The sequence below is a fragment of the Pongo abelii genome, chromosome 10 (genome assembly GCF_028885655.2).
Source record: "Pongo abelii isolate AG06213 chromosome 10, NHGRI_mPonAbe1-v2.0_pri, whole genome shotgun sequence".
NCBI lineage: Eukaryota > Metazoa > Chordata > Mammalia > Primates > Hominidae > Pongo > Pongo abelii.
Genome location: NC_071995.2, coordinates 122,412,560 through 122,952,500, shown reverse-complemented (window position 1 = coordinate 122,952,500; position 539,941 = coordinate 122,412,560). Strand labels below are relative to the sequence as shown.

At 45.4% G+C, this 539,941-nt stretch overlaps 9 protein-coding genes, 2 long non-coding RNA genes, 1 other non-coding gene and 1 pseudogene across 54 annotated transcripts; 5 read left to right on the top strand and 8 right to left on the bottom strand.

Annotated features, from left to right (window-relative positions):
- Positions 1–81,109: 81,109 nt before the first annotated feature.
- Positions 81,110–123,371, bottom strand: ZNF664 (zinc finger protein 664). 29 transcript variants are annotated; one of them, XM_054526383.2, is made up of 8 exons: positions 122,583–122,614; positions 108,470–108,565; positions 105,588–105,738; positions 91,567–91,624; positions 86,896–87,017; positions 86,508–86,627; positions 85,108–85,168; positions 81,110–85,003 (listed from the first exon to the last, which is right to left on the bottom strand). In XM_054526383.2, exon 8 carries the CDS (start codon positions 84,403–84,405, stop codon positions 83,620–83,622), a length of 786 nt encoding a protein of 261 aa, XP_054382358.1. In that variant the 5' UTR covers positions 84,406–85,003; positions 85,108–85,168; positions 86,508–86,627; positions 86,896–87,017; positions 91,567–91,624; positions 105,588–105,738; positions 108,470–108,565; positions 122,583–122,614; the 3' UTR covers positions 81,110–83,619.
- A 577-nt stretch (positions 123,372–123,948) lies between these two features.
- Positions 123,949–158,888, top strand: CCDC92 (coiled-coil domain containing 92). 3 transcript variants are annotated; one of them, XM_063711963.1, is made up of 6 exons: positions 123,956–124,086; positions 149,456–149,552; positions 150,894–150,986; positions 151,766–151,912; positions 152,470–152,511; positions 157,439–158,888. In XM_063711963.1, exons 3-6 carry the CDS (start codon positions 150,953–150,955, stop codon positions 158,209–158,211), a joined length of 996 nt encoding a protein of 331 aa, XP_063568033.1. In that variant the 5' UTR covers positions 123,956–124,086; positions 149,456–149,552; positions 150,894–150,952; the 3' UTR covers positions 158,212–158,888. The 3 variants fall into 3 exon arrangements, with proteins under 3 accessions (XP_002823998.1, XP_002823999.1, XP_063568033.1); XM_002823952.5 differs by lacking the exon at positions 149,456–149,552 and having other exon boundaries at positions 123,949–124,086; XM_002823953.5 differs by lacking the exons at positions 149,456–149,552; positions 150,894–150,986 and having other exon boundaries at positions 123,952–124,086.
- A 688-nt stretch (positions 158,889–159,576) lies between these two features.
- DNAH10 (dynein axonemal heavy chain 10) lies at positions 159,577–328,706 on the bottom strand. Its single transcript, XM_054527692.2, has 79 exons — positions 327,853–328,706; positions 322,736–322,819; positions 318,729–318,829; positions 317,489–317,597; positions 316,174–316,289; positions 310,361–310,580; positions 308,401–308,558; positions 307,459–307,689; positions 305,706–305,896; positions 303,615–303,813; positions 301,491–301,685; positions 297,501–297,671; positions 294,792–294,968; positions 292,252–292,377; positions 291,235–291,407; positions 290,178–290,329; positions 287,786–287,950; positions 286,574–286,781; positions 282,887–283,043; positions 280,779–281,255; positions 280,507–280,665; positions 275,416–275,532; positions 275,232–275,334; positions 273,734–273,912; positions 267,635–267,846; positions 263,830–263,983; positions 261,215–261,448; positions 259,064–259,186; positions 255,877–256,110; positions 253,024–253,247; positions 248,688–248,957; positions 248,400–248,583; positions 245,960–246,094; positions 245,170–245,322; positions 242,980–243,168; positions 240,742–240,888; positions 236,797–236,988; positions 234,774–234,892; positions 232,855–233,013; positions 229,254–229,389; positions 227,918–228,040; positions 226,707–226,841; positions 226,189–226,405; positions 223,821–223,940; positions 222,727–222,872; positions 220,626–220,778; positions 218,843–219,103; positions 216,425–216,597; positions 214,989–215,082; positions 214,546–214,713; positions 212,553–212,741; positions 207,062–207,233; positions 200,913–201,116; positions 199,628–199,708; positions 196,383–196,580; positions 195,528–195,689; positions 191,271–191,445; positions 185,105–185,286; positions 183,862–183,998; positions 182,140–182,357; positions 180,842–181,063; positions 180,393–180,540; positions 178,673–178,952; positions 177,596–177,825; positions 176,461–176,734; positions 171,527–171,631; positions 170,955–171,109; positions 170,090–170,244; positions 168,467–168,650; positions 166,705–166,905; positions 165,814–166,023; positions 165,539–165,634; positions 164,732–164,903; positions 163,820–163,951; positions 163,445–163,656; positions 163,184–163,351; positions 161,777–161,957; positions 160,527–160,672; positions 159,577–159,966 (listed from the first exon to the last, which is right to left on the bottom strand). The coding sequence occupies exons 1-79, from the start codon at positions 328,064–328,066 to the stop codon at positions 159,820–159,822; spliced, it is 13,773 nt and encodes a 4,590-aa protein (XP_054383667.1). The 5' UTR covers positions 328,067–328,706; the 3' UTR covers positions 159,577–159,819.
- Positions 328,707–332,149: 3,443 nt separating this feature from the next.
- Positions 332,150–377,242, bottom strand: ATP6V0A2 (ATPase H+ transporting V0 subunit a2). Of its 2 annotated transcripts, XM_003778155.4 has the most exons (20): positions 376,885–377,242; positions 370,910–370,988; positions 367,188–367,285; positions 364,866–365,003; positions 363,385–363,473; positions 361,770–361,896; positions 356,231–356,313; positions 354,607–354,700; positions 352,986–353,198; positions 346,347–346,497; positions 345,945–346,081; positions 345,498–345,685; positions 345,310–345,400; positions 342,571–342,689; positions 341,512–341,722; positions 339,055–339,174; positions 337,875–337,994; positions 335,906–336,023; positions 333,439–333,610; positions 332,150–332,496 (listed from the first exon to the last, which is right to left on the bottom strand). In XM_003778155.4, exons 1-20 carry the CDS (start codon positions 376,999–377,001, stop codon positions 332,391–332,393), a joined length of 2,571 nt encoding a protein of 856 aa, XP_003778203.2. In that variant the 5' UTR covers positions 377,002–377,242; the 3' UTR covers positions 332,150–332,390. The 2 variants fall into 2 exon arrangements, with proteins under 2 accessions (XP_003778203.2, XP_054383668.1); XM_054527693.2 differs by lacking the exons at positions 332,150–332,496; positions 335,906–336,023 and having other exon boundaries at positions 333,445–333,610; positions 376,885–377,216.
- LOC134759456 (uncharacterized) lies at positions 340,855–341,600 on the top strand. The gene is made up of 2 exons (XR_010135686.1): positions 340,855–340,953; positions 341,167–341,600. It is a non-coding gene; the product is annotated as an uncharacterized LOC134759456 (long non-coding RNA).
- Positions 342,385–376,153, top strand: LOC129049258 (uncharacterized). The gene is made up of 5 exons (XR_008512195.1): positions 342,385–343,315; positions 344,745–344,837; positions 355,748–355,901; positions 374,041–374,104; positions 375,079–376,153. It is a non-coding gene; the product is annotated as an uncharacterized LOC129049258 (long non-coding RNA).
- Positions 367,622–368,396, top strand: LOC112135807 (large ribosomal subunit protein eL27-like; annotated as a pseudogene).
- Positions 377,243–381,146: 3,904 nt separating the features above from the next.
- Positions 381,147–419,669, bottom strand: TCTN2 (tectonic family member 2). Of its 4 annotated transcripts, none has more exons than XM_024257113.3 (18): positions 419,180–419,669; positions 418,888–418,995; positions 418,368–418,444; positions 416,687–416,882; positions 411,216–411,316; positions 402,824–403,023; positions 401,677–401,803; positions 399,185–399,326; positions 397,133–397,198; positions 394,893–395,027; positions 394,571–394,648; positions 393,364–393,444; positions 392,663–392,774; positions 390,051–390,157; positions 384,858–385,014; positions 382,702–382,827; positions 382,480–382,568; positions 381,147–381,948 (listed from the first exon to the last, which is right to left on the bottom strand). In XM_024257113.3, the coding sequence occupies exons 1-18, from the start codon at positions 419,259–419,261 to the stop codon at positions 381,839–381,841; spliced, it is 2,094 nt and encodes a 697-aa protein (XP_024112881.2). In that variant the 5' UTR covers positions 419,262–419,669; the 3' UTR covers positions 381,147–381,838. The 4 variants fall into 4 exon arrangements, with proteins under 4 accessions (XP_024112881.2, XP_024112882.2, XP_054383666.1 ...); XM_024257114.3 differs by having other exon boundaries at positions 416,687–416,879; XM_054527691.2 differs by lacking the exon at positions 394,893–395,027.
- Positions 419,670–427,898: 8,229 nt separating this feature from the next.
- On the bottom strand, positions 427,899–456,817 carry GTF2H3 (general transcription factor IIH subunit 3). 6 transcript variants are annotated; one of them, XM_024256820.3, is made up of 14 exons: positions 456,675–456,786; positions 451,219–451,298; positions 446,980–447,045; positions 445,045–445,151; positions 442,500–442,663; positions 439,568–439,630; positions 438,053–438,082; positions 437,879–437,907; positions 435,514–435,588; positions 434,688–434,741; positions 430,946–431,014; positions 430,600–430,735; positions 430,448–430,484; positions 427,899–430,364 (listed from the first exon to the last, which is right to left on the bottom strand). In XM_024256820.3, the coding sequence occupies exons 1-14, from the start codon at positions 456,685–456,687 to the stop codon at positions 430,295–430,297; spliced, it is 993 nt and encodes a 330-aa protein (XP_024112588.1). In that variant the 5' UTR covers positions 456,688–456,786; the 3' UTR covers positions 427,899–430,294. The 6 variants fall into 6 exon arrangements, with proteins under 6 accessions (XP_024112588.1, XP_024112589.1, XP_024112590.1 ...); XM_024256821.3 differs by lacking the exon at positions 446,980–447,045 and having other exon boundaries at positions 456,675–456,817; XM_024256822.2 differs by lacking the exons at positions 434,688–434,741; positions 435,514–435,588 and having other exon boundaries at positions 456,675–456,781.
- Positions 456,818–456,824: 7 nt separating this feature from the next.
- On the top strand, positions 456,825–468,819 carry EIF2B1 (eukaryotic translation initiation factor 2B subunit alpha). 2 transcript variants are annotated; one of them, NM_001132200.2, is given in 9 exon segments: positions 456,866–457,001; positions 457,781–457,882; positions 459,219–459,355; positions 459,467–459,583; positions 462,601–462,713; positions 463,265–463,333; positions 464,923–464,998; positions 467,033–467,158; positions 467,897–468,819. In NM_001132200.2, coding segments are annotated over 8 exon segments (879 nt in total). In that variant the 5' UTR covers positions 456,866–457,001; positions 457,781–457,806; the 3' UTR covers positions 468,062–468,819.
- A 90-nt stretch (positions 468,820–468,909) lies between these two features.
- Positions 468,910–488,443, bottom strand: DDX55 (DEAD-box helicase 55). Of its 3 annotated transcripts, XM_024256818.3 has the most exons (14): positions 487,367–488,443; positions 483,619–483,669; positions 483,441–483,527; positions 482,043–482,134; positions 481,901–481,963; positions 480,722–480,871; positions 479,419–479,608; positions 476,565–476,647; positions 474,483–474,614; positions 473,220–473,312; positions 471,957–472,071; positions 470,994–471,162; positions 470,107–470,399; positions 468,910–469,867 (listed from the first exon to the last, which is right to left on the bottom strand). In XM_024256818.3, exons 1-14 carry the CDS (start codon positions 487,472–487,474, stop codon positions 469,691–469,693), a joined length of 1,803 nt encoding a protein of 600 aa, XP_024112586.2. In that variant the 5' UTR covers positions 487,475–488,443; the 3' UTR covers positions 468,910–469,690. The 3 variants fall into 3 exon arrangements, with proteins under 3 accessions (XP_024112586.2, XP_054383662.1, XP_054383663.1); XM_054527688.2 differs by lacking the exon at positions 468,910–469,867 and having other exon boundaries at positions 470,140–470,383; XM_054527687.2 differs by lacking the exons at positions 483,441–483,527; positions 483,619–483,669 and having other exon boundaries at positions 487,367–487,537.
- Positions 472,985–473,117, bottom strand: LOC112135977 (small nucleolar RNA SNORA9). Its single transcript, XR_002917193.1, has one exon. It is a non-coding gene; the product is annotated as a small nucleolar RNA SNORA9 (small nucleolar RNA).
- Positions 488,444–491,455: 3,012 nt separating the features above from the next.
- On the bottom strand, positions 491,456–506,005 carry TMED2 (transmembrane p24 trafficking protein 2). The gene is made up of 4 exons (XM_003778154.5): positions 504,788–506,005; positions 502,679–502,871; positions 499,155–499,262; positions 491,456–492,999 (listed from the first exon to the last, which is right to left on the bottom strand). The coding sequence occupies exons 1-4, from the start codon at positions 504,965–504,967 to the stop codon at positions 492,875–492,877; spliced, it is 606 nt and encodes a 201-aa protein (XP_003778202.1). The 5' UTR covers positions 504,968–506,005; the 3' UTR covers positions 491,456–492,874.
- Between the last annotated feature and the right edge of the window lie 33,936 nt (positions 506,006–539,941).

The following is a 539,941-nucleotide window of genomic DNA, read 5'->3' as shown; positions in this document are numbered from 1 at the left end:
CACTCCTGACAAGGGCAGCCTTAGTTGAACTGTGCTCCTCACTCATGGCAACCACCCCATCCTGCAGCCAGGAGAGACATTGCAGCTTGTCTTGAAATCACCAAGAACTGTCTCCCAGGCAGCCAGGCTTCCTTTGTTTTTATAGACAGCCTGTTCAGAAGGAGAAAGAAAACCTCGAGCCCATTCACTTTCTGCAGCTGAATGTTCCAGAAAGTTCTACATGGGACAAACTGTGGTCGGCAGTCTTTTCTAGCCTCTGTGGCTCCTCCTTCTTATCCGTTGGTTTGGAAGCTCTCGGAGCCCCACCTGGATGGATGGACAATGCATTGCTCTCTCTCCTGCTGACTCCAGCTAATCCCTGGGGAAGAAAGTAGAGACAAGTGCAAAGAGAGCCAAGATCAGCCCAAGACCCTGTCTGAGTGCCCCTGTCATATCAGGCCTGGGTCGCCGGTCCATGGTCCCCTAACCAACTGTCCCATGCTCCATGCAAAGCCACCATTAGAGGTGAAAGGGGCCAGAAGCTGCACATTCACTCAAGTGAAGTCATCAGAGCACCCACAGATCCAGCTTCTCAGCCAGACAGGAAAACATAGGGTCCATCTACTTCCCAGCTTACCAGCATATTCCATGCTGGTACCAGCCCCGGCCAGGTGACCAGGCCAAGAGACTGAAGAGAGGGCTCCCCTGGCCCCTGCAGGAACCAAGGCTCCCTGAAGCTCAGCCAGCCTGCAATGACCCATGTCACGGAAGGCTGCCCACCCGACAGCCATGTGCAGACTGACCACGGAATGCATCTCCGTGCAGTTAGAACAGCTTTCTCATCAACTCTGCAATCACAGCTCTGCACCAAGAGCAAGGTGAGCCCATCTCAATTTCATCTCCTTTCACTCATAAATGAAAACAAATGGAGACTGAATACGACAAAGGACATGCGAGCACTTCAAATGGTGCCCAGCAAGGTCAGGACCCCATTCTTCAAACTCCCCTTTTCTCCCATAGGTGTGTCTAGCGGGAGGACCCGGGGCCTTGTCACATGACTCAAAAATAAGCAAATGGAGAAAAAAGGGCGCCTCTATCTGGAAGAAAATACATATTAGATACATGTTCTTTGAGCAAGTTAAGAAGCCTGAAAATGGAATAAGCTTACATGAAAAAGTGAGCACTAGAAGCTGAAAGGCTTGACGACAGAGACATACCTGTGTCTGTGCTGATTTCCTGGTTGTGACATGGTGCTATTGTTATGTAAGATGCAACTACAGGGCAAGCTGGGTGCAGAGTACATGGGGACCAGCTCCACTACAGATTTTTTGCAACTTTTGTAGAGTCTATACTTATTGCAGGCTGGGTGTGGTGGCTCACATCTGTAATCCCAGCACTTTGGGAGGCCAAGATGGGCGGATTACCTGAGGTCAGGAGTTCAAGACCAGCCTCGCCAACATGGTGAAACCCCGTCGCTACTAAAAATACAAAAACTAGCCGGGCATGTTGGCGGGCACCTGTAATCCCCGCTATTCAGGAGGCTGAGGCAAGAGAATCGCTTGAACCCAGGAGGTAGAGGTTGCAGTCAGCTGAGATTGTGCCACTGCACTCCAGCCTGGGTGACAAGAGCAAGACTCTGTCTCAAAAATAAATAAATAAATTAATTAATTAAATAAAAATAAATAAAAATAAAAAATAAAAATATAGATACTTATTGCAAGATTAAAAAGGTTTTTTGTTTTGTGTTGTTTTGTTTTTAGGTAAAGGACTTATGGTTGAAAGAGGAGGAGGTCAGGAAGAGGAGGAAGGGAGAGAGAGAGGGCAAGAAGACGATGGACAGAGCCAAAGAGGCAAGAGGAGTGGAAAGGGAGAGAGGAGGAGAGAGGTGAGAGGAGAAAGAGAGACACTGCACTCTACCACTGGGTCACAGATGACACACTCGGGAGCGACGTTCCTGGTGGAGCATGTGAGGCAGCCCGCCAACGCTGGCTTTGGTCCTCCTTGCTCTAGTCTGCATCTATCAGTGGCTTCTGACTGGTCTGAATTAAAACCCATCTCCAAGAAGCCGCTTGGATGAGCAGATTTTTTTTTGATTATTTATTCTGGACCCACACCCAGTGGAAAAAATGCCTTCTACGGCATTCACATCGGCTCTGGGGCCTGTTTTATTGGGAGAGCAATTGAAAATGATGAGCAGCATTACATGCAAATTCTACTTGGCAGCTCTCTGACTCCAAGGCAGCGGGGCTCCATATTCCATATGTCCGGCCACGTGCAGGGAGAAGCTGCCCCGGTGCAGGCCTGGGCTCCCGGGGTCTGAATCCACACGGCGAAGAAGCTGCTGGGCTTCTTCGTTGTTTTCCAGTCATGAGGTGGATTATCCAAAAAGCTCCTAGACCGACTTCCAGCAACACTGATCTGAGAAGATTAGTTCCAAATTCCTCAGCACAAGGTGAAACATTTGAATGTTCTCAGCAGAAACTAGTTTTAGATGACTTAAAAGAACACAGGCCATGGTGACCCAGGGGCTCCATGTCGTGAGCAATGAAAAATTTATTCCAAAGCTCCATGTCTCATTAAAAAAAAAAATGCTTTTAAGCCTAAGGAGACATACATTTCCCTGACAGTGTGGAACAGAAAAAGGCAGCAGTACCCAGCCTTAGCTCTCAGATCCTATCCGCAAGGTAAATAAAGCATAAATTAACCAATTACAATAAAATACCAGATAAATGCCTTTGACAACTCTGAATTTCCCATGAAAATGCTTCCAGCTGTGACCCCTGGCTTGCAATGCATGGGCTGAAGGAGGCTGGAGTTTGTATATAAAGGATGTTTCAAACACACAGTCCCAGACAAGGAATCCTATACTATGGGCCAGCAGGAGCTGGGTCTCCATCTTCATGTCCCATGGGGCCTCTGCCTCTCTCCGACAGAATTGGATAGAAGCAACTGTTTTAAAAGTCACTGGCAAGGAGAGATAAGCCTGGATATTTCCAGCACTTCCTATTACTACACATTAATCAGAAACCTGCTTTTCATACATTGGAAACAGAATCCTAAGGATGAGGCCAGGAGATTCCCAAGGGTAGCAACCTGGATCTGGTGACAGTAATTGTTCCCTGGACAGAGGACAAGAGGGGGAGAAGGAGCCCAAAGGGTGGGTGGGCCTGTATTTCTTTCTTGTAAATAAAGTTTTATTGGCACACAGCCATGCTCATGTGTTTACATACTGCCTATGGATGCTGTCTGGAAGGGCAGAGTTTCGTTTTGACAGAGACCATATGGCCTGCAACACTGAAGATGTCCACAACTTATAACATGGGGAGCCAAGAGACTCTGCCTGTCACGGCTGGAATTGGAAAGGGACGTGGAAAGGCACTGTTGGAAGTTGCAGAGGAGGTTAAAGTAGCAATATGGCCAGGCTGGCCCAGGCACGACGGGGTGATGAACAATGGTGTGACAGCTCAATCCTTACACCATCTGACACCACTGTGCTAGCTACCTGTTCTGCATAAAGAACCACCATAGGCCAGGGCAGTGGTGCACGCCTGGAATCACAGCACTTTGGGAGGCTGAGGCAGGAGGATCGTTTGAGGCCAGGAGACCAGCCTGGGCAACATAATGAGATCCCATCTCTAAAAAAAAAATAAAATTTAGCCAGATGTGGTGACACACACCTATGATCCCAGCCACTCCGGAGGCTGAGGCAGGAGAATTACTTGAGCCTGGGAATTCAAAGCTGCAGTGAGCTATGATTACGCCACTGTACTCCAGCCTTAGCAACAGAGCAAGACCCTGTCTCAACAACAACAACAAAAATCATCAGGAGACCAGGCATAGTATGGCTGGGTTCTGTGCTTAGGGCCTCACAAGGCAGAAATTGAAGCTGCTCTGTGGTCTGAAGCATGGAGTCCTCTTCCATGGTCACATGGCTGAGTCAGAATTCGGTTCCTTGGGGCTGTAGGACCTCAGTCCTTGTTTCCTTGGTGGCTGTCAGCTGGGGGCCACCCTCAGTCCCCAGAGGCCACCCACAGCTCCTTGCCATGTGGCCCCTCTATCTTTAAGCCAGCAACAGGGCACCTCTCACACTTCAGATCCCCCCTGTGCTTTGAATCTTTGACCTCCATGGCTGCCCTCCAGCCCCAGGTGTAAAGCACTCCTGTGATTAGGCCAGGCCCACTCAGGCCCACCCCCTATCTTAAAGTCCAGTGATCTGGGCTGTTATCAGCTGCACCCAGAACCGTGTTTGAGTAGTGCACGGGAGCGGGGAGGTAGCTGTGCCCCAGGGGCCGGACTCTGGGCCATTTTATAATTCCGCCTACTATGCCATCCTTTATCGCAGCAGGTCAACAGGCAATATCTGAGGCTGATAAACTCCAAATAACCACAGCAGCTGTCATTCAGAGGCATGGGGGCGACCTCCAGACCCAAAGCCTAAGACTGCTCAAAGGAGGTTTGGCCTGCAGGGAGCGGGCAGGAGCTGGAGGCGAGAGGGAGCGCGAGGAGCTGTGCCTTCACTAGACCACTATTCTAAGCAGTTTGGTTTTTTTTTTTTTTTTAACTATGCACATGATTGTTTAAAGAGTGCAAAGAAAAGAAATCAGCCCTATCGGACTTCTTGCCCTGGAGGTTCTTTTCTTGGGTTTCTCATTGGTTAAATCCCCTCTGCCTACCATCTTTTCTCTACTCCAAGAGTCCCTTTTCCTCCTCCAGACCCATGCTCCAGCTCCTGCACCTCCCTCAGGTTCAAGTTCCCTGATACCTTGCTCCCTCAGACAGGCCTTGTTCATCCACCATCCACAAGCTCTCTGTGTCCGTCTAGGCTGCCCCAGAAGCAGACACTGAGACGAGGGAGTGAGTGCAGGCGTTTATTGGGGAGGTGACCCCAGGAAGCACCAGTCAGGTTGCAGGGAGGGGAAGGAAGTCACTAAGGGTGTGTGTTCAGGCAAATACCACTGAGGAGGCAACTGGAGCTCAGCCCCACCTAGTGCACACCCCGGAGTCAGCCCAACCACGGCTGATGACACAGATGTATTTATCGTTGTTGGTGGAGGCTGCGGCTGGGGCGTCAGCTCTCTGGCCTGCCACGTGCACACAATGGGCGGCTGCAAAGGGAGCTCTCTGCCTTCCACACATGGACATGGGTGCCGAAGAGAACACAGGCAGCAGTGCACCTGCAGCCCCCATCACCCTGTTCCCCCAGTCCAGCGTCACCTGGAACAGCCGTGGCACTAGGGTTTGTGGACCCCGGTAGTTATTTCCTGTGGCTGCTGTCACAAATGACCACAAACTGCAAACTGAAAACAATAGAGCCCAGAAGTCCAAATCCAGGTGTGAGCAGGGCAGTGCTGCCTCTGAAGGCTCGAGGGGAGGATCTCTCCCTGTCCCTGCCAGCACATCACTTCGGTCTCTGCCTCGGTTGTCACATGGCCTTCTTTTCTGTGTGTCCAAATTTCCTTATTTTTATAAAGACAAAGTCATTGGATCAGGGCCCCCCCCAAACCCATACAACCCCATCTTAACTCAATCACATCTGCAAAGTGCCTGTTTCCAAGTAAGGTCACATTCACAGGTACCAGGGGTTAGGGCTCGAATGTAACTTGTAGGAGCACACAATTCAACCCACAAGCATTGACTTGGGCCAGGCTCTACCCTAAGTGCTTTATACGCATTCACTCATTTAGGTCTCACACAGCACCCCATGAGTAGGTACTAGTATGGTCCCTGATTTACAACTGAAGCCCAGAGAGGTGAAGTAATTAGCCCAGGGTCACACAGCTAACAGTGGCAGAGCCCAAAACCCAAACCCCATCAGTCACACCCAACCCAGCTCTAACTACTGTGCATGCTGCCTCTCCAGCTTCTCCTACCAGCTTCTCCTTCTCAGCCCTCAGTCCCTTTGTCTCCGTGCCTTCATCTTCCTTCCCCTTCTCATCCAAACTCTTCATTGGTCAGTTCACATACACGTGTTGAAGGTCTTCCAGATACCAGGTCCTGGGCGAAGTGCCAGGAAACTGAGCAAAAACAGGCCGGGCGCGGTGGCTCACACCTATAATCCCAGCACTTTGGGAGGCCGAGGTGCGTGGATCACCTGAGGTTGGGAATTCGAAACCATCCTAGCCAACATGGTGAAACTCCGTCTCTACTAAAAATACAAAAATTAGCCGGGTGCGGTGGCACACGCCTGTAGTCCCACCTACTGGGGAGGCTGAGGCAGGAGAATCACTTGAACCTGGGAGGCAGACGTTGCAGTGAGCCAAGACCATGCCATTGCACTCCAGCCTGGGTGACAGAGCCATACTGTCTTTAAAAAAAGAAAGAAAGAAAGTGCTGGGACTCTGAGCAAAAACAGGCATCTGCATTCTCCCCATGCTGTGTGTTATGTTTCCCTCTGACTGCCTTCAAATGCTTTGGGGAATGGAGCATTCTGTCCGGGGCAGAGACAGATGCTAATCAAATGTGTGCCAATAAAACTTTATTCATGGACACTGGATTGCATATAATTTTCAGATGTTATAAAATGTTATTCTTCTTTTGATGTTTTCTCCCCCACCATCTAAAAATGCAAAAATCATTTATAGCTGGCAGGGCCGTTCAGCGGGCTGGCTTTGGCCCATGGGCCTTTGTTGATGGACCCCACATCTGCAGCTCTTGAAAAATCTCTTCAAACTGCTTTGTTCTTGCTACACTGCAGTCTTTTCTGCCACCCCCAGACCTCAGCCATGTTTTTTTTGTGTGTGTGTTTTTTGTTGTTGTTGTTTCTTTTTTTTTTTTACAAATTACCACCTGCTCTTCATAGTGCTCTGGGGAATTAAGGGATGGGCCTGTATGCCAGAGTCAGAGGCCAACTGGTCAGCACCAGATGATGAGAAGTGATGCACTAAAGAACAGGGTTCTGGGCCAGGCATGGTGGCTCACGCCTGTAACCCCAGCACTTTGGGAGGCTGAGGTGGGAGGATCACCTGAGGTCAGGAGTTCAAGACCAGCCTGGCCAACATGGTGAAACCCTGTCTCCACTAAAAATACAAAAATCTGTTGGGCGTGGTGGCAGTCGCCTGTAATCCCAGCTACTCGGGAGGCTGAGGCAGGAGAATCACTTGAACCCTTGAACCTTGGGGGCGGAGGTTGCAGTGATCTGAGATGGTGCCACTGCACTCCAGCCTGGATAACAAGAGCGAAACTCCATCTCGGGAAAAAAAAACAAAAGAGAATGGCATGGAATGTGAGGGCAGACACCCTCCAGGCCATCTGAAAGGGAACTTGGATGGGGCAGCTTCTCCAGCAACAATATCATGGTTCAATGCATCCTACTCCCCGCAACCCAGTAAAGGCAATTAATTACAGGTTAATCGCAATCCCCTATGCTAGGTCATGTGACTGAATTAATTCTAAAGGGTGACATGCCACAGTCCCAGGACAGCTGTCACTGCTATCCAGCACTAGGCTATACTGTCCGGAGCACTCTGAGATCAGCAAACTGTGGCCCACAAGCTGAATCCAGCTCACAGCCTGTTTCTGTAATTAAAGTTTTATCAGCACACAGCCATACCCATTCCTTAATGTGTTGTCTGTGGCTGTGTTGGAGCTACAGAAGCCTTGCTAAGTAGTTGCAGCAGAGACTATCTGGCCCACAAAGCCTAAAGTCATTACCATCTGGCCCTTTATAGAAAAAGCACACTGGCAGGGGTGCAGTGGCTCATGCCTATAATCCCAGTATTTTGGGAGGCTGAGGCAGCCGAATCACCTGAGGTCGGGAGTTCGAGACCAGCCTGGTCAACATGGTGAAATCCTGTCTCTACTAAAAATACAAAACTAGTCAGGCGTGGTGGCATGCACGCGTAATCCCAGCTACTCAGGAGGCTGAGGCAGGAGAATCGCTTGAACCCGAGAGGCGGAGGTTGTGGTGAGCTGGGATCGCGCCATTGCACTCCAGCCTGGGTGACAGAGTGAGACTGTCTCAAAAAGAAAAAAAAAAAAAGAAAAGCCGACCCCAGGTCTAGAAGAGTGAGGAGACCACTTGTCCTTCATGTCACCCCTCCATAAGGGCTGTTCTCAGCCAGGTTCCCAGTAGATATGCGGCAGCAATGAGCTGAAGATCGCATCTCCTGGTGAGTAACGATGTGCCACTCCACGCTGGCAGTTATAAATGGAACCACATGCCTGAGCTAACATTGTATGTCAACCTTGAGACTTGTGACAAGGACAGGTGCCTGCATAGGAAACTTCTGCACCATCACTCAGCAGGGAGAGAAGAGAGCTTCCATCGACAGAGCCAAGTATATCTTGTAAAAAAAACTGCATCCACACTCATGCATAGGTAACAAACACCCTACACCGCACGTTTCTGTCTGTGGGGCATGACCACACTTGTTTTAGCCCAGACATTTCTTTTTTTTTTTTTTTTTTGAGACAGAGTTTCGCTCTTGTTGCCCAGGCTGGAGTGCGATGGTGTGATCTCGGCTCGCTGCAACCTCCACCTCCCGAGTTCAAGTGATTCTCCTGCCTCAACCTCCCGAGTAGCTGGGATTACAGGTACCCACCACCATACCTGGCTAATTTGTGTGTGTGTGTATTTTTAGTATAGATGGGGTTGGCCAGGCTGGTCTCGAACTCCTGACCTCGTGATCCACCCACCTCGGCCTCCCAAAGTGCTGGGATTACAGGTGTGAGCCACTGTGCCCAGTCCTAGCCCAGATATTTCTTAAGATCCATGCACCAGTGGCCAGGTGCAGTGGCTCACACTTATAATCCTAGCACTTTGGGAGGCCAAGGTGGGTGGATCATGAGGTCAGTTCAAGACCAGCCTGGCCAAGATGGTGAAACCTCATCTCTACTAAAAATACAAAAATTAGCCGCACGTGGTGGTGGGTGCCTGTAATCCCAGCTACTCAGGAGGCTGAGGCAGAGAATTGCTTGAACCTGGGAGGCGGAGTTTGCAGTGAGCCAAGATTGTGCCACTGCACTCCAGCCTGGGTGACAGAGTGAGATTCTGTCTCAAAAAAAAAAAAAAAAAAAAAAAGAATACATGTACCCAAACCAAACTCCTCAATAAAAAAAAGCCTGGAGGATTGCTCAGCACTGAGACAGGTGCTCTCTGGTGCGGGGTCTCAGTACCTTGAGGCCCCACCCACCGTCCCCTGGCTCACCTGGGTTGACTGCAGCTGCATTGAGCACTAACTGTGCATGCTGACAGCGCTTCTCCAATGCCTGCCTCTCTGCTTCTCACCCACTCAGGGCCTTCTCTGGAGGCTGCTCAGCCTCTCTCCAGGGCAGCCTGTAGGACTAGGGATTTAATGCCTCCAAGGCAAACCATCAACTAATAAGAAATGACAGTCAGTAGACAGCTAGGCCAGCTTGCCTGCCACTCCGTGGGGCAATTCCGAGGCTCGGTCTGCACAGTTCTTCAGGAGACCCCTGGGATTGAATCTCAGTTGCCCACTGGTAACCAGCTGCTTAATGCACTCAGTTGGAGCTTTCTCCCTTCCCCAGGCCACAGTCCCCATTCGCCTGTACTTCCTAGAATCACCTCTAAGATGAACTACCCGCCCCCAAGTGCTTGTCTCAGCATCTGCATTAGGGGAATGCAAACTTGGTATATACCCTCCAAAGACAGAGCATTTACAATTCTACAATGAACGCATTAACTCACATGTCCTACCATAGGGGTTTGCTATTTATTCACCTATTAAAATTGGTGAAAAAAAAGTTTGTGACCGGGCGCAGTGGCTCACGCCTGTAATCCCAGCACTTTGGAAGGCCGAGGTAGGTGAATCACGAGGTCAGGAGTTCGAGACCAGCCTGACCAACATGGCGAAACCCCGTCTCTCCTAAAACTCCAAAAAATTAGCTGGGCGTAGTGGCGGGTGCCTATAATTCCAGCTACTCAGGAGGCTGAGGCAGGAGAATCACTTGAACCAGGGAGCAGGAGGTTGACAGTGAGCCGAGATCGTGCCACTGCACTCCAGCCCAGTCAACAGAGTGAGACTCTGTCTCAAAAACAAACAAAAGTTTGCTATTTATTCACCTGTTAAAAGTTACTAACGGTGGCTTTAAAAAAAAGTTGAAATGATACCCTGATTTGTCCTGGAAATAACCACTTGTCTGTTAAGATCACCTAAATACTATATCCTGTGTATTATAAAAATAATCTTCTATATACCATGTCTATAATATGTGCCATATTATAGTACAATTTTCTGAATATATATCCCTCTCCACTGTCATATTGTGAGTTGCATGAGGAGGGGACACAGGAGACACCCCTATTTCACAGGGTTAACTTCCAAAATACCAACCTTCTGAAACAGTCTCGGATCCTTTTTGCATGTCCAGGGGAAAATATTGTAGCTCCACAAATAAAAGAGAGGGCCAGTAGTGGTGGCTCCCACCTGTAACTTCAGTACTTTTAGAGGCTGAGGCTGGAAAGATCACTTGAAGCCAGGAGTTTGAGACCAACCTGGACAACACAGTGAGACCCTGTCTCTATACAAAGGTTTTTTTTTTTTTGAGACGGAGCCTTGCTCTTGTCACCCAAGCTGGAGTGCAGTGGCACGATCTTGTCTCACTGCAACCTCCGCCTCCCGGGTTCAAGTGATTCTCCTACATCAGCCTCCTGAATAGCTGGGATTACAGGTGCCCGCCACCATACCCGGCTAATTTTTGCACTTTTAGTAGAGACGGGGGTTTCTCCATGTTGGCCAGGCTGGTCTCGAACTCCTGACCTCAGGTGATCTGCCCACCTCAGCCTCCCAAAGTGCTGGGATGACAGGCGTGAGCCACCGTGCCCGGCCTATAAAAGTTTAAAAATTAGCTGGGTGTGGTGGCACATGCCTGTAGTCTCAGCTATTTGGGAGTCTGAAGCAGGAAGATCACTTGAGCCTGGGAGGTTAAAGCTGCAGTGAGCTGTGATCACGCCACTGTGCTCTAGCCTGGATGACATAGTGAGACCCTATCTCTTAAAAAATTTAAAAAAGAAAGAAAGGAAAAGAAAATAAATGACCAAAGAAAAGAAATCAGGCTAAGATAGCTCCATGAATGCAACCAGAGTGTTGGATGCCATTGAGGCAGGAGTCCTGTGAGTGTATGACTTTCCCTCTTCTCTGGTAGCTTAATGCATTAATGGCCCCGATTCAGATCCATGGAGCCCTCCAGGGCCATCCCACTCAGCCTCTGGGCTCATCCGTGTGGTCTGCTTTGGCTAAGGAGATTTCAGCAGACTTAACACATGCAGAGGCTCAGAGAAGCCCTTGGCATTTCTGCATGCCTCTTGACCTCCTGGCCACAAGAACATGCCCAGACTGACCTGCTGCAGGAGGAAAAATACATAAAGCAGGCAGAGCCATCTCAGGCTTCCCAGCAGTGCCCTCCTAGATCAGCCCAGAGTTGGCCAACCACCAGGCATATAACCAAGCCCAGCAGAAGCCCTCACAGACCTGCACACCTGTGAGCTAGATACACACGTATTGTTCTAAGCCACGGGGGTTTGTGGCTATTTGTTACACAGCATTACTGTGGCCATAAATAACTGATACATCTTCCTTGTCTAAAAATCGCACTTAGAGACAGGATGCCTGCACCATGGGTTTTGCAGTCAAATGCTGTACAAACAGTGGCACATGACAGTGAAAACTGCATACCTCTTCCGTGGATCTAACAGAGACTCTCTCCTCCACCAAACTTCAGTCAGGCTCCTCTGAGTCCTCTTCTCAGCTAGGCCTTGATGTCAGCCTCCCCCAGCCCTTGGCCTGCCCAAGCCAGTTTTAGCAAAGGAATCTGCTCAGTTTATCAAGAATCCTCCCACCCTTGATATCTGATCAAGTTCTTCTTTCCCCACCCTTGCTATCTACATCCTTGGTCTGCCTTTAGTGAGAATCTGATGAAACCAGTTTATCCAGAATCTCCCTACCCTAGCTGTTGAATCAAGCTCCTCTGAGTAATGTTCCATCTACTCACTCCCTCACTCCCGCTATAAATGCCTCGCTGTCCCTGCTGTGTGCAGAGTGGAGCTCAACCTCTCTGCCTTCTTCAGCAGTTTTGATCCCTATCACAATAGTCTTGAATAAAGTTTTCCTTGCCATTTTTAGCAAGTATCTGGTGAATAATTTTTCTAATACAGAGTTAAGACTTCATAGCTAACCTCCTAAGTAGATCTTCCAATATCAGAAAGACATCCAATTCTGGAGACTCTGAACAATCGGTAAATTGTCACCATCAACGTGATAACGAGACTCATCCATTTATTCATTTCTGCTATGAGTATTTATGGAGTGTCTGCTCTACAAAACAAACAGGAAGAGGACATGGCCGGGGCAGGCATGGACAGTGGGGTGTGTCCCACTCCAGCATGCCATGAGTAGAGTATAAAGGGGGTGAAGAGGGACTAAGAGAGCACAAAGGAAGGGGTGACTCAGGACACTTCACAGAAGGGGAGACGGTGGAAATGGGGCTCCAGCCAACAGTTTCAGTGATTACAGAGTAAGGTTTCCAAGAGAAATTCTGCGAGGGAGGAGGAGACTGAGGAGACAAGTGGCGCGGAACACGTGCTACAGTGTGACAGCGGTGAGGGGACACGGGCACTCAGAGCGCCTGCTTTCAGGATCCCAGAGGCAGGGTCATATTTTAGGACAAGGACAATGAGTCACTCCAGATGCCTCCCAAATCAATCCTGAAGGAGAATAAAGAAAACGATGGGGGGTGGGAATTGCAAAATAGACAGCAACAGGGTACTTCTCCCGAGTCAATACTGCAGGACATTGCAATGAGCCATCAGTTACTAAGTGAAGTGCTCAAGACACCAAGGCCTTTGCAGGTGGCACAGTCCCCAAACGCTCCAGAAACAATATTTTCAGTAAGACCCACTTCTCAGCCTCTTTGGATTTCCACACAGTGAGAAATATCTATCCATCAGTTTCCTCCAGGCCGAATTTTCCCTTTCTGCTACCCCGTCAACCTACCCCCTACACAAACCTTGTTTCCCTTTATGTTAAACTATGTTTTTAATTATAAAAGCCATGATGTTTGTGAATGAAAAAAATGGAAAATCAGAGAAAGTACAAAAAAGAAATGAAAATTGTCCATTGTTTCGTCACCCAAGCCCGATCGCTGCTAATATTTTGGTGGATTTTCTTTCAGTCTTTCTTTGAGGCATAGTTGTGTTGGATTCTTTTATCTATGTAATCATGCGATGCATTTAATTTTGTATCTAGCTCTTATGACTTAATATTATATCTTATAGGGCCAGGCACGGTGGGTCACACCTGTAATCCCAGCACTTTGGGAGGCCGAGGTGGGTGGATCACGAGGTCAGGAGTTCAAGTCTGACCAACATGGTGAAACCCTGTTTCTACTAAGAATACAAAAATTAGCCAGGCGTGGTGGTGCATGCCTGTAATCCCAGCTACTCGGGAGGCTGAGGCAGGAGAATCGCTTGAACCTGGAAGGTGGAGGTTGCAGTGAGCCAAGACCGCACCACTGCACTCCAGCCCGGGTGACACAGTGAGACTCCCATCTCCAAAACAAAAAATATTATATCTTATAAATTCAGTTTTATGATTAGTGTGGCTAGTGTGCAGTTTGACGTCCTATATGGTGTAAGTTTGAGCTTGTTACCACATAAAATTTCATGAAAATATTTTTATATTGTTTTGTATTCATCATAAATACATATTTTTTTAAGACAGGGTCCCACTCTGTTGCCCAGGATCAAGTGCAGTGGTGCAATCATAGCTCACTGCAGTTTTGAACTCCTGAACTCCAGCAGTCCTCCTGCCTAAGTCTCCTGAGTAGCTGGCACAAGTCACCGCACCCTGCTAATTTTTTAAAAAATATTTTGTGGAGATGGGGGTCTTGCTATGTTGCCCAGGCTGATCTCGAACTCCTGGCCTCAAGGGATCCTCCCACCTTGGCCTCCTAAGATGCTGGGATTACAAATATGAGCCACCACACCCAGCTATAAACACCTTTTTAAGGACAACAGAATCATCTATGGAATAGATGTCTTGGATAATGGTTCTGCGAACATATTTGTGCATGATAATCTTTAGAAATACTTCCTTGAGGTAGACTCCCAGAAGTGAAATCAGAAGGCCAAGGGGCATAAACATTTTTTAGGTAGGATGGTAAAGCATAGACTTCAGAGGACTGCCTGGGTTGAAATCCCACTTCCGTTGCTACAGGGTGATCTTTGGCAAACTACTGTGTGGCAGATGCACCTGACAGCAATAGCTTAAGCATCGTCTGAGGATAACCTTGATAACCTTGTGGTCTAAGAAGAATGTGAGTTCAGAGTCTTAAGTGAAGGAATCCAGGAGTGGCCAAACCCTTATCTAAGAAGGACACCCAATCCCCCAGCCATCCCTTGGAATGCAAGCTGTACAGGGGGTCAAGGCTCTTTGTTTGGGTTAAATGGAGGTTGCTAGGTGGAGGGTGCTAAGTGAAAATGCTATATCAACTACATGCTTTTCACAAATGCTAGTGGTTCTCCTGGCCAGCCTGCCGCCACTGGACTGTCCCTGTATGTAAGTCCCCCCAATAAACCCTATGTCTCCTTCGCTGTCTCCAGGTCACTTCTTCAGCTCTCAGACACAATGTCATCCCTACTGGAGTCCATCGGGGTTTGGCACAGCTACTTAACTGCTCTCTGCCTCTCTGTCTTCCACTATAAGATGGGGATGATGATAATAGTCCATCTGATACAGGAGCTAGAAAGAAATTCTTAGGCAGTTAGTGAGGGTAAGAGAGTCCTCGGCAAGGCTTCCCTTTTAATAAAAAGCAGCCCCCAAATCATTTCTTTTCTAACAAAGGGCAGCCTGAAAAATCAAGCTGCAGACATAGATAAGCAAGCCGGAAGCTTGCACAGGTGAATGCCGGCAGCTGTGCTAATAGAAAAGGGCTACCTAGTATCTCACGCGTCCGTGTGAAGAGACCACCAAACAAGCTTTGTGTGAGCAACAAGGCTGTTTATTTCACCTGGGTGCAGGCGGGCTGAGTCCGAAAAGAGAGTCAGCAAAGGGTGGTGGATTATCATTAGTTCTTATAGGTTTGGGGATAGGTGGTGGAGTTTGGAGCAATGTTTTGCCGGCAGGGGGTGGATCTCACAAAGTACATTCTCAAGGGTGGAATGAGAATTACAAAGAACCTTCTTAAGGGTGGGGGACATTACAAAGTACATTGATCAGTCAGGGTGAGGCAGAAACAAATCACAATGGTGGAATGTCATCAGTTAAGGCTATTTTAACTTCTTTGGTGGATCTTCAGTTGCTTCAGGCCATCTGGATGTATACGTGCAGGTTACAGGGGATATGATGGCTTAGCTTCGGCTCAGAGGCCTGACATTCCTGTCTTCTTATATTAATAAGAAAAATAAAATGAAATAGTGGTAAAGTGTTGGGGCGGAGAAAATTTTTGGGGATGGTATGGAGAGATAATGGGCGATGTTTCTCAGGGCTGCTTGGAGCAGGATTAGGGGTGGCGTGGGAACCTAGAGTGGGAGAGATTAAGCTGAAGGAAGATTTTAGGGTAAGGAGTGATATTGTGGGGTTGTTAGAAGGAACGTTTGTCGTATAGAATTATTGGTGATGGCCTGGATGCGGTTTTGTATGAATTGAGAAATTAAATGAAAGACACAAGGTCCAAATAAGAGGAGAAAAACAGGTATTAAAGGACTAAGAATTGGGATTACCCAAGACATCCAATTACAGAGTGTCCAAGGGGGTTCAGCGTAATTATTTGCTTGGCTGGCGAGTTTTTGGGCTCTATCCTTGAGTTTTTTTATGTTGTCATATACCAGGCCAGATTGATTTAGGTAAAAACAACACTCTTCGTTTAAAAATATAGAGTCCCCCCGCCTTTTTTTTTTTTTTTTTTAGCAGTAAGTCAGGGCCTCTCCGATTTTGGAGGAAAGAGAAATGCAAAGCCAGCAATTATTTGTTAAAGAAGGATTAGAAACGGCTAGGAGAGAGTGAGTTTGATAGTGTGGTGGAGACAGCTGGCGAAAGCTAGAGGGTGGCATAAGAACGGGAACCAGAATAAGAGTATAAAAGTAAAGACTAGGACTTCATCGGGGTGAAAGTACTGGAGGGTACCTTGCCACTGAAGATCTTCTATCCACTTCAAGAGAGACTTAAGGGCGGTGATTAGAGGTAAAACCAGGCGCCACTAAATAGCAAGAGCCTGAGAAACTGCTTGGGTGATTTGACTAATAAAGGCCGGTCCATTATCAGACTGTATAGAGGTGGGAAGGCCAAACCGAGGAATTAAGTCTGACAGAAGGGAAGAAATGACTGCGGTGGCCTTCTCAGACCCTGCGGGAAAGGCCTCTACCCATCCAGTGAAAGTGTCTACCCAGAGCAAGAGGTATTTCAGTTTCCTGACTTGGAGCATGTAAGTAAAGTCAATTTGCCAGTCCTGGGCAGGGGCAAATCCCCGAGCTTGATGTGTAGGGAAGGGAGGGGGCCTAAACAATCCCGAGGAGTAGTAGACTAGCAGAAGGAACACTGAGAAGTGATTTCCTTAAGGATAGATTTCCACGATGGAAAGGAAATGAGAAGTTCTAAGAGGCGGGCTAGCGGCTTGTAACCTACATGGAAGAGGCTATGAAATGACGATAGAATAGAATGGGCCTGTGACGCTGGAAGGAGATATTTTCCTTGGTCCAAGAACCATTTGCCTTGTGTGGGAAGAAAGTGTAGGTGGGAGTTTCAGTGGGGGAGTAGTTGGGAGTGACCAGATGAGAAGGAGAAAAACTGCCATAAGGGATAGAAGTTGGATGGCTAGCTGCTTTTTTAGCTACCTTATCAGCATAAGCATTGCCCTGAAGCTGCTTTTTTAGCTACCTTATCAGCATAAGCGTTGCCCTGAGCAATGGGATCTGATGCCTTTCAATGGCTTTTGCAGTGAATGACTCCAGCTTCCTTTGGAAGTAAAGCAGCTTTGAGAAGAGTTTTTATTAAAGAGGAATTAATGATGGAGGACCCTTGCGTAGTGAGCAGACCTCTTTTTGCCCATATAACAGCATGGTGGTGCAGGATATGGGAGGTATATTTAGAGTCAGTATAAATATTGACATGTAATTCCTTTGCAAGAGTGAGGACTCAAGTTAAGGGAATGAGTTTGGCTTGCTGAGAGGTAGTGGAGTGGGGCAGAGCGGTAGCCTCAATGATAGATGTGGAAGATACTATAGCATAGCCTGCCTTTGCTGGTGTGTGGCAATTAGGCCTGGTGGAACTGCCATCAATAAACCAGGTGTGATCAGGGTGAGGAACAGGAAAGAAGGAAATATGGGGAAATGGAGTGAATGCCAGGTGTATCAGAGAGATACAGTCATGGGGGTCAGGTGTGGTATCAGGAATAATGTGGGAGGCTGGATTGAAGTCTGGGCCAGGAACAATGGTAATTGTGGGAGACTCAACAAAGAATGAGTATAGCTGAAGGATCCGGGGAGCAGAAAGTGTATGTGTAAGGTAAGAGGAAGAAAATAGATTTTGGAAGTTATGAGAACTGTAGAGAGTGAGTTGAGCACAGTTTGTGATTTTGAGGGCCTCTAAAAGTATTAAAGCAGCGGCAGCCGCCGCACACAGACATACGGGCTATGCTAAAACAGTAAGGTCAAGTTGTTTGTACAGAAAGGCTACAGGGCACGGTCCCAGCTCTTTTGTAAGAATTCCAACCGCACAGCCCTGCACTTTGGCTGTGTGTAATGAAAAAGGGTTGGGATGAGTTAGGGAGAGCTAGTGTGGGGGCAGCTTCTAGGGCTGTTTTTAAGGAACAGAAAGAGGAGTGGGGAAAGGATTTAGGATCTATGGGGTCAGCTAGGTTTCCTTTTGTGAGTTTATATAATGGTTTTGTTAGGATGGCAAAACCAGGTATCCAAAGGCGAAAGTATCCAAACCTGCCTAGGAAGGAAAGGAGTTGTTTTTTTGTAGAAGGGGTTGGGGTTTGAGAGATTAGTCGGACACGATTGGCAGGGAGAGCATGTGTGTTTTTATGAAGAATTATGCCGAGGTAAGTAACGGATGGAGAAGAAATTTGAGCTTTGGAGGGGGATACCCGATATCCTTTGGAGAATAAATGTTGAAGGAGGAGGAGGTATCTCGTTGAGAAGATTCAAAGGAGGGGCTACAAAGTAGAAGGTCATCAATATATTGAATAAGGTGAGAAGCGGAGGGGTGGAAAGAAAGTAAATAATGAGAAAGAGCTTGGCTGAAGTAATGAGGGCTGTCCCTGAAACCTTACGGCAGCACAGCCCAGGTAAGCTGCTGGGACTGATGGGTGTCAGGGTCAGTCCAGGTGAAAGCAAAGAGAGGCTGGGACAAGGGGTGCAGGGGAATAGTGAAAAAAGTATCTTTAAGATCAAGAACGGAATAGTGAGTTGTGGAAGAAGGTATTGAGGATAAAAGAGTGTACGGGTTGGGCACTCCAGGGTGGATAGGTAAAACAGTTTGGTTGATAAGGTGCAAATCCTGAACTAACCTGTAAGACTTGTCTGGTTTTTGGACAGGTAAAATGGGGGAATTGTAAGGAGAGTTTATAGGTTTTAGAAGCCCATGCTGTAGCAGGCGAGTGATAACAGGCTTTAATCCTTTTAAAGCGTGCTGCGGGATGGGATGTTGGCATTGAGCGTGAAAAGGGTGACTAGGTTTTACTGGGATGGTAAGGGGTGCATCATTTGTTGCTAAGGAGGGAGTAGAGGTGTCCTATACTTGTGGATTAGGTGGGGAGATACAAGGGGAGGATGTGAAGGAGGCTTTGAACTGGTGAAAAGGGCAGCAGTGAGGTGTGGCTGTAGCCTAGGAATAGTCAGGGAAGCAGATAATTTAGTTAAAATGTCTCAACCTAATAAGGGAGCTGGGCAGGTGGGGATAACTGAAAAAGAGTGCATGAAAGAATGCTGTCCAAGTTGGCACCAGAGTTAGGGAGTTTTAACTAGAAGCCTGTCCATCAATACCCACAACAGTTATGGAGGCAAGGGAAACAGGCCCTTGAAAAGAAGGTAATGTGGAGTGGGTAGCCTCCGTATTGATTAAGAAGGGGACGGGGCCGGGCATGGTGGCTCGCGCCTGTAATCCCAGCACTTTGGGAGGCCAAGGCGGGTGGATCATGAGGTCAGGAGATTGAGACCATCCTGGCTAACATGGTGAAACCCTGTCTCTACTAAAAATACAAAAAAATTAGCCGGGCATGGTGGTGGGCGCCGGTAGTCCCAGCTACTCGGGAGGCTGAGGCAGGAGAATGGCATGAACCCAGGAGGCAGAGTTTGAAGTGAGCCGAGATCGTGCCACTGCACTCCAGCCTGGGCGACAGAGCGAGACTCCGTCTCAAAAAAAAAAAGAAGGGGACAGACTTACCCTCCACTGTAAGAGTTACCCAAAGTGTCCATGATGGTCCAGGAGGCTTCTGAGGCGATCGGGCAGCATCGGTCTTCAGCTGCTAAGCCAAGAAGATCTGGGAAGAAGTCAGTAAGAGCCTTGAGCCAATTGGACAGTCCAATTTCCAGTGGGGTCCTGCACAGATGGGACATGCCTTAGGAGGAATCCTGGGCTGCAGGCATTCCTCGGCCCAGTGGCCAGATTTCAGCACTTGAAGCAAGATCCTGGGGGAGGAAGTCCTGAAGGAACACCTGACCGCTGTGGCTTAGGCGTTTTAAAGTTTTGTGTGCTGGAGATATGGCTGGGGTTTCTCTCACAGAGGAGGCAAGTAATTGCAACTCTTCTCTATTATTGTACACCTTGAAAGCAAGGTTAATTAAGTCCTGTTATGGGGTTTGAGGGCCAGAATTTAATTTTTGGAGCTTTTTTCTAATGTCAGGAGCTGACTGGGTAATAAAATGCATATTAAGAATAAGGTGGCCTTCTGGCCCCTCTGGGTCTAGGGTGGTAAAGCGTCTAAGGGTTGTTGCCAAACGGGCCATGAACTGGGTTGAGTTCTTATATTTGATAAAAAAAAAAAAAAAAAGCCTAAATGCTAACTGATTTGGGAGAGGTTGGATAGAGAAAAAAAGAGCATTAACCTTGACTATGCCTTTAGCTCCAGCCACCTCTTTAAGAGGAAATTCTTGGGCAGATGGGGGAGGAACGAAACTGTAAACCAGACCGGGTATGAGGAGGGGAGGTGATAGAAGGATTATAGGGTTGGGGAGCAGAGGCTGAGGAAGAATTGGGACCTGGCTGGGCCGCATGAGAAGCAGACTGGGGAGAAGGGGAGAGGTCAGATGAGTCCGTAGAAGAGAAGGATTCAAAGGACTCTGAGCTTGGGGTGGAGACCGAAGGAACAGACAGGAGATAAAGAAGAAAGATTTGGGACAAGTCTCATTGGGAGCAGATACTAGGGCAGGACCAATGTGTACAGAATGCCTGGACATCAGGGAACTCAGACCATTTGCCCATTTTTCAACAAAAATTATCTAGATCTTGTAGGATAGACAAATCAAAAGTGCCATTTTCTGGCCACTTGGAACTACTGTCGAGTTTGTATCGGGGCCAAATGGTATTGCAGAAGAAAATAAGATGCTTAGATTTTAGGTCAGGCGAGAGTTGAAGAGGTTTTAAGTTCTTGAGAACACAGGCTAAGGGAGAAGAGGGAGGAGTGGAGGGTGGAAGGTTGCCCATAGTGAAGGAGGCAAGTTTAAAGAGAAGGGTAGAGACACGGAGAAGGGGGTGGGGAGCAGCCCTGGGCTGCAGGGTGGATGAGCAGCCAAAGCAGGCCTCCCCACAATTAACTTGCCATCAAGGGAATGTGGGTGAATGACAAAGGCAGCCGTCCCCACGGAGATCAGACACCGATGGAATGTGGGTGAATAATCAGGCAGGCATCCCCGCAATGATTAAACACCAAGGGAAGGCCGCCTTCCCGAGTCCATGACCGGTGCCAGAGTTTTGGGTCCATGGATAAAATGTGTCTCCTTTGTCTCTACCAGAAAATGAAAGGAATTGAAATTAAAGGAAGGGAGAGATTGAAGGATGGCGCCAAGATTGAAAGGAGAATGACGTTGAGGGATAGTGAGAGAGGTTGGAGAAGAGAGTGAAAAGAGGCCGCTTAACTGATTTAAAATCGGTGAGGTGTTCCTTGGGCTGGTTGGTCTGAGGACCTGAGGTTTTAGATGGATCTCTTCATGGAGTGAGGGTGAGGACAGGGGACTGGTCTCCTGAAGAAGTCTCACTGACCTGGGTCTTCGGCACCAAATGTCTCATGTGTCCGTGTGAAGAGACCACCAAACAGGCTCTGCGTGAGCAACAAGGCTGTTTATTTCACCTGGGTGCAGGTGGGCTGAGTCCAAAAAGAGAGTCAGCAAAGTGTGGTGGGATTATCATTAGTTCTTATAGGTTTGGGGATAGGCGGTGGAGTTTGGAGCAATGTTTTGTGGGCAGGGGGTGGATCTCACAAACTACATTCTCAAGGGTGGGGAGAATTACAAAGAACTTCTTAAGGGTAGGGGAGATTACAAAGTACGCTGATCAGTTAGGGTGGGCCAGAAACAAATCACAATGGTGGAATGTCATCAGTTAAGGCTATTTTCACTTCTTTTGTGGATCTTCAGTTGCTTCAGGCCATCTGGATGTATACGTGCAGGTCACAGGGGATATGATGGCTTGGCTTGGGCTCGGAGGCCTGACACGTAGGAGCCAGGCATATCCAACGTGGAGGCTTCCGTTTTCTTTGTCACCATGTGTGCAGCAAGCGAACAGGCAACATGGCACTGGCCAGGTAGAGAACACATCTGTATAAAAACAGATTAGGATGGGAGAGCCAGCTTCTTTGCATGCTATGTAAATGGAACACTTGGTCCAACCAATCTTTTGGGTCCTATGTACATCAGATACCGCCTCCTCAAGCTCATCTATAAAACCAATGGCATCTTGCCGGGAACCCAGAAACCCGTTCAGGACCCCTTCCTCTGCACGAGGGAGCTTTCCTCTTTCTTTTGCCTATTAAACTTCTGCTCTTAAATTCACTCCTTGTCGGTCTGCATCCTCCATATCCTTGGTATGAGGCGACAAGCCTTGCGTATGTACTTCAGACAATGGGGGTTGTTGTCAGGATTAAGTGAGATAATATATATGAAATGTCACAAGTAGTGTGAGTAAGCCCTCAACAAATGTTCACATTTATGATTGGGATTATTACCATAATTATTATTGTTTTCATCACTGCTCTGATATTTATTGATTTATACATTTATATGTTTATATAATTAATTATTGTGTATATGTTTATAATATGTTACATATTACTTATATACATTAATATTTATGTTTACAATATGTGTTGAATATATTTATGCCAAAAAACATACTTCCACTAGAATCTCGTTCACTGCAACAGCATTGCATATTATTTTATTTTCTTCTTTGCTGATTTGATAACAAAATATTCTAATTTGCATTTCTTTGAATCCAATTTAGGTTGACCTTTCAAAAGGCGTGTTTCATATTTTTCATGGTTTACGTTTGTTTTGTCAATTCTCTGTCCATATTCTTGGCCTACTTATGTATGCAGGTTGCTAGGTGGAGGGTGCTAAGTGAAAATCGTACATCAACTACATGCTTTTTACAATGGTAGTGCTTCTCCTCACCAGCCTGCCACCACTGGACTGTCCCTGTATGTAAGTACCCCCAATAAACCCTACGTCTCCTTCACTGTCTCCAGGTCACTTCTTCAGCATTTCCAACTCTTTCCAAACTCATACTGTCAGAGGTGTTCCAACCAGAGCAACTGCATCTTGAATAGGGGCTGGGCAAAATAAGGCTGAGACCTACAGGGCTGCATTCCCAGGAGGTTAGACATCACTAGTCACAGGATGAGAAAGGAGGTCAGCAGGACTGGCACCACAGATACAGATCACAAAGACCCTGCTGATAAAACAGGATGTGGTAAAGAAACCCACCAAAACCAAGATGGTGATGAAAGTGACCTCTGGTCATCCTCACTGCTCATTATATGGTAATTATAACACATTAGCACGCTAAAAGACAGTCCTACTAGCATCAGGACAGTTTACAAATGCCACAGCAACATCAGGAAGTTACCCTATATAGTCTAAAAGGAGAGGAACCCTCAGTTCCAGGAATTGCCTGCCCCTTTCCCAGAAAACTCATAAATAACCCACCACTTGTTTAGCATATAATAACAAAATAACCATAAAAATGGCCAGCCAGCAACCCTTGGTGCTGCTCTGTCTATGGAGTAGACAGAGTTTCTTTGCTTTTCCAATAAACTTGCTTTCACTTTATGGACTTGCCCTGAATTCTTTCTTGCATGAGATCCAAGAACCCTCTCTTGGGGTCTGGATAGGGATCCCTTTCCAGTAACAGCACCTTCATTAAAATATTCCTGATGTGAGCACATCCATTCTTTGCCAGGCAGAGTGGGAGGCCCTGGGGATAGAATGGAGACAGGGAGGGATAAACAGACATTCAATTGCAACCTGTCTTGAGGTGTGGGTGCCATGAGGTTATTTGAAAGGGGGATATTTCTAGTCTGGGGGATGGATGCCAGCTGCCCTGAGAAGGTGATGCTGGGCTGAGAGACTTGAAGGAGGAAAAAGGTGACAGAGAGAGGCAGAAGAAGAGGTGTGAGCGAGAGAGCCCAAACCACAATCATAGAAACCAGTCAGTTGCCACAAAATACATGAAAGTGCTTCCGAATTCTCAGGCAGCTAGGCCTTCTAAAGAAATGTAATAATGGCTGGCTGTGGTGGCTCATGCCTGTAATCCCAGCACTTTGGGAGGCCGAGGTAGGAGGATCACCTGAGTCAGGAGTTCGAGACCAGCCTGGCCAACATGGGGAAACCCTGTCTCTACTAAAAATACAAAAATTAGCTGGGCATGGTGGCAGATGCCTGTAATCCCAGCTACTTGGGAGGCTGAGGCAGGAGACTCGCTTGAACCCGGGAGGCGGAGGTTGCTGTGAGCCGAGATCGCGCCATTGCACTCCAGCCTGGGTGACAGAGCAAGACTCCATCACAAAAAAAAAAAAACAAGAAAAAGAAAAAGAAATATAATAATAATAATAACGGCTTGGCTCTTTCTAGAAGCTGTGTGTAATCCAATTAGTTCTCTCCAAGGAAAGACAAATGCACCAGGAGAGATTGAGCCTTAGGCTCACCAGCATCCAAGCTCTGCTTCCTGTCTATCTCCTCTTTAATTGTTTCAGTCAACAGAGCATTCCCTTGTGCTTCCAAAGTTTCCAGAAATGTGGCTTTTGACTTCTATGTTACACCTAGCAACGTATTTTAGGATCAGCCCCAATGGCTGGAAATCAGCTCACACTGGAACTTCTAGGAAAGATTTACTATTGGCTGTTAGGAAACACAAGGGCTTTCAACTTTCAGCCAAAATTTCCTCCTTTTCTAGATGCTCAAAACTGACCATGAGGGTCAAGGTTTTCTTCAAAATATGCAATGTTAATTCCATGTATTATACGGTTTCCAATAAATAATGTTGGAATGTTCCCCACTGTTAACTAGACCCTCAGATATTCAAGGGTCCTCTCCTGAAACCATTTCTGAGTCTGCTGGAATGTTTGAATTAACATAAGAAAAGAATCCAAAGGCATAACTCCCAACCAGGAGAACACGATGACCAAATGCAAACAACATAATAGAAAAAGCTGGGCACAGTGGCTCATGCCTGTAATCCCAGCACTTTGGGAGGCTGAGGAAGGCGGATCACAAGGTCAAGAGATCAAGACAATCTTGGCCAATATGGTGAAACCCCATCTTTACTAAACATACAAAAATTAGCTGAGCGTGGCGGTGTGTGCCTCTAGTCCCAGCTACTTGGGAGGGTGAGGCAGGAGAATCGCTTGAACCTGGGAGGAAGAGGTTGCAGTGAGCTGAGATCCCGCCACTGCACTCCAGCCTGGCAAAAGAGTGAGACTCCGTCTCAAAAAAAAAAAAAAAAAAAAAAAAAAAAAAAAAAAAAAAAAGAAAAAGAAAAAGAAAAGAAATGGGACGGCATTTCCCTGGGACAGTCTTTGTTATTGCACTAAAAAGAAAAGCAGATGAAGGGATGTCAGGTTGAGAGAATCTACCAGCACCTGATCCATCCTGTAGCTTTGAGCTATTCTCCATCCTCTACCTTTTGTACCTTACCCATTACCCCTTAAATTATTTGAGGGCAAAAGTCTTTTTGAGTTGTCCTCAGAATGGAGACCAAATCAAAGGCCCCTCTTCCACCACTTTGGACAGGGAGAAATTAAGCTCCGGTCTCACAACTGGTGGCACAAAACCAGAAGGTTTTAGGGTAATTGCCTCACATAGAGTAAAAGTTAATTAACTGATCAGTCAGATATGAGAAGGGCTTCCTACTCCGTTTGTTCAGAACGCTCCTAGTTGCCATAGCACAATCAATAAGTCAAGAAGTATTTTTTCAGCTGGTTCTGTATTAAGTGCTCAGAGGCATAGTGGAAAAAAAAAATCGCCTTGCCTGCCAACAGCCCATAGTTTATTTGGTTTAAATGGTCTGAAATTGTCTCTTCAAAAAGTCAATGTCATAGGGAGAAAAGGTGGAGGGATAAGATTAAAAGAAACAGAACAACCAAACACAATGAGATAAACTTCCTTGGTTCTTGGTTTGAAAAAAAGAGGTAAGAAACACATTTTGTGAACAATTGCAGAAAATGGAATATTAGATGATATTAGGGAATTGTTGCAACGATTTTGTGATTCTGCAAGAGAAAGTCATTATTCACAGAAGATGCACGTGAAACCGCCCTTGCAGAATTACGACTGAGACGGTGAAAGAGAGCTAACTTAGCTGACTCTATCTTGCTTCCAACCTCCAAGCTGTCTTTGTTCATTCCTGGGCGTAGGCTGAACTGACTTTGGGAGAAACTTAGTTTCTAGTTTCTAGTTTAAACAAAGATGGTAACAGCCCTTTTCCCAAAGCAGACCTCCTTCTTGCCTGGGGACTAGACTAACATTAGCCACAGGATTAGAAATTGCGGTTTAGGAGTCAGGCAGCTGGAGGCTACAAGATTCTGACCCTCCCTAAACTGTTCCTAAGATCAGTGCTTGAGATATTTTGCAGACCCTGCACTTGATGCATTAGCTGGCACCACCCAGATGCATAAACTGGCTCATCTGATCTTGTGGCCCCCACCCAGGAACTGACTCAGCGCAAGAAGACAGCTTTGACTCTCTATGATTTCATCTCTGACCAATCAGCACTCCTGGCTCACTGGCTTCCCCACACCCACCAAGTTATCCTTAAAAACTCTGCTCCCTGAATGTTCAGACAGAAAGATTTGAGTAATAATAAAACTCAGGTCTCCTGCACAGCTGGCTCTGCATGAATTACTCTTTCTCTATTGCAATTCCCCTGTCTTAATGAATCAGCTCTGTCTAGGCAGTGGGCAAGGTGAACCCTTTGGGCGTTCACCTTGCTAAGGAAGTATTTAGGGGTGAAGGCTCATGATGTCTGCAATTGGCTTTCAAATGACTGGGCAAATGATATATAAACACAGATGGGTAAGGTGGGTGGATAGAGAGATAGAGATAATAGGTCATAAAGCAAATAGGGCAAAATGTTACCAATTGCTAAATCCAGCTGGTAGATACATGGAGCTCACCTTTCTCTATGTTTAAAACAGTTCATAATAAAAAGTGTTATCTATCAAACTGATTGTTTATAATATTACTTACAAGAGATATAATATTGCTAGTATGATACTCTTACTGGGGTATATGTCATCCAAGCTTTTTAAAAATCTACCTGCTCAGATGGCCGGGCACGGTGGTGCACGCCTGTAATCCCAGCACTTTAGAAGGCTGAGGCAGGAGGATCACAAGGTCAGGAGTTCAAGACCAGCCTGACTAACATGGTGAAACCCTGTCTCTACTAAAACACAAATTAGCCAGGTGTGGTGGCACACGCCAGTAATCCCAGCTACTCAGGAGGCTGAGGCAGTAGAATCGCTTGAATCTGTGAGGTGAAGGTTGCAGTGAGCCAAGATTGTGCCACTGCACTCCAGCCTAGGTGTCAGAGTGAGACTCTGTCTCAAAAAAAAAAAAAAAAACTACCTGTTCAGATTGACATTGTGTGAGAAAACCATTCTTTCTTCTGGGGAAACAGAAGGTCTGTTATTAAAGATATATAATAAAAACTACAATTAATGCTTTACTATTTTCAAACATTTTTATGTACATTATATCATCTAGATCAGGGGTTGGCAAGTTTTTCTATAAAGGTATATCTAGTAAATGGCTTTGTAGGTCAGTCTCTGTCACAAACATTAAACTCTGTCCTTGTGGTGTGGTTATGGCTATGCTCCAATAAAACTTTATTTGCAAAATAGGTGCCAGACTAGATTTAGTCCAAGGACTGTAATTTGCCAACCCCTGATTTAAATCCTCTCAATTATGGGTAGGTACTATTTTCATCCCCAGTTCACAGATGAAGAAACCAAAGCTCTGCAAGGTTGGTACTTGTTCAGCCAGTTGAATGATAAAACTGGCATTCAAGTCCAGTGTTCTTTTTTTTTTTTTTGGTGGTGGGGTGGGAACAGAGTTTCGCTCTTGTCACCCAGGCTGGAGTGCAGTGGCGTGATCTCGGCTCACTGCAACCTCTGCCTCCCAGGTTCAAGTGATTCTCCTGCCTCAGCCTCCTGAGTAGCTGGGATTACAGGCATGTACCATCACACCTGGCTAATTTTGTATTTTTAGTGGAGATGGGGTTTCTCCATGTTGGTCAGGCTGGTCTCGAACTCCCAACCTCAGGTGATCCACCTGCCTCGGCCTCCCAAAGTGCTGGGATTACAGGTGTGAGCCACTGTGCCCAGCCTCAAGCCAATGTTCTATTTCCACTATATCACATCTCAACAAACAAAACTGCCACACTGTCCCCCAGAATAACTGTGCCATTTTACACGTCTACCAGCAATACATATTTGATCCAGTCTCTCTGCATTCTTACTAGCATTTGATGTTGCCACTATTTTTTATTTTAGCCATTCTGATAGGTGTGTAGTAACATATCATTGCTATTTTGTGTTTTCCTAATTGCTAATGATGTTGAATATCTTTTCATGTTTATTTGTCAACTTTAATCTTCTTCAATAAAATGTCTCTTCACATCTTTTGCCCATGTTCTAATTAAATTGTTTGCATTTTTACTACTGAGTTTTGAGAGTTCTTTTTTATATTCTAGCTACAAGTTCTTCGTCACATATGTGGTTTACAAATATTTTCTCCCACTCTCGTTTGTCTTCTCATCCTCTAAAAGGGGTATTTTGCAGGGCAAATTGTTTTCATTTTGATGAATCCCAATTTACCAATTTTTCACTTTATGATCACGTTTTTGGTATCAGGTCAAAGAACTGTCTATCACTAGATCCTAAATATTTTTCTCCTGTTTCCTAAGAGTTTAAAAATTTTATGTTTTACATTTAAGTACACAATTCATTCTGAGTTAATTTTTGTAAAGATGTGAGACATAGGTCAAGGCTCATATTTTTGTCCATGGATGAATAATAGCTCCAGCACCATTTTTACAAGGAGATATCTTTTTTCCATTGAATTTTTTTTGCACTTGGGACAAAACTCAGTTAGGTATGTTTGTGTGTATCTATTTCTGGGTTGTCTAATTGGTCAATTGATCTATGTGTTTGTCAATACTATACAGTCTTTATTACTGTAGCCGTACAATAAGTCTTGAAATTGGACAGATCTTCCCGGGATTTTTTTTTTTTTTTTTTTTGAGATAGAGTCTTGCTCTATTGCCCAGGCTGGAGTGCAGTGGCATGATCTCAGCTCACTGCAACCTCCACCTCCCAGGTTCAAGCAATTCTCCTGCCTCAGCCTCCCAAGTAGCTGGGGTTACAGGTGCCCACCACCGCACCCAGCTAATTTTTGTATTTTTAGTAGAGACGGGGTTTCACCATCTTGGCCAAGCTAGTCTCAAACTCCTGACCTCGTGATCCACCCACCTCAGCCTCCCAAAGTGCTGGGATTACAGGCGTGAACCACCACACCCGGCCCTTCCTGGGATTTTGATGGGAATTGTGTTAAATCTGTACAGCAATTTGGGGAGAACTGACATTTTTATTATGTTGAATCTTCCAATCCATGAACATGGTATACTTCTCCATTCTTCTTCCTGCTCACCAAGAAACCTTCTGAGAACAAATTGGCTTCTTCTGTATGTCTGCCTTAAAGAAGATAATGCACTACTCACCCTGGCATGCATAATCCAGTAAATGTGTAAAACTGGCCATCCCAAAGTTAAAACAATGAGAAACAAGTTTTCAATTAGTAGATTAACAAACTAAAAATAATACTGGTACCCATGTTGGCATGGGTTTGGGGAGACAGGCACTCTTGTACACTGTTGGGTGGGAGGGTAAATTGGTACAATTTTTTCCAGAGTACAATTTGACAATACGTATGGAAAAAAATCCTAGAATTTTGTGTACTCTTTGGCCCATCCTTCTACTTTTAGCAATCTACCTAGAAGATGCCAATTTATAAGACTCCATCTTGTGCCGGGCATGGTGGCTCATGCCTGTAATCCCAGCACTTTGGGAGGCTGAGGTGGGTGGATCACCTAGGTCATGAGTTCAAGACCAGCCTGACCAACATAGTGAAACCTCGTCTCTACTGAATACAAAAAATTAGCCGGGTATGGTGGCACATGCCTGTAATCCTAGTTAAGGCAGGAGAATCACTTGAACCCAGGAGGTGGAGGTTGCAGTGAGCCAAGACCTTGCCATTGCACTCCAGCCTGGGCAACAAGAGCAAACTCTACCTCAAAAAAAAAAAAAAAAAAAAAGATTCCATCTTGCTAGGAGACTCATTCTTGCTCTCCTGATGGCCTTGAAGAAGCAAGCTGCCACGTGTGAACTGCTGACAGGTAGCAAAGAGAAAAAAAAAAATGGAAGCTCTCAGTCCCACAGCCATAAGAAAATGAATTCTTCCAACAGCTGAGTGGACTTGGAAGAAGATTCTTCCCCAGTTAAGCCCCCAGATGAGAACACAGCCCAGTCAACACCTTGACTGCAGCCATATAAGCCCTACGGATCTGGGCTCCTGATCAGCAGAAATTGTGAGGTAACATCTTGTTTTAAGCCACTAAGTTTGTGGTAGTTTGTTATACAGTAATAAAACTAATATACTATGTTAAGCAAATAATGGACCAGTGAAGAAAGATTTATACCAAAAAGCATCAATCAATATTTATACTCGCAAAAGTCAAAAATCAAAATGTCCCAAACCAGAAAATTAAATAAATTACAGTGTGTTACAATAAAAGAGTATATAGCCATTAAAAATAGCAGTGTATATTTGTTGATATAGAAGAACATTCATAATTTATTTTTAAGTTGAAAAATAGGCTAAAAAATATTATGTAGGGTATCCTATCCTGTTTTCACTAATATATTTATATACTATATATTTATTATTTGCATGTATGTTTATATGCATATATTTGTATAGGAAAAGGCTGGATATGGCTATGTATGTCTGACTTAAAGAAGATAATGCACTACTCATTATCACATGCATGATCCAACCAGAGTACTTTGTGACACGGCTGGCACCAAAGATATGTAGCAAGGGAGGCAGCCTAGTGTAGTGGTTAAGAGCTCAGCCTATGGAGGCTGGACCACCTGGGTTCAAATCCTGGCCCCACAATTTGCAGGCTGTGAGACCTTGGTAAAGTTACCTAATCTTTCCACATGTAGTTTCCCATGTAAGATAGGATGGTAGTAGTACCCCCTCTATGGTGATGCTATGGGATCCAATGGGCTGGTATTTGCAAAGCACTTAAAAAATAGTACCCGGCTTATCAATAACACCTGCTCTTAATGTTTATCTCTCAGTAGTGGAGTTTCTTTTTATTTTACTCAACTTTTCCCTATGGTGCACCATTTATGCAATTTAAATCAGTTGGCATTTTGACTTTATATATCAGTCTCATGAAAGTGCTATAGATTGGGGATTGGGGAAAAGGTTACAGAGGCACAGAATTTAAACTTGATCTTGAAGGAGGAGAATTTCAGCAAGAGGGCAAGGGATGCCACTCTTCCCAGCTGAGGGAGCAGCTTAAGCAACGACACAGCAGAAAGAGGGCAGAGTGTTTTGATGATATGCCCAGAGCAGCTCTTATATTGAACAAGCATGACCCATCATATACAATCAGAAAGCAACTTGCTTTTTGTCTCCCACTGTCCTTCTGAGTGCACTCTGCAAGGACAATTCTCCTTCTTGTAGGTGAAGTATGGGGCAGATCCTTTACCTTTTCTTGTCACTCTGAGGTAGAACGGTTCTTCAAGCCTTTTGAGTCCTAAAACCCAATTTCAATGCCATCATTAAAATGTCCAGTTCATATAAAAATCAGAACTCCAAACTTGATTTAAAGTTGATTGTTCTCCCTGCCCCCAGTTCAGGCCCCATTTTTTCTCTCTTACCCTTTCTAGGTGTTGTTCCTCTTTCCTATCTTGATGTCTAACCCCTTTGGGAGGGAGAAAAGGTAATGGGAGCCCCAAAATTGGGACATGGCTGGCATCATGAGGGCCATCTGGCTTCTGGTTCTCTGGTCTTTGTATGTTTAAAGCTGAGCCCTTCTCTCATGGGTACCTTTGTAGGGTCTCACCCAACAGTCCTCTGGGGCAGGCTGATGCCTGGGCCAGGGCCTTTCTTGGCCCTGGGAATCCTGTGGCACCACCCACTTCTATTTACTAAAGGCTGTTCACCCTCTTGGTCAGGTGGCCTCTGTAGCAGGACCTAAGACAACCTCATACTGGCTGCAGCCATGCCATGACCCACTAGCTGATCCAGGAGATAATATTCAAGCATGCTTTACCCAGCAAACTCTTGGTGGACAGAACATCCAATACAAACACCTCTCCCTCCCCTTTCCCAAAACACAGCTTACCAGCCCCTCTCTCAGCCTTTAAGGAGCCAGATAACAGACCACTGTGTCCAATCTCAAGAAGACAAAGCTCTCTGAGGGATCAGAATTAAGCTCCTCTCCCACTGGGTAGAAGAGACAGAAGGGACTCACAGAAGAACTACACCCAAAGAACCCTCTTCCTTTTTTTTTTTTTTTTTTTTTTTGAGATGGAGTCTCATTCTGTCACCCAGGCTGGGGTGCTGTGGTGTGATCTCGGCTCACTGCAACCTCCGCCTCCCAGGTTCAAGCAGTTCTCCTGCTTCAGCCTCCCAAGTAGCTGGGACTACAGGCGTATGCCGCCACGCCCAGCCAATTTTTTTTGTATTTAAGTAGAGACGGGGTTTCACCTCGTTACCCAGGCTGGTTGTGAACTCCTGAGCTCAGGCAATCTGCCCGCCTCAGCCTCCCAAAGTGCTGGGATTACAGGCATGAGCCACTGTGCCTGGCCCAAAGAACCCTCTTCTTACTTGCAGTGCTGGACCCTTTTTATATTCCTGATGTGTGGGGGCTTTAGGACCCAAATACTCAAGTTGACAAGCACTTCTTTGGAATATTCTGCCCATGGGGGCAGCCCCTCCTTTGGAATATCATGTCTGTTGTCTCAGTGCTTCTGCCCAAGCCTCCATGAACACACCCTCTCCATCTGCACACTCCCGTGTACCTGGCACTCACCTGTGGCAAAAGGTGAGGCTGGAAAGACAGGGCAGGCCGAACGAGAAAGTCCAGGAGGAGGAGGAAAAAGGGTCAGAAAGACAGAGTGGGCAAGCTAGGGCGGTGTGAAGTTTGGGCCTTTTAGGGAAAAGGCAAAGGTTGGGAAGAGCTGAGCATGGAGGGTGCTGGGGAGCCATGGAAGATAGATTTGGGTTTCCTTTGGACCCGGGTTCCCAGGTGCTTGGCAGAGACCTCCCGATTTTGGAGGCTGCATGCAGGGCTGACTTACCCACCAGGCACAGCAGGAACAGCGCCTAGGCCCAAAATACTTGTAGGAGTGCAAGAAATGTTTTTCTTTCTTTTAAAATCAGAGAGAGGAACAAACCCTGAACTTTCGTTGAAGACAATGCTTGAATACATAATACTAATAGATTTGCCTTTATACCAATGCAGTTGTAAAATGTCATTCTTAAATTTTATTTTTATGGAGGAAGAGACCTTCAAAGGCAAAAATGCCTAGTGCCCACCAAAGTCCAGATGCGGTCCAACTAGCTTCTTGCCTTTCATTTCTGGTTGTTGAATACATGGTTACTCAGGCAATCTCAAAGTCTGACCTGGAATCCCCTGCTCTTTCGACTCCCCCATTTTTTCACTTTTACCCACGCTGCCCTGGCCCCAGCTTCACTGAGGCGTTCAGTTCTTGGCCTCGATCTTGTTTGGTCAGTCAGCCTACTGGTCTTTTCTCAGCAGCCCTAACCTGGGACTCGATCCTTCTGCCCTCACTGTTAGGTACACGGCCACCGCTCCCTTTGAGCACCCCCAATCCTGAGTCACTCAAGCCTCCTCTTCCTCTGCTCCTAACCCTTATGGTTTCCTCTTGGTGGAGAGGTCCGCCATATTGTGCCAAAGATGCAGCCACAAATATAAGCCCAGGCGTCCATCCAGGCCTCAGCGTTGCTTGGCAACCGTCTCATCCTGCCTTACGTCACTTCCGGGTCTCCATGACATTTTCCTCGTCTCTTACAGGAGACTTGGAAACTTGGAGGTCGGTCAGCCTGTTGCTTAAGTCATGGAGACTACCTTGCGAGATGGTCTCATATCAGCCTCTTCCCTGCTAACTTTCTCGGCATCTTCTCTCACCTTTTCCTCTTCCCCTACTGTCTAAAAACAACACTGTTCCCTCTTTCCTCCTGCCCTCAGTTCAGACCCCATAGTTGCTTCCCTATTTCCCTTTCTAGGTGTTGCTCTCCTCTCCCATCTTGATGTCCTACCCCTACGGAGGGGGAAAAGGTGATGGGAAACCAAAAGTTGTGACCACCGCAGACAGTCCCCTTTCTCATCAGCCTAGGAACATCCTTGAATCTTCTGTCTCCGAAAATCACATGTCAAGCTAATAGTCCAGCTTAGAAACCCTCCAGCAAGAAAAGAACGTGGACGTATTGGTTGCCTCTGCAAGGGCAATGCAGGCTCAGGAACTTGGGGGCAGAAGAGGGAAGGAGGCGGACTTTGCAGGATTTGCCGTATCACTTTTTGAACAGGACACCTGTTCAAAGGGTAGCATTCCTTCCTCCTTGCCCTTCACTGCTAAGTAGCTCCCTGGGAGATATTTTCTTCAAAAATACCATTTTTTCCTGCGCCATATACTGATCTATTCTTGAGAATCCCAGGTATTAGGCGTTTTGTGTGTTCCCAAATTTTTGACATTATAAGGCTGTCATAACAACCACCTTTTACCTAAGTCTATGATCATATCTCTGATGATTTCCTTAGAGGAAATAGCTGAAAGCAACCCACCAGACAGATTCCTAAAAGCAAATTACTAGATCAATGAGGTTTCTCATCTACAGTGCCAAACTCTCCCTCTAGAAGGTGGTTGCAAACTCAGATGTCCATAGCAATGCCAAGGAGTGCCGTTCCCCACGCAGTCTCCCACCTTTGAATATTTTTAATCTTCGCTATTTTAATAAGTTAAAATATGTTGTCTCGTGGTGTTAATTTGCATTTCTTTTATAATTGCTGAGGTTGAAAATTTGTTCAACTTTCCATTTGCAATTAGTTATTATCCAATTATAGTTCATCTTCAATAAATTGTCTATTCATAGTCTTTGCTCATTTTTCTTTTGGGAGTTTAGTCTTATTAGTACAAGTACTTTGTTCTCTTAAGGTTATGACTGATTGATGTATTTTATAAGATATTTATTTTTCCCAGTTCATCTTTGATTTTTCATTTTCTGTGAGATTTATATATATATATATACGTGTATGTGGAAATTAAATTTTTTAAGTGGCCAATCTATTTATTTACTTTGAGGATTTTTTTCTATTGCTTTTACACTTGAAAAGAATGAATTTTCTTATTCAGGAACTACATAAATACTATCATATATTTTTTCTTAATTTATCCATTATTTTGTTTATATATATATTTCCTTGATGCAACTAAAATTTATTTGGAATTTAGGATGAGACTCTTAACTGCTTTTTTCCTCTAAGAGTCAATTTTCCCCAAACTGTTTATTAACTATGTATTAACCAAGCTTTCCCTTCCACTCTTTAGGTGGTGCTTCCTTTATTGTAATTTCTTTTTTTGAGATGGAGCCTTGCTCTGTGGCCCAGGCTGAAGTGCAAAGGCACGGTCTTGGCTCACTGCAACCTCTGCCTCCTGGATTCAAGCAATTCTCCTGCCTCAGCCTCCCAAGTAGCTGGGATTACAGGCACATGCCACCACGCCCGGCTAATTTTTGTATTTTTAGTAGAGACAGGTTTTCATCATATTGGTCAGGCTGGTCTTGAACTCCTGACTTCAAGTGATCTGCCCACCTCGGCCTCCCAAAGTGCTGAGATTACAGGCATGAGCCACCATGCCTTGCCCCTCTATTGTAATTAAACATACTATTTTAAGTCATCTGTTTTTGCGCTCTCTGTTCTGTCCCTTGATCTGCCTGAGTATTCTTGACTTAACGCCATTCTCTGTAACTATTATAGCTTTACAGTATGTTTACCATCTAGTAGAATAAGTCCCCCTCAATTAGTTTTCTTACACAAAATTCTCACCCTTACCTATTTATTCTTCCTAATAAACGTCAGAATCATTTTGTCAAGTTTCTAAAACTCTAAGAGGTTACTTCAACTGATTCTACCTCCACATCTTTTTTATCCATCTATTTATTTTTATTTCCACTGTTATTCTTCTAGGTCTTCCCATTGCTTTCCTGGTAAATAATTGATTTTTCTCCTGGTGAACTTATCAGTTGGTTTACTCAGGGCACCCTGAGACCCCCGTTAAGAACATCAGCTGATACTTACAACACTAGGTTAAACATAACCCACACAATTAGTACTCTATATGCATCAACTGTAGCAAACAGTATTACTGTTCCAAAATGTCTGTCATCCCTCCCTGAGGGGAGATTATACTTTCTTTTTTTTTTCTTGGAGATGGAGCCTCACTCTGTCACCCAGGCTGGAGTACAGTGGCACAATCTCAGTTCACTGCAACCTTCGCCTCCCAGGTTCAAGTGATTCTCCTGCCTCAGCCTCCCGAGTATCTGGGATTACAGGTGCATGCTGCCACACCTGGCTAATTTTTTGTATTTTAATAAAGATAGGGTTTCATCGTGTTTCCCAGGCTGGTCTTGAACTCCCAAGCTCAGGCAATCTGCCTGCCTCGGCCTCCCATAGTGCTGGGATTACACATGTGAGCCACAGTGCCTGGCCAGAGGACTATACTTTCTTGTCCCATTGGTGAAAGCTTGGCCACGTGACGTGTAGAATGTAGGAAATGGATATTGATGTGATATGTGCGATTTCTGAATAGAAGTTGTAAGAGTCAGTTTGTGATTCACCATGTTCTTTTTTTTTCCTTTGCTATAATGATGGATAACCTTTAGACAGAGGCAGCTCTATCATCCTGGGTTCCAGAGTGAAGAGGACATGGAAAATAGCCATAGAGGAACCAAAATGAACATGCAACACGAGCAAGAAAGGAACCTCTGTTGACATAAGTTGGTAAAATATTGGCAATGTTTGTTACTGCAGCCTAACGTAGCCCATCCTGACTGATACACTCAGGAAAATTGTAGAAGACAGTGTGGCAATTCCTCAGAGACATGAAGACAGAAATACCATTTGACCCAGCAATCCTATTACTGGGTATATACCCAAAAGAATATAAATCATCCTATTATAAAGACACATGCACGTGTATGTTCCTTGCAGCACTAATCACAATAGCAAAGACATGGAATCAACCCAAATGCCCATCAATAGGCTGGATAAAGAAAATGTACATATACACCATGGAATACTATGCAGACATAAAAAAGAATGAGATCATGTCTTTTGCCAGGACATGGATAGAGCTGGAGGCCATTATCCTTAGCAAACTAATGCAGGAAGAGAAAACCAAATACCACAAGTTCTCATTTATAAGTGGGAGCTAAATGATGAGAACACATAGACACATAGAGGGGAACAACACACACTGGGGCCTATCAGAGGGTGTAGGGTGGAAGGAGGGACAGAATCAGGAAAAATAACTAATGGTTACTAGGTTTAATACCTGGGTGATGAAATAATCTGTACAACAAGCCCTCATGACACAAGTCTACCTATAAAACAAACCTGCACATGTACCCCTCAACAAAAAAAGAGAAGGAAGGAAGGAAGGAAGGAAAGAAAGAAAGGAAGAAAGAAGAAAAGAAGAGAAGAGAAGAGAAAAGGAAAGGAAAGAAAAGAAAGGGGCCAGGCACGATGGCTCACACCTGTAATCCCAGCGCTTTGGGAGGCCAAGGCGGGCGGATCACCTGAGGTCAGGAGTTCGAGACCAGCCTGGCCAACATGGTGAAACCCCATCTTTACTAAAAATACAAAAATTAGCTGGGTGTGGTGGCGGGTGCCTGTAATCCCAGCTACTTGGGAAGCTGAGGCATGAGAATCACTTGAACCCAGGAGGCAGAGGTTGCAGTGACTAGAGATCGTGCCATTGCACTCCAGCCTGGGTGACAAGGGTGAAACTCCATCTCAAAAAATAATGAATAAAAATAAAAGAAATGTATGATACATGGATTAACAATTTGAGTATGTCTGTTAAGGGGAAATACAAATTAAGTTTCACTGGTATAGTATTCTATAACCTTATTTGCTTTTTATCCTTGGTATATCATGAATGAAGACACTGATTAGCCTAAAGTTATCCACAAAGTCAAAAGCATAGGTGGCTAAGGCTCCAAGTCCAACTTCTTGGCCCATATATTTCTTTCTCAGTGCCTGAAATTAAGACACCCAAAGAAGTGTCTCTCTGAAAGCCAAAAACTTCATAAGCAAAGATTCCTGTAAACTGATAATGAGACTGTCCTCATTATAGGCACTTGAGTATGTAAAACAATGAACACCAGTGAGTCTCTCCGGCCATGATTTCTCCCTTCTCCCCTGCCCAAGGTCAGTCTAGCAACTATAAAACGCTTGAAAATACATCAGATTATTCAAACCAGGTCAAGATGATCCTCTTTATCTTCCCCTCCTGTATCTGTTAGTCTCTTTTTTACGCTGCCTTTTGCTTTCTCTGCTGTCACTGAGAGTAAAATGAAACCAGCTCTCACCAAATAAATGAACGCAGGTGGCACATCACTCCAACCCTTCCAACAAGCAGCAAGTATGAGCTTTGGATTTCACCGATAATTGTGAGAAAGATGAAGGGGGAAAAGGTAGAACAATCCAAATGTCCCAGAGAAAAAACTCTATGCCAAACATATTCACTCATTCATGTATTCATTCATTCAGACACTATGTTAAGGGAATGCTATGGGCTGAACTGTACACCACCCCCCAAATTCATATGTTGAAGTCCTAGCCCCCAGTACCCCAGAATGCAACTCTATTTGGAGATTAAATCTTTAAAGAGGTGATTACTTTAAAATGATATCTTTAGGGTGGGCTCTAATCCAGTATGACTGGTGTCCTTAGCAGAAGAAATTTAGGCACACAGAGAGATGCCAGAAACGTGAGCAGACAGAAGGGCGGTCACATTAATTCAGCAAGAAGTAGGTTACCTGCTAGCCAAGCAGAGGGGCCGCAGAAGAAACCAAAGCTGCTGGTGCCTTGAGCTTGGATTTTAACCTCTAGAACAGTGAGAAAATAAATCTTTGTAGCTTAAGTCACCCGGTTTGTGGTATTTATTATGGCAGCCCCAGCAAAGTAATATAGGGAACAGCACACACATAGGCCCTGGCCTCCCAGAACGTATAGATTAATAGTGGCCACAGAGAAACAAACATAAATAGAAGAAGGTGTGATAAGTATTAAGACAGGCAGATGCTAAGAAAGCATGATATGGAAGTACCTTATGTGGAACCAGGGAGAATGGATGTCATTCAAATCAATTAATATTTCCCATACGTCATTATATTTTCAACATCTGTACCATTTACTTTGTATCTATCATGACAGAGATACAATGTTAGCATCTTTTTTTTTTTTTTTTTTTTTGAGTCAGAGTTTCACTCTTGTTGCCCAGGCTGGAGTGTAGTGGCCTAATCTCCCCTTACCGCAACCTCTGCCTCCTGGGTTCAAGTGATTCTCCTGCTTCAGCCTCCTGAGTAGCTGGGATTACAGGCATGTGCCACCATGCCTGGTTAATTTTGTATTTTTAGTAGAGACGGAGTTTCTCCATGTTGGTCAGGCTGGTCTCGAACTCCTAACCTCAGGTGGTCCATGCCCCCTCGGCTTCCCAAAGTGTTGGGGATTACAGGCATAAGCCACCGCGCCCAGCCTAGAATCTTATAGAATATTATGATGAGTTCAAGTTGCTGATATGAATGACAAGATACACATAAATGAATATATAATATAAGTAGCATATAGTAATCACCTGCCTAAAGACAGTAGCTTGGCTCAGATAATTTCTGTATTTTCATATCAGTTCTGTGATTCCATGATGTACTTGTATTTCTATGGCAAACACGATACTGAACTTTAGCATTACAAGTGCTTCTCTGTGACACGAATATATGGGGTTTAACAGTGTTTTAGTAAAGCCATTGTATCATCAGCTATTGCTGTGTAACAAAAGGCCATAAACATCTGAGTGACATTCAGCAATAAGCATGTATTTCTCACCATTCAGATTGATTAAGGGTTGGCCAATCTCGCTTAGCTTGGTGGTTCTACTTAGGGTGCCCGACTGTTCCAGTCTTCCCAGGACAGATGGGGTTTCTGGGATGTGGAACTCCCAGTTTTAAAACCAGGACAGTGCTGGGCAAACTGGGAAAGGTAGTCATAGTCATTCCATCTGCACTTGAAGCTATGGTTCCAGGCTGAGTTTGGCTATTTGCTGAGGTTGGGCTCCAAGTGTTCATATGGGGACTCAGACTGAATGGACAGTAGCCCGCCAGGCAAGCTCTTCTCATGGTGAGAGCACAGATGCATGAGGGTGAGTGGGAACATGCCATGCTTTTTAAAGCCTAGGCTTAGCCGAGAGTGGTGGCTCACGCCTGTAATCCCAACACTTTGGGAGGCCAAAGTAGGTGGATCATCTGAGGTCAAGAGTTCGAGACCAGCCTGGCCAACATGGTGAAACCCCATCTCTACTAAAAATACAAAAAATTAACTGGGCGTGGTGGCAGGAGCCTGTAATCACAGCTACTCGGGAGGCTGCGGCAGGAGAATCGCTTGAACCCAGGAGGCAGAGGTTGCAGTGAGCTGAGATCATGCCATTGCACTCCAGCCTGGGCATCTCAAAAATAAAAATAAAAATAAAAATAAAAAATGTAAATAAAGCCTAAACTTAGAACTGGCATGCCATCACTTCCAATAAACAGAAAAATCAGAAATTCTTGACAACACTGAGAGCCCTCATCTGTCCATGCTTGAAGCAGTTATAACTATCCTGAACTTTTCAGTTATATGAGCCAGTGGTTTTTAACCTAAAGTCAGTTGAGTTAGGTTTTCTGACATCTTTAAACAAGCAGGTTCATATTACAGGGATCACAGATCTCTCTCTCTCTCTCTCTCTATTGTTGTTTTAGGATAAGTAAGGCTGAAAGTTGGACTAGAGATACAGGCAACTAGTAATAAGTTTTTGAAGTTTACAAAAGAAAACGCCCATGAAGTATTGCAGCGGATAGGAAAGGAGGGAAGACTTCAGGATACAGCCCCGCAAAATAAGCGCCGACTCCTCACACCCTGTTAAGGGTCCCCACAGAGGCCCACCTAAATGCCCATCTCCTTTAGATAGAAATATCCTATGCTTTCCTGAAACTAGACTATTGGATGTTCCCCAAACAAAGCCCCCTCTTACCCATTTTGTTTAACAAACCATTTATTAAACACCGACTGTATGTGATGCATTGTGCTAGGTTCTAGGGATGGAAGGGAGGGCAAGATAGATGAGGTCCTTTTCATGGTACAAATAGTGAAGCTTGGATGGTTGGCATCAAACAAGCGATATCTGTAAATGTGGTGGGTGTCCTAATAACGGCACATTCAGCAGAACGAGACTCAGGGAAGAGGTCCCACATTTTCACTGGTCAAAACCTATTCATCTGTCCTAAGAGACACCACTCGCCATAACAAACCACCCCAGCAGCTCAGTGGCTGAATTCTATCTTCTCTTACATCATAGTGTGATGTGAGTTGGGTAGCTCTCCTGGACAGCCCTTTTCAACAAGCACTCACAGATACTGGCTTCTACCACTTATCTTAAACGTGTGGGTTCTATGTGGAAGGGAAAGCTTGGATGGCCACACAAGGGGTGTTACAGTCAGACCTGGAAGTGGCATATTTCTTTTTTTGTTTGTTTTTGAGACAGAGTTTCACTCTTATTGCCCAGGCTGGAGTGCAATGGTGCAATCTCAGCTCACTGCAACCTCCGCCTCCCGGGTTCAAGCGATTCTCCTGCCTCAGCCTCCCGAGTAGCTGGGATTACAGGCATGTGCCACCACAACGGCTAATTTTGTATTTTTAGTAGAGATGGGGTTTCTCCATGTTGGTCAGGCTGGTCTCGAACTCCCGACATCAGGTGATCCACCTGCCTCAGCCTCCCAAAGTGCTGGGATTACAGGTGTGAGCCACCGCGCCCGGCTGGAAGTGGCATATTTCATTTCCACCACTTCCCACTGGCTCTATCGCATGGCCCAGCCACATGACTCTAACCTCATTGCAACATGTGCCCGGGAAGACAAAATGGGATGGGTGGGCATCTGGCTAGTCCCTGCAGCGTCATCTTTCTAGGTCTGTCTCCAGTGCCACCAGCTCCATGGAATAGGAGATATCCCATCCCCTGAAGGAAGGTCCCTCCCTCTTCTCACTTGCTCTGCACTTTACTGGTCACTGTGATGGGCTTCACTTTCTGTTTTGGCCATTTGTGAGTCTGTCTGTCCCCTCCTAATTAGATGGAACCCTCTTGAGGGCAGAGATCCTGTCTAAGTCGCCTTAGCGTCTCCCATAGTACCTGCCACGCTCACGGATGGTGGACAGCCCACATGTTTATGTGCTGAATTGAGGATGGCAAACTGCCATCACTGGTTTGAACCGTAGAGTAAAATTTGAAATGTTCTTTTCCCATTTCTTCTCTCAGGCCACCCTGAGGCCAATTCTCATTCTAAAAATAATCGCAATGGCTTTTAAAGGGGAGATTTCTATGTGCCTATAAAATCCCACCATTGACATTTATACCTATGTTCCACTTCTTTCTACAATTCATTATATTTTTCCACTCTTTACTTCTAGCGAATGGAAAGTGGGTTTAAAAATAGACCAGTGTATTACAGGAAAATTCTCAATCCTAGAAAAAACAGAGAGGGCCACTTCAAAGGAAGTGGGTGGAGCTGCTCTCCTGCAGGCTTGGAGGTTGAAGGACCTTTGTTTCTCATGCGTTGTGCTTGACTGCCCCCTTGCTGGTACGCCCTGCAGCAATCACGGCCTGTTCTAGCGGAGAGAGGGGGGTTTTGAAGAAATAAGCTTCCCCGGAACTGCGTCCTGAAGCTGTCTGCACAGGAAATATGTACAAAGGGAAAAGGAGGAGAAAGAAATGTGGAACAGATCTAGTTGATTCTCAGTTGGCATATCACAGGGAACGTTTTCTATCCCATTTCCCTGTTCAGCACGAGAGGTGGGGGTTTTCCCTCTCTCCTTGCTGTTGCCTGCCTTTATTTTTCTGAGAGGCTTTTTCTGCTCACTTTACTCTCTTCCTGTTAAGCTGCCTCCCTCCACTCTCTCCTTGAAGCCAAAGACTCAATTCCACTCTGCCTCCTAGAGTTATGAAGACCTTGATTTTTTTGTTTGTTTGTTTTTAGACAGGGTCTCACTGTGTTGCCCAGGCTGGAGTGCAGTGGTGCAATCTCGGCTCACTGCAGCCTCAGCCTCCCAAGTCCAAGCCAATCTCCCACCTCAACCTCCCAAGTAGCTGGGACCACAGGCACGCACCACCACGCCAGGCTAATTTTTGTATTTTTTGTATAGATGGGCTTTGCCATGTTGCCAGTTCAAGTTCAGGCTGGTGTTGAACTCCTGAGCTCAAGCCTGCCTCAGCCTCTCCCAAAGTGCTGGGATTATAGGCATGAGCCTTCCCGCCCGGCCGAGACCTTCCTTGACTTTTAGAGCTGAAAAAAGACTAACCAGCAGCTTGTAGGGCTTTTTCATTTTATGGAGGGGGCATCCCGGTAATTCGTCTCTTCTTTTGTAGTTCAGAGAGCTTCCATTGGGGATTTTCAACTAAAATGCAGGACTGCAGAATCCAATCTGTGAAAAGGCTCTTAACCAGGACCTGGGAGGAGATTTCGGAGCTTGCAGCTTCCTTTCTAAGCTCAGGTTAATATTTATAGGACTGAAAGCACCTCCGGCGCAGTGAGGTGTCTGGGGCCCAGACACGGGGAGATGGCGCGGGGGCACCCAGCACACATTTCCACGGGCCCTTTCCCTTTCATCTTCTCCCCAACTAAAGACAAGGTAGGGCGGATATTTTCTTTCACTTAAAAGAAAACAGAATCCCGGGCGCGGTGGCTCAAGCCTGTAATCCCAGCACTTTGGGAGGCCGAGGTGGGTGGATCACGAAGTCAGGAGATCGAGACCACGGTGAAATCCCGTCTCTACTAAAAATACAAAAAATTAGCCGGGCGCGGTGGCGGGCGCCTGTAGTCCCAGCTACTCAGGAGGCTGAGGCAGGAGAATGGCGTGAACCCGAGAGGCGGAGCTTGCAGTCCGCCCAGATTGCGCCACTGCACTCCAGCCTGGGCGACAGAGCGAGACTCCGTCTCAAAAAAAAAAAAAAGGAAAAGAAAAAGAAAACAGAATCTGTGGCCCTCCATCCATCATGGTAGCGCCGGGCTGGGAGCCGTCCTTTGACACGTTCATCTGGGGTGTTGGGGACTCAGGAGACAAAATGACTTCCGCCGCCGGTTATGGAAATCCCAACATCCCCTGGAGATATGAATGCCTCTTTGGAGGGGAAAATCATACCGAAGGATTAATTTGATTTCTTCATCACCAGAAAATTAGATCCCTGATGACTTGGTGTGAGTGTCCTGGAGACTCTTCGTCTGCACCTCTCCCACAGCCCAAGCTAAGGCCACCTCCCCATCCCTCAAAACCTGTCGTTTCACGGAAGCAAACAGATTTAGCAAGAGTTTTTTCAATCCTCACTAAATATTTTTTTCTAAACAGTCACTTTACTAGGAAGTGAAATACTAATGTCTTCACCTAACTCAACCACCTGGACCAAAGAGTAACCAAAGCCATTTCCCGAGAGATGGGAGGCAGCCTTCTTCCGTTTGCAGCATGTATTCAGACACAGACTCACAGGCCACAGTTCCACAATGTCTGCAAAAGCCCCAGACGAAAGAATTAACAGGGAAAACAAGTGTTTACTTCTTTAAGTTAAGAATAACCACACACACACACACACACACACACACACACACTGGCCTGTGGGAAAAAACACGCATTATGCCTAAAACATTAAACACCACTTCCTCTTACAGTTATTTGAAATCCAAAAGATCTAATTATTGGATTTTCTTGCATCAGCCTGACTCCTTAAAGGAAGGAGCCAAATAAATAAAACTGAATTCACACAGACCCCAAAATCATTTGCGCTGTATTAAAATCTTCAGAAGCTGAAGAGATGAAGGCCAAGTTTATGAATACAAATTGCTCCTATAACGTGAGGAATAAAATAGCGTGTTTTAACTGTGGAAACTGAGGCATAAAGCATAGTACAGACCTAAGAATAATCACAGGGTTGGGCATGGTGGCTCACACCTGTAATCCCAGCACTTCGGGGGAGGCCGAGGTAGGTGGATCACTTGAGGCCAGGAGTTCGTGACCAGCCTGGCCAACATGTCGAAACCCTGTCTCTACTAAAAATACAAAAATTAGCCAGGCGTGATGGCACACACTTGTAATCCCAGCTACTTGGGAGGCTGAGGCAGGAGAATGACTTGAACCTGGGAGGCAGAGGTTACAGTGAGCTGAGATCACCCCATTGCACTCCAGCCTAGGCAACAGAGTGAGACTCTGTCTCAAAAAAAAAAAAAAAAAAAGATAATCACAGGAAAGCCTTATCTTTGGCGTTGGTTCTTAACATTCATTTTCCAGCCATAGGACAAAAAGAATTATTTTTCTTCTTTTTGAGACAAGGTCTGGCTCTGTTGCCCAGGCTGTAATGCAGCACAGCCCCAACCTCCTGGGCTCAAGCCATCCTCCTACCTCAACCTCCCGAGTAGCTGGGACTACAGGCACACACCACCACGCCCAGCCAATTTTTGTGTTTTTTTTTGTTTTTGTTTTTGTTTTTGAGATGGAGTCTCGCTCTGTTGCCCAGGCTGGAGTGCAGTGGCACCGCGCCTGGCCTATTTTTGTGTTTTTTGTAGAGACGGGGTTTTGCCATGTTGCCCAGTCTGGTCTTGAGCTCCTGGGCTCATGTGATTCACCCACCTTGGCCTCTCAAAGTGCTGGGATGACAGGCATGAGCTGCCGTGCCCAGCCCAGAAATAAATGTTTTTAATGTCAGTGAACCACCCACTTTTTATACACGTATCCAATTTTATGGTGACAACGGGAAAAACCATTTTGTCCAGGAATCTTCTAGACTCAAAGTCAATTCAAAACTGGATAACTTTCCCAAGCCCCAAAATAATACTTGCAAGTGTTTTTACTTATTCATTCAGTGAACAAACATTTACTCATGGGGAGAGTTTTATTTTGTGAGAAGAGACTAAGTAACATGAAGATTTGCTGTCTTTGAGGAACCTTAATTCACCTTGAGAGACAAAAACAAACATCAGTTGGGCCAGGCGCAGTGGCTCACGCCTGTAATCCCAGCACTTTGGAAGGCCAGGCAGATCATGAGGTCAAGAGATCGAGACCATCCTGGCCAACACGGCGAAACTCCGTTTATACCAAACATACAAAAATTAGCTGGGCATGGTGGTGTGTGCCTCTAGTCCCAGCTACTCAGGAGGCTGAAGCAGGAGAATCGCTTGAACCCAGGAGGCGTGGGTTGCAGCAAGCTGAGATCGCACCACTACACTCCAGCCTGGCAACAGAGTGAGATTCTGCCTCAAAAAAAAAAAAAAAAAGTCTTGATGACTTGAGAATGGTAACATTTGATATATCCATAAATGGAAAATATATTTTTGAACTTAATACAATAGCTCTTTGGAAATAAAAAGTTGACGAGTGCTCAAAGTGAGGCGAGGCTGATCAGGCAGTTCCCCGTGGAGGAGCAGGCCCTGCTGGGAGCTTGCATGGATGGTCAGGGAAGGGGAGGCAGGGACATGGGGGAGGAGAAACAGGCCAGCCACAAAAGGCAGAGCAACCACACAGAGACCCCAGGAGCTGCCTTCCTGTCTCAGTCCAGAAATCACACCTTTTCTCGGCTCTTCCATTCCCACTTCTTACCTCTGGTTGCCTCACACTGCCTTGAAAGCCTAGGATTCCAGGGACCTTCACCAAGAGCACACAGAGGGTGCATGGCCCAGTAGCTGGCTAATGGTAGGAGCTTGACCAAAGGCAGCTGTTGCTATCAATGCCATTGTTGTCACTGTCACAGGCCATGAGCCCCAGATCTGCTATTTCACCTTCACCTGTACCTTTCAGGAGAATCTGCCGGTCATCCTACCTTTCTAAAGAGAGACGAATGAAAAGAACAACAACAGAGGATGGAATTTTTGCTGGAAGCTGGTTGGGCAGCCAGTTAGTATTTACAGTCTGTCTGTCCTGTTTCCCCTCCTTATCTTACTCCTGTGTTAATTTATTAGCTATTGACTCTGTGCCAGGTCAGTGGCTGGCACAGTGAATAAGATGCATGTGGCTCTCACAGAGCTGACATTCTACCGCAGTGAATAAGATGCATGGTTAAGGCATGATTAACCCTGCCTTAACCATGCATCTCATTCCTGTGTACTTTGGGAGGCCAAGGCAGGTGGATCGCTTGAGCCCAGGAGTTCAAGACCAGCCTGGGTAACATGACAAAACTCCATCTCTACAAAAACACAACGCAGGCAACTATGTCACCTGAGGCCTAGGCTGAGGCTGCAGGATGGGTAGAGGTTGGCCAGGTGAGGAGGTAAAGGGGCTGGTTAGGGGAAGGCCTTCCCAAGCAGAAATCCCCACATGTGCAAAGCACGCAGAGGAATGAGGGAGAGCAGGGTGTGTTGCGGGGTGCCTGGGCCTCAGGAGGTGGGGTGGGGAGGGCGCATGGAAGGAGACCCGGGAGCCTGGCAGTGCCAGGTAAGGAAGAAGTCTGAACATCATGCTCAAAGGGACTGAAATGATACTACTGGGAGGTAGGAGAGGCAGAAGAATTATTTTATTGTTTTTATAAAATTGATACCTCATCCATTATTAAAACTCAAGAAATCCAGAAAAGTACAAAAAAGATAAAAATTTCCAACTCCTACTACCCCTAAATAACATTCATGAACATTAGGTGGATGTTATTTCAAATATCTTGCTACTTGTATAAGAGAGATGGAAGATGGGTAGTGGGTGTGTGGGTGGGTAGATAATGGGTGAGCAGATGGGCAGGCATGCAGATAGACCAAGTTTTATAAAAGTGATATCACATTAAACACACTATTTTTAAATAAAAAGTATAATACTTAATTTTACTTGGATTTAAACAAAGAATAAGAAAGTGAAAATAGAGTTTTAGGAATTGACCAACTTAATAGTGTGGTTTTTTTTGCTTCATTTTATTTCAAGAGGAATATTTCCTGCTTGAGAATATGTTTCTGTTGCCTTTATAATATAAGGACAATGTGGCTGGGTATAAAATTCTAGGTGTCAGTTCGTCTTTGGAATTTTGTAAATGTTGCTCCACTGTGTTCCTATGCTGAATTTTTTTTTTTTTTTTTTTTGAGACAGGGTGTCGCTCTGTCACCCAGGCTGGAGTGCAGTGGTCCCATCACAGCTTACTGCTACCCTGAACTCCTGGGCTCATGTAATCCTTCCATCTCAGCCTCCCAAGTAGCTAGGACAACAGGCACATGCAACCATGCCCAGCTGCCTGCACTGATTTTGTATTAATTATTTTGCTACAGCTTTTCCATTCAACTCTGCATTAGCTCGGTCTTATCTTCAAATAACTTTTTCAAAAAAAAACTTAACAACATTATAGTCCTCCAATATTTGAAAATGAGAGCTTGTTGCCTTTACATTCAAATGCAAGGAGAAATCAATAAACAGAACATGTCATCAAATATACAAAACACACTAGGTAGTAATAAGCCTTCTGGAGAAAAAAGAGGGCAGGGTGGTGGGGAAGGTCTCACAGATAAGGTGACGTTTGACTGGAGATCTAACGTAATGTGGGAACCATGCAGACAGCTAGGAGAAAGACCATTCCAGAACAGCAAGTGCAAGTCACTGAGGTAGGAATGTGCTAAGAGTGTTCAAGGAACAACAAAGATACCAGAGTGGCTGGAGTATAGTGAGAGAGGGGGGAGTTGTGACAAGACAGAGTCAGAAGACAGTAGTTGGCCCGGTCAAGGAGGGCTTTAGAGACCTTGCTAAATGCTTTGGGGTTTATCCTGCATTATGTGGGAAACCATTGAGCATCCATTCCTCCTAATTTACTCTCCACATGCCAGCTAGAATTATCCGTTTAAAACTTAAGTCAGTGGTCCCCAACCTTTTTGGCACCAGGGACCAGTTTCATGGAAGACAGTTTTTCTGCAGATGGGGGCGGGGAATGATCCCAGGATGATTCAAGAACATTACGTTTATTGTGTACTTTTCTTCTATTATTATTACCTTATAATATATAATGAAATAATTATACAACTCACCATAATGTAGAATCAGTGGGAGCCCTGAGTTTGTTTTCCTGCAACTAGATGGACCCATCTCGGGGTGATGTGATGGGAGATAGTGACAGATCATCAGGCATTAGATTCTCATAAGGAGCATGTAACGTATATCCCTCACACATGCAGTTCACAATAGGGTGTGCGTTCCTATGGGAATCTGATGCTGCTGCTGATCTGCCAGGAGGTGGAGCTCAGGTGGTAATGTGAGTGATGGGGAGCAGCTGTAAATACAGATAAAGCTTCACTCACTGCTCACCTCCTGCTGTGCAGCTTGGTTCCTAACAGGCCAAAGACAGGTACCGGTCCATGGCCCAGGGGTTGGAGACCCTTGACTTAAGTCACATCATGATGCTTATATGACAACTTGGCTGGGTATAAAAGCCTTGGTTGCACATTCTTTTCCTCAGAATTTTATAGATATGGCCTCACTGTTTTCTTGCTCTGAATATTGATGTGGAACGTCTAAAGTCTTATTTATACTTCCTAAATATTACTTACCTTTTCTGCTCAAATACATGAAAAATTCTTTCTTTATACTAAAGCTTATTAACTGACCTAAAGCTCATTGACTAAAACCAAGTAGTTTTAGTGTCCATCAAACTTTCTAAATAGTTCCAGCAACATAGTATGCTCTCTTAAGCTGAAATTCAGCAATTCCTTCATTTCCAGGGAAATTTCTTCCAACTCTGAATACCTTTTTGGTTCCATTTGTTGATTTCTCTACTTCTAGGTCACTATTAGTCCTTATGTTCGACCCTCACCATTCTTGCATTCTCTTTAATTGCTTTTTTCTCTTTATTCTATTTCTCCTGGGAAAGAGATATAGTAGGGTGGACTATATGAAACTGTCACATTTTTGTAGGTCAAAAACAGTCAAATATTAGCAATTTCATATGGCTTGACCTAGTTTGGGAATTCATTAGAACTTGAGTGGTAGCTGAATTCACAGAAATTGAGCTCTTCTCCCCTTCTGTCCTGAAGGAAAATCTTTCCCAGAAGCTCTCATGAGACTTGTCCTCATGTCTCACAGGTGAAACCTGAATCACAGGCCCACCCCAAAGACCAATCACTATCAAAGGGAACAGAATGGCCTTGCTGATTTAATCATGATTCATCCTAGGGCTGGACATGCAGACACCCAAACAAAATCTGGCCTCTGTATCATCAAGGAAGACAGGAGGTTGGTTGCTGGGAAGGTAACTTGGACGGGGGAGTGTGTTTGGGCCTCAGCCTGATATCAGGGATTAGTGCTCACATGGTTTTCTGGGAAGACCCACACAGAGCGGAGTCCCGGGGTCATGAAGTGGTGCTCCACTGACATCTGGCTCTTCAGAGGAGGAGGTTTGTCACTGTCAGAGATGAGACGGATGAGGTCAAGGGCTCTGAAAGCACAGAAGGTTTTGAAATTGCATAAAGGGTCTGTATTGCCAGGCCTGGGGAAGTGCTAGAGAGAAGAGAAGCCTGGCCCTGTTGACACTTTAACTGGCCTCATATGAACTTTAAAGAAGACTGAAGAGCAGAGATTTTATGTAAAGGAAAAGAAATTCAGGGGCTGGGCTGGGGAGGACACTTATTTCAAAGAGCTTCTCTCCAGGCAGCTTTTCTCTCTGCCCCACAGGAAAGCTTTGTGAAATAGCGTCCTTCCCTGCTCAGCCCCTGATGTGTTTGCAAACAGAACAGACTGGGTTTGTGCAGTGGCACTGCCACTCCCCACGCCACCCCAGCCACTCATGCAAAGAGCTGTTGCCAGTGGGAAATGAAAAAACAAAGAGAGGCCTTTTCCTCTGCCTGCTGACCTCCTTTTAGGACCCTGGTCTACAAAATATCATCATCATCATTTCCATTTTGGAAACAGATGAGCCTAGTCTTGTGTTCAATAAACTCTTTAAGCCTGAATCCCAAGGCACACTCACTGCCTCCCAGCCTATAACATGCCAAGTTAGCAGAATCTGTGGGCTCCCAGTTTTTCCACCTAGAAAGCAGGAGTGAATGCGTCCCTCCCTCACTACACAGGTACATGATAGAAGATCAGTGAGGCCGCAGGAGCCAGGAATTCTCCTCAGCAGCCTCCCTTCCCTCTCAAACCGTCCCACGGTACCCTCTGCAACAGGATCTTCAAATATTTTTAATCATGCATCCCTACCAGGAAAAAAAAAATGAGCACAGTGATAGTCGAGTCCTGCAGGAAGCAGACACTGAGATGCAGTTAGGAGGCTGAGGTTAATTGCAGGTGACTCCTGTAAAAGATATAAGAGAGAGGCACAGGAGTGGGCAGGCGAGCCTCCAACACCATGCAGATCTGGCAGCCACCACCAGCCCCACCCAGGCTCCAGAGCAAAGACTGCCCACTGGAGGAGTCCCCCATTGAGCAGAAATGGCCAGGCCCAAGGACACCTGCCGTGCTTGATGTCGGGCCAGGCTGCCTCTGCTCAGAAGCTGAGGGGGAGCCTGAGGCACATTGAACGACTGCAGGCTGCCAGGTAACCGCACTTCCTGCCTGAGCAAGCTCCTTCTTAAAAGGAGATCCAAGCAGTACACTTCTATAGTTGCTGCATGCCTGTGTGTGTGTGTGTGTGTGTGTGTGTGTGTGTGTGTCGCATGGGCTGCTGTTATTATATGTTGTTACATGCCCTAAAAATAGATCCAAAAATTAAAATTTCACAATGATGTGACACGAAACACATAAATAGGCACTCTCATGTTCTCCCTCTGCTCGCCCCCCTGACTGCACTGCTGTCACCCGACTCTGCAGACTCTGTTCTGGGAAGGAACACGCCTGTGCATGCAGCTGCTGCTGCTTTTTTTTTTTTTTTTTTGAGACGGAGTCTCCCTCTGTCACCCAGGCTGGAGTACAGTGGCGCGATCTCGGTTCACTGCAACCTCCACCTCCCAGGTTCAAGTGATTTTCCTGCCTCAGTCTCTCGAGTAGCTGGGATTACAGGTGTGCGCCATCACGGCCGGCTAAGTTTTGTATTTTTAGTAAAGATGGGGTTTCACCATATTGGCCAGGCTGGTCTAGAACTCCTGACCTCAAGTGATCTGCCCACCTTGGCCTCCCAAAGTGCTGAGATTACAGGAGTGAGCCACGGCACTCGGCCACATGCAGCTTCTTCATGGACCACTCCCTGCTTGCCTGAAGATGTGCTGGCTCCCCTCTGTCCAGCAGCAGCTGATTATTCCTTGGGCCTCATGGGCTGCAGGGCCAGAAGGCGATCCCGCAATTCAGGGCACTCACCTAGCCTTTTCATCCCCTGGTTAAAGTCTTAGATCCAGCATCTAGACCACATAACTCCAGTTTTTACCACAGAAACTCCAAAAGACGCATAGCAACTGTCACAACACGCAGCTCTTCTTGTCCTTCCCTCAACCCTACAGCAAAGCAGCCACCAGGAGGCAAGACCTTTTGGATGCTGAAAGGGGAGAAATGGATACTTTGCCACAGCATCTGCAATATTGATCTGCAATCATTTCCTTTGTCTGCACGTTGAAAATCCCCAAAGCGCAACCCTCTTCAGGAGGACATAGAAAGAGCTGCATAGGGTCTGAGCTTCAAACTGAAGCCCAGACACAACCATTGAGTCCCAGGGATTATGAACAGAAGCCAGCGCTTGGACACCTCAGGGGTTGCCCAAGTCTCACAGTATCTTAACAGTGCTAACGCCATCATGATCCAGAGTGCACCCACGTGGCTTTCTGAGGTGCTGCGTCCCCTGCTCTCTGAGACTGTAGGGTGTGAAGCTAAGGAGAGGAGACTGAAAGGAAATACAGAGATCTAAAGCTTGGGAGGAGAGCTAAATCATTTGACAGCAGCTTCCCCCAGAGCAGCAGTCACGATAATTTTATGATGTTATATCCAGCACCAAGCTCATCATTGCCAGAGGACAGACCCCGCGACAGCAGAGATTTTTGTTTCCAAAGAAAAGTTCATTTCTCTTTTCACAGCAGGGCCTGGCTTTAAATATTTGTTGAGTTAATTTTGCTCTTGTCCTAATATTTAAGTTTCATTAAGGAGCTGAGGTACCTACAATAAAAATATGAAGGAACACAGGAAAGCTGTTCCTTTGTCTTCTCCTTGGGAAGTCTGGGGCCTCTGCTTCTGGTGCAGTGCTGTCATCCCTAGCAGCTCCATCGTGCATTTGGTGGCCTCTCTTTTTCCTTTTTTTTTTTTTTTTTTGAGATGGAGTCTCGCTTTGTTGCCCAGGCTGGAGTGCAATGGCACAATCTCGGCTCACTGCAACCTCCGCCTCCCGAGTTCAAGTGATTCTCCTGCCTCAGCGTCCCAAGTACCTGGGATTACAGGTTCCTGCTGCCACACCCAGCTATTTTTTGTATTTTTAGTACAGACGGGGTTTTGCCATGTTGCCCAGGCTGGTCTCGAACTCCTGACCTCAGGTGATCTGCCCACCTTGGCCTCCCAAAGTGCTGAGATTACAGGCATGAGCCACTGTGCCCGGCCTCGGTGGCCTCTCTTGACCAGTGATAAACAGCTGGCAGCAAAAGACAGGGAGAGGCCCAGACTTGTGCAAATGGGCCCAGTGGAAGCACCCCCAGCGCCTAAGGCATGCATGCACTCTGTTCCTCTAATTTTGGGATGGAATCCAAAATCCCGGCCTACCTCAGTGGTTCTCAAACAGGGTAGGGGCTCCCTGACCCACATCCCAGGAAACAAACAGCATCGCTAAGAGACCCTCTGCTCACCCCGAGTGGCTTCCACACATCACTCTCCTAAGCAGCCACACAGGGCACTGGGCAGAGGAAGGACAAGTAGGGCAGGGGAGAGGCCCTGGCTCATCCCGCGTCCTTCACCTGGTGCAGGGGTCACTGCTTAGGGATGCAGGAACCCCTGCCAGTCTCCAGGCCCAGGAAGAAATGCCTGTGACAGGGCAAACATTCCATCTACTGATGCTCCTAGAATCCATCCTCATATTCAACGCCACAGAGATACATTTTTCTGCTGAAAGAGTTCCAACTCAGGGTAAGACAGAATTTGGGATTAATAAGGTGACCCTAGAACACCTCCCATAGAAGAGAGATCTGTGTGGGGGGCTTCCGGTCCTCACATGGGAGAAAGACTCCATTCAACTTGAGTCCATCAGGTCAACATTTCTCCGCAATCATTCATGATTAAAACAAGATAATAAAAACAAAGGCAGAAGAAAGAATTAAAAATATTCCCTAGTGATTGTTCAATTTTACTGGTATGCTGATGGAGCTGGTGTAATCTCATTGTTGCAAGAAGCCGTATAGCTGGGGAAAGCCTCTTTTATGAATGTCAAGCATCCCTCCTATCTGGGGGAACCCCCCATTCCGTGGGGCTTGCTGTGAGGCAGGGACCCACCACCCGCTACGGCCAACGAAGGCCGAGGTACAGATAACCCAGCCCCGGGAGCTGTGGCGTAGGCATGTGGCCTCAGCCTGGAACCTGGTACCTGTGAATGTGACCTTATTTGGAAAGAAGGACTTTGCAGATGTAATCAAGTTCAGATGAGGTCATACTGGATTAGGGTGTGCCCTAAATCCAGTATGACTGGTGTCCTTCTAAGAAGAGGGAAATCTGGACACAGAGACACACGCAGAAGGAAGATGGCCGCATGGAGATGGAGGCAGAGACAGGAGGGAAACATCCACAAGCCCATTGAAGCTGAGGGTTGCCGCAGCCCCTGGAAGCTGAGAGGCACAAAACACATTCCTCTCTAGGGCCTCAGTGGGCACATGGCCCTGTGGCCTTCTGGCCTCCAGAAGTGTGAGGGTGAACTTCTGCTATTATAAGACACCCGGCACGTGGGCTTTGATATGGCAACTACAGGGCGCTAACACAGATGCCCACACTAAGGACCTGACCCTTGGGGCTGTGACACAGAAATCCAGTGATGGGGAGTTTCCCAGCAGCAGGACAGCACCAAAGGCCCATCAGGACAGCAAGCGCCAGGGGCTGCAGGGCCCCAGAGACCAGGACAGATGCCCAGGGCAGTGACCAATGTCTGATAATGGCAGGACTTAAAGCGGCATCCACATCAGCCTGTACCTGTGACCCTTGACCTGCCTAGCTGCTCTTGGTCTTACCGGTTTTACAAGCCTGACTCTCAGTCGGGCGCAGTGGCTCACACCTGTAATCCTGGCACTTTGGGAGGCCAAGGGAGGCAGATCACTTGAGGCCAGGAGGTTGAGACCAGCCTGACCAACATGGTGAAACCCCATCTCTACTAAAAATACAAAAAAATTAGCTGGGCATGGTGGTGGGTGCCTGTAATTGCAGCTATTTGGGAGGCTGAGGCAGGAGAATCTCTTGAACGCAGGAGGCACAGGTTGCAGTGAGCCGAGATCGCGCCACTGCACGCCAGCATGGGTGACAGAGCGAGACTCCATCTCAAAAACAAATAGAAAAAAAATGATAAAATAAAACCTGATTCTCCATTCCAAACGCTGCCCAATATCCTTCTAGAAAGGTCCTATTCTGCTCAAGTTAGCCAGTTAATTCCTACTGTTTGCAAGCAAAATCCCTGACTGGTATAAAGCCTCATCCAAATAATTCATAATACGTTATCTATGCATATCAAAGGCCCCGGAGCTTTTTTCTCTCAACTGGACATAATCGTCACATGCCCGTGAACACTCAAGCAGTGACCATCACCAGTAATTCATCAATGTTGCAATGACAGGTGATGGGTAGTTAATGACTATTGTGAAAACTGCACGTATCTCTGGGGGTTTACTTAGCTGTAAGAGGTAAGCTTTACTTCTCAAAATCAAGGTTAGAATTTCTGCAACATGGAATTTACAATATGTGTCATCTATTTTGACTTTGATGCTATGCATTAAAGTGTTTTTAATAATTAGGTGTATATTTAAACATTTATTGACTTGACTACAAGATTTAAAGTTTTAAGAAAAATGGGTGTATTATAAAATTCCTTCAAAACACCCCAAAATGCTAATGAAATAATAAGAGATCAAGTAGGTAGACTGAAATAAAACTCTACAGTGTTAAAAAAAAAAAAAACAACAAACAAAATTGGAAATGAGAAGAGTGGTGCCTCAGGAGGAAATAACAGCATTGGGACACTCGGCAACCTATGACGGAGCCAGGCAGCCCTGCACAGGAAATGCACGTTACTGCCGTGAGCACCACCAAGAATGTGGACATCACGTTCATAGTGTGTGGCCCTCCCGGGCCCTTTGATATCAACATGCCCTCAAATTCAATAGAAGACATTTCCTGTGCATTTCACCTCTTCCCTGATCCCCAGGAAGTCCCAGGCAGGAATTCTGGCTGAATCTGCTTCCCCTTCTAAATCCCGTATTTGGTCAAATCCAATTATGTTGCCCCTTCAAGATTTCAATCAGAAACACTTGTATTTGAATTGAAAGGCCATAATGTGCTTACAAAGAAATATATCCATAAAAACACATTATACTTCATTAACAGTTATCTATTGGCCAGGCGTGGTGGCTCACGCTTGTAATCCCAGCACTTTGGGAGGCCAAGGCCTGTGGATTACTTGAGGTCAGGAGTTCGAAACCAGCCTGGCCAATGTGGTGAAACCCTGTCTCTACTAAAAATATAAAAATTAGCCAGTTGTGATGGCACGTGCCATCATACTGAGTAGTCCCAGCTACTCAGGAGTCTGAGGCAGAAGAATCACTTGAACTCAGGAGGTGGAGGTTGCAGTGAGCCAAGATCGCACCACTGTACTCCAGCCTGGGCGAGAGAGCAAGACTCCATCTCAAAAAAAAAAAAAATAAGTTATTTATCATGATGTATATTACATTAGACAAGCTAGTTAGAGGGAAAAAAAAACCCCTAAAAGTAAGTATCTATAACTTTCTGAAAGATCACTTCTGTTAATCCCTATTAAAGCCATCAAATCTTTTTCTCTAGTCATCTGAAAAAACCATCCAAGCAAAATGATACTAAATTTTTTATTCTTATTCCCTTTTCCTGTTTCACTAGGAGCAAACAAAATCTACGTGGTTTCACTCATTTTCCTTTTTCATTCTTTCGGAGTTCTGGTCCTCCCAATAAGCTGTCCTGTGGGTGGAAATGTTTTTTAAAGAGAGGATAAGGTTGTTCTATCCCACTGCAAACTCACTCAGTGCCCAACTGCAGGGTTGCTGAGTCAGTGGTGCAGAAAAGCAAACCACAGCTGATAGTTTCCCAAAGTTCCCCACAGTGGGTTCCAGGCCAAGCTGTTTAGCCTCTTTCTGAGTTAATTCTATCTCTGCAAGTGCTGTGTTGAAGACGGAATTTGTTTCCACCGTGAATACATCCTTGTTCTGGTTTTAACATCTGTGGGTTTATATATAAGGGGCGAATGAATTTTAAAGGTTGGACGATCCCATTAAAAAGAAGTATGAACAGGATCTTTTGAGTTTCTGGATCAAGTCACCCTTAACCACATGATACAAGAAAACATTTAGGGACACACCAAAGCTTCCTGGGCAAGTTGGAAAAAGGAAGATTTCCCTTTTAATTTACAAAGCAGAGTTAATCAGCCAGGCTCACATCTTACATAAGCAGACTTGGGTCAAAGACAACGTCAACCAGAAACATCAGTCACAGTGAGTGTGCCAGGAGCTGTGCCCACCCCTGCTGGGCACTCCTCCGATCCGGTGAGGAAATCCTCTTATTATCCTCACTTGACAGTGAGGGAAACTAAAGTCACACAGCTAACATGAGAAGGTGCTGGATTTGAATCCACAGCCTGTGGCTGAACTGCCATTTAGTGATGAAAAGGAGATTTTTAAGGAAAGTGGGAAAAAAATATTAAAAATATAAATATAAAATGTATATTTTTTCCCTGAAAAAAGTTTCAGGGAAACATTTGAACCTGAAACTTAATAAAGTGATTAGGGGAGGATGGATGTTTATATAAATCAGGGTAAATCATGCTTATGTAAATCAGCCGAGTAATTGGGGACCTGGGTGTGACTGTCATATCACCTTATTTCAATGGACCAAAAACACGTTATATTTTCATTTTTTAAACAAATCTATTTTAAGTTACTAATACCATTTCTTTCAATAAAGGTAAAAACAAAGAATCACTTGAATCGTTTATCTGCCACTAAATTTATTTTTTAAGTCAAACTTTTCCCACTGATTTATAATTTCAGGAATGCTGAAATTTTTGTATAAAAAATTCATATTTGTATAAAAATATTTGTATGAATATTTGTATAAAGGTGATTTAGTGTTTCATCTTGCATAAAACAAATTTATCCCATTTCACTGCCTCATGCTCCCGTTTAACCAGAATACTTCCCACTTAAAAAATACATCCCACTTCATGTACTGGGATTCGCACTTAACAAAAGATCTGATTAATCCCTGAGGCATGACAAAGACTCTGTCCTTGATCAAATGTTAGGTTCCTCAGAATCCTCTAACCCAGGAGGCCTCATCCTCAGGTTCTGTCTCCTCTCAGTAATTTTCCTCCATTACCCACTCTGCCTCTTGACTATAATCTACAGCTGTCTGCTGTTTTCAGAGTTGAGCCCTATCTCTCTCCCCTACTGTGACAGTCGTGACCCGTCAAAATGGTCCTGAATAGTGTCTTCCTTACGTGTTTTTTTGTTTTGTTTTGTTTTGTTTCCGGAGTCTTGCTTTGTCTCCAGGCTGGAGTGCAGTGGCGCGATCTCGGCTGACTGCAAGCTCCGCCTCCCGGGTTCACGCCATTCTCCTGCCTCAGCCTCCCGAGTAGCTGGGACCACAGGCGCCCGCCACCACGTCCGGCTAATTTTTCGTATTTTTAGTAGAGACGGGGTTTCACCGTGTTAGCCAGGATGGTCTCGATCTCCTGACCTCGTGATCCGCCCGCCTCGGCCTCCCAAAGTGCTGGGATTATAGGCGTGAGCCACCGCACCTGGCCGATAATTTTTTTCTTTAACGGGCAGAACAACTCGCCACTGACCCTACTTGTATCTTAGTGAAAGTTTTCATATAATGCAAAGCTATTTGACTTTGAAAACCAAACTTCAAAATAAGAACATTCCAGGATATTGTCTTTCTCTCCTCTCCCCAAGTGGTCTGCAATAATTCTGGAATGATTCTCAGAACATTCCAGAATGTTCTCTCTCTCCTCTCCCCAAGTGGTCTCGTTCATTCCTACAACACTCAGAGATGATTTTCAGTCATTCCAGGATTCCAGAATGTTCTCTCTCTCCTCTCCATTGGTCTCATTCATTCCTACAGCACTCAGAGATGATTCTCAGCCATTCTCCCAGGGTCACCCCAGCATGGGCCCCATCACCCCCAAACTGCCCCCACAGAGAGTTTCCTGCCTCTTCTCTTTCCTCTCCAATTCAATACTACCAGTCACTTCCCCACTGAAAAGTCCCCCATGTCATTCAACATCATGAATAAGTTCCAAATTCCCTAGCTCTGGACATCGAATCCCTTCCAGCCTCCCTAAACAGATCCTGGGTTCCAGAACCTTCTGGTCTCTTCGCTTGCTCTTGACATCATGGCCTCCCGGAATATCGCGATGCCAGCTCCCACCCACCTGAATCTCCACAGCTTCGCCCCATTCTTCCGACCTCAAACATATGCCGAGCTGTACTGTGGTTCTCTCTCCTCCCTGCGGGTCAGAAGAGTCCCAAGGGGAGGAACTATTTTATTTCTTCACTACCCACAGTGCTCAGCACAGTGCATTAGTCATGGTGGGTATTCGGTAAATATGTATTGAACAATTGAACAAATGTCGCCATTGAACTCAATAGAATGGGAAACAGGAAAAGCATCTTAAAGTACTGATTTTCTGAGAGAACTTTTTTTTAATTGCCAGATGAAAATTTTAAATCATACAAAGCACACAGGTGCCCCCTTGTGGTTGCGAAACGACAGTGCAGCATCACCAACAAAAATGGCCGACTCCCAGGGTATGAGAAAGAGGGAGAGAGTAGGTTAATTAGTTTAATTAGTTTAGTTCTGAGATGTCCAGCCTGGAGTCTTTCTTCCCTGTAACAACGGGCGGGTGTACATCGAAACCATTCCAATCACAAGCCTAAGGTCTACACAAGCAGCTCAGCAGCTGTTGTTACTCTGAGAACTTAGCTCCTTTGTATGCCTGGCAGGTAACCGGAGCTGTGGCTACCACAGGAGGTTTGACTGGACCCCTTCAACTTAATTAAAGGAAACGTCAGAAGCACAACAATCGGCTGCAGGGTGAGACCTTGATTGCATCATGGTTAAAATAAACCAGCAGTAGGAGACGTTTGCGAGAGTCCACAAAAAAACCTGTACATGAAAATGTTCATAACAGCTTTACTCATCATCGCCAAATGGAAGATTCAGCCTAAATGTCCCTCAACAAGTGATGGATGAGTAAATGGTGGACACACCATGTGACAGGCTACTGCATAGCAATAAAAATCAGAGGCTATTGAGACACACAGGGGTACATAACAAAAGCATTATGCCACGCGAAAGCAGCCTTACACAAGGGCACCATGCTATTTATATGAACTTCCAGAAGATGCAGTGATAGGAAAAAGTCAAATCAGGGGTTGTGTGGAGTGGGGGGCTTGACTGGGAAGGGACATGGGGAACCTTCTGGGGTGATGAAAATGTTCACTATCTTCACAGGGGTTTGGGTTAGACAGATAACTATTGGCTAAATTCATCAAATATTATACTGGAAATTTGGGTCTTTTATCATATGTCAATTTTACCTCAAAAGGAAAGAACCTAATAAATACTGGACTCCGGCAAATGATACTCATGCTGAAGTGTTTAGGGGGAAGGGTGCTGATATCTGCATCTCACTCTGAAATGCACTGAAAAATTAAGATGGATTAATGGGTGACTGGAAAGATGGATAGACGGACAGGTATACAAGAAAGCACACAGCCAAATGGTAATTCCACAACTAGGTGGTGGATGTATAGATGCTCACTGTAAGAGTCCTTCAATTCGTCTGATGTTTGAAAATATTTTTATGACAAAATCTTGGAGGAAAAGACATTGGGAATAACGGGATATCTGAATATCGACTGCGGGTTAGATCATTCAATACTGGGGATATCTGAATATTGACTTGGTGTTAGATGATTCAATGAATTGCGTTAATCTTTTATGTGTGATGATGATGGTGCCATGGTTAGTAGGAAGATGTCCCTATTTTTAGAGACACATTCTAAAGTATTTAGAGGTGTTATAACATCTGAAATATGCTTCAAAATACTGCAGGGGGCAGAAAATGAAGCTAATATTGCAAAGTGTTGTAATGATGACACCCAGGTGATGAACTTAGGGGTGTCAGTTACACCATTTGCTCTCCCTGCTCATGAGAAGGAGGACAAGCTCTCCCAAGGAGCCTGGACTGCAACATTTGAAGTTCTACCTCTTCTGTCTTGTCCAGCTGCCTGCTGACATTTTTCCTTTTAAAATTTACATCCAGTTAACAATTTGCTAGCCTGATAATGAGCATGAAGACAGAAGAGAAATTCAAAGAGAATGAGTAAGACGAGAAAATAAGAGATAACAAAATTAACCAGTGAGAATGACGAAAGGCTTAGAAAAAGGCTGGGTAACCGGGAAGGAGGGAGCGTGTGGGTCCTCGTGTCCCAGAACATCTTCATGACGTGCCCCTCCGACCCCTCCTGCTTTGCTCGCTGGCTTCACCAGGTATCTCTCCAAAGTCAGGTCCTCAATGGTGCGCACCACACCCTATCAGCCAGCAGGGTCCCAGGTCCTCCCTCCCATCTCTTCTCTCCAATCAGCCTTCTCCAGCTCTGTGGCCACATCACATCTCAAGAGTCTGTCAATTCAACCTTTGCGGTCTCCCAAAGGGTCTGGTGTAAGCCCCTTCCGACCTATCCTATACTCTCCTGCCCAAGATATTTCCTGATTATTTTTCTCCCCAATGCCTCTGTTGTGGAGATTTAATTTTAAGTGGTCTAGCATGGAGCCCCTGGCAAGGGAGAAAAAAAGGGCTTTAGTGTCTCCCCATGCCCGGTTTAGAATCCCAGATCCATCACTTACTTAAATGGGGAATTTGGAACAATCAGTGAACCTTGTGTTCTGCAATTTCCTCCTCTGGAAAAGGGGCGTGTCAATTGGGATTGAAAGTTACAGCAGCATAGCGCCACCTGCTCCTGGAATGCACAAATGCGCATTTCTTTATTTTGCATGCCCACAGCTCGGCATTTGAGACTCCTCCCTAACCCTCTTACCATATTGCTCAGACACTTCAAATTCCAGCAACACTGAGGTACTTACAGTTCCCCAGACGCGGGCTGTGACTTCATGCTTCGGTTCTTCGTGTAAGTTTACAGTTTTCAAAGTGGGGTCCCTAGAACAACAGCATCAGCATCCCCTGGGAACTCGTTAAAAACAAAAACAAATTCCCAAGCCTTACCCCAGACCCAGTGAATCAGAAACTGGGGGGCAAGGCCCAGAGATCGGTGTTTTCATGAGCCCTCCAGGTGGTTCTGATGCAGGCTTAATGTTGAGAACCACTGGTATATATTCTCTCCTGTGCTTAAAGTGTGCTTTCTCACTGTACCTGTCAAGTGAACTCCTACACATCCTTCAAAGCCCTTCTGTGGAAAGCCTCTCCTGGCTCCCGGGACCCTAGATAGGGTGATTTTCAGCCCCTAGCAAAGTGATCCTCACTTCTTCAGGGCTGTCCCAGAAGTAAAACTATTGGGTCATCTGGTAGTCTGGGGCATGTGGCTTTTTAGTTAGTTTTGTCCTCTCACTTTCGCAAGTCCCTGGACACTCTGTCCACTTCCTGTGCTTGAATGGGGCTGCATGTCTCCTTCCCTTTGAATTGCTGGAAGACAAGATGTCGACCTCTAAAATATAAAGATGGTTTATATTCCACACATCGATGCCTTGAAGGGAAGGAGAGAAGGCAGAGGAGAAGGAATTTTTCTAACCACTGAAGGCTCAAAACTTCCCATCTCTAGACTAAAACCTGCCCTCCTAAGCTGCTGTGCCACATCGCCATCTTTTAAGTCTCCTTATGTTCTTAGCAGAGCTTTCCTGCGTCAGATCATAGTCATTGATGAACTCCACAGGAAAAAGAGAACGGAAGATCATGTGCACCTGCTCACCCACGTGCTTGGGATTTTTAGAGCCAAAAAGAACCACTTTATCAATAGGCTGCCTTCTCAGAGGTGGTCCTTGGCATGTTTCACCAAGCAGTTGTTTAGAGTTTTTTAACACTCCCATTTGTGGTATGATTGATACACAGTGGCCTGAACCCTCAGGAGGGAATCTGTTTCCTCAGTCCACAGCACAAATGAAGTAATGGTTTCTAATTTGATGTCTCCACTAGACTATCAACTTCCTTTTTTATTTTCCCAAAGAAATTGCCTGAGGAAATCACATCATGCTTTTATTTTGTATATCACATTACCTGTTACAAAAGAAGTCTTATTAGCATTATTATATCTTTTTTTTATTTTGCAAGTGAGTGATCATTAAAGAACTAGCCTTGCTATATAGTTCATAGAATTTACAAAGAATTTAAATAGATGAAACAAAGTAAATGTGTTTGGGTCATCAGCTTCAACATTTAAATTAGATAAGAAAGGCTGGGGCTGAGCACAGTAGCTCACACCTTTAATCCCAACATGTTTGGGAGGCCGAGGTGGGAGGATTGCTTGATGCCAGGAGTTGGAGACCCGCCTGGGCAACATAGTGAGACCCTGTCTCTACAAAAAATACAAAAATTAGTGAGACGTAGTGGTGTACGGCTGAGGTCCCAGCTCCTCAGGAGGCTGAGGCAGGACGATCACTTGAGCCCTGGAGTTCGAAGTTACAGTGAGCTATGATCGCACCACTGCACCACAGCCTGGACAACAGAGCAAGACCCTGTCCCTAAAAAAATGAACTAAATACAAATTTTTACAAAGGCATAAAGAGAGAAGAGGTTGAAACTGGAGACCACAGAGTTCTGTGACTCCTGGAGTGGTTGCTTTTACAGCATTGTGGTGAGTCAGAAAAATGTTTTATGGACAAATTTAAAAACTGTCTTTTAAAAGCAATTCAGAGAACAAAGTGGAGGGTGGCAGTTTTTGTCCTCCCTTAAAGAAAAAAAGTTAAGAAAAAAAGTTTAGAAAGTTGTATGTGGCTGGGGGCAGATTATTAAAGAACCCACGGCATAGCTCCGAACCCCACCTCTTTTGACCACTAGAGGGGGCACATCCCTTCATTCCCAGACAGCTCCCTGCATCGTTTCCCAAAGCTGTACTTGTAGTCACCCAGGGCTTAATTTTCAGCCTCTGTTCACACAGCATAGACTTGTCAGGTCTTTATAATGCTCAATGTCTCTTATTTCTTTTTGTACAATAACTTTGGCATTTAACTCTTCCATTCTAATCAAATGTACCTCCAGGGTTTGGTTTGGTTTTTTGTTTTAAAATAGACCAACGCTAATAAAGGCAATAGCAACACTAGTCCCAGGAAAATGGGAACAACAGAGCAAATCCTTCTTCAATCTTCGACTTGTTTTGTTTTGTAAAAGAAAAACAAACACCTCTCACTATGTTGTGTTCTTTAAAAATACCCACAATAGGCCGGGCACAGTGGCTCACGCCTGTAATCCCAGCACTTTGGGAGGACCAGGCGGCGGATCACGAGGAGATCGAGACCATCCTAGCTAACACAGTGAAACCCTGTCTCTACTAAAAATACAAAAAATTAGCCAGGCATGGTGGCGGGTGCCTGTAGTCCCAGCTACTCGGGAGGCTGAGGCAGGAGAATGGCGTGAACCCAGGAGGCGGAGCTTGCAGTTAGCCGAGATCGCGCCACTGCACTCCAGCCTGGGCGACAGAGCGAGACTCCGTCTCAAAAAAAAAAAATAAAACCCACAATAGCAAAGACATGGACTCTACCCAAACGTCCCTCAAAGATAGACTGCATAAAGAAAATGTGGTACATATACACCATGGAATACTATGCAGCCATAAAATGGAACAAGTTCATGTCCTTTGCAGGGACATGGATGGAGCTAGAAGCCATTGTCCTCAGCAAACTAACACAGGAACAGAAAACCAAACGCTGCACGTTCTCACTTATAAGTGGGAGCTGAGCAATGAGAACATACGGACACAGGGAGGGGAACAACACACACTGGGGCCTGTTGGTGGGGACAGGGCAGGGAGAGCATCAGGAAGAATAGCTAATGCATGCTGTGCTTAATACCTAGTAGACAGGTTGATAGGTGCGGCTAATCACCATGGCACACGTTTACCTATGTAACAAACCTGCACATCCTGCACATGTACCCCGGAACTTAAAAAAAATACCCCAAACAAATGACACAAAGAACATAAGCTCTTGAGTATATGAATAACACTCAACCACCCATGAGTGAATCAGCAACTTCTATTCTGCACGCAGGAAAACAAAAACGAACCCCAGGTTGGGTTTTTTCCATTTGATTATTGGTTCTTTCTCAACCACCTATGTAACTTAAATTTGCTTAATATAAACTCAATTATATAATTCAAAACTAAATCATGAAGCCAAATAAAGTATAATTAATTCCAAAGCCACGTGTCTATTTTATTATTCCCTGCTCATGGGGATTATCCAAGTCATCCCATCTACCATCCCTCTGCATATTAAATTTGTATATTAAAACTGTGTCAATATTCAGAGGCAATTATCAGAGGGACCAGAGAACTTGGAGGGGCTTGTAAACTGTTCTGTGCATTTTGTCTGAGAGTGTCAGAAAAAGAAAAGAGATCCTGGCTGATACGGAAGTGCTGAAGAAAACCACAAGTCATTTGCTGCAAGGTCCCTGATGACAAAAGCCTCCGAGCCTGCAGGAATTCCCTGCATGGAGCCTGTGAGGCTGACAACAATTGATATTTCCCAGGCATCTTGCAGCCCAAGGATCTCTCGGGGAACTTGATTAGGACTTTGTCGCTCTGCCTCGGGGAGGTCAAATGAATTGGCCAGTGTGAAGCCAGAGCACTGGGGAATTGGATGGAGACCCCAAAATGCTGACTCTCCTACCCGGACTTTTTGTGACATGAGATCAGCTAGTTAACGCCTAAAATTCTGTAACCTAAGGTGAGATCATATGAGTTTTGCTGTCCTTTTTTTTCTTTCCTCAAAATTACTGTTTGATACATATCATTTTTACTTACTCACAAGGGACAGAAATTTCCCCGGGGCTTATCTAGTTTGATACCTTTGCTAACTAAATCTGTGAAGGTGGACGGTCAGTCTGCACTGCCCTTGAACCTGGACTAGCGGGGTCTCTGTCCTGGGCCCCGTGCTTTAGAGGGCCCCACTCACAGCCTCTCCAGGGTCAAGGGAATGTGCCAAACCAGAACATTGCTTCTGTATCAGGCTCCAAATTTCCCAGCACTGGAGGTTCCTTCTGAAACAGCGCAGGGGTTCCTTCAGGGCCTGCACAAGCCCGTTCTTCAGATGCAGCCTCCGAAGAGTAGGCCACTGGTACCCACAGCCCTGCCCATGGGCCTGCAAAGGGGCAGCTATGAGGTGGTGTGGAGGGACGGCCAGAGCTCGAATCATGGGCTGGGGGTCCACATGTGTGGACTCCAGGAGGACTCGGGTGGGGCAGGAAGGGATGTGGGGCAAAAAGGGACACAGGCAGGTGGTAGACATGCCAGCCCCTACTGCCCACCACAGCCCAGGGGGAGCTCAGGAGTCCCAGCATCCCAAAGGCCAAAGCTTGGCCTTCCAGGTGGTTCTGAATAGTTCGTTGTCAGAACCACTTTGTTAACTTGATTTGCTTTGCTAACTTGATTTATAACTTTTTTAAAAAAAAAGAGACAGGGTCTCACTCTGTCACCTAGGCTAGAGTGTGGTGGCGCAATCATAGCTCACTGCAGCCTTGAACCCCTGAGCTCAAGAGATCCTCCTGCCTCAGCCTCCCAAGCAGCTGGGATTACAGGTGTGTGCCACCATGCTCGGCTAATTTTTAAATTTTTTTGTAGAGACGGGGTCTCACTATGTTCCCCAGTCTGGTCTCCAACTCCTGGCCTCAAGCAATCTTCCTGCCTTGGCCTCCCAAAATGCTGAGATGACAGGCATGAGCCACCATACCTGCCTTGATTTATAACTTTTAAAGGTGGATCTCCATTTGTATTCTTGCCCGGGCCCCCAACACGTCAAGGGCAGGCCAGTGACACGTTAATGTGAAGTCATTACTTGCACATCTCTGCGGGGTCTATTCCAAGAACAACCTGCAGATGAATGCACACACAGAAAATGTATAAACAATAAATAAATGAAAGAATAATTAAAAATACTATTTCTCCCTGGTAACCTGCTTCCGACAAATTTCAAAGAAACTGTTACATAGAGGCTGAGTGTGGTGGCTCACGCCTGTAATCCCAGCACTTTGGGAGGCTGAGGCAGATGGATCACTTGAGGCCAGGGGTTTGAGACCAGCCTGAATATCCTGAAACCCTGTCTCTACTAATAATACAAAAATTAGCCAGGTGTAGTGGCGCACGCCTGTGGTCCCAGCTACTTGGGGGAGGCTGAGAAAGGAGAATGTCTTGAACTGACGAGGCAGAGGCTGCCGTGAGCCGTGATCATGCTACTGCACTCCAGCCTGGGTAACAGAGTGAGACTCATCTCAAAAAAAGCAAGGAAATTGTTACACATAGGCAGAAGGAGCAGATGGAATTTGGCCACGCTGGGTGTTACTGGTTCCAACCAAATTCTACCAAATCCCAAGGCAAACTTCCAGCAAAGCAAGGTGACTGGCAAGCTGACGGGGTCTTCTGTAAAGAAATGCTGATGCTCTCAAATGTGTACAAGCACCAAGATGCCGGCTGGGAGGGCTCCAGGAAGCTGGCTAGCAAGGGGACGCCTCTTTCCCTCTGTTCATCTGATTGTCAAGAACTCACTGGTGCACAGAAGAGTTGGCGATCCTCACAAGCCCCAGGCTTGTAGCTTGTGAGTATTTGCTTTCAGAGAAAGGGAACTAAAAGATGCTTTTTCCCCCTCCTGCTTTTGCTTGGCCCTGGCTCCCTGCAAAATCTACCTTAGCAGGTCTGGAGTCACCAGGGACCACCTCCCAGTGCCTTCAAACACAGGGCTCTTGGGCAGCACTCTGGGACCTCAGCGCTTTGCCTGCCGGCAAATGAACACCACACCGCTGCCAACCCACTGCCGCCACCATGCTTCCAGCTACAACCATGTCTGCCAGACCCTGCTCCCTCTGCCAGGTGCAGGCTCAGCTGTTGTCACCTTCACTGGGACAGCCAGCTCTGACAGGCAGTGCCAGCCTTTCTGCAAGATCACAACACTTGGGACCACTGCCACTTCCTGGGGATAGTAATAATAACAGCTAAGATCTACTGAGCCCTTGCTCTGTGCCAGGCACCAGCTGAGGACTTCACTTGCTTAAGCTCACTTCAGCCTCCCAGCCATCCGGAGATATACTCAGTCGTCAGTACAACACTTTACAGATGAGGAAACTGAGGCTCAGAGAGGTAAAGACACTTGCTCAAGGTCACACAGCTAGATGTGGTGGAGGGACTTTGAGTCTGGGCTCACCACACTCTGTATCCAACCCTGCAGCACCTTGGGTGCTGCCACGCCCTCGGGCTCAGCTGCTGCTCCCAGTTGCCACCCCCAAGTCTGCCCGGCTCCCATGGAGTCCCTGGCTCTCCCACACCGTGTGGCTTGGCTGCCTCTGGTGGAGCAGCGTCACTTTGGCCACGTCAATGCCAGCCTCCCCGAGGACCGCGTCTTCTTGGCACTTCTATCTCTAATGGATCTGTGACAGAGGAAGACTTATGACTGTGTGATGTCCTTGTTGTCTTCTCCCTCAGACCCCAGCCACTGCCATCCTCCATGCCCAGGCCCTTGTGGAGAGAGAGAGACAAACACAGAGAGCCAGAGGAAGACAAAGAGACAGGGACACAGACAGACAGGGAGAGAGAGGGAGATAAAAAGAGGCAGAGACAGAGAGACAGATGAACAGAGACAATACAAAAACAGAGTGACAGAGAGGTGGATGGAGGTAAGAGATGGAGAGGCAGACACAGGCCCGCAGGGCAGCAGGGAGGCCCTGACGATGGCTGCAGTCCTGCAAGCAGGAGGTGGCGGTGGCTCGGAAAAGGGTTTTAGCTCAGAAGAAAGATGGGAACAGACGCAGGGTGTGTTCTGAGGACAGAATTGTCAGGGCTTGCTGACAGCCGTGAAAGGAAAAGGGAAATGAAGGTGGCTGCTGGGTGTGGGGCCTGGACACTCACTGCAGGGAGGCGTCATTCACTGCGACTGATAAGCAGTGTCACAGCCAGTTTTGTGTATCAGCTTGGCTTAGCATGGTTCCCAGATATTCGGTCAAACACCTGCCTAGGTGTTGCTGTGGTATTTTTGGGATGCGATGAACATGGAAGTCAGTAGCCCCTGAGTGAAGCCAAAGACCTGCCAGGCTATGGGTGGGTCTCATCTAATCAGGTGAAGGCCTTGGGAGAAAAAGACTGAGGTTCCCCTGGAAGAGGGGATTCTGCCTTCAGACAGCCTTCAGGCTGGAGCTGCAACATCCACCCTTCCCTGGGGCTCAGATGCCAGCCTGCCCTGCAGATTTTAGACTTGCCAGCCTCCACAATTGCATGAGTCAGTTCCTTAAAATAACCTCCTGTCTATATAGAGAGAGACTACGTATATATATAGCCTGCTCACGGATGACACACACATCCAGGACTCTCCTTTGAGATCCACAGTTGCAGATTCTGCCGACTTGAATGTCTTCTTCAACGTTGGGAAGAATTCAACTCAAAGTCATTCAAACCTGGTCCTCTCCTGATGCTTCTTCCTTTAAAAAGTGGCACGACTCACCATCCCATGGCATGAGCCAGACACTGAGAATCTTCCTGGACGAGTCCCTCCTGCTTACTCTTTGTGATGGGCAGACTCATGGTCCCCAAAGGTGTCCACGCCCCAATCCCCAGAATCTGGGAATGTTACCAACATGGCAAAAGGGGCCCTGCGGATGTGATGAAGGACCTTGAGAAGGGAGATGGTCCTAGATGATCTGAGTGGCCCCTGTGTGATCATAAGGGTCCTCCTAAGAGGGAGGCAGGTGTCTTAGAGTCAGAGGAGAAGATGTGGCCACAGAAGCAGAAGTCGGAGTGATGGGGCCAAGGGACAAAGGAACACGGATGCCTCTAGAAGTTGGAAAAGGCAAGGAAGGAGATGCTCTCTGAAAGCGGCTGGAGGGCGCACAGTCCCAACACCTTGGACCTACTCCAAACTTCTGACCCCCAGAACTACTAGAGAATACATTTACTTTAAGCCTCCAAATGTGTAGTGATTTGGGACAGTGACGATAGGAAACTAACATGCACTCCAAATCCAATCCAGCAAGTTCTATGGATTGTTCCTCCAAAATCTCCCTCCCGTAGATCTGCCTCTGCCCATCTCTGCCACTGCCTGCCCCCAGGGCTGGCCTCCTCACTTCTCAGCTACTGTGCAGCCCTTTCCTTGGTTCATTACCTCTGTGCCTTCCCTCCCACCCACCTCCAAAAAGTGGAGACCCCTCTCCACTTGGCAGCACTGCCCCCACCTAACTGGAACCACTTGGGCGGGGGAGTTGGGGGCTCCCACTGTCCTTGGATGAGACTGAAACCCTAACCAAGGCCCTGAAGGGCCATCCCCTCCCTGCTTCTCCAAGCTCCCTTCCCTGACACTTCGCCTCCTTCCCTGCCCTGTCTCAAGGTCCTTCTTTCCATCTGTCAAGGAAGCCCCTCCAACCCAGGCCTCTGCATGTGCCACTCCCCGTCAAACACCTCCCCTTCCTCTCCACCTCATTAGCACCTCTGACCCTTCACTGCTGCCTTCCCTTTGTCAAGGAGGCTTGCTCTGCTCTGTACGAGGGTCAAATCCTGTGGGGATCCCACGATGCACATGTACTTCAAAACATCACCTTGTACATAAATATATACAATTTTTGTCAATCAAAATAAATAAGAGGAAAAATAGGGACTGAATATGGCTTTTAGCACAGCCACGGAGCTAAAATATTTAAAAAGCCAGAGCTGCCCATCAGCGTATCACACCTGCAGTGGGCCCCCCCATCCCTGTGACAACATGACAAAAGGGGCCCTGCAGATGAGAGGGGTCTCCACCCTGCAGAGCGTGACCTCCACACAGGCAAGGCCGTGTTTGTTCTTGTCCGTGCAGCCCTCGAAGGGTGCTTGGTGCATGGCAGATGGGTGACCATGTGTGGGGTAAATCAGTAAATCCAGATGAGCTCTGAGCATGAGCAGCTCCTCTCCAACCCACGTCCATCTGCGCAGCCATGGGGAAGGGGGTCCTGTAGCTTCCTCTCAGGGCTGCCACCTCTTCCCCCTCTGAATTACTCCAAAACAACTTGGAAAATTCCAGAAAATGGGTTCCCTGGAGTCTTGCAGGTGGTCTCATGGGTCCACCGCTATCTCCGCTCCATTGTCACTGGGGGAGCGCCGCTGACAGGAGGTTCTACCTTGCACAGCTCAGTGACCTAAAGTTGATCTAGTGTCCTCTGTGGTTCCAAGGGGGGCGGGTCACATGGCCCGGGAGCCCTGGCTTGGTGCCCTGGCCCACGCAGCCATTCCCTGAGGCCCAGATACCCAGGACCTGATTCATTCTGGTGAACCTGCAACGTTCTTCCCTTCTGTCCCTCCTGGGAGCATGTCCTCAGGGGCATGCAGCTTCTCTCTTTACTGCAGGAACAAGAAAGGCCTCTCTAAGTCCACATCCCAGCCCAAGAGGGGTCTCCACCCAGCCCACACTGTCCTGCACCACCCCTTTCCGGAATACTAGCACCCCTTGCCAGCCTCCCTGAGGGAAGAGCTGCCAGACTTAGCCAATAAAAACAGGACAGCCAGTTAAATGCATATTTCAGATTCACAAGAAATATTTTTCAATGTATCTAAAATTCAAATTTAACTAGGCAGTCTGCATTTTATCTGGCAACCCCAGCTAAGGGTGACTCCTCGGGCCCAGGGACACGGGGCCCTCCTGCTGCCTGCAGAGCCTAGCAGTGCCACACCCAGCTAAGGACAAGCATAGAGCCTTGGCCTCCAGCTGTCCTGAAGAGGAAGGAAAAACCACACATTAACTCTTCAGCCATGCATCCTGTTACTTACATCTATGCAGTCAGGAGATAAAAGCAGGTTAAACTTCACTAGCAGGCCTCCGAGTCTTTCCCAGGTTCTGTCACGGTTGAGAACCACATTGCAATGTGTGTGGTTATCGGCGTGGGTCACAGTGGGTGCAGCCAAAGATGGTATGAAGAAGGGCCATTGCTAGATTGCTCTCTATAAGACACGGCAGGAATTGGGGGATTTAGGGTAAGCAGGCAGGTTAGGAAGGAGAGACGAGATCAGGAATGGGGAAGGAAGCCAAGTGTGGTGGCTCACACCTGTAATCCCAGCACTTTGGGAGGCCAAGGCAGGAGACTGGCTGGAGGCCGGGAGTTCGAAATCAGACTGAGCAAAAAAGCGAGACCTCCCCCACTACCTCCATCTCTACAAAAAATTTAAAAATTAGCTGGGTGTGGTGGCACATGCCTATAGTCCCAGCTACTTGGGAGGCTGAGGCAGGAGGATTGCTTGAACCCAGAGGCTGAGGCTGCAGTGAGCTATGACAGCACCACTGCACTCCAACCTGGGTGACAGGGCAAGATCCTGTTACCATCCTCCCCAAAAAAGGTAAAGAGAGGCTGAACAGCATCATGGGAGGTTATGGCCTGCTGTGAGGGCAGCTGTGGGACTCCTCAGGGACAGGAATGGCCAGAGACTGCAAGAACAGAAGTTCTATCATTCAACATGCAGTTCCTGCACGCAGACGGAACCCTCCTGTTGCTATAAACCATCAGTAAAGGACACCCCACAACACACAGCCTGAGTCCGCAGTGTCTATGGAGTAACACACAGGGCGGCAGAGTCCATGAGAGTCAAGATGCAAAGCCGAGTCAGAACTCAGAAACAGCGGGATGTATGGACCAGCGGTGACTCTAAGAAATGGAAACACCCTGTCCCCTCCTCCAAAATAAGGTGTTCCCATCCCTGAGGAATTGAGGTTTGTACTTATTTTACTTAAATTATAAAAACACAAACATACTTTTTTTTTGGTATTTTCAACTGGCAATGGTATAACTCATTCGACCATTAGTATATATTGGCCAGGCGTGGTGGCTCACGTCTATAATCCCAGCCGAGGAATTTGGGAGGCCGAGGTGGGTGGATCACCTGAGGTCAGGAGTTTGAGACCAGTCTGGCCAACATGGTGAAATCCCGTCTCTACTAAAAACACAAAAATTAGCTGGGCGTGGTGGCGCACACCTGTAATCCCAGCTACTCAGGAGGCTGAAGCAGGAGAATGGCTTGAACCTGGAAGGCGGAGGTTGCAGTGAGCCAAGATCACGCCATTGCACTCCAGCCTGGGCAACAAGAGCAAAACTCCGTCTCAAAAAAAAAAAAAAAAAAATTAGTATATATCACCAAAAAAGGATAATGTGTTGAGTGTACTTATTAAAAAGAGGAATTAACATTCAGTCAAAAAAAATTATTCTGTGTTGTTTACAAAACATAGCTAAGACAAAATACAATCCTGAGTTTAAAGGGAAAGGATCAAACATTTCAGAATAGATGGGGGAAATCTGGGGAAAAAAGTAATAAAGGGCGTGGCTGTGCAAATATTAAAGAACAAAAGCCCAGTAATTGGCCGGGCGCAGTGCCTCACGCCTGTAATCCCACCACTTTGGGACGCCAAGGCGGACAGATCACGAGGTCAGATCAAGACCATCCTGGCTAACATGGTGAAACCCCGTCTCTACTAAAAACACAAAAAATTAGCTGGGCGTTGGGGCGGGCGCCTGTAGTCCCAGCTACTCGGGAGGCTGAGGCAGGAGAATGGTTTGAACTCAGGAGGCACCACTGCACTCCAGCCTGGGCAACAGAGCAAGACTCTGTCTCAAAAAAACAAAACAAAAGAAAAAAACAAAACAAAACAAAAACCCCAGTAATTACAAGTTGGGATTTGGCTGGAACAGAAATAGATCCAAATAAGAATTTGACTTGTAATATAGTTGGCATTTCAAATCCGTGGAGAAAAGATTTAGTAAGTAGTCACAGAATAACTGACTAACCAGCCAGGGAAATTTAAAAAATTTGAGTCTACCATATTCCTTACAGAAAAAAATAAAAAGATTGTGGATGGATCAAAGACGTAAATGTAAAAAACAAAAGCCTAAAAGTAGTAGAAGAAAATACAGGGGAACTTCCCTCAGCAGAGGCCTAGTGATACATACTGAGGCCTTCCATATGGCAGGAAGCAATGGAGCTATCACAACAAAATGCAAGCACTGGTAGCTAACAGTCACTAGGAGCACTGCTCACTGAAAATTAGTGACATTGCTACAGCACATGCACAGAATGCAATCATGTCCTCAGGAAACAGCAGGATGTGTGTGCACACCTCCGCTAGCGTATACAGGAACCATCTCAGGAAAGCCACACTGGAAAGTGGCTGCTCTGGGGCAGGGGATCTGGGAATCATGAATGAGAGTCAGGCTAGACTATTCTCTGAATTTTCTGATGTGTGCATGTCATACTTTTCCCCAAATACAAAATTAGTAAAAGATAATTTTAAGAGATAAACATATCTTAGTCAAACACAACAAAATTATGAGTGAAGGTAGGTATATCAATGTAGAACTCAAGCAAACACCATTGAACAGGATGAACCTGGTATTTTACACATATAAAAAGCCCAGCTGAGGCCAGGTGTGGTGGCTCACGCCTGTAATCCCAGCACTTTGGGAGGCTGAGGCAGGCGGATCACAAGGTCAGGAGATCGAGACCATCCTGGCTAACACGGTGAAACCCCGTCTCTACTAAAAATACAAAAAATTAGCCAGGCGTGGTGGCGGGTGCCTGTAGTCCCAGCTACTCAGGAGGCTGAGGCTGGAGAATGGCGTGAACCCGGGAGACAGAGGTTGCAGTGAGCCAAGAATAGCACCACTGCCGTCTGGCCTGGGCAAAAGAGCGAGACTCCATCTCAAAAAAATAAATAAATAAATAAAAATAAAAATTAGCTGGGCATGGTGGCTGGTGCCTGTAATCCCAGCTACTTGGGAGGCTGAGGCACGAGAATGGCTTGAACCCAGGAGGCAGAGGTTGCAGTGAGCCGAGATCGCACCATTGCACTCCAGCTTGGGCAACAGTGTGAGACTCCATCTCAAAAAAAAAAAAAACAAAAAAAAACACCTAACTGAAACAAAATCATGGATATTTATAAAGTGGACCGCACAGAATTAGAAATACAGAGAAAATTAAACCAGAAGCATAGTGGAAGAGAGTTCCCTTAAACACTTTCAAGATCAAGTAGGAAAACAGTAAACGCAATACAAAGAATCTGAATAATACAAGGAAGTTTAATGGTATCCATCTATTTACAACCTTTAATGCATAAAAAGTCTCATTTATTTGTCTAAATGGAATCAAATCCCACCCAAGTCTGCTCTCACAGAATGTGCTTCCTGGGTGGTACCAAGACTGTCTAGGAGAGAGGCCTCTGCCCTGCCCTATGCTGGTGGTGCTCAGCAGCCCGTGTGGAAGCCAGTGTCATCTACACAGATGCTAGTGGCCAGCCAGGAGGGCCCTCCTTCCTCCAGGTCAGGCTTGCATGTGGCTATTTGTTCCCAGGGGCACAGCACTGAGTCCTCGGCAGCCAGGACCCATCCTGGCGCTCTCACTTCTGAAGCATCTCATATAAGGAGCTCAGTCCCCAGCATTCATGGAGCCTACCTCTCTTCCCAATCTCAGTAAATCCTTCTTTGCACTTTGTCTAGAAGTACCAGCCTCCCTCCTTTCCTTCTCTGGAAACTTCCAGCCGGTTGGTACAAGTGACTTAAACCAGAGATGGGGAATTTTTTTTTGGTAAAAAGCCAGAGAAAGAATATTTTAGGCTCTGGAGGCCATTCAATCTCTGTTGCAACTCTGCAACTCTGCTGTTGCAGCATCAAAGCAGCCACAGACAAGCCAAGAATGGATCAACATGGTTTTGTTCCCATAAAACTTTATGGACACAATGTGAATTTCATTAAGTTTTCGTATTCAGAAAATATCAATGTGTTAAAAACCATTTAGAAACATACACATTTTTAGTTTGGGGGCTATACAAAAACAGGAGATGAGCTAGATTTGGCCCATGGGCCATAGTTTCCTCACCCCTGAACTAGATCACTGAAAATAAAGCCTATTGGGATTAATTCATTGGATTCTAGCAACTAAAAAAAAAGTTTTAGAAAAAAGATAACAAGCTAAATTAAGGAAGGGAAGAGGATATGATTAGTGATAATAAAAGAAAGTAATAAATAAGACAGGAAAATACCCCAGCAGAAGTGATCACCAAACCCAATGTCTGGTCCTTCGGGGGAGTGGAAGTAGAGAGGGTGGCAAGTCCAATAAAGAAAAAAATGGAAAATATAAACATACAATGGGAGATGTAAGAAAAGATTTTATCAAAATGCCAATGAGATTTAAGAATTTAGAGTTATATACATCTCTAAAATATATTTGAAGGTCCCCCAAAAAGGAAGGTTTTTTCCTAGAATACTATAAATTATCAAAAAAAAAGGGGGAAAGATCTAAATTGACGTATTAGTTTTGAAAAGAGTAAAAACACTGTCAAAGCTTCTAAGCTCCACCCTCAAGGATCTGAGCCATTTTGGATGAGTTCTATCACTTTCAAGGATCAGATGGTTGATTTAAACAATATGAGATGTTACCTTAATTTATGCTCCAAGCAAGTGAAGTGGGACACAGATTTTATTATTTTTTCTTGTATGAATACTGCCCATACAGTCCAGGGGCACAGATATTAACCTGTGCTATTTAATTTATTCCAGAATAAGGAGGATAGAAAGCTTTTAAATCCCTGATTAAATCAATTCATAACTAAAGAATCTCTCTTAAGGTTACACACGTGCAAATTTTCAAAAATCCACCAAAGGTGGAAGGATGTAATACTTTATGACCATAAAAGATGTTATCCTTATATTTCAAAATGACTCAGTACATTAACAAGTGAAAGGAACAGGAGCATATGATGATCTTGGTGAAGGCTCAAAAGTCATTTGGTAAAATTTAAAAATCCTGCAGTATTTTTTCCAGCTTGTTTGACTGCTTAGTTTCATATTCCTTATCTCATAAATGAATTGAAGGCTATGAAAGTTTTTCATTTCGGCCCCATACACAAGATGTGCCCCACAGTGCCATCTCTGCCACTCATCTCTACTACACTTGATTTCCTCTTTATTCGTAACTTGGGATGAAATGGACAGGACTTTTGGCTCTTTCTCAGTGACTTCAATTTTTTATTACATTGTAGTCAGAGAATATGACCTGTGAGATTTCTACATTTTGGAATCTGGTGAGATTTTCTTTCTGGCACAAAGCATAGTTAATTTCCATGACCATTCCAAGAGGATCTGCTGCACAAAGTTCACACACAGCGGACACATCAAGTTTGGTAACAGTGTTAGTTAAATAGCCAGATCCTTCTTTGTCTAGTTGATTTTCAAATTCTGATGGATGAGGGTTAACATATCTTGCTGTGACTGGGAATTACTTAATTTCTCACCATGTTCTATCTTTCAAAGCTATGTTGTGAGCTAATGAAAGTATGTAACTATTTATCTTCTTGACAAATTATTCCTTTCATAAACTGACTGACAATACTACCACCAGTTGCTTTCTTTTAGCATTTCCTGATCTTTTTCCACCCCTTCACTGTCAGCCTTTTGGGTCACCCTTTTATTTTAGGTGGTCTCCCATAATCATCATATACATGTTTGTGACGTCATTTACAAATCAACTTGAAAATTGTTAGCTGAATTTAACCAGTTCACATTTACTATGATTAACAATATGCTTCAACTTACTCCTGCCACCTTATCCTTTCCTGTTTTTTTATTTCTTCCCCTGATGTTTACTGGATCAAGTGAGGCAAGCAAAACACAGAGGATTCAGTTCTTTCCAGACACTGCCTGTTTCAACTATTAACAACGTGGCAACAACAGCTCCAGGAAGTAGGGCTTGCTGCTCTACCACTCTCCCGTCATCCTCCACAGACTGTAGAAACAGGACTTACCCTTGAGACTAAGTCCCCGTGGGTCTTGACCTTATCTCAGAAAGGGGAGTGGGGGGCACACAGGGATGGAAGAGTATCAGGGGTAAAAAAAAAAAAAAAAAAAAAAAGACATTTTGGGGACAGATAGGATGAAGACTAAAGAGGACTGACTTAAACAGTCAGAGATCCCAGGCAAGTGAGGTAGGACATAAAAATTAGACATGAGAGAACATAGCACCGAGCAATATGAATAGGTTTATTTGAGAATCTAAATACAACCCACACCAGTACTGGGGCCCTCACCCATTTTACAGCGAGAACTGCCTCCTCTGTAACCAAGACAGATTCAGTTGAGATCTAGTGTTTTCCATTCAGGTAGCCAATTCCTTCCACGTCCAGCCAGTCCCCTCTGAATACTCAGTTGTCCTCACCTATACTCTGTTAATACACTGTTCGCAGAACTGTTGTCTTAAGCGTATAACATGGAAACTGCCACACAGCCTACCCACTGGGCCCAGTGTAACAACACATGCACATGTACCCTTCCATTTTCTGCCAACGTCCTCTTCCCTCTTTCTTCACAACACAGCGCTGTGTTCTTTTTTCCTCCATTTATCATACCCATCGTTTCCTATCCATTCCACTAACTGGAACTCCTAGGCACCCCTTTTGCCTCCCAAGATCCCCACACAACGAGTAACCATATGCCAGCCAGTGTTCTTTATCTCTTAGAGTCACAAACATAAGGAAAGCCCCCTTTCCTAGAAAAATACATAGACCTACATGTACACAAAATTCTGCACATAACTTAAGAAGGTTCTAGACCTCCCCAAAAGCCGTCTGCAGGTCCTAGGTTTTAAAATTCTGTAAACACAACACCCCCACCATAATTCATGATGCAGAGAAGACCTGGATCAGGGCCAGCAAAGAATTAAGAGGGGGAGGGAAAGTCGGTCTCTCAGCGAAGCCATATTTAGACGCAGTATTTAGGAAGGTACAGAGTCTATAAAATGCATACATCCACCTAAAAATACACAAAATCTGTATGTGCTACTTTACTCTAGAAATGCAGTTTACTTACATATGCCTAAATGTGAGCAATAAAATCACTTTGGTATAAGTGTCATTTTCCACCGATATTTATGCCAAGTTCTTACTGGCATAAACAAACACACGGCCTTGGGATCTCTGGATTTGTTCATGTGTTTTGTAATACATTAAAATGAGGATGATAAAAAAAATTCTTAAGTTTCAACTTACTTATGATTATAAAGTTATTCTACTTCATGTACATTGAGAGTGGAAATAAAGATATCCCAGGCCTCCCTGCCCCTTAGGGGTTTGGGTAAACTTGACTCAAAACTCCATTAATTCCATGGCCTGTAGAAGCTTTTAGCTACCCTGAAGATTTCTGCATATTCTGCATATTCCTTGGAGCTTGTTCTCAGGGGCATCCTCTTCTGGCTCCTACATTTATGTGTGGTACTTACATGTTGCCCCATTTCACCCTGGATACAGCACTCAGCCCTTCCGCCAGTTTCCATAAGAAATCCACCATGCCAAACACCCCTAACTTTAGGGAAAGACTTTGTGATCACGAAGTTTTCCTACACAAGAGCTCAGAACTTCAGACCATCCTACTCCACTGGTTTCCTGGTCCCCTCTCCCACTCCCACTCCAAGTCTACCCTTTGTTTTCTTACCTCCAACTACCCCAGGAGATTCAAGTTCTCTCTCTTATCATGTGGAGCAATTCAGCCTTCTCCAGGTCCTACCCCAATTTTAGATGTCCAAACCCACCACAGTGCTCAGCAAAACAAAAAGGAATCCAAATAACATGACCCTTCTTCCTTAATAGGCAACTGGGAATAGGAATTCGTTATAGCACTAAATGCTAGGCACTTTACATTTATTTACTTCTCCCAACATTTCCATGAATTAGGTATTTTCAAAACCATTTTAGAGATGAGAAACTTGAGGTTTCGAAAAATTAAGAAAATGAATATGGTTAGAGCAAGTGCTGTATCATCTTCATTTTTCCTCTTTTCCTCTCTAATCCATAGATCTTAACTCAGCTCTGCTATTTATACATGGCTCTCGCCCTGTAGTAGTATCAACCTTTCTCATCTTTTCCTAGATTTTACCACTGAGTATATTTTCCATCTGCTTCTGATATTTGCTTTCCATTCACCTAGTTTTTCAAATTTCTGAGAATATCAGTACATTGTATGAAGATTGATAAATAATTCAAAAATTTTAAGAACAGAGCCAAGAGCTAGAAGGTCCCTTGGAAGGCATCATGTCCATGCTCACACAACACAAAGTAATCCCTCTTCAATTTCTGAAATGGCCTGGCGAGCTGTGCCCACGTTCTCACGCAGTAGACTATCTGAATGTTGGACTCTGATGCAAAGAGTTCTTCCTATCTGCAAGAGGCAATCTGCCGTTTATTCAGGCTTCCAAGTTAGAAACCATGCAGTCATTCTGGACTTATCTTGGCTCACACCCTAAATCCTAGCAGGCACCAAGAGTGAATCCCATCACAGATGACCTACCCCTGCCCCAACCCTCAACCCCCATCAGAAGGGCTAGTTTGGGTTGCTCCCATCCCAATGGTGGAATTGCAATGCAGACTTGTCTCTCAAAGCTAGTAGACGCCACAGCCAGTCAGACTGTTAACTGCGGCACAGAACGTGGGATCCCTCTGCTTCAGCTGACAGCACTTCACGCCTTCCCAGGCATGGGCTGCAGTCAGCAGGGGCCAGGGCAGGGCTTGGAGGAACTGCCAAGGGGCACCAGGAAGATCACAGAAAGCACCAAAATGGATCACCCAAGGAAAAGGAATTAGCTGCCAACATTTTAAGATTAAAGGCCTGTATTCGCCGTGAACACAGAGCCGCAGCCAAGCTGAGGCAGTCCTCTCAGTGGACTGTGCTCTCTCCAGTTGGATTATTCCTGACCTGAGTCATTTGTTACCTGTGTGGCTGTGACCTCAGACCAAGGTGTCCTCACACCTTGGTGTGCCTGAGAAAGGCCCATTCTAGGCTTGTTGTCCAGATGTATCAACAGCACCCCCTCCCTTCACTCTCAAGTGCTCAGTTTGGACAACAAATTACATGGTCACCCTGGGCTTAATGTGCAAGCCAATTCCCCACCACACACCCATACCCATACTCCCACACATGACCACTGAATTCACACAACTACATGTCAAGCACAGAACCCTGTTATAAAGCGATTTTATTAAATTGATTTGGACATACTGTAGGTCAAATAATATTTTCTGAAGATAACAATTATGGACTTTAAAGCTCGACATAAAATTAGTAGCTTCAAAAGGGTTAGTCATATTCCCCAGCAACAGCATGATAAAATAATTCAACTATGTAGAAATATAGAACTCTAGGACTAGCTGGAAACTCGGAAATCATTTAGCCTAATGTTCTCATTTTGAGAGAAAACTAGACTCAAAGATTAAGCGATTTGCCCAAGCTCACATACCTAATAGTAATAAAGCTAGAAATCAAACCAATTTTTCCTAAAACTAAAATTCTATCAATGATATTTCAACTGGCTCTCTATCAACTAAAAGTCTAGGCTTTTCTCTAATGCTCCACGCTATTGTGACACGAAAGAGTGATAAGACACTACAGTAAGTCGTACTTGTGGAATTCAGGCCTGGAAGGGGCTTTGGCAAATAACTAAGCCAGCCCTCTCTTTGTAAAAAGGAGGAAAAGTAACTGAAGTGACTTACCAAAGGCTTGTTAGCAGAGATGTCTGGATTAAAATCCAGATACTGACAAATTCACCCCCAAATCCCATCTCTAGTTTCATGGCCCAACCACTAAATCGTGTGCTCCTTTTAAATCTCCTTTATGCGCTGAGGTTTTAGTTATACAAAAACCCCTTCCAGTCAAACAGAAAAAATTAATTCAAATATGGAGAGAAAAATCAAACTTTCAGTATTTTCGTGACTATTTTGAGTAGTTCATTTTCCAACCTCTTAGAGAGCTGACAGACACCACTAACCTGATCACCTATTTCAGAGCTTCAAAGATCCTTAATTTCCCCAAAGACTTCCTGAGCAAAAGGACTACATGTGGGAAATCAATGAAAACAGGAATGAGAAGAGAAACAAAGTTAAAAATTGGTTGCTTTTGTTCCTGTCATTGGGGACTTTTGGTCTTCTAAACATTCCTTAAGTTCCTCCACATGAGTTTTTAATATCAATCTAGCAAAAATTAAAACAAACAAAAAAAGGCCTATGAAAGTCAGGATACTGAGCACCTTGGCATCTCTCCCCTTCCCCACTGCTCGCGAATGCCAGTGCTGGCCTGTTCCTTAAACGCACCGGCTCATCCCCCAGAGCAGCCTGTGTGCTCTGCCAGCGAGTGCTGCTTCTCCTCCGGCCTCAGCTCAACATCCCACCGCGGAAAGGCCTCCCTGACCACTAGCTAATGTCACCCCACCCCCACCCCACCCCACCACTAAATCATCACCCTAGTTTATTTTCTTCATAGCACTTAATCACTATCTCAAACTACATTATTTATTTGTTTACTTATCATCTGTCTCCTCCACCAGAAGTAAACTCCACAAGAGTAGGGACCTTGTCTGTCTCATCAGTGGTATTCCCAGCACCTAGCACAGTGCCTGGCATATAGGAGGTGTTCAATACATATTTGTTGAATGAAGAAAAGAATGATGGATTAATAAAGACATTCATGCCTAAAAAAGAACTGATACACAGTAATCAATGAAGGGGTATCAAGAACTCCTATGCATTATTGCCCAAGATTACAGAAATAGAGATGAAACATTAGTGACTCCTACCATCCACTTCTCATAAGGTCTCCCTAGCTAGGAAGGAGCTCCATCTGTTACCAAAGGAGCCCAGAGGGCAATTCCGGATGAAGAAAAGCTCTCACTTTGCTTGCTTCTTCCTCCCTGCTATTTACATTCAGCTATTTCCAAAAAAATTCAAGTGAAAAATATATGATGCAGCCACTAGAAAGTAAGTCTAACAGACAGTGATGAGCAGAATCCACACAAATAAAAAAGGTTCAAGGACATATATGTCTGCCAATGACTTTTCTGATAGGCTAAGTGAATGGGTATTATGAGTCACCTAAAATCTAAAATGAAAGTTAATGCCATCTAGGAAGGGATGGATACTTATGGGGATTTTGAGGACATATAGGTAGAGTGGGTTCAGAAATAATAGGATATATGGAAAGATATGTAGGGGCTAAATCAAGTGGTAACCTCAGAAATACCAGAACGTGATCTTAGTGGGAGCTGTCTGTTTTCCAATGCATTGCCAGTATGCTCGAATAAAGAGGAAGGAAGGGCATGAGCTCCTCAAGGGGGAGTATCTGGGATAGCTTTTAAGCAAAGCATAGATAGAAGGTGACTCAGGAGGCCGGGCAATGATCGTGGCTTTTTGTGTAGTCTTTCAACTATGGAGGCATCGTGCTGGAATCCCAAGAAGCGACATCTGTGACTGGGACCTGAGAGCCATCCTGGGCGGACGCTCAGAGGTCCACATTCAAAGTCAAGCTGTGGAACACACTTGGCATGAACCAACAAATCAATCTCACATATGCCTCCTCAGAAACAATGTTCTGCTAGGGATTGCTGTAAATATTTCTTGGGTCAATGTAGGTATATACAGGGTTTCCTTCCTAGTGGCACTTATGGGTTTTAAGATTTTAAACTCTTAGCAAAACGTTTTATATAACTGATATTTTGAGATGGTTTCTCTCCTTTGTGTGGACTCTCTGGTGGATGCAGAGGCTCGTACTCTGACTGAAGGCCTTTCCGCACTCATCACATTTGAAAGGTTTCTCTCCTGTGTGGACTCTCTGGTGGATGCACAGGCTCGAACTCTGACTGAAGGCCTTCCCACATCCACAACATCTATAGGGTTTCTCTCCAGTGTGGACTCTCTGGTGGATGCAGAGGCTCGAACTCTGACTGAACGCCTTCCCACACTCATAACATTTATAGGGTTTCTCTCCTGTGTGGACTCTTTGATGCATGCAGAGGCTGGAGGTGTGCCTGAAGGCCTTCCCACACTCTTCACATTTAAAGGGCTTCTCTCCGGTGTGGACTCTCTGATGCATGCAAAGGTTTGAACTATTACTAAAGCCCCTTCCACACTCACTACAGACATACGGTTTCTCACCTGTATGAACTCTCATATGAATTTGAAGATGGGAGCTCCAATTGAAGGCTTTGCCACACTCGTAACATTTATAGGGCTTCTCCACTGTGTGGATTTTCTTATGTCTATTAAGTTTTGTTGTAGTGCTAAAATCCTTACCACAATCATCACATTTATAGACCTTCTCTCCTGTATGGTCTCTCCAATGAATATGAAGTTCTGATATATGAAAGAAACCCTTATCACACTTGTCACATTTATGGGGCTTCTCAGCTGTGTGAATTTTCTGATGCATAAAAAGATCTGCTCTCTCAGAGAAAAATTCCCTACACATGGGGCACTTGTAGATCATTTTTCCTATTTGGTATCGTGATTTGGAGGAGAAAATTTCCTTACGATTACTACAGTTATAAGACTGTTATTTCATAGAGTCTCTTATTTGGCCATTTTGGCAGTCTATCTCAGGCTTGCTCTATTAGGTAAGTTTAAGGTCAGCCTAAGCTTTTCCCTGCCTGTCTTTCTATGGAAGGTTTCTTCCTGCATAGTGTTCCTCACTCAGTATTATTATCGATTATAAAGTGACATTGATTTCCACGTGAATTCTGTAACTCATTAACATAGAACTTTGTTTTAGATCCTGAGTTGTCAACATTCCAAGGGGCTCTCAAAGTGCAAACCTTTGCGTTTTTGAGCCCCTGGAATCTTCCTCTTGTAGAGTAATCTCGTACTTCTCACTTCTAGAAAAAGGACTGTACAGTATATCCCCTGTATTGAAGGATGAGATACTGCTGGCTGGTCTCGAGCCCCTGCAGTTGCCCCTTGAAGAGTCAGTTTGGCATTCTGCCTCCTGCACATCAGACAGGAAAGCCTTTCCAGCAAGCAGGCTCCTCGGGTCCAGGTTTGGCAAGCCTTGCTTTGGGGAATTCCCTACATGGGTATCATGCCGTCTCCTGTAATAGAAACGTAAATAAATAAATTGAAAATGCTTTTATCTGGAAAACTGCTATTGATTCCAAAATTAATTTTATATAAATGTGACAGCAGTAACACAAACCTTTTTTGGTCTTGAAGAAGCTCTCTTATCTTCCAGAAATGTGTCTCTTGGATTTGCAGGTCTGAAGGAGAGAATTTGTAGATATCATGCTCCTGTTTACAGCTCAAGTATATAATCCAATTACAACCACTCATTGTAATTATCTGAGCAACATCAAGGGGAACATTATTGAAAGAGAAAAGAAATCCTCAAAAAGACCTACATGTGAGTATGAAAACCAGCTGTCCTGTAAAAAGGAACAACAATGAAAACGATCTCCACTTTGAACTTCAGAAGGTACAACATTGCTGCTTTGGAGATAAAACATCGTATTTGACTTGCCTTCTAATCTATAGAAAGAATAAGTACATGATGTGTTGGTATCAAATGTCATTCTCCTGCTTGTCTTCAATGATTTCCTGATGTACTTAAAATAAAATCCCAATCCTTAACTCAAACACCTGACCTGCCCCTCTCCCCACCTCACTCCCTGTGCTTCCTGCCTCTGGCTTTCTTTTTCAGCTCTCAAACACCCTAAGCGTTTCCTGCCTCGGGGCCTTTGTACATGCTGTTCCCAGCACTTAAGCCACTCCCTCCCCTACTTTGTGCAGAGCTTTGTGGGTCAACTGCCCCTCCCCTACCTAAAGAGGCCCCCAGCTAGACTCTGTTTTCATCTCCTTTGATTCCTTTAAAGCCCACACGACTTGTAATAATCGTATTTGTTCCCTGGTTTTTAACCTGTCTCCTGTACTAGGATGTAAGTGCCATGAAGGAGGGACTGTGTGCGCTGCTCTCTGTTATAATCTGGCAATGAGAGGTGTTCAATGAATATTTTCTGAAAATCTATAGAGTACTTCAGGACACCCTCTGGCACCCACACACGTGTCCTGCTTCATTCTGGTGGAGCAGATAAAGGTACATTTCTTAGTGCCTTATTTCCAGTCTTTTGATAGCCTACAGGGGACAAAATACACAACAAATAGAATAAGGAGGAGATAAAAGAAGAAAATAAATCTCAAAATATTCACTCTGAAATCTTTTAAGGTTTAGGACTATGTTTTAGCAATCTTTTCATTTATTTTATTCTATACTTTAAAATTAACTAAATGAAATCAATAGGTCTTCTTAAAATAACACTTTTAATATGTTCCATACAAAGAGAACATGCATGGGTGTTTGAGGAGATGTAATGTTAAAATGTAAAATAAACTGGACTGCTTATAGGTGAAAGTGTTACAATTACAAAATCTAATTAGGTACTCAAAATTTCGGCAAAAATGGTCGTATATCTACAAAAATTATGTTTGCATCTATCCTTTGTCCTAGTAGTAATTCTAGAATATATCCTAAAGACACATTGGTAAAAACAGGAAATGACTGATACACCCGGTTATTCACTGAGGCAGTATTTGGCAGCAAACCTGCAAGCAACCCAAGGCTGTCGATAGGGAACTAGCCGAATCGAGTATGGCACCTCCTCACAAGGCAAAAAGGAATGAGGATGAGCACTGTGCACTGACATGGAGTGAACCCAGGTCACACTGTTAAGTAAAAAAAAAAAAAAAAGTAAGATACACAATAGTTTATGTTCTATGCTACCGTTTCTGCAAAAAAGGAAGGTAATATATAAAATAAACTTTGGCCTGGCACACTGGCTCATGCCTGTAATCCCAGCATGCCAGGAGGCCGAGGTGGGAGGATCACTTGAGGCTAGGAGTCTGAGACCAGCCTGGGCAACATAGGGAGACCCTGTCTCTACAAAAAAAATTAAATTAAATTAAAAAGTTAGCCAGGCATGGTGGTACACACCCGTAGTCGCAGCTACTCAGGAGGCTGAGGCAGGAAGATGGCTTGAGCCTGGGAGTTCAAGGCTACATTGAGCCAAGATTGCGCCACTGTACTCTAGCCTCAGCAACAGAGTGAGACTCTGTCTAAAATAAAATATAAAATATAAAATATAAAATAAATAAGCATGGTGAAAGATAATCCAGAATTTAATTTAATGATTACTTATGGGGGAGAATACAGTTAAGACTGCTCTGAATATACTGTTATATGACTCTGGAAACATGTTTCTATAGTTAAAATATAAAATTAAATGAATGTGAAAACAAAATAAAGAGAATAAACCTATCATACTGGTGACATAGCCACAAATGGCTTTTGAGCATAGTATACTGACTGCACATACCTAGAACATATTCTTTTGACAAATAAGCTGCAAAGAAATCACACTTCTTTCAACAATTTAACTGTTACTGGTGTATTTTAAAGTAGGTTAATACAAATAAGTAGTTTATGTTAAAGTTGTTAGGAGCCAAGATTCAATGTAAGAAAAATTAGATCTAAGTATAAAATCAAAGTTAAGAAAAAATTCTGTAATATAAAATTTGACTTAGAGATATCAGTTTGAATTCACTTCTTTTTTCTTTTTAGCTATCACCAAAAAGACCTGGAAGCAATAAGAAGCGATAGCAATGTGCACACCTAGAGCCCCTTCCCTTAAATCCTCTCCCCACCAAGAGGCAAGGGGTCCTTGGAGGAACGGCTGGGTTCAAAGCCCGAGTAGCACTTACAAAATGAGCTTGGGACATCCTGTTATGCCAGAAAGCAAGAGGGCCGTGCCAAAGGAACACAGAGCCAATTATGCAACTGAGCATCAAAAGGAATAAGAAAGGCAATCGAGTGAGACGCATTAAATATACAAACCCCAGGAGCTCATAATGACTGCAGAGAATGGGGAAGAAAGAGACAGACAGGCAGGCAGAGAGATGGAGAGACCCATGGCACTGAACAAAATTGGAATTAACTAGGGGCCCAACTTTTTATCCTGAAAATTGGTAATTAAATGGAGAGAAGCATCTATACTATTTCCTCTATGAACTCTCTTTCAAGACAAAGAAACAACCAGCTAATATGTGCATTCTCCTCATCAAACACCTGATTCAGACTATGAAAAGCAATGGGTGAAAAAAGGGGCTGGAAGGCTGATCCGGGACTTGACATTGCCAGGATCAGGCTGTCACCACCTGAAGCCAGGGATCGATCTTAGCATGACTCAAAGAGGGAACAACCAGACACGTGTGCCTCCTGCTGTGGTGCAATGGGAAGCACCCAGCACCCCCTGAAGACATTCTTGCCAAAAGACTGAAGCAAAACCTAATCAAGCCTCTGGAGCTAATTTTTAATGGAAAGAACTGAAAGGACAGAGGAACTACTAGGAAGCAAAGTAGCAAAATATCAAAAGGTGAGCCACTCTACAGCACAACTGCCCCTTTTTTTTGCAATAAGGAAGGGGGGAAAAAAAGCCAGTAAGGTGGAAGGAGTTGCTCTAAATGAAAGTGACCTGAGACATAACAATCAGATGTAATCGGAAGACCTTCTTTGGAATCTGAAGCAAACCAGCTGCTAAAAGAGGACAGTCAAGGAAATGTGATTAGGGGTATGAGATTACACTGTGTGCTGTTAACTATGTGATCATGTCATTGTAGCTGTGTAAACCAATGTCTACAACCTTAGAGATGCACAGTGAAGAACAGGAATGACAGGACATGTCGTCTGATATGTGTGACTTAAAATGCTTCAGCAAACACAAAAAAAAGGGAAAGTAAAAAAGAGCAGACAAAGCAAATGTGGTAAAATCATTGTAACCATTGGATCTAGGTGAGAGATAAATGGATGAATAAAATAGTCTACTCTAAAATATTCTATTGTAAAATATTGTGTATGGTTGAAATTTTCATGGTTAAAAAAAAAATGTGTGAATGCTAAGATATTCCTTTCCTGCTCTTCTGGCAATGGCAAACTAATCTCAGGACCACCACATAGACGGGCAACTGTGACTGAAACGAGTGTAATCCCCAAAACAGCTCTCATTTCCCCAGTCAATCCTGAGCACAGGAGAATGAGCACAGTAAGAGGTCTCTGGACAGCAGGCGAAGGCAGTGGCTGCAGGGCAGGGACAAGCAGAAGACAAAGGCAGCAGCACTGCGCTCTGCTCTTTGCCTCACAAGCTAACCCCAGCAGAGGTGTCTTCCAGAGCCCCCTCCAGGAATCAAGCTGACAGGGTTAGGGGGTACTCCTCGAGCCTAGCCTCAGGAGAGTCCAACTCTGCTCAGAAGGGCAACAGTTCAACACCAAGGTCCCTGACAGGGGAGTCCGACATGACCTCCCACCAGAGTTCTTCTTCAGGAATCAGGCACTGCCATTCCTTTCAGATAAAATTCTCAGACCTGTATGCAAGTCTCACTGCACGGTGGAGGGATGAGAGGGGTAAGGTGCATTCTGTAGGAAAAAGAAAGATAAAAGAAACTCCGGCAAATTTTCCATGTGACCAACCAAAGAACAGAAAGGCCAACACACAGCAAGGATCTCCAGTACAGATCACCTAACACAGCCCCCACCCAACTCTTCCACACAGATAGAGGCGGCTGTAAATCCAGAGGCAGATACAGGTTATGGAACTCCACAGAGCTCACAGATCCTGAACGCACCACGTTCCCAAGGCTGTCTCTCACTCCAGACTCCCCCTTATGTCTCAAAATCAACGTCCTACTGGGGCTTTCAAGGGGACATCCCATATGACTGCAATTCCCTCTTTCTGACCTGAGAAGGAAGCCTGCCAAGGACAAACTCAGAGCCTGCACCTGCAAGCTCAGGAACGCCCCCAGCATCCTGTGCACTCGACCCACACTGGAGGAGAACTCAAACAACAAAATGACAGTGCAGCTGAAAACCAAGAAAACGAAAGCTTAAAATTTAGCCCATCTACCTCAAATCCTCACCTTTCATGAAAAGGAGCCTTTCCTCTCTCCCTGTAGTTTGTGATACCACAGAATACTGAATCAGTACTAATATTTCAGTACAATTAAAATTGAGGGCAACTAGCTAATAAAGAACTGATGCTGAGATTTAAGGAAGTCAAAAACTGAGTCTTAAATACAAGAACCATATCCTGAGAGAATACATGCTCTGGGTCACAGCATAAGAAAGGGGAACCTGAAGACGGGGGTACAGGACAAACAAGCTGGGAGAATGAAGCTGGTTTCCTCTGAAGGCTGTTCAGACCAAAAGTTCCTCACTCTAGCGGCAGAAGAGGCGAACCCGCTGCATGGAGGGGAGACTACCACTCCAGCATAGGGCCGAGGCTGCAGGAGTCGGTCGCAGCAGCCCTAATGGGATGACCAGAGCATCAGAGGAATGCCAACTATTTACGTGGAGGTAGAGGTTGGTAAGCTACAACTGATGTTCCACAAAGTGGACTCTGAACTGGATTATATTCAACACAGGCTGGATATGAAATGAAGACTAATCACCCTGATTGGGCAGGAGAGAAAAATCCAGTTACACTCCTAAAGGAATTAGCAGCCATTCAGCCTTGACATCAGACTATGTCCGCAGTGTTCAGCCAGCAGATGCCGACTACTGAGCAGGAGGCCAAGTGCCTCGTCTGTGCTGCTCTGCACAAGGCTATGACCTCCATGCAAGAACTACACAGGCACAGGGACCCAGCTGTCACCACCAACTGAGGAAGAGAATAGCGCCGCCCAGCAACTAACATCCCACTGCCAGGCTGGTAAAGGGTATGCAGAAGGGCACAGTGGTGCAGAGCCCAGTGCCAGGGAGGTATAGGACAATGTCTTACGAGCACTTGGGGCTGGCATGGAGACAGCTTGTTGTGGGGATGGGCCAGTGATGCCTTTAGAAAGACGGGGGATGTGAGACGGAGGGCAGATGCTGTATGAATGAAGTTCAACCAAGAGAAGGGAACAGGAAAGAGGGAACTTTAAAATGTATTCCCACTTAATCTTGGAACTTCAGGCCAACATGTCACCTAACACTACTTTGCGTCTGTTTTCTTTTTATATAATGAGGATAATACAGACATGCTGGCCTATCTCTCTCTCTCTCTCTCTCACACACACACACATTCTATAAATTATCAACCAGTCAAAATGTGAAGTAACAAACTTTGGAAACTAAAAGATAGACAACTGTATTATATATTTACATTGTTTTAAAAAATGCTGACTGCATGTTATGGTAAAGACTGCCAGCACCCAGTATGTGACCTGCGGTCATTCAACAAAACCCAACTCAAGTAATAAACTGGCTTCTTGTGTGAACAAAAAAGTAGAGAGGGTAGACAAAATAAGAATAGCAAAAAGCTCACGGTTTCTGAACCTGGGTTCAACCCCTGTGGTGACAGGCCCATAGCAGTACATTTTGTTTTTTTTTTCTCTACTTTTGAGTTCATTTGAAATATTCCATAATAAAATGTAAGCCAGTAAGCCTTTGCTTAGAACAGTGGTCCCCAACCTTTTTGGCAGCAGGGACCAGTTTCATGGAAGACAATTTTTCCACAGACTGGGGGCCGGGGTGATGGTTTTGGGATGATTCAAGTGCATTACACTTAAATTGTGCACTTTATTTCTATTATTATTACATTGTAATATATAATGAAATAATTATACAACTTACCATAATGTAGAATCAGTGGGAGCCCTGAGCTTGTTTTCCTGCAACTAGGTGGTCCCATCTGGAGGTATTGGGAGACAGTAACAGATCATCAGGCATTAGATTCGCATAAAGAGCGTGCAACCTAGATCCCTTGCGTGTACAGTTTACAACAGGGTTCACGCCCCTACGAGAATCTAATGCCGCCGCTGATCTGAAAGGAGGTGGAACTCAGGAGGTAATGCAAGCGATGGGGAGTGGCTATAAATAGATGAAGCTTCACTGGTTTTCCCACCACTCACATGCTGTGTGGCCTTGGTTCCTAACAGGCCATGGACCGGTACCCATCTGTGGCCCAGAGGTTGGGGACCCCTGGCTTGGAAAATCCCTGTATGACAATCTTAAGCCGTAAGAAAGAATACAACAGCGTTCTAAATTACAGAGCTAAATAAACATTGCCTCCGCCTCCACTGACAACACCAACGTATGCAAGTCCAGCCATATCATTATACAGCTCAACGTTTTTCACTCAGAAGTCTGTAAGCAATCTGTCCATCTTGAGTGAAACTCTAGCCTTTAACCAAAACATCCTGTTCTAGCTTTCTGCTCTGTTAATCCTATGGAACCTTTTCTTTGCTCCCTCAGGACCTCCAGTCCTCTTTCAATCTTTGTCCTACTAATGTGGCCCTATTTGTCTTTACTTCCTGGCTTCCATGCTGGCTTGGGTTCCTTATGCCCTCCCTCCACCCAGGTTCACCTCTCTCTTCTGTCATAGTCACTGTTTCCACGGCCACACTAGCTCTATCACCCCCAGAAACTGTGCTCTCTCCCAAATCTGTGTTGAGCAACCCATTCTTGGACACCGGGTACTCCCTCCCCTTCCAGCTAACTGGCTCCAGGAACTTCATGCAGTAGGCTTGCACCCAGTGGCCTGACCCTTTGTTCCCTGTCTGTTGTCCACAGCTTCTCTCTGCGCTCACCAGAACTCTCTGGCCCCACCTACTCTCAGTGACACCGCACCTTATTCAAACCCAACTCTCCACCTATCCATACACGCACCCAAGTGGCTGAATAATGCCAGGTTTATTTAACTCATGACCACACATCTCAAATGGGCACTGGAGTGCCCCTAAATTCCTCCAAAAGTCTTCAGTACACACATTTTCCCAACACTTTAAATTGCTACTTCATCATTGTCCTTTCTCTTCAAATCTTCCAAATCTCCCATCTTCCCTCTGACTCCCTCACTCGTGGCTGATAACCTGCCAAGAGCCTGTTTCTGATTAAGAAAATAGAAGCAGGCTGGGCTCATTGGCTCACGCTTGTAATCCTGTCACTTTGGGAGGCCGAGGCGGGTGGATCACGACGTCAGGTGTTCGAGACCAGCCTGACCAACATGGTGAAACCCCGTCTCTACTAAAAATACAAAAAGTAGCTGGGCATGGTGGCACGCGCCTGTAATCCCAGCTACTCCGGAGGCTAAGGCAGAATTGCTTGAACCTGGGAGACAGAGGTTGCAATGAGCTGAGATCATGCCGCTGCACTCCAGCCTGGGCGACAGAGCAAGACTCTGTCTAAAAAAAAAAAAAAAAAAAAAAAAAAAAAAGATGCAATTAGATGGCAAGCCCTTCATTTTCCCACTACAAATCCACTAGGCCACCTGCATTCACACCTTCTACTCCAACAGGGGGTGCCCTGTTCCTGGGAAAGACCAGCCCTTCCACTCGGGCCCATGAGTGCACTTCCTGGGCCTTCTCCAAATGGAATCCTGTCTGTAAGTATTCCCTCTCATTGCCACTGTCAATTCCATCCTAGCTATAGGTCCATTCTCATATAAACATGTTCTAGTATCTTCCTTCTTAAAATTGTTTTGGATACCACAGCCCCACCCCTGCAGGCGGGTTTCTTTCCCAACATGCCACTGAAAACATGTTTCTTTCCCAACATGTCCTGCCTCTGTCAGGACAGGGCCCCAAGACAGGGCTAGAAACACCTGCTTTCTTAGCTGGCCCGTCCCTGCCCCTCACTAGCCACTTCTTGTTCCTTTTACTGCTGACCTCTCTTCTGTTCAACTTCTAAATCCTGGGGTGCTTCAGGGCTCCTGCTTGGGACCATTTCTCTTCTGAATCTATACCCTCTAAGTAATCTCACCAGTCCCGTGATCTAAAACACTCTCTAGATGTTGGCTCCAGTTTTTATCTCTAGCCCTGGACTGCTCCATAATCTCTGCTGAAAGGCACTACAACCACATTTCCAAACCAAATCTCCCCTCAAACTGTTCCTTCCTCATTCTTCCCCATCTCTGTCAAACGCACCAACATCCATCCAGATGCACTGTTCTTAATTCTGCTTTCCTCCAGTCCCACCAATGCAAATCACTGCACACTCTACCTCCTCTCCACAACATAACCCAGCCTTGCCCTTGCATCTCTCCATGGCCACTATAAGCTCCACCCTGTCCAGGCCATGGTCACCTCCTGCCTGCACTATTTCAATAGCCTCTCAACCACGCGTCTCTCTGGCTTTCATTCTTCCTCCTCCACAACTGGACCTCTACCAGTAGTCACCCTTATCTTCTAAAAATATAAGTTAGAGAACGTCACTGCCCTGCTTAATCCTTCCATTGCTCTTTGGAACACACATCCTCTCACTGGCTCACAAGCTGGAGGTGGCCCAGCCACTGCCTCCTTCCAACCTCACCTCCCGCACTCTCTGCAAACCACACACCAGCCTCCCTCATCTCCTTTCTAGTCTTCAAGCTTGCCAGCCTCATGTGCCTTCAGTACCTTCACATGAGCCCCCTGCCCAGCTTCTTCCTGGTCCTCAGGGAGCTGGCATCTGCTCAACACCCAGGCCTCAGCACATGTGCTGTCTTCCCAGAAAGCGGCTCCTGGGCTTGTCAGTTTCAGCTGACTTACTTCTCTTCCCTCACACCTTTCTGATCACCTCTTTCTGCTTAATTTAACTTTTGTACAGAACATTACCACTTACTGCCTGGAATTACTGTGCTCATTTTTGCACATGCTTCTTTTGTTGTGTTCCTCTCCCTGCTCTCTTGAATGCAAGCTCCTTGATCAGCAGAAACTGCAGAGAATTTATGAAATTTGTGAATCTCTAAAACTCCTTCATCTCTTTGTCTTCCAAAGTCATTCAAGCACTAAATGTTTACTGAGTGTCTAACCTATGTCAGCCTCTGTGCCTTCAGCAGTGCAGAATCATAGCCAGTCCCTTTCCTAGTGCAAGCCGCAGTCTAGTGGGGAGACAATGTTCATCAAAGGTGTCCACAAAGAAATGTCAAATAAATCTATGTGAAATGCTCCAAAGCAGCCCTGCACAGTGCTCTGAGCACCTCAGGCTGGGCTGGAAGTGAGGCTGACCTGGTCAGGGGTCAGAGGTCAGGGGAGACCACTTTGAACTGATGGCTGAGCTCAGATCTAGAGGAGGCCTCTGCAGGGTGAAGAGAAGATACACGACCTGAGGGAAAGGCATGCATGGAGGACCATGGTGAGGGGCAGGAGGCAAGCATGGGACAGAACAGGGCCAGTGGGGCTGGAGACGCTCAGTGCCAGATGACAGGGTAGAAGCTACGCATCGTGATCTTTATCTTAGTAGCAGTGGGAAGCCTCCAGAGTGATTAGCTTTTGTTTTAAAATTTTGGTAGTAACATCAGATTTCCATTTTAAATAGAAAACTGTAGCTAAAGTACAGAAATTAACGGATGAGTAGAAAGCAAGAGCATTTAGGGGTAAACAGGGTAGGGGATCATCTTAGTCATTTGGGTTGGAAACAATGATCATAATCTGGACTAAAGCAATGGTGGAGATGAGAGAAAAATGTATCAGACTTGGTGACAGATTCAGTACAATGGGTGAGGGACAAGGAAATGCCAAGGATGACCCCCAGGTCTTTTATTTGAATAACTGGATGGAGATGGAGCCATTCAGTAAGACAGAAAACTTTAGAAAGACCAAGGTTTGAAGACAAAGATTGTGATTTCCATTTTAGACATGCTCATGATATTCGAAAGCCGATGTCAAGGACAGCAGCTGGATGGATGGAACTAAGGACAGCAGCTGGATGGATGGAACTAACACTGAGATAAGAGATCAGGACTTTACAAGGTATACATGTGTGAGCCGTTAACATTTAGATGGTAACTTAAACAGGGGGAGGAAATAAGACTGCCTACCAAGAAAGGGTGAAAAGGGAAGAGGGCCCTGGGACTAAGCTACGGGAGACCAACATTTAATGACTGAGTTTGAAAGAAGCCAAGTAGAAGAGCACATACTGAATGATTCCACTTACATAAAGTTGAAAAACAAGCAAATCAACTGATGCTGTTACACAACAGAGCAGAGAGAGGGGCTAAGGACTGGAAAGATGCACGAGGGAATTTCTAGGGATCGTTGTCATGTGCTGTCTTTATCTGGGCACTGGGGCACACAGGTGTGCTCATCTCATAGCTGTGAAAATTCATCACACTATAGCCCTATTTATAATCTGCATGTTAGACTTCAAGGAAAAGTTCAGGGAAGAAATAAAAATGAGAGGAATTCCACTGAGAGGGAAAGACTGAAATATGGGAGAGAAAAGAAATAACAGAAAGGGCCAATGGAGGCAGGATCCAAAGCTCCACGAGAGGAATGAGTTCTGGAGAGGGGAAGGACGGGCCTCTGTGAACAGGCGAAGGCAGGAAGCGGTGTGTGTGTTTAAGTAGAAACTGACAGTCCCTGGCTGCTGGAAAGCAGGAAGCAAGGCCATCTGCTGAGAAGGAGAGGGCAATGGGGAGCCTGGAGGTTTGAGGAGAACAGAGGTGGTGTGAGATGGTTGTCTGGAGGGTGGGAGAGTGGCATGACCCGAGAAACGTAGGGGGACTGCCAGCAGCATTGAGGGTGGGCATGGATTTGGCCCAGGGCTCAGTTCCTCAGGGGCTGCATGGGGAAGGACATAGCTAAGTTTCTGCAAAACTGAGTTTTTGCCAAATGAGAATCATCAAAGGACAAACGGGCCTTCCTTCTAAAGGAAATCATCCCCTCTCCAAATCCAAATCTCTACCTTCACATGCTAACAGAATCACAGACCACCAAGGTCTTCACAGTGATACCCTCGGCTGGGTCTTCCAAGCCTCAGGAATGCTTGTGTGACCTCACCCCAACTTGCTATGTGGCTACTGCCCCCTTCCCCATGTTCAATCTATGTCTGACCTGCAGCTAGCTCTGCTCTTCAAATCAAATGCCACACAGAGAAGGTAGAACCCATCAGAGAACTCCCTCCAATTCCAGCCAAACTATCAAGGTACATGGGCTACCCGACTCTAGCCCTTTCTTCCTTTTACAAATGGAAGAAGTGTCCATGTCCTACTTAAGATTCAGCCCAACACCGCTCCTCTCTGGATGTCTGGACTGAGCTTTTCTTTTTTTATCTTGAATACATTATCTGAAATTCGGACTGCTGGCTCAGAAAAATCTAAAGTCGTTTTTAAATAACTATACAATTACTTTGTCATAAAAGTCAAGTGAAAATTACCTATTTTATTATTTTTGAGACAACTGTTCTGATTTTAAGAAACCTATAAGTATCACAGATCTTTCAGCAGTATTATGAGTACAGGTCTTTCTATGAAGCACTAACTATATATAATCCCCCTCTGCAATAGCAGACTCTGACAGTAAAATCAATTTCAACAGAGATCAAATTAATTTCCTACCCAGAACCAGATCTATCTGAATGTGTGGTATATAATTTTGCCACTCAAAGCACAAGGGCACACTTTCTGGGAAAGATAATAGTGAAAAAGAACTGGGAAGATGACATGTCGGCCTCCACTCCCTACCAAAAATAACCACTACCAACTGCAATGAGTTGAGATGACCATGTGATTCATCTTCCCCACATGCATACAGCAGGCAATTGTGTCATGGGAGCTGGATAAGATTAAGAAACATAATCAAAGGGCCTTAGCTCAGGAGACGATGCACTAAGCCAGTAATCATAACATATAAAGGATCCACGTTAACTTCTTGGTCCCTTAATTAATGGGAAGGGTTTTATAGAAAGATCCCTATAACCCTAGTCCTCTAACACATGTTGATTATTTGACATAGATAAGTGACACTGAGAGAAGCCAGCCCACCCTGACACAGACTTGGAAGAGAGGTGTTATTGAGGCAACAGTCCTGGAAGGTGATCTCTGAGGCATAGGGTCAGAGCTGCACACACACAGGCACATATTCCACATTTATTTAGCACCCAGCATCTGTTGGGCAGTAAGCTAGGCTCCAGAGGATCTGATGAACAAAACAGACATGGCCTCCGCATTTATGTGGTTTACAGTTGAGGAGGGGAAGGCGACGGTTCCAGCATGTGTGAGTGGAGCTTTCACAGAGGCATTACAGCTGATGAGCCAGGGGCATCCGAACTAGTCTCAGCACGGTAATGAAGATTTCTAGTTGACTCTACTTTTAAGCTGAAACCCAAAGGACAAAGTGAAGTGGCCACATAAAGAACAGGAGGGCATAGCATGTATACAGAGGTCATCAGATGCCAAGCCCCAGAAAGTGAAGTCCAGCAGGCAGAAACAGGAGTCATACAGCGGGGCCTCTCAGCCACAGAAACTCTTACCTGGAGTGACCAAGGCATCTCTGTAGGATTTATTTTTGAAAAAATATAAACATTACAGTTACAAGACACGCAGGAGATAGCAGTCCACCTATAAAGACCAACAGAAACTTACAGGTCTTCCTATGAAGTCCTGTAAGCTCAGGACTCTATCTTTTAAGAAAAACAGAGGGCATTTAAAGGGTTGGAAGCCTGTGGAGCCTGTCACAGGTGCCAAAGAGTGGGAAGGACCCGATCCATAAACACACAAAGGGATAAAGTATAAGAAAGGCTCCCATGAGGTATTAGAAAAAGTTGCACAGGAAATCAGCTCCTGAGACGGCTGATACACCCTGCACTTCTAGGAGGAACTTCTGACCTCAGGAGCCCTCCTGCAAATGTTACCTCCCTTTCTGGAACAGGGAACACTCTTTGGCTCCAGCATTCCCTATCCAATGCAGTTTCCCAAAACTGTATGATTTCGTTTGAAGTCCTCACTTAACACGTGTTTTTTCCTTCAGACACCCACACTGTCTCTGAGCCTCCCTCCCAGTGTAGCCCAAAAAATAAATCAACAGCCAAATCCCCGTGTTCTAATTGCAGTACCAAGTGCTGATACTCATTTCGGCACTAATTCGTCAGTGTTGCATCTGGATTAGCTGGAGCTCTAAGGAAGAAAGGCAAAAAGTATATTGGGTTGAATAGTGTCTCCCCAAAATTCATATCCATCCAGAACCTCAGGGTGTGACCTTATTTGGAAACAGGGTCTTTGCAGATGTAATTAAGATGACATCATAATATGTTAGTGTAAGCCCTAAATCCAATGCCTGGTATCCTTATAAAAGAGAGGAGATGGAGATTCAGACACACACACAGACAGGGAAAAAGGCCACGTGGGGATGGCTGCAGAGAGTGAAGTGATATGTCTACAAGCCAAGGAACGCCAAAGACTACTGGCAACCACCACAAGCTAGGAAGAGGCAAAGGATTCTCCCATAAAGCCTTCAGAGGGAGCACGGCCCTGCTGCCACCTTAATCCAGAATTCCAGCGTCCAGAACTGTGAGACAATAAATTTCTATTGTTTTAAGCCTCCCAGCTTGCGGTACTTTGTTATAGCAGCCCAAGGAAACTACAAGGAGGACGTGGCATGCTCTCAGTGACATTTTGCCATCACAGTCCTTACCTCCATCCGGGCTCTATGTACACAAGAGGCATTGTTTATTCTTTGGTGATGCTGAATGAATGGTACTTATTTCACACTTCACCCAAGCCCTTTTAGCTCTAAAAACCTGGAGTCATTTCACCTTTAATCACTTCCAAAAAAAGAAGTTGCACATTTCACTTAAATATTTTTACTTAAGAGATTAAGAGATTACATTTCATAGAAAAATCTTTATTTTTCCTTTCCTTTACAATAGTTTTATTCTTTGCTTCTGTCTCCTAAGGAAACAAAAAATCACAAACAGTATCTACAGTCTTCACCTCTGACACCAAAAAGTCAACGACACATACATACTTCTGTGGCTGGCAGCCTGGGGAAGGGGTGAGCAGTGGCTTCACAATTAGACCAGCCAGAGTGAATGGGAGTTTTGTATATAATACATATAACATGGGGCACCCAGCCTACTTCCATCCATCACACACAAGTGGGCTTTGTCCTGGTAATGCAGGAATGAGCTTCATTCCCTCCCTGGCCAGGCAATGAGGACAGAGCCCTGCAATCTAATTGGCCGCTGCAAAAGCTACCCATCAATTATAAAGCCCGTCCCCAACGACACTCTGTCCATTCTGTCCAATTTCCAGATGAACACTTTTCCCCGTTCCTGCCTGCTGTCCTTGGGTTTCGCACCTTAAATTTCCATTCTGTGGAAGTATCCTTTCCCATCACAGGCAAAGCCGTAATTTGGTAGAGCTAAGAGACTGAAAGCCCTTCCTGAGGACATGAAGCTCTTAACAGACACAGCTAAATTTGAGCTTGTTTTACAGAGCTTTCTATCTCCAAAATCTTGAATTGTTATGTATCTCCAGCTCCGTGTGTCCATACACATTCTCCCCAACCTCCACCACTCATGCTCACACTCAGCCTACTTGAAGCAACCTTTTACCCCAAGCAGCAGCAGTTTCTGCCAACAAATGATATTGCAGCAGAAACACTTTGTAATTCAAGTTTCAGCTCTCCCACTTACTAACAGTGTGACCTCAAGCATGCTGTTCAACCCTAAGACTCATTTCCTCAATAATACCGATACTTGTATCTCTTAAGGTTGCTTTGAAAATTACATAAGACAATGCATATTTATTACAGTACTTAAGCTCAATACATACTTTCTTTCTTCAATGTACCTGCCTGGTAAGTACAGGGAATGCACACTGTTAACTGAAAGATGGCTTAGGAGCCTGGCAACAGGTCAGCCTTCCTGCTGAGCTTTCCTTTCCCTTTCCTAACTGCACTCTAACTTCCTGTTCAGGGACTACCTCTCCCTCTCTATGCAGCAATAATGGGCTGATAAATCAGGGTGCTCTTCTATCCTCCCTTGTGAAGACCAAGATCCCCAGATCTTCCCTCTCACTACAGTGCCTGGTCTGGTCAGGGGGTAAGAAACAGACCTCAGTTCAGCCAGCCAGTCTTCTCTCCAGGTACTCTGAATTGTGAAGAGTCAAAGATGACATTAAAAATTAGAGTTCATTCACATGTGCTAGTGACAGCACCCAGGACAGACATTTAAGCAGTTCCTACAACTATGAACCTCCAGCGCTACTGGGTTCCTCCATGTCCCCTTCCATTCTAAAATTCATTTTTACCTTAAATTAGCCAGAGTCCATTTCTGTTGCTGATTACCAGGCAGCCCTAACTGACAAAGAATTTTAGATAGTTACCACCCATCTCCGCCCACCTCCATTTTCCTTCTCCAAAGCCTGAGTGACTGGGATTAACATTCATATCATGTATTAAGGAACAAATGGAAAATTGGCTCTGGAAATTTGATTCCCAAAACTGAGCCACAAAGCAGCGTTATCAGCCTCACCCGGGAGCTTGTCAGACATGCAAAACCTCAGTCCCACCTTAGACCTACCAAATCAGAATTGCATTTTAGCAGGATCCCCAGGTCACACAATAGTCTGTGAAGCACTGACTCAGAGGCTAAATGTGGTTCTTGGCAAGTGCCTGATCAGTTTCACACTTAATATGAAAATGTTCTTTGTCTGCAAACTACTTTTTTAAAGCCTACTTGACTCATAGCTCTACCCAGCAGAGGATGGGGCTTAGCTGCACAACACCATGATGAAACACACAATGGGCCACGGCTCTATGCTCCACACCTCTCCCTACCACCCTCAGATCATGCTCTGAACTGTCTAAGCACCAGCTTCCTGTCTGTAAAATGGGCTTGTAATCCCAACCTCCTCAGATTACTGAGTATGCAAATAGTACATTTTCATCATTGCCTTTACCGTAACAGATGTTCTTTGCCCCCTAGTTATGCCCCAGCTGAAACCCTTCCTGAATAAACTAGCTAAGCACCCACTGATCTAGATCCTCCTTCTCAACATGTTCTCACAATTTATAGTACAATTCCCACTGATTAATGTTCATCTAGGTAGGCACTCCATGAAGGCTCCAAATGACCAACATGTGGTCACACGGTTTGTAAAAGATCTATTCAAAGTGTAAGAGAGACCAACGGATTTTAACATGCCAGAGTAGGAAAAGTTCATGAACACAGTTTCAGATTGTACATTGCAACTAACCTGTAGGCATCTACCACTTGTCAAGTTTTGGTGTCATGTCACAGATAAAGCCACAATTATCTGAAAAGGCTACTAAAATCCCTTTTCCAACTACATTATCTATGCAAGGCCGGATTTCTTCATCTACTTCAACCAAAACAACATATTGCAAGAGACTGAATATAGAAGCAGATGTCTTTTATTTAAACTCCATACATTTAAAGAGTTGCCAAAATGTAAATATTGCCACTCTTCCTACTAAATGTTTTCTGTTTCAGAAAATAGCTATTTTTCATAAAAATGTCATTTATGTTAGCATGTAATGAGTTTATCATTTTTAAATAAATGAGTTAGTAAGTATCTTCGTAAAATTTTCGTCTTCATTTCTATTACAATAAGTACCAAAGCCTGCAACCCACATAAACTTAAAGTTCTCTGGAGTCCTTAAAAATGGTTTTTAAAGTGTAAGGAAGGCCAGAAACAAAAAGGGGTTGAGAATCCATCTTAAACTCACTTTTTTTGAAGACTGAAAGTATGCAAACTGTAAGATGACCACTTACGTGCAGTCAGTAATTTCCATCATCAAACATTCCTCTTCTAGATATAAGAAAAACGCCCCCCAAAGTCCTCCAAAATAATTCTAAAGTTTTGTGCATGAGAGGATTGAGAGCTAAACACTACAAGAAAGAACTCTCCCAAAGAGATTCTTTATAAAGGATTCAGAATTTATTCCATCTGGCATAATTCACTAAGGTATTCTTACAAGACCTTGGTTTCTGGGTGGTGGGCTGTGCATCTATCTGACACTGTCCTCGCTGACATCATGGGTGCCCCATTCATGTGGAGAGAGTATGTTCCCTCCAGCTTAGTTAGGAACTCCTCCTCCTCAAAAATGATCAGGATGTCCCAGAAATCAAAGCCATCAAATTCTAATTTGGCAAGTCTCAGCAGATAAAACAACTCCAAGGGAACCTCTGCTCAGCCTTTTTCTACAGGCCTTGGCACACACCCAAAAAATAAATAAAAAGAAACGCTGTTTAGGTATCAGGATATACATACCACCAAAGGAACCGGGTTAAGAGGGCATTTGTTCTATTCAAGGCCACCACTCTCCATGAGCCTCAGGTATATGGGAACACAGCAGATATTGTATCTACCTCCTCACTAGTCTCTACTACACCTTTAGAAAAGTGTAGTCTAAAATACATATAACTTGGTGTAGGAAGACTTAGATACTCAAGTTACAGAGGTCTCGTCCACTTAATCTTTGCTTAACTATTTGCCTTAGAATAACTTAATTATGGCAGTCACTGGTAACTCACTGATTAGGACTGTGGAATGTCAGATCCCTTCTATTTTGCTTCCACCATCATCAATAGTTCTGAAAATGAAGATTCTGGCTGCCCGAGGTAGATTCATGTCCCAAAGAGGCCCTTCACATTCCCCACTCTTGAAGAAGCCAGGGCCCTTTTCCCCATTACAGTGCCTGCATGTGCCCTTGGCCACTTCAATGATAACAGGTCACAGTGAAGCCCCACCTTGTAGGGTCCTAGACCTCTCTCCTTGGCAATGGACTTTCAGAGTCACTGAAAGAGGGTCCTTCTCTGACTTCGCCAAACCCTCTTAAGTGGCCACTAAGGCCTGTAGCTACTCAACTTCTCACACTTTATCTCCTCCAGCCGACAGCACCTCGGAAGGTCCAACTGCCAGGCCTTTTTTCTCAGGTGCGCTTATCACTCACAGAAGTGAACCTGGGTTTCTTTGTCTTTCTGGGCCGACTTCAGTTACTGGAGGTTGGAAGTGGTCAGAACTGAGGAGAAGAGTTTCACTCAGAGTAGCCCAAGCACAGCCATAATTTCCAGGTCTAAACCTCTGTGGTCAAATCCTCCACACCATAAAGCCCAGCCTCGGAAGACATTCCAGGTTCTGTTGACTCAAAGCCCTGTCAGTTCAGGCACCAAGGAATTCTGCTGTAGTCACTGGAGTACACGCACTTCTAAAAAGTGAAATGACCTCTAAAAGTGGGCTCCTCAAAAGAACATCAGTCTCTGCCCATTGGCTGTCATTCATGCAGCATCCTGGAAACACGCCCTGACAGGAATCCAAACGCTCCCTTACCTGTGGCTCAAGTAGCAGCCAGCATTTCCCAAACATGCTGTTAATAACTACAGCCTCTGTGATAATAGGAACAACTTCCCCAAGGGTTCTGAAGACAACTTTTGAGTTTGGTCAAAAGAAGTTCTGACTCTGAGCAGGATTCTCCAACTGAATTTAGTATATCAGCCAGGGTATACTCCTCTCCTTTCTAGAATGAGGGCAAACTTACAAATCTGCTACAGATTGAAAAGAGAGGATTTTACATCACTTCTGATGCCTTCCTGTGCACAGCCCTGCCACCCAGCTAGCTAGAAAAGCCTGTGACTCAGCTTGACTCCTGAGCACTAGGAGAGAAACTGACAACAGTCCTTCCAGACACTCCCAGTACCTCATCTCCACCCTTAGACCACTTTCCTACTTGGTCCCCAGGTGTTTGGGCCCCTCGCCTCCTTCTCCCCTGTCCTTACTGCCCCCCATACTTCCTTATACCCTACACACCAAAGTTCTAGGTTCCCTGATTTCTCTCACAACAGACAAAGTTCAATGGCTAATGATTTGGGCTCTGGGTTTTAATGAGCTATAGAGAAGATATGCTTCATTTTGTCCTGCAGAAATTCGTCTTTGCATGACTTAGCCTAATGACTCCTAATGGAGAAAAGATAAAAGACAAAAGAAGCTGTGTCTGATTTTTCTTTAACAAGAAATTACCACAAAGACTATGAAATTAGGTCCAGAGAAGGGCAACAAAAGTTATCGAGGGAATGATGCCAAGTTTTCTCCTGAGTCTGAGAAGAAAGTCTGAGAAGGCTAAGTGCATGTGTTATCAGGGTGATCAAGGATGACACAGGCGTCCATTCTGTAGCTTTCCTTCAGCCAAGTCCTTTCACAAAATGACCTCTGGAATGACATCACTGGGTGTACGCCTCTGCTCTGCCACCTGCTTTGTGACTGTGGCTGATCTGACCGAGCTGCAAACGTGTGGATAATAATGTCTACAACACTTTGCTGCGGTAATTAAAGATAATAAACATGAAAGTACCTATCAGAGTGCCCACAGCATAGCTGAGGCTAAATGAATGTTAGTTTCCTTATTTCCTTTATTTTAATTAGTGCATGACACATTCATTCATTTGCCAAGAATGTCATTTCACAGGCAGAGGCTTCCAAACACCTGATGATGTAATCTCCCTGTAATTAGGGTTCTTCCTCCATTCAAGGTGAAACCCTGCCTTTATACCTATGTGTCTGCTGCTCCCTGTTCCTACCCATAACTTTTCCCTTCTTGACCATCTAGTCACAGGATTGCTTTTTTAAAAATATTACTTTAGTGAGATTTCCCCCTGGTTTGCACCCCACTACTTTTTTTTCCTGCTCTTCAACCCCATATACAGAAACACCTGAGTAATGGGACACAATGATTAGCTTCAGTGATAGCCCCTACGTGAACCCAAATACAAGGCCTAAGTTTATCTTATCTAACTAGTAAATGTGTAACATACACATGCACTAGGAACCATAATAATTTGCTGGGTAGAACACTGGACTTGCAGCCCAAAAGGCCTAAGTTCAAAATCTTCACCTAATACTAAATAGCTGTCTGACTGTAGTCACTGATTCTCACCAGCCTCAGTTTACTCAGCTATGAAACAGAAGTTCCACTGTGAGTCATGGAGATGCTCACTCTCACCCTCTACTCATGCCTCCTCAGGAACAAGGAACACTGATGAAGTAACAGAAAAAAATACGATTTCCTCAGGATACAATTAGGATACCTAGAGAGAGTCAATGCACAGAAAGAACAACAACATGAGAAAACCCACTTTCCTGCACACTCTGCCTTTTCCTTATCCTTCCCTTTGGCTGACTACTGGATTTGTCTCCCTCAAGGGACCAGTCTTTCACAACTGGCCAGGGGTTCTTTCTGATCTGAGGTCAGGCAGGAACTAGCTGGGGGAGGGAACACAAAAGGAAGCACAGAGGTTTAGTTCAGATTAGCTCTAGTGCTCATTTACTAAACTTGCTTCCTCCTTCCACTGTGGTAGTAAGACCTAAAGAGACAAAATTCATGCTCAGGCCCAGAAGAAAAGAACAGACCGGAAAGCTCAAGGCACCCTCAGGAAGAGGCATAAGGAACACCTGAAGGTCACAGGGGCCCCAGCCTAGCCAACTAAAAGAAGGAAGACAGGTTGGGCCCTGGAGAACAGGTAAAATGAAAAGTGGGTAATTAGCAAGACCGCCCTCAATGATGCTGGCAGTAGGAGTAGCAACAGTAGTTAGGGGGTCAAAAGTTATGGATTTGTGATTCTGACTAGATTTGTATGCATTTTTAAAAATTGTGGTAAAAAAACACATAACGTAAAATCTACCATCTTAACCATTTTAAGTGCACAGTTCAGTAGTGTTACATATATACACACTGTTGTGAAACAGATCTCCAGAGCTTTCTCATCTTGCAACACAAACTCTGTCCCCATTCAACAACAACTCCCCTTTTCCCTCTCCCCGAGCCCCAGTAACCACCATTCTACTTTCTTGACTCCATGAATGTGACTATTCTTAAGTACCTCAAGAGTCTGGCTATTTTTATACCTGGGTCACAATTCGTAACATGTATTGTCTGGCAAACCAAAGCAAGCAAGGGAGAAAGATTTTTGAGTAGGCTCACTCAGGAAGCACAATGTGCAAGAGCAGGTGACCTCTTATAGCCAAAAATCAACAGAGATGATGAGAATCCTAAGAATAGATAGGATTTGGTCATTAGAATTCAGTATCTGCATGGATGGACAGAAATTTATTGCCACTCCACTCTCAGAGAGGGCCAGGGAATGGTCACAACAAATTATGCAGAACTCTGGCCTTCAGGCTTTTGATCTTGTAGGACTGGCACTGGAGGTTGATCCAGTGCTATTCTGAAAATGTATGTTATTAATGGTTAATATCAAGTCTGGCCAGAGGGCTCAGCAAACACCCCTAACTTCTAGGTACCCTAGATGGACATGTACACAGGACTGAACTGAAAATACAGAACACTTTATTATTAGCTGGGCCTGTGAATCCAATTCCCAATGCAGCATTCCATAAGGTAAGCTGGATCACGTGGAGAACTCCTTTTCCCTACATTAGTGGCAATTTTAAACTGAGACCAAAGCGCACACGGGAATGAAAAGGAATTCATAAAATATTAGACATGACTCTTTGGTCTTAACACTCATGATAAAGACTGGCCGAGGTTACCCAAATCAGCACAGGAGAGAATGCAGCCAGAAAGAGACAGAGAAGAGAGAACATTTGCCCTTGTGCCAGGGTCCACTTGCCCCCGCTTCTAAATAGGTCAGTCACTTGGAAACCAATCCAGCACATGGGAAAAGAGAGAAAAGGAAGAGAGGTGGTCAAGACCTTTCTGTGCAGGGGCAGCCCCAGCCTTACCACTCTAGCCACATACAGACAGGAAAAAGAAAAGACATCACACATCCACATAGGCTTAGCCTTCTAACAACGCACAGTCACTAGACCCACTAGGACAGAGGCCAACAAAATGTGCTTTACCTCCCACAGCCAATCCTCCTTGTTGCATGGGAAAGTAAGTCTGGGAAGGCAGAAGCCCAGGGCCTGAGAAACCAGCCTCTGGCAGCAGGGGAAATGACAAGAAGCTCATGCCCCCAGAAGCCAGCAGCTATCAAGACAAGGGCTTTCCTTTCTCTTGCTGCCCAGCTATACACGGAAATAATGTACAATTTCATGATGTCTGTGAATCACAGAGATCTAGACTGTATGTTCAACTGGAGTATTCTGGATTTCAGCAATGACCAAATAAAGATAAACAAATATCTGTCCTATATATGTTGCCTTCTTGAGTTGACCCAAAGAAGGGAAAAATCTTTAAAAAAGAACAAATCCAAAGAGAAAAAAAAGAAAAAAAAAGTTGTGCTGGGAACACAATGACACTCAGAATCAAGTCTGCACAGATTGATGTGAAACCATAATCCTCAGGTAAGAAGATTTTCAGGAACTCATATTTAAGGAAAAAGCTATTATTCAGGCGTTGGGGAAAAAAACCCAGAAATTTATAAAGCAACTGAGCTTTTAAAAAGTTTTGATAGCTTGGTGAGGATAGGAACAACAGAAGAAAAAGACAAAGGGTAGCATGAGATCTAGAATCCATGCAAGGCCTCCAAGATGGCAGAAGAAAATGGGACAACTGAAACAAAGTTTTAATAACCAATGGTTCACATGGAAAGAAGAAAATGAAGATCCCAGGGAACAGAAAGAGTTGGACAAAAATGTTTCTGACATCTTTAGAGTAAGGAAGGTGGTCCAAGATCTGGGGAATCCAATGCCAGATAAAGGCGAGAGGTCAGGAAGAGCGTGAGACACGGAGAGCTGCTTCCTCACTGAGCCCCAAAGGGCACATGCTCAGAAAAAATTCTAGAGACAGCTTTGGCTTAAAATACTCAAGGGGGATTCTCCATCTAGGACAAATGGTGAAACAAGGGGAAAACTTACCACAGTGACAGGATCAAAACCCCCAAGACATTCCAGAAGAACAGGCAGAGGCAGGGCCCACAGTGGCTGAAGGACTACAAAGGCCTTAGGATCCTGCTGGATGGGAAAAATGCAGAGAGAAAAATGGGTTTATTTATAGAGAATTTAGGATCACAAAATGTTTTCATGAACTAGCTATTATAAATGTGGGGGTTCCAGCTCAGAAGATAGGACAGACCCATTTACATCTGGGATTTATATAAATATATGGGATTCAAGGCATGGAAGTCCAAAGAAGGGATGAGCAAATCCGAGAAACCACAGAAAGGAAAATCCAGGCACTCTGCACAACTTTCCTCCAAGATATAGGTATCCCAGTATCACAATTAGCCTCGTGATGGGAACCTGATCCAAAATGAGTTTAAGGTTCATAGGTATAAGATAACTGACTCAGACTGGCTAAAATGCCAGGGAGTAAACAATCAATAGTGTTTTTTCATGGATTTTCCAGTCTCTCAGGGTGCTGAAGAAGCACAAACTGGAGTCAGACTGGGTGAGTTCATGTCCTGGCCCTACTGCATACCTGCTGTGTAACCTTCACCTAAGAGGTTAAGAATGAGTTAATGGAGATAATAAACGCAGCTGATCTTATAAGGTAATTTAAGGATTAAATCAATTAATCCATGAGAAGTACTTGAAACACTGCCTGGCAAATTTTAAGGGCTCGACAAAGCTATCATTATCATTATTTTATTTATTCCATCTACTACCCCCCCGCTTCTGCTATATTCTATAATTATTCAGAAAAGTTTAGGTATAGATCTCAAGATCTAGCTTTAAGTTTGGGGAACTTCACTTTCCCCTGGGAGTTATATTAAGGAACTTAGGTTCACACTGCTGCCGTATCTACACGTGGATGGGACATTCACATGTTTTTCTAGCTGTTGTCAATCTGGGGACAGTGCTGAATTACAGTATGCCTCTACAGCTCCCCAGAGCTTTGGGGGAAAGGATTATGAGAAAGGCATGTGGTTAGAATGATCCAACTTGCTAATAGCTACCTGAAGTTGCTATATCATTTTCAGCAGAAATCACTAACATTAGAAATAGAGTCCTGTAGACTATGCTGAGTGGCCCTGCACTGTCAGAGACTGAATAAAACGGGAAGAAAATGGAAAAGTGAAAATGCTTTCAACACATTTAGCTATTTTAGTTTCTCTGTGGGAATAAAGGTTCAACTTAGAATGAAAGCTGTTAGGAGGATAATATTTTAAAGGGCAGGAATACATTTGGAGGAATTTCAAGTGGTCTTGATATTGGGCCAGGTTTTTTCCTCCCTTACTGAACTATACATGCCAATCATGGTGCCTGCTAGCCTACAAATCCTACTAATAGGAACTGCTTCAGCTTTAAGGGTAGGCCCAGGCAGCCATCGGCCACATGACCACTTCTGAGACCAAGTGCAGACATCTGACCCAAGAGCTTAACTCTGACATATGATGTGGCTTGGAACAACAATAAAAGCAAAACAAAATCAGATTCCCTCTCTCTCAGGAATCTAAGCAATACTGAGAGAATGAGGTTATCAGCTGTGAGAGATGAAGCTGAGAGGTTATGATCCGCAAAATGACTGCGGAGGTCATGAAATCACAGCAAACCAAAGTCATGAGGAAATAGAATCTAGAAGCAAGGAGGAGCTAAAAGGTTGGAAAAGACATGCAGAGGAGGGAAAAACAAGCCAGATGGCAGCAAGAGGAGAAAGACACAAAGAAATGAGCGATGCCGTGAGAGACCCCACTGTCCATGGGAAGACTGTGGCTTGTCTCTGGACAGCCTGAGTTCCTCATGAGTCTGATCCACATGCATCCTCCAATACAGCCCCTTGTACAGAAAGTGGTCTGAATGAACCTCTGTTCTTTGCCACAAAAAATCCCTAACTAAAACACTTCCTTCAACTCCCCCTTAAGACGAAGTTTTCCCAGGAGGTGCCTCAGTGCCACAAACAGATTCCGGGCAAGCCCACCCCCTCCCGCCCCCCGCCAGACATGCCTAGACATACCCAATGTCCACTTCCCAGCAGAACAGGGATGTCTTATCTCTAGGTATATAGGCGCAGTCCCTAAGGCTCATGAGCATCTCGAGGACCTATGTAAATGTTTGAGATCTGAAAAAAAACATTACTAGATGCAAAACATGAAAATTGCAAAATTAAAGTTAATAAATGTTAAATGTCTACAGCCAATCAAAGCTTAACTCATATGGTTTTGTACAAGCTAATTTTATGTGGGACATGGGTGATTTAATGTTTGATATGACATAGTAAACGCCTCCAAAAGTTTAATGGCTTAAGGCCTTCACAGGTCTTCACACCAGTCCCACAGCAGCGGACGTGTTTGGGCCTAAGCTGGAACCTGCCATTCCACCCCTTGGATAAGTGTATGCTTAAACAGTATGCCTGGCCACTCAAACTGGGCACTCAGTCTAAAGTGAGGGGTCAAATCCCACCTCCCAGATTTAAACACAGTTATTTTACCACTTCTGATATTAGGAATCTGTTATCTTTTCTTAATGAAATATTTTAAATAAGTGAAGCCAAATAACTTCTATTAGCCATACTATTAGTTTTACCAAGAAGTTTTTTTAAATGTCATTTATAATAGCAAATGGTCTCATAGATTTAAAGGATTTAACATTTGACATGTGTCAGAATAGTAAATCAAAAATCAGTCACATTTACTCTCTCCTGCAAGAACTCCCTCAAATGTCATGAATAGACCTAGACGTTTTCTTCCTTCTGGTCAGATTTTCAATCTGAGAAGAGTAGGAAGTGGCACAAGTTACATGAAACTTAGATCTTATATTCTGAGACGATGGTGTTAAAAACAAAAAAGCAAATATAATCCTTTCTAGAGTCATTGTTGATTACAGCTCTAATTTCATATGCACAGATAAGCGACATGTGTTCTCTGGAGCCATCCCCCGACTAAGACCAATTCACTCTTTTCACTTTCACCACTGAGCTCCTCCACAGCATCTATAATACCTTCTGTGTGTGCCTCCTACACACCATTCTGCACCCCCACCCCCACTACAAAACTGCTCTCAAAGTCAAATCTCGGGGCCGTTCCTCCTGCCTCACCCTGAATCCTAGTCTACGGTCTCCTCAGCTCCCAGTTCCCTGCACATTCTCATTTTTCCTCTGGCCTTGCTGTTTGTGTCTGCCATCTCAGATGCCTACGCCTAAATACAGGAGTCCTCCATACAGTATGTCCTGTCTCCATTTTTTAGCTCGACTACCTGCTTGGCTGGAATGATGACCATTTCCATGATGATGATCCAGTTTCTTAACACAGTTTTTTCTTCTTACCTGTATCTCCAACTGCCTACTAGAATTATTTCCCCATCATTCCACGATAAACTGAAAATCACTACTTTGCCAAACTCAAAGTCCCTATAAAAGGCAACTTCTTCCCTCAACAAATCTCCCAGGCAAAGAACTTTGAAACCAACTCTCTCCTCCTCCCTCAGCCCCCAAACCCCTTTCAACTGTTTTCTTCCTGTGCTTGTTTCTTCCCTTTGGCATTTAAACACAATGCAGAAGTCTCCCCCGACCTTAAGGAAAAACAGCATTTAATCTTAGGCCTTCTCTAGCTACCCTGTCTCCCTGGACCCACCCTCCATTTCCCCATCCACCTCTTAAAGACTGATTTTTCCGGATTTCTATTGCTTCGCTTCCCACTCATGCCTCAATTCAACACCACACCCACCGAGGTTCCTCTCATTGTCGGCCTTCTCTTGGCCAATCCAAGGGCACTTTTTGTTCTTTATCCCACTGGACATTACTGGCCACACTCCCTTGGCTCCTTCTGTGACCCTACGGCCTCTGTGTTCTACACTCACTGCATAAACCCGGTATTATCAGTTGGCGGGGCAAGCTCTTGTAAACACTAGTACATTCCCGTGAGTTCCATCTCCCCTCTCCTCTGCTCCTAACATCTACACCAGTTTCAACCATCTCGCCCACTGGTTCTCAACTCTGGCTGTGAAAGAAAGCTTTGCTAGGAGTCCACATTTCAACTGTTCACAAGGCCTCCAGAGGGCACTCAAACACCTGCTCAGAAACCTTCTCGGCTCTTCACACTAAGGTGTTAGGACTTGAAATCAATGTCACAATGGGTTACTACCTCTAGTTGCCAAGCATCATGAAAATACATGCAACCTGCTTTGTGCAGGTTCTCTGATTCTGTGAGTCTGGAGGCTTACCACAAGGTCCTAGTCCTATCACAATGTAAAGTTATAGTATTAAAAGTAATTTATTGAATATCGGTTAACTGAGAAACTTGACATGTTTTCTAGCCAACACAGAGTACTTTGAATCAATGAAATATTCTTAAACCCCCATCAAGCTCAATCCTAAACATATTTGAACTACACATCCAAAAGTGATATTTTGAAAGCCAGAGGGTCATACAGAATTTACTCTGCAGAAGAAAAATGGTTCCAATTATTTCTATGAACTGATGTATTGTTAACCTAAGTGGCAGGGTTCATCATCTTTGGGACAGGGGTCTGCTCTGGCTACAAAGGCTTCCTCACAAGCTCTGTCACAATATCATAGAACACACTGCAAAATAAGATACGGAAATAAGCTATGATTATTTTATGAACTTTCAGGGGTATGAAAAATAAATGAGTTCTAGAATAGCTTTACTGAATTTCTTATATTGTATCAGGTGACACAAGAGACACTGTGTATTTCAGAATTAGAATAAAGGTGTAGAAATGTTTTAGTATTAAAAAGCAATACGAATTATATTTTTTAAATTACATTTCGAATGCTTCTACTACATCTTCAAAATTAAATTGTATTTAAAAAATTCTCTTCTTTCAGTGTCTTACAAATGAGTAATCATAGCCATTGGTTCCACCTTGTGACTCTCCCACATGGATTAGCTGTAGCACAACTTGCTTGCTTTCTTTTTTTATTTTTTTGAGACAGGGTCTCGCTCTGTCACCCAGGCTGGAGTACAGTGGCATGATCATGGCTCACTACAGCCCTGCCTTCCAGTGATGCTCCCACCTCAGCCTCTTAAGTAGCTGGAACCACAGGTGTGTGCCACCATGCCTGGCTAATTTTTGTATTTCTGGTAGAGACGGAGTTTTGCCATGTTGCCCAGGCTGGTCTCAAACTCCCAGCCTCAAGTCATCTGCCTGCCTTGGCCTCTCAAAGTGCTGGGATTACAGGCGTGAGCCACCATGCCCAGCAGACACAACTTTCAACCTGGGCTGAAAGAGTTCAATTTGCTAAATCTAAGATTCACTCCTGATCCCTTTATTACATCTCTAGGCCGTTTGAAACTACTGCTCCTGTCCATTCTTGAAACTTTCTAACTTCCAGGACGTCTCTCCTCAGTGTCCTCATCTGCACTCCCTTCTAGCCAGTCCACCAGGCTCACACTAAATGAATCTGCTCCTGTAAGCTCCGCAACAGTAAAACCAATACAGTGAGCGTGGAATCCAAGCTAAGCCAATCAGATTGTCTTTCTGGAGAATTTGGAATTGGGAAGTGGGAAGTGGAAAGACTGGGTCTGTGATGTCAGCTGGCAGAAGTTATAGTTTCAGAATCGCCTTCCAGAGTGACCACCTGGGGTCACATGTGTTATTTACTGCCAAGCAAGATAAGAGATTAGGGGGAGGGTGGGCACACATAGAAGCATAGGGCAGACACACAGTGAGCAGGAGAAGCCAAGGAGATGAAGGCAAAGAGCACAGCCACACTGACTGCCGCCAACTTCCCAGTGACTGGGCCCCAACCTCTAATGAAGACATCTACCTTCCTCTCTAATGACTTCTGTTACCTTGGCAGGCACTTTCTCCGCTACCTTATCCCCACTTGTCCTTCAAGGTACCCATGCTCCAGCCATACTACTAACAGCCAGGTGGGCACTCACACATGGATGAAAGGGCACCACTCTGCCTATTTCCTGGCCTGCCCCTATGTGGAAGGGACCAGTTTACCAAGATGAAGAGAAATCACTCCAAGAAGTCAGGTGTACTCTGACAACAGGATGACTAACAAAAGGACCACTAATGCGCAGAGGAACCTCCACCACCCACTCAGCAAGGCAAGAATCTACCCAATGAACCCAAAGACAATCATAGTATTACCTGAAGTCAAGGTCATGCAGTCTCAAATAATTCTATGTGAAAAACATCAACGGTCCAGTCTATCTAGACAGATATGCCCCAATTTACAGACGTACAACTATATTGCAAGAAAAATTTACCATGTAGAAATATTGATTTTAATACCATAGCTATGTATAGTATCTGGTCATTCTTACAGCAAAACATGTGTACTGTAAAATTATTCTTTGTAAATCCTCTTCATGAGACACCTATGTGTCCTGTAAGACCTTCAAACTCAAGTATATCCAAAACTGAATCAGTCACTTCCTCACCAAAGCCTACTATACTCCTGTCTTAATCTGTTTTCTATTGCTTACAAGAGAATACCTGAAATTGGATAATTTATGAAGAAATTTATCTCTTACAGTTATGGAGGCTGAGAAAGCCCAGGGCCACATCTGGTGACAGCTCTCCTGCTGGTGAGGACTCTCCAAAGAGCCCTGAGCCAGCACAGGGCATCCCACAATGAGAGGGGGCCGAGCATGTTAACATGCTGTCTCAGGTCTCTTTTCTTTTTATAAAGCCCCCAGGTCCCCTCCCATGACCACCCATTAATCATGAATGGCTCTGCCCTCATGAGCCAAACCTCTGAAAGGCCCCACCTCTCAACACTGTCACATTGGGGATTAAGTTTCAACATGAGTTTTGGAGGGGACAAATATTCAAACCATAGCCAATTCCCAACTATAGTAAATGAGTCCACTCTCCCCTCAATTGCCCAAGTCAACATCACTCACTCCCCCCCATCACAAAGGTCTAGCCACTGTCTTCCAAATACCTCTGGAAACTCTCCACTGTCTACCTGCATTGTCTCAACTTAACTCAAGCCACCGTCATCTTCCCTGGAATTCTACAAAAGCCTCCAGTCTTGCTTCCCTCTAATCCATTATCTACTCTAATGTAACCTTCTAAAACGCAAAATGGATTGTTCTTACCCTACTCACAAGTTTTCAATGGGTCCCAATCATTTTCAGTGTAATTTCCAAATTTATTCATATGGCTTTAACCAAAAAAAAAGTGCTCAAGTCTATTTGCCATGTAGCTATCATGTCCCAGATATAATATACTTTGTTAAATCAAATGTTCCATCATACATGTAATACAGGTACATGTAATCTTGGCAAATACAAAAAAGATTATTTAAATCACCCGACATCCTACTGAAGTCCACAATTCTTAAGATTTCCATCTAATTTCTTCTACATATTTTTGCCATTCATAGGTTTTACTGGAAGGCTGCTGGGACTTTTTTTGGGGCGTTTTAATCATATCATGTATACAACTGTGCATCCTGATTTCCTTCCACTTAACACTATCATAAGCATTTTAATATATTTTCTTCATAAACATTTTTAATGGCAATGTTATTTGCCACTAAATACATGATATAGGGGATGTATCATAACCATTCTGCCAACTGTGCCCGTAAATATAATTCTACAATATACATATTTTGTGCAGAAAGCTTTTCTCTGTATTTAAAAATATTCTTTTGATGGTTCCTAGACCATCAAGAAATGTAAATGACTTTAAGACTCTTGACACATATGGCCAGTGTAACGTAAGAGTGTGTCATTTTTACCACAGCCTCTTAGGTACTAGGTACTGAATATTTTTGTCTAAATTTAGACCTTTATGAAATTGGTGATAAATTGTAACATCTTCATTACAAAAGTAAATGCCCATTGTAAAAAAAAACTGAAGCAATGCAAACATGTGTGATATGAAAAACCAGTGTCCCCTAGCCTTTTCCCATGAAGTAATCAGAATTAAATGTTTTCAGGTATTCTAGTCTTTTTCTAATTCTTATTCAGAATATCTACATATACACACACTCACCCTTCATTATTTTGTTTTGTATCTTACAAAAAATGAGATTAAGCTTGCTTTTTTGGCTCAACAGTATATTCTAGACATCCATACAGGCTATGTCAGTACATACAAATCTACCTCTCTATATAAAAAACTAATAGGCTAGACATGGTGGCTCATGCCTGTAATCCCAACACTTTGGGAGGCCAAGGCGGGATGATCACTTGAGGCCAGGAGTTCAAGACTGGCCTGGGTAACGTGGTGAGACTCCGTCTCTACAAAAAAATTTAAAAATCAGCCAGGTGTAGTGGTGTGTGTGTGTGTGGTCCCAGCTACTTGGCAGGCTGAGGCAGGAGGATCACTTGAGCCTAGGAGGCTGAGGCTACACTGAACCACATTCCGTACCACTGCACTCCAGCCTAGGCAACAGAGCAAGACCCTGTCTCAAGACAAAACAAACAAAAAACCCCACGAAAAACAAAACACTACTTGATATTCCACAGTATAGGGGTACCAAAATTTATTGTGATTATCTTCCATTTTTCCTCATTATAAATGATGCTGCAATACACGTTGTTTATATTAACGTATGTCCTCCTATGAAAATAGCACAGATTCCTTGAAGTGTAGCTGCTAAATCAACGTGTACTTTTATTTTGATAAAATTCTGCCAAAATTGCCACCTAAAAACGTGGAACAATTTTATGTCCCAACAATGTATTAGGTGTCTCTTTTTTGCCTGATGCCCTCCTCCCAACTAAAAAATCTAGTTTTTAAATTTCCATTCTCCTAATCACAATGAGGTTGAATTTCTCTTCACTGTTTGAACACTTTTATTTAAGAACTATTCATATCCTCAATTCATTACCTAATTTGTTAATTCTGTTTATTCTTTATACATGCTACAGGTTGTTTTCCCAGTCCATCACTCTGTAATGCTTTTTGTCACAGAATTATCAACTGTGATTATAGTCAAATTTATCAATCCTTTCATTTATGATTTCAGGTCTTGGTCTTACCTAAATGGCCTGCCTAAAACACATAATTTCCAGTGTATCCTTCTACATAACAAATTCTCTTATATTTCCTTCTAATACTTTGATAGGTTTTTTTAGTTAGTGCCTTAATCCATCTAAGTTATTTTGAATGTGATGAAGTAGGATCTTTCTTTCTAAATAGTCATTTATCCCTATACAACATACTGAATTATAATTTCCCAACTGTTGCAAAATACCAACTTTATCATATCCTAAATTCCGATATAAAAATGGCTCTGTTACTGGATTCTACTTTGCTCCAGGCGTCAATCTGTCTATTCTTGTGTTCACCATTTATATTACCGCAGCATTTCAGTATGCTTTGACATCTCATATAGCAAATCCCCCAACACTACTTTTCCATTAAAAACATTTGTCATTTTTTTGGCCATTCTAGGACATTTACTCCTATAAAAGAGTTTTAGAAGCAATTTATCAAGCATCCAAAAATAATTCCCACTGGGATTTCAACTGTAATTACATTGAAATCATAGTTTAATTTGGAGAGTACTGCAATCTTTACAATGATGACTTCCCCTCCAGGAACAAGTCTGCCCATTTATTTAGGTTAGCTTTTAAATCATTTAGGTAAAAGTTTTTACTTCTCTTCATAAAGCTTTGGTACATTTATGTCTTACTTGTAAACGTTTTCTAGTTTTGCTGCTATTCAGAACAGAATCTAACTTTTCTATACAGTAATTAGTCATTTGATTATTAATGAATTACACAGCTTTTCCAGTGTTTCACAAGTTATATTTCTATCCAGTGAACCGTCTATTCACATCCTATAAACCACCTGTGTGTGGCTCTTCATTATTTTCTTCACCAATTTGGATGAGTTCTTTACATATTGAAAATACTAACTCTTAGCTTATCATTTGCCACAAATATTTTCCACCTTATGACTTGGGGTTTTTTTTCCCTTCTCTTCCTAAAGAATAAATTTTTATGTAGTCTAATACACTAATTTTTAATTATTATTTTCTCTATTGTTTCTAATAGCAGCAGCTACTTACAGATTTGAGTGCCCTGTAGGTGCCTGGCCCTTTATCTCTTACTCTCATAACACCTGCAAAGTGGGGATTATTTTCCTCACTTAAAAGATTCCAGTTTAGATACATCTGAGTCTAAAGCATGTGCTCCATCCACCTTAGCATGTAAAACTCCTCTTTCCAGATGTTTAATATTTACTTACATTTTCTTTAGACTCAGGGGGCATTTGTAATGATTTCATTATTATTTACTACATTTCCATATAAAAAAGTATATTTCTGGGGTGCTGAATAAGTTCCAGTGACCTGTATGGATATTTTACAGCCAGAATGATACTGTTTGAATGAATGTGGCTCTATAATATGTTTAAATATATTTGTCTCACCTCATTACTCATAATTATTCTACTAAGTTCACCCCAAAATGAACATCTCCATAACATGCAGACATCACAGCCCGGAAGATGGCCTCTCTTTCCGTTCAAGGTACCCCTTCAGACCTTTCAGGATACTTTATGGTCTCCTCCACAGAGTGCACACTTGACTCTCTAAGGTTGTGCCTACACGGTTCACTTGTTTTGCTGCAACCTGGTCAGAGGCAGTTTCTTGTTTAGGGGTTTTTTTTTTTTTTTTTGGCCATTTTAGGTTCTAGTAGGTTATTTCTGGTATTCAGAAAGCTACTAATTTTATACATATACTAATACATGGTCACCCCATCAATTTTTTTGTCTAATAATTTTTGTTATTGTTTTCCTAGTCAATAGCATCTACAAATATTTCCCTTCATTTTAGAGCCTCACTTCACTCCTACCTCATGTATTACTGCTTTGTCAAAACATACAAACCTTGTTAAATAATGTCCCAATTTTTAATTTGACTCGCTGATACTTTTAAGTAGACAACTAGTTTAACATTTATGTGTACTTTTTGCATACAAAGTACCTTTTTATTGCTACTTTTATTTATCCCCACTTCTTAAAAATTAGAAACAAGGATTTGTGGGGTTTTTCTTTTTTTGTGAGACAGAGTCTCCCTCTGTTGCCCAGGCTGGAGTGCAGTGGCATGATCTCCGCTCACTGCAAGCTCCGCCTCCCGGGTTCACGTCATTCTCCTACCTCAGCCTCCCAAGTAGCTGGGAATACAGGTGCCTGCCACCACGCCCGGCTAATTTTTTGTATTTTTAGTAGAGACAGGGTTTCACCATGTTAGCCAGGATGGTCTCGATCTCCTGACCTCATGATCCACCTGCCTCCCAAAGTGCTGGGATTACAGGTGTGAGCCACTGTGCACGGCCAGGATCTTTTTTTTTTTAATCAAACATTGATTTGACCTTAGTGTAGCTGGTAACGTGAAGTCAATGTGAATTCCAAGGGAAAGCTCACGTCTCTTTCAGACAGCCCTCTGAGACGGCCAACCCGGTCTCCCCACTTCTACTCTCCACGCCCAACACGCCCCCACATCTTGCATGCAGCGACTAGAGTGGCTGTTTAAAGATACAAATCTGATTACGTCACTCCTCTTCGTAAATCCCAACCCATATCATGGTTTCCCATTTCACTCGGGATAAAATACAACCACTTTAACCTGCCCTACATGACCCTACTTTATCTGGCCCCTGGCCTAGCCACTCTTCCCCTTCACCTCCATAGTCTATCCATATTCATTCTTTCAGTTCCTGGAATGGGCAAAGCTTTTTCCCCACTTTGAGGCCTTCCCACATGCTGTTCCTCTGCCTGGAAAATTATCCCCCACTTCCCTCCACACTAACACCTACGCACTCTTCAAATCTCAGCTTAAATCTTATTTATACAGAAAAGCCTTTCCTAGGCCCCTTCTCTCCACTCTAAAATTTGGTCTCCCCTTTTTTATACTCCCTCATAGCAGGTGCTTCTTAACTTCCACAGCAGATACCAGTGTGTGATCACAGGTGTAGTTGTGTGATTGTGTTTAAATTCCGATCCCCTCCCCCTCACAGATCATAAGCTTCAAGAGAACAAGAATAAGTTGATTTTGCTGGCCACACTACAGGCACTCATACATATCTGAAAGAAAGAAAAATACGTACAAAGCCCGTAATCGTATCTCGTACATCTTAAAATGTTACCCATCACATCATTCAATCATTATTTAAATGACTGAAATATTAAATCTCAATATTAAAACTCTTTCTGATACAGCCTGCAAATTTAGTAACAATCCCTTTTCCCTGAAGGACATAAAAGCTAATCTGAATCTGCTGCTGCCACAGAAAAATATACGTACAACTTACAACTCTAAGGAAATAAGCTTAAATATTGTAGTGAGAGTATTGTCTAGTGTTCAGTTTGCTAATATGTTTAATCACAGTCAACTAATTTATACGCCTTATTTTTTAAGGTATGTAAAAGCACTAGGGGCTGGGCACAGTGGCTCACACCTGTAATCCCAACACTTTGGGAGGACTGCTTGAGGCCAGGAGTTTGAGACCAGTTAGGGCAAGATAGTAAGACCCTGTCTTTACAAAAATAAAATAAAATAAATCAGCCAGGTGTGGTGGCACATGGTTGTAGTCATTCCTAACTACTGGGGAGGTTGAGGCACGAGGATCACTTGAGGCCAGGAGTCCGAGGCGGCAGTGAACTAGAATCATGCCACTACACTCCAGCCTGGGCAACAGAAAGAGACCCTATCTCTCTCTCTCTCTTTTTTTTTTTTTAAAAGAAGAAGAGGAAGAAAAGAAAGCCCTAGGAAAAAATGCTTTGCAAAATATTGTTTAAGAAGACTAATGTATCGTCAGGACTTGATAAAAATTAATTTAAAAAATCACAAATTAAAAAGCATTCAAAGTTGACTATCTGTAGTGCTCTGTGATATGATATGATACACACACATCTGGTCAAAAAATATAAATGATACTGCAAATAATTTTTGGATAACAAAGGCTAATAAAACCAACCTTTATATACTACTTTACATTCTACAAAATATACGCACTGTATCACTGAACTCTATGGAGAAGACAGAGCAGGCCATTTACAGAAAAGAAAACCGAGGTTTGGTGTGATTCAATGTCCTCCCAAGGTCACACAACTTCTAAGTGCTAGAGTCAGAACTACCATAGGGGAGGGGTGGCTGCTTCCACATGTAAATTTCTTAACCAAAAGAGAACTTCATCATAAATGCCGAATCTCGATAATTAGCGTAGATGTATGCTCCTATCACCGAAATTTCATCTCATCAGAGAACCACCACCAGCGAAAAAGCTGTTTCAAAGTTAAAACTTAAACTGCTATCAATTTGGGAAATGGCTAAACCATGATATACTGAAACTATGGAACATGGTGCAGCAGTTGTTAAAAAATGACTTGAAGCATTATATGCTAAAATTGAAAGTTAGGGTGCAACAGTCCTTGTTAAAGCAGTCAAAAATGATGTTAAGTGCACACACGTAAAAGTACTCCAAAAGATCTAGAAGGATAGACACCACACACATAATAGTCGGCATCCCTGGAGACAGAGGTTGATAGTCAAAGACAAAATGCCATCTCTGTGATAAGCTGTTTTTACAAAGAAAATGTACTACTCTGCTAATTTAAAATTAATTTTTAAATTTTTAATTAACCTGCGAGTTGAACAAGGTCAATTTCCTGCTCTAAAAAACTATGCGTCTATGAAGGAAATAGGAGCCCTCTCTAAATAAGAAGACAACATGCCTAAAAACCGTTTCATCTTGTGAAAACAATAAACTGTAAATATCAGAAAACGTTCCTTGAAGAAGGCAATAGCTCGGAAATCTGTTTTCAGTATCTGGTCTCCTTTGTTGCAATAAGACAGCCCATAAGCAATCTAGCAACCAGAACAGTTCAGTTCGGAGCAGGCTCCCGGGGAGATTTAGTTGTTAGAGTTCGGCAAGAAAGGTTTCACAAAGGAGCTGAGTTCTAGGGGAAATGAGCGGTGATGTGGCGGAGAGATGGATCCGGATGGGAAAATGTCTGGGAGGGGGGTATACGGAGTTCATGAGAAGCCGGGGACAGTGAGAAAACTGCAGTCGAGTCCTGGAAGGGGTGAGAACGCCTGCGGAGGCGGGAGTCAGAGGGAAGTGGACAGCGCCGGCAGCCAGTTTACCTGGGTGAGAATCCGGCCCTTGTTGTGGTCAAACAATGGAGGCGTCCGGCGGCAGCAGCCTTCTGCACTGGTTACGCGAGAAGTTCCTCATCACCTGAGCGGGATGCTCGCCTCCTCTGCCGGACGCAGGGCGCCCTGAAAAACACACAGCACCCCATGCAGCCGGCTCCTCCGCAGCCGCCCGGCTCCCCGGTCCCCTGGCGCGGCCATGACCGCCTCTCCCGGGACCCGCCTGGAAGGGCTCCAAGGAGCGGCTCCACGGGCGACGAGGGCGGCCGCGCTCCCCCTTCCCTCGGCTCCAACAACAATGGAGCCTGGCTCGGGAGTCCGGCTCCCGAGGGGCCTCGCCCGGCCTCGCCCTGCCCGCCGCCCAGCCCTCGCTCGCGCCGGCCGCCATCTGCGCCCCCCGGCCCCGCTCCCCCGCACTGCGGGCCCGCGGCCGACCACCCGAGGCCCGAAGGGCGGCTTCTCAGCCCGGGGCCCGCCCGGCTGCGCGGAGCCGCTCTGACCTTCCCCGCCATCCCCAAGGGCCGGGCCGGCCCGAGGCCCATCCTCCGGGATGGGTTGTTTTTCTTTTCTTTAATCCACTCCACCTCCTTCCCACCCCCAGCCCGCTCCCTGGCCCCCGGCCCCCGCCTCCCTCCGGGAAAGAAAGAAAGACTGCAGCCCGGCCGCCGAGAACTCACTCCAAGTGAGGGGAGTCAGCGCCCCAGGCCGCGGGCGCCGCGCACCCACCTCCCTCTCCTTAGGGACACCTCACAGGTGCGCCTCCGAGCCGCGCGCGCGCGCGCTCCGCACACCCAGACGCCTCCGGGGGACAGCGCGCGTGCGCACGCACGAGGCCGGGGAGCCCCGGGGGAGCGGGGGCCGCACGCATGCGCGGCCACCCGGCCCGCGCCCCCACCGCCCGCCTCCGCCCCCGCCCCCCAGCCCTGGCCGGGCCGGGCCCGGCCATCCCCCACCCCCGCGCCCGGCGCGCGCGCTCCCGCTCGCCTCCCTCACTCCTCCCCGCGCCCCCGCCCGGGCCGCGTTACCCAGGGCAACCGCAGTGCGGCCGCACCTGAGCTGTGCGCCTGCGTCCCGCGGGCCCGACCCTCCCTTCCCCTCGGCCCTCGCCCCTGCCCCGCCGCAGCCGGGCGGAAGGGGGCGTCGCCCCTCCTCGCCAAGTGAATATCGGCCCGCCGCCCCCGCCCAGTCCGGCAGACACAGACCCGCCGCCGCGCCGGCGCTTAGCCCGCCGGGTCAGCGCGGGCAGGCCTAGCCGCCGGCCCCGTTCCCAGGGTGCACCGCGGCTAGCGCTCGGGTGGGAGCGGGCGAGATGCGCCGGGCGGGCGGTGCCCACTGACCTCCCTCGGCGGCCCGGCCCGGGCAGCGCCCGAGCCCAGGCAGCCCCGCCCGCCGCGCCCCGCCCAGCCCATGGGCCACGGGTCCCCGCCGCCGCCCGCCGGGAGGACCGAGCCTAAGAGGGCAGCCGCCTGAAGGAACGCGACGGCGGCGCCCGCAGGTGAGGCGGGGCCCGGGGTGTGTCGAGTCCGGCCCCGCTCACCTGGCAGCGCCAGCGGGGGCGGAGGGGCCGGGCAGGGACTTCGGAGTTCGTGGCGAAGACTTTAAAAACCCTCCCCGCCGGGAGACGGGGGACGGGGTCCTCCTGCCCCACCTCCGGGGCTTGGGAGCCGCGTTAGCTCCCCCAGGGGCAGGGGTGGCCCCGGGCGAAGGCAACTCGGGGGACGGCGGAGTGGGGGAAAGAGGGTCCCTGAGGCTCGGCGACCCCCGCGCCCGCCTCCGCGGGGGTCCGCCGGCCCTTTGTGGGGAGGGGGCTCCCCGGCCCGGGCTCCAGTCCAGGGTGTGGACCGGCCGCGGCGCGCGCCCACCCCAGTGCCAAGGGGGAGGAGAGGCCGGTCCCGGGGCGCTCCTGGCTGCCCCGGGGTGGGATCGCAGGGCGAGGGATCCGCATTGCAGGTGCACCAGGAGCGCCCCGGGGCCTAGCCCGGCTTTGTCTGGGATGCTGTGGGGAGGAGGCCGTCTGAATCCACATCGCCTTTTTAAATGCTTGTTACCACCCGGGGAACCTTAGAGACCCTCCCTGACAAGTTATATCGCCTCCCGTCCTGGTAGCCTTTCCGTAAGTACACTACCTGCCAGCCCCTTCCTAAAGCTTTGATGCGGCTTTAGTTTACTCTGAGTAACGATTTGCCTGTGATTCGTGAAACGGAGCAGAATGCACAAACGCAGCAGAGCTCCAGGCTTGGCTACTGGGCTGCCGTCTGCTACGGCGAGTGAGTTTCTCTAACTTAGGTTTTCATGCTGATCTGTATTGTTTCATTTCAAGTTTTGGTATTTAGCAGTACGATCTAGTCCACTAAGGAAAATTAGGCGGCCAGAGAGAAAATATAACCGTGCTCTGTAGCTTAGGTTGCAGTAGTCGGTTTTATAACAAAATACAAGCTACCAGGCTGTAATACTTTAACATATTACGCATTTCCAGAAACCTGTAAGAGTATTAAAACTAGGATTGCCATTTTAAAACTTTTACGTTTGAAATTTATTTAAAGAGCATTGGTATTGATAAAACTTTTCTTTTTTTGGTTGTTCATCAAGAATTCCCATGCATTTTCTCGCCATTGCATTGTAAGGAAAAAGATGCTAACGTTTAAAGTGCCTTTTACCTCCAAAGATGTTTTGAAATGTATGTAACTGTTTTGGCTAACTGTTCATCTTATGTGAAATATGCTTGGAAGAAGGCTTTAAAACTCGTGATTATATATACGAGTATGCGTACATATACATACACACCACTGAAAAATCTTAAAATAGTTTTGTTACTCCTCTGCGTATTATAATTATTCAGTAAATTTAGTTTAGGTACATTTAAGATCTAAAGTACAGGACAATTATTTGTGTGAGATTTTTATTGTAACACATTTTAAATACATCAGTTTAACAAATAGGTTTTTTTGGAAATTAGATATTTTTGTTAACTCTTTGAAAAACGAATCATTCATCTTGGGTTTATAACTCTTTCATCTGCCATGTTGGATAAATTGCCAAATTGGATAAATTGATCTCAACTTATCCAATTGTCTTTGGATAAACTGATCTCCACATAATTACCTAATTGGTAGGATGCCTTTGCAACGATACTGACCTTAATAAAGTGTTGATGCTTTTAAAAAATACTTTAAAAAGCATTTTCTCGTATTTCTGGCAAGAAAAGTCATGGAACTTTTTTCCTTCTGTCTGGAACAAGGTCAGCCATAAATAGTTTCTAATACGTAGTGGGCACACATTTGGTAACTAAGATTAATTATATCTACTGAATTTACTGAATTCCATATCCTTCAAGGGCAGTGACTAGGTGACTTTGTATCTTCACACACCAATGTTGCAGTAAATGTTTGAGTCAGATTGAAGTTTCATCCCGGCTAGGTAGGTGATAACTTAATGACACCCGTTTCCACATCTTCAGCTTTGATGTTTCAACCTGCAGAAGGATTTGGGCACGGAAGTGGCTGTGTCCTAATTGTCTTCAAATATTTGAAGGTCTGTCATGCAGCAAGGGATTTCATTTATTTTGAGTAATTATTGAGTACAGAAAAACAGATTTCACTTCTATATGAACGCAAAACTTGTTTATGGTGAGAACTAGCGGTGGAAAGAAGGGGCTGCTCCTTCCCTAGGGGCTTTTGGGATCAGCTGGTTCCCCACTTGGCGTGAATGGCTATTAGGAGGTATCACAGAGGTATAGGAGGGTCTTTCTGAGAGGGACTCCTGGGTATTCCGATGGCAACTGTATTTGAGGACTTCTGTACTTCCCTTTTAGCACTGTGGCTTTTGTTTTTTGTTTTCTTACGCTGGCTTCTACAGTTGTGGACGTAGCAACATCCGCAGACACCTACATGAACCCTAGGAAGATTTTTTAGTAGATTAAAGACCCACCTGCTATCAAAGATGATTCTTAGTCGTGCTTTGCATTTGTATGGCACATGACAGGGAATAAAGCACTCTCGAATTCAATGTGTTTTAAAAGACTCTTTTTAATTATACATGATTTGTATTTCTTTCTTTGACTTTATTTTCTACAATAAACATTGAATCAAGAGGAAAATTACCCTTTTCTAGGAAGGCAAGCAGAAAAGTCTTTTTTAAAAGCTGTTTTTAAAAAATGGGATGGTGCCAGTCATTCTTCGGAGAGCCAGCAAGTTGTGAAGGTGAATCATTCTTTTACTTGGCTGAAAACATTTTTTAAAAGATACTGAATAAGGCCAGAGGCAGTGGCTCACTCCTGAGGCCGAGACGGGCAGATCACGAGGTCAAGAGATCGAGACCATCCTGACCAACATGGTGAAACCCCATCTCTACTAAAAATACAAAAATTAGCTGGTCGTGGTGGCGCAGTAGTCCCAGCTACTTGGGAGGCTGAGACAGGAGAATCGCTTGAACCCAGGAAGCAGAGGTTGCAGTGAGCCGACATCACGCCACTGCACTCCAGCCTGGCAACAGATGGAGACTCCGTCTCAAAAAAAAAAAAAAAGACTGGATAAGAGATGATATGAGATGATTCTTGTGCTTGCTCCGCATTTTAGTTTGTTTATTTCATTACTCAAACATGACTCAAGTTTCACAGCAAAAAGTCCAGTCATATCCACCTACATTAAGTTGCATTGGATGTTTTTTCAGTATGTCTGCATGGTTTTTAAAATATGCTGGCAGCTGAAGGTAAAACAAAGCCAAGAAGTAGAATTACAGCAAGCCGAAAAGCTTAGGGGAATTGGAGCTTTGTGTTTGAAGAAGAAAAACATGTGCCCTATTTGTATGAAACCAATCTTGAGAATGACGGTTTTATCAACAATGGGAATAATGATTTATCTATTATAACAAAGATTCGGCTACTGAGTGTCAATCTAATACATGTATTAAGTGGGTCAATGAGGCGGGGACTCCAGTCTGTGGGTAAGAAGCAGAGCAGAGTTGCCTGTGAACACCAGAGTGCCCAATACACAAGGATTGAAGTGCAGCAAGACAGTAATGAGGCCCATTGAGGTAAACCAAGATCTGACCTCTCCAGTTTAGGAAGAAGAGGAAAAAACAATTCTGAATTAATGTCTGCATGGACTTAACTTTTTAAATGTCTTTTAAAGTAGTTACTCTCTCGTTCTCTAGCAGATGAGTTTGTTTCATGCTTTTAACTTTTTAAACGTCTTTTAAAATAGTTTACTCTCTCTTGTTCTCTAGCAGATGAGTTTGTCTCATGCTTTTAACTTTTTAAATGTCTTTTAAAATAGTTACTCTCTCTCATTCTGTAGCAGATGAGTTTATGTCATGCTTTTGTGTCTCTTACCCATTAGCTGACTTTGGGTGTGATAAGTGACTAAGACTCCTCAAACTTTGAACAAGGAATATACCATTTATTTATGCTGTATGCATGAAGGGAAAAGAGATGAATATCAAGTTTTTCTGGCCAACCAAGAAATAAAACCTTAAAAGTGTTTATTCTTTCTGGAAAAAAAATCACAGATACTACTTAAATATTATTACCAGGACAACAAATTAGCAAATAAGGCAACCAGTTAGAAAGCAGCATTTTCAAGGTTAAAGGTTGCATTTTAAAGCTTTTAGCCATGACTTCTGAAGGGATCGCACAAACATCTTAAAAGACTTCTTTGTTAATCAGAAAACAGTTTACATGCAAATTTCCACACTGGAGAGCCGACCAAGATCAATACTTTCATGATTATTCCCAACTTACTGCTTTATCAGAAAGAACTTTACTACAAAGCAAGAAGTGTCTACTCTTCTGTAAAGGAGTAAGTTTTGTCCTTGTTTCTGAAATTCTTTATTCTAGCTGAATTCTCAAGACTGAGCAGTGAACTTCCATTGGTTAGCACCAAATAGAGCAAGCCTGAGTAAGCTGCTTACAAAAAGGGGAAAAAACGACAGAAGAAAACTTTTAATAAATGGAATATAAGGCACATAATACTCTGCTTCTACAAATTTTCTTTTTGTTGCCTCTTTGGCAACACTTAAGGTACTAAATTTAGGTCTGCATAAAATCCATTATCCTTTGCTCTTCAGATTTCTTCCCCAATCTATTTCTAAATGCATCCTGTGCCCTTCTCATTTACTATGCAGGTAAGAGAGTTTATGAGAAGTCATTAAAGCCCATGTTCTTAGGTAACATTGTGTAAGCATGAACGCTACATGTAAATTGTCATTTTCAATATTATTACAATACTGTCTTTCTTAAAGTTGCACATTTTACCTAGAAATCTGTGGCATCATACTCTGAAAAGACCATCTTTGATATAATGCAGAGGACACGTAAAAACACTGGGTTCCCAAGAGAAAGTTCCATCTGTGTCATACATAGCATAATTATCTTAGGCTCTCCATATTTTTCTAATGATAAATGAATGTAAGAGGTTAGGCTCATGCCATACCCTAAACATTGAAGGAGGCTTTTTGTAACTCCTTTCTCTTCGGCTGTCACACACATCAACCCAGATGAAAGGCACTGCTAGTGTTTCTGCCTCGGTGGCTAGTAGCATGGGAGAGCAGATACACTTTTTAAAAATAGCCAAGTCTTGCACATTGATAAGAAAGATGGAGAAAGGTTGGAGTTTTTTGCTCAGTTTTGTGTTCCCATAGATGAGAACATAGCAGAAGTTATTAGGTTTGGCCTGTCATTTTCAAGGAAGGTCAGTATCCGATACTGAGTCATCTTTATCTTCTGGTTGAGTCCCTGTGACAAGACCAGAAGGTTCTAGTAGAATAGAGCAGCAGCTTTCTGGCATTAAGGTACTTGCTCATTGACATTCCCTATTGCTCTCCGGGGAGGAAGGATGTGTAATCCTCCTCAGCCTCTGCAATGTGATAGATTTCAAGTGAGGAATTGCTTTCCATCAATAAAGCAGTCAAGTCAGTTTTTGACAAGTTTATTAGTACAGTAAGACTGTGGTATCAGGACCCAGTTCAGAGGTGAACAAAGCCAAACCGTATTGTTTGAGGGCAAAGGCAGGTTTTTAGGGGAGAGACAAAATAAATATCCAAGTAGAAACAAAGCTAGAAGTGAGACCTTGGAGATAGGTTGAGAGCTGTCTATTTGGAGGTGTTCTTGTGTCTCATCCCTTTTTGCAGGATGGAACTCAGAGCTTTGGATGACCATTGGCTAATTCTAGAACACTGCACTGAATGTTACTCATTAGCAGGCTGTGGTTAGAGCAGAGTGCCTTTCCAAGTAGTCTCAGGATGCCAGTGGGACCTGCCTGTGCAGTGACCATCTTGAGTCTGAAATTTAAGTGGAAAGCAGCAAACTAGCCATTCCTGTGTTTAGAGGAAAACTGAGTTTAGTTAGAAGGTGTCAAGTCGTTGGGGCCAGCATATTCCTACTGAAGAAACTGGGAATCTTCGGCAGATTAGTAGCCAGCAAAACTGTAGAGTCCCTGAAGGAAAGTTGAAGTGATATTTGCACTGCTGAACCACAGAGTGAACCTGGGAATGAGATACACTGACACCCTCATCAGTGCTTTCCATCAGTGTGCAAGACTTAGCTATTTCTCAAAAGAACACAGCTTCCTCTCGCATGGAATGTCCTATCATTGGGGATGTAACCAGAAGCCTCCAAAGCCTACTCAGTTTTTTAGGTGAAGATCCCAGATTTTTGTCACAACTCTCATGGTTACATTTATAGGTAGGGAATCCAGCCACTTCAGTCCAGTTTCTGAAAATTCCTGGCTAGGTTATTTTTCACAGTTCCTTTTGGACATTTTACCAACTCTTCTGATTGTGGACAAGACAGTGAAGGCATTGATGAATATGTAGGGCTTTACAGCTTTGTTTACAATCTAATCTGGAAATTATGTACTCGTATTACAAATAGACACACTTAATGTACCAAATCTGGAAATAAAATATTTCAGAAGTCTTTTTGACAGTCATTGTGTTAGCCTTTGCATGCATCTTCTACACCCAGTGAAATTACTAAAGCATTCACATGAAAACCCATTTTTTCTCATTTGAATAAAACTAATCTGAATATGCTTATAAATGCCTGCCTCCCACCCCACAGCCCCATCCATAGATAAGCTGCTCTCTTTGTCTTTATGGCTACTTCCCACAACACGAATGGACAGGTCGAACAACTCACACAGTGCTGTTGAGCTACACTGGTAAATTTGGAGCATGCCACCTACATACGATTTTCCCTGGCATCCCTTCTTGTTGGTGTGTACCAGGCCATGGGGCACAGGAGCAAGATGAAGGCACTTTGGAGCTACCAAGGGACTCTCTGAAACCCTGACAGTCTTTATATTCCCTTCTACGATGTGGGGCCTGATCTAGGACAGGGACAGTGTGGGAAGGAGCCACCATAAGGGACTGTTCAGTCTGAGAAAGATGACTGACCATAGATAACCTTGACCGTGTTATTCACCAAAGGAAGTATATTTCCAAAACAGCCCAACATGGGTTACATGAGGGCTGTGAGAAATGTAAGCTCCTCCAAAAGCGTGCAGCCCTCACTGTTTTCACAATTGTCCATAGTCAAGAGAGTCAGGAAAAAGTGAGAAAGAAAAGCAGGACTTCATACTCCAGTGAGAGCAATAAGCTTTGACTTCTGGACAGAATATACAGATGTCAAGATGAATCAAGATTCCTCTTTATTGAGAAGAGATTGCATCCCAAAGATCAATATACTTTTCTGTGAGTGGTTAGTCTTGTCTCCTCAATTATACACAAGTGTTTATTGATTTACCTCACTATATCTCGATGCACACGTACAAGCACACACGTCATTCCAAACAGTATATTTAACTGGCAATATAGTGATTTAAAATTGTAGTTTTCAAATGTTATCAGACATATCAGGTGTCCTAATACATCAATTGATTTTACCATCATAATTTGAGCTTTAAGAACAAGTATTCAATAAAAGACCCAATATTCAAAAAAAGACCCTGCAGCTCATGCGTGGGGATTGTCAGGTGATGAGATGTTTTTTCTATTTGAATTTTAATTTCTTTATTAGTTTTTAGGTAAATAAAAATTATTAACTAATTGCCTCACTATTCTGCTGTTACAAAGGGAATTAGGAACTTTAGAAAACAAAATTTACATTAAAAAATAATGCAATTGTTAGTTAAAATTGTCAGAAATGTGGCGTCTTAAAACATTATTCAGCTAATGGAAGTAGAGTGACTCTTGGTTGTCATAATATGTAATATTGTCTGGAATTTTTAAAAAGCAATTTATAAAGATACTAGTTTCTTAAATTACAGCTCCCTGTAATTTGTATACTCAGGTTTAGATTCACCTACTCTGAAATCATGGTGTTAGGTAGTCATTGAGCTATTCTGTAAGGCAAGTGTCAAGAATTTAGGAAGTTCCATTTAATTTAGCCTTTGTGAAAAAATTCTACTTTTTGTATGAATTCTGTGCCTCACCCCCACTCCCAAATATTAGCTCCACAAAGGCAGAATTTTTATCTCTTTTATTTGTTGGTGTGTTCTGAGTGTCCTCCACAGTGTCTGGCTCAAAGCTGCTTAAAGATGCTTCCTTTATGGACAGAATGAACTGTAATAATTTATATCACCCCCCCATATAGAAGACATAACCTTCTCTTACACCCCCAAATTCACAAAAATAGATATGAAAGGATTTTCTTTAAAAGTACCAAGAACTTGAATAATTTATGTAGTCTTCTGTGTTATATTGGAATAGCCTCCTTGTTGTTAATACAGACACTTTTTTAAAAAAAGGGTAAATAACTTTTCAGTTTGTACCTGTTATGTTTAAACTTTATTTTTAAACTGCTTTTATAACCTGAGCAATTGTTTTTATTTTGGAAAAGACCTTTTCCAAGTAGAAAACCATTTTAAGATTTACCAGCGCAATACTAATTACTTCAATTTCTGTAGTATATTTCTGCAAATTACAAAGTTCAAATTATGGCTCTTGTAAACAGGGTTTCCTGGTGACCATGGAACCTGTACTTTCATTTCTCCCAGCCTGGAAAGCTTTCTTAAAGTGCTAGTATATATAAAATATTAGGAGTTTTGACATGATTTCATATATTTATTGGGAGTCTTTAAAATTCTCTTAAGGTTTACATATTTAGTGAAGTCCTTAAAAACAAAGCTCTTTGCATTGAAGAAATATTAAAGCCTTTAAACATCAAAGTTTCCTGGAGAGTTCCTGCCTGCATTAGATAGAGTACTCCTGTGGAAACTGCACACCTAGCTCAGCTGCGATGTGTCCACTTAATTTCTGTGGAAATACGCAGCTTTATAACCATAACACTGGAGTCCCCATTGCATTCCAGATTTATCTTGCACTCACCCTCTTCACTTCTCAGGTCACTTTAGCGTTCATACAAGAAAAGCAAAATCTCACATTATCAAGAAATGGGAAGAAAATTATTACATTCTTAGGCAATTTGGAGTTTATTTGCAATCCTTTTTCTTCCAAGCAAAAGAAAGCAAGGAAATGCTGATCCAGTGTTCCAGTCATTTTAGCTAAACAGGTAAAGTAGTCCCTTTCTGCACTCCTGCCTCGCTGAGCGTGTAAGATACAAGGAAGAAACTCACTCAGATAGGCTCCTATTGTCCCCTCACCTGCTGGTCGCCTTTTCCTCCGGGGTTAGCAGGTCTCTGGTACGGGAGGGATGCTGCGTGTGGTGAGAATTTGCCCTCCCAAAAGTGCCATACGCTATGTTTACTAGCCATCCCAGAAACCCAGAGAGAGCAGGATAAACCTCAAGTCCAAAGAGGAGAAAAGACCTACCTTAAATTAGATTGACCCTAACCCTGGGGGTTTCTCAACCAAAACTCTTTTGACCTTTGGGGCCAGATTATCCTTGTTATGGGGCTGTCCTGTGCATTGTGGTCTGTTTAGCAGCATCCCTGGCCCCTACCCACTAGATGGTAGTAGCACCCACCCACACACTCATGACAACCCAAAGCATCTCCAGACATTGCCAAATGCCCCCCGGGGGCACAGTTGTCCCAGCTGAGAACCACTGCTCCAACTTGATCAAACTCAAGATTCATCAGGAGGATGAGAACCCTGTGTTCTTCCATTAATTCCGACTGCTTACAGTTTGCCTCATATCAGAAAACTTACACGCTAATTCCATCTGTTCTTTAGATTTAAAAAAAAAAAAACTATATCTTGCATCAGCCATAAAACAATGACTGTAGATTCTCTGAGGGAACAAAAAACCATATGTAGATGGTGTTCTCAGCAGGTTAGAGTCAGACTGCAGAAGCAGGCCAGCTCCTCTCCAAGACCCACATGAAGATTACTGTTGCCACTGCCAGATTATGTTGTCTCAGCACAGAGTCGCCACCTTCCTCTCTCTACTCCCCATCCTGTTCCGCCTTCTGAATCGCAGCATCAATTGTTGACTTAAGCAGGCAAAAACTCAAACTACATTTGAATAAAGAATTTGTCAGTATCTGCATTTGTTTTAGTCTTCTGTATCAAGAGAGAAACCCCAAGCCCCTTATCCAGCTAACCAGTACATCTTAAAAGTGTTTGTCTTCAAAAAAGATATCACATGAAATTGTATTATTAATAAATTAGTAAATAAGGCAACCAATTTAAAAAGCAAACATTTAGAAGTTCAAAGCTATATTTGAAAGGATTCAGCAACAATCTCTAAAGCCCAGGCGTCTTAAAATACTTGTTTGGTAATAATAACAAAACAGAATTGTGCATTTTTACATGTTTCCACACAGAATAGCAGAGTAAGCTTGTAGCTCTTTAAGAGAACTAGCTTTTTAACCCAGAATAGTATCTGTTTTTCTGCAGCTTTAGGAGAGAAGAAGCATTTTCTCTTATTCTGATTTTTTTTTCCATAAGCAGCAGCATCAAGAATAAGCACTGGAATTATATTAGCATCTGGCACAAAAGAGTAGACCTGAGAAGCTTACAGCTTAAAATATGGGGAAAGAAAAGGGCAAAAGAGAATGTTTAGCAAATGGAATATTAGCCAAACGGTGTTCAGGCTGTGTGGGATATGCACTTTTATATTTTAGAGGGTTGCAGCATTTCGTCTTCATTTAGGGACAGTATATTATCTAGTTGAGAGCATAGGCTTTGGAGTCAGACTGGTTTGGGATAACCCCAGCTCTGCCTCTTACTAGGTGTGACTTTAAGGAAGTCATTTAACCCTCCAAGCTTATTTGCTAACGTGTGAAGTGAGGATAAGAATATCTGCTCCTTAGAGTGTTGATCAAGTACGTAGCATGGTACCTGGCACTGAGCCCTCAGTAAAAGGTGATTCCATGTTGATTCTTCTCCCCTGGAGCTAAAGGCTGTGTTGCTACCGCAGTTTCTGTCTGCTTCACCCTGCATCATGCCTGCCGGACTAAACTCCCTTAAGTGGCGATTTTGCCTCTATTGAGTAAAAACACAGCTTATCCCCACTGCTTATCTTTTCCATCTCGACTTTTCTGAGCAGCTTTTAATATACAACTTAAATCTGACACTAGCTTTTCTATCTAACCTTATTTTCCACCATTCCCCAGAATGTTCTTTCCATATCAGATAGTTTAATGGTCTCATGTTCCTTCTAAAACTTAATTCATATTTACTTCACCAGAAATGCTTCCTCCTGTCCCAACTCTGCCCATCCTTTGAGGCTCAGTTTAATTCCAACCTCTTCAGAGTAAAACCTTTGTCACTGCAGTCCTTATTCACTCATTTATTGGATACGTCCATGTGTCTGGCAACACATAGGTACCAGGAATGCTACAGTAATTGAGGCCGGCCCCTGTCTTCCAGGGATTTACGCAGCCTGGTGCAGGAGAGACAGGTAGATAAGAGAGAGCTGCCAGTGCTATGATGGGCAGCCCTTCAGCCTTTATGGACAGCCTTCCCCTGGCTCCTGTACTTGGTGTATGCCTCATGAGAATTTAATTATACATTGTTTTCTTTGTACTTTAGTGGCTGAGTCTCATATCCCCAAGTAAATTGTAAGCATAGGACTGAGTACACAGTGAGCACTTTAGAAACATAGGCTGGCTTGATCTTTCACCTCCAGATGCATATTTAAAAGGAGAATCGATTGCCTACCCTATTGTAAAGGCCTTGTAAACTTCAAAAAGCAAATTAAAAAACAAAATCAATGATGACGTTAAGCTCTTGGGGATCCCCATAACGTCCTGGTGATTAGAGTGGCTAGGTGACTAGGCTTTGGAATTCATGGGACAGTGCACTTTTAAATTTGGCAGTTCTAAAATGAAAATAAAGAATTGTCCTTTGAGTCTAATAAAGTTAGCTTAATGGAAAACTCACTGCACTGTCGTCGTTTTTCTCACTGTGTCACAGACCAAGAAAAGCGTCATCCAAGCTCATGACAGGCGTTTCCTGAATTTCTGAGCTGCTGAGTGCCACTGAGGAGCTCAGAAAGCATGATCTGAATCATGAGCTTACATGCGACACGGCCGCATCTCAGCTTCAATGCCATGTCACAGGCTCAGCATTGACAGTTCACATACTTGGCTCATAAGATAAATTTCCAGGTGTCAGTAAGCTGCACCAGAGAAGATACTGTATGTCACAAATTCCAGGAAGTCCTGAACAAGCCCACATTTTCCTTTCCACAGAAATGAAATGAACATTTTTAGGTGGCTTGATAATTTTTTACTCTTTTTATTTGCGAGCTTTCCCATTATGGCAATCAGAGAAATTTTTCTAAGCCCTCTCATGCTCACTAATACAAGATACAGCATAGTACCTAATGATGGGGTCGGGGAGGGTGCTGAGTGAGATCACCACTAATGTGCACCTTCTAGAAAGAAGCGTTTCTTAAAGGCCCAGCCCAGGTTTCTAGAGGCACCATTATTGTAGGTGGCAGGGAACAAGACAGAAAAGTCCTTGTTCTGGAGTTTACATGCTAATAAGGTAAGAAATAAATAAGCGACCTAACTTTAGATAGTGATAAATACTACGAAAACATAAAATGGCATAATGATGATGGCAGTTGAAAAAAATTGTTAAATTATTCCAGCAGTACAAAGTGAGCACTGGCCACAGCAGGTCCCATGACAGTTTATCTGGGAGCAAATGAACCCTGTTTGGATGACTCTCCATATTGAAGCAGTGATAGTAAACACATAGCTCTAGCCATGATTCTAAATGCTTTAGATCTGTGCTGCCCAACATGGTAGACACTAGCCTCATGGGGACAGTACATTTTAATTCAAACAAAAAACAAAAAATTTCTCAGACACATGAGCCACATTTCAAGTGTTCAATAGCTACATGTGGCTGCAACAGCTACAGAAGAGTGTGGTCACATCTCTGAGCCTCAGTTCTTTAAAAACGGCATAATCATACCTATCTTGCTGATTGTTTCAAGAATTAAGTGATCATCTATAAGCCTGGCACCTAAGGCCGCATGGGGTGGCTCACACCTGTAACCCCAGCACTTTGAGAGGCCGAGGCGGGCAGATCAGTTGAGTTCAGGAGTTTGAAACCAGCCTGGCCAACATGGTGAAACCTTGTCTCTACTAAAAATACAAAAATGAGCCGGGCGTGGTGGTGCGCACCGGTAGTCCCAGCTACTCAGGAGACTGAGGCAGGAGAATCGCTTAAACCCAGGAGGTGGAGGTTGCGATTGCACCACTGCACTCCAGCCTGGTCAACAAAGTGAGACTCCCATCTCAAAAAAAAAAAAAGAAAGCCTGGCAGCCAGACACTTGGCGTGGCTGCTTTATTGGACAACAGAGAATAGAATATTTACATCATCACAGAAAGTTCCATTGGACAGCATCTGTTTAGATAAACTCAATCTTCCCCCACATCCTAATGAGGTGTAGATACTGCTTTTCCATTTTGCAGATGAGGAAGTAAGGCACGGGAGTTACATGTGACTTGCCCAAGGTTGCATCGTTAACGAAGGGCAGAACTAGAATGCAAACCGTGGTGGTCTGGATCCAGAGCCTGGGGGTTAATCCTACCCTGCTATGCCGCTATAGCTCGCAGATCCAGTACAGCTCATCTGTGTGATCCACTTTCAACCAGAGTGCAACCGAGGGAGAGAACATTACCTCTTCAGAAAATCGTGTCATTGAATGCTTTTAAATTCAGCTAACATGAGTTTTGACCAGAGGATCAGGAAAAATGTAGGCCTGTCATAGGCACAATTTCCCCTTCCTTGAAAAGGGCAGAGGAAACTACAAAGCACCAAAAAAATACCAAGTTTATGTATGATCTCAATAAAGCAGATTAAGCTCTCTACGCCTCAGTTCCCCTATCCTAGAGCGGTGTGAGGGTGTAATGAGGCAAGGCCTGGAAAGCCTCAGTGGGACCTGCCACGGTCAGTGACGCCAGGGAGGTCAGCAGCAGCATTACCACTGCACTCAAGCGGCCGCACTTGGGCCGAACGTTCCAGAATGCACAGGAAACAGCTGAACAGACCACTTACGTGAGGAGGCAGCTCGTCCTTCTCTCCCAGAGCTGCCACGAGAGCCTGTGGTTCCAAACAGCCTGAGTTTGGAATTGGGGAGCACTTCAGGAAGGCACGAGGCAGAGGAGGTGGCAGCCTTTGGAAAGAATCTGCATTTGGCTCATGCACTTAGGATTTGCAAGTTAAGTGTCTTCACTCGTCTGAGCCTCCATTCTTTAAAAAATGGGTTTAATTGGCCGGGCGTGGTGGCTCATGCCTGTAATCCCAGCACTTTGGGAGGCCGAGGCGGGAGGATCACCTGAGGTCGGGAGTTTGAAACCAGCCTGACCAACATGGAGAAACCCCGTCTCTACTAAAAATACAAAATTAGCAGGGCATGGTGTTGCATGTCTGTCATCCCAGCTACTCTGGAGGCTGAAGCAGGAGAATCGCTTGAACCCGAGAGGCGGAGGTTGTGGTGAGCTGAGATCATGCCATTGCACTCCAGCCTGGACAACAAGAGTGAAACTCTGTCTCTAAAATAAAATAAAATAAAATAAAAACTGAGTATAATCATACCTACCTTGCATGATTGTTTTAAGAATTAAGTAATAGGCCGAGAGTGGTGGTTCACATCTGTAATCCCAGCACTTTCGGAGGCCGAGGTGGGCAGATCACTTGAGGTCAGGAATTCGAGACCAGCCATGGCGAAACTCCGTCTCTACTAAAAATACAAAAATTAGCCAGGTGTGGTGGTGCATGCCTGTAATCCCAGCTACTCAGGGGGCTGAGGCACGAGAATCACTTGAATGTGGGAGGTGGAGGTTGCAGTGAGCCAAGATCACACCATTGCACTCCAGCCTGGGCGACAAAGCGAGACCCCCCCGTCTCAAAAAAAAAAAAAAAAAAAAAAAAGAAAAGAATTAAGTGATCATCTGTAAGCCTGGTGCATAGAAATTTGGTAAATAATGGTCATACTTACTATTTTGATTAATGATTTTCAACTTCTCATTAACAAATGTCCTTGAGTATTTTCTTGCCCAGATGCCTTAGACCTAGGGACTGTGTTAGGACAGTTATCCTCAAACATGATTGCTGTTACCATCCTTTACAGTGCAGTGATCACACCCTTGAGAAGCCAGGCAGAGCCAACTGAAAGGCATCGTGGGGCATGCACATAGCAGCTGCTTGCGAAGATGGAAGCTGCCTCACACTCCCCCACAACCAGCAAGGGCAATGGCCGCCAGGTATGACCTCAGGTGACCATCCTGTCCATTCTGAAAACTGGGAAGTCAAACTCTCCAGGCTCCTGACTGGCCAGTAGGCTTCACCAGAGCTGGATCAACCAGAAGAAGCTGAAACATCCAACCTAAGAATTTCGAACTTCAAATGGAAAATCTGGGCACTCTAAACCAAAATTGCTAAGTTCCAAAAATGTTGGATACATTGGGTGCTTATTTGTAAAAGTATCTAAATGAAAGTGGGCCCTTAAAGAGTGTGTCATGAACCAAGGATTATAATTAACCCCATTGTGGGGGCACAAGGTCAAATATAAGAGGAAAAAACAGTCAGTTGTACAAATGGAAAAAGTGCAAATGAAAAGTGATGACCTTTAACAAGGCAAGGACAGTAAGCATAAGAAAATACTGGATTGCCTGTCATTCTCTGAAAAATCCTAATGAATATCAGATGTAGTGATTTTCTACCTTCCCCAATTTATTTCACTCTCCTGCCACAGCTGATATGTAATCTGCGAAATACAGTTGTCCTGCCCCTTATTTCACTTGTCATTATTTGTTTTCATTTATTTTGACTGGGTTAATGCACTAATGGCTCATTTATCTACGATGATCAAAATTTGGTTGCAAAGACAGCCCTAAAGTAACACCTATTTGCCTTGTACCGTTCTCTCACTCGTCTCTGGATGTTAGAATTGCTGGTGCATTTTAAACAACAGACATTCTTAATGGATAGCTGTTTTGTGGGAAGCTTTTCCCTTCCCCTGGAACTTAATGCATGATTTCCCGGAGAGCTGAAACATATGATTCTGGGAATTCTCTTGTTCCCTGACATAATAAAGAGTGATTGTGAGTGGGAAGAACTTTATGGGGGTCAGTCATAAATGCCGTCAGTAAGCGTGCCTCACCTATTCTACACAGCACAGGAAGTTTGCAGAAAGGACACTTGTAAAGAACTGAATAATCCATGCTGGAGCTCTCAGATCACTAGATGGAAAGTCAGAGGTCAAACACCCTTAAATGGACATGCTGAAGCCATCAAAAAACAAAAAACAAAACAAAAAATAACCTCTAGGAAATGATCTAGGAAAATGGTAAATGCCTTCTTAAAAATATAAGTTTATCTTTTAAAAATATTGGTACTTAAGCTGTGTTATTCCAAATAAATAAATGTTCAATAAAAACAAATATCTGATTATTGATCACCAGAAGGTATGTAAGTACTAAAATTAAATGCCTGGTCATGGTGACTTTATTTACTGAAGTGACTATTGTTGGACTATTTTAATAATTTCAAAGATCTCTAATGTCCTCCCTGTCTCAAGACATCGGAAGGAATCAGTGTGGGCCCCTTTCATAGACGGGCAAGTCGGAGGAGTTGGCTTGCTTTTGCTTGATGGGTAGCTAAATTCTTACACCGTCCGAGATGACATGGCTGGGACTGGGCAGAGCTCTTTCTACCGCATCACAAGGATAACGTCTCTTTCCTCTATAAGTGGCAGTCATCTTCTCTGATGCCTGTTATAGCTAATGAAAGCATGAACTCTTTTACTTTTTGTAAGTAATAAAGGAAAAATATGGCTAAATTAAAGTGGATAGAGCCAGGTGGGGGGTCTGGCGTTTATAATCCCAGCTACATAGGAGGCTGAAGCAGGAGGATCACTTGAGGCCAGGAGTTTGAGTCAAGCCTGGGCAACATAGAGAAACCCTGTCCCCCGACCCACCAAAAAAAAAGGTGAATAGAGCTTCAGTTACTGAATACCTTTCTTTCCTTAAAACCTGTACTATAATTAGGCAGACCCACAAATGGATAAAAGAAGCCCTATCAGTTAAGTCAGGTGAATTGGTCCATCTGTTTGGCAAACCATAGAGATTGAGATTTTTAAAGCAAGGGAACACATCTTCTTAGCCTAGGAACTTGGTTTAGATTGTGATCATCAAGTGCTAAGATTAAGTAAGTATTTCCTATTTCATTAGGATGAATGATGATTTGGCATTTGGGATCACTGTATCTTTTAGTTATCAACTAGTAGACAATTAAGATTGGCAGTAATCTCAATCTGAGGTGGAAATGGAAAGACCAGTTGGATATGAACTGCTTACTTCCCCTTCCATTAAAGGAAAGTATCACTATGTAGAACTGTTTGTGTGGTAACTTATGAGATATTTGTGTCCTTAAATTGTTGGCTCAGGATCATCTTGGTAAATGACAAGCTTGTTAGAAGTGCACCAGTGACATTTCTACTAAGTTGAAAATGATACTAGCTCTAGCTCTTGAAACAAGGCTATTTGGGTGATCCCCAGAGGGCAGTCATACTGGAGGCTGCTAAGAAAAGGCAGGAGGAGGATGCAGGGAGGGCAGGAAGGGCCTGAGCAGCACCTCCATGGCCCCACTGGTCACCTCCTCCCCCAGAAGCAACTTCTCCCTGAGCCTGTGTCTTTGGAATAGAAAGTGCAGAGTTGACACTGTATGGGCATCACCCCTCCAGCTCTGAGGGTCCGGAGATGGAATGCTGGTGCTCCCTCCTCCTGGGGTGGGGTTTGCCACCCGCTGGCCTCCTGGCGGTTAGGAACCCAAACTTCCATGAGGCCCATGACACTCCCAGAAGGCACCACACGACACAGATGGTAGAGCACATGTATTTGCCTATCTTGGCCTGCACAGGCCACTTAAAAGACACCCGTGGGCAACCGGAAATACAGACTTGCTTTCTTCATGAGGCATTTTCACACAGAGAAGCCAAGCCCTCATCAGCGTACAGACCCATGGCATGGTTTTTAAATAGAAGCCAAATAGAAACTCTTAAAGTATGAGATAATCAGAGTGCAGAAACCCGGTTAATAAATCTATCATGTAGGCCTCCAGGGACTGCAGCCTTCCCAGACAGGCTGCGTGTACCCTCTTTCCATGTCTAATTGTCAGGCTCTCTAATCACATCCATTATGACTTTAATGTTAGGCTGCACGTTCTTTCAGAAAGAAATGGCTGTCAGTGTCTAAAGAATTGTCGATGAGCCTTAATAAAATAAAATACATATGAAGGATAATGTCAGAGAATGACAGGAATGTATAATGCATGGGGGGAGGCACCTAAGTTCTCATCATTGTCATTTTCTGCATATCTTTGGGACACTAAATTGTTACATTTGTAACAACTACCTTCCCCTTAATTATTCTTGGTGATGGTAAACCAATCACAATTTTAGCAATCCAAAATTACCCTGGAACAATATTATTAAAACATATGATACTACTTTTTTAGTGGATATTTAGTGATTATCTTTTTTAAGAGAAAACTTTATAATATTTTTTCTGACTATATGTTCATCATTAAAGAAGCTTTAGATAGTACTAAAATAGAACTTTTAAAAGGTAAAAATCACCCAGAGTCCACCATCTAGAGACAAATGTTTGTTTGTTTGTTTGTTTGTTTGTTTGAGATGGAGTTTCCCTCTTGTTGCCCAGGCTGGAGTGCAGTGGCAAGATCTCAGCTCACTGCAACCTCCACCTCCTGGGTTCAAGCGATTCTCCTGCCTCAGTCTCCCTAGTAGCTAGGATTATAGGCGGAAGCCACGACGCCCGGCTAATTTTTGTTTTTGTTTTTGTTTTTGAGATGGAGTTTTGCTCTGTCGCCCAGGCTGGAGTGCAGTGGCATGATCTCAGCTCACTGCAACCTCCGCCTCTCAGGTTCAAGCAATTCTCCTGCCTCAGCCTCCCGAGTAGCTAGGACTACAGGCGTGTGCCACCACGCCCAGCTAATTTTTTGTATTTTTAGTACAGACAGAGTTTCACCGTGTTAGCCAGGATGGTTTCCATCTCCTGACCTCGTGATCCACCAGCCTTGGCCTCCCAAAGTGCTGGGATTACAGGCATGAGCCACCATGCCCAGCTGAGACAGATGATTTTTAACACTTTGGTGTATATCCTTCTACACATATCAAAAATGTGATAATATACATACAATTTTTAACATACTGTTTACAAACTTAACCTATCATAGACATATTACCTTGTCAGTAAATATAGATCTATACTATTTTAAATTATTGCATACTTTAGATGTGCCATGCTAGCCCCTTATTGACAGACATTGAGATTATTTTGTGTGGTGATCATCTTGCAAAAAATGACTTTTTTTTTTTTTGGTTGCTACTGGAGTTTTCTTTCCTCTTCTAGCTTTTAGAGACGTGCCTATTAAAAGATGTCTGCTGCTTAGCCAGGAATAGGGGAACCCACAAAACATCCCCATCCAAAGTTTCCGCATTTGGATAAGTCCAAATTTAGTTCAGTTACCACTTTATCACAATAAGCCAGACACACTGCAAAACGTTTTATACAAAAAATCTCATTTTACCCTCCCAGTCACTGTATCATGTAGGTTTGATTATTTCTCATGTTATAGAAGAGAAAGGTGAGGACTCAGAGAGGTTGCAACTCAAATATGGCAGGGTCAGAATTGGAACCCAAGATTCTTACTCTTGTGCTAAGCTCTCAACCACACCTGTTTTTGCCAGATTAAAAAAGCCTAATTCTTTAAGAATGACTAATCAACAAGATGTTTTATCTTTTTAAAACATAATTGCACCTTTGCCTTCTACTTTTTGCTTCCACTTTGTAATCGTGTTTACTCTTTTTACCAAAATATTCCTGGAGTCATTGTTGAGTACTTACCCTTCCTTGAAATGTTGTCCCTTTTTATTGCTACTTTAACTTTTAGAGATTTTCAGCTCACTTACTAATTGAATTTCTTAGATACATGTACAAGTAGGAATAATAGGGTCCTACCATGCAAAACAATTTATCCAGTTCATTGTGAATTCAGAGTAACATCAGTATTCATTTTCAGAGATGGTGAGTGTCCTTTCTTAAAAGCAGGTATTTGGGATTGAGAGTTGATGGCCTAATTAGCCATGGACCATTTTTTAGCCTCGTGAAGTACTATAGATGGTTTCAAAGGGAGAAGCAGGCTTTCCTGTCCCTCAGGGCTCCTTGCTCTGCCTGCCTCTCTAGTTGCCTCCCCCAGTGGCTCTTCTCCAGTGAAAATGGAGGATAGAGGTCCCAGAAAATGCTTCTATTTGCTTTTATCCTTCCCTCTTTGGAAGTAATTGGAATTTCTTTGCTAGCTCATTTCCGTACTTAGATAATATTCAGGAAATGCCCTAGTTGGCTAAGTAAATAATCTTGAGGTATATTTATAGAAGTATTGACCAATGTTTACGTAAAAATAATATAGCTAACATTCATTGAGCACTACTCTATGCCAGGCCCGACCTGGTTGCTTTTAGCACTTAAAGCCACCCCATGAGTCAGACATCACAATGACTTAGGTGACAAGATAGGGTTCAGATACAGCCCCAAGCATGGTCTAATATCTCAACAGTTTGTCCACTCCAGTCTCTTTTGTCCCATTGTGTTAAGCAGATCTTTGGGCCTTAGTTTCTTAATCTTGAAACAAAGGGGTGTTGGATGCCTGATGTTGAAGATTTCTTCTACCCTCAATGTTTTCTGACTCCATAAATCTACTTAGAAAACCACCTCCCTGCTAGGAATCATTTTATCTTCCTGTTACATTTAATCACTGCAATTGCTGCCTTTGTTCTCTGGCCAGCCTTCATTTTCTTGATGGCAACGCTTAAGCTACAGGACACCAGAGCGGTACAGAAAGTGCCCACAGAAAAGCCCCCAGAGGTCCTTGTGCACAAACATGGAGACACTGTGCCCTTTTAAGGGCCAGGCGGTGCTGCCTGGTCAGGGCCCTTCAAAAGCGCACAGAGAGGGCGGCAGGGCTCCCGTTGTTCATGGCAGGAGGAACCAAATGTGAATGGGCCATAACTTATTCATGACTAGAATCTAAAAGAGCTTGTTATAACTCATTCACAGCTACCACCTGAGTGCTAGTGTGCTATTTTTTTTAGATTCTAAAATTATTACCCTATTTCCACCGGCTTTGTGTTCAACTAAAAGATAAGTTGTTCTTGATTGCTCAGAAACAATCTCCCATTTTTAAGTGGTGAGACCCTTTCCTACCCAAGATATTCCATGTCTTTTTGTCCAAGAAATTGGTCTCAGGAATACGTTAGAATATTGCTTCTGGAATGTTGAGAAATGATGGGGTGGGGTCATGTTCAGATTCGTGCTGCTGCGGTGCTTTTTGACGAACGCAGTGTAGTTCTGGTTTAGATCTCCACTCGGTGCTGTTATGAAGCGGTAGGAAATGATCTGCAGCAGGTATGTAATGCGTGAGTTCAGATGTGCGGGAAGAATGGAAGTTAATGAGGCAGGGGGCAGGGGATGGTTTGCCACGGGAGTTCTAGACAGAGGGAACAAGGTGTACAAAGGCCCTGTATTGGAGGGGTCTGGGCCACACCAGGGGCTAGGGGACACCAGTGTTGACGAGCACACCAGCCCCAAGGGGACCCAGGGGGATGCCGCTGGGGAGGGCAGGCTGACCAAGCAGGGCCTCTGGAGCAGTGGGGCTTGGTCCCAAGAAAGTCAGAGAGATGCAACGTGATCAGAAATGTGCTTGACCATGAAAACTTGTGCAAGGAGGGTGTGCACACAGGAGAGACACTAAAGGAAAAGGCATATTTTTAAAAGGGGGAAGACAAGTCTGGCCTTGGTTCCTCCCACGGGTAACATCAGAGCTGTTTTTGGCAGCCAAGTGCTGCTTTTTCCCAGGAATAGCCTATTGCTAACTCGGCCCCCAGAGGACTCCTATCAGCCTGGCCTTCCAGGGGAAGAGTGAGTCTGCCCCTGGCCCTGGGACCGAGCACCTGCCGGGATCCCAGGGATCAGGACACACATGCTACAGAGTGGAATACCTTGTGCTTTCTTCCTAAGCTAGCCTTGCTGCTTTGTTAAGGTACTAGCCTGGCCCAGAAAGCCCCACCCTCACCCAGCTTCCTAGGAACTTTTGCTGGTATTACGAGCAAGAGTCATTAGTGAGTCTTTTTGCCGTATTGGGTGGTCGGCAGTGCCTTTACAGCTGTGTGATTTTCTAATGTGGACCCTCGAGAGCCAGTGGATCCAGCCTCCATGCGAGCCATGCTGTTCTGATGGCCTGGCCCTGTGCTCTGGACTCTGGAGGAACGCTGCCTTCCCTTCTGGGCCAAAAGGCTACTTCCCTGGGCTGTGTTTGCTTTTCCTCTGCAGTTTCAAAGTATTAGAGACTTGATGTGCACAACTTGGAAAACATCTGAATTTCTGCATGAAATTAAATCTGCCCCAGACCTCAGGATTGTCACCACATCACCTGCAGGCTAGGAGAAGCGGCAAGGCTTAGATGCATTTATTGGTTTATGTTCTCTCTTTTCATGGGATAGTGTCCTCTTTTCCCCAGAGGCGGGTTGCAAGGGCAAATGATGTAAGTAACATGAAAGAACATTGTGCTTGGGCAAGTCAGGTGGTCCATGGATAGAATTATGTCGTCATGTTACATTAGTGCCCTGAGAGGAAGGGACAGCACTTTGGAATGAAGATGGAATTCGGCTTGAGCTGTTGATAGGGCCCCTTGTGTTCACGCTGCTGGAGAGCGTACTCGGCGAGGCCGGTCCTTCCTCAGACACAGTGACACTAGGAAATGACAGCAGTGCGCTTCCTCATCCAGGAAGCTGTCTTGCCACGTCTTCAGAGCCTATCTCTATAGGATTTGGAATGAAAAGCCTTTTTCGAGTATTAACTTTCTGAACATGTAGAGTGAACAGTAAATTAATTTAGTACCTAGTGGATTTGCCATAGGAAAAAATGTACGTGTGGCTTAACCTTTGAGCCCTGATCAAGGTAACCTATTCCTCAGGACTTTGACCCTCGAGGTACCCATTTGCATTGCTTCTGCTGGCGTTCTGTGGGGAGAAAAACTAGCAGAGCTGTGCAGTCACCTGGGTGGGGCTGGCCCTCTGGCGGCCGTTACCAGGCCCTGAAGTGATAGTCAGTTGGAGCCCCATTATCTGCAGCTGTGGGCAGCATCTCCAAGGAGGGAAGAGGACCAATGTCCTGGCCTTGCCGCCTTTGGTTGAACAAATAACTGTAAGATTGCGGATGGCTCCCAGCAACGCTTAGGAACAAAATTGGATTTGCCTCAGGACGGACCGCTGCAGTACAAAAAGAGCACACAATTTGTAGCGTATGCCCTTTTGACACAGAAAGTGCAAGCGTTTTGCCAAATGGGCTGGATGAGCTGCCCTCCATTCCTGGCTGACACACAGCTAAGATGAGGTGAGTGCCCTTACTCAGCAGGCGGCCTTATTCATCTGCAGCAGACGCCCTGCCTTTCTCCTTTCATCTGCCATGCTGACCCTTTTAGGGATCTGTCATGAATGCTCCTTCATGTTTCTAAAGCGTCTCTGATACTGAATTAAGCCTCTTGGGACCAACTCCATTTCTCCCTCTGAATTATGTGCATCTCCCGGCTGGGTCTCCTTAGCCTAAACAGGATGCCTCGGTGGCTTCAGTCATGTCACAGTACTGGAAGCATGACATCATCACAATGATTACCTCTCTTCAGTAGTGAAGGATCGCAATGGAAAACACCACTGTCTTTTCAGCCGTGAAAACTCTTTTGCCCTCAGAAAGCCAGTGATATTGTTATTCTTTTGAGCTGATGAGAAAATAATTGAGTAATCTGGATGCCATTTGGAGATGTGCTTTGTTTCCCTGGCCCCAAGTGGACCTGCCTCATTCAGGACTATCCTAACAGCTGTAGAATGCCCTGCACAGATGGCATCTCCACGTCAGGGCCTTTTAAGTCAGCACAGAGTGTGGAAGAAGGGGAGAGCGACAGTCAGTGAAATGCCCCAGGCCAGAAGACCCTTGTCCCCCACTGTGAGAGCTCCGAGTGGCTCACCAGCGCTCACTGTCGAGCTCTGCACGTTACGTGATCGCACTCTCCCTGCTCACCTGCCATTTCTTCTCCAGGCTGTCTGCCCATCATAATGGGACGCTTTAAGGACACTTTTGTATTTCTGCAGTTAACAGAGTGGATTAATGAAACACAGCGTTGTTATAATTCAGAGTTGCTAATTGACCAAGGCAGTTCGAGTATGAATACTTACTAAATCATATTTAAATTTGTTACAAATGAAATGTAATACCACACTATGATAGAGATGGCTGCTGATAACATTTGTACTGCATTCCCCTCTGCCCCCCGTGGGAGAGCGTAGAAGAAAATACTGACATCTACATATAGGCGCATCCCATTTTGTGCCATCATGGCGGGTGAGGTGGTCGTGTCATTTCGGGATGTTTTAGTATAGCCCGTTTTCTTTGAGCAAGGTGTGCCTGTAAAGGAAGCACCTAAACAGGAAGCCCATGGAAACAAAGGCTTTTCAACCCTGAAGCCCTTACATTCCCCTGGCACCACAGCTGTACTCAACAGACTGGCACCAGGCCCATTCGTGGGCCTCCAGGGTGCCAGGCACTGTGCTAGGGCTTAGGGTGCAGCAGTGAACAGCCTGGAGTCTGTGCGAGGAGGCGGGCAATAGACCCACACTTACAGACCCTCACAGAGACACAAAGACTAGAACTGGGGACAGGGTGGTAATGCACCCGAGTCTGGGGGCCAGGGCTTCCGGGAGGAAGTAAACTTGTACTGAGACCTAAAGGATAAGTAGACAGTGGAGACCCAGGAGAGGTGGGCGGGAGAGAGGCCTGAGAAGAGTGTTCTGGGCAGAGGAGGAGCCATAAGAGGGCACCACGGTGGGAGAAGCGTAGCCCGGCAGGGCACCTGGAGGAAAGCTCGTGCCACCAGGAGTGCTGGGGGTAGAAGAAGGGCCAGCGAGGGTGGTGGGGCCAGTTGCAGGGCCAGGCAGACCAGTCCGCTTCTCAGAGCAGTGGGAACCATTGGAGGTTTTTAAGTAGTCTCAATTTAAAAACAAAATCACTCTGCTGCCACGTGGAGAGCAGAATGGAGCAGGCAGGAGAGGACAGGGAGGCTTTCTGGCAGGAATTCGGGTGAGGGTGAAGACGGCCTCAGCAGCGGAAATGGGGAGAGTTGAACGGATCTGAGAACTGCTTTCAAAGCAGGATGCCAGCAAGATCATCATGGACTGGAAATGGATGGCGGGGGATGCCAGCGTCAAGGCCACCCCCAGGTTGTGCAGCTGGGGACAGTGCTTGTGAGGGGTAGGACACTAGGCCTAGGGCAGCTCTCCTGTCATCCAAGACCCACTAAATTCTGGATCACATTTAAATGGTTCTTTCTCTTTGACAGCAAGCCACTAACATATGGGCTCTGCTTCTTCCATCAGCCAACAGAATCCTGGATTTGAGTCTGTCCTTTGAAAGCACCTCTGCTAGAGTTCCCACTTCCAAACCCCTTTCAGCTCTCCGGGATTCAGCCTCCAGGTGAGGTGCTGGAATTGATGCCAGAGTGAACGACTCCGGATTGCTGAGTCGAAGGAAAACGTAGGCACCGCTACTGACAGCTCTCAGGCGCTCCTGGGATTTTCCTTCCTTTGACGCTGAGGCTGTTCCGCTTTCAAGCATTCTGCTTTGTGAGGGAAAGGCAAGGTCAGAAGGTGCTCGCCCTTTCCACAGCAAGCACGCGGCACACGCGTGCCACACGCTGAACCTGCCTTGGTCGTAACTGGCTCCTTTGTTAAGGTCAGCGCCCCCCAAGACCACGTGCTGTGCAGACAGTGTTGGGATCTCGGGAACTGTGGGGTTCCACTTAGAAACTAGTGTCTGGCCCAGCAGCCTACACAGGAGAGTTTGCGGTTACCGCACAGAGACGGTTTCTGGGACAGAAACATCCTTTCTCACTCCTGCCGGAAGGCTGCTCACAGCTCCACTGAGGAAAGCCCTGCTTGATGGAAACTCAACTCTGCCATCATCTGCACCCCAGTGCGATGGCAGTCAAAGGCCAGGGAGAGCTATGCTTTGTTTTACAGAAACGTGCCTAGAAATGGTCGCCTTAAGTTATTTAACCCACTCCCTGTTGCCAGGTTTTGAGTTTGTTTCTAGTCTTTTCCAACTGCAAACTGCACTGTAGTGACCATTCTCACAGCTACCTCTTTTCACACAAAAGTAATAATTTCCCTTTGGTAGATTTCTAAAAATAAATTGCTAGTTCAGAGAGATGACCAATTCCAAGGCTTCTGATCAGCTCTGCCCAATCACTGCCCGTGGTGAGGTGCCCCCGAGACTGTGCTTGCCATGTCCTGGGGCCACTGCCCTCTCCTGCCAGTGTTTTTGTCCCCAGCTGAAAGGGCCTCTTGTTTCTCTTTTTCTTGGTCCTTTTTAGGATGTGTTATTTGTTCACTCCCCTTCGTGAGCTCCGTCGTGTTTTATTTCCTTCTCTGCGTTCTCAGGTTGCCTTTGGAGTGGAGTCTGTGGCTTTCTACCTGAGCAGTGCCCGGGAAGTGTTTTCGTGTGATGAAAGTGTATGTCTGAAGTTAGTTATGAACTCGTCCCAGCTCCAGAGCTAGTGTGCATGCACGTCACTGGTCGTACAGATAATTGATGAGCAATTGGTGTCGTCTGAAGCAGTGACAGCCTGGGTGTGTCAGTGTCTCCAAAACGGTTCCACTGTGGCATCCTACAAATGGGCTGCGTCCTGGGAGCCATTGAGAAGTTGTACCTCCTTTACGGAGGGTTCTCTGGAATAGCAAATTAGGGAAAATGCATTCTGAGGCTCTGTATTTACAATAATAATTTACAAGCAAATAACTCACATTTCATCCTCAGTATTTTTCAGTGCTGTTCAAGCGTCTTGAATTACTCTGGTAGCTTTTCCAGAAAGACCCATGACTTCACCACATTTCTCGAGTTACGATGAAGGTAGAGTCTGGGGCCCTGAGTGAGCATCAGATGCTGGAAGCTGGGGCTGGGAGGGGCCAAGCACTGGGGACAGACTCCAGACACCTGCACCACCCTCTGGCCCCATGAGATACATTCTCAGACCTTCCCAAGAAGGATCTGTGGCTCCTCTCTGTGCTGTGAGGTGCGGGGGGCTTCCCTCTGGAATTCAGCCCATCTCTCCCTCCTTACTTTGGCTGGCTCCAGATGCCATTTAGAGGAAACGTTTGGCCCATTTCCCAGGTGCCAACTTTTCCCATGAGGAAGCTGTCAGTGCTTCCTGGTCAGGGAAATCTTTTGGGAGTGATTTGGTCAGTCACAGTCTGTTGGGGTGAGGTGGTGCATGGAGAGGACAGGATTTGGAACCAGGGGTCCCTGGATTAGAATCCCTGCTCCATGCCTCACTGGCTGTGTGACCCCAGGCTCGCGAATCTGCCTCTCTTGATCTGTTTCCTCATGAGTAAAGGGAAGTGACTTTGTACTCTGGAGTGGGCCTCACTCATTCATGTGCCAGGCATTGTGCTAGGTGCTAGGGCACACCCCAAGGCGCTCGGGAAGCAGAGGCTGCCGTCCCCGGCCTGGGGCCTCCCTGCAGTGATGGGAATGTAGCCCTGGTGCCCCCACACCCTGCCCTCCAGGCGCCGTGGTTTCCTTCTGCTCTCTCCTGGGAGGTGCACACCCCTCTGCACCCAGAGCCAAGGAGGGCAGGCAGCCCTGGGACCCTCTTCAGGGACCGCAGCCAGGGTCTGTGTTACCCACAGGTCCCCTGGATGTCAGCATGGCAGCCACAAACCTGGAGAACCAGCTGCACAGCGCACAGAAGAACCTCCTGTTCCTTCAGCGGGAGCATGCCAGCACACTCAAGGGGCTGCACTCCGAGATCAGGCGGCTGCAGCAGCACTGCACAGGTACATCGGGGAGCAGGCCTGGGCAGGCGGGGGGCAGCTATGGGGCACGGCAGAGCCCAGCGTCATAATGTGCTAGGCCTGCCCTGCCCCCAGCTCCCATCGTCATTGCAGGAGTCCATCTGAATGCCTTATATCATCCTCATTGCATAATCAAGATGAACTAAGCATAAAGCTGCAAAGCCTTTTCTTGGCATACTGAGGATTTAAGAGATTAAAATACAATGGTTAGAATCTCCAATGTGTTTTGGAACTGATAACCAAGATATAGCCTGTGTGATACATAGAGCCAGCTGCTGGATTGTTTTGGATGGTTGGGATATGCTGTGGGGGAATGGGGAAGGGAGTTTGGGGGAACAGAGGGTGCCCTCTGACCCCGGGGAGTACAGTGGCCACTGATATTTTCTGCTGCTCTCATGCTCACCTCTCCTGCTGCCAAACCCTGCTCTGTCTGGGTAGGACCCGCTGGCTAATCGTGGGAATCGGTTTTGCATTTTCAAAGCTGATGAAGATTTTGAAATGTACAGTAACAGAATTAATGTGTAACATTTCCCTTTTAGATTTAACATATGAGCTGACGGTCAAAAGTTCGGAACAGACAGGTAAGAACTCCTCCCCAGAAGTAAATGACAGTACGTTTCCCTTTGTGGTACGTGTTGGTGCCGTTTTCACTAGTCACACACTTAGAAGAAAATGCTCTTGCTAGGAAGAGTTATGCGGGTGGCCTGAGCTCTCTAAGGGAAGATGAGAAGGATGTTTGGATCCCTCCGTGTTGCAAGTGGTTATTAGTGGGCAAGGGGATGAGTGATTTTGTTTTCTTTTGAATGACACATATATTTGGAATGCCTATTATATGTTTTTCTGATTTTCCTACAATGAACATGTGTTCCTTGTGTAATCAGGACATAAAAATAGACGTGAGTTAAACCCAAAAGGAGGAGGAACAGCAGCAGCAGCGTTGGGCAGAACCGCCCCCGCTCCTCTGTGTCGCTGCCGCCTAGCATGGGCCTGGCACAGAGCAGCAGCTCGCTAAATGCTGGCGGGCGAGCGCTCACATTACTAGACAGCTCCCTGAGGATCCGGGGCTTTCTCTGGACTACAGCCCCAGAACCTTCCCCAAACCAGAATCCTCCAGGACCTCAGGAAACCCCAAAGGGCAGCTGCCTGCTGGCCGCCAGAGAAGAGACAGAAACCCAGACCTTCCCAGGGCCCTCTGTGCCTGCTGCAAAGAGCCTGCTCCCTAAAACAGGGTGGGGGTCTGGAAAGTGCTGAATCCATGTTTGTGCAGAGACACCTGTTGGAAACGGGTTTATCACGTCAGGAAGGCAATGGATGGCTCAGCAAGGCTAGTTTACTTTCTGCAGAAAGGGTGCAACTCGCCAGCAGTCTCGCCACGAGAGCACACTCCAACAAAGGAGACGAGGACATTTACAATCTTCATAACCTGATGCAATTGCCCTATGACTGTGTCCCGTTTCCATTGACTGGAATGGGACCTCACATCCTAAGCTTGACCCGACTGGCTAACAGCTTGAAACTTTCCTAAATAGGCAAAGGGGAAAGAGGGCAAAGAGAAGAGGAAGCTAGTCATGAGAGGGTCAGGAGAGTTCCCAAATAAGGAATAGCATGCACTATGGTCCAGGGCTCACCTAGCCATGTGCAGGCATGCCGGGGCAAGTCAGAGCAGCTGCACTGGAACATATAGAGAGATATACATAGAGCAAGGAAATGACAAGCTCTTTATGGTTTCAAGAAACTTTGAAGAAGAACTTCTCCATTCCCCACAATGCCTTTTTCTAAACAGGCCTCACAATGGCAGTTATTATTCATGAGAGTGTCCAGTTCCTTGTAAAAGACACAGACCATTTCCACCAAGCCTTAGCAGATTACCAAGCACTGATTTTTTTCCATTTGCATTGCTCATATTACAGCCTCCTGAGTGCGCCACTCGGGAGCCCAGACATCTTTCTGTCTGCATGTGGTAGGGAAGGTGCCGTGGGCTTCTTGGGGTGGTGGAACGGGAGCCTGTCCTCAGAAGTCTCCCTGTGGAGGGACACCAGGGACCTCCCCCGAAGCCCTGGGACTGGGAGCTGGGCCTGTGGGAATGCAGAGGAACAGGATTTCAACCTGACACTGGGGACCTCCAGCATCCACACCTGTCAGCACTGAAGCCTTGGGAAAGGAGCTACCCGTGTCATGGAAGCCAGGGTCCTCGCTCCCTGTCCCTGCCTGGCCCAGGCTAATCTGAAGCAGCGTACTTTTGCCCTGTGGCCTCTCCAGTCAAGGTTCTCAACCCCGGGTCCCAAGGCCACCCGCCCACCCGCCCACCCACCTGATGTAGTGCTCCCAGCAGCAAGCAGCAGGGTCCTCACAGCAAGGGCTGTGTCTTAGGGAAGGCAGTTTCAAAAGCCTCTCAGGTGGTTCCAGTCGGGGCGTCACCCCTCCCAGTGGTGAAAATCATTGTTTTACATTAGTGCACCCAAAACTGCCCAATTCCAAGCAGTTTCGGAACCCAGGGTACAGCATAGACTCTTGGCTTCCCTCCCCTGGGGGCTGTGACCCCAGAAGTCTGGGCGGGCCCAGGGAGTGCGCAGGTTTAGAAGCGCTGCAGTGCCCTGATGCTTGGGCAGGCTCAGCAGTGCGGCGTTTGGAGACCAGCAGCAGTTGCTGCTGTCAGCTCAGTGTGCACCAAGCTTTCATGGGAAGACTGAAATTTCCAGAAAGGGGGTGTGTACAGAGGAGGAGGTGGAGTGGAGCTTTCGATAAAGAGCAAGAAATTGGCAAAACAGGAGGTGCTGATTCCCAGGAAGGACAGTCACCGAAGCAGCTCTCCAGAGCTGGGGATGGAGGAGCAGTCGCACCAGCTCCTTCCCACAGGACGGCCCACTCAAATCAGGGCCGGCAAACATCAGCCCGGAGCCAAGGCTGCACCCTGGAGGAGGAGGCAGTACAGCTAGATGACTCTCAAGGAAGGATGATAAGGAGGATGTCTATCCAGGAAGAGCTTCTCTCAGGATGCTGTGGCCAAAAGAACCAGAGTGGTGCTTAATGAGCCCCAGATTCGGGCCTCTGCTCTGACTCGGAGGGGCTGTGTGGCCTTGGGCAAGTTCTTTATCTCTGAACCTGCATCTTCATGTGACAGGTGCCCCACAAATCCAAGTCCCCAGTCTGACCACCAGGCCTTTCTACCTTTGTGGGCTGCCCCTCATAGGACATGAGCAAAGCCCAGGGACAGCCTTGTTCCCGAATGTTCCAAACGTCCATCAGCCTTTTGCAGCACTGCCTGGGGGAAGAAAAATCCCAGGATGGTCACAGCAGGCCAGGGATGTGGTTGAAGGTCTGAGGTTGCAGCCCTTCCTCGGAAGGAGCCCAAGGCCCACTGTCCACCCGAGTGTGGGCTGAAAGCAAAGGCCCTGCGACAGGCATGGGTTGTTGTCCCACAGGCCCTGGGGGAAGGACGGTGGGTACCAGGCCCAATGCCGTGCCCAGGTCAGCATTTCAGGTTGCAGGGGTTCAGCCCAGGTGGCTGGGCTCCTGGGTCTTACAGTGTCTACAGAGTCATGTGTGTGTGTCTCTGTCCCTCTCTTTACCTCTGAAACTGTGTTTTAGGATCCATTTTCCTTTTGGCAAAAAAAAAGAAACCTCATGAAAGGTAGTACTGCCACGCATCCTTTTTAGGGAGGTCATTTGCTGATATTATACCTGCACATACACACACAGACACATGGTTTTTAAAAATAGAAACTGGCAATGGTTCAACTTAAATTTTTTCAACTGTATGGGGCAATACGCATTCAGTACACTCCTCGACTTACCATGGATATGTCCAGAGAAACCCATGGTAAGCTGAAAATATCGAAAACATACTTTTGACTTACGGTATTTTCAACTTACATTGGATTTTTTGGGACATGACCCCATGCTAAGTCGAGGAGCACCCATCACCTTCAGTGAGCTTGTAACATGCAAGTGCCCTGCACAAGACCAGTCCAGTCAGCTGTGGGCCCTCAAAAGCTCACAGTCTGGCGGCGGGACATGCTGCAGAGCTGCTGCTAGCTCAGGCAGGTGGGAAAATTCAAAGCAAGACAGACAGAAGCCCGGGAAAGACGTCCAGTGGCGTCCAGTGCCTAGGCAGGCCCTGGGTGGTGGAGTTGGTACAGGGAAACTGGGCGTGCAGGTCTGGAGTTAGGTCAAGGACAGAGGGTACAATAGAGACAGAACAAGAGGTGGCAGCTTGGGGAGAGTGATGGAAGCTTTACGTGGGAGCAGATAACATTCGGGACAGATTGAGGAACTGGAAGGCATCTGGCAGTTTGGGTTTTATTAGGCAGTGAGGAAGCATTTTGAACAGAGGACAAGGATATTTAGGGGGTGACCAAGCTTCCTAAATACAGGATGGGCTGAAACGAAGACCAGAGAGGAGGCGGGACCAAGGCCGGCTGGAGGAGCAGGGAGGGGACAGCACTGAGCAGCCAGCAGAAAGGCACAGTCAGGGAGGGGAGGCCAGGGATGGCGACTGCATCCAGTCTCCCTGGGACAGTCAAGATGTGGGAAGCAGAGCAGCTATCTGGATTTTGAGGGTGTGTCTGATGGACACTCACTTGGAGAAGTGGTGCTCAGGAGACACTGAATCGGGAGCTGACACTCAAGTTGAATTCCAGACCAGCAAGGAAGAGTCTAGAAAGAACTTCCCAGGGGCCAGGCAAGGAGGATGGCCAGCCAGCCAGCGTTAGGAGGAGTAGGGTGGTGACCCAGGGTTTAGAGTCAAGGGTGCTATGTGAGGTGACCAGGGACTGCAGGTCACCAGAGGAGCAGGAGAACGAGGCGACTGGTGTTTGCTGAAGGACTTGGTGAGGGCAGGCACCCAGGGACAGCAAAAGGAGGCAGAGGCCCGAAGTGTTAGAGCAGGGGCAGCAAGGGACCAAGGGCAAGATCCACAGAGGCGAGACAGCTCTCTCTCTGAGCAGGAAGTGGGAAAGAGTGTGTGTGTGTGTGTGTGTGTGTGTGTGTGTGTGTGAGACGGGGGTAGGGGGGTGAGAGAGGAGGACAGCGGCAGAGCAAAGATGACAGCCCCACACCTCTTCTCCTCTAAACATCAGAATTTTAATTCAATAGACATAGATAATTCTTTTTACATTTGAGTTTCAAAACAGTACTTTGAATGTAGCAGGCATTTCATAAGTGCCATCTGAGCAGACAGAGGGATTTGCAGCCAGTTTAATCCTGTGTTTGCTGAGGTCTAATACTCTGCAATTGCCTGTTTTAACTTCAGCATCTTTAAGGTTCAGAGACATTCTTTTATGCAGTAAGCCAGAGAACTAAGAGCCGGAAAGGGCCTCTGAGATGCCCTGATCTCCCCACCTCGGGGAGGGGAGGGGTCTTTCCAGAGCCCCCACAGCCCTGCCTTCTGCATGGCCCCCACAGCCTAGACAGGGCCCCCCACCAGACAGGTCCGCCTGCCCCATAGGCCTCACCACTCGGCCTCAGTCTAATGAGTTCTTCACCTGCTTCCTTGGCTGGTTCTTGTAGGAGACGGGACTTCTAGAAGCAGTGAATTAAAGAAAAGATGTGAAGAGCTGGAAGCCCAGCTGAAAGTGAAAGAGAACGAAAATGCTGAGTTGTTGAAAGAACTGGAGCAGAAGAACGCGATGATCACAGTGCTGGAGAACACCATCAAGGAGCGGGAGAAGAAGTACCTGGAGGAGCTGAAGGCCAAGAGTCACAAGCTGACCCTGCTGTCTAGCGAGCTGGAGCAGCGGGCCAGCACCATCGCCTACCTGACCTCCCAGCTGCACGCCGCCAAGAAGAAGCTCATGAGCTCCAGTGGGACCTCAGATGCCAGCCCGTCAGGGAGCCCCGTGCTGGCCAGCTACAAGCCAGCGCCCCCCAAAGACAAGCTACCCGAAACGCCTCGCCGCCGCATGAAAAAGAGCCTCTCAGCCCCCTTGCACCCAGAATTTGAAGAGGTCTACAGATTCGGGGCAGAGAGCAGGAAACTCCTTTTGCGGGAACCAGTGGATGCTATGCCCGACCCCACCCCATTTCTGCTGGCTAGGGAGTCCACCGAGGTCCACCTCATCAAAGAGAGGCCCCTCGTCATCCCCCCCATCGCCTCCGACCGAAGCAGCGAGCAGCACAGCCCGGCCCGCGAAAAGCCGCACAAGGCCCACGTCGGGGTGGCGCATCGGATCCACCACGCCACCCCGCCTCAGGCCCAGCCCGAGGTGAAGACGCTGGCGGTCGACCAGGTGAACGGAGGAAAGGTGGTGAGGAAGCACTCAGGGACGGACAGAACTGTGTGAAGCCCGCCGGGCCCCACCCCGCGCTGTCCATGCACTGTGAGCACCACTGGGAAATCTCAGCCACACCTTTTCTGTTTAGTTCCCATGCATGCCAAACACTTCACACCTACCGGCCCGTTCTCCTTCTGCTTCTCTTGCCTTCCTCACACCAAAACATGATCGTGTCCCTGCTGCAGAATACGTATTTCCTAACTGCTGTGGCCAAACGCCTGTGTGCCGAATCGCTTGCTTCGGATCCCGCTCCGTGTAACCTAAGTGCGCTGCGGGCAAAGCCCAGGCCACGGCTGTATCACTACTGATGTTCACGATGCCACACAGTCACACACCTAGTTAATTCTCAAGTCGGAGCAACACACACCAACCTTGACCTTATCCCTCAGGCTCCAGGGCAGCCTGGCCGAGCAGCCCCTGCACCCTCCTGGAGACCCTTGTCACCTCCCGAGCTCCTCCTGGAGACCCCTGTCACCTCCCGAGCTCCTCCTGGAGACCCCTGTCACCTCCTGACCAACCTTTCCCAGGGCGGCACCGATCACCGAGCAGCCGTGCGTGTATCTCAAGGAACTAAATAAGATGACGCTACTCCTCATAGCACCACAACCTGAATGTGTGCTCATACTTTTTTGTTAGTTTTATCCAAAATGTTTAAGATCCCAACAAACTTTATTTTCTAAACCTGCCTTCCTTCTGTTTTGTGTCTTTTATTAAACACCTGAAGGTGGGCTAGGAGACTGCAGGAGGGAGAGCAATCACAGGTCCCAGAAGCAACTCCTGCCTCCTCCTGGCCCAGAGCTAGTCCTTAGAATGTGCTGCGCTCCTGAGCTTCTGTGGGAAGCTGCTTTTGCCTCTGATGGCCCCTGCCTACTGTGCTGCCCGTGCTAGCCCCTCTCCTCCCTCGTGGAGTGAAGCCACCCCTCACCTCCAGGAGGCCAGCCAGGGCTCCAGGCCAGCCTCGTGGGGCACAGAGGGAAGGGGTGCCCAGTGACCACTGGTCCTGGAGGTTCTGTGTCCTCACCTGACCCCACACAGACCCAGGCAGGCTGGGGGTAGAAGCTCATGCAGGAACTAAACACTAAGCTCAACAACCTCACAGTTGCCGTAGCAGGTCAGAGCCAAAGAAGCTAGGGCCAGAGAGTTCTGGAAGGGGGAGAAGTGGCTCCAGGTGACTGGCCACTTCTGCTCTGTGCCCAACATCATCAGCCCTTCTTGCCAAAAAGGAGCATCTGCTGAAACAGACCTGGATCGTCGAAAACACACCTTTGGAAATTACATTAGGATTCTCACTTGTGCCAGTGCTATCTATGTATGCCAGACACTTTTGCCTAATCAAGTGTTTTCTCTGAGAAGGAAAAGAAAACTCCACACGTCTTAAAATACTCTCCAATATTTACTTTTTGATTATATAAATTCCTTTTAAAAAGTAGTATTAAAAACAAAACCATTCAGGTTAATTTGTATGGAAAGAGATTTAAATGGCTGATTTCAAATGAAAAATCAGTGTCAGTCCCCCTCCTGCCTCTTGAGAGGCCCCAAGAAATGACAGCAGACCCGATCACTCTTCCTGACAACCCCAGGCTCCGAATTCATTAAGCAGTTTTCTTCACCCAAAGGTTAATCAGAATTCAGGGTGAGGCATACTCCTTGCAGCACCCAGTGAGAAATGTGCCTTGTGGTAAAGAGATCAGCTTCAAAAACCAAGCCGACTCCCATGGCGTTCCTTCTCATGGAGGTGGTGTAGACAGGGGTCCGGAAGGTATTCTGCAAGGGAAAGGCAGGTGAGACGCCCCCGCGGAGAGAGGGTGCAGAGGGATAAAGGCAAAGGTGCAGTTTAAGTCTTCACAGGCAGGGGACCGTGTGCAAGACTGCACCTAGAACACACACGAGGCTGGGGCTGCTCAGGGCCACCCTCCGCCAGCTTCACGGGGACCTGGCTTCACACTGACACACTGGTTAAAAGTGGGTCCCAGCCCAGGCAGAGCAGAAGGCATCTGCTGTCCACACCAGAGGGAACCACTTTATGACTCAGGCAATGTCTGCAGCATTTTGCAAGGGAGGGAGTCTCCCCTTGGTTAGTCTAGACCACAGGATCACAGCTTGAGCCTGACACCTCTGGAGGGATCGGCATCCACACACACGTGCAGCCGCGCCTTTCCCAGGAAGCAGCTATCCGTAGCTTTTATCACGGCTCCAAGACTCTCCCCAGCCCATAAAGCTTAGGCACCCCTGTTTTAAAAAGTAGGACTGTTGGAAACCACCTCAGCCATAACTACAGTCAGAAGAGGAAGGGCCCTGGTGTCAGGAGGGGCTGGGACCTTCACCTGCAGCTTGAGGCGATGGGCTTCAATGGGGATGATCTTCAGGATCGGCAGGTCCACAACCAGCACCTTGGGTTTGCTCTTGATAAGACATCCTTTTTCTTTATCCCAGTCAGCACCTTCCAGGTACAGTCCTGAGACAAAGCATCCTAGGGACACAAGGCAGAGACTGGATACAACCGGAGCATGCACAGCCTGCCATGGAGTGGCTCTATCAGGCGCGCACACAGCGACACACAGGCCACTGGCTGGCCTCCTCCCCAGCGTATTGGGGACAGCCCAGGCCCTTCTCCAGCACTTCTGTCCCGCCCACCTTCCCTCTGTGGAGGAGCAGCCCCGACAGGAGACCCCGTGGCCCTCCTCCATGACCCAGAGAAGTGGGTGCAGGGTGCTGGCCTCTCCCCCAGGAATGAGGCAGCAAGGCCCACGGACTTAGACCACCCTGGGCCCCCAGGCTAGAAAGATGCATGGCCCCAGAGTCAGAATGGGCACCGTGGCAACCCCAGCTACCCTGTGAGCCAAAGTGGCTGGGGAGCAGGAAGTCGAAGCCTCACAGAGAAAGTGGTCTCCGGGGAGGAGGACCCAGCAGACGTGCAAAGAGAAGAGAGGAGCACACTCCTGTGGCCCCAGAGAGAGTGGTGGCCTGGACACCTGCCACCTCCCCTGCCACTGAGACCCGGAGAGTCCCTGCATCTTTACCATAAGTCCCCAGTCCTTAAGCCGTCTCAAAAGAGCTCTTGTTCCCTGCAGTTAAATGAACTCTAAGACAACATGGCCCCGGGAAAACAGCAGTTTCCAGCTCTCATTTGCACAGTCAGTAACCAATGTCTAAGGGACCTGAAGTTCTGGCATAATCAAAGAGTTCCAACCAAGTTAGTCCATGCTGCTCTGTGGCTCCCATGCCCCTGGCCCCGTCAGAGGTTACAGGAAAGCCACCTGATGGTTTTTGCAAGAGCTAATTCTGACCTAGGAGCCCACTTGCCATGAGCTAGCAGAGTGAACATGGTTCAGGTCTCCCCTGCCATAGACCCCAGGTCTCAATGGAGAAAGTGGAAGAGAAACTTCCGTATCCACCCTCAGAGTTGTTAAGACATGGGCAGTGCACAGATACAGGAAATATTTGCAGCAGGCTGGCTTTCAAACATGGCCTGGCCCATTCAGGCCCATGCTATGCCTGTCCCTTTGAGGTGGAGGTGGCTCAGGGAGAGAAATCCTAAGTGAGAGGCTGTGGATCCCTAATGAGCTGACGGTACCTTGTCCCGCCCGCTCATTCACTTCATCTGCATCCTGGAACTTGGTCACTTGTGTGAACAAGGTGGAGCGGTCCAGTGGCCAGCCGTTCTTCCGGCAGGTGGCCTGCACCAGCGCCGTGAGGTAGGACTCAGGGATGTGTAGCCCCGAGAGCCACATCACACTGGGCTCGCTCTCGGTCACCTGGAGAGAAGACAGGGCAAGTGCTGGGAGCCTGGGGCTGCCATCCAATGCCAGGTCAAAGCTGGCCTGGAAGTTTAGTTTATGATAAAAGACGTATTTCACCTACGTGGCAAAAGATGGCGTTGGCACAACTGGCCGCCAGTCTGAGAAAAACAATCTGGACTGCCACATTCCAGGTAGGTCAAAGATTTAGATATAAAAATAAAACCACAAAAGTACTGGGCCACATCTCCAATGAATGCTTTCATATCGTGGAGTAGGAACTACAAAGCCCAGGATAAAAAAGAAAAGCCTTGTAGGTTTGACTACGGAAAAATGTAAAGCTTTTCTGTGGAAAAAATACTGTAAGCAAAGTCAAGACTTATGACAAGCTGGGAGAAATATCTGCAACACTGGCAGACCAAGGGCTAATTTCTTTGATTTGCAAAGAGCTCTTAAACATCAGTGAGAAAGATGGAGACCTCACTAAAAATGAAATCCAGATACAAAAAGACAATTCACAGAAAAACAAACACAAAATGTCTGTAAAGCATGCAAAATACGCTCAGACTCACCATAATTAAAGACATGCAAAACAATGAGATATTATTTTCACCTATCAGGGAGACAGTGATCCAAAATGTTAAGAACGCAGTGTTGCAGCGGGGTGAGGAAAGAAGCACTCTCATAGACTGTGGTTTCAGCCTTTCTAAGAACCATCCAACAAGAGCTATCAAAATTTAAAATGCACACGCTCTTTGATCCACCTCTTCCACTGTCAGAATTTACCCATGGAATATACCCCTATGCATATTCATAGACATGTGCACCAGAATGTTATTTGTATTAGCAAAAAAATATATATATATATATATGGTAACCACCGAAATGTAGGCAGTTACCATATTTTTAGGATACAGAAGGAGGAGAAAGGATATGAAACATTTGTACAATGGCATACTCTAAAAAAGAACGAGCTAGCTGTGTACTAATATGGAACAAGTGCCAAGATAATATGCTTAGATAAAATAATCGGGTATGTATAGTATGCTTCAAAGTCTTCAAAAGAAAAGGAAAAACAAAAGATACAGATAGGCTTGTAAGAATCTCAGACCATTTCCAGAGCACCCAATAAACTTTAACAGAGGTTACTGCTGGGAAATGGAAAGAGGGGATTGGGAGGTGGTTTGAGGAAGTCTAGGTTGACACCTGAATCGGCAGAGAGGAGGTAGTGACGTGCCACTTACCCACAACACGTACTGGCTGAACCGCCGCAGGAAGTAGACCATCCAGTTTCCAAGGGACTTTAAGGTGTCAGGAGCAAGCCTTCTCCAGATATTAGGGATGTGCCCGATAAAAAGAGACCTGGCCACATCATCTAACTCATTGCTCATTCCAACTTCTCCAGCCAAGGCCTATTTAGAATCAAGAGCAATCGGGCAGGACTCTGTCAGAACCCCAGGTGCCACGTATCTAGGCAGTAATCTGCACATGAGAGACAGGCTCACCCTTTGAAGTTCAGCCAAAGACTTGGTCATCCGGACCACAAGCTTGTTGAAGCGTTCCAGCTCCTGCAGGAGCACCACCGAAGTGGGGGAGATTCCTGTTCCGAGGCGCTTCCTCACCTGGTCCAAGTCAAAGACTTTGGGCATCTTGTTTTCTATGTCTTTGGCCACTTGGCCAATATAATCATCGCGGCTGATACCACTGCTGGATTCCCCTAAAACCAGGACACTTTTCAGAGAAAGCAAGGCATCTATGTGCAGAACCGGAGCCTCCTGAGCCTTCCAGTTCTGGGAAAGGCATCAGCAACGTGGGAGGGCTACAAGAAGCAATTGTAAAACCCCAATCAAACTAATGAAGTCCTCCTGAGTAGAGTTTACCTGTCTGAGGCTGCAGCTCCAGCAGGTGAGCCCACATGTCTCGAGCTGCCTGCGTGTAATAGCCAATCTCAGCGTTGGGGTGGAGACCAAACACTTCTGGCGTGTTGGCAAGTGGGAGGGCCTCGATGGCTTCTGCAATCACAGAGAACAACGGAGGTGGCACTGTCCAGCCACCTGTGCTTTCTCAGGGCCCACAGCCTCAAAATCCCCAGACATGCAAGACTAATTTCCATTGTTTAGAGGGTGACTTTTTTTTTTTGAGACAGGGTCTTAGTCACCCAGGCTGAAGTGCACTGACATGGTCATTGATCACTACAGCCTCGACCTCCTGGGCTCAAGCATTTCTCCCATCTCAGCCTCCCAAGTAGCTGGTACTACCGGTGTTCACCATCACACTCAGCTAATATTTTTATTTTTTGTTTTTTTTTTGTTTTTTGTTTTTGTTTTGATTTTTTGTTTATTTTTTGTAGAGATGCGATCTTGCTTGGTTGCCCAGGCTGGTCTTGAACTTCTGGGCTCAAGTGATCTGCCCTTCTTGGCCTTCCAAAGAAGGGATTACAGGTGCGAGCCACCATGACCGGCCAATGACATGTTTTTAATGTAAAAATTCTACACTACCACACCCAGTCCAGCCGTATGTTCATCTTTTATGAAAATGGCTCAGTGAGCTTCACTATGGCTATTCTGCCCTTCCAGGTGGAAACTGATTTATTTACCATCATTCCAGGATGGGAAATATGAACTCTATCAGTCAGCTCTGCAGCCAGGAAGCATCTGCCGAGCCACCTAACAGGCTTAACAGACCACACCTGACCAGCCGAGCAGCCCCCACCAGGAGAGGAGCCAGTTGAAATGTATGGTCTCCCTTAGAAAAAGCCTTGAAAATATCTTTTCATGTCTGAGAAATCTCACCAACAAATTTCTCCTTTTCATCACCAACAGGGATTTTGTAGTCCACTTCCTTGTTCCGGAAGAAGTGGAATGGCTGGAAAGTATCAAAAATGAAGTCCCCCAGGTACTCATCCATGTAAATGGTCAGGATGCGGCGATCAAAGCTGTCAATGGCCCGTCCTCCATACATGACCTGAAATTAGAGGGCCTGAGAGCCAGCCAGGAGCTCAGAACCTACTGTGTGCACCCTGGGGGCCTGGGGCCAGAGGCTCGCCCAGGGTCAAGAGACTCCAGCAGCCTGGCTGCTGCAAGGCTCGAACCTATTGACTTGCATAAGCTTTCGGGCCACTGTTCACACAATTGATCCGTGGCTTTGCTGGCTTGCCAAGGGATAGGGCCCAAAGCAATAAGAAGCCCTCAGGAAGTGTTGGGAGCTCCTGTGCAGCAGGCAAAGTCCCCCAAACACATCAAACAGCCAAAGAAGCCAGCAGCTGCTTCTGTCTTTGGAATTGATGTCACTGCCTGAGCTGTGTGCAGACCACTGGGGACGCTTCCTGTGAGCTCTGTATACAGCGACAGCCAAGGCAAGGGGCTAGAGGATGCCTCACCTGGATCCCCAGCCATGGATCCAGCTCAGGGAACCTCTGTGTGAACAGAGCTCACTTAGGACAAGGAACAACCAGGTGAGAGCAGAGAGAATGTCACAGAAACCCAAGGGGAACAGGAGCAGAAGAGGCTGGCTCTGAGGGCTCAGAGGAAAATAGGGGCACAAGGCCAAAGCTCTGTAGCCCCAGAGACACCTGCAGAAGGATCCCCGGTTACCCCTACCTCTCCAATTAGGTACTTGAGGCTGCCCCACGGGATCCTCGGGTCCCGTTGCTGGAAGGCTTTCGTTAAGTACGTGTTCAGAATTTCCATGCAGACCTTGAAAGAAGAGAACACGCTCAGTTATGCTGAAACCCACCAAGCTGTTCACATTCTGATACTTTTCTGAAAAGGCTGTTGGGAACGGTGCAATCCTGCTGTGGTTGAACCTGGAGGAAAGTCAGGAGGAAGTGGGCCGCCTAAGGAAGCCATTTCCAAGGAGAAGCAGCCGCTGTCACCTGGAAGTCAGACTCATTGAAGTCATAGTACACGTTCCAGCCAATCTTCCCAAACTTTCTTCTTTCCTGCACCACAGCATGGAAGAACGCCAGCACGTAGACCAGAGGCTTGAAGGCAGGGTGCGGGCACTGGTCCAGCATTTCGTGAGAGATCTTGAAGTAAGTTGCCCTCATGTTGAGTTTCAGCCCATTGGGTGGCTCGGTGACAACCTTCAGAAGAGAAGAAAACACACAGTGATGGAGACCGCAGGCCCACAAGCTTGGAAGAGTGTGCACAATGCAGGCACTGCGCTTTCCTTCTTCTCTATGGAGCCATCTGTCTGAGACCTCCAATAGCTAGAGTCTCTTGTCCAGGGCCCAGGCTGAGAAGTTAAAGAACTAGATGTTCTGGCTCTCAGGGTCAAGGGTCAAGAGTCTTTGACCTTCCTCTGAACCATGAGATCCTTTACTATATATAAAATGAAAGTAAAATCTTCCCTCCACCTCCCCAGAGAGAGAGAGAGAGAGACAGAGAATGACAAAACCATTCCAAAAGAATTTCCTGGAGAATAAATTAAATGGGGCGTGTAAACCACCCGAAACTTCTGCAGTCAGCACTAGAGAACTGCAAGCTGTGGGGGGGGGCCATGAAGTTTATGAAAAGTAGCGTAGATATTGTTAGGGACACATGCAGAATTGGTAGAGACAGGCCTGGGAGTCACAAACACCCAACCCAGGACAGCGGCTCCCTCTAAAGAGAGGTGGGGTTGAGAAGGGTTTCAACCGCAAGGTTTTGCCTGCAGCCTAAGGTTTATTTCTGCACAGACACAAGCACACCCCGGCCCCAGAGCAGCATGCGGGTGTTCTGAGAAGCTGCGTGCTGGCATGTTGATGTCCGTCCTGAAGCCAGACCTTTAGGGACTTCTGCAGAATCCCAATGGGGAACCCCTTGGTGGGGTCCGTGGTGAGCCACAGGCGGAAGTCTGGGTGGGGCTTGGTGATCCTCTCTAGGGACTTCTCCAGATCTTTCAGCCACTTGACCAGGAGGTGGCAGTTCTGCAGCATCAGCCACTGCCCCCGAGCCACTGCCGTCTCCAGCAGCTGCAGGGCCACCTGCCCGGGGGAGAGGGAAGGGGAGAGGGGTTGGCATCCAAACCCAACCCCGTGCTTTCCAGAGACCCACTCCACACCCACAGAAGGGCGATGGCAGCTCCAGCAGAAGCCAAAAGAAAGCTGAGGATCCAGGAGCTACAGGGGGAGCCTTCAAATAAATCATCTTTGAGAAACCCCGTGAGCCCCGTGGGTGCACTGAGCTGGTCACACACAGCCTGGAAGATGGGTAAGCATTTTGCACTCATCTGCCTCCCTGGCCCTAGAAGTCCCAGCTCCTCCCACACAGTCGCTCCTGTCCCCTGAGAACTCCTGAGCAGGGCTGCAAGAGACCAGCTAAAAGCCCACCAGGAAGTAGGGACTGTCCTGGCCACTGTAAGATCTTCAGGGCCCTAGGCCTGGAAAACAATCACCATGTCACCTCCCAAATGTAATTCAAAGCACAAACAAGCTAAACACCCAAATCAAGCCTTGGTTTCTGAAATGGCTTAAAACACATGAGTGCTGACATTACAATAGCTTCTTTCAGTGTTGTGGTTGAGAAAGCTGGCCCACCTTGCTGGTGCCCATGGTTTGCCTCCTGGGCCATCCAGCATGGGTATCGCCATCCTCATCTCACCCAGGGGCTTCCAGCAGCAGAGGGGCTTATCCAAAACCTCACCGTTCATAGCAAAGTCAGGACTGGCAGCTCCCTCTGACCCCCACACGCATGCCTGCTACCATCACACTTACTGACGCACAGGCTTTTCCTGCAAGCTTTGTCCCACATTGTACTGAACTTGTGTAGCAAGTTCTAGCAGGGAGCACTGTAATGCAGAGAGGCAAGACCTCAGCAAAGAAAGCTCACTGGCTCAGAAAGGTAGGATTTGCACCACAGTTCTGTCCTGAATGGTCCTGGGCTCAGCCTCTCTCGACCCACTCCCTTGGCCATGCAACTGGGGCCATAATAATCCTGATCCACAATGAGACTGTTCAGGGACTAAGGAAGGTAAAGACTGTGTGTGAAAGGGCTTTGAAAACAGCACAGCCTGGGCGTCGTGGTTCATGCCTGTGATCCCAACACTTTGGGAGGCCGAAGTGGGAGGATCACTTGAGCCCAGGAGTTCAAGACCAGCCAGGGCAACATGGTGACGTGTTTGTATTTTTCTCTACATAAAATACAAAAAACATTAGCCAGGCATGGTGACGCGTGCCTGTAGTCCCAGCTGCTACTGGGGAAGCTGAGGCAGGATGATCACTTCACAATCAGGAGGTCGAGGCTGCAGTGAGCTATGTTCACACCACTGCACTCCAGCCTGGGTGACAGAGCAAGACCCTGTCTCAAAAAGAAAAGAAAAAGGAAAAAAAAAAAGAAAACAGCCCAGCACCATGATCACAACACGAGGTTGTGAAATCATAACTATTATTGTCATCTTCCCAGTGTTTCATTACTGCTTCTTAGCTCAGAAACGCATCCCACTTATTTATGGCGTGGCACTCTCAGCTTAAATCCAGGTTAGCTCCTTCTTAGACACCAGGGACCTCCCCCTAAATGTAGAGCTTGTTCCTTTCAGCCACAAATTACCTTTTCTTGACCTTGACCCATTGCAAGGAATTTGAGGCGATTTCCTCCAAAACCACTTCGCTCTGCTAATTTCATAAGATCACTGGCAGGGTCAGAGCCAGGACTCAGGATAAACACAATGGGCGAATTTGGAGTGCTCTGCTCAAAAATAGCTTCAAAGCTGATCATTGGGGGCTGCACATACCTGGTGAAAAAAACACAGTCAGAAAACTCTCCCGCGAGGACAGCTCCAGACCAGGGGCTGGTCTGTCTGATCAGCGCTGCCTCCTCCAGTGTCCAGAACCTTCTGACCACTCCTCTGGGATAGCTCATTGCAGTCTTCCCTGTTTTAGATTCTAGTTTCTATGCACATCTCCCACCCTGATGGGGAACTCCTGAGTGACAGGGACTTCTCTGTACCCCCTGCACACTCGATTCAGTTGGTTTGTGCTGAGCTGGGCACCTCAGCTTGCCCTCCAGGTGGGCCTGCCCATGGCACAAAACCCTGAGGTTCCACAGGCGTGTCCTGAATGGTCCACATCTTGAGTTTTGAGTTTTGTGTTTTGTGTGTGGGTTTTTTCTTTTTCTTTTTTTTTTAAATTGAAAGATATAATCTCACTCTGTTGCCCAGGCTGGAGTACAGTGGTACTATCACAGCTCACTGCAGCCTCAAACTCTTGGGCTCAAGCAATCCTCCCACCTCAGCTTCCTTAGTAGCTTGACTACAGGTGTGCGCCACCACGTCTGACTATTTTTTTTTTATTTTTTATTTTTTAGAGGCAGTATCTCACTATGTTGCCCAGGCTGGGTCTCAAACTCCTGGCCTCAGGTGATCCTCCCACATCAGCTTCCTGAAGTGCTGGGATTACAAGTGTGAACCACTGCATCTGACCCAGATGTGCATTTTAAAATTCATTGCAAACACAAAGATATTGGGATATTTCAGGAAAAAATCTGAAGTCCTAGCTTCTTTCAGACTCAGAGGATCCAGCCACTGTGGGTTCCCAATGGCACCTGGTATCAGTCAGCAGGAGCTAAGGGCAGCTGCCCAGGGACCAGGACCCCACCCAGCCTCATCACTCACTGCCATGGCCTGCTGGATACAAGGGCATATCTGAGCTGCAGCCCCACGCGCTCTGCCTGGCTTCATACCCCATGCTAGAGCTACATTGTTCAGTGCAATGGCCATGAGGCACACGCGGCTACTCAGCACTTAAAATGTGGCTAGCCCCAACTGAGATGTGCTGTATGTGTGAATTCACACAGGATTTTGAAGACTTAATACCAAAAAAAAGCATGTAAAATGTCTCAATCATGTTCATATTAATTATACATTCAAATGATAATTTTAATATATTCATTTAAATAAAATATGTTATTACAATTAATTGCGCCCATTTCTTTTCTAATGTAGCTACTAGAACTTTTGAAACTGCATATGCGGCTCACATTGAATTTCTTGTGACTAGCGCTGTTCTAGAATATTGAAGAATTCTAGACTATTGGCTATCGAATATTGTACAGCAGGGTGGCGACAGCTGTCTCAGGAGCTGGTCAGCCTCTGCTTTCTTTCAGTCCAAGGTGGGAGGACGCTAGAGATTCCACCCCACGTAAAGTGGCAAATCAACAAAACGACACACTTACTTCTCTCCCATTGTTACAGTCACATAGTCAGTCACTGCCCGATAGACCCGATCCACACGGAAACAGCGCAAAATAAGCAACTTCTGGAAAGGGGTGATGTTGTTATCATAACCCAAGGGGAACGGAAACTGCTCCAGTGAATCCAGGTCATACCACTGGGAAAAGCAAAGAATATTCATTGTGGCATCAACTCAGAAATGACATAGGTCCCCATTTGTGTGTGAAGGTGGCAAAAGCCACTGGAAAGGGATGAGAATTTATAGGTGTACTAACTGAAGGCCACCTGGTCAGATCTGTCATTCTCTACCCCCAAAGGCTATGACATTGAGAAAGGGGCAATTGAGTCTTATTCACTGAGTCCCCAGTGCCCATCAAGGGACATGGTACATGGCAGATGCCCAACAACTATTTCTTGGATGGATGGGTGCATAGGTGGATGGATGGGTGGGTGCATGGATGGATGAGTAGGTGGGTGGGTGGGCGGATGGGTAGATGAATGGGTCGGTGGGTAAATGGATGGGTGGGTGGGTAGGTGGGTGGGTGGATGGATGGATGGATGAGTAGGTGGGTGGGTGGGCGGGCGGGCAGATGGGTAGATGAATGGGTAGGTGGGTAAATGGATGGATGGGTGGGTGGGTGGATGGATGGATGGATGGATGGATGGACAGGTAGATGGTTGGATCTCCCATACAACTAGCTGAATTAGCCAAAGGAGAATTCCAATCAGGGAGTTAGAGGGCATCAATTACACACTGAATGGGTTACTCAAAGGAGTGTCTTCTTTTAAGGGGTTGGGCCACAGTTGAGGTTTGGAAATTGTTGACATGTGGGGAAGGAGAGGAAGAGAAAGGGAACATGGGCTCACCTCCTGCCAGACAGTCTGATTATTCTCAACATCATCAGGAAGTTGCCCAAAGTTGTCTGAAAACATTTCTGATAAAAGAATGATATCTTCCCATCCTTGGTCAGACAACCAAGCGCAGGGCTTTTTTCTCTTGCTTTTCTCCAGGGAAATGTTTCCTAATCACAACAGAAGAGAAGCAAACAGCCATTGTGCTGCTAACACAAAGCAAGCAACTCTGCTTCGACTTTTCCCACTTCTTGAGAAGTGGGAAAAGTCCACTTCTCAAGGAGGAGACCGGAAAGAGGAAGTGGCCCGGGCTTGCCCTTGTCACCGCCAGTGACACCAACCAGGCGCTTATGCAGCATCCAGCTTCCAGCCTCAGGGTGGCCCCGAGACAGAGGCTGGCTGCTCTGAGTTCAACCAGAGCCATTTCTGAGGCTGGAATGATCAACTGGAATAGTGAAAAATGCAGTGCTGTTGGAAGCCAAGTTTTAAGGAGAATTTTTGTTATTGTTTGTTTCAACAGACAAACTTATATACATGTATCATGTGAACAAGGAGATGGGAGGAGTGAAGCTAGGCAAATTCATTACCTTTTAAAAAGAAATCTAATTCTTCTTGAGGGACTCTCCCTTCTGCTTGTTCTATCTTGATGGTCATATTAAAAGAAAAGAGTAGCTTGTGCCTCTCAAACAGCCCTGGAGGGAAACATCAGATGAGTATTGATTTCTTAAAATTCATTTTTAAAAAACTGAGTTTCTTAGGTACACTGTGCTTAAATGTAAGATAAATGAAACACTCAAACTGTATGGCTGCATTTAGCTCTCTTTGCACCTCATGTCCATGAATATCTAAGTGCAAGAAAGATGAGCTCAGTTCCTAGGTCATGCCCCAGTCTGCAGTGACATGCTCCTGTATGTAACGGAAATGGCTGTGTCTACAGGAGGTACAATCACACAAACCTGGGAAGAGGAAAAGCCAGTGAGGGGCAGTACAGCAGGGGCCGCCCTCTCCACCGAAGGCAGGTTGTTTGCCTGACTCCATGGCATTTGTGTCCATTCGAGTCTAGAAGAGGTGTTGGCAAACTTTCTACAAAGGGCCAGATAGTAAATATTTTTGGCTTTGGAAGCTAGATGGTCTCTGTCATAACCATTCAACTCCACCATTATAGTGCAAAAGCAACCATAGACAATATGTATACAAATGGATATGGTCCTGTTCCAATAAAACTTTATTTACAAAAGCAGGCAGTGGGCCAGATTTGGATGCTGGCTAGGGGGTTGCCAACCTCTATTGCAGAGGACACACACTCCATCAACAGACTCTTTATTGATGGATGCAAAATACCAGCTTTCTTCTTTTTTGCTTTTTAACAGAAGACATGTGTTCCTGGGAAAAAAAATTGTTTAAGTCAAAATTTGTAATTTGAATTCACTTTATATGTGTTAGGAGGGTTGGTTACTTAAGTGAGCCCTATAGAAAGAATCTCTTTTCTGCCCAACTGTTAAGGGCTAAATTATATTTCTCCAAACTTCCTATGTTGAAGCCCCAACTTCCAGTACCTGAGAATATGACGGTATTTGGAGACAGGGTCTTTAAATAGATGATTAAGTTCAAATGAGGCCATTAGGGTGGGCCCAGTCCAACCTCACTGGTGTCCCTATAAGAGGAGGAAATTTGGACACACAGAGACACCAGGGATTCACACACAGAGAAGAAAGACCTTGTGCGGACAGAGCAGGAAGACAGCCTCCTACAAGCCAAGGGGAGCATCCTAAGGAGAAATGAAACCTACCAAAACTTTGATTTTGGACTTCTGACCTCCAAAACTATGAGAAAATAAATTTCTGTTGCTTAAGCCACCCAGTCGGTGGTATTTTGTTACGGCAGGCATGGCAAACTAATACACCAAATGCTGGTGCATGGAAAATATCACTGTCAGTACAGTGTCTCAGCAGAAGAGGACTGGAAAGGGACACAAGTGTGCCCTATCCACCCTCTGCTTCCTAAAGGTCACTCTACAGGCCCCTGGTTAAAAATGGCCATTCTGAGTTTATCCCAACTCCTTTCCAAAAACCAACTGAAATGGTGAGTTTTTTTGTTTATTTGTTTTTTGTTTTTGTGCAGTGGCGTGATCTCGGCTCACTGCAACCTCCGCCTCCCGGGTTCAAGCCATTCTCCTGCCTCAGCCTCCCCAGTAGCTGGGACTACAGGTGCCCGCCAACACGCCCAGCTAATTTTTGTATTTTTAGTAGAGACAGGGTTTCACCAGGTTGGCCAGGATGGTCTCCATCTCTTGACCTCATGATCTGCCCGCCCTGGCGGCCCAAGTGCTGGGATTACAGGCATGAGCCACCACACCTGGCCTAATGGTGAGTTTTTTAAAAAGGTATAAGCTCCCAGAAAATTGGAGAAAAGACAATAGCAATAAAATTTTGCAAGCTAGGCCAGGTGTGGTGGCTCACATCTGTAATCCTAGCACTTTGGGAGGCCGGGGTGGGCAGATCACTTGAGATCAGGAGTTCGAGACCAGCCTGGCCAACATGGCAAAATCCTGTCTCTACTAAAAATACTAAAAATTAGCTGAGTGTGGTGGTAGGTGCCTGTAATCCCAGCTACTTGGGAGGCTGAGGCAGGAGAATCACTTGAACCCAGGAGGCGAAGGTTGCAGTGAGCTAAGATCGCACCACTGCACTCCAGCCTGGGCAACAGAGTGACAGCCTGTCTCAAAAAAAAACAAAACTGCAAGCTACAGACAGATGGACAAGTGATAACTGATTTAGCAGAGCTGAGAAAGTTGACTCTCACATGAGGAGGAGATAAAGCTGAGATGCAAACCACAGAACGCATCAAAAGCTCAGGAACTGGCAGTACCAGATCCTTTGGAAGTGTGGGTGAATATGGGCTAAAAACAGGAAGATGGGTGGACAGCTTGTTTGACAAGCCGTCAGATCCCAGATCCCCTCTCACTCCATGCTGCCAGGCAACTGCCCGCCCCACCCAAGTGAACTTTAGAAAAGATAAAGCAGGGTCTCTGGACAGGGGAACACCAGGCATAGTTGAGGGGAAACCGTACTGAAAATATGGCTTTCAGTGAACGTTTTCACGATGAATGCTGAAATCGACAGCCTTCTTTTCTCACTTGATTCCATGAAGGCTGGCAGCCAGGATTACATACTCTACGAAAAGGCTGAAGACTCTTCACTGGGGAATCCTAAAGTCTCATGAAAAAAGAACTACATGTATTGGCATTTGAGAGTTCCTCCAATGACACACTACAGAGAGGCGACCCGCAAAATTCAGATAACAGGAAACAACCCAGCAATCAGGTAGGTTTCTTCCACAGATAAATGCAAGGGGTGGGGCAGACACGGTGGCTTATGCTTCTAATCCCAGCACTTTGGGAGGCCGAGGCAGGAGGATCCTTTAAGCCCAAGAGTTCAAGATCAGCCTGGGCAACATGGCGAGACCACCATCTCTACAAAATTTTTTTAAAAATTAGCCAGGCATGGTGGCATGCACCTGTAGTCCCAGCTACTGAGGAGGCTGAAGTGGGAGGATCACTAGAGCCTGGGAGGTGGAGGTTGCAGTAAGCTGTGATTGTGCCACTGCACTCTAGCCTGGGCATCAGAGCCACACACTGTCTCCAAAAATAAACAAACAAAAATAAAAATAAATGCAAGGGGGAAAAGAGAGAAATTAAGTGACAAAACCAATTATAATGTATAGACCTTAATGAGGTCCTGATTTAAAATAATGTGAAATATGATAGATAACACAATTGGGAACATTTGAAAATATGACATATAAGACAATTGGGAACATTTGAAAACCTGAATATGATGATATTCAGGAATTATTAATTTGGGGGTATGATAATGGCCTTATATCTATGTTTTGAGATAGAATCCTTCTATTTTATAGCAGGGATGGGCAAACCACAAGCAAGGGGCCAAATCCAGCCTGCTGCCTGTTTTTGCTAATAAAGTTGTATTGGAACACAGCCATGGCCATTCACTTCCATATCATCCAATGGCTGCTTTTGTGCTACAATTGCCACCATGCCCAGTGGGACCTGTGGCACACAATTGCAGAAATGAGTAGTTGTGGCAGAAATCACTTAGCCTTCAAAGCCTAAAATACTTACTATCTGACCCTTTCCAGAAAAAGTTTGCTAGCCTCTGTTTTAGAGATACAAACTAACATACTTACAGATAAGTGATCTGAATATGAAGCAAATTTTCAACATAATCTGGGTTGATGGGGAACCGTGTTACATATAAACAAATCCAGAGCTGATCATTGCCAGGTGAGGGTTGTGCAGACGATCATGACACTATTCTCTTTTGCATATGTTTTCCATAATAAAAAGTTTTTTTAAAAAATCAATGATTTAGGGCTTGAAATATACTGTAGTCACTTTGGAAGACAGTTTGGCAGTTCCTCAAAAGTTAGACATAGAATTACCCTATGACCCAGCAGTTCCCTTTCTAGATATGCCCCCAAGAGAATTAAAAACACACATTCACACAAAAACCTGCACACAAATGTTCACAGGAGTATTGCCTTAATAGCAAAAAAAGCGAAACAACCCAAATGCCCATCGGGTGACGGGTGGATAAACACAGTGCGGTCTGTCCATACACGGAATGTGACTCAGCCGCAGACAGGAATGAAGCGCTGACACACGCAGCAACACGGATGAACCGTGAGATCATGGAGTGGAGTGAAAGACACCAGTCATGAAGTCACACAGCATATGATGCCATTGACATGAAGTGTTCAGAGCAAGTAAATCCTTACAGACGGAAGGCAGAGCGGTGACTGCCAGGGACTAGGAGTGGGGGGCCAGGGGGTGACTGCTAATGGGTATGGGATTTCATTTTGGGGTTGGCGGAAACGTTCCGGGGCAAGAGAGTAGTAATAGCTGCACAACTCTACGAATATGCTATGAATCACCACCGAATGGTACATTTTTAAAGGGCAAATTTATGATATGTAAATTGTGTCTCAATAAAGCTGCTATCTTAAAATTCAGCGCTTTAAACATTCCTCTTGTAACATGAATCGCCACACTTAAGAATGCCATTTGGAGCTGGGCATGATGGCTCACACCTCGTAATCCCAGCACTTCGGGAGGCCAAGGTGGGTGGATTATTTGAGCTCAGGAGTTCGAGACCAGCCTGGGCAACATAGTGAAACCCCATCTCTACAAAATATACAAAAACTTAGCTGGGTGTGGTGGTGTGCTTTTAGTCCCAGCTACTCTGGAGGCTGAGGTAGGGTCACCTGAGCCTGGGAGGTTGAGGTTGCAGTGAGCCATGATCGCACCACTGCATTCCAGCCTGGGTGATGGAGCAAGACCCTATCTCAAAAAAAAAAAAAAAAAGAAAGAAAGAAAGAAAGAAAAAGAAAAAAGAAAAAATGCCATTTGGTAACTTTCCATTTGCACATATCACGTTTCCTTAAAGCCACATCTGGCACACCAAACTACACTCATGTGTCCTCCTCCGTGGGGAGAGCTCACCTGTGCAGCCATAGTTATAGATGTTGAAGGTCAGCGTGTCCATGATGTTCCTCAGGCGTTTCATGAGAATGGAATCAGGCAGCGACTTCTTCAGTGACAGCCCGAAGACCTCTAAGAAGGCAATCAGGGAGTACTGGTACATGGAGTTCACCAGGGCCATCTCAGACAGGACGAAGAACAGGATGGCCCCCCTCCTGGCTGCTGGCCGGTAGCCGTCCCGCAGCCTGTCGATGTCCAAGGCTGTCTTCTCCGCCAGCTTGAGTTTCTCTGAGACCTGAAGAAAAGCACAGGTGACCCTGGAAACAGGAAGACTGAGATGTGGGCAGAGGGCAGGAGGGGCAGGGGGACAGCAGAGAGGTTTGTACAATGCTTCAGGGCTCTGAAAGGATCCAGGGACTGCAGGGGACCAAGGGCACCCACCCTCTTGTAGGAAGGGGTGAATATTTGTGGCTGACGCCCCTGCACCCATGGCCCCTTCCCCTAGTAACATTGCTTGTAAGTCTCCAGTACTGCCTCTGCCTTTTCTTCCCATATGGGGTTCCACCCCGACTCCAGGAGATGTGCCCCAGGCCCAGCTAACCCGAGCCTAGCATCCCCAAGCTCCCGGGACTGCTTTGGGGTAGAAATGTGACCTAAGTGACTCTCAGGACCTTCACGGTAGGAACAGGAAGATTCTCACTTATCCCTTTGGGTTTGGACCTGAGAGGACGTGAGGCCAGACCAGTCTTATGACCATGTGGGGAGCTGGCAGAGAATGACACCAACCTGGTAGAAGGCCCAGCCCAGAAATGAAGAGAAACCAAGTCCTCCTGGTATTTTTGAAGTCCTGGATCCAGCCCCACCTGAGGCCATCTCCGGACTTTTCTGCTTTCTCAGCTGTTAACTTCCCTTTTGACTTAAGCCAGGCAGGGCTGGATTTTCTATCACTCTCAATTTAAAGAGACTGACCTGATGCCCAAGCGTCCCTAGGAACACCTTTAGGGCTCCCCTCCCCACAGCACATCCCAAAAGAGGTGGCTTTTTATCCCTGAGATCACAGAGCCCCGTTTTCTCATTGAGCAGACAGAGAAATGGATGCTCCAACGGCGCATGCAGGCCCCGCCTGGCTCACGGCCTCTTCCACTGTGGTTGCTACCTCTGTTGCCTTGGATTTGGTCTCCTCCAGGGTGTGCACCAGGTCCACATTGTCCAGCATGTTCCCCGTGGACGTGGCCAGCTCCCGAAGGAGGGAATCTTCCAGGTCCTTGAGCAGGTTCTTGTTCTCGCTGGTCTCCTGGATGAGGTGCTCCCGCTGCTCCTCCAGCTCCCGCCTCTCGTAAGCCACCAGCACGCTCAGCAGCTGGTCCTCCAGGCCCTTCAGCGTGACTGTGGGGGACAGTGAGAGGCCCTCACCACCTGCAGCCCCCAGCAATGGTCTCTCCCGCTGCCCTGCTGTGACGGGACAAGCTTAGTGTGGGTCTCAGCCAGCAGGCCAGAGGCACGAGGATTCACTGCCCACCAAAGTCACTCTACAGCAGCAAGGTGGCAGGCATAGAGCAAAATAGTGATGCTGTGGTGCAGAGTGGCAGACAAAAAGAAAAAAACACACTGAAATAAAACCCAGGCTTCCACGGACTGGGGTACCATAGTTTAAAGTATACCCAGACTGGGCGCAGTGGCTCATGCCTGTAATCCCAGCACTTTGGGAGGCAGAGGCGGGAGGATCACTTGAGCCCAGAAGTTTGAGCCCAGACAACACAGAGAAACCCCATCTGTACAAAAAAAGAAAAAGAAAAAAGAAAAGAAAGTACATCTAAATCAAATTAGCCTGTTTAAGCAGGAGCATGACAACCCTAGAAAATGTGAAAGATAACGTCCAATTTCTATCAGAATTCAACTGAGAGGAAGAAAAAAAAATTCAACATCACAACATGTATTTTAAATACACGAATATAGAGTAACTTCCTGCCCCCACAGACAGAGGTCCCATCCCACCCCGTGTATGAACATGTGAGCCCACGGCCCCGTCTCAGCGTGACTCACGACAGGTGACTCATGGCCTCACACCTTCTAAGTGGTACCTAATTGGTAAGAGCTGACTAGTCCAGATGTGCCTATGAGAGAATGATCTGGGGTCACTGAGTGAAATGACGTCACATGAATGCCTTGATCTGAGGTTGTGGTCTCCCTCGTAACCATCTTAATTAGCAGTGGAGGTTCTACACGTTCTTACCAGTGTAATTGATCACCATAGCTTTCCCAAACACGGATGGGGAATATCTGGGATTGGCCAGCTTGGTGTTCAGGTACAGTCTGAAATTTGAATCATAGTCCACTTCCTTGTCTCCCAGGATAATAAACTGCCGTCCTTGGGAGACTTTTATATTTTTTTCTAAGACGTTGTCAATCACAGGATCAATGTACTCATCAACATCGCGGAACAGGAAAGGGGTCCCGTACTTTATGGACATCTCTAGCTGCTTGAGGAAGTCCGGGTCATTAAAGGAAGCGACCTGGAAGAGAGGGGAGGCAGACGCCGAAAGCCCATGTGTTTAACTGTGGCCCTGCCAAATATAAGGGGAGAATGGCTTGGAAGTGGGACGTGGATGGGCCAGGAACTTGGAGGGGGCCAGAGGTGGAAAGAAGAGAGAAGCAAGGGGTATAACGCGTATACACCATGAGGTCCAGGCTCCGGGCAGGATCTTGCTCAAACAGGGTGGAGAGGAAAGGAAGGGGATTCCTCAGCCCCTCTCCCGTAAGCGAGAACCCCTCCTCTTTAAGAGAGAGGGTAGATGTTGGAATTGGACTAGAGGTAGGCTGACAATTTCAGTGCTCCCTGGCAGGCTGAGGGAAGAGGGAGTCTAGGAAAGTTCCTGCCCTCATAGTATTTGCTCCATGATAGCTCCATGTGCATTTTGGAGGCAGACTCTTCCCCTGATCTTGGAGTACAAAATTGGCTTCCCCTAACAGCAGGCAAATACCTGGGATCAAGGACCAGAAAAAAATAAGGAAAAGCTAAAATTGAAAATAATTAATTTGTTCATTAGCTCAGCAAAAAGTGATTGGGCCGCCCCGGCAATTCCCCTCCTAGGTATTGCCCCAAGAGAACTGAAAACACATGGCCACATAGAAACGTGTGCACCAACGTTCACAGCAGCGTTCTTCAAATAGCCAAAAAGTAGGGCAACCCGACTGTCCCTCAGCAAATGGATGGATGAACACAATGTGTCTGTTCATACACCAGAATATCCTTCAACCCGAGGAAGGAATGACGCCCTGACGCGCCACAGCAAGGACAGACCTTGAAAACATCAGGCTGAGTGAAAGGCGCCAGACACAAAAGGCCACACAGCGTCTGAGTCCATTCCTAAGAAACGTCCAGAGGAGGCACATTCACTGACGGAAAGCAGATGAGTGGCTGCCAGGGGCTCGGGGAGGGAGAAATGGAAGGACTGGAGGGGTGATGGCTAAAGGATGCAGCATTTCTTGCAGGGATAATAAAAATGTTCTAAAATTGACTCTGGTGATTGGTATACAACTCTGTAAATATACTAAAACTCAAACTGAATTGTATGTTTTCTGTGGGGGAATGGTGTGGTATGTGAATTACATCTCAATCAAGCCATTACTCTCACCTGCACCCCATCCCCCACCTCAGCTCCAAAAACTAGTGACTGAGCACCCAGACCACGAACCCCGTACTGGGCAGAGGACCACGAAGCTGAGGTTGCTCTTAGCCTGCGAGGGCAGAGGCAGAGTTCATGGTGGTTTGAGCTGCCCTGGCAGACCCACGGGGTGGAGGCGGAGGCGGAGGGTTCCGCATGGGGGTCAGGGTGGACACATTTCAGCCCGCCTCGCTGAGGCTAGGGACTGCCAGGTACAGGAGGCGGGAGGGGCATTCTCCAGAGAACAGGAATCAGGGGCAGAAGACGCCCTGGGAGGAGCCGCCGTACCCGCAGACTGTTCTTCTCCTCTTTTCTCTTGATCCAGTTGAGGGCCTGCTGCTGGGGGTCGATACAGAGAGGGAAGCGGCTGGCCCGGGTGGTGAGGATGCCATTCTGAACGGAGAGCTCATCGGGGGGAAGGCCCTGGGATCCCCATCTGGAAGAAACAGCCATCGGGAAACGAATTTTTCTCACCAATTTGTGAGCCAAGGGCCAAGGGTGGTAGGACTGGCCTTCCAGAACAATCTACCCATCCCCAGGCTGCACAAGCCTCCTCAGATGCCAGGGAGAAGGGCTCCATGCTGGGTTTGCAGCTTGCCCGGCCACTTCCTTGCAGTCAAGCCAACTGTGGTCCCAGTGATGCCCCCCAGGCCACTGCCGCCCCCCAGGGTGACACCCATGTAGACCCCCTGTGCTAAGGTGTCCCCACCCTCCTGCTGGCTCAGGGTGCCACACACCTGCTGATCTCAACATCATCTGTGAGCAGGCTTTCCAGCCGGAAAGGCTGGCTCAGGGGGATCTCCCGCTCCAGGATGTCGTTTTGCCAAATCCGATTGACCATCTCGTCACGGAACTCCCAGGTGAAGGCTCCCTCGTAGCTCAGGAAAGCTGCACAGAGCAGGCAGTCCCCCAGCAGCTTCACACGCCGGTGCATCAGCTCATCCAGGTCGTTCAGCCACCTGGCACAGGAGGAGAGGGAGGCTGCCATGAGCAGTTTACCTTCTGGCCACAACCAAAAGGAACATTCCAGAAGGACCAGCTTGATACCTTGCTAACAGGGCTAGCCAGAAGGAAACATGTTTTGAGATATTCTTTCCTTGTGGGGAACAGAGACCAACAGCTTATCTTGCAACTTCCCACCCTGTGAACCTGGTGTTTGGAGCCAGCATCAAGCAGGGGGCTCAGTAAAGGCTTGTGGTCTTTATTAAGTAGTAATCACATTGCGTGGATCATATTAAGTAGTAATCACATTGCGTGGGTCATATTAAGTAGTAATCACATTGCGTGGGTCATATTAAGTAGTAATCACGTTGTTTCCGAAGCCTTAATCAAAGACATATAAATCAGCCCGGCAGAGCTAACAAGTTCTGGTCTCACTCAATGACAGAATTCCACCCAAGATAAAAGAAAGCATCTGTTTCATTTGTCCTCTTCCAGTAAATGCCCCAAGACTTAGGTTTTAGAAATACTGAAAATTATTTCCCACACGCAAACAACATTTTTCAGTGTTTTCTACGCCACATTTACAGATGCCAGATTCAAAATTGTTGCCCTATTCGGTGAATAAGCTGTGGCCAAGCGGTCTTGCCCATAAATATCAAACAGCCCCATCACTTAAGACTGAAGCCCGGGATTGAACAAGCCACTGGGACCCTTAGAAGGCATCTGTGCGGTGCCAGAGATGGGCTTCTCCCACAGACTCTTCTAGAAAGGACCCAGGGGTTAGAGGTCACCAAGAAGTGAACACTTCCCAAACCTAGAGCACCCTGCTAAATGGTATGGATTCCCCCGTCTCCACAGCTGCACTGCCTCCTTGACCCTTAGTAATTAATAAATAACACTCAGTGCCTAATACAAACAAGAGCCTATAAAATAGCCATTAGCTGCCATAAACATGATAATAGGAATATAAGACCTGGTCACATGGTTTTCACATTAAAAACACAACATGAGATAAAGAATCAACATGGCGAGAAACTCTGTGGGTGATGTCCATTTACAAACCACAACAGGTGGGCTCGTGAGCAGTGCTGACCTGATGTTTTCCGACCCCAGACCCGAGATGAGTTTGTCTGCAGCAATCAGCCGCCTCTCCATGATCTCGGCTTCTTCCTGCAGCTTCTGCTTTTCCAGTATGGCGGCCTCATATTTGGCACCCAATGTTTCCAGCTCTTTCTGAATTGCTGCCAACTCATTCTGGATCCTTTCCAGTTCCCGTTTAGTGAGGTAAAAATTCCGCTCCAGCCTGGCCACCTAAGTGAAGACAATTTGCAAAAAGATGGGGAAAAGGACCGTGGTGGGGCCGCGATCCCGTGGCCTCAAACCAGGCCACATGTCCAAACTGCTCTAATGGTGTCTGTGCTTTTCGGAGCCTCTATATGCTATGTTGAGACACGTGGCTTCTTAGTTTCTTCTTCAACTGTTTGCTGCAAAAACTCTATGTCCCATTAGAAGACACAGCACCCAAGTTATCAAATGGTTTTACTTTCATGTACTGAGGTCACAGTAAGATGACACTGTGGTTCTAAGTCAAAAATTCAGAAGAATATACCATAGACAATAACAGTATTTCTATTGGTTCTAAGTTTTCTGAATAATACAATTCCGAGCTATAAAAAGGTCACAATGTGACTCAAAATCATCAAATTAACCTTATTCTCTTTGTATTTTGTGATCGTCATGTGACTTTGGCCCCGCTGCTCTCAACTGGGGTAGGTTTTGTCCCCCAGGGGACGTTTGGTAATGTCTGGAGACATTTCTGGATGTCACAGCTTGGAGGGAGGGTGCTACCGGCATCCAGTGGGGTGAGGCCAAAGATACTGCTAAACATCCTATAGTGCCCAGGACAGACCCCCCAGGACAGACTCCCCCCAGGACAGACCCCCCAGGACAGACACCCCCCAGAACAGACCCCCCAGGACAGACCCACCCCAGGACAGACTCCCCCAGGACTAGACCCTCCCCCAGGACAGACCCCCCCCACCAGGACAGACCCCCCCCCCCAGGACAGACTCCCCCAGGACAGACCCCTCCAGGACAGACCCCCCAGGACAGAACCCCCCCCAGGACAGACTCCCCCAGGACAGACCCCCCCAGGACAGACCCCCCCCAGGACAGACCCCCCCCAGGACAGACCCCCCAGGACAGACCCCCCACCACCACCACCAGGCCGCGTTCAGCTGCAGCTGAGAAACTCTGCTTTGACCCTAGAGAAACAACTTCAAACATCTTTACATCTTTTTTTTTTTTTTTGAGACAGGGTCTCACTCTGTCACCCAGGCTGGAGTGCAGTGGTACAATCATGGCTCACTGCAGCCTCCCAAGTAGCTGGCAGTACAGGTGTGTGCCACCATGCTCGGCTAATTAAAAAAAATTTTTTTGTAGCGACAGGGTCTCACTATGTTGCCCAAGCTGGTTTCAAACTCCTGGGCTCAAGCAATCCTCCCATCTGGGCCTTCCAAAGTGCTGGATTACAGGTGTGAGCCACCGCGCCTGGTCTGAACATCTTTATACCACACTTTCACAGGAAGTTTGAAACTCTTTCCGACCTCGGTCTTGTCCACCACCCACACTATGCCTAAGTGATAGTGGTGTTTCAGGATTGCCATTTACTGGGGGGTGGGGGGAAAGTTTATGCAGCTTGAAGTCAGAACCTCGGGAGAAGTTTTTCAGCAAAGGTGTGTACAGTGTACATGTGAATTCTGACTCCGAATGGGTCCCTTGGCAGTGGTGTGGCAGTCTTACATTCGGGCAATACCTTCTCTCTTTTAGGCTTGATTTCTCTGAAAACATCACAGTAGCCCATTACAGCTTCGACAAATTTCAGCATCCCCAGCCCGGCTTTGCTGACAGCTTCCATTTCTTCAGTTGTGGTATTAAGAGTCTTCAAGAGGCCTAATGTGAAACATGTAATAATTTTTATGAGTGGCAAGCTTCATCTTGGGAACATAAAATAGACACAATAAGCGTAACTAGTTTCTCATTCTTTAGTGGCCCTGTGAGCAGGATGCACACAGCCCTCCTACAGCCGACAGCGTGGTGTCAAACCAGGATGGGTTCTGCATAAACGGAGGTTTCAGATGTGGGCAAGGGACATGGCTTACTGCCACCCAGGACGCAGGTGTCACGCAGGAGACCCAGGGCGTAACGGAGACTCCCAACTGGGCACCCAGGTGGCTAACTGGAATTCACAGGCCATTACAGGTCACCTGTTACCTTCACCCGCACCCTCACCCCAGGAGTAATTTCACATAAACGGAAGTCCATCCAGTGAAGATTCAGATAGAGGGAGTGCCTTGGGTTTTTGTAGTGGTTGCAGTCATTTGTGTTGAGATTGCTTTTGTTTTTAAGGGGCTAAGAAAAAGTATTTGATAAGAGTCTAAATAAACCATCAAACACAGCGTTAACTTGTATTGCTTTTTGCAAAGACTAACACCATTCCACTACCACCGCCTGGCTGAGCACTGAGCAGGGCCAGCAACTGAGCTCAAAGGGAATTCAGTCCTATAACCAAAGATGGAGGAGAGGCTGGCCATCGGCGATGCTGCCCACCCCCATGCCACTCCCCAGGGACCTCCAGAAGACTTGATACTGACAAGAGGAGAAAGGTGGGAAGTCAAGGTGGGACCAGCTCTGGGCTTCTGCATGTGCACTGAACAGCACAGACAGAACAACACTGGGTGAGACGCACAGAAGACAAGGCTGGGCTAGGTTCCAATGAGAAGATCCTGTTTCCTGACAGGGAGAGCTAAGACTAGTGCTGAATCGACCCCTCAGTGGGCACGGCTGCTGCCACTCATCCCCAGCCACTCTCCCTGGGTCACGTCATGGGGCTGCTGTTTTCCTCTGGTGACCATCAGTTGCCTGTTCCATCTGATACCATCTGACCAGAAGGGGAGGGCCTGCCTGCGACAAGCCTCCTTGCCCTCCATCCGTGTCCCAGAGCCTGAGATGCCAGACCGAGATCCACCCTGGCGATTCCCACACGTGGCTACACTCACCTTTGATGTTTTTCACTTGGCTCTGGGTAATCGAATCAAAATCAATCTCCATCAGAGACCTCAGGAAATTCGGGTCGGACATCATGCCCTTGGCGGTTTTCCAGTTGAGCTCTTTGTACCCTTTCATGATGAGGATGCATTCGCAGACCGTCTGCACCTGCTTCGGGGGCTTAGCAAACGACCTGGCAAGAAACCAAGGCACACGTGGGTCACAACCCCGGGATGTGGCCAGGATCTAGCCTGAAAGAGAGCTCCAGGAAAAGGAGCTCAACCAAAAGACAGTCCCTGGAGCTGATGCTGCATGCAAACGAAAGAAGCCAGGTCCCAACACAAACCGCACTCCTGGGCGGGAGCATCCCTAAGGGTGGGGCCGGGTCCCCCTCTCAGGTTCCAGACCAGGTGCCTGGAACACAGCTGAATCATGGTGCGGGGGCAGCATTAAAATACAAACCCAGGCCGTCCCCGGAGCGTCTGGATCAGTGGTTAGGGTGCAGCCTGAGCACCTATGTTTTAATTACACCCTCGGCTGATTCCTCAGACTCTAAATGGTGGCTGCCGTCATTATTGTCATTATCATCATCATCATCACCACCACCATCATCTTTCCCCATTTACTAGATGGACAAACAGGGTCCTGGGAGCTTGCATGACTGGCTGTGCTGACACTGCCTGGGAGGCCTGGGGTCTCTGCATCCTGGGCTCTTTCCAGGCTATGTTGCCCTGTAATTGTTTTCTGTGGCTTTGATAAGACTAGATCATCACTCTGCTCCTCCAGAACGCAGATGTCCACTGCCCTTGGTCCTCTGGAGAACCAGAACTGCCAATGGAACAGGAGACAGAACAGCAGCGCTGGTGCAAAGGCTGGAGAAGGAACCGAACCCATCTTACTGGGGCATCCCGCTGCCAGGCAAGGTCAGTGAAAGCCACAGGAGTCTCCCAGACCACGCTATGGAAAGACAGAAGTGGAAAGAGAACAGCGCAGACAAGGCAAAGCAGGAGAGGAAGGAAAAGGAGGAGAGAAGAGCAGGAGACAGAAGCCCTGGAGGGCATGGATGCAGTGTGGGGGCGGCCAGGCAGGGGCCCATGCATTTGTGCTCTGGTAGGAGGCTGGGGTGAGCCAAAGAAGAACGAGGGGGATGGAGGGACAGAGGGGGAGACACATGCACAAGGACAGAGACAGAGACAGAGAGACAGGGAGACAGGGAGGAGACAGAGAGACAGGGAGGAGACAGCGTGAGCAGACAGCAACCTGGAGGCTTTCTGCAGTGAGCAAATCCCCCACCCCTCCTGACCCCGGAACCCTCACACACTCCCACGCAGACAGCAGAGGAGAGAGGGCCCCATAGTGTATGGACAAGCCAGGGCAACAGCCAGGAGGGAGGGCGCCCACACTTCAGCACAAAGCCCAGTGATGAAAGAAAGGCCCTGAGTCACCAGGGAAAGGCTCAATTACGCTGGTGTTGGCTGCTTAGGAAAGTGGCGGCGCTGTCAAGTGTCTCTAAAAGGTCCCTTCAGGGTGGATGGAAACCAGGCCCCGGCCACCGCTCTGTGAACAAGCAGATGGGGAAAGAATGGGGGAGATGTTTTCGGATTCAAGACAGAAAGAGCCCAGGCCCGAGGCGGGGTCCTGAGCCCTTGGGCAAGTTAGGAACCAGCCAGGGTGTCAGTTTTCCCATCTGTAAAGTAGAGACACAGAACCGGAACCTTCCAGTTCCCAAATCCTCTGAGTCTACAAAAGTGAAGTTTTCTGCTGTTGGGTTACAGGCCACACTCTGGGATCTCACTTATCCAGAACACACCACTTTCCACAATGCCGGATGACCGAGGTGTGTGAAATATTGAGGTTGCAAGTCAAGAGAAAAGGAGATGTCTGTTTAATTTGATTCCTTTCTTCTATCATAAAACAAACTCAGGAATGAGAAAGGGAGAATGATATGCTACCCTCCCTAGAAGAAAATAATCATTATAACCCCACTCCCCACCTCCCAGTACTCTACCCCTGATACACCAGGTGTCTCTGCTTTTTCTCCAGCCAAGCTCCTTGCAGCCTCAGAGAAGGTGCCCCCTCTGCCCTGCATGACCATGACTAGGTCAGGTCCCAACATCCACTGTCAGAGCAGCAAGGGCCTTTCCTTCCTAACCTAATCCTACATAATTTCCCCATGCACACGGGGTTCCTATAGGGAAACAGAGTGTCAGCTCCACGCAGTGAAGACCCTGCCTGCCTGTCTCACTGCTGATGGGCCCCAGTGCCTGCTCAGGGCAGGGGTGGGGTGGGGGACAGACACCCAATGACTATTGAATGAATGAAAGGAAGAAAAGGGAAACTCAAGAGCCAGCAACAAAGGGAGGCTTTTATAGTTTTATGGTTAGAGAAACATCTATTCCTAATCTTCATGACTCTTCATCTTCCTGCCTTAACATTTAATGATTTCTGCAAAGAGGACTGAGTATGATAAGAAGGAAGAGCTTTTTAAGGACTTAAAAGATTATAAAATTGTCAAGATGTAAGTGCTGGCTCATTGCGCTTAACATCCAAATGACCTGAGAAAAGCCAGATTTTACCCATCTGGAAAAACTCAAATTGGATCCAAACTCACACAGAACCCCAGGAAAAAATCCTCAATAGATAAAAGATTTAAATATAAAAAATTAAAACATAAGAGTACAAAAAGAAATCATGGGGAAATTATTTTACAATCTTGCAGTGTGATCAGGCCTTTTAACTACGACACAATATCCAAAAGCCACAAAATAGGTCAGGTGTGGTGGCTCATGCCTGTAATCCCAACACTTTGGGAGGCTGAGGTGGGTGGATCACCTGAGGTCAGGAGTTCGAGACCAGCCTGGCCAACATGGTGAAAGCCCATCTCTACTAAAAATACAAAAATTAGCCAAGCATGGTGGTGGGTGTCTATAACCCCAGCTACTTGTGAGGCTGAGGCAGGAGAATCACTTGAACCTGGAAGGCGGGGGTTGCAGTGAGCCGAGATCGCGCCACTGCACTCCAGCCTGGGCGACAGAATGAGACTCTGTCTCGAAAAATAAATTTAAAAAAAGCCATAAAGGCTGGGCGCGGTGGCTCACTCCTGTAATCCCAGCACTTTGGGAGGCCGAGAAAGGTGGATCACGAGGTCAGGAGATCGAAACCATCCTGGCTAACATGGTGAAACCCCGTCTCCACTAAAAACACACAAAAAAAATTAGCCAGGCGTCGTGGCGGGCGTCTGTAGTCCTAGCTACTCAGGAGGCTGAGGCAGCAGAATGGTGTGAACCCGGGAGGCGGAAGTTGCAGTGAGCTGAGATCTTGCCATTGCACTCCAGCCTGGGTGACTGAGCAAGACTCCGTCTCAAAAAAAAAAAGCCACAAAATAAAATACTGCTAAAATCTGCCACATAAAACTAAACATACATGTCAAAAACAAACACACACACAAACCTCATAAACAAAGTCAAATGGCCCATGACAAACCAGGAAAAGATTTGCAGCTCACCTTATGGATAAAAAGCTGATCTCCCCATTATATAAAAAGCCCCTGGAAATGGTTTTGAAATAAAAAGCAACAATAACCACAACCCAATAGATAAGCAAACCAAGTTCACAGAAAAGGAAATACACATAACTCTTAGACACATTTTTCACATAGGAAAAAATAGGCCAGCCTCACTCACACTAAGAGAAATGCAAATTAAAACTACACAAATACCACTCTTCAACTACAAAATATGCAAAAATCCAAACATGTGATTGTGCCCCCTGTTGGTAAGTCTAGGAAAAAGCAGGTACTACTCATTTGGATTTTTGATGAGGATAAATAGGTTCCATCCCCATGGCAGGGATTAGGCAACAGCTATGAACACTATAAATGCCTACACCCTGGGACCCAGCAATTCCACTTCCAGAAATGTATCCTGCAGGTGGACTTGCCCAGGTGCACAATGAACTATGGTCAGATTTATTCTTTGCCACGCTGTTTGTAAAGGCAAAAGACCGGAGACACGATCAATTTATTTAACAAACTCATCAGTAAGGGCTTGTTAAATAAATTATGGCACAGCCACACGATAGAATGTGAAAGAATGTTCTAAAACATCAGGGAAGTTCATCATGTATCAACATGCAAAAGCTCTCCAAAATATACTGCTAAGCAGAAAAGCTGCAGAAAGATACGCATAGGGTGTTACAATTTGTATATAAAAGAAGGAAAAAAGGATTTGCAGGTATCCCTTGCTCTCCAAACCCTCAGAACTTGAAGTCAGGAACAGAGGAGACCCTTGTGTACCTGGTTGCCTTGGTCATGCATGAAAATCCTCAGGATGTGTATACGAGAAATGATATACCCATACTACCTGTTGCAGTGTGGGAAGGTGACCACAGCTGATAGAGGACACAGTGGCCGTGGGCTTTTCCCAGCATACCTTTTGGATGTTGGAGCCATAATCACGGCTAATGCTTACATGACTCTGACCACGTGCCCAGCCCAGTTCTTCACATATAGGCTCATATGATCCTCATGAAGACCCTGATGTAGCCGAGACAATTCTTATCCACATTTTACAAATGAAGAAACTGGAGCGCAGAGGTTAGATGACTTGCTAAACGTCACACAGCAAAGAGGCAGAGCTATGCATGAATGTGTAAAAATTATCCTTTTGTACTTTGGCTTTCTCAGGGGTGAGCTGGGCACCTGTCTGCAATGCCTGTCTCACTGCAGGGGACACATGCCAAGCTCTCTGTTTGGCCCCATGGAAGCTCCCTCCCACCCTTGCACCTTGGGTTGATGGAAGGGACTCACCGTTCCTTCTCTTCAAATAAATCCCCTTCAAAAATCCTTCCTAGTCTCTGCTCTCACGATGTTTTTATGCTGCTGACCTGGGAGCAGTGCCCCAAATCCTATCACCGGTAGCTAGATATTTCCCTGGAGGATGTGTGTGCTGACCGTGTCTCCTACCCCTCCACCGGGTGTGCACTTCCGCTGTGTCCTGGCATCTCAGCCTAAACTTCCAATGCCTAGTGCTGAAGTTTTAATACATCCATCCTTATACCTTCCTTGACACCATCCTCAACACGGAACTAATGACTTCTTGCTGACAACAGCGGCACCTCCAAGTGACCTCCCAAGAATGAACCAGGTCCCCTGTCCTGGAATGAGCTGAATTCCGTGCTCAAATTCACAAATGTTTCACCAACAAGAAAACAAGGGCACGGACTTGGACAAGGAGTGCTGCTCAGCCTCCACAGGCAGCACAGAGGCAGAGAAACAGGAAGCGCGGGGAACACGCACCGCTCCACCGGGAGCCCAGAATGGAAGCCCACTACCGACCCAGGAACGGAGCCCCTCGGCTGCGAGACCCGTGTGTGGGGCCAGCAAGACTGATCTCCTTCTGGATGAAGAGTGAGGAAGGAGAGAGCTGAGGCTCCCACGCTGGGGGGTCTGTGCGGGGCCAGGCAGCACCGGGGCAGAGGCAGTGGGCGGAGGCTGGCACCAGGACAGTGTTCCCTCCCGGGCCTTTACTCACAAGACTCAACTGACCATCAGAGCCCAGGAACAGTGCCCTGGGGAGGCCAAGCCATGCGGGCAGAAAGCTTACTAGCCCACGCCACACCACGTCACCCTCGCTGACAGCAGACAAGCCCTCTGGTGTGGGGGACAGGGTCATCTTACAGATTGATTTGCAAGATGTATGGGGGCCTCAATAATGACCTACTCTCAGCCTCCTTGAAAGCCTCCTTGGCTGGAAATGGATTCAGGCATCGCAGGCTGGCCATGGTGTGTGCACGTCTCTGCTGAGCTGTTTTCAGCAGGGCTCAGCCCCGCGTTGAGCACCCTGTCCCTGCTTAGGGCGGACACTTGCCCCCACGTGTTCTGTGAAGAGCACTGTTTTACCCCACTCCATCCTTCCCTTGGCCTGGGTTCAAGGTCAGCAGGCCCTGCTTCCTACTAGCTGGGGCATCTGGATGCCTGGGGCGCCCACCTCATCTCCCTGGGCCTCACTTTCCCCATCCGAAAATGAGGGCAACAATACTCCCCATCGTGGAGAGAGCCAGGCGCAGTGGCAGCACGTGGTGTCGGCTCCTTTGTAAGCTCCTGGTTGCCACAATCATGGAGACTACTGGCCTGCAGAGGTGGAATGGAAGCCCAGAATGGTGGCCTGGGCACATTACCTAATCTCAGTCACGTCCGATTTGTCCAGCTTCTGCAGCTCCAGCTTGGCAGCCTCCAGGATGGGCATGACCTCTGCCAGGGTCGTCTCGGCCTCAGCCTTCTCCATGGCAATGACCTTGTTCTGCTCCTCTATCTCCATGGCCTTTTCCTCCGCCAGTTTCTTCTTCTCCTCGGCTGCAGGGTAGGGCAGGGGGTGAGTAAAGCTTGGGCTCAGAGGAGATGCACTCGCAGCCCCGGCTCTGAGCAGAGTGCAGTCCTCAAAGGTTGGTTTGAGCCCTAGCGGGGATCTAAGGGGCTTTGGCCAATGTGGCAGCCTCAGTGATCCTGGTGGGACAGAAAACCTCACCATGCGTGGGGCCTCCAGCACTAGGCAGCCACACTGACTCTGACCTTCCTCAACTGGCCCACCTGTGTCCCACCCACTCCATCCAGGACGAATCCCATGGCTCCTGATAGCCCCCAGCCCTGCCCCACCGGTGTTCACTGAGGATGCCGTGGGCCCCCTTCTGCTTACCGGCTCCCTGCGATCTCCTCCTTCTGCCTCTCATCGCCTCCTCCTACGCTCATTCGGGCCCAGCCAGAGCCGCCCTCTAAGGAGCCTGCCCCTCTGTCACCCTCTCTCTCCCTTCCTGGCTGATCTGCTTCATGACACTGACCGCAGCTGGAAGTTTCATTTCACCATCGGCTGCTTCACTGTCTGGGTGCCCTCACTCACTAGGATGTCAGCACCTCCCTGAGGGCCGGAACCCCAAAACCTAGAGCAGGGCTTGGCTCACGGTGGTTTGAACAGTGTCGCCCCACCAAGATTCGTGCCCACTGGGACCTCAGGATGTGACCTTATTTGGAAATGGGGTCTTTGTAGAAGGAATTAGTTAAGATTAGGTCACTTGGGGTTAGGGTGGGCCCTAAATCCAATGCCTGGAGTCCCTATCAGAAGGCCATGTGGAGACACACAGGGAAGAGGGGCGTGTGGCAATGGAGACAGACACTGGAGTGGTGCATGTATAAGCTAAGCTAAGGAATACCAAGGGCTGCCAACAACCCCAAGAAGCTGGAAGAGGCTTCCCCTAGAGCTTTCAGAGGGAGCATGATCCTGGCACCTTGATGTCAGACTTCGGCCTCCAGAACTGTGAGAGAATAAATTTCTGTTGTTGGCCAGGCATGGTGGCTCACGCCTGTAATCCCAGAACTTTGGGAGGCCGAGGTAGGTGGATCACCTAAGGTTGGGAGTTCGGGACCAGCCTGGCCAGCATGGCGAAACCCCGTCTCTACTAAAAATACAAAAATTAGCTGGGCATGGTGACGGGCACCTGCAGTCCCAGCTACTCAGGAGGCTGAGGCAGGAGAATCGCTTGAACCCAGGAGGCGGAGGTTGCAGTGAGCCGAGATGGCGCCACTGCACTCTAGCCTAGGTGACTGAGCGAGACTCCATCCCAAAAAAATAAATTAATTAATTAATTTAAAAAAATAAATGTCTGTTGTTTTCAGCCCCCAGATCATGGTGCTTTGTTACAGCAGCCCCAGGAGATGAATGCAGCAGGCCTTCTACAAACAGATGCTGGCTGCAGAGGCTCTGCCTCCCCCATGCTAAGGTCTCTCGGAACCCATCTCCACAGCTAGCAAGCCAGCACTGGCACGTGCAGCGTGCAAAGCCATGCACGGGCCCCGACACTGTAAAGGGTCCCCAGCCCAGGCACTGCTTGTCCCTGGGGCAGCAGGGGGATGAATGCATCAGAAAAGCGTAGCAAGATCACGAGTGTGGAACCTTCAGAACAGAAAAGCAGAAAGGAAGCTGTCTAAGCTATGAGCGTGCTGAGGCAGGGGAAGTGGGGAGGGGCAGGGGTGGGAGCAGCAGGAACGGAGCGCAGAGGGAACAGGACCACCAGAGCTGGCTGGGAAGGAAGGGGGCCGGTACAGGCCTCAGGAACCTCAGTGTGGGGAGCAGCCTGCAAAGGGGGCCGGCCAAGCCAGGTGCTTGAGTCATGTTGAGGAGCAAAATGGTGGGCTCTTTCAGCCAGGCAGGAGCACGGGCTGGAGGCTGGGGCAGGCGCTGAAGAGCTGCCCTCAGGAGAGAGGATTGTTTGCACCCCACCCTACCCTCTGTGGGACTTGTCAATGTATCCCATTCCTATGGCCACCAGGATGGTTTGGGCACGGGCAAGTGACCCAAATCTGTCCAATCACAGCCAATTCTGGGAGCTTTGTGGGAATGCATGGGAAAGAAGAGCCCTCTCTCCCCTGGGGATGCTGAGCTAATAGGATGCCAACCTCATGCTGGAGGCTCCCGAACTCTCAGCATGGACAGAGCTGGCTGCCTGAGATGAAGCCCAAACGGAAGACAGCAGAGCCTAGAAAGGGAAGGAAAGATTCCCACTGATACACTTGAGTCCTAGATCCAGCTGTGCCTGAAGCCAGCATGCCTCTGGAATCAATGCGTTTCCACTGTAGACTAAGCCACTTTGAGCTCAGTTTCCACCACTTGCAACCCTGGAAACAGAGATTCTAGATGAAGCTTCCTCCAAAATTCCAAGTGGGAGCAAGGTGACCCTGGACAAGGATGATGGCAATGGGGAAAGAAAAACAAGCACAGGTAGGAGAGGCACTAAACATGGGTGTGGCAAACAGGCGGTCCTCAGTACAAACTGTGGCCTGGGCACCGGGGGAGGGGCTCCCTTGGTTGTGAACTTCTTCGAGGCAGGGGTTGAGTCTCATTCAGTTTCTAGCTCCCACTCTCCCTACCACGGTGCCTGCCATGAAGCTGAAGTCAGTATCTGCTGATTGGACAGATGAATACGTGGAATAACAGCATCCTTCAAGACACTTCCAGTCTAGTTTTACATCTAGGGGGCCAGGAATATACAGTTTTTTACATTTAGGGGGCCAGGAATATATAGTTTTTAAAAGACAGATCAAAGCAAAGTGCAGCTATGTGGGACTGAGGCATTTGATCAAAGTTCTGGAAGGAGAAACATGGATAGGAAGAGAGAAGTGGTATGGATATTCTTAGCAGACCAAAGGGAGAGAAAGAGCAAGTTACTGCAGGACTCACACAGGCATGAAGAAGTGATGCTGTGAGCAGGTGACAGAGTGTCATGAGAAATTGGGTAGGCAAGATGACATAGAGGGATTGATGGGACCCTTCATGGCCACAATGAGGACTCAGCATCAGAACAGGCAGCAGGGAGTTGCCACAAATTCCTGGGAAAGGATATCTATCGATTAAGTTGCTTTGGTTGCAAGCAACAGAAACTAATGATGGTCGAGTTAAGAAAAATGTGAAATTGTTGTAAGAAGATACGGTAGCTCACAGACATGGAAGATGCTGAAACACATAAACTAGAGGTGCCTCAGGGATCTGGGCTCGGGCACTGAATGCAGTCTCTTCACAGCACTGCCATGCAATAAATGAACACAAATCATCTTCAGTCTTTATATTGGCTGATTCAAAATGTGCAGTCCCAGAGAACATGTAATTGGTCTGTCAGGGTTAGAATAAGCCCATCCTGATGGCAAGCACTGGGAGTTGGGGAGAGGCAGTTTGCCAGCACCAAGTTAGGGTGCTGTTGCCAGAGTGATGACAAATGGCTCCTGTGCACAGGGCCGGGTGCAATGACAAAGGAACTGAACCAAGATGACACTTAGCAGCAACACAAACACAGACCAGCAGGAGAAGGAAGAGGCAGGCAGGTCGAGTGGCATCTGCAGGAATCTGGGAATGAGCTGGGGAGGGTACACATCAGAAGCCAGTGGCCGAAAGACCTAGAAAGGAGGGTTAGAGGCCAGGCACAGAGCTGTGGGCTGCAGGAGCTGTCCTGTGCCAGGCATCGTGAGAGGGTAGAGTCATCAAGAGCAGGACAGTGCAGGTGACACAGGGGCTCGGCCAGGAAGACCGAGGGAAGGGGCCCAAGAAAGAACCTCGAAACAGCTTCAAGGAGAACCAGGAAAGTCCTGCATCGATGGTGCCGAGGCTTAGGTCATTTCAACCCCACGGACTTAGTTCACCAGCCCATAGAGGGTCGAGTGACTTTTCCACTCCCCGGCACATCCTCAGGCTACCAGCGCAGGGGCCTACATATGGTAGCGTCTCAGTGCTTATGAAAGGGGACAAGACCGGCTGGACACGAATTCAGAAAGAAAAGAGGAATTGCAGGGTCAAAGATGGCACGTTCGGTGCCTACAAGCAGTTTCACGGGGACGTCCCAGCAGAGCCCTGTCCTTCTCGGGGGTGGGCTGCCCTGGCCCCCACCCTCACTCACCTACAGCGGTGTTGACGGCGATCTCCTCCAGCAAGGCCTCGCAGGCGGCGGACTTCTCCGCCAGCACAATCTTCTGCTCGGCCAGCTTCTGGTTCAGCTCATCCAGCTGGATGGTGGCCTCCTTCAGCTTGTCCAGTCCCCCGTCCAGACGCTTGCACTGAGCTGAGGAAAGAGGGCACCTATGTTCATCGTCGAGGCGGCCACTGTTCCCAACACAATCACTGGCATTTGCCTAACTTCAGCTTATCAAAAACAAAACAAAAGAAAACATTTTTACAAGATGGCACATGTCTTTCGGTACCTCCACTGCCATACTAGGACGGCATCAGCCAAAATGAATGTATTTCTGAAAACAGTGCTTCCCTTGGCCAATAGCCAGAGCACTTTTTAAAACGCCCTGTCCAGCAGTGCATGCTGCTGCAGCAGACAGTATCTCTAATGTGCGCCCAAGTATGGGGGCTGCACCTGTGGTCCCAGCTACTCAGGAGGCTGAGGCGGGAGGAGCACGTGAGCCCAGAAGGTCGAGGCTGCAGTGAGCCATGATTGCACCACTGCACTCCAGCCTGGGAAACAGAGACCCTATCTCTAAGATTAAAAAACAAAATTAAAAAATGGCTAATGCATTTTTGAAAATGTAAAGCTTCAAAGTCTATGACTCAACACTGAGAACAAAAATAAGGACATGCCAGGGTCCTACCCACATGAAAGAATCGCTCCAAGACGCAAAATCCGAGATGTGCTCTGCTTGGCCTCAATACTGAAGATGCCCGATCTTACTGAAGAAAAGATCAGCGCTCGAATCCTTACCCATAAATAATGATGACTTTTGTCAACCACCCCATCCCCAAGGCTTACCTATATTATACTGAGTTTTCTCATCCAGCAATTTTGAATAGGTGTTAATAAAATCAAGGTAGTTCTTGGGAGTGACATAGTTGCTGCGCCTCAGTTTCTGTAGAAACTGTTTGCTGTAGTGGCCTACGGATTGGTGAACCAAAACAACATGCTTCACCACATTTTCTATATTTTCTGCCGGGATCATTGGATTATACCCTGAAGAGGAAGGAATAAAAAATGTTTTTCTTTCTTTTTCTTTTTCGACACAGGGTCTCACTCTGTTGCCTAGGCTGGAGTGCAGTGGCGTGATCATGTCTCACTGCAGCCTCCATCTCCTGGGCACAGGTGATCCTCCCACCTCAGCCTCCCAAGTAGCTGGGACTACAGGATGGGCCACCATGCCTGGGTAATTTTTTGTATTATTTTATAGAGGTGAGGTTTCGCCCATGTTGCCCAGGCTGGTCTCAACTCCTGAGCTAAAGCGATCGGTCCACCTCAGCACCACAAAGTGCTGGGATTACAGGCATGAGTCACCGCACCCGGCCATGCTTCTTAAGAAAGGAAAACAGTGATTCTTTAAAGAGTTAAATATAGAACTATTATATGACTCAACAATTCCACTCCTAGGTATACACCCCAAAGAACCGAAAAGCAGGGACTCAAATGAATTCTTGTATGCCAACGTTTACTGTAGACTGTCACAATAACCAAAAGGTGGAAATGACCCAAGCATCCAGCAACAGAGGAATGGATGAACAAAATGTATCCTATCTATACCGGGGATAGTATTCACTCGTAAAAAGGAATGACGTTCCAATGCTGAAACATGGATGAGCCTCAAAAACATGATACTAAGTGAAAGACGCCAGACACCAAAGGACAAACACTGCATGATTCCACTTATATGAACCCTCTCTAGAACAGGCAAATTCATACAGACAGAACGTAGATTCGAGGTTGCCAGGGGCTGGAGGGAGGGGGCGATGGGAGTTCGTGTTTAATGGGTATGGAGTTTCAGTTTGGGATGATGAAAAAGTTTTGGCGACAGATAGTGGTGTTGGTTTCACGACATTACGAATGTGATTAGTGCCACGTGTACATTTCAAAATGCTTAAAATGGAAAATGTTATGTTACATATATTTTACTACAATAAAAAAATGACGTTAAAGTTTTTAATAGGACAAGAAAAGCATGGCTATCACTTATTGGTGGCTTTTCAGTCCACAGCAGTGATCTCTGCCAATCCTTCTTTTTTTTTTTTTTTTGAGACAGGGTCTCACTCTGTTGCCCAATTCCTTCCCTACTGTTAGGAAGCCCTGTCCTCTCTAAAGGCCAAGACACCATGGCAGAAGGGCCTTGGGTTTTCAGAAGCGATCACCACGTCTAACTCTGCCCTGTTGCTCCCCTCACCCGCCCAGGGGCTGGGTGGGGTTATTTGGTTACCCACCGCTGGATGACACCCAGCACATACCGGCAAAGGTGGGCCTTCCTATCCACCCGCTGAAAGAATGAATGATGGCTTCCAGTGTCAAGATCACCTCACCTGGATTATCTGATAGGTTATTAAATGCATTCAGCTCAAAGCAGAGAATGTCTCATATTAAAATGAAGGGAAGAAAGACAGATTGAAAGTACCAATTAATCCAGATTCTGCACAGCTGGTCTTGACTTACTCTGGGGTTAGCAAAACACAGCCCCAGGGCCTATTTTACAGTGTGCAGGAAAAACTGTGCCTCACAAATATCTGTGCCTTTGGGCATAATCATCTCAATTCCAGGGAATATATTCTCTCTCTCTCTCTCTCTCTCTCTCTCTCTGTGTGTGTGTGTGTGTGTGTGTGTGTGTGTGTGTGAGAGAGAGAGAGAGAGAGAGAGAGAGAGATAAGGTCTTACTCTGTCTCCCAGGATAGAGAGCAGTGGCACGAACTCGGCTCACTGCAACCTCTGCCTCCTGGGCTCAAGCAATTCTCATGGCTCAGCCTCCTGAGTAGCTGGTATTACAGGTGCCCGCCACCACACCCAGCTAATTTTTGTATTTTTAGTAAATATGGGGTTTCACCATTTTGCCCAGGCTGGTCTCGAACTCCTGGGCTCAAGTGATCCACCCGCCTCGGCCTCCCAAAGTGCTGGGATTACAGGTGTGAGCCACTGTGCCCGGTCTCCAGAGAGTATATTCTAAGGAAAAAAAAGCTCTAAGCAAATTCTAGGCAGCATTATTTATGATGCTGAATCACTGAATACTGAAAGCAAACACAAGCACTTCACACATGGAAACAGCAAATATGCCTCTGAGAACAAGGGGACATCTATATTGGGCCTGGCCAACTACAGGCCAAAGGACAAATCCAGCCCGCCCCCTGTTTTTGTAAATAAAGTGTTATTGAAACACAGCCATAGCGATTCATTTACGTATTGTCTATGACTGCTTTCATGATAAAATGGCAGAATTGAGTAGTTGCGAAAAAGCTGTAAATATTTACCATCTGGACCTGAGATATATCATCAGAAAAGAGTCATTTTCTTGGCCCCTTTCCCCCCAAAACTGCATTATGATTAAAGTCATGATTTCTTCTTATATATAGGAACATTTATTTATTTATTATTGAGTACAGATTTAGAAGGTTGAAACTATTTTCAAGGTTACCCAGTGTCATTCATCATAAATTTGCTCAAGTTAGGTCGAAAGAAAAAGATGTTCCCTGAAGACAGACTTCCTTTCTTATTCAAACACTAAAATTAATATCCAAGGCCTTAGGTGTTTGAAACGCTAGAAATTCAATGAGAATGCAGAACGTTTGCTGAATTGTCCTTGGAGCATTCTTTGGATAGAAGCCAGCACGTTTTCTACAAAGAGCCAAACAGTACTCAGACGGTCTCTGTTGCAATTATTCAGCTTTGCAGTTGTAGCATAAAAGCAGCCAGAGACAATATGTTAATTAATGAGTGAGTCTGTGTACCAATAAAACTTTATTTACTAAAACAAATAAGGGGCCAACTAGACAGCAGACCATGGTTTTGCCAACTGCTGCTGTGGAGAACACCTAATCAATTTTTATCCTAAATTGTCCTTGCTAAGTCTCCTGAAATGTCTCTGGACTAAAACACCAAATATAAACCAAAAACATACTAACAAAATTGAAAGCCATTTGTTACCGTAGGGTTTTCCAGTGAAGAAATCTACAAGACCAGAATTCAAAGTGAGAAAAGGGATAATCAATTTTTTTTTAATCAATAATGCAGTTCCCATAACAGCTGTGACTTACCCAGAAAGGACTTTGCCACTGCATGGAGGGCTTGGGGAGGCCAGGGCATGAACCAGTCGATACCAGTGTTATTTACCATACCTTGAAAGGAAAGAGAGATTAAAAAGATGCTCCCAGCCTGGGCAATGTGGCGAGACCCTGTCTCTACAAAAAATACAAAAATCAGGGCCGGGTATGGTGGCTCACACCTGTAATCCCAGCACTTTGGGAGGCCAAGGTGGGTGGATCATTTGACGTCAGGAGTTCAAGACCAGCCTGGACAACATGGCAAAACTCCATCTCTACTAAAAATACAAAAATTAGCCGGGCAGTAGTGGTGCGCACCTGTAATCCCAGCTACTCAGGAGGCTGAGGCGGGAGAATCGCTTGAACCCGAGAGGCGGAGGTTGTGGTGAGCCAAGATCGCACCACTGCACTCCAGTCTGGGCAACAGAGTGAGACCCTGTCTCAAAGAAAAAAAAAATCAGCCAGGCAGCATGGTGGTGTGCGCCTATAGTCCCAGCCACTAGGGAGGCTGAGGTGAGAGGCTCATTTGAGCCCAGGAGATCGAGGCTGCAGTGACCTATGATGGTGCCACTGCACTCTAATCTGGGTGACAGAGTGAGATTCTGTCTCAAAAAAAAAAAAAAAAAAAAAAAAGGATGCTCACTCTGCAACCCTGAGACACTCAAGAAAATGGATGCCATCTTCAATAGCCAACAAGTTGGTGAATGAGCCAGATGTGTCCAAATCTAGTTCATCGAAAGCAGAGTTTCTCACCCTTGGTGCTATTGACATCTGGGCTCTAATCCTTTGTGGCAGCGGCTGGCTGTGCACTGTAGGATGCTTCACAGCATCCCTGGCTTCTACCCACTAGATGCCAGTACTACACCGCACGCTCCCCGGAGGTGTGATGACCAAAAATGTCTCCAGGCATTGCCAAGACACCCCTAGAAGACAACCTCCCCTACCCCTGCCCCACCCATTAGGAACTTCTGTTCTAAAGGCTGACATAAGGCTGGTGGAATTTTCCCAAATGGAAGGGAACGGGGAGCCACCGTCCATGCACTGTGGGCCTCGCATGGAGGAGCATGGGCACATCCTCCTGTCAGAGGGACATCACTCACGCCCACAGGCACCTAGAAGGGGCAGTGAGCCCCAAGCCACAGTGCAGAGCCCACATTTCCACCTGATGGCTGTGTCTTGTTTTGCTTTGCTGGGGGAACCTCGAGAGGTGTGGACAGACCCTCAGCCACACACTCTGCCAAAGCAGGGGAAATGGGTTCACAGGCTCCACCACGGGTACCTGGGAAGTTTCTGCACCAGGTCCTCAGGGTGTCCCCCGCTGGCGACATGCCCAGGACAATGTGCAGGTTATTTGCACTTTTGTTCACGAAGTACTGCCACACGGACTCCTTGGCCGGCCCCATGCCTTGCTTCAGAGCTTCCTGTCCAATCTGACTCAGGATAGACTCCTTCTCCTCTTCAGCAAAAAGCGCAGGTACAATTCCTGGAAAAGACATGCTGGTGGTCTCTCTGAGTCCCACGGTCACGACCGCTTTAGGCGCTGACTGAAGTGATGGAAGGTGTGGAAAGATCAGCAGATGTCAAGTCCAGAGAGCAGCGTGTGGGCCTGACCTGAGACCCGAGGCTCCCTGCCACCTCGTGGGAAGCCCTTAGAGCCTCCAGCTCCTGTCTGTCAAACGGGGATCCTAGACGCCACCAGCTCGCCTGGGAGAATGACCATGAGCATCACACGGGAGCATACAGAGCATGAGGAGGCCTCACTTGCGTGTAACTCCGAAGCGGGGATTCTCAGCTGGGATTTGCCCCCAGGAAATACTGGGCAATGTCTGGAGATATTTCTGCTTGTTGCAACTCGGCAGGGAAGTTGCTACTGGCATCTAATAGGTCAAGGTCAGGGATGCTGCTGAACATCCCACAGTGCCCAGGAGAGCCCCACCACAACAAAGAACAGCCCAGACCCAAATGTCAACGGCACGCGGTCAAGAAACCCTGGCTACGTCGACTTCTTTTTTCCTATATCTACACCGTTTCAAATCATGCAATACATTTTAATGCCATCTCTGACGTTCTCCTGTGCAGGGAAGAGTTAACGTGGCAGGCCACAGCTGCTCACCTCTGAAAGGCACCTGGGAACTTAAGACTCCTTAAGGGCTTCCTCCCCGATTCACTGATAAGAGTGGCCCAACATGGGATGTGGTTTGGATCTGTGTCCACACCAAATCTCAGGTTGAACTGTAATCCCCAGTGTTAGAGGTGGGGCCTCATGGGGGCAGATCTCTCATGAATGGTTTAGCACCATCCCCTTGGTGCTGTTCTTGTGAGTGTGAGTGAGTTCTCGTGAGATCTGGTTGTTTGAAAGTGTGTGGCCCCTCCCCCAACCTTGCTCCTACTCTGGCCATGGGACGTGCCTGCTCCCCCTTCACCTCTGCCATGACTGTAAGTTTCCTGAGGCCTCCCCAGAAATCAGCACCATGCTTCCTGTACAGCCTGCAGCACTGTGAGCCACATGAACCTCTTTTCTTTATAAAAAAAACAGTCTAAGGTATTTCTTTATAGCAATGCAAGAACAGCCTAACACTGTGCCCACACTGCTTGTGTACGCAATGTATTCCATGCTGACTACCCGCTCTCTCTCCGGGCATCCGGGATTTTGGCATATGCCAGGTAGAGGTGCCTACATGAGCAGCCCCAAGGAAATCCCGGAGCACTGAGTCTCCACCTAGCTCCCCTGGTGGGCGGTACTTCACACGAGTTGCCACAACTCGATGTTGGGGGATTAAGCGTGTCCTGTGTGGCTCCCCGGGGAGAGGACTCTGAGGCTTGAGACTGGTCTTCCCTAGGGTCCCCCGTGCACTTTTTCCCTCTGCTGATGTTGCTCTGTGTCCTTTTGCTTTAATGACTCACAGCCATGAGAAGGACTGCATGATGAGTCCTGCAAGACCTCCTAGCAAGTCACGGAGCCGGGGATGGTCTTGGGGATATTCAACAAGGGAGAGGGATACCTCCCTTGGCAGGGAGCCCAAGACTCCCAAAAGACAAAGAGGAACTTGCTCCCCGTGCTCCGCCTGCCCTCTCAGTCTTGCTCTCAGGGCTCCGCCTGCCCTCTCAGTCTCTTGCTCCTGGGGCTCTGCCTGCCCTCTCAGTCTCTCACTCGCTCCCGGGGCCCCACCTGCCCTCTCAGTCTCTGCTCGTTCCTCTTCCACCTGAACTCAGTGCTGGGCTTTCCCTGGATGGTTCACTCGGGTCCCACCACGTGTCAGTGACTCTGAAATTGACGTCCCCACCCTAGGCTCCTATTCTGAGAACCAGACTCCTGTACACACTGCCTATGTATTACGGCTGAAGTTGCATGTCCCCCTGAAAAAGATATACTGAAGTCCCCCAAGTAGCTCAGATTGTGACCTTATTAGGAAATTGTCTTTACAGAGATAATCAAGTTGAAATGAGGTCATTGAGATGGGCCCTAATGCAATATGACAGGTACCCTTATAAAGGAGGGAAATTTGGACACAGAAACAGACAGCACACAACGGGAAGGCCACGTGACAACGAAGACAGGGACCGGAGTTCTGTGCCTACAAGCCAAGGAACACCAAAGACTGTCAGCAGCCACCAGCAACACAGATTCCCCCACCCAGAGCTCAGAAGGAACGGGCTCTGCCGACACTGTGAACTTGGGCTCCTGGCCTCCAGAACTATGAGAGTAGATTTCTATTGTTTTAAGCCACCCAGTTTGTGGCACTTTGTGACGGCAGCCCCAGCAAACTAATACACTATATGACATCACATTCAGATTCTCACCTAGTGCAACACACTCAACACGCTCCTAATGCCACAAGCCCAGACCTGGTCTTCTTCATCTCAGCAAATGGAAGCACTGATCAGTGCTCGCTCCACCAGAAACCTGGGAGTCACCCTTGATACCCCTCCCCCAACCTACATCCAAATCCATCGAAGTCCTGTTGGCTCTGCTTCCCGAATACTTCATGAATCCACCCGTTTCTCTCTGTCCCCAGTGCCCCACCCTCCTCCAATCACTGTCACTTCCTGCCTACACTGCAGGGATAGTTCCACACTGGACGCCCCTCTCCCACTCCTGTTCGCCTCTAATCTAGTCTCCATGGGGCACTGGAGGGATCTTTTAAAAACATAAATCTTGGCTGGGTGCAGTGGCTCACGCCTGTAATCCCAACACTTTGGGAAGTTGAGGCAGGAAAAACACTAGAGCCCAGGAGTTCAAGACCAGCCTGGGCAATGCAGCAAGACTCCATCTCTTAAAAAAAATTTTTTTTTTTTTAATCAGCTGGTTGTGGTGAGATGCAAATGTAGTCTCAGCTACTCGAGAGGCTGGGACAGGAAGATGGTGTAAGCCCAGGAGCTGGAAGCTACAATGAGCTATGATCATGCCGCCGCATTCTGGCCTGGGCAACAGAGCAAGACCCTGTCTCTGAAATAATTAATTAATTAAATCTAAAAAATTTAAAAACCCATAAATCTAGACTACATCACTGCACTGAGAGTAAAATCTTATCTCCTATAAATGACCCACAAGGTTCCACGTCATAGACCCCCTCCACCTCATCCTGATCCCTGCACAACAGCCCTCTAAAGGTGTCCATGGCATCCTAAGTCCAGGAATCAGCCAATGGGTTTCTTTATGTTTCCTGCAACAAGGACTCTGTGGATGTGACGCAGTCAAGGATGGTGAGATGGAGCGAATGCTCTCAATTATCCAGGTGGGCTGGAGACAATCATAGGGGTCCTCACAAGAGAGAAGCAGCTGAGTTTGCATCAGGATGACAGAAGCAGAGACTGGAGGGATGAGAGCCAGCAAGCCAACGAGCCAAGAAACGGGTGGCCTGAAGCAGTTGGAAGGGACAGGGAAACAGTGTCCCCAGGAAGCTCTGGAAGGAACCAGCCCCACCAACACCCTGATTTTAACCCCTTAAGACCCTTTTCTGATTTCTGACCTCCAGGCGCATAATGGAATAAATCTGTGCTGTTTGGGGAAATTTGCTACAATGGCCACAGGGAGTGTGATCATACATCACCTCTCAGGCCTCAGCTGAAAAGTCTTTACAGTGATGCCTTCCCTACCTGCCCTGAGATGGCTCCTGCCCACACTCTCTCTCACAGCACCTCCCCTTTGCACTCATGGCACTTACCACAATCTGCAATTGCTGTATCTCTTTGTGTATTTGTTGTTGTCGTTAACCAGCCCACTCACACGCTGAAATGTATGCTCCAAGGAGGGCAGAGGTCATGACCATCTTATTCCCTACCAAACCCAGTGTCTGGAATAAACACTGTGGAATAAATCCAGGTGGATGACCCGATCCCTCCTCTCAAGGAGCGGACAACTCATTGAAACAGATGCGACTTAAAACGCAATGATCAAAATGCAGCAAATATACACTTAAAATGTTGTGCATTTCCCTGTACATAAGTTTTACATCAAAAGAAAACACTAAACAAAACTTGAACTCTAGATAGTGGCACGCAGAAGCATTTAGCAGGGAGAGCAGTGATGTTGCAGTTGACTTTGAAACGCATCTAAAAACGAGAAGGGTGGAAGCAGGGAGGAAGGGAAAGCTGTTTACGTGTGTGACAAAGCAAGGGCAGCAAGACGAGAATGGAGGGATCTAGATGGCGTGCCGGCAGATGTTCACAGAAAAAATTCTTTCAGCCTCACTGTTATGTTAGAAATTTTTTATAGTAAATGCTGGGAGGCTGGGGCTCAATGAATAACACAGCAATACAATAACGAATATGGTCAGGTGCTGAAACAAACAAGCAATTGATGAAATAGGTCCCTGGGAAAGAAAGGAGGTGCCCGTAAGCCATCAGGCCAGGCAAAGTCAGCATGGATCTTTGCAGGGCCCCAGGGTAGACAAGATAACAACACGGTAAAGTGGTTGTGAGCGTGGCTAAGATGCTAAAAATCCTGGGTTGGAGTCTCACCTCAGTGCCTTCCCAGCAAGGTGCCCTTGGATAAGGTAGGTGGCATCTCTAGTAGATTTCTGGGGCAGCCATGACTAATTACCCCAAAGCAAGTGGCTTAAGACAAGAAATACAGACACCGACTCTCTTGCAGTTCTGGAGGCCTGAAATCAAGGTCTCAGGGTAACCTGCCAAAAGCTCCAAGGGAAAAATCCTTCTCTGCCTCCTCTGGCTTCTGGTGGCTCCAGGTGTCCCGTGGCTTGTGGGAATCTTTATGGGACCTTATTCTCTGTGTCTCAAATCTCCCTCTGCCTTCTCTTATAAGGACAGCTGTCACTGGATTTAGGACCCACCCTAAATCCAGTAAGGCACTTCATGATCTTTAATTTAATTACATCTGCAAAGACTCTTTTTCTTACAAAGGTCTCATTCACAAGATCCAGGGGTTTAGGATGTGTCTTTTGGGGGGCCACCATTCAGCCCTCTACAGGGGCCTCAGTTTCCTCAGCTGTGAAATGAGGATGTTAATGGTACCTTCCCTATTAGGTTTGATTGTTTTTCAGTTGTTTTTGTTTTTTTTTCTTTTTGGAGACAGGGTCGCACTCTGTTGCCCAGGCTGGAATGCAAAAACATGATCATGGCTTACCGCAGCCTCAACCTCCCAGGCTCAAGCAATCTTCCTGCCTCAGCCTCCTGAGTAGCTGGAACTACAGGCTCATGCCATCATGCCTGGCTAACTTTTAAAAAATATTTTTGTGCCAGGCGCGGTGGCTCACGCCTGTAATCCCAGCACTTTGGGAGGCCAAGGCAGGCGGATCATGAGGTCAGGAGATCGAGACCATCTTGGCTAATACGGTGAAACCCTGTCTCTACTGAAAATACAAAAAATTAGCCGGGCGTGGTGGTGGGCACCTGTAGTCCCAGCTACTCGGGAGGCTGAGGCAGGAGAATGGCGAGAACCCGGGAGGCGGAGCTTGCAGTGAGCCAAGATCGCGCCACTGCACTCCAGCCTGGAAGACAGAGCAAGACTCCATCTAAAAATATATATATATATATATATATTTGTCAAGACGGGGTCTCAAACTCCTGGGCTCAAGCTATCCTCCCTCCTTGGCCTCCCAGAGAGCTGGGTTCACAGGCGGGAGGCACCACACCTGGCCTCTCATCAGGTTTTTGTGGAGACGGGAATGCATGATGCACACTTAGCACAGCCCGGGGCACAGCCAGATACCCAGACACCACCAGTTCTTACTGCAAGGGCACTGCCATCATCACAGACGGAGAGAAGGGGGCACACTCGGGAGACTCCAGGACAGGAGGAGCCAAGGAAGATAATGAGACCTATCTCAGGGGCCACTGTGAGGGAGGAACAGGGACACCCGCACAGGGCTACCCACAGTGTCTGGAGGTGGTAACTGCTGAAGAAAGTGACCTCCCTTAAGAGCTGAGAGGGGTGTTGGCCACAGCGGGTGCCAGCCTTGGCTGTACCTGAGGTCAGCATGTTGTTGATGAGCTCCAGGAAGCCCTCCTCAGCCACATGGGCATCCGTGAACAGAAAGATCATTGCTTTGTTCTCGATCCCAAGTTTCAAATAGAGGCTCTTTAGGTCTTCCCGGAAATTGTTCTCCGAGTAGCCTCGGCTCAGCAGGATCTCAAACACCTGCGATGCAGACACAGAACACATGGGCGTCACCACCACCAGCCTCCCTTCCCTGCAGGCTCCGGGGTGGGGACACTGGAGGAGAGTGCAGAGGGCGCGGGTCTGTCCAAGCTCGAGGAAGTAAGTCAGGAAAGAAAAGTCTGGAAGGGACTCCCTGTCATGGAACAGAGGAGGGGGAAGCCCCATGAGCCCAGCAACAGAGGAAAGGGGGGAAGAATGCACCCCGAGGTGAGCACCAGCCACATACTGCAGTTTACAGAAAACCAGACCCTGTGGGAAGATGCACACAGGGAGAAATAAGCAGGCACTTTAACTTCTTGACAGGAAATCAATGTACACATGAAATCAACGTAAATGTGAATAAGGACATAAGTTTAAAGCACGCTTTTTCTGCTCAAGTGTTTCTTTTAGATCAGAAGCAGAAATTAAAACTTTCATTGCAACCAGCGACTGTCAGAAACATGTCAGATTTCCAGGAACTGAGAGATCTCTCTCTGTTCCCTATCTCCCTCAACCCTATGCATTGACACACACGCTTCACTCACACTGTCACACACACAGTCACACCCACACGGTCATTCCCACATGTTCACACTCAGCCACACACTCACTTGCACCCTGGCATGCACTAGAACACACGCTCACACACACACACGTGCACGCACACACACACACACGCAACTCAACCAGGATGCCTTCTGGCCAATAGACGTTGGTCTCCAGTTCTGCCTGTCACCTGCAAACCTTCCTCACCCCTCCCGAGTGCAGCCACCTCCCCTCCCCAGCAGCTCCTGGCACTACTCTCTGAACACCTGTTCTGACCCCACTACCCAACCCTCTCCACTTCCTAGGGCCCAGACACAGCCCTGTGTGTTCTCAACCTCCTCCAGATCTCTGTCCCTCAACATCCTCTCTGCTGTTCCTCGAGGCGCTACTTCAGGGGAAAATGCCTCAGATTTACCTGGACAAATCAACAGAAAAAAATAAATAAAACTTTCCAGTGGGGAATGCCTTATCCTACAGAAAAACATGGAAAACAATTGCAAAACAGTTACATTTTAACAATGAATGATTTCAATTATGTATTTCATCAGATTTAAAGCTAGATCAAGCATATTAGTTTTTCTCTTTTTTACAAATACCTCAAACAAAAGGCCAATATTTGTGAAATTTTGGAAGCTGGATTCATTGAATGACCTGTGATTGCTCTCCTATATAAAGAGTTCTCACAACTCAATAAGTATATAAAGGGGCAACACACAAAAGAGAAAAGGTAAATGTCCAAAAAATGTATAAAAGGATATTCAAACTTTACTATTAATTGGAGAAAGGATCATTAAACTGCAATATTTTCCACCTATGATCTTGACAAATATCAGAATGACAATATCTAGTATTGGCAAGAATATGTGAAAACGGACATTGAGAGTTGCATAAATTAGCATAATCCTTTGTGGTGGGGTGATTGGTTGTTAATAAGGACACTTTTTTCCTTTCCTTCTGCCCTGCACCCCCAGGTCCTTTCCACTCCAAAGAGGCAAACTCCATATGAGTTTAGGTCCAACCTTCCCAGTGCAAAATCTGCTGCCATGCAACAAAAGCCGTAAAAGAGTATATACCCTTTAACCTGCCAACTTACCAATTCCTAAAGAAAGTGATCCTATGGGGAAAAAAACTGAACAATATTCAAAGATATATAAACAAAGGTGTTCATCACTGCACTGTTTGTAATAAGAAAACAAGGACAAAGCTAAATGCCCGCCATTGGAAATGGGTTATGTGTGGCATATCCAAACAATGGAATACTGTCCAACGCTTCCAAAGACAATGTAAATACATATTTATTGGCTTGGAAAGAGGCAGTGACACAGTGGGGAAAAATTACATAAGTTATATATAACATTAACCCATTGCTGGTAAGAAGGAAATATGTTTGTGTACGAATGCACATATGGTCCTCGACTTCCTCTGGTTCAACTTAGAATTTTTTGACTTTGCCATGGCACAAAAGTGCTACACTTTCAGCACACTCCTCAACTTAACGATGGGGTCACATCCAGATAACCCATTGTAAGTTGAATATATAAATCAAAAGTGAATTTTCAGCTTATATTTTCAACTTATGATGGGTTTATTGAGACAGCCCTATTGTAAGTTGAAAAGTGTACATTATTCCCTTGGTTCCCAGACCAAAAATTAAAATAACAGAAAAATAATTTAAAAAAAGAAAAGTATACACTAAAATGCTACTGGTACCTAACAGTGGCGATCTTTAGGTGATGAAATTACAAGTGGTCCTTATTTTCTTTAGACGCTTCTGCATCATTTGAATTGCTGCAGTGAGGATTATTCCATTTAGAGGGAGAGAAATGAGTGAGTCCATAACAATAGTGATTCTTACTCCGTGCAATGGACTGAATGTTTGTTCTCCCCACACACACACACAAAATTCCTTTGTTGAAATCATAACCTCCAGTGTGATGGTATTTGGAGGTTGGGCTTTTAGGAGGTGATTAGGTGATGAGGGTGGAGCCCTCGCGAATGAGATTAGTGCCCTTATAAAAGGGACCCCAAAGACTTTTCTTGCTCTCATCCATCCATGTAAGGACACCATGAGAAGCCAGCCATCTGCAGCCCGGGAGAGGGCCCTCTCTGGAGCCCGACCATGCTGGCACCCTGATCTTGGAATTCCCAGCCTCCAGAATGGTGAGAAACAAACACCTGCTGTCCATGAGCCAGCCAGTCTATTGCACTTTGTTATAACAGCCTGAACTGCCTAAGACTCTCTGTGGTAATGGCAATGATGCTGAGTTAAATCTGATTCCAGAAAACACACTGAAGACAAACAAGAAAGTCTGTGCAAAAGAACACCTCTTAGGTCAGGAGTTCGAGACCATCCTGGCCAACATGGTAAAACCCCATCTCTACTAAAAATACAAAAGTTAGCCGAGCATGGTGGCATGTGCCTGTAATCCCAGCTACTCGGGAGGCTGAGGCAGGAGAATCACTTGAACCCGGGGAGGTGGAGGTTGCAGTGAGCTGAGATCGCGTCATTGCATTCCAGCCTGGGCGACAGAGCAAAACTCCATCTCGGAGGGGGGGAAAAAAAGAACACCTCTTGCTTGCTAGGAGGAGAAGAGTCATGAAAATGACACTTCTGCAAGAAGTGTCTTCTCGAAAGGTGGACTTATCAGAGGGTTCTGAGGTAGACATGAGGGGTGGCTGAGCATCTGAGAAGAACTGAGGCTGAATACAGATCCCGTCCTGCACCACACGCCCAGAACAGGCACGGACAAAACTTCAGTCCATTGCACGGAGTAAGAATCACTATTGTTATGGACTCACTCATTTCTCTCTCTCTAAATGGAATAATCCTCATTGCAACAATTCAAGTAACGCAGAAACGTCTAAAGAAAATAAAGATCATTTGTAATTTCATCACCTAAAGATAGCCACTGTTAGGTACTAGTTGCATTTTAGTGTACATTTTTCAGCTTAAGATGGGGCTACGTCTCAATGAATCCATTGTAAGTTGAAAATATTAAAAGCATGCATGTGTATCATGCAACCAGAGGCAAAAACAGAGGCATTTTGGCTAATGGGAGACCCTAATAGTGGAAGAAGTCAGATACCAGAGAACTAATGAAGGGTCAGGGAGAAAAGGGTGAATCAGGGAGATGACTCTTCTTCAAATTACGTCTCAATGCATAGTGTCTGCTCCACTTCGAGAGGCCCCTTGCAGGAGAGTTACCTATGGAACGTGCAGGAGGTACCTGTATGATTCTAAGAATGGTGTGGACAAACAGGAACCCTCAGACGCTGCCGGTAGGAATGGAAAACGGTGCAGCCACACCCTGGAGGTTCCTCAAACAATTAAACACAGAGTTATCATAGGACCCCGCAATTCCACTCGTAGGAGCATACTCAAAAGCAATGCAAACACACATCCACACAGAAACTTGTGCATGAAAGCTCACAGCAGCACTGTCCACAAAAGCCAACAGGTGGAAACAACAAACATGCCCAGCAGTGGATAAAGGAAACGTGGCATAGCCACATGAGGGACTCCTATTTGGCAAAAAAAAATGAAGTACCGATGCATGCTACAACATGAACTTTCAAAGCATTGTGCTAAAAGAAAGATACCAGACACAAAACAGACACACACGCTATTGACATGCAAGTCTAGAACAGGAAGACTATAGAGACAGAAAGCAGATTAGTCCGTTAGTTGCTCAGAGCTCCATGAGGGGAGGGTGCAGGGGTCAGGGCGGTGATCACTAAAGGGCATGGGATTTCTTTTTGAAACCACAAAATGTTTTTTTTTTGTTGTTTTTTTTTTTGACAGAGTCTTACTCTGTCTCCCAAGCTGAAGTGCTGTGGCACAATCTCAGCTCATTGCAACCTCTGCCTCCCAGGTTCAAGTGATTCTCCTGCCTCAGCCTCCGAGTAGCTGGGATTACAGGTGTGTGCCACCATGCCTGGATAATTTTTTAATTTTTAGCAGAGACGGGGTTTCACCATGTTGGCAAGGGTGGTCTTGAACTCCTGACCTCGAGTGACCCACCCACCTCGGCCTCCCAAAGTACTGGGATTACAGGTGTGAGCCACCACGCCTGGCCAAAGCCACAGAAGTGTTCTAAAGTAGGCTGTGGTGTGGTTGCACAGATCTGTGAATATGCCAACAAGCACTGGCTTGTATGCTTTGAATGTGTGGATTGTATGGTCTTGAATTCATTCTCAGTAAAGCTGTTTAAAAATACAAGATTCTAAGATTAACCCAGATCTGTGTGTGCAGGCTGTGCAGATATGGCAGCCAGCAAATTGCCAGCCCCATACTATGGGTGCACTGAGGTTTGGGCCAAGCCCTCCCCATATGAACACACATCACCGTTCACAGGATGTGCTTGTATTTGACTTTCTAACTTGATCTGACATTCTCCATCCTAAAAACAAAGCAATACAGATGGTCCCCGGCTTTGATGGTTCCACTCAGGATTTTTCAACTTTACGACGGGTTAATTGGGATATTAAATGCATTTTCAACTCACGATATTTTTGACTTATGATTAGCTTATCAGGATGTAACCCTATTCTAAGCCAAAGAACATCTGTACTTAGATGCTTTGGCTATTCAGTTAAAATACAGTAATATCAAGCCAAAAACAAGAAACAATAAAACAAACCAAAACACCCACCTCGATACTCTATGAAAACATCATGCTATGATCTGCTGTGGATTGTTCCAATATGTACATGAACTACCAACTGCAGAAACTGGCATCGTAAACCTATTTCTGGGAGGGTAGGTGGACTGACCTCACAGCCGGCTGTGAAGGCAGCCAGCCTCGAAAGAGACTGCTTCCCTGAGCCCCCTACCCCGACCAGCAGGGCGTGGCCGCGGTCCATGCGGATGATACGGTGCACCCGGGTTAAATGCTCCAGAGCATCGTCGAAGAGAACCAAGTTCATTTTGGTGTTGCTTTCGTTATACTCTTCAAGAATTTCCTGCATTAAAAAAAAAAAAAAGAATTTAAAACCCAGCACAGTGGGTTTTACAATCTACCCATCTGACAAAGGGCTAATATCCAGAATCTACAAAGAACTTAAACAAATTTACAAGAAAAAACCAAACAACCCCATCAAAAAGTGGGCAAAGGATATGAACAGACACTTCTCAAAAGAAGACATTTATGCAGCCAACAGACACATGAAAAAATGCCCATCATCACTGGCCATCAGAGAAATGCAAATCAAAACTACAATGAGATACCATCTCACACCAGTTAGAATGGCGATCATTAAAAAGTCAAGAAACAACAGGTGCTGGAGAGGATGTGGAGAAATACAAACACTTTTACACTGTTGGTGAGACTGTAAACTAGTTCAACCATTGTGGAAGACAGTGTGGTGATTCCTCAAGGATCTGGAACTAGAAATACCATTTGACCCAGCCATCCCATTACTGGGCATATACCTAAAGAATTATAAATCATGCTGCTATAAAGACACATGCACACGTATGTTTATCGTGGCACTACTCACAATAGCAAAGACTTGGAACCAACCCAAATACCCATCAATGATAGACTGGATTAAGAAAATGTGGCACATATACACCATGGAATACTATGCAGCCATTAAAAATGATGAGTTCAGGTCCTTTGTAGGGACATGGATGAAGCTGGAAACCATCATTCTCAGCAAACTATCGCAAGGACAGAAAACCAAACACCGCATGTTCTCACTCATAGGCGGGAATTGAACAATGAGAACACTTGGACACAGGAAGGGGGACATCACACACCAGGGCCTGTTGTGGGGTGGGGGGAGGGGGGAGGGATAGCATTAGGAGATACACCTAATGTAAATGACGAGTTAATGGGTGTACCACACCAACATGGCACATGTATACAAATGTAACAAACCTGCATGTTGTGCACATGTACCCTAGAATTTAAAGTATAAAAAAAAAAAAAAGAATTTAAAATCTAGCACGGTGGCTCACGCCTATAATCATCCCAGCACTTTGGGAGGCTGAGGAGGGAGGATCACTTGAGCCCAGGAGTTCGAGACCAACCTGGGCCACAGAGCAAGACTACCTCTCTACAAAAATAAAAACAAAAAAATTAGCTGGGCACAGTGATGTGTGCCCGTAGTCCCAGCTACTCGGGAGGCTGAGGCAGGAAGATCACTTGAGCCCAGGAGGTTGAGGCTGCAGAGAGCCGTGATCGTACCACTGCACTGTGGCCTGGGTGACAGAGAGAGAGAGACCCTGTCTCAAAATAAATAAATAAATAATGTCTTAAAGGATCACTGGATTTTAAGAGACAGACTCCCTCCTTTTGTCCAGAGGAGATTAAGAATGGAAGAGAGATTTTTCTGAACATCTATAGTAGTTACAATAATTAAACTGTTTGGGTCTCCAGGACTAATCTAGCTTTCACAATCGAGATTTCCATCTGCTGGGCTTTGATTGGCCAGCAGCGAACCAAAGCAGGTAACAAAGCTCATCTAATGAATTCAAATGAAAATGAATATTAGGGAGTCAAACAAGTGGTTCCCAAACCTGGCTGTGCACCAGAATCCGGGGACCCTCCATGGGCCCAGCACAGCAAATCTCACAATTTCCTAACGTCACTCCCAAGCATGCTGGATGTGGGAACCACCGGACCAGACACAAGCCCGTATTTCAAGCCCTCAGACAGAGCCACAGGTGTTAGGCTCCCGGGCACCCGCACGATGCTCAGCTCCCGCTTGGCCTGTGCTCAGGAGAAAGGGAGCCCACGGACAGGGTGGGGCTCACCCCCACCTGGAACAGAGCTTTGGCCGCCTCGTAGTCCTGGATGTCTTCATAAATGCGTGGTTCTCCTTCGTGCAGAGCCATCCGGAAGTCTCCAAACAATATGGGATCCCTCATCACCACCTCCACGTCATCGTTAAAATGTTCCGTAACCAAGCTGCCTATGTGCCGTTGTACCTTGAAACAGAAGCCCACTTAAGGACCCAAACTCAACAACAGTACACGGGCTGAAACTTGTTAGGAGCAGAGGATACGCTATTATTATCTAAAATAATTTGCATTCTATTTTTTTTCAGTTGCTGCAAGGTGCTTAATAACCCACCCACCCTCCTTTGCCCCACTGCCCTTTCGTGCCTGTTTTTCTGCAATTCGTGTCCTATATAAAAACACTTTTGGCACTTGTTTATTTTCCTGAGAAGAATTTCCTGAGAAGAAGCATTAGATGTACTGACCAGCTGCTTGTCTGTTTCACTGATCAGCCGGTCATGGAAGACTCTCAGACACTCATTCCTCCAGACTCTCACCATCTGGGCCACCGTCTGGAATCTGCAGAGTGGAAGGGACAAAAATCAGCCAGGAAGTCACCTGAAGGATACCAGGGCCGACAGCTGTGACATTCAGACAGACGCACAGAGCGCAATAAAGGCCCAACATTTCTCCAGTCCTGCCCCCCTAGTCTCACATTAATGAAATCTAACCAGAGAATCCAATAGAAGCTAAGAAAGTAATGTAAACCCCCTAAAGTCATCATCCATAGCTTATCTTACTGTAGGAAAGAAAAAAAGAGCGTCATCTATAAATGACATAAGTACCTGACATCATCCCTACTTGTTGGAATACATGAATTTAAAATCAGCACCTGGGTCACTGGCAACTTCTTTTTCTTTCTTTTTTCTTAAGAGGTGGGGTCTCGTTTTGTTACCCAGGCTGGTGCATTGGCACAATCATAGCTCACTGCCACCTCAAATTCCTGGGCTTAAGTGATCCTCCCACCTCAGCCTCCCAAGTGGCTGGGACTACAGGTACATGCCACCACACTCAGCTAATTTTTTAAATTTTTTTGTAGAGATGGAGTCTCACTGTGCTGCCCAGGCTGGTCTAAAACTCCTGGGCTCAAGTGATCCTCCTCCCTTGGCCTCCCAAAGTGCTGAGACTATAGGCATGAGCCACTGTGCCTGGCCGACAGCTCCTTTTTCTAAGAGCCAACTCCATCTGGCCCCAGTTCCAGAACTTTCCCTGCATTCTAGCAAAGAACCGTCACTCCACCTGAAACACCTGGAGCTGCCCTCTCCTGACCGCCCCTGACATTCTATATGTTTCAAGGCACTCAAAAGCAGGATACATGGAAAATTCTCAATTCATTTTTCAGTATCTTCTGGATTCATAATATGAATCCACATAATTGGACTATGCTTGCAAATCCACATAGACTAAAGTAGATGTTCATGTGAAGGTATAAGCCTAGTTTTAATGGGGAATTTCCCTATACCGTGACTTAAATCCTTTCTGTCCTCTGCTTACTTCTCATAAAGACACACATCCTATAACCAACTGGCAACGATTGAGTTACATGAGCAAAAGGCTCCATGCAGGCAAATTCCAACTTCAGAACTGAAAACGAGAAGTCAACAACACAGTCCTGCCCGAGGGGTGTGATAGGCTTGTCCACACTTCTGCTTCTCTTGGTTTTGCCTGTTTCAATTCAAAGGCTTACAAAGCATCAAGCCTTAAGCCAAGTGTTGGTCTCTCCTCTTCAACATAAGCAAAGACATTGGGTAATTAATTCATACAATGATTCATCAAATCCATTGATAAGCCCTCTGTCTTAAAAGAATAAGAAAACCATCATACCTGTGGGGCATATTGTAGTAAGATAAACCAAACTCACCGCTCCGGGTTAGTGAGGACAAGACCATTAAAAACCCGTGAGAGATCTCGAAGGTTGAAGATGTAATGGAACTTTGACGGAGTGGGAGGTAGGTCTTGCACAATATTTTTGTAAAGTGCTAGCGTGCAGAATGTCAGCTTGCCACTCACAGCCACCATGCTCTCATGAAACGTCTGAAAAATGCAAAGACACCCCCCCAACACAAAAATGTCCTTCAGTAGATGAATGAATAAACAAAATGCGGCAGAGCTGTACAATGGAATATTACTAACCTATAGAAAGGAATGAAGTTGGCCAGTCACAGTGGCTCATGCCTGTAATCCCAGCACTTTGGGAGGCCAAGGTGGGCAGATCACCTGAGGTCAGGAGTTCAAGACCAGCCTGACCAACACGGTGAAACCCCATCTCTATTAAAATAAAATATAAACATTAGCTGGGCATGGTGGTGTGCACCTGTAATCCCTGCTACTCGGGAGGCTGAGGAAAGAGAATCGCTTGAACCCAGGAGGCAGAGGTTGCAGTGAGCTGAGATCGCGCCATTGCACTCCAGCCTGGGTGACAGAGGGAGACTCCATCTCAAAACAAAACAAAACAAACCAGGATTGAAGCACTGACAGACACAAGCTCCAGCACAGACGACCCTTGAGAACATGATGAGGAGTGAAGCAAGCCAGGCACAGAAAGCCACATGCTTTATGACTGTATTTATATGAAATACCCAACATGGAAAACTCCATGGAGACAAAAGGTAGATTCACGGCTCCTGGGTATGAGAGGTGGGATGGAAGTAAGTGCTAATGTGTGTGGGTTTCCTTCCGGGGTGATGAAAGTGTTCTGGGGTTAGACGGTGCTGATGGTTGCACAATGCTGTGAATGGACTAAATGCCACTGAATTGTATGCTTTAAAATGGCTATAATAACTAATTTTGTGTTATGTGAATTTTTTTTGAGATGGAGTCTTGCTCTGTTTCCCAGACTGGAGTGCAGTGGCATGATCACGGCTTACTGCAGCCTCGACCTCTTGGGCTCAAGTGATCCTCCCACCTCAGCCTCCTTTGTAGCTGGGACTACAGGACACCACCATACCTGGCTAATTGTTTCATATTTTTTGTAAAGACAGTGTTTCACCACATTGTCCAGGCTGGTCTCGAACTGCTGGGCTCAAGTGATCCGCTCTCCTCAGCCTCCCAAAGTGCTGGGATACAGGTGTGAGCCACCATGCCCAGCCATTATGTGAATTTTACTACTTTATTTATTTATTTATTTATTTTTTATGTATGTATTTTAGATTGAGACTCTGTTGCCCATGCTGGAGTGCAGTGGCATGATCTTGGCTCACTAAAGCCTTTACCTCCCAGGTTCAAGCAATTTTCCTGCCTCATCCTCCCAAGTAGCTGGGACTACAGGTGCCTGCCACCACACCCGGCTAATTTTCGTATTTTTAGTAGAGATGGGGTTTTGCCATGTTGACCAGGCTAGTCTTGAACTCCTGACCTCAAGTGATCCACCTGCCTCAACCTCCCAAAGTGCTGGGATTACAGGCATGAGCCACTGCACCTGGCCTGATTTTTTTTGTATTGCTCTAGATTTTCACATTAACTGTCAAGTCAACATGATGTGAAAGCAAAGACCCCAACCAGCCCTTGGTGGGAGTTTTATTTGACCAGCACAGACCTCCCAGTTTTGAAAGCAAATGCCTTCAGGTAGGGCATGAACGGGCCAGGTGTTCACAGCTCGTACTGATCAGGCCTGGCCACTCCACACCTTTATCTTACCCACCTGGCCCCTGGAGCCTCCGAGTGTGCAGAGTCCGCTTTAGCAGGGAAACGCCAGATCAGAAGATCGTTGTTTAAATGAATGGGTTCCATTTGGAGAAGCCAAGTAAACCATAATAATAACAGCAGTAACTAGAAACCAATGAGTAGCTGCTATGCACTAAGCAGTTTGCACTAGGCATCCTTTACACGCATTTCTTTCCTTTCATCCTCCCAAAACCCAGTGAGGTGGGGACCATCATGATCCCCCCGGCTCCAAATGAGGTTAGGAGAGTTCAAGGGACCTGCTCCCGGAGCAGAAGGGGACTGACTCCAGGGCCCCAGCCTGCTAGTTGATTCTTTGCTGTCACTCAATGTGGCATGAGCACCTCAGGGCCACATCAGGACTCCCATGGGCCCAAGGCACTTTTACCTCCATGGACCCCTTCCTCCATAAAAACACATTACAATTACATTTTATAATGTCATCGTATAAAGGTGATTTTTTTCTTCTGATTTTGAAAGAAATTAAAACATTTTCATAGGCCCTTAAAAGTATCAAGGGCCCTAACCCTGCTGTGCCTACATGGATAAGTCAGCCCTGCTTATGTTTCCCCCCAATGCAAGGTCTTCCGGTTTAGACTTCTAGTTAAAATCAAGTTACCGAGGTATGGCCTTTCAGGATGGAGGAATAAATTAAATGCAGAGACTCCTCTGAAGGAAATGGCACGTTGAAGACACTAAATAGTGAAATAAATCTCGGGTCAACTTCATTGCGGCCTCCTCCAGCCTTTCCCATTGCAGCAATAAAGCCAAGGTCTCGAATGCTTTTACAGTTCAGCTCCTTCCCACGGTCATATAAGTAGCCTTTTTCCAACAGCAGCTTCAGCAAGGCAATTGGCTGCTGTGTGCCATATTCATCCACCTTGATTTTTATAAAAAAGAAAAGAGAACAGTAGTATCGCAAAGCGGGAGTCAGAGAGGCCTTGGCTGACCATCCCAACTCAAGCTCATTTCTCCCGTTACTCTCCAGGGCACCTCGGTTTCAGTTTCATGGGGCTTCTCAAAGGTTGCAACTGTATATATCCATTTGTGATTGTGTTTGTTGAAGTTTGTCTCCCTTACCATACTACAGCTTCATGAGGGCAGGAACTGCATAGGTGTTGACTACACAGCACCAGTCCCATAGGAAGAGCTGAATAAATATATGTTAATTCAATTAATCAATGGATGAATGGATAGATGGACAGATGGACGAATGGACAAATTGATGGATGGGCAGATGGACAGACAGATGGACAGACAAGAAGTCAACAATGCAGTCCCACCCAGGGGGTGTGATATGCCTGTCCACACATCGACGCTTCTGCTTCTCTTGGTTTCACCTGTTTCAACTCAGGGGCTTACAAAGCATCAAGCTTTAAGACAAGCATTTGTCCTTTCTTCATTTAACATAAGCAAAGACATTGGGTAATTAATTCATACATTGATAATGACAGACAGATTGGACCATCCATTGAATGGACGGATGGATGGATGGATGGACGGATGGATGGATGGATGGACGGATGGATGGATGGACGGATGGATAGATGGATGGATGGATGGATGGATGGATGAATGGGTAGATGGATGGACAGGTGAATGAACAGATGGGTAGATGGATAAATGGACAGGTAGATGGAAAAACAGACAGATGGGCAAACAGAATAGATGGATAGATGAATAAATCTATGAATGAATGGACAGATGGATGGTTGGATGGATGAACAGATAGGTAGGTAAATAACAGATGGGTGGATAAAAAAATGGACACATGAATGGATGAATGGAAGAACAGACTGATAGATGAATGAACATATGGATGGATGGATGGATGGATGCATGGATGGATGGATGGATTCTGGCTTTGCATACAGTCCTTCTGGAAATAGACTTTCAGAAAAAAAATGGTTCTATGTAATAATATAAATTTAAATTCTAGTATGCTAAGAAAACTTTGTACTTCTCAGGCTCAGACCCCAGAAACATACTCATAATGCAGCTGAAGTTTCTCTTCCTTGAAAAGTCCAGCAGAATTCTTGGGAAGGGTCTGCCCTGATGCCTCCCATGTACACGGGGCCAACAACAGTATTATTATCTAAATAAGAGCTCCTTTAGAAACCACTTCCTCAAATACATGCTGAATTTAGTGCAAAGGCTGCTGGCTGCCTGCTTCCGTCCTCTAAGAAACTAAGGAACATGATCAGTCAGGGAAAGGTCCCTTTGTGTAAGAAGAGCATCCCAGGCACATTCTGCCTTAGGCTGGCTCCCCGCAGCCTGTACCCTGTAGACATCGCACAGAGGTAAAGATCAATGTTCTCATACTCACTTCTAACACACACACACCCATGCAAACACAAGCACTGTCTTGACCCATCCCTCCACCTGCTTGAGCATCTAACTACCCTTGGCATATTCATGTCATCCATGAACACCAGCAGGCGTTTTCCCATGGGCGGGCCGTAAGTATCTTTGGTTCGCTTTTCCACATTTGCTTCTAAATTTCTTTGGATATCCATGGACGTGGTGCGGGAGGAGAAGTTGACCATTAACACAATCTGAAGTAGAAAGAGATGATGTGAAAAGCCAGCCTTTTCTTCAGGGTAGCAGCAAACATTTGCACATAACCTAGCAACTATTTTGCAAATCCATTGGCCTCTGAACTAACTTTTTAATAACCCAATGTGAGTCTGTGCTTCATTATTTTCTAAGTGCTATAGTAAGAGTTCCTCTTTCCTTTCAGCAGATTGTATGAGTCAATAGCGAATTGTCACATGTGAGCCTTAGGGACAATGTGGCATAGAAGAAAGTAGACTGAGGGTCTTGTTTCTGCACAGTTCTAGCAAGGCAACTTCCAAAAAGTCATTCAACCTTTCAGAGCCTTGTTTTTCTCACTTGTAAGATGATCATAATGGCACCTCTTTGGACTACTTCATAGAGCTATGCATCGTATGAGATGCGGTATCCAACAGTATTTTCAATATGACAATATTCAAACATAAATCACTATCATGCTGGCTGTATCTAAATAGGTCAAAGAGAGCATGAACAAGTGGTTCAGGCTTTGGGACTAACTGCCGGTGGGAAGGGTGAGGGAAGCCCCCGGATGCTCACGCATGTGTTCTTAAGCCCTCCTGCCATGCTTAGGCTGGCGAGAGCTCCTTGATTAGTGGTTCTCACACTTAACTAATTATGCATCAGCTCCACCTGCAGGGCTTGTGCCACACACCTTGCTGGGCTCCATTCCCCAGAGTTTCCAATTTGGTAGATCAGGGTGTTTTTTGTTTTTCTATTTTTAGGAGATAGGGTCTTGCTCTGTTGCCCAGGCTGGAGTGCAGTGGTGCGCAATCATAGCTCACTGCAGCCTTGAATTACCAGTCTCAAGTGATCCTTCTTCCTCAGTCTCTTGAGTAGCTGGGACTACTAGGCACAAACCACCATTCCTGGCGGTCTGGGGTATTTTTTAACAAGTTTCCAGTGATGCCAAGGCTGCCAGTCTGGGGACCACACTTTGAGAAAGAACCTCTGACTTCCATAACTCTCTCCATGTAGGGCACCCAAAGTGCAGGCGCACACGAGCTGAACGTGTTGAAGCCGAATGTGTGCCTTGCTAAAGCCACTGTGTTCAGGTGTACCTGGCTGGGCTGATGAGCACCAACTGCAGAGTCCTGGGGGAGGGGTGTTGTGAAGGAGGCTCCCAAATGCGGCTTCCTAGTGCCTGACTCCACAAACCTGCAGGTCCCTCTGGCTGTAAACACTGCCATGCTCCCTGTGCACATCTCCATGTTTATCACCCCACTGCCTGCAAATCCCTACAGAACAGATCTTGACAGCTTGTTCACTATCACTTGTCCTGTGCACCCTGCGAACTCTATGCCGGGTACATATCCAAACCCCAACACATTGGACACGTAGCTGGCTGAAGGAAGGAAAGGAAACACTTGCAAAGTTTTAGAAACCCAAAAATGATGGTGAATAATGTGACAGCCAGCCTCCAAGAGGGCCCCAGATCATCCTCGCCTCCAGGTGTCCACGCCCTGCTGCAGGCCCCTCCCACACTATATCAGGGTATACAGGGTGGCTTCTATCTCACCCATAGATTAGGGCAGAAGGGAGGGTATGTGACTTCCAAGGCCAGGTCATAAAAGACATCATAGTATCTGCTTTGCCATCTATCTTAAGCACTCACTCTACCATGTTGAGCACACCCAAGCCATCCATGGAGAGAGCCACATGGTGAGGAACTAAGGCCTCCAGCCTCCAGCCATGTGAAACGTCATCTCAGATGAGGATCCTCCAGCTCTACCCAGGCCTCCAGATGTCTACAGCCCTGGCCAACAGCTTGACTGCAATCCCACGAGAGCCTGAGCTAGAAGCCCTCAGGTAAGTCACTCCCACATTCTTGACCCACGGAAACTGAGATCACAGTGCTTGTGGTATGAAGCTGCTATGCACGGGAATAATCTGTTACACAGCAATAGATAATTCATATGAATAATGACTTACGTTAGTTTCTTCACTCAGATTTTTGAGGAAATTCTGGGTAGTGGCTGTCTTAGAAGTGCCAGATTCACCAACAAAAATAACAGGTTGCTTAATTTTAACCATTTCTTCCAATATCCAGGTAGTCCGAGTGGTATCCACCGTGTGAACTAAAATAGACATTAGGAACAGGGGCATCTCAGCAACTCCAATAGGGTGAGCACTGGGGGCAATGTGGAGTTGTCCTAGAACCCCACAAATCCCACAAAAAACAGCAGCAAAGGCCAAGACATGACCTCAGAAACATTCACCCATTTAAGTGTATAATTTATGGACTTCGGCACAGTTCTACAGCAGTGTGATCATCACCACGGTCCAGGTTTAGAACACCCAAGCCGTTTTTAAGATGCAATTCTGACTTATGCTCAGGATATTAAAAACTCAGCTTCTCTGTTGCTGACATCACTCAGACCCCTGCGGGATTTAACTTCCTGAGCAACACCTTCTTCTGAAGAGGCAGTGAAACCACAGCATCAGGTCTGGCTCCCTCCTGCACTGGCAGGTTTCAATCCTGATGGGCTCCCGAGAAAACAGGGACGTCTCACTCCATAAGCTCAATGGACCAAAGTCAGACACGTGCTTTGTGAAATTGTTCAGCCCATATTTTATCTGAATAGCCAGAGGGGTGCATTCTAAGTGTGGTTCAGTATGTAAACTCCCATGGCACACAGCTTTTCAAGCCAGCGCCCTTTATAAAACACCGCCTCGTTCATTGCTGTCTAGTCCCCAACCAGCCAGCTCTGAGGACTGAAGAGAGCCCAGGGAAAGGCCAGGGGAGGCGAAACAGCATCTCATCCGCCTGTGGGGATCGGCCTGCTGGGGAAAGAGCTGAGAGGCAGAGCCATGGAAGATGCTCAGAGCCAGCAGCTGACAAAAATACCAAAGGGACCACCCTCCATGCCCAGGAGGGCCCACGGCTCACCCTCTTCAATTCTTCTCTACCAGCTCTCTGCGTGGGACTTAGAGTAACAGAGAAGCCATGGGATCTTCTTCGCCTCCTCCTAGAGCAAGGATCACACACTCCTAAACCCAGGAACAAGGATTTGACTCTGACTTACCCAGGATGTCGATAAATTTCCTCTCGGGAGCATGAATATACTCTGGAACTAATTTACTCCACGGGACCCATTGATTCCGTTTGTTATCAAAATGAAAGTCATACAAGGTTGGAAGTTGACCTATAGGAAATAATGGTTGATTTCACTTGAATCACAAACACGGAAATACAAAAGCGGTTCTGGCACATGCTTGAAATGAACTAATGTTGCTTGTACTGCACGGAGGCCATAGTGAGTACTCCAACGCTGCTCCTTCACTGGACAGATACTAAGTACCTTGAACTAATGCTACTCATCACTGGACAGATACCAAGTATTTGGAGCTTTTTATGCTTCTTGTTCACGGGACAGTCACTAATGTGACTTGTGCACTGGTCAGGCACTTTCTGAGTATTTTCAACTAACGCTTCCCTTTCACTGGACATACACTTCCCGGGGAATACAACAGTGAAGCAGAGAGCCCTGGTCCCTACCCTTGCAGTTGTTGGAGGGCCAGGTGGGGGACAGATACAGGCAAGAAGTGGCCATTTCAGTGTGGAGCCATAAGTGCTGCAGCAGGAGAGGTGCAGGAACAATGGACAACGCAGGAAGGCAGCAACCCAGGCGGGGCAGGGGAGCGATGGAAGCTGCAGGTGCCCGGGTAATCACCATCGCCTCCACCCAGGCCATGAAAGGCTTTATTTGAGCACGTCTAAGAGCTGACGGGATGGTAGAGAGGGGGAGACTGAACATGAGAGAGAGAGAGAGACTCAGACGGAGCGAGGAGCCTGAGAAGGAGGAAGGGGCTGGGTTGGCCTTGGCTGGGGTGGGGTGGGGGTGTCCTCTTCCCCTGTAAAAGGAGAAAGTCAGAGACAGGAGCTGTCGGCTTTTCAGCTGGAAGGAGAGATTCCTATCAGACAGCTTCTGTTGTTCCTGTTGAAGCAGGAAGAAAGATCAGCCGCGGAGAGAGCGGAGAGGGCACGGTGAAGATTTGGGGAAAAGGCCCAATGCTCCTTTGGAGCCAGGAGTGAGCGTGCCGGCTGGGGACCGGGATTTATGGAGACATCTGTCTTTGTGGCTGCATGGTCTTCTCCCTGTCAGCCCCTAGACAGGCAGAGAAGACAGACTTGGGGTTTTCTCGGAGGGATTCAGCAGGACAATTAGGCAAGGCATTCGAGGGTCTCAGGCAAGAGTGGCTGAAGTGAAGGCCACCAGCCAAGGAAGTGAGGATGCAGGGAAGGGGCAAGTATGGGTGCTCGAGGTGACAGCAGACACTGGGGCGACACAGTGTCCATCCCCATGAGGCCAAACAGAAGCACATGTGGCCCGAGTCTCAGATGCAGAGTAGGCGGAGAGCAGGATTCGTGACGCAGACATGACAGTGCCAGAGGTCACCGTCGAGGGTGTGCTCAAGGGCCTGGAGGGCTGAAGCTGTGAGCAGGTGTCTGGAAATGGGATGCCCACAGGGCCATTCAGGCCCCCAAGATGAGGGCAAATGAGGGAGACAAGCCAAGGACGCAGGCCAACATCGTCTCCAAGTGAGGGAATTGCAGACGGCAGCAACACACAGCCAGCGTGGCCGCGGAGCAGAAAAGCACTCCCTCAAGGGAGACTTCAGTTCTGGAAAAGTGCACTCAGACTCCCACCAAATAAAGCAGGGACTTGAAAAACATCTTGGATTTGCTCCATGACTGTCCATTAGAAAGATCGGAGGTCATTTCATTTTAAACTTTAAAAACACCACCAGGTAAGGACTATAAAATACAACTTCAAAAGCCATCTATATTCCAAGCCATGCTCAAATAGCAGTAAGAGATGGACAAAGAAGGGTCCTAGCACTGCATATAGACCTTGGAGAATGCATCTTTTTCATCATGTATGATTCACTGAAGATGCACATTTTTGTGCAAAAACATAAAATGTTAATTGTATGATTTCCTGTGAACGATTTACAAATCCACACTTGATTGTCTACTGTGCAAATACTCAGGAATACAGCAGATGAATGATAGGGTGGAAATGGAGAGAGGTGGTTAAAAATAAAAATTAAAAAGACAGATAGGGAAGCCCACAGGAGAAGAAACTCAAAGTCATGCAGAATGTGAAAAGTTTAAAGAGCAAAGGAAGCAAGTACCTAAGCTGAGGCAAGAGAAGTTGACCCTCATCCAGAAAGACCATCCAGAGGGCCTGGGCTTCTATCACAGCAGTCGATGCATTTGAACTGCTCCTGGGGGTTCTGCCATGTGCTCTGACCATTGCATGTTTCTCTAAAGAAGCAAACAATCTGGAAAACTCATACAGACAGAAATATGGAAAAGCTCGTTCACTTCCTCTAGAAATTTAACCAAAGGCACTCAGAGCAGGGAAACAGGCGACACTCGGTTCCCACCTGGCAGTTCCCCAGGGTTGGCCCAAACTCCTTCTGTGTCAACAGTAGACAAAGAAGCAAGGCGTTTGATATATTCGTCAAATTTCATCCTTCCATCCTCAAGCAGGGAGGCTCCCAGAGAGCAGTACAAAGCCTCCAGGAAGTAGCACTCCAGCAGGTCGAGGTCTTCTATTTCTCCTTCTAGTAACGCATCCAACATCTTGGCTAACTGGGTTACCTGGTTCACAGGAAAATATCTGGTTCAGCCCACATAGTCCACCCCCACAGAGTCCATTCCAGTCATAAATCCTGGGATCCCAGGTCCCAGAGTGATGGGAGCATATGACCCATCATGTTGGTTCAGACAGATGGAACCCAGTATCTTGACTTGCACAAAAGCAAGCATGGCGCCCGCCTTGGCACTGACCAACAATGCTACTGTTCACCCTGTCTGGCATCTTCACTCCCCTTAAAACCCTACCATAAGCCTGTCTTTAGGAAAGAATTTCTTTTTGCTAACAGCAGGGATCATTTCTTACCATATTGAGGTCTGTCTGAGGAACTATTGTCTTCAGCTTCTCTGCTTGTCTTCCATCCACTATCCCTTCCACTATCACATCCATGAGATAGGGCACATATTTCTCAAAGAGTCTATTCAAATTGTATTGCTCCACCTATAAAAAAGCAGCATTCCAAAGCATTTCAAGGGTTCGTTTATTTAAAAGGAAGTTAGTGGAAAGCTTTTCTTGCCCAAAGAGGGTTGAGCAATATCTTCTGATGAATGATACATCTGGCAGGTAAGGAAACCCTGACAATAGTGCCCTATATTTGCAGAGAGATTTGTCCTTTGCAATATGCTTTCATCTCATCATGAAGTGTTTCATTTCACTGCCACAGGGTCTACCATGCCCTTGGGGAAGAAAAAGGGAAGATAACAGGTCCCATTTGACAGGAAAGAGGCTGATCATCTTAGAGTTCAAGTGACTACAGTCATCCAGCAAAGACTGTAAAGCAGCGAAGTCCCCTTCCCTATCAAGGCATGAATCACCACCAGGGATTGCAAAGGTCCTGAGACAGCTGTCTCCCACAGGACAGTGCCTCAAATGGTTCTAACATGCTTCCTTTGTTCTTCCTTTGTTCTGCTCTTTTCTGGCATTATCATGTCCTGGTTTCCATTCACCTCCAACCTAGTAGCCCTCCTAGAGACACACCCAGACCACCTGTGTTCCTTTGAGAAGGTGGTCATAGCGTCCTAGGTGTGGTTGAGCCACAACCCGCACGTGACTGTCACATCTATCTCTGCACTTTTCACAGAAGCCTTTCGTTAAGACAACACACACTTCTGGCCTGTCATCCATTTTGTAAATAAAGGTTTATTGGTACACAGCCATGCCCATTTGTGTACAAATTTCTGGCTGTCTTCATGCCACAACAGCAGAGTTGAGTAATTGTGAAAGAAATCACATTGCCCACACAAAGCCTCAAATATTTACTATCTACCCCTCTACAGAAAAAGTTTGTCAACCTCTGGTCTAGACCAACCAATCCAATCATTACCTACCCCACTGGCTATAAATTATCTGAAATCAAGTAAGTGTGTCTGCCATGTTTTCACTTAATTTGTGCTCAGGGACATGGGCAGGTCAAGGACAAGGTCATCGCCTTCAACTACAAACATCCCTCTGGACTATGTTATCCAACTAGCCATCAATACTAATAACTTTAAGTTCATTTTAGAAAAAAAATTCACCTTGTTTGGTATTTGATTAACCCATTTTTTCCAGTATGGTCGATATTTCAAGTTTTTAGGATCCACATAAACCATTCCACATCGAGAGACAGTTGCAGGGGAGGCATACTGTAAATCTCCAACCTGGAGAAATAAAGAAAATCAATCATGGCTACAGCTATACACAAGATAAACTAGATGTTTAAAGACCTTCTCTTACGGAAAGTTTTTACAACTGCATGAAATCCAAATAATACCAAAATGAACACAGTTTTCATGTGGTTTTTAACTGAACACCTGGGATTTTTATGAGATTACACACTTCTGATGTAACATCTTTTTGGTTTTTCTATTATAAAATTAATGTGAAAATTAATATGCTGTAGAATATCTGACAAAAAATAGAAAAGTATAAAGAAGAAAATAAGTTATCCAAATCCCACCACCCAGAAACAAATGTTGTTTTGGAGTGCTTTCCAGTCAATCTTTTTTCTTTATTATTTTTTTAACATAGTTGAGATCAGGCGGTATAAAATTTCATAAGTACACAGCTAAACCAGATATATTAACAAACCTAGCTCTCCTTACAAAAAAAATATAGTTCAGTCAGCTAATCAGATAATAATATGTACAAATATTCCATGCACTGACAAATTTTACAGTTAGAAATGGCACTAATACTAAGCTAGAGTGAAAGCAAGTCCCAGGGCCACACCTATGAAACAAGCAGTCCATATCCTAAGCAGGAGATAGAGGGCTTTGGAGAATAGTCTCCAGGAAATAAAGGGGCTTGACAGAATACTTAATATGATAGAAAGTTTTTTAAAAAATGAGGTTAAGATAAAGGCAAATAGTGTGAGGGAAAAAAAGGAAGGCAATTACAAACTCCAGACAAAGCAAATGGCTCTAAAAGAAAGTAAATGTAATCACAGTATATTAGTTGGTTCTTCAGTAAATATTTCTATCTTCATTATAATGTAAACATTATCTACTGTTAACCAACTTAGCAATATATTATTCTGACGTTAGTGGTATAAGAGGTGAATTCTCACTTTTGTAGCAGTCAGTCAACAGATAATGTATAAACTATAAAATGTATAAAGGAAGAACATCATGCTAAGCCTGTTACTTATAGACACTAGGGTAATCATCAGAAGAAACAGTTCATAAAGAGTAAAAGTAGTCACCTCTGGGATAAAGAGGGATGAGAGGAGTAAAGAACAAAGAGTTGTACTCATTTAAACCCTTATGCATTGTTTTTAAATAATCATCTACATTTACTACTATTTTAACAAACATTTACATTTTTAATTACAAGAAAGACTTATGTTCAAATTTACTTTTAATCACTACTTGCCTCAAAGAGCAGGGCACAATGTGCTTGGAGCCGGATGCGTTCCCCGTTGGCCAATGTCAACAACCTGTTGTCATCCATCACAGAATTCATGTTTTCCACCCATAAAGCATCCACATCACCATCAAATAAAATATACCTGCAGCAACCAAAGAAAGGAGAGCCATGGGTGCTAGAGAGCTTCCAATTATGGAACTTGGTAAAACCTGCCCATTCATGTTGAATATCTTTTTCCCAGGGTTTTCTAGCCAGGATCTGAGACAGAGCACCCTAGTTGGCCCAGAGGTTTGACTGAATGGTACATAAAAAACTGTTTGAGTCTGTAATCCCAGCACTTTGGGAGGCTGAGGTGGGCAGATCACGAGGTCAGGAGTTCGAGACCAGTCTGGCCAACATAGTGAAACCCCATCTCTACTAAAAATACAAAAAATTAGCCAGGCGTAGTGGCATGTGCCTGTAATCCCAGCTACTCAGGAGGCTGAGGCAGGAGAATCACATGAACCCAGGAGGCATAGGTTGCAGTGAGCCAAGATAGCACTATTGCATTCCCACCTGTGCAACAGTGCAAGACTCTGTCTCAAAAAAAAAAAAAAAAAAAGTTTGAGTTAGTTGCCAATATTTAAGAATGAGGGAACTCCACACAAAAATCTGAATTTCTCACTTCTTGGGCAAGCTGGAAGCTCTGAGCACACAAACCTGGATTCCTTCATGGGAACAATCAGCTGATGCTGAGTAGTGGCTGCCCATGGAGACAGAAAGGGTCACAGTCCCTGCCCCTGCCACAACTCCTACCTCATTCTTCTCTTACATCTGAGGCTGAGTATCAATTGCTATTTATCACTGGTTTTAACCCCTGGTTTCCTGTGGTACAGTCAAGAATAAAGAAAGCATTTTGGATATCCATGTGTAGTGGGTCGAATGGTACCCACCCCCCCACCAAAAGATGTGTTCACCCAGAAGCTGTGACTGTGACCTTGTTTGGAGAAAGGCCTTTGCAGATGTAATTAAGGATCTCAAGATGCGATCATTCTGGATTATACAGATGAGTCCTAATCTAATAACAAATGTCCTTATAAGAGAAAAGCAGGAGGAGACCTAAGACACGCAGAGGGGAAGGCCAAGAAAGAGGCAAAGATTGAAATGATGTGGCCACAAGCCAAGGAACACCTGGAACCACCAGAAGCAGAAGAGGCGAGGATTTGCCCTAGAGCCTTCAGAGGGAGTGCAGTCCTGCTCACACCTCTTTTTAGACTTTTGGCCTCCAGAACTGTGAGATAATAAATCTCTATTGTTTTAAGCCACCCAGTTATTTGTTATGGCAGCCCTAGGAAACTAACACCACCATGTAATTTGCTCCACTTCACTCATTTGTGCTACCTGCTGGGTCCCTGGGAGCATCTGAGTTCACAAGCCCTGGTTTACACACCATGTGTCCTGGCAGCATGTCTACTTCCAAGGCCTCAGGTATTCAAGCTTCAGGATGGTTCCATTTTGTGGCTATAATGGGTGATATCTCATGCAGCAAAGCCCATCTCCACAGGACAGACGCTATTCTACTGTGCTGAAATGGTGGTTTGATAGTGCCTCCATTTAACTCACTGATATAAGTAGTTGGATTTTCTTTTTTCAGCATTAACATTTTGGTTTATTTCCTTCTCATATTTTTTTCTTTTTAGATTTTATTTTTAAATAATTTCAAACTTACAGAGTTACAAGAATAAAATAGTATGAAGAACTTCCATATGCCTTTCAGTCAGATTCCCCAATTGTTACTTTTTTTTTTTTTTTTTTTGCCACATTCACACTCTCTCTTATTCTCTCTCTCTCTGAATCATTTGAGAGTCAACTGCAGATAAAATGCCCCCTTCCCCTAAATACTTAAGCAGGTATTTCCTAAGAATAAGCACCTTCTCTTACACAACCTCAACAGAATTATCAAACTCAGGAAATTTAATATTGATACAATACTATTGTCTAATGTATAGTACACATTCAAATTTCACCAGTTGTCCCTATAGAAAGTCTCCATTTATATTCACTATAAAAGGACTCAAAGGCCAGGCGTGGTGGCTCACACCTGTAATCTCAGCACTGTAGTTGGTTGAAGCAGGAGGATTCCTTGGGCCCAGGAGTTCAAGACAAGCCTGAGCAGTACAGGGAGACTCTGTCTCTACAAAAAAAGCAAAAATTAGCTGGGCATGGTGACATGCACCTGCAGTCCCAGCCACCTGGAAGGCTGAGGTGGGAGGATTGCTTGAGCCCAGGACTTTGAGGCTGCAGCGAGCCGTGATCATGTCACTGCACTTAGCCTTGGCAACAGAGCACAACCCCTCTCAAAAAAAAAGGAAGAAGAAGAAGGAAGAACAAAAAGAGGAAGAGGAGGAGGAGGAGAAGGAGGAGAAGAAGGAGGAGGAGAAGGAGGAGGAGAAGAAGGAGGAGGAGGAGGAGGAGGAGGAGGAGGAGGACAACCAGATTCAAGTAAACATCAACAGATGCTCAAACCATTGGGTGAATGGGTGAAGGTTGGATGAGAAATGGGACATTTACTTAGTCATAAGATATCTCCCTACAGTTGCATATCAACTGCAAAGAGGAAAATGGCACCTTAACCCAATAATCAAGATTACCATCACCCATAATAGGGCAACCAACACCATGTGCCCATGATGAGATGCAGAGAAGGACACAGCATCACTCCCGCAGCCTTGCTGTCAAACAGCCATAGCCTGAATCTAATTATGAAGAAGCAGCTGACAAACCCAAACTGAGACCATTCTCTAAAACAGTTGGCCTAGAATCCAGAGTAAGAAGGTCATAAAAGATAAAGAAATCCTGAGGAATTGCTCATAATTAAAGAATGCCAAAAACAAGACAACGGAACTCAGTGTGGAATCCTGGGTTCATCCAGAATCAGGGGAAAAGCGCTAAGAAGCTGTTTTAAAAGCCATGAGTTGGGACTTTGGACTCTTGTTATTTAAGGATTTTATTTATTATTAATGGGATTTGATTAGAACATAAAATCAGAACCATTCCTGAGTTTAGCAAAGAGACATTATAGGACCAACTAAAAGCTTTTTACCTTACGCACCCTCAGAGCATTTCTGTACTTGACCTCACTTGGCCTTCGCCATGGCATGTGGTGATGTCATCAGGGCACCATCAACCACGTCTACAGATGGAAAGCCGTGGCTCAGGAGGGCATCTCTGCACTTTCCATGGCACTTTGCTACCTTTCCTTGACTTACCTTGCCATAGAACATGGTGATCAGGCAGCTTGATGGCGGCTATGTTTGAGTTCTTAGAGTCACACAGATCAGGGCCAAATCCCTGGCCTTGGGCCACGTTTCTGACCTTTTCTAGGCCTCAGTTTCCTCTGTGGTAAGCTGGGAACAATCCCGGTACCTACCACGTTGCATCACTAAGAAGACTGAGGTCACCATAAAAACCATTAAGATTAGACTGCGCACTTCCGAAGCACAGCCTCCAGGACTGGACTCTAAGTCTGTTGAAATAAGCTACAATGTATAGTCCTGCCACCGTTTTTAATGTTGAGCTAATTAACATTAACTAACCCAGGCTCTTTCCTACGTACAAAGATACTCACTTTCGCTCCTTCTTATCCGTTGGCTTGTTGATCTCCCTGAAGATGTTTGACAACACCCCATCTGTCCAGTCTCGGGTGGTTGGGTCCAGGATGCCATAGAGTTCTATGACACTCATGGCTTTGGGGTTCAGGATGTACAACTTTGTCATCAGCCCAAGCCTAAATCAAGAGAGGCTTTAGCCATGGTTCAAGCAAACTAAATGCATGAGGAAAACAGTCTGGGTTCCCTCTATGAGGAATTAGATGTTTTGACTTCAATCCCAAATTTAAAATACAACCCATGCAAACTCTTCACTGGGCTTCCCTTCACTGTTAGTGCTTTCTTCTAAATATAAAGCAACCACATTTCACCAAAAATGTGGCCACAGCACAAATGAAGTCTGAACTAGAAGCACAGCTTTGCCTCTGGAGGGCACCAAGAAGCTAACTTTCATGTATATTTCATATTTATGCATATTACATATTCATATATATGACATTTAAGTAAATATCTCAGAATTAAGGGCATATAGGAGTCCATACTCAGTCATCCAGGATAATAACAAGGCTTTGAACTACTAATGTTCAATCCTTCTTATTTGCAGAACAACATCTGCTCTGTTGACTTCACGAATCAAGCAGACAGGGCGTTTCTCACCACAGTGCCTGTAAATCCCTGCAGCACTAACTATAGGATTAATTCATCTACACAGAACTAAACTTCACACACTCCACAGTTCACAACCAACAAATCAGTAAATCATAATAATGTACATGCTATATTACACATACACACACGTGTGTGATAGTTCTATAAACTATCTAACAATGAATGAATTAAAGAATGAAATGCAGATGGCCACGGCACAGCCCACTTAGAGTCAGTAAGCCACTGTCGACTGGTTTTCTCACATGAAACATATGAAGAAATAATGGGAACAAATGACAGACACTTACTCTTTAGATTTTATAGACTGTCTAGAAATGTTTAAGTCACAAAAATTATTGGCTTGATTTAGACTTTTGCCGGGCTATCAGCATCCACGGAGGTCTTTCTGGAATCTAGTTATTGCTCATGAGAGAAGTGAGGAGTCAGGAATCCACTTTCAGTAGAAGGCTTTCAATTCACTGCAGGCTTTTATGATATACTCTCTCTCTCTTTTTTTTTTTTCTTTTTTAGAGAGAAGGTCTCACTCTGTTGCCCAGCCTGGTGTGCAGTGGCACAATCCTAGCCCACTGCAGCCTCAAACTTCTGGGCTCAAGCAATCCTCCTCCTTAGCCTCCTGAGTAGCTGTACTACAGATGCACGTCACCACACCCAGCTAATTGTCTTTTAATGTGGAGATGGAGTCTCATGATGTTGTCCAGGCTATTCTCAAAATCCTGGTCTATACGATCCTCCAACCCCGGCCTCCCAAAGTGCTGGGATTGCAGGCGTGAGCCACCGTGCCTGGCTCCTTTATGATCTTCAACGTGGGAGTGTACGATCACTTTTTCCTTCATGAAGAATTGCCCCTGAAGGGCTAGAGATTATAAGGCACCCGGGGAGGTGACATTCTTTTTCTGGCCACTGAGAAACCACAGCATTGCTGCATAAGGTGAATCCTGACTTACTTTAAGGAAGCAATTTGGACACCAAGAAACTACGACTTACATTCATTTTCAAAATATCCTTATAAGATAGTTTGTGAAATTCTCATTTCACAAATGAACCTATTCACCATCTGATGCACAAGCGGGTTGCTATTTTGCACTCTAAAATATCTTAACTAAGTCTGCAATAAAGTCAGTAAAAACACGCCGAGTGGAAAGGGGTGTGTATTACAAATTTACCCTCCCAGGAAATCAGAGAGCAAAGTGGGACTTGGTAATACTGCCACCAAACATATACTGTGAGCCCCCCTGGCAGCCAGGCCCTCACCATTGGAGGTCATACTCACTTGGTCTGGGCCTGACACAGAGTGTTAATGACGACCGACTTGCCCCCTCTGGTGGGCCCCACGACCATCGTCGTGTGGCGGGTTAACATGGTCTCAAACATTTGAACCACTTTATCCACCTGCGGGACAAACAATGGCAGCTGGGCTAAAACATTATCTTTTTCTGAAGCAGTTTTATTGATACAACACACATGCCATACAATTTACCTTTGAAAGGGTACAAGTCAATGGTTTCCAGTATATTCACAGAGTTGTGCAACCATCCCCATGAGCAATTTTAGAACATTTTTATCACCCCTCCCCGCAAAAAGCCTGTACCCATCTCACCCAGTCCCTTTTCCGCCAGCCCCTGGCAACCACTCATCCACTTTCTGTGTCTATGGATTTGTGTATTCTGGGCATTTCACGGAAATGGGATCCTAGAATGTGTGATCTCTCACATCTGGCTTCTTTCGCTTAGCGTGTTTTCAAAGCTCATCCATGGTGTAGCATGCGTCAGTGCTGCATTCCTTTCTATGGCCAAACTCAATCCCATAGGATGGACAGACCACATTCTGTTTCAGCAGTTGATCCATCAATTGATGGATGTTGGGTTGTTCCCACTTTTTGGCTATTATGAATAATGCTGCTCCGGACATTCGTGAACAATTCTGAGCGGACGTTTGTACTCACTCTTGGGTAGATCCCCAGTAGTGAATTGCTGGGTCTTATGGTAACTCTCGGTTTAACCTGTTGAGGAACTGCCAGTCTGTGTTCCAAAGTGGCTGCACCATTTTACATTCCTTCCAGAAAACACGTCTTTTTAAACAACCAACTCCAGAGAAAATCAGGGTCAGGAAAGGCACAGAAAGCTCTCGTCCACGGCCGGTACCTGGTGCCCGCTGCCCAGGCCTGAGGCCTCCATGGTAGCCTGACGCCCTGAAGCTGCCCGACCCGAGGCAACCCCCAGGCCTGGAGGCTCTGGGCATTTACACTCTCAGCAGGACTCTGCCAATCAATACATGTTTGGCTTAATGACAACATATACAACTTACAGGCTTCAGAGGATCCAAATTCTACCCCAGCAATATTTAATTTAATTTTTTTTTAAGTGTGACTCAGAAGAAAAAAAAAGGTGAGGTGAGGAAAGAACCTCTGATGGTTGATGCCTCAAAACAAAATATTTGAGTCACCTGATCACATTGTGTGAAAAAAAAACTATATATATAATTTAGCCTTAAAAAGGAAGAAATTCTGACACATGCCACAACATGGATAAATGTTGAAAACGCTGTTAGTGAAATAAGCCAGACACAAAAGGACAAAAATTATATGATTCTGCTTATAGGAGGTACCTAGAGTAGTTAAATTTGTAGAGACAGGAAGTCGAGCAGAGGTTGCCAGCGGCTGGAGGGAGGGGAGAAGGTAAGCTGTTAACGGGTGTAGGGTTTTAGGTTTTGCAACATGAAAACGTTCTGGAGATGGATAATGCTGATGGCTGCACAGTAATGTGAACGTACTTAGTGCCAACAACTCTACATTTTTTCTTTTTTTTTTTATTTTTTGAGACAGAGTCTGGCTCTGTCACCAGGCTGGAGTGCAGTGGCATGATCTTGGCTCACTGCAACCTCCACCTCCCGTGTTCAAGCAATTCTCTTGCCTCAGTCTCCCAGGAAGCTGAGACTACAGGCAAGCGCCACCACGCCCAGCTAATTTTTGTGTTTTTAGTAGAGATGGGGTTTCTCCACATTGGCCAGGATGATCTCGATCTCTTGACCTCATGATCCGCCTGCCTCAGCCTCCCGAAGTGCTGGGATTACAGGCGTGAGCCACTGTGCCCGGCCTAACAAACTCCACATTTAAAAGTAGGTAAGATGGTAAATATTGTTATGTGTATTTTACTGTGATTTAAAAATGGTGAAAAATGGTTAAGATGGTGAAACTTGTGCGTATTTTACTATACATATATTTTTAAAGAACTGCAAAAACAAAAAGCCAATGGAAAGGATGCACGACCACAGTGAGGTCATTTTCCTGGCTTTACCTGGACGGGTAGGACCGCGTAGCCGTTCTCCTCCAGGACCTGCTCTACCGCATCGTTGAAGTCAGGGTAGCGGACGCGAGGGCAGTCCAGCCCAGGAAACAGATCCGAAATCAAACCAAGGAAAAGAGGAACATCTTCAAACACAAATTTGGGCAAGTTCATGTCTCGCAAGGCCCTCATCAGCACCACATCCTGCAGGAAATTAAACATATGTTTCCAAGAGATTTCCAAAGGAACCCAGTGCTTTGGACTTTGTTTCCAACCCAGTAGAAACACTCTTATGAAATATAAAATATAATTTTTATATAAACATTTTATACTTTTAAACAATTTTATACACATTTAATTTAAAATTACATAATTTTAAATTACAGAAATTATATAATTTAAAATTACATAATTTTAAATTACAGAAATTATATAATTTAAAACTACATAATTTTAAATTACAGAAATTATATAATTTTAAATTATATACATACATACAATTATGTACATACAAATATATAATACATATATACAGAAATTATATAATTTTTTATATTAATATGTAAATAAATATAAATTATATAAAGTTTATATGAGATTAAACATAAAATATAAAATATATATATTTCATATAATATGTACTTCATATTATATAATATACACATATATGGCCGGGTGCAGTGGCTCATGCCTGTAATTCCAGCACTTTGGGAGGCTGAGGCGGGTGGATAACCTGAGGAGTTCGAGATCAGCCTGGCCGACATGGTGAAATCACATCTCTACTAAAAACACAAAAATTAGCTGGGCGTGGCGGCAGGTGCCTGTAATCCCAGCTACTCGGGAAGCTGAGGCAGGAGAATCGCTTGAACCCAGGAGGTGGAGGTTGCAGTGAGCTGAGATTGCGCCATTGTACTCCAGCCTGGGTGACAAGAGTGAAACTCTGTCTCGAAAAAAAGATATATATATATACACACACACACACACATATATATACACATACATATATATTTAAATGAAATATAAAATTTAAAATGAAATATAAAATTATATATAAATTATATACATATATTACAATTTTACATAAATTAAATTTTATAAAATTTATATATTTATATCATTTATATAAATTAATAAATTATATTTTGTATTCTTCATAAATTATATAAATTTATAAATGTATATAAAATGTTATGTATTATATAGTATAAAATATGTATAAGATATTATGTGTAATATAAAATACATGAAATTTCATATTTCATATTTAATAATGATCATATAAATCATATAAATATAAATATGCATTTTCAAAATTTCATATGAAAATAAAAATGTAAAATAAAATATATAAAAGTGAAATATACAATATAAAATCACATATAAATGTAAAAATTAAATAAAATATAAAACAGGAGCACAGGCAGAGGAGTGAGGCCAGGGTGGGCCTGCTCCTGGGAGGCTGAGTGTCCTGGTGGGCCGTGCAAGGAGAAGAAAACAGATCTCAGCCAGAGGGAAGGAGCAGAACCTTCCTCCTCCCCACCTTACAGAGGGGTATGGCCATCTATGCTAAAGCAAAGGTTCCTTATTACAGGAAGAACATTTGCCTTGACCTTTAGGTGTGCACATATATATATATTTTTTTTATTTATTTTTTATTTATTTATTTATTTTTTTGAGACAGGGTCTCGCTCTGTCACCCAGGCTGGAGTGTAATAGTGCCATCTCGGCTCATTGCAGCCTCCAACTCCCATGTTCAAGCAATCCTCCTACTTCAGCCTCCTAAGTAGCTAGGACTATAGAAGCATGCCACTACACCCAGCTAAATTTTTTAGTTTTGGGGATTTGTTTGGAAATAAATGAGGTTTTGCCATGTTGCCCAGCCTGGTCTCAAACTTCTGGCCTCAAGCAATCCTCCCACCTCAGCCTCCCAAAGTGCTAGGATTACAGGCATGAGCCACTGCGCCCAGCCTTAGGTGCTTTTATATAAATCTCAAAAACAAAATTCTGAACTCAGGACCTGGCAAGCGTCTCTATGTTGTTTGTCTCCTAGGGCAGGCAGTCCTGCTTCTTTACTTAGTGTTCACTATCTGGAAATGTGGGTGTCTCTTCTCTACCCATTACCTCCAGGATGTGGAATGGAAAATGCCACTTTTCTTTTTGTTCTGCCCCTCAGACTCAACACAGGAGCCCCGGGGACTGCAGTTCCCCTGCCTTCTCCAGAAGAAAGAAGCAACTGACTGGGGCTTCTGCTATTTGCTTAATTGTAAAGACATCATTGTTAAAGCTGAAGGCTGATGTTTCATTTGAAACAGGTGCTGAGGTGGTGGTATTTGTGAATTCTTCACCTTCTACTCCAAACAAGGCTAAATAAATGGCAAGTATAGCTGACTTCACGGGCTTTTTAATGTCCTCCAGTTTCCGCCACTGTCATGATAAGCGCAGTTGAGAACTGCAGCAGTAAATTCCAAATATGTGGTTCTAATATGATGTAAAAGATGCTAAATCCTCACTCATCCTGTGACATAGATTTACTGAATAAGAACAAAGGTCCTAGTTTGCAAACTTTTGATGTGATAAAGAAGCCCAAAGACAATACAGCAAAGTTAATTTCCTATGTGAGAAACCATCACAGTCTCTGTACAAACACAGTTTTACATGTGTAAGTTCACATTGCTGGATGAGAAGAGGTATTTTCCTCCTAGAAAAGGAGGCTGTTTTTTATCTCTTTCTCGGAAGTCCTTGGATATTTGGTATTTGCAATGTGTTTTCATTCTTCTAAGGAAGTACCAGACAGTGCAGCAGTTGAGCCTATGAATGCATGCTTGGGTTCAGTGTAAGGCAGTAAAAGAAAACAAGCCAGTAGTGAGTGCAATGATGGGACCATATTCACCTCCCTAGGAGGAGAGACTGCTGCAAACCGCTTCACTCTTCTTTGTAGAGCCTTAGATAGCACTTGAGACTGTTTTCCCTGTTGCTAAGACTGAAAGTGGCATCGGTGGTTTTTCAGTTCAGAAGATATGACCCACTCAATAGTATGATCGCCCTTCAACTTTGGACATAGAGGAGCAGGGGAGAAAATGAAAGAAGTTTCCATATAACTCCTTTCTCCTAAGAAAAGAGAAGCAAAAATGACGAATGCAGCTCCATCTGACTTCATAGTGTTTTACATTTTACAGCTTCCTTTTTTGTAAGAGCATAAATAACTCTTCCTTCGACCCCTCCAAAAAAAAAAAAAACCCAAATGTGTGAAAACCCCAAAAGAATGAAGCAATTTGTGGTAGACTCTCCTCCTATGGACATGAATAGGCTTCTATCGCTGCACTCACGGCTGTTTTGTTTTCTTTTACTACCCAAATGTGTGTGTGCGCGCGTGCTTGTGTGCGTGCGTGTGTGTGCGTGTGCGTGCATGTGTGCGTGTGCGTGCATGTGTGCGTGCGTGTGTGCGTGTGCGTGCGTGCGCGTGCATGCGTGTGCGTGCGTGCATGCGTGCGTGCGTGTAATATTGTGAGTACAGTCACTAGAGAAACAGGTGAGCCTGTTGCCCACACAACAGCATTGACTAAACCTTTTCTTTAAAGTCCATGTAAAAAAAACACAACTGTTCCCCTCGTTTTAAAGAGAAAATAACTCACATTCATGTTTTCATGAGAATTTTGTTAGTCCCCACCCTCCTGTCACACCCATCCTGAGACTACAGATTGATTATTACTATGGAAGCATCATAAATGTTGCTATTGGAGCGAGGACATTGCACTTGACCTTAAGGTACTAAGTGTAATTACAAGCAAACGATATAACAGGTAAGAGGCCGAAGGCAGGCCAGACCGCTAGGTGAAGCGGCAGCTAAGACTTAAACCTTTCAGGTGATACCATACTGCGCCCATCACCTCCCCGACAGCACGTAGTAAATGCATGAAGCAGCTGACACCAGAGGATGTTCCAGCACATGGCCCCTACCTCCCTAAGGTCAGAGGAGCCTCTCTTCAGCTCACCAGCCATGACCAGCACCGATTTCAGGGCTCTGAGTCCAAAATCATAGTGATACTGCTTGGACAGCTGCTCCCGGGCCAGCTTATACAGAACTGTCATCTTTTTCGCCAGAGTCTTTTTGATAGAAGATAATAATACAAAAAAAAGATAAAATAAAATGATTCAAAAGCAATGGAGCATCATTCTACAAATGCAAGAAAACGGGGGCAGGTGTTCCAGTGCAGCTGCTCTACAAATAAGCAAATTCCGTCTCTAACTTTCAGAAATACCAGGGTGGGTCCTTCATTTTTAAATATGGCAAATTGGGAACTAATTTGAAGAAACATCTGTGTTACCAAAATCTTTACCATCTTAATTTAAAGAACAGAACCATCTGTAGTAATCATACTCCAGAAATACATTGCTTCTTTATTTTGACCTAAACCTATTATTAAGGCTGTAACTGGGCCAAGCGTAGTTGCTCATGCCTATAATCCCAGCACTTTGGGAGGCCAAGGTGGGTAGATCACCTGAGGTCAAGAGTTCAAGACCAGCCTAGCCAACATGGTGAAACCTTGTCTCTACTAAAAATATAAAAATTAGCCAGGCGTGGTGGCGCATGCCTGTAATCCCAGCTACTTGGGAGGCTGAGGCAGGAGAATCCGCTTGAACCCAGGAGACAGAGGTTGCAGTGAGCTGAGATCGCACCACTGCACTCCAACCTAGGTGACAGAGCAAGATTCCACCTCAAAGAAAAAAAAAAGGCTGTAAATGTCTTTGAGGACAAGTCAGCCACCTCATCTACAGCAAGCGTTCAAAACCCACAGGTCTCTAAGGCAAGTGTGGCAATTTTAGTCGTGAAAACTAGGAACAAGAGATCTCATCATGCCAACTCAAAATCCTGACACAGTAATAGGCACCAAGAGCTTTCAATAAAGGACATATTGCAGAAACGCAATGTGACAACCCTCTATGTTAAAAGTATTCTCTATTTTTTAACTTTTCCAGAGCTTCTGGAAAGATCTTACATATGTACATTTTATAATAGCTTAAAAGAGGATAAAAGTTATCCATAAATTTGATTTTGAATCTACATATTCTCAAAGGCATTGTGCTGAGTGAAAGAAGCCCGTCTTAAAGGGTTCCATACTACATGTCACCAGGTAGAGAACATTCTCAAAGTGACAAAATTACACTGACTAAAGAATAGATCAGGGGTTGCAGGAGTTAGGATTGAGGGGAGAATGTGTCTAGTAAGCAGTAACATGAGGCTGGGTGCGGTGGCACACACCTGTAGTCCCAGTTACTCGGGAGGCTGAGGTGGGAGGATTACTTGAGCCCAGAAGTTCGAGACCAGCCTGGGCTGTAGAGACCCTGTCTCTACAAAAAATAAGCATAATTAGCCAGGCGTGATGGCGTCTGCCTGTGGTCCCAAATACTCAGGAGGCTGAGGCAGGACGATCACTTGAGCCCAGGAGTTTGAGGCTGCAGTGAGCTGTGATCCCACTACTGCACTCCAGCCTGGGTGACAGAGTAAGACCCTGTCTCTCTTCTTTGTGGTTGTGGTGATGGAATAGTTCTGTATCCTGATGTGGTGATGGCCACTCCCATACACATGTGATAAAACATCATAGAAACTAACCACACGCACACGCCAGAGAGAGAATGTGAAACCTGGTGAAATCCACATAACGTCTATACCTGAGTTAATGGTACTTGTGCCAACACCAACTTCCTGGTTTGGGCAATGGACTGTGAATATGTGAGATGTTCTCATGGGGAAGGGGCACCCGGAAATTCCGTGCTACTATTGTTGCAACCTCTTGTGCATCTTAAATTATTCCAAAATTAAAAGTTATAATTTAAAAAGAGGTGGGGGAGGAAGAAGAGAGACAGAGCAGGAAAAAAAAAAAAAAAAATCAAAGAGCCACACGGAGCTAACACGTCCTAGGTCCCCAGTCTGGAAGAGCCACATGGAGCTAACACATCCTAGGTCCCCAGTCTGGAAGAGCCACACGGAGCTAACATGTCCTAGGTCCCCAGTCTGGAAGAGCCACACGGAGCTAACATGTCCTAGGTCCCCAGTCTGGAAGAGCCACATGGAGCTAACACATCCTAGGTCCCGTCTAGAAGAGCCACATGGAGCTAACGTGTCCTAGGTCCTCAGTCTAGAAGCAGACCTGGGTGAAGTCTGCACAGCGCGGCCTGGCGCTGCCGAGGCCCCACCTTGGCCTCCAGGAAGCCCTCGGAGAAGAGCATGATCTCGCAGATCTGCTGCAGGTCGGGCACAATCACGACCACCGGCCTGAACAGCGCCTTCACCGACTCAGGCAGCTCCGTGCGGCCTGCGTAGCCAGGGTTCATGGTGATGAAGATGCCCATGCGGGAGTCCAGGGAAATCTCCTGCCCTTCAAACTGGAGGGCAAGAAGGAAGAGAGAAAGAAGCAGTTAGGTGGCCCGGCCGGCCAGCCCCCTGGAAAGGAGGCCTGTGGCCAGCTGCATGGCGATTTGTTTTCATGGTATGAGGTGGACGACACCACCTGTCTCTTCTTCCCTCCCCGGTGTTCAATGCAGGGCCCCCCTCGCTGAAGGCCTTGGGGAGGGCAGGTCTCAGTGGAACCCCAAACTCGGACCTGAACCCAGGGGCACTACCTTGGAGAGGGGGCCCAGGTTGCCGAAGCACAGAGCCTGGGGCTGATACAAGAAGCTGTGTGACCCTCAGCAGGTCACTTAACCTCTCTGAGTCTCAGTTTATTTTTCTGCACAACAGAAATGCAACCTACCTCGTGGCACAGCTGTGGCGATTAAAGGAGACAGCCCAGGTTGGGAGCACCCGGCCCACCACCTCTCACAGTGCCGGCTTCCATTCCTCTCAGCTGGCTTTGCACCTTCTGCGGGCGCGGGGATCTTCCTGCAGTCACTCCTCCCTAAAGAATCCCACCTCAAACCCCTCAAGAAACCAGTCTTCGTTCCTCTGGTTGCCCCAGGTACCAACAAACCACGGAAATCCCTATATTCTTAGCCTCTTTAGCCAAAGGTTGAGTCCAGTTGTCTCTCGGTGAAGTTTTCAATTTTATTTTTTTTGATTGTCCACCAGCCAGGCAGAGGACAGAAATTTTTGTTGTTAGGAGGCACAGTCTGCACCACCAACAAGAGGACAGCCCAGAAGACAGCCAGCCTCCCCCAAAACAAGGCCCCTGCCTTGACTCATAGGTCGGCCCTGAGACAATCCCTACCCTGCCTCAGTTTCCCACAAGAGGCCCAGATGGCCCCGGGGGAAGAGCAGATAGCTGCTGCCTCCTGGCTCTGAGAAACACAGCTTCTGGAAATCTACATACATTGCAGATTAATTCCCTCTCTTGGGAGCAGTCAGCTCAGCCCCAAAAATCCCTCAAAAGAACTCATCAAAGGGAAATCTATCCAGACCCTTTACTGGAATCCTGAAAATATTGAACAGTCTCCAGTTGACACAATCTCTTAACAGTGAGCCCCGCCGAGATCTGAGGAGGACGCATGTGGGATGCCAGGACCACCAGCTCAAGCTGAATTTTCATCCTGGAATGGGGCTCTAAAGGATGTATAGGAGTTTTCCAGTGAAGGGAAGAAGGGACAATTCCACTCAGATGGGGACACATGTGGTGTCACAAGGCATGGTATGACTGCGGAGCAAGTGGCTTAGTGACAAGTGTGCAGGACATGGAGGGGGGAGGACAGAGGCAGAAGGACAGCAAGGGACCCAGAAGGCCCCGGTGTGGGGAAATGGCCCACCCACACTGGTCCTGTGTTTTCAGAGAACCCCCTTCTGGGCCACCTAGATTACATAATAAGATCATGTTTCTCCAAATTTGGATGCAGCTTAATCTGGTGTAATTTAACGCAGACTTCTCAAACTCAAGTCTGCAAAAATATTCTTTGGCAGAGAGAAATTAGTGAATTCTCAACAATTGTTTTAAAATTCTGCCTTCTCACTTTGATAAGCTTGCAAATCCTGCTTGTTATGATGCCAACTTTACAAGCTATGAAGGCAACATTTCTTGTTCACTGTGATAATGTGATTGCATGGAACATTCGCTTTCTAAGTCAGGTTTTCTCAAACTTGGGAAGTTGCCAAGAATATTGTTTCCTTTCTAGGGGGCCCTGCACATCACTTATTTGAGAACTCTGCCCCACACCCATTCATAACTATTGGTTCTATGTTTGGAGTCAGTGTGAAGTCCTTGGACTATTACAAACCTTATCATCAATGATGATAATTTTGGAAACCCAATCATCTCAATTGGAAAAGCCAACAGATCTTCTACAGGAAGCCTGGTCTGGAGTGACAATGGCCCACCAACTGATGCTTCAGAGGAAGCTCACCATACTTGGCAAGCTTCCATCCTGGGGACATGGTCCCGGAGACTTCGCGTGTCTCACCTGGAATGTGGTTAACTGATGGATCAGAGCATTTCGGATCGTCTGGATCTGAGAGGAGATCACGGAGAGCACAGAAGCATCGATTCGATTAAACTCATCAAAGCAGCCCCAAGCCCCGCACTGTGCCAGGCCAGAGAAAATCTTCCCCACGGCCTAGGAAGAAAGACATGTCAGGACAAGGGCAAGTTTCATCTTTAAAACTGCAAGCAACACATTTATGGATATATTTTCTAAATTAATGCAAACCATGAGATCGTTGATTGGCAGAGAAGCAGGTGACCAGCCACCTGACTAGTGGATTTTTCTGGCAGGACTTCCAAGGCCCCTCATGGGCTGGCTCCTACTTGGGATTTTACAAATCCCGATTTTTGTGTAAAACTCCATTTCTCTTCTCTTCTCTTGAAACGCTGGAAAATCTAGCAATGCTGGGTCCACTTTCCCAAATGGTGATTATGAACCAAAGCTGGACAGTGGCGCCCTCTTGAGATGGAGTTTTGCTCTCCAGTTAGCCACAGATCCCACCGCTCTCTTGTCTGCTGGCCGCTTTACTCACGTACATTATCTACCTGACCCTACTAGGCTAGTGAATCCGGAACTCTTGCTCTACATCCTGCTAACAAAGCAGGATCTTTAAGCAGACACACTTAGGTTCTGGGGCTGTGGTGGTGGAAGGTTTTCTACCAGCTTCTTCCTGCTGTCGTCATGTCAAAGACTAGGAGGTGAAATGCCATGTCCTGCTTTAAGCTCTCTGCCTAATGAGCCAGTACCAAACGTGACAGCCAGGCCTCACCTTGTAATCCATGCCTTCGCCACAGTTGGTGACAACGCAGAGCAAGCCCAAGGCTTTCGCCAGGTCCTTGGTGGTCTCGGTTTTGCCAGTTCCCGCTGGGCCGGCGGGGGCCCCACCCAGATACATGGACAGCGCCTGTTATAAGCCAAATGCAAAACATATGCTTTCTGGTGCACAGAAGGAAGTGGGTGTCACTTCCAAATTCATCACTGTGACTACAGTGACTACAGGTGCAGAATAGAGAAACAACGTGGTGGTTGCTTTCATGTGTCAACTTCACGGGGCCACAGGATGCCCAGGTGCAGAATAGAGAAACAACGTGGTGGTTGCTTTCATGTGTCAACTTCACGGGGCCACAGGATGCCCAGGTGCAGAATAGAGAAACAACGTGGTGGTTGCTTTCATGTGTCAACTTCACGGGGCCACAGGATGCCCAGGTAGCTAAACATTATTTCTGGGAGTGTCTATGAGTGTGTTTCAGGAAGAGATTAGCATTTGAGAAAAGCAGGTGAGCCTTCCCAAAGTGGGTGGGCCTCATCTAATCCATTGAAGACTGAACAGAACAGAAGGATGGAGGGAGGTCACATTGGTGCTGCCTGACTGCTTAAGCCAGGGCACTGGTCTTCTACCCTTGGCAATTCGGGTTCTCAGGCCTTCAGACCCAGACAGCGGTCTACACTATTGGCTCTCTCACTGTCAGAACTTCAAATGCTACTGGCTTTCCTGGTTCTCCAGCTTGCAAATGGCAGACTGTGAGAGTAATCAGACCCTATCATTACATGAGTCAATAACTCATAATAAATCTCCTCCTAAATATCCAGATAGATAGATAGATAGATAGATAGATAGATAGATAGATAGAAAGAATAGATGATCAAGATGATAAATAGACAGGATGGATAGATGGATGGATGGATGGATAGACAGATAGATAGATGGACAGATAGATAGATAGATAGATAGATAGATAGATAGATAGATAGATAGATACATAGATAGATAGATGATAGGATGGATGGATGGATAGATAGATACATGGATGGATGGATGGATGGATGGATGGATGGATGGATGGATGGATGGATAGATACGTAGATGGATGGATGGATGGATGGATGGATGGATAGATAGACAGATAGATAGATAGATAGATAGATAGATAGATAGATAGATAGATGATAGGATGGATGGATGGATAGATAGATACATGGATGGATGGATGGATGGATGGATGGATGGATAGATACGTAGATGGATGGATGGATGGATGGATGGATGGATGGATGGATAGATACGTAGATGGATGGATGGATGGATGGATGGATGGATGGATAGATAGACAGATAGATAGATAGATAGATAGATAGATAGATAGATAGATAGATAGATGATAGGATGGATGGATGGATAGATAGATACATGGATGGATGGATGGATGGATGGATGGATGGATAGATATGTAGATGGATGGATGGATGGATGGATGGATAGATAGATAGATAGACAGACAGACAGACAGACAGACAGACAGCTAGCTAGCTATGTCCTATTGGTTCTATTTCTCTGGAGAACCCTAACCAATACAGATAAGACGACACTCTTTTTCTCAAAAACAAAGGACTTTATCACTCACAGCACAGGAGGCAGCAGGGGCTTCCTGTTCTCACTCATTCCCTTTAACACTGTCTCCCCAAATCCCATGGGCTGATGCGGAGATGGGCCCAGGTGCATGCCGTACCCACAGTAGGCATGAGTCACAGCTGAGAAACTGTGAGCCTAAGAGACCACCAATGTAGCCAGGTGCAGCAGTGCATGCTATAGTCCTAGCTACTCGGGAGGCCAAGGTGGGAGGATCACTTGAGGCCAGGAGTTCAAGGCAAGCCTGGGCAACATATCAAGACCTCATCTCTAATTTATAAAAAGAAAAAAAAAAACTAGCAAGCATCTGACAAACAGTCTTGGGGGTTTCTTGCAAACCTGCCCAAGCTCTGCCTGTATGGAAGTGTTATCTTCATTTCCTGTACAGCAAACAAGCTTACACTCTGTCCTGGAGGGAGACACTATCTCTACCATCCAAGGCCGTTCACTTGAACAGATACATTCTGGAATAAAAGCTGTCACAAGACGTGCAAAACCACATCACACTTGCCCTAACAGTCACCACCTTTGACATTTCTGCATTTTCCCATTGGCCTCTACTGATACCCCCCAACACACCATTACCTAGGGGCCAGTGTACCAGTGGCTAAGCATGGCCACACTTACATCCCAATCCCAAATGGTGACAATCGGGTCACATCCCGAATGGAAAAGCTTTTCCAGATTTCAAAGCAACGATCTCCCCTGCTATTTCAATCACTGCAGTCATCATGCCTCAAGCTTAGAGAAAATGCCCCGCCCCAAGGTAAGTGGTAACCACAAGTGCCAGGCTGACAGTCACCTGGGTGAGCGTCAGGTAAATCCGATCGGTGAGGGGCGTGATGACCAGCCTGCCATTCAGGCCCATGTACTCGTAGCCGTAGCCAAAGGTTCCCGTGCACTGGCGGATGTTCAGCTCATCCGGCTCCCGGTCCCAATAAAACCGCAACTGACTTTCCCATTCAAACTCTCGGGCTTCCAGGATGCTGGACCGCAAGAAAGGTGGAGGAGGAAGTGAAAACCGTTGAGACAGACCAGCGGACAACAAAGGGTCCCTTTTGAAATCCCAGTGACCCTGGAAAATGCTCACCTGCCTCTTATGAAAGAATCAACTATGTCTCTGGCGTGCACGTCAATGATGAGAACGGTGTTGTATTTTTTCCTGTCGTTTTTGCTTAGCGGCATGGTGATACGCGTTACCAACTCATCGATCTGCCGGTGCATTTTCCTGCCGTAGTTCTTCATGGCTTGCTTCTCCCCTTTTTGCGCTTTGTGGAAGACGTCTTCCACCTCCCAGGTCCACCACACCTGGCTGGCGGCCAGCACCGCCATGCCCTGGTACAGGAGCATCCAGTCAACTCTGCAGAAAACGCACACCTGTAAGAGGCTCTGATCAGTCCGGGGACTGGTACCCAAAACAGTCCCTTCAAGAATTTATTTCTTTGATCTGGAACAGGGAGGGCAAAGTAAAGGCTTTAGGTAAGCAAGTGCCTATATTTGTTTACCTAAGTAAGTTAGAGTAAGACTTAGGTGAGAGTAAGATGTTACCTATCTCTGACTAGGTAGTAAAATTCCAGGCCAAGGGTGCCTCTCTCCACAAAAAATGTTGCAGGTACCTGACTGCACAGAAAGATGCCAGATCACTTTTTAAATGTTTGGGGCCAGTTGTGGTAGCTCACGCCTGTAATCCCAACACTTTGGGAGGCCAAGGAGGAGGATCACTTGAAGCCAGGAGTTCAAGACCAGCCTGGGCAACATAGTAAAACCTTGTCTCTACAAAAAATAAATTAAAAACTAGCCAGGCATAATGATGTGTGCCTGTAGTCCCAGCTACTCCAGGGGCACTGGAGCCCAGGAATTGGAGACTGCAGTGAACTACGATTGTGCACTGTACTCCAACCTGAGTGACAGAGCAAGGCCCTGTCTCTAAAAAATAAAATAAAATAAAATATTTGATTATAGGTTTTCAAACTTACTTAGTATTTGGGGTTTATTGTAAGAAGTAAAAAAATATTCCAGGCTGGGCACAGTGGCTCACACCTGTAATCCCACCATTATGGGAGGCCAAGCTGGGGCAGATTGCTTGAGCTCAGGAGTTTGAGACCAGCTGGGCAACACAGCGAAACCTTGTCTCTACCAAAAATACAAAAATCAGCCAGATGTGGTGGTACATGCCTGTAGTCCCAGCTATTCAGGAGGCTGAGGTGGGAGGATTGCTTGAACCCAGGAGCTCAAGGCTTCAGTGAGCCGAGCTCACGTCACTGTACTCCGGCCAGGGCAACAGAGCAAGACCCTGTCTCAAGAAAGAAAATAAAAATTCCAACAAAGAATTTGATAATCTCTGACCACACTGCCCAGGTTTGCAGGTCAAGTTGTATCACGCTTTTGAATTTTTGCCAGTCTGAGAAGTGAAACAAAACCTCTCATCCTCCCTTAATGTACAGATCCTGCCGAGTCGTGGGGTTTCTCCTCTTTTCATATGTTTATTGGCCACTTGGATGTCCTCTCCAGAGGCACTAACTTACAAAGCTTGTGATTGCCTTGAGACACATTTAGACAAAGCTTTTTTTCTAAACAGCACTTAAAAAATAATGGACTCAGATGTGTAAATGCCTGATATGGTTTGGCTCTGTGTCCCCACCCAAGTCTCATCTCAAATGGTAATACCCATAATCCCCAAGTGCTGAGGGAGGGACCTGGTGGGAGGTGACTGGATCATGGGGCGGTTTCCCCATGCTGTTCTCATGATACTGAGTGAGTTCTCATGAGATCTGATGGTTTTATAAGTGGTTGTTAGTTCCTCCTTCTCTCTCTCTCTTTCCCGCCACCTTGTGAAACAGGTACTTGCTTTTCCTTTGCCTTCTGCCATGACTGTTAGTTTCCTGAGGCCTCCCCAGCCATGCGTGACTGTGAGCCAATGAAACCTTTTTCTTTATAAATTACCCAGTCTTGGGTATTTCTGTACAGCAGTGTGAAAACAGAGTAATACAATGCCAATACTGGAAAAGTGACTGCGGATTACTATAGTCATTATCTTGATGACCTACAGTTAATGGCAAAATAAATTTAAAAGAGTATGAGGCCGGGCGCTGTGGCTCACGCCTGTAATCCCAGCACTTTGGGAGGCCGAGGCCGGTGGATCATCTGAGGTCGGGAGTTCGAGACCAGCCTGGCCAACATGGTGAAACCCCGTCTCTACTAAAAATACAAAATTTAGCTGGGTGTGGTAGTGTGCACCTGTAAACCCAACTACTCAGGAGTCTGAGGCAGGAGAATCGCTTGAACCTGGAAGGCGGAGGTTGTAGTAAGCTGAGATCACGCCATTGCACTCCAGCCTGGGTGACAGAGTGAGACTCTGTCTCAATAAATAAATAAATAAGTAGGAAAAGCAACAAAAATAACATTGACCTTTGTTGTCTTATTTTAAAATTGTGTGGTGCATCTAAAACCTAAAGATCACTTATATCCATGATCCCTACACATCAGGAGAGACAATAAAGATTACCAAGGCCCACAGGACGACACCGAAGTGATGAACAGAGACGGGCCTTGTAAAGGACGCGACAAACCTAGAATCAGAAACAGGGAGAGGTGGCAGCTGAGGCCGTAGGATCAGAGAAGATTAAATGACCAGGGCAAAGCTAAGAAATCCCGGGATGCTGGTGCTTCCTGGGACTAGATACAGCTGGCCCTAACTTCTCAGTGATGCCACACGTATCAGCTCAAATAAAACAACATGCTCATGTCAACTATTCTCCCTGTTGGAAGCGACAAGTTCACGTGCTCAAAGGAGCATTTGGATGAAAAAAATATCTTTTTCAGTCCATCAGGCTGCATTCCCTTACTCTTTTCCACGAACTAAGCACTACCAAACATAGCAATGCCCTAGCAAAGTGGTAGCTATCATGCAAATAAAATCAACTGATGCTGATGTAAAATTCACAGTATTTTGGAGCAGGAAAGATAATTTAAAACATTCAGTGATTAATACAACCAGAAGGCAGAGATTTCTGTCTAGTTCAGTTTTGAAATAGCATCTAGCATAATAAATAGCCCAGAGCAGGGGTTGAAGAAATATTAGTTAAATGAATGCTAGGGCCACCTCCTGTCACAAGACTAACTGTCGAATATTCTGGAATTTTGCAAGCTGGTTGTTAAACCACTTACTATTATTTCATTTAGCTTTGAAATCAGCCATGACAGGAATATTTACACCATGGAAATTGGCAAATGCTTTAAATCAAAGCTTTAAAAATTGTTTTTCCAGACATCCAGTTTACCGGCATACCACTGAACATATCCACATAAAGATGCAAACAAATTTTTGATATGCCTCAGTACCTCGGAAACAGCAGGATCATAATCAAATATTATGCTATTCTCTAATATTTTTAAGTAGATGTTTTCACTTTGTAAAATCAAAAAGGCAGTGTATAAAATCAAGAGGATGATGCTCTCATAATAACAAGAAAGATTCTATGTCTGCATCAAGGCCCTGCCAAATATTCTCCAACTTTACAGGGGATCCTGCCTCAATCTAATAGAACAAGTTAGCCAAAGAGGCTTTCTGTATTTCTAGTTGGACTGCACTCAGCCACTAGGAGCAGGCAGGGCTCAGCATGATATCCTGAAGCCTCTCTAGCCACAAAAATCAAAGAATGATTGAAATTCAGTAAATATTTTAGAAACAATGTTACATACACATAATCCTACTAAACACCTAGTTTCTGGTGGTTCACTAAGTCAGCGGTTCACACTGACAAGGGTGCTGGGAATCCCCTGAGAGCCTGCAAAAACACAAATCCTCAGGACCCACCCCCAGAGTTCTGATGGGCAGGTGCAGGGTAAGACCCAAGCTTCAGCATTTCTAACAATCCTAGGGGCCCTGTGCTGCCACCAGGGGGCACACTTTGAGAGTACTGCATGCGGCGATCATTTAAAGACTGCTATCTTGTGCTCGCTTGGGCAGCACATATACTAAAGACTGCCCGGGCTCAGTGGCTCACACCTGTAATCCCAGCACTTCGGGAGGCCAAGGTGGGAGGATCATTTGAGCCCAGGAGTTTGAGACCAGCCTGGGCAACACAGTGAGACTCCCTCTCTACAAAAAAGTACAAAATTAGCCAGGCATGGTAGCGCACAACTGTAGTCCCAGCTACACTGAAGGCTGAGGTGGGAGAATCTCTTGAACCAGGGAGGTCAAGGCTTCAGTGAGCCATTGTACCACTGTACTCCAGCCTGGGTGACAGAGCAAGACCCTGTCTCAAAAAAATAAAAATAAAGACAACTATCTGTCTGCTAATGACCTATTGCAAAAAAACAAAACCTCATTTGGAATGTCAGCCAATCTACTCCAAGCCTTTAAAATTAATCCATTATGACTATGAATTGGATAGAGCAATGCACATCCACATTCGCAGCCTTACCTGCTTCTGTCTTCACAGTATCTAAAAATAGCCTCTTTGGTAATTAGTCTATTAGTTCTTCTCATTTCATTCAAAACTGCTGTCATCCAGTCCTCCACGCGCCCTTCGGCCCGCACGATCTTCCGAAACTCCATGACTTCTCCTTCTGCTGATATCATCGCGGACACCAGTTTTTCTCCACTATCGCCGTCATTAAACCTCAGCGATGCTATGTTGTCGTACATCTGCAAAACAGGGAGAGGCAGCCCTGTAAGACCTGCACTGAGTTCTGGAATCAAAGACCAGCCAGCGGTGCTCCATCCAGCAGAGCTGCCACGATGCAAGCAATGGCAACCGGTGAGCCGAGATCACAGGCAAGATGGATGTCATTCACCCACCTGTGTGGTCATCCGAAAGACACTTATTGGGGACTTTCATTTACTCTGTACTGTGCAAAGATCTGTGGAGGACTGAAAAGAGAAAGAAAAAGAAGACAGACTCTGTCCCTAACCCTGCTGGAGTTGGGAGGTATCTGGACATAGGAGCCAGTGGAACGTGGAGGAGGCGGAAGGGTGATTAACACCCCAGGCTGGGGAACAGAGACCTGTGATGGAATCCCAGATTCCCCACTATCCAATTGAGCAACTATGGGTGAGTTGCTTCTCCTCTCTCTGCCTGGAATAAACACAATCATGGCACTTAACAAGGTGGGCTTGGGAGAATCAAATGAAACAATCTGAGTCAAACGCTGGCACACTGTTAAACATTTGGCATTTGTTGACTATTATCATTGTTATTAATCAGAATAACATTTAGGACAATGGGTCCTTTAGGGCCCATCATATAATACAAGGCACTCGCAAATCAGAGAGGAGAGGAAGGCAACAAACAGGCTTCAAAGAATAAAAACAGAGGTTTGCAAAAGAGGCGAACAGTAAATGAAGTATTCCTAACACTGTATTTTTCTATAACAGTAAAATATTTGTTTACAAAAGTGGAAGCAGAAGGCCAGGCACAACAGCTCATGCCTATAATCCCACCACTTTGGGAGGCTGAGGCGGGAGGATTACTTGAGCCCAGGAGGTAGAGGCTGCAATGAGCTGTGATCACACCACTGCACTCCAACCGGGGCAACAAAGCAAGGCCCTGTCTCAAAAAAAAAAAACAAAAAAACAAAAAAAACTGGAAACAGAATACTCAATAAGCCTCCCCTTTGAGAAAGGAAAAATATGCAGTCGAAAATATGAATCTTACTTTAAGAAGGAAGTTCACATTAATGAAAGGGAAAGTAATGGGAGAAAGCACTTGTTCCTAAGTGCTCTGTTAATTTGGAATGGAGGAATTACCGTGCAACGCTGGTTCTCAGCCGGGGATGATTTTGCCACCAGGGGACATTGGCAATGTCTGGAGATGTCTCTGGTTGTCATAACTAGAGAGGGGGTGCTACTGGCATCTAGTAGGTTGCGGTCAGGGATGCTACGTAATGTCCTGTAATGCACAGGACAGCACCCACGGCAAAGAGTCATCCAGCCCCAAATGCCAGCAGCGCTGAGGCTCAGAGCCCCTGCCCAGGCTGACGCTAGATAAAGAGCTTTGATTAGCCAAAGATCATGTCTGGCCAGCCTCTGTTCTCTATCACAAGGGACAGTGTTCTCTGTTGTTTCCTGCCATTCAGGAAATGGTTCATGGATACATATACATTTATTTAAAAAGTACGAAATTATGGTCTGCAAGGAATCATAACAAATTCATGACAGTGGCTGGCGCCTGTAGTCCCAGCTACTCGGGAGGCTGAGGTAGGAGAATGGCATGAACCCAGGAGGCGGAGCTTGCAGTGAGCGGAGATCGCGCCACTGCATTCCAGCCTGGGCGACAGAGTGAGACTCCGTCGCAAAAAAAAAAAAAAGAAAGAAAGTAGAGGAAGTATGAATGGGGATAGGGACAAAAAGTATTGCAAATTTGTACAACTTTACAAAAAAAAGAGACAAACCAAATATGACTAAATGGTAACAAGTGCCAATTCTGGGTAGTGGAGAGCGTTATTTAGCCAACATTGAAAGGGAGGCACTGTTCAAAGTACTTTATAAATAGTAACTCATTTCATCTTTATAACAGCTCCACTGAAACAGGTTAACTATTGGGGTTATGTCCATTCACAGATGAGGAAACTGATGTCCAGAGAGATCAAGTAACTTGCCGAAGATCACACAGAAACTCAGAATAGAGCAAAGTTTTGAACCCCAGCAATCTGGTTCTAGAGTCCATGTGCTAAACCACTATCCTCTAATGCCTCTCTGTTTAATATATTAGTCTTCATATATTTCTGTTTTTTTTTTTTTTTTTTTTAGTTTATAAAAAGAAAGGTTTTGGACTGTGGAAAAACAGCTGAATCTGGTGTGATTTCAGACTGAGTGAATATCATCAGGCTTACACTTCAAATTAAAACTCGAGGGCAGAGTATGGTGGCTCACACCTGTAATCCCAGCACTTTGGGAGGCGGAGGTGGGAGCATCGCTTGAGCTCAGGAGTTAGAGACCAGCCTGGGTAACACAGTGAGACCTCATCTCTCCAAAAAATATAAAAAATTAGCCAGGCATGGTGGTGTGCACCTGTGGTCCCAGCCACTCAGGAAGCTGAGGTGGCAGATCACTTGAGTCAGGGAGGTCCAGGCTGCAATGAGCCATGATTGTACCACTGCGCTCCAGCCTGGGCAACAGAGCCAGACCCTATCTCAAAAAACAAACCAAAAAACCAACTCCAGCAGCATTTCAGTCTTAACCCTCTGGGTTGAACCTTATGGCAAAGGGAACCAGGGAGGACCGAAGGCGGTTCTAAGGCTTACACGGGGAGCCCCTGCACGCCCAGAGGGCTGACCTTGATCATGTGCTCCTGGACGCAGAGTGGGTCGCTGCTCCCCAGAATGCTGAGCAACTCGTCGTCAGAAATGAAGAAGAACCTCGGGAAAGCGTTTCTCTTCGAATCTAAGTAGTCGTTGAGGCTTTTCTGGCATTTCTCCAGGCCCTCGCTGACGTTCTGGAGGTCACTGAGGCGGTTTGGGGCTTCACAGCACCTCTTGATCACGGGGTCTTTTAAGGTCTCACCCATGATCTGGACCAGGACAGAGGACAGCCGTCAAGCAGGGTGAGCAGGGAGAGCGGGGACACTGTTCTTGAGCCCGGAACAGGCACTCACCAGAGCCCAGGCACAGCCGAGATGAAACTGACAAGCTGCCCAGTGCCATCGGCTTTCAGGGGATCCCTTTATCATTTTTAAACATGCATATCCTTAGCACCTTCTAACGTACTACATGTAACTAACTGGTTTCTGGTTTTTCTTTTCATTATCCCATAAGAAGGCCAGCTGCGCAGGGAAAGGATTTTTTTGTTTTGTTCACTGATGGGCCCCACCCCACCCTACAGAAGTGCTTACACACAGTAGGCACCCATTCAACATTTGCTGAGTAAAGGAAGCTGGCAATTCCACTGTGAGCAATTTGTATATACAGAATATTCACTGCAGCATTCTTCATTGTAGCAGAAAAAGAAAGAAATAGCCTCAATGTCTAGCAACAGGTCAATCATCTGCTGTGAGTGATAATTTCGATGTTTATTTATTGAAATAAGTCAAATTGTTCAATGAAAATAGCCAATGACATTGGTAAGAATGATTCTATTTTCAAGCCTGTAATCCCAGTGCTTTGGGAGACTAAGGCAGGAGGATTAGGAGGATTGTTTGAGACCAAGAGTTTGAGACCAGCCTGGGCAACAGAACAAGACTCCATCTCTACTAAAAAAAAAAAATATATATATATATATGTTTTTTTTTTTAAGTTAGCTGGGTGTGGGTGTGCACACCTGCAGTCCCAGCTACCTGGGAGGCCAAGGTGAGGATCATATGAGCCCAGGAGTTGGAGGCTGCAGTGAGCTATGATCACATCACTGCACTCCAGCTTGGGCAACAAAGCGAGACCTCGTCTCTAAAAAAAAAAAAAGAACGATCCTATTTTGTAGAATGTTATTTATTTATTTATATCTATTTGTATGTTTATCCAGGAATAAACATTCTGGAAAGATATATGCTCAACTATTAAAATGGTTACCCTGGGCAAGGGAATTATAGGTATTTTTTTTTCCTTTCTTTTTTTTCTTGGCTTTTTATAATTTCTAAAGCATTCTGTAATGAATTGATATTCTTTGTGTAAGTCTTTTCTTTTTTCTTTTTTTTTGAGACAGAGTCTCACTCTGTCACCCAGGCTAGAGTGGTGTCACAATCTCAGCTCACTGCAACCTTCACCTCCTGGGTTCAAGCGATCCTCCCACCTCAGCCTCCCGAGTAGCTGGGATTACAGGCATGCACCACCATGCCTGGCTAATTTTTCTTTTTTTTTTTTTTTTTTGTATTTTTAGTAGAGACGGAGTTTCACCAGCCGGGCACGGTGGCTCACACCTGTAATCCCAGCACCTTGGGAGGCCAAGGTGGGCGGATCATGAGGTCAGGAGATCGAGACCATCCTGGCTAACATGGTGAAACCCCGTCTCTACTAAAAATACAAAAAATTAGCCAGGTGTGGTGGTGGGCCCCTGTAGTCCCAGCTACTCGGGAGGCTGAGGCAGGAGAATGGCCAGAACCTGTGATGTAGAGCTTGCAGAGAGTCAAGATTGTGTCACTGCACTCCAGCCTGGGCGACAAAGTGAGACTTTGTCTCAAAAAAAAAAAAAAAAAAAAAAAGGGGGAGAGAGACGGGGTTTCACCATATTGGCCAGGCTGGTCTCGAAATCCTGACTTCAAGTGATCGCCCACCTCAGCCTCCCAAAGTCCTGGGATTACAGGCGTGAGTCACCGTCCAGCCTGATATGTGTTGTACAATTCTTTTAAGTTTAAAAAAAGAGCTTATGCAACAATTATATGAAACAGTTATAAACTCTAGCGGATAAAAGAGATCAAAACATGAACTGGCCACCTATAATTAAAGAACACAGCAGCAAAGCTAAGTAGCAAAATACCCGGGCTTTGAGAGCAAGAGAGCTGGGTTAAAATCCCAGCCACATTAACTACCAGCCACTGTGATGACCAGTCCAACCCTTTCTGGAAATGACTTTAAAATACACACACCCTTTCGTGGGCAATTTGCTTTCTAACAATCTATCTTAAGATATTCACTCTAACTATGGAAAAAGCATTAGGCAAGAACCTGTACATTATTTATGAAAGCAAAGAACTCTGTTCAAACAAAATGTCAAATTACTAGAGAGTAATCAACTGAACTAATGTCAGCCCACTCACTGGAATATAGACAGCCATGAAATTATTTTCTCAGATGACTTCCTAATATGAACTGTTTCTCATAATATTAAGAGAAAATTATGATATAAAGTTGTACACAATATGATTACAATCATGCTCTTTAAACTTATACACATAGGAAAAAGACAAAACGGATATACTGACATGTTAAAGTGGTCCCATTAAAGCGACAGAACCATGAGAGATACATTTTTCCACTGTTCTGCATTTTCAAAATATTTGAAACAAGTAAATATTGCTTTTATAATAAATGTAAAAAAGATTCAGTGTCATATGCCAGCAGCTAAAAATCAAACGGGAATTTTTACTAGACAGATTAGGGTCATAAATAATGACACGAAAAATTCAGAAGCTACTAGTGGGCCAGGCAAGGTGACCCACTCCTGTAATCCCAGTGCTTTGGGAGGCCAATGTGGGAGAGTCACTTGAGGCTAGGAGTTTGAGACCAGCCTGGACAACATAGCAAGAGCCTATCCCTGTAAAAAATGTTTTAATTAGCTGGGCATGGCAGCGCATGCCTGTAGTCCCAGCTGCTTGGGAGGCTGAGTTAGGAGGATCTCTTTAGCCCGTAAGTTCAAGGCTGCAGTGAGCCATGATCACATCACTGCACTCCAGCCTGGGCAACAGAGCAAAACCCTGTCTCTAAAAAATGAGAGAGAAGCTACTAATGGAGAAAATACAATGTGCAAATAAAAAGGTACAAATATCTCAAATCACTGCCCTTCTTTCATTACTAAAATAGAAGTGAGTCACTTGCCCTTTTAAATACTTTATCGATGTTGTCAAACTTTTTTGCCTCTTCCGGAAGTTGTGATCTTATATCTCCACCAATAAAAATACTTTCAAGATACATCCATTTTCTCTGAACCAACATCCAAATCTGTAAATGTACAAAAGGTCAGTGTCAGCAGGGGTTATCAGATACCTCCAGGAGTGGATGGCAAAGCCCCACCCTGACATGAGACAGACCCAAATCAACTCAGGTGGGAGGACCTTCCAGGCAAAGTGACAGAGTGAGCACCTGCATGGCCAGCTCCCCTCCACTCCAAATGAATGAGAATGTTGGGGAAAGCATAACTAATGGCCACACTCAAAAGCAAAAGAAAGCTCTCCATGCAGCCCAGCACAGGTAGGAAAACTTCTAGTTATGAGAAGGGGGTGAACCTGTGACCCACAACAACGAAGGACAGGCCATGCCAAAGACACTCAAAAAGTGAGCCAAGTACCATGTGCCCGGCAATTCTGCTCCTAGGTATTGACCCAAAAGAACTGAAAACAGGGACTCAAGTAGTTGTACATGAATGCTGATGGCAGCACTGTTCACAATAGCCAAAAAGTGGAAACAACCCAAATGTCTATCAGCCAATGAATAGAAAAACAACATGTGATCAATCCACATGATTTAATATTATTGGGCCATAAAAAGGACAGAAGCACTGACACATGCTACAACATGGATGAACCTGGAAAACATCACGCTAAGTGACAAAAGCCAGACGTAAAGCATCATATATTGTGTCATTCCACTTATATGAAATATCCAAAATAGGTAAATCCATTGACACAGAAAACAGACTGGAGGTTGCCAGGTGCTGGGGGAGGAGATGGGTAGGGAATGACTGCTTAAGGGGTACTGGCTTTTCTTTTGGTTTGATGAAAATCTGGAACTAGAGGTGGTGGTTGCACAACACTGTGAATGTACTAAATGTCACTGAATTGTGCACTTTACAATAGCTAGTTTTATGTTATGTAAATTTTAACTCAATAAAAAAATTGTTTTGACTGAACACAGTGGCTCATGCCTATAATCCCAACACTTTGGGAGCCCAAGGTGGGCAGGTCACTTGAGGTCAGGAGTTCAAGACCAGCCTGGCCAACATGGTGAAACCCCATCTCTACTAAAAATACAAAAACTAGCCAGGCATAGTGGCACATGCCTGTAATCCCAGCTACTCGGGAGGCTGAGGCAGGAGAATCACTTGAACATGGCTGGCAGAGGTTGCAATGAGCCGAGATGGTACCACTGCACTCCAGCCTGGGTGACAGAGCAGGACTTCATCTAAAAAAAAAATTGTTTTTAACTCACAAATTAAAAAACAGTGCTATATCCCACATAAGAGCTTCCACTAACACAAAGTCATAGACAAAACAAACAAACAAAAAAGCAAGGAAAGGAAGCCCAGGCATGATGAAGGCCGGATCACACAGTTGGCCAGTGAACCAGGCCTGGCTTCATCCCACCCAAGGCTTGGATTGTGGCCAAAAACAAGGTGCCTGCCTGTGGTCTGGGGAGGAAAAAAAGGTAACCGCAAAAAAATGGTGCAGTGAGCCTAGGTTGCTCACAGAAGTCTGGACAAGTATTGCCCAAAAGGAAGGAAGCCCCAAACCACCTACTATAAGACCTTGCTACTTCCCAGTGTGACAGGCCTCAGGTTAAAGAGGCTGCAAAAACAGATGACAAAGTGAAGCAAACACAAGAAAAAAAATTACATGTGAGATGAGCTAGAAAAAAAATCAAAATCACAGAGGAAAATCCACCACCACAAGAGAGAGTCAACAGACATTTTTTTTAAAAGTGTAGAGAAATCTGAAAAGGAATGTAAAATAAATATGTGTATAATTTTCAGTGTCATCAAGGAGGCAAAAGCATCCTTGCAACAAGAACAGGACAGTATCAAAGAAAAACAGATATATGAAAAAGAAGCAATTAGGAATCTTGGAAATGAAAATCATTCACTAAAATAAAAACTCAGATCAATTCCTTTGATCATGCACTCTTGTCCTCAAAATAAATCAAGACAAAAAAGTATGAAAGAGGATCATTTGTTTCTAAGCATAAAATATCCTCATATAAAAGCCACTGCTATGCACTGGCTCTAATCCATCTTTTGTTCATCTTTTCTCTCACCTCAATGACTTCCCCTATTAGAGAAAGCGTTTTTTCCCATTTGTGAACAGTTTGCAGAAAAGGCCCCACAAATCTGCTTCCTGAGATGCTCTGCAGGTTGAAAGTGTTGTCATCAAGAGACTGAAGAATTTCATCAACAGAACCCAGGATGTAGCCTCGCTCCTGTGTGCCTTTGCAATATTTGACTACAGTGAATTTCATATTTTCCCATGTGTCTAGGATTTCCTTCACAGCCTGTTCAGGAATAGAAAAAGAATGATTCAGGCACACAAACTGAAAAGACCGAGCCCCAACCCAAAAACACCTTCCTTAGCTTGCTTTTGGCCAACGCAATCGGAGTCCTGGGTCTGTTTCCTGAAAAGTTGGGATTCTGTCATGGTAATAATAGTCACTTATCAAGCATTTGCTATGTGGCAGGTAAGCATGTCACATACATGATCTCATTCAGTCCTCAAAGCAAATACCTCAAAGTATATTGGTAGGGATTATTATCACCCACATTTTACAGAGATGGCAACTGGGGCTCAGACATGAAGCTCAGCTACTGAGCCCCAGAAACAGTGTCTAAACCCCACAGTCTGCCCCCGAAGTCTGCACAGTTATGAGATCCTGCCCCTGTGCTTACTCTGCTGTCACAAAAACCAAATTACAAAATGATACGCCTCTTAGGATTCTATATTCAAAACAATCTGTATCGAGGCCAGGTGCGGTGGCTCATGCCTGTAATCCTAATACTTTAGGAGGTCAAGGTGAGCAGATTGTTTGAGCCCAGGAGTTCATGACCAGCCTTGGCAACATAGGGAGAACCTGTCTCAAAAAAAAAAAATCTGTATCAATACATATGTATATGTGTATACATATGTATGTGTGTACATTATATGTATATTATGCATATCTTTGGTATATTGTGTACACTGTGTGTATATGTATACATGTGTGTATACTATGTGTACATGTGTATATTGGGCACATTGAACATTGTATGTATATGTATATGTGTGTACATTATGGATACGTGTGCATATTACACTGTGCACATTGTGTGTATACGAATACATAGTGTACATTATGTGTACATGTATATATTAGGTACACTGTGTGTACATTATGTGTATATGTATACATGTACATATATTATGTGTAAATGTGTATATTAGGTACACTGTATGTACATTATGTACATATGTACACATGTGTATACATTATGTGTGTATGTTAGGTATGCTGTGTGCACACTATATGTATATTTTGTGTGTTTGCATGCATATGTGTCTACATGCATATACATGTGTATACACATGTGGTGTACTATGTACAGTCATGTACTGCATAAGGACATTTCAGTCAGTGATGAATTTCGTATATAATGGTGGTCCCATAGGATTATCAGACCATATTTTGGCTGTACCTTTTATTTTCTTTTTTTTTTGAGACGGAGTCTCGCTCTGTCACCCAGGTTGGAGTGCAGTGGCGCAATCTCGGCTCACTGCAGCTCTGCCTCCTGGGTTCACGCCATTCTCCTGCCTCAGCCTCCCGAGTAGCTGAGACTACAAGTGCCCGCCACCACGCCCAGCTAATTTTTTTTGTATTTTTAGTAGAGACGGGGTTTCACCATGTTAGCCAGGATGGTCTCGATTTCCTGACCTTGTGATCCACCCGCCTCAGCCTCCCAAAGTGCTGGGATTACAGGCGTGAGCCACCACGCCCGGCCTTGGCTGCACCTTTTCTATGTTTAGATACACACGTACTATTAGGTTACAATGGCTGACAGTACTCAATATAGTCCCTTGCTGTACAGGCTTGCAGTCTAGAGCAATAGATTCTACCCAATAGCCTAGGTGTGCAGTAGTCATCCCAGCTAGGTTTGTTTGCACAATCACGAATCAACTCAGGACACATTTCTCAGAATGTGTCCCTGCCATTAGGTGACACCTGACTATATACATATATGTGTAGGGGTATGTATATGTGTGTACCTGTGTACGTGTATGTTAGTGCATACAAATGCACGGGTGTATGTGCACATATATGAATAGTATGTGTGTATGCATATGTATATGTGTATGCATGCATTTTTAAGTAGGGAAAGAAACACACTAAAAAGTTAATAATTATTTTCAGGTAGTGGGATTATGAATTTTTTTTCAATTTTCTATCACGAATATCCATTACTTCTATTTAAAAATCAATGGCAAAATAAATAAATAAATAAGAAAAAAATTTTTTAAACAATGGAAAATGAAACTACAATTGGAAACAACAAAAAATGTAATTAAAGCAGAAATTCTATTTCTACAACAAATAATTCTTTATTACTGAAGTACAGCAGGTACTAGAGCAAATATGTTTTCTCTTTTTTGTTTGTTTTTCTTCTTTGAGACAGGGTCTCACCCTGTAACCCAGGCTGGAGTGCCATGGTGTGATCACAGTTCACTGCAGCCTCCACCTTCCAGGTTCAAGTGATCCTCCCACCTCAGCCTCCCAAGAAGCTGGGACTAAAGGCATGCCACCATGCCCAGCTAATTTTTTTTTTTAGTATAGATGAGTTCTCCCTCTTTTCTCTTTGAATTAAAAAAAGACTGTTTTCTCCAGCCTGTTTTTAACTGAAGTCTTACCTTCTCAATGGCAACCTCTTTGATTGCTGCTGTGACAATCTCATTGAGAACATCCGTGTGTTTGTGCAGTTCCATAGCAAACATATTTTCCAAGGTGAACGTTTCGGTCATTTCAAAAAAGACAGACGTTTTTTCCATAAGTTCTTTCCAATGCCTGAAAGCACATCAGCATTCAAATCTTCATGCTTACTGAATTTAGTGAGGAGTTCAATTATTCCTATTTAAATCATAGGACAAATCTCATTTTGTAAACTTCTTATAATGAAATTCTGCAACATGAGGACATCATTAGAAATATATTCCCAAAGTTCTCCAAAATCCCACTGGCCTCCAGAGTTAAACCTGAAAACAATGTCTTGCAAAATACCATATACACTAGTCTTCACGGCCTTCTCATCAAATACACAACTTTTAATTATTGGGAACTGCTTCTGTCATAGTCTCTCGACCAATGACCTCAACCTCTGTTGAATCACTCAGCCTTTTTGAGAGCCTCATGTAAATTATGAGCTCTCGTGCATTTGATAAATATTTCAGTGCTGACTCCATGCCAGGCAGTGGACTGGGGTACACAGTTACCAAGGGCAAAGCCCCTAGCTTCAGGGAACCTGCCACTTACTTGGGGAGACAAACAACAAACAATAAACAAATCTATAAATTAAATAATGACATAGGGTTTTGAGTACTATGAGAAAACTGCAGCGTGCCAGAGGAGGTACGAAGGGGCCCATTCAGACGGGACAGTCGGGGCAGACTCCTGTGCACACAGACACAACAGGGGCAGCTCTGCTCTTCACCTGACTGGCCTTCCTTTAAGGTTTGCATTTGGCCTGTGAATTTGCCCATGTTTTAGTTCTGTGTATATGGAATGGGTGTGAGTAAGGCAGCTAAGCATGACGCTAGACAGCAGAACGCCATGTGCCCAGCACGTAAGCAGCAAGTGTTGAATCACTGAGTGTTGTAAACACACACACACACACACACACACACACACACACACACACACAGCCATGGAAATGGTCAGAAAGGAGGCCCTACTGGTTCATCGGTCTCTGAACCCCCTGGCCTAGCACAGCACTGATAGGAAGGAGGGTGTCAGAACTGAAACTGAAGGGTAAGGGTCATCAGTGCCTGCTCTGTGGCTTATGGTCACTTGCTTTTTATTTTTTTCCCCCTTTTCCCGTGAAGCTGAAGGCCTCACCACTGAACGCTGAACCTTAACCTTCACTGGCTACTATGGATAACATTCACAGGTCACTATGGCGATGGTGACTTTGGTTGTTTTTCAGGAAGTTGAGCCAACTCCTCTGTCCAGTTCCAGCTGGTTGAGACCACTGACCGTTCACCTGGGCCCGTGCAAGTGCCCCAGAGGCGGAAAAACTCCACCCTCAGGCCATGCTGACGCCCCCACTTTCTGGGCCTATGTCCTGTGAAATGCTGTGAACCCCAGCTGCACTTGCTCAGAATGAACCTGTTACTTCCTTCTTCCCACCACCAACCACCTTCCCCCTCGACTTCGACCACCCCACTGCCCTAACGCCTAAACATCCCTAAGCCTTATCTCCAGGGAGGCAGATGTGAGGGCTGCTTGCCTGCCTCCTTGCTTGGCAGCCTTGCAAATAAATATTTCTGTTTCACAAAACCCATGTCACGGCGAATGATGGACTGCATGTGGGCAGAGCGGACCTGGGCCCAGCCTGTGACATAACCCTGGTGGTCAGTTAGAGGGTCCACACTCAATATGACACAGTCCTGAGTCACTGGGAGAGAGTGATTCCCTCTCCAGTTCCCGCCCAGTCCTTTCAATTACAGTAAATTACATCGAAGGGAAAGTCTCCTCTTTGTGCTTCTGTGTGACAGAGCAGGAGCACCCTCATCTTGGACAAACACCGCCACTTTAAGGTCCAGCTCCCTTTCCAGCCCATGCATTTTAAGGAAATCATTTCTCTTCTAACTACAAGCCACCAGAAAGAGCAGACAGGAAAACATAGACAAGACAGCTCAGGCACAGAGGGAGGAGAGGAGGAAGTCTCTTGGGTAACTGCCAAACTTCACCCTTATACGATGGGTCCCAGTAAAACAGTGGACCTTAATAAGAACATTCCTTTCCCTTCAGGTGCACTAAGATAGGGGAGCTAAAAGCAGACTCGGCGGGTATGCCTGCTGCTGCAGAAAAATGCATGGGAATAGACACACAACTCTCCCTCCCAGATAAGCACAACAAAGAGACCCAGAAGCAGTCCAAGCCTCGGATAAACTCTCCCACCGTAAATCCTTAAAAACTCTTAGTCTGTAAGAGAGTGTGGCTCTGACCTAACTTGGCCAGAATCCCCTCTCAGGTTTGTTTTCTCTAAAATAAACCTGTTTTGACTGGCAAGCCACCTTTTGTGTTTCTTTCCTCTTTAATTCGTACGCTGTGTCCTCAGCCCCTCCCCAGGGTCATTCACCTTTCTTAGAGCAAAGGCCTCTGGCTCAGAGACAGGCGACTGTTTTGAGCTAGTTTTTTTATATATATATAATTACTTTCTATTTCTGGCATGAGCTTTTGGTTTTCTCTTTACAGTGGTGGTGTAAGTTTCTTTTTAGAATAACATTCATTTCCATAAAAAAGAAACTGATAGGAAGAAAAATATAAAGCCATGACAGCATAGATGATACTCAGATCTGACAAAAATGATGAGACAGGACCAAAGTTTGAGAAACACTGGGTTATGGGATCATAAAACTGGGAACTTTAGCTAGAAAGTGCCTACTTCTACCTAGTTTTACAGACGAGGAAACTGAAGTCTGCAAAGGTAAAGGTGAGTGCTCCAGGGAAGCCAGCAGACAGTGAAAAGAGGGCTAAGACTCCACGTCACCAGGGCCTGAGGGCTGCCTGCTCCTTGTTGAGAGGGAGAGACAGATGTAACAGGTGTTGAAGACAAGCCAGCACTTACGAGAGACTTTTTCAATGTGAACTCAAGGATGGGAAGGGAACCAAACAAGGGATGACTTTCTCACTAGGGAAAACGAAGTCATTTGATGTCACGGCATGACTAGATGATCACACTTTGGAAAACATGACAGAGGAATAGAGGAACACATGAGCGGGAGCATAACTCACAAATTAGGACTGTAACTCCTACTAATTTGTATCCGTGTGGTGCCATCACCAAATAAACACAGACCCATGCCCCCTCTGTCCCACCCACAGGGCTGGCTATCCCATCAGTAAGGTGATCACAAGCCACGCGTGGCTACGGAGCACCTGAAACGGGGCAAGCCCAGGTTGAAATAGGCTATAGGTGTAAAATACACATTGCACTTTGACATATTTTTTAAGAAGAATGTAAAATATCTCATGAATAAATGCTTCATGTTGATTACATGTTGAAATAATGTTTGGGATATATTGAGTTAATTAAAATATACTATTAAAATTAATTTCACCTGTTTTTACTCTTTTACTGTAGCAGCTAAAAAACTGTAAATTACATATGTGATTCCCTTTTGATGTCTGCTGGATGGGGCTGATCAAGGCCACTTACCGTATTTTTTTAAATCTTCAAGAAAAGCAACTGCAAATGCCACTTTGCTCCTGCTGGGATCTTTCTTTTTTAAAAGAATCCTGTGGTTGACAGTTTTATAGACACTTTACGTAGAAACAACATTATAAAACTGTGTCGTTCATGCCCATGTATAGCCCTGCAGCATTGTTGAAATTGTGTGCTTCATCATCAGACCAAAGATAATGTACTAAGGGAAACAATTTTAACTAAAAGCTCCTCCCACACTTTCACATCTGTGGACAGAGGACAAAACAAACCTGTCTCTTAGTGCCTCGTTTTTCAAGTCAAGAAGTAAAGGAATCGAGTCTTTGAATGCCTTCATTTTCGCTTCCAAGTAGTAGGCCACTGATAAGCCACGGACTGGCCGAGGTAGCTTTCTGAGAGCCCTGAGAAAACCTTCAATTCCTTCCTGGAGAATCTGCACATTCAGGTTGATCCAAAGGGTCTGAGACCATTCTTCTTTTGCAACCTGGAAACGTGCAAGAAACAGCTCCATCAACAAAGACCCCTTTGGAAATGCAACAAGGAGAGCAAGTTCTTGACTCTTAGTCACGTTCAGATATTTTAAAGTATTACCCATCCATCTACAACTACCTGAAATTCACAAACAAGGGGTTGACTACAAGGATCTAAAACAACAAGAAAAGAATTCCACTTTCTGTAAGCTTTTGCAAAAATAATTCTGTATCTGAGGATGTGTGGGATCCAGAAATACATCTTCCATTTCTAAAGACAAAAGTGAGAGGTATAAAGTAAGTAACAGGTGTTTTTTAAATCAGGGAGTTGCGTGGGTCTTAAAGGATGTACTTCATTCAGGTGCTGTGATAGCTTGCTTCTTTTCCCTGATAAAAGCAGTTAAGGTTACAAAATATTTACACATTAGATCACTAATCCAAGAATCTGTTTACAAACCATCAGGTTGAGGCTAAGAAGTGACAATAAAACATGTTCCTACTTGATGATTGTAAAGAGAAGATTTTCTGTGTTATATTTTCCCGAGATTTAATGTAAAAATTACTTTTTTTTTTTGAGACAGGGTCTCGCTGCCACCCAGGCTGTAGTGCAATGGTGTGATCACAGTTCGCTGCAGCCTTAACCTCCTGGCCTCAAGTGATCCTCCCATCTCAGCCTCCTGAGTAGCTGAGACTACAGACATGCACCACCAGGCCTGGATATTTTTTATTTTATTTTGCAGAGTAGGGGGTCTTGCTAGGTTGCCTAGGCTGGCCTCAAACTCCTGGGCTCAAGCAATCCTCCTGCCTTAGCCTCCCAAAGTACTGGGATTACAGGCATGAGCCATCACACCTGGCCTGTTTTTCTAACAGCTTTATTGAGGATTAACTGGTATATAATAAGCTGTCCATAACTAAAGGTACAATCTGCAAAGTTTTGACAGGTGTGCATGCCTGTGAAAGCACCACCACAATCACGATAGTGAACTCATTCATCACCCTCAAAAGCCTCCCCATTTCCCTGTGTCATCACCCCTCCCATCCCTCTCCTCCTGTCCCTACCCCTAGTTAACCACGGATCTGTGTTCTGCCACAATAAATTTGTTTGCATTTTCCAGGGTTTTATATGAATGGAATAATACAATATGCATTCCTCTGTATCTGGCTTCTTACGCTCAGCATGACAATTCTGAGAGTCGCCCATGTCGTTGTGTGGATGCGCTGATAACTGGTTCAATCCTCTACCTTGCTGAGTAGTATTCCGTGGTGTGGATGAGCCACAGCTTATTTATCCATTCACTTAATGGGCATTTGGGTTGTTTCTAGTATTGGGCTATTACCAACAATGCTGTTTATGAACGTTCACGCAGAAGTCTCCGCAAGGACCATGCTTTCTCTTCTCTCGGGTAAACACCTTGCACTCGCTCCATTTAGGCTTCCACAGCCACACTCCATCGATACTTTCTTGTTGCTGTCACCAGTGGCCTCCACGATATGCAGTACTGAGGTCAATCCTCCATCCTCTTCTCACTGTCTATCAGCAGCATCTGGTGCAGTTGGCCAGTCCTACCTCCTGGAAACACGTTTCCAAGATGTCACACTCACCTGTTTGTTCTCCTACCACCTGGGCCACTCCTCCTCCTCCTCGTCTTTCCTTTTTTAGGGGCGTATTCTCATGGCATTTAATGTTGGAGAGACCCAGGCTCAGACCTCGCTCCTCTCAAGTGTACCAGGCTGAATAGCGTCCCCCAAAAATGCACGTCCACCCAGAACCTCAGAATGAAGCCTCACTTGGAAAGAGGGTCTTTGCAGAGGTAGTTAGGGTGAGGTCATACTGGATTAGAGCGGGCCTTAAATCCAATGACCGGTGTCCGTATAAGAAAACAGACACAGAGGCACAGAGGGAAGACAGCAATGTGACGAGGGAGGCAGAGACGGGAGCGACGCAGCCGCAAGCCACGGAACACCGGGGACAGTCAAAAGCCACCAGGAGCTGGAAGAGGCAAGAAGGAGCCTCTTCTGGAGCCTCCGGAGTGAGCGTGGCCCTGCAGACACCTTGATTTTGCACTCCTGGTCTCCAGAACCGTGAGGAGATACATTTCTGTTGTTTTCAGCCTCCTGGTCTGTATTCGTAATCATTGGTTCTGGCAGCCCCAGGAAACGAAGGCACCAGGTGAGCCCATCTGAACTGGTGGCTCAGTACCTTCCACACCTGGACACTCCCAATTCACACCTCCAGTTCTCCTCTGAACTCCAGACAAATACATCCAAGTGCTGCTTCCTCAACATCACCACAGGAACGTCCAGCAGACATCATCTTGCCCTGAATTCCTGATGTTCACCATCGTCCCCAAACCTTCTTTTCCTGGAGTCTTCCCTTAAGAATGACTCCACCCTTCCAGCTCCTCAGGCCAAAAACCATGGAGTCTTCCTTGTTCTCTTGCTCTCACATCCCACATCCACACCTCCAGGAGGTCCCACTGACTCTACCTGCAAACCAGATCCAGGATGCACCCATGCCTCCCAACCCGCACTGCTGCCACCCCAGGATCCCCTGGGATTATGACGACAGTCCCCTGCCCGGCCTCCCAGGAGCCACCCAGTGTGTCACTGAGACTCTTCTCAACACACAACTTTGAAAAGCAATTGCTAGGAAAAAATAAATTTCAAGGAGAGTAGAAGTCACTCTAGGTGATGAAATGTCCCTTGACATCCACAGACCAGAGTAGGGTGGGGGGACCAAGCTATGTCTCAATATTAGATTTTTTAAAATGCTTATTTTGCTACAGAAAAAAAAAACGGAAAGAATGATAAGACCTAGTATTTGATAGCAATGGCAGGGTGACTATAGTCAATAATAATTGTATATTTTTAAATAACTAAAGGAGCATAATTGGATTGTTTGTAACACAAAGGATAAAAGCTTGAGGGGATGGACACCCCATTCCCCGTGATGTGATTATTACACATTGCATGCTCGTGTCAAAACAGCTCACGTATCCCATATAGACACCTATTATGAACCCAGAAAAATTAAAAATTTAAAAACCACTTATTTTGACATATGTGTGGTTGTTCTCAGTTCTCATGACACCTTTCCTTTTAAAAGCTGAGGGTATGTTTTTCACTTTATGAATTTTTTTGCCTGGTGCAGGCACCAGGTCTCATCACTTTCCACCCCATCTCTGGAATCTTCTCTCCTCTCTATTCCCTCTATAATTGTCCTAAAATGCAAGCTGCCATCCCTTCCGCCAGCACCGGGGCAGTGACCTCCTAAAGGACCCCCTGCCTGCAATCCCCCGGCTGCCTCCGGAGTCCCTTCTGACGGCTTCATCTCCACCGGCCGCTTCGCACATCCCAACCCCATTTTCTGGTGCATCCATGGTTGGTAAAGCCACCGGTCTGGATGAAAGGTTATGGACACACGACCCAACTTCAAATCTCCTGTCACTGCTCCTGCCCAACGCTCTGCCTGGAAAGCCTTGCTCTGCACCAGGCAAAGCCTGTTCTGGTTCAGAGCCTCACTCCCAGGCCACCTCTTTAGCAGCACTCCCTGGGCCAGTGGGCCACTCTCCTTCCTCCTCTGCAATCTCAGGACTCTGTTCACCTCATTTCCAGCACACGTTATTTGTTCACATATCGGTGCGAAGGTGAATCCTGTGTGTCAAGTGGATGCTGGTGTGTCTGTGAGAGATACTGAGTGAGATGAGCGTTTGCATCGGGGGACTGAGTAAAGCAGGTGGCCCTCCCTAGCGTGGATGGCCTCACCCAATCCACTGTAGGCCTGAATAGAACAAAAGGCTGAGGAAGGTGGAATGCAACCTCTGTGCCTGACTGTCTTCAAGCTGGGATGTCAGTGTTCTCCTGCATTTGGACTTGGACTCGGACTCAGACTAGAATCTACACCATCAGCTCTCCTGGGTCTCTAGCTTGCCAACTGCAGATCGTGGGACTTCTCAGCCTCCATAATCACAGGAGCCAATTCCTCATCATAAATCTCATAGATATAGGTATAGATTAGATAGGGATCTATAGATATACATTAGATATAGATTAGAAATAGATATATAGATTAGATACAGATAGATATAGATTAGATAATGTAATACAGATGTAGATTAGGTATAGGTATAGATACAGATTAGATATAGATACAGATTAGATATAGACAGATATAGATATAGATACACATATCTCCTATTGATTCTGTTTCTCAAGAACCCAGACTAACATAGTCAGTCTCCCTTGGGGACTCAAGAAGGGCAGGAATGGGCAGACATGACTCCTTTTCTGGACCCCACACTCCAAGCAGCACAGCACTGAGCTATAAAGAACTAAGTTAATAGATAAATGAATGAATAGCATGAATTTGCATGGGAAACATACACCAATGAGAGGCACCCAAATGACATGACATTTGCAACTTTTAATTTTTATTTTTTGAGACAGAGTCTCACTCTGTCACCTAGGCTGGAGTGCAGTGGCGCAATATCAGCTCACCGCAACCTCCACCTCCTGGGTTCAAGCAATTCTTGTGCCTTAGCCTCCCAAGTAGCTGGGATCACAAGCATGTGCCACCATATCTGGCTAATTTTTGTATTTCTTGGTAGAAATGGAGTTTTGCCATGTTGGCCAGGCTGGTCTCAAACTCCTAGCCTCAAGTGATCCACCTGCCTTGCCTCCCAAAGTGCTGGGATTACAGGTGTGAGCCACTGTGCCCAGAACTTTTTTTGTATTTTTTAGTAGAAACGGGGTTTCGCCTTGTTGCCCAGGCTAGTCTCAAACTCCTGGCCTCAAGTAATCTGCCCGCTTCAGTCTCCCAAAGTGCTGGGATTACAAGCATGAGCCACCACACCAGGCTGACACGGCAACTTTTAATCTCCGCTTGCAACTAAACAGTTTACCCCATGCCTTAACAAAGCCCTTGACCTCCAAAGAGAGTTTTCTTTTCTATGATGATGCTAAAATACATAAAAAATAAAATTTGTCATTTTAACCATTTTAAAATATATAATTCCAGGCTGGGTGCAATGGCTCACGCCTGTAATCCCAGCACTTTGGGAGGCCAAGGCAGGAGGATCGCTTGAGATCAGGAGTTCCAGACCAGCCTCGGTAACATAGCAAGACCTTGCCTCTACTAAAAATAAAAAAAGAATAGCCGGGCATGGTGGTGCACCTCTGTAGTCCCGACTGCTTCGCAGGCTGAGGCAGGAGGATCACTTCAACCCAGGACTTTGAGGCTGCAGTGAGTCATTATCACACCACTGCACCCCAGCTTGGGTGGCAGAGCGAGACTTTGTCTCAAAAATCAAAATAAAATGTACAATTCCATGGCATCAAGCACTTTCATAATGTCAGGCAGCCACCGCCACTATCTATTTCCAGAACTTTTTTTTTTTTTTTTTTTTTTTGAGATGGAGTTTTGCTCTTGTCGCCCAGGCTGGAGTGCAGTGGCACAATCTGGACTCACGGCAACCTCCACCTCCCAGGTTCAAGTGATTCTCCTGCCTCAGCCTCCTGAGTTAGCTGGGATTACAGGCACCTGCCACTGTACCTGGCTAACTTTTGGATTTTCAGTAGAGACGGGGTTTCACCACGTTGGCCAGATTGACCTCGAACTCCTGACCTCAGGTGATCCACCCGCCTTGGCCTCCCAAAGTGCTGGGATTACAGGCGTGAGCCACCGCACCCGGCCTATTTCCAGAACTTTTCCAACACCCCAAATGGAAACCCTGTACCCATAAGCAATCACTACCCAGCCCCCTTCCCTGCGGCCAAAATGAGCGTTTCCACAACGTCAGACCCAAGCTCATTATTATGGTGGCATCAAAGTCTGCAGGGCCTAAGTAATTCCTACATCCCCTTCAGTGAACTTGAGTCCTTCGCTTTCGGGGAGATGCTCACCTTTAGTCCTTCGTAGAGCTCGTAAATCATCCTCAGCCCACTCATTTCCTTCTGCACTTTCAGCAGCTCTGGGTACATCGTAATAGGAAGATCAAAAAGTTTCTCAGCGTTAGCCAGTTCCTGACGGCTCTTTTCATGTCTTGCCAGCTCTCTTTCATAAACACCTAAAAGCTCTACTCCTAGTAAATAAATACACCGATGAATGAATAAATACAATTTTAAGGTGTACAAAATTGAATAAGAAATCATGCATAATGTACCTCAATTATAATTTCATCCTCATAAACCACGCGGGAAGACAAATTTAGAATCATGGCACCATTGTAACTAAAACCAAAAGACCAATGACATCTGCAGTCTCCTCCAGTTAGAAAATTGTGCCTAATTCTCACAACCAGGTCATTCAGAAATGAGACTATTTTAAGGGACTCTGAGGTGGTCTATGTTGTGGTCAACTTCACCATCCTTTGCCGCCCCCTTGAGAATGTCATCATCCTACTGATAACTCCCCTACCACTCTAACTTCCCAGTTCTATGCTTCTCCCCCAATTCCAATGACCACTACCACTCCACGTCACTACATCCCTGCTCACAATCATCTACTCAAATGCCACATTTCCCAGATGCCTTTTTTGAGCATCCTTAAATAAACGTCACCCATTTCTTTGGAAGCCATAGCAGTCTTTGGTTTGTCTCATGGTAATTTTTTGTCTCATGGTATTTACCAAATTCTCTTTAGAATAAGAATTTTAGGACTGGGTCAGTGGCTCAGGCCTGTAATCCCAGCTCTTTGGGAGGCTGAGGCGGGAGGATCACTTGAGGTCAGGAGTTCAAGACCAGCCTGGCCAACATGGTGAAACCCCGTCTCTACTACAAATACAAAAATTAGCCAGGCATGGTGGCACGCGCCTGTAGTCTCAGCTACTCAGGAGGCTGAGGCAGGAGAATCACTTGAACCCAGGAGGCAGAGGTTGCGGTGAGCTAAGATTGCGCCACTGCACTCCAGTCTGGGCAACAGAGCAAGACTCTGTCTCAAAAAAAAAAAAAATAGAATTTTAGTATTTTTATCTTGTCACCATTTTAGCCTATGTGATGTGAAGGGCAGAGGACAAGCATCTGAATCCAAAGAATAAATGTAACAGGCATTAGAGAGGCAGGCTGGATGGATAAGACGCTGCATTTGTAAAGGCAGTTGCTGGTGTTTAAGATTTCTGAGCTGCAGCAGAAACCTCTGCATCCCCTGCAGGAGTGGAGGCTGCTCCTTGGCACTTCTCTCAACACCTTCAGGTAGCAGGCACTCAACAATCAATGAGTCGCATTAATCCAGCTTTTTTTTTTTTTATGTGACCACTAAAATGAGCCAAGAAAAAAGTATTTGAGGAAGAAATAAATATTTAAATCATGGCACAATAATCACTTGCCATAAAATTCTTAAGCAAAACATACTCAAACATTTGATACTCAGATCGCTCAGTAAGACCAACAGGAACATTCTTACCTTTATCAAGATCATCACCAACAGAACCAGGCCCTTCATTGTAAAAACGCTTTGCAAACTCCTCTATCTGAACTCTGTAGTTCATTATTTCGCCTCGAGTAATCTGAGAAAAACGAGGTAACATTAATTTAGCCCAAATACGTTTTTCAATATCTTTACTCAGGAAGTGAAATTTAAAAGGTACCTCTGTGAAAGTTCTCTTTATGTCCCCAAGAGCATGCTCCACATTCACTGAATCATTAAACAGATTGGACCACATGCTCTCAATCTTATCAACCAGTTCTTTCTCTGCATCAGGAGGCTAATTAGGGGAAACAAAAAACAGAATAAACAATAAATGATCAGCAATTTGGAATTGAAATTGATGGTCAGAGTTACCTCCCAGGGACTTCTGCTTGTGGCAACAGGAGGCTAGGTAATTCAGACCAACTCAAAAGCTGATTGAAATATTAAGGGCAGACATGACCAGACTGGGATTACATGGCTCATGCCTGTAATCCCAGTACTTTGGGGGGCTGAGGCAGGAGGATCCCTTGAGCTCAGGAGTTTGAGACGGGCCTGGGCAACACAGTGAGACTGTATCTCTGTAAATATAAAAAGAAAAAGAAATTTTAAAAAGAAATATTAGGCTGGGCACAGTGGCTCATGCCTATAATCCCAGCACTTTTGGAGGCCGAGGCGGGTGGATCGCCTGAGGTCAGGAGTTCGAGACCAGCCTGGACAACTTGGTGAAATCCCTTCTCTACTAAAAATACAAAAATTAGCCAGGCGTGGTGGCAAGAGCCTGTAGTTTCAGCTACTCAGGAGGCTGAGGTGGCAGAATCGCTTGAACCTGGGAGGCAGAGGTTGCAGTGAGTCGAGATCAACCTGGGTGACAGAGTAAGACTCTATCTCAAAAAAATAAAGTAAAATAAAAATAAATATTAAAGTCAAATTTTATAATTAAAATAAAATCAGTATAAAATCATTTTTAAAAATAAAGAGATAGAGGCTGGGCGCGGTAGCTCATGTCTGTAATCCCGGCACTTTTGGAGGCTGAGGTGGGCGGATCACCTGAGGTCAGGAGTTCAAGACCAGCCTGACCAACATGGAGAAATGCTGTATCTACTAAAAATACAAAATTAGCTGGGGTGGTGGTGCATGCCTGTAATCCCAGCTACTCAGGAGGCCGAGGCAAGAGAATCACTTGAACCCAGGAGGCGGAGGTTGCAGTGAGCCAAGATTGTGCCATTGCACTACAGCCTAGGCAACAAGAGTGAAACTCCATCTCAAAAAAAAAAAAAAAGAGATAGAGAGATTACAGAGAGATAAGCCCTTCATAAACTAAAGCCCAGCTTCAAATCAACTTAATCTCTGACTAGAATAAGGTTAGCTTAGCTTGCTAATGTACCTAGTTGTGGTGTCTGTTAGAAGCAAAAATAAATCTCCTCTGATGAAATATAACATCATCCAACGCCTCCAATCCTCTCTCTCCAATTTATCACATAGGCTGTTAAGAACTCAGTTAGAAATGCCAGCCATATAAAGACACGAAAGAACTTAAACAAAAGCAAGAGATTCACAGACAACATAAACGATCACGACAGAGTTATAAGACACACAATTTAAAATAATTTTATTTAATAGAGTAAAGGAAACAAAAGACAAAAACAAAATTGAGAATTTTGGTAGAGCACAGGAAATTGTTTTTAAAATGGAAATTCTATGGCCAGGCATAGTGGCTCACGCCTGTAATCCCAGCACTTTGGGAGGCCGAGGCGGGTGGATCACCTGAGGTCAGAAGTTCAAGACTAGCCTGGTCAACGTGGTGAAACCCCGTCTCTACTAAATACACAAAAATTAGCCGGGCATGGTGGCGGGCACCTGTAATCCCAGCTACTCAGGAGGCTGAGGCAGGAGAATCATTTGAACCCGGGAGGCAGAGGTTGCAGTGAGCCAAGACCACGCCATTGCGCTCCAGCCTGGGCAACAAGAGTGAAACTTTGTTCTAAAATGGAAATTCTAGAATGGATAATGACAATACCTGAAATCAAGAGCTCAAAGGATTGTTTAAGGAACCAGGAAAAGCAGATCAGACATAAATAAATAGAAAATTAATGAACTTAAAGTTTAGGACAAAGTATTAGAATAAACCACAGAAAGAAAAGGCAGAAAGGAATGTAAGATGTAAAGGGTATTGTAGAAAGGTCCAACATATGTGGAATTGGAGTTCCAGAAGGGAAAAAAAAAATAAGGCAAAAACTGTTAATTTTCCAAAACTAGGTAAAGACATCAGCCTGCAGATTTTGAATGTGCTACAAATCTCAATCAGGAAAAAAAAGAAAAACAAAACAAAACAAAAGAACCTAGTTACATCATATTACAACTGCTGAAAACCAAAGACCAAAAAAAAATTCTTAAAAGCAGACCAAAAAAAAAAAAAACTAGTTAGACTGTACTACCTTGAAAGGGAGCAACAAAAAGATTAACAGTCAACTCCTCCATCAAAACAATACAGGACAGAAGATGATGGAATAATATCCACATATAGAAGGGATTTGAAAAAACCAAAGTTGTTGTTTCCAAAAGATCAATAAACTGTAAGGAGACGGAGCAACTGAAACCCTTATTCATGCTGGTGTGGATGTAAAGGGGTACCATCACTTTGGAAAACTAGCAGAATCTAGTAAAGCTGAACACGTGGATTCCTATAACCCAGCAACTTCATGTCTAGGCCTATACTCAATAGAAATGCAGGCGTAAGTCCCATAAGGTTGCCCTCACTTCAGATGCCAGTTGCAAGTACTGGGTGCCCAGAGTACACAGACTTCTGTCCAACCTGGCTACAAAATCAGGGGTTCCCCCACACACGTCTCCTTCATGTTTGACCATTTGCTGAAATGGCTCACAGAACTCAGAAGGACACTTTACTTACCATCACTGATTTATTATAAAAGACACAACTCAGGAACAGCCAAACAAAAGAGACACATAAGCTAAGGTATGGGGTTGGGGGGTGCACAGAGCCTCCATGCCTTCTCTGAGCACACCACTCTCCCAGCACCTTGGTGTGGTCAACAACCTGGAAGCTCTCCAAATCTCATCATTTAGGGATGTTCATGGAGGTTTCATTATACAGGCATGACTGATTAGATCATTGGCCTTTGTTGATCTCCAATCTCCAGCCCCTCTTCCCTCCCCAAGGGTGGCGAGGATGGGTGCCTGAAAGTTCCAAACCTTTAAATAATTTATGCCTTGATCTTTCTGGCAACCAGCCCCCATGCTGAAGCTGTCTAGAGCTCCCAGCCACCAGTCATTTCACTTGCATACAAAAGACACTCTTATCACTCCAGAGTCCAAGGATTTGAGAAGCTGTGTGCCAGGAACCAGGGACAAAGAACAATATTGTAATAAAAGATGTTCCTGTGACCCCTATCACTCAGGAAATTATAAGTGTTTTGGAAGCTTTGTGTCAGGAACCAGGGACAATGACCAAAGACAGTCATTGGTCTTTTGTCAAAGATCAAAGAGCAACAAAATGATGTTTTGGGCCAAAAATGGATTGCATATATGACAGTATTCCCATAAGATTATAACATCGTATTTTTACTGTACCTTTTCTACATTTAGATACACAAATAGTTATATTACATTGCTTATAGTATTCAGTACAGTACATGCTGCACAGGATTGCAGCCTAGGAGCAATAGGTTCTACCATATGGCCTAGGTGTGTAGTAGCTATATCATCTAGATTTGTATAAGTACATTCCATGATGTTTGCACAATTATGGAATTGCCCATTGACACATTCTCAGAACATATCCCCATTGTGTTAAATATACACAACTGTATATTTCTCTTATTGTATTAGAGTTAATCTAATAAACCACACAGCAATTACCATATTTAATGATACAGTGCCAAAAGCTTTTCCTCTGAGATCAAGAACAAGATACGGATTTCCCCTACCTCCCCTTTCATCCAACCTTGTACAGGAATTCCTAGCTAGAGTCATAAGGTGAGAAAAAGAAACAAAATATTTAAAAATTAAAAAGAAATGAAACTGTCAATATTCACAGTTTATATAATGGTGGCCTAGAAAATCCAAAATAATCTGTGGATAAATAAATGATTAAATTAATAATTACTGATCATAAAAAAGTAAAATGCAAATATCAGTTGTCTTTCTATATAACAATAAAAAATAAAATAATTAAAATAAAAATTAAAGATAATAATTACAAGAGCATCTAAAAATATCAAGTACCTAGGAATAAATCTGGCAAAAAATAGGTAAGGCCTCTATGGGGAAAACTATAAATCTTTACAGGGAGACATTAAAGACCTAAATAGAGAAAGAACATGTTCATGGATAGGAAAACTCCATACTACAGGATGTCCATCTGCCTCAGATTAATCTACAGGATCAATGCAATCACAATGAAAATCTCAATTGTTACTGTTTTGTTGTTTTTGTTGTTGTTGGAATTTGACATTCTGATTCATTTTTTGTGTGTGACCCATTGCACACACAGTGCAAAATCCTTTGTTACAGTGATTCTTCTATTATTTCTGTGATGTAAACTGGGGAAGCAAAGTCTGACAAAAATCTACCTGGCTGAGGGAGAAATACAAACTAGAGAAGAGAAACAGATTGCTATGAATAAATCAGGATTTGCATGGAGTTTGCCTTTCAGCATTTCTGTTGCTTGACTGCTTCAAACACCAGGCCCCTTGCAGCCTAGTGGTTAGGATGTGGAGCTCTCAAATGCCCTTGCTGACCTGGGCCAAAAACTTGAGATTCTTTCATCATCAGAAAAATGTACAGTATGTAAAATTTTCATGCAATTTCAGGGGGAACCCTGACCCCCTAAAACTCATCCATGACTTTGAAAGATCCTGAGAACCCAAATTTAACAACCCTAAACAAACCAAGACTGATTGAATTATCTTCTACCAATTTCTTTTATCATCTTAAATCTTTCACTCTCTTATCATTTTTGCAAGAGCTCTTTATCTATTAAAGGAAATTAACACAAAAAAAGAAGAAAGGAAGAGGGAAAATGGAAACGGTATAGTTACAGATCAATCCATTTCAGCCATACAGATTGAAAAATGCTGTATATTTTCATTATTCTAAATAACTGTGGCATTGCTTTACATTTACAATGCATTACTTAAAGTCACTTATTTGAAAACGAATCAATGGCAGTATACTTGAGAAGCATTTCTGAAAAGGGTCGTTAGTGGTCAACCCAATTGTTAAATGCATAAGAAAATACAAGTTGACTTACAAAGATGTTATACATTGCCATGGTACGGTATCGCTCCTGGACGTCCCTATATCTTAGTTCCATGACTAGAGATTTACTTCTAATTTCTGCAATTGTTGCAAGGACAAACTTGAGATCTTCAAGGGTATTGGGGATCTTCCTAAGGTTTTTGGCCAGGTGCTATAACACAAAGTACAAAAAACACTAAGCAAACACAGAAAAAACAGTAATGGGGCGAATGAAGACCCAACTTACACGAAAAGTAGTTTCAATTACACACAGCGATTGAGTACCTCCATCTCTTCATGGAGATTATAGAGCTCCTCTTTTGCTGACTCATTGAGAAGTTTTCCAAGCGAAATCACCCAGGACTTGGCATTTTCCTGCACTGTGTTTGCCAGATGCCCAAGCTGAAGTCTGATGCAATGCTCATCCTTAATTAGAGGGTGGCGCATAACCTCATAGGCTATCTTGGAATAGAACTGCAACTTTTCATCATATGCTACACAAGGAGGTTTCTTGGCGGCAAATTTCTCCATCACAATAGCTTTGTCCAATTTCCAGAGAGGTCGATACCGCTTCCACTTCTGTAGATACTTCATAAGATTGATCAGAATCCTGTGGACATTTTGGGGGATCATAACAGCTTGTTCAATTATCTGAGGGTTCAGAGAGATATCATTGTAAAAGTTTATTATAACAACTTCTTCTTCCTCCCCCTTCTGAGGGGGGCATTCTATGCAGCTGCCATTCATCCAACGAACAAAATGCTGGCAAGAATTAGGAGAAAAGACAGTATTTTAGTATCTATTTTGCCTCCAACGTACATATTAATATTCAGTAATAAGTCTTGCCAGTAATGGAAAATCACTTTATTATTAATAAATTATTTGAGATTCAAAAATTACCATAATCCTTTGTTCCTCTCACCAAGAGATGGAGCCTATTTCCCTTCTGGAGCGAGCCTTGTGACTTAACTTGACCAATGGAAAGGAGCGGACATGGTATCATGCAAATTCAAACCAAGGATTCAAAAAAGCCCTGCAGCTTCTGCTCTCAAGCTCTCAGAACCTTGCAACCACCAGCTCGAGCTGGCCTACTACATTATGAAAGGCCATACACAAGAGAACCCCAGCCGCCAGCCATCAGAGCTGTGCTTGAGGTCATCAACTGCTAGACACATAAGTGAGCCCAGCCAAGACCGGAAGAACTGCTCAGCAGAACCCAGCCCACAGAACCCAGAGCTAAATGATTATTGTTTTAAGCCAGTAAGTTTTGAAGTGGCTTGTTATGAAATAAAAGCCAACTACACCATGGATGAATTAAAAAAACCTTTATTTCCATATTTACAGAGGAAAAAACACACATCCAGGCAAATTGACTTCTTAGTGTCCCAGAACAAATCTGCTAATTGGACATCTCCCTGCTGTAGAGTTAAGGCTCTGTTTTTTGTTTGTTTATTTTGTTGTTGTTGTTTTTGAGACAGAGTTTCACTCTGTCGCCCAGGCTGGAGTGCAGTGGCACGATCTCAGCTCACTGCAAGCTCCGCCTCCTGGGTTCACGCCATTCTTCTGCCTCAGCCTCCCAAGTAGCTGGGACTACAGGCGCCCACCACCACGTCCGGCTAATTTTTTGTATTTTTAGTAGAGACGGAGTCTCACTGTGTTAGCCAGAATGGTCTTGATCTCCTGGCCTCGTGATCCACCCACCTCAGCCTCCCGAAGTACTGGAATTACAGGCGTGAGCCACTGCGCCTGGCCAAGGCTCTGTTTCAATCAAGCGTGAGTCATAACAGCAAACCATGGGTATGTTACATGTTACTTCTCCGAACAATAGGCTCAGAGTGTAATTAAGTCATGGGATGGGTGGGGGCAGTTTACACCAGGGATGACATGAAATGATATGTTGTTGTTGTAAAATGTGAATAACAATTACTATAGGTTGGTGCAAAAGTAGTTGCAGTTTTGCCATTACTTTTAATGGTAAATTATTACCAATACTTTCAATGGTAAAAATCACAGCTACTTTTGCACTGACCTAATACTTCTATTTCCAATATTACTACTAATAATAATACTAACACTAGACAGGGCAGGTTGGCTCGCACCTGTAATCCCAGCACTTTGGGAGGCAGAAGCAGGCAGATCATGATGTCAAGAGATTGAAACCATCCTGGCCAAAACAGTGAAACCCTGTCTCTACTAAAAAGACAAAAATTAGGCCAGGCGCAGTGGCTCACGCCTATAATCCCAACTGGGGGATGACCAAGTCACAAGGCAGGAAGTCAAGAATTCCACCTTGGGCTGCGGGCAGTGGCTCACGCCTGTAATCCCAGCAGTTTGGGAGGTGGAGGCGTCCTGAGATGCCATCTGAGCTAGGACGCAGGCACCTCCGCTCTCACCTTGGTTATCTCCACGCAATTCCGGACACAATGGAAGCACATCTTGTCGATCTCGTTTGTGTTGGGATGAAGGATGATCTCAGGCGCTGTCAGAATGGTTTCAGTATGGAACAGAGGGACATTTCCAAGGATCAAAGAATTAAAAGACTGCAAGTTCCTAAGAGGGGTCGATGAGAAAGACTCAGAGTCTATCTCACTAGAGTGAAATACACCAAGCAATTGATGGAAATGACCAGGGCCACAAAAATCACAGGTACAGGCAATGGCATACTGCGAGGCTGTCCTGGACAGGCTGGGGTGAGTCTTATTTAAAATACTCTTTTTTTGCACTAAATTTATACAAATAGTTCATTTCCACTTTTGGAAAACTGAAGACCTTTTGACTGGAAAATAGCTAAACAATAATGACTTCCAAAAGCTGCTCAACTCTGGTAAGGAAAAAGGAGCACTCACATCCTCACCCAGCCTGCCCCACTGGCTCCATCCTTTCCAGGACCAAAGTAGATGTGACACCCAGGGATGAAACTTCATCAGCCTCCAGCCCAGTCTCCCTGCTTCCCCTCCCCCTACCCACCCCCATCCAGTAATTCACATGGCAGCCAGAGACACTATTTTAAAACATCTAGTGGGGCACAGTGGCTCACATCTGTAATCCCAGCACTTTGGGAGGCTGAGGTGGGAGGATCATTTGAGCCCAGGAGTTTGAGACCAGCCTGGGCAACACAGCAAGACCCTGTCTCTAAAATAAAAATAAATTAGCTGGGCATAGTGACACACGCTTGTGGTCCCAGGTACTCGGGAGGCTGAGGTGGGAGGATTGCTTGAGACAGCGAGGTCGAGGCTGCAGTGAGCTGGGAACATGCCACTGCACTCCAGACTTCGTGACAGAGTGAGACCCTGTCTCAAAAAACAAAACAAAACAAAAACATCTAACTCCTCCCTTCTCTCTCTCCCTGTCCCTCTCATTCCACCTCCCTCTCTCACCCCCTCCCTCCTTCTCCTTTTCCCTCCCCTTTTCTCTCTCTCCTCTCTCTCCACCTCTCTCCCCCTCTCCCTCTCACCCCACCTCCCTCTCTCACCCTCTCCCTCCCTCCTTCTCCTTTTCCCTCCCCTTCTCTCTTCTCTCTCTCCCCTCTCTCTCCACCTCTCTCCCTCCCTCTTCCTGTTTTTCTCTCCCTCTCCAGGCTTCTCCCTTCCTCTCTCCCTCTTCCCCCCTTCTTATCTCTCTCTCTCTCTCTCCCCCTCTCCCTCTCCACCTCTCTCTCTCGATCCCTCTCCCTATTTCTCTCACCCTCCCTCTCCTCCTCTTCCTCCAGCTGAAAACACTCCAGCAGCGTCCCATGGCTGTCCGCATAAAATGCAAGCTCCCTGCCGTGGCTTCCCAGGCTCCCTGTGACCTGATCCACCCCTGCCAGCCTCTCCAGCTTCATCCCCTCCTTCAATCTCATCTTTCCTTCTTTCTGTTTCTTCTACTGACCAAAGGCCCACCTGGGAGTCTTCACAGCAGTTTTTGGCTTCCCCCAGAAAGCTCTTCCCCCTTTCACCTCACTCCTCATCTTCAGGTCTCTACTAAAACGTGGAATTTCCATGGACTTTCTTGACCACCCAATTACAGCAGCATCTCCATTCTCTCCCGAGAACACTATGCTGCTTTATTTCTTTTACAGAACTCACCTCTTTTATGTCGGTTTCCCTGTGTCCTGCCTTCTCTATGAGGTTAGAGAAACTGCAAGGATACAGGGGCCTTGTCTGTGATCAGAGTCTAATCCAACAGCCAGCACAGGGCAGGCTTTACTAAACCTTGGATGGATGGATGGATGGATGGATGGATAGATGGATGGATGTGTGGATGAATGTGTGGATGGATGAGTGAATGAATAGATGGATGGATGGATGATGGATGAATGGATGAACAAATGAATGAATTAGTTAATAAATGGATCAAAAGAAAACATAACATATTAGTAAGGGAAACACTATAGGAGGTAGCTCCATGTAAGGGACTGCTTTAGGAATCTAAATTAAAAGCAGTAATAGAGAATAAATGAAATACACAGAAAACAGAGTTATTTAAAGGATCAACTTAGAGAAGTTTGCCAAACCGGGTCCAAAAAACAAGACGACCAAAGGTTTTTGTTTTATTTTTCAGTGTATTACTCCAAAAGAGATTTTTAGCAGCTCACAAAGATACTTTAACTGCGGTAAGAGATCCTAAAATCAAAGTGAGGTAAAATAAGAAAGGAAGAAGACACTAATCAGACACCATTTCAGGAAATGATACTGGAGTCGGACTGCCCAGGTTCAAATCCCACGCCTTTCTCTTACTGGCTGTGCGGTCCCGGGCAAGTCACTTAACCTGCCAAGATTCTGTATCCTCCTCTGTAAAACAGGGATGAGAATTGGAAAGAGTCCAGCACAGAACAACGTGCAAGGTGAGCTTTCCTATGTGTTCGGATGAGACTAAAATGCGAATCATAGATACCTACACATTTGCTGCATTTAGGCCACAAATTTGGTTCTAAGCTTCCTAGCAGCCAACGTGAAAGGGAAAGCTATGAAGTCAACAATTCATAGAGTCCGTATCACTTAAAAACCAAACAAGAAAATGAAAGCAAAAACGAAAAAGAAAATGTCAGGCGGGGTGGCCGGGCGCAGTGGCTCACGCCTGTAATCCCAGCACTTTGGGAGGCCAAGGCGGGCGGATCACGAGGTCAGGAGATCGAGACCATCCTGGCTAACACAGTGGAACTCCGTCTCTACTAAAAATACAAAAGAATTAGCTGGGGGTGGTGGTGGGTGCCTGTAGTCCCAGCTACTCAGGAGGCTGAGGCAGGAGAATGGTGTGAACCCGGGAGGCGGAGCTTGCAGTGAGCCAAGATCGCGCCACTGCACTCCAGCCTGGGCGACTGAAACAGCTAGACCCCATCTCAAAAAACAAAAAAACAAAAAAAAAAAGATAGAAAAGAAAAATGTGAGGCTGGGGTCAAAGAAGGAACTAGAGTCATTTCTTCTGGAGTTCCCTTCATAAGGAAGATATTGCGTGATAAAATGAACACTGCTCTTGACAATACAGACGTGACGGTAACGGTGATGGATTTCACAGGCTGGTTTCCTAGAATGATCCTAAACTGTCAGGCTCACACCCCAGAACAGTCTGTGGGCCACCAACGCAATGGGGTCCAGGCACTCAGCTTCCAGCTGGTCTGGCTGAGCTGCTGAGGGTGAGGCCCAGGAGGGAAGGGACAGAGTCTGGCGTGTCAGAGGCTGGCACATGCAACAGGCATTCAACACGCACAGACAGCACTAACTAGGGGTTGACTTGAAATCAGTGAGGAATGGGCCATGTGTCCTTCACATCTGTCACTCTCAACATGAACAAGGGAGTCCTCTGGGATTCTGGTCAATATTGAGTGACAGCGATTCTCTGTTGCCAGCTGAACACAGGCTCACCATGGCTTTCAGACAGTTGAAGTGAGGAGAGGGATCCCTTCTTTTTTGGAATGTTAAGGGGCCTAACAAGATCATGAAGGTCATCCCTCCATTCTGTGAGTGCCCTTCTGCCAGAAAGCCGTCTGACCATCCAACTGATTTTCATTCTCTACCTTGCCACCCCCTCTAACTGTCCATATTTGTCAACTGTTTTAATCTACACACACCATTTTAAAACATGCAACAAGATGAACTTACTTCAGGATGAGCTTTGTCAGGACCTCATAAATTTTCTTTTCCCAGTATTTGTAGTAGGACGCCAGCCTGGGGGCCTTGCCTGTGTTGGTGTGGACGACCAGGCCCTCAACTTTGGTCAGCAGCGGTCCAATGGCAAGATACCACCGGACCATGTGGTCCACGTCTCTGGCCCTTTCTCGCTCAATGTGTTCAAAAAATTCCTTCACGCCTGGAGAGAAGGATGTCTGTTAGAGCTGTCCACAAACACAGGGAAGGACAGCACTCAAAAGGCAATCCAAACATCAGCTGTGTGTCTTAAAAAAACCAAAACCAGCCTCCAACCTCGGCCTGAAGCAGAACATAAGTCAATATCGGAACACATGCTAAGCAATAAATAAATGACAACCAGTTATGCACATCCAGTGGCTTTTATACCTTTGGGCAATCTTGTTTTTCTTTAATTCTTTGTTGACATATCTTGAATTCCTTGTTGACTAGTCTAAGACCACTTAAAGTATCTTTTTTTTTTTTGAGACGGAGTCTCGCTCTGTCGCCCAGGCTGGAGGGCAGTGGTGCGATCTGGGCTCACTGCAAGCTCCGCCTCCGGGGTTGACGCCATTCTCCTGCCTCAGCCTCCCGAGTAGCTGGGACTACAGGTGCCCGCCACCACGCCAGGGCTAATTTTTTGTATTTTTAGTAGAGATGGGGTTTCACCATGTTAACCAGGATGGTCTCAATCTCCTGACCTTGTGATCCGCGCCTGCCTCAGCCTCCCAAAGTGCTGGGATTACAGGCGTGAGCCACCGCACCCCGCCTAAAGTATCTTTCTTTAACAAGTAAATGTGAGCCCATAAAAAATACAACTAGCTTTACTGTTACAAAGTTATCAACAAAGTACCACAGGCTTTCACAGATGAGGTGGGAGGATCACTTGAGGCCAGGAGTCCAAGATCAGCCTGGGCAACATAGTGAGCCCTCGTCTCAGAAAAAAACAAAACAAAAACAAATAAACATGAATTTGTTAAACTAAGCAATATATAAAACGTGACACAAAGTAATAGCTACCTGTGATTCTTTCAAGTAAATGACTGAGAGCATTACAAATGGTTTTATGCCATTCATGGAATATACAAATACATATGTATATTTATAGATACATATATACACATGTATGTATATACAATATATTTTCTCATTAATTCCATAACTGGAGAACCCAGAAGTCAGATCTACCTGGGAGTTCTTCCTCGCTTTTAGCGGCTGGATATTTAAAGAGATTTATGGCCTCTATTAATGTCAGCCTGGAAGAAATGTCATCTGCATTCTTATGAATCTGGTGGACGAGAGACTCAAATTTCCCAATGGCCTGTTTGCAACAAGTTATATAGTCACCAATGCCTTTGAAGAAAGAAAGAAAGACATTTGGCTTCCAACTCTGTCTTTCCACATCCCCCCACCAACGTCTGTGATGTTAATACTGGCATCCCTTTGCAGGAAAGACCCTGCTCATTCCAACCCCTTGGGTCTTTGGGGTGGCAAAGATCCACTTTGAACCCTAAGGGACTGGGACAAGGAGTCCCAAGCCCAGAATCAACCAAGCAATGCATCTCTTCTATTCAAATGTTAGCACAGTCCTGGCTGGAGCACCATGGGGAGAAAGGGACTATCAAGCCCAGCTGTCTTCTCATTGCTGGAGCTCCCTGAACCCTCCACTCCGCACCACCTGCCCGCAGCCTCCTCTGGCCTGGAGCTTAGATGAACAGCAAGAACATGAACAGTAAACTCGGGCTAAGTACTTATGATCGGTCTCACTTTATAAAAATAAAAACCCCAAAATGGATCACAGACTATACTGTGAAACATGATACTATAACATTTTTAGAAACAAAACACACAGGAGAGAAAAAAACTTATGATTCTTCGACTTGACAGCAAAAGTAGAACCCATTAAAGGAAAAATTGATACATTGGACTTAGTTGAAATTTACAGTTTTTGCTCTACCAGAGGCCCTCCTACGAGAAAGAAAAGACAAGCGACAGAGTGGGAAAAAATAGCTGCAAACCACACATCCAATAAAGGACGAGTATCTAGAGTATACCAAGGATGCTCAAAACTCAACAGTAAAGAAAACAAACAATCTAATCAGAAAATAGGCAAAAGACATAAAAAGACGTGTTGCTGAAGAGGCCATACACACGACATATTTATGCTTATTAGCACATGAAAAGATGCTCAACACCATTAGCCATTACGGAAGTCAAATCAGAACCATGAGATATCATTACACAGCTATCATCAGATGGCCAAAATTAAGGAAAAAAAAAAAAAGTGACAGCAAAACTGGCCAGGATGCAAAGAAACCGAGTCACTCATATATTGATGATGGAAATGTAAAATGGCACAGCTGCCCTGTAAGACAGCAAGACAGTAAAACAAAAACAAAAACAAAAAAAGGCCACACGTGGTGGCTCACACCTGTAATCCCAGCACTTTGAAAGGCCAAGGCGAATGGATCACTTGAGGCCAGGAGTTCAAGACCAGCCTGGCCAACATGGCAAAACCCTGTCTCTACTAAAAATACAAAAGTGAGCCAGGAGTGGTGGAAGGTGCCTATAATCCAAGCTACTCGGGAGGCTGAGGCAGGAGAATCGCTTGAACCTAGGAGGTGGAGGTTGCAGTGAGCCGAGATTGCACCATTGCACTCTAGCCTGGGCAACAAGAGTGAAACTCCATCTCAAAACAACAACAACAATGACTTTAAACTAAACACGCAACTACCGTGCAACTCAGCAACTGCACTCCTGGGCATTTATCCCAGAAAAAGTGAAGATTCATGTTCACACAAAACCCTGTACACAAATGTTTATAGCAGCTTTATTCATAAGAGCCAAAACCGGAAACAACCTAGTTGTCCTTCAAGAGGTGAAATGCTGAACAAACTATGGTACACTGATACCGTGGAGTATTCTTCGAAAATCCACAGACTGTTGACACATACAACAAAGGCAGATCTTTGAAGACTTAGGCTGAGCAACAAGAGCCAAATCAAAAAAGGGCTATGTGTTATCTCATTTATATAACACTCTGAAATGACAACATTACAGAAATTGAATAAAGATTCATGGTTGCCAGGGATTAAGGAGAGGGCAAGGATGGGAGGGAAGTGGCCTTGACAGTACTCGCTGTGGTGTTGAAAATGCTCTCTATCTCAACTGTATCAATGTCAGTATCTTGGTTGTGATCTTCTAGTTTTGCAAGAAGTTACTACTTAGGGAAAATGACTAAAGGGTATGAAGGCTCCCTCTGTCGTAATTCTTAACAACTGCATGTGAATCTATAATTACCTCCAAATTAAATTTTTAATTAAAAAAAAAAGTAAAGGTGACCTTCTTTTTGGAGAAATGTGCTTTGGGTCTGCAGAGTGTGAAAATGTCACCCCTCTTATCTTCATCCCAACGACAGCCTGGAGATCAGTTCTAAGTTCCACAACATGTATTTCTTAACCCTCAAAAATTGTTAATTGTGCCTATAAACATATGAAAATGGTAATTCAAATAAAACAACCTAAAAGAATTACTTTGCATCCCCAAGTCTAAAAGGCAATCAATAGATGAATGATGTTACCTAGTGAGTTCCAGTTCAACCTCTTATATCCCGACCTAAACACTCGGAGCAGTTCCTGGGAATGATCGTTGAGAAGCACAGACTCCGCATCGTTTAACGTTCCTATGAGCATGTGATAATGATCCAACACGCGCTGTATCCCATCTGTGTACCTGCACATGACAGGAATGTCATAAACCTGAGGAGAACACCTTTAAGCTCATCAAAAGCTTTTGCAGTCAAGAGATTACAAAAGACCATGGTCTCGATCAAAACCAACCTTGATTGAGAGATTTGCAGAAATTTAAAACATCACTCTTCTCGTTAACTTTCTTTTTTGGAAAATATTGGTTACTTCTCATTAAAGATGTTATTTATATTACATGAAATAGGTTTACTATTGTGGATTCCTATTTTAAACTTTTCTCTTTTTTTTTTTTTTTTTGAGATGGAGTCTCGCTCTGTCGCTTAGGCTGGAATGCAGTGGCGCGATCTCGGCTCACTGCAACCTCTGCCTGCCAGGTTCAGGCAATTCTCCTACCTCAGCCTCCCAAGTAGCTGAGACTACAGGCATGAGCCACCATGCCCAGCTAATTTTTGTATTTTTAGTAGAGATGGGGTTTCACCATGCTGGCCAGGCTGGTCTTGAACTACTGACCTCATGATCCACCAGCCTCGGCCTCCCAAAGTGCTGGGATTACAGGCATGAGCCACCACGCCCAACCCCATACTTTAAACTTTTCTTAGCTTCAATTTTTTTCTTTTTCTTCTTTTTTTTTGGATACAGGGTCTCGCTCTGTCTCCCAGGCTGGAGACAGAGCAATCATGGTTCACTGCAGCCTCAATCTCCCAGGTTCAAGGAATCCTCCCACCTAAGCCTCCGGGTTAGTAGCTGGGACTACAGGTAGCACCACAACGCCCAGGCCTTAGCTTCAATTTCTAATGTGGTAAGAATTCATAATTATAAAATCCATAAAAATGAAAGCTTTTGGAGGGGTCCTCAATAATTTTTAAGAGCGTAAAGGGGTCCCAAGAACAAAAAGCTTACAGCTAATTTAAAAGAATAATTTTTTTTTACCTAAGGAATTTGTCTTCCTGGAGAGCAACATTTCTTGCCAATTCAGGGACAGTGAACCCCAGCTGCTCTAAGTACTTTGTTTCATTAATAATCTCTCTGAGAGCAGGTGAAAAGTTGATTGCAAAAACAGCTCCCCTTTCTAAAGTCGAAGGCTCCTCCGGGGCGGTAGAAGACTGTGGAAGAGACATTCCGTCAGCGTGGCCAGGGCAGTCCAAGAGACAGCTGGATCAACACAACCCACACCAAAAGTGAACATGAAAAAGATCAACACTGGGCCCTTCACCAGACGGAGGTGCTGGCTGGAACTGGCTGGAATATGTATTTTGTTTGGTGAACGGAGATTTTGAAGAATCAATTCAGTTGCCAGCATTTGAAAATGGAGCAATTTCACCTAAAAATCCCTTCTGCCTTCCCTTGAAACACTGGAAAATCTGACATGGAGCAGTTGCCTCTTTGGTTGGATCTGAGCCCACCTGTTCCCTAGGGGTCCCACCTGGCCCTCTCCACTTGCTTTGGTCCCTACGTCAGGATCTCAGGAACCAGAGACCTAAAACTGCCAGGCTGCATCTTTCCTCCCTAACAGCAGGTGTTCATTTATCGAGCATTCGCCAAGTGCCGGGCCCAGAGCTGAAGAAGAGGATGAATCAGGTGGGATGGCATTTTTCTGCAGGTTAAAGATGGCCAGCTGTCAGCTCTGTTTCATATATGGTTCAACCAACCCTTTGCTTGTCTACGTCATCTGATTTATAAAACACATTTCATAAACAGGGAAATGGAGGCTCGGTGTTCAGCCACTTGCCCAAGAAGTCAGTAGGGCTGCCCGTTTCCAGCCCGCGTCCTAACCATGGCATCGTGCCATCTCCACTCTTTCCTTTCTCCTCCTCCCCTAGCCCTTCCTTGTCTTTGATTCTGGAAACTGACCCAACTTCATGAATGTCAACAAATCAAGCCTTGAAAAAATGTGGCAGACACCATAATCCCACGCGGCAATTGGGAATGAGGGCGTGGGCAGCGCACCTTGGTCAAAAGGCTCTTCTTCATGAGGGCTGGCAACACCTGCTCCGTCACCTCCATCCACTGCTCATACTTTCTGTCTTCATACTCCTTCATTGTCTTACCCACTTCCAAATATTTTTGTTTGACCTATCAAAGAATTCAAGCAACCGTCATTTTGTCCTTGAAAATAACATTTTTCATCTCGCTCTACAGATAATTTATACAAATTATAAATATAATATATAAATTATCATAAACATTAATTTTTATAAAATTTTTTTTTTTTTTTTTTTTGGAGACAGAGTCTCACTCTGTCGCCCAGGCTGGAGTGCGGTAGCACGATCTCAGCTCACTACATCCTTCGCCTCCCGGGCTCAAGCAATTCTCCTGCCTCAGCCTCCTGAGTAGCTAGGATTACAGGCACATGCCACCACGCCCAGCTAATTTTTGTATTTTAGTAGAGACAGGGTTTCACCATGTTGGCCAGGCTGGTCTCGAACTCCTGACCTCAGTTGATCTGCCCACCTCAGCCTTTCAAAGTGCTGGGATTACAGGTGTGAGCCACTGCACCTGGTCATTTTTATATAATTATATATAAACATTTTTTCATATCTTTCTACATAATTTTGTATACATAAATTATAAATATAATAGTTAATATAATAATTTAATATATAGTTATATAATATTAAATAATATAATATATTATTATATATAAACACATTTTGAAAAAGGAAGTCAATAGATTTTCCCAAAGCTTGGAGAGTTGGTCTGCGATGGTGATATAGCACGGATCTCTGTCCTCCCAAATCTCATACTGCATTGTAATCCCCAGTGTTGGAGGTGGGGCCTGCTGGGAGGCAACTGGATCATGAAGGCGGAATTCTCGTGAATGGTTTGCACCACCCCTCTTGGGACTGTCCTGGTGATGCTGAGTGAGTTCTCGGCAGATCTGCTCATGTGAAAGTGGGCAGCACCTGCCCCTTCACTCTCTCTTGCTCCTGCTCCCACTGTGTGAGGTACCTGCCCCCACTTTGCCTTCCACCATGATTGGGAGTTTCCTGGGACCTCCCAGGAAGGCTATGCTTCCTGTACAGCCTGCAGAACTGTGAGCCAATTAAACCTCTTTTCTTATAAATTACCCAGTTTCTTTATAGCAAAATGGACTAATATAGTTGATATAACTTGAAATCTAGGTTGACTGGCAGCCTTCTGCAAACCACAGTCCATGAACTGCCTTGGTCTCTACCCATGAACTAAGAACAGCTTTTACATGAAGAGAAGGAAATTATTTAGATGATTAAAAGGAAATCAAAAGAACAATAATGCTTTGTAACTCAAGAAAAAGATATGAAATTCAAATTCAGCATCCATAAATAAAGTTTTATTGGACACAGCCGTGCCTGTTCAAAATGTATTATCTGGGGGATACTGTATTGCAGCAACGACAGGTTGAGTCGTTGCAGAGAAATTGTCCAAATCCCTAAAATATTTACTATCTGGATCTTCAGAGAAATGGCTTACCAGCCTCTGCTATATAACATATAAAAATCCATGGGTTGGGGGGTGAGATCATATCGAAAAGATGGTAGGCATCCTCCAAAGAAGCTGAAAATTCAGTACAGGAAGAAGCCCACATGACCGCATTCTGGAAGATGTCCTGTGTATTAAGATGCCAAAGAGAAAGAACACAGGCCAGGTGCAGTGGCTCACGCCTGTAAGCCCAACACTTTGGGAGGCTAAGGTGGGCAGATTGCTTGAGCTCAGGAGTTTGAGACCAGCCTGGGCAGGCAACATGGTGCAACCTCATCTCTACAAAAAATACAAAAATGGGCCAGGCGTGGTGGCCCGCACCTGTAGGCCCAGCTACTCAGGAGGCTGAGGCAGGAGGATCACTTAAACCCAGAAGGTCAAGGCTGCAGTGAGCTGTGATCGTGCCACTGCACTCCAGCCTGGGCAACACAGCAAGACCTTGTCTTTAAAAAAAAAAAAAAAGAAAAGAAAAGAAAAAGAAGGAACACAAAAGGTAGTTTACTATGAGCACGAATGCAAGGACAACAGAAAGACCCTCTAACTTATAGGCATGGGTCTGAAATTGAGCTGCTTCTCAAATGGGCCGCTCTACATAGCGTGCTGCATGGCAGCAGCAGCCTGATCTAATGCTTCTTCTGGATGTGATCGGGGAGGGCAGCCAGTGTAGGATTAAAACATCAAATACAGGGCTGGGTGCTATGGCTTACGCCTGTAATCCCAACACTTTGGGAGGCCAAGGTGGGCAGATCACGAGGTCAGGAGATCCAGACCATCCTGGTTAACACGGTAAAACCCCGTCTCTACTAAAAATACAAAAAAATTAGCCAGACGTGGTGGCACATGCCTGTAGTCCCAGCTATTCAGGAGGCTGAGGCAAGAGAATCACTTGAACCTGGGAGGTGGAGGTTGCAGTGAGCGGAGATTGCACCACTGCACTCCAGCCTGGGCGACAGAGCAAGACTCCATCTCAAAAAAAAAAAAAAAAACATCAAATACAAAAGGAGCCAATTCTAGCAAGAGCAACATACCTCCTGTCCTCGATCACTGTCCAGTATCTCCTGTACCTCTTGAAATCGGAGGATGGTGTGCTTAATCCGAAAGAACAGAGATCGTTCCCAGTATATTGCACCTGCTACCGGAGGGTGATTCTTATACAGTGGCGGATTTTCAAGGTTCTGGACAAAGATTTTATTAATGATGTCAATCTGAAAAGCAATCAAACGGCTTCTGTAAGTGATAAACGTCGCCAAGTCAGCCAAGAAAGATGAGATTTGAATCTTTAAGGAAACCAAAAGTGGAATGTCAAAAAATATTCTAAGATGCAGAATAGTGTTTTCACTGTTTACTTATTATTTACTACTTTTTCTTATGCTCTGTAGTAATCTTTTTTGTTGCTGCTGTTGAGACAGAGTCTCGCTCTGCTGCCCAGGCTGGAGTGCAGTGGTGTGATCTCAGCTCACCGCAACCTCTGCCTCCCAGACTTAAGTGATTCTCTTGCCTCAGCCTCCCAAGTAGCTGGGATTACAGGCGCGCACCACCACACCCGGCTAATTTTTGTATTTTTAGTAGAGATGGTGTTTCCCCACGTTGTCCAGGCAGGTATCAAACTCCTGACCTCAGGTGATCTGCCCGCCTCAGGGTCCCAAAGTGCTGCAAGTACAGGCGTGAGCCACCAAGCCCGGTTGTAGTAATCTTTTCTTTAACATATGCAATGCTCCAAATTGCCTTACAATTACAGAGCATGCACACTGTGTATATTGGTTTGATCCAATTATTAGAAATCCTGAAATCTGTTCTAGACATGACCACAGTGGCAGACCTCTGGTTTTTTTTTAATTTTTAGTTTTTAGTTTTTGCGGGTAAAGTATATATATTTATGGGGTATAGGGCATGTTTTGATATAAACATGCTATATATACATAATAACCACATCATGGAGAATGGAGTGTCCATCCCCCCAAGCACTTATCTTTTGTGTTATAAACAATCCAATTATACTCTTTTAGTTACTTTTAGATGTACAGTTAAGTTATTATTGACTACAGTCTCCAGACCTGTGTTTTTAAAAGAAGCATGTCTGAGCTCTCGCGGGGGTAATTAGGTGTGGCAGGCACAATGATGGCCTCCCAAAGATGTCCACGTCCTAATCCCCAGAAGCTGAAAATATGTAATATTACATGACAAAGGGGAATTATGGTTGCAGGTGGAATTAACATTGTCAGTCAGCTGATCTTAAAATAGATAAATTATGCTGAATTTTCTGGGGAGGTCCTATGTAATCACAAGGGTCCTAAAACAGGAAGGAGGAGGCAGAAAAGGAGGTCAGAGTGATTTGAAGTGAAAGTGGCCACCGCTGTCTTTGAAGATGAAAGGGAGCCAGGAACTTCTAGAATTTGGGGAAAGCAAAGCACTGAATCATCCCTAGAGACTCCCCAAAGGGAATACAGCCCTGCTGACACCTTGATTTAAACCCAGGGACACCCGTGGCAAATGTTTGACCTCCAGTACCATAAGAGAATAAATCTGTGTTGTTCTAAGTCACTGCATCTGTGGTCATTAGTTCCAGCAGCATTGGGAAACTAAGACATCAGGAGACCACCTTAGGCCTTTTTTTATACTACCTTATGCTCATCTAATCATTCCACATATTCTCATTTTGTCTTCTAAATAAGATTATAAGCATTTTTTTCTTTTTTCTTTTTCTTTTTTTGAGACGAAGTTTTGCTCTTGTCACCCAGGCTGGAGTGCAGTGGCGCGATCTCAGCTCACTGCAACCTCCACTTCCCGGGTTCAAGCGACTCTCCTGCCTCAGCCTCCTGAGTAGCTGGGATTACAGGAACCACCACCATGCCTGGCTAATTTTTGTATTTTTAGTACAGAGGGGGTTTCACCATGTTGGCAAGGCTGGTCTCGAACTCCTGACCTCAGGTGATCCACCTGCCTTGGCCTCCTCAAGTGCTCAGATTACAGGCATGAGCCACTGCGCCTGGCCAGCATTTTTTTTTTTAAGACAGGGTTTCACTCTGCTGCCCAGGCTGGAGTACAGTGGCTCGATCATGGCTCACTGCAGCCTCGACCTCCCTTGGCCCAGGTGATCCTCCCACCTCTGCCTCCCAAGTAGCTGAGACTATAGGTGTGTGCCACCACACCAGGATAATTTTTGTATTTTTTGTAGAGATGGAGTTTTGTTGTGTTGCCCAGGCTGGTCTCAAACTCCTGAACTCAAGCAATTCGCTGGCCTCGGCCTCCCAAGGTGCTAGGATTACAGGCATGAGTCACTGTGCCCAGCAGATTATAAGCATTTTTTGATCTATTTCTCCAACTAGATACTGACTTCTTTAAAGGCAGAATCTGCGTTTTGTTCCTCTCTCTATCTCTGTGCCTAACACCATACTTGAGACATGTGAGCACCAGATAAACTGTTCTGAGTTAATTATAAATACATATATGATCCTTGGACATAGTTAACTACGATTACTATTATTACCATGATTATTACTAACCCACGCAGGGCCCACCACAATGTGAGTAAATCATGATATACTTAATTCTTATTGAATTTCTCCACTAAATAAACAAATCCACTTTGGGTTACGTGTATTATGTAACATGCTAATTTAGGAAAATTCTAGTTTCTCTGAATTCAGATGGGAAAGACACACAATAGTGGGATTCAATTGTTCACATTTTGCCAAGTGTATTTTTAATGCTATGGCAGCTATCGATTAGTCAATTACCTCTTTACAGTACTGTGCAAGAATATCATTAAATTTCATCATCATTTGTCGATTAACAGCCTCCCGTGAACGAATGTGCTTAAATTTTAAAAGCATGTCAAATGCTGCTTCAGCGGATCGAAGTGTCTTAAAAGATTCATCAATAAAATGTTTTGCTTCTTTCTCAATAACCTGCAAAAAAATCAAGAAAACAACCCTCATACCCCTGTAATTATCCTGCCAAAATAAATGGTAAGAAATGAGAAAAAAAAATCAGTTACTTGGGACGGATTTCTATGGCGCATTAATGGAAGCTGGTATCCAATTTAAAGTGGCAGATTGGATATGTTGATTTCCTGCTCTTGCTCCCCAACCAGTTCAAAGGTAAAGGAAGTTTTTAAAGTATTAACTCATATAAACAAAAAATACGGGAGAGGATACAACAACAGAGGAGATAGTTCAGGAATTTTTAGTAAGAAAGTAACTAAGGCAGGGCAGGGCGCAGTGGCTCATGCCTGTAATCCCAGTACTTTGGGAGGCCAAGGTGGGTGGATCACGAGGTCAGGAGATCGAGACCATCCTGGCTAACAGGGTGAAACCCTGTCTCTACTAAAAATACAAAAACTTAGCCAGGCGTGGTGGCAGGCCCCTGTAGTCCCACCTACTCAGGAGGCTGAGTTAGGAGAATGGCATGAACCCAGGAGGCGGAGCTTGCAGCAAGCCCAGATCGCGCCACTGCACTCCAGCCTGGGTGACAGAGCGAGACTTTGTCTCAAAAAAAAAAAAAAGAAAGAAAGTAACTAAGGCAGGTAGTTACAACCTAATGCTGAAAATAGGGGGCGCAAGTGAGTCCCTGTTTGTTCCTTGAAGAAACTCCAGAAGGCTTAGCATTTGGAGGCACTGGGCCCCAGGAAGGGGGTCAGTGTCCATGAAGGTGAGGGGTAAACAGGGAATCCCTTTCTCACCCTGTACAGCCAGGCCACTCTGCAGCCTCAATCCCTCCCATCCCCACTCCATTCTATAAAAGAGTGGAAGGTTAGTTCTAGAAAAATTAACTCAAGAATAACATCAGACTTCTAATATTGGAAGCCAGAAATCAATTAAAAAAACTTCAAATTTCTAAAGAAAGGTTACTTTCAACCTTGAATTCTATACCTGTTATTTCAGAATTCATACATACAAGACTCAAAAAATATATGTCTCATGAAACCTTACTTAGGAAGCTACTAAATGTGCTCCAGCAAAACGAAGGAGTAAACAAGGAAAGAGGAAGAGGTGAGATCTAGAAAACAGAAAATCCAACACAGATGAGAGAAGATAGGAAGTCCTAGGTCCTAGACTGCTTTGTAACAGGCTTAAAAAGCAAACAAGTCAGCCAGGTGTGGTGGCTCATGCCTGTAATCCCAGCACTTTGGGAGGCTGAGGTGGGCAGATCACTTGAGGTCAGAAGTTCAAGACCAGCCTGGCCAACATGGCGAAACCCTGTCTCTACTAAAAAACACAAAAATTAGCTGGGTGTGGTGGCACGCACCTGTAATCCCAGCTACTCAGAAGGCCAAAGCAAGAGAATTGCTTGAACCCAGGGGGCGGAGATTGCAGTGAGCCAAGATCACGCCATTACACTCCAGCCTGGGCAACAAGAGCAAAACTCTGCCTCAAAAAAAAAAAAAAAAAAGGAAAAAAAAAAAAAGAAAACAAGCTAGACTAGAGTAGGAGGACAATGAGCTCTGGGAGGAAGGCCTCTAGGTAAATAATGGCACTGATATGTTGAAGTATTTAGAGGCTATAGTTGATAGGTATGTGGCAGAGATATTAGAGAAGTTGGAAAAAATTAACAATGGGTACATAAATAACCAGGCAAATAAAAAACAAAAGCAATTATTAACTCCAGGAAAATTGAAGGGTTGGCCAAGAAAGGTATTGTAGTTATGATGGACTTCCCAGTTCAGCAATGAACAATATTTGCATAGACATAATAAGTAAACACTAGTCATTAATTTAACTAAAAGTTATGAAGAAACTGTGTTAGATGACAGAGAGGCAAATGGGATTAGGAATGGGACAGTCCAGCCTGTATCTACTCTGAGAAGTTAACAGAAGTCTAAATTAATAAATCAGAAAATAACCGCATCGGCTTGTTCTTAAAAAAACATGGGGGTTAACAACAAAAGAAACATCTAAAATTGTGGAAAACTACAGCGAGAATGAGGAAGGAGTTAAGCATGGAGCTGCTTTTTCTTACTATGAATCCTTTAGTATCACTTGATTAAGTGACTTTGATGAAGAGTTCAATCTATTTGGGAAGCTGAAGTAGGAGGATCACTTGAGGCCAGGAGTTCAAGACCAACCTGGGCAACATAGTGAGACCTCATCTCTATTTAAAAATTTTAAAAATTAGCTGGACACACGCTTGTGGTCTCAACTACTTGGTAGGCTGAGATGGAAGGATCACTTGAGCCCAGAAGGTTGAGGCTGCAGTGAGCCAGGATCACATCACTGCACTCTAGCCTGAGCAACAGAGCAAGACCCTGTCTCTAAAAAATAAAAAACAATAAAAGAAAACCAAAAAAAGGTTCAACTGAAAAACAAAATAATGCTTAAAATAGCAGCTGATAATAAATTAGATATAGTTAACATGGCAATGTCTAGATAACCAAGTAGAACTGTCTAGGGTTGTCCATATAAAAAGATGCTGTGAGGTTATAAAAACAACTGTGTAAGACATAAATGGGGATGCTCCTAATTATGCTTCCTGCATGAGACTGAAAAAGTGAGTGCGATGGGTCACTCTTCATGCTGTAGGAAGTGAAATCTGATTCTCAGCTGCAGCCTCTCTCTGATGGACTCTGCCTCCCAGCACCTCAGGCTATCACCTCCTGTATCATCTCCCCACTTTCTGCTGTTCCCCAGTCCAAAGCAGCCTATACTGTAGCCAGAAAAATCTTCCTGAAGTATAAACCTTGATTTTGTTTTTTTCACTTTTTTTTTTTTTTTTTTTTTTGAGACAGAGTCTTACTCTGTCTCCAGGCTGCAGTACAGTGGTGTGATCTCAGCCAGCTCACTGTGACTTCAACCTCCCAGGTTGAAGGGATCCTCCCACCTCAGCTCCTGAGTAGCTGGGACTACAGGAAGGAGCCGCCATGCCTGGCTAATTTTTTTTAAGTTTTTTGTAGAGACGGGTGTCTCACTATGTTGCCCAGGCTAGTCTCAAACTCCTGGGTTCAAGCAATCCTCTCTCCTCAGCCTCCCAAAGTGCTGGCATGACAGGCATGAGCCGCTACACCTGACCTATAATTCTGGCTATATCATTCCTTGGTCAACCACCTTCAATGGCGCCCTCTTGCCTACTGAAGTAAGTCTCCTTCCTCACTCCAGTCCTCTTTGTTCATCACCAATTATTCACCCAACCCACCTTTCTAGCTTGATTTCCCTTTACTACCCATATGTGTTATGCCAAACCCCTCTGTTTGCTCTGCCTCGGACAATTCCTGTTTTTATCATGTCTGTCACCTCCATTCACACTGTTCCTCCCACCTGAAACCCCCTCTGCTGTCTCAGCCTCCTTCCTCGTCCCCATTTCCCCCATCCAAAGCTTCCCCACTCCCAAAGGTTGTTTCCAATTGGCTCTCCATGCCCCCGTCTTCTGACAAAACACAATTCTCAAAAACTCACAGGGTGCTTTGTGATTCTCTTGCCATATCTGGTTTACTTTTAACTTCACTCCTAGATAGGTGAACTTATATTGGACAAAACAAACTTTGTAGAAATGCTACTGTCTAGCTCAACTTAAACTTATCCCACCTGGAGAATGGGTGTGGGGACAAAGAAGATTGAGGAATGTTCATTTTTACCTTATGCACTTCTCCATTGTTTTTGTTTTTTATAATTAATAAGCAGGTATTACTTGTGATTTAAAAAAAAGACTCTAAGCATCCCTAAATAACCCAACAAATTTAACACAGAAAACATGGTGTCCACTCCCAAGATGGACTCAATGGACGTGTCACTTGCCAGAACTTCAATCTTGAATTCATCCATCACATATTTCCAGAACTGGGCGGACTTGATGCTGAAGGGGTCAAAGGTCAGGTTTTCCATGGGGGTGACTAGGCCATCCACTCTGCATAGGACATCATCGATGCGCTTGGGGTCCCCCGTCACTGCCTTTAGTTCTGGACCAAATATGTTATAAAATTCCTCCAAAACCTGTCCAATCAAACGGCACAATGAGGAGATTACATTTGGGTTTTCCTGTGAATATTAGAACTACAAATGGATAGCACATCGAGATTGACCTGGGGGCAAGAATCATGTCACACAGTAACCTCCTCCCGGACTAAGCCCTTCGGTACGATGCCCAAGGCACACAGGATAAGATCCAGGTCTGCACCTGCCTGTTCCTCCCCACACTCCAGCCACCCCCACCCTCCTCTGAGGCCATGGCCCTTTCTGCTTCAGGGCCTTTGCACTTGCAGTTGAAAGTGCTTCAGGGAGGCTGCAGCGGGCGGATCACTTGAGGCCAGGAGTTCGAGACAAGCCTGGCAAACATGGCGAAACCCTGTCTCTGCTAAAAATACAAAAATTAGCCAGGTGTGGTGGTGCATGCCTGTAATCCCAGCTACTCAAGAGGCTGAGGCAGGAGAATCACTTCAACCCAGAAGGCAGAGGTTGCAGTGAGCCGAGATCGCGCCACTGCACTCCAGCCTGGGTGACAGAGCGAGACTCTGTCTCACACACACACACACACACACACAGAGGTGAGATGATAAACCACTGACGTAGTTCTATGCAGCGTTTCCACTGTTCTGGTAACAATGAAATACCCATGCACACACTAGCTATGGTGATTCCACATAGAAGTTAAATTTTTTTTGTTTTTGTTTTGAGACAGAGTCTCGCTCTGTCACCCAGGCTGGAGTGCAGTGGCACGATAGCTCACTGCAACCTCCACCTCCCAGGTTCATGCAATTCTCCTGCCTCAGCCTCCCAAATAGCTGGGATTGCAGGTGCCCACCACCATGCCCAGCTAATTTTTGTATTTTTCATAGAGACGGGGTTTCACCATGTTGGTCAGGCTAGTCTTGAACTCCTTGACCTCGTGATCCACCCATCTTGGCCTCCCAAAGTGCTGGGATTACAGGCGTGAGCCACTGCATCTAGCCGAAAAAGCTTCATATTTTTAATTCCTTTTTTTTTTTTTTTGAAGCAAGGTCTCACTCTGTTGCCCAGGCTGGGGTACGCTGGCGTGACCACGGCTCACTGCAGCCTCAACCTCCCAGGCTCAAGCCAACGTCCCACCTCAGCCTTCTGAGTAGCTGGGACTACACGTGTGCACCACCACACCTGGCTAATTTTTGTATTTTTTATAGACAGGGTCTTGCTATGTTGCCCAGGCTGGTCTCAAATTCATGGGTTCAAGGGATCCTCCCACCCCAGCCTCACAAAGTGCTGGGATTACAGGTGTGAGCCATTATGCCTGGCCTATTTGAATTCTTTTTACAGCATTTTTTTTTCCTGCCTTTGAGCATAGGGCATTACCTCCCTCTGGTGCTGGGCACTGCTGCACCGCCGCACCGCAGCCGGACCTGCTTTGTACTCGCTGTGGTTCCTCTAGCAGGAAGACATCTGAGTATCCAGCACACAGTGAGTTCTCCATGAATGCATTTAGAATGAAGGGGTGGGTGAACCTTTAGGAGACAAGGGCTGTGGCTAATTCAATCGGCCACTAGGCACTTTGTCCATCAATTGAGCTCTGGGAAGACTGGGCCTGGCTTAGGGAGAGAGTGAAGAGAGGTCTCAGACTGGCCTCTTGAGGGATTCCAATATTTAAGGGGAAGACAGAGGAGGGGAGCTTTGCAAAAGACACGGAGAAGGAGTGGCCAAAGGGGTCAAAGGAAAGCCAAAAAGCAGGGAGAGGGAGGAATGTCAGGGAAAGCAACAAAGAGTCGCAAAGCTCTGGTGTACTCTGGTCCATTCTGGTACATTCTAGTATATTCCGTATGTTCTTTCTTTGAAGGGCTTCTCCCTGCCAGGCCCTTTCTGATGCCCAGCTCCTACCTGACACGGAGGGGGCCACTGTCAAAAGCCAACTGCCTTCTTTGGGGCAAATTCCGCCGGCCTTCGCCCAGCCCCTACCTGCAGAATGTCGGAGAGGTCCTGGCAGATGGTGGCCATGTAATCCGTCCTCTCGAACAGCCGCTTCCGGTCAAACTCCCACCGAGCTTCCCTCCCCGAAGCCTCTATCTTGGCCCGGGTGTCAAAATAGGCCTTTTTCCACAGCCTGAGGGTGTTCCTGGCTTCCAAGGTTTTGTTTTGGGCACTCGCTCGATTTTCTCTGCAAAGCCAAGAGATGCTGTGATGGGAGGAGGGCGGAGCTCCGGGTCCGAGCCGCACTCCCCCGCTGGGGAGCCAGTGTCCCGTGAAACTCTGACCCGGGCGCCCCCTGGTTTCACGGCCTTATCGGAAAAGGCAAAGGCGGAGCGGGCGAGCGGCTGCCCTGCCCCATGTGCAAGGGCGGGAGTCCCAAGCTGCGAGGTTCCCGTTGCAGCCGCCAGCCTACGTGCAGGGCTGGGGCTACCTGGTGACCTCGCTCCCTGCACCAGAAGGGGCAGGCGGCCTTGGCCCCAGGCCAGAGGTCAACAGCGGCAGCTGCAACACGGCGCAGGACAATGCCACCATTTGGGTACCTACTTCACCTATGCAGATAGATAGAAACGGAGATGTAGCTATGCAGGTAGATACAGAGAGAGAGAGAGACCTATATAAATAGATATGGATACATATAGATATAGATATCTATCTATAGATAACAAAAAGTCATATAGTGTCTGATTCCATTTATATGCTACCTATATAAATACATATACATAGACATAGATACCTATCTGTATAGATGGATATAGACATAGATACCTATGTACAGATATAGATAAATATAGATATCTATCTAGATACATATAGATAGATCTACATAGATATCCAGATAGATCTATCTATCTAGATAGAGCTCTAGATGATGATATAGATACAGATATAGACAGGTGCAATCTCGGCTCACTGCAACCTCCACTTCCTGGGTTCAAGCGATTCTCCTGCCTCAGCCTCCTGAGTGGCTGGGATTACAGGCGCCCACCACCACACCCGGCTAATTTTGTGTACTTTCAGTTGAGACAGGATTTCACCATGTTGGCCAGGCTGGTCTTGAACTCCTGACCTCAAGTGATCCGCCTGCCTTGGCCTCCCAAAGTGCTGGAATTACAGGCGTGAGCCACCACACCCGGCCTCATCTATATAGATATTTTTTAAGAAAGTGAAAAAAGTTATCTGTCTCCCTTAGCATCCTCCATCATCTCCCTACACCCTCAAGGGTGGTTCCATTTCAGCCTCAGTCTCTCCAGGTACAACTGGGGAAGAACGTTGCAGTTAAAACAAAATTTCATATAGATATATATGTATATGTGTGTGTGTGTGTGTGTGTGTGTGTGTGTGTGTGTGTAACAAAATATATCTCCATACAATGGAATATGGAATATGATTTAGCCATAAAAAGGAATGAAGCATTGATCCATGCTACAATGTGGATGAACCTTGAAAACATGATGCTAAGTGAAAGAAGTCAGACATAAAAGTCACATAGTGTCTGATTCCATTCATATGCAAAAGATACCACGCTGTATGGTTCCCAGGACTTGGGCAATTGGGGAGAGGTGGGGAGTGACTGCTAAAAGGCACATGTTTTCTTTTGAGGGATGAAGAACATGTTCTAACATTGATAGTGGTTACGGCTGCACAATTCTGTGAATATACTAAAAACAAAAAAAAAATGAATTGTACTTTTTTTTTTTTTGAGACAGAGTCTCGCTGTGTCACCCAGGCTGGAACGTAATGGTGTGATCTCCACTCACTGCAACCTCCACCTCCCAGGTTCAAGCAATTCTCATGCTTCAGACTTCCATGAAGCTGGGATTCCAGCCCACCACGCATGGGGTTTCACCATGTTGGGCAGGCTGGTCTCGAACTTCTGGCCTCAAGTAATCCGCCACCTTGGCCTCCCAAAGGGCTGGGATTACAGGTGTGCACCACTGTGCCCGGCCATAAGAGCCAGTGAATTGTACATTTTAAGTGAGAGAATTATATGTGAATTATAGCTCAATAGGGCTGTTTAAGATATAAAAAGTAAAAAGTGAAACAAAACAAAACAAAAAAATGAACGCTACGGCTTCTTACTTGAACAAAGTCCGCAGGTTGACCACTCGGCAGACTCTCTCGGCGATTTCCCAGGCGATGCGCTCCATGAGGGGAATCATCCTCTCGTCTTTGTTGTAGTGTCGGGAGATGATCCATACCATCCGCAGGGCACTCATCATGGCGGGGATGGTGTCCAGGACCACGTGGAAGCCAGACCCGTGCGTTATGTTCTGACCAAGAGAGGAGAGAGCCACGTAAGAGCCCTTAGCCTTGGGGTCCAAATAGTTTCATAAAACAGTAAGCATGCAAGAAGTTTCACTCTTTTTTTTTTTTTTTTCTTGAGACCAAGTCTGGTGCCCAGGCTGGAGTGCAATGGCACAATCATGGCTTACTGCAGCCTCGACTCCCCTCCGGACTCAAGTGATCCTCCCACCTCAGCCTCCCAAGTAAGCTGAGAATACAGGCATGCACCACTACACCAGCTAATTTTTTATTTTTATTTTTATAGAGATGGGGTTGCACTATGTTGCCCAGGTGAGCAGACTTTTTTTAATCTCTTATAATAATAACTCAAATAAATAATGGGCAAAAGATTAAAACAGACATTTCACCAACAATATGAAATTGACAATAAGCACATTAAGTACATAAAAAGTTGTTCAGTCTCACTAGTTGTTAAAGAAATGCAAATTAAACCACAATGACTATTATCAGAAAGACAATAACAAGTGGTGGTGAAGATATGGAAAAACCAGAACCTTCGTGTATTGCTCTTGAGAATGTAAAATGGGACAACCACTTTGGAAACAGTCTAGAAATTCCTCAAAAGGTTAAACAGTTACCATATGACCCAGCCATTGCACTCCTATGCATAATACATGAATAATTAAAAACACACATCCACACAAATCCTTGTACAAGAATGTTCGTAGCAGCATTCTTCATAATAGCCAAAATGCAGAAACAACTCAAATGCCCACCAGCTGATGAATAGAGAAACAAAATGTAGTCTATCCATGCTATGGAATATGATTCTGCCATAGAAACTAATGAAACACTAACATGCTCCACGCTACAACACAGGTGAACCTTGAAAACCTGGTGCTGAGTGAAAGAGACTGCACACAGGATCAGTCCTGCATGACTCGCCTTATATGAAGTCCCTAGAGTAGTCAGATTTACAAAGACAGAAAGGAGAACAGAAGTTACCAGGGACTTAGGGTAAGGAAGAAGGGGGAGTTAGTGTTTAATGGACATAGAATTCCAGTTTGGGAAGATGAAACTGTTTTGGAAATAGTGTAATGGACACACAGCATTGTGTATGTATTTAGTGCCACTGAACTGTATGCTTAGTAGTGGTTAAAATGATAATATCATGTAATGTCTATTTTATCACAATTTTTTAAATGCTGAGGTATTTTTTGAGACAGGGTCTCGCTATGTTGCCCAGGATGGAGTGTAGTGGCGCAATCTTGGCTCACTGCAACCTCCATCTCCCAGGCTCAAGCAATCCTTCCACCTCAGCCTCCTGAGTAGCTGGAACTACAGGTGCACACCACCATACCCAGCTAATTTTTGTATTTTTTGGAGAGACAGGGCTTTACCACGTCGGCCAGGCTGGTTTCCAACTCCTGAGCTCAAGCGATCTGCCCGCCTCAGCCTCCCAAAGTGCTGGGATTACAGGCATGAGCCACTGCTCCTGGCCAAATGCTGAACATTTTTAAAAGGGAAATTAAATCATATGAAATCTCTTTGACAGAGCTAACTGCAAAGCACAGCATACCCAGCGTACCTTGAAATAACGCTCCACGGTGGAGAGAAAGCGCACATTGTCTGAGGCCTCCGTGTGGAACTTGAATAACTCGGTGAACACTGGCTGCAGATTAGCCACAAGCATGGAGTCGGATTCCTTGATAACATCCAAGACTTTTCTGACTATTGGAAGCTTTGTTTGTTCATGCAGCGCACTTAAGGTTGCATTTCTTTCCCTCCAGAATTCAATTTCAGCCAGAGGGCCTTTACCCTGAGAGGTGAAATGAACACACAAAGAACTCTCATCATCAGTGTGGAGTGGACACTTAACGGTGGTTTTTTCAGCATCCGTTCTTTCTGTCCAACTGCTCCAATCCTTCAGGGTCTTCAGGGGTGGGCTCTTGACCCAGGGTGGTCCAATCAGAGTGAATCTCAGGGCTCCAGCTGAGAATGCTAGAAACACACTCTGCCTTTCTCCAGATGCTAGAAACACACGCTGCCTTTCTCCGGACAATGAGGTGTACAGATGTGAGGCCAGAAACTGCTGCAAGGAAGCCAGCCTGAGGAATGAAGCTCCCCAGCCCCTAGAAAGGAGTCTGGAACTGAGAGATTCAGAAACACAGCCAGAGCCCTGATCAAACTGGACCTGAAGCCAACTCTGCCTCTGGACTTTTCCATTATGTGAGCCAAGGAATTTGCTTTCTTAGTTGATCGACTTGAGTTGGGTTTCCTGTTTTTGGCAGCCCAAGCTTCCTGACTGATCTAAAGTGTTATCTTTATCAATCCAGGTAGTAACCTGGTAGCACATTAACAGCAGAAAGCCCAGAAATGATATTTTGGGTGTGTTTATTTTGATGGCTTAAGGAAGTCATAAAACAGTAAGAAAAGATGCCAGATGATCCAGACCCCAGACTCCGGGCTCTTTCCCAGCATGGTAAGCATGACCTGGATCGGGGCTCTCTGAAAGCCCTGCACAAACTACCTGAGGTGTTTTCTTCAGTTGGCCCTCAACCGCTGTGGATATCTGATTCAGCCAGTTTATCACACACTGCTCCAAGATGTCAACGGTTTCCGGGTCAGCTGCCAGGTCGGACACCTCTCCCTCCACACTGATGGTTGGCATTTCTAACTTGATTTCACCTAGGAAAATAAAAGCGATCAGTCAGTCACTCGTTCAGGAAAAATGATTACAAAGAAAGACATTCAAGTTCACCGGCTGGGTCTTCTCTCAAGCTTCATCAGTATAATAAGGTCTGCTGCATCCCCTGTCCTGATAATATCTGTATCTCATTCTCTTTCATTAGAATGTAATTCAAACATTTTAGATAATTGTTCCGGTGTTAAGCTTGATCAAAATGATTTAGTTATTTAAGATGTTCCTGAGTTTACAACCTAGTGACTTCAATTTTTAAAAACTTGAACAAAGAACCGGCAGATAGTTTAGATAACCACCAGCCTGAAACAGTCAGTCAAAGATAAATCAGGGGAAAAGTGACATCAGGGGAAATTGAGATAATGTAAAGAAAAGGAGAACAGGCCAGGCACGATGGCTCGCACCTGTAATCTCAACACTTTAAGAGACCAAGGCAGGAAGATCACTTGCGGTCAGGAGTTCGAGACCAGCCTGGCCAACGTGGCAAAACTCCCTCTCTACTAAAAATACAAAAATTAGCTGGGCGTGGTGGTGTGTGCCTGTAATCCCAGCTACTTGGGCGGCTGAGGTGGGAGGATTGCCTGAGCTCCCAGAAGGTTGAGACTGCAGTGAGCTATGTTTGTACCACTGCACTCCAGCCTGGGTGGAAGAGTGAGACCTTGTCAAAAAAAAAAAAAAAAAGAAAGAAAGGAAAGAAAAGAAAGGGAAGGGGAGGGGAGAAAAGAGGAGGGGAGGGGAGGGGAGGCAGGACAGGGCAAAAGGAGAACATTTCCAAAAGGAAAGCCCAACTATTTATCTCAGAGATTTGAGACATATGGCATCCATCAAACAAGAACAGGATGCTATGAAAAAAGATACAATCAAAGAATAAGAGGTCTTAAAAATTAAAAATATAATAGCTGATATGACTATCAATCAAACATGGGTAACATAGAAGTTGAAGAACACTCCAGGAAAGAATACAAACACAAAAAGATGACAAATACAAGAGAAAAGATAAGAAATAGAATCTCTAGACATCCATCCAGCAGGAATTTCAGCAAGAGAAAACAAATAGTGGAGGAAAATGTCAAGATAATTTTTCAGTCTTTGGACTGAAAACACCCACTGAGTGTTTAAAAAATGAATGAAAAAAGTACCACACAAAGGCCCAACATCCTAACATCAAAACACTAGGGATAACCAGATGCTCTTAAAAGCTTACGTATAGGGGGAGGGGAGAAAAATTAGAAGAACATTCAGTTTCTCATCACTGGATGTTGACTACTAGAAAACAATGAAGAAAAATGTATTCAAAAATCCTGTGCTAGGCTGGGCACAGTGGCTCACACCTGTAATCCCAGCACTCTGAGAGGCCAAGGCAGGTGGATCACTTGAAGTCAGGAGTTTAAGACCAGCCTGGCCAACATGGTAAAACCCCATCTCTATTAAAAATACAAAAATTAGCTGGGTGTGGTGGTGCACACCTGTAATCCCAGCTACTTGGGAGGCTGAGGCAGGAGAATCCCTTGAACCCAGGGGGTGGAGATTGCAGTGAGCCGAAATCTCACCACTGCACTCCAGTCTGGGCAACAGTGAGGCTCTGTCTCAAAAAAAAAAAAAAAAAAAAAAAAAAAAAATCCTGTGCTAAAATTATTTTTGCCAGCCTGAGCAACAAAGTGAGACCCTGTCTCTACAAAACAAACAAACAAAAATGTCACAAAAGTTAGCCAGGCGTGGTGGCATGCACCTGTAATCCCAACTACAGTATAATCATTCTTAACTAAAAAGGAGGAAAATGAAACCTTACCTTCAAGTTGCTGCATGGTTCTTTGAATATTACTTGCAAATTTCTGCACGTTCATTAAAAATTCATCCCGTATTAATTGAATACTGTGATATTCTACTGCCTCCCCAGGCATGGGCGGCAGGTCTGATTCATACTCAGAGGAATTAGAGCCTCCTCCAGATGTGACTCCCACGGTTGTACTCGTCCTATGCTGATTGAAGGACAATGCTGGCAAAAAAACCTGAAATGCCAATTTTATGAAATACATCATATGACGTCATTTTCAATAATTCATGTATTTAAATTGCCTCTGGTTTTGAATATTCTTTTTTTTTTTTTTTTTTTTGAGACAGAGTCTCGCTCTGTCACCAGGCTAGAGTGCTGTGGCACAACCTTGGCTCACTGCAACCTCCACCTCACTGGTGCAAGCGATTCTCCTGCCTCAGCCTCCCGAGTGGCTGGGATTACAGGCATACACCACCACACCCAGCTAATTTTTGTATTTTTAGTAGAGATGGGGTTTCACCATGTTGGTCAAGCTAGTCTCGATCTCCTGACCTCCTGATCCACCCCCCGGCCTCCCAAAGTGCTGGGATTACAGGCGTGAGCCACTGCACCCAGCCTGAATATTCTTTTATATTGAGATACAAATGTGCAAAGTGAAAACCACTCAAACCGGAGCACAGACCTAAAGACAGAGAGATTACATTTGACTTAAAGTGATCCAAGGACACCAATTTTAACCAGGCCTGACACGACTGCCCCAAAAACAGTGCTGTTATTTCTGTATACCACCAGTAACTGAGAAGTTACAAACTGTGGCACAGGGGGCTGGCTGCGGTGGCTCACGCCTGTAATCCCAGCACTTTGGGAGGCCAAGGCAGGAAAATCTCTTGAGCCCAGGAGTTCGAGAACAGCCGGGGCAACATAGGGAGACCCCACCTCTACAATTAAAAAAAAAAAAATTAGGCCGGGCACGGTGGCTCACAGCTGTAATCCCAGCACTTTGGGAAGCCGAGGCGGGTGGATCACGAGGTCAGGAGATCGAGACCATCCTGGCTAACATGGTGAAACCCCATCTCTACTAAAAATACAAAAAATTAGCCAGGTGTGGTGGTGGGTGCCTCTAGTCCCAGCTACTCAGGAGGCTGAGGTAGGAGAATGGCATGAACCCAGGAGGCGGAGGTTGCAGTGAGCCGAGATTGCACTACTACACTCCAGCTTGGGCGACAGAGTGAGACTCCGCCTCAAAAAAAGAAAATTAGTCTTAGTGGTGCGCACCTATAGACCCAGCTACTCCGGAGGCTGAGATGGGAGGATCGCTTGAATCTGAGAGTTTGAGGCTGCAGTGAGATGTGATTGTGCCACTGCACTATAGCCTGAGCAATAGAGTAAGAACTGTGTCTCTTAAGAAAATTTTTTTAACTCATGCATTTGAACATATGTGTGTGTGTATATATATATATACTTTTTTTTTTTTTTTTTTTTTTGAGATGGAGTCTCTTTCTGTCACCCAGGCTGGAGTGCAGTGACATGACCTCAGCTCACTACAACCTCCACCTCCTGGGTTCAAGCGATTCTCCTGCCTCAGCCTCCCAAGTAGCTGGGACTACAGGTGCACGCCACCATGCCCAGCTAATTTTTGTAATTTTAGTAGAGATGGAGGTTTCGCCATATTGATCAGGCTGGTCTCGAACTCCTGACCTCAGGTGATCCATCCACCTCGGCCTCCCAAAGTGCTGGGATTACAGGCACAAGCCACTGCACCTGGCTGTATTTGAATATATTGTCTATGCTTCAATCCACTGCAATTTTATCCTTACTGAAGGTCAAAATGTCCCATCTGTGGCTGGCATGAGCCTCTTCAAGTTGAGCCCTGTGTCCTTTAGACATGACTCTGGTTGTCACAATGCATATAACCACTAAGAATTAATTATACATCATGTTTTGATGTCATCTTATTTATTTTTCTTTTTTTTTTTTTAGAGATGTACTATCTCTCTGTCACCCAGGCTGTAGTACAGTGGCATGACCACCATGCACTTCAACCTTAAACTCCTGGGTTCAAGCGATCCTCCCACCTCAGCCTCCAGAGTAGCTGGGACCACAGACACCCACAGCCATGCCCAGCAGATTTTTCTTTTTATTTTTGGTAGAAATGGGGTTGATGTTATTTTGTTATTTTAGAATGAAAAGTTCAGTTTGCATAAGAAGGTAGCCAGTGTGGCCAGATGTGGTGGCTCATGCCTGCAATCCCAACATTTTGGGAGGCTGAGGTGGGCAGATCACTTGAGCCCAGGAGTTTGAGACCAGCCTTGGCAACATACTGAGACACCGTCTTTAAAAAAAAAATACAAAAATCATCCAGGCATTGTGGCGTGCACCTGGCTAATTTTTAGTGATCCTCCCCGCTACTCAGGAGGCTGAGGTGGGAGGATCGTTTAAGCCTGGGAGGTCAAGGCTGCAGTGAGCCATGCTCGCGCCACTGCACTCCAGCCTAGGTGGCAGAATGAGACACTGTCTCAAAAATAAATAAATAAAAACAAAAAATAAAAATAAATAAATAAATAAGAAGGTAGCCAATGTTCTTGAGTCCTCCAAAGTCACACTAGGAAAAGACATCATCCCGATGAAGGAGGGTATCTTTGGGTATAACGTCCCTTGTGTGCGGGCAGCTCAGTGGGGAGGGCCCCACAGCCTAACTCACAGGGTGACTTGTACTCCGTGAGACCTCGTCTGCTCCCATCCCCAGAACTGCTCACGTGGAAGTCACCCAGGGCCAAGCCCTCCAGCTCTTCTTTGCCTGTGCCTTCTTGACCTCCAGCAGCAAGTGGCACGGTGGGCCCCTCCCTTCTTCCGTGAAGCATTGTCTTCTCTTGGCTTCTGGATCACCCATGTCCTAACTTTCCTCTCCCCTCATCTCTTCCATCTCTACTCCCTCCCTTGGTTGTTCCACCCAGTCCCTTGGTTTTACACCATCTCTGTGGTGATGATGCCCATATTTTAAAGCATCACTCTGGTTGGCATGTGGAGAATGCAGCGTAGAGGGTAAGAACAGAAACTGGGGGATCTTTTTGGAGGCTCCTGCAATAGTCCAAGCAAAAGAGGATATTGTGTTGGTTTGGACTTTTTTGTCCAAATCTCAGTGAAGTCTTCCTGGCCACCCTATCTAAAATTGCAAAAGCCCCACCTTTCCACCTATCAACTTTCCCTGTCCCCCTTGTTTCCTTTTTCTTTCCTATCTGGCTTCATTTTTCTCCCTAACTCTTGTTGCTGTTTAACACACTATATATTTTCTCATTGATCTTGGTTAATGTACATCTTCCCGTCTAGAATGAAAGCTCCACGAGGCAGAGACTTTGTCTCAGTTGTTCATTGCTATGAAATACAGTAGGTGCTCAATGAATATTTGCTAGACGGATGCCCTGAGTTCCCCGCGGAGCTCTAGATTCATACGTCCTGCTTCATGCCTTGACTTGAATGTCTAAGAGGCCACCTGTGCTTAACATGCAAAATACAACACTTGAGTTTCCCTCCATATCTGTTTCTCCCCATCTTCCATCTCAGTAATGACTTCACCATCCTCCCAGTTTCTCAGGCCCAAATCCTAACAGTCATTCTTTTTTAAAATTTCTTTTAGAGATGGGGTCTTGCTATATCGCCCAGGCTGTTCTCAAACTCCTAGCCTCAAGCGATCCTCCCACCTCACCCTCCTAAAGTGCTGGGACCAAGACTCATTTTTTGTACTCTCTAGTCTTGTGATACTCTTCAAAGCCTCCAAATCCCGGTCCAGCAAGTCCCATGGCCTGATCCTCAAGGCATTCCTCACACTGTCTGCTTCTCCCTCCCTCCCCTGATTGGAGCCTAAATAACCATCACCCTCGATGTGGTTTGGCCGTGTCCCCACCCAAATCTTATCTTTAATTGTAGTTCCCATAATCCCCACATGTCATGGGAGGGACCTGGTGGGAGGTAATTGAATGATGGGGGAGGTTACCCCCATGCCACTGTTCTCATGATAGTGAGTGAGTTCTCATGAGATCTGATGGTTTTATAAGCAGCTTTTCCCTCTTTGTGCAGCACTTCTCCTTCCTGCCATCATATGAAGAAGGATATGTTTGCTTCCCCTTCCATCATGATTTTAAGTTTCCTGAGGCCTCCATAGCCATACAGAACTGTGACTCAATTTAGCCTCTTCCCTTTATAAATTCTGGGTAGTTCTTTATAGCAGCATGAAAATGGACTAATACAGCCCTCCACCTGGGCTCTTCCATGGCTTTCTATTTGGTCTTTCCTTCCCCTCCACCCCAGCAATATGTTTTCCCACAATAGCCAGAGGTAAAATGCAAACCAGATCCTGTTGTTCCCCTGCTTAAACCTGCCTTCATTTCCAGCCCTCCCTCCAGCCACACTGGCCATCCTCCTAATGGGCCAAGCTGAGGCTGCTTCTACCTCAGGGCCTTTGCACCTGCTGTTCTCGCTGCCCAGCATGCTCTTCCTCCACATCCTATCGTGTCTGATGCCTTGGCCTAATTTGGGTCTCAGTTCAATATCACCTCTTCCTTCCTTCCCTAGTGCATTTCCCTAATCATTCCCTTATCATTCCCTTATCCCTAATCATTTCCCTAATCATTCATGAAAAAGGCCTGCTGATGAGTTTTTCATTTTTTTGGTCTATAAAGCTCAGGCCAAGCATGGTGGCTCATGCCTGTAATCACAGCACTTTGGGAGGCCAAGGCGGGCAGATTGCTTGAGCCCAGGAGTTGGAGACCAGCCTGGGCAACATGGTGAGACCCTGTCTCTATAAGAAGTACAAAAATGAGCCAGGCATGGTGGTGTATGCCTGTAATCCCAGCCACTCAGGAGGCTGCGGCAGAAGGATCGCTTGAGAGTTGAGGCTGCAGTGAGCCGTGACTGTGCCACTGCACTCCAGACTGGATGGCGGAGAGACTCTGTCTCGAAAAATAATAAAAATAAAAAAGAAAGCTTAGACATCACATCCTCAGCAAGGCCATTCCTCAGCATGCCCTCTGCACACACACACTGCACATGGCCCATTTCTGTCTCATATCAGGGTTTATTTTCCTCATGCCACTTGTCAGTATTTTCTCGTAGATGTGCTTGTGTGCCATGTCTTTCCCCTACATAAGCTCCTAGAGAGCAGGGTCATTGCCTGTCCTGTCTACTGCTTGACCCTCAGTGTTGGGAGCAAGCCCCCCAAAATCTGGCCATAAACTGGCCCCAAAACTGGCCATAAATAAAATCTCTGCAGCACTGTAACATGTCCATAATGGCCCTAATGACCAAGCTGGAAGGTTGTGGGTTTACGGGAATAAGGGCAAGGAACACCTGGCCCACCCAGGGCGGAAAACCGCTGAAAGGCATTCTTAAGCCACAGACAATAGCATGAGCGATCTGTGCCTTAAGCACATGCTCCTGCTGCAGTGAACTAGCCCAGCCTATTCCTTTAATTCCGGCCCATCCCTTTGTTTCCCATAAGGGATACTTTTAGTTAATTTAATATCTATAGAAACAATGCTAATGACTGGTTTCCTGTTAATAAATATGTGGGTAAATCTCTGTTCGGGGCTCTCAGCTCTGAAGGCTGTGAGACCCCTGATTTCCCACTTCACACCTCTATATTTCTGTGTGTGTGTCTTTAATTTCTCTAGCACCACTGGGTTAGGGTCTCCCCAGCCGAGCTGCTCTCAGCACCTCAGTGCCCATAACAGCACCTGAGACAGAAGAGCTGCCCACTACCTATTTGTGGAATAAACAAACCACATGACCTCAACTTTAGAAATACTAGAATTTCTTCCTTTCTCCACGTTTACCTGACATATAATATCCTTCAGAAAATGGAGCACATTAGCATTTATAATTCCATACTCCAGTGTTTCTGGCATAATTTCCATAGCTTCCTTCATGTCGGTAGCTTCAGAGATTGCATCTAAATAAGAACAGGTGTAGAATGTAAGGTCAGCGAGAGAGAGCAGCCAACAGTTAACATTTCCAAGAGAACAGGAATCTTCTCCTTCTTCCCAAGTTGCTACAAGGAATGTTCTGGTTACAGATTCAGAATATCCCCTATTTGTGTTTAAACAAATCTGAGGGCCCATGAGAAGCTGAAATGGATACCGATGCACTGTGGTTCATGGATTAGTATGAACAGCGCACAAGAGCTGCACACATTCACTGATCTGGTTGGAGTATCTAACGCTGGACAAAACCAGAAATTATCTGGGTTGTCTAGAAACGCTGGCTGGATTCTTTGCTGCTATGGACTGAATGACCCTAAAATCCACATGTTGAAGCTTAAATCCCCACGGTGAAGGTATTAGAAGGTGGGGCCTTTGGTACGTGATTAGGTCATGAGGGTGGAGTCTCACGATTGGATTGGTGTCCCTATAGGAAGAGACAGGAGAGCTTGCTCTCTCTCTCTGCTCTCCACCATGGGAGGATAGGAGAAGGTGCCATCTGTGAACCAGGAAGTGGCCCTCGCCAGATGCCAGATCTGCCAGCACCTTGATTTGGACTTCCCAGCCTCCAGAGCTGTGAGAAATACATGTTTGTTGGTGAAGCCCCCCAGCCTACGGCAATTTGTTACAACCATCCAAGCTGACTTGGGCACTGGCTTTGCCTGTCTTCACTCCCCAGCAAGTCTTCCTCAATCCATTGCCAAAGCATCTTTTGAGTCATGGGTTGTTTGAAAAGACCTACTTGGTAACATCTACCCTTCCAACAAACAAGGTTTTATTTGATATGTATTTACTCTACCTGACCAAAAATCAATCACCATGGTAAACATTTTAAAGGTTACTTGGACTCTTCCCTTGATCTAACTGGGAAACAAAACACACATAACAAATATACCCACTGAAGCCATTATTTCACAAGTTTCAGTCTTCACACCTTCTCCAAATATGTGCAGACATGCACTATCATTGGCTGAATACATTTCTTTATCTCTAACACTTCTTTACTGGAAATTAGCTTTGAGAAGACTATGTAAGAACCCAGTATGGAAAAGAAAGAGAGCTTGGCATAGGTGAAAGATAACCGTAAAAAGACAACAGAATGAGAGTGAACAAGTGCATGCACAACCACACCCCCTCAACACACATACACACACACATGCCAGAAATGTACCTTTGGTATTTCTAAGGAAAAACACCACATTTTGGTCCAGGAACTCCTCAGGAAGAGGGGTACAGAGCATGTGGAGATGCATCTTTTCCATGATGAGCTTCACAGTTCTCTGAAACATGGGGAAGAAAAACCATTCATTCTTGTGATACATCCATTCACCTAAAGAACCTAATATTCAAGTACACCTAAGCTCTCCTCTCAACACAATGGCTGGTCTCATGTTCTGACAATGCAACCACAGCCACACAGTGGGTACCAGCTAAACACAGGAGCTAAATGCACCCAGACTCTGTGCTGTCAGCCTGACTCTATTGACCAACCAGTGCAGCAACACCTAAACAAACTGACCTGCCAAAGGTCCAGATGGAGCTTGAATTTTGTTTTGCAGATGGGACATATTTATGAGGCAATGAAGCATGATTTTGGTAAGCATAGGCCAGGCTGAATGCTTACATCCTAGCCTTAAACTCCAACCTTGGGGTTTTCACAGAACAGGGTCCATTTAGCAGGCCTGTGTTGTCCAAACCCCACACGTGCCAAATGTCTTCAGAACTGACCTTTGGCTCTTGGGATGACAACTTCTAAGCTTTTGGAATATCCTGCCTAATATGGGAGTCTTTGTGTACCTACATCCTTGGGCCATTCCTGAAGGTGCATGCTAACAATGTGATTTTGGTGAGTGCCTGTTTTTGTTTGCTGGGGCCCCAGTCATATAGGATCAGTTCAACCTCTAGGGTGGTGGTGAGGGCTGGAGATGAAGGGGAGCTGAGTAACTAAGGTCAGCCACATGGATGCTCCTGGCTGTGTGACTGATCCCCAGTAAAAACCCCAGACACCAAGGCTCAGGTGAGCCTTTCTGGTTGGCAATACTTCATGCATGTTGCCACTCATAGCTACCAGGAGAATTAAGTGCTGTCCATGAAACTCCACTGGGAGGGAACAGATGGAAGTTTGTGCCTATTTTCTGCTGGTCTCTGTCCTGTGCACGTTTTTTCCTCTTTTTGCTGAGTCTAATTTGCATCCTTTCCCTGTAATAAACTATAACTATGAATATAACAGATTTTCTGGATCCTGTGAGTCCTTCCAGCCAATCACTGAATCTGAGGGTGGCCTTGGGATCCTATAATCTCCATTCCAACATGATAAATCCCTTGGATGGGGCTGTGTCAGTTACCCTGAATCCTAAAGGGTGTCAGGGGTCCCCATTACCCCACCAACAAGGACAAAGAGCCATGCTTACTTTGGAAGGGAGTTTTTCTGAAATCTCTTTGTCCATTTCTTCATCCTCTATGTTGATTAGAGGTTGACCTAGAGATTCAGTTCTCAGTGACACACGGTTAGCTGCAAAACGTCAATCAAAGTGTAAGAGAAAATAATCAGAAAATTCGGTTTCCGACCATCAAGAGCAGCCCTGCATTTTGTGCACCAGGACATTTCATTCAAAAGGCGAGTTATCGAATAACTGTGCACACCTTCTGTTCCAATCAATCTGATTGTGGCCTTGACTCACGCTGTAATTGACAAGGATTGTTTCGTTTTTGACAGGTGTCCATCAGAAATTTAACGTGTGTGTGTCTGCATTCTCTCAGGTACAGTGTCCACCCTGTGACCCTGTGACTTCTCTGAGGTTTTTTACTTAAAAGGGAGTTTATCATAAAGACAAGAATTACAGGCCAGGTGCAGTGGCTCATGCCTATAATCCCAGCACTTTGGGAAGCTGAGGTGGATGGATCACTTGATGTCAGGAGTTTAAGACCAGCCTGGCCAGCATGGCAACACGCCGTCTCTACTAAAAATACAAAAATTAGCCAGACATGGTGGTGCGTGCCTGTAATCCCAGCTACTCGGGAGGCTGAGATGGGAGAGTCACTTGAGGCCAGGAGGTAGAGGTTGCAGTGAGCCAAGATTGTGCCACTGCAGCCTGGGCGGCACGGCGAGACTCCATCTCAAAAAAAAAAAAGGAAAAAGAATTACAGCTAGTATGTTAGCATTTACTCCTTTTTCACCATGAGATGCAAAACTTGTGAGGGACAAGAAGAAAAACAGTCTAAATGAAATGACGCACCTGTCTCAAGCCCACTCTGATTGATACAGATTCAGAAACCTCAGCAGACACCAAGTCTGAGCCCTCAGAACATCCAACAGGCCTGGTGATTAGAGAAAGGAGCTTTCCCTGGGAGCTTTCCCTCAGCTCTTACTTTGAAAGGCACTGTGCAAAGTCACTGTGGCTTTGGCATCAACTCAATGTCAGGGGTCTGAATCCTCTCTGCTATTAGTTTTCACATCCATAAAATGGGGCAGTAACATCTACCAGCCAGATTCTGGAGGACTAAATGACAGCACGGGTAAGGGCATCGGCGCCGTGGTTGGTAGGGGAATAGTCTATAGACAGCAGTACCAACATTATTAGAGAACTAGCAATAGACTACAGTAAAAAAAAAAATCTCACTTATGAGCAGGTGCCGTGCCATAAATAGCCTGTAGTCCACTGCTAATTCTCTAACAGCATTAGAGTAGTCTCTAATCTCTGCAAAAAATCAAAATGTTATCCAGGAGTGATGGTGCACGCCTATCATCTCAGCTACAGGGTGGAAGACCATTTGAGGCCAGGAGTTTGAAACCAGCCTGGGCAATGTAGTGAAACCTCATCTCTACAAAAAAATTTAAAAAAAAATTTTTTTTGAGACAGATCTCACTGTGTCACCCAGGCTGGAGTGCAGTGGCGTGATCTTGGCTCACTGCAACCTCTGCCTCCCAAGTTCAGGCAATTCTCCTGCCTCAGCCTCCTGAGTAGCTGGGATTACAGGTACGTGCCACCACGCCTGGCTACCTGGCTAATTTTTGTGTTTTTAGTAGGGATGGGTTTCATCATGTTGGCTGGGCTAGTCTCGAACTCCTGACCTCAAGTGATCCTCCTGCCTTGGCCTCCCTAAGTCCTGGGATTATAGGCGTGAGCCACCACAACAGCCCACAAAATTAAATTTAAGTTAAAAAAAACAAACAAACAAAAAAAAAACTTAGCCAGGCATGATGGCACACATCTGTAGTCCCAGCTACTTGGAAGGCTGGGACTTGAGCCCAAGAGTTCAAGGCTACAGGGCACCATGATCACACCACAGCATTCCAGCCTGGGCCACAGAGCAAGGCCGCATCTTTAAAAAGGAAAATACACTTATGAATGTACTTAATGTCACCTAGAAATGGTAAAAATGGTAAAAGTGACATCCATTTTACCACCATAAAAAGAAAAGAAGAAAATATATAATAATGTTAATTTACTTTGTGAGAAAGGACTTCTCCGACCTTCCCATCTAAACAGCTCTTCCCACCCAAACCTGTCCTCTTCATGGATGTACTGGGCTCAGAAGCTGAGAGTGCTTTCCTAGGAGACCTCAGCAGACATTGCTGTGGCATCCAGAACTACCATCTGCCTTATCAAAACCCACTTTAGGCCAGGCGTGGTGGCTCACGCCTGTAATCCCAACACTTTGGGAGGTCGAGGTGGGTGGATCACCTGAGGTCAGGAGTTTGAGACCAGCCTGGCCAACAAGGTGAAACCCCATCTCTACTAAAAATACAAAAACTAGCAAGACTCTGTCTCAAAAAAAAAAAAAAAAATTAGCTGGATGTGGTGGTGTGTGCCTGCAGTCCCAGCTACTCAGGAGGCTGAGGCAGGAGAATCGCTTGAACCCAGGAGGAGGAGGTTGCAGCGAGCCGAGATCGCACCATTGCACTCCAGCCTGGATGACAGAGCAACACTTCGTCTCCAAAAAAAAACCAAAAACCCACTTTAAACAAGCCTTATTCAAACCATCTTTTATTTCTAACTTGTAGTTCCCTCTCCACAGTCTTTGCTACTTGAGGGGATTACAATTTGGTTAAAAATAAATTATTGGCCAGAAGCAGTGGCTCATGCCTGTAATCCCAATACTTTGGAAGGCTGAGGTGGGAGGACTGCTTGAGCCCAGGAGTTCGAGACCAGCCTGGGCAACATAGCAAGACCCCATCTCTACAAAAAATCAAAATGTCATCCAGGCATGTTGGTGCACCTCTACAGTCCCAGCTCCTCAGGAGCCCGAGTCAGGAGGATTGCTTGAGCCTAGAAGTTAGAGGCTGAAGTGAGCTATGATAGCACCACTCCAGCCTGGGCAACAGAGTGAGGTCCTGTGTCAAAAACAAATAAATACATGAAAAGTTCTGTGCCTTGAAGATTCTCCTAAGAAAATGGCATCTGCAGTTTGCGCAGTGGGAAACCCACTCTACAAAACAAAGTACAAAGCCTGTGTTTGCTGAGCTGGCTGAGACACCGCCTGCATGAGTGTTTGTATGTTACATACTACACTCGGTTGAAGAGTGTCCCCCACAATGCCTGTCCTAAAGCTGTGACCTCATTTGGAAACAGGGTCTTTGCAGATGTAATTAGTAAAGACGAGGTGATATGGATTAGAGTGGGCCCAAAATCCAATGTGACTGGTGCCTGTATAAGAGGGAGAGAGGACGGCCGGGTACGGCGGCTCACACCTGTAATCCTAGCACTTTGGGAGGCCGAGGAGGGCGGATCACCTGAGGTCTGGAGTTCAAGACCAGCCTGGCCAACATGGTGAAACCCCGTCTCCACTGAAAATACAAAAATTAGCTGGGTGTGGTGGTGGGTGCTTGAGATCGCAGCTACTTGGGAGGCTGAGGCAGGAGAATCTCTTGAACCTGGGAGGCGGAGGTTGCAGTGAGCTGAGATCACAGCATTACACTTCAGCTTGGGTGACAAGAGCGAGACCCTGTCTCAAAAAAAAAAAAAAAGAAGAAGAAGAAGAAGGAGAGAGGACACACGGAGAAGAAGAAAGACAGAGAGGGGACAAGGCCATGTGACGATGGATGTAGAGACTGGAGTGATGATGCTGCAGGCCGAGGACACCCTGACCCCTAGACTGCAGTGAGGAGGCTGGGAAGGATCCTCCCCTTGGTCCTGCAGAGGGAGCGCAGCCCTGCCAGCACCTTAATTTTGGAGTTCCGGCCTCCAGAGCTGTGAGAGAATACATCTGTGTTGTTTTCAGCCAACCCAGTCTGTGGTCACTTGTGACGGCAGCCGTGGGAAACTACTACATCCGTGTATTCATGACCCAGCACTTCTCTTTGTGGTTCACACCCAGTGAAAGTACAAACTGATTGTGGCATGGCAGGCAGCACCCTACTCCCGCTGCGGGGGGCTTTCTCAGTTCCACCCTCCCACGATCCCTCCCAATTCCACACCTCGCACTTTATCCACGGACTCCACTTTTTGAGAATAAATCTCTTCTTCCTCTTCTCCCTCTTCAGACAGGACAGGTATCTCATCTTTATGGCCACATAAATGGGGAGAAAATATAAAACGTAATCGTTCACTGCATGAAACACCTGATATCTTTGCTTTCTGTGGAGCCAAGGGGTTGGTATGTGGCCCACAGGAGACTCGTTATGTTACAGTGGTACAGCAGTATTCCTTACTGGAGCCAGCTTTCAGTGACAGCCAAGGAGGTTTGTGCAAATTCTGCCAAGAGACGAAGGATACAGAAATGATCAGAGTTACCACCAGCCCAGAAGAAATACAAATAACCAAGAAGCATAAGAAAGAGGCTCCTGGGTGCACAACACTATGAATGTATTTAACACCCTAAACTGTACATTTCAAAATGGTTAAGATGTAAATTGCAGGCCATGTGTATGTTACTACAATTTAAAAACTGAAGGAGGCCAGGTGCAGTGGCTCATGCCTGTAATCCCAGCACTTTGGGAGGCCGAGGTGGGTGGATCACTTGAGATCGGGATCTCGAGACCAGCCTGGTCAACATGGTGAAACCTCGTCTCTATTAAAAATACAAAAAAATTAGCTGGGTGTGGTGGTGCACACCTGTAATCCCAGCTACTCGGGAGGCTGATGCAGGAGAATCACTTGAGCCCAAGAGGCGGAGGTTGCAGTGAGCCGAGATCACACCACTGCACTCCAGCCTGGGAGACAAAGTGAGGCTCTGTCCCAAAAAAAAAAAGAAAAGAAAAGAAAAAACTGAAGGGAAAAAAGGAGTCTCAACTACATTAACATTTACATAAATTAGAGTAAGGAAGTGCAACTACTTTTCTTCTATGGAATTGGCAAAAATCTAAAAAATGGCCAATAGTGAATGTCGGGGAGGCCGTTGGGAAACAGGCGCCTCATCCACCACCACTGGCTGTGAACCAACAGGACCCACTCAAATTGTAAAAAACTGTACTTGTTACAGATGCATTTCATTTTTATAAATCTATCCTCCAGAAATACACAAAGTATGCAAGGATAGACGGACATTATTCCATTGTTTGTAGAATGAATACTCTGAAAAGCTAAGTGTCCATTAATTAGAGAATGGATGAGTAGAATATGATACATCTATGTATTTAAAATCTATCAAGTTAGGTAGAACTGTAGGTATTGACCTGAAAAAATAACCAAGACATGTGGTTGAGGGAGAAGTCACAAAATAATATGTATATATAGTATGATATTTATAGTTTTAGGAACTCTATATATCCATATATTATCATTATAGAGAGAAATATAGATTGTAGATAGAACAAGGATAGACAGATATAGATGACAAGCAGGTAGGTAGGTAGGTAGGCTGATTAATTGATCTCAATAGCCCTGACCTTATGCCTATACAGACAGAGATAGACAGACAGATAGACAGATAAACAAACGTGTACGTAGGTAGGTAGGTAGATAGATAGATGGATGGATAGATAGAGACAGATAGATGTATAGGTAGGTAGGTAGATAAACTGGTAGATAATTGATAGATGGATAAATGATAGGTAGACAGACATACAGATAGATTGGTCAGTTGGTAGATAGATAATAGAGAGAGAGATAGATGTATAGGTAATTAGGTAGATAGACAGGAGACAGAGATAGATGTATAGGTAGGTAGGTAGACAGGATATAGATAGATAGATAGATAGATAGATAGATAGATAGATGTATAGAGATAGATGTATAGGTAGGTAGGTAGATAGGTAGGTAGATAGATGTATAGATATAGATAGATGTATAGGTAGGTAGGTAGATAGATTGGTAGATAATTGATAGATGGATAGATGATAGGTGAGTGATAGGTAGACACACAGATAAATTGGTCTGTTGGTAGATAGATAATAGAGAGAGATAGATGTATAGGTAATTAGGTAGACAGGAGAGAGAGAGAGATAGATGTATAGGTAGGTAGGTAGACAGGAGATAGATAGGTAGATGTATAGATAGATGTATAGATAGAGGTATAGACAGATAGATGTATAGATTGAGGTATAGGTAGATAGATAGATGGATAGATAGATAGATAGATAGATGCATAGGAAGGTAGGGAGACAGATCAGTCGGTTGGTAGATGATTGACTGATTGATTGACTGATAATTTGACAAAAGAGCCAACCAGAAACACACCAAACTAATAATAGTGGTTACCCCTAGGAATAAGAGCAGGACTGGAGCTTAAGAGATGGAGAAGCGTTGCTTTTTCTTTTTATATGTAATTCTATGTTCTGTGAATTTTTAAGAAAACATGTGTTCTGGCAATATTTGTGTAATTTCTTTAAATGTAAGGAAGTTACTAAATGATACGTACAGTATGATTCCATTTTGTTTTTTCCAGAAGGAACACATGTACCTACTGGATCAGTATCTGGGGTATCTGCTGCCCGGAAGGACACCTCGCCTTTCTCACCACCACCTGCCCCAGTACCTGTTTGTCTCCATTCCTATAATTTCTAACCAGGAGCAGAGAGAAATCTTGACCAGGGCAGGGGCAGAAAGAGGAGGAAAAAAAAGGAAAGAAGGGACACGCTGGGCTCTCTGCAGGTCCTCTGAACAGACCAGAACCATCTGTCCCCCAAAAATAATCTAGGGAAACTGTTCAAGGGTGTATATGAGCTTATAGGTTTAACAAGCAGAGAGTGAGTGACAATGTGTGGAGTTGGGGATGAGGTCTCTTCTCCCCACCTGGCCAGAACCCCCAACACCCGACGCCATCTGGCACCTCCAGAATTGGCAGCTTTGAGAGTTTCCAGAGACAGCATCTTCGGCAAGGAATCCAGGGTCAGCTTTTCACCATGAGGTGATAGTGGAGAAGGGATGGGAATGGAAGGGAAGAGCAGGGACAGAGACAGCCCAGAAACGGGTCAGGGGGCAGGGGGAGGGGAGTTCTGAGCTCCCTTTGGAGGGTCCAGGAATTAACCAGGGGCACCCTCTGAGGTGAGACTGAACTCTGCTTCCACACAGGATGACATTTGGGCTAAACACGTGCTAGTAAACACAGCAGACAACAGCCACCCCACTGTTAACAGAGGCCCTTGGAGGGCTTCTGCAAGAAATCCAAGTCACATCCATTGTTTTAGGGTCTTGTAATTTTTTTTTAATGTATACGAAACCCGAGTTCCTGCAGTGGTGGTACATGTTAAATGGTCAATCCTGCGAGTGTCTTTTTGGCTTCCATAATTTCACTTGGTGCCAATGAAAGTGCCTACATTCGAGGTCCAGTTATAATCTAATGTCCGGGTCCAAAGGTCTGCCAGGGAGAAAAAAATAATAGGCTGGAAGGTTAAATTCCAAAACGTGATCATATGGTCCTCTCTCCAGATGGTACTAGGGATTTGTTATTGTTGTTTATTTATGGTTTTGGATTTCTTTATGATGAAGACGTTTTATTTTGTGCAAGCAAATAATGAATTTAAAATAAATGAAGGTGGCCAAGCGCGATGGTTCACACCTGTAATCCCAGCATTTTGGGAGGCCGAGGTGGGCAGATCACCTTAGGTCAGGAGTTCAAGAGCAGCCCGGCCAATATGATGAAACCCTGTCTCTACTAAAAATACAAAAATTAGCCGGGCATGGTGGTGGGTGCCTGTAGTCCCAGCTACTTGGGAGGCTGAGGCAGGAGAATTGCTTGAACCAGGGAGGTGGAGGTTGCAGTGAGCCGAGATTGCACCACTGCACTCCAGCCTTGGCGACAGCTAGACTTGTCTCAAAAAAAAAAAAAAAAAGAAGTGGCCAGGTGCCAGGTGGCTCACACCTGGAATCCCAGCACTGTGGGAGGCCGAGGCGGGAGGATCACTTGACCTCAGTGGTTCGAGACCACGCTGGGCAACATGGTGAAACCTGTCTCTACCAAAAATATAAAAATTAGCCAGGCATGGTGACACATACCTGTAGTCCCAGCTACTCAGGAGGTTGAGGTGGGAGAATCACTTGAGCCCTGGAGGCAGAGGTTGCAGTGAGCCAAGATCGCACCACTGCACTGCAGCCTGGGTGACAGAGTGAGACCCTATCTCAAAAAAAAAAAAAAAAAGTTAAAAAATAAAATAAAATAAATGAATGTGCCTGGTACCTTAAAAAAAAAAAAAATCAAAGGTCTGCCGGCCCTGCCACCCGAACCCAGTGAGAGGCCCTGCAAAGGATCCCCAAGTCCTTAAGGGGCTGGAAAAGTAGCCCAGGAGACTGGACAGCCAGGCAGGAGGTCCCGGCAGCTGTGCTCCGGCTGGTGCTCCTGCGAGGAGGCAGCTTTCGAGGTCCCAGTCTCCTTCTAGCTGTTTCTGAAGCGAGTTGTCCTGCCTCCTCCTCTTACCTGTGCCGGCCCCTCCGTGCCCTCTCAGTGTCCCTGGGCCTATCAGAGAGTAGGTGGGGCTGGGGATCCGCCTCCACAGAGGGTTCTGGGACCCTGGTCACTGTCTTTTTGTATTTGCGATGCTAATTTGTTCAACATAAACATTTAAAGTCTACCGTAGTTTTTAAACTTTGTCTTAGCCTTATTTTACTTTTTAGGTTATGAGGAGCCTCCAGAAGTAGAAAGGGGTGCTCTTCGGACCCTCCGTGAGACCCTGCGAGCGTCAAGGAGAGTGACAGTGACCTGGGTCCCTGCCACACCTGGGCATGGCTCCACCCAGCCGTTCGGATTATTGCACGGTGGATCTTGACTGCCCGTGGGCCTTGGGCAGGTTACTTAACCCCCTCCGTGCCAGTTTGCTGATCTGTAAAATGGGGATGAGGTTACACTCGCCTCGTAGGGTTAAGCAGTTGATACAAGCGTTGGAATCGCACCTGGTACGGGATGCGGGCTAAGTCAGTGTTTGCTGTGATTTTTCAATTAAGGTCTGACTTTCAAGTGGGCTGTGGGCCCAGGAGGGCAGGGACGGCTGTGATTGCTGGGTTCGCCCGGGGCCTGCACGTGGCGGGCGGCAGCGTTTGTGGACAGCCCCTGAGGCCGGGGCCGGACGATGGGCAGGCTCTAGCAGCCCCCGCGCCCGCCGGAGAGGCCGGGGCGGGCAGGAGGGAAGCCCGGGGAAGGGAGCGGCGCGTCGAGGCTCACCAATCTCCACCTCCACCTCCTCCGGCACCATCGTGCGGTAGATGAAGAGCGCCGAGGGGCCCTCCTCCTCGCTCGCCTGGTTGAGGAAGTGCAAGATGAGGTCCTCGCCCTGGCCGTCGTCGCGGTTGAGCAGGTCCTCGAAAAGCTGGGGGTCGGTGATGCCGAAAGCCGCATACACGCGGTCGCGCATCCACAGCACCCGCAGGTCGTCCATGGCGCCGCGCAGGGCAGAGGGAGCCGGGCGCAGGGCGGGCGTCCGTGGCAACGGCGGCCCTAGCAATGGGCGCCCCGGCAACGGCCACAGCCCGCCCAGCCAACGGCGCCGGCGCTGGGAGCTGCAAGCTCGGCAGTGCCCGGCGCCCGGCCCCTCGATCCCCGAACCCGCGCGCCGCAGCCCGCGCCCCGGCCCCGAGATCTCGGAGGCGCGCACCTGGGCCCCGGGCCGCCGAGGTAGGCTGCTTGCTCCCTGGTCCCAGCAGCGCGCACGCCCCTGGATGCGGAGCGGGACCCTCGCCGCCAGGAGCCGCCCTCGGGCCGCTGCAGCCGAGGGTGCGACCCCACCCCACGCCGACCGGTCTGCAAGCAGCCCGCCCACCTTGCAGATGAAGCTGGGGCTAGAGAGGTGGCGAGACGATCGAAGGTCGCAGCACCTCGGCGGTGGCAGAGGCGGGATTAGAGGCCAGACAGAAGGATACGGCCTCAGCCCTCAGCCACGTGGGTCGAAGGCCCGCGGAGGAGGAAATAAGCCGAGAAAGCACGAGTTCCTCGTGGCCTACAAAAGCAGGGAAGGAGCAGAGTTCTTTGGCTTTCTTGCCAAACCAGAGCATAATAAAGCAAAACACCCACGTTTAAAAATATATATTTATTTGTCATTAGCAAAAGGAAGTTAAATACTGATAGAAGATGCAAATTTGTCCTTTCATGGCATTTGTGGAGCAAAGTACTAACTTGTTCACTGTCATTTCCCCTCACAAGGAGTTGAGCCCCTAGATGACTCAGGCTAACCCTAAGAACCTACCTAGCCTTCTTAGATATTCCCATCAAAGAACAGGTGGAGTGTACTAAGTATTTCTGAAAATTCTAAACCAAATCAGCAAAAATGGCCTGACTGTGGGAAGGCTGTTCGTTCAAACTGCCTTATTCCCATCATCTTGATTTGAGAGCTTCATAATAACCTTCCTGGATATATTCCCTGTGGCACACAAGCAAACCTGGCTTTACGTTTTTAATAGAGGAATTTATTGTTTTAAATGCAGACTGCAGAATAGGTGTAGAAGTTGTTTTTTGTTTTTCTTTTCCAAAATGTATCAGGTTCTAAAACGTCTGAATATGTAATTCATGTACATCGTAAGGCTGACCTATGCTACAGGTATTCTGTGCCTTATTAAACAACTGCAGAGGGCCAGGCGCGGTGGCTCACGCCTGTAATCCCAGCACTTTGGGAGGCCGAGGTGGGTAGGTCACCTGAGGTCAGGAGTTCGAGACCAGCCTGGCCAACATGGTGAAACCCCGTCTCTACTAAAAATACAAAAATTAGCCGGGCACTGTGGCAGGCACCTGTAATCCCAGCTACTCAGGAGGCTAAGGCAGGAGAATTGCTTAAACCCAGGAGGCAGAGGTTGCAGTGAGCCGAGATTGTACCACTGCACTTCAGCCTGGGTGACAAAGTGAGACACCGTCTCAAAAAAAATAAAATAAAAAAATTTTTAAATAACTGCTGAGGGAATGCTGACACCAGAATGTTGTTATAAAATATCCATTCCAGAAACAGAAACAGAGCAGCATTCAGCGAAAGAGGAGTTCTAAGTCCTTTCGCTGCTGGAAAGTCCACAGGGCTCACCCAGATCCTATCAGACAGAACACCCTTTGCACTCCTTAACTGACCACCGCAATTGCAGTCTCCAGCCCAGCAGGTTGAATCAAAGTCTAGTTTACTAAAGAAATCCCTTGGGTTTTAAGATTCTGCTAACACATGGTAATAAACATCTAAATAAAAACTGAAAAATGTCGTGTCGTGACATTTATCTTTAGGAAAATAAACAGATATTCAGTATCATCCACACAACTTGCCATCTGTGCTCTGGATCCCTGCTATCAAGGGAATGAAGTATGTTTTAAAAACTGGATACATAATAGGTTCTAGCAAAAGGCTTAAAAACAAACGAAACTGAGCAATAACTCTGGTAACATGACACTGGAGCCCATCGCTTTATAGAGAAACAAATTCCCATGGCACCGATAACACACTATTATCAAACTACATTTCCAGAGAGCGCTTTCCCAGAGTTAGGATTCTGAATTCGCTTTTCATATAATGACATTCTACATAAATACTACATAGATTTCAACAGAGAAATGACTGCATCCTCTGCTCTATGCTGAGAAGAGGTGTTAATTAGAGTTAAAAAAGTGGCCCCCATGAGAATTACTAGTGGGGAGCAGTAAACAATTCCCGTGAATATCATGTCCCTTATTTACCAATCAGCTAACAGTGCCCTGAAGTCTTGGGCTTCCTAGGGATGAAGTAGTTACTATTGTTTTTATGACAGATCCCTGGAGCAAAGTAACACAAATGTCCCCTTGTGGAAGCATCAGCTCTAGGTGAAAGCAACTCTAAGATCTGACCAGCACTGCTGGGATGTCATTGTCACCCAACACAAGTGCCCGACATGACACCTTTCTAGGGAAGCATAACTTTGAGAGCAGAATCATTTTCAAGCATTTCATCGGCATCATTTGATAATTTAATATGAGGGACAAAAAGCAGTAAGTCCATACTGGTCTTGGGTAATATCTCATCAAGTAGCACACAGAATCTGTACTGTAAGTGAAAGGGTTTAATTTTAGGTCACGGCTATGTCAACGCTGTTCAGCTCATGCCTTGAAATCACCTGCACAGCCACATTAAACTCAGCACGTCCAGACTCTCAGCTTGTAACAGAAGTGCCAAGCTCTCTACCTCGAAATAGGATAGAGGAGGATGGGGGCAAATAGCCTTTTAATGTGTATCACTCACAATGTCAAGAAGGTGAAAAAAAGTCAGGTTTCTTTTTGAAAATAATTGTCTAAAATCAAACTAAAATATGAAAAATTAACATAATTTGCAAGAATATAGATCAAAATGTTCAATAGGACTGACTCAAGTTCACAAAAAACTAAATGTGAAATAAACAGATGAATTTAAACTAAAGATTATAAAATAATGGCTATTAAGAATTAGTTTTCAACTGATCTAAACAGTGTTTGAAAGTTTAAATTAACTCAATACTTTTATCAGAACTTTAGCTAGAAACAGTCTGAAAGTAAAAAAAAAATTATCATTAGACTGTTCTCAAGGATAAGTGCAATCTGTTCATGGTAAAATATCTTCATTTATATTTTGTTATAAAAATATACAAAATACTACTTTTTACCTTTCCTTCACTCAGTATAAACCCTTCTGGTTCAGTGACATCAGCCAAGCTGTCACTAAATTCAAATCATGTCCGCATTATATCTTCTACAGTCACACTGGGTTTTAAGGCTCAGTATATAATTTATCTTTCCATACATACAATTATCACAACTGGTTTTATGTAAGGATAACAGGATAAGAGTCTTTAAAAAAATATACAAGTGGGATAACCATTTGTTGTATGTCATTTTATCCCAGTGTCCCCAATTACTAAAACAAGATAAAATTGTAAAAACAATCCTCTACTTGTAATTCTAGGTAGCACAAGATAAAAAATGTTTGCATATTTTGACCGGGCATGGTGGCTCACGCCTGTAATCCCAGCACTTAGGGAGGCCGAGGCAGGTGGATCACTTGAGCTCAGAAGTTCGAGACCAGCCTGGCCAACATGGTGAAACCCCATCTCTACAAAAATACAAAAAAATTAGCTGGTCATGGTGGCACATGCCTGTAATCCCAGTTACTCAGGAGGCTGAGACAGGAGAATCACTTGAACCCAGGAGGTGGAAGTTGCAATGAGACACGATCGTGCCATTGCACTCTAGCCTACATGACAGAGAGAGACTTCATCTCAAAAAAAAAAAAAAAAAAAAGTGCATATTTTTAAATCCAGCAGAATAAATGTGAATGTTTTGATTACCCATCATTAAATTTTTTTAAAAACTATCCCTACTTCAGCTATTGGAAAATATTACCTGGCAACTTTAGGTGACAGATTAACTCTGTTGTTGGTTTTAAATAAAGCTTAAAGGAATCAAGTATCTAATACCATTTTCAATTAGCCATGCAAAATTGGCTTCTCTCCCCCAATTCTGTATTTGAAAAAATAACTTTAACATAACGTTTGGCATTAACTTATATTTGCTCATCATAAAAAACCAAAAGAAATTTTTATATCTCAAATTGGTAAACTTTACAAAATATTTAACATAAGAGGAAGAGGTATATCTTACAGAATTATTTGGCTATGTCATAAGGCAGTAATGAAGATGGAATTTTTCCTATCATAAATCTGACATAAGTGAAGGTCTATAACATGGTCATTCTCCATAAATCTGAAAGCTTGTTGGTTACAGCAATATGATCATGCCACACTGTCGTCGTTATTGAACTTTGATGAAAGTAGACTGAATGAGAAAGGAACAAATTTGGTGCCCGCACCAACGTAGAATTTGTTCTGAAATTCTACCCTAAAAAAAAAAAAAGCCAGGTATTAATGGAAGATTATGAAATCACATTCCTTAAAACAACATTTATAAGTTAAAAAAAAAATTCCTGTGCTGAAATTGCTTCATTCCAAAATATGTTCTTGGCACAAATATTTTTACTTAGCTCAACACCACCCCCCACCCCCAACCCTGTGCTGGCTTTCCCAGTGTGAACAGAAACTCTGACACATCCGCTGCCTCTCACTGCCCAACACACAAAAGCACGTGCACAAGTAACGTGACCCTCTCTTGCCACTTGGGTCACTGGAGGCACAGAGCAGTAATCTGACCTACACCATAAAACATTAAGAAATACATAAGAAGGATTTATTTTGCAATAAGATAGAGCAACCTGTCAGACCCAAAGTGAATTAGGAGTATGAGACATACTAAGTATTCTGCAAACTTAAACTTGCTTTTACTTGTCTGTGATAATAGTTCAGAAACAAAATACATTTTTTTTTTTTTTGACACAGAGTTTTGCTCTTGTCCCCCAGGCTGGAATACAATGGCATGATCTCGGCTCACTGCAACCTCTGCCTGCTGGGTTCAAGCGATTCTCCTGCCTCAGTCTCCCAAGAAGCTGGGATTATAGGCGCACGACACCACACCCAGCTAATTTTTGTATTATTAGTAGAGACAGGGTTTCATCATGTTGTCCAGGCTGGTCTTGAACTCCTGACCTCACGTGATCCACCTGCCTTGGCTTCCCAAAGTGCCAGGATTACCGGCACGAGCCACCGCACCCGGCCCAAAATACAATTTTAACTCAGAGGATATGAACACAGATCCCAAGGGAAGGGAAGAACTGGCCTAAATTCGGCATTAGATTTTGCAGGGGCTGTGTATATTTGGTTGGGCGGGACGGTGGGGGGGTGGGTATGTTTTTTAAATAACAGTTCCAAGGCTAGGTTTCAAACTCACCAGTGGAGGCGTATGGCATGAAGAAACGCTGAAAGCCCTTCCATGATCAGAAGGATGAAAATGGTCAAAACTGCAAAGAGCGCGATAACCGGGAGCAGTAGCAAGACGCCATAGGTGGTGTCGACGCGGAGGCCCACACGCATCAGCATGGCCCACAGGACATCAGACAACTCTGCAAAGGAGTGCAGCCTGCACAGGTCACGCTCGCTTATGTACAGTGGGTACCTCTGTGAGCTACCTGGACTGAGATTCCCCCTGACAGCTCTGAACTATTATCCCATAAAATAATAGACACACATGTAACACAGACCCAACTGTTTCTCATGTGAAAGCCAGTCAGCTCCAAGACAGTCTCAAACACTAAGGAAGACCCGGTGCTCCAAAAACATCAGAGGCCATCTCCCAAAGGGAGGTCTTGCCCCAGACTAGGTTTGGGTTGTGACCTCCCAAAGCAGCACTGGACCAGGCAGCCAGAAACAGGCTCCCAGGCCTGGTTCTGCCACTGAGAGACCAACTGGATGACCATGAGTAAAGGACCGACACTCAGTGGCTTCAGTAACCACCTCTGCAAAATGGAGACGAACGAGACAGGGCCCCTTCAGCCATAAAATTCCAGACCTTTGGCTATGCTTATAAAAACAGAAGCATTTTTTTTAACTTAAAAAAAAAAAAAAAAAAAAGACACTCTCTTGTCCCGTAGTTTCCACAAGCACAGGCAGTGCTTGCTTTGCACAGTAGTGCAGAAGCACAAAAAAGACCTTGCAATCAAAGACATCCGAAGCATCCCTATTAATCCACGGGAAAAAAAGTTTGCTCTGAGGCCTTTAAAATTTTTGTTAAAACATTGAAAACTCTCTTATTGTCGGCTATATTGTTAGCCGACAATAAGAGAGTTGTTTTTTGGTTTTTTTTTTTTTTGAGACAGAGTCTCGCTCTGTCACCCAGGCTGGAGTGCAGTGGTACGATCTCGACTCACTGCAAGCTCTGCCTCCCGGGTTCAAGCCATTCTCCCGCCTCAGCCTCCTGAGTAGCTGGGACTACAGGCGCCCACCACCATGCCCGGCTAATTTTTTGTATTTTTAGTAGAGACAGGGTTTCACATGTTAGCCAGGATGGTCTAGATCTCCTGACCTCGTGATCCGCCCACCTAGGCCTCCCAAAGTGCTGGGATTACAGGCGTGAGCCACAGCACCCAGCCAATAAGAGAGTTTTTAATGTTTTAACAAAAAATATAGGGAAATGAAAAAATGGTAAATCTATCTTTGAAACATTAGAAGCACTGAGTATTAAAGTCTTGTTATTTAAAAAAAAAAAAAAAACAGTTTATTAGGGTAGTTTGAACAGTGCTTGGTTCCTGTTGTGTAACTTGGCAAGCTGGGTGACCTGATCCAGAGCAAGCATCTTTCCTAATACTTGCCAAATTGTCCTTTTTTTTTTTTTTTTTTTAGCTTTTTTTTTTTTTGAGACAGAGTCTCGCTCTGTCACCCAGGCTGGAATGCAGTGTCGTGATCTCGGCTCACTGCAAACTCTGCCTAAGTTCAAGCAATTCTCCTGCCTCAGCCTCCCAAGTAGCTGGGACTACAGGTGCCCGCAACCATGACCAGCTAATTTTTGTATTTTTAGTAGATATGGGGTTTTGCCATGCTGGTCAGGCTGGTCTCAAACTCCTGTTCCTGACCTCAGGTGATCCACCTGCCTCGGCCTCCCAAAGTGCTGGGATTACTACAGGTGCGAGCCACTGTGCCCGGCCTGTCCTATTCTTTTCTACGTCTGAACCCACTTGCAACACTGCACCCTTTGCACAAATCTTCAACGTCCTGAAACATTGCCGAGCACCACTGGTGGGTTATCAGCACCTTCATCACAACACCTGCCGCACATAGGTTAGTAAATGCACCTGCACCTACCTGCACAGCTAGGTACTGTAGTGACTGAAATGGGAACCATGCTGCTGGGGAACAGGTGTTAACTACACTGTGGAAACTAACATGTGTGCATTACTGGAATTGTGCAAAGGGAGGACTCCTGTGATCAAGGCTACCCATGAGTGCTGTGGCAGGACTTGCTTGAAATAAACAGATATTCACACTTGGTAAGGCAGCACTGAATAAAGTAACTACTAACAAAACAGTAATGGCAACAGTAGCAAGTGCTTACACCAGAGGCTCCCAAGCCTTCTCAGTTCTCAAAGCCTCTTGTGTCTCAGTGATTTTTTTTTTTTAATTGGGCAGCCTCTGAAGCCAGACCAGCCTCAGAGAGACTCCCTCTGTGATTTTTCCATAGCACCCCTCAGCCAAAAGAAACAGCCAAGAGAGCTGTGTATTCAGTAGTGAACAGTGTGAGTTCACATGGCAGGTGAAAGATGGTGCTATGACTATTAGTTACAAAGTTAAAATATCCCACAGCGCCCCCTGAGTCTGCTGGAGCTACAGGGCGTTGGGAACTGCAGGTCTAAGCAGGAACTTACGTGCGTGAGCCAGGCTAAGCGCCCAGAGCCTCAGGTAGGAGGCGGTGTTGGAGATGCATCCCAGACAGTACTCGATGGAATGGATTACTTGGGTCATTAATATTTCTCCAAAATTAAACTGAGAGAGATCACACAAGATATGTTAAGAGTCATGTTACATGTGTACTTCTACATGCCAAGTGGGTTCCACTTCAAGGATTACAATGAAAGAGCTGCCAGCTGGATGCTGGTGAGAACACGCTAGAGTGTGAGGAACAGAAACCCAAGACGCACTCTGTCCACCACTCTGCCACTACCCAGCTCCATGACCAGACTTTACCACCCCAAATCCCCACCTTCATCAGCCCCACTCCCACCCCACGCCTCAGACTCCCCTGTGTAAACCAAGAGGGTAGACCAGAGGAACTGCCATGGCCACAGCTGCTACACTAATGGGATTCCGGGGCAGGTCTCAGTAATTATGAAACATCTACTGATAAAATAGGTATTCACCAACTGTAAGAGTAGAATGCGATTCACTACATGTGAGCATTCTAAGTAGAGCCAACCAGGGAAAACTATGCAAGGGGTCCCTGGCAGGGAAAGGGCTGCAAAGCACCAGGCAAGGTGACCCTCATGCGCTTTCCAGCTCTGCTTTTGTTTCTCTATGATCCTAGAACTTAATTATTGATTGTCCCGAATTAAAACACGAAATTACATAATAATTACAAAATGCTGATTATAAGACATTTTGTTTGGTCCTCACTAAATGGCCAAAATAAAGTTTCCATGAAAAGAAAGGAGGCCATGCTCTGCAGTCTTCCTGGGACCGCACCTCTGTTCTTTGTGGGGAGCCACTACTTCCCTGTCCAGCCTTGTACCCCCAACCACAGTGGCTCTGAATTATGTTCCCAAAAGTCTTATGCTGAAGCCCTAACAGCAATGTGACTGTATTTGAAGACAGAACCTTTGAGGAGGTAATTGAGGTTGAGTGAGGTCAGGAGGTGGGCCCTGACCCACTGTGACTACTGTCTTCTGGGAAGAGCAGGAGAAACAGGGGTGCAGGCAGAGAGGAAGGGCCCTGTGCCGACACAGCAAGCTGAGCAGGGAGGCCTCAGGGGAAAGCAGCCTGCCAGCATCTCAGTCCGGGCCTGCCAGCCTCCGAAGCTATGAAAAACAAGTCTCTTGTTGAAGCCACCCAGTCCGTGGTATTTTGTTATGGCAGCCCCAGCGGACTAAGACAGCAGTCACTGGTCCAGGGGACTGAGAACGCAGTTACTGGTAAAGGGGACTGAGACAGCGGTCACTGGTAAGGGGGACTGAGACAGCAGACATTGGTCCAGGGGACTGAGGCAGCAGTCACTGGTCCAGGGACGGCAGGTATTTGGGGATTCTTTCCTAATAATAACAAGCTGGTAAGGGCACTTTGCTGTCTGATGGAAAGACTGAAAAAATAAGCCCAGGGCAACTTGTGACCATGATTCTAGCATCATGGGGCCAACTGACTTCACAATATAAAGAAAACTTACAAAGAAAGAAAGCCAAACAAGGCCTCTTGGAATTGGAAACCCCAAAACTGTAATCATCCTGAAACCAACTCTACCTCTGTCCTGCTGTGAGCCAGTAAAATCCCTTCACAATCAGAAAAACTGGGTCTCTATTTCTTGCAACTATGGAAAAGTTCTGACTGACCCAAGAAGCTTCTGAAAGCAATGTTCATGGCACCTTAAGTCACTCCAATCATAACTCAATATAACAGCAGAAATCCCACTGGAGAAGTGAAAGGACAAAATGACCCGAACTCATATAATGCCACCAACTCTATCATCAAACAGCATTTGGAAAGCGCTGGTTTCTCATAGTTGTGGAGGCTGGAAGTCCCATTTTCTTAACCATTTTTTAAGATGATTAAATATTATCTTAACATGATTATCTCTATGGAAGCTTGGTTACTTATCTAAGTTTATCAATAGCAGTTGAAAAGATTTACCTCTTCACATGCCATTTCTCTACATCCATCTTCCACCTGGTGATTTCCCTCTTCTACATCTTGGCTTCCCAGCAGTGAAACTTCTTCCTCACTATCTTTCCTTATAAGTGTGTAGCCACTCTAACAACCAAAAGAGCACAGAGTCAGTGCCTGTAAAACCACAAGGTTGTGACAAAACCAAACTTGTATAGTTTCTTTGTTTCTCTTAATGATTCAGCTCTTTGCCAATAAAAAAGTTCTTTAGGCTAGGCACAGTGGCTCACACCTGTAATCACAGCACTTTGGGAAGCCGAGGCAGGTGAATCACCTGAGGTCAGGAGTTCGAGACCAGCCTGTGCAACATGGCAAAACCCCGTCTTTCACTAAAAATACAAAAATTAGCAGGGCGTGGTGATGGGTGCCTGTAGTCCCCCTATTTGAGGGCTGAGGCAAGAGAACTGCTTGAACCCGGAAGGCAGAGGTTGCAGTAAGCTGAGATAGTGCCACTGCACCCCAGCCTGGGCAACAGAGGAAGACTCCAGTCTCAAAAAAAAAAAAAAAAAAAGAAAGAAAGAAAGAAAAGAAAAGAAAAAAGAAAATCTTAAAGAAGAAATTAAGAAGAATATGGAAAAAGGCATTTAAATTGTGCCCATCTGAACTGAAGGACTGAGTTAAACTCCTAATAAGCTTGTAGTTCACACCAGCAGGGCGGGTCTCCACAGGCTCTGGACACAGCAGGCTCTTTCAACATCCATGTTTTATTTACTTATTTATTTTGAGACAGAGTCTTGCTCTGTTGCCCAGGCTGGAGTGCAGTGGCGCGATCACAACTCACTGCAACCTCTGCCTCCCAGGCTCAAGCCATCCTCCCACCTCAGCCTCCCGAGTACCTGGGACTAAAGGTGCACACCACCACACTGGCTTATTTTTGTATTCTTGGTAGAGACAGGGTTTCGCCATGTTGCCCAGGCTGGTCTCAAACTCCTGAGCTCAAGTGATCTGCCCGCTTTGGCCTCCTAAAGTGCTGGAATTATAGGTGTGAGCCACCACGCCCAGCCAACATCAATGTTTTAAATAAAGGGAGCTTTGGCTTTTAAATCAAGAGACAGGGACCCTCCAGGCGGTGTTTTCTACACCAATCCTTGTATAACAGAAAGCAGGCTTTGCTCACAGTTGTAAATGCATCCAAACCCACACTTACCCGGTTCACCCCGAAGCAACTACGCCCATTGTGAAGCCACAACAAAAACAGTGGCTTTCCCAAGAAGAGGACGGGGACAGACAATGCTGTGACAACCAGCAGCACTCTCTGGACATACTCCTGTTAGGGCAGAAGGTGAGAAACCCGATTAAAACGTGAAGGCCTGCCTGCAGAGTCAGCAGCACACGATGAAATCAGGAAAGATCAAACAATGTCTCCACGCGAGGAACATTCAGTAAATGCCAGCCAGCTACACTTGCCAGCGGGTTTTCTTTTCCTAAACTCATAGCTGAATTCTAGAACTGATGAATAACATTAATGACCCTGTGGTAAAGCATTATTTTGTTTTAGACCAGCAAGGAAACTTTACAAAAATTCTAAAGAGAGTCAAACTCCAACTAATCATTTTCTGTAAACACTGTAAATGAGAAAGTATAAGCACAAGCAGAATATTTTTTATATTCTTGGTTCTGTTTTCCTGTTATCTGATGATTATAAAGACTGTTTGAGGACTATGAGTGTGAAGCAAGTGGATTTACCTCCACACACAGAAAATCGTGGAAGAGAATTCAGAACAAAACCAAAAACACTTCCTTAGAAAAACGAAGACTTATAGTTACTTAAAGCTAAATCAAAAGCAAAACCCACTCAGGCTTACACAGCCACAGCAGTCTGCATGGCTTTCCAGGGTCTGGACAGGACACTGTGCTGTCCAAGCTTATCACTCTCTATGGTCGCCCCTCATCAAAAACAGGTTCCTAGAGCTCTGTGTGCTACTCAGGCACAAAGCTGTATTATCTACACACCATCAACACGATGAACCTCTTGAAATGCCGAGAAAGGTGGCGGCCACAGGCAGAGCCACATCAGAAGTCCTGGGCTGGAGCCAGGCTGACCTAAGTTAACAGCCTGGCCCTACAGACTGCTGAGTGACCAGGACTGCCCTGAGCCACCAGTTATCATCAGTAACAGGGGATGACACCACCTGCCTCCTGGGGCTATTGTGAGAATTAAGAAACACTAAGTAAGGAAAGCACACTCTCAGGTATGCGGCAGGTGCTAAAGAAAGGTAGCTGCCCTTCCTTGATCTTTCCGTCCACAGCACCTGTGCCCACTGAACGCCCCTGCATTTATGTGTGGTATCTATGCCATTGTACAAAGCTTCAATAAAATAATGATAAAATACAATTCTTAAAAATCATAAACAAGAGAAACAAAAAAAACAGAAACAAAAAGTTCAAAAAGAACGCAAATATGCATCTCGTCAACGAGGCCAAAGTTCCGTAAGTTGAGCTTCAAATCTGACTTAAAACTTTCCAGCACCCAATATTGAATGTGAAAAACAAAACCAAATGCTCCATTCACAGGTCAACACGATGAAAAACCAAAACACGGCTCAGGTGGAACACAGGCTCTGATACCACCGACTGGGAGGGTTTCCCCAGACGTCCTCACAAACACTGGACAACGTGGTGAGCCATGTCTGGACCAGCATCTGTGGGCAGGAGGTGCCATGGCGCTCACAGCAGAAAGACCCTCAATGTAAGGTGGGTAAGAACTATGGCAAATGCTGACATTTACTGAGTAGCTGGATTGTGCAAGCACGTTCGTACGCACTTTGGACACATGTGCGCTACACTATGAACCAGCTCCTGTTTTTAGTCCCATTTTACAGATGACGAAACGGAGGCAGAGAGAAGTTAGTCATCTGCTCAAAGCTCCATCCTGAGGAAACGGCAGAGCGGGGCCTCCAGGCAGAGCAGTCAGCCCTTAGAGCCCACTGTGACATCACACAAATGCACAGTGAGAGGAAAGCTCATTTTTTGAAAGCGTCCATGTGCTGTGATCCAGGTGGTCCCTTCTAAATGGGGGGACTGGGCAGCCCTCAGGATCCCTCTGGTAATGCATTTTCTTCCCACCAGTTTTGTTGGTTTTGGTTTTGGTTTGAGACAGGGTCTTGCTCTGTCACCCAGGCTGGAGTGCAGTGGTGCATTTACGGCTCACTGCAGCCTGGACCTCCTGGGCTCAAGCGATCCTCCTGCCTCAGCTTCCCAAGTAGCTCGGACTACAGGTGCAGCCATCATGCCTGGCAAATTTTTGTATTTTTTGTAGATATGAGGTCTTGCTGTGTTGCCCAGGCTGGTCTCGAACTCACGGGCTCAAGCAATCCGCCAGCCTTGGCCTCTCAAAGTGCTGGGATTACAGAAATGAGCCACTGTGCCTGGCCTCTTCCTACTCGTTTTGATGGCTACTGAGTGGCAGCAAGTTTGCTCATGCTGCCTGCACACAGCAGTCGAGCTGGACTGGCATCCTCCAGTGATGACACACGCAGAGACAGAAGCAGCCTTTCCAGGCTCCTGGGAGTCCGTGGAGATCACCCCAACACTTCTACTGCTCAGAATAAAAGGCTCTTGGGAATACTTTCGTCAAGTTCATGAGAGTGGAAAGATGACTCACCTGCCCTGTGTAAAGGCCATTTGTTTTACTGGCTGGGAATAAAAACATGTTAATAAATTCAATCAGAATGCTGGGAGCAACTCTGGAGGTTTCTGCTGAAAAAACCAGCCACTTGTAGAAAATCATAAATATAAGGTATCCAAAGATACAGAGCATGAAGAGAAGTTCTGGGATGGAAACCAGGTAAATGTTGAACTTCTTCCTGAAGTGCCTAGGAAAGAAAAGGAATCAATCAACCCATGAACAAGATCAGCCTAAGTTAAAAAAAGTAAATTAAACTCTTTGCAATTAAACTATAAAGCGAATTTCAGAATAACATCATTTCTCATATGATGACTCCAGATACATCTGAGTGTCCAGATACATCTACGAGGAAGAGATGTGAGGTCGGCCAAAACTACTACAGTTTTTGCGGTCAAATCTCACTCAAACTTTCTTCCTTAGTTCCCTTATTCAGAAAAATTTCCTTCCTTAAAGTAAGGCTACATAATATTAGTGAATCTGGCTCCAAAATGCTGTGTCTTACATTGTTATAAGTTTTTCAAAACTCCAGTTATAGTGACTTAAAGCTATAGCATCAAATTATACAGATTATGTTTAGAGATCAGAATGAACAGGTCTAGTTAGAGAAAAATGACACCATCTCTTACTTTTCATATACTAGCTCTAATAAAGTAAAAACAAAAAGATTTTTTATTTGTAAAATAAAAAAGGAATATGACAAGCACCCCTTCTAGAAATCGACATGAATGCACATGTCACATGTCTCCCTCACTTGAATGGAAGCTCCACTGGGGCAATAACTTTTTTCTGCCCTCCTCACTGCTGAACTCCTAGAGCCTAGAACAGCACTTGGCACTACTATGTGCTCGATAAATACATATTTGCTGAATGAATTGCTGAAACCACAGAAAATCTAAATAACTTCAACAGAATCATGTAAATACAACATCATATTGGCTGCCCCTTACCCAATAAATACAGTCACCAACAAGAAGCAAAACTGAAGAAATGCCAAGTTTGGTTTATAAATATTGCTTAAAAAAAATCTGTACTTACAAGTGGTTAAATATTCCCAGAATTACTCCAAAAGTCATGTGAATGATTCCTAAAATCACGGACATTTTCATTTTGAAAGAGTTTAGAAAAGTGAGGCGATTTGTGGCCAAGTTCCAAATCTAAAACCAAACCAAACAAGACAAAACAGAATCTTTAACTTCCTTCAACAGGTGACACTCAAGAAAGTTCCTGTCTTAACTTGAAAAGTGCCTCTAAGTTTAAGAAGGAAATAACATTCAGGCTTTTCTTTTGATGCTTTCAATCTGAGAACCATTGATTTCCTTAAACCAGGACCACAGACAGCTACAAAACAATTTTATCGGTGTTAACGTCAAAGGATGCCAGATGGAACCACATAGCGTTTAGGGAGATGTGCCTAGGAAGTCTTGACGAAAGGCAAGGCAAGGGAGAGTCACACACAGCTCAGAGACTGGAAGGGTCAGGACGCTCTCAAGGTCCTGGGTTATGTCCCCTCTACCTGGGCAGGAGACATACATGTGTTATCACAAGTTTACATACATGTGCCATACATGCTCCTGTATGTCTATTTTGTCATAAAGTTTAGCTGTGAATACAGTGAAATCAGAAATGCTGCAAGTGGGCAACCGAAGATCTGCCAAGAGAGACTCAAGACCATGGCTGACCTCCCCAGGGTGCCCCGGCCAGTCTGAGTCCCCACAACCTCCCCACTCATTGACTGCTTCTCTTACTGTATGAAAATTAATTCCTACAGCCTGCCCTTCAGGTGGGTTAGGAAAAGGGAAACAGGGTCTATTAAAAGAATTTTTTTTTTTTTTTTGAAGAGTCTCGCTCTATCACCCGGGCTGGAGTGCAGTGGCGTAATCTTGGCTCACTGCAACCTCCACCTCCTGGGTTCAAGTGATTCTCCTGCCTCAGCCTCCTGAGTAGCTGGACCAGCACGCCTGGCTGATTTTTGTATTTTTAGTAGAGACAGGGTTTCGCCATGTTGGCCAGACTGGTCTCAAACTCCTGACCTCAGGTGATCCGCCTGCCTTGGCCTCCCAAAGTGCTGAGATTACAGGTGTGAGCCACTGTGCCCAGCCTTTTTTTTTTTTTTTTTAAGATAAGGGGTCTCACAGCCCGCCAGGGGCTAGAGTACAGTGGAGCAATCAGGGCTCACTGCAGCCTTGACCTGGCTCAAGCAATCTTCCCACCTCAGCCTTCCGAGAAGCTGGGACCACAGGCGCGTACCACCACTCCCGGCTAATTTTAAAATTTCTAGCCTCCCAGTTCCTAGCCCTGAACTATCTCATTTTGCCCTTGCAAAAATAAGATTTTAGAATGAGGTATTCAGGGCTGAGAAGTTGGAGGCCAGTAAACTTCGCTGATATATTTATATTATATAAACTTTTATATATTATTTTAAAATACGTATTTTATATGTATAATGTACACACATTGGTTTACTTTTGAACCAAATTAATGTAATGCCTAGTTTAAAATTAAGTTAAAACAGAAAGAAGACAAACCATACCCCAATTTTCCCCGATGCCTCCCAAAAAAAAAACTCACTCAAACTTTCTTCCTTGGTTCCCTTATTCAGAAACATTTCTTTCCTAAACACAAAGCTACAAGTTATTACTGAATTTGGCTCCAAAATGCTGTATCTTAAAGAAATTGTTGTAGCTGTGTTTCCAAGCTTTCAATTCCATTAAGACTTAATGCTACAACATGAAATTATACCAATCATGATTAGAGATAAGAATAAACAGAACACACTAAGAGATACTTCCTCCTTGGAGAGCCCAGGTTAAGGAATGCTAGACTTTTTTTGCCCAGTTTAATGACTGTACACAATTACATCCACAAACCAATTTTGAGATGGTTTCTGAGTCATTCTTTTGATTCTCCAGAAAGACTCCTGACAGCTCAGGAAAACCCCACCCAGCCCTGCGGTCCAGTGCCTCAGCTACCGCCTGCTGAGCCCTTGAAGGGGTTGGGGTCCTGGCACCCTGGGGCTACTTCTCCATTTTCTTTTTTTTTGAGACAGAGTCTCTCGCTCTGTCGCCCAGGCTGGAGTGCAGTGGCGCCATCTCGGCTCACTGCAAGCTCCACCTCCCGGGTTCACGCCATTCTCCTGCCTCAGCCTCCTGAGTAGCTGGGACTACAGGCGCCCGCCACCACACCCGGCTAATTTTTTGTATTTTTAGTAGAAATGGAGTTTCACCGTGTTAGCCAGGATGGTCTCAATCTCCTGACCTCGTGATCCGCCAGCCTCGGCCTCCCAAAGTGCTGGAATTACAGGCGTGAGTACTTCCCCATTTTCTTTCTACTAACACTTTTCCCATTCCAAACAACTACCCCAATAAGCACCACAATAACCTCACGCTTCCTTTCAGCTCTAACACTCCATACCATTTCTTTCAAGATCAAGGGTATTTAAAAGTTCACATATACGAGGAAGAAATGTAGAAAATGGCACACATTTCGGGGCTAGTGAAGTGCCATTTTTAGACAGAGGAAAATAGGTAGGACACATGACAGAACGCAGCCCTGGCTCTCTGAGGACTTCCTCTGACCTCACCTTCCCAAACGGAGGGCGCCCCAGCTCCTGGCCTCCCCTCCCAGTGTCCAAGACTGGGATGCACAGGGGCTAATGAACACCTCCCGCTCAGGGCAGCGTGAATCCTGCTCAACAGTCTAGAGACATTCGTGGCGCCCGAAGCTAGGTGGCACCACAGAGCATCCAGAGACAACGACAGAGTGTGGTACACTCACAGGATCAATGCCAAGGGGATAAGGGCCTCGGAACACTCCAGGAACGCTTGGATCCAGCTGCAAAATGCTGTTGTGCCTGACGACGCTGTCGCTGTAACAAAAAGCAGAGTGAGGAGGCTGACCTGGGAGGAGGAAGGTCTAGGAAACATGCTTTCCACCCAGAGCATCACCAGCTATGGGACACTTACTTCCAAAGCACCATCTTCTTATGCTCTGCGGGCGGGTGGCTGGAGCTGTACATGGCCGACACGTTCCACCTGGAGCCGAACAGGTTGACTGACTTTGAAAAGCAGTCGTTGTAGATGAGGCCAGTGTACACTGAGAACAGCCCCATCAGCAGGAGGATGTACCGGCCATTAAAAAACATCCTCATGATCTGTGAAGGGCAAGGCGAGAGCAGAATATGGTTACTGGAGGGTGTCCATGTGACAGCTGTCGGTGTGGGCATGACCCTCACCACTCACTTCTCAGAAAACAGCCTGGCCCCGCAGACATCCCTGTCAGCCGCAGCTGACAGGCCACACACCTGCCCAGCACAGCCACAGCCTACAGCGAACATCTAAGAGGTGTCTCTCTTTCGGTCACTGCTAATGCCACCTAACCAGATATATGAGCTGGAGTGTTTATATTTTTACCTCTTGTGACTGATTTAGTCTGGGATGATTTTCATTTAACACCAACAAGAGGGCAAATAAAAACATCACAAAGCCATGTCCGAAGTCTCCAAACATCACAGCAAATAAAAACGGGAAGGTGATGATGGTAAAGAGAGCTGCAGAAAAAAGGGAAAGAGATTTCTGATTCACAGCAAATATGGAAAATCTGAGTTCATTCAAACACAATGATACATAACAATCTTGACTTTCTCCAGAATTCACAAGATAGGATTGTGTGGTTACATTTAAAACCTTATACCTTTAAATAAGATAGCAAAAAAGTAGCAGTCAGCCTCTCTTTCCAAATATCTATTCCATTCTTAGAGCAAGAATGCAGCAATGCCATTGGAAATACAGGTATTTACAAATCAGACTTCCAACCTGGATTGACTTCTCTGTAGCTTCCGACTCCATAAGCATCCACGATGTTCTGAAATCCCTCGGTGAATTTGTTGGTGCGGATCCGAGTGGGGGGTGTTTCTTTTGTGGGGATTATATTCATGAATGAGGGGATTGTAGCACCACTCTCTCTCTTCCACATAAACAAGGAAAGGTAAAAAATTACTATCCAAGAAGAAAATAACTATCCATATTCAACGAATCTGGGTTACTGCTTTGTTTTTTGTTTTTTTGGTGGTGGTGTTGTTTTGTTTGTTTTTTTTTTTTTTTTTGAGATGGAGTTTTGCTCTTGTTGCCCAGGCTGGAGTGCAATGTGTGATCTCAGCTCACTGCAACCTCTGCCTCCCGGGCTCAAGCGATTCTCTTGCCTCAGCCTCCCTAGTAGCTGGGATTACAGGCATGCACAACCATGCCCGGCTAATTTTGTATTTTTAGTAGAGACGGGGTTTCTCCACGTAGGTCAGGCTGGTCTCGAACTCCTGACCTCAGGTGATCCACTTGTCTCAGCCTCCCAATGTGCTGGGATTACAGGTGTGAGCACCGTGCCTAGCCTTGGGTTACTGCTTTGGCAACGCTCTGTGTGTGGCTTTGGTGCAGGATTAATCTCCACTCAACAGGGTCAAGAGCAGCCAGAGGGGCTGGAGGAAAAGTCCATCTGTGAGGAAGCAGGGGCTTGTTGAGGGCGGCACTTGGGGGCTGTGGTCTCCAAGAAGGAAGGGCGAGAGCAGGAGTGAATGTGCCGGAAGTGAATGGGGGCTGGGGAATGCAGGGCACATGGGTATGGAGTCGGCTCAGTCACTGACAGAAAACCGACGCTGAGTACTTTATCTCTTAAAAACGGTGAAGAAAGAGGAAGTTTGAGACAACTGCAGTATACTTAATAAAAAAATGAGAAAGGCAAGAATAAACCAAAATGTCAACATGAATTCTATTATGGCAAAATCATAAATATAACTTTATCCATCAGTGTTTACAATTCTTCTGAAATGCATTATATTGATTTATAACGAAAACACTTTTAAAATAAGGTAAACAGGTTATTGCCAGAATAGTAGATTTTCTGGTCAAAATAAGTCTTTCTTTTTTTTTAAAGAAGGGGTCTCACTCTCTCACCCAGGGTGGACTGCAGTGGTGTGATCTCAGCTCACTGCAACCTCTGCCTCCCAGGTTCAAGCGATTCTCGTGCCTCAGACTCCCAAGTAGCTGGGATTACATTGCACACCACCACGCCTGGTTAGTTTTTGTATTTTTAGTAGAGACGGGATTTCACCATGTTAGCCAGGCTGGTCTCGAACCCCTAACCTCAGGTGATCCGCCCACCTCAGCCTCCCAAAGTGCTGGGATTATTTATAGGAGTGAGCCACTGCACCCGGCCAAAATGTGTGTCTTAAAACATATGCATGTAATGGGGTTCTGGGGAAATTCTCGAGGGTGGCACAGCTTTGAACGTTCCCAAGTCCCCTTCAGAACAGAAAGTGCAACCAGCTAGCAAGACCTAAAGCCTACGGATGGCATTTACAGCCAAACCACGTCCCCACAGTCCCCAAAATACAAATGGGTGAGAAAACCACCAACAGCTACAAGACCTACCCAGCAGCCGCCAGAGCAGAGGATGCAAGTAAGCAATGTGGCCTCCAAGGGGCCTGGGCCAACAACACCCAAAACGGCCAGAAAGATCCTCCCTGGGAAAGCAGAGGAGGCCAAACCACAAAAAGCAGCTGGAACTGGGAAGAGTTCTGTCCAGTCCAAGAGTAGGCGACAGCACAGGGGCCATGGGCAGTGAAGTCTGCAGGGGTTGGGGCGGTGCAGCCCAGTCCCTAAACTCACGGCACTGACCTGCCAGGGCCTCCCCTGTTGAGGGGCCACACGCTGAGGAGAAACTGCTGGGAGTGAGATCAAAACTGAGCAGGACAGGAACGAAAGAGAAAAGACAGAGAAGTCCACAAGAGAGACACAGAGGACATCTCAGATCCAGGACCCGACGTGTTTGCATTCAGTACACAAAAAATAAAAAAAGAAAAAACCGTCAGTGAGGTTAGGAACGCTATCCTGAACTTGCCGCCTCTAAAAGTTCCTTGAGTACCATAAAACATCTGCCAGAAAACTAATTTCATGTAAATATATTTATATTGCTTGTGTAATAATATAGAATTTCCTTGAGCAGGACAGGCATGGTGGCTCATGCTTGTCATCCCAGCACTTTGGGAGGCTGAGACACGAGGGTCACTTAAGCCCAGGAGTTCAAGACTAGACCGTGTCTTTTGTAGAGACCCCATCTCTACAAAAAAATATAAATAAATAAATAAATAAATTAGCCAGGCATAGTAGTGCATGCCTGTAGTTCCAGCTACTCAGGAGGCTGAGATGAGACGGGAGGATTGCTTGATCCCAGGAGTTTGAGATTGCAGTGAGCTACGACCGTTACCACTGTTCTCCAGCCTGGGAGACAGAGTGAGACCTTGTCTAAAAAATGAATTTCCTTGAGCAGCTAAGTATCTTCACCATGTTCCATAAATCTTTTTTTTTTTTTTTTTAAACCTCTGCCTCTGGGGTTCAAGGGATTCCCATGACTCAGCCTTCCAAGTAACTGGGATAACAGGCACGTGCTACCACGCCTGGCTAATTTTTTTTCTATTTTGTATTTTTTGTATTTTTAGTAGAGACAGGGTCTCGCCATGTTGGCCAGGCTAGTCTCAAACTCCTGGACTCTAGTGATCCGCCCGCCTCAGCCTCCAGAGTGCTGGGATTACCAGCGTGAGCTACCGCATCCAGCCTCAAAAGTCTAATTTCATTTAAAAGTGAGCAAGAGGAGAGAGAAGCCCAATCTTACATAAGGTCATAAGAAGAAAAAAGCCAAGGAGTAGAATACCAGCCCCACAGACAGTGAGAAGATGCCCAGAAAGAATGTCCACAAAACAGATAAAACCATTGTAACTTATGTTTCAAAACGAGTTAAAAGAATTTAAAAAATAATACAAGACAGGAAAAAGCACCAGGAATCAGATTTTAAAAGACTCAGAAATGAGGTAACAGAACTCAAGAAGGAATTAGGAAAAAAAGAAAAAAATTATTTCAGAAGTAAGACAAAACTAGAAGGAACACAAAAGTGAAGAACCCTTCCTCATACTGCTGTAAGAGAAACAGAAGGCAAACCAAGAGGGGAAATCTTACAAATCAAAAAGAAATAACGAAAGACAAAAAGGATTCAAAGGAAAGTGACAGATACTGAAGATAAGCAAAGAAGGTTCCACTGAAAGATGACAGGAGGTCCTAAAACAAGAAAACCAAAGCAAAACAGTAGAGCAAATACCAAAAACTGTAATTCAGGAGAACATTTATGAAATTAACAAAACCACCGCCAAAGACTACATATTGAAAGAACATACAGAAAGACCACATTAAGCGACACATTCTGGCAGGCGCGATGACTCACGCCTGTAATCCCAGCATTTTGGGAGGCCAAGGCAGGTGGATCACTTGAGGTCAGGAGTTCGAGACCAGCCTGGCCAACATTATGAAACTCCATCTCTACTAAAAATACACACACAAAAATTAGCCAGGCATGGTAGTGCAGACCTCTAGTCCCAGCTACTTGGGAGGCTGAGGCATGAGAATCACTTGAACCTGGGAGGCAGAGGTTGCACAGTGAGCCAGTATCGTGCCACTGTACTCCAGCGTGGACGAAAGAGCCAGACTCTATCTCCAAAAAAAAAAAGAGAGAGAGACACATTCTGTAAAATCACTGTTTTTTTGTTTTTGAGACAAGGTCTGGCTCTGTTGATCAGGCTGGAGTGCAATGCAGCCTCAACCTCCCAGGCTCAAGCGATCCTCCCAGCCCAGCTTCCAGAGTAGCTGAGATTACAGGTACATCACCATATCCAGCTAACTTTTGAGTTTTTTGTAGAGATGCGGTTTAACCATGTTGCGCAGGCTTAAAATCACTGGTCTTTAAAGAAAAGATATTTCTTTTTCTAGACAAAACAAAACAAAAAACTAAACTAAAAAAGCACATGAATTACAAGGAAAAGAAAATTAGATTAACATCAAGCTTTCTGTTGGGAGCAACGTGCCAGAGCAAGATGGAGGAACATGTGTAAGATACTCAAGGGGGAAAAAAATGAGCCCAGAATTTTATTTCCAGAAAAACTCACTCCCCATTATAAAAAGCAGCAGACAGCCACTGTGATCAACATGAGAATTCAGAGAATATGATTCTTGCAAGCTTCTCTGAGGCTTCTCTAGGCAATGAGCTTCAGGCAGCCAAGTGACTAGAGAGACATGAACCCAAGAACTGGGATCTGCAGGCTGGAGGCTGAGATTCCGCGCTTCCGCCTGGCACAGCCTATTAGGAGTTCTGCATGTGAGACCCCTGTGTACCTGATCAAATTCAATCTTGGCGACAGAAAAAAAAGGCATCCTGTACACACAAGCTGACTACCAAGGCAACTGTGAAGAGCCAGATTCATGAGGTGTGGGGATGCAGGTGATGAGCCAGCTTTCATCAACACTGGAGAATGTCTCAGTCACCTACTTATGGAGAAAAATAACAAAGGACAGGAGAGATGAGGAAAGCGAAGAGACGGGGACTATGAGCAGTAAGAGGTAGGCTGAGAGCTCAGTACCCTTGAAGGGAAACCAAGAGTCGGTGCCCACAAGCGGAGCAAAGAACAACTATGCAGCGGGAGGTGGACACGTGGTCACTGAGACCTTAATATGCAGCTCTCAAGAGACCCCTGCGTGTGCATGCAGGAGACGGCAGAAGCAGCACCATGGGCTCGATGTGAATCGAATGCAGCCACCTTGAAAGTTACAAAGCAGCACACACACCACATATAACAGGAGTACTAGTCATGTCCTTCAAACTGATGTCACCTCAGTAAAAGAAGAATCATCTGTGTTTATCTCTCAGATAGGTGGTTCCTACTCTAAATAACAAAATACTATTTATGTGTTGCTGTCTTTCTCAGCACTGGGTATTTCATGTTTATGTCATAATGGACATTATATTTTACATTTGTATCATCACAGAATTGTGTAATGAGACATGGTTATATAACCAAAAAACTCATGAAAAAGGTGTTTCCTTAACTGTACTTGAAATATGTAAACCTGTTCTTTCCATGACCAAAAACTGAGTTTAATGTAGAAGAAAAACCTCACAGGAACGTGGAAGAATTACACTATAACCTTCTTGCAGTGGGAAAAGCCTGTGATTCAAAATCTGGAAGGTGTAAGAGCAAAGACGGATAAGTTCAACTATATTTAACAAAAAACTTCTGCATGGCCAAAACAAACAAACAAATAAACAAACAGAAACATCCTAAGTCAAAAGATAAGGGACAAACTGGGGAAAATATTCTTACTGGTGTCACAGACCAGGAGCCAACAGAGATTGGTAAGAAAAAGGCCAACGTACAATGGAAAATGGCTGAAGAATATGAACAGATAGTTCACAAAAAAAAGAAAATTCAAAAGGCTCTTTTTTTTTTTTTGAGACAAAGTTTTGCTCTTGTTGCCCAGGCTGGAGTGCAATGGTGCCATCTTGGCTCACCACAACCTCCGCCTCAAGCGATTCTCCTGCCTCAGCCTCCCAAGTAGCTGGGACTACAGGCATGTGCCACCACGCCCGGCTAATTTTGTATTTTTAGTAGAAATGGGGTTTCACCATGTTGGTCAGGCTGGTCTCAAACTCCTAACCTCGTGATCCACCCGCCTCGGCCTCCCAAAGTGCTGGGATTACAGGTGTGAGCCACCGTGCCCAGCCAAAAGGCTCTTAAACAAAAAAAAGGTATTCCCCTTCACTCACAATGAGAGAAATACAATAGCTGACAACATCTATCAAAATCAGTCCAGTAATTCCATTTCTGGGAATTTATCCTACAAATAGATGTGACATCATAGTGCTATTTGTAAAAGCGGAAACTACCTAAATGACCAGAAAACTAGTTAAATAAACCATGGTATGCACACGCACCAATAGAATATTAAATAAGAAAAATAGAGAAGTTTTATTAAGTGAAAAGAACAGTATGAATAGTGCCCTTTTGTGAAGAAAAAGAAAGAAAAATAATATCTACTCCTATCTGCTTATCTATGGTTAAGAAACTCAAAGAAATAACAGAACTGAAGTAATGGTTATCTTTGAGTGGAGGACGTGGACAAGTAAGGCTATGGGGTGGGAGGAAGTCACTGCACTGTGTCTTTCATACTCTTTTTTATTTCTTTTCACTTTTAAACCATGTGAATGAATTACTTACTCAAAAGAGCAATTTAAAAACACATGTAATCACATACAGCTTTGAATGACCAGCTCACCATTATTTCAGTTCAAAAACAGAGCCAAGGCTGGGTGCAGTGGCTCACACCTGTAATCCCAGCACTTTGGGAGGCTGAGGCAGGAGGATCGCTTGGGGCCAGGAGTTTGAGATCAGCCTGGGCAACACAGCAAAACCCCATCTCTATTTTAATTTTTTTTAATTAATATTTTAAAAAAACAAAAGAAGAGTCAACACACAGCATTCTCATTACTCTATGAAATTCTCACTTCCTTTTTTTCTCTGAATTTATCAGTTCCATCAGTCTCTCTTCTGTTCCTGGCAGAGGAGAGGAAGGCAGCCTTACCGAGCCCTCCTCCAGCGCCCAGCGCAGGTCCTGCAGATCCGCCTCAGGACACCAGACCTCAGCAATGAGGCACTTGTTGGTCACGTCAAAGCTGCACATGTTCAGCATGTGATAGATGGCCTTCATTTTCTTCACCTGGATCACACGGCTGTAGACAGACTCGGCGGCTTTACATAGCACTTGCCTCAAATAGTCCTCGGTTTTGTGCAGTACCTGGGGAAGGACAACGGGGCTTTCAGTGGAGTGGGCATGTTTTGGCTTTTGTCCACCTGGCACCCGACTTCCCTTAGAGGACTTTCTCCCCATTGACAGAGGATCATTCCAGGCACCTGCCTATCCTGGTGGCAGCTAAGGGAGCCATTCCTTCCTTCTCCTTGCCCCTAGTACCACTCAGAGGTGGGCAGAAAAATCTAAGCTCAGTCAATCAGATGCCCTCTTTTGGGAGGTTGCCTCTGGAGAACACGACCCCAGGGCACAGGAAATGCTTAGATGTCATCGTCACTGCGGCAGCGTGATGGCCTACCAGGGTCCAGCAAGCTCCCTGGGTTCCTACCCATTCCCAAGCTTGGCCTCGCCCCTGTCAACCCTGTGGGCCACCAACGCCCATCCCATCCTACCAAGAAATCCTCTCGCTTAACTGAGTCAGAAGGACACTTTGTGCCAACAAGAACCCTCACTGTCATCAATAGAAAAACGAATTTAAATCCTACTGGCAAAATAATGCCCTCACCATGTTAACTGGAGCTGGCTTGTCTTTTGTGATCAAGAATTACAATCCAGACCGGGGGCAGTGGCTCACGCCTGTAATCCCAGCACTCTGGAAGGCCGAGGCGGGTGGATCACGAGGTCAGGAGATCGAGACCAACCTGGCCAACATGATGAAACTAAAAATACAAAAAAATTAGCAGGGTGTGGTGGCGCACGCCTGTAATCCCAGCTACTTGGGAGGCTGAGGCAGGAGAATTGCTTGAACCTGGGAAGCAGAGATTGCAGTGAGCTGAGATGATCGCACCACTGCACTCCAGCCTGGTAACAGAGCATGATTCCACCTCAAAAAAAAAAAAAAAAATTACAATCCAGGCTGAGCACGGTGGCTCACACCTGTAATCCCAGCACTTTAGGAGGCTGAGGTGGGCGGATCATTTGAGGTCAGGAATTTTAGACCAGCCTGGGCAACATGGCGAAACTCTGTCTCTACTAAAAATAAAAAATTGGCCGGGCGTGGTGGTGCGTGACTGTAATCCCGGCTACTTGGGAGGCTGAGGCAGGAGAATCGCTTGAACCCAGGAGGCAGAGGTTGTAGTGAGCTGAGATTACGCCACTGCACTCCAAGCCTGGGCGACAGAGACCCTGTCTCAAAAAGAATAAAGAATTACCATCCAACATATCAAAGGTGACCACAGAATCTTTTTTTAAAGCCTTGTCATTACTACTCAGGTTCCTAACAAGTTGCTAAAATAAAACTTCCATGGGGAGAAGGGAGGGAAGCAATATTCCAATCTCACTAGAACATCTTGATTTGTCTACGACCAATATTATCTATGTTAAAAAAGAGAGAAAATATATGTGTAAATGTTTGGCAGCCCTCAGATAAAGAGGCATCCACTTCCAGCTTACTCACAGTGTAGAGATCTTGGATGCGGGTGTTCAGCCCCTCCTGGATCTCCCTCCGCTCCTCGGCTGTGTTTGGATAGGGGTACACGTGGCAGTGGTAGCTGGAAGACAGAGTTGAACACGCTCTCACATCTGTCAGCACTAGAACTAAACACATTCACCTCCCCGGCATATCTTCTGGCAAAAGGGAATGAAAGCAGCCGTTTGGGAGACACGGGTGCAGATGCAGTCATCTGCCCTTGGTCGGGCTGTGCATACAGATGCTCAACAAGCACCTGCTGAGTGAGACAAATTTAGCAAACTCCCTCTTGGATCCAAATTCCACTCCTGCCCTCAATGATTCCTGGCAGCTCATTCCCAATTCCAGCTTCCTAAAATTCAACAATATCCTTGGGGTGGGAATCACTGAACAGGTTTAAACACAAACACAAAGACAGACAGACAGACACACATACACACACACACACACTCACCCACACGAAAACAAAAGGAGAAAAGAGCTCTGGCTTCCTAGCAATTGCCTTTGACAGGGTCCGCAGTCTCCCTGGCTCCTCTCAGGGCCACTCGGCCACTAGGCGCCCAGACTGCATGGGGGAATGCCGAGCTGTGTCCCCAAACTGCAGCCATTCCTGGACCACCTTCATATGTTAACACCATACCTTTATTTTTCTTTAAGTTCTGCCTTTGAAAAATTAAATACCTATTCTAGCCTTATCCTAAGCAACAATATCTGTGAAATCATGGGTTTGCTGAGCTGGGTATAGTTTTTTAATCTGCAGTAAAACAAATATCTATCTATGAAAATAAAAGGTTTATCCAGGTGACACCTGAAATTACTTTCTATTCCACCAATTGAGAACCAAGTTCTAGTAAACAGAAAATGCCCAAACCCCCCCTCCACCCTGCAAGAAACAAGTCAAGCTGAGTTCTCCGTGGGTGGAAGAAAGCAAAGTGGTGTTCTTTTGAGTTTTCTGACTTTGTCTGGCTTTTGCTTATGTTCCCATTTGCTGACAGGAATAAGTCACAGATTATTGTTGTACCACAACTCAAAATTACTGATGGCTTACGCCGAACTAACGTCTTTTACCTGATCATCTCATTTAGTCCTAAAAGACCTATAAGAAAGCAATCACTCTCCCCTTTTACAGATGAAGAAACTTGTCCAAGTGAGTCCAGTGAGAGAGCAACACAGGGAGGCTCTGCATCCAGACAGGCCCCTGAGTGCCCCCTCCTCACCACACGCCACACCCCTGCCCCGGGGTACCCAGGACAGAAGAGATGCCACATGCTCAGTGATGACAGGTAAGCCCGATGGGTAGCTCAAAGCAACATGAAGTCACAACATACAAAAACTTCATTCCTTTTTCAACCAATCTGAAGCCCTGATCCCCAAGGAAAAAAGTCAATTCTAGGAATATTATTAACACAGTCTCTACTTTTAAATTATTTTAAGTAATGCATTGGTAAGAGAGATGACAAATTAAATGTTTAAGAACTTGGCAGTGCAGCAAAGAAATCAAATAACAAAAACTAGCATCCACTCTATTTCTAACTCCAGAGGGGTGTTGAAGGAAAACTAGAGGTGACTGAATATAAAGACATAAATGAAATGAAATGTTTCTTTTTCTTACCAATCACATATCTTCTTAACCTTGTGGCCAATCTGCTCTCCCCAAAAGGATATTAAAAAGACATACCATTTTATGACTTCCCCCTACAAAGAATGAATAAGGATAAGTGTTACTTCTGTGTGTATAAACTTCTACAACTTCGGCAGCTCAAACACTGTCAAAGCGTTCATTCATTCACTCATTCAATACAGTCAATCCTCCTTATTTGAGGATTCTGTAATCACAAATTCACCTACTTGTAATAACAGCCCCAAACCAATCCACGGAGCGCTTCCAGTCATGGGCAGAGCAGCCAAAAATTTTAGGCACCCGACACCCACGTTCCCAGGCAAAGTCCAACAAGGTGAGGCCCTCCCTTCCCATCTCTGCTCTCAGACTATCACCAAGTGTCCTTTTCAGAGTCTGTTTGGTATCATGTTTTTCACACTTCTGTGCTTTTTTTGGTGATTTCACGGTATAAACAGCCCCAAGTGTAGGGCTGAGGTACAGTCTGGTGTCCTGAGCACAAGACGGCTGTGATGTGCCTGACGGAGATGTGGCGTGTGTTAGGGACACTTTGTTCAGGCTCGAGTCACAGAGCTGCTGGCTGGGAGCTCAATGTAAAGGACTCAACTCCTGTACTTCCCCTAGGAGCAGTGAGTTTTTCCATAGTTGATAATTCAGAGATTTCAGTAACTTTTTTTTTTTTTTTTTGAAACAGAGACTCTCTCTTTTTGCCCAGGCTGGAATGCAATGGCACAATCTCAGCCCACTGCAACCTCCACTTCCTGGGTTCAAGCAATTCTCGTGCCTCCGCCTCCCGAGTAGTTGGGATTACAGGCATGCGCCACCACACTCGGCTAATTTTTGTATTTTTAGTAGAGACGGGGGGTTTCTCCTTGTTGGTCAGGCTGGTCTCAAACTCCTGACCTCAGGTGATCCACCTGCCTCGGCCTCTGAAACTGCTGAGATTACAGGCATGAGCCACTGGGCTCAGCCCTCAGTGACTTTATGAAGCATAACTACTGTAAATAATAAGAATCACCCTGTATTTACAAGTATCCAACAAAACAGAATTCTATAAAAACTGAATAGGCACTATTATAGGTGCTAGGGATACAGCAGTGAAGAAAACTGACAAAAATCCCTGACCTGGGAGGGGAAGGGAACTTAAACTTATATTCAACTTGACAGCAAAAGAAACAAAGAAAGTACGCCAGGTAGAGGTAAGTGCTATAAAGAACAGACGCAGGATGAGGAGGTGGTAGGGAGGGAGGGTGGGCTTGGGCACTGTGATCTCACATAGGATGGGTAAGGAAGACCTCCCCGAGAAGGTGACATCTGAGCATAAAGATGTGCAGGTGAGCTTCAAGTTAGGGTAAATGGAAAAAAAAATGCAGGAGGTGAGGACGCGAGCCCCATGGCCACTGGGAGAAGAGACTTCCAAGCAGAGGAGTACACACAGAAGCACAGTCAGGAGACTCGAGGAGGCCAGCACCACCGGGCAGGGACGTAGTAACACAGCTCAGAGAAATGACGAGGGCCACAGGCCCATTGTGCGGCTCCACAGGGCTTTTGCTGAGGAAAACAGGAAGCCCCTGGAGGGTCTTGAGTACAGGAATGAAATGATCTGACTGTGGCTTCCTGCAGATCATTCTGGATGCCAGGAGAAGAGACCAGGCTAAGACAGAGGCAGGAGCAGGGGCCCAGCCAGGCGAGGCAGGTGTGGGACGAGACCTGGACCAGGACGGAGGCAGAGCAAGGAGAGGCGGCCGGACTCTCTATTTAGAAGACATGGCCACCAGATCTGCTCAGGGATTCAAGAGAGACGCAAGAAACAGAAGAGTGGGGAGAAGCCCAGGGCTTTCAGCCTGCGCAGTGAGATCAATGGGTCTGGAAGGGCAGGTCTGGGAAGATCAGATGTTCAGTTTTAGGCAAAAGCAGAAACGGTCTTCCAGATACTTAAAAGGAGATACGGAGTAGACAGACATAAAAGTCTAGTATTCTGGGGACAGATCCAAGCTAGGGATATATACATTTGGGGCATGGTATTTAAAATCATAAAATTATGTGAGATCTCTAAAGGCAGAAAGAAGAGAGAAGCTGTCCAAAAATTGAGCCCTGGGCCCAGGGAACAGGAGCACAGACTGGGGAGCTACAGCATAGCATAGGCAGGCGGTGGTGGGAGGGAGGGGATGGCAGGAGGAGGAGATGGAGGATGTGGCTGGGAGAATGAATACAATAAATAAATAAGTCAGTTAACTGAGCAACCCACTAGACACACTGAAGATAATGGAAGCTGACGTCACACTGTCAGAAAAGAGTTAGAACCAGGAAAAAGAGGCTGGGAATGGTAATCCCAACACTTCAGGGGGCCAAGGCAGGAGGATCATTTGAGCCCAGGAGTTCAAGACCAGCCTGGGCAACACAGTAGTATGTCAAGGAACACAACCACTTAAGGCACAAGGCAGAAGAAATGCCACACACAACAGAAAAACACAATCTACACAACCAAAGAAAGCGCCCACATCTAGCTTTGATGCAGAAAGAATGGTCAGTACTTAGAAACACCAATGGGGGAAAATGGCTAAAAATAGCCTCCAAGGTCTGTAATGACTTCAAGAGGGTCAGACATTGAACCCAAAAGACAGTAAACCCGACACTGTAAACAAATCCTAGAACCTGAGTAAAAGTTACCAGATAAAATACCCCTATCTTACCCAGAAAAAGACTGAGAGAACACACTTGGCACGTTAACAGTGGCTCAGAATAGGAGACTGCGAGGGACTTCTTTTTCTTCTTGTTTTCTACATTGTTCCCAATTTTCTATATTGGACATGCATTTTCTTTATAACCATGGGGACAGGGATTGTATTTTCAAGATATACATCTATCCATTCTCTCTATTCCTTCACAGATGTTTACTGCCCTTTAACATATTCCATAAAAATTTGGCATAAGAGGCCAGGCATGGTGGCTCACGCCTATAATCCCAGCACTTTGAGAGACCAAGGCGGGCAATTGCTTGAGGTCAGGAGTTCAAGGCCAGCCTAGCCAACATGGTAAAATCCCGTCTCCATTAAAAATACAAAAATTAGCCAGGAGTGGTGGCAGGCACCTGTAGTCCCAGCTACTCGGGAGGCTGAGGCAGGAGAATCACTTGAACCCGGGAGGTGGAGGTTGCAGAGGCACAAGAGAACTTACAAATTCTATTAAAAAAAAAGTTTAACTTGAGTAAATGCTCTGCATGAGAATTACTGATACTTTCTCTTAATAAAGAAAAAACTCAAAAAATATGTAAATGCTACTTCAGAACAGTTTTGATCTTAGTTTTAATCATCAGCTTGAAACAGAAAAGTCATCAAGGTCACAACTGAAGGATAATTAACAGATGGTCACTGGCAGTTACAAAAGCCACAAAAAAGTAGAAAATATTACAAGTGTGTGGTTAATGAAGGGCTTAACTGATTAGATTTCAAACGGATTAGATTTTCATTTTAGAAAACCAAAAATAAATCACAGGCTGGGCGCGGTGGCTCATGCCTGTAATCCCAGCACTTTGAGAGGCCAAGGCGGATGGATCACCTGAGGTCAGGAGTTCAAGACCTAACTCCTGATGGTGTTTCAATATGGTGAAACCCTGTCTCTACTAAAAATAAAAAAATTCGCCAGATGTGGTGGTCCACGCCTATATAGTCCCAGCTACTCGGGAGGCTGAGACAGGAGAATTGCTTGAACCCTGGAGGCAGAGATTGCAGTAAGCTGAGATCATGCCACTGCACTCCAGCCTGGGCGACAGGGTGAGTGAGACTCCATCTAAAAAAGTAAAAATCAATCAATCAATCAATCACAGCCAAATTTCTCTTTATGTGTCAAAACTGCTATGAGATGTATATTAATCTTACAGCCAAAATTCCTGAGGCCAACCTAGAAAAAAAATAACAACCTTTCCTCAAAATTAAGAAAACCAAGTTCCTTTTCCACCTTTAGTAGATCAGCAGTTCATCCTCATTTAAAGCAACAGTTATTTTTACTTTGAAGTTTAAAAAACAGATATCCTAAGGGTGATTCTGACTCTGTCTCTCCCCACTGCCTCTACCCTCCCTTCTGAACTATTCAGCCCCACAGCTGTTAGGTATGTACATGGGGATGGATGGGGTTGGGGGAGAGTAACTGGCCCACAGCTGTAAATGTACATGTGTATGTGCTTTTGTGTGTGTCCCCAAGCTACTCTGACACAGCCAAGGAAAAGCAACCCCTCAGTAACAATGGGCACACCCAGAAGCCACATCTTGGTTTCAAAATACCAAGATTTGCACTCAAAAAAAAAAAAAAAAAAACAGCCTCCTTGAAGAAACAGTTGATTCCAGAGCTGTGTGAGAGGAATGCAACATGCATCTGGACATCCTGTTGTACAAACAAGTGCTCAAAAAGTGATGGGAACATGTAAAATGGACATGAAAGCTAGCCTGAATGGATTCCAACTGGCCAAATCTAGGAGAATGTGAATATCAAAATAAATAATTAAAGCCACAGGAACCCATCAAATAAAATAGGAAATAAACAAGGAAGCTGAAAACCTGATGAAGAATGGGATATTTACAGTTTCAAACACAAAAAAAGAGTAACTTCACAGCGAAGTCTAAAGAGAAGTGCCTTAATCAAGTGATCAGAGCGACCACGACTGGTAATGGAGCAAACAGAAATGTGTGGCACCTGACGGCACAATGAGAAGAACGCAGCCTCACTTCAGCAACGCTCCTGCCAGAGACACGTGACCTGAGTCGAATCATGAGAAGACACCTGAGAAACCCAAACCCAGAGACATGCTACCAAAAAAACTTGCAGTATTTTAAAATGTCAAGGTCACAAAAGCCAAGGAAAGTCTGAGAAACTGTCCCAGAATGAAGGAGATCAGAAAGACAGGATAGGCCTGGCATGGTGGCTCATGCCTGTAACCCCAACACTTTGGGAGGCCAAGGCAGGAGGATGGCTCAAGACCAGTCTGGGCAGCATAGTAAGATCCCCATCTCTACCAAAAATAAAAAGTTAAAAAAAAAAAAAAAAAAGCCAGGTGAGGAGGCTCACACCTGTAATCCCAACACTTTGGGAGGCTTTGAGAGGCCTAAGTGGGAGGATTGCTTGAGGCCAGGAGTTTGAGACAAGCCTGGGCAACACAGCAAGACCCCATCTCCTCAAGAAAAAAAGAAAAAAAAGCTTAAAAAAAGAGAGAGACATGACAACTAAATCCAACACGCGATGCTAAATTACATTCTTTGTTTTGACAATACTAGGACAACTGGTGAAACCTGAATGAGATTCAAGGCTCAGGACATAGTAATGTATCTACATTCATTTCCTGACTGATGGTCAGGTGATGGCAATATAAGACAATGTCCCTGATTTCAGAAACTATACACACTACACATGGTTGAGGAGATAAGGCATCAGGTTAACAACTTATTATCAAATGGTTCAGGAGAAAAACATTCTTTCTACCATATCTCCAACTCTGCTGTTAGTCCATCATTGCTAAAAGGTGATGGTGACATTTACTCACTGTTTCAGGGTCTTCGAGGGATTCATCCAGTTCTGCATAGGACACAATGGTGTACCCTTTGCAGACTCTCCACAACATTTTTTCAAATGCTTCCACTTTTCCTTGGTTAATTAGGCCAGACACAAATCTGTGAGACAATAAAGTCAACCTGTAGTCAACTGAAAGCAATAAATGTTATCAAACTACATTAAGACTGATGAAGACTTCATTTCTACCAAGTGGTGAAGACATCCTGAGAGCCCTCCAACTGCAAAACATCTCAGGTGCTGGGCAGAATATTTTTGAAACTTCTTTTTAAAGGTAGAGATGAGCTTGTAATAAAAAATTCTTGGCCAGGCGCAGTGGCTCATGCCTGTAATCCCAGCACTTTGGGAGGCCAAGGCGGGTGGATCACAAGGTCAGGAGTTCAAAACCAGCCTGTCCAAGATGCTGAAACCCTACTAAAAATACAAAAATTAGCCGGGCGTGGTGGCAGGCACCCGTAATCCCAGCTACTCGGGAGGCTGAGGCAGGAGAATCGCTTGAACCCGGGAGGCGGAGGTTGCTAGAGGGCCACTGCACTCTAGCCTGGGCAACAGAACAAGACTCTGCCTCAAAAAAAAAAAAAGAGAGAGAAATTCTTGGAATCCAAAGGGAAAACAGGACCTCACAGCTGTCCTGATGATTACACTGAACCCCGTACCTTAAGACCTTGAGTTTAAGGCCAGCATGGGATGCAGGAGCCAGGCACTGGGTCTAGATAAGGTGAGCAGATACAACTGACTCCCCTCTCCAGCTGGGACTGCTCCATGCACAAAGAGCTACACCTTCAGTGAAGGGATGGACCAGAAAAAAAATCTACCTTGCAAAGGAGCCTGGAGCCTGCATGTAAACTTGTTTATTTCCGTTTTGGTTCTAGATGGAGGGAGAAGTCTTCCCTAAGAATTTATAACCACAGGTTAAAATTCACTCAGGTTTGAGGCTTAAATTCACATTCCTGGCACAGTCAAAAAACAAATCAACAAAAAATCCCAATGCTGAGAAAAATATAAATGATTCCAGGTTGACAGAGCACTCCCAGGTACCTGACAAATGTCAAAACAAATTCTCTCTGGAGGAAAACATCCTCAAACTAAATGTCACTGAATTCCTTCAGATCAGGAACTGTGAAATATGAGTTCATAATAATTTTAAAAATCACAAATCGCATGAGGAAACAAATTACCACTAGTTTCAGTAGGCAGCAAGAATAAACAGCAGCAGGAGATCTTTAAAGTATGATTAATAAAAAAACTAACCAACTCGGTTTAGCCACCAAGTTTCTACTAGACAGGAGTTGATGCCTGAATGACCAATTGTTTTAGGCTTATAGAAGTAACACTGAATCACATAAATGTTGTTTCTTTCCAGCTCATTATACCAAAAGAAATTTCCATTGTATTGAGTAAAAAAGTCAATACAGCTGAGTAATTCAGCTCAACAAATACAGAAGTACAGTGTTTCTTAAACAAATATTCACTATGTTTCATTCAACCCTAGGCTTTAAAATGGTCTCCATTCATCCCTTCTATGGAGCTCAACTGCCTTTTACAAGAAGGGCAGTATGAAGCCTGACACCCCAGGCCTTGTCACCTACCCCAGTTTTGCTCCCAGCCTCTGCATACAGCTGTAATCCAACAAAGAATCGCTCTCTAAGGAAGGGAATTCTTCATAAGTGGGTTCAAACTAGAAATAAACATATGAAACCAAGTGTGTCTCATTAAAAGTGACTATTTCTCATGTCAAATTTTCGAACAAGTTTATAGCGCATCCTAACTAACTACTTAGATCTGGGTGCAAAGACTTCTAAGGTAACTTAGAGCTATAACTCAATCCTCATAAATGAAAAGATAACTTCCCCATCCTTTATTTGTAAGCCATTTGAAGACATTTACATAAAAGACAGTTATAATTTAGTTCATTGCCTTCATCCAAGATAGAGTAACTTTATCAAAGGTCACTATTATATCAAGTGAAACTAAGTTTGGAACAGATGCACTTGTCTCTTCTATACTTAGCTCCATAAGGTGCTACTACATGGACTACTCTTTATCCTTATAATTTTTTTTCTTTTTTTTTTTTTTAGATACAGGGTACAGGGTCTCGCTCTGTTGCCCAGGCTGGAGTGCAGTGGTGCAATCATAGCTCACTGCAGCCTCAAACTTCTGGGCTCAAATGATCCTCTCACCTCAGCTTCCTTGGTAGCTGGGACTACAAGTTTGCACCACCATGCTCAGCAAATTTTTTATTTTTTGTATAGACAAGGTCTCATATTAATTCTCACTATGTTCAGGCTGGTCTTGAACTCCTGGGCTCAAGCCATCCTCCGGCTTTGGCCTCCCAAAGTGCTGGGATTACAGGTGTAAGCCACTACGTCTGACCTAGTCTTAGAAATTATAGATTATTCTTTTACTTCCTTTACTTAGCAATTTGGAAAAAGTAAATTTTAGAGTTCAACAACCTTCATTCAATTTTTTTCCCATGCTCATAAAAATTTTTTTCAACCACAAACTAAACCACCTTATAAATATTTAGTATTGTAATTGCTAAAAACAACCAACACAGGAAATGGCTCTTAAAACTTTATTTAAAGTCATATTATCCAACTGAAAAATATAACCAAGGTTTAAATTTAATCTCTTAAGTCTGGGCGCGGTGGCTCACGCCTGTATTCCCAGCACTTTGGGAGGCCGAGGAAGGAGGATCAACTGGGTCAGGAGTTTGATACCAGCCTGGCCAACATGGTGAAACCCCATCTCTACTAAAAATACAAAAAATTACAGGCATGGTGGTGGGCACCTGTAATCCCAGCTACTCGAGAAGCTGAGGCAGGACAATCTCTTGAACCTGGAAGGCGGAGGGTGCAGTGAGCTGAGATTGTGCCACTGCACTCTAGCCTGGGCAACAACAGCAAAATTCCGTCTCAAAACAAAACATAAAATTAAATAAATAAATAAATAAATAAATTTAATCTCTTAAAAGAAGCAATGTATCTATATGAACTAACAGCAAAATACACAGCCTATGGGAATGAGATTTTTATAAAAGAATTGTATTTCCTCACGAGCTGTTCAGTACCTCAACGTTGCGTTTCACAAAGGTCTTTGTCACTCTCAGCATGTGAGTGTACTCTATCAGTTCCAGCAAGTTTTTCCTCAGTTTCTCCTTGTTCTTAGTGACTTCTCTCAGTTCAACCTCGAGCTTCTGCAACTGCTCCTAAAACAAAATAATGGTTACTTAAGAGGGTAGTAATTAGTTCCAAGTGTGATTCCAATAATCTTCATGCAGTATACCAAAAACAGTGGGGTTTTTTTGTTTTGTTTTGTTTTTTTCTTTCTTTTTTTTTTTTGAGATGGAGTCTCCCTCTGTCGCCCAGGCTGGAGTGCAGTGGCACGATCTCGGCTCACTGCAACCTCCACCTCCTGGGTTCAAGCGTTTCTCCTGCCTCAGCCTTCCCGAGTAGCTGGGACTACAGGTGTGCCCCACCACGCCCAGCTAATTTTTTTTGTATTTTTAGTAGAGACGAGGTTTCACCATGTTGGCCAGGCTGGTCTTGAACTCCTGACCTCAGGTAATCCACCCGCCTCGGCCTCCCTGTCTCTACTAAAAATACAAAAAAATTATCTGGGCATGGTGGCATGTGCCTGTAATCCCAGCTACTCAGGAAGCTGAGGCAGGAGAATCACGTGAACCCAGGAGATGGAGGTTGCAGTGAGCCAAGATCATGTCACTGCACTCCAGCCTGGGTGACAGAGCAAGACTCCTTCTCAAAGTAAATAAATAAATAGGCGCATTTATTGTTTCATATTAATTCAGGTAATTTCTGTGAAGTTCACGCCACATATGAGCTAAAACATTCCGGAGGCTGTGATGAGCATGAGACCCCCAAGACTGGCCCTCGTCTCTAACCACGGGTGCTGTCATTTCTCGGATTTCCTTTGTCTGCTTATTCATATCACGCATCAAAGACTCTTCCTCTTTAAGTCTACATTTCCTTTTTTTGCAACACAGAATATATTTAGATAATGTTTTCTAACTTATTTTCCTAGTCTCTAGCATATGAGTTTCTATGCACTCACATTTACACAATTAATTGAGGATAAAAATTCACGACAATCAGCCAGGTGTGGTGGCTCACGCCTGTAATCCCAGCACTTTGGGAGGCCAAGGCGGGTGGATCATGAGGTCGGGAGTTCAAGACCAGCCTGGCCAAGATGGTAAACCCCGTCTCTACTAAAAATGCAAAAATTAGCCGGGCATGGTGGCACGTGCCTATAATCCCAGCTACTTGGGAGGCTGAGGCAGGAGAATTGCTTGAACCTGGGAGGCAGAGGCTGCAGTGAGCCGAGATCGCACCACTGCACGCACTCTAGCCTGGGCGACAGAGCAAGCTCTGTCTCAAAAAAAAAAAAATTCATGAGAATCTTTAATAATTAGTTACATACTAAACATCCTTAAAAACACAAGTATTAAAATAACAGAAGCAAAAATCTGTAAAGCAAATCATTGAGTCAATGAAAACTTGTATTCAAACAAATCACTTAACATACTACATTCACTACTTCTGCTTTGCCTTACAAGCGCTGTACACAGTCATCACTATGTTTGTAATTACATCACAAGCGACCCATCGAACAGGCCAAGCCAGATGACTGCTGTTACTCATCTGGTTGGAGAGTTCTCTCCGGAGTCTCCTGCACCAAGTAATGAAAGACTTCCTCCCAGATAAACAAACAGAGGAGCCCGCAACTGAATGGCTTCAGTTACACAATGATAATTGTTTTAGAAGAGTTATCAAGAGCTCCGGCCTACTCCACGGGGTGAGGAATGAATTCACGGAGGATACTAATAAACAGCACAGGTGAGTGTTCTCACCGGGGACACAAGTATCCCCAGCACACCAGCCAGGTAACTCACGGTGACAGAACGCTGCTTGCTGCCCACCCGAGACAACCCGCAGACTGCATACCAGCTTCCAAAATTTAGAGGGGAAGGGCCAGGGTAAATGTGGGAGGACTGTGAAGGCACACCACCGAAGCCTCAATTCCTTGCACAAGAAGAGGCAGCTAAGGCATGGGTGACCCTGGGATGAGCTTTCTGAAACAGGATCATGAACCAGGCTTGATGGCCTGATTCTTGTTGCCTCTGTTCACTACCACCTGGAAAGGAAGCATATGCCTTACACTGTAAAAGAAAACTGAATTACTGTTAAAGTTTAATACAGATAATCTATTACTGAGGGTTAATCATAATAGCGGTCTTTAATCTCTCTGCCTAGAGAGATCACCATCTTCCATGGTTTTGAGAAGAAAGGCAGAAAAGCATTAGACAACATCAAATAAGTAAGTAAGCAGCCCCTGAGATCAATGGCTGCAACCAGCTTCGTCAGAAGCAAGTTACCTGCATTTCTAGAACCTGTTTCAGGGGTGGTGCAGGAGGGCTGGCCTCTCCTTCAGGAAGGGGAATATCAGCTCTATTAATTTCCTGTACCAAATACACTGTGAAAATAAAAGTTAAACAATTAGATACTAAAACGTACTATAATACATTTCAGTCAGAAACATTTTAAAGCCCAACGTTTCCCAAGCCATCTAAAAATCAATGTCTAAATGCACAAAAATCTTGCTTGTTCCAACTGACTTACTGGTCACTTTTTGCAACCTTGTTTCCAAAAATAATGCTGCCTAGAGAGATCTGCATGCAGTGACAAAATAAACAACAACCTCTTCTATTTCTTAGTGACTTAAAAAATAAATAAATAGAATGAACAACAACCTGGATAAACCTTTTCTGAAATTCCACCCCATTTTTTTCATTTCTAATATTCTAGTTAAAGAACTTTTGAGTCACAGCCATCTCCACATCGGCAGAATGAAGCAGAGGTTAGGGGCGCACTTGGAAGTGCAGGAATTACCCAAGTGATAGACCTACAATAGCCCCTACGGGAGCTGGCAACATGACTTCTCGCAGATGCCCTCAGAAAGAAAAGGGCATCCATCAGTCCAACAAGAAAATCACAACCACTGCCAGGAAACCCACCCGGCACCAAGAGCCAGGCTCTCTTGCAGCTCCCAGTCAGCCCTGAGGCTGTGGCTGAGGACAACCTGCACTGCTTCACCACTGAAGTTAAAAACCAGATTCAAAAGCCTGGCTGGGTCTTGCAATTGCTGCCACTGGCAGCCTCGGGGGCGAGTGTCAGGGCGGCCCTAGAAATGGGCAAGTTCATGAAACCTGGGAAAATGGTGCCAGTCGTGGCCGGACACTACTCTGGACACAAAGCCAATCCTCATGAAGAAAACTGATGATGGCACCTCAGACCACACCTGCAGCCACGCTCTGGTGGCTAAAAAAGACCATTATTCCCACAGTGACAGCTGCCATGGGCAAGAAGATTGCCAAGAGGTCAAAGGTCAAGTCTTTTGTGAAGGTTTATAACTATAATGACCTCATGCCCACAGAGTACCCTGTGGCGATCCCCTTGGACAAAACCATCAGGTTTTCAGAGACCCTGCTCTTAAATGCAAGGCCCAATGGGAGGCCAAAGTCAAGTTCAAAGAGTGGAACAAGACTGGCAAGAACAAGCGGTTCTTCCAGAAGCTGTGGTTTTAGATGTTTTTTGTTTCAGTCACTAAAAAAAAAACCTAGATTCATGAAACTAATAGTACACCAGCCAAAATTAACTACTTTATTTGGTTTATGTTTTCAATTCCATGAAGCATTCCTTTCCTTAGGCTAAAAGTCACAATATCTGTTAGTCATTATCAGGCCTAATATTTAGAAGTGTTACTAACTGGTTTACAGAGGGACAGAGGCAGGTAAAGAAGTAAGGAGGAAAAACAAAAAGAAAAAGAAAAGAAACTGTCTTACCAAGATAGCAAAGGAAGCACTGGGTCTAAGAGGTTTCTAGAAATGAATGCAAATTGTTTTAATCAATTTATATTTCAATTTATTCTTTTTTTTTTTTTTTAAGAGACAGGGGTCTCACTATGTTGCCCAGGCTGGCCTTGAACTCCTGGGCTCAAGACAGCCTCCCGCCTCTACCTTCAGAGTAACTGAGACTATAGGCATGTGCACCACCATGCCTGGCGCACATAAATTTCCTTGAGAGGTCCTTTTTTCACTGTTTTAAGTCTGCATTCTTATGGGGTCATACTCTGCTGCCCAGGCTGGAGTACAGTGGTGTGTCATCCTGGCCCACAATAACCTCAAACTCCTGGGCTCAAGCAATTCTCCCACCTCAGCCTCCCGAGTAGCTAAGACTACAGGCACATGTCACCATGCCTGGCTAATTTTATTTTTTGTGGAGACAGGGTCTCAGTATGTTGCCCAGACTGGTCTCAAACTCCTGGACTCAAGTGATCCTCCCACCATGGCCTCCCAAAGTGCTGGAATTACAGGCGTGAGCCATCATGCCCAGCCCTGCATTCTTTTGAAACAGTTTAAGCTACAGGAAGTCCTGGATATACCTAATGTGTTATCACATTTGCCTTGCCTTTAAAACCCTCATTCTGAATACACCATCTATGTAATGACTCGCCCAGGTTGCAAAGACAGGAATATGGTGCCACTAACATACATGAGCCACACAAATAACTAGGACCTCAAGCAATATGAATAGGACTAGATTTCAGATGACTAAAATTTCCTGTTACTCTTAAAAATCCCCAGTTTAAAAAAAATAGGCTGGGCGTGGTGGCTCACACCTGTAATCCCAGACCTTTGGGAGGCCGAAGCCAGCAGATCACCTGAGGTCAGTAGTGTAAGGTCAGCCGAGAGAAAGGAAGAATAGACCCAAAGTCAGGCGAGTAAGTTTATTGAACCTGCCGGCTGCTCCACCACAGAGGAGGCAGCCCTGAACTTACAAAATGAGGGGTTTATACGGGGGAGAGAGATCCTGGGGTCGTTTGTTGGTTAACTTTGCCATGTATCACCTTGTGACCTTTACGGTAGCAGCTAGATGAAGGAACTTACAGGAGGCTGCAAGCAAAGTTTGTTTAGGCTTCCCACAACCTCCCTGTGTGGTCCGGATGGTTTGTAATTGTGTTTTGCTTATCACAGGAAGGTCTGATAAGTGAAGTTTCCTGGCTTCAGGGGCGCCTAGATAAGGGCTTAGAAATGTTAAAGGGGCTCAGGGGGAGGGGTGGGCAGCACGGAGAGGTTTGGGGGAAGTGTTGGCAGTACCAAGAAGCTTTTTTGGGGAGGTTTCTCCCTAACAAGGAGTTCAAGACCAGCCTGGCCAACATGGTAAAACCCCGTCTCTACTAAAAGTACAAAAATTAGCCGGATGTGGTGGCACACACCTATAGTGCCAGCTACTAGGGCGGCTGAAGCAGGAGAATTGCTGGAATCCAGGAGGCGGAGCTGCAGTGAGCTGAGATCATGCCACTGCACTCCAGCCTAGGTGACAAAGCAAGACTCCATCTCAAAAAAAAAAAAAAAAAACAAGCTTTGTCCTTCAGTTGACTGTCACTTTCCCTCCACTTCAGTGAGAACCTCAAGGCTTGATTTGATAATGACTACTACCAGACTAAGATGGTAAAGATTTTAGAGATAAAAGAAGTGGCCCTGGGCTACTTAGTTGAAATGGTTATCAGCACTGATCTAACACACTGGCAAAGGAAGCCCTGAGAAAAAGGAAATTATTGTCAACCAATCTATCTGCCATTCCCACCTCCCTTGTTCCTTGATAAAATTTTAAATTAAGTAACTTATTAACATGTACAATATTTTTAAGTTATAATAAACTACAAGGGATCGGTTAAATAAGCCACCACACATTAATATTAATACAATCAAATAGTACGCTGCCATCAAAAACGACGATCGGTAAATATCTGTGTCTACTGACACGAAAAGATGTTATAGTATAGTAAGCACTGTTAAGTAAAAAACAAGGGTAACAACAAAATAACCAGGCCGTTATGTTTGTAAATTTTTACTTTTATAGATGAATAAAAAATACAGAAAAATAATACATGCCTACATAACCGTGATTGCTTCTGAATGAGAATACAATTTTTTTTCCTTTCTGCTTGTCTATATTTTCCAATATTTTTAAACCGAACAAGGTTTGCCTATATAAAGGTAATTATTTAAGTTATTAAATCAGAAAATAAACTTACCCAATATTCGCTCTAGCTCTTCACACCGCTTCACCTCACCAACAAATTTTCTTTGGAAAGAACTTATGTTCTGGTTGAGCTGAGAAAAGGATGAAAAATATGGTTTAAATTTCTAAAATTTAAAAATACTTTTATGTAAAAAATAAAACATCACCACAGTTTGGGGGATGTACACTCTTGTATACTATTGAATGAAACTATAAACTGACACAACTTTTCTGGAGAGCAATTTGTCAACTGTTACCAAAAAAGCCTGAAAATCCAGCCGGGCCAACACAGTGAAACCCCAACCCTGCTAAAAATACAAAAATTAGGCCAGGGCAGTAGCTCACGCCTGTAATCCCAGCACTTTGGGAGGATGAGGCGGGCGGATCACTTGAGGTCAGGAGTTCAAGACCAGCCTGGCCAACATGGTGAAATCCCACCTCTACGAAAACACAAAAATTAGCCAAGCATGATGGCAGGTACCTGTAATCCCAGCTACTCGGGAGGCTGAGGTGGAAAAATCGCTTGAACCCGGGAGGCGGAGGTTGCAGTGAGCCAAGATCGTGCCATTGCACTCCAACCTGGGCAACAGGGCAAGACACTATCTCAAAAAAAAAAAAAAAATTAGCCGGGCATGGTGGCGCACCTGAGTAATCCCAGCTACTTGGAAGGCTGAGGCATGAGAATTGCTTGAGCCCGAGAGGCAGAGGTTGGATGGAGCCGAGATCGCACCACTGCAATCCAGCCCAGGTGACACAGTGAGACCCTGTCTCAAAAAAGAAAAAATCCTGAAAATGATTATTTGCCCAGCAATACCCCATGAAGAAAATTTAACCTAAGGAAAAAGCTGTGGAAACAGATAAAAATCTATCTATGACAACATCAATCTCAGGGAAAAAGAAAAAATGTAACCCAAAAATCCAACAATAGAAAACTGGTTCAAGAAATTACAGTAGCATAGTTAAAGAAATTATAGCCAGGACAGCAGCTCGCGTTGATAATCCCAGCAATTTGGGAGGCTGAGGTGGGAGGACTACTTGAGGCCAGTAGTTTGAGGCCAGCCTGGGCAACATGGTGAGACACCATCTCAACAAAAAATAAAAAATTAGCCAGGCCTGGTGGTGCACGCCTGTGGTCCCAGTTGCTCAGAAGGCTGTGGCAGGATTGCTCGAGCCCAGGAGGTCGAGATTGCAGTGAGCAGTGATCACACCACTGCACTCTAGCCTGGGTGACAGAGCAAGAGCCTGTCTCAAAAAAAAAAAAAAAAGAAAGAAAGAAAAGAAAAGAAATTACAGTCTATATCCACACAATGGAATGCTACTTAGCAATAAAAAGGAATGAACTACTGACGCATGCAACAACAGGGATGACTTTCTTTTTTTTTTGAGACAGTTTCGCTCTGTTGCCCAGGCTGGAACGCAGTGGCAGGATCTTGGCTCACTGCAACCTTCGCCTTCCAGGTTCAAGTGATTCTCCTGCCTCAGCTTCCCAAGTAGCTGGGATTACAGCCAAGTGCCACCACGCCCAGCTAAATTTTGTATTTTTAGCAGACGGGGTTTCACCATGTTGGCCAGGCTGGTCTCAAAACTCCTGACCTCAGATGATTCACCCACCTCGGCCTCCCAAAATGCTGGGATTACAGGCGTGAGCCACCACGCCCACCCTGGATGACTTTCATACTAAGTGAAAGCAGCCAGACACAAGAAGCCACATACTGTGTGATTCCACTTACATGGAATGTCCAGAAAAGACAACCCTAGAGGCAGCAAGCAGATTAGTGGGTGCTGGGGGTGCGGGGGTAGGAATAAGGATTAACTGTAAATGAGCATTAAGGATCTTCTGGGGTGATGGAATGTTCTAAAACAATTGTGGCAATGGATGCATGACTCCATAAACTCTTTTTTTTTTTTTTTTTTTGAGACAAGGTCTCACTGTCGCCTAGGCTGAAGTCCAGTGGCGCGATCTCGGCTCACTGCAGCCTCCGCCTCCCAGGTTCAAGCAATCCTCCTGCCTCAGCCTCTCGAGTAGCTGGAATTAAAGGCACATGCCACCACACCCGGCTAATTTTTGTATTTTGGGTAGAGATGGGGTTTCGCCATGTTGCTCAGGCTGGTCTCAAACTGGTGGGCTCAAGTGATCTGGCCGCCTCAGCCTCCCAAAGTGCCCGGATTACAGGTGTGAGCCACTGCACCCGGCCTCCATAAACTTTCTAAAAATCATGGGTAAACTCTACCATACACCTCAATAAAGTTGTGTATATATGACCAGGTATTTGATTATATTATATTAAGAAATGTTATTTAAATTTTCAGGTACAATGTTGGTAACAATTTTTTATCTTCTAGACCAGGCCTGGTGGCTCATGCTTGTAATCCCAGCACTCTGGGGGGCCGAGGTGGGCGGATGACTTGAGGTCAGGAGTTTGAGATCAGCCTGGCCAACATGGTGAAAGCCCGTCTCTACTAAAAATACAAAAATTAGCCAGGCGTGGTGGTGTGTGCCTGTAATCTCAGCTGCTCAGGAGGCTGAGGCATGAGAATCACTTGAACGTGGGAGGCAGAGGTTGCAGTGAGCCAAGATCGTGCCACTGCACTCCATCCTGGGCAACAGAATGAGACTCCATCTCAAAAAAAAAAAAAAAAAAAATTCATCTCTTAGAGATACTTGTTGAAAAGTTAAATTATATATCTTGGATTTGCTTCAAAATGATCTAGTCTGGGAAGTGAGAAAAAACTAAGTTTACATTTATGGGTACATGGGGGTACACTGTACTCTTCCCTCTACTTCTTATAATACAAAGTTTAAAACAATTTTAAAAAGTTGTAAAAGAATATTTAATAAAATTAGGAAGTTAGTCATGATTTCTGTGTAAAGCAGATTAGGATGTTTTCAGTGTGGTTCAAATTATATAAAAATACATATATATGGGTACATATACATTATTAGAGAAATGTTGATTGTCCAGTATTAGCCAAAAAGTTAAAGGTAATTTCTAGGCGTTGGGATCATGCAAGGTATGTTACTATTCTTATGTTTTCCACATTTCTCACACTGATCATCTATTACTTTCATACTTTAAAAATTTACAGTATATCATTCATGTTGAAAGCCATTTAAGACACGAAATTTATCTTTATTCCATCCAGGATTTGTACTGGGCACTCTCAAGAAACAGTTAAGATACAACTTGACATGAAACTGCTCAATCTGGTAAGTGTCTACTCAGTGTTTGACTCAGTTCTTGTTCATTTTTTGGGGATTTTTTTTAAAAGAACCAGAAGAAAGGTAAAAATTCTAATTTCACTTCTGTTTGTCACCTTCTCATTTGTTTCTGGAGGTCAAACTAAAAGTACCCACTTCCAAGTTACTAATGATTCAGACACAATCTAGTTCTATGGAACTTGTTGGAAAGGAAGTTCTGTGTCTAAAGCTGTCACAGGATACTACTTCTCAGCTTTCATTTTCTTCCTTCAATATCAAATAGTGATTAACTCTAAATGGACATGATGTTTCTACAAATAGTAGAATCTTTATTTATAAAGAGGTAAATTTCTGTGGCAATAATACAAACATGGATTTCACATACATACACCACCATCACCAGCTTACATATATTAACTTTTTTTTTTTGTTTTTTTTTTTGAGACGGAGTCTCGCTCTGTTGCCAGGCTAGAGTGCAGTGGCGCGATCTCAGCTCACTGCAACCTCTGCCTCCTGGGTTCAAGTGATTCTCCTGCCTCAGCCTTCTGAGAGTAGCTAGGACTACAGACACACCCCCACCATGCCCAGCTAATTTTTGTATTTTTAGTAGAGACAGGGTTTCACCATGTTGGCCAGGATTATAGGCGTGAGCCACCACGCCCAGACATATTAACTTTTCTTTTCTATTGTGTGGTTTCTTTTATAAATTTTGGGGTTTTTTTCCCTTTTAGGGCAGTACCCTAATTCAAGGCTAATGGAATAAGGTACATTTTAATGTAGATTCAATTCAAGGCACATTTAACCTAGTAAAACCAGCAGAGAAGACCTGGTGCTGTTTGTTCTGATATTCACACCCATTGATACTCCCACTTCAGCTGAAGGACTAAAGAGGAAACCTGTTCTTAGACTGAGAACTGTAACAAAAGTGAGAACTTTCCCTTCAGGGAGTCCTCCCCATCAGCTGAATGACCTTTCTTTTCCAGGTACTTCCCACTAGCTGTCACCATGGAAGTCACCACCTGCCCCCCTTTCCCTTGCAAGGGTTACTAACAGTGATCCCATCTGGTCACCACAAAGTCAGTAGGAAACTCAGGCTGAAGACACACTGAAAACCTAGCACCACACAAGAACTCATCGCAGCGACCTTAGTTTTACTTCCTTCTGGAAAAAGATGAACAGCACTTTCTTCTCCTTTCACTGACATTCAGTTGAAAAGGATCCCAGGTACACTCTATGACTGGAGGTAGTGGTGCTTATTGAAACTGGAACCTTTGTAGTGATTAGTACGTTTGCTCAAACCTGTAAGACTGAAGTGTGATAAGTGTCTTGGCTTGAGTACTAACCGGAAGGAAAACATCTACCTGTTACAAAAGTAGGAGCCTGCTGCGCCTGCAGCTGTTGCCTGAATGTTTTGGGTGCTACTCACAGATCAGCGCAGCATCCATCAGGTGAATGGGTACAACTGCAGAAGTGGCTCCAGGAAGCAGGACCCGCCCTGCATCTTACCTGCACCCTCGCCTGTCACTCAGGAGTTTCTCCATGACTTTGCAACTGCCTTATGGGACTGATCTGGTATTAGATATCTGATATCAACGGATATCAGATCTGGGGTAGGGCTGATACCTCTTGAAATTAAGGACACCTTAGGAAGATTAAGGGAAACAGTCAGATGAAAGTGGTGGCCAGGAAATAAAATGTTCGCCTGACTGGATTTCAATTCAGTCAGTAAGTACTTGCTTCACGGTCTCCCTTCCACACCCTGTTCTTTGCCTTCTTAGCACTTATCACAGCTCATAATCAGAGTGTGTTTAATCTGTCTCCTCCCACACTGGAAGCTCCAGGAACACAGGGACTGTGTCTGCCTTGCTCACCACCGAGTCTCCAGCACCAAAAACAGTGCCTGAACATAGCGGGCAGTCAAGAAAAGCTTGTCTGTTCATTCGACAAATGCCTATCGATGCCAATGACTGCCAAGGACTGCGTTAAGGTACTTACTCTCAGAGGCTGACAGTCCCTTGGTGGAGACAAACAATAAACAAGTAAATGGACAGACAGACAAACAAATGTTTATTATTACTTGTTGGGGAGACAGCTTCCACTCGACAAATAATGACTGAGTTCTTAAGTCCTTATACACAATGGTATGTACAGCATTAAGCATCAGTGACCAAAACAGACAAAAATCCCTCTCCTCAAGCAGATGACATCCAGCTCTTTCCCATTTCAGGCTCTGTCTGGGCTCCTCCTGTTCCCTCCAACAAGGACCCTCTCCCCAGATCTTCCCCACGGCTGGCTCCTTTCTATTTGGGTCTCAGCTGAAATATCACCTTCTCCGGGAGGCTTCCTCGACTATCCCTTCAAACGCACCTCCCGAATCACCTTCACATCACCCCGTTTTTTCTTTATGGCAAACCTTTTTTGGTTGACCTATTTATTTGGTTAATGTGCCCCCCTAACCCCCGTAAAGTTCCAAAAGGACTCCAAGAGGCCTTTGTGGGATTTGTTCTCCCGCTGAGCTCGGTGCCCCAAGCTGATGAAGACCACACAGAGGCGATCCTAACTAACTGGGGCAGAGCAGCCGCCGACCACACAGACCGCCGGCGACCCTGGAGTCAGCCCCGCGCTCCGGGAAGCTTTGGCCGCTGAGCTGGGGCGTCATCTTCCCCGTCTGGGCAATGGGGACGGGGCGCGCCCTTCCTCGGTGCTCCCAGCGGGAGGGCCCCAGCGATGTGCGGGATGGGGGGCGCCAGGAGAGCAGGTGCGGCCCGCGTCTCCCAGGCGACACTCACGTCTCGGAACTGGACCAGGCCCTTCTCGCCCAGGGCGCTGAGGCACTCGTAGGCCGTGCCCGACTGCAGGAAGAGCTGCGCCAGGCACATGGTCTCGCTCCGGAACAGGGACCCCATGGCGGGCCGATCGGCGCCCGGAGGGGCTCGACGGGCGGCGGCGGCTCCGAGCCGCGCGGGCCCGCACACTCAGCCGGTGCGGCCCGGGCCTCGAGCTCTTCCTGTGGCCTGGCCGCGGCCCCGCACCACGGGGCTCCAGGTTGCAGCGGCCACCCCGGTTCTGCCACCGCGGCCGCCGCTCCAGCTGCCGCCACAGCAGTCCGCGAGGTCCCGCCCCCAAGCTACCGCCGGTTCCGGTTCCGCCCCCGCGTCCCGCTCCCCCCGCCGGCCGACCAATGGGCGCCCAAGGTTGCCGCCGCACGCCGTGGCGGCAGGGCCAACCAGCGCGAACCCGGCGGATACGACCACTGCAGCTGGCGCTCTGCTGGACCGGACGCAGAGCTGCAGCCCGCGCGGCTCCCCGGCTTTCCTGGAGGAGTCTCGCCGAGTGTGCACGCCGCGAAGCTCACCCGTTCCTAGTGCGCGACCCTATGCTGCTGCGTGTGTGTGTGTGCGTGTGTGTGTGAGAGAGAGAGAGAGAAAGAGAGAGGGAATCTCGCCCAGTCCCACAGGCTGGAGTGCAGTAGCGCGATCTCGGCTCACTGCAACCTCTGTCTCCCAGGGTTAAGCGATTCTCCAGCCTCAGACTCCCAAGTAGCTGTGACTACAGGCGCGCGCCACCGCGTGCAGCTAATTTTTTTGTATTTTTAATAGAGACGGGGTTTCACCATGTTGGCCAGGCTGGTCTCAAACTCCAGACCTCAGGTGATCCGCCTGCCTCGACCTCCCCAGTGCTGGGATTACAGGCGTGAGCCACTGCGCCCGGCCCTGCTGCTGGTTTTTTATGGATAGAGTTTCCCTCTGTGGCCCAGGGAGGAGTGCGGTGGCGGCACGAGCTCGGCTCGCTGCAACCTTGACCTCCTGAGCTCAAGCGATCCTCCCACCTCAGCCTCTGGAGGAGCTGGGATTACAGACGCGCGCCATCACACCCGGCTAATTTGTTTTTAAAATGTTTGTAGAGAAGGGGTTTCATCATGTTGGCCAGGCTGGTCTCAAACTCCTGAACTCAAGCGATCCTCCCGTCTTGGCCTCCCAAAGCGCTAGGATTACAGGTGTGATCCGCCGCCTGGAGGGATCCTGGGCTTCTTCGTGAAGTTGGAGTGTGCAGCCAGCATCCCAATACAGTTTTCAAACATTTCCCACCGACCTCGCAAGACTCCTCCTGCTCAGTTGCAGTCTCCCCTTCCCGCCCAGCCTGGCCACCACAGGACAATTTTGTCTCAATAGATTTGCCAGCTGCAGGCTTGTCCTGTCGATGGAATCACACAGCACCTAGTGTATGTTCCCCACACTGACCGGGAAGCAGGGGCTCCCTCACAGACAGCAACCTCACCGCTGTCCCAGTCGAGTCTCTGCTTACATATCCCCTTCCTTGAGACTGTCTCTGGCCCCTCTACTTCGGAGTCACATCCTTGTTCTACTTCCTTCACTGCACCTGCCACCATCTGAAATTATCTTGTCTGTGTGTTAGTGCCAGTCTTCCCTGCTAGAATGGAAGCTCCACCAAGGTGGGGGGACATTGTTTCTGCCACTGTGGTATCTCCAAGCCCCAGCACATAGTAGCCACTCAATAAATAGTTCATGAATGCATACATAAATGTATAAACTTAGAAAAGTTAAAACCATAGACACCCCAGATCCCATTCTACTGCCAAACTGAGTTTTTTCCTTCTTTTAAGTACAAAGGCGTCCTCACAAAGCCCACAAAATCAGGCTAAATTACCTGTCATTTGGAAGTTTTAAATTTATTTTCCATAAATACCTGAAATCCAAAGCTAGTTACACTAGGCTGGGTGCCCTGGTTCAGTCCTGTAATCCCAGCACTTTGGGAGGCTAAGGCAGGTGGATCACTTGAGGTCAGGAGTTCGAGACCAGCCTGGCCAACATGGCAAAACCCCGTCTCTACTAAAAAAATACAAAAATTAGCTAGGCGTGGTGGTAGGCACCTGTAGTCCCAGCTACTCAGGAGGCTGAGGCAAGAGAATCGCTTGAACCTGGGAGGTGGAGCTTGCAGTGAGCTGAGATGACACTCCTGGACTCCAGCCTGGGCAACAGAGTGACACTCTGTTTCAAAAGAAACAACAACAACAAAAAGATACAGTGAGAACTGTGAGGGTGAATTCAAATGGCTGAAGTTCAGACAATAATTGACTCAGACCCCAGCTCCATCAGTCCAGTACTGACCCAGATTCCTGAGTCAGCCCTAGAGGGGTCGGGTGAAGGCCCAACACCACCACAGTACAGATGCTGAAATTCACAGTATTTCCATCATGCAGATACTTATGACCTCTGCAGTGACTAGCTCATCCCCCTATTTGAAAATGGACTCAGGCCGGGCGCAGTGGCTCACGCCTGTAATCCCAGCACTTTGGGAGGCCGAGGCGGGTGGATCACAAGGTCAGGAAATCAAGACCATCCTGGCTAACACCGTGAAACCCCGTCTCTAGTAAAACTACAAAAAATTAGCTGGGCGTGGTGGTGGGTGCCTGTAGTCCCAGCTACTCAGGAAGCTGAGGCAGGAGAATGGCGTGAACCCGGGAGGCGGAGCTTACAGTGAGCCAAGATCGCGCCACTGCACCCCAGCCTAGGCAATAGAACGAGACTCCGTCTCAAAAAAAAAAAAAGAAAATGGACTTAAGACTGGAGGAAAATTCGAAATTCCCCCTGGGCAGGAACTCTGCAGTGAAGATGAAACAGCACATTTTATGTGGTGCTGGGTATCAGCAGGCACTAGGAATTCGATCAAAAAGTATAAAAGGGAAAATAATCATTTTTCAAAATTAGGCTTAAATAACATACAAAATCCATCTGAAACAACTAAGTTACCTGGCACTCAAAGAAAACTTACAGGTGATGTGCCATGTGGCCACTGTAGGACCGTGGCTAAAAACATCTATTCCAGGGCTGGGCACAGCAGCTCATACCTATAATCCCAGCAGTTTGGGAGGCTGAGGCAGGTAGATCACTTGAGCCTAAGAGTTCAGGACCAGGCTGGGTAACATAGGGAGACCTCCTTCTCTACAAAAAAAAAAAAAAAAAAAAATACAAAAACTAGCCAGGTACAAGCCTGTGGTCCCAGCTACTTGGGAGGCTAAGGTGGGAGGATCACTTGAGCGCAGGAGGTCGAGGCTGCAGTGAGCCGTAACTGTGCCACAGCTCTCCAGCTCTCCAGCCTGGGTAACAGAGTAAGACTGTGTCTCAAAAAAAAAATAAATAAACAATTCCATTCTCCCCACTGAGTGGGGTTGACTGTTCCCATGTGAGGGCCCATGGGAGAAATTTGTCAAGACTCAGCTAGGAAAAACTGTCCTTCATTGATGAACCAGTTAATTTTTAATGAATAGATTTCATAATTCCTATAGCTAATCGTTCTTGGATTTTTGTAAACTGGGATCTTGGTTGGGCATGGTGGCTCCTGCTGGTAATCCCAGCACTTTGGGAGGCTTAGGTGGGAGGATCACTAAAGCCAGGAGTTTGAGACCAGGCTGGGCAACATAGCGAGACCCCCGTCTACTAAAAAAAAAAAAAAATAGCCAGGCGTGGTGGCACACACACCTGTAGTCTCAGCTACTTGGGGGAGAATCGCTTGAACCCAGGTGTTTGAGTTTACAGTCAGCTATGATCGTGCCACTGCACTCCAGCCTGGGCAACAGAGGGAGAACCTGTCTCTAAAAAATAAATAAATAATGAATTAGGGGTCCGCCTCTGCTAAATGCAACCTTTGGCATATATTTTAAGGGCTCACATGTGCCCCTGGTTTTGTTTTACTTTTCTCTTATTATTTTCCTCCCGCAGCCCCGACATCTTTCCCCACCAATTATTTTGTGGTTTTGTATTACATGCATTTTTAAGGATTTCTTAATCCTTTCTATGGAATATGGGAAACATCAATCAACACAAATGTATTAAAAACTAAAGAAAAGACTGATTCTCTCTGGTATAAATAAAACTCCTATGACTTTAACTAATTTGTGATAAGCTAAAATTTCTAACATTTCTTGAGTTCTTCTCATGCATTTTATTCAGTCCAGGCCAGCGATGAGAATATTCATTCTGCATTGGATAGCTACATATATGAATTAAAGTCACAGGGCACTTAATAAAAATTTTCTACAAAAATGAGACATTTCATTTATTAAAATTTTATAGAGAAGCATACAAGACTACAACAAATCACTGAAGTCAAGGTCTAAAGTCTTTGAGAAGTCAGATGGACTGGACGCAGTGGCTCACGTCTGTGATCCCAGCACTTTGGGAGGCCGAGGTGGGCAGATCATCTGAGCTCTGGAGTTACAGACCAGCCTGGGCAACATGGCAAAACCCCGTCTTTACCAAAAATACAGCCAGGCGTGGTGGAGCATCTGTGGTCCCAGCTACACCAGAGGCTGAGGTGGGAGGATTGCTTGGGAGGCAGAGATTGCAGTGAGCCGAGATTGTGCACTGCACTCCAGCCTGGGTGACAGAGTGAGACCCCGCCTCAAAAAAACAAAAACAAAAACAAAAAAGGCCGGGTGCGGTGGCTCATGCCTGTAATCTCAGCACTTTGGGAGGCCAAGACGGGCGGATCACGAGGTCAGGAGTTTGAGAGCAGCCTGGCCAATACAGTGGAACCCTGTCTCTACTAAAAATACAAAATTAGCCAGGCGTGGTGGTGCATGCCTGTAATCCCAGTTCTCCGGAGGCTGAGGCAGGAGAATCGCTTGAATCCAAGAGGAGGAGGTTGCGGTGAGCCGAGATCACTTCAGCCTGGGCAATAAGAGCAAAACTCCATCTCAAAAAAAAAAAGCCAGGTGGTTGTCTAACTATAGGCTTTGCATATTCTGGTCCAGGGGTTGCTGAGGAACAAGGCCAACATGAGGAACAACAGCAACAGTAAGCCCTTAGCAACACACTGAGAATGCGGCTCCCCTGAAAAACAATGGACAAAATTAAACCGCAGTATTTCTTAACTCTTTTGATAACAGTGTAGGTATAGGCTGGGCGTGGTGGCTCACTCCTATAATCCTAACACTTTGGGAGGCCAAGGAGGGCGGATCACTTGAGGCCAGTTCGAGACCAGCCTGGCCAGCACGGTGAAACCCCGTCTCTACTAAAAATACAAAAATAGCCAGGCGTGTTGGTGCTATAATCCCAGCTACTCCAAAGGCTGAGGCATGAGAGTCGTCTGAACCCAGGTGGCAATGGTTGCAGTGAGCTGAGATTGTGCCACAGCACTCCAGCCAGGGTGTCAGAGCAAGACTCTGTCTAAAAAAAAAACAGTGTAGGTAGAAATAAACTAAGCCAAAACAGTAATGGTGATCACTTCCAAGTGGCAATATTATCCGTACATTTTTTTTAAGTTTCTATATGTTTTATGCTTTCTGTAACATTTAGACATCATTTTAAAATTTTTTTAAATTGACATAACATAATTGGTCATAGAAATCTGTTTTACCCCACCTTGATAATACTGAGTCCATGGATATAGAAGCTGCGGCCAACACACGTCATTTCTGTTGCAGTCATACTCTGTATAATTGATCTGGAATCTAGAAAACATTTTAGAGGGTTACAAAAACTACAAGTGAGAAGTATCAGAACTTGATTAAAGGAATAAACTTCCTATTTTCAAATATATATTTTTCTGCTTCCTAATGTCAACTAGGTGAGCAACTGGAGTACCTCGTCAGGGGGCGGGGTAACTGTGCAGGAATCTTAATAAACTGGACGGATGCACTGATAGGGAGAAGGTCGGCCTTGTGCTTACAGGTAAGCCCACACTGGTACTGCCAGTTCACTGAGGAGAACCTAGGAGGGAAAGATCACATGGTCAGCATAGCCACCATTCAGTTCTATTCCACCAAGAACAGCAGATAATGGATGCAATCACAGTATAACCTGAGGTTCTCCTAAAAAGTTTCGCATTCTACCTGGGCTGTTTTTTCTTTGTATTTGTCCATGGTCTTTGACCATTTCCACAGACAGATCCAAAGAGAAGAGAAACTCCTAATAACCCCTCATGGGCCTGTCGCCCAGCAACATCTGCCAGTCTTGTTGTCAGTCTCACTCCTCTCCAGCCAGTGCATTTTATACAGGTGCTATCAAAGGTACCTTTGTTCATCACCTGTTTTTCTCAAACAATGTAATAATAAAAGCAGCAGCTAGCCACTTATTGAGGGCTTTCCACGTTCGAGGCACAGAGATAACTTGCTTGCAACACACCATCTCATGTTATCCTCAAAAGAGTACTGCGGTGGTAACTGCACTCCCATTTTCCCTTGCAGAGCCACCACTCTCCATTCCCAGTTCAGTGGAGCAGAAGGAATTGGCCCTAATCCAGAGGTGCACCCATCACCTGAGCCTAGCCAATAAGAGCTGTCCATTGCCCCAGTCATAGGGATTGGTTCAGAAAGGAGCACATGACCCAAACTGAACCAATAAAAGTCTGCCCAGATCTATTTTGAGAAAGAGGAGGGGCCGGGTGCTGTTGCTCATGCCTGTAATCCCAGCACTTTGGGAGGCTGAGGCAGGCAGATCACCTCAGGTCGGGAGTTCAAGACCAGCCTGACCAACATGGAGAAACCCCATCTCTACTAAAAATACAAAATTAGCCAGGCAAGGTGCCACGTGCTTGTAACCTCAGCTACTCAGGAGGCTGAGGCAGGAGAATCTCTTGAACCCAGGAGGTGGAGGTTGCCGAGAGCCAAGATGGCGCCACTGCACTCCAGCCTGGGCAACAAGAGCAAAACTCGGTCTCAAAAAAAAAAAAAAAAAAGAAAGAAAAGAAAGAGGAGTCAACAGGCTTTCTCCCCACTGGACTTGCTGCAGTGACATAAGCCTGGATTGCTGGTGCTGATCTTCGCCATCTCTTGAGGAGACCCTCTCTGAGAATGAAGCCAACCCAAAGGAAGAGGAGCTGAGACACGAAAACAAAAAGATCCCTGACCACACTGGAACCACGAACCATGAACTAGCTGTATGTGGATTACTCTGAACTTGAACCAATAAACTCCCCTTTTTGCTTAAGTCAGTATGAACTGGGCACCTGTCACTTAAAACCGATGGAGGCAGGCTGGGCGTGGTGGCTCATGCCTGTAATCCCAGCAATTTGGGAGGCCGAGGCGGGCGGATCATGAGGTCAGGAGATTGAGACCATCCTGGCCAACAGGGTGAAACCCTGTCTTTACTAAAAATACAAAAATTAGCTGGACGTGGTGGCACATGCCTGTAATCCCAGCTACTCGGGAGGCTGAGGCAGGAGAATCGCTTCAACTAGACAGTCGGAGGTTGCAGTGAGCCAAGATCTTGCCATTGCACTCCAGCCTGGAGACAGAGGAAGACTCTGTCTCAAAAAAAAAAAAAAAAAAACTGATGGAGGCTTGATACATAAAGGCATTATCACCATATTACAGAGGAGGAAACTACAGCTCAGAAAGGTTAAGTAATTGGCCAGTGCCACACAGCTAAGTAGGACAGCCATGATTTGAACCTATCTGCTGCCAAAGTCTCTAACCACAGACAATATTCTCTGATCAGATTATCAGTTGCATTCATGGATTTCAAAATATACTTAGCACTAAGGAGCACTTTATTCATCTTTGTACTCCCTAAAATACCTTGCAGACTCTCTTACACATGGCTTTATAAATACTTGTGAGAATAAGTCTCCATTATACACATAGTTCATACATATTCCATATGTGCATATAAACATCTTGCTAATAATTGCAAGTTGTAAATAAACAATCAGTTTCTAAATAAACATTTCCCCCTTGTTCGGAATGCTCTCAACTTTCCTGACTCTCTCTAAACTACAGTGATCCAAGATGTGATCATACCTTGTCTCTACGCCAAGTATCTCCTGCTGAGTAATCCCTTCCACTGCGCCAGCATCCGAGATGAGGATGCGGATGCTCAGGTGAGCAGGAATATCCAGGCACATGCCGTTCACACTGCTAGCCAGCGGGTCTGCACCTGGATCAGGGGCATCTACACCTATAGAAATGTTAAGTTATGCACTTTTCAAAGATTAATTTGATAAGTTTTCCTACAATGTCATAATAACCAAAATGAGGAATAATATCAGGCAGGCATCACATTAATGAGGCTTTAGTCTCTTACAGGCTCTAGTTTACTTGTCAGTCCCTAACTGTGTTATCCCTTAAAGTCTACAAGGCATAGGATGGCACTAATAAAAACTGTGTTTAAAATGTTTCCTTGTATGGGCCGGGCGCGGTGGCTCACACTGTAATCCCAGCACTTTGGGAGCCCGAGGCGGGCGGATCACAAGGTCAAGAGATCGAGACCATTCTGGCCAACATGGTGAAACCCTGTCTCTACTAAAAGTACAAAAATTAGCTGGGCGTGGTGGTGCTTGCCTGTAGTCCCAGTTACTTCGGAGGCTGAGGCAGGAGAATGGCGTGAACCTGGGAGGCGGAGCTTGCAGTGAGCCGAGATCATGCCACTGCACTGCAGCCTGGCGACAGAGCGAGACTCCGTCTCAAAAAAAAAAAAAAAAAAAAAAGTTTCCTTGTATGTTAGCCAGTCACTGGAACTTAAAAGCCCTGACCCACATATTAAAGCCATAAATCATCATTCAGTTTCCAAGCTCCCACTGAAATCTACCCAGCCTTTTAACAGAAACATATATAATTGCAGTAAAATGCCATCGTTATTCCATGCAGTCACAGTTCTAGTAAAAGCTGTGTAAGACATTTAAAATCCATACTAACAACTTTAGGCCAGGCACAGTGGCTCACGCCTATAATCCTAGCACTTTGGGAGGTCAAGGTAGAAGCACTGCTTGAGCCCAGGAGTTTGAGACCAGCCTGGGCAACATGGCAAAACCCTGTCTTCTCGAGAAAAATAAAATAGCCAGGTATGGTGGCACACACCCGTAGCACACACCAGCTACCCAGAAGGCTGAGGTGAGAGGATTGCTTCAGCCTGGGAAGTCAAGGCTGCAGTGAACCACGATGGCACCACTACACCCCAGCCTGGACAAGAGTGAGAACCTCATCTCAAAAAATAAAAATAGGCCGGGCGCGGTGGCTCACGCCTGTAATCCCAGCACTCTGGGAGGCCAAGGCGGGCGGATCATGAGGTCAGGAGATCGAGACCATCCTGGCTAACACGGTGAAACCCCGTCTCTACTAAAAATACAAAAAATTAGCCAAGCGCGGCGGCAGGTGCCTGTAGTCCCAGCTACTCGGGAGGCTGAGGCTGGAGAATGGCATGAACCCGGGAGACGGAGGTTGCAGTGAGCCAAGATGGCACCACTGCACTCCAGCCTGGGTGACAGAGCGAGACTCTGTCTCAAAATATAAATAAATAAATAAATAAAAATAAAATAAAAATAAAAATCAGTCGGGCGTGGTGGCTCACACCTGTAATCCCAACACTTTGGGAGGCTCAGGTGGGTGGATGACCTGAGGTCAGGAGTTCGAGACCAGCCTGGCCAACATGGTGAAACCCTGTCTCTACTAAAAATACAAAAATTGGCCAGGCATGGTGGCACACGCCTGTAATCCCAGCTACTTGGGAGGCTGAGGCAGGAGAATCACTTGAACCTGGGAGGTGGAGGTTGCAGTGAGCTGAGATCATGCCACTGCACTCCAGCCTGGGTGACAAAATGAGACTCCATCTCAAAAAAAAATAATGATAATAATTGAAAAAAAAATAATAATAAAACAAAATCCACACTAAGGACTTTAATTAATATATATTAGATAGGTAAGTAATTTCCTAATGTGTTACCATAGTATTAATACAATTGGAAGAGAATGAAAATGAATGAGAAATGAATTTACGTTCATCTTGGAGAAAACCCAGCAAGGTCAATGAGAGGAAGTAGGGTAGGTTCTATGGCTCCTCTGAAGGGGGTTCTTTGCTCCTTCAGGGATTCCGAAGGTCAGTAACACTGTTTTATGTCTAATTTCCTTATACATGTGTCAACACCACTTCTCTTCTGCTTATTAACCAGGATCAAGGTTGCTTTTTGGCTCAGACATGAAATAAAAGTTAACCCCTTCCACCTTGAAGGCAACAAAATGTTATCACCACGCTGATTTCGTACCTCATTAACCTGGGTTCTCCGCTGGACATTTTCTCTACCGTTTATTTCCCAAGTGCTGACTTTTCTCCAGCCCTCAGGGTCATTCCACAGCCTATCTAGCTGGCCTGGGTGGCAAAGCCCAGGGCTTGACAAGCTCGACCTCTGGCTTCCGTTTGCAAATGAGGATCTAGGTCTGGGCCCAGTGCCTTGAGCACCAGCTAGATGAGCAAACAGCAGCCTGAGTGCCCCGTGGGGTGGCAGTCCAACAGGACTCCCTCCCCAAGTCAGAGAGTGGTCTGGGGCACCTCAAACTCACAGACATATCACATGATCCACGACCACAGAGGGGGAAGGGAGGGTCCTCATCACCATGACCCCAATCACAAGGGGTGTGCACAATACAGGTGTGTGTCTGTAGGAGCCGTTGTGTGAATTCCATCCCACTGAGCCTAGCTGACCTCAGAGGGGATGGAAAGGGCGAGGGCAGGATCCAGAGGGCTGATCCCTACCCACCAGGCAGAGGAGAGGGGCAGAGCAGCATCTGCAGGGAGAGCAGGGCAGGGGCAAAGCAGATGCGCACACTCATTGGGCTCTTTCTGGTCCTAAAAGGCAATTCCATTAATTAGCTCAATAAAAAAAGCTTTCTATTCAAAGTATTTACAGACTCAAGACTCCCCAAGAAACCGGGAAATTACCTAACTTGCTACCAGGGAACAGAGGAAAGAGGTTGGAACCCCAGGTTTTCATTCTAGCTCTGCCAAAACTCACTGTGACCTTAGGCCTCTCCAACATAACCCGATGAACTGGATCTCCATGCTCAAAGGACCTTTTGGATTCGGAGGTGAAATCGGGCCTGGTGAAGAAGCTTTAAAGTCTGGTTTACCTTTATTCCATGTACATGTGGTATATCTTCTTCCCTTTGTGTACGATCTACTTGCCAATTCAACACTGCAAATACCTTTGGCCAAAGGCACTGGGCTGTCAAGTCTTTCTATCTGGCCCCCATGATCCCTGCTATTATTAGATCTGTTGCACCATTTTTTGTGTGTGTGTGTGTGAGACTCCTGTCGCCCAGGCTGGAGTGCAGTGGCGCGATCTCGGCTCACAGCAAACTCCGCCTCCCAGGTTCCCACCATTCTCCTGCGTCAGCCTCCCGAGTAGCTGGGACTACAGGCGCCTGCCACTACGCCCGGCTAATTTTTTTTTATTTTTATTTTTAGTAGAGACGGGGTTTCACCTGTGTTAGCCAGGATGATCTCGATCTCCTGACCTCGTGATCCACCCGCCTCGGCCTCCCAAAGTGCTGGGATTACAGGCGTGAGCCACCGCATCTGGCCGATCTGTTGCACCTTAATTACTTTCTTTCTTGACAGCTTTATTGAGTTATAATTCACATACTATACAATCCACCCACTTAAATTGTGCAATTCGATGGTTTCTGGTATAGTCACAAAGCTGTGTAACAATCAGCAGATTCTATTTTAGAACATTTTATCACTCTGCGAAGAAATCCTTTACCCACGGCAGTCTCTCTCCATTTCCTCCCAACTCCTCCACCTCCGGCATCCACTAATCTGCTGTCTCTATACATTGCCCATTCTGGACATTGCATATAAATTGAGTCATACAATATGTGGTCTTTTGTGTCTGGCTTCTATCACAATATTTTCAATCACTTTATTTTCTTTTAAGTTAACAAAATTACCTTTAAAAATTACAAAGTCAATTCTCAAATGCCTGTATTCCTGGCAATCAAAAACAGCAATGCAAACTGAAGTGCACTAAAAATCTTCAAACCTTGCTTGGACTTTGTTTTAATGTATTTTATTTTATTTTGTTTTATTTTTAGAGTCAGGATCTTGCTCTGTCATCCAGTTTGGAGCGTGGTGGTGTAATCAGAGCTCACTGTAGCCTCAAACTCCTAGGCTCCAGAGATCCTCTTTCCTCAGCATCCCAAGTAGCTGGGACTGCAGGGACATGCCACCACATCCGACTAATTTTTTAAATTTTTCGTAGAGACAAGGTCTCACTATGTTGCCCAGGCTGGTCTTAAACTCCTGGCCTCAGCCGGGTACTGTGGCTAACACCTATAATCCCAGCACTTTGGGAGGCCGAGATAGGTGGATCACAAGGTCAGGAGTTTGAGACCAGCCTGGCCAATATGGTGAAACCCCGTCTCTATTTAAAAAACACAAAACTTAGCCAGGCGTGGTGGTGGGCGCCTGTAATCCCAGCTACTCGGGAGGCTAAGGCAGGAGAATCACCTGAACCCAGGAGGCAGAGGTTGCAGTGAGCCGAGGTTGTGCCATTGCACTCCAGCATGGGTGACAAGAGCAAGACTCCGTCTCAAAAAAAAAAACAAAAAAAAAAACTCCTGGCCTCAAGCAATCCTCTTGCATTGACCTCCTAAAGTGCTGGGATTATAAGTGTAAGCCACTGCTCCCAGCCTAGACTTTCTTTCACGAAGACTGTTGTTGGCCAGGCGCAGTGGCTCATGCCTGTAATCCCAACACTTTAAGAGGTTGGGGTGGGCAGATCACTTAAGCTCAGGAGTTAATGACCAGCCTAGGCAACATGGCGAAACCCATTTCTACAAATAATACAAAAAATTAGCCAGATGTGGTGGCGCACACCTGTGGTGCCAGCTACTTGGAAGGCTGAGGCGGGAGGATCCCTTGAGCCTGGGAGGATGAGGCTGCAATGAGCTGTGATTGCACCACTGCACTCCAGCCTGGGTGACAGAATGAAACCCTGTCTCAAAAAAACAAAAACAAAAAACCAAAAAAGTCATTGTGAATAAGAAGAAAAAGACATGCCAAGTTTCCTGCCTGGAGAGCTAGCCCCTGGGCAAACATCCAGTTAAGTCGCAGTCAAGCCTCAGGAAGATGACCTACTGGGTTGAGCTCTAATGCTGCGACTACAGTTGGTAGTCACAGCAACCAAGTTACAGGCTTTATTGTACCCGGGTTTGACTTACGTATTATTTCGAGCCAGCCATCACTAAGATCAGCGTAATCGGAGTTGCCTCTCATTGCAACGTGAGTCGCTTGCATTAGTGAATCAAGTCTTTCAACAGCGTTCTCCCTGCAAGAGAGTAAGATATTTCTCAGCTCATGGACAGCAGGTCTTGTCCTAAAGTCATTTCCAGTGAATGTCCGGGTTTCACTTCCAAGTGCCTAAATTAAAAACTGCCAGAGGAACTGGCATTAAAAACTTGCTGGGTGTCACCCATGGACTAGGTGTGTTTGATGGCCTTCCCAGGATGGACCTACACACCTGGGGGAGGACATACAGAAGCAATATTTACTTTAGACTTAAAATGTTAGTAACTTAGCTGGGTGCAGTGGCTCACTCCTGTAATCCCAACCCTTTGGGAGTCTGAGGTGGGAGGATTGCTTGAGCTCAGGAGTTCAAGACCAGCCTGGGCAACAGGGCGAAACCCTGCCTCTACAAAAAACATAAAAATTAGCCAGTCATGGTGGCATGCACCTATATTTCCAACTACTCGGGAGGCTGAGGTGGGAGGAGCGCATAAGCCTGGTGGGGCTAAGGCTACAGTGAGCTGAGATCGTACCACTGCACTCCAGCCTGGGTGACAGAGCAAGACCCTGTCTCACAAAAAAAAAAAAAAAAAAAAGTTAGTAACTTAAGTTGGGAATCACATGGTTCACAAACTCTGCCGACTGTCACCAAACTTAGGAGGTAGTTAGAGCACACATCAAGTTACCAGGATAAATTCGTGGGCCAGAGTGATCCAACAGTAAAAGTAACCTAAATATCTAGCTGGAATTTTGAGTCATAAAATTAAGTGAAGACTAAGAGTTGGAACGTAGCATTCCCTCCTTCCCAGTACTATCATCAGAGGGTACAAATCTCATGAAATGCAGGAGAGGGACTCTGCCCACGGACTCAGGCCTCACAACCTATAATCAGGAGCTGCTGCCAATAATTTATACCAGTTTTCCTTAACTTCTCAATGTTTCCCCCATTTCTTCCTGCTTCCCAAAGAACTACACATCTTGGGATATGTAACAGATAAAACGTGTGTAAGAATGCATGCAGGCCGGGCATAATGGTTCATGCTTGTAACCCCAGCACTTTGGGAGGCCAAGGCAGGAGGATCGTTTGAGCCCAGCAGTTTGAGAGCAGCCTGAGCAACGTGGTGAAATCCCATCTCTACAAAAAATATGAAAAATCAGCCAGGCATTACAGCACACACCTGTACTCCAAGATACTCGGGAGGCTGAAGTGGGAGGGTCACCTGAACTCAAGAGGGTCAGGCTGCAACAAGCCGTGATCACACCACTGCACTCCAGTCTGGGTGATAGAGTAAGACCTTGTCTCAAAAAACAAACAAGCAAAAAGAATGCATGCAATCAAAACCACAATGAGATACCACTTAGTATCTATCAGGATAGCTACTGTCAAAAAAAAAAAAAAAAAACAAGGCTGGGCACAGTGGCTCACACCTGTAATCCCAGCACTTTAGGAGGCTGAGGTGGGCAGATCACCTGAGGTCGGGAGTTCGAGACCAGTCTGACCAACATGGAGAAACCCCATCTCTACTAAAAATACAAAATTAGTCGGGCGAGGTGGCACATGCCTGTAATCCCAGCTACTCGGGAGGCTGAGGCAGGAGAATCACTTGAACCTGGGAGGCAGAGGCTGCAGTGAGCCGAGATTATGCCATTGCACTCCAGCCTGGGCAACAAGAGTGAAACTCTGTCTCCAAAAAAAAAAAAAAAAAAAAAAAAACAGAATATAGGCCAGCAGAGTGGCTCACACCTGTAATCCCAGCACTTTAGGAGGCCAAGGCATGTGGAGGACCACCTGAGCCTGGGGAGGTTGGGGCTGCAGTAAGCCATGATTGCACCACTGCACCCCAGCCTGGGAAACACAGTGAGACCCTGTCTCAAAAAAAAAAGAAGTTAATCACCCCAGTTATATCTTGCTCTGGCCTTTTTCATAGCTCTAGGAGTATGAGGTTCCAATGAGGCCAGGCTTGGTGACTCACGCCTATAATCCCAGCACTTTGGGAGGCCGAGATGGGCAAGGTCACTCGAGGTTAGGAGTTCGAGACCAGCATGGTGAAACCCCGTCTCTACTAAAAATACAAAAAAAAAAATCAGCCAGGCGTGGTGGTGCATGCCTGTAATCCCAGCTACTAGGGACACTAAGGCAGGAGAATTGCTTGAACCTGAGAGGCAGAAGCTGCAATGAGCTGAGATCGCACCACTGCACTCCAGCCTAGGGGACAAAGTGAGACTTCATCTGAACAACAAAAAAAAACACACAACAAAAAAGGTTCCAATGAGCTCAACAAACTTTGGCAGAGAAATTTGTTTAAATGTGGATGAAATTTGCTTAAATGTGGATGAACTGGCTTTAGTCCCAAGAAAAAGGTCTATTTTCCCTCATATTGATTTTTGAATCAACTCTAAATTGTATTACGTCTGTATTTATTATCACTTTCACACGTTTTAATTGACTCTAATTTTTCATATTCAGGTTGTCTTTGATGTTCATGTAGTGAATTAATTCTAGGCAAACCATTCACATTGCCGATAAATTCATCAATGAAACACTCACCTCAGCTGAGTACAATTTTCATTAATCCCGACTTCTAACAGGCATCCAGAGAGTACATTTTCTCCAAATAAAATGGGTTTGAAAGTTGCTGATGTACACAGACCCCTTCCAGCTATAAAAGAAAAAGATTATCCTCTTGCTACTTTTTGCTAAACAAAAGTAAAGATTAACTTCAGTTTTTCCTAAAAACAGAAAACAGTAAGTAGAAATAAAGTTGCCAGTTTTCAAAAAGTGAGATCACTGTTAGTCTAATCCTTTCAATGCTGAACAAAGGTGCCTTTATCAGACTTCTCAGATCCTGAGCGGTGGTTTCTTCAGAAGTGACACTGCCTCTGGCAGATGTGCGTAATTACCACTGAAGCACAGATTTCCTGCAGTTCAGAATGAAGTTATTTTTATGTCTCCAATTAGCACCATCCTGGGCTACAGGCAACAATAACACGGGACTCTCAAGCCAATCTCATATTTCAATCTCTTCTACTAGCAACCAGCACTTCAGGTGCAAACAATGTTAGCATTCCTTTTTAAAAAGCTGTAGAAGCAGGAAAAACCATCACCACTGTTATTCAGCAGCATGCACCTCTCTGCTAAATAAACCAACTGGGCTTTAAAATAATTGATTGCTTGATTAGATTCAAAATATGGTAATACTTCTAACAACAGTTTGCCAAAGGGCTAATCATAAGACCAAACCGGATTACCCGATTGCCAAAGATGTAAAGTCGTGACATTATTCATCCTGTTGGTATTTAGAGCTCGGACAGGCTTGCCAAGTTGGTAACCTAGATCAACACAAAAAAGGAGCGTGAGCCTGTTTCCTCCAGCACAGCAAGCCCTAACTCTGCAAATAATACAAGAGTCACGCACAAGGAAAGAAAACACATAGGCGAAGCTTTCGAAAATACCCTTGAGAGAAAGATGGCACCTTCATGGCTCTCAAAAAAAACAGTAGCTAAAGAGAAAGAATGCTTCACATTTACAGCAACTTGTTACTATGTACAACAGACTATGTAAAAAAAAAAATTACATTGCTATCACAAAAAGAATACCATGTCGGCCAGGCGTAGTGGCTCACGCCTGTAATCCTAGCACTTTGGGAGGCCGAGGCGGGTGGATCACCTGAGGTCAGAAGTTTGAGACCAGTATGGCCAATATGGCGAAACCCCTTCTCTACTAAAAGTACAAAAATTTGCTGAGGGTGTTGGTGGGCACCTGTAATCCCAGCTACTTGGGAGACTGAGGCAGGAGAATCGCTTGAACCTGGAAGGTGGAGGTTGCAGTGAGCCCAAATCATGCCATTGCACTCCAGCCTGGGCGACAAGAGTGAAACTCTGTCTCAAAAAAAAAAAAAAAAAAAAAACGAATACAGTGCCACAACAGAGAATAAAGAGGCTGGGGCAGTGGCTCATGCCTGTAATCACAACACTTTGGGAGGCTAAGGCCAGGGGATCACTTGAGGTCAGGAGTTCAAGACCAGCCTGGCCAACATGGTGAACAACAGCCTGTCTCTACTAAAAATATAAAAATTATATTAAAGTGAGCAACCCTGCAAGCCTCTCTTTGGAGAAGTAGCAGATGAATAAAGCTTCCTGTGTTGTGTGATTAAAAAAAAAAAAAAAGCCAGGAATGGTGGTGTGCACCTGTAATCCCAGCTACTCAGGAGGCTGAGGCAAGAAAATCTCTTGAACCCAGGAGGTGGAGGTTGCAATGAGCCAAGATTGCGCCACTGCACTCCAGACTGGGCAACAGAGCAAGACTCCATCTCAAAAAAAGAAAAAGAGAGAATAAGGAAAAAGGTCAGAGTCAGAAACTAAAATTGGAGAGAGTTACTTATAACCATCCTGATGGCTGGGAGTGTTGAACTAAAGTATGTTTGTAAGATCAATGACTGGCATATACTCATCTTACCAGGATTTCCAGATAATTCTTCTTCATTACCACTATTGCAGCTTAAAAATTTTACTACAAATCTCTGTGTCATTATCCCTAGAAATAAAACAAAATAAAATATAATGCGTACCATTTCACTAGGAAAAGAAATTATTCTCCATAGTGTTTTACCTTAAAATTGCATTTTGTCTTGCAAAGTATACTCTCGTTGATTAAATCATAAATGCACATAAGAGACAAGTCTAACTTAGTTTTATGGGTTATAATTATGAGAATCTTGAAAAGAGAAAAAAAAAATACTTTTCAGTGAAAGCATGCTTGCTACCCTCATCAAAGTTACCTTTCTGGTGGGCATTAATCTCTGCCCTAATAATTTTAACATTTATTTCACTGATGGTATTATTATTCCATTTGAAAATATAATGTTCTTCCACATTCACAATTCTGGGGGCTGATCCGTTATTTAAAGGAGTTTCTGCAAATACAAGAATATGTTCATAAATTAAAGACCCTCTTTGAGCCTGACTCTATTACTGGGAGGTTCTCTCTGCTTGCGTGGCCTTCCCCGAGTGCCCTGCCCCTGCCCTCCCTATCTCCAGCTCCCTAACATGGCACGGTCACTGTTTCCTTGAGGAAGCCTGCCCCGGTCCCACCAAGTCAGCATTAGCTGCCTCCTCTATGCCATCACGGTACCCAGAATGAGATCTGTTCCTTTCATTTCTATATCCCCAGCACCTGGCTCAGAGCTTGCCATGGAGCATGCACTTGGTAAAATGTTTGTGAGATGAAAGACCAGAGGGTCAGTTCCGCCAGGGCAGGGGCCCGCCATCTAGTTCCCTACTACGGCGTAGGAACTCCACTAACACTTGATGAGCTAATGAATAAATTTGAGAAGTACAACACATCAGAAAGAGACACCCAGCACTTGGGGAGGCCAAGGTGGGCGGATCACCTGAGGTCAGGAGTTCGAGACCAGCCTGGCCAGCATGGGGAAACCCTGTCTCTACTAAAAATACAAAAATTAGGCCAGGCGCGGTGGCTCACGCCTGTAATCCCAGCACTTTGGGAGGCTGAGGCAGGCAGATCACGAGGTCAGGAGTTCAAGACCAGCCTGGCCAACATAGTGAAACCCCGTCTCTACTAAAAATACAAAAAATAGCCAGGCATGGGGGCAGGCACCTGTAATCCCAGCTATTCGGGAGGCTGAGGCAGGAGAATCGCTTGAACCCAGGAGGCAGAGGTTGCAGTGAGTGGAGATTGTGTCACTACACTCCAGCCTGGGTGACAGAGTGAGACTGTCTCAAAAAAAAAAAAATACAAAAAAATACAAAAATTAGCCGGGAGTGGTGGCAGGTGCCTGTAATCCCAGCTACTCAGGAGACTAAGGCATGAGAATTGCTTGAACCTAGGAGGTGGAGGGTACAGTGAGCTGAGATCGCCCAACTGCACTCCAGCCTGGGCGACAGAGCAAGACTCTGTCTCCAATTAAAAAAAAAGAAAAGAAACAAACAAACAGTATCCTTCATTAAAAATTAAACTTCTGGTAAAATTAGCCAAACTGAGCCAGTCGCAGTGGCTCACGCCTGTAACCCCTGCACTTTGGGAGGCCAAGGCAGGTGGATCACCTGAGGTCAGGAGTTCGAAACCAGCCTGGCCAACATGGTGAAACCCCATCTCTACTAAAATACAAAAATTAGCCAGGCATATGGTGGTGGACACTTGTAATCCTAGCTACTTGGGAGACTGAGGAAGGAGAACTGCTTGAACCCAGGAGGTGGAGGTTACAGTGAGCCAAATTACACCACTGCACTCCAGCCTGGGTGACAGAGCAAGAATCCATCTCAAAAAAAAAAAAAAAAAAAAATCAGCCAAACTCTACGTAACTTATTTGGCTGCATCACAATTGGAAAGTTTAATTATCAAAAAAAAAAAAAAAAAGGAAAGAAAGCAAGAAGTGAAAATGCTGTGCCCTAAAAAGTTCTTTGACTGGCCAGGCGCGGTGGCTCACACCTGTAATCCCAGCACTTCGGGAGGCCAAGGCGAGCGGATCACCTGAGGTCGGGAGTTCACGACCACCATGACCAACAGGGAGAAACCCCATCTCTACTAAAAATACAAAATTAGCTGGGTGTGGTGGCGGGTGCCTGTAATCCCAGCTTCTCAGGGGGCTGAGGCAGGAGAATCGCTTGAACTCAGGAGGCGGAGGTTGCAGTGAGCCGAGATCATGCCATTGCACTCCAGCCTGGGTGACGAGAACAAAACTCTGCCTCAAAAACAAAAAAAAAGAATTCTTTAACTATCAAACATTTAAGAAAAGGTTCATGGAAGCTGGAACTAGAAGGGTCAGTGGAACTCAGAGAATCCAGGACTGTGGAGGAGCAGGCTCAAGGTCACAAGGACCACTCTAAAGCCCAGCAAGACAGAACGAGGAACAAATGAAATGCTCCTGGCAGATTTTTCTAACTATTGTGAACCTTTTTAAATGACTAACAAAAATATACACTCTGAGGGTATATATTACTTGTAAGAAATGACATATCAGTTTCTGAAGAAATGACGTTGAAGTGTAACATTAAATACCTGTATTGGTGATGAATTTGTCTAGGTCAGTTGCTTCCTCATAGATTACTTTTGGTGTAACTATGCCTAAAGAGATAACATAAATTAACTTCCACAGGCGTACACATGGCCTACCACGATCACACTTATTCAAAGTATAGCTTATCAAGCAAATATGGTAACTGCAACTGCCCAGGGTGCCGACTACAAAACTCTCCCCACTCCCCAAAAACCATCAGATGGGAGTCCCCAACCTCTTAGCATCTAATTATAACTGAGGAAGAAAATCCACAACAAACACACAAACAAACAAAAACCAGGGTCACTGTGACATAAAAACAAATATGCAGTTCACTGCTGGTGGCAATACAAAATGGTGCAGACACTGTAGAAAACAATTGGCTGGGCGCAGTGGCTCACGCCTATCATCCCAGCACTTTGGGAGGCCGAGGAGGGCGGATTGCCTGAGGTCAGGAGTTCCAGACCAGTCTGGCCAAGATGGTGAAACCTCGTCTCTACTAAAAATACAAAAAAATTAGCCAGGCGCGGTGGCTCACGCCTGTAATCCCAGCACTCTGGGAGGCCGAGGTGGGTGGATCACCTGAGGTCAGGAGTTCGAGATCTGCCTGGCCAACATGGTGAAATGCCATCTCTACTAAACTTCGTCTCTACTAAAAATACAAAAATTAGCAGGGCATGGTGGCGGGTGCCTGTAATCCCAGCTACTCGGGAGGCTGAGGCAGAAGAATCGCTTGAACCCAGGAGGTGGAGGTTGGCTGTGAGCCGAGATCGCGCCATCGCACTCCAGCCTGGGGGACAAGAGCGAGACTTCGTCTCGAAAAAAAAAAAAAAAAAAATTAGCCAGGTGTGGTGGCACACGCCTGTAATCTCAGCTACTTGGGAGGCTGAGGCAGGGGAATCGCTTGAACCAGGAAAGTGGAGGTTGCAGTGAGCCGAGATCACGCCACTGCACTCCAGCCTGGGTGACAGAGCGAGACTCCGTCTCAAAAAAAAAACCAAAAAAACAATTTGGTGGGTCCTCAAGAAGTCATATTAGCATGACCTGTCAGTTCCACTTCTAGGTGTCTACCCAAAAGAAATAAAAACACACATCTACGCAAGAACTTGGACACGAGTGTTCATGGCAGCGCTATTCACAACAGTCAGAGATGAAAACAACCCACATGTCCATCAACTGACGAATGGACAAACACAATGTGCTCTGTCCATGCGACAGACTATGATTCAGCCATAAAAAGGAATGAAGCGCTGCCACACGCTACAACACGGATGAACCATGGCACACCATGCTAAGTGAAAGAAGCCAGACACAAAAGGCCAGCCACATAGTGTATGATTCTATTTCTAGGGAACACTCAGAATAAGCAATCCATGGAGACAGAAAGCAGACTGGTGGCTGCCAGGGGCTGAGGGAAGAGGGGTAGGGAGTGACTGCTAATGGGTACAGATGCCCTTCTGAGGTGATGAAACGTTCTGGAACTAGAGAGAGGTGATGGTGGCACAACAGTGTGGAAGGTACTAATGTCAATGAATTGTACACTTTAAAATGGTTAATTTTGGCGGGACGCGGTGGCTTACACCTGTAATCTCAGCACTTTGGAAGGCCTAGGAGAGTGGATCACCTGAGGTCCGGAGTTCAAGGCCAGCCTGGCCAACATGGTGAAACCCCATCTCTACCAAAAACACAAAAATTAGCCAGGCATGGTGGCAGGCACCTGTAGTCCCAGCTACTCGGGAGGCTGAGGCAGGAGAATCGCTTGAACTTAGGAGGCGGAGGGTGCAGTGAGCCGAGATCGCGCCACTGCACTCCAACCTGTGTGATGGAAAAACAAACAAAAAGGCTAATTTTATGTTATTTGAATTCTACTTCAATTTCAAAATAATTAATATGCAATATGCTGTCTTATGGAACTAAACTTTTTCCAAAGAAAATAATTGGCAGTTAAAATATTATTTGAAGTTGAACCAGTAGAAATGATTTACATTCTCATGAGATCATACTTTATATTCATGTTTGGGTCTGTGTTCTTTTTTCAAAGAAATGTAACATACCTCCTAAGGCAACATTCTTTATCTTCGCATTGATAATACCATCTCGTTCTTGGTATAGTTCCAAATTAGTAACGCATTTAACATCAAAATTGTGAAGAAATGCCACTGGGGCATTCTGCATACACTGCCCAGCCAGGGATACCTGAGGGAGAAGGGCAAAGCCAACAGATTTATGGCCTCTCTCCTAATCATACAAAATAGATCAGCATCCCTTAAAAATGTTCTTTCTGCAGCCTGCTCCCATTGCTGGTTTGGTTTCAGCAACGGCAAGTTCACCGACTAGATGACCCGCTTTAGCAAAACATCTAACTGATTTGCCCATCAAGGTCTGGAAGCCACTAGTTGTGGAGTCACAGTAAATATTATCTAATAAAAACAAAGAAAATCCCTTGTCCTGTTCTATTTAGTTTGCAGAGACATGACTATATTTAACTTCATGTTCTCTCTCTCATCACAACCAGAGTTTAATACCATAATAATGGATTCACATGAATAGGAAAGAGAAACTTTCACCTCCTATGCTTTCTTCCCACAAATACCACTCCTCATTATGTTGAACTTAAAAAAAAGATTTCAGGTTGGGAGCAGTGGCTCACACCTGTAATCCCATCATTTTGGAAGGCTGTAGTGGGAGAATCATTTGAGCCCAGGAGTTCAAGACCAACCTGGGCAACATAGCAAGACCCTGTCTCTACAAAAAGTAAAAAATTAACCGGGCATAGTGGCATGCACCTATAGTCCCAGCTACTTGGGAGGCTGAGGTGGGAGGATTGCTTGAGCCCAGGAGATGGAGGCTGCAGTGAGCTGTCACTACACTCACTGCACTCCAGCCTGGGTGACAGAGCAAGACCCTGTCATTCATTCATTCATGCATTCATACATAGATATAGAAATGATTCCATATACAACCTTACAGCCTTAAAATATTTTTCAAAATTCTAGAATGGTAAATAAAACGATGTATTTATCTAACTATTGTTTTTTATACTGGACCCTACTTGAGGATAGTGAGTGGGAAGAGGGAGAGGATCAGAAAAAAACTATTGGGTACTTGGCTTAGTACCTAGGTGACAAATAATCTGTACAACAAAACCCCATGACACAAGTTTACCTATATAACAAACCTGCACATGTAGCCCTGAACCTAAAATAAAAGTTTAAAAAGAAAAAGAAGTAAAGAATGATAGTTACTGCTAGCCAGGCATCGAGGCTCACACTGTAATTCCAACACTTTGGCCAAGGCAGAAGAATTTCGAGGCCAGGAGTTTAAGACCCACCTGGGCAACATAGTGAAACCCCCATCTCCACAGAAAAATTTTTGGCTGGGCGCAGTGGCTCAAGCCTGTAATCCCAGCACGTTGGGAGGCCAAAGTGGGCAGATCACTTCAGCCCAGAAGTTAAAAAGACCAGCCTCGGCAACATGGCAAAACCCACCTCTACAAAAAATTAGCCAGGAATGGTGGCGTGTGCCTGTAGTCTCAGCTACTTGGGAAGCTGAGGTAGGAGGATCACCTGAATGTGGGAGGTCAGGGCTGCAGGGAGTTGAGATCACGCCAGTGCACTCCACCCTAGGTGACAGAGCAAGACTATGTCTCAAACCAAAACAAATTTTTTTAATTAAAAAAAAAAAAAAAAGACTCATGCCTGTAATCCCAGCACTTTGGGAGGCCGAGGCAGGCGGATCACCTGAGGTCAGGAATTCGAGACCAGCCTGACCAACATGGAGAAACCCCGTCTCTACTAAAAATACAAAATTAGCTGGGCGTGGTGGTGCATGCCTGTAATCTCAACTACTTGGGAAAGCTGAGGCAGGAGAATCGCTTGAATCCGGGAGGCGGAGGTTGCGGTGAGCCGAGATTGTGCCATTACACTCCAGCCTGGGCAAAAAGAGCGAAACTCTGTCTCAAAAAAAAAAAAAAGAAAAAGAATGATAGCTACTTCCATGGAAACTTATAGAAAATCTTTTGGTTTTATTTTGTAAGTTCACTCTGAGTTTTAAGCAAAGACAGTGATTAAGAGTGACTATATATTTTATTAATATGGAGAACATAAACAGTTAAGTCCCTGAAAGGTAGAAAGGAGGAAAATAAGTAACTTAAAAAGAGATTTTAAAGAGAAATATGACTTAACAATAGGACAGGAAAAATAAAAGAAGGGTCTAGTGGCCAGGCGTGGTGGCTCATGCCTGTAATCCCAGCACTTTGGGAGGCCGAGGCGCTCGGATCACAGGGTCAAGAGATCGATATCATCCAGGCCAACATGGTGAAACCCTGTCTGTACTAAAAATACAAAAAACTGGCTGGGTGCGGTGGCACACGCCTGTAGTCCCAGCTACTGGGGAGGCTGAGGCAGGAGAATCACTTGAACCCGGGAGGCAGAGGTTGCAGTGAGCCGAGATCTTGCACTGCACTTCAGCCTAGGCGGTAAGAGCGAGACTCCGTTTCAAAAAAAAAAAACAGAACGGTCTAGCATACTAATATTGCAATGATTACCTGCGGAATAGTGAAATATGCCTTCTTTACAGTCATAATGGGATCTCCTTGTTTGTAACCAAAGTCTGCAAAGTCTTTCGCATCAGTATCCACATATACTTCAAAGGAAGAGTCCTGCTTGGGGGAACTGAAAATCAATAAGAAAGGCTGAATAGTTTCAGTTATCTGCAAAAACACAATTCTGCCTTAATGTTGTTCTTTACTCTTGTTTTCTGAGACGGAGTCTCACTCCGTCACCCAGGCTGGAGTGCAGTGGCGCGATCTTTGTTCACTGCTACCCCTGCCTCCCAGGTTCAAGCAATTCTTGTGCCTCAGTCTCCCGAGTAAGCTGGGATTACAGGTGCCCACCACCATACCTGGCTAATTTTTTGTATTTTTAGTAGAGATGGGGTTTCGCCACATACCCAGGCTCATCTTGAACTCCCAACCTCAGGTGATCAGCCTGCCTCAGCATCCCAAAGTGCTGGGATTACAGACGTGACCCACTGCACCCAGCCTCTTTGTTTTGTTTTGTTTTGTTTTGTTTGTTTTGGACCAGAGTCTCGCTCTGTCGCCCAGGCTGGAGTGCAGTGGAGCGATCTTGGCTCAAGCTCCACCTCCCGGGTTCAGGCCATTCTCCTGCTTCAGCCTCCCTAGTAGCTGGGACTACAGGCGCGTGCCACCATGCCTGGCTAATTTTTTGTATTTTTAGTAGAGACAGGGTTTCACCATGTTAGCCAGGATGGTCTCGATCTCCTGACCTCATGATCTGCCCGCCTCGGCCTCCCAAAGTGCTGGGATTACAGGCGTGAGCCACCGCTCCCGGCCTACTTTTTAATTACAAAAACCATAGATATAAATTTTTAACAATCCCAAACTGTAAAATACAGAACATTAAAATCTCCCATGAGCCACCACTCCTTTGCCTCCCCTAAAAAAGCACCATAAGCTGTTTTCAATGTCAATCAATTTCTTTTCAATGAGGCCCAGTTTTTTCAAATAATGCAAAATAAATTGGCTAACTGAAATCTAGAATTGAACCCTTTAGGCACGGAACCTCTGGAGAGGGGTTGGGAAAAACGTGACCACGTTATAGGGCCTACTAGAGTATGGCCCCACCAGGGCGGGAGAACAATGCCCCATCCCAGGCGGCTGCTCAGACACTTACACAGCACCATGATAGAAGTAACCAAGGAAGGGTGTGTTGGCAAGGGGCGACTGCACACACAGAAAGGGAAACCAATTGGGGACACCACGTGTCATCGTCCCAGCAGAGCAGAGCTGATCAAAAGGAGGATTGACATCTCCTCCAAACACGCCGGTGAAGCAGGACTGTCTGAACAGCTTTGTTAAATTTGATGAGCATTCCTGGAAGACAAACATAAAGACAGGAGCTGTGACCGCGGTCAGGATCTCCTGGCAAGTGTGACGAATGCTAACTCTTATTTAAGTAAGCAAGAAAACCTATAATCTGTGTCTCATCTAAAAGTGCCTTGTGCCCACAAAAAGTAAAATAGTTCTAGAATTTCTTTTGTCAATTCCCCAAATAAGCCTCCAAGTCAGAAACTTCAAGCATTCAAGGGAACCATAGTTTTACTAAGGACATGAGATACTCCCAGTAAAACAAAAGAAGAAAAGATAGTACAGAATAGATCTCAAATGAAGACAAAAACATAGTAAACCTCCTTTCTTAATTGTCATCACCATTCAAACCCTTAGCCCAGAAAAGCCTCCAGACATTTAGAGTGAGGGGAAATGTTCCACATTCCACAAGGATCCTCCAGGCCTTCACTAGATTATAACATGACCCAATTAATGTCATCAAGAAATTGCTTGGGGCTGGGTGCAGTGGCTCACACCTGTAATCCCAACACTTTGGGAGGCCGAGGCAGGTGGATCACTTGAGGTCAGGAGTTTGAGACCAAACTGGCCAACATGGTGAAGCCCTATATTTACTAAAAATACAAAAATTAGCCAGGTATGGTGGTGGGCACCTGTAATCCCAGCTACTCAGGAGGCTGAGCCATGAGAATTGCTTGAGCCCAGGAGGCAGAGGTTACGGTAAGCCGAGATCACACACTGCACTCCATCCTGGGAAACACAGTGAGATTCTGTCTCAAAAAAAAAAAGAAATAAATAAATTACTTGGACTGCATGCAGTGCGTCGCGCCTGAAATCCTAACATTTTGGGAGGCTGAGGTGGAATGAATGCTTGAGCCCAGAAGTTTGAGACCAGCCTAGGCAACATAGAGAGACTCAGCCCCGACAAAATTTAAAAAAAAAAAAAAATTAGCTGGCCATGGTGGTGCACATCTGTGAACCCAGCTACTCAGGAGGTTGAGGAAAGGACTGCTTGAGTCCAGGAGGCTGAGGCTGCAGTGAGCTATGATTGGGCCACTGAAGTCCAGCCTGGGCAACAGAACAAAACCCTGTCTCTTAAAAAAAAAGAAAAGACCGGGCGCAGTGGCTCACACCTGTAATCCCAGCACTTTGGGAGGCTGAGGCAGGCGGATCACCTAGGGTCAGGAGTTCAAAACCATCCTGGCCAACATGGTGAAACCCCGTCTCTTCTAAAAATGTAAAAATTAGCAGGGTATGGTGGTGGGTGCCTGTAGTCCCAGCTACTCAGGAGGCTGAGGCAGGAGAATCGCTTGAACCCAAGAGGAGGAGGTTGCAGTGAGCTGAGATTGCGCCACTGCACTCCAGCCTAGGCGACAGAGCGAGACTCCATCTCAAAAAAAAAAAAAAGAGTAAAGTACATCATACATTTGGTTCAGGTATCATTAGAATTGTCAAATGCCCCTCCTTCTCTTCCTTCCAGGCCACGCTGTGTCCCATGTCTGACTCCCTTTTGCATGTGTTGTGCTGTGTACTACAGTACCAGCCCCTGACGTCCTTTAGTATTCTGGATCAGTGACGTCTTCAGATAACCACAATGCAGCAGCACTTTATACACCATCAATTTTTAATTTGAATTGCTCTTATTTCAAACAACAGATCACTTCTCTACCATCAATAAACAAAGATTCAGGACATAATTTAACTTACAGCTCTCTGGATCCTTCGTGAAACAAGGAAAAATACAGATGAATATCTGAATCAAGTAACTTCTCTTTTTTTTGAGACGGAGTCTTGTTCTGTCACCCAGGCTGGAGTGCAGTGGTGTGATCTCTGCTCACTGCAACCTCTGCTTCCTGGGTTCAAGTGATTCTCCTGCCTCAGCCTCCCAAATAGCTGGGATTATAGGTGTGTGCCACCACGCCTGGCTAATTTTTTTATTTTTAGTAGAGACGGGGTTTCACCATGTTGGCCAGGATGGTCTCTATCTCCTGACCTCATGATCAACCCGCCTCGGCCTCCCAAAGTGCTGGGATTACAGTCGTGAGCCACCGTGCCCGGTCGCTGTACTTTACTCTTTTAATTAAATTTAATTGTTCTTAGGATAATTTTTAGTGTAAAAATCACAATATTGGCCGGGTGTGGTGGCTCACGCCTGTAATCCCAGCACTTTGGGAAGCCAAGGTGGGTAGATCACTTGAAGTCAGGAGTTCGAGGCCAGCCTGGTGAACATGGCAAAACTCGTCTCTACTGAAAATACAAAAATTAGCCAGGTGTGGTGGTGCACGCCTGTAATCCCAGCTACTCAGCAAGGTGAGGCAGAAGAATTGCTTGAACCCGGGAGGCGGAGGTTGCAGCGCGCCGAGATCGCACCACTGTACTCCAGCCTGGGCGACAGACCAAGACTCTGTCTTAAAAAAAAAAAAGAATGACAATATTAATGCAGACCCTAAACTTCCCTTTCCTGGTTTGTGAAACCAACCATGAATGATAGGACACTTAAAAATTTGCTAAGAGGGTGGATCTTATGTTAAGTGCTTTTACCACAAAAGGAAACAAAACAAAACAACAACCAAAAAAACCAAAGGAAACCTTTGGAGGTGAGGGGAAAGCATACGGTATTGACTGCGTGGATGAGCTCATGGGTGTGTACTTATCTCCAAACACATATTCAAGGATACTTTGAATATCTGCAGCTTTTTTATGCCAATCATACGTCAGTGAAGCTGTTTTAAAAAAATAAACTTGCATTTCCCAGTGGGGAAGTAAAAAACCAACGAAACATTAACTGTCCTCACCCAAAAACGAGAGGGACTTGGGACTTGGGTACTAGTAAATTTCTTCTTTTGCAGTTCTCATTCCCCTTAAATTTAAATAAGAACAAAAAATGTGGCCAGGCGCAGTGGCTCACGCCTGTGATCCCAGCACTTTGGGAGGCTGAGGTGGGTGGATCACGAGGTCAGGAGATCAAGACCAACCTGGTTAATACGGTGAAACCCCATCTCTACAACAAAATACAAAAAATTAACTGAGCATGGTGGCATGCGCCTGTAATCCCAACTACTCAGGAGGCTGAGGCAGGAGAATCGCTTGAACCTGGGAGACGAAAGTTGCAGTGAGCCAAGATCGTGCCACTGCACTCCAGCCTCGGCAACAGAGCGAGGCTCCATCTCAAAAAAAATTTTAAATGTGCTTCAGTGCTTCTTCTTGATAGGTTAAAAAAGAAAGGTTAAAAATAAAAATAAAAATAAGAAAAGGCCAGCCATGGTGACTCACACCTGTAATCCAGCACTTTGGGAAGTCAAGGTGGGCAGATCACTTGAGGCCAGGAGTTCAAGACCAGCCTGGCCAACATGGCGAAACTCCATCTCTACTAAAGACACAAAAAATTAGCAGGGCATGGTGGCTCACTCCTGTAATTCCATCACTTTGGGAGGCCAAGGCGGGAGGAATGCTGAAGCCAGGAGGCAGAGGTTGCAGTGAGCGGAGACTGCACCACTGCACTCCAGCCTGGGTGACAGAACAAGGCTCTGTCTCAAAATAATAATAAAAATAAATAAATAAATAGAATAAGAAAAAAAGATTAATCAAAAATTATTATTATTTTTTTTTTGAGATGGACTCTCACTCTGTCGCCCAGGCTGGAGTGCAGTGGTACGATCTTGGCTCACTGCAACCTCTGCCTCCTCGGTTCAAGTGATTCTCCTGCCTCAGCCTCTGGAATAGCTGGGACTACAGGCACCCGCCACCACGTCCAGCTAATTTTTGTATTTTAGTACAGATGGGGTTTCACCACGTTGGCCAGGCTGGTCTCTAACTCTTGACCTCAGGTGATCCACCACGTCGGCTTCCCAAAGTTCTGGGATTATAGGCGTGAGCTACTGAGCCCGGCCAAACATTTTTTAAATGTGTATTTTGCTAGGATCAAACAATGGTTTCTGAAATATGACACCAGAAATACAAGCAACAGAAGAAAAAAATGAGATAAATTGGACTTCATCAAATTTTTAAGTGTCTGTGCCTCAAAGGACAACAACAAGAAAAAAGACAACCTGGCTAGGCACAGTGGCTCAACCCTCTAATCCCAGCACTTTGGGAGGCTGAGGTGGGCGGATCACTTGTGGTCAGGAGTTCGAGACCAGCTTGGCCAACATGGTGAAACCCCATCTGCACTAAAAATATAAAAATTAGCCAGGCATGGTGGCGTGCGCCTGTAATCCCAGCTACTCAGGAGGCTGAGGCAGAAGAATCCTCCTCCTTGGGAGGCGGAGGTTACAGTGAGCTGAGATCACATCACTGCACTCCAGCCTGGGTAACAGGGTGAGACTCTGTCTCCAAAAACAAATAGAAAAAATAAGTGGACAACCTATACAATGAAATAAACTTTTTGTAAATCATGTATCTGATAAGAAACTAGGGTCTGGACCAGTGGCTCACATCTGTAATACGAACATTTTGGAAAGCCGAAATGGGAAGATAGCTTGAGCCCAGGAGTTTGAGACCAGCCCTGGCAACATTGCAAGACCCCATCTCTATTAAAAAAAATTTTTCTTAAGTAGCCAGGCATGGTGGTACATGCCTGTAGTTCCAGCAACTTGGTAGGCTGAGGTGGGAGGAGAGCTTGAGCCTGGGAGGTCAAAGCTGCCATGAACCATGATTGTGCCACTGCAGTCCAACCTGGGAGACAGAGTGAGATCCTGTCTCAATTTAAAAAACAAAAATAAGGCTGGGAACAGTGGCTCACACCTGTAATCCCAGCACTTTGGGAGGCCGAGGAGGGCGGATCACCTGAGGCCAGGAGCTCGAGACCAGCCCCGCCAACATGGCGAAACCCCGTCTCTACTGGAAATACAAAAAAAAGAAAAAAAAATTAGCCAGGCATGGTGGCGGGCGCCTGTAATCCCAGCTACTCGGGAGGCTGAGGCAGGAGAATCACTTGAACTTGGGAGGCGGAGGCTGCAGTGAGCCAAGATCACGCCATTGCCCTCCAGCCTAGGCAACAAGCGCGAAACTCCATCTCAAAAAATAAATAAAAAATAAATAAAACAAACAAAAAAAAGAAACTAGGATCCAGAATATATAGTGAACCCTCTTACAATTCAGCAAAAAGAGAGCCCAATTTAAAACATGGGTGAAGGGTATAAACAGACATTTCTCCAAAGAAGATATACAAATATCCCATAAGCACATGAAAAGATCTACATCATTTGCCACTAGAGAAATACAAATCAAAATCACAGTGAGGGCAGGGCATGGTGGCTCACGCCTATAATCCCTGAACTTTGGGAGGCTGAGGCCAGAGGATTGCTTGAGCCCAGGAATTCTAGACCAGCCTAGGCAACACAGCAAGACCCCACCTTCACAAAAAAACACAAAAATTAGCTGAGTGTGGTGGTGTGCACCTGTGGTTCCAGCTACTTGGGAAGCTGAGGTGAGAGGATCACTTGAGCCTGGGAGGTTGAGGCTGCAGTGAGCTGTGATTGCACCACTGCATTCTATCCTGGCGACAGAGCAAGACCCTGTCTCAAAAATTTAAAGAAAAAAACAAAGAAGGAAATCATGAAGAAATATCAGTTCACACTTACTTGCATGGCTGTAACCAAACAGACAAATAATAACAACTGTTGGTGAGGATATAGAGAAATTATAACCCACATACATTGCTGATGGGAATTTAAAATGGTGCAACTGCTTCAGAAACTAGTTCCTCAAAAGGTTAAACATACAGTAATAACGCAACCCAGCAACTCCACTATATATATCCCCAAGAGAAATGGAAACGTATGTTCACACAAAAACCTGTCCACAAATGTTCACAGCGGCACTATTCATAACAGCCAAAAAACAGAAACTCAAATGTCCATTAGCCAATAAACAGATAAGAAATACGTGATATATCCATACAATGGAATAGGATTCAACCACCAAAAATGAATGAAGTGGTAACGGCTGCTACAAGGTAAAAGAACGTTAAAAGCATCATGCTAAGTGCAAGAAGAAAGTCACTGGAGACCACATATTGCATGATTCCATATATGTGCAATGTCCAAAATGGGCAAATTCATGGAGACAGAGGCAGATTCACGGAGGCCTTGGATGAGGGATGGACATAGGAATGGCTACAGGGACACATGATTTCTTTCTGGGGTGGTAGAAACGTTCTGAAGATAGATTGTGGTGATGGCTGTACAACCGTGTAAATTTACTAAAAATCACTGAAAAACTGTGTTTTCTTTTTTTTTTTTTTTTTGAGAGAGAGTCTTGCTCTGTCGCCTAGGCTGACATGCAGTGGTGTGATCACAGCTCACTCCAGCCTTGACCTCCTGGGCTCAAGCGATCCTCTCAGCCCAGCCTCCCGAGCTGGCACTACAGGCCTGCACTATCATGCCCAGCTAATTTTTGTAGAGATGGGGTTTTGCCATGTTGCCCAGGCTGGTATCCAACTCCTGAACTCAAGCGATCCACCCACATCGGCCTCCCAAAGTGCTGGGATTACAGGCATAAGCTGCTTCGCCAGGCCTGCTCTTTCTTATTCTTTCTTTTTTTATATTTCTTAAAGGTTTCTAAATAAATATTATTAAAACCATCCCCTCAGTATGATCTTCACAATCATGATTTTATCAAAAGAGATATTCTTTCCTTCTTCCAAAAACTAGACTGACTATGCCAAATAAGAAAATACTCAATTTAGGCCCAGTGCAGTGGCTCACTCCTGTAATCCCAGCACTTTGGGAGGCCGAGGTAGGCTGATCACCTGAGGTCAGGAGTTTAAGACCAGCCTGGCCAACATGGTAAAACCCCGTCTCTACTAAAAATACAAAAATTAGCCAGGTGTGGTGGTGCACACCTGTATTTCCAGCTACTCGGGAGGCTGAGGCACAAGAATCACTTGAATCCAGGAGGTGGAGGTTGCAGTGACTCGAGAACATGTCACTGCACTCCAGCCTGGGCAACAAAGAGAGACTCTGTCTCAAAAAAAAAAAAAAAAGAAAGAAAGAAAAAAAAAAGAAAATAGAGTTTATATGTCGTATATGCTCTAAGTCTAAAAGAAAAGTAAGGCCGGGCATGGTGGCTCATACCTGTAATCCCAGCACTTTGGGAGGCCGTCTCAAAAAAAAAAAAAAATTTACTCAAAAGTTGTGTGATCTTTTTTTTTTTTTTTGAAACGGAGTTTCACTCTTGTTGCCCAGGCTGGAGTGCAATGGTACAATCTTGGCTCACTGCAACCTCCACCTCCCTGGTTCAAGCGATTCTCCTGCCTCAGCCTCCCAAGTAGCTGGGATTACAGGTGCCCACCAACACGCCTGGCTAATTTTGTATTTTTAGTAGAGATGGGGTTTCTCCATGTTGGTCAGGCTGGTCTCAAACTTCGGACCTCAGGTGATCCGCCCACCTTGGCCTCCCAAAGTGCTGGGATTACAGGCATGCGCCACCGCGCCCACCAAAATTTTAAAATTTAAAAAAATACTCAATTTGGGCTGGGCGCGGTGGCTCACACCTGTAATCCCCGCACTTTGGGAGGCCGAGGCGGGCGGATCCCGAGGTCAGGAGATCAAGACCATCCTGGCTAACACGGTGAAACCCCGTCTCTACTAAAAATACAAAAAATTAGCCAGGCGTGATGGCGGGCACCTATAGTCCCAGCTACTCGGGAGGCTGAGGCAGGAGAATGGCATGAACCCAGGAGGCAGAGCTTGCAGTGAGCCAAGATCGTGCCACTGCACTCCAGGCTGGGCGACAGAACAAGACTCCATCTCAAAAAAAAAAAAAAAATACTCAATTTGAAAACAATTTGCCATAGAAAACATAATCTCAGTTTTGGAAGACCATCCCTTAAAAAGCTGTTGGGGCAAGGCATGGTGGCTCACACCTGTAATCCCAACATTTTGGGATGCCAAGGTAGGAGGACTGTTTGATCCCAGGAATTTGAGACCAGCCTGAGCAACATGGCAAAATCCCATCTCTATGAAAGATATAAAACAATTAGCTGGGTGTGATGGTGCATGCCTGTGGTCCCAGCTACTCAGGAGGCTGAGGTAAGAGAATCACTTGAGCCCGGGAGGTCGAGGCTGCAGTGAGCCATCATCCCATCACCATACTCCAGCCTGGGTGACAGAGCAAGACCCTATCTCAAGAAATAAAAAATAAAAAAAGCTGTTGGTGGAACTGCTGGTGTTCTCACAGGTAGCATAACTTTTGTGCCCAATAACCAAAGAACATACCTGGTCACAGCAGCAGCGAACATCACAGGCTCCAGCTGTTAAATTACAAGGACAAGGGCCAAGGGGCTGATACACCTGGTTAGGAATGACAGTCACGTTCTCTGAAAAGTACACACAACAGAAAAATTCAGCTAAGAAACATTCCGACAAAGCACGGTCACATTTTTGACATTCAAAAGAAAGCTGAATTATCGGCCAGGCGTGGTGGCTCACACCTGTAATCCCAGCACTTTGGGAGGCCAAGGGGGGTGGATCACGAGGTCAGGAGATCGAGACCATTCTAGCTAACACGGTGAAACCCCGTCTCTACTGAAAATACAAAAAATTAGCTGGGCGTGGTGGCGGGCACCTGTAGTCCCAGCTACTCGGGAAGCTGAGACAGGAGAATGGCGTGAACCCGGGAGGTGGAGCTTGCAGTGAGCCGAGATCGTGCCACTATACTCCAGCCTGGGCAACAGAGACTCCATGTCAAAAAAAAAAAAAAAAAAAAAAGAAAAAGAACAAAGAAAGCTGAATTATCTTGTTTTGTAAATCATTATTACCAAATATTCGACATTAAGGAATCCACGAAATATATGAGGCCTGCATCTACCACTCCAACAAAAACCCAAATATAAGAAAACATGCCAGTTACAATGAACCAAAGAAGTCATAGTTGATCTAGAAGATAATCAATTGACTAAGAGTCACAAGTTAGTATATACATAACATACTGATTTTAGGTTGGGCGGGGTGGCTCACACCTGTAAACCCAGCACTTTGGGAGGCCAAGGTGGGCGGATCACCTGAGGTCAGGAGTTCAAGACCAGCCTGGCCAACATAGTGAAACCCTGTCTCTAATAAAAATACAAAAAGTAGCCCAGGCTACAAAAAACAAACAGATAAAATTAACTTAATATATTTTACTAAACCTAACATATCCAAAATAATATCACTGCAACAGGCAATCAATGTAAAAATTATGAATGAGCTATTCCACATTCTTCGTTTCACATTAAGTCCTCAAAAACTGGTGGCTGTTTAACAGTTACAGCACATCTCAATTAAGACCCATCCCCTTTCAACTGTCCAGTGTCCAGACATGGTTCATGGCTGTGGTACCCAACAGTGCAGGTGGGACAAATGTGGTCTGACCATGAGCGTATGGGGGGCTGGGTTATGCAGGGATGATACAGTGAGACACAGCAGCCTCCCTGAGGGACTCGCACTCTCAGAGGGAGGAGACAGGTAAAGAGATCATGTGACCATAAAGGGTAAACACTGAAGTGGATCTGCCATGGGAACCCAGGGAGGGCACGTGGCTTAAAGGGCTGGGCGTCAGGAAGACTTGCAGAGAGAGAGAATGCGCTGAGCCTGAAACACACGTGAGTTTGTACAGGCAGCCAGGCACGGTGGCTCACGCCTGTAATCCCAGCACTTTGGGAGGCCAAGGCAGGGGGATCACCTGAGGTCAGGAGTTCGAGACCAGCCTGACCAACATGGAGAAACCCCATCTCTACTTTAAAAAAAAAAAAAAAGAGTTTGTACAGGTAAGAGGGGCTACTGGAGAGCTGCAGGTGGAAGACAGAGGGGGCGGATGAATAGGGGGAACACTGTGGTGCAGGGGAGAAGGTGGCGGGTGTGAATGGGACAAGGCCAGAGAAAGCAGCTCAGGAGAAATGCTAAAGAGGTAAACATTGGCAGGCCCCGTTGTTTATAACTCTTCAGGATATTACAGGTTTCCGAACTTGTTTTCCTCTTTGAAGAGGAATATGTTACACGACATTTCAGCCTCCTAACTCAGAATCCCGTGATAGTAATGCTTTGGGTTTCTCTCTAATCATTCATCAGATAAAAGTTTCATTCTGCTGAATTTTACTTTTGCATTTGCTACATGTTAGAAAACCATGCAGGAACTATTTGTTTAAACCCCACATAACAGTTAACTGTAATGACACAATAGGTGAAGTATCTAAAGAACAACTAACGATCTGTTCTATGCTGTAACATAGCAGAAGGTCAATGATACATCAATGGTATCCAGAACAAGGAGAAGGTCCACATCGCAGACCTCATTACGTGGGTAAGGGTCTGACCCTCAGTGTTAACAAACCCATGTGACACAAGCAAGGCACTTTATTAATTAATTGATTTTTTTTTGAGACAGGGTCTCACTCCGCTGCCCAGGCTGAAGTGTGAAGTGGCACAATCACAGCTCACTGCAGCCTCAACCTCCCAAGGCTCAAGTGATCCTCCCACCTCAGCCTCCCAAGTAGCTGGGACCACAGGTGTGCACCATCATGCTCAGCTAACGTTCATATTTTCTGTAAAGACAGGGTCTCACTATGTTGTCCATGCTGGTCTCAAACTCCTGGGCTCGAGTGAACCTCCCACCTTGGCCTCCCAAAGTGCTGGAATTACAGGCGTAGTACATGAGCCACCACCCCCAGCCACAAGACACTTCAGAATAGGGTTTTACTATGTGTTATACAAATAGATGTTTGTGTGTTGATTTATGTTTTCTACATTGTTCACTGGCTTCACTGTTACTGGGTATGACACATACCTCCTGTCTGTGCTTCCATTCTTTTTCTAGTTTTAATCGCTGGTTGGCTGAGTAAAAAAATTTTCATGCCTTCATGGGGTCAGAGGGGACAACTCAATCACTCATATACAAAGATGTTCAATTTTCTAAGTTTGGTATTCTAAAATATTACCTAAATATACTCAAGCAAATTTTCTTTTTTTTTTTTTGAGATGGAGTCTCGCTCTGTCGCCCAGGCTGGAGTGCAGTGGCGTGACCTTGGCTCACTGCAAGCTCCGCCTCCTGGGTTCACGCCATTCTCCTGCCTCAGCCTCTTGAGTAGCTGGGACTCCAGGCACCCGCCACCACACCCAGCTAATTTTTTGTATTTTTAGTAGAGACGGGATTTCACCGTGTTGGCCAGAATGGTCTTGATCTCCTGACCTCGTGATCCGCCCACCTCAGCCTCCCAAAGTGCTGGGATTACAGGCATGAGCCACCATACCCAGTCTTTTTTTTGAGACAAGGTCTTGCTCTGTCGACCAGGCTGGAGTACATGGAGCAATCTTGGCTCACTGCAACCTCCACCTCCTGGGCTCAAGCGATCCCCCGACCTCAGCCCCCCTCATAGCTGGGGCTACAGGCACCCACTACCACACACAGCTAATTGTCGTATTTGTTTGTAGAGACAGGGTTTTGCCACGTTGCCCAGGCTGGTCTTGAACTCCTAGGCTCAAGTGGTCCGCTCGCCTCAGCCTCTAAAAGTGTTGGGATTACAGGCATGAGCCACCACCTGGCCTCAAGCATATTTCTCAAAGGAAAAAAAGTCAGTGCTTTGAATGGTACAGCTATCATGAATCCCTTCTGTTGTTTTGGGGGGATTTTTTTTTTCATCATTGAATACGGTTTTTTTGGCTTTGTTTTGAATTTTAAGCCATAGAAAAATTTAAAACTTTTAAGTGGGTAACACACTTGCATGGTTCCAAAAAATCAAAAGCATATTAAAAAAGTCCTCACTGTCAGCTCTTTCCTGTTCCCACATCATCCTCCAACTTCGCAGCACATTATTAGCTTCTCCAACATCCTTCCAGAATTTCTTTATGCAAATGTTTTCGTTTCCACCTCCTTTATGCAAAAGATAGCACACTGTAGGCAGCCATCTGCACTTGCTTTTTTCACTTCATTCATCATGGAGGCCTTTCCATGCAAGTACACTGAGGGCACAGTAGTCTGCTGAAAGGAGCTGTCAAAACTCGTCTTATCATCCTAAACTTCCAGAAGCACAAGGAGGACCACAGTTAGGGATGTAATAAGGAAAGCGGCAGTAAAGGAGTCTCCAGGTAACAGACTTTTGCTACTAAAGTCTGGAACGCTTCTCCCTCCATGCCACGTGGCCATAAAGGCAAGAGATGTCAGAGTTCGCCACAGGGGACAGGGGACATGGCGGTAGCACTCATCACAGCAGAGCCCTCTACATCAGCACATCTAGTTGAAAGCTCTTTGGGTTTAAGAACACTAACATCATGTGAGATGGAGATTAACACAAAACCATTTTCTCATGTCCAAAGATTCATGTACACGGGCATAATGATCTTTGCTGTAGCATCAAAAGCTGGGAACAGACCAGGTGCAGTGGCTCATGCCTGTAATCCCAGTACTTCAGGAGGCCATGGTGGGGGGATCACCTGGGCCCAGGAGTTCAAAACCAGCCTGGCTAACATAGTGAGACCCTATCTCTACAAAAAATGTAAAAACTAGCCAGATGTGGTGGTGCACGCCAGTAGCCCCAGCTACTATGGAGGCTGTGGCAGGAGGATCACCTGAACCAGGAAGGGTGAGGCTGCAGTGAGCCAGGATCGTGCCCTTGCACTCTAGCTCCAGCCTGGGTAACAGAGTGAGACCCTGTCTCTAAAAAAATGAAAATAAAAATAAACTTAAAAACAAGCTGGAAATGATGTAAACTTCATCAGCCTCAAACTCCTACGCTCAAGCGATCCTCCCACCTCAGCCTCCCTAGTAGCTAGGACTACAGGCAGGCACCATCATGCTCAGCTAATTTTTTAAAATTTTTTATAGAGACAGTATCTGCTGCGTTGCCCAGGTTGGTCTCGAACTCCTGGGCTCCAGAAATTCCCCCGCCTTGGCCTCCCAAAGCACTTACAGGGTGGGAGCCACTGCGTCTGGCCACCCTTCCTTTCTTCTTAAGATGCAGTCATGAGAATCAATGCACGTGCCGAGCACAGTGGCTCATGCCTGTAATCCCAGCACTTTGGGAGGCCGAGGCTGGCGGATCACAAGGTCAGGAGATCAAGACCATCCCAGCCAACATGGTGAAACCCCATCTCTACTAAAAGTACAAAATTAGCTGGGAGTGGTGGCACGCGCCTGTAGTCCCAGCTACTCGGGAGGCTGAGGCAGGAGAATTGCTTAAGCCCAGGAAGTGGAGGTTGTGGTGAGCCGGGATTACAACACTGCACTCCAGCCTGGTAACAGAGTGAGACTCCATCTCAAAAAAAAAAAAAAAAAAAGAGAGAGAGAGAATCAATGTACATAAACAAATTTCACCTTCTCCCAAAAAGGATTCAAGGTGGCTTACAAAGATGCAAACAGTAGAACAAGATCAAATAAATGTTAAATAAAATAGTACAAAATGAAATTTTTTAAAAGAAAACTAAATAAAAGAAAAATAAGTTTAGAAAAGCAAGACAGACTCAAGTGAAGTATACTTTACAAATTGCATGGCATACACTTATAATCAAACAGGTAAGCCTGACACAAATTTTTCTTTTTTTGTTTTTGTTTTTGTTTTTGAGACAGGGTCCCGCTCTGTCGCCCTGGCTGGAACGCAGTGGCGTGATCACAGCTCATTTGTAGCATCAACCTCCCGGGCTCAAGCAATCCTCCTACCTCTTCCTCCTAAGTAGCTGGGAACAACATGAAAGTTTTGACAGTCAAAGACTTCACTTGCCTGAGGCATTATGGGTCAGAGAAGAGTTGGCATAAATTTCCACTTGAATGAGTAGATGTGCTAAACAGGATGAATTACGAGATGCTGAAACCAGAAGGGTCTGGAGGATACAGGGGGACTCTGAGAAGGAATCTGTCTCATTGGAGGAACACCAGTCCAGACCTCTCTTCCACCTCACTGTCACTTCCAACACCTTCTGAAAGGAAAAGATTGCTGTATTTTTAAAGTGATTCAAAACAGGGTCTATAAGAATACATAATGGAAAACACAATAAAAGCACACATCAGCCTCCGTTCATTTTATAAAAGGGAAATGTATACAAAGATGACACAGTTATCTTCAGTTCCACCCCACAAACCTATGGTAACATGCAAGCCCTGATTCCTCTTCCTTAACATAAAAGCAAACTACTTCGGGATACTTAGAGAAAGCTAAACACAGATCTGATAAATAAACTCAGTTTATTGTACACCTTTTTAGTTTCTTTATCATCCTATCAGTGGAAGAGTAAATACACAAAAAAGTCAATGAAAACAATCCTCAGTTTATCCCAGAATGACTTTAGACATGTACATGTTCATTCCTGGGGTACAAGCAGTTTGTCTTTCTCGTCCTTTTATCTCCAGAATTGATGCTGCATATACTAGGTACCCAATAAACAGTTATTAAATAGAAGATGCTTCATCTCTCCAGGTTTGCGTATCCTTACACATAAGCTCAGAGTTGGGCAAGATCAGTGGTTATGAAGCTTTTTTCTTTTTTTTGAGATGGAGTCTCGCTCGTCACCCAAGCTGGAGTGCAGTGGCATGATCTCAGCCCACTGCAATCTCTGCCTCCCAGGTTCAAGTGATTCTCCTGCCTCAGCCTCCAAAGTAGCTGAGATTACAGGCACCCGCCATCACGCCCAGCTAATTTTTGTAGTTTTAGTAGAGATGGGTTCCACCATGTTGGTCAGACTGGTCTTGAACTCCTGACTTCAGATGATCCGCCCTCCTCAGCCTCCCAAAGTGCTAGGATTACAGGCGTGAGCCACCGCGCCTGGCCAGCTTTTTCTCTTTTTTTAAGAGACAGGGTCTTGCTCTGCTGCCCAGGCTGGATGAAGTGCAGTGGTGCGATCATAGCTCTCTGCAGCCCTGAACTCCTGGCCTCAAATAATCCTCCTGCCTCAGCTCCCCCACCCCCCTCCAAGTACCTGGGACTATAGGTGTGCGCCACCCAGCTAATTTTTTTTTTTAATTGTTTTGTAGAGACGGGGTCTCGCTATGTTACAGGCTGGTCTGGAACTCCTGGGCTCAAGCAATCCTCCCGCCTCAAACTCCCAAAGTGCTATGAGTACAGGCTTGAGCCACGATACCTGGCATAAAGCTTTTTTGAATCACTGACCCATTTGATGATCTGAAGGAAACTGGTGACCCTCTCATCAGAAAAATGCACATACACACAGAACTTTACACACTATCTCACAGAGCTCACAGACCCCCTGAAATGCATCCAAGAACTCCTAACCCCAGGGTAAGGAACCCTTGGGCTGGATAAGCGTCTACCAGATCCAACAGCCCACAATTTCATGATTGTTGAGAGCATGGAGAAAGCCATGCCTTGTTAAATAAAGAGAGCACTGCAGAAACCCTAGCTGGGGGCCTCTTCACAGGCTACAGAGAAAGTTTACTTCTGGCCTTACCGCACCGGGGGTCACAGTCACGCTCCAGTCTTCCGTCTCATTGCTCAGCACTCCACACGTCGGAACTGGCAATATTCCTAAGGAAGAGAAGACCAGCATGCAAAGGCAGCAAGGCCCAGCAGCTCAGGGGGTGCATTGAGTCAGACTGCCTAGGATGGACTCACATTACAGCCTAAGATTGGGCCCTTTACAAGCTGCTTGACACTGGGACAGTGACAACCTCTCTGAACTTGTTTCTTCATTGGTCAAAGGGGATGAAAAGATATTACTGTTCTTACTAGGAAAATGGGATGATGTACGATGTTAGCTCAATGAATGCTAACCATTATTATTTCAAGCTTTCTTCGAACCTGTCCATCTGTCCTCTTTGGCCTACAGCAGCCGCCCGATCCTTTTCTCCCCATGCGACTTTGCAGAGAACAGAGGCAGGGGGCCCAAAGGATGCCACCTCTCCAGGCTCCTTGGGAGGTCTGGATCCAGTCCAACCCCCATCCTCCCCAAAAGAAGGGCCGGACTTTACCCGCCTCGTCCTGCAGCACTGCCAGGGACACGGTCACACCCTCGGTGTCTCCGACCAGGGACGCGCTGACCGCAGGGCCGGACATTCGGATAAAAGGAGGGATGAAAGCTAGGCGGGAAGGAAAGGGGCCAAGGAGGGGTTAGCAGTGGAAGAGTCACCGCCTAAGGTGTGTGTGGCGGCTTGCTTTGGCGGTCTCGACTCCCGAAGCTCCCGGGGGAGTCCAAGTCTGGCCCTTTTAACGCCCAGTCCCCTCAGCCCCGGCCCACCGAGGTCCCTGCCGCGCCGTACACACCCAGGTCCCCCCACAGCAGCCTCAGGACGCCCTGCAGAAGGAGAAGCCTCAAAAGAAGAGCAGCCGGAGGCTGGAAGCCCATGCCTTAGACCTCGCGGGCCGGGCACAGCAGAACTGCGCCCACATTAGAACCCGGGAAGAACTCAGACACGAAAACGCGGCAGCCACCGCCCCACCGCCGCCATCTTGCAAGCGAACGCCCGGAGCTATGGCAACCACCAATCGGCGGCCGGCCAGGAGGAGCGCCGCGCTGTGATTGGGCCAGTGGCAGGAGCGGGCACTCCGGCCCCGCCCACAAGGCCTAGCATTTTTGCTGCTTGACTCTGGTGGGGAAAGTGAGGGCCGAAAAACTACCTATCCGGTGCTCCACTTAGTACCTGGGTGACGAAACAATCTGTGCACTCAACCCCCGTGACACGCAATTTACCTATATAGCAACCTGTACATGGACCCCTCGGCCTAAAAGTTGAAAACATCAAAATTAAAAAAGTCCTGAAAAGCAGGAGTGCGTGTACGGCTCAAAAACGAGTTTTCCCCTACCCTGGAATTAATCCAACAATAGCCGAGAGCGAGCCTACAGACACTGGCTTCTAAATAAAAAGGGTGGGATTTGCTCCTTAATAAACTTGATTTTTATAGGGATTTTTAGGGGGTGAGTACAAAAAGGGGATGGGGCTGCCGCGCTGTTTTTATTATTATTATCTTTACTATCATTTATGATGTATTGTTTATATTTTATATTTTATAAAATACATATTTACAAAATATATATACTTTGTTTTATATATATATAAATCAGATATACATACTTGATATATATAAAATACATATAGGCCGGGTCTGGTGGCTCATGCCTGTAATCCCAGCAATTTGGGAGGCCGAGGCGGGCGGATCACGATGTCAGGAGTTTGAGACCAGCCTGATCAACATGGTGAAACCCCGTCTGTACTAAAAATACAAAAAATTAGCCGGGCGTGGTGGCAAGCGCCTATAACCCCAGCTACTCAGGAGGCTGAGGCAGGAGAATCGCTTGAATCTGGGAGGCGGAGGTTGCAGTGAGCCGCGATTGCGCCACTGCACTCAAACCTGGGCGACAGAGCCAGACTCCGTCTCAAAAATATATACATTTATTTATTTATTTATCTTATAAAATATATATGTATTTATATTTTATCTTATGTATTTATCTTTTATATAAATATAAGTATATATTTGGTAAATTTTATACTTATATTTTATAATTTTATAAAATTTATATTTTTATAATTCTTATCATTATCATTTATTAGCACTATTGCTTTTATTATCATTCTCCTAGGTTTTTGAAGGATTTTCTCCCCCACACAGAGCTCTCAGCACTCTGAAAGCAGATCAAATCACAAACACAAAAGAGGTTTTGCCCAGCAATAGGACAGATGTGAAAGAATCAAAATTCTGTCTGGAAAAAAATTGTTTTTCTTATATCAGTAGCCTCAGAACATTTCAAGCATTGTCACGGCTTGGGGACTGAGAGTGCAGGCTCTGAGGTCAGGCTGCCTGGCATGGGATTTCACCTTCCCTCCACAGATATTCTCAGCTGTTAAGTGACTTTGGGCAAGTCAACCTCTGTAAGTTTCAGCTTCCTCATCTATAAAAAAGGGATGATAATAATCCTTCCCTGGGGATTGCATGAGGATGAAATGAGGTAACATATCTAATGAGGTTAAACCAATGGCTGGCATAAAGTAAGCACTCAGTTAATGATCAGTTACTTGTTAACTATCAGAGAGGTGGTGTGTCCTTTAGCTGAGACAATCATGGTGTTCAGCATTGTGGCTGACTGACGGTAAATGCCAAGTAAATGTTTGCCATTATTAGTCTTTTTTTTTTTTTTTTCTTTTTGAGACAGGGTCTCATTCTGTCACCCAGGCTGGAATGGTGCAGTGGCACAATCGTAGCTCACTGCATCCTCAAACTTCTGGGTTCAGCTGATCCTCCCACCTCAGCCTCCCAAGTAACTGGGAATACACCACCACGCCCGGCTAATTTTTGTATTTTTTGTAGAGACGGGGTTTCACCACGTTGCCCAGGCTGGTCTCAAACTCCTGGGCTCAAGTGATCCTCCTGCCTTGGCCTCCAAAAGTGCTGGGATTACAGGTATGGGCCACCGTACCCAGCCCCATTATTACTCTTAATGTTCAGTTATATATTCATTGATCAGCAAATCTAACATTGTGAAAGGATTCTGAAAGTTGAGGCTTTATAAGGGCCTGACACTGGGCATTATCTTTTTCTCACACTCCTTGAAAAATTGTGGGTCGCTACAGTTGTAACATGAGCATGAAACTTTCCCATGTACCTCAGCCCCTCTCTGGAAGACTGCAAAATGTTTACCTCTCTTGATATCTTGGAATGAAGCCTAGGAGAACGTTACTAAGAGGAAGCTGTCAAACACTTAAATATTTCTGTTATTCCCCATCTGTCTTTGGGGGAATTAATCTGCAAATTAAGTTGGCAAGGCCAAGCGGTAAAGATTAGGAGATAAATCCTCCCAAAAGAAAACATTTCTGGGCCGGGCTTGGTGGCTTATGCCTGTAATCCCTGCACTTTGGGTGGTGAAGGCAGACGGATCACTTGAGGCCAGGAGTTCAAGACCAACCTGGGCAACACAGAGAAACCCATCTCTACCCAAAAATACAAAAATTATCTGGGCGTGGTGGCACGTGCCTGTACTCCCAGCTACTCAGGAGGCTGAGGCAGGAGAATCGCTTGAACCCAGGGGTCGGATGTTGCAGTGAGCCGAGATCGTGCTACTGCACTCCAGCCTGGGCAACAGAGTGAGACTTCATCTCAAAAAAAAAGATAGAAAACACTTGAAGCTGGTGATCAGCAGCTTCCCGATAAGATCTCAGGAGATGGGCAAGCAGGCTCATGCATACATAGTAAGAGGCAAGATGGCAGATTTTAACTGGTATATAACCTTCCTCTGGGAAGACTCGACTGGTAAAGGAAAATGCCTCAAATGAGCATGAGCACAACTTCAGTAAACACACTGCACATGTGGCCCCTCCCAAGTGCTGGCAGGCCACTGACATGCAGACAGCCCACCCCAAGGAAAAACCAAGGGAGGGCACAAACCTCAGAACCATGCTAATGTATAGAAACCCCCAGTGAAGGGTCAGACGGGGCACTTGAATCTCTCAAGTCGCCCGCTTGGCCGTCTTCCAAGTGTACTTTACTTCCTTTCATTCCTGCTCTAAAACTTTTTAATAAACGTTTACTCCTGCTTTAAACTCTGCCTTGGTCTCTCACTCTGCCTTACGCCGCTTGGCCAAATTCTTTCCTCTGAGGAGGCAACAATCGAGTTGCTGCAGACCTGTACGGACTCGTCACTGCTAACGGTGATCCAGGGAATTCTCCAAGATCGTACCCAAGATCACCAAGGTGGTACCTCTACAAATATGTAAACTATTCATATCTTGAGTAGTAGACTAAAAGGCAAGCCTATCAAAAATAATAACTACAGCTTTTTAAGACATAGTATAATAAGATATAAATATTGTAGAAACAAAAAGTTAAAAATCAGAGGGATGAAGTTAAAGTATAGAGTATTAGTTTTCTCTGCTTGTTTTTGCAATCAGAGTCGTCATCAGTTTAAAATAATGGGTTATAAGATGGTATTTGCAAGCCTCATGCTAAACTCATATCAAAAAGCCTACAACAGATACACAAAAATATAAAGCAAGAAATTAAAACATACCACCAGAGAAAATCACTTTCATAAAAAGGAAGATGGAAGGAAGGGAGGAAGGAAAGATCAGAAAACAAATAACAAAATGGCATTAGTAAGTCCTTACTTATCAATAATAACATTGAATGTAAATGGACTAAACTCTCCAATCAAAAGACAAAGAGTGGCTGAATGGATTAAAAAAAAAAAAGACCTAATGATTAGCTGCCTATAAGAAACTCTTCACCTATAAAGACACACATAGACTAAAAATAAAGGGATGGAAAAAGATATTCTAATGGAAACCAAAAAAGAGCAAAAGTAGCTATATACTTATATCAGATAAAATAGATTTTAAGACTGGGTGCGGTGCCTCACATCTGTAATCCCAACACTTTGGGAGGCCGAGGCAAGAGGAACCCAGGAGTTGCTTGAGCCCAGGAGTTCAAGCCAGCCTGGACAATATAGCAAGATGCTATCTCCACAGAAAAAGAAAAAAAGGAGGCCGGGCACAGTGGCTCACACCTGCAATCCGAGCACTTCGGGAGGCCAAGGTGAGTGGATCATCTGAGGTCAGGAGTTCAAGACAAGCCTAGCCAACATGGTGAAAACCCATCTCTATTAAAAATACAAAAATTAGGCTGGGCTCAGTGGCTCATGCCTGTAATCCCAGCACTTTGGGAGGCTGAGGTGGGAGGATCACGAGGTCAGGAGATTGAGACCATCCTGGCTAACACGGTGAAACTCCATCTCTACTAAAAATAGAAAAAAATTAGCTGGGCATGGTGGCAGGCACCTGTAGTCCCAGCTACTTGGGAGGCTGAGGCAGGAGAATGGCGTGAACCCAGGAGGTGGAGCTTGCAGTGAGCTGAGACCGCGCCACTGCACTCCAGCCTGGGCGACAGAGCAAGACTCTGTCTCAAAAAAAAAAAAAAAAAAAAAATTAGCTGGGCGTGGTGGCAGGTGCCTGTAATCCCAGCTATTTGGGAGACTGAGGTGGGAGAATCACTTGAACCCGGGAGGTGCAGGTTGCAATGAGCCAAGATCACGCCACTGCACTCCATCCTGGGTGACAGAGTGAGACTCTGTCTCAAAAAAAAAAAAAAGTGGTAAAGAAGGTCATTATATAATGATAAGGGGCTCAGCAAGAGAATATAACTATTGTAAAGATATATGCACCCAATACTGAAGCATTCAGATATATAAAGCAAATATTATTAGGGCTAAAGAAAGAGATAGACCCCAGTACAATAACAATTGGAGACTTCAACCTCCCACTTTCAGCATTGGACAGATTATCCAGACAGAAAATCAACAAGGAAATATCAGACCTAATTTGCACTATAGACCAAATGGACCTAATAGATATTTATGGAACATTTCATCTAATGGCTATATAGAATACGTTCTTCTAAGCACATGAATCATTGTCAAGAATAGATCATATGTTAAGTCACAAGTCTTTACAAAAAAAAATCAGAACAAGCATCTTTTTTTTTTTTTTTTTCTTGAGATGGAGTCTCACTCTTGTCCCCCAGGCTGGAGTCCAATGGCACAATCTCAGCTCACTGCAACCTCCGTCTCCCGGGTTAAAGTGATTCTCCTGCCTCAGCCTCCTGGGTAGCTAGGATTACAGGTCTAGGATTACAGGTGTGCACCACCACGCCCAGCTAATTTTTATATTTTTAGTAGAGACAGGGTTTCACCATGTTGGGGAGGCTGGTCTCGAACTCCTGACCTCAGGTGATCCACCCACCACGGTTTCCCAAAGTGCAGGGATTACAGGCATGACCCACCATGCCCAGCCCCAGATGAAGCATCTTCTCTGATCACAATGGAATAAAATCAGAATCAATAACAAGAGGAACTTTGGAAAGTACACAAACACAAGGAAATTAAACAGCATGCTGCTGAATGATCAGTGGGTCAATGAAGAAATTAAGAGTTGGTTTTTGTTTTTTTTTTTTTTTTTGAGAAAGAGTCTTGCTCTGTCACCAGGCTGGAGTGCAGTGGCACGATCTCAGCTCACTGCAACCTCCGCCTCCCGGGTTCAAGCGATTCTCCTGCCTCAGCCTCCTGAGTAGCTGGGACTACAGGCACCCACTACCACGCCCAGCTAATTTTTTGTATTTTTACTAGAGACGGGGTTTCATCATGTTGGCCAGGATGGTCTCGTTTTCTTGACCTCATGATCCGCCCACCTCGACCTCCCGAAGTGCTGGGATTACAAGCATGAGCCACTGCGCCCGGCCATTAAGAGGGAAAATTTAAAAACTCCTTGAAACACACGAAAATGGAAAAACAACATACCAAAACCTATGGAATACAGCAAAAGCAGTACTAAGAGGAGACCTTATAGCAGTAAGTACCTTTATCAAAAAAGTAGAAAAACTTCAAATAAACAACCTAATGATGCTTCTTAAAGAACTAGAAAATTAAGAGCAAACCAAACCCAAAGTTAATATTAGAAAAGAAATAATATGGTGGCTCACGTCTATAATCCCAGCACTTTGGGAGGCCAAGGCAGGTGGATCACCTGAAGTCAGGAGTTCATAACCAGCCTGGCCAACATGGTGAAACCCCATCTCTACTAAAAATACAAAAATTAGCCAGGCATGGTGGCGCATGCCTGTAGTCCCAGTTACTTGGGAGGCTGAGGCAGGAGAATCGCTTGAACCCGGGAGGCAGAGGTTGCAGTGAGCCTAGATTGTGCCACTCCACTCCAGCCTGGGGGACAGCGCAAGGCTCCGTCTCAAAAAAAAAAGAAAAGAAATAATAAAGAGCAAGAGCAGAAATAAATGAAACTACAATTTAAAAAATTCAGAAGATCAACAAAATGAAAAGGTGGTTTTTTGAAAAGAACAAAATTGACAAACCTTTAGCCAGACTAAGAAAAAAAAGACCCAAATAAGTAAAATCAGAGATGAAAGACATTACAACTGATATCACAGAAATTCAAAGGATCATTAGAGACTACTATGAGCAACTGTATGCCAATAAATTGGAAAACCAGCAGGGCGCAGTGGCTCACGCCTGTAATCCTGACACTTTGGGAAGCTGAGGTGGTGGACACTTGAGGTCAGGAGTTTGGGACCAGTCTGGCCAACATGGCAAAACCCTGTCTCTACTAAAAATACAAAAATTAGCCAGGTGTGGTGGTGCATGCTTGTACTCCCAGCTACTTGGGAGGCTGAGGCAGGAGAATCACTTGAACCCGGGAGGCAGAAGTTATAGTGAGCGGAGATCGTGCCACTGTACTCCAGCCCGGGTAACAGAGTAAGACTCCGTCTCAAAACAAACAAACAAACAAAAAAGAAACTATAGACCAATACCTCCAATGAACATTGATGCAAAATCCTCAACAGAATACCAGCAAACCAAATTCAACAACACATTAAAAAGATCATTCAGGCCGGGCATGGTGGCTCACACCTGTAATCCCAGCACTTTGGGAGGCCGAGGTGGGTGGATCACTTGAGGTCAGGCGTTTGAGACCAGCATGGCCAACATGGTGAAACCCCGTCTCTACTAATAATACAAAAAAATTAGCCGGGCATGGTGGTGCACACCTATAATCTCAGATACGCAGGAGACTGAGGCAGGAGATTTGCTTGAACCCAGGTGGCAGAGGTTGCAGTGAACCGTGATCCGGCCACTGCACTCCAGCGTGAGTGACAGAGCAAGACTCTGTCTCAATACAAAACAAACAAACAAACAGATAATTCAATCAGGTGTGGTGGCTCACGCCCGTAATCCCAGCACTTGTGGAGGCCAAGGCAGGTGGATCACCTAAGGTCAGGAGTTCAAGACCAGCCTGGCCAACATGGTGAAACCCAGTCTCTACTAAAAATCCAAAAAAATTAGCTGGGCATGGTGGCGGGCACCTGTAATCCCAGCTACTTGGGAGGCTGAGGCAGGGAAATCATTTGAACCCAGGAGGCAGAGGTTGCAGTGAGCTGATATCACACCATTGCACACCAGCCTGGGTGACAAGAGCGAAACTCCATCTCAAAAAAAAAAAAAAAAAAAATCATTCATCATGACTCAGTAGGATTCATCCCAGGGATGCAAGGATGGTTCAACAGGATGGTTCAACATATGCAAATCAATCAATGTGATACATCATGTCAACTGAAGGAAGAACAAAAGCCATCTAATCATTTCAATGGATGTTCAAAAAGCATTTGATAAAATTCAACATCCTTTCATGATAAAAACCCTCAAAAAACTGGGTATAGAAGGAACATACTTCAACATACACACACAAAAGCCACATATAACAGACCCACAGCTAGTATCGTACTGAACAGGGAAAAAACTGAAAACCATTCCTCTGAAATCTGGAACACGATAAGGATGCCCACTTTCACCACTGGTATTCAACATAGTGCTGAAAATCCTAGCTAGAGCACTCAGTCCTGAGAAAGAGATAAAAGGTATTCAAATTAAAAAGGAAAAAGTAAAATTATGCTTGTTTGCAGATGATACGATCTTATATCCGAAAAAACCTAGACGCCACCAAAAAACTATTAGAATTGATGAAATAAGTAAAGTGGCAGGATACAAAATCAACATACAAAAACCAGTAGCATTTATTTATTTAGAGACAGGGTCTCACTCTGTCACCCAGGCTGGAGTTCAGTGGCATGATCATGACTCATTGTAACCTGCACCTCTTGGGCTCAAGCGATCCTCACACCTTAGCCTCCGGAGTAGCTGGGACTACAGGCATGCACCACCTCACCTGGCTAATTTTTATATTTTTTTTAGAGACAGGGCATGGTCTTGAACCCCTAGGCTTAAGTGATCCTCCTGCCTCAGCCTCCCAAAGTGTTGGGATTACAGGCGTGAGCCACTGCACGCAGACCAAGATTTGAAATTAAAGTTCTTCAGAGTTGAATAAAAAATTGTCTGGCATTTGACCAAATGCAGTTTAAAAGTACACATTTGAAGAAGAGTTGAATGAGCATGAGATAAACAATGAATGAAAGGAAATAATTCAACCAAATATGAAAATCAAATTATTTTATTGTAAAAATTTATATAAAATAACTCATAAGGGCAACAGTTAAAAACAAGTTAAACAGAACTAACCAAATATACAAGACATTTCAAATAAAAAAGTAATAATAAAAGCCTTGCTAGCTTGTTTGAAAGTATATATAATACTTTATTTCCTAGACTTAAAATTGTGATTTCCATTACACTTAATTAGTATACAAAATATTAAGTATTATTTTTAAAAGACAGGTTCTCAAACTCAAGGATTAACAAATATTTGCAAAGTGATCACCAGTCTTTGTATATTTGTTAACAAAAACACAAATCCAGAATATAAAATCTATCTGAAATTATCTAAGCCAACATCAAATTATTTAAATATGACTCAGCTTGTATAAAGAGAAAATTAAAATCTTCCTTACATACAAAGTTTTGTACACAATGGGTTTTGTCAGTACACTTTTTTTTTTTTTTTTTTGAGACAGAGTTTCGTTCTTGTCGCCCAGGCTGGAGTGCAATGGCGCCATCTTGATCTCAGCTCACTGCAACCTCCACCTCCTGGGTTCAAGCGATTCTCCTGCCTCAGTCTCCCGAGTAGCTGGGATTACAGGCACCTGCCACCACGTCCAGCTAATTTTTGTATTTTTAGTAGAGACAGGGTTTCACCATGTTGGGCAGGATGGTCTCGACTTTCTGCCACCTGGGTTCAGTAGAGTAGTAATCCCAGCTACTTGGGAGGCTGAGGCAGGAGAATGGCATGAACCCAGGAGACAGAGCTTGCAGAGAGCCGAGATTGCACCACTGCACCCCAGCCTGGACGACAGAGTGAGACTCTGTCTCACAAAACAAAACAAAACAAAACAAAACAAAACAAAAAACCCAGCCTGACCACTCCTGACCTCGTGAGCCGCCCACCTTGGCCTCCCAAAGTGCTGGGATTACAGGCGTGAGCCACCACGCCCGACCTTTTTTTTTTTTTTGATACAGAGTCTCGCTGTGTCACCCAGGCTGGAGTACAGAGGCGCTATCTTGGCTCACTGCAACCTCTGCCTCCCGGATTCAAGCAATTCTCCTGCCTCAACCTCCCGAGTAGCTGGAACTACAGGTGCCTGCTACTTCGCACGGCTAATTTTTGTATTTTTAGTAGAGACAGGGTTTCACCAGACTGGCCAGGCTGATCTTGAACTCCTGACCTTGTGATCTGCCTGCCTCGGCCTCCCAAAATGCTGGGATTGCAGGGGTGCGCCACCACACCCGGCCTCGTCAGTAAACATTTTTAAAAAATAAACCAAACCAGCCACCATTCCTTAAACTCTTTGTACAAATATGTGCTAGAAGCTAAAAGGACTTTTAATAATTTCAAGATTACATAGAGAAATACATTTTTTGTTGTTGAAATTACAAATACTTTTGCTTTTGAACTTATAAACATTTTTGGGATTCAGTCCAAAGCTTCTAGAGAACAGTTTTAATAAGTACATTTAAATTTTTAGTAGAGATGGGGTCTCACTTTGCTGCCCAGGCTGCTCTCGAACTCCCGGGCTCAAGCAATCCTCTGGCCTCAGCCTCCCAAAGTGCTGGGATTACAGGTGCAGTTTCAATATTGATGTGGATTTTTTTTCCCCATTAAAAAAGGAAAGAATTCTATCTGAAAACCATACTTAACACAGAGTCCATTTTCCCCAGTAAGTTCTCCCTCAAAACCAGTCATAAGCTTTCACATATAAGCTCTTCCCACAACTAGTTTGAAGAAAATTTGCTTCTGCACATGTTCTCCTTACTCATTTAAAATGAGATTTTGTAGTTATCTGGTGACAAACTATTATTTAGATGACTTTGTCCAAATATGTACTGATATCAGACAAAAAGTAAATATCTGCAAATATCTGAGGCTGTCTAAATTTAGACAACAAGAATTTTATTCACATGACTACTGAAGTTAACTGTTGATTCAAATAAGATGTTCTATGTTGATTAATGCCATTACTCCACAAATAGTCCCTTTTTCCAAAGCTACGTTCAAATTTCGCATGGCATGCATTTCACAGTGAGGACCTGGATTCAGGTAGTAGGTTAGAAAGCCTATGATCAGTTATGACAAGCTGACTTTGACTAATAGTCATCCCATTAAAAAAATGAAAGCCACAAACATGTGCTTTCTTGTCCCTTTCGGGACAGAAACCAGTCATAGAACATTTTAGGATATATTGCATAGAATGATTCCCTCAAACAAATCAGTCCTCCAGAAGCACAGGATGAAAATGATGCTTGGGAAATATTTTCTGTAAGGTCACCACATTAAAAATTATCCTATACCTATCTTTATTTTTTTCAGTCTTCCCAACAAAGAATCTGCTATATAATTTCTACTAACAGCTCTAAAAGATGGGGAAAGTATTTTATCCTCAGGCAGACACTTTCAGCTTCTTTTTCTTGGCTTTGAGTACTGGAGGCAGAGAAATTTTAAAGGCTGTCCTGAAATTACAGAGAGGAAAACATTTTTTAATGTTCTAGAGCTGTGAAGTATTAGCCACCCACACAATCTCAAAGATACTTACTCGCATGTAGTACAAATGGGGCTGAAATTGCAGAATACTGTAAATTTAAAAAAAAAAAGAGACAATAGGGCGGCTGAAAAACAACACAGTTGAGAAACTGTTTTCCTGCCCCCCAACATAGAAAAAAAGGAAAACTAGGTACATTAACTTACTTGACAAACACACAGAACAGACATAACCAATTTCAATGAGATTTCGATGGCAGAAGCAAGCAGCCCTGTAGTCAACATGAACTGGGGGTGGGAGGGTTAACTGAGATCTCTGATCTTGATCGGGAAGAAACACCCACTGTAAAACAAACAAACAAAAGAAACTGTTATTTAAAACATGGGAAAAAAATAACGTGAAGCCCACCCTTCTAGGCCTTGGAACTCCAAGGCCTCCATTTATTCCTTTCTCCTGAGTACTAGCACCAGCCATCTTGCTTCCATTCCTTTCCCAGGACACAGAGGTCATCCTTCCCTCCAGGCATCAGGGTCGCCGCTGCTGTCTCCTTACCAGCAAATACTGCAGAAGGGAGGGCATCTGAGGCACCTTCAGGTACAGTCCTCCCGTGATGTCACAAGCCTGCAAGACATAGAGGGCTTGCTGCCAAACTCACACTTACCTAGGGTTTCCAGAGGAATGAGATTCTCATGAGCAATGCCTCAGGTCTACAAAATCAGAGGAGGATATGACACTGCAAATTATTATTATTTTATTTTTATTTTTATATTTTGACAGAGTCTTGCTCTGTTGCCCAGGCTGGAGTGCAGTGGCACAATCTTGGCTCACTCCAACCTCTGCCTCCTGGGTTCAAGTGATTCTCCTGCCTTAGCCTCCCGAGTAACTGGGATTACAGGCACGTGCCACCATGCCTGTCTAATTTTTGTATTTTTAGTAGAGACGGGGTTTCCCCAGTCACATGGTAATTCTATGCTTAACTTTTCGAGGATGTTCTGAACTGTTTCCTGAAGTGGCTATACCATTTTACATTTCCAGCAGCAATGTAGGAGGGATCCAATTTCTCTATATCCTCACCAATATTTATTATTAGCTGACTTTTCCATTACATCTGTCCTAGTGGAGTGAAGTAATAGCTCATTGTGGTTTTGATTTGCACCTCCCTGGTTGGTAACGATATTAAGCATCTTTTCATGTGCTTCTTGGCCATTTGCAGATCTTTGGAGAAATATCTGTTCAAATCCTTGGCCCACTTTGAAATGAGTTATCTTATTTTTGAATTTTAAGAGTTCTTTATATAATCGGAATACTAGTCCGTTTATCAGATAGATCATTTGCAAATATCTCTCCCAGTTGTCTTTTACTTTCTTGATGGTGCCCTTGGAAGCACAAAAATTTTTAATTTTTATGAGATTTGTTTTCATTGTATTTTATTAATTTTATTATGTAAAAAGAAACTGTGAGATGGCTTTATTCTGTTCTCTTTAAGAAATAACACTTTTTTGTCTAGGTGCGGTGGCTCGTGCCTATAATCCCAGCACTTTGGGAGGCCAAGGCTTCAGGATTGTTTGAGCCCAGGAATTCAAGACCAGCCTGAGCAACATAGTGAAACCCCATCTCTACAACAAATTTAAAAAATTAGGCCGGGCGCGGTGGCTCACGCCTGTAATCGTGGATCACTTGAGGTCAGGAGTTCGATACCAGCCTAGCCAACAGCGTAAAACCCTGTCTCTACTGAAAATACAAAAATTAGCTGGGTGTAGTGGTGGGTACCTATAATCCCAGCTGCTTGGGAGGCTGAGGCAGGAGAATCACTTGAACCCAGGAGTTAGGGTTTCAGTGAGCCGAGATCGCACCATTGCACTCCAGCCTGGGCAACAAGAGCGAAACTCCGTCTCAAAAAATTAAAAAATTAGCCAGGCATTGTAGTGCATGCCAGTGGTCCCAGATACTTGGGAGACTGAGTGGGAGGATCATTTGAGCTGGGGAGGATGAGGCTGCAGTAAGCCATGATCATGCCACTCACTGCATTCCAGCCTGGGCAAGAGCAAGACTGTCTCAAAATAAAATAAAATAAAAATAACACTCTTGAATTTGGTCCTCTTTTTCTAAACTTTTGCTATCTTCAGAGTTTTCCAAAGACAAAAAACACTCAAGCTCTCCTGGTTGCTGACACTAAGGTTTCCTGTCCATGTTAATGGCTGTTCCCAACAATCATTCATCTATTCATTTCATAAACACAGCTTTCTCGCTTTGACACAGCACTGCTTCCGTTTACACTGAAAATCCTAGCTCTGATCCTAGGACCTTGAGGCTCCTCTGATAGTACAGTCCTGGTTCAGTTGGTCCGTTAGATTCATTTACACATTTAACAACTGTTTTAGAGCACTGTGCAGGGTTACAGCCGTAAACATCAGTGTCCATCCTCGTGAAGTTAAGGTTCTAGTGGAGAAGGCAGAGAGTAAATCAAGTAAGTAAATGCAAAAATAATGTTATAGGTTATGATCATTTCTATGAAGAAAAATAAAGTAGGCTAAGGAGAGAGGGAGTAACACTAACAATGGTGGTCAGGGAAGGCTTCTCTGAGGAGGTGGCACAGAAGTAGAGACCTGAAGGCAGGCAGGGAGTAGGCCATGCAAACACCTGCGGGAAGAGCTTGCAAGCAGAGAACAGAAAGTGCAGCGCCCCTCTGGCCGAAGCAGGCCTGTTTCAGGCAACAGCAAGGGGGCGGTGGGGACGGACTGAAGAGGGAGAGTGTGGAAGATGCAGGGCAAAAGGTTCCCAGGAGCCTCAGCAAGCAGCATCTGGAAGGCCCTGGCAGGCCCTGACTCTGGGTTTTAGTCGACGTATGATGCTAGGCTATGGGAGGGTTTTAAGCAAGTGAGCAACAGGTTCTAATTTATATTAGGTTGGTGCAAAAGTAATTGCAGTGTTTACTGTTAAAAAAAAAAAAAAAGGCAAAAAACACAATTACTTTTGCACCAATCTTGTATTTTGAAAGCTTCGTTCTGACAGCTGTTCTGAGAACCAACTTTCAACATTTTTTTTTTCTTAAAGAGGGAGACAGGGTTTCCCTGGAATGCAGTGGCATGATCATAGCTGACTGCAGCTTCGAACTCCTGGCTCAAGCAATCCTCCTGCCTCCACCTCCCGAACAGCTGAGACTACAGGAATGCACCACCATGATAGGCTAATTTTTTTGTATTGTTTATAGAGATGGTGTCTTGCCATGTTGCCCAGGCTGGTCTGAAACTTCTGAGCTCAAGTCATCCACCCGCCTGAGCCTCCCAAGTGCTGAGATTATAGGCATGAGCCACCGAGCTCAGCCAGGATGTATTTTAAAGGCAGAATCAACAGGATTTGCTCATGGTTATGAAACGAGAGAAGAGAAGAGACAAGGTTTTTGCTTGAGTTGCTGAGTGAACTGCACTGCCACTTAGGAAGATGGGGCTACCAGTGGAGCAGGAAAAGGCTGAGAGGACAAACCAAGAGCTCTCTGCTTTGGACACATGACGCTGAAGATGCGTGCCAGACGTCCAAGAGGAATTACTACATACACGGCTGATTCTGCAAGTCTGGAACTCAGGAGAGTCTGGGACTGGACTAGAGAAATGAATGTGAGGGCCGAGGAGGTAGAGCTGGTATGTGAATTCATGGCAGAGACAAGATCGTCTTGGAGTTAATAGACAATGTGTAGACTGAAATGTGTTGCTAACAAATGAATTCAAATTTTTTGAATTTTTACTACTGAAATATAATATGTACAAGAGTCTGTATACATAATGTGTAAGTATGGTTTAAATAATAAAATGAACATCATATACCTACGATCAAGCTGAAGAAACAGTACAATCTCAGAACCTTTGAAGCCTGTGAATTTTCCCATTGGACCTCGCTCTCCCCATCCTTCATCCCCAGCAGTAACCTAAATTCAGGGTTTGTCACAGTTTTGTGCTTGTAACTGATCCTTTAGCAAACATTTGTGGACAAAAAACATCTCACAAAAACTCAGTAATTTCTTCAGACTTCCTTTAGAGTTTTGTTTCCCTTTTGGGTTAAAGTAAAATTCAGTTTTTGTCTTTTAGTGCTGCCCAATGGAAATATAACGCAAGCAATATGTAATTTAAAATTTTCCAGTAGCTCCATACGTAAGGGGGAAAGAAATAGATAAAATTAGGCTCAATAACATGTTTTATTTAACCCAATATACCCAAAGCTCTTTCATTTCAAATTGTAATCAATATAAAAATCACTAATTGTCATAACCACCCACACAAAGCATGGTTTTAAAACATACCTGTTGGAGGAGCCCTGAGTCGGAGTCTAAAACACAGGCATCAATCAAAATATTCTAAAAGAAACATTTTGAAAATATTACAGGAATAATAACAATAATGAGTACCCTATACTGAGAACCTACTGCATGCCATACTCTATGCTTAAAATAGCTCACTCAATACGCAACGTGACTCTGCATGGCAGATAGTTGCATTTGGCAGCTGAAGCACCCAGGACATGGCTGGGCTGTGGTCACAGAGCCAGCGGGTGGGAAAGCTGTCACCCCACTCGGCCTGTCTCTAAAGTCCAGGCTCTTTTCACTACATCATGCTGCCACTCCACAACAGAGAACATTATGCATGGCTATAGCAGCATTTTACATTAAAACTGAAATTTTAAGGAGGTTTTCTTTCTTCATAAATACATCAAAGAAGAAAATGTATTATACTTCATCTGAACATTTCAGCTCTTTGCAAAGTAAAAATACTGAATTTTTACAGCTTCACCACAGCAAAAAGATAAAGAAATTGAGGCAAGGTTTATACAGCAAACTGTCAAACCAGGGATTCTTGGCATGGGGTTCAAGGATGGGCTAAAGGTTACCTGAATACCATGAAACTCTATGCAAAACTGTGGTTGAGTGCACATTGTTTTGGGAATGCATCAGATGCTCAAGTGGTCCAGGACCCAAAATAGAGAAAAGACTAGAACATAATACAGATTCTGGATTCCTCGTCCATTCATAACGCTACGTAGTCAGAATACCTCAGAGTAGAGCATTCAAAAAATGAAACTGACTCCTTCGTTATGAAACAAATCCTTTAAATGGCAGGCTCTCAGTTCACCTGTTTCTGTGCTGCGAAGATGACATTCATGAAGTTCATATACTGCAACGCACTGTCTTCTGCAGCCTTAATCACCTAAAAATCACAGTCATGTTAACTCCGCCCAGGCACATCCCAGTCCTCTCACACCAATGTCACACAATATACTGCGAACCACAACCAACATTATTCCAGTTTGTCTTCCCATTTATCACTGTTAAATGATACCCAAATTATAAAGATGACAGTAACATTTCCCCCCAAATCCTGCCACCCAAGGACAGTCCACGTAAGGGTCTGATGAACTCATTCTGGAGAGCACCTACATGGGCAGGTATATACATGCACACCCAAAACACAAACACACACATACGCAAAATACACACGCACATACACCCAAAATACACACACACCCCCAAAATACACACACCTGCCCACCCAAAATACACACTCCCAAAATACACACACCTACACACCCAAAACATACACATGCACCCCCAAAATACACACATACCCCCAAAAATACACACCCCAAAATACACCCACCCCCCAAATACACACACCCCAAATACACATACACCCAAAACACACACACATACAAAATACACACACATGCACATACACCCAAAATACACATACACCCAAAACACACACACATATACAAAATACACACACATGCACATACACCCAAAATACACAGGTATGTACACCCAAAATACACACACACAACCAAAATACACATACCCCAAAAGTACACACACCCCTAAAATACACACACCCAAAACACACACACACAACCAAAATACACACACCCCCAAAAAATACACATCCAAAACATACCCCCAAAAATACACACACTCCAAATACACACATAAAACACACACAAACCCAAAATACACCCAAAACAGACAAACACACCCCAAATACATACACACAGCCAAAACACACACACATCCAAAATATACACACATACACACACCCAGAATACACACACATCCAAAATACACACACTCACACGTATCAAGATGATTACTTAGCATTCTGCAACCTGCCTTTTCAGTCCACAATATATGTGGGAAAAAATATTCTAATGTCAATGAATTATAATATATACTACGCTCCTTGCGGACTTCATAAATTTCCACTATTTAAGCAGTTTCCAATTCTCAGTTTTAAACAATGCTCTGATGACACCCTCATATACCCTCTGCACAGCTCTCTAATTACCTCCGGAAAATAAGCAGTGATTACTAAAGTATATGCACATTTAATTTTGACACAGATTACCAAAATGCACCCCACAAAAATTTTTGCCAATTTATCCTCCTATCAGCAACGCATGAGAATAAGCAATCCCCGACATCACCATCAACCCTGGGAACTGCCAGCTTTTTCATTTGTGCTAAGCAACAAACAATGAATATCTCATTACTTGGCATATCTTTTTTTTTTTTTGGAGACAGAGTCTCGCTCTGTTGCCCAGGCTGGAGTGCAGTGGCGCAATCTCGGCTCACTGCAACCTCCGCCTCCTGGGTTCACGCCATTCTCCTGCCTCAGCCTCCCGAGTAGCTGGGACTACAGGCGCCTGCCACATTTTTTGTATTTGTACTAGAGACGGGGTTTCACCATGTTAGCCAGGTTGGTTTCGATCTCCTGACCTCATGATCCGCCCACCTTGGCCTCCCAAAGTGTTGGGATTACAGGCGTGAGCCACCGCGCTCGGCCTTGAATTTCTTTTTTAAATCTCCCCACCCTGACAGGAAAAAAAAAAACCTCCCTGATATTCTGACTGAGATTGTAAATTAAATTTACAGCGTAATTTTGGGAAAACTGACATCCAAGAACAAAATATGGCTCTCCATTTATTCTTCTATCGCTCTCAGAATTTTACTTTTCCTTATCATCAGTTTTACACATTGCTTGTTAAATGAATCCTGGATAGTTAACATTTTTTGCTCCTACTATAAATGGGTTTTATTTCCCATTATGTTTTCTTTTTTTTTTCTTTTTGAGACGGAGTCTCACTCTGTCACCCAGGCTAGAGTGCAGTGGTGCGATCTCGGCTCACTGCAACCTCCGGCTCACTGCAACCTCTGGCTCACTGCAACCTCCACTTCCCAGGTTCAAGCGATTCTCCTGCCTCGGGCTCCCAAGTAGCTGGGACTATAGGCATGCACCAACATGTCCAGCTAATTTTTGTATTTTGAGTAGAGACGGGGTTTCACCATGTTGGCCAGGCTGGTCCCAAACTCCTGACCTCAAGTGATCTGCCTACCTCGGCCTCCCAAGGTGCTGGGATTATAGGTGTGAGCCACCACACCCAGCCTCCTGTTATGTTTTCTAATTATAGTTGTCATATAAAAAAGTAATGATTTTTTTATCTTACCAATATCCTTGATTTCATTTCCTGATTATCTACAAAGAGAAAAAAGCAGAAAAAAATTTAACTAAATCTTACTAATCATATATGGTTTCCTAACCAATTTTTAAACAGTCTAGCAAAGACATACTAGTAAAATAAGTAGGATTACAGTTCTCATAGGAAAACGCAGGCTCTTACCTTTAATTTCCTTGTTCATTCTATGAATGTCTTAATTTCTTAACATTAAGGAATACAAAAATATTATTTTACTTCATAAATATTTATAGTAAAAAGAAAAATAACCTCCAATTTTAAATAAACCCAGCATCTACCTAGCTAAGAAGGGAAATGCTCCACTTACCAAGATAAATACACAAGAGTGATTGGGGTTTTCAGTTCCTAACTCTGCAGTCAACTGGACTTTGTAATCTAACCAAAATATAATCTCTATCCCAGAAAATTAAAATTCCCAACACTTGACTATCCTATTCTTATCTACCATGTCCTAAATTTGAATCCTGGGACAACAAGTATTGATTTACAAAGATGTTCAAGCAACCCACATCAAACTCTAGGACAAAATAATCACTCAATACTGCCCATCCCCCAAAAAATTAATGCCATAAGACTGAGAAAACGTCACACAGATAAAATGGAAAGGTATTGCCCTATGCTACATGCAAAACAACCCGTTCACCTATGGAGAAGTAGCCACTCATTTATTAAGCTTCAGGGCTCCTAAACGGCTTTTAAAAATCAAACACTGTTCCCAAGTCAAGAAGAAAATGAAAATGTTTAAAAACTCTTAATTTATCAAAATAAGAAACAAGAAAGCACCCTGAAGCAGTGTTTCCTGAAGGCAGAAAGACATAATGGAGAAGCTAGAGTTTTCTCACTCTTCCCCACTTCCAGTTTTTACAGCTTATCTTTTTTCTTTTTTTTTTTTTTTTTTGAGACGGAGTCTCGCTTTGTCGCCCAGGCTGGAATGCAGTGGCGTGATTTCAGCTTACTGCAAGCTCTGCCTCCCGGGTTCACGCTATTCTCCTGCCTCAGCCTCCCTAGTAGCTGGGACTACAAGCGCCCGCCACCACGCCCAGCTAATTTTTTTGTATTTTTAGTAGAGACGGGGTTTCACTGTGTTAGCCAGGATGGTCTCCATCTCCTGACCTCGTGATCCGCCCGCCTCGGCCTTCCAAAGTGCTGGGATTACAGGTATGCGCCACCGCGCCCGGCCTTTACAGCTTGTCTTAATAAACATTTCAAAGCCAGCCACACACAGTGGCCTGTAATCCCAGCACTTTGGGAGGCCGAGGCGGGCGGATCACGAGGTCAGAAGATCGAGACCAGCCTGGCTAACTTGGTGAAACTACATCTCTACTAAAAATACAAAAAAAATTAGCCGGGAGTGATGGCGGGCGCCTGTCCCAGCTACTTGGGAGGCTAAAGCAAGAGAACTGCTTGAATCTGGGAGACGAAGGTTGCAGTGAGCGGAGATTGTGCCACTGCACTCCAACTTGGGCGACAGAGTGAGACTGTCTCAAAAAAAGAAAAAAAAATTCAAAGCCAATATAAACTATTTTTTAAAAAATTACCCTCCACTTCAGAGTACTCACACGTCCCAGTAATGGGCACCCAAGATCCTAAGAAATGTCACAAGTTAAGATATGTTTATTACAGAAGACACCTTCTAAATGATTCAGACACCTAGGATACAGCAAAGGGCTTTGGCCAGGGATCCTGCCAGCAAAGTTTCTGTATGTTGACCCTTTATGTCACCTGCAAATAACAGAAAACATTAAAAGGGAATTTTTAAGTACTTTCTTGAACTAAAATCATTGGGTGCTTTCTTGAACTAAATATGCTTTCAAACCAAAGCATTCTTCATAAATGAAATCAAACAAGACATTTTCAAACTAGGTTTAAAAACATAGCAATGTGTTCTTGGTAATGGTTAACTAAGCAACTTTTTAACCTTTTCTCAATGTAAAACATCCTGGTGTTTGTTCAGGGGCTAGCAGGAGGCCGGGGGGAACAGGGAGTTAGTGTCTAACGGGTACAGAATTTCAGTTTGTAAAGATGAAAAAGTTCTGGCAATGGGTGGTGGTGATGATTGCAAAACAAGGCGAATATACTCAACATTACTGAACTGTATACTTAAATACTGTTAAAATGGTAAATTTTATGGTAAGCAAATTTTACATTAAAAATTCTAAAAATCGGTAAAATGGCAAATTTTGTTATTTGTACTTTACCATACATACACACACAAAAAGATCCTGTCTTTACTTGGAAAGGTTCCAGTTTATTCATGATCTATGGGGTACAAAATGTCACGCAGAAGTCTAGCAGCCCGGACAGGGCACAAGGCTCTGAGGCCCCCTTGCCCTCCCTCTCCTACCATCCCCTCCTTCCCATCACTCTCCGCACTCAGCCAGTGCGGGGAAGACTGGAGAAGCTCTTTCCTCTAGCCATGAGAAGCAGGGAGGAGTTTGCCACTTGTCTGGTGCCTTGGGTGAAAAAAGTCACTCAAGATATCAAAATCCTAAAACTGCAGTTCAAGAGGGCAAGGAGCTCAGATTGACACTCCATGCAAGCCAGCTTAGAGCTGGTCCAGGAGAACTGACACCCCATGGGTGAGGTCAGACCAGAAAAGGTCTTGAACACTATACTGTGAAGCTGAGCTGAAACTTAATCCTGGAGGCCAGTGACTTTCAAAGTGAGATTCTGGAACCAGCTATAGGGGCACCACCTGGGACTGTAATAGAAATATAAATTCTCGGAACCTCCCTAGATCCAGTGAATCAGAAGCTTGAGTGGGGCCTGACACTGTTTCAACAAGCCTTCCAGCTGATTTTTTAACAGGTTTATAACTTACAAACCATAAATTCTGGTCTAAAAGTACTTTTAGGTATGCAATTCAATTATTTTTAGTAAATTTACAATTATGCAATCATCATCACAATCCAATTTTAGAACAGTCTCCATTACCCCAAAAGATCACTTGGGCCCATGTGCAATCACTCCCCAGTCTCTGCCCAGCTCTGGGCAACCACTAACCAACTTTCTGTCTCTATAGAATTGTCTTTTGCCCCAGGTGATTCTGATTCAGGCTAAGGTTTGGAAACCATCACCTGCAGGCAGCAGGGAGCCAGGAAAGGCCTATAAGCCCAGGAATGGCAGCTTTGATTTTTAAGATGATAACTCTGGAGGCTGAGTGCAGACTTGACTGGGGAGACAGGAGTCAGAAAACCAGTTAGAAGCTATAACAATCATCTAGAGCAGTGGCTCTAAACGTGGGGTGAATGTGCCCTACAGGGGGCATCTGGCTATGTCTGCAGACATATCTGGTTGTCACAACTGGGGGATATTATGGTGTCTAATGGCCCAAGGCCAGAAATGCTGCTAAACATCCTATAACACATAGGACAGCTGCCACAACAAAGAATTATCCAGACCAAAATGTCAATAATGCTGAGGTTGATCAAGATGACAATAAGGGATGGAGCCTGGGTGTGGTGGCTCACACCTGTAATTCCAGCCCTTTGGAAGGCCGAGTCGGGTGGATCAACTGAGGTCAGGAGTTGGAGACAAGCCTGGCCAACATGGTGAAACCCCATCTCTACTAAATATATTAAAAATTAATCGGGCATGGTGGTACGTGCCTATAATCCCAGCTACTTGGGAGGCTGAGGCAGGAGAATCGCTTGAATCCGGGAGGTGGAGGTTGCAGTGAGCTGAGATCACATGCCATTGCACTCCAGCCTGGCCAACAAGAGTGAAACTCCATCTCAAAAAAAAGAGATGACAATAGGGATGGGGGCTGGGTGTAGTGGCTCCTGCCTGTAATCCCAGCACTTTCGGAGGCAGAAGCAGGAGGATAGCTTGAGCCCAGGAGTTCAAGACCAGCTTGGGCAACATAGCGAGACCCCGTCTCTATAAAAATTTTTAAAAATGAAAAATAAAAAGATGACAATAAGGAGTGGGATTCTGGAGACACTTCTGAGGCTAAACGACTAGATTTTTGTAGCTGATTAGATGTCGGATGTGAGGAGGAGTTAAAAATGAAAGCTTTAAGTTTAGAAAACTACTTGGATGGGGGCTGACAGAAATAGGGAATGGAAATGGTGGTGTGATTGAGAGCAAAGATAATGAGACTAGCCTGGGCCATGTCAAGAGACTGTGGGACGCTGAAATGGAGGCATCTGAGCGTGAAAGAAAGTCTGGGTTAGAGACAAAGTTGGAAAGTGTCCATATGTAAAAGATAATTAAAGGCAAAAGTGGATGAGAACATATAGAGGAAGAAAAGATGAAAATCATGTGCCGAATTAAAAACATATTTTAAGAGAAAAGATGAAGGAAAAGCCAGAAATAGAGACTATGAAATAACGTTTCAAGAAAAGACGAAAAACAGGTCACAGGGCATTCGTAGAAGCCAAAAGTCATATTTCAAGAAGTAAAGGCTGGTCAGCAGTGTCAAATGCTGTAGAGGCTAGGCAAATAATGAACCGACTTTGATGAAAATGATTTTTAAAAAGTGAGAACGTGCAGGCATACAAATAAAGAACCTCACATCTTTGAACTTAAAGCCTAAAGGACCTCCAAAATCAATGCTATTCGCAAAATAACAATTTTAAAAAGTTGTTACTTTTGGTCATTAGATCTTTAATCTCTTCAACAATAACTTCATTTGCTGAGGTTAAAAGTTCGTATTTTCCATCTTTACTTCCAGAGGGATTAAATTCAGGAGGGTTGCCTGGGTCTCCGAAGAAGTCTCCAAGTCTGCCATTCTTTCCAGGATATAAGAATCGGCTAAAACAGCAAGGGAAAAAACCTGGTTACACCAGGCCTCACTGCCCATGCTCACTCATGATCAGAATGAAATTCAGCAGAGGCAACAAACAAAATTACAACAATGTGGGACTCACAAGATTCCACGGTAAATTTCATTTTTTAAAAAAATGTGTAAGATGAAATTAGAAAAAGTATAGAAACAAAGAAAAAATGTATAAAATAGGCAAATTGGCCAACATTTGTCTATCACCACAGAACGTTTTACTGGTTCCAGTGTTTTCTGAAAAGTGTGGGGAAATACAGAGGGCGTTGGGTTATAATCTCTGAAATGCTGCAGAGGGGTGCCCGTGCCTTCCTTTCTCAAATGACAACCACAACAGGTTCATACCAAATTCTAACTCACTACTAGTTTATTATTTGAGGTACACATCTATCCCAGTAATAAAAATCTGGCCCAAAGGTCCCTGAAAAGATTCTCCCAGTGATTCATGACTCTTTTTTTTTGAGACAGTCTCGCTCTGTCACCCAGGCTGGAGTGTAGTGGTGCAGTCTCAGCTCACTGCAACCTCCACCTCCCGGGCTCAAGTGATTCGCGTGCCTCAGCCTCCCAGGTAGCTGGAATTACAGGAGTGTACCACCACGTCCAGCTAATTTTTTGTATTTTTAGTAGAGATGGGGTTTCACTATGTTGGCTGCTATGTATGGCTGGTCTCAAACTGACCTCAAGTGATCTGCCTCAGCCTCCTGAAGTGCTGGGATTACAGGCGTGAGCCACCGAGCCCGGCCTCGTGACTTTTTTTTTTTGAGACACAGTCTTGCTCTGTCGCCCAGGCTGCAGTGCAGTGGCACGACCTCGGCTCACTGCAAGCTCCGCCTCCCGGGTTCACGCCATTTTCCTGCCTCAGCCTAACGAGTAGCTGGGACTACAGGTGCCCACCACCACGCCCAGCTAATTTTTTTTTGTATTTTTAGTAGAGACAGGGTTTCACCGTGTTAGCCAGGATGGTCTCGATCTCCTGATCTCGTGATCCGCCCGCCTTGGCCTCCCAAAGTGCTGGGATTACAGATATGAGCCACTGCGCCTGGCCATGGCCTCGTGACTTTTAAGATAATCAGGTAGAGGATACCTTTGATTAAAAAAACAAAAAACAAAAAAAACTTTGACAGGTATAGTTTTTACTGGTATTTTAACCAAACTAACATCATCTTTTCATCCACTTCTAAGAAAAAATATGCAGCGAGGACGGGAGTAAGAGTATGTGTTTGGTGGCCCATGGGCTCTCTCATCCCACCAGAGGAAGCAGGCAGCCCTAAGAACCAAGAAAATCTGAGAGCTATCATATGAAATATGTTGGTAAGCAAGAGTCACTTCTATTGTAATGTGGTGATTAAGACATAGAAGAGCCAGGCGTGGTGGCTCATCCCTGCAGTCCCAGCACTTTGGGAGGCTGGGGTGAAAGGATTGCTTGAGCCCAGGAGAGCAAGGCCAGCCTGGGCAACATAGTGAGACCCCATCTCTACAAAAAATACAAAAATTAGCCGAGTGTGGTGGTGCACACCTGTCATCCCAGCTACTTGGGAGGCTGAGGCAAGAGGATCACTTATGCCCAGAAGGTCAGACACTACAGTGACCCATGATAGTGCCACTGCACTCTAGCCTGGGTGACAGAGCAAGATCCTGTCTCCAAAAAAAAAAAAAAAAAAAGACATAGAAGAGCTGTGTCTTACATGGTAATTCAACTCTTCTGTCAGTGCATAATGTGAGAAGTAAATATGGCCCAAATTATTCACAAAAACTTTGCTGTATCTGTGGTCACATTTACACATCAGCTGCAGGCTATGCACCATCTTGCAGTGAGTCTAACACAGCCAGTTTTCACACTAGTGTTAGAAACGACCACTGTTTCTTCTGCCAAGCACCAGATGGAGTAGTTGGCTTGGGTTTAGAAGCCAACGTTATAAGAAAAATCCTTACTTCTAAGCACCAGGTTCACTCACAGAGCAGGGAAATAGGCCATGAGAGCTACGCAGAGCTAAAGGAAAACAGAATCACATCTCCCATCTCACTTGCACGCTGGGGCAGACACAAAATGGGAAGACGGGTGAGGGAAAGTAGCTGCCCAATTTGATAGCTCTCTTTCCCTTTTTGCCTAAATAATATAGTTCAAGCTGTGCAATTTACATGGGCCATTGTGTAACTCTACTATCTACTAATAATAAGGTTTGCAAATTTCATGGATATCACAATGTACACGTACTGGCTCTTGGTGCTGTAGCTGTTCACTGGTACAGAAAACATTTTCTTTTGCAACATGGAGTAGGAACAATACATGCCAACTGGCACAAAAAACTCATGAATGTTAAGCACTGAAGAGGAAAAGCAATCACAGTGGTCATACCTTTCTTGAATGTGACTTGCTATCACAGCAAGTTTGTTGGAACGATTCATGAATAAATGCGAATTTCCCAGCACCATCACAGCATCTATGCATTTGGATAAAGTGAACTGTTGAAAAAAAAAAAAGACATTAGAAAAACAAATTAGCTATCCAAATAACCATGTCAGGTCTTGACATAATCAAGATTTCATTTAGGCTGGGTGCAGTGGCTCAAGCCTGTAATCCCAGCACCCTGAGAGGCCAAGGTGGGAGGACTGCTTGAGTTCAGGAGTTTGAGACCACCCTGGGCAACATAATGAAACCTTAGCTCTATAAAAAAGAAACAAAACTAGCCAGGCATGGTGGTGTGCACCTGTAGTCCTAGCTACCCTGGAGGCTGAGGTGGCAGGATCGCTTGAGCCCTGGAGAGCCAGGCTGCAGTGAGCCAAGATTGTACCACTGTACTGCAGCCTGGACAACAGAGCTAGACCCTGTAAAAAACAAACAAAAAGAAGACCTCATTTAAATTTTAGACAATTATTCATTGTTAAAAATTTGCTCAGGAGCTCCCCTCCTCCAAAGCCATAAACAAAAACACTTGAAAACTATAGTTTTCTGATTGTACTTATATGAGATCATTTCTACATCAGTACAATATTCTACAAATATTTGCAGCGTAACATTTAAGGAATAACAAATGTGTCACATGTTCTGTGATAAAATTTCCAGCAAACTATTACTATATGTGGAGTAGATAATGAATACATACTGAAAACACTGGAGACCTTTAAAATTTTTTAATTCATTTGTTTACTAAGTATACTGAGCCACTACTGTACGTCTGGTATATACTTAGTGAACAATATAGTGGTTGCTCGGTATACTTGGGCAAATGAATTAAAAACTTTTTTTTTTCTTTTTTGAGATGCAGTCTCGCTCTGTCGCCAGGCTGAGGTGCAGTGGCCCGGTCTCAGCTTACTGCAACCTCCACCTCCCAGGTTCAAGCAATTCTCCTGCCTCAGCCTCCCCAGCAGCTGGGACTACAGGCCCGCACTACCACGCCCAGCTAATTTTTGTATTTTTAGTAGAGATGGGGTTTCACCAGGTTGGCAAGGATGGTCTCGATCTCTTTACCTCGTGATCCGCCCGCCTCAGCCTCCCAAAGTGCTGGGATTACAGGCGTGAGCCACCATGCCCAGCCTAAAAACTTTTAAAGTTTGAAAAAACAACTAAAGAATATCCCTTCTTTCCTCGAGCTCACCTTCCCACAAGAACAAATATTATTAAGAAACATATGTCAATTTTTTTTTTTGGTATTCAATATCTTCAGAGAAATTTCTCTAGTAACAAACTAAACAAATGATCCTTGAAGTTTCAGTCTTCATAAGTAGATATTTTCATAATCCTGGAATATGGCCTGTTTCTCTTAAATAAATACTTCAGGTAGAAAACAGAACACTGGTGGCCAGGCGTGGTGGCTCACGTCCCAGCACTTTGGGAGGCCGAGGCAGGCAGATCACCTGTGGTCAGGAGTTTGAGACCAGCCTGGCTTACATGGCAAAATCCCATCTCTACTTAAAATACAAAAATTAGCTGGGCGTGTTGGCACGTGCCTGTAGTCCCAGCTTCTCGGTATGCTGAGGTGGGAGGACTGCTTGAGCCCAGGAGGTGGAGGCTGCAGTGAGCTGAGATAGTGCCACTGCACTCCAGCCTGGGTGACAGAGTAAGACTCCATCTCAAAAAATAGACCAAAACACTGGTAAATTTCACCCTACTGGAAAAAAAAACTTAAATCTATTAAAATTTCTATTTGGCAAAAAGTGACAATATAAATAAAAGTGAAAGAAAACAAGTTACAAACGGGAAAAAACCAGTTGCAACACATGGCAAGTAATGGGTTAATCTTTTAATATAAAAGATTGTCCATAAATTATTAATTTTAAAAAAACCACATACCATGAATATCCAAAGAAAGAAGTGGGTGATGTCCCAAGAGAGAAATACAAATGGCCACGAAATACACTAGAAGCAAATTGAGATTACATTGTTTTTTGCATCTCATACTGACAAAAGATGAAATAAGGAGAATGAACATCTTGTGTTGGTACAAGAAAAAAGGAACTCTCATACAGCACTGATGAGCGCAAGCGCAGCCTTTCTGGAGTAACAGGGCAGCATGCAGTGATGTGCTGGCAGATGTTTAACCATTCACTCCCCAAAAACGAGGTACCCATGTACACAAGTACATACGGATATTACTGATACAGCAGTTATGTAGCACACAATTTACAAATAACAGTGAAATGCACAATACTCTTTATTTTAAATTCCATACAGCCAATGGATTCTCACAGAATGCCTATGTTGATTTTTGCTGAATTCTTGTATCCATAGCCAATTGAAAAATGAGTATGGTTTGGCCGGGCGTGGTGGCTCACACCTATAACCCCAGCACTTTGGGAGGCCAAGGCGGGCGGATTGCCTGAGCTCAGGAGTTTGCAACCAGCCTGGGCAACACGGTGAAACCCCATCTCTATGAAAATACACACAAAAAATATTAGCTGGGCATGGCGGCGCGTGCCTGTAGTCCCAGCTACTCGGGAGGCTGAGGCAGAATTGCTTGAACCTGGGAGGCGGAGATTGCGGTGAGCCGAGATTGCACCACTGCACTCCAGCCTGGGCGACGGAGCAAGACGCCATCTCAAAAAAAGAAAAAAAGAGTATGGTTTCAGCTGAAAAATGAGTATACTTCTAACATGAATATTGTGTGATATTTTTATTTTTTGTTAACAAGAGAAAAGATGCTTACACTTGGTGTAAGCAACTGTGTAAGTAACAATTACAACACTGCGTTATCAGGTTTATAACATGCGTAGGTATAATATGTATGACAATAAGAACATGGGGAAGGGGTGGAAGTGGATCTATATTGGAGCAAAGCCTCTATATTTTACTGGAATTAAATGAGTATTAATCTAAAGTAGACAATGATAAGATACATACAGTAATCCCTAGAGCAACTGCTGTGGGTCGAATTATGTCCCCCCAAAAGATATGTTCAAGTCCTAACTTCTGGTACATGTGTACGTGATCTTTTTTGGAAACAGAATCACAAGTAAGAAGAGATCGACCAGGTGCGGTGGCTCACGCCTGTAATCCCAACACTTTGGGAGGCACGAGGTCAAGAGATCGAGACCATTCTGACTAACACGGTGAAACCCCGTCTCTACTGAAAATACAAAAATTAGCTGGGTGTGGTGATGCATGCCTGTAATCCTAGCTACTCGGGAGGCTGAGGAAGGAGAATTGTTTGAACTCGGGAGACAGAGGTTGCAGTAAGCCGAAATCGTGTCAATGCACTCCAGCCTGGGTGACAAAACTAGACTCTGTCTCAAGAAAAAAAAAAAACAGAAAATAACTGAAGGCTGGGCACAGTGGCTCATGCCTGTAATCCTAGCACTTTGGGAAACTGAGGCAGGAGGATCACTTGAGGTCAGGAATTAGAGACCAGCCTGACCAATATGGTGAAACCCTGTCACTACCAAAAATACAAAAATTAGCCAGGTATGGTGGCACGCGCCTGTGATCTCAGCTACTCAGGAGGCTGAGGCAGGAGAATTGCTCGAACCAGGGAGGTGGAGGTTGCAGGGAGCCGAGATCGTGCCACTGCACTCTAGCCTGGGCGACAAGAGCAAAACTCCATCTCAAAAAAAAAAAAAAAAAAAAGAAAACAACTAAAAATATACAGGTCAAATCAACAGAATAATTAATATAGTACAGTAAAAAATATTTATTTAACACAAAAGACAGTAAAGGAGGACAAAGAACCAAAAAATTCATGATACATACAGAAAACAAATAACAAAATAGCAGATATGAATGCAACCACACTAATAATTATATCAAATGTGAGCACACTAACTACTGCTATCAAAATACGCACTTGTAATCCTAGCACTGCTCTCCAGCCTGGGTGAGTGAGACTCTGTCTCAAAAAAAAAAAAACAAAAACAAAAACAAAAAGTGGGGTGGACACGTGGCTCATGCCTGTAACCCCAGCACTTTGGGAGGTCGAGGCGGGCAGATCACTTGAGGTCAGGAGTTCAAGATCAGCCTGGCCAACATGGAGAAGCCCCGTCTCTACTAACAATACAAAAATTAGCCAGGCGTGGTGGTGCACACCTGTGGTCCCAGCTACTTGGGAGACTGAGGCAGAAGAATCGCTTGAACCGGGAGGCAGAGGTTGCAGTGAGCAGAGATCACACCACTGCACTCCGGGCTGGGTGACAGAGCGAAACTCCATCTCAAAAAAAAGAGAAATACACAATTCAACAATAATACTTCATTTCATATTCCATTCTCGATAATTTTTTTATTTTTTTATTTTTTTTGAGACAGGGTCTTGCTCTGTCTCCCAGGCTGGAGTGCAGTGGAGTCATGGCTCACTGCAGACTCAATCACCTGGGCACCAGTGATCCTCCCACCTCAGCCCCTCAAGTAGCTGGGACTATAGGTGCGCTATCAAGCAACTTAAACTAATAGACATTTATAGAACACTTCACTAGAAACAAAAGAATGCATATTCTTTTCAAGTAGACATGCAACATTCTCCAGAACAGACCACACAATCGGCCAGAGGTCAGTAAACTTGTTTTGTGAAGGGCCAGATAGTAAATATTTTAGACTTTTTGAGCCATGCAATCTTTATTGCTACCCAACTCTGCTTTTGTAATGCAAAAGCTGCCACAGAAAATACATAAATTTATGAGTGAGGCTTATTTATAGACCCAGAAATTTGAATTTCATATAATTTTCAAGTCACAAAAATGTTATTCTTCTGATTTTATTTTAAACCATTTAAAAGTGGAAAACAGCTAATCTGTCACTAAAAAGAACAGACAAGGCCAGGCACAGTGGCTCACGCCTGTAATCCCAGCACTTTGGGAGGCCGAGGTGGGCAGATCACCCGAGGTCAGGAGTTCGAGATCAGCCTGTCCAACATGGTGAAACCCCAACTCTACTAAAAATACAAAAAATTAGCTTGGTGTGGTGATGGGCGCCTGTAATCCCAGCTACTCGGAAGGCTGAGGCAGGAGAATCCCTTGAACCCAGGAGGCGGAGGTTGCAGTGAGCCGAGATCGTGCCATTGCACTCTAGCCTGGGCAACAAGAGCGAAACTCCATCTCAAAAAAAAAAAAGGCCACAAAAACCTCCCCACTATATCCTGTTTGATTCCATTTACATGAAAAAAAATCTAGAAAATCCAAACTAATCTACAGTGACACAAAGAGATCAAGAGTTGCCTGGGAGTACAGACAGGCAAAGAAGGTGTGGTCGAGAGTGGGACCAGATTACGAACGAACAAACATGAAGAATCAGCCAGGTGTGGTGGCTCACTCCTATAATCCCGACACTTTAGGAGGCCAAGGCGGGCAGATCACATGAGGCCAGGAGTTCGAGACCAGCCTGGCCAACATGGCAAAACCCCATCTCTACTAAAAATGCAAACAATTAGCTGGGTGTGGTGGCATGCACCTGTACTCCCAAGTACTCGGGAGGCTGAGGCATGAGATGGTGGTGCTGATGGACACAAAAATCGATGAAATGTGGTAAAACCGCACAGAACCACACACACACGCACGCACACACACACACAAGTGATCACATGTAAAATCTGCAATCTGATTAGGTCTGTAGATTGCACTGATAGTTTCAAAATTGTACTATCATTATGTAAGATGTCACCACTGAAAGAATTTGAGTGATGGGTACACAGGACCTCTCTGTATCTTTTCCGGTTTCCTATGTCTATATTATTTAAAAATACAATATTTCAAAATAGAAAGTATTTTTTAAGATCACGTATTGTATGAAATCAATACATGAAATGTCCAGAAAAGGGAATTTAGAGATAGAGGGCAGATCAGTGGTTGCTTGTGGCTTGGAGATAGAAGCAGGGATTGACTGCAAACAGGCACGAGGGAACGTTACGCAGTCAAAGAAATGTTCTAAAGCAGAAATGTGGGGCTGGTTACACAACTTTGCAAATTTACTTAAAAAAAAAAATCACTGAATTGTACAGTGGCTGAATATTACAGTATGTAAATTATAGTTTAATAAAGCCATTTTTTAAAAAAGAATTTTAAACACTCAGTTAAACCAGAATTCTCCAAAGGCCTCCTCAAGCAGTCTTACCTGAGATTCCTTTAATGCTTGCTTTCCCCACCAAATTGGGTTGGCATCAACTACAATAACCAGAAGATTCAATTCATCTTCTGAAAATATTAACAAGAAATAAAATTTAAAACATTAGCTCCATAAAAATGAATCAAAGCTAACATTCCCAATTCATAAATTAAATCCAGAGCACCACTATATGCCTTTAAATGTTTATCACCTTATGAGATTAACAGAAGACCCAGTTAAAGCTTTAAAGCTGGGCCGGGCGCGGTGGCTCACGCCTGTAACCCCAGCACTTTGGGAGGCCGAGGCGGGCGGATCACGAGGTCAGGAGATCGAGACCATCCTGGCTAACATGGTGAAACCCCGTCTCTACTAAAAATACAAAAAATTAGCTGGGCGTGGTAGTGGGCGCCTATAGTCCCAGCTACTCGGGAGGCTGAGCCAGGAGAATGGCGTGAACCCAGGAGGCGGAGCTTGCAGTGAGCCGAGATCGCGCCACTGCACTCCAGCCTGGGCGACAGGGCAAGACTCTGTCTCAAAAAAAAAAAAAAAAAAGCTTTAAAGCACAGTGGGCCCTTGGCAAGCTCTTGTCTACGTCCTGAACCACTATATCTCCAATGCACAAATGTAAACTCTGTGAGGGTAGGAATTTTTGTCTCTTTTGTTCACTGCTTATCCTCACTCCTACCACACTGCCTAGCACACTGCAGCTGCTCAATAAATATCTACTGAACGAGGGCCAGGTGTGGTGGCACAAGCCTGTAGTCCTAGCACTTTGGGAGGCCAAGACAGGCAGATGGCTTGAGCTCAGAAGTTCGCGAGACCAGCCTGGGCAATATCGCAAAACCCTTTCTCTACTAAAAATATAAAAATTAGGGCTGGGCGCCGTGGCTCATGCCTGTAATCCCAGCATTTTGGAAGGCCAAGGAGGGCGGATCACTTGAGGTCATGAGTTCGAGACCAGCCTGGCCAACATGGTGAGACACCCCATCTCTACTAAAAATACAAAAAAAAAAAAAAAAAAAAAAAAAAAAAAAAAAAAATTAGCTGGGTTTGGTGGCAAGTGCCTGTAATCCCAGCTACTCGGGAGGCTGAGGCGGGAGAATCACTTGAACCCGGGAGGCGGAGGCTGCAGTGAGCCAAGATTGCACCACTGCACTCCAGCCTGGGTAACAGAGCAAGACTTCATCTTGGGGAAAAAAGAATAGCCGGGCATGGTGGCACATGCCTGTAGTCCCAGCTACTCAGGAGGCTGAGGAGAGAGGATCGCTTGAGACCGGAAAGTCGAGGCTACAGTGAGCCATGTTCCTGCCAATGCACTCCAGCCTGGGAGACAGAATGAGACCCCGTCTGGAAAACAAAACAAAACAAAACAAAAACAACAAAAAAACACCTACTGCATTATGAATGCCTGGTCAAGGACAGAAGGCACTGGTTAACCAGTAGTAGGAATCCCAGTGGTAGAATTTCAGGAGCAAAAAATTAAAGGGAGGCGTAGGTGTCAATTTGGCCCGTACTCATCAAATCATGTAGCAGCAAGGCCAATTGTAATTAAGAGTCACTTTTTAAAAGGTAAAAAAAAATCAGGTTGGGCGCCTGTAATCCCAGCACTTTGGGAGGCTGAGGTGGGCGGATCACTGAGGTCAGGAGTTCAAGACCAGCCTAGCCAATATGGCAAAACCCCGTCTCTACTAAAAATACAAAATATTAGCTGGGCATGGTGGCGCACACCTGTAATTCCAGCTACTCGGGAGGCTGAGGCAGGAGAATCGCTTGAACCTGGGAGGCAGAGGTTGCAGTGAGCTGAGATCACGCCACTGCACTCCAGCCTGGGTGACAGAGTGGGACTCTGTCTCAAAAAAAAAAGTTAAAAAACAGAGGGAAAAGCAATTCCTACGTCAAGATTTTACCTATTCTCTAAACTAAACAGGCTACCACAACACGTTAATCATTCATTTGGATTTTTGTTTTTTGGGTTTCTTTTAAGAGATGGGGGGGTCTCAATAAATTGCCCAGGCTGGTCTTGAAATCCTGGGCTTGTGATCCTCCTGCATCAGCCTCCCCAGTAGTAAGGACTACATGCATGCACCACTCCAAACACATTAATCCGTCAACAAACTTTTACACTACCAGTGTTAGGTGTTGGGGATACTGGGTCCAACCCCTCAAAGAGACTATACTCTAATTGAGGTGACAGAGAGACATACAAACCTGTGAGTACACACTGTTATGAAAGGCCCAGGATGCTCATTTATTTATTTATGTATTTTTAAACAAATTTTTGAGACAAGGTCTCAAGGTTGGAGTACAGTGCCACGAATATAGCTCACTGCAGCCTTGACCTCCTGGGCTCAAGTGATCTTCCTGTCTCAGTCTCCCACATAGCTGGGACAACAGGCGTGCACCACCACATCCAGCTAATTATTATTATTATTTTTTTTTTGAGACGGAGTTTTGCTCTTGTTGCCCAGGGTGGAGTGTGATGGCACGATCTTGGCTCACCGCAACCTCCACCTCCCAGGATCAAGTGATTCTCCTGCCTCAGCCTCCTGAGTAGCCGGGATTACAGGCATGCGCCACCACGCCCAGCTAATTTTGTGTTTTTAGTAGAGACGGGGTTTCTCCATGTTGGTCAGGCTGGTCTCGAACTCCCGACTTCGGTGATCTGCCCGCCTTGGCCTCCCAAAGTGCTGGGATTACAGGCATGAGCCACCACGCCCAGCCACCCGGCTAATTTTTAAATTTTTGTAGAGACAGGGTCTTACTTTGTTGCCTAGGCTGGTCTCGAACTCCTGGGCTCAAGTGATCCTCCCACCTCAGCCTCCTAAAGTGTTGGGATTACAGGCATGAGCCACCGTGCCCGGCTCTAGGATGCTCATTTAATAGCAAAGAGCAGTAATGCCTTTCCTCCCTCCATATTTTGCTTCCGGCAGTCCTGTCTTCTACATTAGGAGAATCTCCACCCCATCTTTGATTTCTGCATATTCAAATCCCAATTACTCCTCAAGGCCCCAAACCAATGCAAACTCTTTCTTCGTCATGACTCCCCTATCTCAGAGCAGAAGGAATGCCAGCCTCCTCTACGCTAAGTACTGGAATCTGCAATCCCAAAATCCCATTCCATCCTGACAACCACCCAGCAAAGGACATTTTCCTGCCATTTTTCATCAATTATAAGATGACCCCCACCCCTTGTTTTTTACATTGAATAGTTGTTGACATCTGGATGGTATCCTTATCATTAAGATTGGCGGCATTTTTTCTTTCTTAATGATATATTAAATAAGGGCATATCTCATAAACAATATTATCTTAGAGTAGCTGAAATATGATATATGGTATTCCTATTCTGCAAATGAAAGTAACTTGTCCTAAGTCAAATATGGCCTGCTAACAAGTGGCAAGGCCAAAGCCCTGTTCTAAAGACAGATCTGCTTGACTATAAAGACTGTGGCTCTTCACTGCCCACCTCTGACAACCCACAGCTCTCTCTTCTAATGACACTTAGCACCTACTATTTCATTTTACAGTTAGTTGTGCTTCTGATCTCTCGTCCCAGTCCTGCCCACTTAAGACTGTGGACTTCTTAAAAAATGATGGAATTTGCTAATCCTAGGATAAAATAATGTGTGTAAATCAGGACTGGTGTAGTGGCTTATGCCTGTAATCCCAACACTTTGGGAGGTGGAAGCAGGAAGATTGCTTCAGCCCAGGAGTTTGAGACTAGCCTGGGCAAAACAGTGAGACCTTATCTCTATTTTTTCTTTTTTTTTTTTGGCGACAGAGTCTTGCTCTGTCGCCCAAGCTGGAGTGCAGTGGCATGATCTTGGCTCACTGCAACCTCCGCCTCCTGGGTTCAAGCAATTTTCCTGCCTCAGCCTCCTGAGTAGCTGGGATTATAGGTGTGCACCACCTTGTCTGGCTAATTTTTTTTGTATTTTGAGCAGAGACGGGGTTTCGCCATGTTGGCCAGGCTGGTCTCGAACTCCTGACCTCAAGTGATCCACCCACCTCGGCCTTCCAAAGTGCTGAGATTACAGGCATGAGCCACTGTGCCCAGCCACTTTTTTTTTAAATAGAAAAACAAAACAAAAAAATGTGTAAATCACACAACAAAGCACCTAGGACAGAAGCACTTAATACAACTGTGTCTGCCAGACAGAAAAAGTGTTGCCTGTAAAGAAAGGTGTGCATCTATACACATGCAATATCCCTGTGAATTTCCTTCTTTAGTTCACTACCTCATTTGTAGACGGGAGCAATGCCAGGCCTGCCTCCCTCACAGGGTTGTGGTATGGTTTCACATCAATTAAGAGAGGATGGACAATTATTACAATTCCTGAAAGGACTCCCCTATCTCTATTCTTGCTCCCCACAGTCCATTTTCCACACAACAGCCACAGTGATCTTTTAAAATTGCAAACCAGATCATAACACTTTCTGGCTTAAAACTCTACAATGTCTTTGTATTGCAACTAAAAATAAACCCAACTTCTCTATTACGGTCAATACGGCCCTGCATGACCTGAAACTGGCTGGTTCTCTGATCTCATCCCCCAGCCTCCTTTTTCTTCAAGACATCTGACTCTGTATGTGGTAGTTTAATGTATGAATGAGTCTCCCCATCATCCTCTACCCACAAGCTCTCCATTTCTCCTTTCTCAGTGTAACTTGGTGGCTTAATCTGCCGCAGGGCCCATGCACTTAAAAGTGCACTTTCCCCAGAAATTCACACAATCGTTCAAGTCAGTTTCACTATCATGCACTTTTCCTAGGCCCCTATCTAAAACAGCTCCTCCTCAATCCTAGTCACAATGTACTATTGTAACTAGGACCATACTATTACATCATCTTCATAGCTCTTTTCATCCTTTGAAAAATAATTTACTTTTTAATTTTTTATTGACGAGGTCATGCCCTGTCCACCATGCTGGGTGCAGTGCTGCGATAATAGCTCACTGAAGCCTTGAATTCCTGGGCTCAAGTGATTCTCCCGCCTCAGCCTCCCGAGCAGCTGGGACCAAAGACACGCGCTACCACGCCCGGCTAATATTTCACTTTTTTGTAGAGATGGGGTCTGGCTGTGTTGCCCAGGCAGGTCTCGAACTCCCGGCTTCAAGCGATTCTCCCGCCTCGGCCTCCCAAAGTGCTGGGACTACAGGCCTAATCCACCGGGGTGCGACCCGGCCGAAATTATTTTTATTTATTGTTGTCTGTTTCACCCACTAGACTGCAACCTCCACTAAGGCCCCTGTCTGTCACGATCTCTGCTACAATCCAGAAAATAATACCTGCACACAGGAGGCGATCCAAAACTATTTACTGAATGAATGACTGAATGCCTTGGCTACTCCTCTAAAGACCAAACGGATTCTATCCAGCCCAAAAGACACACTCCACTTGGCCAGGCGTAGCCGGACCGAGACCGCCGAGCCCCGGAGTCGAAGTCCCGCCCTGAGGGTCCTCACCGTCTGAAATCATGGCTGTCCCAGCACCTCAGCGCAGAGCAAGGGGTAGTCAGGCGAGCGTCTCAAATCCTGCGCAGCCCAACGTCCGGCGCCGCCAAGTGACGCACAAGGTGCTTTGACTTGTGCCGGCCCCCTAACCTGCGGAAGTGGAGTGCGGGGGTGCGCCGGAAGAGGGGTACGGAAGTGCGCCGGAAGTGGGGTGCGGAGGTGTGCAGCGTGCTGTCAGACTGGCTCGCAGGCGACGCGGCCGGCGGACCCGTTCAAGACAGCGCGGGCGGCTCGGGTCCCCTGGGGCTCCGCAGCAGGAGGACGCCATGGACGACAAGGGTAAATCAGGACAGGCCAGGGCTGCTAGGCTACAGCAGCGCCGTTCAGGGGTCGCCCCCAACCTCTCACATCCAGGCTGAGCTCCCGAAGAGATTTCTTTGAATTTCAGGCTGCTCCGCTGGATGTGTTTCCTCGAGTCACAGCTAAATCCCTCGCGCTGCTCTTGTTTTCAGGGATACGCCCTGGCAGTATCTGTAGGCATCCCTCCCACACATACGCTCCTTCCCAGTGCCAGTCTCCTTCCTGCCTTGTTGGATCTGTCATTAAAATTAGAATGAATAAGGCATATTTGATGTGCTCATCTAGTATGGTTATTAAGTGAAAAACAAGGGCAAACTAATCTACTTTTCATGTAAAGAAATAAAGGGGCGTGGGTGGAACTCCATGTATAATATTTTTAACATATATGTGTATGTGAATAGACACGTATTAGCATAGACTGTCTGGAGGGGTGCAGGAGAAATTGGGTTGGGATCCTCTCAGATTTTAGGGCCAAAGATGCTGAAGAGAGAATGACTTTTCATCATCATTTACTCGGGCTTAATTTTTAGGCCTTGCACACCAGTAACTTTTTCAAAATAAGAAAGAGCTCTTGCAAACAGCAAAGTGGTATTTTCTCTATTCCCATGAACATTTATTGCATCCCTGAAATCAAATACCCTAAAAAGAAAGTATTTTTTAAATTGTTTGCTTCTTAAAGTCAACAGTCATTAACAAGCTCTCTTGCCTTACAGGCTGCTAAATGAATTAGATGAATCACTTTTTTTTCCTTTTTCTAGAGTTAATTGAATACTTTAAGTCTCAGATGAAAGAAGATCCTGACATGGCCTCAGCAGTGGCTGCCATCAGGACGTTGCTGGAGTTCTTGAAGAGAGATAAAGGTATAGAGAGTCATCTGTTAACACTCTGGGACTTAGGAAAGCCTTTTTTTTTTTTTTTAAAGAGACGGAGCCTCACTCTGTCGCCCAGGCTGGAGTGCAGTGGCGAGATCTTGGCTCACTGCAACCTCCACCTCCTGGGTTCAAGCAGTTCTCCTGCCTCAGCCTCCTGAGTAGTTGGGACTACAGGCGCATGCCTCCACGCCTGGCTAATTTTTTTGTATTTTTAGTAGAGACGGGGTTTCACTGTGTTAGCCAGGATGGTCTCGATCTCCTGACCTCGTGATCCGCCCACCTCGGCCTCCCAAAGTGCTGGGACTACAGGCGTGAGCCACCGGGCCCGGCCAGATTTTTTTATTTTTAGTAGAGACGGGGTTTCACCATGTTGGCCACAGTGGTCTTAAACTCCTAACCTCAGGTCATCCGTCCGCCTCACCCTCCCAAAGTGCTGAGATTACAGGCGTGAGTCACCATGTTCGGCTAGGAAAGTCTTATAATGACTCTTAGAAATGTAGAAAGTGAGAGATGCATGTTTTCCTGCATAAAGTAGTAATACAGCTCCAAGCTCAGCTTCTGCCTTCATTTCAGACCTTTCAATCTGGAGAGAGCTCTTACATTGTCATGAAAAGGATCCCTTTCATAAGTGAAACATACTTTGAATCAAGAGTGACTATGTTATATTGTGTTAACCATGATGCATAAATTACAGTAGCATTTCAGCTTTATAAGTGTTTATTAGGCCTCCACCTTGTGCCAGATTCTGTACAGATGCTACAGGGAATGTTCCAGAATAAATTCTGGTATTAGTATTATTTATTGTGATCCTCTAATTCAGCACCCTAAATGTAAGCATCTGGGTATAGCATGAAATCTTGTATAAGCAACATAATAATGCAGCCTTTCATCTGAAGGGCTGGCCTAGAGACACATGTCTTTAAGGCAACCTCCAGTGTCTTCCCATTGTTCTTAAAATAACATCCAAACAACCTTAGCCTCACCCATACCACCTTGCAGACCTCATCTGCTGCTGCTACTTAATGTCTTTCCATGCCTCAGCCTTGCAAAGTGCTGGGATTACAGGCATGAGCCACCATGCCCAGCCACCCAGCTTTATTTCTATGTGTGCTTGTTTACTATCCGCTTCCTCTATTACAATCAAAACTCCATCAGAGCAGAACCCTACCTGTCTTGTTCACTGATGTATCCCTAGCATCTAGAACAGTGCCTGGTATATGGTATGTACCTAGTAAATATTCATTGAATGAATGAATGAATTGAAGATACAGGTCAGGGCTGTGGTCCTAATGTGAACATCACATTCCTTGTTGTATCATTTCAGGGGAGACAATCCAGGGTCTGAGGGCAAATCTCACCAGTGCCATAGAAACCCTGTGTGGTGTGGACTCCTCCGTGGCAGTGTCCTCTGGCGGGGAGCTCTTCCTCCGCTTCATCAGCCTTGCCTCCCTGGAATACTCTGTAAGTGCCTGTTCTCCCTGGGATTACCTTTCTACTTCTCTGTTTAGTGACAGACATTCTCAGCATTACCTGGATCTTCCCTGTCCCCTCAGTTTGCTCTTTTCTTCCTAGGATTACTCCAAATGTAAAAAGATCATGATTGAGCGGGGAGAACTTTTTCTCAGGAGAATATCACTGTCAAGAAACAAAATTGCAGATCTGTGCCATACTTTCATCAAAGATGGAGCGGTGAGTGGATAACCATCATGCGTGGTAAGGAGGAGCAAGCGCTTCAAGTCCGACTGCCTAGGGTAAAATCCGGGCTCTGCCACTCACTTGCTGTGGAGACTTGAACAAGTTACTTAACCTCTCTGCACAGCTTTCTCATCTGTTAAATACGGGTGACAGTAGTACCTACTCCTAGGGTTGTTGTGAGGATTAAATGAGGCAGGACGTGTAAGGGGCAAGGGGTGTGAGGGCTTGGTATTGTGCCTGGCACTTAGTAAGTGCTGCATGAATGTAGATCTTGTTATTAGAGACTGTTGTCATTGTAAACAGGCAGAGAGGGACAATGGGACAGCATGTGTGATTCTTGATTTATTTTATTCATTTATTTATTTTTTTGAGACGGAGTCTCGCTCTGTCGCCCAGGCTGGAGTGCAGTGGCGTGATCTCGGCTCACTGCAAGCTCCGCCTCCCGGGTTCACACCATTCTCCTGCCTCAGCCTCCCGAGTAGCTGGGACTACAGGCGCCCACTACCAAGCCCAGCTAATTTTTTGTATTTTTAGTAGAGGCGGGGTTTCACCGTGTTAGCCAGGATGGTCTCAATCTCCTGACCCCATGATCCGCCTGCCTCGGCTTCCCAAAGTGCTGGGATTACAGGCGTGAGCCACCGCACCTGGCCCTGATTCTTGATTTAATACAGTGCTTTACTAAAGAAGTGTTTTTATGATTGTATGTGTAGTAAATCTGAATTAACAGAACAGCTCTTGTCACTGGTTAACACTGAGGACTTTCTTAGTGAAGGTTAGCAATAGAGGGCAATTGAGGGAAATTTTCTTTTTAACTTCATTTTAGATGCTATTACAGAGATGTAAAGCCACGCCGTGTTTATTAGTTAAGTGAGGAAAGACAGGAGGTGCAAGTTGAACCATCTTCCAGCAAAGGTGTAATGAAACTTTCATAATGCCCCTCCCACCAGCATACGTCCTTTTGCCACCTAGGCCTCCCCTGACCATAAAATCATTTACTTGCATTTTGACTCTTAAATCTTGTCCTCCATTTTATTAGCCCCTTCCCAACCTTTGAAGTATGTTATTAAATAAATGCCATAATAGATGTGAGTGAAACTTGTAGAAAAGCCAGTTGTAAACAAAGCCTTTTTTGTGCAAGTGGAGGCAAGGTTGTGACTTCCTCTCGCTGGGGCCTTCTCCTTCCACAGACCTGCTGTGCCATCAGTATTGTGCGGGTTTCGTTTGCTCTAGTGTAGTGTGGTATGTGTGTGCTTTACCTGCAGTCACCTACTCAGGACTGATTTAGACAAAGTTTATAGCAGAGCTGCTCAGATTTGCACATGCAGAGGAGTCAGCTGGGGTCTTATTAAATGCAGATTGGGATTCAGTGGGTTTGGGCTAGGGTCCACGAACCTCCCTTCCTAACAGGTTCTCAGGTGAGACCCAGAAAGGAGCTAGAGAGCCAGTTCTGCCCCCTTGTCTTATTCTGTCTTCTGCACTCTTCCATAGAAAAGAGGTTATGGAGGCTGGGCATGGTGGCTCATGCCTGTAATCCCAGCACTTTGGAAAGCCAAGACGCGCAGATTGCTTGAGTCCAGGAGTTCAAGACTAGCCCGGGCAACATGGCAAAACTTCATCTCTACTAAAAATACAAAAACTTAGCCAGGCGTGGTGGCACACTCCTGTGGTCCCAGCTACTTGGGAGGCTGAGGTGGGAGAATGACCTGAACCCAGGAAGTTGAGGCTGCAGTGAGCTGAGATCATACCACTGTACTTCAGCCTGGGCAACTGGAGTGAGATCCTGTCTCACCAAAAAAAAAAAAAAAAGAGGTTATGGGCCTACTGTGGTGGCTTATGTGTGTAATCCTAGCCGGAGGTTCCCTTGAGGCCAGGAGTTCAACACTAGCCTGAGCAACATAGGGAGAGAGGCCCTGTCTCTACAAAAAATAAATTAGCTGGTCATAGTGGTGCACATCTGTAGTCCCAGCTACTGAGGTGGCTGAGGTGGGAGGATCGTTTGAGCCCAGGATGTCGAGGCTACAGTGAGCCATGAACACTGCACTGCACTCCAGCCTAGGCATCAGAGCAAGACCTTGGCTCAAGAAAGAAAAGAAAACAGATTATGTATAACTGTCTACACGTTGCATCCATGCCACAGATAGGTTGTGATTACCCCAAACAGTGTTTATAAATTCAAAAAAATTAGTTAGCCATCATTTCAAAATTGGATTTTTGGCCCCTCTAAGCAAAAACGTCACCTGGTCTGGCAATCGTGGGGCCACATGACAACAGCTGGGGCTGAGGAGTCCTGGCCCTCCTTAGCCTTTTCTTTTTGAGACAGAGTCTCACTCTGTTGCCCAGACTAGAGTGCACTGGCATGATTATGGCTCACTGCAGCCTCAACCTCCCAGGCTCGAGTGATCCTCCCACCTCGGCCTCCCAAGTAGCTGGGACTATAGGCACATGCCACTGCATCCAGCTAATTTTTTTTGTTGTTATTTTTTGTGGAGATGGGGCCTTGCCAAGTTGCCCAGACTGGTTTTGAACTCCTGGGCTCAGGCAGTCCTCCCACCTCGGCCTCCCAAAATGCTGGGATTACAGGCGTGAGCCACCACACCCAGCCTTCTGTAGCCTTTTCGCTTTGCTGCTGGCCCCACCCAACCTGCTGCAGTGACTTCTGCTACCTGCCTGGTTCCTGTAGGCCTGAGTGTGCAAACCATGTCTTAGAAATAGGGAAACCAACCCAAGGGAACCTCATGAAGCCTTCAGCTATCCAGGCTTTTGTATCCTTTGGGTAACAATGTGTGGGAGTTCCATTTCTGCACCTGCTATGGGATGTGAGACCTGGCAGAAAGTTTTTTAGCTTGCAAATGGGATGAAAACTGTACCATCAGGTCTCCTTTCTGGTTGTGGTTGATTTGTGAGAAAGTGTACAGAGACGCTTAGTGTGTCAGGAACACATGCCGCAGTGCAGAGGGTTTGAGTGAGCAGCAAGGAGCCTGCCCCTTTGATGAAGCTTTCTCGGTCCACAGACAATATTGACTCATGCCTACTCCAGAGTGGTCCTGAGAGTCCTGGAAGCAGCCGTTGCGGCCAAGAAGCGATTTAGTGTATACGTCACAGAGTCACAGCCTGATTTGTCAGGGCAAGTACCTTTCTGTTCAGTTATGTGCCCAGCCACAATTTTACAGAGCAAACTGCGGATTACAGTCCAACAGGATCGGAACCAGAATGTGCCCCCAGCTTGCCAGCAGTCAGCACTGCCTTTCATTGTGCCTTTTCCTGCCTTTGGAAGAAAAATCACTGAATTTGCAGCAGGCCACAGTATATGATCTAGGGGTTTCACTTAAGTAGTTAACTCCGTGGAAGAGCAGAGATTGTATTGATGAAAGATTTTTATCAAGCAATAGGTAACTTATATCTCCCTCTCTCCAGATGATAATCAAAGCAAAACTTCCTCCTTTTTTCCTGAATTTACATCTCTTACCCAGAGTCTAAGAGTATAGTTTTCAAAAAATACTTCTTTCTAAAGAACTCAAATTCTTGTTTCCTTAGTCCAAAGTACTGGGATCTGCCCCTTAACCCATTAGTATTAATGTGAGTTTCAAGCAAACATCCACTGTCCACATTAGGTGACATACATCAGTGTGGTACTGTCTTGTACTTTCTCTAACGTTCTCAGAATGTCATCTTCAGTAAGAAAATGGCCAAAGCCCTCTGCCACCTCAACGTCCCTGTCACTGTGGTGCTAGATGCTGCTGTCGGGTGAGTGCCCATCTTCCCCAGCCATAATCACCTCCCCCACCCCACACTGGCTCACAGCAGGGTTTTCAGATTGAAAGTTTGAGTCCCATTCATAAAGCCACACGAGGTAGCGTCCTACTTCTTAATTAATAGCTGCCCTAAACCAGCAAGCTTGTTATGAGGCTGTGATAGCATACAAAGAAGACAGAGCTGTAGGATGTTGGGGAGAGTGGGAGTTGTGTCTATAGCTTTATGGCTGTAAGTGTTGAGTGCGTTTGTTTTTGTTGTTGTTGTTTTTGTTTGTTTTTTGTTTTTTTGAGACGGAGTCTTGCCCTGTCGCCCAGGCTGGAGTGCAATGGCATGATCTTGGTTCACTGCAATCTCCACCTCCCAGGTTCAAGCGATTCTCCTGCCTCAGCCTCCCAAGTAGCTGGGATTACCGGCGCATGCCACCACGCCACGTTAATTCTTTTGTATTTTTAGTAGAGATGGGGTTTCACCATGTTAGCCAGGCTGGTCTCGAACTCCTGAACTCAGGTGATCTGCCCGCCTCGGCCTCCCAAAGTGCTGGGATTACAGGCGTGAGCCACCACGCCCGGCCAGTGTGAATGCATTTTAAGAGCAAAGTACAAAGGTCGGTTGGGATCAGCAGAGGGTAATCAGGGCTCTGTATTTCTGGGAAGACCTGGCTGTCCTCAGTGGCATGCTGGGATGCTTTGTCTCACCTAGAAGATGCAGCTTCTGTTGCAAAGCCATGGTCACGTGTTCCTGGGAGTGTCAGTGTATTTCACAAGAGAAAACAAGAGTAATGATCTCTTGGAATGAAAACAAGATAGATAATTAAGGAAATTAAGAATGTGTTCAAAAGTAAGCATTTTGAGGAATTCTACTAATTGCTCATTTTAAAAACTAAATTGGCCTTCATCCTACCAGAAAGATTCTTAAGGTTGGGCACAGTGGCTCATACCTGAGGCAGGCGGATCGCTAGAGTTCAGGAGTTGGAGACCAGCTTGGGCAATATGGCGAAACCCCATCTCTACAAAAAAAAAAAATACACAAATTAGCTGGGCATGGTGGCATATGCTGTGGTCCCAGCTACCTGGGAGGCTGAAATGGGAGGATCGCTTGAGCCTAAGAGGTAGAGGTTTGGGCTGAGATCATGCCACTGCACTCTAGCCTGGGCAACAGAGTGAGACCTGGTCTCAAAAAAAAAAGATTTTTAAAACTGCATAACACTTTTGTCCAACTTCAGATCACATCAGATTTTAAAATTTTGTTTGGTTTGTGCTGAAGTGAACAGAAAGTAGAGGATACCACCCTTGGAAGGAAGACTGCTGTGTCAGGACATTTCTTGCTTCACTTACACACATATGTATGTGTGCATGCACCGGGCGGCAGTGTGAAGTGTATGTCTCATTGTAGGGTCATGACCAGAAAACACCCCTGGTAACAATGCCGGGGTCTATCACGTGTTAAGTGCGCTTTAAAAAAAAACAGGTAGTTATGGGAGGGACTTACCTTGATAGAAATGGAATATTGATCTTTGCAGATGATGATGCTACTTGTTAGAGCCAAGAAAATAAAGCATAAAAAGCTTTTTTTCCCCTTAGCTACATCATGGAGAAAGCAGATCTTGTCATAGTTGGTGCTGAAGGAGTTGTTGAAAACGGAGGAATTATTAACAAGGTAAGAGCATCAGTTCTCCCCAGTTCCCTGCTCAAGACTTGGAGGTGTCTTGCTGACCTAGGACACCACAGCAGTGTTGTTGATTATGGTTCCTTCTAATCCTGCTTCACTTCAGGACTTCATCATGGTATTGAGTTGTTGCCCATTTCCCATAAGTCATAGCAGTGGGCAGTCCAGTTTTGGTCAAATCTTTCTTCTTTTTAGACTGATCTACATAAATGAAGATAATGTAATTTGGTCAGGTGTGATGGCTTATACCTGTAATCCTAGCAATTTGAGAGGCCAGGGTGGGAGGATCACTTGAGGCCTTGAGTTCAAGACCAGCCTCGGCAACATAGTGAAACCCTGTCTCTACAAAAAATTAGAAAAATTAGCTGGGCGTGGTGGTGCTTGCCTGTAGTTCCAGCTGCCCAGGAAGCTGAGGCAGGAGTATCACGTGAGCCCAGGAATTTGAGGTTGCAGTAAGTTATGATCACACTACTGCATTCCAGCCTGGGCGATGGTGAGACCCTGTCTCAGTAAAAAAAAAAAAAAAAAAAGTGTAATTTATATTTATACAAAATTGGCTTGAATTGGAACTGGGGTTTGTCTGGTTTTTGTTTTTTTATTTATGTGTATATGTATGTTTTATTTATGCATATATATATACACATAATATATATACACAAATATTTATTTTTAAAATATTATTTATATATTTACATATAAAGTATGTATGTATAAAATATGTGTATTTATATATAAATATTATATTTTTTAAATAAAGACACATTCACTCTGTTGCCCAGGCTGTAGTGTAGTACAGTGATCATAGCTTACTGCAGTCTTGAACTCCTAGCCTGAAGCAATCTTTCCACTTCCCAAAGTGCTAGGATTACAGGCATGAGCCACTGTGGCCAGCCTGTCATTTGTTTTCATTTTAATTGAGCACATTTGACCTCAATTTATTACAATTTCTCTCTCCACTATTTAATTTAGAAAGGCTTCATGAAAGCTTTTTTTAGTTAAAATATATGTAACATAAGGCCGGGCGTGGTAGCTCACGCCCGTAATCCCAACACTTTGGGAGGCTGAGGCAGGTGGATCATCTGAGGTCAGGAGTTCGAGACCAGCCTGGCCAACGTGGTGAAACCCCATGTCTACTAAAAATACAAAAAATTAGCTGGGCATGGTGGCGGGCGCCTGTAATCCCAGCTACTTGGCAGGCTGACGCAGGAGAATCGCTTGAACCTGGGAGGCGGAGGTCTGCAGGCAGAGTCTTGAGTCACATGGTAACTGTATATTTAACTTTCAGAAACTAATGATTTTCCACAGCAGCTGCACTACTTTACATTCCCACCAGCAAAGCACAAAGGTTCCAATTTCTCTACATCCTTGCCAACACTTGTTTTTTTAAATTTTTTTATTTTTTGAGATGGAGTTTCACTCTTGCTGCCCAGGCTGGAGTGCAATGGCACAATCTTGGCTCCTGCAACCTCTGGTGCCCAGGTTCAAGCGAGTCTCCTGCCTCAGCCTCCCTAGTAGCTGGGATTACAGGCGCCCCCCCATCCCACCATGCCCAGCTAATTTTTTGTATTTTTAGTAGAGATGGGGTTTCCCTATATTGGCCAGCTGGTCTCAAACTCCTGACTTCAGGTGATCCACCCACCTCGGCCTCCCAAAGTGCTGGGATTACAGGCGTGAGCCACCACATCCAGCCTCTAGTGGCTATTTCTATATCCTTTGAGAAACATTTAATTTTTTGATTCCAAAGTCAGAATTAGATGTATCTAATATATGTATTAGATATATGTATATCTATATTATATACATAACTTTCTATTGCTGTTTTTTAATTGTTCCTTTATTGTAATTGAGACGAGGTCTCACCGTGTTGCCCAGGCTGGTCCTGAACTCATGGGTTCAGGTGATCCACCCACCTCGGCCTCCCAAAATGCTGGGATACAGGCGTGCATCACTGTGCCCGGCCCGCTTCTGTGGCTTCTACTTCAGATGCACTCTAGAGATCATCCATTCCATTTTCTGCCTTCCCAGATTGGAACCAACCAGATGGCCGTGTGTGCCAAAGCACAGAACAAACCTTTCTATGTGGTTGCAGAAAGTTTCAAGTTTGTCCGGCTCTTTCCACTAAACCAGCAAGACGTCCCAGATAAGTTTAAGGCAAGAGTTTTACATATTTGAAGGGGTACTAAAGTCTAAACAGAAACCTTTGGAAATTGTAGTCCTAAGAATGTTCCAGTAATTTTTTCACTTCCTATTGCTACTTTCCCCAACACTTGGAATACAAAGATAAATTGGTGATTGGACTCACACATTTGTCCCTAGAATTTCAGTCTTTCAGTCTCCTTAAGTAGCACCATAGATGGGTAGAGAGGAAGCCAAAGGCTGGTGGGTAAGTCCCAGTTTTGGGCTTAACTGAGCTCAGCTCCCATCACCACAACTTACAAACTGTGTGAGTTGAGGCAAGTCCTTTCATTTCAACCTCTGAACCAGTTTTCTTGTCTGTAAAATGGCATAGCAGTATCTGACAGGGTCATGAGGATTCTAAGATAATCTTAGCACAGTCCCTGGCACGCTGCAAGCTCTCTATTGTGACTCGATCTTCCCTTGAGGGGTCTGGAGAAATTAATCCGGCATGAGAATGAGGGGACATGGGATTTAAGTTTGTTACACTGCAGCTCTCAGCCAGCACGCTGCCATGATCTGGCTCATGGCCACGACTCTGCCCTCCTCTCTAGTGTCCTGCATAGCTTAGCTTCTCCCATTTTCAGAGAGCAGTCTCAGGAAGTAGCACACTGATCACTCACGCCAAGGCCCTACCAGGTCAGAGCCCTACCAGGTCAGAGCACTCACGCCAAGGCCCTACCAGTGCCGATTAATGTGTACTTCTCTCCTCAGTATAAGGCAGATACTCTCAAGGTCGCGCAGACTGGACAAGACCTCAAAGAGGAGCATCCGTGGGTCGACTACACTGCCCCTTCCTTAATCACTCTGCTGTTTACAGACCTGGGCGTGCTGACACCCTCAGCAGTCAGCGATGAGCTCATCAAGCTCTATCTGTAACCTGTGAGCCCTTTCCTGCCAAGGTGCAGCTTACGTAGTTGAGGCAGGGTGAGTAGCTGCTTGACACCCCAGTGAGTCAGGCCAAAACTGAGATGTGTTTAATGAAGATTTATGGAGTAAGGACTTAAAATCATACATCTTAGAGAACCTTTCTTACTCATTTCAGTTCCATCTAAAAATGTGTCAGCTATTCTAAATCCCAACTTAAATTGTTCTTAGGGTTTCTAGAAACTTTCCTTTTCAGTTACCAGAAATACAAGTTAGATAACTGGCTACTTAATTGATGAAAGATGAGCCCAAGTCCACCTGTCTTCATCCTCCCCTGCACTCCAGACTGATCTGCCAAAAGCACGCGAGATGCAGGCGAAAAGCAGCCACACCCCTCTGCCACAAACGACTAATAGCTGGTCAGGACGTTACACGCGGTGCCTTGTAAGAGGCAAGAAACACTTGCCGAATCTGCGTCTGGCTTCCAGTGGTAAGCACATTCCTCAGCAGGATCAAGCCAAACAGTAAAAACTACCAAGAGAACACGAGGAAGGCAAAACTACCAAGAGAACACGAGGAAGGCAGAAACAACATTTAGCAACAGTATTCTGCATGGCTTACCGCTTAAGAAAATGCCTTCTGGAATATTTGTAGACTGAAATTCTGTATGTGTAAGAGATGTTTAAATATGTTTGGGTCCTAAACAGCTTTTTAAAATTACACTTGGGAACAAATTCAGCATCTTTTCAAATAAACTCTATGAAAGACGCTGAGGTGGTGTTGCATCAATACTGCAAGCTGACCAGACCATCTAGGGGAAAACACTATCCAGCTACATTTACACACTTAAGACCCAGGCAATCAGGACACCATTTATTCAACAGGAGGCATAAAAACTATAATTCTCTTTCCCGGAATATGACTTAATCCCTCTGTTTTTCAGCTATTCACCAATAAAACAATACTGGGACTATTAACACAGAAAAACCCCAGCACATTAGCCACCTCTACAGGGCATCAAAGGATAACTGAAGCCCAGGGCCAAGGACATTCAGGAGGTCAAATGCCTGAAGATACTGAGGAATGGTTTTGAAAATCAGAAGTCAAGAATACTTCAGTATCTTTATGTTTAAAAATAACTATAAAATAAAAAATATAAAATAGCCTCAGAAAAGAGCTTATATATATATCATATGTACATATGTACATATGTCTATATATGTGACCCATCATGATAAATACTGACATCTATTATTTACACTCAAATAATTTTACATTTTCTTCTGTTAGACTACTTCAAGACTGGAATTGTTTTGTTTTGTTGTTTTTAATGAGAGGGTCTTGCTGTGTTCCTAGGCTGGTCTTGAACTCCTGGGCTCAAGTGATCCTCCTGCCTCAGCCTCCCAAAGTGCTGGGATTATAGGCAGGAGCCACCGCACCCAGCCAAGACTGGAATGTTTTTAGTAAAATATTCCCAAGTGTGAAATCCTTCATTTCTCCCTCATCTGAAAGGTCAGCTTTCAGAGACATCATTCTTCTCAGATGTGTCCTGAAGTTGTGATTTTCATTAAAAGCAAACTGGAGCCATCCACCAAGTTAGGGAACAGCAATGTCCTTGTGGGTTCATCTGTGGCACTGGAATCAGCAGTCATCTTCCAAATCTGAGATCCCTAAATCCGCTGTCTTGATTGTTCTTTTGCCAGTTGTCAACAAGCCCTTCTCAAATTCTTCTTCAGTTATTTTGCCTTTCTTAAGTTTTTTCAAGAGTCTTGTGTCATTAAGAAGTTCTTCCACGTCCTCATCTTCAATATCAGAACCCTAAGTGCAGAAGAAACCAATAAACTACTAAATTTTTCAGCAATAGTGTTCTAGTGAAACCAGCAGTTTTAACTCAGGAACTATAAGCTCTCAGATTGGCTTCTGCAAATAGAGCAAATTCCCCATCCTAGTCGCCAGCATAACAGAAATCTGACAGCCCCACACAATTCCTATTTAAAGAACTACTACAATAAATTTGTTCAAGATTCTAAGTTAATGTAAGTAAAACTAAACTTTACCTCTTCCCTTTTCCTTTTCTCATTCATTTTTTTCTTCTTTTCTTTTTTGGCCTTCTGCTTCGACCAAGCTTTATTTTTTATGAATTTTCTTCTCCCTTCATTTTCTGTTTTCTCTCTTCTTTGTTGCTCCAGGAGTTTCTGCCTCTGCTTTTCTCTGATTTTATCTTTAAATGGAATCATGTCGGTATTAACGTCCACGGGCACAAAATCTGGAAACTGCTTTCCTCTCAATTCTGGCATCTTGGGCATCCTCAGCAGGGCAAAACCTCGAGCAAGGCTGGCAAAATCAAGATCTGATTCAATCAGAAGATCAGAGTTAGTGCACTCAACAGGATTAGAACAATCAGCAATGGCTTACAATATAATTTTTTCTAACCAAAGGGTTTAATGCATTCATTTTAATTAGAATGAAAATAATTGAGGCCAGGCGCGGTGGCTCACGCCTGTAATCCCAGCACTTTGGGAGGCCGAGGCGGGCGGATCACGAGGTCAGGAGATTGAGATCATCCTGGCTAACACAGTGAAACCCCGTCTCTACTAAAAAATACAAAAAATTAGCTGGGCGTTGTGGCGGACGCCTGTAGTCCCAGCTACTCAGGAGGCTGAGACAGGAGAATGGCGTGAACCTGGGAGGCGGAGCTTGCAGTGAGCCTAGATCACGCCACTGCACTCCAGCCTGGGCGACAAAGCAAGACTCCGTCTCAAAAAAAAAAAAAAATTACATTTTTACAAAGTTAAAAGGAATACTCAGCAGCCAGTGGCCAGTTTATTCTGTGTCTACTCAAAACCTGGGAACACTTCCTTTTATGAGACAAAGCAATCTCATACTTGTGAGACCACCACATAGTTAAGATGGAGACATTATCACATGAAGAAGTCCAACTTACCCTTTAATCTGAAAATCAGGTTGCATTCATGCTTTGCATAAGCCTGGACATACGACACAAAAGCTTTCATGCCCTTTTCAAATACAGCTCTGTCAGCCAGGGCCATGGACTTGAGTTTTGGCAGAAGGTCCGCTGTGTTTCTCTGGAGCTTCATCTCCTGCAGGGGGCACTACACACACACACCACATTTTCACCTTCCCTCGCTGGCATCACATCCCCAGGGCTCCCCATCACAACCAAGAAAAACAAAAGCAAAACAATTCCTTTTCACCTTTTGAGGTCTGAAGCCCAACTCCAACCCAAATATTTCACATGCTCTGAAAAGTATGTTAAATTTTTAAAAGAAAATTTAAAAATCAGATTTCACATGACAGTCCTAATCTGGTAGCAAAGTATGGCAACACTGGGTCTCTATTCATAAGAAGTAACCCTTGCCTGGGTCCCAGCAGGGCGTGCTACCGCACAGACTTGGTCTCTCCATGACCGAGGTGCCTCCACAGCCTTAAAGCCCACCAGGGTGGCCGGGCACGGTGGCTCACGCCTGTCATCCTAGCAGTTTGGAAGGCCGAGGTGGGCGGATCACCTGAGGTCGGGAGTTCAAGAACAGCCTGACCAACATGGAGAAAGCCCGTCTCTACTAAAAATACAAAATTAGCTGGGGTGGTGCATGACTGTAATCCCAGCTACTTGGGAGGCTGAGGCAGGAGAATCCATGGAACTCAGGAGGCGGAGGTTGCGGTGAACCGAGATAATGCCATTGCACTCCAGCATGGGCAACAAGAGTGAAACTCCGTCTCAAAAAAAAAACAAAAAAAACCCCATCAGGGCCCCCCCACTGCCACCACCAGCCCAGCCCCAGTGAGTTTGCAATTCGTAATTTCAGTTGCTGACCACATGCTGGAGAAGAACTTTTCCAGCTACCCCATCACTAGGCATTCTATCTGAAAAGGGACGGCAGCTTACTTTTTGGTTAATTGCAAGGAAATTGATGTATGACTCTTCCATGGGCAGGAGGAACACCAGAGCGCTGCCCCCGTGGCCAATGCGGGCTGTGCGACCGCAGCGATGCACGAAGGCACTGTGAGAACACAGGATGGAAATGGGTACCCAGGTGATGACAGCTGAACAGAGCTCAGGCTCCAGCCACATGGCTGCTGCAGCTAAAATGCTATGGGGAGCCTCTAGCCTCCACAGCTCAGTGTGTACTCGGCCACTTACTAGTGTGAGAAATAGAACTGGCAATTAAACCAACACTGCAGACAGATACGATTCTGTAAGAAACATTTAACGTGAACTCTAAGTAAAACTTGTATCTTTCTCTCTGATCATACAGGTGGGACATAGTCCCCAGTGGAAAATCTGGGAAACAATGAAAAATACAAAGAATAAAATGAAAATGACCAATAATCTCAGGAGTAATCATCAACACTTGGGGGTTTATAGGCATTTTCCTATGCGTGGAAGCATGTTAGGAATATATGCTGACTTTGGAGAAAGTAATTGTAATTTTCACATGTGGTGTTATGTATTGCTTTTTTTCATTTAGACATTCTATTGTGTTTCTGCAAGAACTGATATTTGAAAGTACTTTTAATTGCTGCCAATACAGTATCACTATTTCACCATGAATGGGTTATTCATCCATTTCCCTATTTTTGCTACTTAAAACAATGGGTTTTTGTTCTGAGACAGAGTCTCACACTGTTGCCCAGGCTGGAGTGAAGTGGCACAATCCATTGCCACCTCTGCCTCCTGCGCTCAAGCGATTCTCCTGCCTCAGCCTCTCAAGTAGCTGGGACTACAGGCACACACGCCTGGCTAATCTGTATATATTTTTTTGTAGAGACAGGGTTTTGTCCTGTTGCCCAAGCTGGTGAATTCCTGGGCTCAAACGATTCACCTGCCTAGGCCTCCCAAAGTGCTGGAATTACAGGCGTGAGCCACCGCGCCCAGCCTCAAATAATGTTTTGTTGTTTTTTTTTGTTCTCTCTCATTGTCTGAAATTTCTATAACCTTGCTCTACATGGAGCAGGGCAAGGCCTCAAACCATTTCAAAACTGTTCTGGCAAGCACTGTAGGAATGCACGGGATCACTGCAGACCCAAGCACGCTGGAGGCTTGCTATAAAATGTTTCAGTGAACATCATTATGTTTATCTTCTTCAGGACTCCTCCTTTATTAGGCTAAATTCCTCAACAGAGAGTGGGTGGCAGCCTCGTACCATACCTTGCATTGCTGGGAGGGTCATATTGCAAAACCCAGTTGACTTCAGGAATATCAATTCCCCGGGCCATCACATCAGTGCACACTAAAATCCCACTAGAAAATGAGAAAACAGCATTCTGAGTAAGGAGGCCACCATCTTCATCACCATCAAACAGCCTACTGATCTCGATGACAGTGACACACAGGTGCTGGAGCTTCTCACAGAAGCAAATGCTTAAGGTAATATTTTGTTTTCTTCTTCTTTCTACAAATCTCTAGGACTTCATAAATTCCAATAAAAATTGGAGGGAGGTGAGAGACAGCAAAGGGATTTTAAAAATTACAACATTGCCATTTGAAAACCAAAACTGGATGGGTCTAATCCCTTGTAGCCATCTGAAAAACAAGGGACAATTCACTCCATAACTGAGGCCTAGCAGTCAGGTATATCGCTTTGTCCAAAAGAGGACTTTTAATATAGCCAGATGTTCAATGATTAAGAAAAACAAAACTATTATTTGTCAGCACAAGCAGATACAAGTTATGGTCATGGGTAGACACAAGTTGCCTGCTGTATAGTCACAAGCCTGATAAGCCACAGACAGTTGGTTTTTTTTTTGAGACGGAGTCGCACTCTGTTGCCCAGGCTGGAGTGCACTGGTGCAATCTCGGCTCACTGCAAGCTCCGCCTCCTGGGTTCACACCATTCTCCTGCCTCAGCCTCCAGAGTAGCTGGGACTACAGGCGCCCGCCACCATGCCCAACTAATTTTTTGTTTTTAGTAGAGACAGGGTTTCACCATGTTAGCCAAGATGGTCTTGATCTCCTGACCTCGTGATCCACCCACCTCGGACTTCCAAAGTGCTGGGATTACAGGCGTGAGCCACCATGTCCGGCCTTAAGCCACAGACAGTTTCTACCCAGACAGGACAAATGGATTTGCTCCTTGCTGCCTGACAGTCATCACAACCCTTCCCTGGACCAGGCACAGGGCAATCTGGGAGTGAAGACAATACACAGGACTCCTGTGTCACGGAGCCTGCTGTCTAGCACAGAAGTTCAGTAACTAGGGAAATGACACAGCAAAAGGCAAGGCAATTAGAACAGGGCAATGGAGGCTCTGGGCGTTTACAGAGATGTGATAACCAGATTAGAGAGGGAAGAGGGTTCCAGGCAGGAAAAACAACACATGCGGACAGCACAGGCTACTGGAGAATGGGGCGTTTGGGGACCTGAAAGAGCAGTGTGGCAGGAGAGCTGCTACTTCCAATGAAGCCCACCCACGTTTGCAATTTGCGGAACTCCATGAAGATCTTATTGCGTTTATATTTCATCTTTCCATGAATGCACATAATCTTCACGCCCTTCACCAGCGCCTCCAGAGCCTTCCCATAGTATTCCACACATGCACAGGTGCTGCAAGAGGGACAGAGGGCTTAGAGTCATTGGCCACCTTGGTCCTTCTACAACTGGGAGAGGGGAACAGTGAGCAATAGCTGCAGCAGACGCAACCTAACTACGAGCCCTCCCTAGGGGAATGACAAGGAGAATGGCAGTGGAAATCATCCACAACTGAGTTCTCAATCTGTAATCCTCTCAGCCAATGAAAGGCCAATCTTTTGACAAAATCCCTTTAACATGAGTTAAAACCCCCAAGGACGTATTCTACTGTCTAAAGATGTTCTAACGGGAAATCTCCCTGACCCTGAGAAAGGAATTAAAGTGAAACAGTCATTCAGAACAAAAGCAATGACATCTTAGCCACAAATAGTGTTACAAGATTTAAAAACATTTCTGCTTTTCCTTTAGGGAACTGCTTCTTCCCCAATGAGCAGGATTCCCAAGGGCTCAGCAAATAACCCAAGCTAGGCCAATCAGATCCCTTCTCCCAGATATTTGGGACTTGGAGCTGAGTCATCCAAGGACAAAAAGGGGGTTGGCAGTCATCCCAATAAAGATATGCCCTAAAGAGATGGCCCATGAACTCCTGCCAGGGAGCCTCCTTCCCTGGGAGCTGGACACTCAACATTCTCTGCATCTGTGAGCTCCTTACCCAGCACCCTTCTAATAAAGTTCACCCTGGACCCGTTTCCTTAACTGGAAGCATTCCCAAGTGATTTCCCATCCTTTTGCAGATGAGGGAACTGAAACTTACCAGAGACACAGAATAAGTGGCAGAACCAGAACCCAGGTCTAATGCTCCTCCCACTATATCAGACTGCTGCATTCCAGTTTGGGCTAACTCTTGTCTACTTCAGTTCCCCCACCTATGCTGTGACTGCTACCAGACTGGTCACTCTTTTCCACCTTGAGTCACATAGTATGTATATGTAATGAAGTGGTGTTTCACACACTAAGCCTCACAACCCACAGATCTGGGGGGTTCTGAAATCAATTTAGTGGGTCTCGACCAGCATTTTTAAAAAATTAACAGCTGGAGTAGAACAGAATAGAAAACATCCCACCTAGCAGGGTGCAGTTTCATGAAAACCTCTGTTTTATTGTCTCGTTTGGGTGTGTACCAAATTGTACTTCTTACTGTGGGTCATGGTCAATATTGCATTTTATTTGTAGGATAACTGATAGAAAAGAAATTATAAATATAAATAAATATATAAATAAATATAAAATTATTTTTTAAGTACTACTAAAGATCAACACATTTATCTCTGGAGAAAAGGGGAAAAGAACCAACCAGTCCAAAGAATATATGCATCTGTCCCTACGCTGCCTTCTGAACACAGGACAAAACCCCACTGTGGCGGACTCCATAGGTGGCTGATAAACACTATTCCCAACCACTTCTTGCTTCGCTGGCCACTACTACAGAGGCAGAAAAGCTGCGCACTCATTTCCTCTGCTGCTCTTGAAGTGAGGGGCCACCACGTGACCCACTTTTGGCCCCTAAGATGAATTCACAGCTGAAGTCAACTAGGGCAGAGGGGTTTCTGAGGAAGCTCTTTGCTTTCCTGATTAAAAGGCATGGATATAGCTAACATTGCCATAAGCCCCCTCTGCCTTTCCCCCCTTATCTTTCTTCAGTGCAGACATGACAGGGTGTAATAGTGGTCATCCAGAATCCATGAGATGACACATAGGAAGAGAAGACCAATCACATCAACATTGACTTTGACATGACTGACACATGAAACCCATATGAGAAACTGCCTGCCTTTGGACTTCTTTTTACAGGAGAAAAATAAAGCCAACCTTGTTTGGACCACAAAAGTTGGGTTTTCAGTTATTTGCAGCCAAAAGCATTCCAGAGAGAACCATGCTAGATGGAATCCAAAACCCAAAGGCTGCATGCACCTGCACATTCTGGCCGAATCCCTGACGCCCCTACCACAGAGACCAAAGGAGTACCTGAAGAAGACCAGGTGTTTCTCCTGCTTATGATTGCGAAGAAAATGGACCAGCTGATTAAATTTCTCATCTGCCTTGCATACCTGCAAAATAAAAAGGGAAACTAATAAAAAACATATTTGGCAATAATAATCCCCATGGCTATTTTCAGTTTCAGCATTAAATTTTAAGGAATGTCATTTCCCCCATGGGTAGGACAGACTTTAGTTGGAATGTTAACTGGTCTACCTAGCTCAGAATAAATATCAACATGTGCTGCTGCCTGTAAAAGTTAATTTGTATGTCACAAAATCATATAGCTCAGAGAAACATAGTCATCCAACAGGCAACAGTTCCCAACTCCCAATCCCAATACACATGCCAGCCGTTACACCATCTCCAGGGTGTTCCCCCAGGAAATTCTGATGCCAAGTTAGAAGTCACTGCTCTAAGGTGAATAATGATTTCCAGAAAGCAATGTACATAATTATTTAAAAGGCCTCCATGGACGCAGACCCCACTGCTTTTCTTCATAATGCAATCAAGTCCTCCATTCAAACTCCCAAATTAGAGACATTAAATTCACCTGAATGCATTCATCCTACTTTTACCAAAACCAAATCCCGTTTGGAATTTTTTCTCATGTACTCAGCCATCTCTAAATGCAAAACGAATGCAAAATAACAGAATGCAACAGTAGCCACAGTGTGTCCAAAGCTAACATTAGTACAAGTATCCCTCATCCAGGGTCCTTAGGACCCGAAGTGTTTTCTGGCTCTTGAATTTTTTCAGATTTTGGAATAGCTGCACTATACTTACCAGCTGAGCATCCCTAATCTGGAAATCCAAAATCCAAAATGCTCCGAGTATTTCCTTTCAGCATCATGTTGGCACTCAAAAAGCTTCAGATTTTGGAGGATTTTGGATTTTGGAATTTCAAGTTAGGAATGCTCAACCCATACTTATTGTGTACTAAGCACTATCATGAACATTTTTGCATGGATTAATTAATTAATCCTTCGGCAACCCTACGAAGCTGTATACTACTGTGGCCCCCATTTGACAAGTAAGGGCCTGTAAGTTCATCGGTTAAATCTGGTAGGGGCCAAAGCCAAGATATGCACCAGGCAGTCCTGCTCTAGCGCCCATGCTCTCCACACTACCCTATGCAGAGTCCTTCCCTCTGCTTGGGAAGAGCTAGCCTCCTCCCTCACCCAGTCCAGCTTGTCAGAAACATCAATGGCAACTACAACTCCCACTTCTGATGAGCCTATCTGATTCTGACAACACTCTCCAGTTACACTAGGTGCAGTTTCTCATTTGCAAACTCATTCTACCTTTAATCTGCCTACAAATTGACACAAACCGGAGAGCAGCCTCGACAGCCTCAGTCTGCAGCAATAGGAACACTCTGGTTTCGAGACCAGCCTCCTTCATTTTGAACAGCAGACATGTTCAGGAGCTAGGGAACCCCTCCAGGCCTAAGGAAAAATTTAACCTGAGAAAGCTTATTGCAAAAGAGAAAGAAAAGCCCCAGCCCCAGCCCCAGGCTGGTGGGCCAATGTCCCGTCAGCAGTGGCACTGGCCTGTGGGTGCCTCCTCGCCCTGATGGTGCTGCCTCCCCTGCAGCCTGTGCTCTCTACGCTTGTGCCTCGTAGCCCATCCCAGCAATGGGACAGAACAGAACAGGGGTGAGGAGTGGCCTCATTACTAAACAATCAAGTTGCCAAAAGCCCATCTACTTCCTTGTGAAGAAACTACAGAAGCCAGCAGCCAGTATTTACTACTAGAAATTCAGCATATTTGGGCCAGGCACGATGGCTCATGCCTGTAATCCCAGCACTTTGGGAGGCTGAGGCAGGAGGATCATGAGGTCAGGAGTTCAAGACCAGCCTGGCCAATGTGGTGAAACCCCACCTCTACTAAAGATACAAAAAATTAGCCGGGCATGGTGGCACATGCCTGTAATCCCAGCTACTCGGGAGACTGAGGCAGGAGAATTGCTTGAACCCAGGAGGCAGAGGTTGCAGTGAGCCGAGATCGTACCATTGCACTCCAGCCTGGGTGACCAGGGTAAGACCCCATCTCAAACAAAAAAAAACAAAACAAAACGAAAAAACGGCCGGGCACGGTGGCTCACGCCTGTAATCCCAGCACTTTCGGAGGCCGAGGTGGGTGGATCACCAGGTCAGGAGATGGAGACCATCCTGGCTAACAGGGCTAACTAAAAATTAGCCAGGCGTGGTGGCGGGTACCTGTAGTCCCAGCTACTCGGGAGGCTAAGGCAGGAGAATGGTGTGAACCCAGGAGGCGGAGCTTGCAGTGAGCTGAGATCACGCCACTGCACTCCAGCCTAGGCGACAGAGCAAGACTCCGTCTCAAAAAAAAAAGAAAGAAATTCAGCATGCATATTTGATGCAGGTCAAAAATACACAACATTTACAGAGCAGAATATTTCCACCCTACAAAGTCTCCTTAGGAGTGAGTCTGTCATTTGATTTTCTGTGTTCCACCTGCACATCTAACTATGCCCTTCTCTGTGACACAGGCTGTTCTGACGGGCCCAGGAACTACAGAGCTTAGTCATGCCTGCACCCAGCACACCCCAAGCATGTAAAATAGAAACATTTGGTCACTTGAGGGTAGATGGTTCAGAGACACTGTCCTTAGAGACTGTGCTTAAAATACATTTATGTCCAATTTAACTTACTTATTCATTCAATGAGTAGGACCACTCAGACCATTTGCCCTAGCTCTGTCCCCAAATCCATTTCACATATGCTACAGGGTCTCACATATTTATTCTACCAGTACAATTTCCATAAAATGAGCACTGGTCATTATCGCTGAGTAAGAAGCAAGCCCAGGCACTTACCATGTAGTAGTTTTCCAGGCGGAAGGGGGTCTTCTGGGCACTGCTGGCTGCCACGCCCTTCTCCTTCACTGAGACCCGGACAGGGTTCCGGAGGCCCGCTCTCACCAGGTTCTCCACTTCCTGTGTCTGAGTGGCAGAGAAAAGGCCTGTTCTCCTCTGCTTTGGCAAAAACTCCAGAATGGTGTTGATGCTGATAAAAAGAGGGCTCACACTTAACCGCTCACTTGCCAGCAGAATCAACACACAGTGCGTCACGATACTAAACAGGTATTCAAAAAGACTGAAAGTGAAGCCATCAAAATATTTATAGCACATACACTGGGAGGTGCGATTATAGGTGATTCTTTGTTTCTTCTTTATACTTTCATTTTTCCAAGGTTCCTCAAATTTTAGCATACAATTATAATGATATGTGAATTATATCCCATAAAGCTGTTTATTAAAAAACAACAAAACTGCCAGGTGTGATGGCTCGTGCTTGTAATCCCAGCACTTCAGGAGGCTGGGATGGGAAGATCTCTTGAGCCCAGGAGTTTGAGACCAACCTGGGCAACATAATGGGATCTTGTCTCTGCCAAAAATTAAAAAAAAAAAAAAAGCATGATGGCATGCGCCTGTAGTCCCAGATGACTCAGGAGGCTGAGGTGGGAGGATCACTTAAGCCCAGGAAGTAAAGGTCGCAATGACCCGAAATCATGCCATTGCATTCTAGCCTGGATGACAGAGTGAGACCCTGTCTCAAAAAAAAAAAAAAAAAAATACTTGAAGAAAAGTGCATTTTAAGATCAAAGATAGAACTGGAATAAAAATCACATGGTAGAATTTGAAAGCTCAAACTACTTAATGATTTGAAATTAAAATGTGGTTAATAAAAATACTTAGGCCAGGCATGGTGGCTGGCACCTGTAATCCTAGCACTTTGGGAACCCTAGGTAAGAGGATCACTTAAGCCCAGGAGTTTGAGAACAGACTGGGCAACACGGCAAAACCTCATCTGCAAAAAATAAAAAAACCATCCAGGCATGGTGGTGTGCACCTGTAATCCCAGCTATTCGGGAGGCTGATGCGGGAGGATCACCTGAGCCCGAGAGGTTGAGGCTGCAGTGAACATAATCACACCACTGCACTCCAGCCTGGGTGACAGCATAAGACCCTGTCTCTAAAAAACAAATAAATAAAAAATAAATAAAAATGAAAATAAAAAATAAAAATACCTAGTCATAAAGCAGTAAACTCCATTTTGCTCTCCTTTTGTATTAGTATCATCTGCCCACTCAAGCCAGTGAAGTCCAAAGTCCAGTACCTTGCCTCAAACCCCATGTCCAGAAGTCTGTCTGCCTCATCCAACACCAGGACATCCAGGGATCGCACACAGCTGGCCAGATCCAAGCCTTCGGCCTTCCTCCGGAACATGTCCTCCAAGCGGCCTGGAGTGGCCACAATGATGTTCCCACTTTGGAAAGAAAGTTAACATTTACCAAACTCTCTGGATCTTGGGAATGTGGTTAATGATTACCAAAATACCAAGTTTTATATCCCCCCAAAGTCATTTAAGCCCTAGTGAAGAGAAGGAAGAGCACGAGAGTGGAAGAGTGCTGCAGGGTAGAAAGAGTGAGGGCTGCGGCGAGGCAGGATCTGGGTTCTGGGCTATGACCCAGGCAAGGTTGGCAAACTCCAGCTCCCAAACCAAACCTGGGCTGCTGCCTGTCCTTGCCAAGTATTTTATTGGCAGACAACCACGCCCATTTATTCACATGTTGTCTATCGCTGCCTTCACACTACAACAGCAGTTGAGTAACTGCGATGGAGACCATATGGTTCACAAAGCCGAAAACATTTACCATCTGCTCCTTTACAAAAAAAGCTTACCAACCTCTGACCTACGCAAGTTACTCAAACATTGTAGGCCCCAGGTAACTCACATGTAAAATGGAAATGGTGACAGAATTAGAGAATCCTATGTAAAGCTCACAAACTGGCAGACTCAGGGCCAGATGTGGCTCCCTCAGACTGGCTCACCTACAAGATGTGTTCTTCAAATGTGGATTACACACCAACAGTTAAAAAATCAGGAGATTACACACACAAATCTGGAATTCCATCTTCTTTTTAAAAAATTCAAAACCTGGCACTACTGAGCCGAGTCCCCCCAGGCAACTACCAGCTGGAGCTGAGTATTCAAGGCAGCTACGGGCCAGTTCCTCACCATCCCCCAGCCCTGCACTCATCTATCCTGACCACTCATGTATCTTCACGTGGTTCTCTTGACCTCTGTAAGAACCTGAGTTTGTGAAGTTATCATCAGGGCCTTATGGGAAGGAGCCAGCAAAGCGCAATGGGAAGCTGGCCTGGAGAAAACAACTTTTTGCAGGGGGAGGAGGCTGCTGAAAGGGGGACCCACAGTTAGGCTGAGATCACACATCGATTCTTAGGTTCACTGCCAAAAGCAAGCAAAGAAACAAGCAGACACGAGCAAACTCACCCTTGTTGCTTAAACCTCTCAACATCTTCTCCAGGATTCCTGCCTCCGATCCAAAGAATCTGGCTACAACAAGAAAACAGCCTTTGATTAAGTTCGACAAAACAACAGCCCATGGCTAACAGGGACACTGCATCCAATTCACCTGAACTCGGGGAAGTGCTTCGTGAAATGCGACAGGACCTCGTCTATTTGAATGGCCAGCTCTCGAGTGGGGGTGATGATTATGGCTCCAACCTACCCACATGGAAGGAAGGGACACAGTCAGCAGTGCAAGGGACTCCCAGAGAGGAACTCATAGGCCCTCCACCCTCCACCACACAAAGGAAAGTTCCAGAGAAAGAGTAGTTACCAGACTTTCTCAGCAGCATCTCTGAGCACATATCAACTACTTTGAATTATGGTTACTCGTCATCATACACTGCAGTTATGCTCTTTCAAGTCATGAAGAACAGTGAATTAGTGAATGCTGAACCACTGCTCACAGGGGAAACATAGGGTTAGGTTCCTGCCAGTCTCTGGGCATGACATTTTTGTCAACCAATCAATATATAACCCTATTTTATGTCTGTTTGTGCTTAAAAGACTCTATTTAATATATACTATTGATTCATTCCCATTGAACTCGTGGCCAACAGCACATTAACTCATGCCTGAGCTTGTGCTTCTCTAGCATGGGGATTTTCTCTGTACGTCATAACCTTCTTGCACCCAGGAACACTAGACTGCACTACATCACGGGGCCATTTCAAAAACCAAAATCACCAACATAAAGCACAAAAATGTGCAAAATGGCCGGGCACGGTAGCTCACACCTGTAATCCCAGCACTTTGGGAGGCCAAGGCGGAAGGATCACTTGAACCCAGGAGTTTAAGACCAGCCTGGGTAACATGTCAAAACCCCATCTCCTCAAAAAATACAAAAAATGACCCAGACATGATGGTCCACACCTGTAGTCCCAGCTACCTGGAAGGCTGAGGCAGGAGGACAGCTTAAGCCTGGGAGGTGGAGGTTGCAGTGAGATGAGATCACACCACTGCACTCCGGCCCGGGTGACAGAGCAAAACCCTGCCTCAGGGAAAAAAGAAAAAAAAAAAAAGGTAATAAACATGGCACTAAATAGATGACGAAAAGGACACTGTTTACGCCTGAGCAGTAAAACGAAAGGCAGCTCTGCCCACGCCCATGACTGCAGAAGCACTGAGGATCCACTGGGGTGTTCTAAATTTTAACGAGCAGGCAAATTCACAAATACAGAATCCACAAATAATGAGGATTAATTATCTTTTTTTTCAAGTTTCATTCATTCATTCATTCATTCATTCATTCATTATTTGTAGAGATGAAGTCTCACTGTGTTGCCCAGGCTGGTCTCAAACTCCTGGACTCCAGTGATCCTCCAGACTCAGCCTCCCAAAGTGCTGGGATTACAGGCGTGAGCCACAGCTTCTGGTCTATTTTTTCACGTTTGTAGCCAGCTTCTTAATCCAATGTGAACTCTCTGATGACTAGGTGAAAATAAATCACTTTTGTTGTCCTCACCTGACTCTTTTTTAACTTCTCTTCTCTTCTCAGAAGAATTTCCAGGATGGGGATGACAAAAGCGAGTGTTTTGCCACTACCTGTGACCTGCAAACAGAGAGTTTTGGTTTCCCTTTCTTCCTCAGAGTTCATTTGAGGGAGAACACGAGGACAGGCTGCATATACCCGAGGCACTCACCGCTTCTGCAGCGACATCTTTGTTTCGCATGAACAGAGGGATGGTTGCGGACTAAAGGGAGAGATTGCAAAGCACTGGTTAAAGGATGCCATGAATTCACAGGTGAGACCCGAAGCCCTAGGAACATAATGGGCAGCTAAGGTCACAGTGGGTCCCACCACAAAAGGGGCTCTGAGTAACCAAGTCAGCATAGAGAAGTTGAATCAAACGTGGCAACTGTGTCTACATGGACGGCGTGTGGGGACAGTGAGCTGAGCTGGGAGGTGGTAGTCCTGAATTCTAGCCCTGTCGCTCCTACTTTCCCTCTCTGAACCAGGAAGGGGTTGAAGACATTGGGTTTTAGGGTTCCTTCCAGCTCTAGTATCACAGAATCATGATTCAAATAAACCCTCTCATTTTAAGCACTGTAGAGGTTGCCAGACTTTACAAGAAACCTGGTTTTAGCAATCAAAAAAGCTAAACCTCAATTAGATTCAGGCCTTGGCCTCGAGGCTGCTCCCTCCAGGATTCAGCCCTGGTCCCCAGGGCCTGAGCTCACTTAAATCACAGCAGGTGTAATATTATTCCAACTGCCTCTACACAGTGATTTCTATCCCCCTGCTCAACCCCTGAGGGAACATTTGGCAATGTAAGGAGACATTTTTGGTTGTCAAAACCCAGGGTGGGCCAGGCGTGGTGGCTCACATCTATAATCACAGCACTTTGGGAGGCCCAGGTGGGTAGATCCCTTAAGGCCAGGAGTTCCAGACCAGCCAGGCAACATAGGGAGACTCTGTCTCTACAAAGAAAATTTTTTAAATTATGTGGGTGTGGTGGTGCATGCCTGCAGTCCCAGCTACTCAGGAGGCTAAGGTAAGAGGATCACCTAGGCCCAGGGAGGTCGAGGCTACTGTGAGTTGTGACTGTGCCACTGCACTCCAGCCCGGGTAACAGAGCAAGACCCTGCCTCAAAAAATAAATAAACGAATGAATAAATAAATAAATAAATAAAATACAACCAGGGTTGGGAGGTGATGTCCTCTGATGGACAGATTCCAGTGATGCTGTTAAACATCCTACAATGCCCAGGACAGCCCCATAACAAAAAATTTTCCAGCACAAAATGTCAAGAGTGCCAACAGTGAGGACCCTGCTTCAGGCCATTGCTGCCCAATAGAAATAAAATGTGAACCACATAAACAATTTTAAATTTTCTAGTAGCCATAGTAAGAAAAGTAAAAAGAAATGGGTGAAATAAATTTTAATATTTATTTAACCCAATATATCAAAAATATTGTCCCTTCACATTTAATCAATATTTAAAAATCAGCATTTTCCATTCTCTTTTTTCATACTACGTCTTCAAAATCTAGTGTGTTATTTGATACTCAGAGTACACTTTGATTTGGACAAAGTGTATTTCAAGCACTCAATAGCCATGTCTGATGACTGTGTAGTGTGGATGACAGATCTAGACAATGAGCTCCGAGGCCAGAGATTGGGTCTTGCTCGTACTACATTCCCTAGGCAGGGCACATAGCACTCCCAGTTTTCATCTCCAGCCCTGCCTGCTGGAAATAGATTCTCCACATTCCCGGGAATCTTATGGGCATCTCAAACTCAAGACTTCATTTATTACAAAAAAAATTTTTGTGATGACAGGGCCTCCTATGTTGCCCAGGCTGGTCTTGAACTCCTGGTCTCAAGTGATCCTCCCACCTTGGTCTCCAAAAGTGCTAGGATTACAGGCGTGAGCCACCGTGGCCGGCCATTATTTATTTTAATTTCAGAGACGCGGGTCTCACTATGTTGCTCAGGCTGGTCTTGAACTCCTGGGCTCAAGGGATCCTCCCACCTCAGCCTTCCAAACAAATGGTACTACAGGCGGGTGCCACTGTACCCAGCTCAGTGTTTAAAAACAGGACTCTTGTGGTCAGGCGCGGTGGCTCACTCCTGTAATCCCAGCACTTTGGGAGGCCAAGGCGGGCGTACCTGAGGTCAGGAGTTCGAGACCAGCCTGGCCAACATGGCGAAATCCCGTCTACTAAAAATACAAAAATTAGCCAGGCGTGGTGGTGCATGCCTGTAACCCCAGCTACTTGGAAGGCTGAGATGGGAGAATCGCTTGAACCCGGGAGGCAGAAGTTGCAGTGAGCCGAGATCGTGTCATTGCACTCCAACCTGGGTAAGAGAGCAAGATTCGGTCTCAAAAAAGTTAAAAACAAACAAACAACAACAAAAAAAAGAACTCTTGACTTTCCCTCTGAAACCTGATACACACTGCAGTCATTCTCAGGAAATGGTAACACCATTCACTCAGCTACTAATAAAAATCGGCCGGGTGCGGTAGCTCAGCCTGTAATCCCAGCACTTTGGGAGGCCGAGGCCGGTGGATCACGAGGTCAGGAGTTCAAGACCAACCTGGCCAAGATGGTGAAACCCCGTATCTACTAAAAATACAAAAAATTAGCCGGGCGTGGTGGCAGGCACCTGTAATCTCAGCTACTCGGGAGGTTCAGGCAGAGAATTGCTTGAACCCAGGAGGTGGAGGTTGCAGTGAGCCGAAATCACGCCACTGCACTCCAGCCTGGGCAACAGAGCAAGACTCCATCTCAAAAAAAAAAAAAAAAAAGAATAAAAACCTCAGGTCCCTGTAGAGTCTTTTCTTTCCTAACCTCCACTTCCAGTCCCTTAGCAACCTTAAAGCTATCCCAAATGTGACTTCTCAATATCCACTGGTTCCACCCTACTCCAAGTCACCATCATCTCTTACCTGACAATGGCCTCCTAAGCGACCTGCCTGCTTCATCGCTTATGCCTGGAAAGGCCACTCTACAGAGAAATCACAGCCCTTCCCTTCCTAAACATCTTCCCAGATAAGATGGGTTCCCACTACATTTAGAATGAAATCTAAGCGCCTACAAGACCCTGCACAATCCATCTCTTACACTACTCTTGATGTTCAGCCACAAAGGCCTCCTTTCTGCTGCTCAAACCATTTGCAGCCTGCCCCAGGGCATTTATGTGCACTGGTATTTCTCTCCACTGGAATAATCTCCCACTAGTCACCCCAGAGCCAGCTCCTTCTCAATCACTGAGGTCTCACCTCAATGCACCTCCTCAGAGAGGCCTTCCTTAACACCCTGTCTCACCTCCTCTCCAGTCCTCGCGCGACACTGTCTATCACAACCGTCTTAGTTCTTTCATAACACTTACCAGCAGCTGAAATTATCCTTTCTCTAGCTCTTGCACTAGAAAGTAAGGCTATGAGCAGATGCCAATACTGCAAACTCCCCAGAGCCTAGAAGAGTTCCTGACACATAGCAGGTCCTCAAGAAATATTCTTGAAGAGATACATAACGGTAACCCTTACTGAGCTCCTATAGTGTGCCGACTGGTTTATTTAGTCCCCACAGCAACCCCATAAGGAGGGTGTTATTTTTTCGTCATTTCACAGAGAAGGAAAATGAAGCACGGAGAGGTTAAGCCATTTGCCCGAGGTCTCACAGCTACAGCGGGCAGGGCCAGGATGAGAACCAGGCTTGAGACCCCAGCACCCGAGGGCGGGGTGGGTCGCGGCCCCTCTGCCGGCTCGCTGGCCGAGCAGCCCCGCATCCCGCCAGTCTGGGCAGCCTGGAGACGAGGCAAGAACCCTAGCTGGAGGGATGAGCGCCCCAGGGCTCAGATCTGTCCGATCACCTCCGGTGGGTACGATGCAGCTGGCGCCTGACCCTCTCCCTGCCTCACTCCCCGCCCAGGGAACCGATACCTGCACCGGCGTCATGTACGGGAAGCCCAGCTCCCGCAGCGCGCCCAGCACCTGCGGGTGCAGCGGCACAGGCAGCGACTCCCAGGAGCCTTCCGTCACATGCTCCATGGCGCGCTCCTTCGCCGCCTCTGTCGCCGCTGCTCGAACGCGCCCTGTGCACCCCCAACGAGCACTTCCGCTTCCGGCAGCTCAGGCGGCCGGCCGGGAACTTCGCTGGAGCAGCAGAGTTCCGGAGCGCGGCGAAGGCTCCCACGCCGCGGGAGGGAGGAAAGGCGCCCGCGGGACGGTGGAGGCAGGCGGCGGGGCAGGCCTGGGGAGTTACACCCGCCCCGCACAGCCCCCTGGGCTCCGGGCGCCTCTCCGCACCGGGCAGGGGTTTTGGCGGGAGGGAGTCTGGCCCGGCCCTCCCACTTTCTCTGCCCCTCGGAGGCAGGTGGCAGCACAGGACCGTGTCCAGGCCGATGGACAGCGGGGCGGGCTGGCTGCCGTGGGCGGAGAAACGTGTCGGGGACTCGGGTTAGCAGCCCTGCAAAACAGGCACCCGCTGATGGCGGGGGTCCGATGGCCGGTAGGTCCTGAATGTTGGTTTACTTTCCCGGAAGTTAGGGTCAGAGTCCTAACTAAGAACACTGTCCCATTCCTCTGTTCACTGTTGGCCTGGGCCATTCATGTCCACATACAACTTCACTCAGAAAGCTTTTTTGTTTGTTTGTTTGAGACGGAGTCTCGCTGTGTTGCCCAGGCTGGAGGCTGGGCGCGATCTCGGCTCACTGCAAGCTCCGCCTCCCGGGTTCACGCCATTCTCCTGCCTCAGCCTCCCGAGTAGCTGGGACTACAGGCGCCCGCCACCACGCCCGGCTAATTTTTTGTATTTTTAGTAGAGATGGGGTTTCACCGTGTTAGCCAGGATGGTCTCGATCTCCTGACCTCGTGATCCGCCCGCCTCGGCCTCCCAAAGTGCTGGAATTACAGGCGTGAGCCACCGCGCCCGACTTTCACTCAGCAAACTTTTATTGACCACTCATTGTGTGCCCTCTATGAGGGCCTATCTCCTCCACCTATGTGCATGGCTTGCTCCTGTTGAGGCTCTGAAAACGAAACCCCAAAATGAAGGCCGCAGAGGCAGCCTCAGAAGCAAATTTCTCTCTGACCTTCTGCTCCCTCTCTGATCTCTGATTCTCTGAGGCTAGCCATAGAAACTCAAGAATCCCTCTTGCCCATGACGGAGCATACAAACGGGAATCCCTTTTCTCCACAGTCAGCCATAAAACCTAAAAATATTACTCTCTCTCCACCTTTCTGTGAAAAAAACTGGCCATAAAGAAATTATCGGCCTGGCACGGTGGCTCACACCTGTAATCCCAGCACTTTGGGAGGCCAAGGCGGGCAGATCGCAACGTCAGGAGTTCGAGACCAGCCTGGCCAATATGGTGAAACCCTGTCTCTACTAAAAATACAGAAATTAGCCGGGCGTGGTTGCGCATGCCTGTAGTCCCAGCTACTCAGGAGCCTGAGGCAGAAGAATTGCTTGAACCAGGGAGGTGGAGGTTGTGCCACTGCACTCCAGCCTGGGTGACAAAGCGAGACTTGGTCTCAAAAAAAAAAAAAAAAAAAAATTATCTGGGCTAGGCGCGGTGGCTCATGCCTGTAATCCCAGCACTGTGGGAGGCCGAGGCAGGCAGATCACCTAAGGTCAGGAGTTTGAGACCAGTCTGGCCAACGTGGTGAAAACCCGTCTCTACTAAAAATACAAAAAATTAGCCAGGTGTGGTGGCAGGTGCCTGCAGCTACTCCAGAGGCTGAGCTACGAGCATCACTTGAACCTGAGAAGTGGAGGCTGCAGTGATCCTAGATCGCACCACTGCATTCCAGCCTGGGCGACAGAGTGAGACTCAATCTCAAAAAACAAACAAAAAAAGGCCAGATGTGGTGGCTCACGCCTGTAATCCTAGCATTTCGGAGGCCGAGGCGGGCAGATTGCCTGAGCTCAGGAGTTCCAAGACCAGACGGTGAAATCCCGCCTCTACTAAAAATACAAAAAAAATTAGCCAGATGTGGCAGCGTGCGCCTATATTCCCAGCTACTTGGGAGGCTAAGGCAGGAGAATTGCTTAAACCCGGGAGGCGGAGGCTGCAGTGAGCCAAGATCGCGCCACCGCACTTCAGCCTGGGCGACAGAGAGACTGTCTCCAAAAAAAAAAAAATTTATCTGACCTCCTTTGTTTTGCTTGTACGTTGTAAGACCCCATTCCAGGAAGGGTTCTTTCCCCTACCCAGATGGAAAGAATGCTGCACAGAGAGGCCGAAAAGAATCCAGACAGGCCTCGCTGTGCTTCCCCACTCAGTCTGTGAGCATTAGATCATGCCCTTCTTGTCCAGTCCTATTTCTACTCAGCTGTACATATTTTGTTGAGCCTAAGCATAAAAATAGTTTTCCCTGTAACTTTGGGTCTTAATTCTGAAGGTTCCTTTGTCATGTAAAAACATGACCAAATAAATTTGTATCACTTTCCTCCTATTAATCTGCCTTTTTTCAGTTGAATTTTTAGAGAAACCTGAGAGCAAAGGGGAAGTTTTACCTTACACTCCCTTACATTCCACTTGGACTTTTGAAATCACCTTCTCAGTGTTACCTTCCTTTCTGTATCACTGAAACGCCTACCCTGATTTATGTTCTCTTCTTAGTATTTACCATTATCTTTCTCGCCACACACACACACACACACACACACACACACACACAAAACTTATTAGGTTCATCTCTGCCACCAAAATGTAAAACCCACACTAATAGGGTCTTTATCTTCTTTATCCCAGGGACTATCACTGTAGCACACAGCAATCACTCAAATATTTGTGGGATTAATAAATGGGAATACAACTCATGCAGACTGCAGTCATCTCAAATTAAGTAAAAGACAACAGGCTGAAGCCACATTTTCAATGAAATGATCATCACATTCTCAAAACACCTTTGACAACTTTTATAAAATGGGACTTTGGCCAGGCATGGTGGCTCATATCTGCAATCCCAACACTTTGGGAGGCTGAGGCAAGAGGATCACTTGAGCCCAGGAGAATGAGGCCAGCCTGGGCAACATACAGGAGACTCTGCCTCTACAAGAATAATTTTTTAATTAGCTAGGCGTGGTGGTACATGCCTGTGGTCCCAGCTACTCGGGAGGCTCAGATGAGAGGATCACTTGAGAGGTTAAGGCTCCAGTGAGCCATGTTTGTGCCACTGCACTCCAGTCCAAGTAACAAAGCAAGACCCTATCTTTAAAAAACAAAAAATGTAGTCCCAGCTACTTGGAGAGCTGAGGTGGTAGGATCACTTGAGCCCGGGAGGTTGAGGCTTCAGTGAGCAGAGATCAAGCCAACCTGGGAACAGAGTGAGATCCTGTCTCCAAAAAAAGAAAAGGTGGGGAACTTCACAGACAGTTCTGAAAGCAAAGGCAAAGGGAAATTACATATCTGTGTGTGTCTTCTGGGCTCTACTACCTACTAGTTTTCTGACCTTAGGACCCTTTCCAAGCCTGTTTTCCTCCTCACTTCCAAAATGATTTTACCCAAGGTAATGGTAGTTTTGAAGCATGAATAAGACAGACCAAGTAAAGTGCTTAGTACTAGATCGAGACATTACACAGTACTCAAGAAATGGTAGCTACTTTTATTACCAGCAGGCCGTCAGTTTCACAGAGGAAGAACAGTTTCAACAGATGGTGATCTAGTCTCTGGTTCCACCTTTCACTCTCTGTGGCCTTGGGCAAATCATTTAATCTGTCTTTAAAGCTATTTCTCACATTCATAAACTACGTGGGCAAGTGAAAATAATTCAACCCTTTTTTCCCAAATAGAAAAATACTTGAGATTTTAGCACTGATCCATCAGAGAAGCCACACTGGAAAACCTATGCAGAAACTAAAACTTGGTACCATTCACTATCCTCAAGTTTACAGAATTAAAAAGTAACAGACGTAATAGGCATAAATACTCAGAAAACATGGACATGTCTCATGTCAAATAAGAACAGAAAGTTGGTGTGTAAAAAATGTGGATTAGCTGTCAATATATAAAACACAGAATACTGTTTTTAAAAAGAATTGTTTATTTACCGAACCTGGGGCATATTAGATACAACCAATTTTAAATTTACATCTTTTAAATCAATTTTGAAGTGTTTCACACACAAAAAAAAAACTTGGCATGCAACAGTTGTCCTAAGGTGAAAGTCACCTCATTAATAAACTGTTGCAAGTGTTCTCACCCAAGGTGGAAAAATGGTTTATCCTGAACATGAAAACCTGTAACAAATTTAAATTAATTATATAAAACTCGTTACTTGTAGTTTTCCCCTTGCAAAGATCCAAAAAAAAAAAAAAAAACAAATTGTATAAGTAACTGATATGTATCAGTCACAACATAATCCTGGATCATCCCCATACCAAAACCTGATGCTCTTTTAATATTAAACCCATCATCAGAGAACAAGAGAAAGTAATTTCATTTTACACAAAACAAGATTCACATGTGCCAAAAAAGAAAGACCCAAAAGAAACGAAAACCAAAACCCTAATGCTGACACTTATGGTCAGTACCCTAAACAGTGGCCCAAAGGCCACTGATCAAAAATAAAATAGTGGCTGTATATCACTGAAATGAAATCCAAGAGGCTTTAACCCTTTGGCATCAGAAATCCGGATTTTTCCAATTATGTAAATGCTTATTTCTTACATGCCAAGAGTGGGAGAAGTGAATGTGCCAGTGTGGAAAGAAAAAAAGCCACCACTCACTGGAACACCCAGAGAATTGGCTTTAACAGACAATTAGAGGGTTAGGCAGAAACCCAAAAATGGTTATTAGCTGCTTGTATCATCAATTTAAGTGGAGATGATTGAGTCCTAAGGTACAACATAAAAATGTATGTGGGAAAATGTATGCTGAGTCGTAGTTTTAAAGCAAAACAAAAAAACAAAGTATGAAAGTACCCAGCCTGGCAGCATACGCCCAAGTCAGAGAGCTCTGCCATTAGGACGGGCAGAAACCGTCAAGATTCATACTGCTGTTTCTCATAAGGACTCAACAAAAATGAATCTTTAGTGACTTGAACCATAGACTGAGGGAATCCAAAGAATGCAGTCATTTTAGTAAAGCACTATCAGGCTTTGTGCTGATTTCCTGAACAAACTGCATTATATTATGAAAACAAAAGGAAAAGAAGAAATAATAAAAACTATACTCCCATATTTCATTTACAGTGTTTGAGTTCCTGGAAGGACCTATATAATGGAGGCAGCATTCAAACAAGAAATTATGCCAGTCGACTGTCAAATTTTCACTATAATTTTCCTAAAAAGGCGTTTTGCCCCCAATATCTATTAATCACAAAGAAACATAAGTTGTGAATGTACAGTTCAGAAAATAAAAATGGAGAAACTAATGACATTATTATGACCAAGGTGTTTGGTAAACAGTGAATTCTGAGTTGGGATCATCAGGAAGAGGCTTTTTAAACAACCCTCCGGACTTCAAAAAATCTCTTCAGGTAGTAGATCTGTCCCAATGTCATGGCAACTAGAACAAGAGCTTCAAAGAAGGACCAAAGGACCACTCTGCTGTTTGTGTTGTCGTTGACTGTGAGGACAAAACAAACAAACAAAATTTAACAATTCTCCCCCAAAAAAACATAGGCATCATAAATATTCTAGTCTTCACTTTGTGTGAAAGTAATATTGTGTACACCACTCATAGATGTTCCTCAACTTACGATGGGGTTACATCCCAATAAACCCAGCTTATGTTGAAAATACATAAGTCAAAAATATATTTAATACACCTAACCTAGCAAACATCATAGCTTAGCCTAGCCTACCTAAAACACGATCAGAACACTTACATTAGCCTACAGTTGAGCAAAAGCATCTAACAACACAAAGATTATTTTATAATAAAATGTTGTATATCTCATACAAGTTAAACTGCATTTTATTATTATTTGATATTTTATTTATCAAGTTAGTGAACACTGCACTGAAAGTAAAAAACAGAATGGTTGCATGGATACTTGATGCTCAGTTTCTTCTGAATGCACATCACTTTTGCACCATCATAAAGCTGAAAATTTCTAAGTGAAGTCATTGTAACCTATGGGTCACCTATACTCTAAATATTTTTGTCTCCAAGCAACTCAACATACTCCAAAGCAAAGACTTTTTTGTTTGCTCTGTTGCCCAGGCTGGAATGACATGACACTATCATAGTTCACTGCAACCTTGAACTGTACTCAAGCAATCCTGCCACCTCAGCCTCCTGAGTAGCTGGGAGTACAGGTATGCACCAGCCCATCTGACTAATTTTTTCTGTTTTTGTAGAGAAAGGGTCTTGCTATGTTGCCTAAGTTGGTCTTGAACTCCTGGCCTCAACTGATCCTCCTACCTCAGCCTCCCAAAGTAGAAGCAAAAATTTTTAAAAGAAACCTTAAAGATTCACTGGGTACAGCCAAGTCCATTCTGCTTGTATACGGGGAGCAGAGAAGAAAAGGTGACTTGCCCAGGGTCATAATTCTAGGGTTAAAACCCAATCCAACCATCTTTCTCCCTCACCATTAAAACGTCCTGTATTAGTATCCAATTTGCTGAATCAGAAAACTGACTTCTAAAAAAATTAAGGAATTATTTCAAAATCATAGTTATCCAAAATGCAATTATTTACAACATCAAAATATGGCAGTCTGAGTGTCTTTTTCCCCAGATATGTTACAAATATTTGTTGAGCACCTGTGTACTTGGCAATTGTTCTCAATGGAAGAGGTTACTCAGTTATATGGATCCATACTGAGAGTTACTACCAGACCTTCAAATACAAGACAAACTATGGTCATCTGTCCTGCTCTCAAACTAAGGATTTGATCCTTAAAGTAAAATCCACACCTACTCTATATTTACTGTACTCAATTTGTTACATTCAAGTTTCTGATCAAATTCTTTTTATTTACTTATTTTTTTTTGAGTCAGAGTCTCACTGTCACCCAGGCTGGAGGGCAGTGGCGCGATCTCAGCTCACTGCAACCTCCGCCTCCTGGGTTCAAGTGATTCTCCTGTCTTAGACTCCTGAGTAGCTGGGATTACAGGTGCACACCACCATACCCGGCTAATTTTTGTATTTTTAGTAGAGATAGGGCTTCACCATGTTGGGCCAGGCTGGTCTTGAACTCCTAACCTCAGGTGATCTGCCTGCCTCGGCCTCCCAAAGTGCTGAGATTATAGGCATGAGCCACCACGCCTGGCCAAATTCTTTTTATTTTTAAATGTATTTTATTATTATTATTTTTTTATTTTTTATGTTTTGAGACAAGAGTTTCACTCTTGTTGCCCAGGCTGGAGTGCAATGACGCGATCTCAGCTCACTGCAGCCTCCACCTCCTGGGTTCAAGCGACTCTCCTGCCTCAGCCTCCCAAGTAGCTGGGCTTACAGGCATGTACCACCACACCTGACTAATTTTGTATTTTTAGTAGAGATGCGGTTTCTCCATGTTAGTCAGGCTGGTCTCGAACTCCCGACCTCAGGTGATCCACCCACCTCAGCCTCCCAAAGTGCTGGGATTATAGGCATGAGCCATCACGCCTGGCCAATTTATTTTTTTAAAACACGGTCTCGTGTTGCCCAGGTTGGTCTCAAGCTCCTGACCTCAAACAATCCTCCTGCCTCAGCCTCTGAAGCAGCTGAGACTACAGGCACAAGCCATTGTGTCCAACTCTCCAGTCAAATTCTATAGCCTTAGCTTTTAATTACTACGTAGGCCGGGCGCGGTGGCTCACGCCTGTAACCCCAGCACTTTGTGAGGTCGAGGCGGGCGGATTACGAGGTCAGGAGATCAAGACCATCCTGGCTAACATGGTGAAACCCCGTCTCTACTAAAAATACAAAAAATTACCCAGGTGTGGTGGCGGGCACCTGTAGTCCCAACTACTCGAGAGGCTGAGGCAGGAGAATGGCATGAACCTGGGAGGTGGAGCTTGCAGTGAGCCGAGTTTGCACCACTGCACTCCTGCCTGGGCAACAGAGCAAGACTCCGCCTCAAAAAAAAAAAAAAAAAAGAAAAAAAAATTCTATGTAGTGTTTTATTTTTCTGCAAATGGCCAACATTAAAAACAATTACACTATAATCCCAGGACTTTGGGAGGCCGACACAGGAGGACTGCTTTAGCTCAGGATTCAGAGGCCAACCCTCGGCAATATGGAGAAACCCAGTCTCTACAATACCAAAAAAAAAAAAAAAAATTAACCAGGTGTAGTGGCACATGCCTGTAGTTCCAGCTACTTGGGAGGTTGAGGTGGGAGGATCACTTGAGCCCAGGAGGTTGAGGCTGCAGTGAGCTATACTGTCACCACAGCACTACAGGCTGGGCAACAGAGTAAGACCCTGTGTCTCTAAAAAGAAAATAGGGCTGGGCGCAGTGGCTCACGCCTGTAATCCCAGCACTTTGGGAGGCCGAGGCGGGTGGATCACAAGGTGAAGAGATCGAAACCATCCTGGCCAACGTGGTGAAACCCCGTCTACTAAAAATACAAAAATTAGCTGGGCTTAAAGATTCACTGGGTACAGCCAAGTCCATTCCACTTGTATACGGAGAGCAGAGAAGAAAAGGTGACTTGCCCAAGATCATAATTCTAGGGTTAACACCCAATCCAACCATCTTTCTCCCTCACCATTGAAGCGTCCTATATTACTATCCATTTTGCTGAATCAGGAAACTGACTTCTAAAAAAATTAAGGAATTATTTCAAAATCAGTTATCCAAAATGCAATTATTTACAACGTCAAAATTTGGTGGTGGCGTGCGCCTGTAGTCCCAGCTACTCAGGAGGCTCAGGCAGGAGAATCACTTGAACCCAGGAGGTAGAGATTGCAGTGGGCTAAGATAGCACCACTGCACTCCACCCTGGGCGACAGAGCGAGACTCCATCTAAAAAAAAAAAAAAAAAAACCAGAGAGTCTGATAAAAAGAAAATAGGCCAGGCACAGTGGCTCATGCCTATAATCCCAGCACTTTGAAAGGCAGAGGCAGGTGGATCACTCGAGCCCACGAGTTCAAGACCAGCCTAGGCAACTCCTGGGTTCAAGTGATCTCAGCCTCCCAAGCAGCTGGGATTACATGTGCCTGGCTAATTTTTGTATTTTTAGTAGAGATGGGGTTTCACCATATTGGCCAGGCTGTTCTCTTGGCCAGGCTGGTCTCGAACTACTAACCTCGTTATTCGTCTGCCTCGGCCTCCCAAAGTGCTGGGATTACAGGCATGAGCCACTGCGCTCGGCCTAATTTTTGCATTTTTAGTAGAGACGGGGTTTCACCATGTTGACCAGGCCGGTCTCAACTCCTGACCTCAGGTGATCCACCTGCCTCGGCCTCCCAAAGAAAAATGCACCTTTAAGTTTAAATAGAACACATTGAAGCACACTAACATCAGAATGTAGTGACCTGGGACACTGTCCTCATGCCACTCATATATCAGCCTGATCTAGAAGCAACACATTATTATTACAACACTGTAGTGAAAGGGTCTCATTATGTTCACTGCTGAGGAGTGGGTCCTATAGAAAGACTCACAAAAACAAAACATTATGGGAACCACTTGCTTTGTAAATTTAAACTGAATACCTATAAATTCAATTCTAGAAATTGCTAACACTTTTAAATATGAACACATAGCTCACTATTTGTGAAACAAATACAGGAGTATCTCCACTCAAATCATGGGTGAGAGAACAAGGTTGGACACCCTAAAGACTGGAAGACATGTGCTTCCTCTGTCCACTGTGTTCCCAAGAACTTCTATAACTTGAAAACCATCTGGTCTGAACCAGTTAAAATTGCAAAGTAGAGGAACTTGCCCTCTGAGTTAGTTCAGTGCCCTTCCAACTCCAGAATGGGCTGTTCCCCATCTGGGAACAAGGTAACCAACACATGGGTCCCAACAAGATAAGAGAGAAAAAGTGAGGATCCCAGCTGGTGAGATTAAGAGTGGAGGCAAGGAGACAAAATTGTGAGGCAAGAGGCTGGAGTACTTGTAGACAAGTCTTGGTCCATAATATGCCCCACTCCACTCCTAAAACAAGTGGGGATGAGGGGAGTTCTCCAGGCTATTACATTTACACACCTTCCTGCCAACACAAGCTGATATCTGTGCTCTAGATCCTGAAGATTTGTTTCCATAAGTAGCAAGAACAGATTTAAGGGTGGGAAAAATAGAAACCACATCTGGAAGAAATTCAAGCTGTGCTTATCTCTTTGAGTCACTCTTCACTTCCTACTCCAGTCTCAGAACAAAGATTCCTGACATAAAATCACTGCCCTTAAGACAAGAGCTTGCTCCCAAGCAATCCCCCGCCTCAGCCTCCTGAGTAGCTGGGACTACACAGATGCGTCACTATGCCTTGCTCTTTTTCCTTTTTTTTTTTTTGAGACAGAGTCTCGCTCTGTCGCCAGGCCGGAGTGCAATGGCATGATATCAGCTCACTGCAACCTCCGCCTCCCGGGTTCAAGCGATTCTCCTGCCTCAGCCTCCTGAGTAGCTGGGACTACAGGCGCGTGCCACCATGCCCAGCTAATTTTTGTAGTTTTAGTAGAGACGGGATTTCACCATGTTGGCCAGGATGGTCTCAATCTCTTGACCTTGTGATCCGCCCACCTCAGCCTCCCAAAGTGCTAGGATTACAGGCATGAGCCACTGCCCCCAGCCACCTTGCTCTTTTCATCTCCCCAAGAACTACCTGGAGGATGAAAACACTGAACAATGGTGTGGCCCTGAACCTAATCAATGGAATTGGTCTGTCTGTCAATATAGTACCTCTTAATTTTAAATGCAAAAGCCTAATTTTTAATGCTCTATCCAGTTCTAAACAGACTTATGCAACCTAACACAAGATTTCAATCATCACTGTTTCCACAGAAAAATACATTCCAAGTTCCCAACTTACAAACTTGAGGACCCAAACTGATCTTCACCTGGTGACTTGCCTGTACTCATGTTTTGGTGTTTTCTCTTCTAACTATATTAAGCTTTCCATTTTAGTAAAAAGGTTAAATCTCACCATCTAATATTAATCCCACTGGCACATAAGTTTCAGGTATGTGATTAAAAACCAATGCAATACGCATTTTACAACATTTTTCCCTTCTGATTTAAGAAAACAATTAGCTTATTCCTTAGCTCACCATACATTTTTAAAAACCCAAACTTTTTTTTTTTTTCCCCTGAGACAGAGTCTAGCTCCATTGCCCAGGCTGGAATGCAGTAGCCCAATCTCAGCTCACTGCAACCTCTGCCTCCCGGGTTCACGTGATTCTCATGCCTCAGCCTCCCGAGTAGCTGGGACTATAGGTGCACGCCACCACACCCAGCTAATTTTTTTATTTTTTGTAGAGACGAGGTTTCACCATGTTGGCCAGGCTGGTCTCGAACTCCCAACCTCAGGTGATCCGCCTGCCTCAGCCTCCCAAAGTGCTGGGATTACAGGAGTGAGCCACCATGCCCGGCCAGAAAACCAAACTCTTAAAAACTTGTGCTAAATCTTAATAGCATTTTGTAGTTTAGAATGAATGTCCCAATAATAAACTACTAAGCTCCACACATGTGTATGCTCAAAAAATATCTCGTGTAGGTACACTTTTACAGCCAATGCTTTCACATAAAATTTGCAGTTTCCAAATGAGGAAAATACAAGCAAGCTGTTGAGTAAAACAACCTTCACCATCAGACACTACTGCAAAGTGACGGCATTCACTTACTGGCTCTGTGTATCCTCTCCCGGACTTCCATGTATTCCTGTTCATGCTTTACAGCTGTCATCGCCACTGCTAGCTCATTGATCATTTCTTCTAGCTTGTTCTGGTGAGCTACAGAAGGATTTGAAAACAAAACACATTTGTCAATGTCTTTTTTTTTTTTTTTTTTTTAAGACAAAGTCTCGCTCTGTTGCCCAGGCTGGAGTGCAGTGGTGCTCAATCTCAGCTCACTGCAACCTCTGCCTCCCAGGTTGAAGCCATTCTCCTGCCTCAGCCTCCGGAGTAGCTGGGATTACAGGCACACGCTGCCACACCCAGCTAATTTTTGTATTTTTAGTAGAGACGGGGTTTCACCATGTTGGTCAGGCTGGTCTCAAACTCCTGACCTCAGGTGATCCACCTGCTTCAGCCTCCCAAAATTCTGGAATTACAGGCATGAGCCACTGCGCCCAGCCATCTTTTTTTTTTTTTTTCAAGACAGGATCTCACTCTATCACCCAGGCTCAAGTACAGTGGTGCAATTATAGTTCACTGTAACCTAAAATTCCTGGGCTCAAGCAATCCCTTGCCTCAGCCTCCTGACTAGCTGGGACTACAGGGGTGCGTCACTATGCCTGACTACCATTTTATTTTTATTTTTTAGAGACAGGGTCTCGCTATGTTGCCTAGGCTGGGGCAATCTCTTTTTGAAAACCACTTATAAAATAAATATAAAATATAAAATAATATAACTTTTCAAAATCCTCAGAGAAGACCTGCAAAAGAAGCTACTTTTGAAATGGTTCAAACATCAATTTGGACCACTGATATGAATCATGTCAATTTAATTCTCAAAGCAGTTTTAAAAGTCCCTTCCCAGTAGAGAAACCTCTTTCAGGGTAGGAAACATACTATATAATGCTTACTAAGGAAAGGAAAACAACCCCAGGAAATTTCTTCTAATGAAATGTTGTTATGTGAAGTTCACTATACTGTATTAACTACAGAAAAGTAGTAAAACACTGAGGAGAGGGGACTAAGAGCACAAAATAAATATGTGTATTTTAAAAATGTAATCCTACAAATAAAAAAATCTAAGAGTCATGTAACTCTAATATTAATTAAAGAGCAGCACCAAAACAGACTTTTAATCTCTATGAAGCTGAGCAGAGAAAAACATTAAAACACTCTTAGGAAAATCCACACCAACTCAAACATTCTTCTTTGACAAAGTAATGGTTTCACTATAGTGGGGAACAGCAGGCAATGTAAGTAGAGAGACAAGCCCTTAGCGGCACAAGTTTTCAACCAGGCATCCTCTTGAACCAAAAATACACACAAGGCACTGTTCTGAAGAGTAAGCATGTGCTTCTAGGTAGTGCCACGTTATGAGAATGAACAGACAGGCAGGAGAGAAACAGCACTAGGAAACATTCCTGGGAAAGGGGGATCTCTTCATCCCTGCCCAAGACTGGGTCTCTTCTGGGATTCCAGATTCTCACAGACAACCCCAAGTTTCTTAGGAGAAACCAAGGGCCTCTACCATTGAAGGCAGTTGAATTGGAATGTCAAACCGTCCCTCACTCGAAATTTCCCTTTGGAAGCCCCATGCACCACATGGAACTGATACAGCAGGATTTCTCAGCAGTGGCATTGTCTCCATTTTGGACTAAATGCTGTTCTATGCTGTGGGGCGCTGTCTGATGCACTATAGGGTGTGTAGCAGCCTCCATGGCCTCCAGCCCTAGATGCCTGTAGCACCTACCCCCAGTCTTCCGAATAAAAAATGCCTCCAGATATTGCCAAATATCCCCTGGGCATCCTCATTTGAGAACCACTGCTTTAGAGGAAGGCTTGATTTGACAGCTGCCATTCACTGACATTAACAAGCAAAAGCAAGAATTTTGGATATATGTTAAAAAATTATCTAAGAAGTTCAATATTCACATTCATCAACCAACATTTTCAAACTATTTAAGTAGGATCAATCTCCAGAAAATAAACCAAAAAAGCCTTTCAGAACTCCTCATTCTCCCTGAAAATTAGTCAAGTCCTATCCTACAAGTGGCCCTGAAAAATGAGCGCAGGAATTACTAAGTAGTAGGACTCTATAAATTCTATAGATTTCAAAATCTAACCAAAAAACTCAGCTTCTTTATGATGTTAACACTCTACTGATACTGAATATCTGGGACAAATGTTACCAAGCTAATAGTATACTATGAAATGTGTGAAACAATGACTAGCTTCAAAAACTCTGGCATGCACTGTGGGGGGAAAAAAAACAAAAAAAACACCACCAAATGTGCTGGCTCCCGGTAAGCAATTTATCCAGAACCAAGAACCAATCAGGGTTCATTACTGGTAACCTGAGCAATGAACAATCTAACTGCAACATATGGCTAAAAGAACTCGTCTTCATATCAACATATGGCTCCTAGAACTGCATTTCATATCCAACCAAGCTTCAGGTTAGGAAGTCTACAAAATAACTTTCTACAAAGTCAAAGGCACCATTTGCTATGAGCTATGTTTAATTGGGACTTTTGTCCCCTTATCATTGAATTTCCACTCTTTAGCATTCATCTTAAAGAACAAAGATGTTACTACTAAAATGTCAACTGTGTTTTCAGTGGTATTAGTTTAAAATAACCTAACCTATACCTCCTGTCAACTAAATAAAAAACAACCAAAAAAATAATCAATCCAATTAGTTGTAGGGGTTTTTTAAGAGAAAAAAACATTCTCATGCCAACAAACTGAAGTTAGAAAAAAGAAAGCAGAAATTAGACATTAGCAAACAAAAAGATGCAAAAAGGATGCTGTCAAAAAGCAATCCACATACCATCCCAGGTATCTCCACCACCTAAAGAAAAGTTAAGATATCTTAACACAAAAAGAACCAACAAAAAGTTTAGCTAAACTAGTCATGTATACAAATGAGCAAATAAAGTATATGCCAGGATTAGCAAATAAACAGAAAAATAACCGAAGACACATGGAACCTACATGCTCACAAGAGCACAAAATGACTAAGAAAATCTGTTAGAAGGGACAAATGTAAAGAACAAAAAAATCCCAGCACTTCAGCAGGCCGAGGCGGGTGGACCACCTGAAGTCAGGAGTTTGAGACCACCCTGGCCAACATGGTGAAACCCCGTCTCTACCAAAAATACAAAAATTAGCCGGGCATAGTGGCGTATGCCTGACGCTACTTGGGAGGCTGAGGCAGGAGAATCGCTTGAACCCAGGAGGCGGAGATCGCTGTGAGCCAAGATCACGCTACTGCACTCCAGCCTGGGCGAAAGAACGAGACTCCATCTTCAAATAAATAAATAAAAGAAAAAAGAAGAACAAAAAAACAAACACTAGCCTCAAGAAACTTTTTTATTAATTAGGAGACTTGCAAAAAATAAAAAGCATATTTCACAAAAAGGTTTTGGTTAAGAAATTAAAAAAAATAAGTACTCCACTCAGACAGGTAAAAATGTATAGAACTAAAATTAGCTCTTGGAATGCGATATAAATCTTCTGAATGTTCATCTCACCTTCTGTTTCCATATCTTGTCCTTTTGGAGCCTCCCCAATATCAATGGTGAACATCACTATTTTTGGAGTCATGGTGGACATCCGGTTACTAAAACAAAATTTGTATGTTCCGTCCATGTGAGCAGCAAATGTGTATTTCCCACTGGATTCTCTGTCTCCTTTGTAAATTCCTTTGTTATCTGGTCCTGTAATCTAGAGGCAAGAGAGAAATGCATAAAATGTCACAAAAGATTAAGTCATAGACTTTATAAGTAATGTCTAATGGCAGTAAGAAATTCACCAAGAATATGGCTGGGCATGGTGGCTCACGCCTGTAATCCCAGCACTTTGGGAGGCCAAGGCAGGCGGATCACTTGAGGTCAGGAGTTCAAGACCAGCCTGGCCAACATGGTAAAACTCCGTCTCTACTAAAAATACGAAATTAGCCGGGCATGGTGGCGCACGCCTGTATTCCTAGCTACTTGGGAGGCTGAGGCAGGAGAATCGCTTGAACCCAGGAGGCAGAGGTTGCGGTGAGTCGAGATCATGCCACTGCACTCCAGCCTGGGCCACAGAGCGAGACTTTGTCCAAAAAAAAAAAAAGAAATTCACCAAGAATATGTAACTTTCACTTAGCTTCACTTCGGTAAGTGATAATAACCATTTTGGGCTGCAATTCTCCCACTTTATAAAATAAGGGTTGACTTAATGGCTCTCTAAAACACCTTTAGGTCTTGACATTTATGTCTGAGGGGTTTATCCTTATTAAACCCCTCAGAAACAGAAAGCTCACCTTAAATGTGGTCTCTAACTGGCCTAATATCACCAAGAAACATGCAACTGTGACTGACAGCAAAACTCAAGAAAAAAGAAATCTCTTTAAAATGAAGAATTTCTGCATCCCTGGTTGACATCTTGATTGCAACCTCATGAGATACTCCAAGCCAGAACCACCCAGCTAAGCCTCTCCATAATTCCTGGCCACAGAAACCATGAGGTAATAAATGTTTGTGGTTTTTTAAAATATAAACAAAATGAATTTTTACCAAATTTCAAGGTTTTCCAGATTACTGCCAAACAGTGAAGGAATTCTGCTTTATCTGAGATGCCTGAAGGCTCAGGGGAAAGGACTAGCCTGGAAATGAGAAGACCCAAACTCTCATCCCAGTCTGCTACAAATCAGCTGTTAGGCTGTGATCAAATCAGTCGCTCTTTCAAAGTGCATGTCACTTGCATAACTTCGAGACTGGAATAGTTGATCGCTAAATTCTTAGCTAAGTGTAAGAGTCTCTCCCTTCCGTTATCCCCTTATTTTTGGATTTCACTTGTATTGTGTAACTTGTGCCCAGCCCTACTGAGTACACTGTCAAAAGGAAACTCCTTAGACCCAATTAATCATGCTAGCAGGTGAATTAAAATAAAAACTAGCGACACATCATTCTTTTGGTTTACAAAACATGGGTGGAGATTTAGGGACTGCTGGTTTCTTAAATTCCTGTCTTCACTGCACTGCTTACTCCTAAAACGCATGACCCAACTCCCCATCTCTCCTAGGCAGAGGAGACTAAACGAGGTAGCTGGAGGCTAAGAGTAGAACCTTAAGGTTGCTTCTATGAAAAATAAACACAACGCGAAAGTATGCCTAGCATTCAATAGGTTTTTAATCCTCAATCGATTTTAATCTATTTTTTGGAAAAGTTTCCGTGTCACGTTCCAGCATTAATCCGTAACACGAAGGAAGGCAGGTGCTAACTGGACCGAGACCCGCCACCAGCTAACCGCGACTAAGAAGCGCCTTTGGGGCCCGGACTGACACGCGGCGCCTGATTCACAAAGCTCGGCGAGAGGTTCCAACAGGAACCCGTCGTTCAAGGAGACAACCCAAAGCAACCAAGCATGCCGAAGGAGCCCCCAAGGGATCCCGGAATCCGGGCAAGTCGCCGGAAAAGGGGCCGTTAGGAGGTCGCCGTGGCCGGGGCGGGGTGGGGGGGTGGCGGCCTGGGCTTCTCCAGGACCCGGACAGCGACTTCCAAGCCCACTCCCCACACAGGCCCCGGGCCGGCCCCAGGTGCCACGAATCCCCGAGCGGCCACGCGACCAAGCCTCAGCCGCGGGCAGCTAGCCCGCACCTCCACGTCGATGTCCAGGAAGCCGCCCTCCGCCACCTCGAAGATGAGGCCCATCTTGGTGCCCGAGGTGACCCGCTCAAAGAAGCACTCCTCAGCATGCGCGTCGATGCTAACGAAATAGCCCGAGACCGTGGCCAGGAGAGCGGCCAGGAGCACCAGCAGTTCAGCAAGAGTCACCATGGTGGGGCTGAGGCCGAAGCCAGGACCCGGACCGCGGCCTCCAGAGCCGCCGCCGCTGCCGCCGCCGCCCCGCTGCCTTCTCAGCCACCGCCGCCTAAGCTCCGCCCCTTCCGCCTGCGCCACCAGTGGGGGCTGATGCGGGCGCAGTGGATTGGCAGGCTCCCGCAGCTGCCACGTAAAGGTGGCACGGCAACCGCCGAGGGACAAGCGACTCTGCGCGCTCCGATCCTGGACGGCGGCTCCGAAGGACCAAAAATCTTTCCCTAGTCCTTTCTCGTCCAAGCTAAAGTTCGTGTGGACTTCCCAGGAAAACGACAGTGTCCGGAAGCCTATGCAATGCCCTCTTAGGATTGTCCAAGAAGATGGCGAAAGATTTGCAGGCAGCGATAGGAGTTGAGGGAATGTGCGGGCTGAAACTAAGGTTTTTTTCTTTTGTTTTGTTTTGTTTTGTTTTGTTTTGTTTTTGACACGGAGTCTCGCTCTGTCGCCCAGGCTGGAGTCCAGTGGCGCGATCTCGGCTCGCTGCAACCTCCGTCTCCCGGGTTCAAGAGATTCTCGTGCCTCAGCCTCGCGAGTAGCTGGGATTACAGGCGTGAGCCACCACGCTTGGTTAATTTTTCTGTTTTTTGTTTGTTTGTTTGTTTGTTTTTTGAGACAGAGTCTCGTTCTGTTGCCCAGGCTGGAGTGCAGTGGCGCGATCTCGGCTCACTGCAACCTCCGCCTCCTGGGCTCAAGCGATTCTCCTGCCTCAGCCTGCTGAGTAGCTGGGATTACAGGCGCCCGCCACCGCGCCCGGCTAATTTTTTGTATTTTTAGTAGAGACAGGGTTTCACCATGTTGGTCAGGCTGGTCTTGAATTCTTGACCGCGTGATCCGCCCGCCTCGGCCTCCCAAAGTGCTGGAATTACAGGTGTGAGCCACCGCGCCCGGCCAATTTTTTTTATTTTTTAGTAGAGACGGGGTTTCGCCATGTTGGCCAGGCTGGTCTGGAACTCCTGAGCTCAAGTGATCCGCCCTCCTCGGCCTCCCAAAGTGCTGAGATTACAGAAGTAAGCTACCGCGCCAGGCCTGAAGCCATGGGTTTTGAGGGGTGTTTATTTGTTTGTTTGCTTAGAGACGGGGTCTTGATCTGTTGCCCAGGCTGGAGTGCAGTAGCGTGATCATAGCTCACTGCAGCCTCCAACTCCTGGGCAAGTGATCCTCCTGCCTCAGCCAACCCAATAGCTGGGATTACAGGCGCGAACCCCACTGGTTTTTAGGTTTCATGTTGCTTCTCCCACCCCCTCTCCTTCCCGGGGACTGGGGAACGGTGGAGGCTCATATAGACCTGAAAGGGTCACGAGGGATCCTCCCAGGTTGCTGGAATCTCTAGTATCTTTACCTAGGTGGTAGATACGTGGATGTCTACATTTTTTAAAAAATCAATTAGACTATTATATTTTTATTTTATTTTATTCTGAGATAGCTTTTCACTCTTGTCAGCCAGGCTGGAGCGCAATGGCGCAATCTCACCTCACTGCAACCTCCGCCTCCGGGTTTCAAGCTATTCTTCTCCCTTAGCCTCCCAAGTAGCTGGGATTACGGGCGCCTGCCACCACACCCAGGTAATTTTTGTATTTTTAGTAGAGACGGGTTTTCACCATGTTGGTCAGGCTGGTCTCGAACTCCTGACCTTCAGATGATCCACCCGCCTCTGCCTTCCAAAGTACTGGGATTACAGGCGTGAGCCTCCACACCCAGCAACTATTGCATTTTATTTTACTGTATGTATGTAATACCTTAACCACACACAAAAAATTACCTTGTTCAAATTTTCCAGAGTTAGAATTCTACCAGTTCCCCAAAGTCTTGCTGTTTCTCCATGCCCCTTAGCCCTTAACAGCTGCTGGAGCTGTCTTTTCATCCTTTGCACCCTGGCATACTCCTACTCATCCCTCAGAACCCAAATGTCACCTCTTATCTCTAAAATGTTCCTTGACATCCTTCTGCCAAATACTAGCCCTTTCCTCTGTTTACAATGCAGATTCGGTCCTAGTGAATTACAGTTATTTTCTACTCTGCCTCACTCGTGAAGGCACAAGACTTGATTTACGTACGGTGTCCTCTTCAGGCCCTGCCACAGGGCCACAGAAGGACCTCACGCATTTCATGTCAATTGAGGTCACTGGACTGACCTGGGAATGAGGAGCCTGGGTTGTTACTCCACTTTTGCACATAGCTGTGTGACCTTGATTATTTTCCATGACGTCCTGGCCTCAGTTTCCTTATCTGTAAAAAGGGAATGACACCACAGGCCTTGCAAAATTGAAGGGATTATTTCTTTGAAGACCAACAGGCGATAGGGGGCAGTAGTGTCCCAGGATCCAGTTTCCCGCTTCAGGTTTCAAGAAACAGAAGCAGCTGCAGTGATGAAGGCTTCCTGACTATGACAGTGTACAGTTGACCTTGAACAGCATGGGGGTTTGGGGCACCGACCCCTGCACAGTCCAAAATCCTGGGGTCTTTTTTTTTTTTTTTTTTGACATGGAGTCTCCCTCTGTCGCTGAGGCTGGAGTGCAGTGGCGCGACCTCAGCTCACTGCAACCTCTGCTTCCCGGGTTCAAGCAATTCTTCTGCCTCAGCTGCCCAAGTAGCTGGAATTACGGGCGCCCGCCACCATGCCTGGCTAATTTTTGTATTTTTAGTAGAGACGGGGTTTCACCAGGTTGGCCAAGCTGGTCTCGAACTCCTGACCTCAGGTGATACACCCGCCTTGGCCTCCCAAAATGCTGGGATTACAGGCATGAGCCACTGTGCCTGGCCTCATTTTTGACTCCCCAGAAACTTAACTTTTTTATTTTATTTTTTTTTTGAGATGGAGTTTTGCTCCTGTCGCCCAGGCTGGAATGCAATGGCACGATCTCAGCTCACTGCAACCTCCACTTCCCAGTTCAAGCAGTTCTCCTGCCTCAGCTTCCTGAGTAGCTGGGATTACAGGTGCCCACCACCACGCCCGGCTAATTTTTATATTTTTAGTAGAGACGGGATTTCGCCATGTTGGCTAGGCTAGTCTCGACTCCTGACCTCAGGTGATCTACCCGCTTTGGCCTCCCAAAGTGCTGGGATTACAGGCGTGAGCCACTGCGCCCAGCCCAAAAACTTAACTATTAACAGCATGCTGTTGACCAGAAGCCTTACCAATGACAGTTGATTAGCATTTTGTTTGTTTTTCATTTTTGTTTTGAGATGGAACCTCGCTCTGTTGCCCAGGCTGGAGTGCAGTGATGTGATCTTGGTTCACTGTAACCTCTGCCTCCCGGGTTCAAGTGATTCTCCTGCCTCAACCTCCCAAGTAGCTGGGACCACAGGCGCCCGCCACCACGCCAGGCTAATTTTTGTATTTTTAGTACAGATGGGGTTTCAACATGTTGGCCAGGGTGGTCTCGAACTCCTGGCCTCAAGTGATCCACCCACCCCGGCCTTCCAAAGGGCTGGGATTACAGGCATCAGCCACCGTGCCCGGCCAATGACAGTTGATTAGCGTATTTTGTATGTTATATATATTACATGCTGTATTCTTACAATGAAGTAAACCAGAGAAAAGAAATTGTTATTAAGAAAATAATAAGGACGAGAAGATATATTTACTCTTCATGTAGTGGAAGTGACTCATGGTAAAGCTCTTCATCCTTACCATCTTTATGTTGAGTAGGCTGAAGAGGAGGGGAGGAGGAGGGGTTGGTCTTGCTGTCTCGAGGGTGGCAGAAGTGGAAGAAGTGGCGGAGGTGGAAAGAGAGGCATGAGAGGCAGGCATACTTGGTGTAACTTTTATTTATTTATTTATTTTTATTGAGATGGAGTCTCGCTCTGTCGCCCTGGCTGGAGTGCAGTGGCTTAACCTCGGCTCACTGCAACCTCTGCCTCCCAGGCTCAAGAGACTCTCACCTGCCTCAGCCTCCCAAGTGGCTGGGATTACAGGCACCCGCCACCACGCCTGGTTAATTTTTGAATTTTTAGTAGAGACAGGGTTTCACCATGTTGGCCAGACCGGTCTCGAACTCCTGGCCTCAACTGATCCGCCTGCCTCAGCCTCCCAAAGTGCCAGGATTACAGACGTGAGCCACGGGGCCCGGCCAGGTGAAAAAAATCCATATATAAGTGGACCCATGCATTTCAAACCTGCGTTGTTTAAGGGTTAACTGTATTATTGAACTCAAGAGTTCTACTGGTGATTCCCTACTTCCCCGTCTTCCAGACTGGCAGACATCCTGCTTTCCCTGGCAGGTCAGTTCTGTAATGTGACTCCAGTGCCGTCACTGGAGGGAGACAGCCTAGAGCCTCTTCCTCCATCCTTAACAACACATTGATACGCCTGTTTCCCGGATGTCTCTTTCTACTGATGATATCTTTTTTTTTTTTTTTTTTTTTTTTGAGACAGATTCTTGCTCTGTCGCCCAGGCTGGAGTGCAGTGGCGCGATCTCGGCTCACTGCAAGCTCCGCCTCCTGGGTTCATACCATTCTCCTGCCTCAGTCTCCCGAGTAGCTGGTACTACAGGCGCCCGCCACCACGCCCAGCTAATTTTTTGTATTTTTAGTAGAGACGGGTTTTCACCGTGTTAGCCAGGATGGTCTTGTGGTCTTGATCTCCTGACCTCGTGATCCACCCGCCTTGGCCTCCCAAAGTGCTGGGATTACAGGCGTGAGCCACCGCACCCAGGCTTTTTTTTTTTTTTCCTTGAGATGGAGTCTCGCTCTGTCTCCCAGGCTGGAGTGCAATGGTGCGATCTCAGCTCACTGCAACCTCCGCCTCCCGGGTTCAAGCAATTCTCCTGCCTCAGCCTCCTGAGTAGCTGGGATTACAGGTGCATGCCACCATGCCCAGCTAATTTTGTTTTTGTATTTTTTAGTAGAGACAGGGTTTCGCCATGTTGGCCAGGCTGGTCTCAAACTCTTGACCTCAGGTGATCTGCCCACCTCAGCCTCCCCAGAGTGCTGGGATTACAGGTGTGAGCTACTGCACCTGGCCTCTGCTGATAATATCTACAGAGGTTTCCTCTTAAACCAATGGATGCAGCCCCTTTTGTTTTCTATTTTTGTTTGTTTCCTTTGAGACAGGATCTGGCTCTGTCACCCAAGTTGGAGTGCAGTGGCATGAACACGGCTCACTGCAGCCTCACATTCCTGAGCTCAAGCAATCCTCCCACCTCAGGCTCTGCAGTAGCTGAGACCACAGGCACATGCACCCACGCCCAGCTAGTTTTTTTGTTTGTTTTTGTTTTTTGTTTTTTTTAAACTATTTGTAGAGATAGAGGTCTCCCTATGTTACCCAGGCTGGTCTCCAATTCCTGGGCTTAAGCAGTCCCAAAGTGCTGGGATTACAGGCGTCAACCACCACTCCTGGCTGTTTTTTTTTTTTTTTTGTTACAACCCTTTTTGACTTCCCAAGCAACCCAACTGCAGAAGAATGCCAATAACAATTTTGATTTGATATAGAAATTCAATGTTAATTTTCGGCTTTGAACTGATTAAATAATAGTTCTAAGTCCACTTATCAAGGAATTAAAATGTGGGGCTGGGCGCAGTGCCTCATGCTTGTACTCTCAGCACTTTGGGAGGCCAAAGGGGGCAGATTGCTTGAGTCCAAGAGTTCAAGACCAGCCAGGGCAGCATAGCAAGACCCCATCTGTACAAAAAATACAAAAAAAATTTAGCCAGGCATGGGTGGCACGTGCCTGTAGTCTCAGCTATTTGGGAGGCTGAGGTGGGAGGATCACCCAAGCCTGGGAGATCAAGACTGTGGTGAGCTGAGCTATGATAGTGCCACTGCACTCCAGCCTGGGTGACAGAGTGAGACCCTGTCTCCAATAAGTAAGTAAGTAAATAAATAAATAAATAAATAGTGGACATTTTTAGGATCTCAGTGGAACACAGTGAATTGTATATTGTAGGGTTTTATTATATAAATCAGGGGACTCAAATTCAAATGCCTTCAGGAATCAGGCAGTTTATTTGAATCAGAGATGGCACTAGCATAGGCAGTAGGAGCAGGGAGGACTGTGGCAAACTGGATCATAGGATGTCATACCTAAATACATTCAATTCCAATGTCTGAAAACACACTGGTAGCCAAACCAAAGATGCAGCCAGAAGTCACTGTGTTTATGGTTTACGTTGTAAATGTAATTGACTATGTTATCTGAAATCAGAAAAGAGACAAAGGTAACTCAATCACAGTACTGTAAAATGATTACTATCAACTGCTTGACGTATTTCTTTTGACGGCTCTAGTTTTTTGTTGATTGGTTTTTTGGTTACCATTGTTGTAGCCATATTTACTCATCAGGTGTTTTTCAACATTACTGTTTCAGGATCTAAAGTCAAATTTACCCAGAGGATCACAGGCTCTTAGGACTTGACAGGTCACCCACAGTAAAGGTGCCTTTTTTTTTTTTTTTTTTTTTTTTTTAAAGACAGTCTTACTCTGACACTCAAGCTAGAGTGCAGTGGCGTGACCTTGGCTCACTACAACCTCTGCCTCCGGGTTCAAGTAATTCTCCTACCTCAGCCTCCCAAGTAGCTGGGATTACAGGTGCCCGCCACCGTGCCCAGCTAATTTTTGTATTTTTAGTAGAGATGGGATTTCACCATGTTGGCCAGGCTAACTCCTGGCCTCAAGTGATCCACCTGCCTTGGCCTCCCAAAGTGCTGGGATTACAGGTGTGAGCCACCATGCCCCGCCTTAAATGTGTACTTTTTTTTTTTTTTTTTTTTTTTTGAGATGGAGTTTTGCTCTTGTCGCCCAGGCTGGAGTGCAATGGCGCAATCTCGGCTCACTGCAACCTCCGCCTCCTGGTTTAAAGCGATTCTCCTGCCTCCGCCTCCCGAGTAGCTGGGACTACAGGCGCCTACCACCACGCCCAGCTAATTTTTTGTATTTTTAGTAGAGAAGGGGTTTCACTATGTTGGCCAGGCTGGTCTCGAACTCCTGACCTCAGGTGATCCACCCACCTCAGCCTCCCAAAGTGCTGGAATTACAGGCATGAGCCACTGCACCTGGCCAAATGTGCATTTTTAAGGTTATCACCACAGATTGATTGGCATGAGCTCATGTGCCATCAGGTGCATGAATACATCCAACAGGACAAACAGCTGGCACATGGTGGGTACTCCATACATATCTGATGGATAATGAATGAACCTCTTAACTGCCATCTGGCCCAGAACTGATCAGGGGGTAATCAGTGGTCAGTGAGGTGCAACATGAACTGGGCCCTCTCTGCTTCCCTCCCTTTTCATCCTGCCTTATTGAGATACAACTCATATACCATAAAATCCATCCTTTTAAAGTGTTATACGGCAGGTGCGGTGGCTCATGCCTGTAATCCTAGCATTTTGGGAGGCTGAGGCAGGCGGATTGCTTGGGGTCAGGAGTTCGAGACCAGCCTGGCCAACATGGTGAAACCCCATCTCTTCTAAAAACAAACAAACAAAAAATTAGCCAGGCGTGGTGGTGTATGCCTATAGTCCTAGCTACTCAGGAGGCTGAGGCAGGAGAGTCACTTGAACCTGGGAGGTGGAGGTGGTAGTGAGCTGAGATTGCACCACTGTACTCCATCCTGGGCAACAAAGTGAGACTCCGTCTCAAAATAAATAAATAAATAAAGTGTTATACTTCGGTGGTTTCTGGTATATTCTCAGAGTTGTTCAAACATCACCACTATCTAATTTCAAACATCTCATTGCCCCAAAAAAGAAACCCTGTACCCATTAGCAGTCATTCCCCAATCCCCACTCTGCCCAGCCCTGGCAACCACTATCTACTTTCTGTTCTATGGATTTGGAGTGGAATCATACAATATGTGGCCTCTTGTGACTGGCTTCCTTCACTTGGCATGATGTTTAAAGGTTCATCTACATTGTAGTGTGTGTCAGGATTTCATTTCTTTTTGTGGCTGAATCATATTCCATGGTATGCATGCACCACATTTTGTCTATGGATATTTGAGTTGTTTCCACATTTTGGCTATTATTAATGCTGCTATACACATTTGGCAGAGTGCAGTAGCTCATGCCTATAATCCTAGCGCTTTGGGAGGCTGAGGCAGACGGATCAATTGAGGCCAGGAGTTTGAGACCAGCTTGGCCAACATGGCAAAACCCCGTCTCTACTAAAAATATATAGCCAAGCATGGTGGTGCATGTCTGTAATCCCAGCTGTTCAGGAGGCTAAGGCACAAGAATCACTTGAATCCGAGAGGCAGAGCTTGCAGTGAGCCAAGATCACGCCACTGCACTGATGGTGTTTCACCATGTTGGCCAGGCTGGTTTCAAACTCCTGACCTCAAGTGAGCTGCCCACCTTGTTCTCTCAAAGTGCTGAGGTTACAGGCATGAGCCCCTGCGCCCAGCCTGCATAACTTTTTTTAAAAGGCATTTTTGCCTTGTTCCCTTGAATCACTTTCTCTGGGAAACTGGCTATCATTGTCGTGAGGACACTCAAGCAGCTCTGGGAGAGACCCCATGTGGCTAGAAGCTATGGATTCTCACCAACAGCCATGCAAGATTCCCCAGCACCAGTCGAGCCTTCAGATGACTATAGCCCCAGCTGATATCTTGACGGCAATATCATGAAAAACCATATGTCAGAACTGCTCAGCCATGTTGCTCCCAAATTCTGGACCTGCAGAAACCATGAAAGACAATAAATGATTATTGTTGTTTTAGGTCACTATGTTTTGAGCTAACTTCTTACACAGCAATAGATACTAATGCATATTTTAACCAGTTTCCTACATTAAAAGCTTTCTGTTGGAAAGACCTGGAGTGTGTTTTATTTTTCTGACTGATACAAACTCCTGTCCTGAATTGTAAACCAAGAGTGAAAAAATAAGAAAAAAGAGTAAAAAAGATGGAGTATCTAAATACAGTCATGTGTTATTTGATGACAGCAATACATTCTGAGAAACGTATGGGTGGCAATTTTGTGGTTGTGCAAACATCACAGCATCTACTTACACAAAACTAGACGGTATAGTCTACTGCACACCTAGGCTATAGGGTACAGCCTATTGTTCCTAGACTACAAACCTGCACAGCATGTGACTACTGAATACTGTAGGCACTTGTGACACACAGGCGTTTGTGTATCTAAACATAGAAAAGGTAAAGTAAAAATATGGTATTATCATTTCCAGAGACCACTGTTGTATATGTGGTCCATCGTTGACTGAAACCTTGTCATGCGGTGCACAACAGTATTATAAGGATGACTTGTAAGTGAATGTTGGAGAATGTGGCTTATAGATGTAGCCAAATATGGTTGCACGGAATACTGAAGCACAGAATTACACATACCGAGCCGGTTTTGTGATGTACCCTCACAGATACTTCAGGATGAGAGTGGGCTTCTGTGGGCAGACCCTGATCATATAAAACTATGGTAGAAGGGGGCAGAAGAGCTGGTTCCCAAGAGAAAGGGGAGGGGAAGTGGCTGAGTAAAGCATGCCCAGTTTGTCCTTCCAAACTGAGCATTCAGATTAAGCTAATTCTGCTTCCAAAGGAGGAGTGAGCAAGGCCATGGGAAGACATCATGAGAGTTATCCTAGAAGAGGTCAGCCTGGCTTAAGCTAAAAAGGGGTAGATGTTCAGGTATGGCTGAATCCAGGATGTTATGGGGTTCGGTGCGGTGGCTCACGCCTGTAATCCCAGCACTTTGGGAGGCCAAGTCAGGTGGATCACCTGAGGTCAGGAGTTGGAGACCGGCCTGGCGAACATAGTGAAACCCTGGCTCTACTAAAAAATACAAAAAATTAGCCGGGCATGGTGGTGCGCCTTTAATCCCAGCTACTTAGGAGGCTGAGGCATGAGAATCACTTGAACTCGGGAGGCAGAAGTTGCAGTGAGCCAAGTTCACACCACTGCACTCCAGCATGGATGACAGAATAAGACTCTATCTCAAAAAAAAAAAAAAAAAAAAGATGCTATGATCTCTGTCTCTCTTTCTCTCTCTCTCTCTCTCTCTCTCCTCCCTCTCTCTCTCGATTTCATTCTCAGGAAGCAATTTCCCCTGCAGTGGCAGGATGGATGCCAATGACTTATTTTTTTATTATTATTATTTTTTAATACAAAGTCTTGTTCTGTCACCAGGCTGGAGTGCAGTGGCATGATCTTGGCTCACTGCAACCTCCGCCTCCCGGGTTCAAGCGATTCTTCTGCCTCAGCCTCCTGAGTAGCTGGGACTACAGGCAAGCACCACCACGCTCGGCTAATTTTTGTATTTTTAGTAGAGACGGGGGTTTCACCATGTTGGCCAGGATGGTCTTGATCTCTTGACCTTGTGATCCACCCACCTCAACCTCCCAAAGTGCTGGGATTACAGGCATGAGCCACCGTGCCCAGCCAATGATTTTTATCTTACACCTTATGCCCCAGCAGCCTAGTAATCCCAGTTGAAAGAGAGCACATTTTTCCTAATATTTATCACAAAAAGTCCTGGGATTGGCCTCCTTGGGCCAGTTTGGGTCACACGCCACCCCTAATCACTGTGATCAGAGGAGAAACATGCCAACCCCTGCAGTACTGGGGACAGGTTTGCAGATGGCAAGAGCACCCAAAGCACATGGCTTGAGTGGGAGAGAGGTGACTCTGCAAAGCAAAGTCAGGATGCAGTTAACAGCTGGAAAGCAACAAAAATACAACGTGCACTACAGGTGGCAATGAGCTGATGCTGAAAGATAATTGGATTTCTGCAAACAATGACAGATGATGGAGAGGGATTTGCAGTCAGGAGGCACGGTGCAAGCAAAAGTAAGGGAACAGGCAGTTTAGGAGTGATTGGGGAAGGCAGGGCATTCCAAGGTACTGGAGCACAGAGTGCCCGGGAGGAGGGAAGTAGAGTAAAATGTACAATTAGAAAAATTGCATAGCCAAGCATGGTGACCAGAGCCTGTAATCCCAGCTACTCGGGAGGCTGAGGCAGGAGAATTGTTTGAACCCGGGAGGTAGAGGTTGCAGTGAGCCAAGATTGCACCATTGTACTACAGCCTGGGTGACAGAGCGAGACTCTGTCTCAAAAAAAAAAAAAAAAGAAAAGAAAAATTGCAGCCAGACGTAAGTTCTTCTTTTGTTGTTGTTTTGGTTTTTTTGAGATGGAATCTCACTCCGTCGCCCAGACTGGAGTGCAGTGGCTCAATCTTGGCTCACTGTAACCTCTGCCTCTCAGGCTCAAGCGATCCTCCCTGCCTCAGCCTCCCGAGTAGCTGGGATTACAGGCATGCACCACCACACCTGGGTAATTTTTGTATTTTTAAGTAGAGACAGGGTTTTGCTATGTTGGCCAGGATGGTCTTGAACTACTGACCTCAGGTAATCAGCCCACCTCGGCCTCCCAAAGTGCTGGGATTATAGGCGTGAGCCACCACACCCTACCAACATATGGTCTTCTATGCCACAGTAAGTTTCACTTTATTCTGGAGACCACAGGTCAGCAATGACTTTTTTGTAAATAAAGTTTTATTGGAACACAACCATATCCATGTGTCTACCTATTGTCTGTAGCTGCTTTCGTGATACAACAGCAGAGTGAGTAACCACCAGAGACTGCACAAAACATAAAATATTTACTATCTGACCCCTTACAGAAAATGTTTACTGACTCCAGCTACAGACAACAGGAAGCCATCAAGAGATTTTTAGCAAAAAAGTGACATGATCAGAACTCTGACTTAGAACATTTTTGCCAACAATGCTTATGAGGTATTGATAGACTTCTCTGATTGCAAGCAACAGAAGTCAACTCTGGCTAAATAAGGAAAATAAATAATATCCTAAGAGGTAATTCTGCTCACAGAATCAAAGGAAAGTTGACCAACCCAACCTAGGATAGGGGAAGAATGAGGTGATGAGTGAAACTCTGGAAGGTATAGACATGAGGTAATGTTTAGTCTCTTGGGTTTGGCAAATTAGGTCCAAATAATGCTCCCATCCTTGATCAACCTGCTCAAGTCCCAAACTCCCATAAGAGAATCTGATTAGTCAATTGCAAGTCATGTGCCTACATCTAAGACAGCAATGTGCAGGGCAATTTATTGACAGCAACTAAGGTGGTAAGGGAGGGATATTTCTTCCAAGGAAAACTGAGGTGCTTTTCCCAGAGGAAGAGGAAATGGATGCTGGGCTGGCCAAAACAGCCAACATCTGTTACAGGGAGGAAGAAGAGAGGTTGCTCCAGTAGAAGTAACACCTGCTTTAGGGACCATTTGTCAGGACAGTCATTAGAGCTTCTCAGTGGTTCCTCGTCTCCTTCCAAACACAGAGGAATCAGAACTTCCAGATTCAATAGGGCCATGTGATGAGGTCTTGTCAATCTGTTGTGCACGGAAGTAATATGTGTCACTCCTAGGACAAAGCATTTAATTTCCAGTTTTACTGGACCTCTCTCTTTTCCCAACTTGGTGAGTTTTATTATGTTTTGTTTTGTTTTTAATTGAGACAGAGTGTTGCTCTGTCACCCAAGCTGCAGTGCAGTGGCGCAATCTCCACTCATTGCAACCTCCACCTCCCAGGTTCGAGCAACTCTCCTGCCTCAGCTTCCTGAGTAGCTGGGATTATAGGCACCTGCTACCATGCCCAGCTAATTTTTTGTATTTTTAGTGCAGACGAGGGTCTCACCATGTTGCCCAGGCTGGTCTCAAACTCCTGACCTCAAGTGATCTGCCCACTTCAGCCTCCCAAAGTGCTGGGATTACAGGCATGAGCAACCACACCCAGCCCCCAACTTGGTGGCTTTGAAGCATGTGTCAAAATAGAGCCTCACTCAGCCTGGGTCCCTGAATGACCGTGAAGAGCCCAGACAAAACGGAGCAGTAAATCTTTATTGTTTTCACGTTTTGAGGGTAGGCTGTTACTGAAGCATATTCTAGCCTTAGCCTGACTAATACTTAGGCAAGCTGCTATAACCATGACCTCAGCATTTCAGTGGCTCAGCACAATAAAAGCTCATTTCTGGCTTGCATCACAGTCCCATGCACAGTCGACCTTAAGCCTTTCTCACAGTGATTCAGTAGCTCCACTATTCCCTAAGGGAGAATTTCAGTGTTCTCCATAAGAGCCATTGCATCCCTCTGGCAAGTGAGGAATGAAAGACAGTAGAAGATCATGTAAGAGTTTTTTGGGGGGGCCAGACCTAGAAGTGGTGCGTATTTCATCTGCCCACATTCCACTGATCAGAACTCAATCACATGACTGTCCGTAGCAGCAAAGGAGGCTGGGAAATGGAGTCCAGCATGTGCTCAGATGGAAAGAGCTACAGTTTAGGGGAATAGAACCACTCAGGATTTATAAGAAACGGAATAGAGTCTCTTAAAATGGAAGATGGTGGCCGGGAGTGGTGGCTCATGCCTATAATCCCAGCGCTTTGGGAGGCCAATGTGGGAGAATCACTTGAGCCCAGGAGTCTGAAACAAGTCTGGGCAACATAGTGAAACCCTGTCTCTACAAAAAATATGAAAATTAGCTGGGCGTGGTGGCGAGTGCCTGTGATCCCAGCTACTCAGGAGGCTGAGTGTGGGGGCCTCTGAGCCACTGAGGTAAGGGAATTGCTTGAGCTCGGGAGGTTGAGGCTGCAGTGAGCTGTGTTTGCGCCACTGCACTCCAGCCCGGGCCACAAAATGAGACTCTGTCTCAAAAAAAGAAAAAGAAAAAGTCCAGGCATGGTGGCTCACACCTGTAATCCCAGCACTTTGGGAGGCCAAAACAGGTGGATTGCTTGAGCACAGGAGTTTGAGACCAGCCTGGGCAACATGACGAGTCTCTGTCTCTGCAAAAACACAAATTAGCCAGATGTGGTGGCGCGTGTCTACAGTCCCAGCTACTAGGGAGGCTGAGGCGGGAGGAACGCTTGAGCTGGGGAGCTCAAGGCTGCAGTGACCCGTGATCACGCCACTGCACTCCAGCCTGGGTGACAGAATGAGACCCTGTCTCAAAAAAAAAAAAGAAAAGAAAAGAAAAAAATTAGATCCAGTTATAGATACATGTAACATGAAATTAAGATGTGTGGATGTGCGACACATCAAAGAAATGACTTTCTGTTAAAACTCTGCAGGTGATAGGAAACATCAGCACTGGCTGGGAGCAGTGACTCATGCCTGTAATCCTGGCAGTTTGGGAGGCCAAGGCAGGCAGATTGCATGAGTCCCAGAGTTCGTGATCAGCCTCGGCAACACAGTGAAACACTGTCTCTATGGAAAGAAGAAAGAAGAAAAAAAGAAAAGAAGAAGAAGGAGGAGGAGGAGAAGAAGAAGGAAAAGAAATCACATTTCTTCACCCACGTAATTGGCAAGAACTTAAATCTCTAATAATATCCAGTGATGGGAACGGAGGAAACAGGTACTTTCATACCCAATCGGTGGGGGAATGCATTAGAAATTGTTTTGGAGGCTTTTAGGTAATATCTATTAAGATTTTAACCAGCAAATTCCATTATTCTAGGAATCTATTACAAAGAAATACAGTAAAATATGCCCAAAGGTATATGGGCAGGAAGGTTCATAGCAGCATTTTTTTTTTTTTCCCAAGATGGAGTTTCACTCTCGTCACCCAGGCTGGAGTGCAATGGCGTGATCTCGGCTCACTGCAACGTCCGCCTCCTGGGTTCAAGCGATTCTCCTGCCTCAACCTCTGGAGTAGCTGGGATTACAGGCATGTGTCACCATGCCTGGCTAATTTTTGTATTATTAGTAGAGACGGGGTTTTACCACATTGGCCAGGCTGGTCTCCAACTCCTGACCTCAGGTGATCCACCCGCCTTGGCATCCCAAAGTGTTGGGATTACAGGTGTGAGCCACTGCCCCCAGACAGCATTTTTTTTTTTTAAGAGACAGAGTCTCACTCTGTCACCCCGGCTGGAGTGCAGTGGTGAAATCATAATCCACTGCAGCCTCGAAATCCTGGGCTCAAGCAATCCCACACCCTGGCTTCCCAAAGTGCTAGGATTTTAGGCATGAGCTACTTACGCCTGGCCCATAGCAGCATTTTTTATGACAACTAAAAAATGGAAACAATTAAATTACCATCAATTAGGATCTGATTAAATTAACACTTTTTGTTTTATTTTATTTTATTTTATTTTATTCTATTCTATTGAGACAAAGTTTTGCCATGTTGCCCAGGCTGGTCTTGAACTCCTGAGCTCAAGCAATCCGCCTGCTTCAGCCTCCCAAAGTGCTAGGACTACAGGTATGAGCCATGCCCAGACTAAATTAACACTTTTAACACTAAAATGCAATACAGTGTAACTGTGCTAGTCACAAAATAATTATGGGATTTCTGGAAAATGTTAATTCATGGGCAGTATGGTCTGGTAAGGGAACACAGATTTAAAGGTGACATCACTACTTTCTTTCAATATCAACAGTGGGGAGTCTGTTACTATCTGTAACAGTGAAAGGTCTAAATGTGAGGCATTTACTGAAGGTAAAGGCAGGTTCGCAGGATCCCCAGGCCCTTGGGGTGAGCTCTGAGCCAGGAAGTAACGAACACAGACTGAATGGTGTAATCCAGATAGGAAATGCTACAAGAAGGCGGGGCCCAGGGGCTCATGCCTGTAATCCCAGCACTTTGGGAGGCCAAGGCAGGCGAATCACCTGAGGTCAGGAGTTCAAGAACAGCCTGGTAGCCAGGCGTGGTGTGTGCACCTGTAATCCCAGCTGCTCGGGAGGCTGAGGCACGAGAATCACTTGAACTCGGGAGGCAGAGGTTGCAGTGAGCCAAGATCGCACCACTGCACTCCAGCCTGGGCGACAGAACAAGACAACGTCTCAAAAAAAAAAAAAAGAGAGAGAGAGAGAATGCTACAGGAGTATTGAAGGGAGGGCATTCTTTATTATTATTAATACTATTATTATTATTAATTTTTTTTTGAGACAGGGTCTCACTCTGTTGTCCAGGCTGGAGTTCAGTGACATGATCACAGCTCACTGCAGCTTCAACCTCCCAGGCTCAAGCTATCCTCCCACCTCAGCCTCCTGAGTAGCTGGGATTATGGGTGTAAGCCATCATGCCCAGATAATTTTCTGTTCTTTTGTGTGTGGAGATAGGATCTTTCTATGTTGCCTAGGCTGGTCTTGACCTCCTGGGCTCAAGTGATCCTCCCACCTCCATCTCCCAAAGTGTTAAGATTACAGGTGCAAGCCACTTCGCCCAGTCAAGAGGGATATTCCTTTTTTATTCCTTTTTTTTTTTTTTTTTTTTTTTTTGAGACGGAGTCACACTCTGTCACCGAGGCTGGCGTGCAGTGGCTCCAGTGATCTCAGCTCACCACAACCTATGCCTCCCGGGTTCAAGCAAGTCTTCTGCCTCAGCCTCCTGAGTAGCTGGAATTACAGGCATGCGCCACCACGCCCGGCTAATTTTTGTATTTTTAATAGGGATGGGGTTTCACCATACTGGCCAGGCTGGTCTCGAACTCCTGACCTTGTGATCTGCCTGCCTCGGCCTCCCAAAGTGCTGGGATTACAGGCGTGAGCCACCACATCCAGCCTGTTTTTTTTTTGTTTTTTTTTGAGACAGAGTCTCTCTCTGTTGCCCAGGCTGAAGTGCAGTGGCACGATCTTGGTTCACTGCAACCTCTGGAAGGGGGCATTCTTGATTATTGGATCCACAGGAGAGAATATTAGTGAAGACGGAGAAACAATACTTAAAGAAAGATTTAGGAAATTAAAGTGAAAAGAAAAGGATAGTCCAGAACATGAAGATAAAATTGAAGTATAATAAGAAAAGATTTCTTTTTCTTTTTTTTTTTCTGAGACAGATTCTCACTCTGTCACCCAGACTGGAGTGCAGCGGCGCCATCTCAGCTCACTGCAACCTCTGCCTCCCGGGTTCAAGCGATTCTCCTGCCTCAGCCTCCCAGGTAGCTGGGATTATAGGCATGCACCAACATATCCAGCTAATTTAAAAACAATTTTTTTTATTTTGTTGAGATGACGTCTCCCTCTGTTGCCCAGGCTGGAGTGCAGTGGCACGATCTTGGCTCACTGCAACCTCCCAGGCTCAGGAGATCCTTCCATCTCAGCCTCTCAAGTTGCTGGGACCACAGGGGTGCAGCATCACACCCAGCTAATTTTTTTTTTCTTTTTTTTTTTTGTATTTTTAGTAGAGATGGGGTTTCACCATGTTTCCCAGGCTGGTCTCAAATTCCTGACTTCAAATGATCCACCCGCCTCGGCCTCCCAAAGTGCTAGGATTACAGGCATGAACCAACACACCCGGCCAGATTAATTGCATTTTAAGAACTACATGTGTATGGCCAGGCATGGTGGTTCATGCCTGTAATCCCAGCACTTTGGGAGGCCAAGGCAGGTAGATCACTTGAGGTCAGGAGTTCGAGACCAGCCTGGCCAACATGGAGAAACTCTGTCTCTACTAAAAATACAAAAATTAACCGGGTGTGGTTGCAGGCACCTGTAATCCCAGCCACTTGGGAGGCTGAGGCAGGAGAATCGCTTGAACCCAGGAGGTGGAGGCTGCAGTGAGCTGAGATCACACCACGGCACTCCAGCCTGGGAGACAGAGCGAGCCTCCCCCTCAAAACAACAACAATAAAAACAAAAAATACAGGTGTGTAACCACAATTCCAATCAAGATAGAATCATTTCCTTCACTCTAGAAAAGCTTCCTTGTACCTCCTTGCAGTCAGTCCCTGCTCCTACTTCCTGCACCAGGCAACCACTACTCTGCTTTCAATCCCTTGAACTTAGTTTTGCCTGTTCAGAAATTTCATACAAAAGGAGCCATACAGTGTGGACTCCTTTGTGCCTGATTAATTTCTCACAACATTATAGCTGTGAGAGTCATTCCTACTGTTGCATCGGGAATCACTTGTTACTTTTCATTGCTGCATAATATTTCGCTGTAAGAATTTATTTATCCATTCTATTGCTGATGGACATTCCCCTTATTTCCTGTTTTGGATGATTTTGAACAAAGTTGTTGTGCGCATTATTTTCTGATTTCTGCTGGGTTTAAACCTAGCAATAGAATTGCAGGGTGATAGGGGAGGTGTATGCTTAGACTTAGTAGATACTGCCAGTGTCAACCTAAGTAACAGAGAGTCTTTCTTTTTGTCTTTTTGTGTTTTTTTTGAGACAGAGTCCTGCTCTGTAGCCCAGGCTGGAGTACAGTGGCATGATCTCGGCTCACTGCAAGCTCCGCCTCCCGGGTTCACGCCATTCTCCTGCCTCAGCCTCCCGAGTAGCTGGGATTACAGGCGCCCGCCACCAAGCCCGGCTAATTTTTTGTATTTTTAGTAGAGATGGGGTTTCACTGTGTTAGCCAGGATGGTCTCGATCTCCATAACAGAGAGTTCTTCTAAAAGAAGATGATATTTATTCAGGAATAGAACGTTGCAATGGGAATATGTGTGCCATACTAAAGTGTATGTGTACTTAAGGAAATAAAGGAAGACAAAGGTTTTTAAAGGAAAAATGAGGAGAACTACATAATTGTTTTGAGATAATTATCTTTGGCTACAAAGATCAATAACAAAAGTGCACCAGTCCAAGTTTGGATAGGCAGTTGCTGGGCAGATGTCTTCAAACAAGTATTTTTAACATAAGATTGTGATGGCCTTTGTGCAAGGTTGTGGGTTTTGCAGTCTTTTGTGATAGTTTTTGTCATCCGGCATTCATGCATGAGAATCCTCCCTTCATCGGCTTCCCTGGCTCTGCTCGTCAAGGTGTTTTTGTTTTTTGTTTTGTAACACAGATGACTCCATTTTGATTCTGACAACTTTCACACCAGTTTTCCAAAGTGGTTTGACCAATGGCACTCCTACTAGCATTGTATAAGGGTACTGACATTGACAAGTTGGAAAATGGAAAAAGGGCTAGTGTGGGGCCGGGCGCGGTGGCTCACACCTATAATCCCAGCATCTCGAGAGGCCGAGGTGGGCAAATCACCTGAGGTCAGGAGTTCAAGACCAGCATGGCCAACATGGCAAAACCCCATCACTACTAAAAATACAAAAATTGGCCGGGTGTGGTGGCGCATGCCTGTAATCCCAGCTACTCGGGAGGCTGAGGCAGGAGAATCACTTGAACCCAGGAGGTGGAGGTTGCAATGGCCCAGATCGCGCCACTGCAGTCCAGCCTGGGAGACAGAGCGAGACTCCATCTCAAAAAAAAAAAATTTTTTTTAAACAAAGATGCGCCAGGCGCGGTGGCTTACGCCTGTAATCCCAGCACTTTGGGAGGCTGAGGCAGGCAGATGACGAGGTCAGGAGATCAAGACCATCCTGGCTAACACGGTGAAACCCCATCTCTACTAAAAATACAAAAATTAGCCGGGCGTGGTGGCGGGCGCCTGTGGTCCCAGCTACTCGGGAGGCTGAGGCAGGAGAATGGCGGGAACCCGGGAGGCGGAGCTTGCAGTGAGGCGAGATCGCGCCACTGCACTCCAACCTGGGTGACAGAGGGAGACTCCGTTTCAAAAAAAAAAAAAAAACAAAGATGCATGGCAGCGGGTGGGGCCCCCAGTATGCTCTGGGCTTTCCTCTCAGCGGTGGTGAGCTGTTGCCTTTAGCCTTTCTCCTCTGTGGCCAATTTATAGGCAGGAACCAAGGCACTGGGCAGATGAGTACGTAAAACGTTTTGGCCGCTTTTCATGAAGTTGAGAGGACCAAAAATTAAGTGTAAACTTGCATTGCAACATTGTTTAAAATAGTCCAAACCAGAAAACAGAGTGAATAACCACCAAGGGAACAATGATCAAGCAAATTGCAGTACATCCATAAAACAAAAGACTGCACAATCATTTAAAAGAATGATGAAGTGGGCAGATCACCTGAGGTCAAGAGTTTGAGACCAGCCTGGACAACATGGTGAAACCCCGTTAGCTGGGCGCGGTGGCGGGAGCCTGTAATCCCAGCTACTCGGGAGGCTGAGGCAGGAGAATCACTTGATCCCGGGAGGCAGAGGTTGCAGTGGGCCGAGATTGCGCCACTGCACTCCAGCCTGGGTGACAGAGCAAGACTCCGTCTCAAAAAAAAAAAAAAAAAAATTAGTTGCATGTGGTGGCACCTGCCTATAGTCCCAGCTACTCGGGAGGCCAAGGCACAAGAATCACTTGAACCTATGAGGCAGAGGTTGCAGTGAGCCAAGATTGCACCACTACACTCCAGCCTGGGCAACAAGAGTGAAACTCCATCTCAAAATAAAAAAAAAAAAAGAAAATAAAGGAATGAAACAGGAATTATCTATTTTTAAAAAACAAGGTAGGTCTATATGTGCTGAGCTGGAAAAATGATTATAGGGTATTATTAAGTGAAAAAAGCAAACTGCTTCTTTTGTATGTTTGTATGTCATGTTTCCATTTTAAAACTAAGTGTATGTTTAGACATACAGTGTGTACAGATATGCAAATATTTATATTATCAGGAAAAGCATGGACCAAACTGTCAACAGTAGTTACCTAGGAATAGAAATTAGATGGGAAGGATTTCTTTTAAATACATTATTTTTTCTCCGTTTTCACTCCAGCCTGTGTCTCCCAAGCTGGAGTGCAGTAGCACAATCACAGCTCACTGCAGCCTCGATTTCCTGGGCTCAAGCGATCCTCCTGCCTCAGCCTCCCAAGTAGCTGGGATTACAGGTGCACATCACCATGCCCAGCTAATTTTTGTATCTTTTGTAGAGACGGGGTCTCACAATATTGCTCAGGCTGGTCTCAAACTCCTGGGCTCAAGTGATTCTCCCGCCTTGGCCTCCCAAAGTGCTGGAATTACAAGCATGAGTCACCATGCCTTTCTTTTTGTTTTTAGACGGGGTCTCCCTCTGTCACCCAGGCTGGAGTGCAGTGGCCTGATCACAGCTCACTGCAGCCTCAAACTGCTGGATTCAAGTGTTCCTCTCACCTCAGCCTCTGGAGTAGCTGGGACTACTGGTGTGCACCACCACGCCCAGCTTAAATACATAATTTTTCTCATGTTGGATTATGGAAATGGCAAACCCAAATCCATTCATCCCACCTGCGCCCCCACCCCCAGAAATCACATACTTACCTTTCTCTCTGGCGCAGACAGCATCAGCGATGGCTCACACTGTTCCATGGTTATAAAGCTCTGCCTAGTGCCACAGTCATTTCAGCTCCTAACATTTCTGATTGTCTCTGAAGGTCAGGGGCAAAGAATTGCAGCCACCTCTGCACCCAAGACCAACACTCCCCAAGAGGGGCTCCACCTGCAAATGGGGGGAGGCTAATGCCCCAGGGGGAGGACAAATGAGGACATGAAGGAGCTGGCGGATAAATTGTTCACCTCCCTCCCCATACCCACCACATACTTCCCATTGCTACACTCTGCACTAACAGAACATTCTGAGATTCACTGCTTTGCTACATCCTCTCCAGAGACACCTCAGAAGACCAGCAACTGGCTGAGTGCTGGTGTGAAGTTGGGGCTGCCTCCGGGATGCTCTGTCATGAACTTACACTACCTCCTTTTTTTTTTTGAGACAAAAGTCTCCCTCTGTTGCCCAGGCTGGAGTGCAGTGATGTGATCTCAGCTCACTGCAACCTCTGTCTCCCAGGTTCAAAGGATTCTCCTGCCTCAGCCTCCCGACTAACTGGGACTACAGGCACCTGCCACAACACCCGACTAATTGTTTGTATTTTTAGTAGAGACGGGGTTTCACTACGTTGGTCAGGATGGTCGCGATCTCCTAACCTCGTGATCCACCTGCCTTAGCCTCCCAAAGTGCTGGGATTACAGGCATGAGCCACTGCTCCCAGCCTGCTCTCCCTCCTTTTGTGCCTCCTTCCCTTTCTCCCTCATCCTCACCTCCCTGGCATTCTCCTCTCAATAAAGCATTAGCTCCTAATCTTCACCTCAGTCCCTGTTTTCTAGGGAACCAAAACAAAGGCATGGGTGATTTCTACTTTTTAAATATTTCTCTTTAAATGTTTTTTCTTGGCCAGGTGCAATGGCTCACACCTGTAATCCCAGCACTTTGGGAGGCCGAGGTGGGCAGATCACATGAGGTCAGGAGTTCAAGACCAGCCTGGCCAACATGGTGAAACCCCGTCTCTACGAAAAATACAAAAATCAGCCGGGTGTGGTGGTGGGCATCTGTAATCCCAGCTACTTGGGAGGCTGAGGCAGGAGAATCGCTTGAACCCAGGAGGCAGAGGTTACAGTGAGCTGAGATCACGTGCCGCTGCACTCCAGCCTGGGTAACAGTGCGAGACTCTGTCTCAAAAAATAAGTAAGCAAGTAAATAAATAAATATATATATATATTAAACATATTTATTTATTTACTTAGTTATTTTATATATTTTTTCTTTATATATTAAATATATATAAATATTAATATCATATATAAAATATATATTTATTTATTTACTTATTTATTTATATATATAAATATATATTTATTTATTTACTTACTTACTTACTTACTTAGTCTCTCTCTGTTGCCCAGGCTGGAGTGCAGTGGTTCAAACTTGACTCACTGCATCCTCTGCCTCCAAGGTTCAAGCAATTCTCCTGCCTCAGCCTCCCGAGTAGTGGAAACTACAGGCCCCCACCACCATGTCCGGCTAACTTTTGTATCTTTAATAGAGACGGGGTTTTGCCATGCTGGCCAGGCTGGTCTTGAACTCCTGACCTCAAGTGATCTGCCCACCTCGGCCTACCAAAATGCTGGGATTACAGACGTGAGCCACTGTACCTGGCCAATATTTGTTTAAATTAAGAACTCAACCATTGGCCTGGCGTGGTGGCTCACACCTGTAATCCCAGCAGTTTGGCAGGTTGAGGCAGATGGCTCACTTGAACTCACAAGTTCGATACCAGCCTGGGCAAAATGGTGAAACCCCGTCTCTACTAAAAATACAAAAATTATCTGGGTGTGGTAGCATGAGCCTATAGTCCCAGCTACTCGGGAGGCTGAGGTGAAGAGGATGGATTGAGCCCAAGAAGTGGTTGCAGTGAGCAAAAGTCACACCACTGCACTTCTGCCTGAGTGGCAGAGCCAGACCCTGTCTTAAAAAAAAAAAAAGAACTCAACCATTAAGGGATGAGATTCTTGAAGCACAGAAGCACAGGTTGCATTAACCAGGTTAATGCAACTGTTATGGAAAAATCTACACAAATGTAGCATTAGCATTTACTGGTAATCTCTCTTCAGAAAGAAGCAGACATTGAAATGCAGCAAGTGTGCCCAATGCAGGTAGAATCCGGTTGCTAAGTTTCTTGTTTCCCAAGATGGATTTTGGGGAGTCTGATCATATCTCTCACACAGTGTTCTTGGGGATGGGGTCTGGCAACTAAGCAGAAGGCAGTGCAGAACAGACCGTGAGTGCTAAATGACATTTCTGGTGCTTAAAGATGCCGTGATGGCCGGGCGCGGTTGCTCACGCCTGTAATCCCAGCACTTTGGGAGCCTAAGGCAGAAGGATTGCTTGAGCCCTGGAGTTCCAGACCAGCCTGGGCGACATAGTGAGACCCTGACCCTATGAAAAATTTTTAAAAATTAAAAAACAATGCAGCCAGGCATGGTGGCTCACGCCTGAATCCCAGCATCTTGAGAGGCCAAGGCGGGTGGATCACTTGAGGTTAGGAGTTCGAGACCAGCCTGGCCAACATGGTGAAACCCCGTCTCTATGAAAAATACAAAAATTAGCTGGGCGTGGTGGTGGGCACCTGTAATCCCAGCTACTCAGGAGGCTGAGGCAGGAGAATCGCTTGAACCCCGGAGGTGGAGGTTGCAGTGAGCTGAGATTGTGCCACTGCACTCCAGCCTAGGTGACAGAATGAGACTCCGTCTGAAAAAAAAACAAAAAACAAAAAAACACAATGCAATGAGGACATCAAAATTAGTCATGACCCCCCCCCCCCCCCCCAAGACTGTCAAAGTGAAGGAGGAAAAGGAGGAGGAGATGGAAGAGAATAAATGAAGAGCCACAGCAGCAACTGTGGAAAGTTACGAAGAAGTGTGCGGGTGGGCAGGTATTTCAGATTGCCAGGCCTTGTAATCTAGCCCTGGGACAGGCCATGTAAGGCAGGTGGACTGATGACTGCTCAGACTCCTGAGAAATGTTGGTGCTCATGAGAGTTCCCTGGCCAGGCCCGGTAGCTCCCGCCGGTAATCCCAGCACTTTGGGAGGCCGAAGCGGGAGGATCACTTGACCCCAGGAGTTTGAGCCCAACCTGGGCAACAAAGCCAGACCCTGTCTCTGCAAAAAATCTAAAAATTAGTTGGGTGTGGTGGCACGTGCCTGTAGTCCCAGCTACTCAGGAGGCTGAGGCGGGAGGATCGTTTGAACCCAGGACTTTGAAGCTGCAGAGTCATGATCACCACCACACCCCAGCCTGGCAGACAGAGTAAGACCCTGTCTCAAATAAATAAATAAATAAATAAATTTTAAACAAAAAAGGAGGCTAGGCACCGTGGCTCATTCCTGTAATCCCAGCACTTTGGGAGGCCAAGGCGGGCAGACCACTTGAGGCCAGGAGTTCAAGATCAGCCTGGCCAACATGGTGAAACCCCATCTCCACTAAAAATACAAAAATTAGGCAGGCATGGTGGCACATGCCTGTAGTCCCAGCTACTTGGGAGGCTGAGGCAGGGAGAATCGGTTGAACCCAGGGGGTGGAGGCTGCAGTGAGCTAAGATCGTGCCACTGCACTCCAGCCAGGGCAACAGAGCAAGACTCCATCTCAAAAAAATAAAAATAAAACAACAGGAAGAAAGAGTCCATTGGCCACAGCACAGGCAAGCTACACTCAAGTACCCGCCGTCGTCTTTCTATTCCTAATGTGGTTTCTCAGGCCCCTGTGGACTGATTTCCCAGGAAGCAGTGACTTCTCCTTCCACAGAATCACTGCTTCTCTCTGCCACATGCCCTGCCCCAGTGCCTCACAGAGGGAGGAACCATCTGTCATCTGTCCACAGCTCTTCCTCCTGCACCTAACCACGGTGGTCCCCTGCATCCAGCCCTGAGATCCCCAGTACTGTCCCTTAGAGCTCATTTTTTAATCCAAATCTGTTGGTGGCATCAAATCTTCTCTGTTGGTGGCATCAAATCTTCTCTTTTGTTTTGTTTTGTTTTGTTTTGTCTCACTCTGCTGCCCAGGCTGGAATGCAGTGTTGATCATAGCTCACTCCTGGGCTCAAACAATCCCCCAACCCCACCTCAACCTCCTGAATAGCTGGGACTACAGCTGCTTGTCACCACACCCAGATAGATCTTTCTTCTTTTATCCGTGGTAAAAGTAAGACTTGTGGTCATTCCAGACATGCTAATACTTTGTCACTCTTTCAAGTCCATAGTTTTTGTTTGTTTGTTTATTTGTTTTGATACAGTCTTGCTCTGTTGCCCAGGCTGGAGTGCAATGGTGCAATCTTGGCTTGCTGCAAGCTCTGCCTCCCAGGCTCAAGCAATTCTCCTGCCTCAGCCTCCTGAGTAGCTGGGATTACAGGCATGTGCCACCACACCTGGCTAATTTTTGTATTTTTGATAGAGGCGGGGTTTCACTATGTTGGTCAGGCTGGTCTCGACCTGCTGACCTCAGGTGATCCACTCACCTCAGCCACCCAAAGTGCTGGGATTACAGGTGTGAGCCACCACGCCCAGCCCCCAGCAGACTATTTTAAAGTAATTCCCAGACATTATATTATATTTAGAAATATTTCAGTAAGCCCACAGTCTTTACATAGTTGTTGCAGGTTATTTAGAGGGGAGGTTGAATACTAGTGTTACCAGCAGGTCTTTGTTCTTAGAGCTCCCAAGATGGCAACGGGCCACTCCCAAGATGGCGGCAAGCCTTTTCTTCTCTGACCTGGGGTTCTCGGCCTCACGGATTCCAAGGAATGGAACCTTGGGCCATGCAGTGAGTGTTACAGCTCTATTAGAAGCCGTGGGTCACGGAAGAGAATCGTGGAACCCAGCGACTAGTGTTCAGGTCGATTAGGATGAACCCAGGCACTTAGCCACACAGGAACAATGGCGAGCCTCTAGCCCAATCAGGAGCGGCAATGGGTGCCTCGCTGGATCAGAAGCACAGCAGACACCCTGCCAGATCCAGAGGGGTGGAAGTCAGTGGCAGGTCTACCATGGTGGCGATTGGCAGTGGTGGACCACAAGCAAAAGCTCAGCTTGAGCCAAAACAAACACGGACCAGAAGAGTGTGCAGCTGCAAGATTTAAGAGAGTGAAAACAGAGCTCCCATACAACAGGAGGGGACCCAAAGGGGGTTGCCACTGCCGGCTAGAATGTCTGGTTTATATCCCGACCATTGACCCTCCCCCTATGCTCTCAGGTGATAGATGATTGACTATTTCTTTACCTCCTGCTTTTAGCCTAATTGGTATTTTAGTGAGCTCTGTTTACTAGCTGATTGGTTGGATGTGAGCTGAGTTACAAGCCCCGTATTTAAAGGTGGGTGTGGTCACCTTCCCCAGCTAGGCTTAAGAATTCTAAGTTGGCCTAGGAAATCCAGCTAGTCCTGTCTCTCAGTACCCCCTCTCAACAGGAAAACCCAAGTGCTGTTGGGGAGGTTGGCCGATGACCACTGTAACTGCTTCATGCTGAATTGGGGTGTAGTAGGGGTCATGCAGTTGATATTTCCTCGGGAGGGGTGCCTTTGATGTCATCAACATCAGAGCATGGGCTAGCAGGCCAGTCCAGGGGTCTGCGGTAGATCTTAGTCATGGACTGCATCTGGGGCTCCATTTGAAGAGCCATTTGTAGTTTTACAGCTTCGATTCTGGAACAGACAAACTTAACAAGGAAGTTAAATATACAGGGATTGAAATATATGGCCTGAGTGCAGGGGGAGGCACATCCAACAGTTAGTAGGGTTTTGGGCCGAGGCTTCATGGTACCCAGTGAGGGTGGTATTAAATAGGCTTATCAGGTGAGTATGGGTATGGAGGGCTTCATGTAGCTTTGAGAGGTCTAGTCCTTTGTAGGGAATAGGGGTGCTATGTATCTGTGTCAGTTGGGAGATTACTTCCTTTACGTGTTTTTCTCTTGCCTGATCTTGGACTCCACCCCCATCAGACATACCAGTATGGGTGAAGTAAGTCCAACAGACAGTGGCTCCAAACCCTCCAGTACAACTAGGATTAATTATTTTCCCTCTCCAATAATGAGTATTTGCATGCATGCAAAGAGTGGCAGAGTTATAGCAGTTGTGGGGCATACGGGTGTGGGTGGTGAAAGTGGGGTTTCCTTTAGAAAAAATCCTATATGATGGGGCATCAATATTTCTGGGAAGCCACATTCTCCATAGAAGCTCTTGGTAAGGGGAGCTACTGGTAGTACAGCGGCATGGACAAGGTGCAGTGAGAGTGAAAGGCGGTAAGAGAACAGTAAAGAGAAAAATATGACAAGGGAGGACCATGGGGATCTACGATTCTAGTTACTTTCCTCATGGTTGTCTCTTGAAGAGCAGGTGCAGATCCTCTAGGGGTTCACAGGAATAGCTAGCATTGTCTCCTGGATTTTTGGGTTCCTCTGGCGTATCCAAGGTTTTACTCGAGTGTGATGTATCCAAGATTCCAATCCAGCCACTTTAACCACGGTTGGGGTAGATAAAATGACTGGGTAGCGTCCTTCCCAGGATGTATCTAGGGATGAGGAATTAGAGGGAAGGGACTTGACTAATATCATGTCACCAGGGTGGAATAATTCCTTTCCCTTCTCTCCAGGACAGGTTCCCTGTAATGTGGTGTTTTGTTTTTTTTTTTTTTAAGATGATGTCTCGCTCTTGTCCCCCAGTCTGGCATGCAATGGCGCGATCTCGGCTCACTGCAACCTCCACCTCCCAGGTTCAAGTGATTCTCCTGCCTCAGCCTCCCGAATACCTGGGATTACAGGTGCGTACCACCACACCCAGCTAATTTTTTGCATTTTAAGTAGAGATGAAGTTTCACCATGTTGGCCAGGCTGGTCTCGAACTCCTGATCTCAGGTGATCTGCCCGTCTCGGCCTCCCAAAGTGCTGGGATTACAGGCATGAGCCACAGCACCCAGCCGGTTCCCTGTAATGTTTTAAGAACTTGCTGATATTTGGCTAAGGAGGTGATGTCTGCAACTAAGTTGGCCGTCTCTCGGTCAAGCACGGGGTCATTGGTTAGGAAGGGCCGTCCATACAGCATTTTGTATGGGCTAAGTCCCACTTTTTGGGGAGAGTTTTGGATTCTTAATATGGCTATAGGCAACAGAGCAGGCCATGCCAGGCGGGTTTCTTGGGTTAGCTTTTTTAGATGTCGTTTGAGTGTTCCATTCATTTTCTCGACTTTTCCTGAGGATTGTGGCCTCCAGGCGTGGTGTAATTGATATTGTATGTCTAACGCCTGGGATACTCCCTGGGTTACTGCAGCTTTGAAAGCGTGGCCGTTGTCATTCTGTAAGCCTTGAGGAAGTGCGAATCTGGGAATTATTTCATGAATTAGTGCCTTTATTACCTCTTGGGACTTTTCTGTCCTACAAGGGAAGGCCTCTGCCCAACCAGTGAAAGTATCTACCTAAACTAGTAGATACTGAAATCCCTGAGATTTGGGCATGTGGGTAAAATCTAGTTGCCAGTATTCTCCTGGGTAGTGGCCTGTTCTTTGTTCTGAAGGAGCTTGGTGATAAGGCAGGGGATTATTTCTTTGCCACACTTCATAGGCCCTGACTATCTGCTTGGTAGTTTTGAAAAGGCCTGGTCCAGTAAATAATGATTTGGCCATCTGATGGGTGCTATCAATGCCTAAGTGAAAGGTTTGGTGAAAGGTTTCAAGTAATTTCCATTGGTTAGCTGCAGGCAAAAGTATTTTTCCTTCTTTGGTGGTTAGCCATCCTGAGGGGAGGAAGCTATGTCCTTGTGAGGTTCCCCATTCTGTTTCTTCTGCTGAGTTCTGGGCCTTGGTTTCCTGGAGGGGATTACCCCATACTAGGGGTCCTTCTATAAGCATTTCTAATGGAGGGTCCCACCTTGAGGCTCTTTTGGCTTCAGTATCCGCTTGGCGGTTCCCTTCTTTTTCCCTTTCCTTTCCTTTCTGATGACCCTGGCAGTGTAAGACTGCCACCTCTTTAGGTTTCTGTACCGCCAATAATAATCTCCTAATGTCTTCCTGATGTTTGATAGGTCTTCCCTCGGAAGTTAGGAATTCCCTTTCTCTCCATATTGCTGCGTGAGCATGGAGGACGAGGTAAGCATACTCAGAGTCTGTATATATATTTACCCTTTTTCCTTCTCCTAATTCTAGTGCCCGAGTGAGTTTTGCCAGCTGAGCACTAGTTCCTGGAGTGAGGGGATTACTTTCAAGTATTCCATTGTCACTGACCACTGCATACCCCACCTTTTGAAGTTCTTTTTCTACAAAGGAACTTCCATCAGTATACAAGTTGAGGTAGGGCTCAGTCAAGGGAACCTCTAGAAAGTCCCCTCCAGCAGCATAGGTTTGAGCAATCACTTGTTGACAGTTATGTTCTATCTTTTCTTCATTGTCTGGAAGAAATGTGGCTGGATTAAGAGTTGCACAAGTGCGCAGTCACAGCACTGGCCCTTCAAGTAATAGAGCCTGATATTTAAGCAAATGGTTGTCTGACAGCCCCAAGTCTCCTTTAGCAGTGAGTATGCCGTTCACATGATGAGATGTCCACACAGTAAGATCTCTTCCCTGTATCATTTTAACTGCTTCAGATACTAAGACTCCTACTGCTGCCACTACCCATAAACAATGAGGCCAACCCCTTGCCACTACATCAATTTCCTTACTCAGGTATGCCACGGGTTGCAAGCTGGTCCCTTGGACCTGTGTAAGGACTCCTAGAGCTATTCCTTTTTTTTCTGTGACATATAAAGAAAAGTCTTGCCCCGTTGGCAAGTTTAACACTGGGGCTTGGGTTAGGGCCTTCTTTAGGGCCTGGAAAGCTACTTCTGCTTCAGGTGTCCATTCTACTAAGTGGGTATTTGCTTTCTGAGTTTCCTTAATTAGTGTATATAATGGCCTGGCTATTTCGCCGTACCTGGGATTCCATATTCAGCAGAAGCCTGTTATGCCAAGGAACCCTCTTAATTGCTTCAGGGTTTTGGGATGAGGATAAGCCAGTATAGGCTGGATGCGTTCCTCACTGAGGGCCCTGGTGTCTTTGCATAATTTTAGCCCTAAGCATTTAACCTGCTGTGAGCAGAGCTGAGCCTTTGGTTTGGAAACCTAGTAGCCACAGGTGGCGAGGAAGTTTAGGAGCGCTTGGGTGGCTTGATGGCACAAGGTTTCTGAATGGGCAGCTAAAAGTAAATCATCCACATACCAAAGGACAAGAGTGTCCAAGTATGAGAACTGGCTCAAGTCTTGGGCTAATACCTGGCCAAATAGATGGGGGCTATCCCTGACCCCTTGGGGTAAAACAGTCCAGGTGAGTTGAGATGTTGGGTTCGAAGGATCTTCAAAGGCAAACAAGAATTGAGAGTCAGGATGTATAGGGATGCAGAAAAAGGCATCTTTAAGGTCCAGGACTGTAAGCCACTCTGCTTCCTCTGGTATTTGGGAAAGCAGAATATAAGGGTTAGGTACAGCTGGGTATAGAGGGACAATGGCCTCATTGATAATCCTGAGATCTTGCACTAACCTCCACTGTCCGTTGGATTTCTGTACTCCTAAAATTGGAGTATTGCAGGCGCTATTGCGTGCTTTTACTAGGCCTTGGGCTTTTGGGTCCTTAACAATCTTTTGGAGTCCTTGTTGGGCCTCGGGTCTAAGGGGGTACTGCCTTTGGTAGGGAAAGGAGGCGGAATCCTTTAGTTTAACTCGAACGGGACAGGCATTCTTCCCTCGTCCAATTGTCCTTCTGTTGCCCAGGCTTCAGGATTAATTCCTTCCTCAACTAGGGGACAAAAAATGGGTGTTCCTTCTCCTATGTTCAGGTGTATAATGGCCCCTGCTTTTGCTAGAATGTCTCTCCCTAACAAAGGAGTGGGGCTTTCAGGCATAATTAGAAAGGCATGTGAAAAAAGTTCCCCAGTCACAGCTTAGTGACTGGGAAAAGTATCTAGTGACTGCCTGTCCTAGGACCCCTCGGATAGTGACAGATCTGGAGGACAGTTGTCTGGGACAGGAGAGTAAGACTGAGAAGCCCGCACTGTCCAGGAGACAGTTAACCTCGTGGCCCTCAATGGTCAAGCATACCCGGGGCTCTGTGAGGGTGATGGCATGGGCTGGCGCTTGCCCTGGGCACCCTCAGTCCTGCTGCTGGATCATCTGGTTAGTGGCTTCTGACTCACAGGACCTTCGTCCCCTGGGGCAGTGGGCCTTCCAGTGATTCCCTTGACATAAGGGGCATGTACGAGGGGGTGGCTTATTTCTATTTGGACAATCTTTTTTTTTTTTTTTTTTTAGAGGAAGTCTTGCTCTGTCACCCAGGCTGGAGTGCAGTGGCCCGATCTCGGCTCACTGCAACCTCTGCCTCCTGGGTTCACGCCATTCTCCTGCCTCAGCCTCCCGAGGAGCTGGGACTACACGTGCCCGCCACCACGCCCGGCCAATTTTTTGTATTTTTAGTAGAGACGGAGTTTCACCGTGTTAGCCAGGATGGTCTTGATCGCCTGACCTTGTGATCCACCCGCCTTGGCCTCCCAAAGTGCTGGGATTACAGGCGTGAGCCACTGCGCCCGGCCAGACAATCTTTTTTAAAGCATCCTTTTAGACTGCACTGGAAACAAACCCTATTAGGCATTCGATTTGCGGAGCCTTTCCTTTCTCTAGAGCCTCCAAAGTCCACTTGCCTTAGGGCCATGACTAAAGCGGTGGCTTTTTTTTTTTTTAACCCGTTTGTCCCGTTCAGCCTGCTCCTCCTGGTCTCTATTATTAAAAACCAAGGTTGCCAAGTTCAACAGGGTTTCTAAGTTTTGTTCCAAGCCTAAGGAGGACTTTTGAAGTTTCTTTCTAATGTCTGCAGCTGACTGAGTGATAAACTTACCCTTTAAGATTAGTTGGCCTTCAATAGAGTCAGGTGACAGAGAGGTGTGCTTCCTCAATGCCTCCCTTAGTCTCTCCAGGAAGGCAATAGGATTTTCTTCCTTTCCCTGTGTTATAGTGGACATCACTGAATAATTCATAGGCTTCTTCCTAGTTTTCCTTAGTCCTTCTAGCACGCAAGTTGGCAAATGTCTGCGGCACCCATCTCCATGTTCTGATTCTGTGTCCCAGTGAGGGTCTACACTGGGAACTGCCTGCCGGTCTGTGGGGAATCATTCTGTTTCCTCTGTTGTCATCCTATCGTTGAACTGACTGAGATACCAGAGATTGCCAAACTCTCGGGCTGCAGTTATGGTGGCACTTTTCTCATTTGGGGTTACTGTTTGATCTAGCAGTAACATTATATCTCTCCATGTCAGATCAAAGGATTGTCCTAACCCTTGTAAAACATCAATATAGCCATCAGGGTTATCTGAGAATTTATCTAGGTCTATTTTAGTTTGTTTCAAGTCTGAGAGGGAAAAAGGTACACGCACTCTGACTGGGCCGAATTCTCCTCCTCCCGCCGCTTGGAGGGGGCATAATTGGGGAATATTGGCACTCTGGGTCATTGTTTACCCCTTTGTCTATCTCCTTTTGGACCGTTTGGGTTGAAGGGGGGTCCTTATTAGTTGGGGAAGGAGCCAGGGGAATGTTTCCCATCTGAAAAAAGAACATAGGGATGCATGCCAGCACCCCTAGTCATTTTCTGATGAGCATTAGTCCTAGAGCGTCCTCTGTGGTCCTAACACTTATTCCTTTCCAGGGTGCATAACAACCCATAGACCTCTGCTTATCGGATTAGTTACGCTCACTGATGTAGCAGTCCTGCACCTGTTTCCCTGCCTTTCTTGACCACAAAGAAAGGGGTCCAGGCTGCTGGATTCTAGTGGTCCTTTACCAGTGTGCCCAACATTGCCTTTGCCCTCAAGGGTGAGTTCTAGAGCTGGGCTGGGTTCCTGAATATTTCATAACAACCCAGTTGCCCCATCAAGGTGCATTCCCATAAGCAACAGTTCCTATGCAAATTCGTTTCAGAGAGGGTGTAAGTAACCTTTTGAGTCATAATTGAGATAGAATTTTTCCCCACTAGGGCCTTTGTCCTTCTTTTCCTTTGTAGGAATATGCCCTAATTATCTATCTTAAACCTCTTGTTGCCCCAGATTAAGTCCTTTTGGGCATGAAATATGAGAGATGGATCCTGTTTATCCTGTGTGCCTTTTTCCTACGAGAAGGAGAGCAAGGAGAAAAGGGTGGGCTTGCTGGTTTTTATGTGCTAAAGTCCAGTTAATAAACTTCTGGGCACTATGTTGTCCTTCCAGTAGTATTGACTTACACAGGATCACTAGGCAAAACTGTGAGAGAGATCACTCCTCTCTTGGTAGATGGATTTTGGGAACACAGCAGAAGGACGTTTGCTGTTGCCCCCGTTTGCCACTATAGGAATATGCGCCTCCCTTTAATTTACTCAATTCATTTTCATCCTGATCTATTTCGTTGTCATAGACCTAGTTCCAGTTATTAAAGTACTGGGTCATCAGTTCTAAGGCCCTGGCCAAGGAGCCAAAGCTTGGAGATTGTATTGCAGGGAGGGGGTGGGGGGTAAGCTGGGTAGAAATTGGGGGAGAAGAACATCTTACACAACAGAAGATCAATCCTCCTAGCCATTTACAAACTTGGGCTACGGCTCATAATAGAACTTGGAGCCCTGGCTAGTGTGGTGGGGAATGGATCCCACATAACTGCCCATGTAGAGAGCTGTATACCTAAATTGGGAGACAAACCAGGGGCAAGATTGCCTGCATTCATAGCTAGGTGCCTAAGGACGCAGTGTAGAGCTTCCTTAGATCCCTTTGGAGATACAACTTGTTCTAATACTTGGGAGAGGAAGTGAAAGTCTGAAGCATTAGTACCTAGGAGACAGGGATAGGAGGAAGTAGATTCAGAGGTAAGGAGAATTTTGGGGCTACACTTTCAAGAAAGTCGTGGTTGGGACCTAAGAGGTATGGGTCAGAAGGAGAGGTAGGGGCACACACATGGGCGACTGTTGAGTAGAGACTTCTGGCTGCACCATGATCTCAACTGGCCAATGCCAGGAGTTCAGGACGACAGCTTTCTGCCTCTAGTTGGCCCTTGGCTTCCCCCAGGAATATGGTGAAAACAGAAGCTGGTTCCAGGCAGATGAATGCTCCCAACACAGAACGGTTGGGGGTTGTTAGAAAGCCTTTTCCCAGAAAGCCTCACTCCTGAGTCTTAAGTCCGGTGGCCATGCTAATCGTTTTTAACCGGTCGACAGGTGCCCTGTATTTTCCTCTGATTCTAAGGAAGGATAGGACAGAATAGCAAGCGAAAATGGTCCAGTATTACTCACCACTTTGGAGAATCCCCGTACAGGCCACCAAATGTTACCAGCGGGTCTTTGTTTTTGGAGCTCCCAAGATGGTGGCAGGCCACTCCCAAGATGGCGGCAAGCCTTCTGTTCTCTGACCTGGGGTTCTTGGCCTCATGGATTCCAAGGAATGCAACCTTGGGCCATGCAGTTAGTGTTATAGCTCTGTTAGAAGCCGTGGGTTATGGAAGAGAACCATGGAACCCAGCAACTAGTGTTCAGCTCGATTAGGGCAAACCCAGGCACTTAGCCACGCAGGAACAATGACAAGCCTCTAGCCCAGTCAGGAGCAGCAATGGGAGCCTCACTGGATCAGAAGAGCAGCCGACACCCTGCTGGATCCGGAGGGGTGGAAGTCAGTGGCAGGTCTGCGACGGTGGTGATTAGCAGTGGTGGACGGTGAGTGAAAGCTCAGCTTGAGCCGGAACAAACACGGACCAGAAGGACGTGCAGTTGCGAGATTTAATAGGGTGAAAACAGAGCTCTCATACAATGGGAGGGGACCCGAAGGGGGTTGCCACTGCTGGCTCGAATGCCTGGGTTTATATCCTGATCATTGTCCCTCTGGCTGTGCTCTCAGGCGTAGATGATTGACTATTTCT

Bases quoted from the DNA above. Each gene is read 5' to 3' on its own strand.
- ZNF664 (XM_054526403.2), bottom strand. From the start codon at position 84,405: ATGATCTACAAGTGCCCCATGTGTAGGGAATTTTTCTCTGAGAGAGCA.
- CCDC92 (XM_002823952.5), top strand. From the start codon at position 150,953: ATGACTTCACCACATTTCTCGAGTTACGATGAAG. The intron at 150,987-151,765 runs GTAGAGTCTGGG...TGTTACCCACAG, and splicing joins TTTCTCGAGTTACGATGAAG to GTCCCCTGGATGTCAGCATG. The intron at 151,913-152,469 runs GTACATCGGGGA...TTTCCCTTTTAG, and splicing joins GCTGCAGCAGCACTGCACAG to ATTTAACATATGAGCTGACG.
- DNAH10 (XM_054527692.2), bottom strand. From the start codon at position 328,066: ATGGACGACCTGCGGGTGCTGTGGATGCGCGACCGCGTGTATGCGGCT. The intron at 180,541-180,841 runs GTGTGTGGCACC...TGTTTCTTCCAG, and splicing joins GATGATGTTGAGATCAGCAG to ATGGGGATCCCAGGGCCTTC. The intron at 171,110-171,526 runs GTAATGAATTTG...TGTTGTGATTAG, and splicing joins ATTAGATTTCTTTTTAAAAG to GAAACATTTCCCTGGAGAAA.
- ATP6V0A2 (XM_003778155.4), bottom strand. From the start codon at position 377,001: ATGGGGTCCCTGTTCCGGAGCGAGACCATGTGCCTGGCGCAGCTCTTC. The intron at 345,401-345,497 runs GTAAGTGTCCCA...TTTTTGTTACAG, and splicing joins AAGAAGATGGTGCTTTGGAA to CGACAGCGTCGTCAGGCACA. The intron at 342,690-345,309 runs GTGAGTGTACCA...GTTTGGTTTTAG, and splicing joins ATCCCCTTGGCATTGATCCT to ATTTGGAACTTGGCCACAAA.
- TCTN2 (XM_024257113.3), bottom strand. From the start codon at position 419,261: ATGGGCTTCCAGCCTCCGGCTGCTCTTCTTTTGAGGCTTCTCCTTCTG. The intron at 394,649-394,892 runs GTAACTTTGATG...TTTTATTTCTAG, and splicing joins GATTAATGCCCACCAGAAAG to GGATAATGACACAGAGATTT. The intron at 392,775-393,363 runs GTAATCCGGTTT...TTTCTTTTATAG, and splicing joins TTTACATCTTTGGCAATCGG to CTGGAAGGGGTCTGTGTACA.
- GTF2H3 (XM_024256820.3), bottom strand. The intron at 438,083-439,567 runs GTATCCTAGGTG...TAAGAAATTAAG, and splicing joins CCTGGCCAAAGCCCTTTGCT to ACATTCATAGAATGAACAAG. The intron at 430,736-430,945 runs GTAAGGAGACAG...TTTGTTTTACAG, and splicing joins CCCTTCTGCAGTATTTGCTG to TGGGTGTTTCTTCCCGATCA.
- EIF2B1 (XM_054526374.2), top strand. The intron at 459,356-459,466 runs GTAAGTGCCTGT...TTTTCTTCCTAG, and splicing joins TTGCCTCCCTGGAATACTCT to GATTACTCCAAATGTAAAAA. The intron at 464,999-467,032 runs GTAAGAGCATCA...CTGCCTTCCCAG, and splicing joins ACGGAGGAATTATTAACAAG to ATTGGAACCAACCAGATGGC.
- DDX55 (XM_024256818.3), bottom strand. From the start codon at position 487,474: ATGGAGCATGTGACGGAAGGCTCCTGGGAGTCGCTGCCTGTGCCGCTG. The intron at 483,528-483,618 runs GTGAGTGCCTCG...CTCTGTTTGCAG, and splicing joins AAGATGTCGCTGCAGAAGCG to GTCACAGGTAGTGGCAAAAC. The intron at 474,615-476,564 runs GTACTCCTTTGG...TCCCTCTTGCAG, and splicing joins AAACACCTGGTCTTCTTCAG to CACCTGTGCATGTGTGGAAT.
- TMED2 (XM_003778154.5), bottom strand. From the start codon at position 504,967: ATGGTGACTCTTGCTGAACTGCTGGTGCTCCTGGCCGCTCTCCTGGCC. The intron at 502,872-504,787 runs GTGCGGGCTAGC...TCTTGCCTCTAG, and splicing joins TCCTGGACATCGACGTGGAG to ATTACAGGACCAGATAACAA. The intron at 499,263-502,678 runs GTGAGATGAACA...ATCCTTCTGTAG, and splicing joins ACAAGATATGGAAACAGAAG to CTCACCAGAACAAGCTAGAA.